This window comes from Geotrypetes seraphini, chromosome 5 (genome assembly GCF_902459505.1).
Source record: "Geotrypetes seraphini chromosome 5, aGeoSer1.1, whole genome shotgun sequence".
NCBI lineage: Eukaryota > Metazoa > Chordata > Amphibia > Gymnophiona > Dermophiidae > Geotrypetes > Geotrypetes seraphini.
This window is the reverse complement of record NC_047088.1, coordinates 268,824,806-269,401,521: the sequence shown is the minus strand read 5'-3', so window position 1 is coordinate 269,401,521 and position 576,716 is coordinate 268,824,806. Positions and strand designations below refer to the sequence as shown.

Below are 576,716 nucleotides of genomic sequence, written 5' to 3'. Positions count from 1 at the left end.
GAAACAATGGGCAAAACAGGAGCGGATTGAGCCAGAGGAGGAGGATAAGAGGATTGTAACACAGAAGAAGAAAATAAAGATCGAAGCACAGGGAAAGGAAACGAAGACAAAAAATTACCAGGACTTAAATTGCATATATACTAATGCAAGGAGCCTAAGGAACAAAATGGGGGAACTAGAAGTCATGGCCAAAACTGAGAACCTAGATATCATTGGGGTCTCCGAAACATGGTGGAATGAAGAAAAGAAATGCGATATAGCACTGCAGGGGTACAAACTCTACTGCGAGGACAGGTCAGGGCAGAAAGGAGGAGGAATAGCTCTATACATAAAAGAAAGCATACAATCGACCAGAGTGGATACAGCAGCGACAACCAACAAATTGGAATTGCTTTGGGTTAAAATATTGGGAAGGAAAGATGGGCCTGTATTATCGTCCACCTGTGCAAAACGAAACTACCGATGAAGAAATGGAAGCCGAGATGAAACGGGAATGCAAAAACGTTAACACGATCATTATGGGAGACTTCAACTATCCCGGGATAGACTGGAGTCTTGGAAACTCAAAATGCGCTAGGAAGACCAGATTTCTGGAGGCTATTCAGGACTGCTTCATGGATCAGCTTGTCAGAGAACCGACGAGAGGACATGCCAGTCTGGATCTAATCATTAATGGGCTAAGAGGATTTGCAAAGGACATGGAAGTAGTGAGACCATTGGGAAACAGTGATCATAACATGATCAAGTTCAAAATTGAAGTAGGAATACCAAAGGGAAAGAGAACCACAGCGACAACTTTTAACTTCAAGAAAGTGAACTATGACGCGATGAGGGTAATGGTAAAGAAGAAACTCAGGAACGACACAAAGAAATGGCAGACTGTAGAGCAAGCCTGGTCTCTATTCAAGGACACGGTGAGTGAGGCGCAAAATCAGTATATCCCCAGATTCAGAAAAGGGTGCAAAAAGAGCTGAACAAAAGACCCGGCGTGGATAACTAAAGAAGTGAAAAAAGCAATAGGAGATAAGAAGAATTCATTCAAGAAATGGAAAAAGGTCAAAACCGAGGAGAACTGGAAAAAACACAGGAAGTATCAAAAAGAATTTCACCTCAAGGTTAGAAAAGCAAAAAGAGAATATGAAGAGAGGCTAGCCAGGGAAGCACGAAATTTCAAATCGTTCTTCAGATATGTTAAAGGGAAGCAGCCGGCTAGGGAGGAGATGGGACCGCTGGATGACGGTGATAGGAAGGGGGTGGTGAAGGAGGAGAATGAAGTAGCGGAAAGACTAAACATGTTCTTTTCGTCAGTATTTACAAAAGAAGACACATCCAACATGCCGGAACCTGAACAAATCTTCAAAGGAGACCAAGCAGAAAAATTAATATCCATTGAAGGATGTACACAAGCAGATAGAAAAATTAAAAACTGACAAGTCACCGGGCCCAGACGGAATCCACCCTAGGGTATTGAAAGAACTAAAAGAGGAAATAGCAGAACTACTACAGCAGGTTTGTAATCTATCTCTGAAAACAGGCGTGATCCCGGAGGATTGGAAGATAGCCAATGTTACGTCCATCTTTAAAAAGGGATTGAGAGGTGACCCGGGAAACTACAGACCGGTAAGTCTGACCTCAGTTCCGGGGAAAATGGTGGAAGTGCTGATAAAAGATAGCATTGATAAGCATCTAGAGAGGCATACACTTATGAAAACAAGTCAACATGGCTTTTGCAAGGGAAGATCATGCCTGACGAACTTATTGCACTTCTTCAAAGGAATTAACAAATGGATGGACAAAGGGGACCCCATAGACATTGTATACTTAGACTTCCAAAAACCTTCGACAAGGTACCCCATGAACGCCTACTTCGGAAACTAAAGAACCATGGGGTGGAAGGAGATGTACACAGATGGATCAGGAATTGGTTGGTGGGCAGGAAGCAGAGGGTAGGAGTGAAGGGCCACTACTCGGACTGAAGGAAGGTCACGAGTGGTGTTCCGCAGGGGTCGGTACTTGGACCGATGCTATTCAATGTATTTATAAATGATCTAGAAACGGAGACAAAGAGCGAAGTAATAAAATTTGCAGATGACACCAAGCTATTTAATGGGGCAAGGAAGAGGACTGCAAAGATTTACAAAAGGACCTGAACAAACTAGGGGAGTGGGCGACGAGATGGCAGATGAAGTTCAATGTAGAGAAATGTAAAGTCAAACACGTAGGTAACAGAAAACCCAGGTACAGCTACACAATGGGAGGACTGTTATTGAATGAGAGTTCCCAAGAAAGGGACTTGGGGGTAATAGTGGACATGACAATGAAGCCGTCGGCACAATGTGCAGCGGCTGCTAAGAAAGCAAATAGAATGCTAGGAATAATCAAGAAGGGTATTACAAGCAGAACGAAAGAAGTTATCTTGCCGTTGTATCGGGCGATGGTGTGCCCGCATCTGGAGTACTGTGTCCAATATTGGTCGCCGTACCTAAAGAAGGATATGGTGATACTCGAGAGGGTTCAGAAGAGAGCGACGCGTTTGATAAAAGGTAATGAAAACCTTTCATACGCTGAAAGATTAGAGAGACTGGGGCTTTTTTCGCTGGAGAAGCAGAGACTTAGAGGGGATATGATAGAGACTTATAAGATCACGAAGGGCATAGAGAAAGTGGAGAGGGACAGATTCTTCAAACTTTCGACAACTACAAGAACGAGAGGGCATTCAGAAAAATTGAAAGGGAACAGATTCAGAACCAATGCTAGGAAGTTCTTCTTCACTCAACGGGTGGTGGACACCTGGAACGCACTTCCAGAGGGAGTGATAGGACAAGGTACGGTATTGGAGTTCAAGAAGGGATTGGACAATTTTCTGAACAAAAAGGTGATAGAAGGGTATAGATAGAGGGCTAATACATAGGTCCTGGACCTGATGGGCTGCCACGTGAGTGGACTGCTGGGCATGATGGATCTCAGATCTGACCAAGCAGAGGCACTGCGTATGTTCTTATGAGTAACTTGAGGATATTAGGTCTACCAGAAGGGGTGGAGAAAAGTAACCCAATTTCCTTTCTAGAACAGTTCCTGCCTAAAATACTGCCACTGAAGACCAAATTTCTCCTTGAGATTGAACGAGCACATAGGATCCCGACATGGAGAATAAACAAGCAATCGGGACCACGTCCTTTGATTTTCAAACTCTTAAGGTACCAACAGGTTATGGAAATTTTTAAATTAGCAAAAGAAAATAAAAATTTTAAATGCCAGAACTCTCACATACATATTGTGCCTGATTTCATAAGAGTTACAGCAAATAAAAGAAAAAGGTTCTTGTAATACAATTGAAGAGTATAGGGGCTAAATATGGTTTAATCTATCCTGCCATTATGAGAATTACTCACAAAAAAAAACAATGAACTTTGAAGACCTGGAAAAATTACAAGAATTTTTAAATCAGTATGAACAACCAATGTCTTTTTAAAATACATGCTGGCATTGAGGAATACCAATAATTAATGAATAATATGTTTGCAATTGACTTGAGGATAATTTAGATTTGAATTGAGAGTTTATAACATTGATTGTGTTATGGAACAAGACTAAATATTGAAATATCTCTTGGTTAAATTAACAATAGAATGTTTAGAATGGTGGTGGTGGTTGTAATTCAAAATGTAATGGCTATGCAATCTGACGTGGAATGAAGAAAAGAGAATGAATATATGGATTTTAAAATATAGAGGTGGGACAAGGATAATATAAATCTACATATAAACTATGGATTGGTTGGTATAGAGCAGTGTTTTTCAACCTTTTTACACCCGTGGCCCGGCAGAAATATAAGAATTATTTTGTGGACCGGCAAACTACTAGGACTAAAATTAAAAAAACCATTTCCCCCCCATCTCCGCGAGCTCGGTCCCCGCAAATCATCTGATCCCATCCACACAAGCCTCAGTTATGATTTTATATTGAATGTATTTTATTAAAGTATAAAAAGAAAATAATACAGAGCAAGGATCAACAAAACCCCTGTCTCCCCTCCCCTTCACATATATACCCTCTACTATCAAGAAAACTGAACAAGCCAAATTATTACAGAATGCTACACAGAAATATCATGCTAACAGAATACTGCAGTCACACATGACAGGAATAGTTTTAGGGGAGTGCAACTAGGACAACTGCCTCCTGGTCAGAAAGAGCCCTAAGCCAGCTGGAAGCTAAAGAAGTACTGCCTGGGCTTTGCAGTCCCCAGTTATGTCTAACACCAGCTCTAGCAGGATATATATTTCAAATCTGATATATTCTAATCACAAAATAGAAATAAAATTATTTTTTCTACCTTTTGTCGTCTCTGGTTTCTGCTTTCATCTTCTTTTCACTCTCTTCCATCCACTGTCTGCCCTCTCCCCCTTCCATCCAGTCTGTGCCCCTCTCTCCTTTTTACATGATTAATTCCAGCTTCACTGCTCTCTTCATTTTTCTCTCTCCTATACCAGATCTAGCATCTTTGTCCCTCTCTGCTTATTTCTCTGCTGACCCCTTCCCATCATCAATCTCTCTACTTTCTCATGCCTATCTATCTCCTTCTCTAATCTCCCTGCCAGCTGTTTCCTTCCTTTTTTCCTTCTCCCTTTCTTCCTCCTCCTGTCCAGCAGTAACTCTCTTCCCTTCCTCCCCTCCCAGCAGTATCTCTCCTTCTCCCTCTCTAGTAGCAGCTGTCCCTTTTTTTCCCCCTTGCCCAGCAGCTTCCCAGATTCCTTTCCCTCCTCCCCTCCCAGCAGCATCTCTCCTTCTCCCTCTCCAGTAAAAGCTGTCCCTTTTTTCCCCTTGCCCAGCAACTTCCCAGACTCCAATAGTGGCTTTCTCCCCTCCCAGCAGCTCTCCTTACTTCCCAGTGCAGCGATTCAGGAAGGCAGCCTCGGGTCCTTTGTTGGGTTGTGCCACCTCTGAGGAAAGAGGAAGTTGCATCATCAGAGGCAGCCGCGACTCAGCAAAAGCCTCAAGGCTGCCTTCATGAATCGCTGCGCTGGTAAGTAAAGGAGAGCTGCAGAGAGGGGAGAAAGCCACTGTCGGAGGCTCCCCATGATCTCTCTAGGCCCAGCGCGCACCAGATGAAAATAATTTGTCGATCTTGCCGGCCCTGCGCGGACTGGCAGGAAATTGAAATTAGTTAATCTCGCCAGCCCTGTGCGGACAGGCAGAAATTTCCTGCGGACCAGCACCAGTCTGCGGGCCGGCAGTTGAAGAACAGTGGTATAGAGCATATTTAAGATATAAAATGCAGCAACCTTCATGGTTTGTTGCTGCTGTGATATCTGCATTTGTGACTGAGCTGGAATATGAAATCAATATTTAATATTCAAATTGCTCTATACTAGTGTTATATACTTTCAAATAGATCTGAAGGCATGAAGATATGGGCTTGCCACAGAGCAGTGAGCAGCATGAGTCGTGCCAGTCCCCTGCACCCACACGGACACGGAGTGGAGAGGTCTCCAGCCCAACAGAGCACTCTGAAGCACAGGCAGTGAGGAGTCGACCTGTGACCCGCAGCATGGGACAAGGAGACTCTACCTTAGGAAGTGAGGTGTCATCCAGCCCACACAAGAGACCCAAGCGGGCAAGACTGTGTTCCTCCAGTAGTTCCGACAACACTTCTCCCAGACTTTGCTTCGATCCACTTGTCCAGCACAGAGATTAGTGCACATTGGTCAATGTAGCAAAGGAAATCGTAAACAGGAGTCAGGTAAAAGATGACGAGTCGTCTGCAGACCAGGTGGCAGAGCCAGGATGGAGAGCAGTGCGGAAAGTCTTTCTATCAATGAGTAAATCCAATTCTTCAGACACTGCATCTGTGAGTGTTCCTGAGAAATCCCACAAGGTGTTCCAGAATTTCTGGCAGTGGCAGGAGGCCGTGTGCTCTTCCTAAAGATCTGCTGGCCCTGGGCAGAGGTGTTCCATCTCCTTGGTACTGTGTGGATTGCAGAATGCCAGTGTGAATGACAAATGTGCTTGTTTCACAATAACTATGCTGTACAGGTGTTGGACCCATGGACTGGAGGAGCTTAAGGACAGAGAATGCAAACATGCCTTTGGATAGTGTGTGGGTTTAGGGGAAGGGAGAAAATTTAAATGAGAAGATATATGGAAGGGATATAAAGAGTCCTTTCGGTGTGCGTGTTCATGTGCTTCCGTCTCAGGGTGGAGGAGTACGGGGGCTTGTTTTGTCTTTGCGGATTCTTTCCTTCACAATTTTGTTGAAAATAACTTTATGAAAATGCTGGGTTTTTTGTTTGTTTTTTTTAAACTTTAATACAACGGATACTGGATCGGAGCATCAATTTAACTAATTTTTTTTGTAAACAAAACATGACTCAGCTAACTGACTTTTGGACGCAGTTCAAGGTATAGAGGACTTATTATGAGTGCCAGGTTGAAGGATTTCTTGGATAAGTTTTCTTCTCTCGATTGAGGGGGGGACTTTGCGAGGATGAAGCATTCTTTTGCTTTGAGATGGAGGTGCATGGGTGTGTATATTGAAGGGATTTTTTGCTTGGGACCTTATATTAGTTTAATCATCAATGAAATGAAATGATATGCGTGTAAGAAATTCATGATTGACGTTTATAGCTTTATTTATTATATTAATTATTATAGTTTGTAGGCTGAATTAATTTATCATAGCAATATTAAGTGCAGGAAATAAGATGTCTCCCAGGATATTAAATATAAGTAATGATAAAATTGGAAATGATAAAAATTATATTAGATTAAATAGTAATACTAAATTTTAGGATGGATAAAATTCATATTTGGTTCAAAATAATTAAATGTTTTTAAGATAAAATATTGAATTGGGGAGAATTTATTCATAATTGTAAGTTATAAGCATAAGTAATGATTAGTTGGGGAAAGATAAGAGATTATATGATTGTATAGTATTGAGAAATATTTTTATGATGTACCAAAGCTTATATATTTGTATGAAATAATTATAATTTAGTAGTATTAGTTATTACAACAGATTACTTATAAACAAACAAAATTGGTTTTATTTTTAGAAAATATGGAGTTTTGATGGAATATTTCAATTAGGAATTTATAATCATCAATAGTTTATTATAGATAGTTATAAAAGTTAGATTAATTACATACAACTCATGATTCATATTATAGAATTAATTGGCTTATTATAAGTATATAATGAATTTTAGTTTAGCCTGTGGGGAGTTTTCTTTATCTATATAAAAATATATAGGAGAAATAATTTTTGATAATAAATTCACCAGCGTTATATAAAACCAAATAAAGTGAATTCAATAATGTGTGATCTAATCAAAATCAATAAAAATAAACAATAAAATATTATTTAGAGTGCTCAGTGTGATATCTTATTCAAAACCAGCAGGTTTGTAGAATAAAGATGTATGGCTTCTACATCTATGCACTCACCTGCCTACCAACCTTATTAACACCTCACCTGATATCATATGTGTGTTTCCAAGTTTTCACTATTAATTTGGGAGGGTTGGGAAGGGGTGGGATGGGGATATGGAGGGGTGGGGATGGGTGGGATAGGGGATTTTATTTTAGTTTTTAAGTCTGGGGAAAATGATTATTTAATATATACTCATTACAATTTGAATTACTGTATGATAATTGTATGCAATAGGTATAATATGTATAATGGATTTTAAAATACTATCACTAAATGTTAATGGCCTCAACCATCCGATTAAAAGGAAAAAGCATTATTATATTTAAAACAACAGAATGTGGATATTTGTTATATTCAAGAGACACATCTGTCAGCTATAGAAGCTACAAAATTAGAGGGAGATTGGGTAAAGCATTGTTTTTATGCTCCTGCTGTAGGAAAGAAGGTTGGAGTAGTGATTTTAATGAATAGAAAGTGTAATGCATTATTTAAATTGGCTGCTTCTGACCCTTTAGGAAGATGGGTACATGTAGATATGAGCATGGGAAATACTACCATGGCGCTTTTTAATGTATATGCCCCTAATTCGAATCAAATTGAGTTCTTCAAATCTCTACAGCAATAGATTTTACCACTGGCTGCTTCTAATTTAGTAGTGGCAGGGGATTTTAACACCGTTATGGATCCTCTAATGCAGGGGTGCCCACACTTTTTGGGCTTGCGAGCTACTTTTTAAATGACCAAGTCAAAATGATCTACCAACAATAAAATAAAAAAAAAACACAAAGCACACTGTATGCATAGAAAATGTTAATCATCATTCCTATTCCAGGGTTTTTCAAAGAGGTCAAAGCAGATGACTCTAAGCACTATCACCTCAGTAACAACCATACAAAAATAGACAAATATACCCATTCCCTTTTTACTAAACCATGATAGCAGTTTTTAGCGCAGGGAGCTGCGCTGAATGCCCAGGGCTGCTCTCGACACTCATAGGCTCCCTGCGCTAAAAACCTCTATTGCGGTTTAGTAAAAGGGGACCTTAGTGTAAAATATAGACAGCAGATATAAATTCAGACACATTTTGATCACTAAATTTAAAATAAAATCATTTTCCCTACCTTGTCTGGTGATTTCATGAGTCTCTGGTTGCACTTTCTTCTTCTGACTGTGCATACAATCTTTCTTCCCTTCTTTTAGCCTGTATGCTTCTTCTCCTCCAGACCTCATTCCTTCCCCCCAACTTTTCCTTCCTCTTCCCTGCCCTTTCTTTCTCTCTGCCTCCCTTTCATTTTTTTCTGTTTCTCTTCTTTCCTTCTGTCTCCCTGCCTGCCCTTTTTCTTTCTTTCTCCCTGCCCTCCCCCAAGCCACTGCCACTGCCATTACCATCGGGGACCAGGACCCAAACGCCACCAATAACAGGCCCCAAGCTCTCCCTGCTTCGGCCAACCAGCATTCCTCTCCCCGACGTCAATTCTGCCATCGGGAAGAGGAAGGCTGATCAGCCCAAGATCGTGATCAACCTATTGGGGGAAATGCTGCCGGGTCCTGCCTTCGCGGAAACAGAAAGTAGGCAGAACCCGGCAGGAACAAGAACAAATGCTTCACTAACCTGTCTCCCGCATTAGCCCGTAGCGAACGCTTGCTTCAGGGCTCTCAACATGTGCGTGCAGGCTTCCCTTCTCCCCCCCCCCTCCCCGGACATAACTTCCGGTTTCGAAGAGAAGAGAAGCCTGCACGCACACGTTAGAGCCCGGAGCATAAGTTCGCTAGGGGCTGAAATTTCCAAGCCGGTTTTTTTTTTGGGGGGGGGGTTAATGTTCAGCAGCGGCAGATGACAGCTGGGCGGACCGCCCAGCTAAAAGGCCCTAGGGAGAACACTGGAGAGGAAGGCTGATCGGCCCATAGATCAGGACGGCAACACGAGTGCGATCGACTCGAGTTGCCTTCCTGAGCTACTGGTCGATCGCGATCGACGCGTTGGGCACCCCTGCTCTAATGGATAAAAATCCTAGTAAAATTATGAAATCACTAGGATTAGATAATTTTGTACAGTCTTGTAATTTAAAAGATATATGGAGAATACTTCATTTTGATGGGCGGGAATTTTCATTTTGTTCTCATGTACATAAATCCTTTTCAAGGATAGATTACATTTTTGTTTCAGAACAATTGGTTCAACAGATAACACAAGCCTCTATAGATCCAATTATTTTATCTGATCATGAAGAGGTGTGGGTTGAACTTAAAATTGTTGATCAGGATAATAGCAGATATGTATGGAGATTTGATAATACATTGCTTGTGGATCCACAATTTTGTGAAGATTTTCAATTAAAAATGTACGAATATTTTCAACTTAATAATATAGAAGAAATCTCTAAGGAAACTTTATGGGATGCTTTTAAGAGTGTAAATTATCTCATTATCAGCATATATTAGGAATCAGGTTAAAATACAATGTTCTAATCTTGAAAAGGAGATTAAGATTTTAGAATCAAAATTAGTTGAAAAATGGGAACACTCCACATTACAAGCTCTTTTAAAAGTTAAATGTAAGTATAATGAGATTTCTTCTAGATTGGTTAGGAAAGATTTATTTTCTCAGCAAGCTCTGTATTATGGAAATTCAAATAAGGCTGGAAGATTATTGGCGAATTATCTCAAAGCAAAAAAAAGAAAGACAAAAATAATTGCAATTAAAGATGAGAAAGGAAATATTCACTCTCAAATTAGTCCTATTTTGGAACAATTTCTAACTTTTTATAAGACTCTATATTCTGAGCCTTATTCAGATAAAGAAAGAGATGGTTTAGAGTTTTTGAAGTTATTAGAAGGACCCAAAATTCCTGAACATATAAAAAGAAATTTAGATAAGCCTATATCATTAAATGAATTACAAATAGCGTTGAAGTCCTTAAGAGTAGGATCCGCTCCAGGTGGTAATGGTTTTACAGTAGAGTTTTGTAAGAATTTTTAAATACCCTATTGCCACATTTGTTAAATTTATATCAGGCTCAGCTCAATAAAGGTTGCGTTACAGGCACTATGGCAGAATCATTAACTATAGTTTTGCCAAAGCCAAATAAAGATCCCACGTTGTTTTCAAATTACAGGCCTATTTCTTTAATAAATGTTGATGAAAAATTTTTAGCTAAAATATTGGTATTACGCTTAGCCAAGGCTCTCCCTCATATTATTGATATGCACCAAACATGATTTGTTGTTCAGAGACATTCTTTTAATAACACCAGATTGGCTTTTCAAATGTTATATTTAACAAAAGCCATGAAAGATCCGGCCTTTTCCGTTTCCTTGGATGCAGAGAAGGCCTTTGATCGTGTTGAATGGACCTTCATGTATCAAGCATTAGAGTGGTTTGGTATAGGTTCAGGATTTATACAAATGATTCAATCTTGTATAGCTCCCCGAATGCTAGATTGTATATTAATAATAAATTCTCAGAACGTTTTAGTTTGCAGAGAGGGGTTATCTCCTTTGCTTTTTTTTTCAGTTCAAAAAAATTTTTTTATTGGTTTTTGGAAAACATAAAAAACATAAGTACAAAAAGAAGAGCTTCCAAGGAAGCACAGGTTATAAACCGGGTGATGACACCCATCCAGTATATCCAATAAGAAGTGGCAATAACAAGATAAATGAACAGTAAACAGTATATCAATCATGTTAGTATGCACATCATAAAAGCATATAATAACGAGGAAGAAACTTCGTATGGGATAGTGAAGGGAGTAAATCGAGAGAGATAAGATACAATATAGTCCACGCTAAAACAGTACACATGTGACTGTATATCGTCAGCAGACAATGACAAAATAGTATGAAATAAAATAAAGAGAAAATAAAGGAAAGATCAAACCAGAATACTATAGGTAAATGATCCGGATTATGGTCAAGGGTCTAAGTGCTGATGTTTGCCAGAATCGACCAAGTTTTATCAAAAGTCGCTCTAGATTTATGGCGGTCATCCATACGTCGTTCAAATTTACTGTGGAGGCACATTGAATTCCACCATTGGTTATAATCTAATTTCGTAAAATCTTTCCAATTATGTAAAATAAGTTGAATGGCAAGAATTAATAAAAGGGTCAAAAAGCGGTCATGATACACAGATAGATGGGCAGTGAGTGCCGAGGAACCCAGAATCAAAATATCAAATGAGAAAGGATCAGTGATAGAGAAAATTTTAGAAATCGTGTGCCAGATCGAATTCCAGAAAATCTGCAAATGGGGGCAATCATAGAGCATATGCTGCAAGGAGCCTTCAGATGCTTTGCAAGACCAGCAAGAGTTAACTGAGGACTTCATTATTTTGGCTAATTTAATAGGAGTCCAGAAGGCTCTATGATAGAGGAAAAGAGCTGTTTGTCTATGAGAGGCTGAGTGAAGGGATTTAAATAATCTGGGCCATAACGCCAACCATAATTGCTTGGTAATAGGGGATTGCAACATCGGATCCCATTTAGAGATGGATTCGACGAGGAAAGGATATGATTTTGCCTGCATATACTTGTACCAATTGGAAGATTGACCTTTGGAAGCAGAGAAAAGTTGTATCTTTGAGTGGAGATCAGGAGTAATATGCAAGGATGCGGGAGATGAGAACCTCGCAGTAAGACAATGATGCAGCTGAATCCAATTAAAATATTGGGTGGGAGGGATATGGAATTTTGCCATAATGTCCGAGAAGGTAATCCATTTATTCGCGTTGATAAGATGCGCAATAGTCCAGAGACCTTGCTGTTGCCAAGATTTCCAAAGTACCGCGGAATTGTCAATTTTAAGTTTGGGATTATGCCAAATAGGTGCCGCTAGTGAATCAGCTAATTTGTTCTCTGAGATGGAGTCAATATGGTTAAGTGTCTGCCAAGTACTATGTAAAATCGGATTGCGTTTGGCCTCTGAAGGCAGAGGAATGGCATGTTGCATGATGTACGGATCAAGTAAAGAATGCTCTAAGGATAACCACGTGGGCGGTGTGCTTATGAGGAAAAGATTAGACCATAGGGAGCCTTGAGATAATAGAAAAGCATAATGGTATTCCCGAAAGCTAGGGAAGTTGACACCTCCCTGGTCCCGAGGACACTTTAATTTATGCAAGGCAATCCGGGGCTGTTTGTTGTGCCACAAAAAGGAAGAAAGGAGACGCTCAATACGAGAATAGACGGAGGGAGAAAAAAGACATGGGAGCATACTGAGAACATAATTTATTTTGGGAGTTATCATCATTCGTATTGTAGAAAGTCTGCCCCACCAGGAGAGGTTGAGGGGGGACCATTTGGAAGTACAAGTGTGAATGATAGAGAAGATGAAATCAGAATTAAGTTTCAATGTGGATTCGAGAGTAGGACCAAAGAATAAACCAAGGTATTTAATTTTGGTAGAGGACCATATGAAGCCAGAGTTTGGACATCGATGCAATTTAGCGGAAGTATTTCTGATTTAGTGATGTTTAGTTTATAGCCAGATATGGCTGAGTACTGTCTAATTTGTTCAAGAATAGGAGAAAGAGAGTCCGGGGTGATGTAGAGCAGGATATCGTCCGCATAGGCCGAGAGTTTAACTGAAAATTGGTCAGACTGGAAGCCATTAATTCTATGGTCGTGTCTGATAGCCGCTAATAACGGCTCCAGAGCGAGATTAAAAAGTAATGGGGATAGGGGACATCCTTGTCTGGTGCCACGGGATGGATAGAAAGGTTGCGAGGTATGGCCATTAATCATAATCCGAGTCGTCGGGTGGGAATATAGAACTTTGATCATATCAATAAAAGGATCTGGGAATCCATACCAACGGAGAATATGAAAAAGAAAATGCCATTCTAGGCGATCAAAGGCCTTTTCGGCATCAAGGGCCATAATCAAGAGTCTGTCTGGATGAGATGTAGTGTGGTGGATGATATGTGACAAAAGGCGGGTATTATTGGAGGAGTATCGGTTATGGATAAAGCCAGATTGATCAGGGGAGATAAGAGATGGAAGAACAGATTGGAGCCGGGTAGCAAGAATTTTAGCAAAGATTTTAGCATCCACATTAATTAGAGAGATAGGTCTATAGTTTTTGACATCTTTGGGGTCTTTGCCGGGTTTGGGAAACACAATAAGGGTAGCCTCTGTAAAGGAGCCTGAAGAATCGCCCTGATTGCAGAGAAACTGAAAGAAAGATAGCAAATGTGGAAGCAGAGTGGGAAGAAAGGCCTTGTAAAACTCAACAGTAATGCCATCGGGGCCTGGTGATTTATTCGAATTTAGGGAGTTAATGGCGTCCAGGAGTTCCTGAGCAGAGAAGGAAGAGGAGAGAGGAGACGTTTCGGTAGGTAAGAGTGAAGGATGGGGAAAAGATAAAAATGAGGTAAGCTGAGGAATAGAGGGGGAGGTTTCTGATGCATATAGTTGTTGATAAAAATCATGAAAGGCAGAAGAGATGGAGGAATAGTCTGTAGATAACTGCCCAGATACATCTTTAATAGAAGATATGGTAATCTTATCTTGAGATTTTTTTCAGATAGTTTGCAAGTAGATGACTCGGTTTATTATTGTCGGCGTAATATGTGGATGCCTGAACAAAAACAGAGTTGGCAGCAGAGGAGCTTAAAAGAGAGTTGTATTGCAATTTAAGATTGCGAAGATCAGTTAGAGCTTGTATATTAGATGTATCAGAGATATGGATGGACTCAGCCAAACGAATGCGGGATTCCAGATCCCGTTGTGCAGTTTTCTGAGAAGAATGAAGTTTGGCTGAGAATTGAATAATAGTGCCACGAATAAATGCCTTAAAGGCGTCCCAGGGAATGTTGAATTTGAAAAATTCTTCAATGGCAGCACTAATGCAATCCGAAAAATGGTCCTCAGCAAGGAGTGATGAATTAAACCGCCATTGCTTACTGCGAGGTTCTAGGGAGAAATGTGTGCAATTCATTGTAATGGCAGCATGATCTGAAACAGTTATGGAGTGAATGTCAGATGAAAGAATGTGTGTTAAGATAGATGTGCTGACAAGGAAATAATCAATCCTGGAGTATGTGGCACGGGGGGCAGAAAAGAATGTAAATTGTTCATCATCCCTGAGTCATAATATCATGCAATGCATACCATGATTTTGATTTTTTATAGGGGGCATGCGATTTCCGGTCCCTACTAGGGTCCAAAATGAGGTTAAAATCCCCCCCCCCCTATTATTACGGGAGTATCTGGATCCTGCAATACATGGTTGGCAATATTATGAAAGAAATCTGGAGAATCAATATTAGGTGCATAGATGTTAATAATTCGCAATGCATGATTGGAAATAGAAAGCTTAGCACTTACCGATCTACCATGTGTATCATGAGAGCTAAAAACTGTGGAAATGGAGGGATGTTGTCTCACCAGAGTAATGACACCTTTCTTACCATCCTCAGCAGGGTAGAAAAGGGGAGGAAGAAAACCACGTTTGGTAAACTTGGCAGAGTCAGCAGAATTAAGATGAGTTTCCTGTAGCAGAATAACATCAGATTTAATATCATCCAAATATGACATTAACTTCCGTTGTTTTATTACATTATTAAGACCCTTGACATTCAAAGATGTTATTGATAATGACATTTGGAGATAATAAAAAGAATCTGATAAAACATTGAATTGTCTGCATATAAAATACATGGAATGAAATACCCATCAGAAACTGCATACATATCTGTAGTAAATAGAACAGGAGTGATAAATATCAGTGAAATACCAATAAAGAGAGAAAGAAGTTAAGAGCAATAAAATATACTGGAAAAGGTGAGAAAACCCCCTGCTAAATAGCAGCAGGCCATAAAATATCAGTGGGCTGAGAAGCAAAGGCCCGATAGCCGAAGGACAGCACACACCAGCAAACCTATTGACAAAGACTGTGAAAACAGTAGCTCTTGCTGCACGCTTAATTATGCAGGAAAACAAAAACAGGATATCAGCAAGTTCAAGCAGTAAAACCTTGAGTAAACAACTGAAGCTATTAGGCTAATTGAAAGATAGCCAGTCGAAACAATCCAGGTAGTAAAAACAGTTGAAGCAGAACTAACATGGCTGAACAAATACAGGAGCACCTGTGAGTGAAAACAAGGTGTCAGAGTGACAGAGGAGAAAGCAAAAAGCAGCCGCACACAGTGAGAGGCTAGAGAGAAAGAGCCGAAAACGGTTCCAGAGAGAGATGCAGGGAGCATTAAATCTAATGGTGCCGAGGCCCAAGGCGGGAAAGGAAACAAACAGAGAGCACGTTGTCAGCTTGTAGTGCAGAGGAGTGCAGTAGAGGTAAGGAGAGTAGGCAGACATTGTGCAAAAAAGAAAAAAAACTTGAGCCATAATTACAAAAGGAAGTAATGCATCCTGGTGAGGAAAATTCCGTTGCTCTGAAGTAGAGAGTCACTCTTTAAAGCACAGCCATGCTTCTGCTAGCAGAGCAGGGCAGATCAGACTCACACACTGTCAATCGGGGTGGGCGAAGTTTCTTCTATGTAGGTGGCCAAGAGCTCCGGATCGGTGAAGTCTTTTGTTTGGTTTAAATATGTCACCCGCATCCGCGCCGGATAAAAGAGGCCAAAGCGGGCGCCCATCTTCTTTAGCTGGGGACGGAATGCTAGGAGTTGCTGCCGGGTTTTGACTGTGTTATGAAGATCCGGGAGAATAAGAATCCGGTTACCCTCATAAGTAATGGGAGCCACAGATCTTGCTTTTTGTTGTATAGCAAGAACTTGAGGGTATCTCAGGATTTTCATCACGATGGGTCGCGGTCGACGGTCGCGTGGGAGCCTGGAAGATGGCGACCGGTGGGCTCGCTCAATCTCGAAGTCGTGGGTGAATGAAAGATCCAGCAGTTTGGGGATGAACGCTTCGAGGAAGGTGACCATATTGTTTCCTTCCTGCTCTTCCGGGACCCCCAGAAGACGCAAATTGTTCCGGCGAGAACGATTATTCGCGTCTTCCATATCTTTCTCCAGGGCCAGCGTGCGTTTTACATGGCCCTGAAGCGCTTTAACATTAGCCTCCGTAGTTGCCGATTTGATTTCTAAATCAGCCAATTTGGATTTAAATGAAGACAAATCAGTGTGAATCACTGCCAGATCTTCTTTAAGCTCCGATATTGCATCTTTGGTGTCTGTCATAAGTTCTTTATGACTTTAATTGCTTTAATTGCTTCCCACAAGTCAGACATGGAGAGAGATGCAGCAGTATCAGAAGTCTCTGAATTGGAGTTTTTCACCGGAGAAGGTGGGTCTGGCTTGTGTCGCTTGCCCTTAGTAGTTGAAGCCATAGTTCATACAGCTGAAGGTGGTAATTAGAGGGGTGAAAAATGAAAATATTGCAGCAAAAAAGCAAAAAGTAAAGAAAGGTTGCTGGAGCTAGTTGTTCAAGCGACCATCCCAGTCGGGCTCAACAGTGTCCCCCATCTCCTTTGCTTTTTGATATTGTATTAGAACCCTTATTAGCTATTCAGCAAGCAAAGGGGATGCAGGATATTCCTTATTCAGAAAGGGAATATAAGGTCTCTGCTTATGCGGATGCGGATGCTTCATTTGAGAAATCCTGAAACAACCATTCCATGTTTACTTGAATTAATAAATAAATTTGGAAAATTTTCAGGATATAAGATAAATTGGAGTAAATCAGAAGTTCTTCCACTTAATGTACATTGTACAAAAGGTTTATTTGACTCATTTCCCTTTCTATGGAAAGAAGATGGAATAAAATATTTAGGCATTTGGATTAAAAATACACTGGAAGACACAATGAAAGTAAATGAAAAATCTTTATTATAGAAGGTTACAGAAATGTGTGAGCAATGGAATCCTTTACATCTTTCCTGGTGGGGGAGAGTCCAAACTATTAAAATGATGATATTGCCTGTGGTTTGTTATCAAATGGGTATGATTTCAGTATTTTTTCAGGGGCCTTTTTACAAAAAGTTAAATAGTATTCTTATAAAATTCATTTGGCTAGTTAAAATTGCTAGAATTGCTTTAGTGTCTTTACAAAACTTAATTATGGAGAAAGGGGTAAATTTTCAAAATTTTTATAGGTATCATCAAGCCTATATCATGCGCCAAGGTATGTATTGGGTCCTCCCAGAGCCCATTGAAACTATTTCAGATTGGTTGGGGTTGGAATGGCGACTCATTTTTCCTCTGAGATTAAACCATGTTCATAGTATCAAAATGGCCCAGTACAGCAGCATGATAACCTTCCCTGATCTGTTTGTGATACCTTCTTAATTATTCCTAGCATTCTGTTTGCCCTTTTTGCCGCCGCAGCGTATTGCGCGGACGGTTTCATGGACTTGTCTACAAGTACTTCCAAGTCTCTTTCATGAGGGCTGCTCCGAGTACAGCACCAGACATCCTGCATTCGTGCATATGATTTTTGTTACCAACATGCACCACCTTGTACTTATCCACATTGAACCTCATTTGCCATTTTGCGGCCCATTCCTCGAGTGTGTTTATGTCTCATTGCTGGTCTTCGCAATCCTTCTGTGTCCTCATTACTCTGAATAGCTTTGTATCATCTGCAAATTGAATTACCTTCTTCGTCGTACCAATTTCTAGGTCATTTATAAATATGTTAAAGAGCACGGGTCTGAGTACCGAACCCTGCGGCACTCCACTCATGACACTTTTCTAGTCCGAGTATTGTCCATTTACCCCCACTCTCTGTTTCCTATCCGCCATCCAGTTTTTAATCAAGTTTCAAATTTCAAGTTTAATAAATTCTTTGATTAGATCGCAAAATTTTATTTCAATGCGATTTACATCAGATAAAAATATAAAATAATAAAATCCACAAATATCACATATATTGCTAATTAACATTAAAACATTAGGGAAGAGGGGATCTTAAATTACAATATTAAAAAATCCAGTGAGTATTTCACTCTCGATTCCATGGCTCGCAATTTTTCGAAGTAGTCTTTCATACGGGACCTTGTCAAACGCCTTTTGAAAATCCAGATATACAAAGGGTCACCTTTGTCTATCTGCCTGTTTACTCCCTCAAAGAAGTGCAGTAAGTTCATCAAGCAAGATCTTCCTTTGTTGAAGCCGTTCTGGTTGGTCCTCATCAGACTGTGTCCGTCAAGGTGATCAATGATGCAGTCCTTTATCAGCGCCTCTACCATCTTTCCTGGTACTGAGGTCAGACTCACCAGTTTGTATTTTCCCGGATCTCCCCTCGAACCTTTCTTGAAGATTGGCGTAACATTCACCACTTTTCAGTCTTCCGGAATCCTTCCCGATTTGATCGATAGATTGGCTATTAGTTGAAGCAGCTCAGCTATAACCCCTTTCAGTTCCTTGATTACCCTCGGCCGTCCAGTCCAGGGGATTTATCATTTTTAAGCCTATCAATCTGCCTGCATACCTCATCTAGACTAACTGTCATACCCTCTTCTAGACTGATAGTTTCCCTGTCAGATGTGAACCTGTGCATCTTGTGTAGGGGCATGCTTGTGTGCTCAAGGTCCTCTCATTCTGGCATTCCCAGCTCTACCGGATTGAACCCCCCACTTTGTATATATACATGTTATGTTATTTACATTTATAAACAACAAAAATGTGGGGTGAAATAACTATTAAATAGTCCAATCCAATCAGCAGTATAACTACTCAAGACCCTTGAAAAAGGCCAACAAAAGATCAAGAAGATCCCAACATGCTCATAAACAGAAATGAAGACTATATATCTCAAGTGCCCATAGCCAGTTACCAGAACAAATCTTGGTTACTTGGCCTATAGATGGGCTATCATTGATAGGCGTCTTATCTTTTCTGTGAGCAAACTTTTCTGTGAGCAAATTTATTACTTAATATGCCGTGATATTATATAGTAATTAACTAATGCTGTATAATACTTACCTCGGGTGTTGTATATTGCCCGGCTTTCCTCCATGACGGAAGATCTCCATTTCGCTCTCACATGAGTATTGAGAGCTTTTTCAGGACAGCATTTTGTGAAACAGTTATTCTAAAATAAAAGATATATAAGAACAATCTATTAAAGAATGATGATAAGTCAGAGTACATTTCTGGGTTTCAAAAAGGGACTGGATGACTTCCTGGAAGCGAAGGGAATAACAGGGTACAGATAGAGGTTTACCTTACAGGACACTGAGCAAATAGGGTATGGACATTTTAGGTTAGGCAGGGAACACTTTCAGGTCATAGACCTGGAGTGCCGCCACGGGAGCGGACTGCCGGGCATAATGGACCCCTGGTCTGACCCGGCAGAGGCAATGCTTATGTTCTTATGTTCTTAATATACTGATATACTATTAAATCGAAGCTGAGAACCTCTAGATCTATCAGTGCAAAAAGACTCAAGGAGACCACCCACTATCTTCAGTTATCTATATCTTAACTTTAGAGGTCTAACGGGACTATTTCTACCAATGTATTACAATAATCTCAGTTTACTTACAGGTTCTTATAACTGCAGAGCTGTTATCGCTGCAATCTAATACATTGAAGCTTGCTGATACAATTGCCGGCGAGAGAGCTGGTTTTAACGGCGTTCTACGTCATTTCCGATTCAACATTACTTCTGCTAGATTGTCCCCATTTTAATATAGAAGCAGGGATAGATCAAATGAAAGCAAATAGATTATTTAATTATCTTAAAAGAATACTTGAGATAAATACCTACCAAGAGATCAATATAATTAATCTAATTGGACCCCATTATGTAAGGGTTCTAATTCAATTTATAAGAGTGTTTTAAGAGTGTTTTAATGGGTAGTTTATTTGAACTCTTGTTTAAACTATTATTTAGAAAAACACCTGCCAATTTACTGATATATTTAGCCCTTTAGGTTGTATAGTTTGTAATCGGTCTATCCATTTTTGCTCTGTTTGTAATAATTATTACATTTTTGCTCTGTTTGTAATAATACATTTTAATAGGGAGTACCCCTGCCTTTGCACATTTGTATTACCACACATGGACAGCCATGAATGGAACTGCTTGGAAGAACGGTGAACTATGGCATGCCACAGGGACTAGTACTGAACATAAGAACTGCCATCTCCGGATCAGACTTTCGGCCCATCAAGTCTGGCGATCCGCACTTGCGGAGGCCCAGCCAGGTGTACACCTCGCATAATTTTAGTCACCCATTTCCCTCTATGCCTCTCGTAAGGAGATGTGCATCTAGTTTGCTTTTAAATCCTAGAACGGTGGATTCCGCAATAACCTCCCCTGGGAGAGCATTCCAGGTGTCCACCACTCGCTGCGTAAAGCAGAACATCCTGATATTCGTCCTGGACTTGTCCCCCCTCAGCTTCAGTCCATGTCCTCTTGTCCGTATCACATTGGACATTGTAAATAACTTTTTTTCCTGCTCTATTTTGTTGATTCCTTTCAGTATTTTGAAAGTCTCGATCATATCCCCTCGCAGTCTCCTCTTCCCAAGGGAGAACAATCTCAGTCTCCTAAGTCATTTCTCGTATTCCAAGTTCTCCAAACCTTTTACTAGCTTTGTTGCTTATCTCTGCACCCTCTCCAGCAGTTTTATATCTTTCTTTAGGTTGGGAGACCAATGTTGGACACAGTATTCCAAATGTGGTCTGACCATAACTCTATAAAGTGGCATTATAATGTTCTCCGATCTACTCGTGATTCCATTTTTTATCATGCCTAACATTCTATTTGCTTTCTTTGCTGCTGCCGCGCAATGTGCCGACGGTTTCAGGGTCCTATCTATCAGTACACCCAGGTCCTTTTATTATTCGCTCTTACCCAGAGCTGCACCTGACATTTTATACTCGTATTCCTTGTTCTTTTTGCGTAAATGCCTTACTTTGCACTTTTTCACATTAAACTTCATCTGCCATTTCTCTGCCCATTTCTTTAACTGACACAAGTCACTCTGCACTTCCTCGCTATCCTTCTGCGATCTGATTGCCTGGCATAGCTTTGTGTCGTCTGCAAACTTGATGATCTCACTGGATGTTCCTTCTAGGTAATTGATGAAAATATTAAATAAGATGGGCCCAAGTACCGAGCCCTGGGACACACCCCTAGTCACTTTCTCCCAGTCTGAGAACTTCCCATTTATGCCCACTCTCTGCTTTCTGTTCTCCAGCCATTTGCCTATCCATCTTAGTATATCTCCCTCTATTCCATGGCTTTGTAGTTTCCTGAGAAGTCTTTCATGTGGAACCTTGTCAAACGCTTTCTGGAAGTCCAAATATATTATGTCCACCGGTTCTCCACTATCAATTTGTTTGTTCACGGTCTCAAAAAATTGAAGTAAATTTGTCAAACATTTATTTCCCTTTCCTGAAGCCATGTTCACTGGCTCTCATCAGGTCGTGTGTACCCAAGTGCCAGAATATGCTATCTTTAATCAGGGCTTCAACCATCTTTCCAGGGACAGACGTAAGACTCACAGGTCTGTAGTTGCCTGGTTCTCCTCTTGATCCTTTTTTGAAAATTCCATTCACTATCTTCCAATCATCCGGTATCTGTCCAGTTCTAATTGACAGGTTGGCAAGTTTTTGCAAAATCTCTCTGATTTCAATCTTCAGTTCTTTAAGACTCTCAGGTGAATTCCATCAGATCCAGGGGATTTGTTGCTTTTAAGATTGTCGATCTGGTAGTATATCTGGTCGAAGTCCACTTCTACTGCGGTGAGGCTGTCCTCTATTACTCCTTTGAACACTTTCACTGCTTCTGGTATTGTTCCAGTGTCCTCCTTCGTAAAGACAGATGTAAAGAAGGAATTTAGTCTGTCTGCAATTTGTTTGTTCTCCTTGATGTATCCTTTTCTTCCCTGGTCATCCAGCGGTCCCACCGCATCTTTTGCAGATTTTTTCCCTTTTACGTATCTAAAGAAGGGCTTGAAATGTTTGCCCTCTTGCGTTATTTTCTCCTCATAGTCCTTTTTGGCATCCCTCACCGCCTTGTGACATTTCTTCTGATCATCTTTGTGTTTGTTCCAAGCTTCGGTTGTTTTCATGCGTTTCCATTTTTTAAAGGAGTCCTTCTTTTCTTTTATGGCTTCCTTCACCTCTCTAGTAAGCCATTCTGGTTCTCCTTTGCCTTTAGTTTTCCTTTCTTTGGAAATCCGAGGAATGTAGAGATTTTGTGATTCCGTGATAGTTTTTTTTCAGTAGGGACCATGCCTGATCTACCGTTTTAACTTTGTCTATCTTTTTGTTCAGCCGTTGTTTCACCATGGCTCTCATGCTATCGTAGCTTCCCTTTTTAAAGTTTAAGGTCGTGGTTAAGGTTTTGGTACGTTTCCCTTTCCCAATGTCAAAAGTTTAAAGTTGATCATGTTGTGATCGCTCGTCCCCAGCGGAACCGTCACTTCTACTTCTTTTGTCGGTCCCGTAATGCCATTTAGGACCAAGTCCAAGGTGGCATTTCCTTTCATCGGCTCTCCCACCATTTGTTCCAGGAAGCAGTCCCCTAGCGCTTCCAGGAACTTGGGCTCCTTGTCACAGTTCGAGGTACCCAGGTTCCAGTCTATCCCCGGAAAATTGAAGTCTCCCATGATTATTACATTACCTGTCTTACATTCTTGTTTGATTTCCTCTATCATTTCTGAGTCTGTCTCCTCCGTTTGTCCTGGGGGGGTCGATGGTAAAGGCCAATTTTTGTGTTTGCACCATTGTGTCTAGGAATCTTGATCCAGAGGGACTCCAGCTTCTCTTTCCTTTCCGTCGTAGTCTCTGTAACAGATTCTACTCCTTCCCAAACATATAGGGCAATACCTCCACCTTTCTGCCCCACTCTATCTCTTCTGTATAGTTTGTATCCCTGTAGTACTGTGTCCCATTTGTTTTCATCATTCCACCATGTTTCTGTTATGCCAATGATTTCCAGTTCATCGTGTCTTGCTATTGTCTCTAATTCTCCCATTTTGTTTCTCAGACTTCTAGCATTCGTATACATACATTTCAGTTCCCTTTGTGTTACCTTCTGGAACTTTCTATGCCTAGCAGTCTCTAATGTTTCTTTCACGTTATCCTTTTCCGCTCCTGCATTGTCTCCCTTATTTGCTTTGTGGTCATCCCCACCCGTGTCTGAGTAGTTGTCCGTAGTTCCTTCTTCGGGGCATCCTGTCGCCTGGGCCATCGACTGGTGGTCGACTATCAGCTTTCCCCTGTCCTTTAGTTTAAAGCCTTCTCGATGGACCTCTTCATGTTGCCTGCCAATACTCATGCTCCTTCCTTGTTGAGGTGTTGTCCGTCCTTTCTGTAGTACTTGCTTTTTCCCCAGAATGCCGTCCAGTTGCGCATGAAGTCAAAGCCTTCCTCTTTGCACCATCGTCTCATCCAAGCATTGATCACTTGCAATTCCCCTTGTCTCTTTCCATCTGCTCTTGGTACTGGGAGGGTCTCAGAGAAAGCCACCTTCACCTTTCTGATCTTCAGTTTTCTTCCAAGTGAGCGGAGCTGGCCCTTCATCTCTTCCCTGTCATACTTCCATCCGCTCACATCGTTGATTCCCATATGGATAAGCACAGCAGTGTCTTCTCCCCCTGCACTGTCTATGATCCTGGAGATCCTGTTGGCCACATCTTTCATTCTTGCTTCAGGCAGGCAGGTGACGATTCTATCCTCTCTCCCTCCTGCGGTGTGGCTGTCCACATGATGTATAATGGAGTCTCCTACGATGATCCCCATCTTCTTTATTCAGGGGGTCCTTGTGGGTCGTAGATCCATGTCCATAGTGTAGGGCCAATCTTCTTCCTCCTGCAATACATTTGAAGTTGTTTTGGCTCTTTGTGTGGGGGGACGTCTTCATGCATTCTTTCTCTTTCTCCTGGTGTATGGTCATCCCCTATCTCAGCTTTAGTCTCTTCTGAATTTGTAGGGGTGTCTTCTCTCCTCTCGTCCAGGCCATCTTCCTTGGTTGCTCAGGTACAGTTCTCCAGCCCTGGAATCTCCACATGTTGCTGTGAACAAGGCTGTGAACAAGGCTGCCCTGTGAACTTCTAAAAGCTAAGTTACTCAGCATTTCATATTCTGCTCTTTTCACTGGTTTTCAGCATTATTTCTGCTTAATTTCTCTTCTCCTCCCTGTTTCTTACTAAAAAAAATATAAAAAAACACAAAAAAATAAACCCTTCTCTTTCCTCTGTTAAATCTTATTTCCTCTTCCTCTTCATAGGAAAAAGGGTAAGACTTTGTTAACTCTAATTAAATCCTGGTGCCTTTGGCTCAGGGTGACTAAAGTAGGGAAAATCCTGTTATAAATCCTGTGTTTTAGGGTAAGCACTGATAGAACCTGCATTTTTGTTTAAAATACTGTGTTTTAGGTGGTATAGAGCCTATATTTCTGTCTTACTAGTATTCAGCCATTGTTTTCTGCTGATTAGGTGGAGAAGGGAGGGGCTCTGTGTTACTTCTAAGGTTAATTGCATTATCTTTGGGACAGTGCTGTGAACAAGGCTGCCCTGAGAACTTCTAAAAGCTAAGTTACTCAGCATTTCATATTCTGCTCTTTTCACTGGTTTTCAGCATTATATCTGCTTAATTTCTTTTCTCATCCCTATTTCTTACTAAAAAAAAAAAAAAAAAAAGCACAAAAAAATAAACCCTTCTCTTTCCTCTTTTAAATCTTATTTCCTCTTTCCCTTTCCCTTCATAGGAATAAGGGTAAGACTTATAGTCCCACCAACCCCAGGGACCACTATTCATATATAGAGACCCATAAAATCAGGACTACTCAAATCAAGTCACTTCACAACCAATCAAGATGACCTTTATTCTATGCAATCACTGTGGTGCTTTAATTCCAAGACATACTATTTGGAGGCTTAAGGCTTGCCCCATCTGTCTTCAACTTGCCAGTATTAAGGAGGAGTTCTGCAAACTTAAACAGGAATTGAATACAATTAAAGCAGCTTCCATCACTCCACAAAATCATACCAACTTACCACCTCTACCTCAAAGAATAAAACAGCCCAGGAATAAATGGGTCACAGTAGGCTCAGGAAGACTGCGACATGTAACACAGAAACATCCACCTTCACTAATAGTACCTCTACAGAATTCCTTCGCTCCACTAGTGCACTGCGATACTCAGGAAAACAGAAGGGAGGTGGGACTGGAACCAATGAAGGTAACTCAAGAGAACAAGCGCACCCTAAGTACAAATAAAAAAGCCAAAAAAAGAAAACTATTACTGTTGGGGGATTCCATCATCAGAGGCATTAACCTTGGAACACAGGGCGAGGAGACCAAAATAGTGAAATGTCTTCCAGGATCCTCAGCTACCAGGAGTTCCAGGCAAATACTGACTATAATTAAGGAAGAAACTAAGGATTTTAACACTGATGTTGTTATCCATCTGGGAACAAATGACCTGGCCAACAACTCCACACTTGCAGCACAGAAAGCTTTTTGGGAGCTTGGTGAGGGCGTGAAACCTTTTGTAAAGACTTTAGCTTTTTCTGAAATACTGCCTGCATATGGAAAGGGAGAGCAAAGATTGAAAAACACAGAGGACTTTAATAGATGGCTCAGAGCCTGATGTCATCAAGAAAGCTTCAGGTACATAGGAGGATGGAGAAATACATGGAAGGACAAGAAGCTATATTGCACTGATGGGCTACATATTACTACAGCAGGAAAAAGAAACCTTGAAGAGAAATTTAGACAATATTTTTCTAGGCATTTAAACTAGAAGGTGGGGGTGGTGTATGTACGAAGGACAATTATAGAGACCACCCCCGGCAAAAGAAAAGATGTGATAGTAGTAAAGGCTGCAACATAAGCAATATCAGCAACTCATTTCTTAGTATTGCAACGGAAAGTGAAACGACACAAAAATTCATACAAAAAAGGAGATTATCGCTGAAAAATAGCTGAAAAGCGATGACCACAAATGCTCGCAGTCTAAGCAACAAAGTTCATGATCTGCAAGCCCTGATATTAGAGGCAGATCTAGATATTGTTGCTATCACAGAGACATGGTTCAGTGAATCACATGGATGGGATGCAAACATACCGGGATATAATCTTTTTAGGAAGGACAGAGATGGTCATAAAGGTGGAGGAGTAGCTCTCTATGTAAAGATCAATATCCAAGCGACCGAAATGCAAGGGACCTGGGGAGAGGAAGAAGCGATATGGATTGCTCTGAAAAGAGAAGATGGAACTTCTATCTACGTGGGAGTAGTCTACAGATCTCCGACTCAATCGCAGCAAATTGATAAGGATCTGATTGTGGATATCCAAAAGTTTGGAAGGAAAGAGGAGGTTCTGCTGTTGGGAGATTTCAACCTGCCGGATGCGGACTGGAATGTTCCGTCTGCGGAATCGGAAAGAAGTAGGGAGATTGTGGATGCCTTTCAAGAGGCTCTGCTCAGACAAATGGTGACGGAACCCACAAGGGAAAAAGCAATATTGGATCTGGTCCTCACAAATGGAGAGAGTATCTCTAATGTTCGAGTGGGTGCTCACCTGGGTAGTAGCGATCATCAAACGGTTTGGTTTGATATAACGGCTAAAGTGGAGAGCGGCCGCACGATACTTAAAGTCCTAGATTTCAAACGTACAGACTTTAATGCAATGGGAAAGTACCTGAAGAAAGAGATGTTAGGATGGGAGGACATAAGAGAAATGTTGCTGGTGAGCTTCCTCGATGAATCTTTCTAGCTCCTTGACCTCTTTGTTTGCACTGAACTCCACTAGAAACTTCTCCTGTTCGTGGATTCTATTTCCAAAGGTGAGGAGTTCTTTTAGTTCCATCACTGTCTCCTCTAGTAGCCGGACTTGCCGTTTCAAGCTATCCAGCTCCATGCATCGACTGTAAATGTATGCCCGAATCCCCGAAGGGAGGTAGTCATACATATTGCAGCTGGTACAGAAGACTGGAAAGCTCATCTTCTGACTTCCTTGGGCTTCCATTTCTTGCTCCCCTTCTGAACTGTCTGAGTGAATTGTTGTGAACCATCTGTCTCTGTCGACTTGATGTTTTCTGACTTCCTGTCTCTCCGCTGTGTTGGTACTTGTGAGTGCTTGTTTCCCCTCTAGGTGTGTGGTATAGAAACATAGAAATATAGAAATAGACGGCAGATAAGGGCCACGGCCCATCTAGTCTGCCCATCCCAATGACCCTCCCCTACCTGTCACTGTGAATAGATCCCACATGCCTATCCCATTTGGCCTTACAATCAGGCACGCTGCTGGCCTCAATGACCTGAAGTGGAAGACTTTTCCAGTGATCAACCACCCTTTCAGTGAAAAAGAATTTCCTGGTGTCCCCGTGCAGTTTCCCGCCCCTGATTTTCCACGGATGCCCCCTTGTTGCCGTGGGACCCTTGAAAAAGAAGATATCTTCTTCGACCTCGATGCGGCCCGTGAGATACTTGAACATCTCGATCATGTCTCCCCTCTCTCTGCGTTCCTCGAGTGAGTAGAGCTGTAACTTCTGTAGCCGTTTTCGTACGGGAGGTCCTTGAGTCCTGAGACCATCCAGGTGGCCATTCTCTTAATCGACTCTAGCCTCAGATTGTGCGCCCTGCTGTGTAGCTAGCTAAAACTAGGACTTGTAGCTTTTATTCTAAGTCACTCTGCTGGGTAACCCAGTTTTCTGGCTCTTTCTTAAGGCTCCTTCGCAAAGGCGAGCTCGTCGTTGGCTTCGCCCCTTTTAAGGGGGAGCTCCGATGATGATGCCTCCTTCCCCTGCTTCTGGGTTCTCTCTGTCCACTTCTCCCTTTTCTCTCTATCTTTCTTCTCTCTCCATTGCCTGCCCTCTGCTTTCTGCCGTTGGCTTCGCTCCTTTTGTCTGAAGGCTTAATGTAAGTAGTATCAGGTTGTACTTACAGTCTAAACTTGTAGGCTATGCTTAGAGGCTATATTTGCAGGAAATACAGCAGGTAGTAACAGACTATGCTTGTAGGCTAAATATGCAGTAACTGGTTAAGCGTGCCGACTATTCATGCAGGTTATACTAGCAGGCTATACAGGATTTTGTGACAAATCTAACTCTCCGTCTAGCTTTGGCACAGGGTTAGCCAGGAAGAACAGTAAGACCCTATGCAGGAGAGCTGACCAGGTTGGCCATGCCGATTATGAAAGTGCTAACCTCACTTGTATCGACATTGAGCCAGATAGTGACTGACAGGGAGACTTCAGTCCAGTTGCAGGTTACTCTCCCAAGCCTGCTATTAGAGCTCAAAGAAACTTAGGAGCTAGGGAACTACATCTCCTAGAAGGCCAGAGAACTGGCAGGAAGCTGTCAGATAGGCAGACACAGCTGCAGAGAGAGTTTTCTCCCTTCTCCCTCTTCAGAGCAGGGAGGGGCGAATCGGAGGCTGTTAAAACAGGACAGCTGAGACCCTGAGTGGAAAAGGAGCAAAGGAGGCTGCAAGGAGAGCCTCAGAGGCAGCAAGCCTTGCATCCCCAGCTGATTTCTGACGAGCTAGGCAAGGATTGGGACATGGTAGACATTTCAGATGAGCCTGAGACTACAGCTGAGAGGCAGCTAGAAGACTGGAAACCCATGGACATTAGTGAGCTGGTTATTCCTGTATGGAGACTGGATGCAATGGACACAAGCTGAGCAAAGTTGGAAGTGTTTTTGCTATTTTTGTTTCTTACCTTTTTTGTCTGAAAGTTTTGGGACTAAGTTTGTTTGTATGCTGAATTGTTTGAGCTTCCAAGAGCTAGCCTCTGAAGCACTCAAGTTCCTGAACTGTTGCCTTGCACTGTATAACATTCCAAACTACGTTTTGTGTTCTTCCCTCTCAGCTCAGCTGGAGGCTAATTAGTTGGAGATAAGATACTGAAGGAACTAAGACACAGAGGAGCTCCATGTGAATGAGTTCCCCATCTGCAGGTATTCTGTGGGAGAGCTTCAAGGTTAGCAGGTTTCCTTTTTGGTTTTGTAAAACTTTATTTTTCATACTACAAGAGTTTTGTTTGCTCCTTTCTCCTGCTCTTTCCTGGTGAGGGAATGTTGCTGGGGCTATCCTAATCTCAGAGGACTGGTGAAGAGGACTGAGGTAGAAAGACTAAAGTCCAGCCAAAGTTTTGTATAATTTTGTGTTTTGAATTAAAGCCAGGCTGTTTGTGAAGCCAGTGTGGCCAGGTTGGCCCAGCACTCTATGTTTTGGTTCTTATACAAAAATGTATTGAGAAGTACTGCAATCTGCTAATAATACCAGGGCAGTTTAATCAGAGGTCAAAAATAAAAATACACCTTTATTTTTGGACATTCCTGGGTGTGTGCGTTTTTCCTTGCCTGTCTTCCCTGTGCACATTGGACCTATTGTTTTCACCCTAGGCGGTTGCCTAGATAGCCTGAAGGATTCCCTGGTTGAAGAGAACGTGCTGGGAACAGTTACGGTCGCGGTGAACCCAGCTCGCTGCGGTGATCAGGAGCCCTTGAGTTGCAACAATATACAGGATATATATGCAGGCTTTATGTAAGTAGTAACAGGTTGTACTTACAGGTTAAACTTGAAAGCTATTCTTAGGGGCTATACTTGCAGGCTATATAGCAGGCATTAACAGAGTAAGCTTATAGGCTAAATATGCAGTAAACAGGCTAAGCATGCAGGTAATGCTAGCAGGCTAAATAGGCTAAATATATAGTCTTTTTTCAGGATACGAGTTGTGTCTGTAGTATACAGGCTACTCATGCAGTCTATACTTTCAGCAACAGGCTGTCCTTTTGATGGTAGTAGGAAGAATTTATCGTATGGAATGGTCTGGCTCTCAATCATTTTTCACAGACGCTTCTCAAAGGTGCGTGCTAAGGTGCACGCGCCTTTGCCTTGCATCTTAGCCGGTGCGCCGAACAGCTGCGCGCCATTAGAGCCGCTGGCTTTTTAAAATCGATTCCCCCGCTGGAGCCTGTTCTGTTTAATATACAGGATTTGTGGGTGATATTTCTGACAGTTTAGAAGGTAAAGTGTCTTTTTGCAGATGACACCAAGATTAACAACAGAGGGAGTAGAAAACATGAGAAGAGATCTGTAAATTTTAGAATGGTTTGATGTTTGCAGTTAAAATTTAATGTGAAGAAATGCAGAGTAATGCACTTGGGGAGTAAAAATCCAAAGTTGCTGTAGATGCTAAGGGGTGTGAAGCTGATAAGCACAGACAAGGAGAAGGACCTTTGCGAGATAGTGTCTGAGGATCTCAAGGCTACAAAACAATGTGCCAAAGAGGTAGCCATAGCCAGAAGGATGCTAGGCCACAAAGAGAAAGGAATCACCAACAGAAAAAGGGAGGAACTGATCCCCCTGTAGAAGCCTTTGGGGAGGCCCCACCTGGAATGCTAAGGATATAGGAAGACTTGAAGGCAATGGAAATGATATATGGATTGTATCAAGACACGTATGAGAAGATGCTTGAATAACTGAATATGTCTACACTACAGGAAAGAAGGGATAGAGGCAATATGATACAGACATTTATATATAAATGTACAAACAAATCTCATTTAGGTGATGATGATGGTAGTAGAGCATCTCTGCAGGTCAGGATTGCAAGTGCATCCATGTCTAGATGACTGGCTAATCAGAGCGCCGTCGTTATCAGAAGGAGAACAAGCAGTGGCTCAAGTGGTCCAGGTCTTGCAGAGCCTGGGCTGAATAGTGAATTCTCAAAAGAACCAACTAGTTCTGTCCCAATCCCTGGGACTACCCGAGAGTACTCTTCAACACGGCAGAATATTGTGTGCAATTCTGACTGCCATATCTCAAAAAAGATATAGTGGAATTAGAAAAGCAACGGAAATTATAAAAAGGATGGGAAAACTTCCCTATGATGAGGAGAGGCTAAAGTGGCTAGGGCTCTTCAGCTTGGAGAAGAGACGGCTCAGGGGTGATATGATAGAGGTCTATAAAATACTGAGTGGAGTGTATGGGGTAGATGTGAATTGCTTGCTTACTTTGTCCAAAAATACTAGAACTAGGGGGCATGTAATGAAGCTACTAAATAGTAGATTTAAAACAAACCAGAGAAAATATGTCTTCACACAATGTGTAATTAAACTCTCTGGAATTTGTTGCCAGAGAATGTGGTGGAATCAATTAGCTTAGCAGGGTTTAAAAAGGTTTAGATAATTTCCTAAAAGAGGCCATCATTGAGATAGGGGGATAGGGATTGGAACATGTATACCTCCTTTTTGTAGTTTTACAACCACACTCAAAGCGGTTTACATACAGGTTTTTCAAGCATTTTCCCTATCTGTCCTGGTGGACTCACAGTCTCTCTAATGTACCTGGGGCAGTGGAGGATTAAGTGACTTGCCCAGGGTCACAACGAGCAGCATGGGGTTTGAATTCGCAACCTCAGGGTGCTGAGGTTGTAGCTCTAACACTGGCGCCACACTCTCCTGATTTGGGGAAATCCACTGCTTATTCCTAGGATAAGTGGCACATTTTACTACTTGGGATCTAGCTAGGTACTTGGCTGTCCCAGTATGGTAATTCTTATGTTCTTTGGTCTATTTTCCATAGGCACACAAACAGAAGCTTTGTGCTCAGATAACAGACATGATGTCCAAGACAGCTCTGTCTGTGAGGAACTACTTCCAAGTACTAGGCTCCATGGCAGTCACTATAGATGTAGTCCCTTGGGCGAAGGCTCACATGCGTCCTGTCTCGGTAGTCCCCACAAATGGGCTCCAGAATCCTGCCACAGTATGATTTGATGGCTCCATTAACAGTGTTTATTATGGGGCATGACCCTCAGAATAACTTTGTGGGTGAGTCTGGTTTCCACCCTGTTCGGCTGGGAAGGCTAGTGCAAAGGATGTCCAGTCCAGGGACAGTGGCCAAAACCAGACTGGAGCTTCAGGCCATTCGATTGGAAGGACAGGCGGTCCAAGTCTTCTTGGACAATGCTACAGCAGTGGTATATGTCAATTGCCATGGAGACACCAAGAGTGTGCAGCTGAGCCTGGAAGTCCACTTGTTGTTCTGGTGAGCAGAGCTACAGCTACAGGCAATCTCCGCTGCGCTTGAAACAGGACTGGACAATGTCCAGGTTGATTTCCTCAGCAGACAGACTTTAGACCTGGAAGAATGGACGTTATCTGCAACAGCATTTTAGGCAAGGGTCCTCCCATCCCCCATCCCACCTAGTATAGTCCTGTGGCCATGTCATGGATGAAAAAAAGGGCCACCCCAAGCCTAGAAACTCCTCAAAGACTCAACTTTCATACCCAAAGCTTTGGTGCCTTCCCCTTAATTTTGTGGAAGCTCAGGAATGATAAAAATTTTTTTTGATAGGGCATCATTTAGATTATTGGTACAATCATCCATTCTGTCCATTCTGGATTATTGCAATATAATATATGTGGGATCCCCAAAAAAGCTTCAAAAAAGACTGAGACTTATACAGAATACGGCAGTTCGTTTAAATTTTGGGCTGAAAAAACACGATAATGTTACTTCATCCTACAAACAGTTGCATTGGTTGCCTTTTGAGGCTAGAGTACTGTTTAGGTTTGGTTTCACCAGTTTTAAAGCACTGTTTGGAATGGCTCCTAATTACTTGTCTTTGTGTTTTGAAAGATATAAACCTAAAAAACAACTCGAGGGCAATATCTATTTGTTTTTCCGATCATTAAGCCTTGTCGTTACAAGAGATTCTTTGACAAATTGCTTGGTTTTCAGGCAGGTAAAGTGGATTCATGGCTAAGTTCTATTATTTCTCAGGCCCATTCATATATGTCCTTTAGGAAACTATAGAAAACTGATTTATTTGAAAAGTTTGTAAATTGATGTTTCAGAATATTGATTGGAAATTTACACACTTTTTTACAGTTGTACTTTTTAAGGAATATCTATCTATTTTTATTAATGCATTTTATTCAATTATTGTATAATTTTAGTTATTTTTAGATTATACTTTTATTCACTGTTTGTATATTTTTAGTACTGTATGTGAACTGCCTAGAACTATATGGTAGGGCGGTATATAAAAATAAAATTATTATTATTATTATTATTATTAACCCCATATGAGCCAGGTAAACCTAATAGCAATATCTCAGGAAAAAACATCAAGGGTTGACCCAGTACCTACATCATATAAATGCCTATCCTTTTCCATTGAATGTCTGGGCAGGTCCAAAAAGCATGCAAAAAGGTGGCACTCTCCAAATTACACTTAAGGCCACAGATTAATCTGTAAGTAACCCATTCTAGATAGCTGCGAAGAGGTCATATATGTCCTGTGGAATAATTTAAAGTTGTATTCTCTCAGTGAAGCACTATAAGCCACTTTAGCAATGTTCCTAAAACTGGACCAACAAAGGAGTCATGAGGATGAGATGCCACTAATTCAGTCACGGGTGTAAAGTTCAAAGTTCACTTTATTGATAGTAGCATTGTTGTGCCTTGATTGTCTCATCATTGAGGCCTCCTTGGGCTCCCTTTTTGGTGCCTATTACTGAACCCCCACATCCCAAATAGCCAAAGATATGCCCATGTCTTGTTCCCAGCAGGGGTTGCCATACCGCAAGAAAATATTTGGTTGGTCTGTTCAGAGACAGAGCTTTGTGGACTCCTACAATAGATATCCTATTCGGAGATATGGACTCAAAGAAAGCTGAGATTGGTTTTGTTCAAGGATAAGTCGTAGGACTTAAGTTGTCAAAACGTATAGCAATCGCCCCACCTGGAAGACTCTGGGCCAGATGCACAAAACTCTCCAATCATGTACCAATGGTCGCTAACCCAGTTTGATTGGAATTTGCTGGCTCACCACGTGATTTTCCATGAGGTCGTACATTCGCTGATTCTGGCATTCAAATGATCTCATTACTATTAAAATGAGGTCATTCTGCTTGATGGCCTAACACTGTATGCCGTAATAGGATTGCTAATGCTGACCTGAAAAAACGACAGGTTAGACCTATTGATATCTGTGTTACCAACAGGTATGACCTTTTTTTTTCCTATGGACACAGATGTTGTGTATGTGTAACTCATGCACAATATCTGGTCCATAAAAAAAAAAATTTGAGTTGCCCCCCCTCCGATGATGGCCCCCTGATGACCCCACTGAACCAAAATACAGGTAGGAGGAATGTTCATTTCCTCCTGCTGCCGCAAAACTCCTTATGCCAAACCAAACCACCCCTCGCAGGACCCCCTCCCCATACTTCAATAAAAATTAGGAGGGATGCCCACTTCCTCCTGCTGCCATGACCCCGCACCAAAGTGAGCCCCCCACTAGGACCCCAAACCAACACTTCCCCTTCCCCCCTTTATAAAAAATCAGCAAGAGAGATGCCCACTCCCTCCCGCCATTGGATGCCCCCCGAACTTCTACATTAAGATGACCTCTACATTAAGATGACAGCAGGAGGGATGCCCAGTACCTCCTGCTCACAGGCCTGCCACTCCAAAATGGCAGGCCTTCCCCTTCTCAGCGCATCCTGGGATGTATGGAGGGGGCCTAAAGCCCTAAGTGGCTTAGGTGCCTAGGGGAGGGGCCTTAGGTATCTGAGCCAATCAGGGCCTTAGGCTCCTCCCTCTGTATTCCAGGATGTATTGGGCAGGGGGCCTAAGGCATTAATTGGCTCAGATGGGAAGGGGCCTTTAGCATCTGAGCAAATTTGGGCCTTAGGACCCTCCCTGTGCACTGGGAAGGGGAAGGCCCATTATTTTGGAGTGGTTGACCTGCAAGCAGGAGGGACTAGGCATCCCTCCTGCTGTCATCTTAATGTAGAGGTATGGGGGGGGTTCGGGGGGGATTTAGGGGGGTCATCGGTGGCAGGAGGGAGTAGGCATCCTTCCTGCCAATTTTTATTGAAGTACGGGGAGGGAGGACCTATGTGGGGGGGGAGGGGTTCAGCCTTGCACAAGGGGGTTTCATGGCAGTAGGAGGGTATGGGCATCCTTCCTCCCTCTATTTTGGTTGTTGGTGGGAACTGTCATTGGATGGGGGCAGCTCACATTTTTTTAAATGAGGGCAGATATTATACATGTGTAACATACACACAACATCTATGCCATTAAACAAAAAAGCCCTGGATGGCAGTAGGCTGCTTTGGGGCTTTCCCTGCTGCTCAATTGTTTGGGCTTCCCCCAAACCGACTCTGCACATGTATGAGAGCCGGTTTTTAAGCAAGTGATTGGATGGGATTATGACTGCCCTCTGTAAAACTCATTTGCATGGGCAGCCGTTTGAACATTGATCGCAGTTTAGATATTGGCCAAAAGAATCAGCCCACAGTGACCTGCACAGTCTTAATGATCGTTTTTAGTGCATCTAGACCTCTATGGGAGAAGTCTTAATATAACATTAGATTTCCTTCAATATCTTTCAAATGTTCCAGAAGGGAAAACCTGTACAGGAATCTTCGTATCCAAAACAATCATAAGATTCATTGGATCAAAGAAAACATATCCAGGTTCCATTCTTCAATCTGACTCCCTCTGCATTCTTATACATTCAGGACGAATGCCAGGAAGTTCTGTTTCTCACAACGAGTGGTGGGCGCTTGGAATTCTCTTCCTGTGGATGTTGTGGCGGAGACTACTCTTCGGGGTTTCAAGCACAAGTTGGATATACACCTTCTTGCAAATCATATTGAGGGATACGGTAATTTCAGGTTTTCATAAGAGAACCTAAATGGGCCGCCGCGTGAGCGGATCGCCGGACTTGATGGACCTCGGTCTGATCCGGTGAAGGCATTTCTTGTGTTCTTATGTTATGTTCTTATTAGTATTGTCTAAATTCAGTTACTGTAGTTTCCTTCTTATTGGTCACCCTGCTTATCAAATTCACAGACTTCAACTGCTGTAGTGTCGTTCTAGATTTTATCGTGTCCGAACATTTATTCCCAGTAGCATACAGGAGTCCTTTTAAGTTCAATATTCTGTTCTTTCAGATTCAATCTTTTCTTTCCTTGCCACTTCTCTGGTTTGTTAGTCACCCACAAGAATCCTCTGTTCCTCATAGCAGCATCATTTATCCTTTTTCTGCAGCAGATTTTTCTTGATACTTACAAAAGTTCTTGTTTTAGTATTATGGCTCAACCCTTTGTAATTTGCATCCTCTTTATCTGAGGATGGACTCATCTTTGTCACAATTAATTATTAGAAACATAGAAATATGATGGCAGATAAAGGCCAAATGACCCATTTAGTCTGCCCACCCACATTAACCATTAACTCTTTCTCTCTCTGAGAGATCCCACGTGCCTATCGCAGGCCCTCTTGAATTCAGACACAGTCTCTTTTTCCACCACTTCTTCCGGGAGACTGTTCCATGCATCTACCACACTTTCCGCAAAAAAATATTTCCTCAGATTACTCCGGAGCCTATCATCTCTTAACTTCATCCTAAGCCCTCTCATTGTAGAGTTTTCTTTCAAATGAAAGAGACTCAACTCATGCACATTTATATTATGTAGGTATTTAAACATCTCTATCATATCTCCCCTCTCTCGCCTAAAGACCCAGCTTAGAAGTCTCCATCAATGACCTCAAACGACAACTCAATTTGCTGTATAAGTAATATATTTATTAGTAAACAATAATAGTCATCTTACAGAACAAGTCTTTAGCAAATGGAGTCAACAGAGAATATACAGAAAGCCAGCCTTCTGAATACATAGTGTCTGTCCTGATTAATCCCCCAGTAAGCTGGCCTTTTATACATTCCTAACAACCTTAGACCACGTTAGAACATGTTACGTTCTTTATTTCTATTGGATATTTATAATTATCATTTCATTACCATTTCATTGATTGGGCAACATTTATACTTTCTGAGTCATATTGAAGCATGATGTCTGATTGCCAAATGGCTTTTCTAACCTTCTTGACATATGGCAACTCAACTTCAATGCCAAAAAATGCAAAGTTATGCACCTGGGCAGCCAGAATCCATGCAAGTCTTATACCCTTAATGGCGAGATCCTAGCAAAAACGGTAGCAGAACGAGACTTGGGGGTAATCGTCAGTGAGGACATGAAGTCTGCCAATCAAGTGGAGCAGGCTTCGTCCAAGGCAAGACAAATCATGGGCTGCATACGAAGGGGTTTCGTCAGTCGTAAGGCGGAAGTCATTATGCCATTGTATAGATCCATGGTGAGGCCCCACCTGGAATACTGTGTGCAATTCTGGAGGCCGCATTATCTCAAGGATGTGCTGAGACTGGAGTCGGTGCAAAGAATGGCCACCCGGATGGTCTCGGGACTCAAGGATCTACCATACGAAAAAAGGCTTGACAAATTACAGCTATACTCGCTCGAGGAGCGCAGAGAGAGGGGGGACATGATCGAGACGTTCAAGTATCTTACGGGCCGCATCGAGGCGGAGGAAGATATCTTCTTTTTCAAGGGTCCCACGACAACAAGAGGGCATCCGTTGAAAATCAGGGGCGGGAAACTACGAGGTGACACCAGGAAATTCTTTTTCACTGAAAGAGTGGTTGATCGCTGGAATAGTCTTCCACTACAGGTGATTGAGGCCAGCAACGTGCCTGATTTTAAGGCCAAATGGGATCGGCACATGGGATCTATTCACAGGGCAAAGGTAGGGGAGGGACATTAAGGTGGGCAGACTAGATGGGCCGTGGGCCCTTATCTGCCGTCTATTTCTATGTTTCTATGTTTCTATGTGCTTTTAATATCAAGAATCATCAATTTCCGAGCAACAGCCTATGTTATTCCTCTTTACTTCTTTGCAGAGTTTGTCAATTTTATATCCTTGTGGTTGATCTTATTTCTGATAAATCAACTTAACCTAGATTATAGAGATGTGATAATTCCCTTCTGATATCGGTAATTTCCTTTCTCATAAACAAACTTCTTGTTTTCTATGATCAGCAGATGCCTGCTAGTTTCTGTGTGAAAGATAAGTTTCTCATGAAACTGCTTATGTTAGCAGAAAGAGAGAAACCATGTGAGTGGTGTAATACTTCTAACAGTTTGTAGCAGAGTGCCTTCTGGCCTATAATATTATTGTTGCCATGTCTCTGTTAATCTGAGGATTTATTGGGTATGTCTTCACCTCCAGTTTCATAGAGGTATTAGGTCTTCACCTGTACAGGTCATCTCTTCATCTGTACACCTGTACAGGTTTTCTGTCCTTCGCCTGCTTCTCCTTCCTCACACCTTTCCTCCAAAGTATACAGATTGAGATCTTTAAGTCGGTCCCCATATGCCTTATCACGAGACCACACACCGTTTTAGTAGCCTTCCTCTGGACCGACTCCATCCTTTTTATATCTTTTTGAAGGTGCGGCCTCCAGAATTCTACACAATATTCTAAATGAGGTCTCACTAGAGTCTTATACAAGGGTATCAATACCTCCTTTTTCCTACTGGCCATACCTCTTCCTAGGCACCCAAGCATCCTTCTAGCTTTCGTCGTGACCTTTTCAACCTGTTTGACCACCTTAATGTAATGTAATGTAATTTATTTCTTATATACCGCTACATCCGTTAGGTTCTAAGCGGTTTACAGAAAATATACATTAAGATTAGAAATAAGAAAGGTACTTGAAAAATTCCCTTACTGTCCCGAAGGCTCACAATCTAACTAAAGTACCTGGAGGGTAATAGAGAAATGAAAAGTAGAGTTAGAGGAAAAATAAAAATAAAATAAACATTTTAACAAGACAGCATTGATCTAAATACTTTGGAAGGTAGAAGAGAGGAGAGAAAGGAATAGAAGCAGAAGGGGGAGCCGTTGAACAGTAGAATTCTGGAGAAATTTAAATGATAGAAATAGAACAAAACAAAGACAAAAGGCAAAACAATAGATAAGATTAAAGATAAATCATAAGCTGGAAAGAAAAATAAAATAAAACTTTGTCTTCAATCCACGGTTTCAGCGTCAGTGATGAAGTGGAGCAAGTAAGTTTAGGAGGAGCGATTGACGTTTCCAGAAAGGGCTTCTTCAGGGAAGAGACTTGGCCGACAGTCCCAGGATGCCTATATCTCCTCCCCTGCGATGTTCTCCCATCCATGCATTCCCTCCCAGACACACTGCCCGTGCCCCAGCCGCTCCAAGGGGCTGCCCCAGATGAGGCCCATGGTGAATGCAGGATTCTCTCCTCTGCGGGAAAGCCGCCAGGAGCCGACAGTCGATCTTCTTAGCGGATTGCAGGGGGGGAAGAGTTCACACTCTTGGTAGGATCGGGTCTGTGTGCTCTCGGTGGTTGTGGCTGGTCTCGTTGCTGCTTAGGTGTAAAAGCAGTTGATCTCCACTGCTGCTGATTTTTAAAAGCAGGCAGATTGATCTCTCCAATGGACTGCAGGGGGAGGAGTTCACACTCCTGGCAGGATCGGGTCTGTGGGCTCTTGGTGGTTGCGGTAGGTCTCGCTGCTGCTTGTATGTACAAGCAGTTGTTTTTCTACTGCTGCTGATATTTAAAGCAGGTAGATTGATCTCTTAAACGGGATATAGTGGGAGGAGCTCACATGCCTGGCTGGATCGGGGCAAGGGCTCCTATTATAGGCAGCTGGTCTTGCTGCTACTTAGGTGTTAAAGCAGTTGATTTTCCTAGCGGACTGCAGGAGGTGTGGAGCTCACACTCCTGTCATGATCTGGTCTATGGGCTCTTGGTAGTTGTGGTTGGTCCCAATGCTGCTTAGGTGTAAAAGCTGCTGATATTTAAAAGCAGGTAGATTGATCTATCCAATGGAATGCTGGGGGAAGATCTTATATGTCTGGCTGGATCGTTGCAAAGGGTTCCCGGTAGTGGCGGCTGGTCCTATTACTGCTTAGGTGTAAAAACAGTTGATCTTCTTATCGGTTTGTAGGGGGGGCGGATCTCACATTCCTGGCAGGTTCGAGTCTGTGGGTTCTTGGTGGTTGCGGATGGACCCGCTGCTGCTTAGGTGTAAAAGCAGTTGTTTTCCCATTGCTGCTGATATTTAAAAGCAGGCAGATTGATCTCTCCAACAAATTGTATGGTGAAGAGCATACATGTCTGGCTGGATTGGGACAAAAGCTCTCGATAGTGGCGGCTGGTCTTGGTGCTGCTTAGGTGTAAAAGCAGTTGATCTCCTACTTCTGATGATATTTAAAAGCAAGCATATTAAGATCATCACATACAATCACACCCAAGCCCTGCTCTTCTGTCACACACATAAGTTCATCATCCCCTAAACTGTACCGTTCCTTTGGGTTTTTGCAGCCCCAAAAAATAACCCTGCATTTCTTAGCATTAAATTTTAGCTGCCAAATTTCAGACCATTCTTCAAGTTTCACCAGGTCTTTCTTCATGTTATTCACACCATCCAGTATGTCTGCTCTATTGCAGATTTTGGTATCATCTGCAAAGAGGCAAATCTTACCCAACAACCTTTCAGCAATATCATTTATATAAATGTTAAAAAGAACAGGCCCAAGAACAGAACCTTGAGGCACACCACTGGTAGCATCCCTTTCCTCAGAGTGATCTCCATTAATCACTACTCTCTGTCGCCTTTCACTCAACCAGTTCCTGACCTAGCTCATCACTTTGGCACCCATCCCAAGGGCCTACTATTTCTCTTTGGTATTTGACATGGACTCTCCTCCAGTTGTCTTTCATGAGCCTTAATCTTAAGCTTCCTCTTTTATAAACTCCTCTTTTTTTGTAATTCCCCCATGAAAAATGCCTCTGCTGTAAAAGCAGTGGTAGAGTTTTTTTCAGGTGATCATTGAATCTTGACTGTGGTTAGAGAAGTTTGTGGGAGGAGATGGAGAGCCTCTTTTTCCCTGGAGGGAGAGGGAAGGAGGATGATCCTGGCTTTTGGTTGTTCCTTTCTTCCACCAAAGCCCAAGACAGAGGAAGACTGTCACAGCAATTTGGGAGGGAGCTGGCAACTTCTGTGTAAATAGACTACAAAGAGAATTGGAAGTGACTGGGGGAAATCTAAGGACGGAACCAAATTACCTGCTACTTTATGGAAGAGACTGTGAATAACAGACTTCAAAGTAAACTGGAGATGATAGGGGAAAAAAAAAAAATCTAATGATGGAACCAGAGTATCTTCCTGTTCACCGAGGGACTGTAAATAGTTCAAAGACTGGTTTAATCAAGTTTGGTTTCAAGTTTCAAGTTTAATAGATTCTTTGATTTGTTCACATAATCCAATTTCAATGCGATTTACATCAGTAAAAAATTAAATAAAATAATAAAATGCACATACATGACATACACTACTAATTAACAATAGAACATTAGGAGGGGAGGTAGCTTAATTACAATAATAAAAAAATAAAACCAGTCTGAGCTATCGTTCCATCCCAGGAGAGAGAGCAAGAGGTTCGAGTGGAGTGAGTGAAGCCCCCCCCCCAAAGGTTGCCCACCCTCTGGCCTACTGGAATCATCCGGCCCTAGCCCACGCCCAAGCTTGAGTGCGAGTCAATGATTGACTGTAACTATACCTCCCCCCCCCCCCAATGTTCTTCTTTCTGTTCCAGTCAACTTCAGGGGTGAGCAAGCAAGGGTGAAAGCAAGAAATTTTGGTTTTTCAGAAAGGCTCTCTAAAAAGAGAGCAGGAACAAGTGGGCTCTTCCATCTATGACCAGTCATTATTATGTTTCAGTTCTATGGCCTCCATAAACCTTCTCTGCAACTGGTGGCTTATGCTTCCATTACACCCAATTACATTACAGCCAATCTGAGTAAGTCCTTTTCACTTGGATTACCAAGGGACAATGTCTCTGATGTCCTCATTAGAGAATGACATGGGGACAAATTTTTCCCCGTCCCTGCAGGAACCCAATGAGTTTTGTCGCTGAGTTTTGAACCCTGTGAGTTTTGTCGCTGTCTCTACCCCATTCCTGTAAGCTCTGCCTTAACTGCCCAAGTCTCGGACACTTATGATTTTAAAGTGTTTGAGGCTTATGCAGAGGAGGACAGAGCTTGCAGGAATGGGGCAGGGACAGGAAAAGAACTCGCTGGGATGGGGCGGGAAAATGAGTTCCCACGAGGACGGGGAAAAATTTGTACCCATGTCATTCTTTAGTTCTCATAACAAACCCCTTCTGCAAATGTCATGGTTTGGCTTGTTTGGCAGTTCTGCTCAGATAATGCTGCCTGAACGCACAAAATCTCAAACTGGCAACGGATAAACACAGGAGCACAGAGTCTCTATTCACTCCGTCCCACATAACAAGGCTGCAGTGGTGAATCCACAGGCAGACAAGTATACTGGAGCCACTTATGCCCCACAGTGCCAGTACCACACTCATAAGATACTGTTACAGAACATACGAATTGCCATACTGGAACAGACCAAAGGTTCATCAAGCCCAATATCTTGTTTCCAACAGTTGCCAACCCAAGTTCCAATTACCTAACTAGATCCCAAGTAGGAAAAGAGATTTTATGCTGCTTATCCTAGGAATAAGCAGTGGATTTCCCCAAGCCATCTCAATAATGGCATATTGACTTCTTTTTTTAGGAAATTATTCAAACCTTTTTTAAACCCTGCTAAGCTAACTGATTTCACCACATTTTTTCACAGAGAGGGTAATACATGACTGGAATGTCCTTCCAGGAGAGCTGATAAAGCGAAAAACAGCAAAGTCATAAACATGGGGAATGGACAAAGGGGATGCCTAAATAGAAAGAGGATGGAAATACAACATTGCTGTTGAGGTGTTAATGTTAGGCAAGAGTAGTAGTAAGTAAAGCTGATGCCAGTGGCAAAAGACTGATGAAAAGTTGCCAAATCCAGCATAGGGGAACTGAGGCTGATGCTGGACAGACTTCTAAGGTCTATGTCCTGCAAATACCATACCATACAGTTTCTTATATCATGCAATTTTCAACTAGGATTCAGTGTACTTTACCATCAAGATACTGAGTAATTTTTGGGTTACATTAGGATTACAGAAGACATAAATGGATAGGCAACTTGTGAATCACGCAGAGAAGAGACAGGTCTTTAGCATTTTTCGGAAGCTATAATAATTGGACAGCTGCCATAGAAATAAGGGTAGACTGTTCCACATTTTGGGACCTTGAAATTTGAAGGTAGACTCAAACATCTTTTTCTATGGCTCTGGACTCTCATCTAACTTTTAGAGACCAGATTGACTCCTTAGTCAAAATATTATTCTTCAGGCTAAGACAATTAAGAGCAATTAGATCTACCCTAAGTCAGTCCAGCTTTAGAACAGTCACTCAGACAGTCCTTCTCCCATATTTGGATTACTGCAACTCCCAAGGTATCAATGAAAAGGAATATAAGAGGTAGCAGCTAGACTAATCTTCAGAGTTTCCACAATAGCAGGGACTGTGTAACAATGGAGTCAGAAAAAGTGTCAAATAGCAAAATACAGACTGACTCAATCAATATAGCCAACATATGAGGAGGACGAGCACTGCTATCTTCAGAGCTCAGAGACTTGTAACTCTGAAGAGGGGAAATAAATCCTCTCTTAGGATAAGAGTTTTTCATCCAATCATAGCTAGACATGCAGTAAGCAGGTCCAACTCAAGAAGGCCATAGATTTATGATATTTGCAATACTAATATCTGAGATAATTCTTTGTTCAATTATGCTTTTTCAAAAATTGGAAGATTGCATTCAGGTTGTACAGAAAATGAACTTATCTTGTAAGCATAAAGCTATATTCAGGGTCCCGACGCGGCCCCGTTTCGGCGTCTGCTTCAGGAGACCCCGCCACACACACAAAATGCTTGCAAAAAAGACACACTGATAATGGAGTTCAAACTGCGGTCAGTCAAACAATAGAAAACAGGTTGCACAGAAGTTTTCTATTGTTTGACTGACCGCAGTTTGAACTCCATTATCAGTGTGTCTTTTTTGCAAGCATTTTGTGTGTGTGGCGGGGTCTCCTGAAGCAGACGCCGAAACGGGGCCGCGTCGGGACCCTGAATATAGCTTTATGCTTACAAGATAAGTTCATTTTCTGTACAACCTGAATGCAATCTTCCAATTTTTGAAAAAGCATAATTGAACAAAGAATTATCTCAGATATTAGTATTGCAAATATCATAAATCTATGGCCTTCTTGAGTTGGACCTGCTTACTGCATGTCTAGCTATGATTGGATGAAAAACTCTTATCCTAAGAGAGGATTTATTTCCCCTCTTCAGAGTTACAAGTCTCTGAGCTCTGAAGATAGCAGTGCTCGTCCTCCTCATATGTTGGCTATATTGATTGAGTCAGTCTGTATTTTGCTAATCTTCAGAGTTGGCAAATTTGGGAAAGTCAGTCCACTACTGAAAGAGCTACACTGGCTATCACTGAAAAAACAAATCATATTTAATATTGCTTGTATGATCTACAAAGCAAATTACACTCTACTGGACTTGTGTTGGCCATTAACATTGCACACTCCATCCTCAACACAAGAACCACACAGCATTTCAAACTGGACTTTCCATCTCCCAAACATGTGTGATGGAAATAGATGTTTAAGTCGACCTTTAAATTTCAAGGCCCCAAAGTGTGGAACAGCCTACCCTTATTTCTATGGCAGCTGTCCAATTAACATAGAAACATAGAAAATGACGGCAGAAAAGGGCCACAGCCCATCTAGTCTGCCCACTAATGACCCACCCCCTAACTACCTCCATGAAGAGATCCCACATGCCAATCCCATATTTTCTTAAAATCTGGCACACTGCTGGCCTCAATTACCTGTTGTGGAAGATTATTCCAGCGATCAACCACCCTATAGCTTCCAAAAAATGCTAAAGACCTGTCTCTTCTCTGCGGGATTCACAAGTTGCCTATCCATTTATGTCTTCTGTAATTCTAATATAACCCCCAAATTACTCATTATCTTGATTGTAAACCACATTATGATCTCCCCCCCCCCCCCCACGGAAATGTGCAAAGCCAGTATTCCTCACATTTTGGGGTCTGGGGAGTGGGACTCCGATCTCTGCAGTGCCCATCCAGTAGGGGGTGCTTTATAATTAGCAATAAACTTAAAGACTTCATCATCAGTTGAAAGTTTCCATTTATTCATAATGAGAGACATCTGAGCAAACGAAGAGAAAGATGGACTTATAGCTTTTTCAGACACATTCTTTATCCCATAAATCACTTAGATCTCATATAGTACTTAGGTACTCCTTGATTAAGGTTGACTCTCGCATGGCTAGAGGCTATTTTGCTCTATTAAATATTTCTGGTTTACAAGTAACCCTTTCTCTACCTTTGAGAACTGGGCTTAAATTCACATGTACAGCACAGTCCCTTTCAACTTTTGTAGCTCCCCCGTCTTCCCCTGTGTCTCTTCTGAGAATTTCTATTTTACTTGTATTAAATAAAGGTTCATTGGGGTCCAGATACTATGAAAAGACTCTTAAGCTGCAGAGATTTCAAGCGGCGAGAAGGGGTTACATCACTGTGTCACTAAGAAGACTCTGCTCTTCCTCTCTTCACAGGTTTGCCAGGCTGGACAATTGGGTTCTTTTTAAGCCCATGTTTATGAAAGCCAAAAAGCTGATTCCACAGAGCAACATCTCCTTTTTTGCACTCTATGGATTTGCCAAGTTCTTGGAGTGCCATATCCTCATGCTAAGGAAAGCCATCGTAGAAGTTGATGAGAAGCAAGAGGAAATCACTAGAAATACACACAAGGTTAGCACTTGAGAGAATTCAACACTGGTCTCAGTAGATCTGAATTGGGATTTCTGTTGTGCCAACAGTTCTCCACCTAACTAGGTGCCTTTCCGTCTGTCCCAGTCCCACCATCTGGTGCCTGAGGTCTTTCCTATGGCCTCCCTGTGGTGTCTCCTCCTTGCTCTGTCCTTTCTGCTGCTTGTCACCCCATGTACCTTGCCCTCTTACCACCTCTAATTTCTATTATTTTTCTCTCCTTAGTGCCTGACAGAATTTAAATCGAGATGCACAGCAACACCTGTGTTTTTCACTCGGCTGTTCCACTTGAAAAGCTATGTGCTCATGCTAACTAATAAGCCAGACCTCAGCTTTGTATTTCTTCAAAAGGCCTTTGATATGGCTGAAGGGCACAGGAATAAGCTGGAGGAACAGTGGACAGAGTTAAGTGCGGTGAGTATGCAGATGGTTGGAAATTCATGTCACTTCTTATCTAGAGCAACATGAAGGTAGAGAGTAGAAACAAAGAGGAAAGGATCTGATGACAGCTATGAGATATAGGGTGATGGGAGACCCTGGAAAAAAAGAGAGACAGTGAGAGGGAAGGTTTAGACTGTGATGAAACAAACAATCAGCTGCATACTGCCCTGCAACTTTTTTTTAAACTACTGTAAACCGCATAGACCTTTTCGGCCTTGCGGTATATAAATTGATGATGATTATTATTAATCCCTGCCCGAAAACAATTGAAAATGAGAGAAGCTTATGGAGGTCAAAATTCAGGACTTTGAAAGACTTCCATGATGTCACACTACATCGATTGCTGGGCCCTCTTCAGATTCTCATTATTCTCATTATTTTCACCCTGAAGGAGACCACAGCAGGCGCAGAGGACAAGGCAGGTACAACACACAACCAGGCATACACAGAGGGTACAGAGAACACACAACCACGCGCCACTAAAGGAGAGCAGAAAGAGGACACAGCGGACACCAGCACTAACCAACACAGAACACGACAACATTAGTCAACACTGGTCAAACTACTAATAGGGAAGTAGCAAGCAGCAAGAACAGAAGAGAACACACACACACAAGCTCGCCTTTGCAAAGGAGCTTTAAGAAAGAACCGGGAAACTCGGTCGCCCAGCAGAGTGACTTAGAACAAAATCTACAAGTCCTAGTTTTAGCTAGCTACATAGCAGGGCACACATTCTCACATACTACACACCTAGAGGGGAAACAAGCACTCACAACACCAGCAGACTCACAACAAATAGGAAGACAGCAGACAGGAAGTCAGAAATCATCCAGTTGACAGAGACAGAAGGTTCACAACAAATCACTCAGACAACTCAGAAGGGAAGCAAGAAATGGAAGCCCAAGAAAGTCAGAAGATGAGCTTTCCAGTCTTCTGTACCGGCTGCAATATGTATGATTACCTCCCTTCGGGAACTCAGGCATACTTTTACAGTCAGTGCATGGAGCTGGATAGCTTGAAATGGCAAGTCCGGCTACTAGAGGAGACAGTGATGGAACTAAAAGAACTCTTCACCTTTGGAAATAGAATCCACGAACAGGAGAAGTTTCTAGTGGAGTTCAGTGCAAATGAAGAGTTTCAAGTTTATTAAAAGATGTTTTAAACTGCTTAGTCAGGTTTCTAAGCGGTGTACAATATAAAATTTACATTAAAACATATTAAAACTGGGGATACTACATAAAATCTAGGTGTCTTAATAAAACACTAAGAGGTGAAGGAGCTAGAAAAATTCATTGAGGAAGCTCACCAGCAACATGTGGAGATCCTAGGGCTGGAGAACTGTTCCCGAGTAACCCAAGAAGATGGCCTGGACGAGAGGAGAGAAGACATCCCTACAAATTTAGAAGAGGCTGAAGCTGAGATAGGGGACGACCACACACCAGGAGAAAGAGAGAGAACGCATGAAGACATTCCCCCACACAAAGAGCCGAAAACAACTTCAAGCATATCGCAGGAGGAAGAAGATTGGCCCTACACCATGGATGTGGATTTACGACCAAGGAACCTCCGAATAAAGAAGATGGGGATCATCGAAGGAGACTCCATTATACATCATGAGGACAGCCACACCACAGGAGGGAGAGAGGATAGAATCGTCACCTGCCTGCCTGGAGCAAGAGTGAAGGATATAGCCAACAGGATCTCCAGGATCGTAGACAGCGCAGGGGGAGAGGACACTGCTGTGCTTATCCAGGTGGGAACAAATGATGTGAGCAGATGGAAGTATGACAGGGAAGAGATGAAAGGCCAACTCCACACACTCGGAATAAAACTGAAGATCAGGGAGGTGAAGGTGCTTTCTACGAGATCCTCCCGGTACCAAGAGTGGATGGAAAAAGACAAGGGGAATTGCAAGCGATCAATGCCTGGATGAGGCGATGGTGTGAAGAGGAAGGCTTTGACTTCATGCGCAACTGGACGGCATTCTGGGGAAAAAGCAAGCACTACAGAAAGGACGGACTACACCTCAACAAGGAAGGAGCAAGAATATTGGCAGGCAACATGAAGAGGGCAATTGAGAAGGCTTTAAATTAAAGGACAGGGGAAAGCTGATAGTCGACCACTAGTCGATGCCTGGGCGACAGGATGCCCCGAAGAAAGAACTACGGACAACTTCTCAGACACGGGAGGGGACAACCACAAAGCAAATAAGAGAGACAACGCAGGAGTAGATAAGGATACCATGAAAGAAACAGTAGAGACTGCTAAGCTTAAAAAGTCCAAAAAGGTAACACAAAGGGAACTCAAATGTATGTATATGAATGTTAGAAGTCTGAGAAACAAAATGGGAGAATTAGAGACAATAGCAAGACACGATGAACTGGAAATCATTGGCATAAAAGAAACATGGTGAAATAATGAAAACAAATGGGACACAGTACTACAGGGATACAAACTATACAGAAGAGATAGATTAGGGCAGAAAGGTGGAGGTATTGCCCTATATGTCCAAGATGGAGTAGAAACTGTTTTAGAGGCTACGATGGAAAAGACAGAGAAGTTGGAGTCCCTCTTCAAGATTCCTAGACACAATGGTGCAGACACAAAAATTGGCCTTTACTATCGACCCCCAGGACAGACGGAGGAGACAGGCGCAGAAATGATAGAGGAAATCAAACAAGAATGTAAGACAGGTAATGTAATAATCATGGGAAACTTCAATTTCCCGGGGTTAGACTGGAATCTGTAAACCTCGATCTACGGCAAGGAGGCCAAGTTCCTGGAAGCGCTAGGGGACTGCTTCCTGGAACAAATGTTGGGAGAGCCGACGAGAGGAAACGCCACCTTGGACAAAAGAAGTAGAAGTCACGGTCCCGCTGGGGACGAGCAATCACAACATGATCAACTTTAAACTTTTGACATCGGGAAAGGGAAACGTAACAAAGCCTCAACCACGACCTTAAACTTTAAAAAGGGAAGCTACGATAGCATGAGAGCCATGGTGAAACAACGGCTGAACAAAAAGATAGACAAAGTTAAAACGGTAGATCAGGCATGGTCCCTACTGAAAAATACTATCACGGAAGCACAAAATCTCTACATTCCGTGGATTTCCAACGAAAGGAAAACTAAAGGCAAAAGAGAACCGGAATGGCTTACTAGAGAGGTGAAGGAAGCCATAAAAGAAAAGAAGGACTCCTTTTAAAAAATAGAAACGCATGAAAACAACCGAAGCTTGGAACAAACCCAAAGATGATCAGAAGAAATGTCACAAGGCGGTGAGGGATGCCAAAAAAGGACTATGAGGAGAAAATAGCGCAAGAGGCCAAAAATTTCAAGCCTTTCTTTAGATACGTAAAAGGAAAAAAACCCTGCAAAAGAGGCGGTAGGACCGCTGGATGACCAGGGAAGTAAAGGATACATCAAGGAGGACAAACAAATTGCAGACAGACTAAATTCCTTCTTTACGTCTGTCTTTATGAAGGAGGACACTGGAACAATACCAGAAGCAGTGAAAGTGTTCAAAGGAGTAATAGAGGACAGCCTCACCGCAGTAGAAGTGAACTTGGACCAGATATACTACCAGATCGACAAACTTAAAAACAACAAATCCCCTGATCTGATGGAATTCACCCGAGAGTCTTAAAAGAACTGAAGGTTGAAATCGGAGAGATTTTGCAAAAACTTGCCAACCTGTCAATTAGAACTGGACAGATACCGAATGATTGGAAGATAGTGAACGTCACGCCAATTTTCAAAAAAGGATCAAGAGGAGAACCGGGCAACTACAGACCTGTGATTCTTACATCTGTCCCTGGAAAGATGGTTGAAGCACTGATTAAAGATAGCATAGTCTGGCACTTGGATACACATGACCTGATGAGAGCTAGTCAACATGGCTTCAGGAAAGGGAAATAAATGTTTGACGAATTTACTTCAATTTTTTGAGACCGTGAACAAACAAATTGATAGTGGAGAACCAGTGGACATAATATACTTGGACTTCCAGAAAGCGTTCGACAAGGTTCCACATGAAAGACTTCTCAGGAAACTACAAAGCCATGGAATAGAGGGAGATATACTAAGATGGATAGGCAAATGGCTGGAGAACAGAAAGCAGAGAGTGGGCATAAATGGGAAGTTCTCAGACTGGGAGAAAGTGACTATCGGTGTGCCCTAGGGCTCGGTACTTGGGCCCATCTTATTTAATATTTTCATCAGTGACCTAGAAGAAGGAACATCCAGTGAGATCATCAAGTTTGCAGACGACACAAAGCTATGCCGAGCAATCAGATTGCAGAAGGATAGCGAGGAACTCGAGAGTAACTTGTGTCAGTTAGAGAAATGGCAGATGAAATTTAATGTGGAAAAGTGCAAAGTAATGCATTTAGGCAGAAAGAAAAAGGAACACGAATATAGAATGTCAGGTGCAACTCTGGGTAAGAGCGAACAAGAAGAGGACCTGGGTGTACTGATAGCTAGGACTCTGAAACCGTCGGCACAATGTGCGGCAGCAGCAAAGAAAGAAAATAGAATGTTAGGCATGATAAAAAATGGAATCACGAGTAGATCGGAGAAAGTTATAATGCCGCTTTATAGAGCGATGGTCAGACCACACTTGGAATACTGTGTCCAACATTGGTCTCCCAACCTAAAGAAGGATATAAAACTGCTGGAGAGGGTGCAGAGACGAGCAACGAAGCTAATAAAAAGTATAGAGAACTTGGAATACGAGGAACGACTTAAGAGACTGGGATTTTTCTCTCTTGAGAAAAGGAGACTGCGAGGGGATATGATAGAGACTTTCAAAATACTGAAAGGAATCGACAAAATAGAGCAGGAAAAAAAATTATAGACAATGTCCAACGTGACACGGACAAGAGGACATGGACTAAAGTTAAGGGGGGACAAGTCCAGAACAAATATCAGGAAGTTCTGCTTCACACAATGAGTGGTGGACACCTGTAATGCTCTCCCAGAGGAGGTTATTGCGGAATCCACCGTTCTAGGATTTAAAAGCAAACTAGATGCACATCTCCTTACGAGCGGCATATATGGGTGACTAAAATTATGCCAGGTGTATACCTGGCTGGGCCTCCGCGTGCAAGGATCACTACACTTGATGGACCGAAGGTCTGATCCGAAGATGGCTGTTCTTATGTTCTGTTGACTATTTCATATCCATGCAATCAAAACAAAATATCATCCTTTATGGCAGCCTAAATGTACATAATACAACTATAACTCCACTAGTGAGTAATGCCAATCCTTATAAATTTCCCAATGTTATAGTATATTATCTCAGAAATCTAATTTAGATACAGTTGTTAGTCTAACAGCAGGCTCCCAAAGGCCTGAACAAAAATATGGAATGGCAGCATTTTTACTAACAGATTTATATTTCCAGCAGTATAAAAGATTTTTTTACTGTGTGTAGCCGGTAATATAATCCACTGTGGCAGTGGCCTTTGAGCCTTATGAAATTCATTTAGACTTCTATCTGTTACGATCATTAAAGGAATTCAAAAGTAAAAATCTAATGCTGAACGGGAGAGTGGCTTCATAGATCTGAATACTTTTTCCAGACGTTAAGTTATCTGAGCATAAAGAAGTATAACAATATAATTCCCACTCCCTTGAATACCTGTTTGTCAAGAGACAACTCATTTTTTGAATAACATCTGAGCCAATAGGAACTAAGTACATGGCATCAGATGAATAACGCTTAAAAGACGCTGCCGCCATCTTGTCACTGTCTGAATTTTCCAGCGACCTGAACAGATGTGAGAAATATAATGTGCCAAACTTGAATCGCCCCAAAGCAGCAGAAGGATAAAGTGACCTGCAAAACGCTGGCCATGTAAGCTTGGTTTTAAGTGGCACAGTTAGTTATCCGGTCTCTACTTTAAACCTGTGTATTTGGAATAAATGGAAAGAAGGACTGGCTGTAAGCAAAGAAGCCTAAGTGGAATGACCAGAGGCATAATGAATACGATAAGTAATTTCGATGGTACTATTGAGTGAACTGTTACATTATAGCTGATAAATGAGAGTGCTAACCCTAACTAGAAGAAACAACTACCATGTTTCCCCCAAAATAAGCCCTACCCCCCACTGCCGTGCAGCCAAACTCCCACTGACCATCCTTTCCTCCCTCCCATCCGAACCCCGCCAACCGCGAGCCATACCTCCAGAGTAGCATCGGGCCTGCAGCACTCTATACAGGCTGCTTCACGGTCTTCTCTCGTCGGGGCCTTCCATGTGCCGCGTTACTGATGACATCATCAGTGATGCGGGAGAGGAAATTGATCAACTGTGCAAGAGGCTCTTAATTCTGAGGCTTTTTTCCCCTTAGACTAACAACTGTATCTAAATTAGATTTCTGAGATAATATACTGTAGTATAACATTGGGAAATTTATAAGAATTGGTATTACTCAGCAGTGGAGTTATAGTTGTATTATAGATTATTGACTAGACTATTGGGTCTGCTATGGCAATAACCTAAATGTACATACTAGATGGGGTGTCAGCACTAGGAATCACGCTCGTATCTGCACCCTGGTGATAATGAATGTCTGCATGGAGTCCCATCGTGATATCTCGAAGATGGCAATCTGATTTCTCAGGGATTAATTAATCAGCCTTCCACAAACTTTCATTGAACAAGTTATTATATGTGACTGTCTCTGATCCAAAATGGTAAGAATAGCTGATTTTTCTTGTCATGGGTCCATAAGCAGTCTGAAGAAGTTACACATTTGGATTTTTGTAACTTTTTATTTTTTTCGTACAAAAGGATATGACTGTTGCTAATTGAACTGGATCAGTGTTGAGTATCGGCTCTTTTCTTCCAGTCTTCCAGTCACAAATTGCTTGCTCTATCAGAATTCATGAAAACCTCTTTTTTTGGATTCTACAGGATTTATGTTCTGTTATGAACTGAATATAAACAAGACAAAAGATCATGAAAATGGAAAATGATGAAGATTTTGAGCTTGAAGGTGATATCTATCTACTGCTCTCTTTTGTAAACAAAGAAGCAACTAGCAGAGGGGAAATACTCTGCAGAACAGCACTTGATCGCTCTTCAATGAAGACTCTCGATAAAGTATTCAAAGGCAAGGAGGTGACATGCCAAATTAATTTCAGACTTGTCCACGCACTCATTTTCTCAGTGGTCAATTACAGATGCAAAAGCTGTACACTACGGAAACAAGATTGACTCATTTGAACTTTGGTGCTGGAGAGGGATTTTAGGCATGCCTAACGTGACCATTTATTTTTTTCATCAAAACGGGACATCTATTAATTGTCAGTCCCGCCCCAATCCCGCCCTAGCCTTGCCCCAATTCTGCTCTAGCCCCACCCCTGATTCCGCCCCCAATTTATTCCATTCATTTTACATGTACACATAATATCTTATTAATTCATAATAGTAACCATAAAATTTTTAAAAAACCACAAAGCACACGGTATGCAGAGAAAATGTTAATTCTCATTTATATTTGGGGGGTTTCAAAGATGTCAAGGCAGATGACTTTAAAATATGCAATGTCACCTCAGTACCTATAGAAAAATATAGTGCAAAATATAGACAGCAGGTATAAATTCTCAAAACTTACACATTTTGATCACTAAATTGAAAATAAAATCATTTTTCCTACCTTTGCTGTCTGGTGATTTCATGAGTCTCTGGTTGCATTTTCTTCTGACTGTGCATCCTTTCTTTCATTTCTTTCTTTCTTTCTGCTCTCAGGCCCAACAATTGTCCCTTTCTATTCCATCCCTCCTTCCTATGTTCTTAGTGCCCCCAGTGCTCCTTTCTATGTCCTTAGTGCCCCTGTGCCTCCTTCCTATGTCCTTAGTGCCCCCAGTGCCTCCTTCCTATGTCCTTAGTATCCCCAGTGCCTCCTTCCTATGTCCTTAGTGCCCCTTCCTATATCCTTAGTGCTCCCAGTGCCTCCTTCCTATGTCCTTACTGCCCCTTCCTATGTCCTTAGTGCCCCCAGTGCCTCCTTCCTATGTCCTTAGTGCCCCCAGTGCCTCCTTCCTATGTCCTTAGTGCCCCCAGTGCCTCCTTCCTATGTCCTTAGTATCCCTTCCCATGTCCTTAGTGCCCCAGTGCCTCCTTCCCATGTCTTTAGTGCCCCCAATGTCTCTTTCCCATGTCCTTAGTACCCCTTCCTATTTCCTTAATGCCCTCAGTGCCTCCTTCCTATGTCCTTAGTGCCCCTTCCTATGTCCTTAGTGACCCCAGTGCCTCTTTCCTATGTCCTTAGTGCCCCTTCCTATGTCCTTAGTGCCCCCAGTGCCTCCTTCCCATGTTCTTAGTGCCCCTTCCTAAGTCCTTAGTGTCCCAGTGCCTCCTTCCCATGTCCTTAGTGCCCTTTCCTATGTCCTTAGTGCACCAGTGCCTCCTTCCAATGTCTTTAGTGCCCCCAATGTCTCTTTCCCATGTCCTTAGTACCCCTTCCTATTTCCTTAATGCCCTCAGTGCTTCCTTCCTATGTCCTTAGTGCCCCTTCCTATGTCCTTAGTGACCCCAGTGCCTCTTTCCTATGTCCTTAGTGCCCCTTCCTATGTCCTTAGTGCCCCCAGTGCCTCCTTCCCATGTCCTTAGTGCCTTTTCCTATGTTCTTAGTGCCCCCAGTGCCTCCTTCCCATGTCCCAAAGCTGTGCACAGGGCCAACAGGACAGGTGATCGCTTCTCCTCCCTCCATGCCGCGCCAAGCCAGCCTCCCTCCTTCCCTCTCTCCAGTGCCTGATTCAAACCCCCCCAGATCCGGAGCCACTGCTGCTTGCCAGTCTCTTTTACCTCTCTCCATCCAGATTCAACCCCTCCCACCCGGTCCACCGCCCAGAAGCCTTCTTTCTGATGTCAATTCAGACGTCAGAGAGGAAGATCCGGGCCAACCAATTGCTACCTGGTTGGCCCGGAACTTCCTGTCTGACGTCAGAATTGACATCAGGAAGAAGGCTTCTGGGCGGTGGACCGGGTGGGAGGGGTTGAATCTGGATGGAGAGAGGTAAAAGAGACTGGCAAGCAGCAGTGGCTCCGGATCTGGGGGGGTTTGAATCAGGCACTGGAGAGAGGGAAGGAGGGAGGCTGGCTTGGCGCGGCATGGAGGGAGGAGAAGCGATCACCTGTCCTGTTGGCCCTGTGCACAGCTTTGGGACACTTCGGCGTCCCAAAGCTGTGTGCGGGGACAACGGGACAGGGGATTTCAAAATGGGACGCATGGTCACCTTAGGCATGCCATGTACCGCCAGAAGAACTAACATCGATTCTGGAAGAGATCAAATCGGCTATGTTACTCGAAGCCCAAATGTCTTATTTTGGTCACACCTTCAGAAGAGAGAGATCATTGGAGAACGACTTCATGTTTGGGAAGATCAAAGGAACCAGGCAAAGAGGGCGACCTGCAATCCGATGACTGGACATGATAAAAACAGCCATGGGGATGACGCCGGAGGACCTTTCTGGACTAGCACAAAAACGATTTCTTTTTAGATCCGCAATTCATCAAGTTGCTAGGACTCGAACATGAGTCGATGGCATCTAACAGGCTTTAGTCATCTTTCTCCAGAGATAATCACATGTATTAAGCAGGGCAGGATTCTTTGAGGGCCCCTAGGCCCCCTGCCCCACTCTACTTGATAGGTTTAAAAACGATAAATCCCCGGGCCCAGACGGCATCCACCCGAGGGTAATCAAGGAACTGAAAGGGGTTAAAGCTGAACTGCTTCAACTAATAGCCAATCGGTCGATCAAATCGGGAAAGATTCTGAAAAACTGGAAAGTGGTGAATGTTACTATGATCTTCAAGAAAGGTTCCAGGAGAGATCCGAGAAACTACAGACCAGTGAGTCTGACTTCAGTACTTGGAAAGATGGTAGAGGTGCTGATAAAGGACCACATCATTGATCACCTTGACGGACACAGTCTGATAAGGACCAGCCATCACAGTTTCAGCAAAGGCAGATCTTGTTTGACAAACTTGCTGCACTTCTTCGAGGGAGTAAACAGACAGATAGACAAGGGCGACCCAGTCGATATTGTATATCTGGATTTTTAGAAGGCGTTTGACAAGGTTCCACATGAACGACTACTTCAGAAAATTGCGAGCCATGGAATCGAGGGTGAAATACTCACGTGGATTAAAAACTGGCTGGAGCATAGGAAACAGAGAGTGGGGTAAATGGATTATACTTGGACTGGAAGAGCATCACCAGTGGGGTGCCGCAGGGAACAGTGCTTGGACCTGTGCTCTTCAACATCTTTATACAAGATCTGGACATAGGTACGACAAGTGAGGTGATTAAATTTGCGGATGATACGAAGTTATTCAGAGTAGTGAAGACACAGGGGGATTGCGAAGATCTGCAACATGACATAATCAGGCTCGAGGAATGGGCATCAACATGGCAGATGAGGTTCAACTTGGATAAGTGTAAAGTGATGCATGTCGGTAACAAAAATCTCATGCACGAATACAGAATGTCTGGGGCGGTACTTGGAGAGACCTCCCAGGAAAGAGACTTGGGAGTTCTGATCAACAAATCAATGAAGCCGTCCACGCAATGTGCGGCCGCAGTGAAAAGGGCGAACAGAATGCTAGGAATGAGAAAGAAGGGGATCACGAACAGATCGGAGAAGGTTATATCGCTGTACCAGGCCATGGTGCACCCTCATCTGGAGTACTGCGTCCAGCACTGGTCGCTGTACATGAAGAAGGATACAGTACTACTCGAAAGGGTCCAGAGAAGAGCGACTAAGATGGTTAAGGGGCTGGAGGAGTTGCCGTACAACAAAAGATTAGAGAAACTGGGCCTCTTCTCTCTCAAACAGAGGAGATTGAGAGGGGACATGATCAAAACATTCAAGATACTGAAGGGAATAGACTTAGTAGATAAGGAGAGGTTGTTCACCCTCTCCAAGGTAGGAAGAACAAGAGGGCACTCTCTAAAATTAGAAGGGGATAGATTCCATACGAACGTAAGGAAGTTCTTCTTCATCCAGAGAGTGGTAGAAAACTGGAACGCTCTTCTGGAGTCTGTCATAGGGACCACACCCTCCAGGGATTCAAGACAAAGTTAGACAAGTTTCTGCTGAACTGGAACGTTCACAGGTAGGGCTAGTCTCTGTTAGGGCACTGGTCTTTGACCAGAGGGCCGCCGCGTGAGCGGACTGCTGGGCACGATGGACCACAAGTCTGACCCAGCAGCGGCAATTCTTATGTTCTCTGGAGGAGTCCAAATGTTCCTGTGGTTTAGGATTAGTCTTATCCAAACTAGGATCATGCACTAAATTGAAATCTCCACCCATTACACTAGATAGCCCAGAGAAACGATGTAAAGCTCGAAAAAAGCCAGTGTAAAAATCTTTCTCATATGTATTTGGGACATAAAGATTAAAAAGCAAGAGTGACTGTCTATTCAAAACAACATGAGCAAGCATAAACCAACCAGAAGGATCCTCCCAAATATCCTGCACAGTGACATCCAAAGATTTCCTGATGAGGATCAAAACTCCAGCCTTCCGTTGGACCGCTGCTGCTCCTATAATCCGGCCCACCCACCAACTCCTAAATTTTTCATGTTCAACAGAGGTCAGGTGTGTCTCCTGTAAAAAAGCCAAATCAGCATGTTTGTTCAAAGTTTGCAATATCTTTTGTCTCTTAACCGGGGAAGTTACCCCATTAATATTCCAAGATATTAACTTAACCATATACTACTATCTATATTCCAAAGAAAATCCCCAAAAAGGCAAAGACCAATCAAGGTTGAGTAAGACTGTCCCAGCCTGCATTCCCACCCCCCACCACAATCACACCAGGTCAGGCAAAAAAGCACGAATGTCCCAGGTCAGGGGCAGAAGGCCCCCAGAAGAAAGGCGACTGGTACTCCCCCAAACAATAAAAAGAAACTGAAAAAGGAAGCAGCAAAGGAAGAAAAGGGGAAAAAAGAGAAACTAAAACTCACAAAAGAAATAAACCAAAAATACCCTCCCAGCCTCCCCTAGTACCCAAAGCAAACCTTCCCATAAAGCCCACAAAAACTGGCCCTGAGGACAATAGAGAGTAGCCCAAAGCTATCAGCACCCCCATCTCTCCTGCACATTGTGAGGCAGTACAAATAAAGTGAGACTAAAAAGACCTACAGGTGGAAAAACCACCCACCCCAAATCTTATACATAAACGTAATACAACAAAAGGGAACAGGACCAAAGAGAAAGCTCAAAGATAAAAGAGTATTCAGCCAACCCCATATAAACCAAGGAATGACAACTCATCCAGTCCATACACCTCCCCAGCCACTTGGAAAGAAGCCCAAAGTGCAAGAACACTACAGAGAACCAGTAATCCAACCCTTAAGCCAGTCCCCAGCCACTCAGTGCCCTGAAAGCACACCCACAGGGCCCAAACACCATAAAGCCACCCAGCAAACTAGCAGAACCCTTAGACAACAACCTGTTATGACAAAAGCCAACTTTCCACCACCCCAAACACACATATACCTGCCACCCTCCCCCATATACAACCCAAAACACTCTCCAGTCACACTAGGAATACCTTGACCAGCGTCAGGGGCCCAAAGACCTAAAGGAAGAGGGAAACTCTGGAAAGATGTGCAAAACACAATTAAGATCACTCGAAAGAAAATGGCGCAAAAACAAAACGGCTGAAAATTTAAAGTTTTATAAAGATCATGCATCATTATACAAAACTAAAATAAATCAGATTAAAAGAAAATATTACTCCAATAAAATTTTAAAGGCTAAAAATCCATCTATTCTCTATTCCATCCTAAAATCCATCGTTCCTACTGCCCAGAAGAATACTAACAATAATAAAAACCCACCAGCTCAAGTTCTAGCCAACTACTTTAAAAAAAAAAATCAGAGATATCCGCCAAATCTTTGATCAGTTATTGACAACCGATTCTACAGATAATTTTCATAACACTCATGTTCCACTTTTAATTTGCCTTCTCTTGAACATATTGAAAATCTTTTCCTAAAAATTAACATTAAAGGTTCACGCTCTGAAATTATTCCTCCGATTATTCTAAAAAAAAATTTTTCTCACTTAGGCCCCTTTATTCACTCCTTCATTTTAAAAAGTCTTAATACAGGTTTTGTGCCAGCATTTTGGAAAAATGCAGTAATTTCACCCATTTTGAAGGATCGGACAATTAGTTCTGAGGAAGTTTCAAATTACCGTCCTATCGCTAATATCCCATTTCTGGCCAAACTAACTGAAAGAGTAGTCTTTGAACAACTGTCTGACTTTATTGAATCCACCAATGTTTTACATCCGAATCAAACTGGCTTTAGAAAATATCACAGCACAGAATATTCATTGATCGGGCTTACAACAAACATAAACTATCACCTCGATCACCATAATTCGGTTATACTTTTTTCTTTGGACCTATCGGCTGCATTTGACACAATAGACCATGCTGTACTTTTAGATAGATTAAAATCTATTGGTGTTTGCGATCAGGTTTTACAATGGTTTGTTTCCTTCTTAACAAACAGACAATATACAGTCCATCTTAACAATACAAGTTCAAAACCTTACTCCCTTAGCTATGGAATCCCTCAAGGATCCATACTATCACCCTTACTGTTCAACATTTTTCTTTCACCGCTACTTAGTTTATGCCAATCTATTGGATTTTCTTCATACACTTATGCAGATGACATTCAGCTGTTTCGTCCTTTAAACCCCGAAAACACAGAAGAAATCGCCCAGATCAATAAAAAATTAGATACAATTAAAAATTGGCTTTCTGAGAATAGACTAGCACTAAATATCCTTAAAACAAAAGCAATCCTTTTTGTATGGAAACAAGGAGTAAAGCTAGCAGCTCCTTTCATTGTCAACAATATTCATATAGAGTTAGTTTCTTCATTAAAAATACTTGGGGTTGTGATTGATGAAAACTTTACCTATCATGAACACATTAGTAACGTTGTCAAATCCTGCCTTTATAAATTGCGAATGATTCGTTCAATTTCTAAATTTCTTGAACCTAAATCTTTAAATATTCTATTACATTCACTGATAATAACAAAGCTTGATTATTGTAATGCATTATTAATTAATATTACACAAAAGGAGAAAAAACGGCTACAAATAATTCAAAACACTGCAGTTAAACTTTTATATAATGGCAAGAAGTATGACCATGTTACCCCTTATATGATCGAGTCACATTGGCTCCCTATTACTCACCGCATAACATACAAAATTTTATTGCTAGTTTTTAAAACTTTATCCACAAACGAACCTTTATTCATAAATTGGATGCTTATTCCACACAATTTATCACGTTCGCTACGTTCGTTAACACAAGGGTTACTGGCAGTCCCTTCTTTAAAGGTGATAGGTACCAGACATCATGATATGTTTTCAATTGTGGCCCCCCAAACTTGGAACTCTTTGCCACAATACATAAAAAATGAAAAGGATCTCAGTCTTTTAAAAAATAAATTAAAAACTTTCCTTTTTAAAGATGCTTTTAATCTTTAATAGAAATTACTTTGAAACACTGCCACAATACATTAACATTGAAAATGAACTGTTTTCTTAAAAAATTTTAAAACTTCCCTTTTAAAGATGCTTTTAATCTTTAATAGAAATATTTTTTACTGTTGTTAATTCACCCCTACCTTATGTCTCTCCCTTGAATGTTCCCCTTTTATCTTCTCGAAATATCTATTATGTAACTTTTCCCCTTTTATCATTATGTGTCTTTGAGTTTTGTCTGTTCATGAGTTTGTTTCTCATTTAGCATTTGAGATTATTAATACGTCTTTTAAAATACTTGTCTTAAAATGTTTATGTGTCAGTCAGTTCATGAGTTTGTTTTTATTTTGTACTTGATATTATTAATATGTTTTTTAAAATGCTCATGTATCTTATTGTAAATCGCTTAGTAAATTTTGATAAGCGATTCATCAAATGAATAAATAAACATAAACATAAACATAGGTAAGAAAAACATTTTTTTTAAATGCAGAGAGTGACTAACAGTCTAAGTAAACACTTCAAGAACAGAAACCTCTCAACACAATATCCAGACATATAACATTACATTAGGGATTTCTATTCCGCCATTACCTTGCAGTTCAAGGCGGATTACAAAAGAATTATCCAAGATGTATTACAACAAGAACTTACAAAAAAAAAAAAAAAATGGTCATTTTCAGAAAGAGTAAGAAATGGGTAAGGTTATTTGTATGGGGTGGTTGGCTTTAGTGAGAGGTGGAGTTTGAGACTTGCGGTATTATTTCTTTTTTCAGAATTTTCTTGAAGAGTATGGTCTTTATTTCTTTTCTAAAAGTCTTGTAGTCGAGGGATGCCATCAGTAGATTGGCGATTTGGTTGTCTAGTTTGGCTGCTTGAGTGGCCAGGAGGCCATCATATAGTTTTTTTCCGTTTGACCTCCTTAATTGGGGGGTATGAGAATGGGGTGTGAGTTTTCCTATGTCTGGTTGCGGTGTTGTGGATGAGGCGGTTATTCAGGTAGTTTGGACTGTCTCCGTATAAAGTCTTAAATAGTAGGCAGTAGAATTTAAATTGTATTCTTGCTGGGATCGGAAGCCAGTGCGATTGGAGATATGCTTTTGTAATGTGATCATGTTTCTTTAATGAGTAGATGAGTCTTAGTGCTGTGTTTTGGATAGTTTGTAGTTGTTTTGTTATGGTTGTAGGGCATGGGAGGTAGAGGATATTACAGTAGTCAAGTAGGCCTAGTATTAAGGACTGAACTATGAGCTGGAATTGAGTTTTCTCGAAGAATTTCCGAACTTGTCTTAAGTTTCTCATGACTAAGAATGACTTTTGTATTGTTTTATTGATTTGCGGTTGCATGGTGCAGCATCTGTCGATAGTTATTCCTAGCAGTTTTAGGGTGGTTTGTATGGGGTAGTTGATTGCGTTGATTTCAATGTTGGTTATGGTTGGTATTTTGTTGTTTTCTAGGAGGATGAATTTCGTTTTATCTGAGTTCAATTTCAGTTTGTGATCTTTCATCCAGGTTGCTATTGATTTTAGTATTTGGTATATTGTGTTCGTCATGGAGAGTTCAGGTTGATCGAAGGGTATGAGAATGGTAATGTCATCGGCATAGCTGTAGGAGGTTATGCCTTGTTTGTCCAGGTGAGAGCTGAGGGAGGCTGTATAGAGATTGAAGAGAGTCGGGGATAGAAGGGATCCTTGGGGGAACTCCGCAGGGGTTTGACCAAGGTTCAGATTTTTGTGTCTGATTTTACTCTATAGGTTCTTGATTTAAGGAATCCTTCAAACCATGTGTATACTTTATCTGTGATACCTATTGTATCCAGGATTTGTAGTAGAATGTTATGGTCCACCAAGTCGAATGCAGCGGTAAGGCCTAGTTGCATGGGCATCATTTTTTTTCCTGTGCTGAGATGTTGTCTGGCTGTGTCCAAGAGAGATCACTCTAGTAGTGTTTCCGTGCTGAAGTTGTTTCTGAAGCCGGATTGTGTGGGATGGAGAATGTTATGGTTTTCTAGGTAACTGGAGAGGAATTTGGCAACTAGTCCTATTATTTTGACGTAGAGTGGAATAGAGGCAATGGGTCTGTAGTTGGCTTTTTGGTCTATCGGTCCTTTGGGGTCTTTGAGGATCGGGGTGATGATGATTTTGCTGAGGTTGGTAGGGTAGTGGACGTTTATTAGCAAGATTTGTATCCAGTTTAGAAGAAGAGCGCGGAATTTTGTGCTGGATGTTTTTAGGAGATATGGTGGACAGTTGTTGAGGTCACAGGATGCATGGCTGTATTTTTTGTAGTATTTGTTGAATTCGGGCCATTGTATGTTGGGGAATTGAGACCATATTCTATCTGCTGCCATACACAATTCTATCTGCTGACATACACAATCCTCCAACATGCAGAACTAAACCATTCACACACAACAGCCACTCAGATTCTGAAAGCTCAGTCAAAACGGAAGCTTCCAAATAAAATGTCCCCTGCAGTCACAAGCAGAAAAGGCCAAATATAACCAATGTTATCCTGAAGTCACTATGTGTCGGGGTAGATCAAGACCCCAAAGAGGGGCGGGGGGGTCAACAGCTAACAGATCAAATCACCCAATTGTTACCTAGTCAATTCATAATCCTTATAGAAATCAGGCATTGAAGTAAAAAACACTCAACTGCCGCAAAAAAACATCAAACAATCGATGATCCATCTTCAGATGTGCAGGCAAACCGGATCCCCTCTCTAAGCTTTCTTGAAGATCGGCATAACATTCCCCACCTTCCAGTCCTCTGGAATCTTTCCCGATTTGATCGACAGATTGGCTATTAGCTGAAATAGTTCAGCTATAGTCCCTTTAAGTTCCTTGATGATCCTTGGATGGATGCTATCCAATCTCAGGGATTTATTGCTCTTTAGCCTATCATTCTGCCTGCATACCTTATCTAGACTGACCGTGAACCCTCTCAGTTTCTCTTCTTCGTTTCCAGCTTATAGCCTGATGGGTTCCGATATGCTATGTATATCCTCTTTGGTAAATACAGACGCAAAAAAATGTGTTCAGTTTGTCGGCGATGTCTTTGTCATTCCCTATCTTTGTTCTTCTCTTTGATGTTTGGCAAACTTTACATTCTGGGGAGAGGGATTTCACTCACTTTTCCAGAATCCATGACACACAGTCTTGGATTGATTACTGGTTACTTTCTAAGAGTTTGTTCTCTAATACGCATCTAGCTGGGATTGGACCTTATTGTGTATCTGACCATGCTCTTATCTGGTGTATACTGGAGGTGGGCCCATCTGGAGATGGGATCAGATGATTGGAATTATATAAAGACCCAGAGTTTTTGGACCATTTATTTAAAAAATGGCATGATTTTCAGTTTCATAATGTTTCCCATTTGGAAGATCTGATTCTGTATTGGGAAGCTGTGAAGGCGGTGCTGTGTGGGGAGATTATTGCCTTTTCTAGTTTTCGGAAAAAAGCCCATGATCATGAAATATTTCGCTTGGAGAAACAGGTAAGGGCGGACAGGATTTGGTTTACTTGTTACCCCACTCCCCAGTATAGGGCTGTTCTTTTGGCTTGCCAAGCCTCTCTGAATGAGCTCATTCATGCCTGTATGACATGGTCCCTTCAATACTTTAAACACCGCTTTTATTTACATGGCAAGGGAGGGAAGTTGCTCACTAATTTGGTGTGTGGCAACAGGGCCCACTAGAGTAATGCAGGTGATCTGGGATGATGACAGTATGGTCCATACAGATACTGATGTTGTGGAGGTGTTTTGGCGGTACTATCAAAAGTTATATGATCTTCCTTGCTCACCAAAGATGGAAGGTGAAACCTATTTGGCTAATATTCCTGTCCCCCAGGTTTCGGAAGCTCAGCAGCAGATGTTAAATGCCCCTCTCTTGATAGGTTTCTCTGGTCATTAAGTCTAGCAAACTATGAAAAAGCCCAGGTCAGGATGGATTTCATTCTGAGTTTTACAAATTGCTTACTACGGAAGTTGCGCCGGTGTTGGCACCTACCTTTAACACTATGTTCCAGGAGTGTTTACCACCATCTCTATGGGAGGCCCATATAGTAATGCTGTTGAAGCCTGGTAGGGTTTGTTCAGGATCGTAAAGTGGCCCGTAATCTTCATTGCATTCTGGACAAAGCGATGGGACCAGACTGGACAAAGCAATAGGACCGGACGGGATCTATCCGAAGATCTAAAGGCGAAAAAACAGTGTGACAAGGCGGTGGCTGCTGCCAGAAGGATGCTAGGCTGTATAAAGAAAGGCATAACCAGTAGAAGAAAGAATGTGTTGATGCCCCTATACAGGTCGTTGGTGAGGCCCCACTTGGAGTATTGTGTTCAGTTTTGGAGATCGTATCTGGCGAAGGACATAAGAAGACTTGAAGTGGTCCAGAGGAGGGTGACGAAAATGATAGGAGGTTTGCGCCATAAGACGCATGAGGAGAGACTGGAAGCCCTGAATATGTATACCCTAGAGGAAAGGAGGGACAGGGATGATATGATTCAGACATTCAAATACTTGAAAGGTATTAACGTAGAACAAAATCTTTTCCAGAGAAAGGAAAATGGTAAAGACAGAGTCATGGGCATGGAGGTTTATAGAAGTCTGATTGCCATATTTTGTACACGCTGGAGACGCCATTTGTTCTTCACTGTGAGACCACTGTATAGTGCATTACAGTAGTGCATGTGGGAGAGGACTAAAGCATAGAGTAGTTGGGTGAAATCAGACTCAGAAAAGTAGTTCCTTATTTTCCAGAGTTGTCGCAGGTAGTAAAATGAGGAAGATAGCACCTGAGAGATATGGTTGGAAAGTGACAGGTTGGCATCAAAAAGAGTCAGATATACATAATTTCCAACAACCTCATCCAAACCCTAATTTTTCAACGATCTAGAGTTGCAATCTCCAGAGCGAACGGACAGACAAGCACACAGAGAAAGCAGAATTACACAGACAAAGGCACAACTACCATTCCCTAATTCTCAAAAGAAATACTTGTCTCATTTTACACAAGACTCTTCTATCCTATCGCCTTGTAACCTCAACAAAAAACCCCCCAAAACAAACAAACCCACAAAATGAAACCCTCCTTCACTCAGTTCCCGTTTCTATTTCTCACCACCCTCACAGCACTACATAACATATCTCCCAACCACAGTTTCAATGCCTCACAAGATCCCAAGAAGCAAAGATCCCAGATCGCAAGAACCTCTTACACAACCTGGTGGAAGCAGTCGGCTCCTTCACATACTCTGGACCAAGAGACATGACAAACATATACATAGAAAACGACCCCTCCCTAAGCCATACAACAACCTAACAACGAAACCAATCAATAACGAACCCTCCTCTGCCCATTGCATGTACGTGAATGCAAGATCAGTGGTCAAGAAGCTATTCTTCATAAATGATCTGATCACCACCAAAGATATAGACCTAGCATTTATCACGGAAACATGGTTAACAGACCAAGGTAGCCCAGAACTCCCCCAGGATACAACATACTCCAACTCCTGAGAAAACTCAAACGGGGAGACGGCCTAGCAATTATTCACAAAAAAGCCTATATCATCTTGGAAATAGACTCAAGCTCTCACACCAATCTGGAATACATTGCTTGCAAACTGTAAGATAAAACTAATTCCACACAGAACAACGTAGGAATCCTTCTGGTCTATAGACCTCCTAACTCCTAATCTAGCTCCATCACCACAATAATGGAAATAATCACCAACCTAGCTTGCCAACACGATAAACTAATCATCCTGGGAGATATCAATCTCCTCTTGAATCCACAGTCAACAAAGAGGTCACCAAACTCAAAGCCCTACTGACCCAGAAATCCTTTACAAGACTGTCAAATCACAATTGCCCCCTCAGGCCCCACACACTTGCCCCCTCAGGCCCCACACACTTGATCTACTTGCATCCTCCTCCTCCATAAATCTCACTAGCAATGTCAAATGGTCCCCAGTCCCATGGTCTGACCACTACCTTCTGAACTTCTGCCTCAATCTCAAAGACAAAGACCAGAACAGCAAGACCACCAAGGATATAAGACTAGTGCACAGTATCCAAGTCTCTCACTAACCCATCAAATAACACAACTTTAATGCTAACCAACTGGAACGAAATCATAACTTAATACACTAGGCACCATAACCCCCTCTGTCCATGTAAAATAAAACCAAATCGAACTTCACCCTAGTTTACAGACTCCCTAAGAACAGACAAACAACAATGCAGATGGTTGGAGAGGAAATGGAGAACGAGCAAAAAGCCAGAGCACAGTGGCGTGCAGCTATTAACAAATACAAGTTCAACACAAATGAAGCCAAGAAAAACTGCTATGCTAACAAACTAGGAAATTAAAAAAAACGATAATAAAGGGCTGTTCCATCTGGTACGACAGCTTACATCCCCACCAGACAAAATATCAACAGGTCACGTCAACAAAATATCCGCACAAGACCTGGCAAAATCAAATCAGTCCAAACAGAAGTCGCAAAGTCCACCATCCCAAACAACCACTACCCTAGCACCTCTGAGCACCACACAGAACCTATTATAGCAGATCAAATCTGGACCACCTTCACTGAACTTATCAACCACAATACAAAAAAACTTGTATCAAAACTCTCTACGTGCAGTAGTACTCTTGACAACTGCCCTACTTACCTACTGTCAGCCACTCCCCCCAAAATCATAGCATGGCTCACAAACCTCTTAAATAGCTCCCTGAATCAAGGCAAATTACCCAAGGAAATGGGCAAAATTGCTCTCACATCCATACCGAAAACTTCAACAGCAGACCTTTCCATACCTTCAAACTACAGGCCCATTGCTGGCATCCCTATTCTAACAAAAATCCTTGAAACCCATATAAGCAAACAACTAGCCTCTCATATTGAGCTACATCATGCCTTCACTCATCCCAATATGGTTTCAGAAAGCAACACACCACAGAACTCCATATCATCACCCTAATCACCAAAATAAAACAACTACTAATCATTGGCCATCAAGCAATACTACTCCAGTTTGATATTTCCGCTGCCTTTGACTTGGTAGACCATCATCTTCTCATAACCAAACTATCTGAAATCGGAATTACAGGGACTGTGTTAGACTGGTTTACAGACTTTCTATAAAATAGAGAGTACACAGTTAAAAAGGAAGGAGAGTTCTCCAACCCCTGGAAAGCATTCTGTGGAGTTCTTCAAGGCTCCCCATTATTCCCCATCCTTTTCAACCTTTTCACGAGCTCACTTGGAAACATTAAATTAGAAGACTATCCTACACAGATGACATTATTCTCCTCATCCGTATAACAAACAAGCAACTAAACATAGATGAGAAAATTTCAAACAACATAGAAAAAATTCACAACTGGGCAACCACAAACAAACAAACTAAATGCCACCAAAACCAAAGCCATCTGCTACCACACTGCTCAGCAGAATGCTCCGATGAGCATTAATCTTCAATCTGGTACCACTCTCGCAGTGGAGAAATCTTCAAAAGTACTTAGCATCATTCTGGATGACACACTCACAATGGATCCTCAAATCTCCAGCCTCCAGAAAAAGACCATCTTCACCATGCGCCAACTAAGACTTATTAAGCCATACTTCCACCAACATCATTTTGCTTTGATTGCCCAGCTGTTAATAATAATAATAATTTATTTCTTATATACCGCTATACCGTGAAGTTTGAAGCGGTTTATAATAAAGATACATTTGACAGTACATGGGGGGATAGAAACGGTTTACAATAAAGATACATTTAGTCAGTACATGGGATAGAAACGGTTTACAATAAAGATACATTTAGTCAGTACATGGGATGCAAGTGGTTTACATTAAAGATTCATTTTGTCAGTACATGGGATACAAGTGGGTTACAGTAAAGATATATTTTGTCAGTACATGGGAAACAAGTGGATTACAGTAAAGATATATTTTGTCAGTACATGGGATGCAAGTGGGTTACAATACAAGGTGCATTTTGTCAGTGTAAGGGAAACAGGTGGGTTACCATAAAGATACATTTAGTCAGTACATGGGTTAGTACTACCCCAGCTGGACTACTGCAACTCAGCATACATGGGCATCAATTCCACTCTAGTTCACGAACTGCAGCTCATTCAGAACATAGCTGTTAGACTTATCTTCAACCTAAAGAAATACAATTCGATCTCAGCCTTCCTCAAACAACTACACTGGCTACCAATTTCATCGCGAATATTTTTCAAAATATCATGCATCCTACACCACATAATCCATGGAAACTCAGCCACTCCTTTCACCCAACTATTCTCAACAGTCTGGTCTATCTCCAGGAGACTCATAAACAGAATACAGTTAAATCTACCCTCCTTAAAAAATCTACATTCATAGCAGTAAAAACCTGGAATAACCTGCCAGAAATGATCAGAAAAGAAAGTAAACATACAACATTCCGGAAAAAAACTGAAAACCATCCTCTTTGACAACTCAACCTACTTGACTTCTCAGAAATGAATCTTTCCACCTTTTTCTCTAGATGAAGCTCTTAGGCAACAAGGATTTCTCGCCCCCCTCTTACCCTCCCACCTTTAAGGCCCCCTTTTATTCCCCCCTCCTGAACTCCTTTGAACCCCTCTCTGAATGTCGCCTAGAGCCTGAATAGGTATGTGCGACACACAAATAGAAGATTAGATTAGAGTATTTCTAGACTGCTTGGTCTTTTGCAGCTATGATAGTCGAGTCCTAGTGTAGCAAGGGACAGGCGTGGTTGCAGTGTTTTTTGCGGATCCAAAAAAGTTCTGTTTTAGAGGCATTTAGTTGTAATTTGTTGACAAACATCTAGTTATTGATTTCTGAGGCGCAGTTTAGGATTTCACGATCTAGGCATCACAGTTTTCTCCTAGAGGTATGTATAGTTGGATGTCACATTATTTGCTCTTTAACATATGTTAACAAGTTCTAATAAGATTTAAATTACCCTAACACAGTGATAACTAAGTCAATGGGGGCCTCTAGTATAGTAAGGGTGGAGGCGCTCCACCCTGGATGCAAGTTGGGGGGATTCTGGAGTAGTCATGGGGCTGTGGTTTGCATGCGTGCACGAATACAGGAGATTCTTCCTCCTCAAAGTAGAACAAAAGAAGACAAAAGAGGCGACCTGTGATGTTCAATCTGTTTACCGGTAATCACTGCTAAGACCCAACACGTACATGTTTCGGCCCTAAGGCCTGTCTCAGGGGTCTTGTTTCCAATGAAGTGCAACTTATCAAGTGTCTCTTATCTAAAAAGATTAACCAATCAATGGTAATTAAGACACTGTTAGAAGCCTGATCGCTATACTGGCAACAATCTCACGCATCCACTCAAAGTGAAAGTAAGGGTGGGAGCAGTCCACCCTGGGTACAAGTTGGGGGGATTCTGGAGTAGCCATGGGGCTGTGGTTTGCATGCGTGCAGCCATTGCCTCTTCCAACCTCCATGCCCTCTGATATCAACTTACTGTTCCAGGATAGGGGATCGGCAGAGCCAACAGCTGCACACATGCAGATCATAGTCCTGCAACCACTCCATGCACCCCCTGCTACTCAGAGGAAGGGATGCTATGACCAGGGGAGGGTTTGCTCCGCTCTGGGTAGCCAACAAGCAGGGTATGCCACTAATGTGGGCCAAATAGTACTAACTTGCAAAATTATTATGTAAATTGTATAATACAACTTGTGAGTTACACTGCAAGTTGCATTATAGTTGGAAAAATTTACTGTCCAAGGAACATCAAACCTCAAAGCAAAGTCTAATGCTCCCAGGCCACATCTTAAAAGGTCACATTACTGTCCCTTCACTCCCCCTCCAAACAGCACCTGCACCCTTCACCAATCACATCTCTTCCAATCACATGCCTCCCCACAGATCCAAATACCATCAATCACAAGCCCTCTGATTCTGACCTCCACCTTGCCATCTAATAACAAGCTCCCCCAATACCATCTTTCCAATCCAAACCACCATTCAAGTTTCCAAGTTTATTTACAGTTTGATATATCGACCATCAAACAAATATCTGGACGGTTTACAACTGATAAAATTGGAGTTTAAAAAAGAGTAATTATAAAAATAAAAAAGTACAATAGGGCAACCTACAGACTAGACAAAGACAAAGATACGGACAAAATAGATACAATAGGCACTGGGGGAGGGGAAGATTCAAAATTACATCAAAGTCAAAATAAAAATAAGAGGGAGGTAGGAAGGGGAAAGGAAAGAACAAGTTGGGGAGGGCCTACCAGCCCTTACCTGCTGTTGTAGACCACCAAGTACAGACCAGTAGGCCCCCCAAGGTTAGAAAGTGTCTTTAGGAAGTGGGGAGGGGGGGGGTCTCATCAGAGGGGCTTTTGATCAGGGGAAGATGCAAGTGCTACTTGGGATAAAGTTACCAGATGTACAGGAAAACACAGACATGTCCTCTTTTTAGAGGACTGTGCAGATGCCCGGAGGGCAATTTGTCCAGGTTTTAGAAAGTCCCAAGCTCAGGGCTGTATCTGGATATCCTCTATGCATGTGGAACATTGATATGACATCACATGCATGCATGTGACATCAAGTGGCAAAAACTGTACATATATGTTTTGCACAAATAAATTAATTGTATCAAGTAAAGCCGATGTTGGCACCCTTTGATTTCCACACTGTAGTGCAAGCAATGGTCTTATCGAGGCCTTAATCCAGAATACTGCAGCCAAACTGATCTTCTCAAAACGCAAGTCTGACCATGCCTCCCCACTCCTTGCCAAACTTCACTGGCTCCCAATAATCTCCAGAATCCATTTCAAATGTTCCTGCCTGGCTTTCAAGATCATTCATGGAATCCTGCCTCCTCTTATCCCACTGTCTTTCAACTCCTCCAGAACTGCCCAAAGGCTTAAACTAGCCTTCCCCTCTCCACGCGGCATCCACTATTCATGCAAACTGGGAAAATCCCTTCTCTTCAAAATCACAGGTCTTTGGAATGACCTCACCACCCCGTTGCGGAACCTGAGCTCCCTTCAGTTATTCTGCAAACAACTGAAAACCTGGCTTTTCAGCAAATTGTAGCTCTATCCTTCCCCCCTTCTACACATAAGTTCATGTAATCCTTTTTCTTCTTCTCTACCCACTATTTTAAGTTCTTGTAAACCGTGTCGAGCTCCATTCTCATGGAGATGATGCGGTATATAAACTTAAGGTTTAGATTAGATTAGATTGACTACTGCAATGCCCTGTATCTTGGAGTGATTAAGACAAGGTACAGGGCATTGCAAGTGGTACAAAATGCTGCAGCCAGATTGATTACAGGAGCATCAAAATATGCTCGCATTACACCTTGTCTTCAACAACTGTACTGGCTGCCAGTGGCTTTTAGAATACAATATAAGATTGTGATGATCTGTCATCAATTTTTGTATGGTAGTATTTCAAGAGTAAAATGACCATTTATCAGCCCAACAGATCGTTGCGCTCTGGAAATTCTGCTTTGTTAAAGACCAATGTAAATCCAAACTATGTAGAAACTAGTGCAATGACCTTTTGTTGCGCTGGGGTGAAGTTATGGAATTCACTGGCAGAGCAGCTAAGTAAATGTGCTGCTAGAGGAATTTCAGAAAACTCCTCAAAACACAATTCTTCATTAATGCTTTTTTATAGGGTCTGACTTGTGATCAAAGATTAACTGTGAATTTAAATGCTGATGTTTTGTCTGTCTTTTGTACTGCTTTCAAGTATTATGTATGTGGATATATTGTAAACCGCCTAGGATTTAGACAGTATAGAAACTTTAAAAATCAATCAATCGCCATGTCAACATCCAAACATGGCCCTGAGCTTGAGAAAGGAGACAAGTGGTTTGTGTGGAGGCGGGGCTGAGGGTTAAGTGAGGAGGGGCCAGATTCCTCTTTTTTTAAAGAGGAAATCTGGTAACCCTAGTTTGGGGAGGAGGGGGAAGGCAGCATTGTGGCCTCTTTAAGATGCAGTCTAGGAACATTGGAGCACACGTTGAGGTCCAGTGTTCATAGGCTGATGGACTAACACTGTGTTCAAGGTAAAAGCTCTCTTCGGTACACCTTGATAACTTCCCCCCATCCAGCAGTTTCACAGTCTCCAAAGAGTCTAGCTATCGGCAAGAAAACGGCATTTTTCAGCCTTATGCTGTGCTTCTGAAATGTGATCTTTCTTTTGATTTTTAGGATTTGTGGTTTGGAGAGCAAAGCCCCCCCGAAGACCTGTGGAGAGCAAGAGTAGTTAAAATGACACACAGTGGAGAAATAGCTCCATTTGACCCAGAAATCCTTTACAAGACAAAGTACCCATTAGAGCTTCCAAGCTTTATGAAAAAGGGTGCTAAGATGAAAGATTTAAATGGCTCAATTATGTCAAACAACCATTCAGAGGATGCGACAGCAGGCATCTTCAACATAATGCCATGGGTATAAAGAGGATATGATAGTTAGGTGGGGGGGGGGGGATTTTGATTGATTATACATGCATATAGGATTGATGTTGTTTGTGTAGATACTGTACTGCATTTTTGTTAACGTTGGAAAATCAATAAAGATTTAAACAAAAAAAGAGTATAAAGACATATCCCCCGTAATGATGTGTTCTGTTTTTATGCTGATAATGGTTTTATTGTACACCGCTTTCAATTTCATAGCTGCTGAACCCTCAATGGTGTGCAGAAAATGAATAAACACATAGAAAAGCATTTTGGACATTAGTGATTCTAGATAGTTCTGCTCTCAATGTACAAGACACGTTAAACACACTTAGAATTGAAATGTGCAGAACAAATACACACAAACCTCCCTATTCTGTAACTTTTAGGGCCAAATTCTATAAACAGCGTCCCAATTGTAGGCGGCCAACTGCTGCCTAATCAGCCAAATGAGACGCACATTTTTTTAAATAAAAAAAACCTCACAAGGCAGTCCGCCTACATTGTAGGTGCCTCTGGGAGCCTAGGGAGACCCACCTAAGGGTAGGTGTGGGTTTGTCTTGGCCCGGAAGTAGCCTTAGGCAGCTGTACATGCAAAATGCTGGCCTACATTGTAAGCAGACGCAGCCACCGAGCTTATCGTGGCTAGGGATCTCCCTGCCGCAGTAAGTTTAGTGGCCACACATCCCCCTGTTACTCACTGGCAGGAGCAATACCCAGTCCCTCCTGCTGGAACCTGCTCCCCGTACATTGCTAACAATTTCCTTCAGGAGTCGTAGGGGTAATACTAGTTAAGATACTAGTGGAAGTCAGGAAAATGCTTAGATCCAAAACTAGATAAACTGACCTCTCTTTCAAACAAGTAACCTTAGCATGGATCGTGATCAACAATATATGAGTCACTCAGAAACGTGAAACTCTTCAAGGAAGGAACGCCCCCCCCCCCCCCCTAGAGATGAACCAGAGTTTGCCTTCCAGTCATTGCAACTTTCAATGCTGGTCACGCTCCATGTTTGGTTACATAAATAAATAAATAAAGATTACAATCTTGCAACTTCTTGTGTGAGAGTTCTTTCTTATTTTTTCTTTTCTTATAAAACAAACATCACTCTACGGATTGTAAGTAATGTTCTTCCTGAATTTTTGGAGTGGCTAAATTCATGTGATAGCAATTTACAATTCATCATGTGCACAGATTTGAGACAGGTGTCATTTTTAGACATTCAGATTTGTTTACACCAAGGCAGGTTTTCCACCACCATCTTTCGAAAACCCACGGACAGAAACAATCTATTGGAATACAGTAGCTTTCATCCCAGGCATCTCAGAAACAATATTCCGGTGGGGCAGTTTTTACGTCTCCAGAGACTTTGCACCACAGTCCAAGATTACATTCTCAAAGCTAATGATATGAGAACATGTTTCATACAAAGAGGTTATCCTCCATCAGTGGTTAAGAAAGCATACAAGAGAGGGTTATATGCCAATAGATCTCTGCTATTGAACCCATCTTCTAAGCAAGAGGAGGACACTCTAGTGTGTGTTCTCCCATATTCAGTCCGGGCATTTGACATCAAGAGGATCATCAAAAAGCACTGGGGTATTATGCAATACCATTAAGCATTCCAACATATACCAAGATTTGCATTTTTTTAAACAGCGTAACCTCAAACAGCAGCTGGTACATTCTCAGTTTGTCAATCACCCACCAGCAAGAACGTCAGGGCAACACACACCATGTGGGCACTGCAAGATGTGTAAATACATTGTCACTTTGCAGCAAATGTCCATACACTGCAATGGTCTAAGTAAGATTAAATGCCCAGCTACAAATTGTGATTCTAAACAAGTAGTATATGTAATTCAATGCCCATGTCATCTATTATATGTGGGGTGCACTACACAAAGTATTAAGACCCTCATAGGAGAAGACATTAGTAGGATACGCACCCAAGTAAAAGAGGCTCCTCTAGTCCAGCATTGGATAGAACACCAGCATACAACCACAGACCTCATGTTTTCAATACTTAATGTTATAAATCTGACCAGAGGAGGAGATGTGGCTCACATGCTTTGGAAACAGGAACAAAAATGGATTTTCACTCTCAACACATTATACCCTAACGGACTCAATGGTGAAATGGAATGGATTGCCTTTTTATAAATACATCGTTTTTTGGACTCAATGATGCACACTCAGGATGTCATAGTTTATTATTATTTCAACTCACACCACTTCAACTTATGTCAATTCATTTCTCCCTTAAGCATGGAATATGCTACGGAGTTATTCAACAGATTACCACTGGCTACGTGTCACCATGACGTCAGCTATATTTCTGACGCTTGGGATGCTCCTCCCACATTTTACATTCATAAAGGACTTAATGGTGTACACTTAGAATGTTACAGTTCATTATTATTTCAACTTGTACAGTGGACACTACTTCAACTCATGTCGATTCAGTTTTCCCTTAAGCATGAAATAGCTACGGAGTTATACTTTACTGGATACGTGTTACTGTGACGTCAGCCATATCTCTGACGCTTAGGAAGCTCCTCCCACATTTTACATTCAAAAAGGATAGGTGCTGCTGTGCTTCTTTCTGGTAGTTGAAAATTTGTATACACTGACAGCGTCCTTCGGTGGTACGTATCATGCAGAGCCTCCCTCCAAGTAGTAGCCTATGTAAGTCTATTTAAACTTCTGCCGGGGGTGGGTAGTGAAATCTTTCCTCACCACTGGCTTTTTGCTGTATACTGTTGTCACATCACGAAGTTTAAAAGCGTATAAGTGTTGAACTAAGGATTTATGATTCGGGTCTCCTGAAGAAGCAATCGAAATGGGGCCACATAGAAGGAGACCCCCTACCCGTTATGAAGTTAAGTCATCACATTACTTACAATCCATAGAGTGATGTTTGTTTTATAAGAAAAGAAAAAATAAGAAAGAACTCTCACACAAGAAGTTGCAAGATTGTAATCTTTATTTATTTATTTATTTATTTTTATAACCAAACATGGAGCGTGACCAGCATTGAAACAGTTGCAATGACTGGAAGGCAAACTCTGGTTCATCTCTAGGGGGGAGCGTTCCTTCCTTGAAGAGTTTCACGTTTCTGAGTGACTCATATATTCTTGATCACTATCCATGCTAAGGTTACTTGTTTGAAAGAGAGGTCAGTTTATCTAGTTTTGGGTGCCCCGTACATCGCTGGCATGGGGGAGCGGTACTGGCAGGAGGGACTGGGCATCCCTCCTGCTGACGATGTTCAGGAAGTTGCCAGTGGGGGGTTCCAGCAGGAGGGACAGCATCCCTCCTGCTCGTAGTCTTCGTGGAGGGGGGAGACAGGACGGCAGGGAGATCCCTTGCCGCAATAAACTCATTGCAACCAAATTCTGTATCCCAGCGCCTGTGACATGGATATCACTTAGAGAATTGGGTTATTAGGTGGGCTTAGGTGCGATTCTCTAAAGGACGCCTGTGTGCGATTCTCAAAAGCCGCTTAGGTGGCTTCTGAGACTGGGCGTCCTATACAGAATCCGGCCCTTAATGTCTTCTGATCGTGTTTTCTGATCGCACGTCCATCACACGATGGCACTATATAGAGAATCACACCTCCGGGAAAGATAGGCCCCAGAAATGTAAACCAGGGTTTTCCAGGCTTATCTTTGTCATGAATCGCATCTAACAGCACTTCTGGCATTAAGCACCATAAACTACCTACATAAGCATGATTCTGGTGCCTTTTATTGAGGTGCCAGCGGGTGCTTTAACTTTAATGTGGTGTTTCTCATTGAACTTAGGCACTGGTAGAATTCCCCCCCCCCCCCTAGTGTTTTAAATGCAAAAGATCATCCAGTAGAAGGAGCACAGATGGGGTTCCCACTTCAAACATCTAAATCCATCCCACCACTTTGAGTGAGATTCTGTGGGTTCCAAACACAAATAGGCAAAATACCTTTGGGAACTATGAACTCCCCCTAAAATTACAGGTCCGGAATCTTGGGATACTGCTAGACTCATCACTTACTTGGATCCTGCAAATTTGAACAACACTTAAAAACTGTCTCTATCACCTGTGGCAGCTACGAAATCTCTCTCCATTTACTGAAAATTATCATTTAATTTGATTTTGAAATTTATAGTCTTCTTAATCAAAATAGTTCGACAGAGTACAATAAGAAAACAGGATACATGTAGACACCAATATAGTAACATTCATAGGGTACAGAAATAATATTGAAAAAGTGATTAATATATAAATTAAAAAGAACATCAAAGTCAAGACCTAACCAAGATGCCTTTGGTTAATAACTGTCCTTTTAAGGGCAAAGTTTTGAAAAAAATTGTGTTTTTTTTTTAATTTTTAAAAAATTTGAATCAATTTTCATTTCTATCCTAAACTATTGTTTTATCCTTTTATGTTTCTCCTTTCCTATATCAATTGTAGTTTTCTCCCACTATCCTATTGTTTCATTTTGTATGTTTTTGATCAAAGCCGTTTGTATGTTAGGACGTTAGTCTGTATCCCCCATTTCGTGTTTTATTATTATTTTATAACTCGTTTTTATGTAATTTTACACTGTCAACCGCTTAGAAACTCGAATAAGCAGTCTAAAAATTTTTTTAATAAACTTGAATAAACTTGACTCCAGTGGTATGCCGAAGAACACCAGAAATTTCAAACTCTTTCAAATGGTTAAGATTTGCAATCCATACTGGGCCTTGAGCTCACTTTGATGGATCTACATCAATTATGTGGTTCCACTCCAACCCCTTCACATAAAAAGCATTTATTAGTGACATACACCTCTTTGAATTAATTATTACATCAATAAACCAAAACAATCAGCTATAAATTACTACTACTACTAATTGATTTATATGCCACCATATCAGGGAGGTTCTAAGCGGCTCACAGCATGAGAAACAACAATACATACATACATTTTCAATGAAAATCACAATAGAATTCAATAAAAAGGCAATACATATATTTCAATAAAACTGATCGGAATACAAAGTACAAAAACATTACAATAAAATTGATCAAGATAAAAAGGCAAACCATGCAAGTAAGAAACATGAAAATCAAATGGAAACACGGTTGAAATAAGAGCAAAGGTAAAACCATTACGATGTCAGCCTATTAAATAATGGAGTCTTTAGTAATTTCCTAAAATCTAAATAAGAAGAAGCTTCTAGCATCATTTTTCCGAGCCATATATCCATTTTGGCGGCCTGAAAAGAGAAAGTTTTCTCGAGGAACCTCTTGTAGCGGCAAGATTTTATAGAAAGATAAGTAAATAACTGCACTCTCTGTGTATTTTTGTTAAAATGACTCCAGGAAAAATGAGAAAGGAAATAACCTGGTGCCAGACCAAATGCTATTTTGTAACAAATGCAAGAAAATTTGAATAATACTCGACTCCAGCGGTAGCCAGTGCAGTTTGTGATAGAAAGGAGTGATATGCTCCCATTTTTTAAGCCAAAAATGAGGCGAACAGCAGCGTTCTGGACTACCCTTAATCTCTTAAGAATTTTCAAATAAGACCCTACATATATAATGTTACAGTAGTCCAGTATACTTAAAATGGAAGATTGCACCAACAACCGAAAGGAGACTTCATCAAAATATTTCTTGATGGTACGAAGCTTCCAGAGCACTGAAAAACATTTCTTAATAAGTAAATCGGTGAGTTTCTCCAATGTAAGGTGTTTATCCAACGTTACCCCTAATATTTTAATGGATTGTTCAATATTATAACACTAACACCATAGTTATGGGAGACTTCAACTATCCCGGGATAGACTGGAGTCTTGGAACTTCAAAATGCACAAAGGAGACGGAGTTCCTGGAGGCTATACGAGACTTGTCAAGGAACCAACGATAGGATCAGCGATTCTGGATCTAATCCTCAATGGGCTGAAAGGACCTGCAAAGGAAGTGGAAGTAGTGGGACCTTTAGGCAACAGTGATCACAACATGATCCAATTCAAAGTGGAGGTAGGGTTACCAAAGGGAAAGAGAACCATCGCAACAACGTTTAACTTCAAGAAAGGGAACTATGACGCCATGAGACGAATGATGAGAAAAAAACTCAAAAACAGCTCTAAGAAAGCGCAGACTGTGGAGCAAGCCTGGTCCTTATTCATAGACATGGTAAACGAGGCGCAAAACCTGCATATATCTAGATTTAGAAAAGGATGCAAAAAGAATCAAGCAATAGACCCGGCATGGATAACAACTGAAGTAAAGAAAGTGATAGGAGACAAGAAAAGGACATTTCGGATGTGGAAAAAGGACAAAACCGAAGAAAATTGGAAAGAGCACAGGGAGCAACAAAAAGAGTGTCACCGAGTGGTCAGGAAAGCAAAGAAAGAATACGAGGAGAGATTAGCCAAAGAAGCACAAAATTTTAAACCATTCTTTCGATATGTGAAAGGAAGGCAGCCAGCGAGGGAGGAGGTGGGACCTCTGGATGAGGGCAGCAGGAAGGGAGTGGTGAAGGAAGAAAAAGAGGTGGCTGACAGACTGAACATGTTCTTCTCGTCCGTCTTTACAAGGGAACACACATCCAACGTGCCGAAACCAGAAAAGATCTTCAGGGGAGATCAAGGGGAAAAACTATCATGCATTGAGATAAGCCTCGAAGACGTACTCAAGCAGATAGGTAGACTAAAAGCTGACAAATCTCCGGGCCCGGACAGAATCCACCCGAGAACACTGAAAGAGCTCAGAGATGAAACAGCGGAGTTACTGCAGCAGATCTGCAACCTAACCTTGAAATCAGGGGTAATCCCGGAGGACTGGAGGACAGCGAATGTTACACCTATCTTCAAAAAGGGATCGAGGGGCAACCCAGGAAACTATAGACCGGGAAAGATGGCCAAATCCTTGATCAAGGAAAGTATCAATGAGCATTTAGAAAATAATAATCTGATAAGAACAAGCCAGCATGGTTTCTGTAAAGGAAGATCATGCCAAACTAACCTACTGCATTTCTTTGAGGGGATAAGTGAGCAATTGGACAAGGGTGACCCCGTAGACATCGTATATCTTGATTTCCAAAAAGCCTTCGACAAGGTACCCCATGAGCACCTACTGAGGAAATTGTGGAGCCACGGGGTGGTAGGGGACGTGCATAGATGGATCAGAAGTTGGCTGGCGGATAGGAAACAGAGGGTAGGTGTAAAGGGACACTACTCGGACTGGAAAGGGGTCACAAGTGGGGTCCCACAGGGGTCAGTGTTGGGACCACTGCTGTTCAATATATTCATAAATGACCTGGAAACAGGGACGAAGTACGAAGTTATAAAATTTGCGGATGACACAAAACTCTCCAGTAGAGTCAGAACCGTGGAGGATTGCAAAGAATTATAAGGAGACCTAAACAGACTGAGTGAGTGGGCAATAAGATGGCAGATGAGCTTCAATGTAGAAAAATGTAAGGTCTTGCATGTGGGGAAGAGGAACCCAATGTACAACTATACGATGGGAGAGAGGATACTGGGGGAAGGAAGCCTTGAAAAAGACTTGGGGGTATTGGTGGATGAAACGATGAAGCCGGCGGCGCAATGTGCAGCAGCCTCTAAGAAAGCGAACAGAATGTTGGGCATAGTCAAAAAGGGTATCACTACCAGAACAAAGGAGGTTATTCTACCATTGTATCAAGCGATGGTTCACCCACATCTGGAGTAAGAACATAAGAAGTTGCCTCCACTGGGTCAGACCAGAGGTCCATCGCACCCAGCGGTCCTCTCCTGCGGCGGCCCATCAGGTCTATGACCTGTGAAGTGGTTCCTGACCATTTCTATAACCTACCTCTACTTCTATCTGTGTCCAGTACTGGTCGCCGTACCTTAAGAAGGATATGGCGATACTCGAGAGGGTCCAGAGAAGAGCGACACGGATGATAAAGGGCATGGAGAACCTTTCGTATGCTGAAAGGTTGGAGAAGCTGGGGCTCTTTACCCTGGAGAAGCGGAGACTTAGAGGGATATGATAGAGACTTATAAGATCATGAAAGGCATAGAGAAGGTGGAGAAGAATAGATTCTTCAGGCTAGCCGGGCCCACAAAAACAAGAGGGCATCCAGAAAAATTGAAAGGAGACAGATTCAAACGAACGCTAGGAAATTCTTCTCCACTCAGCGGGTAGTGGACAACTGGAATACACTCACAGAGGAGGTGATAGGGCAGAGTACAATATTGGGCTTCAAAAAGGGATTGGATGACTTCCTGAAGGATAAAAGGATTGAAGGGTATAGGTACAGGCATTAAATGAATAGGGGATGAAAGACTTAGGTAAGGTCCAATTACAGGTCACAGACCTGGGGGGCCACCGCAGGTGCGGACTGCTGGACACGATGGACCCCTGGTCTGACCCGGCAGAGGCAATGCTTATGTGCTTATACCTATAGAAAAATAGACAAATATAGTGCAAAATATAGACATCAGATATAAATTCTCAAAACTGACACATTTTGATCACTAAATTGAAAATAAAATCATTTTTCCTACCTTTGCTTTCTGGTGATTTCATGAGTCTCTGGTTGCATTTTCTTCTGACTGTGCATCCTTTCTTTCATTTCTTTCTTTCTTTCTGCACTCAGGCCCAACAATTGTCCCTATTAAGAACATAACATAAGAACATAAGAAGTGCCTCAGCTGGGTCAGACCAGAGGTCCATCACGCCCAGCAGTCGGCTCACGCAGCGGCCCAACAGGTCCAGGACCTGTATAGTAACCCTCTATCTATACCCTTCTATCCCTTTTTCCTTCAGGGACGAAGTGTGAGATAATAAAATTTGCAGACGACACCAAACTATTTAGTGGAGCTCAGACTAAAGAGGACTGCGAAGAATTGCAAAGGGACTTGAACAAACTAGGGGAATGTAATGTAATGTAATGTAATTTATTTCTTATATACCGCTACATCCGTTAGGTTCTAAGCGGTTTACAGAAAATATACATTAAGATTAGAAATAAGAAAGGTACTTGAAAAATTCCCTTACTGTCCCGACAAGATGGCAGATGAAGTTCAACGTTAAGAAATGTAAAGTATAACATGTGGGAAACAGAAACCCGAGATACAACTATACGATGGGAGGGATGTTATTGAATGAGAGTACCCAAGAAAGGGATTTGAGGGTAATGGTGGATATGACAATGAAGCCGACGGCACAGTACGCAGCAGCTGCTAAGAAGGCAAATAGAATGCTAGGCATAATCAAGAAGGGTATTACAACCAGAACGAAAGAAGTTATCTTGCCGTTGTATCAGGCGATGGTGCGTCCGCATCTGGAGTACTGGGTCCAATATTGGTCGCCGTAACTTAAGAAGGTTATGGTGATACTCGAGAGAGTTCAGAGGAGAGCGACACGTCTGATAAAAGGTTTGGAAAACCTTTCATATGCTGAGAGATTGGAAAAACTGGGACTCTTTTCCCTTGAGAAGAGGAGACTTAGAGGGGATATGACAGAAACTTACAAGATCATGAAGGGCATAAAGAGAGTAGAGAGGGACAGATTCTTCAAACTTTTGAAAAATAAAAGAACAAGAGGGCATTCGGAAAAGTTGAAAGGGGACAGATTCAAAACAAATGCTAGGAAGTTTTTCTTTACCCAACTTGTGGTGGACACCTGGAATACGCTTCCAGAGGGTGTAATAGGTCAGAGTAAAGTACTGGGTTTCAAGAAAGGATTGGATAATTTCTTGCTGGAAAAGGGGATAGAGGGGTATAGATATAAGATTACTGCACAGGTCCCGCCGCATGAGTGTACTGCTGGGCATGATGGACTTCGTAGGGTTTTAAATTAGGTAAGTTGGGGGAGGGTACCCACTCACGTGCTGGCGCAAGTAACCAACTTGGCGAGGTAAGTTGCCAATCCCTTTCTGAGTCTGAGGTAAGTACACACATTGCAAAAAGTATTATAGGAGTCCAATTAGCTCAAGCAGGAATATCTACACAGAGACATAGCAAACATGCCCACAGTTTGGGCAATAAGATTCTGGAATTAGAGACAGAAATGAGGAACGCCGACCTAGATATGGTGGGGATATCCGAGACTTGGTTCACGGACTCCCATGGGTGGGATATGGCTATACCGGGATACAATTTACTTCGACGGGACAGAGAGGGCAAAATAGGAGGAGAGGTAGCACTATACAATAAAGAGGACATCAAAGTTACCAAAATCGCAGATGTCAAGTACATCGGGGAATCCCTCTGGGTGAATTTGGCTAGGGGGAAGGACAAATGCCTGTATCTTGATGTAGTATACAGACCTCCAAGACAACAGGAGGACATGGATATAGAATTAGTCAAAGACATTGAGAATATCACTTTGCGTGGAGACACAGTATTGTTAGGAGACTTAAATATGCCTGATGTGGATTGGAACACACTTTCCGCTATGACCAGTGGCAGCAGGAAGATATTAACCTCTATAAAGGAAGCGAGACTCAGACAAATGGTATTAGAGCCCACTAGGGATCGGGCGATACTAGACCTAATACCAACGGAGAAAGTGTCACAGAGGTCTCAGTAGGCGATACGTTGGTCTCCAGTGACCACAACATGATATGGTTCAACCTCAGGAAAGGTTTCACTAAGTCAAGCACATCAACCAAGGTCCTCAACTTTAAGGGCACAAACTTCGAAAACATGGGAGATTTCATCCATCGGGCACAGCAAAACCATGCCGAAACAGATAATGTAGAGGTAATGTGGTCAACTTTGAAATCAACCTTACACGAAGCAACCAACCGCTACGTCAAATCAGTAAGTAAACGGCATAGAAACAATAGACCGCTGTGGTTCTCTGAGGAGATCTCAGACCTCATAAAAAAGAAGAAAAGAGCGTTCATCCTCTACAAACTATCAGGGAAGCGAGAATCCAAGGAAGACTATCTGGTCAAATCAAAAGCGGTCAAAATGGTCAGGGAGGCCAAACTCCGAATGGAGGAGAACCTTGCGAAGAACATCAAGAAGGGCGATAAATCCTTCTTCTGGTATATTAGTGACAGAAAAAGAAACACAGATGGGATAGTACGCCTTAGGAAACCCGATGGGAACTATGTAGAATCGGACTCCGACAAAGCCAAACTTTTAAATGAATACTTCTGCTCGGTCTTCACTTGCGAGGCACCGGGATCCAGCCCTCAGCTGCCAACGAGGGAAAACTCGGAAGACCCGTTTCAAAATTTTGAGTTTACGCCCAGCAGTGTCTACGAGGAGCTATCAAGACTCAAGGTGAACAAAGCTATGGGACCGGCAAACTATACCCCAGGGTGCTCAGGGAGTTGAGTGATGTCCTGGCGGAACTGTTATCCGCGCTCTTCAATCTTTCCCTAAGTACAGGAAGAGTCCCATTGGATTGGAAAATGGCTAATGTCATTCCACTCCACAAAAAGGGATGCAAGACGAAGGCTGAGAATTATAGACCGGTGAGTCTCACATCGATAGTGAGTAAACTTATGGAAACACTAATCAAATGCCAATTGGATACGATCCTGAACGAGGAGAATCTATGAGATCCCCATCAACATGGTTTTACGAAGGGAAGGTCCTGCCAATCAAATCTGATCAGCTTCTTTAACTGGGTAACAAGAAAGCTGGATACAGGGGAGTTCCTAGACGTCGTGTACTTGGACTTCAGCAAAGCATTTGATAGCGTCCCACACCGCAGGTTATTGAGCAAGATGGGTTCGATGGGACTGGGTGAAACATTAACCACATGGGTTAGGGACTGGCTTAGAGGTAGACTTCAGAGGGTAGTGGTAAACGGTACCCTCTCCTATATGACGGAGGTGATCAGCGAAGTGCCGCAGGGCTCGGTCTTGTGCTCGATCCTATTTAACATCTTCGTAAGAGACTTGGCTGAGGGGCTTCGAGGTAAAATTACATTATTCGCCGATGATGCCAAACTATGCAACATAGTAGGCAACCGCACAACAGATGAAAGCACAGTGCCCGACAAAAGCTCAATGCCCGACAGTATGACGCAGGACCTACTCCTGCTGGAGCATTGGTCAAAGACTTGGCAACTAAGTTTCAATGCCAAAAAATGCAAGGTCATGCACCTTGATGGCAAAATTCCAAGCAGGACTTACACCCTAAATGGTGAGATCCTAGCAAGGACTGTAGCAGAATGTGACTTGGGGGTGATTATTAGCGAAGACATGAAGACTGCCAATCAAGTGGAGAAAGCTTCATCCAGGGCTAGACAAATCATGGGCTGTATCCGTAGAAGTTTCGTCAGCCGTAAGCCCGAGGTCATAATGCCATTGTACAGATCCATGGTGAGACCCCATCTCGAATACTGTGTACAATTCTGGAGGCTGCATTATCAAAAAGATGTGCGGAAAGTTGAGTCGGTTCAGCGAATGGCCACCTGGATGGTCTCAGGACTCAAGGATCTCCCGTATGAGGAACAGCTGGGTAAGTTGCAGCTGTACTCACTCGAGGAACGCAGAGAGAGGGGAGACATGATCGAGAAGTTCAAATATGTCACGGGCCATATCGAGGTGGAAGAGGATCTCTTTTTCATTAAAGGACCCACAGCAATAAGAGGGCATCCGTTGAAAATCAGGGGTGGGAAATTTCATGGCGACACCAGAAAATATTTCTTCATCAAAAGGGTGGTTGACCACTGGAATAATCTTCCACAACAGGTAATTGAGGCCAGCAGCGTGCCAGATTTTAAGAAAAGATGGGACTGGCATGTGGGATCTCTTCATGGAGGTAGTTAGGGGGTGGGCCATTAGTGTGGGCAGACTAGATGGGCCGTGGACTTTTTCTGCCATCATTTTCTATGTTTCAGGTCTGACTCAGCAGAGGCATTGCTTATGTTCTTATGTTCTTAATCCCTTCTTGAACCCCAATATCGTACTTTGTCCTATCACTCCCTCTGGAAGCGCATTTGGGTGAAGAAGAACTTCCTAGCATTGGTTCTGAATCTATCCCCTCTTAATTTTTCCGAATGCCTTCTCGTTCTTGCATTTATCAAAAGTTTGAAGAATCTGTCCCTCTCCACTTTCTGTATGCCCTTCATGATCTTCAAGTTTCAAGTTTCAAGTTTAATACAGATTTGATTAATCGCTTTATCTAAATTCAAAGCGATGTACATAATGATAAAATTACAATATAAAAGCAAAATCACAATAAATAAAACTAACAAGGCTAATGACAAATTTGACAAAAACTAGAAACAAAGGGAAAAAGGATGGGGAAGAAGTTACAATTTAAATAAGGGTTGAAGAAACATGTAGGGAGGGCACATAAGGAGAGGGTAAAAATAATAATAATAATAAGATAAAATGTAAAAGATGATAAAAGTCGAAAGTGAGACTTGAAAGAATAATTTAGAAGATTTTCGTGAATGTTATAAGGGTCACATTAAAGCAAGTTAATTTATGAAGGCATCATTAAAAAGGAAAGTTTTTAGTTTACATTTGAATTTTTCTACATTAGTTTCTTCCCTTAAATGACTAGGTAGAGAATTCCAGGTTTGAGGTGCAGTAACTGAAAAAATAAACTGACGACGCGTATTTATTATTTTAAGAGATGGAATCGTTAATAATCTTGTAAGTTTCTATCATGTCCCATCTAAGTCTCCGCTTTTCCAGGGAAAAGAGCCCCAGTTTCTTTAATCTTTCAGCATATGAAAGGTTTTCTATCCCTTTTATCAATCGCATTGCTCTTTTCTGAACCCTCTCGAGTATCGCCATATCTTTCTTAAGGTACGGCGACCAATACTGGACGCAGTACTCCAGATGCGGGCACACCATCGTCCGATATAGCGGCAGGATAACTTCTTTCGTTCTGGTTGTAATACCTTTCTTGATTATACCTAGCATCGCTTCGTAGTTACCTTTCTTGATGTTAAAAGTTGTCGCTGTGGTTCTCTTTCCCTTCGTTATTCCTACTTCAGCTTTGAACTTGATCATGTTGTGATTGCTGTTTCCCAACGGTCCCACTACTTCCACTTTCTTTGCAGGTCCTCTTAGCCCATTAAGGATTAGATCCAGAGTGGCATTCCCTCTCGGTTCTCTGACAAGCTGCTCCATGAAGCAGTCTTGTATAGCCTCCAGGAATTCGGTCTCCCTAGCGCATTGTGAGATTCCAAGATTCCAGTCTATCCCGGGATAGTTGAAGTCTCCCATAACAATTGTGTTTACCGCTTTTGCATTCTCGCTTTATCTCGGCATTCATTTCTTCATCGGTTATTTCAGTTTGCCCAGGAGGACGATAGTACAGGCCCATCTTTATCTCGGGCCCTTTCCTTCCCGGTATTTTAACCTATAGTGATTCCAATTTGTTGTTCGTCGCCATTGTGTCCACTCTGGTCGAGTGTATGTTATCCTTTATGTATAGGGCTATTCCTTCTCCTTTCTGACCCGACCTGTCTTCGCGAATAGAGTTTATATTCCGGCAGTGCTATTTCCCATTTGTTCTCTTCATTCCACCATGTTTCAGAGACCCCAATGATGTCTAGGTTGTCTTTTTTGGCCATGACTTCTAACTCTCCCATTTTATTTCTTAGGCTCCTTGCATTAGTATACATGCAGTTTAAGTCCTGGTAATTTTTTTGTCTGCATAGTCTTTTTCTGTGTTACAATCTTTATTTTCTTTTCCTGTGCTACGATCTTCTTATCATCCTCTTCTTGGTATGTCAACTCTTGTTTTATGCCCGTTGTGCCTTCCCAGCATTTATCCCACTCAGTTTCCTCAAGGGATACCTTCTTCCAAATCGTCGACTGTCGGCTTTCCCCTTCTTCTTAGTTTAAAGCCTTCCCTCCCTCCTTCCTTCCTATATTCTTAGTGCTCCCAGTGCTTCCTTCCTATGTCCTTAGTGCCCCTTACTATGTTCTTAGTGCCCCCAGTTCTTCCTTCGTATGTCATTAGTGCCCTCAGTGCCTCCTTCCTATGTCCTTAGTGCCTCCTTCCTATGTCCTTAGTGCCCCCTTTTCCTCCTTCCTATGTCCTTCACTTCGGGAAGAAGGCTTCTGGGTGGCGATTATGAGCAGCAGCAGGGAGGTAAGAGGTCAGCAGTGGCGGCGGGTCGGGGGAGGGTTTAAATTGGGCACTGGAGGCTTTTTTTTGGCGCGGCAAGGAGGGACAGGAAGCGATCGCCTGTCCCGTTGTCCCCGCGCATAGCTTCGGGATGCTGTCCCTGAAAACGGGACATTTTGGCACCCCGAAGCTGTGTGTGGGGACAACGGGTCAGGGGATCCAAAAACGGGACATATGGCCACCTTACCCATGGAGAATAGTAGCAGATAAACCTGACGATACTAGCATGACAATTTTATATGTGTTACCACAATTATGCTTAGCAATGAAGGTAAAAAAAAAAATAAAGACAGAACTAGAACAGTGAATTCTATTGTAAAAGGCTAGCAGTAATAGAAAGAAAGGGGAGCAGGGATAGGGCATATGCTCCTAATGGTGTGGGGACATGAATCGAGAACAGAAGAGAAATGAATGCAATTTCTGACAGGGAGAACGCTGTTGTAAAGGGCTGCAAGGAAGAGAAAAGAGATAGAAGGTGGATTTCACCAGTAAAGCCTGAGGAGAACATCTACTAAAGATAAGCATCTCTTTAAGGCAAAGTGAATCACCAGGAAAAATCTAAAGAGAAACACAAGAAAGAGAAGTTACTTCTCTGCAGGTTCTCAGGATCCATCAGACAAAGAAATGACATCATTCAAGGTGCTGACTCGCAGGCATATGAAGTAGCTCTCTCAGAACTCAGTTTCTGTTCCAGTGAGGCTGTGTCCATGCTAGCACCTCAGTTCACATGTAGGATCTCGAGACAGACATTGGGGAAACCACTGCTTGCCCTGCGGCTGCTATTTGGGTTTTTGCTAGGTACTTGTGACTTTCCGTGAAGACGGGATACTGGGCTAGATGAACCACTGGACTGACCCAGTAAGACTATTCTTATGTTCTTATTTAGCTTAAAAACAAAAATTTATGGTAGGTGTACAGGTTTCTGTGTCTTATTTATCCAGATCAGCAACTTCAGCTACACAAGCAAGACCACCAGAGAGCATTTGGAAGTATCAGAACTGCCTTGAAGGGAATGCTGTATATGAGATCCACATTTACTAGTAATCATGAGCAACCCTGATTTTTTTTCTTCCACGAGAACTGATCAGCCATGAGGCTTCCTGCACCAATCAGAGCCCCTAAAATAGCTCTCTCCGACCGTGAGCATCCTGCCACAAAGCCTGTCTTCAGATTCATTCCTTGATCGAGTCTGGCAGATCATATTAACCACCAGAGATTGAATCTTGCCTCCCATGGCAGAATCACCAGTGTATACATGTACAGCTCCTGCAACTGAGGTGGTCAATGGGAAAACCAAGCCCTCTGCAAGTGTCGCATACAGGCCCTCACCCCTACCTTGCCTTTGAGACTGTCATCATATTTTTCATGTTTCATTTATACATTGTCATCTTTTGCTCATACCTGACCTGAATAAGGTGATTTTCCATTTTGAAAGCTTGTCAAAAAATGTACTTATTAGCCCAATAAAAAAATGTTATCACCGTATTTTCCTTTTTTTAATAAAACTTAGATTGTGAGCCCATTTGTACAGTGCTGAGAACTCTATATAGTGGAACCATGCACACCACAGAGTGTTAAATACATCAGGTAAATTAAGCAGTATATAAAACTTTATAATAAACATCAACACGTACACGCTACAGGATAGCAATCATCTTTTTTTGACTCGAGAGGGAGAGGGTGGAAACATCAACATAACATGCACGGCATGTCAGAAGGAGCCTTGTTCAAAAGAAGGTGGACAGCAGGCATCAGCGCTGGTGAAGGTTCGGTTGTTACCTGGTACTGGGGCAGCATCCGCAGCAGGAAGCAGGCTAGCACTTCGTCACAGTGAAAGGTGCCGTTGTGGGTGCCGATCCCGGGACGCATGCTCTCGTGCTGCTCCTCGCCACGCCTGTGGCCTTAGCGTGCAGCTTGGCTTCCAGTGTAGCTGTGCAGCGCAAAAGGGGGTTTACCAATTGCTGCCTGGCTGTCCCGGAATGTCCTCTCCGACATCAGAACTGACGTCAGGAAGAAGGTTTCTGGGCAGCGATTAGGAGCAGTAGCAGGGAGATAAAAGGGCAGCAGCGGCGGCGGACCGGGGGAGGGATTAAATCGGGCGCTGGAGGGAGGCTTTTTTTTTTGTGCGCAGCAGGGAGGGACATTTCGGCGTCCCGAAGCTGTGTGTGGGGACAACAGGACAGGGGATCCAAAAACAGGACGGTCCTGTTCAAAACGGGACGTATGGCCACCTTAGTCATGAGCCATACTCGCTGAGGATACCCCCTGTCACCTATGAGAGATAGAGAAACAGAGAGAGAGAGGAAACAATGATGAGTGGCAGTGATTTGCAGGTGCAGGAAGAGAGTGTTGGGATGGGGGGAAATAGGGTAGCCGTGTCCCTGAGGTGCTTACCAAGAAGCCAACCGCCATTGAATTCCCCTTGGGTTGCTCTCCTGTGGAGGCCAAAATGCTGGAGGATGTAGGTGTCGTGTGTCAAGCCAGGGTATCTGGCACACACATCCAGGATCTCTCCCTGTGCATTGCACACCATCTGCATGTTCATCGAGTGGTAGGCCTTTCTATTCCTGTGACTGGCCTCATCTGCCCGAGGGGGTCTGAGGGCAATATGGGTGCAGTCTACCACCCTGATGACGGAGGGGAATTGTGCCACATTGTAGAACTGAGGGGTGGTGGGGAGGGAGATGTAGTCATGGGTGTGGGTAGGAAGGTACGAAGAAATTGGGTGAGGCAGTTTGAAATGGCAGGCTGAGTGAGGCCAGTGTTGGCTGCCAGGACAGACTGGAAGCTCCCAGTTGCCAGGAAAGTGAGGGCTGCTGTTACTTTTAAATACACTGGGATTGAGTAATTGCGCTGAGTGCGGGCCTGTAGCAGGGGGTGCAATTGGAGGCAGAGATCCTGTATTGTGGCCTTGCTGAAGTGGTATCGCTCCAGGCACTGCTGGTCTGTCAGGTCAAGGAAGCAGGAGCGAGGTCTAAACACCCTCCTATGGTGGGCTCGGTGAATGGCCTCTCACTCCCGCTCCTCTTCCTGCAGAAGAATTTCCACCACAGCCAATGCATTGAGCCCTTCCATTGCCCACAAAGGTGCAGGCCACTACCACCTGCCAAAGAAAGCAGAGCTCATTAGAGTTTAAACATTCCCTAGCCAGGCAGTCACCCGACACCCCCCTCTCTCCCAGGGATTAAGCCAGGTGCTAAAACAGAGCACTCACTCCTGTGCAGCTCCTGGCACACGATAGAGACCACAGTGAATGAGAAAGATGAAATAAATGCCTAGAACCGCAAGGCACAGGCGGAATAGAAATCCGTAATGGAATGGAATGGAATGGAATGGAATGGAAGATAAAGAGCTGGTGATGCTGATAGGAGGTAAGTGGGATGAGAGAGGGTTTTTTGCAGAGGTCAGTGAAACGTGAGGAGACAAACGGCAGTGAGAAAATAAGAAGGGAGGTTCAGATAGAGATGGTCAGAGTGAGGGGGTACACACACGAAATTACACACTCTTCCATTACCTGCACACACTCAGGAACAGCTTAGACGTTATGGAAGTAGGTCTAAGTGGAAATGCTATTTAGAATGCACAGAGCAAACTGATTTAGTTTTGGTTATCATATTTGTATGTTTGGGGCCTAAACCCGCCCTCGGAACGCCCCCATGTTGTACAACTTACGCTGGACGTATTGCGGCGTAGGACATACAGCTGGTCGACTTTTGATTATGGTCACTTGTATGTTTTGCCGGGTAAAACGTCCAAACTCCGACTTGTGTAGTTTTTTTGACATCTTTGCTTTTTGATTATGAACCCCTAAATGTTTGACTCTGACCTGGGAAATCAGAAATAACTTGAGCCATCTGAGAAACATGTACAATCTATATGCATGGTACCAATTTGGGGGGACTTATAAGTTTATCATATATGTAGAGTCCCTGATATTCAGATATTCATGTATACCTATACCTCTAACACTACTGACTATAGGAATAATCTGAAATATTATGATTAGAAGTTTCCAATTACTTCCAAAACATTATACTGAAAATTGATCAGGCTCTTTTCAGAGAGAAGATGAAAACTGTGCAAAGTTGTGAAGACTTTTGCAAGACAATTTAGCTCTTTTAACTTACCATGTGTTCTCCAACTTCACTTATATTTTCCATCCTGAAGAAGTTTGACATGTGGCTAGTACACCAGACCCCACTGGTGTTCAGGTGGCTTAGACAGGCTTTCTCCATTTATAAGCAGCAGGTCCCATATCATCCTTTTCCCCTTTGCGTTCCAGTACGTTCTTCTGAAGGGGGGGGGGGTCAAGGATGTCTCTAGTTTTAACCAATTCTGGCTGGTAAATTAAATTTCTCATCAATGAGTCCTCTTCCATTTCCACCTTTTGAATAAAAGGATCCTCCCCGTGATTTTGGGAGTGTTCTCTATTCCAGCATATACAACATAGATCAGAAGACAACATCTTCCAAATCAACACATGGGAGTCACAGCAAGGAGACCTTCTTTATTAGTAGCAGTACAAAATATGTAATATTTTTCATAAGAAATATTCATAAGGATAATTAACCATAAGCAAATTTATACACAGGCGTAAAAACTCCTGTGAAACAGAAACTAGCAGGAAAGAAACCCAAAATCTAGAACACCCAACATGTTTGACATTTATCAAGCAAATTTGCATGATTCAAGTTTCGTATGTATGATGAGATATTAATCCCCATTTATCACCTGATATATGGCATCTATCCCTATCAGAGATTCCCCAGTCAATGGGAATTCAGTCACTGAGATGTCACGACTGAAGAGGCCATTATCAAAGGGACTCCACACACGAGGGGAACCCTGTCAAAGACACTTCCCAGATACAGAGATTGCTTGAACAAAGTGAAGGAACCCTGTTATAGAAACTGACCAAATAAAAGGAACTTTCTCTCAGGGACTCTCCCAACAAACAGAGAGAGTTTTGTCACAGACTTCCCAGACAAGAGGGAGAGACAGATAAAGAGAACTCTGTCATAAAGAATCCTCAAATTGAGCAAAACATGTCGCACGAGTACCTTGTCTCAGTCTTCAGAGAAAGAGGGAGAACTCTGTCAGAGTTTCCCACACTAATTGCTTTGCTTCAGTTCTTTGATTACAATACAGTGAAGGTCCAGAACCCCATGTCAGACATAGTTCTATGTTTCTATCTCTGTCGGAGGGCCCTGACTCACACAGCTTTCCTGTCTCTCACTGAAGGCCCAGCTCACACATACTCTGTCTTTCTGAGGGCTCTGTCTCACACACAACTCTCCCTGTCTCTCTGAACAAAGACCCTGTCTCACACACATCTCTTAGTGAGGGACCTGTCTCACATACAGCTCTCCCTGTCTCTCTAAGCGAGAGCCATGTCTCACACACCTCTCTATCTTTTTGAAGGATTTTCCTCACATATAGTTCTGCCTCTCTCTCAGTGAGGACTCTGCCTCACACAAAGCTCTCTCTCTCTCTGAGGGCCTTTCCTCACTCATAGCTCTTTCTCTGTGTATGTCTCACTTAGGATCCTGCCTGTCTATATGAAGACTCCTTATCTCTTGTCCCTTTTCTTTCTCTCCCACATGTTCCACCTTACTTTTTGTTCATCTGCATTATTACAATCAGCATTTCAGGGCACATAAGCATGACTGGCCTGGTGTTTCATAGAGAAACCAGAAGTCCACATCTGAAGAGGCATTAGCACAACCCACCACAAACTGACTGAGCCTCTCCTCGATTAGAAGTCGTCCTAAATCTCTAACACCATCACCTTTTCACTTTCAACATCTGCTGAAAAGGATACTAGGTATATGTTCACTCTGGCATACACAAAACATACATGACAAAGTATCCATATGCAATAGTGTGTGTATAAACACATGTAGGGACCAGTATACCCATATGGAAATACATGTGCACCAATCACAAAGTATGTGCCCCATGCACTTACACAGATACATACTGCTTGCAGAAGTGCACACTCAGATATATTGAATGCCCTCTACACATCAAACATGCCAGAAGAACAAGAATGCATATATAAGCAGGTATAGCGCCATCCACACAAGCACACATATCCATTGTTTCCAAAGATCAGACATCAGATAGCACAAACATCCATGCAGAGGTATAGTGAGAAAAGTACTCAGACAAGCCTGAATTACAAGTACACATATGCACACATGTGATGTCAGAGAATAACGCCAGCTTGTGAAGCATAGTCCAGGAAGTACTTCTCTTGTGTTGACTTTTACACATAAATGCAAAGTCCATTAAGAATGCAGAGAAGAGTTGAGTTCCCTGTAAGATAAAACTGACAAGATCCTGATCCCCATTCATGGCTGAGCTTCTGCAACAGTCTCCCAGCAACTGCTATATCTGCAGCAAAAGAACACATAAAAACATGAGCCACCATATGATTACCCGGGCCACAGTGGTGTACCTAGCATATGTAAAAACAACACTTTCAATGGGAGACTAGTGTGGTCATAAGATGTTATAGTGGTACAAATTTTTTGCAGAAGCAATGAGAAACCAGTGCCAGCTCTTAATTGCTCAAAAAGAAGGAAAAAACCTCAGAAAAGGCCCTCCCACCGCCACAATAGTGGATGTAAGGTGACTCACTTCCGGTGGTGACGTTTCCCACCGTGAAGATTTAAAATCCGAAATCCCGGAGCCGCTCCATGGGAGCCATTTTTTGGACTTTTTTTGAAGCGTTTGTATTGCTCTTCATAAGGTACGTTCTAGTTTTGTTATAGAAAGAAGTAAACTTATTGTGAAACGGCTAAGTTCCTTTGTTTTTCTTCTTTGTTTTGCAGACTGATCGGTCGGGTCACACCCTGATGTAGCCTGTCGGTGAAACGCTGGCCTCCGTCGGTGTGCCGATCAGCCTCAAGATAAGTGGTTTTTTCCTCTATCTATAATTCAGCATTTATGTGAAGCACAGTTTTTTACTCAATTGCTCACTTCTGAATGAAGGTTTTGCCTATGAGGTTATCGCTTAACCACCTTACATCCACTATTGTGGCGGTGGGAGGGCCTTTTCTGAGGTTTTTTCCTTCTTTTTGAGCAATTAAGAGCTGGCACTGGTTTCTCATTGCTTCTGCAAAAAATTTGTACCACTATAACATTTTATGACCACACTTGTCTCCCATTGAAAGTATTGTTTTTACATACATTGGTTTTCAACACATCTGAGTTGTTTATAGCTGTACCTAGCATATGTGACACCCGGGGCCTATCATTTTTTGACTTCCCCCCATCTATATGAAAAATATGATTTTTAGTAACAATCCACATATCGCACAACAAGAGTGTACCTACGAAAAGGCAGCATCTTAAACACTGCAGTGAGCACTAGAACACCAACACATACATTGTAAAACTAAACAAGCCAGATCCCGCACAGTCAATTGATCCTGCAGTCAATGCCAACTGAAAACGATGTTTTTTTCATACATACAGAACAGAGATACACCCTCGCCCAATATGGAATAATCACAAACTAAAAATAGAAATATGTAGACAACAGTTAAACTGAACTGCCAGGAAACCAGACTCTGCATACAATGCAACACCATAAAAACAGTAACACATGTCCTCTAATACTGTGCAAAATATAAAGACAGTAGATGTAAATTTGAAAAAACTGATACATAACAATCACCACTTTACAAATTAACAAATAAAAATAAAACAAATAATGAGAAATAAGAAAATACCATTTTATTGGACTAATCCATTTTTCAATTAGCTTTCAGAGGCCAAATCTTTCTTTAGAACAGTACTGTTATGGTATCCTGTCCTGACCTGAGAAAAAGAGAGTTTAGTCCAAAAAATTGCCTTATTTCCATTTCCTATTTATAAAATTTTATCAATACAGTTATAATACTACTTGATTCTAAATAAAGCAACAAAAAAATCTTTCTACCTTTTGTCGTTTCTGCTTTAATCAACTTCTCTTTGCTCTCTTTCTATACAGCGTTTGTCCTCTCTCCCTTCCATGCAAGATCTGCCCTCTCTTTGCCCCTTCCACCCAGCTTGTGCCCTCTCTCTCTCTGCCCCATGCATCCACTGTCCACCCTCTCTCTGTTCCATATGGCATCTTCCCTCTTTCTATGTCCTTTTAATAAACTGTATATCCTGTGCCTTTTCTCTCCTTTGTACATGATTCATTTTGGCTTCACTCCCTTCCCTATGCTCTGGCATCTCTCTCTTCTCCTTTCCTTCCTTCCTTCCCACTCCATCCCATGGTCTGGCATCTCTATCTCCTTTCCTTCTCTCCCCCCATATCCTGGCATCTCCCTCCTATCTCTCTCTCTGGCACCTCCTCTCCTTTCTTTCCCTCTGGTCTGGCATTTTGTCTCTAGTTTCCATTCCTTCCCCCATGCCCTGGCATCTCTCTCCTCTCCTTCCGTCTCCACCTCCCACTCCATTATCTAGCATCTTTTCTCCTTCCTTCCACCTGGTCTGGCATCTGCCTCCTCCCCCTCCCCCCTGACATCTCCCCCCCCCCTCCATGGTCTGGTAGCTCCTTTCCTTTCCTCCCATGGTCCTGGCATCTCTTTCCTCTCCCTTCCCTGGTGTTCCTTCTCCCCACTCTCTCTTCCCCATTTCCCTTCAGCGTCCTCAGCCCACTCTCTCCACTTTCCTTCAGCGCACGCACATAAAAACAAGCAAGTAATTTTATATCAATTTCATTCTATTCATTCATAGAAATTAAAGTCTAAATAATGCTAGTCACATAACAAAACATGATTTTACAAAAATAATTCCCTGCACAGTCAAGCCTGCAAGGATTACTAGATGTCTTTCAGCAGCTCCCCTCCCTCCCTTCCCCTTACCTTCATGGCCAAGTCAAAATGATCTACCAACAATAAAATTTTAAAAACACAAAGCACACTGTACGCAGAGAAAATGTTAATTATCATTTATATTACGTGGATTTTCAAAGAGGTCAAGGCAGATGACTTTATGCAATGTTACCTCAGTAACAACTATACAAAAATAGACAAATATACCCCCTCCCTTTTTACTAAACCGCGATAGCGGTTTTTAGCGCAGGGAGCTGCGCTGAATGCCCCATGCTGCTCTCAATGCTCATAGGCTCCCTGCGCTAAAAACCGCTATTGCAGTTTAGTAAAAGGGGGTCATAGTGCTAAATATAGACAGCATATATAAATTCTCAAAACGGACACATTTTGATCACTAAATTGAAAATAAAATCATTTTTCCTACCTTTGTTTGGTAATTTCATCAGTCTCTAGTTGCACTTTATCTTTTGACTGTGCATCCAATATTTCTTTCCTTCTTTCAGCCTCCTGTATGCTTCCTTTCCTCCAGACCTCATTTCCTCCCCAAACTTTTTCTTTATTTCACCCTGCCCCCTTCTTTATTTCTCTCTCCATGCCCCCTTTCTTTCTGTATGTCTGTCTTTCTCCCTCTCTCTCTGAGCCCCATTTCTTTCTCTTTCTTTCTTTGTTTCACTCTGCCCCTTCTTTCTTTCTCTCTCCATGCCCCCTTTCTTTCTCTATGTCTGTCTTTCTCTCTCTCTCCGTGCCCCATTTCTTTCTTTCTTTCTTTGTTTCACCCTGCCCCCTTTCTTTCTTTCTGGCTCCCTGTCCCCCCCTTACTTTCTTTCTTTCTCCCTGCTTTCCCCCATGCCACCGCCATTGGGAAACATGCTGCCACCGCCACCGGGGAATAGGATGCCACTGCTGCCATCGGAAACAGTCCAGCGCCGAGTTCTCTCTGCTTCTCTTCCCTGCGGGGCCGACCAACTCTCGCCACCCGACATCAATTCTAACGTCGGAGAGGACGTTCCGGGCTAGCCAGGCAGCAATTGGCTGGCCCGGAACATCCTCTCCGACGTCAGAATTGACGTCAGGTGGCGAGAGTTGGTCGGCCCCATAGGGAAGAGAAGCAGGGAGATCTGGCCTGTTCACTGATGGCGGTGGCTTGGAGGAGGGCAGTGAGAAGGGAAGCAGGTTGGGCACCCCTGCTGTAGACGAGCCGCGAGCTGCACTCAAGTGGCTATAAAGCCGTATGCGGCTCGTGGGCGCGACCACTGCCCTAGGAAGAACACTGGAGGGTGGCCAGCTGTGCACCCCCTTGGGGCTTGCACCTGGGGTGAACCGTCCCCCCCTTTGGTACGTCACTGCTGGGCCATGTGCTTTCTACATTCCTGCTACTGGGCTATTAGCTGGTGGAGCTCGGCAACCTTCTCTGGGAGCAGGTTGTCTGAAAACTCCAGTACACTGATCACTGAGTTCTGCAAGTACATGCTCATAAATTGGTGATAAGAATGTATGTGAGAGAAAAACTCTTCCATGACAAATTGAAAACCTCTCTCAAGGAGTGAGTCTTGGAACTCTTGGCTCTATACACAGTCCATTCAGTTGAATCTGGCACTCTGAACAGGTTCCACAAACCGTAGAAGTCTGCCCGGCACTGGTCCTATTTTCCAACTACTGGAGTTCTCATTGAAACCCATTTCAACATTGAACCTGATCTGTTTTTGCCGTTTGTGGGACCCAGACTGTAGAAGTCTGCCTGGCATTAGAATTACTTCCCACCCTCTGAAGCTGCCATCAAAACTCACTCCAATTATGAGGTCATATACATTTTGCTTCCATTGGATTCTATCCTTTTCCCTATAATATTCTTGAATTCTGTCTCCACTTTTGTCTTCACAACCACTTGCGAGAGGCCATTCTAGGCATCCACCACCCTTTCCATGAAAAACTATTTCCTGCTCCTAAGTTTCCCACTCTGCAACCTCAACTCATAAACTCTAGTTCTACTGAATCCCCGTCTCTGAAAAAGATTAGTTTGCATATTAATACCGTTTAAGGATTTAAACACCCTTATCATATCCCCTTTCCTCTATAGTATATACATGTTGAAGTTTTCAAGTCTTGTCTTATACGTCTTTTGGGAGAGACATGATCAAGACGTTCCAGTATCTCACGGGCCTTATCGAGGTGGATGAAGATATCTTCTTTTTCAAGGGTCCCACGGCAACAAGGGGGCATCCGTGGAAACTCAGGGGCGGGAAACTGCACGGTGACACGAGGAAATTCTTTTTCACTGAAAGGGTGGTTGATCGCTGGAATAGTCTTCCACTTCAGGTCATTAAGGCCAGCAGCGTTCCTGATTTTAAGGCCAAATGGGATAGACATGTGGGATCTATTCAAAGAGATAGGTAGGGGAGGGTCATTGGGGTGGGCAGACTAGATGGGTCGTGGCCCTTATCTGCCGTCTATTTCTATGTTTCTATGTTTTGGCACAAGCCTCAGATTTTTATGCCGTCCTCTGAATTGCTTAAAGTCTTTTGATGTTCTTAGTGAGATATAGCCTCCAAAACTGGACACAGTACTCCAAGTGGGGCCTCACCAACAACTTGTACAGAGGCATCGACACCTACACCGGATGGTATACATCCCAGAATGCTGATAGAATTGAAAATTAACTTGCAGAGCTACTGTTAGTATTTTTTCTTTAAAATCCAGCATAGTACTAGAAGACTGGAGGGTGGCCAAAGTTACACCAATTTTAAAAAAAGGTTCCAGAGATTCCGGAACTTGGAGGCTTAGCAGATGGCAGGCTAACTGCTGAGCTCCCTCCTATGGGCACGAGGCAGAAGGAGACAGTGAGAACAGAGGGGAGAGCAGGAGAGGCGCTAGGGAGAAAAAACATAGTAACATAGTAACATAGTAGATGACGGCAGATAAAGACCCGAATGGTCCATCCAGTCTGCCCAACCTGATTCAATTTAAATTTTTTTTTTTTTTCTTCTTAGCTATTTCTGGGCGAGAATCCAAAGCTTTTCCCGGTACTGTGCTTGGGTTCCAACTGCCGAAATCTCTGTTAAGACTTACTCCAGCCCATCTACACCCTCCCAGCCATTGAAGCCCTCCCCTGCCCATCCTCCTCCAAACGGCCATGCACAGACACAGACCGTACAAGTCTGCCCAGTAACTGGCCTAGTTCAATCTTTAATATTATTTTCTGATTCTAAATCTTCTGTGTTCATCCCACGCTTCTTTGAACTCAGTCACAGTTTTATTCTCCACCACCTCTCTCGGGAGCGCATTCCAGGCATCCACCACCCTCTCCGTAAAGTAGAATTTCCTAACATTGCCCCTGAATCTACCACCCCTCAACCTCAAATTATGTCCTCTGGTTTTACCATTTTCCTTTCTCTGGAAAAGATTTTGTTCTACGTTAATACCCTTTAAGTATTTGAACGTCTGAATCATATCTCCCCTGTCTCTCCTTTCCTCTAGGGTATACATATTCAGGGCTTCCAGTCTCTCCTCATACGTCTTCTGGCGCAAGCCTCCTATCATTTTCGTCGCCCTCCTCTGGACCGCCTCAAGTCTTCTTACGTCTTTCGCCAGATACTGTCTCCAAAACTGAACACAATACTCCAAGTGGGGCCTCACCAATGACCTGTACAGGGGCATCAACACCTTTTTCCTTCTACTGACTACGCCTCTCTTTATACAGCCCAGAATTCTTCTGGCAGCAGCCACTGCCTTGTCACACTGTTTTTTCACCTTTAGATCTTCGGACACTATCACCCCAAGGTCCCTCTCCCCGTCCGTGCATATCAGCTTCTCTCCTCCCAGCATATACGGTTCCTTCCTATTATTAATCCCCAAATGCATTACTCTGCATTTCTTTGCATTGAATTTTAGTTGCCAGGCATTAGACCATTCCTCTAACTTTTGCAGATCCTTTTTCATATTTTCCACTCCCTCTTCGGTGTCTACTCTGTTACAAATCTTGATATCATCTGCAAAAAGGCACACTTTTCCTTCTAACCCTTCAGCAATGTCACTTACATACATATTGAACAGGATTGGCCCCAGCACCGAACCCTGAGGGACTCCACTAGTCACCTTTTCTTCCTTCGAGCGACTTCCATTAACCACCACCCTCTAGCGTCTGTCCGACAGCCAGTTTCTGACCCAGTTCACCACTTTGGGTCCTAACTTCAGCCCTTCAAGTTTGTTCAACAGCCTCCTATGAGGAACTGTATCAAAGGCTTTGCTGAAATCCAAGTAAATTATATCTAGCATATGTCCTCGATCCAGCTCTCTGGTCACCCAATCAAAAAATTCAATCAGGTTCGTTTGGCACGATTTACCTTTTGTAAAGCCATGTTGCCTCGGATCCTGTAACCCATTAGATTCAAGGAAATACACTATCCTTTCTTTCAGCAACACTTCCATTATTTTTCCAACAACTGAAGTGAGGCTCACCGGCCTGTAGTTTCCTGCTTCATCCCTGTGACCACTTTTATGAATAGGGACCACATCCGCTCTCCTCCAATCCCCAGGAATCACTCCCGTCTCCAGAGATTTGTTGAACAAGTCTTTAATAGGACTTGCCAGAACCTCTCTGAGTTCCCTTAGTATCCTGGGATGGATCCCGTCTGGTCCCATCGCTTTGTCCACCTTCAGTTTTTCAAGTTGCTCATAAACACCCTCCTCCGTGAACGGCGCAGAATCTACTCCATTTTCTCGTGTAACTTTGCCGGACAATCTCGGTCCTTCTCCAGGATTTTCTTCTGTGAACACAGAACAGAAGTATTTGTTTAGCACATTTGCTTTCTCCTCATCACTCTCCACATATTTGTTCCCAGGATCTTTTAGCCTAGCAATTCCATTTTTTATCTTCCTCCTTTCACTAATATATCTGAAAAAATTTTTATCTCCCTTTTTTACATTTTTAGCCATTTGTTCTTCCGCCTGTGCCTTCGCCAAACGTATTTCTCTCTTGGCTTCTTTCAGTTTCACCCTGTAGTCCTTTCTGCTCTCCTCTTCTTGGGTTTTTTTATATTTCATGAACGCCAACTCTTTCGCCTTTATTTTCTCAGCCACTAGGTTGGAGAACCATATCGGCTTCCTTTTTCTCTTGTTTTTATTGATTTTCTTCACATAAAGGTCCGTAGCCATTTTTATCGCTCCTTTCAGCTTAGACCACTGTCTTTCCACTTCTCTTAGCAGCCCGAAGCCAGCGAAGAGAGGGAACAGGAGAGGACACATCGGGGCAGCGGCGAGAGTAACTCCGCCCACCCCTATCACGTCAGCAGCCAGCGTCCGGGCTCCTCCATAAAAGGAGGTGGGTCAACGGGTGCTGCTGCATGAGGCAGAAGGAGACAGTGAGCGGAACGGAGAGGCAGGGGAAAGCAGGAGAGGCGCTAGAGAGAAAAAACTAGCAGCCCGAAGCCAGCGAAGAGAGGGAACAGGAGAGGACACATCGGGGCAGCGGCGAGAGTAACTCCGCCCACCCCCATCACGTCAGCAGCCAGCGTCCGGGCTCCTCCATAAAAGGAGGTGGGCCAACGGGTGCTGCTGCATGAGGCAGAAGGAGACAGTGAGCGGAACGGAGAGGCAGGGGAAAGCAGGAGAGGCGCTAGGGAGACAAAACTAGCAGCCCGAAGCCAGCGAAGAGAGGGAGCAGGAGAGGACACATCGGGGCAGCGGTGAGAGTAACTCTGCTCACCCCCATCACGTCAGCAGCCAGCGTCCGGGCTCCTACATAAAAGGAGGTGGGCCAACGGCACGCAGCTTTTCAGCGTGCGGCGAAGGCGAGCGGCAAAGGCGCTCGCCTTAGCGAGATCGCCTTTGCGAAGGAGCCTTAAGAAGGGCTGAGCGAATACAGCCAAGGACTCAGCGACTCAGCAAAACACAGGAAGGTAAGGAAAAAGAGGGCACAAGAGCAGGGAGAGCACTCACACAAGGCATAGAGGGAAGGAGAGACACTAGGATCCAAGGACAAGACAGGGGTAGACCCGAGGGAGGACAACACTTACTCACAACAGGGGAAGCGGCAAGACAGGAACACACACGCAAGACAAAGAGAAGCAGAGAGGCAGACTCCAGGAACAGAAAAGAGGTAGACCCACCAGAGGACAACACTACTCACAGGCAATAAAGGAGACAACAGACAAGCAGGTGAAACCAAGCCGAGCCGAGCATAAGAGAGAGCTAGCACAGACACATACAAGCAAAGGGCGCTTAGTGAATCAAATTGAAGAAGGAACAGAGATGGAAGCAGCAGGAACCCAGAGGAGCTTCCCAGTGTACTGCATGGAGTGTCATATGTTCGACTACCTCCCCTCGGGGAGACAGGCGTACATATGCGGTCGGTGTCAGGAACTGGACAGCCTGAAGAAAGAAGTCAGTCGACTGCAGTGCAGGATTCAGGAGCTGGAAGAACTGCACTTTTTGGAAGCCCCCTCCAGCACAGTTAAAGACCCCGCAAGAGAGAGCCACTTCGAGGAGCAGGTAAGGGAGCTCGAGAGGTTCCTTGAGGAGGCCTACAAGAAGGTGGAGGAACACGATCAGAGGCAGCGCTGGAATGAGGAAGCTACTCCCATGCGAAATGGAAGACAGGAACCAACAGACACCGTGGATAAAGGAGCTTGTGGAACAATCGTGCAAGAAGAGGAGGTGAAGTCTCAATGGAGCCCTGAGGGAGAAGTAAAGAACCACACCGTGAACACGGACTTGCGACCAGTGAGGAAGCTGAAGAAAGGGAGATCTGCAATCATAGTAGGAGACTCAATCCTGAGAGAAGTGGACAGTCACGTAGCGGGAGGGAGAGAAGACCAGCTAGTGACCTGTCTCCCAGGAGCAAGAAAAAAGGACATCACTGACAGAATTGAGAGGATCCTGGAAGGAGCGGAGACAGCAGTGATAATCCACGTTGGGACAAATGATGTCAACAGAAGCAACTACAGCAGGACTGTGCTAACTGAACAATTCAAGACCCTGGGGAGGAAATTGAAGCTGAGGACACAGAAGATAGCGTTCTCAGAGATCCTGCCAGTACCGAGGGCAGATGTGAAGAGGCAGATGGAACTACACCGTATAGGAAAGAAAGGAGGAGGCCTAGCAGTATTATTTAACCATTCTTCTTTATTTAAAGTAGATCAATCATTAGCCAGTATACCATTAGAATATATACATTTTAAAATAAATACCTCCCCACAAACTGATTTTCTATTGTTATATGCTCCTCCTCCAATGGGAAGAGATACATTTGATTCATTACAATCGTTATTATTCAATTTTAATTCTCTAGCTACCAATACAATAATATTAGGAGACTTTAATATTCACCTAGATAATTTAGACAACTCTCACAATTGAATTTTCTGAACTAATTTCTAATCTTAATCTTTCTACTCTATTCAATAATCCAACACACACTGCGGGACATACCTTAGATATGATTCTTGCCCCCACCTATCACAAAGATAATTTTACAAAACCTACTCTAACTCCAGTTCCTTGGTCAGACCATTATTTAATAACTACTAATTACAACTTTCAAATCAATAAGAACATTACCACACCAAAAACAATTTCATATCGAGACTACACTAAAATAGAAACCCCAATGATAGCCACATCGTTTAACATTAAAATTGAAGAATTCAATCTCTTACCAATAAAGGAACAAATAAAAGCTTGGCACAAACCAACAGAACAACTGATAGAAAATATAGCTCCAATACGCACAAAAACCATCAGTAATAAAAAAATGGAAAATCCCTGGTTCACAGACGAACTACTATTAATTAAAAAACAACTCAGATCCGAAGAAAGGAAATGGAGACATACTAAATCTAGACAACATCAAACCAAATACAAACAACAAATGCAGTATTATAAAAATAAAATAAATGAAGCAAAAACTACATATTATTCAAATAAAATAACGAATGCAAAAAATTCATCTGCTCTCTATAGTATCCTAAAACAGCTTACAATACCCAAAATTATCGAAGATCCATCCTTACAAGCTAGACCTAGTGCACAAAACCTCACTGATCACTTTATAAATAAAATAAGAAGCAACATCAAACCAAATACAAATTTTTGCCAAGAAGAAACACAAATACAAACAATACCTACGTCCAAATGCACCAATTTCATTATACCCTCTATTGAAGATCTTAAATCTCTTCTAGGAAAAATTAACGCAAAAGGAACAGATATTCATACTATTTCCCCTTTTATATTTAAACAACATTTTTCTTTTTTTGGCCCTTTTATCTGATGCATGATAGAATCTAGTTTAACAAAAGAATGGAAAGAAGCTATTATTCGACCAAAGATAAAAAATCCCAAAGAAACAACCTTAGAAATATCAAATTATCGCCCAATAGCCAATTTGCCATTCCTCACTAAACTAATAGAAAAAGTCATTTTTAATCAGATAACAAACTTCATAGAAAAAACTCATATACTACACCCAAATCAAACTGGATTTAGAGCAAATCACTCAACCGAACACACAATGATAGGACTCACAACTAACATACAATACCATTTAGATCACCATAAATCAATAATTCTGATTTCACTTGATTTATCTGCAGCTTTTGATACTATAGATCATCATCTACTCATTAACAGACTTTCTTCAATTGGCATTTCAGGACAGGTGCTAAGTTGGCTTAAATCATATTTCCAAGATCGCTCAGCAAAAGTAGTGTTCAATAATTCAACATCTAATAATTTCACCAATTCATTCAGAATTCCACAAGGTTCAATTCTTTCACCGCTTCTATTTAATATTTTTTTGGCACCTCTACTGACGCTCAGTCAATCTATTGGATTTTCTACATTTGCATATGCAGATGATATTCAATTGCTTCATCCTTTAAATCCATTAGATTCAAATGAGATAATATCCATAAATAATAAGTTAATACAAATAAGCCAATGGCTTAAAGACAATATGTTAGCACTGAATCCAACAAAATCCTCAGTGATGTTCTTCCCTTGGAAAAAAGAACTAAAGGAACAATTTTCATCTCAGATACTACTAAACAATATTCCCCTTCAGCAAGTAAATACAACAAAAATATTGGGAGTAACCTTAGATCAAGAATTTAGCTATCATAATCAAATCAGCACAGTTGTCAAAAACTGTTTCAATAAATTGCGACTTATCAGATCATTAGCAAAGGTTCTTAAACCAGAAGCACTTAATATTCTTATTCACTCCCTAATCATTTCTAGGTTGGATTATTGCAACTCTTTATACTGTGGCATAACTCATAAAGAAATAAGAAGACTACAAATAATACAAAATACAGCAATAAAAATTATAACAAATTCAAAAAAGTATGATCATGTTACACCTCTCCTACAAGATGCACACTGGCTACCTATTATACACAGAATAACGTTTAAAATCATATTACTAACATTTAAAATCCAACAATCACATGAGCCGTTATTTCTGGACAGACTACTAATACCTTACTCTTCACTTAGGACGCTGAGATCGACGCAACAAAATTTATTAACCATTCCTTCTTTAAAAATAATTGGGACAAGAAGAGCAACCATATTTTCAGTACAAGCACCCCAACTGTGGAACAATTTACCAATTTATCTACGTAATGAACCATCATTAGTCAAATTCAAACGCGGTCTGAAAAGCATTTTTTATAAAGATGCATTCAATACATAGATAGATAATTCCAATAAACACAGTGCTTATTCCCCAAAGAATCAAATGAGTAGGACATCAATATGGAAATTACAAGTGCTTTTATAATCTTAATCCTCTTATTTTTCTCTTCTTTCAAAAGATCATTAATATTAATCTGGGTCTTTCTTACATTCTTCATGTTAAAAACTATTTACTTTTAAACTGATTAATCATTCTTAACATTACCTCTTTCCTTGAATCATTTTAAAATAATTAAAGCTTTTTCTATCAATTAATTTTCTTTATATTCTTTCTTAATTGACCCTATCCTTGTGTACAAACCTTAAATGTTCCTTTTTCTTTTTTTAATTTTATTTTATAAATTGTATTTCTCCCCTTTACCTACTTGTTCCAGTTTGTATTAATAGAACATAATGATTAGTCTGTATAATTTTGTCTCATTTGTATTTGTCATCCCTGGCTTTTATTGTACATTACAATTATGTAATACGCATTGAAATATTGGATATTGCGTAAAATCAAAATTTAATAAACTTGAAACTTGAATAAACACATGGTTGCGAAGATGGTGCGAAGAAGAGAGATTCCACTTCATGAGATATTGAACAACTTTTTGGGGGAAGAACAAGCTCTTCAGTAGGGACGGACTTCATCTGAGCACAGCAGGAACAAGACTTCTAGCAAGCAACGTTAAGAGAGGAATAGAGCAGGCTTTAAACTGAAAGGAAGGGGAAAGCCGACAGTCGACTGGAAGTCAATGGTTCGGGTGAGAGTATCCAAAGAAGATACTGTTCGGGTCAGACTAGCCAAAGAAGATACTGGGCAGGAAAAATGCTGGATAGAAACCAAAGGCAAACAGCAGGCGTCCAAGGAACAAGAGAAATTGATGAACAAAGGAAAGGGAAATCAACAAGGGCTGGAGGATCAGGCAAATTTGAAGAAACAAGTTGAGGAAGAAAAAATTGAGACAAAGAAGGAGGAAGAAATGAACAGAACTCAGGGCCTGGCAGCCCAAAAAGGGGACGACAGGAGGAACATAACACAGGGAAAAATAACAGAGAAAGGAAGTAACTGGGACCTAAATTGCTTGTACACAAATGCAAGGAGCCTAAAGAACAAAATGGGAGAACTAGAAATCACGGCCACAAAAGAGGCCCTGGATGTCATCGGAATCATGGAAATGTGGTGGACCGAGGAAAACAAATGGGACATAGTACTGCAGGGTACAAACTCTATCAAAGTGACAGGACACAAAAGAAGGGTGGAGGAATAGCACTTTATATAAAGGACACCAATCACTCGACAAAGTGGATAGGGCAACAGAGACGGATGGATTAGAATCATTATGGGTTAAGTTACCAGGAAGAAATGGACCTGATATAAAATTGGGACTGTACTATCGTCCACCTGGGCAAACAGAGGCAAAAGACAAAGAACTGGAAGCAGAACTAAGGAGAGAATGCAAGAACGGAATTGTCACGGTAATGGGGGACTTTAACTACCCCGGGATAGACTGGAGTATTGGAAACTCCAAGAACGTGAGGGAAATGGAATTCCTAGAGGCTGTGCGGGACTGCTTCATGGATCAGCTCATCAAGGAACCAACGAGAGGGAATGCAACTCTCGACCTACTACTCAATGGGCTGGGGGGACTTGCAAAGGAAGTGGAAGTAATAGGACCACTAGGAAACAGCATGATCCAGTACAAACTAGAAGTAGGAGCATCAAAAGGGAAGAGAACCACAGCGACAACACTCAACTTCAAGAAGGGGAACTATGACGCTATGAGAGCAATGGTCAGAAATAAACATAGGAAAGGCTCGGGAAAAACAAAGACCGTGGAGCAAGCTTGGTCCCTATTCAGGGACACGGTACAGGAAGTACAAAACCTGTACGTCCCCAGATTCAGAAAAGGGTGTAAAAAGAATCAAACAAAACACCCGATGTGGATAAACAATGCAGTGAAGGATGTGATATGGGACAAGAAACATTCATTCTGGAAGTGGAAAAGGGACAAAACCAAGGAAAACTGGAAAGAGCACAGGGAACATCAGAAAGAATGTCACCGAGTGGTCAGGAAAGCAAAAAGAGAATTTGAAGAGAAACTGGCCAAGGAAGCAGGAAATTTCAAATCCTTCTTCAGATATATTAAAGGGAAACAACCGGCGAGGGAGGAAGTGGGGCCGTTGGACGATGGAGACATCAAAGGAGTGATAAGGGGGGAAGAAAAGGTGGCTGACAGATTAAACATTCTTCTCGTCAGTCTTCACAAGCGAGGACACATCAAATATACCGGAAACCGAAGAAATCTTTAATGGAGACCCAGAGGAAAAGCTATCTACATTAGAGGTAAGCCTCCAAGATGTCCTCCGACAGATAGACAGGTTGAAAATTGACAAATCCCCAGGCCCGGACGGGATCCACCCAAGGGTACTAAAAGAACTGAAAACCGAAATAGCGGAGATACTCCAAAAAGTCTGCAACCTGTCCTTGAAACAGGGGTGATCCCGGAGGATTGGAAAATAGCAAATGTCACACCTATCTTCAAAAAGGGCTCGAGAGGTGATCCAGAAAACTACAGACTAGTGAGTTTGACTTCAGTGCCGGGCAAGATGATGGAAGCACTGATAAAAGACAGTATTTGTGAGCATATAGAAAGAAATAGACTATTGAGAGCAAGCCAGCATGGCTTCTGCAAAGGGAGATCATGCCAAACAAACTTACTACACTTCTTTGAAGTGTAGATGGACAAAGGGGACCCCATACACATCATATATCTCGACTTTCAAAAGCCTTTGACAAGGTATCTCATGAGCGACTACTTAGGAAACTGTGGAACCACGGGGTGGAAGGGGACGTACATAGATGGGTTAAACATTGGTTGGCAGACAGAAAGCAGAGGGTTTCAAGTTTCAAGTTTATTAAATTTTGATTTTACGCAATATCCAATATTTCAATGCGTATTACATAATTGTAAAAGCCAGGGATGACAAATACAAATACAAATAAAACTATTATACAGACTAATCATTATGTTCTATTAATACAAACTGAAACAAGTAGGTAAAAGGGAGAAATACAATTTATACAATTTTTAAAAGTTTAATATAAAAAAAAAAAATTTAAGGTTTGTACATAAGGGTAGGGTCAATTTAGAAAAAAGAGAAAAATTGTGAAGGAAATTAATTAATAGAAAGAGCTGAAGGAAATTAATTGATAGAAAGAGCTTTGGTTATTTTAAATGTTTCATGAAGGAAGGTAATGTTAGGAATAATTAATCTATTTAAAAGTAGAAATTTTTAATATAAAGAATAAATAAGGATCCAGATTAGTATTAATAATTTTTTTGAATGAAGGGAAAAAAAAAGAGGATTAAGATTAAAATTAAAATAAAAAAAAAACAAAAAAAAAACACTAATAGTTTCCGTGTTGATGTCCTACTCATTTGATTCTTTAGAAAATAAATACTGTGTGTTGCAGTGAAGAGCCACTACTCGGGCTGGAGAAGGGTAATGAGCGGTGTCCCACAGGGGTCTGTACTCGGGCCGCTGTTCAATGTATTTATAAACGACCTGGAAGCGGGGACAGAATGCGAGGTTATAAAGTTTGCAGATGACACTAAACTCTGTAGCAGGGTTAAAACTATAGGGGAATGTGAAGAACTGCAAAGAGACCTGACAACATTGGAGGAGTGGGCAAATAAATGGCAGATGAGCTTCAATGTGGAGAAATGCAAAGTCATGCATATAGGGAAAAAGAACCCGATGTTCAGCTACAAAATGGGGGGGTTGGTACTGGGGGAAAGTAACCTTGAAAAAGACTTGGGAGTGTTGGTGGATACAACAATGAAACCAACGGCGCAATGCGCGGCAGCCTCGAAGAAAGCAAACAGAATGTTGGGTATTATCAAGAAGGGTATTGCAACAAGAACGAAGGAAGTCATCCTGCCACTGTATCAGGTGATGGTGCGCCCGCACCTGGAGTACTGTGTCCAATATTGGTCTCCGTACCTTAAGAAGGATATGGTGATACTTGAGAGGGTCCAGAGGAGAGCGACACGAATGATTAAGGGTATGGAGAACCTTTCATATGCTGAGAGGTTAGAGAAGCTGGGGCTCTTCACCCTGGAAAAGTGGAGACTCAGAGGTGACATGATAGCGACTTACAAGATTATGAAAGGTATAGAGAAGGTGGGGAGGGACAGGTTCTTCAGCGTACTAGGGTCTACAAAAAGAAGAGGGCACTCAGAGAAATTGAAAGGGGACAGATTTAGAACCAAAGCTAGAAAATTCTTCTTCATTCAGAGGGTGGTGGATACCTGGAATGCGCTTCCAGAAGATGTAATAGGACAGACTACATTAAGGGGTTTCAAAGAGGGACTAGATAAATTCCTGAAAGATAAGGGAATTGAGGGCTACAGATAAAGGAGGACACAAGAGCAAAAAGGGCACAGATAAGGGGGAAGAAGGGGGTAGGAACCGAAGGGTTAGACAAAAGATCACTTACAGGTTATGGACCTGATGGGCTGCCGCGGGAGTGGACCGCTGGGCTCGATGGACCCTTGGTCTGACCCAGCAGAGGCAAATTCTTATGTTCTTAATAAATATTCTCCAGATTCATTTAAAAGCTGAAAGAATTTGAAAGAATGGTATCAACAAAATTAAAACTATAAGAAACTCCTGCTAAATCAACTGGGAAGGCTAAGAGATTAAAGGAAGATTCACCAACTGCCAGTGGAGTTCCATTACCTTTGGACGCTCTGGACATTATTGAGGTAATGGAAGAATTAAGAAATATTAACTTAAACCTAATGGAAATTAAAAAAGAAGTGAATCTCATGAACAGTAAGTTTGATATTTTAAACAGAATGGACAAATTGGAAGACAAAGTTGGGAAAATTGAGCACATACAACTAACTTACAAAGAAGATCATAATATCTTGATGGAATTGAATAAGGAAGTAATAGATATGGAAAACAGATCTAGAAATCAGAACATTAAAATTATTGGAATAAAGGAGGGAGCTGAGAGGAAGAATATGATCTTTTTTTTTTGAGGATCTAATACCAAAAATTCTTCCAATAAAAATAAAAGGTAATTTAGAAATAGAAAGAGCACATAGAATTGGAAAGAAAAATTCTCAACATCAAGAAAAACCTAGAACTGTAATATTAAGACTTTTTAGATTCCATCAAGTACTGGATATTTTAAAAGCTGCAAAAGAGATTAAAAATATAACATACAAAGATTCCAAATTGATCTTTCTCCCAGACTTTGCAAAAGAGACTGTTCAGGTTAGGAAACATTTTTTACAACTTAGACAATCTTTGAAAGAAATAGGAGCTCAATATGGTTTATATTATCCTGCGCTAATGAAAATTACATACAAAGGAAAATACCATCAGTTTAGTGATCCAGAAAAACTTAAGGATTTCCTTTCATCACAAGAAACATCTATGAATTAGAATTTAATTTACTTCATGATATGAAAAGTTGACTAAGGGATAATTAATGAAAGTTATTAGTTAATTGAATATAAAAAGTTTGGCTAGGGGAAAAGAAGAATAAAAGGAAAAAGAAAAAGGAAATTAATTTTTTTTCATATACTTTAATGGACATTAAGATGGCTGCTACAAATGACTCATTAACTGTAATAGAACGATTAGAAAGTTTAAAATTACCTAAAAATATCATTATCATTGATAATAATATCATTGGTTCTTATGTTATTACTATATGCAAAATAATGTAATTATTGAATGATAGTTCTGTTATCTATATAGATATTAGTATTATGACTGAATGCAATAATATACTGTTCTTTTATTTATATAACACTGTTCTTGTTTAAAAATCAATAAAGAATTATTAAAAAAAAAAGAAAGTTTAAAATTAAAACTGAAAAGGATTCTAATACAGAATTGAAAACAAATGAGATGATGAATATTCATAAATTCATATTTACATGACATCATAGGAGGGAGGGCGGAGCATCGAGGGAGATTCCTGAGACTAATCCCTGGAGGGTAAATGCTGTGGAACTTTGTGAATGGACAAAGGTTGAGTTGTAGGTGAGCTGCTGCTGCTCTGTGGATTGAATTCCCCTTGTAGAGGTAAATAGTGGCTCGCCTCCTTCCTATGGTTTTTGGTGCGGTAGTTTCGCCTTGAGTACTAGGGTGCAAGAAGATTATGCGCTTCAGTAGCTCCTGTGGCATTATGAAACATTTTTGGACTGCAAATTGTTCAGCAGACTTCCTGGTGTCAAATAACTTCAGCACTTCTGGTTTCCAGCGTCTAATAATGCTAAAGGGAGCAGCCATTTGTCACTGCTCCGGAGCCTAGATCTGAGAAACTATGTGCTGAAGCGATACCCTATGGGTCCTCCACTCCCCGCAGCTCATCCTTAACCTGGACAAAAACAGCTGGCGTCAGATAGTATCAGCGCTTTTTGTTTAAGGGGATAAATAACGGCGAAGGAAGCTGCCAATGTCCAAATGGCAGCACAATCAAATATGGCTTCAAAGACAGAATCGGAAGAAATGTCTGAACCCAAGGAGGTGAAGTTTAAGGATGTTGGAGTGTTTGGATTTACAATATGGATGGATCGTTGTTGGCACCAGCCGCTCCTGAAAATATAGATGCTGCCAGATTCGGTGCCTCAGAGAGAGTTATTATACAGACAAACCAAGGGACAAGAATACTTTACTGAGGGTTTGTTAATTTCAGTTTTAAAATTGTAGGCCTTTTCTATCATAATTCATATAGTAGCAAATTAAAATGATATTGATAAACATAAGAACATAAGAAGTTGCCTCCACTGGGTCAGACCAGAGGTCCATCCCGCCCAGCAGTCCCGCGGTGGCCCATCAGGTCTGCGACCTGTGAAGTGGTTTCTGACCTCTTCTATAACCTACCTCAAGTTCTATCTGTACCCCAAAATAATGAGTTATGTTAAGTATATTCGATTTTACTTTTAGGAAAGTGATAGAGGTTAACAGAAATAGATTTATTATAGAAAGTGTAATGTTACAATAGTAATTCTTAAAATAGTTTGGTCCAGCTACATAGACTGGAGGGCTCTCTCACACTGCTCCGGACTTGGGGTTTAGAGGTTGGCTTGATTTTGGGAGGGAGAGGAGGAGGGAAGGTTATGGTGGGTAGAGGGGGGAGGTGTGCAATGGGGCCATTTTTTTGGGGGGGAGGGTTGTGTGGAATGGTTTGATGGGTTCTGATGATAGGGGTGTATTCTTGTAGGGAATCTCTTATTGGGGAAGGTTGGGTGGAAGTTTGATTTTCCTGTTAATTAGCTTTGTAATAGGAGGCTGGGGAGAGCAGATGGGGTTGGTCTGTGGGTTTTGGGTGGCTATTGTTCACCATTGTACACTGTTGAATATGTTGATATTAGCCTGTTTATTTTTGCCGGTGTTCACTTTGGGGCTATTGTATTGAGCTGTTCCTCAAAAAAAAACAAACAGCCTTCTTCGGCAGAGCAGCTCCACTTTTCAATCGGCTCCAGCCACCGCAAGGGGAGGAGTTGGCCAGGTGTGGGAGACCAACTCTGCCCCCAACAGCCCTTGCTGAGCCGTTCCTCCCAAAAAAACCAGCCTTCTTCGGCAGGGCAGCTCCACTGCTATTGGGAGCTGCCCCAACTCTTCAATCGGCTCCAGACGCTGCAAAGGAAGAAGCTGGCCAGGCATGGGAGACCAACTCCGCCCCCAACAGCCCTTGCTGAGTCGCTCTCCACATCTTTAAAAAAAAAAAAAAAAAAAAAGAACAGTCTCCTGCTGTAGGGCAGCTTCACTCAGCTTTGCATTCTCATCTCGGGTCCCTGCTACATCGGCTCTGTTCAGAGCCATATACATATATATATTTATATACTTTCTCTTTTGAACCTTACCAGCGGGAGCGCTCCCCTACTCCATCTCAGGACTTTGTTACATTGGCCCTGTTTAGAGCCATTATCACTCTGGGCGTGCGATCCTGCTCTGCCTCACTCAGATCCACCTGTGCACTAACCCTTTAAACCAGGGGTTCCCAAAACGTCGGTCGCGATCGACCGGTAGCTCAGGAAGGCAACATGAGTCGATCACAGAGCCCATCCCGGGCTCCGTGATAGACTCGTGTTGCCGTCCCGATCTACCGGGCCTATCAGCCTTCCTCTCCCCGACGTCAAAGACGCCGACGCTGAGCATTAGGCTGTTTTTGTCATTTCGGGGGGGGGAGGGGAGCGTGGCAGCGGCAGTAGCAGCCTGAAAAAGAAATCATCCTGGCCGGAGTCGGTGTCATGCTCCGGAGCTTCTACAGCCTTCCTATCTCCCTCTCCCTTCTACCTGCTTCCGGCCACACCCCCTGCTCCGCGGCTCTCTTCGGCAACTCAGCAGCAGCGATCGACACAAGCTTCTGACGTCGTGGCCTACCCTCTGCGAGTCCCGCTTGTTTCAACTTCCTTTTTCCACAAAGGCGGGACTCGTAGAGGGAAGGCCTCGATGTCGGCAGCCTGTCTTGATCACCGCTGCTGACGAGTTGCTGAAGAGAGCCGCGGAGCAGGGGGTGTTGCCGGGTGCAGGTAGAAGGAAGAGGGCCAGATGTAGTACTCGTGGGTGAGGGAGGGGAAGAGAGAGAGAAAGAGAGAGGGGAGGGAAACAAAAGGAAATATTTCATACAGGGCTGGGCCTGAGTGGAGGGAGGGTGGAAAGATTCTGGCTACAGGGTGCAGTAACAAAGGAAAAGGGGGGAAAGCAGAAAATGGAGATAGTGACACAAAGAAGAGAAAGGGTAAGCAGGACCTACTGAATAAGGATAGAGATACAGAGGGGACATGGAGAGGAGGTGAAATAGAGACATAGAAGTAATGCTGAAAAAGTTGGGGGGGGAGATAAAGACATTGAAAGGGCAAATGGTGAACATGGGGTAAAGACAAGGACAGAGACAAATGAAGATTCTGAAAAAGTGGTGAGATAGGGATATAGGTGAGATGGACACAAAGGGTGATGCTGGAAAATAGGTAGAATGGTAATTCTGACAGACACAGAAGGGAAATGCTGGATCAAGGAGAGATGGGGCTCAGGCTGGATGGAATGAGGAGAAATGCCTTGTTGGCCCGGAACTTCCTCTCCTACGTCAGAATTGATGTCAGGGAGCGGAATGCTGGTCAGCGCGACGCTTCTGCAGGGAAAGCTTGGGACGGCGGTGGCAGCAAACCGAGTGGCTTGGGAGAGGGCACGTAAAAAGAAAGAAAGGGGGCAGACAGGGAGGCAGAAAGAAGGGGGAACAGGGAGACAGAAAGAAGGGGGAACAGGGAGACAGAAAGAAAAAGTTGGGGGAGAGAATGAGGTCTGGAAGAGAGGAAACATACAGGAGGCTGAAAGAAAGGAAGAAAGATTGGATGCACAGTCAGAAGAAGAAAGTGCAACCAGAGACTCATGAAATCACCAAACAGCAAAGGTAGGAAAAATGATTTTATTTTCAATTTAGTGATCAAAATGTGTCTGTTTTGAGAATTTATATCTGCTGTCTATATTTTGCACTATGGCTCCCTTTTACTAAACCGCAATAGCGTTTTTTAGCGCAGGGAGCCTATGAGCATTGAGAGCAGCGCGAGGCATTCAGCGTAACTCCCTGTGCTAAAACATACTATTGTGGTTTAGTAAAAAGGGAGGGGGTGTATTTGTCTATTTTTGTATTTTGTTACTGAGGTGACATTGCATAGAGTCATCTGCTGTGACCTCTTTGAAAAAACCCAGAATATGAATAATTAACATTTTCTCTGCCTTTCAGTGTGCTTTGTGTTTTTTTTAAATTTTATTGTTGGTAGATCATTTTGACTTAGTCATTATAAAAGTAGCTCGCAAGCCCATAAAGTGTGGGCACCCCTGCTTTAAACCTATCATCACCTCACAGTGCTCAGCCATCCGGTGCACCATTGAAGGCGCACTTCACGAAGCATCTGCGAGAAACGACAAGAGGAAACGACTATACATCCTAAAACCTGACCAGCCTTACCTAATTAAAAAAAAAAAAAAAGATTTAACCTCTGATTAAGCTTTTATCTTGATTCTAATAGGTGCTAAGTTTTATCTCTGATCTAATATTCTACAAGGAACAAACAAACGTTAAGTTATCTCTTATTAAGTTTTCAACATCAATCAAATCTGATCTGATTTAAGTCGTTATACAGGGAACAATCAAGTGCTAAGTGATCTACTACTATGTATTCAACCAAAATCAATTAGGCGACTAGTGTCACCTCTGATTAAGCTTCCATCTGGAACAAACAGATGCTAAATATTACCCCTGACTAAGTTTTTATACTGAAACCTAACAGGTGCTAAGGTCTATCTTTGATCAGACACCAAGATACACCTCTGTTTATACCCTACAATGAAACAATTAGGTACTAAGCTATCACACCTGATTTAAGTCCTTACATAGGGAACTAACTGGTTCTAAATTCTACCTCCGATCAGTTACTAGTCCTTCCTCCGATTCCAGATCTCTACACGAGAAACAAACAGGTTCGACCTTTTAGCCCCCTTACAGGTTTCCCCTAAATCTCAAAATGAAGCCACCTCTTTGGCTCCTTCTTCTCTTCTGCTTATTTACCAACACCACTCTCTGCTTATTTACCAACACTACTCTCTGCTTGAAACTTCTCCCCTCCTTGCCCTGGCCTCAGAATCCCCGTGCTGGTTGCGCACCAGAAACTACCCCTTAAAAAAAAATCCCGAGGAGTTAATCACTCCTCTTTAAAGCCTGTTCCTTCAGCCAATCTACCCAACCTCGCCTCTGACTCTCTCACCCCTGTCCCGACACTCTATTGTAATGCCAGATCAGCTTGCAACAAGACCCAAATGCTAAAGGGCCTACTTAGGAACTTCGATCCTGGATTCCTGTGCATCACAGAATCATGGATCGAAAAAGATGATTTATTCACACAAAACGAACTCTGCTCCCAAGGAGGCTTCTTCTCCCCCAGAACTAACCGGAAAGGAGGAGGCCTGGCACTCCTCTACAAATCATTATTCGACGTTCAGCTCCTCCAAAAGGGTAGCTACACTTTACTAGAATTTATGTTAGCTTCAGTCAACGACAAACTCCACCCTCAACCATTGGATAGCTTGCTATTATACTGACCACCAGCCCCTGGAATAAATCCTCTGACTCATCCTCAAGACCATAACAAGCGCCTTCCTAAAATTTCATAGACTACTGATCATTGGTGACATCAATCTCCACCTAGATGATAACACCAGCAAGAATACAACCAAATTCAACACCTTCCTCACTTCTCTAGGTTTCCCCTCTCCTGCATCCTCTCCAACCCACTAAAAAGGGCATACTGAAAAAAACCAATCTTGACCCTTCCTCACCTTCTAACTATCGCCCCATAGCTAACATCCTTCTCCTGACCAAAATGCTAGAGGCCATTATATCTACTCAACTCTCATCTTACCTATAGAGATTCTCCATTCTCTTACCTTACCAATATGGCTTCAGACCCAACTTCAGCACCCAATCCCTACTGGCCTCAATAATCTCAAAAGTGCAACAACTACACTCTCATAATAAGTTTGCTGTCATATTACAATTTGATCTTTCTGCAGCTTTTGATGTTGTCCATCATGATATTCTAATTTATCAATTCTCTGAGATAGGCATTGACTCCACAGTTTTAGAATGGTTCTCAAAATTCTTACAATCCCGCTCCTACACTGTTAACACAAAGGGCACCATGTCCTCCCATTGGAAACCGATTTGCAGAGTTCCGCAGGGATCACCTCTATCTCCTATTCTCTTCAACATCTATATGTCTTCCCTGAAACTCTTCCAACTATCTCCCATTGAAACACTCTACACATATGCTGATGACATCCTTGTCCTCCTTGAGACAGACTCGAAACTTACCAACCTCTCTGAGAACACAACAGCATGCATAACGAAACTCCAATCCCTCACAGTACAAATGAAACTGAAGGAATCCAAAACAAAACTACTGTGGCTTGGCCCAAAATTAGAACACCTACTCATCCTCATTTCACTGCCTTCTGGCTCCACACTGCAGCTTGAGTTCTCAAGCAAAATTCTAGGCATCATTATCGATTCTTCTCTTTCTTTCAATGACCATCTTAACTCCTTGGTGAAGTCATGCTTTTTTAGCCTCCACATGCTGAGGAAAGTGAAATCATGCTTCCATCAACAACATTTTGCCGTCCTTGTACAATCTGTCATCCTCTCCAGACTAGATTATTGTAACTCCATCTAAACTAAACTAAACTAAACTAAACCATTAGGTTTGTATACCGCACCATCTCCGCATGCGCAGAGCTCGGTACGGTTTACAGAGGTTAAGAGGAAAGGAATTACAAAGAAGGGATATAGGAGAGGGACTGAGAGGATAGAGAGGGGAGGGTACTAGAGAACGGGAGTAGAATTAGATTTTTGAGAAGAGCCAAGTTTTCAAGCGTTTACGGAAGGATTGGAAGGAGCTAGAATTTCTGAGCGGGGATGAGAGGTTGTTCCAGAGTTCAGTGGTTCTAAAGGGGAGGGATGTTCCAAGTTTTCCTGCGCAGGATATATCTTTTATAGATGGGAAAGATAGTTTCAGTTTTTGGGAGGGTCTAGAAGAGAGCGGGTTTGATGAGTTCCAGAAGAGTGGGATAACGGGAGGAAGGATGCCATGTAGAATCTTGAAGGCTAAGCAGGCACATTTATAGAGGACTCTGGAGTATACTGGGAGCCAGTGAAGCTTGGAGAGGAGTGGGGAAACGTGATCAAACTTGCCTTTTGCGAAAATAAGCTTGGCAGCGGCGTTCTGAATTAGCTGAAGTCTATGGAGGTTTTTCTTAGTTAGGCTTATATAGATGGAGTTGCAGTAGTCTAGTCTAGAGAGGATGGTGGATTGGACGAGGATGGCGAAATGAGAGTGATGAAAGCAAGATCTTACTTTTCTTAACATATGGAGGCTAAAGAAGCATTTTTTTACCAGGGAGTTGAGGTGATTGTTGAAGGAGAGAGAGGAGTCTAAGATGATGCCTAGGACTTTGCTTGAAAATTCAAGATGAAGAGTGGAGCCGGAAGGTAGAGGGATGGAGGTGGGTAAATGATCTGAAATTGGGCCGAGCCAAAGGAGTTTGGTTTTGGACTCATTCAGTAAGTCTAACCAAAAAAGTCTTCAAAGACTTCAGCGAATTCAGAACACTGCAGCCAGGCTGATCTTCGCATAAAGCAAATATGATCATGTTTCCCCACTCCTGTCCAAACTTCGCTGGCTTCCAGTAATTTCCAGGGTTCACATTAAATGTGCCTGCCTAGCTTTTAAGATCCTACACAGCATCCTCCCTCCCCTAATTCCACTATCTTGGAACTCCTTGAGTCCTGATTCCACCATATCCACCCAAAAACTTAAACTATCCTTCCCCACGCTAAAAGGTATCCACTAGTGGGAAAATTAGGGAAATCTCTCTTCTTCAGAATCACTGAGCTCTGGAATAACCTTACTGCCCCACTACGGAATCTGGGCTCCTTCCAACTATTCCGAAAGCACCTGAAAACTAGGCTATTCACAAAAATGTAATGTTCTCTTCCCTCCTACACTCATCCTCCTACCTCATTATGCTGTTTCTTCCGTACATTAAGCTCTTGTAAACTGCGCCGAGCTCCATAATTGTGGAGAGGATGCAATATATAAACTTAAGGTTTAGTTTAGTGTAGTCCCTTGTATTTTGAAAAATTTAATAGAGATTGCGGAACTTGGAGACATAGTAAATGGCTGTGTAGCTGTTGAGCTCCCTTCCCTGGGAACTCTTTACTGATTCACGGCTTAACAATTTTTCTCCTTTTAAGACAGAAAATATGAAAACCTTCAACTAATGGCTTCCGTTAAACAATATAAGCCTGAAACTGCTGCAAAATCTGCTGGGAAGTCAAAAAGGCTAAAAGAAGACCCACCCTCCCCTGTCAAGACTCCTCTGCCTGTAAATGCCTTGGATATGATTGAATTATTGGAGGAGCTGAGAATCATCAGATTAGCTCTGAATGGGTTGAAGGATGAGATGGCAAATATGAGTAACAAAATGGATATGGTTACCAACAGAATGGATCAGATTGAGGTCAGAGTGGAAAAAGTGGAACAAGAGCAGCAGCAATGGAAAATGGATCATAAGATCCTAAAAGCAATGGAAAAGCGAATGAGAGACTTTGAAAACTGCTCGAGAAGACAGAATGTAAGAATTTTGGGTTTAAAGGAAGGGGCAGAAGGAAAAAATATGACATTTTTTTTTGGAGGAAGTAATTCCAAAAATACTTCCCATCAAGTTAAAAGAGCCACTTGAAATAGAAAGGGCACATAGGATCCCGGAAAGGAGACCTCAAGACCAAGCAAGACCCAGGCCAGTAATTTTATGTCTACTGCACTTCCAACATGTTTTGGAGATCCTAAAGGTGGCAAAAGAAACAAAAAATATATCTTATAAGGATTCAAAAATTCTGTTCGTTCCAGACTTTGCAAGAGAAACAGTGCAGCTCCATAAACAATTCCTTCAACTGAGGCCACCATTAAGAGAGCTTGGAGCAAAGTATGGATTATATTACCGTGCCCTGATAAGGGTTATTTACAAGGACAAGTTTTACCAGTTTGAAGACCCTGAAAGACTAAAAGAGTTTTTGTCTAATCAAGAAACACCAATGAATTGAATGGACAATCCTGTAAATGGAAACAGTGTTTTTATTTTTATATTTATTTTATTTATTTTCTATGGTTCCCTGAATTTAAGAAAATCAAAAGAAGAATTTAATGTTTTTGGTTCTACATGATTTAATAAATGGAATTTGACGTTTCAACTGTCTACAGTTTTTTTAACTGTAAAAGAACTTTGTGAGCAGTTTTTCTCATTTAAACAAGGAGAGGAGTCTAAATCTAAAAGAAAGTTCAAACTCATTAGCCTAATTACATGCAGATTTATACCTGATGTTAGGATAGGTTGATGATGATGAGAGAGGTGGGAGGAACATTCGGTGCGGCCTTCGTTCCAAAGTGAGTCCTTTAGTCCTGCGGGCCATCTCTTGAGGCCTCTGCCGTTGTTGACTCATTTGCTGTGCCGTTGAGAGCTGCCTCCGGTGGGGATCCTGATTAAAAGCACAAGAGTGGCTCGGCGCGAGAGTTCGGAGACAGGCCTGGAGCCAGTGGCGTACCTAGGGTATGTGGCACCCGGGGCCCATCATTTTTTGACACCCCCCCATCCACCCTCCATGTAAAAAATATTTTTTGTAATAACCATGAAACGGTATAAATGGTCAGAATAGAAACAGGGAGTGAAAATATTCTTTTATTGAACCTCATATATGTTACCATTATTCCAAACATAACATAACATAAATTATGTCTGAATTGTCATGACATCAGAAGTACGTATGGAGTAGTTGCAGGTGATGCTTGGGACAGTTCTGATTATGTTAGTTCGGTTTTATGTGTTTTTTGAATAGAAGGGTTTTTATTTCTTTTTTGAAGGTTTTGTAGTCTGTGGTCGAGGTCAATAGGTTGTAGAGTTGGGGGTTGAGTGTTAGGAGGTTGTCGAACAGTTTTTTTCTTTTGACGTTTTTGGTTGGAGGGTGTGTGAATGGTGTGCGAGTTCTCCTATGTCAGGTGGAGGTGGATTTAATTATTTAGCTGAAGAAATTAGTTACTCCCCCCCCCCCATTCCACACACATTAATTCTCTTCCATTTTTGTTCCCATTATAAAAAACACTGATAAGTTCCCAGAAAAAAAATACATTAAAATAAGAAGTGAAACCAAAGGCCCCTACAGATGAGAACATAAGATAAGAATAGCCTAACTGGGTCAGACCAATTGTCCATCATGCCCAGTAGCCCATTCTCATGGTAGCCAATCCAGGTCACTAGTACCTGGTGAAAACCCAAAGAGTAGCAACATTCCATGCTACCAATCCAGGGCAAGCAGACACTTCCCCATGTCTTAATAACAGACTATGGACTTTTCCTCCAGGAATTTGTCCAAATCTTTCTTAAAACCAGCTAAGCTATCTGCTTTTACCATAACTTCTGGCCACTTCATTTTTTAGCTTAGATCTTTCCTTCCAAACAGAGACCTTGCTAGATGTCAAATACAACACAAGGGAACTTCACACGGACATAGCTGTGCAGGAAATGTGAATCTCCTCATACACCCACCTATAGTGCAAAAATGTGCAAAGGTCTGTTTTTTTTTTCTTTCAATCACTAAATAGCCTAATGCCACACAAGCAGCACTGTAACAAAAGGTCAATGCTAAGGTTAACAAAGTTTCCTTCCTTGGACCACAAGGAGATACTGACAAACCACTGGAAGAGATCCCAAAACAACTACCTAGGCACAATACCCAAAGACCCACTCAGTGTGTGAACCAGTTGAGTGGAGTGGACTAACTGGGGGGTGGAAATGGGCCCGGAGTTTGCTCAGGAGAATTTCCCAAACCACCTCTTCCTCTCAACACATTGACACACTGCCACCACCATCACCACTAGGAACACCTCACTGGGTAGGCCAACAATGCTTATAAACTTTATAAAACACATTATTATATTTTTTTTATAAAGCACATATTTTAACTGAACTCTCTGACATCCTCAGCCTTTCCATTCACAAAAGTAGAAGGAAGAAAAGTTCCCATTTCCTGCTGTCTCATGTCCCCGGCCTATACAATATTTTTCTTCTGCAGACCCTTCAAAAGTCTGACCAAATCCTCATTTCACTTGCATTATAAAGTACTGAGGATGCCATCTCTCCCCAATCCCAGGTCCTAAAGTCTGAGACAGTAGCACAAACTGCCCGATTCAGGAAGAAAAATTTTGATTCAGCCTATTTAATTGGTTTTTCGATTCGATTTTCCTGCCCAGTTGGGTGATTTTTTTCAAAAATCCTGGTGGGTTTTATAGCTTTTTCACCCCCTTTGGCTTCTCCTAACCACACTGGCGCTGTGGTGTAAATAAAATAAAGAAACAAAAAGGACTTTTCCTCTCTCTGTTAATTCCTAGCTCACGTTTGCGATCTAACACCAGCTCTGGCAGGATACACATTTTAAATCTGACATATTGTAATCACAAAACAGAAAATAAAATTAATTTTTCTACCTTTTGTTGTCTGGTTATTTTTCAAATCTTGTTGGTCCCAGGCTCTGGTTGTCTTCTGATAACTTGCTTGCAAGGGTCTCCTTCTTTCTTCATGCTAACCATCTATCTGCCATCTCTGTCCTCCCTTTCCATTTCCCTTCCCTCCCCAGGAAGTCTGGTATCTTTCCTTTTTTTCATCTCCCTCCACAGATCCACCTTTTCTTAACTACCCTTTCATCCGGCATCTCTCCCTCCTTCCCCACCACCCCAGGGCCCACCATCTCTCCCTTTCTTTTCCCAATTACCCTCCTATCCAGTATCTCTATCCCTCCTCCAAACCATCCCTTGTGTTCAATTTCTCTCCCTTTCTGTTCCTTCCCTCCCTAAATCCCATGGTCCATCATCTCTCCCTCTCCTCTATTTTCAGACCCATTATTTCTTCCCCCCCCCAAAGTCTGGCATATGCACATCTCTTTAAACACCCTCTTCCCTCTGTGTACTTCTACACCAGGATCCCCCCCAAAGGCCTGTCCCCCCCCTTGAAGGCCTGCACCCCCCCGAAGGCCTGCACCCCCCCTTGAAGGCCTGCCTGCCTGTCCCCCCCAAAAGCCTGCCTCCCCCATGAAGGCATGTACCCCCAACCCCTTTAAGGCCTGCACCCCCCCGAAGGCTGCATCCCCCCAGAAGGCCTGCACCCCCCCAGAAGGCCTGCACCCTCTTGAAGGCCTGTCCCTCCTTGAAGGCCTGTCCCACCCCCCTGTTCCCCCCTTAAAGGATTGCCTGCCTGTCCCCACCGAAAGCCTGTCTCCCCCCATGAAGGCTTGTCCCCCCCTTTAAGGCCTGCATCTCCCCCTGAAGGCTTGTCCCTCCCCTTGAAGGCCTGCACCCCCACGAAGGCTGCACCCCCCCAGAAGGTCTGCACCCCCCCCGAAGGCCTGCACCTCCTTGAAGGCCTGTCCCCCCCTTGAAGGCCTGTCCCACCCTCTGTCTCCCCCCCCAAAAGCCTGTCTTCCCCCATGAAGGCTTGTCCCCCCCCCCCTTTAAGGCCTGCATCTCCCCCTGAAGGCCTGCCTGCCCGCCCCAACCCGAAGGACCGCTCACCCCCCCCCCCCCTCCATCCAGACGTCCGGTTCTTCACCTCTGGCCTCCCCGCACCATTTAGAGTAGAAGCAGCCTGCAGCAAGATCGCGATGTCAGCGATCTTGAGCTGCTTGTGCTGTCCTCTGCCGCGGACCCGCCCCCCTCCTCTGATGTCAGTGGAGGGGGCGGGACCGCGGCGGAGGACAGCATGAAGCAGCGCAAGATCGCTGACATCGCGATCTTGCTGCAGGTTGCTTCGGTACTCTTAATGGTGCGGGGAGGCCAGAGAGGAAGAACCAGACATCGGGGAGGGGGGGGGGGAACGGACGCCGGAGCACCCCCTCAGGGCTTGCACCTGGGGCGGACCTCCCCCCCCTTTCCCCCACCTTGGTACGCCACTGCCTGGAGCTGTTCTGGTTCCCCATTGTTGATGGGTCCCACCCCCTGATGGGAGATGCATCTTTTTTAGTGGAGAGAGGGAGGGGCCTGGTGCCGCAGTGTCCGAAGTCTTCATAGAGCCCAGGACACCGTCCGGCGGATGTGCAAGAGAGAGAGAGAGAGATGTTGAACGAAGACTACATTTGGATCTGCAACGGAGAGGTTGTCACCGGATTGAGGGGAGACACGCTGAATTGCCGGTTCGATTGCTGTCCTTCTGCACAGAGAGAAGGGGCGAACATTGATGATGGATCTTGTGCTGGCACCAGGCTATTGTTGTTTATGTGCCCTGAAGATTTGCCTCCTCTGCCACCACTGCTTCTGGTGGAGAATTTCCACAGTGACCCCCGGACAACTTTTGTTGCCTGCTTCGTGCCTCATAACTGACAGGGACCAGCATATGGAGAGAGACAGGGAGCCAGTGTGCAGTGGCTGGAGGTATCGGGAGTGCTTAAGAGAAATGAATGGGATGTTGGTGTTTGAACAACAGCTCAGCATAGACTCCAGGAACACCCGAAGCTACAGGAGCACGCGAAACGCTTGTAGAGACTATATGCATGGAGACGGATCCTGTACTGGAGAGGGGATGCGCCAATTGGGATTTGTTCTGAGCCCAGGCTGGGCGAGAGGAGGCTCAGCGGAGGGAAGGGGAATGCTGGCAGCTACAAGAGGAGAGAAAGTGCTGGGAGCAGGAGAGGATTAAACAGAAAAAGAGGGAGTTCGAAGAGAGGGAGAGAAGGATCAAAGAGAATGACATCGAAGAGAAATCTCACAACTCACAAGAGATCCATGAATAATTTAGAATATAATGTAATCAGAAGAGAGAATGGGGAGACACTGGAGGATTAGGCAGCCATGGAGAATGAAACTGACATATTTAAATACGTAATCATCTATGAGACAAACTTGGTTTTTTCTGTTACATAGAGCATTTTGGACCGTGGTTTGTTTGCAGAAGTTAGATAGCTCTAAATCTAATAGATGCTGGCACTGTCATCTTGAAGCTGGGACATTAGATCATTTGTTATTCTATTGTCCATTGATACTTGCTTTCTGGAAATCAATATGGGGTCAAATAATTTGTTAGATAATCTGGTGGCATTATCCTATGACACCTATTTGTTTGGCATGTCAATGAGGGCTAAAAGCCAAATATCCTCTAATAATAAGCTTAGAAACATAGAAATAGATGGCAGATAAGGGCCACGGCCCACCTAGTCTGCCCACCCTAATGTCCCTCCCCTACCTTTGCCCTGTGAATAGATCCCATGTGCCGATCCCATTTGGCCTTAAAATCAGGCACGCTGCTGGCCTCAATCACCTGCAGTGGAAGACTATTCCAGCGATCAACTACCCTTTCAGTGAAAAAGAATTTCCGGGTGTTACCTCGTAGTTTCCCGCCCCTGATTTTCCACAGATGCCCTCTTGTTGTCGTGGGACCCTTGAAAAAGAAGATATCTTCCTCTGCCTTGATGCGGCCCGTAAGATACTTGAACGTCTCGATCATGTCCCCCCTCTCTCTGCGCTCCTCAAGCGAGTATAGCTGTAATTTGTCAAGCCGTTCATCGTATGGGAGATCCTTGAGTCCCGAGACCATCCGGGTGGCCATTCTCTGCACCGACTCCAGTCTCAGCACATACTTGCGATAATGCGGCCTCCAGAATTGCACACAGTATTCCAGGTGGGGCCTCACCATGGATCTATACAATGGCATAATGACTTCCGCCTTATGGCTGATGTTTACCCCTTCGTATGCAACCCATGATTTGTCTTGCCTTGGTTGAAGCTTGCTCCACTTGATTGGCAGTCTTCATGTCCTCATTGACGATTACCCCCAAGTCTCGTTCTGCTACCGTTTTTACTAGGATCTCGCCATTAAGGGTATAAGACTTGCATGGATTTTGGCTGCCCAGGTGCATAACTTTGCATTTTTTGGCATTGAAGTTGAGTTGCCAGGTCCTAGACCAGCGCTCCAGTAGGAGTAGGTCGTGCATCATGTTGTCGGGCATTGAATCTTCGTCCGTTGTGCATTTGCCCACTACATTACTTAGTTTGGCGTCATCGGCGAATAATGTTATTTTACCTCGAAGCCCTTCTGCCAAGTCCCTTATAAAGATGTTGAATAGGATTGGGCCCGAGCCCTGTGGCACTCCACTGATCACTCATTATGACAGGGGTTGCCATACAACAGATTATGAATAATTGGAAAAACTGGGAAAGGCTGAATTATAGCTTTTGGTGGAACTCTTTGTGTCACATATTCAAAATGGAAAGGATAATTGTTATGCAGCAGGGAAATTTTAAGAAATTTCAGGTTATTTGGGAGCCATTAGCAAGATACTGTAAAGACTGAAATTACTCCATAGAATACATATTAATTTTTCCCTTTTGTTCATACACGTCAAGGGTGGGGTGGGGATGAGAATATTTCATGATTTCTTTTTCATATGAATAATTGTTGGGTATAAGAGAGGGGGAATATTTGATTAGAGTTCGAATTTGATGACATATTAAGTGATGTTAAAGTATAAAATGATTGTATTTTATGTTACACTTATTGTGAGTTTTAAAAATGAATAAAGATTTATAAAAAAAAATTTAATAAACATTTATACAACAACAAAAATAAATAAATAATGCCCTGGAAGTCTTTAAAAAGGTTTCCTTATCCATGCAAGATGACCAAGTCTTATGGACGCCCTTATCCCTCCCAAAACATGCTTCTAACACCCCCCCTTAAGATTTAGGTCTAGCTCTGAACGTCTAAATCACAGGTGTCGAAGTCGGTCCTTGAGGGCCGGAATCCAGTCGGGTTTTCAGGATTTCCCCAATGAATATGCATTGAAAGCAGTGCATGCAAATAGATCTCATGCAGATTCATTGGGGAAATCCTGAAAACCCGACTGGATTCCGGCCCTCGAGGAGGGACTTTGACACCCCTGGTCTAAATGATGCCCTGGACTTCTTCAAAAAGGTTTCATTATCTTTGCAAGAAGACCAAGTCTTATGGTCGCCCTTAACCCTCCCAAAACACGCTTCTAACACACACCCTTAAGATTTAGGTCTAGTTCTAAACGTCTAAATGGCACCCTGGATGTCTTCAAAAAGGTTTCCTTATCTATGTAAGATGACCAAGTCTTATGGATGCACTTATCCTTCCCAAAATATGCTTCTAACACCCCCCCCCTTAAGATTTAGGTCTAGCTCTGAATGTCTAAATGACGCCCCAGATGTCTTCAAAAAGGTTTTATTATCCATGCAATATGACCAAGTCTTATGGTCGCCCTTATCTCTCCCAAAACATGCTTCTAACACACCCCCTTAAGATTTAGGTCTAGCTCTGAAAGTCTAAATGACGCCCCAGATGTCTTCAAAAAGGTTTCATTATCCATGCAAGATGACCAAGTCTTATGGTCGCCCTTATCCCTCCCAAAACATGCTTCTAACACACACCCTGAAGATTTAGGTCTAGCTCTAAACGTCTAAATGGCGCTCTGGATGTCTTCAAAAAGGTTTCCTTATCTATGTAAGATGACCAAGTCTTATGGATGCACTTATCCCTCCCAAATAATGCTTCTAACACCCCCCCCCCCCCACTTAAGATTTAGGTCTAGTTCCGAACGTCTAAATGATGCCCTGGACGTCTTCAAAAAGGTTTCGTTATCCATGCAAGATGACCAAGTCTTATGGCCGCCCTTATCCCTCCCAAAACACGCTTCTAACACACACCCTGAAGATTTAGGTCCAGCTCTAAACGTCTAAATGGCGCCCTGGATGTCTTCAAAAAGGTTTCCTTATCTATGTAAGATGACCAAGTCTTATGGATGCCCTTATCCCTCCCAAAACACGCTTCTAACACACACCCTGAAGATTTAGGTCTAGCTCTAAACATCTAAATGGCGCCCTGGATGTCTTCAAAAAGGTTTCCTTATCTATGTAAGATGACCAAGTCTTATGGATGCACTTATCCTTCCCAAAATATGCTTCTAACACCCCCCCTTAAGATTTAGGTCTAGCTCTGAACGTCTAAATGACGCCCCAGATGTCTTCAAAAAGGTTTTATTATCCATGCAATATGACCAAGTCTTATGGTCGCCCTTATCCCTCCCAAAACATGCTTCTAACACACCCCCTTAAGATTTAGGTCTAGCTCCGAACATCTAAATGATGCCCTGGATGTCTTCAAAAAGGTTTCATTATCTATGCAAGAAGACCAAGTCTTATGGGCGCCCTTATCCCTTCCAAAACATTATTCTAACACACACCCTTAAGATTTAGGTCTAGCTCTGAAAGTCTAAATGACGCCCCAGATGTCTTCAAAAAGGTTTTATTATCCATGCAATATGACCAAGTCTTATGGTCGCCCTTATCTCTCCCAAAACATGCTTCTAACACACCCCCTTAAGATTTAGGTCTAGCTCCGAATGTCTAAATGATGCCCTGGATGTCTTCAAAAAGGTTTCATTATCTATGCAAGAAGACCAAGTCTTATGGGCGCCCTTATCCCTCCCAAAACATTATTCTAACACACCCCCTTAAGATTTAGGTCTAGCTCTGAAAGTCTAAATGACGCCCCAGATGTCTTCAAAAAGGTTTCATTATCCATGCAAGATGACCAAGTCTTATGGTCGCCCTTATCCCTCCCAAAACATGCTTCTAACACACACCCTGAAGATTTAGGTCTAGCTCTAAACGTCTAAATGGCGCTCTGGATGTCTTCAAAAAGGTTTCCTTATCTATGTAAGATGACCAAGTCTTATGGATGCACTTATCCCTCCCAAATAATGCTTCTAACACCCCCCCCCCCCCACTTAAGATTTAGGTCTAGTTCCGAACGTCTAAATGATGCCCTGGACGTCTTCAAAAAGGTTTCGTTATCCATGCAAGATGACCAAGTCTTATGGCCGCCCTTATCCCTCCCAAAACACGCTTCTAACACACACCCTGAAGATTTAGGTCCAGCTCTAAACGTCTAAATGGCGCCCTGGATGTCTTCAAAAAGGTTTCCTTATCTATGTAAGATGACCAAGTCTTATGGATGCCCTTATCCCTCCCAAAACACGCTTCTAACACACACCCTGAAGATTTAGGTCTAGCTCTAAACATCTAAATGGCGCCCTGGATGTCTTCAAAAATGTTTCCTTATCTATGTAAGATGACCAAGTCTTATGGATGCACTTATCCTTCCCAAAATATGCTTCTAACACCCCCCCTTAAGATTTAGGTCTAGCTCTGAACGTCTAAATGACGCCCCAGATGTCTTCAAAAAGGTTTTATTATCCATGCAATATGACCAAGTCTTATGGTCGCCCTTATCCCTCCCAAAACATGCTTCTAACACACCCCCTTAAGATTTAGGTCTAGCTCTAAACATCTAAATGATGCCCTGGATGTCTTCAAAAAGGTTTCATTATCTATGCAAGAAGACCAAGTCTTATGGGCGCCCTTATCCCTTCCAAAACATTATTCTAACACACACCCTTAAGATTTAGGTCTAGCTCTGAAAGTCTAAATGACGCCCCAGATGTCTTCAAAAAGGTTTCATTATCCATGCAAGATGACCAAGTCTTATGGTCGCCCTTATCCCTCCCAAAACATGCCTCTAACACCCCCCTTTAAGATTTAGATGTACTGGAATGAAAATAACCTGCAAGATGTTTAAAAAGTCTGTTTCAAAAATTGGTACTTGGACATTTTGGAAATTAAAACATCTTTATGCTGTTTTTTGGGCATCTTTCTGTTTTGAAAATAAGCCCCATGGTCTTTTATAAAAACACAATTGCAATTTTGTTATCTTGATATTTAAATTGATTACAATTTTTTCTATTTACAAATAATTTTTTCTCTTCTATTTCTATGGTTTATGCTTTTTTTGAACTTGATATCAAAAAGTACTTTAGTTCTATATTTAAGAACATAAGAATAGCCATCCTGGGTCAGACCAATGGTCCATCTAACCCAATATCCGGTTTTCATGGTGCCCAATCCATGTCACAAGTACCTGGCAAAAATCCAAATTTGGATTACAATTGTATCATTTATTAATATCCTTCATTTTGTAAATATATTTGTATGATCTTTTCATACTGACATGTATGTTATAAATAATAATAATAATTTTATTCTTATATACCGCCAAAGCCATAATAGTTCAAGGCGGTTTACAACAAGAAGTTCTGGACAATCAGGTTTTATATGTTTTTATTGTAGACCCCTGTCGCAGGCACATTGTTAAAACATAGCCTGTGTTGGGTCCTCTAATAAATAGTTGCTTCACCCCAGTTCTTGGGGTCCATTGTCCTTTATTCCTTCTGTGCTCTGTTCACATTTGATTCCCATTCTCCTGTCATTCACGCGTTCCAGTTCTTGTTAATATTTTTGTAAGAGATACTGTGGAAGGGCTGTTGAGCAGTTTGCCTCTCTGTCGGTGAACAAAATCTGCAACAGGGTGGGTGCTCTGGAAGGTGTGAATAACATGAGGTTTTAGACAAACTTGAAGAATACTCTATAATTTGACAACTAAGAATTAATGCTAAAACATGCAAATTCAGGCATTTCTGCTACAAAACCCCAAGGGAAGAGTACAATATAGAGAGCAAAGTTCTTCTGTGCACAAAAGAAGAAAGGCATCTAGGGTCGAACTTACAGTGGTCAAACAGGTAGAAAGGGCAAGGGCAAAAGCTAAAGTATACTTGGGTACAAATAAAGAGGAATGGCCAGCAGGAAAAGAGAGGCAATAGTGCTTCTGTATAAGTCTTTGTACTGAGGGGATTCATAGGATGAGGGTGAAAGGATGGTTGATGTGTGAAATGGTCTCCCAGTGGAGAAGGTGGAGACAAGGATGGATTTGAATTCAAGAATGGGCAGACAGGATATGTCATGTGGTCTTTATCTCTTATCATTTTCTATGTTTCTACAATAAAGAGGATTCGAGGAACAGCAACAAAAACCAAAAGAAGAAAAATATTTAGTAAGTACTGAACCATTGATTTCATTGGGAAAAATCTAATACTAAATTAGTGAATCTATGTTTATTAGAAAATTGCTGGAACAACTGAAAATATGCTGTAAAAGATCAAAAGTAAAGAAAAATCACCTTTACAATTCAGTGGTTGCAAGGGAACTTCTACGCATGCTCAAAAAAGAGTTTCTTTGCAGTGAACTTCCCATCTCCAGTCTATATGGACAGAAAAAGATAAAACAGTGTACTGTATTTAGATTTGGAAAATTAAGGAAAGATTAGCTTCTTTCTAGTAGACAGACACTCTATTCCTGAACCTGTGTAGTAGTCAATCTCTTAGGGCTAGATTCACTAAACCTACCGATCCTGTAACGATGATCGCAAAGCCAGTTTTACTGGTTTTGCAATCGTTCCCCAATCCAATTCACTAAACTGCTTTCCTATCAATCTCCCATCCAATCCGATCCACCTATGCAAATGAGCAAAACCCCATGCAAAATAGCCAAGCAATTGATTCACTAACAATTACTTGGCTATTTTGCATCAGGTTTTACTATTGTAAAACCCAACTGCTGCAGACCTGTCAGTAACTGTGTTACCGGCAGGTCTGCCTGTTCTTTTTCATGACACTGATAATTTGCGAGTATTACACATGCAAAATAGCTGGCCACTTAAACACCCCCCCCCCAACAACTGCGGCCCCTTCCCCGAACCACGGCCCTCTCCCCCGAACTCCCCACAGAAAAAGACAGGAAGGATGCCCACTCCTGCCATCACCGGCTTCCCGACCAAAAGACAAACAAACCCAAAACGGCAGGAGGGATACCCATTCCCTCCTGCCAGCAAATACCTCCCCCCCTGAAAAAAACAAGCAGGAGGGATGCCCACTCCCCACTGCCACCAATCCTGGACCCCCTTGCCCTCCCCCCTCCCCGTACCTCAAAATGTTGGGAGCATTACAAGATGGGGGGATCACCGCTAGGGGTGAGCAACCTTGAAAGAGACCTGGGAGTGATGGTGAACACAACATTGAAGGCGTCGGCGCAGTGCGCCACAGCCTCAAGGAAAGCGAACAAAATGTTGGGTATCATTAAGAAAGGTATCACAACCAGGACAAAGGAAGTCATCCTGCCACTATATCGTGCAATAGTGCGCCCGCATCTGGAGTACTGTGTCCAGTACTGGTCGCCGTACCTCAAGAAAGACATGGCGGTACTTGAGAGAGTCCAGAGAAGAGCAACTAAGCTAATAAAGGGTATGGGGGACCTCTCATATACTGACAGACTGAAAAAGCTGGGGCTTTTCTCCCTGGAAAAGCGACGACTCAGGGTAGACATGATAGAAACCTTCAAGATCATGAAGGGCATAGAAAAAGTGGACAGGGGCAGATTTTTCAAACTAAGGGGAACCACAAGTACAAGGGGGCACTCGGAGAAATTGAAAGGGGAAAGGTTTAGAACAAATGCCAGGAAGTTCTTTTTCACCCAGAGGGTGGTGGATACATGGAACGCGCTGCCGGAGGATGTGATAGGCAGAAGTATGCTACAGGGCTTCAAAGAAGATATGGACAGGTACCTAGAGGACAAAGGGATTGAGGGGTACAGATAGGAGTAGAGATAAGGTTATAGGGACAGGATTAGAGGTAAATTATAAAAATTAGTCAGAGACCACTGTTCAGGCAGTGGACCTGATGGGCTGCCGCGGGAGCAGACCGCTGGGCAGGATGGACCTCTGGTCTGCCCCAGCGGAGGCAACTTCTTATGTTCTTATGAGGGGTGCTCAGTCCCTCCTGCTCCGTAGACTTGCTGCGCTGCAATGCGGGCCTTAGGCCCCGCCTCGGTGTATCATGTGATGCACAGGGAGGGGCCTAAGGCCCTGATTGGCTCAGGTGCCTTGGGCTTCTCCCTTGGGATGGGCCTGAGGTGCCTAAGCCAATCAGTGATTTCCTTAGGTTTGAGCCTAAGGAAGTCCCTGATTGGCCATTGCTTTGGAGGCCTATGGAGCAGGAGGGACTGAGCACCCCTCCTGCTCCCAACTTTTTGAGTTACATGGAGGGGGGAGGGTAGGAGGGGGTCCTGGGTCAGTAGCAGGAGGGAGCGAGCATCCTTCCTGTGGGATTTTCTGGAGAGTGGGGGGAGGTATTTGCCGGCAGGAGGGAGTTGGCATCCCTCCTGCCGTTTTGGGGGGGGGTTTGGGTCGGGAAGCCAAGTGATGGCAAGAGGGTGGGAGCATGCCTCCTGCCTTTTTCTTCAGGGGATTCAGGTGAGAGGGAAACGGTTGGGGTGGACATTTGTCAGGGGGGGCCGCGTGTGTTGGGGGGAGGGGGCTTTTTTTTTTAAAGTGGCCAAATATTTTGCATGTGTAATACATGCAAAATATCTGGCCCATTTTTAAAAAAAAAAAAAAGAAAAAATGCTGCTGACAGCAGTAACAGGACGCTGCTTCTCCTGTCACTACTGTCAGGGCTGCCCTGACTCAATCGCTCACTGAGCGATTGAGTCGGGGAGTTTGCATGCAAATGATTTGCAGGGAAATACTTTTTAAACCAATAGGAGGAAATTTTTTCACACAGAGAATAGTTAAGCTCTGGAACACGTTGCTAGAGGATGTGGTAAGAGCGGATAGCGTAGCTGGTTTTAAGGAAGATTTGGACAAGTTCCTGGAGGAAAAGTCCATAGTCTGTTATTGAGAAAGACATGAGGGAAGCCACTACTTGCCCTGTATCGGTAGCATGGAATATTGCTACTCCTTGGGTTTCACCACCATGAGAACGGCTACTGTGATTGATGGACCATTGGTCTGACCCAGTAAGGCTATTCTTATGTTCTTGTTGACTACCAATGCCATCAGATCGAATGCTGGGCACAACTACCAATTTACAATGAAGGTGAAGGCTTCCTGAGAAAGTGATCACTTCCCAAGATCCAGGGTATTCTGGCTGAGGAAATCCATTTGAACACTGTCCACGCCTTCCACATGTGCCACCGAGAGCATCAAAATATGGGCCTCCATCCATCGAAACAGCATCTGGGCTTCCAAGTGTACAGCGACACACTTGGTGTCCCACTGGCAATTGACATAGGCTACTGCTGTTGAGTTTTCCAAGAAAATTCGTACAGCTTTGCTCTGCAATGTGCTTCCCAAATGCCTGAAGGAGTGTGCTTCCCAAATGCTGGGGAGTGTGTGGCGCAATGGTTAAAGCTACAGCCTCAGCACCCTGAGGTTGTGGGTTCAAACCCACGCTGCTCCTTGTGACCCTGGGCAAGTCACTTAATCCCCCCATTGCCCCAGGTACATTAGATAGATTGTGAGCCTGCCAGGACAGACAGGGAAAAATTCATGTAAACCGTTCTGAGCTCCCCTGGGAGAACAGTATAGAAAAGTGAATAAATAAAAATAAATAAAAAAAATAAATAAAGCACCATGTTCCAACAGGAACTTCAACGACTTCCTCTGAGAAGGGGACTAGCATCCCTGAACTGGATGCCCCTTGCAATGTGTCCCCAGCCATAGAGGTTGGTGTCTGTTGTCAGTATCACCCATGCAGAGATGTGAAGTGAGAGATTGCGGCTCCAACCACCAGGTTAGACTGTGATGAGCTTCCGCTGTCCAAGGTAGCTGCTGGTGGAGTGCATCCCTCTGCGGGTACCATTGGGAGAGGAACACATCCTGGAGAGGACGCAAGTGCACCTGGTCACAGGGCACTATATCCATGGTTGCAACCATTGATTCCAGGCCCTGTAAATAATGCCAGGCCGTTGGAGCATTCTGGTTCTGAAACTCCCATATCTGACACAGAATATTTTCACTGCGGGTTTCCAGGAGAAAAATCACAGTTACAGGTTTTATCCAAGGACAGCAGGCAGATATTCTCACATGTGGGTGACGTCATCCATGGAGCCCCGATGCGGACAGCCTTGCAAGCAGACTTGCTTGTAAAACTTTAAGAAAGTTCACAACTGCTGCACTGCACATGCGCGAGTGCCTTCCCACCCGACGTAGGGCGTGCATCTCCACAGCGTCTCCTCAGTTCAGGAAACTAGCTAAGAAGCCAACCAGGGGAGTTGGGTGGGTTGTGAGAATAGCTGCCTGCTATCCCTGGATAACACCTGTTACGGTAAGTAACAGTGCTTTATTCCAGGACAAGCAGGCAGCCTATTCTCACATGTGGGTGACCTCCAACCTAACCAAAATGGGATGGTGGGAGTGTTGGCAATTTAGGAGAATAAATTTTGTAAAACTACCTGGCCAAAATGGCCATCCCATCTAGAAAAATAATTCAGACAATAATGAGAGGTGAAGGTATGAACCGAGGACTAAGTGGCAGCTTTGCAGATTTCCTGAATAGGAGTAGATCTAAGGAAAGCTACTGATACCGTCATGGCTCTGAATTTATGGGTTGTGACTCGACTCTGTAGATGTAGTTCAGCCTGAGCATAGCAGAAAGAAATGGAAGCAGCCAGCCAGTTGGAGATGGTGCGCTTGGAAACTGGATGTCCCAACTTGTTTGGATTGAAGGAGACAAAAAGTTGAGGAGCAGATCTGTGCGGCTGAGTCCTTTGCAAGTAGAAAGCCAAAGCACGCTTACAGTCCAGAGTATGAAGAGCTGTTTCTCCAGGATGAGAATGAGATTTTGGAAAAACCACTGAAAGTACAATAGATTGATTGAGATGAAATTCTGAAACCACTTTAGGTAAGAATTTAGGATGAGTTCGGAGGACCACCTTGTCATGATGGAATATTGTGAAAAGTGGGTCTGCAACTAAAGCTTGAAGCTCACTAACTGCAACAGGGGCGGGACGGGGCGGACCGCCCCCCTCCCTTGGTAGCCACTCGAACCGCGAGGCTACTCTCCTTCTCCTTACCTGCCCTGCCTGCAGCACAGAGCCGAACGGAAGTCTTCCTGACGTCAGCGCTGACGTCGGAGGGAGGGAGGGCTTTGTTTAAGCTTTGTTTAAGCCCTCCCTCCCCTCCGACGTCAGCGCTGACGTCGGGAAGACTTCCGTTCGGCTCTGTGCTGCAAGCAGAGAAGGTAGGGAGAAGAAGAGCCGCGCGACTGAGTACATCCAGCCCCGCAGGAGCCCCGCGACCCTCGGAGGCGTCCCCATGGGATCCCCGTGACCCTAGGGGGCGTCCCCACGGGATCCCCATGACCCGAAGGGGGAACCCGCGGGATGCCCGCGGGTCCCGCGGGATTCCCGTCGTCCCCGTTCCCGTGCAGCTCTCTAGATTGAGGCTCCTTGTAATGAGTGGAGCACCAAGCAGAAAACCTAGTCCATTTCTGGTTGTAGCACTGTCTAATGATAGGCTTTCTAGAAGCCTCTAAAATGTCCTTGACAGGTTGAGAAAACTGTACAGGGACAGTTAGGTTGAGAGGTGTAAAGACTATAGGTTGGGATGAACTAGAGACCTATTACTCTGTGTAAGCAGAGAGGGAAAAACTGGTAGAAGGAATTGCTCCCTGCTGCTGAGTTCTGTGTAAGCAGAGATGGAAAAACTGGTAGAAGGAATGGCTCCCTGCTGCTGAGTTGAAGTAGAAGGGAGAACCAAGGTTGTCTGGGCCACCGAGGAGCTATCAGAATCATGGTGGCATGTTCTTGTTTGAGTTTGACAAGTGTCTTGAGAATGAGTGGGAATGGAGGGAGCATCTGCCTCCAGTCAGTGAGGAGAGTATATCCTGGAGCAGAATTGAGGCAGTTTATTGTTGTGGGGAGACACATAAAGGTCTATCTGAGGAGTCCCCCACTGACAAAAAATGTGATGGAGAGGCGAGGAATTGAGTGTTCATTCATGAGGTTGTAGAACATGACTCAAATTTGTATGCCACATAGTTTTTCTCGCCCTGAATAGTAACATAGTAACATACATAGTAACATAGTAGATGACGGCAGATAAAGACCCGAATGGTCCATCCAGTCTGCCCAACCTGATTCAATTTAAATTTTTTAATTTTTTCTTCTTAGCTATTTCTGGGCAAGAATCCAAAGCTTTACCCTGTACTGTGCTTGGGTTCCAACTGCCGAAACCTCTGTTAAGACTTACTCTAGCCCATCTACACCCTCCCAGCCATTGAAGCCCTCCCCAGCCCATCCTCCACCAAACGGCCATATACAGACACAGACCGTGCAAGTCTGCCCAGTTCTGGCCTTAGTTCAATATTTAATCTTATTTTCTGATTCTAGATCCTTTGTGTTCATCCCACGCTTCTTTGAACTCAGTCACAGTTTTACTCTCCACCACCTCTCTCGGGAGCGCATTCCAGGCATCCACCACCCTCTCCGTAAAGTAGAATTGCCTTTGAATCTACCACCCCTCAACCTCAAATTATGTTCTCTGATTTTACCATTTTCCTTTCTCTGAAAAAGATTTTGTTCTACGTTAATACCCTTCAAGTATTTGAACGTCTGAATCATATCTCCCCTGTCTCTCCTTTCCTCTAGGGTATACAAATTCAGGGCTTCCAGTCTCTCCTCATACGTCTTCTGGCGCAAGCCTCCTATCATTTACGTCGCCCTCCTCTGGACCGCCTCAAGTCTTCTTACGTCCTTCGCCAGATACGGTCTCCAAAATTGAACACAATACTCCAAGTGGGGCCTTACCAATGACCTGTACAGGGGCATCAACACCTTCTTCCTTCTACTGACTACGCCTCTCTTTATACAGCCCAGCATCCTTCTGGCAGCAGCCACTGCCTTGTCACACTGTTTTTTCACCTTTAGATCTTCGGACACTATCACCCCAAGGTCCCTCTCCCCGTCCGTGCATATCAGCTTCTCTCCTCCCAGCATATACGGTTCCTTCCTATTATTAATCCCCAAATGCATTACTCTGCATTCCTTTGCATTGAATTTTAGTTACCAGGCATTAGACTATTCCTCTAACTTTTGCAGATCCTTTTTCATATTTTCCACTCGCTCTTCGGTGTCTACTCTGTTACAAATCTTGGTATCATCTGCAAAAAGGCACACTTTTCCTTCTATCCCTTCAGCAATGTCACTCACAAACATATTGAACAGGATTGGCCCCAGCACTGATCCCTGAGGGACTCCATTACTCACCTTTCCTTCCTTCGAGCGACTTCCATTAACCACCACCCTCTGGCGTCTGTCCGACAGCCAGTTTCTGACCCAGTTCACCACTTTGGGTCCTAACTTCAGCCCTTCAAGTTTGTTTAACAGCCTCCTATGAGGAACTGTATCAAAGGCTTTGCTGAAATCCAAGTAAATTACATCTAGCATATGTCCTCGATCCAGCTCTCTGGCCACCCAATCAAAAAATTCAATCAGGTTCGTTTGGCACGATTTACCTTTTGTAAAGCCATGTTGCCTCGGATCCTGTAACCCATTAGATTCAAGGAAATACACTATCCTTTCTTTCAGCAACACTTCCATTATTTTTCCAACAACTGAAGTGAGGCTCACCGCCTTCAGAAAGGTGTTGTGAAGGATGGCCAAATTCCAAACCTTCTGAGCTTCTTGGCAGAGGGAGAGATCCTGTTCCTTCCTGTATGTTGACATAGTACATGGCGACTTGATTGTCTGTCCAAATAAGGACTACTTGTTCATGGAGAAGATGCTGAAAAGCTTTGAGAGCATTGAAGATTGCTCTGAGTTCCAACAGATTGATGTGACACTGATGATCTGTGGTGGACCAATAGCCTTGAGTACGGAGACCATTGAGATGAGCCCCCCCCTAGCGTAAGCTGAGGAATCTGTCGTGGGTACCTTCTGATGAGGAGGTGTGTGAAACAGTAAACCTCTGGAGAAATTTGAAGAGAGCATCCACCAGTGAAGAGACTGTCTCAACGCAGGAGTCACTGTAATAGAAACATAGAAATAGATGTCAGATAAGGGCCACGGCCCATCTAGTCTGCCCACCCTAACGACCCTCCCCTACCTTACTCTGTGAATAGATCCCACGTGTTGATCCCATTTGGCCTTAAAATCAGGTACGCTGCTGGCCTCAATCACCTGAAGTGGTAGACCATTCCAGCGATCAACCACCCTTTCAGTGAAAAAGAATTTCCTGGTGTCACCGTGCAGTTTACCGCCCCTGATTTTCCACGGATGCCCCCTTGTTGCCGTGGGACCCTTGAAAAAGAATAATAATAATAATAATAACTTTATTCTTATATACCGCCAACAATCTTGCGACTTCTAGGCGGTTTACAGTGAGGTGAAACTGTACAGTCGGTGAATTACAGAGTATAACAGTGACCATCTGATATTAACAACATTAATAATAACAACAGTTTATATACTGCCGGACCGGGAAGTTCCGTGCTATTTACAATGAGTTAGAAAAGTTTCATTAATTGATTGGGACATTCATAGTTTAGAGATTAGAGGTTAGAGATTAACAGTTTGCAAGATCAGATATGGGTGGAATTACGAAGGGGGCTATTGTCCTTGTTCGTTACCTATGTAATTCAAGAACAGGTATGTTTTTAGGTGTCTCCTAAATTCGCTATAGTTGTTTGAGTGTGTGATTAGTTTTCCTAGGTCTTTGCCCCATAAGGCTGCTTGGTACGATAAAAGTTGTTGATGATGTCTCTTATATCTGCATCCTCTAGCCGGTGGGGAAACAAATTTCAGGTGTGTGCTTCTCTCATGTCTGTTAGTTGGGAATGAGAAGAGGTCTATTATATATTTAGGGGCTAGACCTGATAATACCTTAAAGCAGAGACATCCTAGCTTGAACTTCGTGCGAGCCTCCATTGGCAGCCAGTGCAGGAGTCGGTAGGAAGGGGTTATGTGATCGGACTTCTTCAACCCGAAGATCAACCTGACTGCTGCATTTTGTATAAGTTGTAGTCTCTGCATTTGCTTCCGAGAGATTGCCAGATGGGTAATGTTGCAATAATCAAGGTGGCTTAGTATTAGGGATTGTACCAGAATTCTGAATGCTGAGGTGTCGAAGTATGCTCTAATGGACCTAAGTTTCCAGAGGGTAAAAAATCCTTTTCTGACTAGGGAGTCTACATGGTCTTTCATAGTTAGACCTTGGTCCAGTATTACCCCTAGAACCTTCGTTGTTGGTTGAATAGGGTAATTGAGTTTGTTAATGCGTAGTGATTCTGTCGTGTTATGTGGGTGTGGCGAGGCTATAAAGAATTTAGTTTTATCTGAATTGAGCTTGAGTTTGAATTCTGTGGTCCATTGTTCCATCAGGTTTAGTGCTTCTGTTGCTGTGGGGGTGATTTCGGAGGGAGACGTAGTAAACGGGATAATGATTGTAAAGTCATCCGCGTAACTGAATACTTTTATACCTCGCTGGGCCAGCTGCATGCCTAGTGATGATATATAGATGTTGAAGAGTAGAGGGGATAATGGGGACCCCTGTGGAACGCCTGATGGGTTTCTCCATGTTTTAGAGAGGTTGCAGTTGAAGCGTACCTGATAGGTGCGGGCCGTAAGGAATTCTCGGAACCAGTCAAGTACCTCACCTCCAATGCCGATCGCGTCTAAACATTGTAGTAATTTTTTGTGGTCCACTAAGTCGAAGGCCGAGCTCATGTCAAATTGCATGATTAAGGCGTTATGGCCCTTGGTGAATAGGTTGCGTAAGTGTTCTAGGATCGCTGCTATCACCGTCTCAGTGCTAAACAAAGGTCTGAAGCCGGACTGGGTTTCGTGTAGTAGAGAAAACTGGTCAAGGTAGTCCATCAATTGGGTATGTACTAAACCTTCCATTATTTTTACGAAGAATGGAATGGACGCTACCGGTCTGTAATTGGTTACTGATGTTAGGGAGTGTTTGCGATTTTTTGGAATTGGGGTGATTATAATGTGACCGTTATTCGTTAGGAATTTCCCGTTTTTGAACCTCTTCCACCTCAATGCGGCCCGTGAGATACTTGAACGTCTCGATCATATCTCCCCTCTGTCTGCGTTCCTCGAGTGAGTATAGCTGTAATTTATCTAGCCGTTCCTTGTATGGAAGATCCTTGAGTCCTGAGACCATCCAGGTGGCCATTCTCTGCACCGACTCCAGTCTCAGCACATCCTTGCGATAATGTGGCCTCCAAAATTGCACACAGTATTCCAGGTGGGGCCTCACCATGGATCTATACAATGGCATAATGACTTCCTCCTTACAGCTGACGAAACCCCTTCGTATGCAACCCATGATTTGTCTTGCCTTGGACGAAGCCTGCTCCACTTGATTGGCAGACTTCATGTCCTCACTGACGATTACCCCCAAGTCTCGTTCTGCTACCGTTTTTGCTAGGATCTCGCCATTAAGGGTATAAGACTTGCATGGATTTTGGCTGTCCAGGTGCATAACTTTGCATTTTTTGGCATTGAAGTTGAGTTGCCATGTCCTAGACCAGCACTCCAGTAGGAGTAGGTCGTGTATCATGTTGTCGGGCATTGAATCTTCGTCTGTTGTGCATTTGCCCACTACATTACTTAGTTGGGCGTCATCGGCGAATAATGTTATTTTACCTTGAAGCCCTTCTGCCAAGTCCCTTATAAAGATGTTGAATAGGATCGGGCCCAAGACTGAGCCCTGTGGCACTCCACTGATCACCTCCGTCATTTCGGAGGGGGTGCCATTCACCACCACCCTTTGAAGCCTACCTCCAAGCCAGTTCCCAACCCATTGCGTCAATGTGTCACCTAATCCTATAGAACTCATCTTGCTCAGCAACCTGCGGTGTGGTACGCTATCGAATGCTTTGCTAAAGTCCAGGTACACGATGTCTAGGGACTCCCCAATATCCAGCTTCTCCGTCACCCAATCAAAGAAGCTGATCAGATTGGATTGGCATGATCTCCCCCTAGTAAATCCATGTTGTCGGGGATCCCGTAGATTCTCTTCATCCAGGATCTTATCCAATTGGTGTTTGATTAGAGTTTCCATTAGTTTGCTCACTATCGATTTTAGACTCACTGGTCTGTAGTTTGCTGTCTCCATCTTTGAGCCTTTCTTGTGAAGTGGAATGAAGTTAGCCATCCTCCAGTCCAACGGGACGCTGCCTGTACTAAGGGAGAGGTTGAAGAGCGCAGACAGTGGCTCCGCCAAGACATCACTCAGCTTCCTAAGCACCCTGGGGTGCAGGTTGTCCGGCCCCATTGCTTTGTTAACCTTGAGCTTTGACAGCTCACCGTAGACACTGCTGGGCGTAAACTCAAAGTTACTAAAAGGGTCAACTGAGCCAACCCTTGTCTGTAGCTGAGGGCCAAGCCCTGGCGCTTCTCAGGTGAAGACTGAGCAGAAGTATTCATTTAATAGTTGGGCTTTTTCCGAATCCTTTTCCACATAGTCTCCGTCTGGATTCCTAAGACGTACAATCCCGCCTGAGTTTTTTCTTCTGTCACTGATATACCTGAAGAAGGATTTATCTCCCTTCTGGATGTTCTTTGCCAGAGACTCTTCCATGTGGAATTTAGCCTCCCTGACTGCTGTTTTGATGGCTTTTGATTTGGTCAGGTAGTCTGCTCTAGAGTCCTGCTTCCCCGATTGTTTGTAAGAGATGAATGCTTTTTTCTTCTCCTTGATGAGATCTGAGATCTCCGCAGTAAACCACTGTGGCTTATTGTTCCTTCGCCATTTACTTACTGATTTAACATAGCGGTTTGTTGCTTCTTGTATGTTGATATAATAGGCCAAAGCACATTTACAGTCCAGAGTGTAGCGCTGTTTCTCCAGCATGATAGTGAGGCTTGGGGAAAAAAAAACTAGAACAATCGACTGATTGAGATGGAACTCCGTAACAACTTTAGGAAGAAACTTTGGGTGAGTGCGCAAAACTACTTTGTCATGGTGAAAAACTGTGAAAGGTGGATCTGCCACCAAGGCTTCTAACTCACTGACCCTCCGTGCAGAGGTAAGGGCAATGAGAAAAACCACTTTCCAGGTGAGAAACTTAAGATGAGCTGTAGACATTGGTTCAAATGGTGGCTTCATTAAGCTGGAAAGAACTACATTAAGGTCCCGGACTACAGGAGGATGCTTGAGAGGTGGTTTCACATTAAAAAATCCTTTCATGAATCTGAAGACCAAAGGATGGGAAGTAAGAAGTTTTCCCTCGACTGGCATGTGAAAAGCTGTAATAGCACTAAGATGGACTCTGATAGACGTAGACTTGAGACAGAATCAGACAGATGGAGAAGATAATCCAAGACCAACTCCACTGACAAGGAAGTTAGATCATGATGATGATGACAGAGACACCAGGAAGAAAACTGAGTCCACTTTTGTTGGTAACATTGTTGAGTAGCCAGTTTCCTGGAGGTGTCAATAATAGTGTGCACAGGCTGAGAAAGATATAATGAAGTCAGCCCGAGAGAAACCAAGCTGTCAGGTATAACGATTACAGGTTGGGATGAACAAGAGTTCCTTGATTCTGTGTAAGCAAAGTAGGAAAAATTGGAAGAGGTATGGGCTCCCTGGTGCTGAGTTGTAGTAGAAGGGAGAACCAATGCTGTCTGGGCCACCGAGGAGCTATGAGTATCATGGTGGCTGATTCCTGCTTGAGTTTGAACAAAGTTTTCAAGATGAGAGGAGTGGGAGGAAACGCATAGAGAAACATCAGCGTCCAATCCAGGAGAAACGCATCCGCTTCCAGACAGTGAGGACAGTATAGTCTGGAGCAGAACTGAGGCAACTTGTAATTGTGGGGAGCCACAAACAAGTCCACTTGAGGAGTGCCCCATTGTGAGATAATGGACCGAAGGGCGTCGAGCTGAGTGTCCATTCGTGAGGCTGAAGAATTCTGCTGAGGTTGTCTGCCAAGGAATTCTGCTCGCCTTGTATGTAGACTGCCCTCAGGAAAAGGTCATGGGTGGTTGCCCAAAGCCAAATCTTTTGAGCCTCTTGACAAAGTGGAAGAGAGCCCGTGCCTCCTTGCTTGTTTATGCAGTACATTGCTACTTTATTGTCCGTACAAAGGAGGAGGACTTGATAGCTCAGAAGATGTTGGAAAGCTTTCAGTGCATAAAACATTGCTCTGAGCTCCAGCAAGTTGATGTGAAATTTGCGCTCTGTGGCAGTCCAATGACCTTGTGTCTGAAGACCGCTCATGTGCGCCCCCCAGGCATATGGAGAAGCATCCGTCATGAGCACCTGCTGATGAGAAGGAAGATGGAAAAGGAGACCTCTGGATAGATTGGAGGTCATCCAAAAGTGGAGCGACTGCAGAAGAGATGAGGTTACAGAGATATTCTGTGAGAGCGGGTCTGTTGCCTGAGACCACTGAGAAGCAAGGGCCCACTGAGAAGATACAGTCTGATAAGTGGGGTGACATGAACTGTGGAGGCCATGTGGCCCTGAGAACCATCATGTGCCTCACCGAGATTGTTTAGAGTTGAAACATCCGCTGACAGAGATGAAGTAGAGCGGTTAGGCGATCTGGAGGAAGAAATGCCCTCATAAGAGTACACTTCTCCCTCCATATTCACGGTTTCAGCAATCACGGTTTTGATTATTCACGGTTTTTAGCTTGCTGGCTACTCCCCCCAAATTTCATCAGCTTGCATAGAGGAATCATGATTCCAAGCATTTACAGAAAAAATAGCTGATTCCCAGTACTTTCTTCATTGTGTTTTGCCTCTCCTTCAGGAACAGGCCAGTCTCCCACCATGTAATTCGTAGTTTCACCATATTCACGATATTTTTAAATTTAAAAACCAGAGAATAACATATGAAAAAGTTATTCCCGGTTTTTCTGTATCTGCGGTTCTGTTAATCCTCTATCACAGTGAACACATAGGGAGAAGTGTAGTATCCAGAATAACCCCAATGAACTGGAGACATTGAGTTGGCTGCAGGTTGGACTTTGGGAAATTGATTGCGAAGCCCAAAGTTTGAATGAAACAAATGATGCGAGTCATCGCCAGAGCCACCTCTTGAGACGATGAAGCCTTGATCAACCAGTTGTCCAGATAAGGGAACACCTGGAGACCTTGGGATCAGAGGGCTGCTGCCACTACAATTAAGCACTTCGTGAAGACTCTGGGAGAAGATGCCAGGCCGAACGGAAGGACTTTGTACTAGTAGTGAGATTGACTGATCTGAAAGTGAAGGTAATTCCTGGAAGCCAGATGGATTGGTATATGCATGTAGGCTTCCATGAGGTCCAGAGAGCATAGCCATTCGTTCTGAGCCAATAGGGGATAGAGAATGGCCAGAGAGAGCATTTGGAATTTCTCCTTGACGAGATATTTGTTGAGAGCTCTGAGATCCAGAATGGGTCGTAGTCCCCTCGTCTTCTTTGAAACCAAGAAGTATCGGGAGTAAAATCCTTGTTTGTGCTGAGAGGGAGGGACTTCCTTGATGGCATTGAGGAGAAGTAGGGTTTGAACCTCTTGGAGTAGTAGAGAGGACTGTGTTGGGTTTAAAGCAGACTCTCTTGAAGGATGATTGGGAGGAAGGGTGTGAATATGAAGGACATAACCCTGACGAATGATGTTGAGGATCCAAAGATCTGATGTAATGAGCTCCCAGCGATTCATATAAATCTGAAGTTGTCCCCCAATTGGCTGAGGCAGAGATTGGAGCAGATGAATGATGGCTATGCTCTGAAGGAACATGTCAAAAAAGCTGGGCAGGCTTTTGAGGAGCAGCCAGTTGTTTAGGCTGTTGACGGGGCTATTGTTTCTGCCTATGAGGTGGAGGAGGAGCAGGAGCCCTTGCAGTATATCTGCACTGGTATGAAGAAGCAGATTTAAAAGGGCGAACAGGTAGAGGCTTCTTTTTAAGTTTCACTAGCACATCCCATCTGGTTTCATAAGCAGACAGCTTTTGGGTGGCAATGTCAGTAGAGTCTCCAAACAGCTCATCACCAAGGCATGGAGCATTGGCCAGACGGTCTTGATGGTTAACATCGAGGTTTGAAACAAGCAACCACGCAAGACGTCTCATTGCCACCGACATAGCCGCCGCTTGAGAGGTGAGTTCAAAAGTTTCATAAGTGGATCTTACCATATATTTATAAAGCTGTAGGACAGTAGAGACAAGATACTGAAAATCCTTGCTTTACATGCAGGGATGTATTTTTGGAAAGAGGAGAACTGTTTGACGAGATGTTTCAGGTAGCAGAAAAAGAAGAAATTGTAATTTCCCACCCTGTTCGCCATCATTGAGTTTTGGTAGAGGCACCTGCCAAACCTGTCCATTGTCCTACCCTCTCTACCAGGAGGAACTGACGCATACACACTGGCCCAGATTTTTTCAATGTGGATTGGACCACGAGAGACTCATGTGGTAATTGAGGCTAATCAAAGCTTGGCAATGGTACTACTTTGTAAAAAGATTCCAACTTTTGGGGGGCCACTGGCACGGAAAGGGGAGTCTCAAAGTTTTTGTCGATAGTCTCTCTAAGGATGACATGGAGAGGAAGCTTCAGCATTTCCTTAGGACAGAGGTGTGAAACTCAATCACTTAAGGGGCCGAAATCTAAAACATAGACTAAGTCGCGGGCCAAATTTTTTATTAAGATACTTAGGGGTCCTTTTATTAAGGTACGCTAACTGATTTAGCACACGCTAAATGCACACCTTAATAAAAGGACCCCTTAATCTTAGTAGAATATGGTTAGAACCTCTCCAACCCCACGCCGGCTCTGTGATGTAAACAAAATAAATTAAAAAAACTTTTCCTCTCTTTTAGGATCTAGTCTTCCTGAGCCTACTGTGACCCATTTATTCCTGGGCTGTTTTATTCTTTGAGGTAGAGGTAGTAAGTTGGTATGATTTTGTGGAGTGATGGAAGCTGCTTTAATTGTATTCAATTCCTGTTTAAGTTTGCAGAGCTCCTCCTTAATACTAGCAAGTTGAAGACAGATGGGGCAAACCTTAAGCCTCCAAATAGTGTATCTTGGAATTAAAGCACCACAGTGATTGCATAGAATAAAGGTCATCTTGATTGGTTGGGAAGTGACTTGATTTGAGTAGTCCTGATTATTTGGGTCTCTCTCTCTATATACAGTGGTGCCTCGCATAACGGACGCCTCGCACAGCGAACGCTGCGCACAACGAACTTTATGTCTTGATTCGTACAACGAACTTCGTTTCACACAACGAAGTCGCCCGAGCTGCATCCTTCCGCGCAGGCACTGCGCTTAACTGCCCTCTCTCCGCCTGGCTCCCTCTTGCCCCCCCCCGACTCCCCGACACGATCGGGGCAAGAGGGAGCCCAAGCCCTCTTGCCCCCCCGACTCCCCGACACGATCGGGGCAAGAGGGAGCCCAAGCCCTCTTGCCCCCCCGACTCCCCGACACGATCGGGGCAAGAGGGAGCTCAAGCCCTCTTGCCCCCCCGACTCCCCGACACGATCGGGGCAAGAGGGAGCCCAAGCCCTCTTGCCCCCCCGACTCCCCGACACGATCGGGGCAAGAGGGAGCCCAAGCCCTCTTGCCCCCCCGACTCCCCGACACGATCGGGCCAGGAGGGAGCCCAAGTCCTCCTGGCCACGGCGACCCCCTAACCCCACCCTGCACTACATTACGGGCAGGAGGGATCCCAGGCCCTCCTGCCCTCGACGCAAACCCCCCCTCCCCCCAACGACCGCCCCCCCCCAAGAACCTCCGACCGCCCCCCAGCCGACCCGCGACCCCCCTGGCCGACCCCCACGACACCCCCAACCCCCTTCCCCGTACCTTTCTGTAGTTGGCCGGACAGACGGGAGCCAAACCCGCCTGTCCGGCAGGCAGCCAACGACGGAATGAGGCCGGATTGGCCCATCCGTCCCAAAGCTCCGCCTACTGGTGGGGCCTAAGGCGCCTGGGCCAATCAGAATAGGCCCGGGAGCCTTAGGTCCCTCCTGGGGGTGGGGCCTGAGGCACATGGGCCCAACCCGACCATGTGCCTCAGGCCCTGCCCCCAGGAGGGACCTAAGGCTCCCGGGCCTATTCTGATTGGCCCAGGCGCCTTAGGCCCCACCAGTAGGCGGAGCTTTGGGACGGATGGGCCAATCCGGCCTCATTCCGTCGTTGGCTGCCTGCCGGACAGGCGGGTTTGGCTCCCGTCTGTCCGGCCAACTACAGAAAGGTACGGGGAAGGGGGTTGGGGGTGTCGTGGGGGTCGGCCAGGGGGGTCGCGGGTCGGCTGGGGGGGCGGTCGGAGGTTCTTGGGGGGAGCGGTCGTTGGGGGGAGGGGGGGTTTGCGTCGAGGGCAGGAGGGCCTGGGATCCCTCCTGCCCGTAATGTAGTGCAGGGTGGGGTTAGGGGGTCGCCGTGGCCAGGAGGACTTGGGCTCCCTCCTGGCCCGATATTGTCGGGGAGTTGGGGAATCGGCGGGGCAAGAGGGCTTGGGCTCCCTCTTGCCCCGATCGTGTCGGGGAGTCGGGGGGGCAAGAGGGCTTGGGCTCCCTCTTGCCCCGATCGTGTCGGGGAGTCGGGGGGCAAGAGGGCTTGGGCTCCCTCTTGCCCCGATCGTGTCGGGGAGTCGGGGGGGGGCAAGAGGGCTTGGGCTCCCTCTTGCCCCGATCGTGTCGGGGGGGCGGGGGGGCAAGAGGGCTTGGGCTCCCTCTTGCCCCGATCGTGTCGGGGAGTCGGGGGGCAAGAGGGCTTGGGCTCCCTCTTGCCCCGATCGTGTCGGGGGTGCCAAGGACCACACGGAGTCACCCACCGTACCACCCGATTCGGGTAAGCGCAGGTATCGGTGGGTGGCTTATTTGCGGGGGGGTGCCTTATTTTACATTTTTTTCTAAAAAGGGGGGGCTGTCTTATTTGATGGCCCTGCCTTATCATCGGGGAAACACGGTAGAAAAAAAAAAAAAATGAACAGTTAAGTCCCAGTTTTTGCCGCTGAGACTCTGCCCTCTCACTGTAAAATTAGACTCTACTTAGTCTGTCTTTAAATTTAAAAAATGTGTGTTGTTTTAAAAAACAATTATGTTTTTAGATGTATCTAAATAAAAATAATAACCAAAAATTTATCTTTTTTTATGTCATCTTAGCATATTTTATGCTGCAGAACGAATTATTTTTTTTTACATGTATTCCTATGGGAAAACGCGTTTCACATAACGAACGTTTCACATAACAAACTTGCTCCTGGAACCAATTAAGTTCGTTGTGTGAGGCACCACTGTATATATATACGAACAGTGGTCCCTGGGGTGGGTGGGACTATAAGTCTTACCCTTAGTCCTATGAAGAGGAAGAGGAAATAAAATTTAACAAAGGAAAGAGAAGGGTTTATTTTTTGTGTTTTTTTGTTTTTTTTAAAGTAAGAAACAGGGAGGAGGAGAAGAGAAATTAAGCAAATATAATGCTGAAAAACAGTGAAAAGAGCAGAATATGAAATGCTGAGTAACTTAGCTTTTAGAAGTTCACAGGGCAGACTTGTTCACAGCGTTGTCCCAAAGTTAACCTTAGTAGTAAATCAGAGCCCTACCCTTCTCCACCTAATCAGCAGACACAGTGGTTGAAAACTAGTAAGTCAGAAATACATGCTCTATACCACCCTAAAACACAGGATTTTAAACAAAAATGCAGGCTCTATACCACCCTAAAACACAGGATGCAGGCTCTATATCAAATCAGTGGCTACTTTAAAACACAGGATTTATAACAGGATTTTCCCTACTTTAGTCACCCTGTGCCATAGGCACCAGGATTTAATTAGAGTTAATAAAATCTTACCCTTATTCCTATGAAAAGGAAGAGGAAATAAGATTTAACAGAGGAAAGAGAAGGGTTTATTTTTTTGTGCTTTTTTGTTGTTTTTTTAAAGTAAGAAACAGGGAGGAGAAGAAAAATTAAGCAGAAAATAAAATTATTTTTTCTACCTTTAGTTGTCTGGTCATTTATTCAAATATTAAAAAAAAGAGCAAAGCGTAAGATGTAAAAGGAATCACACTGTCATGGAAATTGGATCTACCTTTACCTTGAAGTAGCATAAAACTATTGATCTACTTATGTAATAGATATGCGGTCGATGTCAGGAACTGGATAGCCTAAAGAAGGAGGTCGGGAGACTGCAGATCAAAGTCCAGGAGCTGGAGGGACTCTGTGCTGCAGGGGAACCATGGGAAATCAAGGCAACTGACGATACCACCAGAGAGAGCCACATCAATGAGCAGGTCAGAGAGCTCGAGAGATTCATCGAGGAGGCCTGCAAGATGGTAGAGACACGGGATCACCAGCAGTTCGAAAGGGAACCATCAGATGGAGGACAGGACCCACCACCAGAAGCCGGGGGAGAAGGACCTTGCGGAGGAACCAATCAGGAAGAGGAAGGACTGGAGGGTCAAATCACCGATACAGACCTGAGACCCAAGAGGAAGCGGAGAAAAGGGAAATCTGCAATCGTGGTGGGAGACTCAATCCTGAGAGAGGTGGACAGTCACATAGCAGGAAGCAGACCAGACCGCCTAGTGACATGTCTCCCAGGGGCGAGGACAAAGGACATATCTGACAGAATCGAGAGGATCCTGGAGGGAGCTGAGACGGAGGAGACAGCAGTGATAATCCACGTCGGAACAAATGATGTCAGCAGACGGAACTTCAACAGAACTACACTGACCGAGCAGTTTAAGATCCTGGGGAGGAAACTGAAGCTGAGGACAAGGAAGATAGCCTTTTCAGAGATCCTGCCAGTACCGAGGGCAGATGCAAGGAGACAGATCGAGCTGCAAGCAATAAACGGATGGCTGAGGAGATGGTGCGATGAGGAGGGGTTCCACTTTGTACGGAACTGGACAACATTCCTGGGGAAAAACAAGCTCTACAGGAGAGACGGACTGCACCTGAGTGCGGCTGGGACGAGGATGCTGGCACGCAACATCCAGACCAGCATAGACATGGCTTTAAACTGATAACAAGGGGAAAGCCGATAGTCGATCTGACCTCGACACATCGGACCACAGTATCAAGCAAGGATACTGAATCAGGAAATGGCAATAGAGGGCTCGAGACTGTGTGGACATTTTCTGGACTAAAACCCAAAGACGCCTTGCAGGGATCAAAGGAACTTAAGGAACTAAAGAGCGACAAAATGAAGAAACAGCCGGAAACAGAGGGCTATCCAAAGTCGAAGAAGCGGACGGAGGACGGGATAGACACACCACAGGAGGAAGGTGAACAGAACGAGGCTCGGGGACTGGCAGACTGTGAGGGGATCGACAGGAGCACCAAACCACGAGGAGAACCAAATGAGAAGGTAACCAACCGGGACTTAATTTGCCTATATACAAATGCCAGGAGCCTAAGGACAAAAATGGGAGAGCTAGAAGTTATAGCCAGTAAAGAGGACTTGGACATAATAGGAGTCACAGAGACATGGTGGTCCGAGGACAACAAATGGGATGTGGCCCTGCCAGGGTACAAACTCTATAGGAGGGACAGGACACACAAGAAGGGTGGAGGAGTAGCACTGTATATAAAGGACTCCATTCCTTCAACCAGGATGGAAACGACAGTAAGGGCGGACAGCTTGGAATCAATATGGGTTAAACTGACAGGAGGAAATGGAGCAGACATCAAATTGGGACTGTACTATCGCCCACCAGGACAGCCAGAAACAAACGACCAGGACCTGGAGGACGAATTGAGGCAGGTATGCAAACTTGGAAGTGTGGTGGTTATGGGGGATTTCAACTACCCTGGAATAGACTGGAACACTGGACACTCCAATTGCACGAGAGAAACTAAATTCCTAGAGGCAACGAGGGACTGTTACATGGAACAGCTGGTCACGGAACCAACGCGAGGGGATGCCACACTGGACCTAATCCTCAATGGGCTAGGGGGACCCGCAAAGGAGGTGGTAGTACTAGCACCATTAGGAAACAGCGATCGCAACATGATACAGTTCAAACTAAACATAGGAACACAAAAGGTGAAAAGAACCACAACGACAGCACTCAACTACAGAAAAGGAAATTACGAGGCCATGAGGAAAATGGTGGGAAAAAAGCTCAGCAACAGCTCAATGAAGATGGAGACCGTAGAGGAAGCCTGGGCCCTACTCAAGGGCACGGTGCACGAGGCACAAGACCTGTACATCCCAAGATTTAGGAAAGGGTGCAAAAAGAATCGAGCTCAAAACCCGGCGTGGATAAACAATGCAGTAAAAAAGACGATAAGTGACAAGAAATCATCTTTCAGAAAATGGAAAAAGGACCCAACAAGGGACAACCAAAAGGAGCACAAAAGGCACCAGAAAGAATGTCACCGAGAGGTTAGGAAAGCAAAAAGAGAGTATGAGGAAAGACTGGCGGGGGAAGCAAGAAACTTCAAACCATTCTTCAGGAATGTGAAGGGGAAGCAACCAGCCAGGGAGGAAGTGGGACCATTGGACGACGGAGACAGGAAAGGAGTGGTAACAGAGGAAAAAGAGATAGCTGACAGATTAAACAAGTTCTTCTCGTCAGTCTTCACGAGAGAGGACATATCCAATATCCCAGAACCTGAGGAGATCATAAATGGAGACCACGATGAAAAGCTGGTCCAATTAGAGGCGAGCCGAGAGGATGTCCTCCGACAGATAGACAGACTGAAGAGCGACAAATCACTGGGCCCGGACGGCATCCACCCAAGGGTAATAAAGGAACTGAGAAACGAAATAGCGGAAACACTTTGCCAAATATGTAATCTATCTTTGAAAACTGGGGAGATCCCAGAGGACTGGAAAATAGCAAATGTCACGCCCATCTTTAAGAAGGGATCAAGAGGAGATCCGGGAAACTACAGGCCGGTGAGCTTGACCTCGGTCCCGGGAAAGATGATGGAAGCACTGGTCAAGGACACAATCTGCGAGCACATAGAAAAAAATGGACAACTGAAGGCGAGCCAGCACGGCTTCTGCAAGGGTAGGTCGTGCCTCATGAACTTACTGTACTTCTTTGAGGGAATAAACAGCCAGATGGACAAGGGGGAAGCCATAGACATCATCTACCTCGACTTCCAAAAAGCCTTCGACAAGGTACCTCACGAAAGGCTGCTTAAGAAGCTGTGGAATCACGGGGTGCAAGGGGATGTACACAGATGGATCAGACACTGGCTGGCGGGCAGAAAACAGAGGGTTGGAGTAAAAGGGCATTACTCAGACTGGCAATGGGTCACGAGCGGAGTCCCTCAGGGATCGGTGTTGGGACCACTCCTGTTCAATATATTTATCAACGACCTGGAGACGGGGACGAAATGTGAGGTCATTAAATTTGCTGATGACACCAAACTCTGTAGCAGGGTCAAAACCAAGGAGGATTGTGAAGACCTGCAGAGGGACCTGACGAGACTAGAGGAGTGGGCAAAAAAATGGCAAATGAGTTTCAATGTGGACAAATGCAAGGTCATGCATGTAGGGAAAAAGAACCCGATGTTCAGCTATAAAATGGGGGGAATATTGCTAGGGGTGAGCGACCTTGAAAAAGACCTGGGGGTGATGGTGGACGCAACATTGAAGCCATCGGCGCAATGTGCGACAGCCTCAAAGAAAGCAAACAGAATGCTGGGCATCATCAAAAAGGGTATCACAACCAGGACGAAATAAGTCATCATGCCACTGTATCGTGCAATGGTGCGCCCGCACCTGGAATACTGTGTCCAGTACTGGTCGCTGTACCTCAAGAAAGACATGGCAGTACTCGAGGGAGTCCAGAGAAGAGCGACAAAACTGATAAGAGGTATGGAAAAGTTTTCATACGCTGACAGGTTAAAAATGCTGGGGCTGTTCTCCCTGGAGAAGAGAAGACTTAGAGGGGACATGATAGAAACCTTCAAAATCCTGAAGGGCATAGAGAAAGTGGACAAGGACAGATTCTTCAAACTGTGGGGAACCACAAGCACTAGGGGTCACTCGGAGAAATTGAAAGGGGACAGGTTCAGAACCAATGCTAGGAAGTTCTTTTTTACCCAGAGGGTGGTAGACGCATGGAACGCTCTTCCAGAGGTTGTGATAGGCCAGACCACAGTACAGGGGTTCAAGGAAGGTTTGGATAGGTTCCTAAAGGATAAAGGGATTGAGGGGTACAGATAGAAACAGAGGTAGGATATAAAAATGGTCAAATCACTTCACAGGTCAAAGGACCTGGTGGGCCACCGCGGGAGCGGACCACTGGGCGGGATGGACCTCTGGTCTGACCCAGTGGAGGCAACTTCTTATGTTCTTATATTGCATATTCAAATGTAAGGCACAGAATTAAAGACACAGCCTTTATCCAACTAACTATAACAAGCCTATTAGTACCTACTACAACGGTTGTAACAGTTTCCTTAGCCCACTCATGATCCCTTGTCTGCTGTGATGTTTCCTGACACCAATCCTCACTTCATCCAGGTCTACATAAGGCCTCGCACCTTCCGGGAACATTTCATCCACTGCCAGCTTCATGGCACACGCACCTTCGGCCAAAATAAGAACACCACCGAACTCCAGCGCTCACCGAGCTACAGACACCACGCTCTCTTCCGGTCAGATGACCTCACGCAAGCAAACGCTCCCAGAGTGAAGGTGCGGGGCAAGAAAAACAGAAAGCCTCTGCAGGCTGCTTTAATGTCCGAATCTTCCTCCTGAGTTCCCAGATGCTTGTGAAGAGCAACGGCAGCGGTGATTACGCCGGCGGTAGGCAGGGGGCAGGCAGCTAGGAGAACTAGGAAGCCTGGAGGGAAGGAATGGCGGGCCAAATCGTGGCAATGGCAGGAATTGTCTGGCGGGCCTAATTTTATTACTCCGCGGGCCGAGTTTGCCATGTCTGCCTTAGGAGGGAGGTCATAATCAAGAGTTTCCAAATATTCCTTGCTGTATTTGGAGTCAGCTTCCAAAGGAATATCCAGGTCTTTTGCCATCTGGTGCATAAACCTGGAGAAGGAAAGTTTCTCTGAAGGAGAAGAGGCTCTGGTATGTGAATGTCGAGGGGAACCAGAAGCAGAAGAATCCTCCTCTGTAGAAGATGGTAGTTTTGGCTCAGAATCTCCCAATAAATCAGAATCTCTTAACAGAGAAGATGAGTGGTGGTATCAGTGTCGATGGTTTGGTGTCAAGGTCTCAAGGTGTTTAGACTTGCATGAGACCTTGCCTGACCGTGCCGGTGTAGCCTACTGGGATGTAGCTGAGGAAAACTGGTGCCGAATTGGTGGAATACTCGACTCCCATGTTGAGGATGTCCACACCGGGGGAGTAGTAGTTACAGGAGTGGTCGGTGCCGTGAGCAACTCAGACCGGACCAGTTCCTGGAGAGTCGGTGTTGACAGTTGCACAAGCGGGGTAGGTACCAACAGGTGAAAATGCTCCCCCAGTTCTTCCCATAGCAGGTTGTCAATCTTCTGCTTAACGGAGAGGGTTGCTACCGTTTGCTTTTTTGCCAGTACAGGTGGCTTAACTACACTGTCTAGGGATGAGGAGGCCGAAGTAGAGGCACTCACCGATATTGATGCCGTGCGTTTACGGGACTTATGCAAGGTTTGCATGACTTGGCTCAATGCAGCATTGACCTGCGTCCCAGATGGGGAAGTGGAAGGCTTCTTAGCCGGCTTACCCAGAGACATGATGAATTGCGACACCGGGGTTAAAGTTGGTGGATCCACCATAACTGAAGATCTCGGTGTCGCCTTGGTCGGTGCAGTCGGTGTTGGAGATGAAGACGGCTTCGCTTCCATTGCGGCGCCGAAAAGCTGCTTTTGTTGGAGTAAGCGGTTCTTTAAAGTGCGCTTCTGAAGGGAAGAGCAGCAAGAGCAAGACTCGGGATGGTGCTCGGGCCCCAGACACTAGGGGCACCAGCGATGAGGATCAGTCACAGATATGGCCTGAGCACAGTGACCGCACATTTTGAAACATGTCAGCAAGTGGAATATGGACTGAAAAACCACCATTGAAAAATTGAATTCGATGGTGAAAGGAATTCAGAAGGCCCCGCCAGTCCAAAAGCCCACGATGGCAAAAGAAAAAGAAGGTTCTTCTCACTTTTTTTTTTTTTAGATACGGATAAAAGAGAAAAAAAAACAGTGACAAAAAGTCACAAACTGCGAGAGTGGGAAGGCAGCGAAAATAGAAAAAAAAATTCTCAACGAACGTAGAACATGACTTCTTAGCTCCAGAATATTGCGAGCCATGGAATCGAGGGTAAAATACTCACATGGATTAAAAACTGGCTGGAGCATAGGAAACAGAGAGTGGGGACAATACTCGGATGGAAGAGCGTCACCAGTGGGGTGCTGCAGGGCTCGGTGATTAAATTTGCGGACGATACGAAGTTATTCAGAGTAGTGAAGACATAGGGGGATTGCGAAGATCTGCAACGTGACATAATCAGGCTCGAGTGCTGGTCTTTGACCAGAGGGCCACTGCATGAGCGGACTGCTGGGCACAATGGACCACTGGTCTGACTCAGTAGCGGCAATTCTTATGTTCTTATGGGACTGCACGCCTACGTCAGGCGGGAAGGCACTCATGCATGCACGGTGTGGGTTGATAACGAACTTTCTAAACTTAAAGTTGCGATTCACTTTTCAAGTGTCTGTACTGGGGCTCCGTTGGTGACCTCACCCATGTGTGAGAATATGCTGTCTGCTTGTCATGGGATAAAGGGAGCTCGACTTAGTTTACATAAGTTATAAACAAGATGAATATAGTTGGATTAGATAGAGATTAGAACATAACATAAGAATTGCACTGCTGGGTCAGACCAGTGGTCCATCATGACCAGCAGTCCGCTCACGCGGCGGCCCTCTGGTCAAAGACCAGCATCCTAACTGAGACTAGCCCTACCAACGCACGTTCTTGTTCAAAGGAACTTTAACTTTGTCTTGAATCCCTGGAGAGTGTTTTCCCCTATAACAGCCTCTGAAAGAGCATTCCAGCTTTCTACCACTCTCTGGGTGAAGAAGAACTTCATTACATTTGTACGGAATCTATCCCCTTTTAACTTTAGAGAGTGTCCTCTCGTCCTCCCTATCTTGGAGAGGGTGAACAAACTGTCCTTATCTACTAAGTCTATCCCCTTCAGTACCTTTAATGTTTCAATCATGTCCCCTCTCAATCTCCTCTGTTCGAGAGAGAAGAGGCCCAGTTTCTCTAATCTTTTGCTGTACGGAAGCTCCTCCAACCCCTTAACCATCTTAGTCGCTTTTCTCTGGACTCTTTCGAGTAGTACCGTGTACTTATTCATGTACGGCAACCAGTGCTGGATGCAGTACTCCAGGTGAGGGCGTACCATGGCCCAGTACAGCGGCATGATAACCTTCTCTGATCTGTTCGTGATCCCCTTCTTTATCATTCCTAGCATTCTGTTTGCCCTTTTTGCTGCCGCCGCACATTGTGTGGACAGTTTCATCGACTTGTCGATCAGAACTCCCAAGTCCCTTTCCTTGGAGGTCTCTCCAAGTATCGCCCTGGACATACTGTATTCGTGCATGAGATTTTTGTTACCGACATGCATCACTTTACACTTATCCACATTGAACCTCATCTGCCATGTCGATGCCCATTCCTAGAGCCTGATTATGTCACGTTGCAGATCTTCGCAATCCCCCTGCGTCTTTACTACTCTGAATAACTTCGTATCTTCTGCAAATTTAATCACCTCGTTCGTCGTACCTATGTCCAGATTGTTTATAAAGATGTTAAAGAGCACGGGTCCAAGCACCGAGCCCTGCGGCACCCCACTGGTGACGCTCTTCCAGTCCGATTATTGTCCATTTACCCCCACTCTCTGTTTCCTATGCTCCAGCCAGTTTTTAATCCACGTGAGTATTTCACCCTCGATTCCATGGCTTGCAATTTTCCGAAGTAGTTGTTCATGCGGAACTTTGTCGAACGCCTTCTGAAAATCCAGATATATAATGTCGACCGGATCGCCCTTGTCTATCTGTCTGTTTACTCCCACAAAGAAGTGCAGCAAGTTCGTCAAACACGATCTGCCTTTGCTAAAACCGTGCTGACTGGTCCTCATCAGCCCGTGTCCGTCAAGGTGATCAATGATGCTGTCCTTTATCAGTGACTCTACCATCTTTCCCAGTACCAAGGTCAGACTCACCGGTCTGTAGTTCCCCGGATCTCCCCTCGAACCTTTCTTGAAGATCGGTGTAACATTCGCCACCTTCCAGTCTTCCGGAATCTTTCCCGATTTGATCGACAGATTGGCTATTAGTTGAAGCAGTTCAGCTATGGTCCCTTTCAGTTCCTTGATGACCCTTGGATGGATGCCATCCGGTCCAGGGGATTTATCGCTCTTAAGCCTATCAATCTGCCTACACACCTCCTCTAGACTGACCGTCAATCCTGTCAGTTTTCCGCCTTCGTTTCCAGCATATAGCCTGATGGGTTCCGGTATGCTGTGTACATTTTCTTCGGTAAATACAAATGCAAAAAAATGTGTTCAGTTTGTCAGCGATTGCTTTGTCCTCTTTTAGCGCTCCCTTTATTCCATAGTCATCCAACGGTCCCACCGCTTCCTTCGCGGGTCGTTTCCCCTTAATATATCGAAAGAACGGCTTGAAGTTTTTCGACTCCTTGGCTATTTTTTTCTCGTAGTCTCTTTTGGCCCCTTTTACCGCCTTATGGCACCCGTGTTGATGTTGTTTGTGCTTGTTCCAGTTTTCATCCGTTTTTGACCTTTTCCATTCCTTAAATGAAGTTTTCTTGTCTCTGATCATTTCCTTCACCTCTGCAGTGAGCCACGCCGGTTTTTTGTTCTTTTTCCTCTTGGATATGCAGTATATATAGATTTTGCGCCTTGGTGACTGTGTCCTTAAAAAGGGACCAAGCTTGCTCTAGAGTTTTTACAGTGCTTATCCTCTTCTTAATCTTCTTCCCTACCATGAGTCTCATTCCTTCGTAATTCCCTTTTCAGAAGTTCAGTGCCATGGCTGTCGTTTTGGACCGATGTTTCTCCCCTGCGTCCAGATGAAAGCGGATCATATTGTTCAAAAAGAGCTTTCAACCATCTGTTAAAATAAGTTTCCCTACTATCTAGAGAATTCATTTCAGTATTCCTTAAGAGAAGTCTCTTAAGAACCGTTTAAATAACTGTGTTTTCAAGGACTTACAGAAAATCTGGAGGGAGAAAAGAGTTCTAATACAAGAGGGATGTCCATTCTAAATTGCTTACACCCTCTGGCTGGCAGGTCCGCCACTCCAAAATGGTGGGCCTTCCCCTTCCCAGTGCAATCTGGAATGCACCGGGGTGGGGGGGGCCTAAGGCCCTGATTGTTTCAGATGCCTATGACCCCCTGCCATGGGAGGAAGGGGCATTAGATATCTGGTCAGTCGGAATCCTAGGCCACTCGAAGTGCATCCTGGGATACACCGGGAAGGAGGCCTAAGATTCTGATTGGCTTACAATCGGAACACCCATTTATAGAATCAGCCCCAAAGGGCCTTCAAGTCGGGGCAATCAGACTTAACTTATTGAAACCTGACATGGGCCATATTTCAGCAAGTCTGCTTGTGTCAGGGGTCAATCAATAGACAATCTCTTGAAAGGTATTGGTTGGGTGGGGTTGGGTGTTTTTTATTTTGCTGTGGGGATTTTGATTGATTATAAATGCATATATGAATAATGTTGTTTGTGTAGATACTGTACTGCATTTTTGTTAACTTTGGAAAATTAATAAAAGATTTAAACAGACAATCAAAAGATACATCCCAACCACACTGCCAAATGCAAAAATTGAAATGTTGCAGTTTTTGATAGGCTTTGCGTTTGGCAATGTAGTTGGGATGTACCTGGCTCAGAACTAGGAAGCATTTGATTGTGTATCTTTTGACCTTCTATTGACTGACCCCTGACACATGTGGACTCGCTGAAACACGGCCCGTATCAGATCTCAATAAAATAAGTTTGATTGCCCAGACTTGAAGGCTCTTTGTACTTTTCTTTTTTCTTTGCATGTATTGTAAGATCATAAGAATAGGCTTACTGGGTCAGACCAATGGTCCATCTAGCCCAGTATCCTGTCTTTACAGAGGCCAATCCAAGTCACAAGTACCTGTCAAAAACCCAAATAGCAGAAGCATTCCATGCCACCAATCCAGGGCAAGTAGTGGCTTCCCCCATGTCTGTCCCAACAGCAGATTATGGACGTTTCCTCCAGGAACTTGACCAAACCTTTTTTAAAACCAGCTATCCACTCTTACCACATTCTCTGGCAATGCGTTTCAAAGCTTAACTATTCTCTGAGTGAAAAAATATTTCCTCCTATAAGTTTTAAATGTATTACTTTGTGCCCCTTTGTCTTTGTACTCTAGTTACCGCTCTGTCTTGCTATGTCAATAAAGTTTCCCACATCTGAATTTTATGGACAGGAAGAGGAAGGAAATTTAAAAAGACTGGAGTAAGCAAAGAGAAAAAGGAAGCAGCAAGGGAGAAAAGGAATAGTGCAGATGGAGAGATGCCCCTGTACCTTCTGCACTTGTGGCAGATGTTCATCTTCAGGACCTTCCTCTGAAACAGTCTCAGGCTGTCTTTCTTCAGCCCAGCCCCCCGTTGGCTGATGGGAGAAAGAACCTGGAGTTCTGTGTACTGTGCCTGGATCTAGGGAAAGAACAGCAAAACTTTAGTCACAGCATGAAGCCATGTGGTTGTTCTCTGGGTCTCTGAGGCCCCAGCACCTCCATTTCTGACACTGAAAGACATCTAAAGTGATAAGAAGGTAGAATATGTTGACAACTTAAAGAAAAGAAAGAGAATGCATAGGGCCACAATACCTTTAAGTCCCCCATGCTGGTGCAAAGCCGAGGACTCCTCGGTGAGAGGCTGTGCCAAAGGAAGAGGATAACTGGCAGAACGAGGCATGGAAACATGTGTTTTTAGTGCCACTACATCCTCCTGTATACTGTCAGCACTCTCATCACTATCCTCCCTGTGCCATACATGTCGCTCAGCCTCCATTTGTGTGTGCCGCTGGTGTGCCTATAGAGAGGGATGAAACCTGAATTAGACTTCAAAGACAGGGAGGGAGAGAGACCTGGCACTCTAGCCTCATCCTCACATAAGGTAATTGCAAACTTGGAACAGGTAAGGAAAATCTATAATTAAATTCACGTATTTAGCTGTAAGTCACTTCATTGGTTCACAGTTCAAACCCTTCTTACTGACCTACAAGTGTATTCGCTCCGCAGCTCCTCTCTCATCATATCATACTTACTGTTATGGGCACACAATTATTTGTAAAACCTTAGATATTGGTCCTTGGGGTATGGCTAGATTCTCAGCTCTCAATGAAACAACACATAGCTAAAGTGCACAACTTCACATCTTATTTAGATTAAAACCGGTGCTCCTGCCTTTAGATTTTCACTCTGTCGTTCAAGCTTTATTGCTATCTCAAATTGATTACTGCAATCTTTTGAATCTTGGATTGTCAAAGAAAACATGCAAATCTGTCCAACTTCTAATGAATTCAGCGGCTAGATTGATCATGGGCATTCCTAGGGTTGCCCATATTACTCCAATCTTAAAAGCTCTCCACTGGTTACCTGTTCAACAGAGAATTTGCTATAAAGCTGTGTCTGTTGTTCATCAAATATTGGACTCCTCTTCTCCTACTTGCTTTCAAAGCTTGTGGGAAATCTATCAACCAGCAAGATGTTTGAGATCTGAGGGAGGGATGTTGCTCATCAGTTTAAAAGAAAATGGGCTTCGTTATGTTAAATCTTAGAATATTTATTTTCTCATTTTCCGGTAAGAATCTCTGGAATTCAATTCCAGGTATAATGAGATTATGCAAAGATCGTAAGATGCAAAGATCATGTTTGGTAAATTTATGCAATGACTTTGCTTTGTATCACTCTACATTGTATCATATTGTATTTTATTGTATTGTTTAGCATTGAATTATACTGATTCCTAAGTATCTTGCATCTTCGCTGATATGCCTCAGTTCTCTTGCTGTGAACCTGCCGGATCTTCTGGTTGGGCGGTATATAAGAAATAAAATTATTATTATTATCGTATGTTTTTTAAGAAAATACTAAAAACACAATTGTTTGTGGACGCCTGTCTCTGTGGTTATTATTTGTTTTAGATTTAAAGAATTCTGTATTTGGGAAATTTGTGGGGAAGATTGACTTATTCGTTTACTGCATTTTATAATGTTTGTTTGTGCTTGAAATTGTGGATGTAAATGTTTCGTACATCACTTAGATTTAAGCGATTCATACATTTTTTAAATAAATAAATACTGATTCTTGTATCCCGCAAATGTTGGCTAGGAATCATTGCAGCTAACATAATACAGTACTCCCCCGAATCTTGAAAAACCGCGAATACAGTTTTTTGTGTGGGAGAGTGGAGAGGGCAGCAGGAGAGGCAGGAGAGAGCAGCCGGAGTGCAGGCGAGTGAAGAAAATCACTCGCTGTATGCTCCAGCTGCCTCTTCCTGCACTAAAGTCGGGCCTTACCAGTCAGGAGCTGCGTAGCAAAGCAGCTCCTGATTAGTAAGGTCCGACTTTAGTGCAGGAAGAGGCGGTCAGATCATACAGCGAGTGATTTCCTTCACTTACCGGCTCTCTGGCTGCTTTCTCCTGGTCGGCGGTCACGGTCGGAAAATACTGTGAATGACTGGGATCGCGAACCACCAACCACAAATGACCGGGGGAACACTGTATTACAAATGATATAGAAGTATAGGTTCATACATATGAATACGTTATAATAAGTCAGTGCAGAGAAGTGAAAAGATGAGTTTTCAGTGCCTTCCTGAATTGGAAATATGTGGCAAGCTGACATAAGCTGCATGGTAGTTTGATCCAGATTTTGGGTCATTGGAATTCAAAGATGGCCTCGAAGAGGACTTTTCTCCAGACCTGGCATGGCGAGGGGAGTGGTAGCTTCCAGCATTGAACTGTCCTCGAATCATTGAAAGAATGTGAGACCTGGATAGCAGAACTGAGTCCAGCTGAGTTTTCTACATATATGGCTTTCTGGCTCATTTTGATCTGGACCCTCGTAGCCAACATAACTCCTTAAGTAGTGGACTTGCCCTCTCATATTTGGTTTTGCGCAGGATCAGCCTTGCTGCTGTGTTTTGAGGGGTTCATAGACTAAAACGCGAGGGACAACCGCGCGCCAACAAAACCACTCAAACAAATGCACAAAGGATATCAGCGCGCTGGATTAAAACTTAACTTTAAAGCACTCCGAGGGGCTTGGGGGGGGGGAACCCCCACTTTACTTAGAAGTGTTGCCGCTGCCATTGGGGAAGTTGGCATCTGGAATCCCCAGCGCCATTCTGTGTGCAGTGTGTCTTTGCAGTTTCTGCCTTTGAGTGGTATTATCAGTTACTTATTGCTGAGACAAGATCCCTGACGCAGCTCCGGCGAAACATGGAAGTTCCTAGTTGGGTCTTGTGCTAATAGCATTTGTTTAGCATGAAGCTGAGCCTTTGGTTGTTCCAGGCTTTTGGGGATATTGGCAGCAACGACAGCGCTTTATAACAGCTAAGTGTTTGTGGCTTTTTGGGCATTTTTTGCCTTGGACTGCGCTCTATTGATTAATAACTGTGCCTTTGTGGTACATTGAGTCTTTCTCTGCAAGTATTGAAATAACTCTTTGCATCATCTGATTGGAAGAAGAAATGGCTGATTGCGGCAGCAAAAAGGGCAACTGCGGCGGCAAAAAGGGCGAACAGAATGCTAGGAATGATAAAGAAGGGGATCACGAACAGATCAGAGAAGGTTATCATGCCGCTGTACTGGGCCATGGTGCGCCCTCACCTGGAATACTGCGTCCAGCACTGGTCACCATACATGAAGAAAGACACGATACTACTCGAAAGGGTCCAGAGAAGAGCGATTAAAATGGTTAAAGGGCTGGAGGAGTTGCCATACAGGGAGAGATTGGAGAAACTGGGCCTCTTCTCCCTTGAAAAGAGGAGACTGAGAGGAGACATGATCGAAACATTCAAAATACTGAAGGGAATAGACTTAGTAGATGAAGACAGACTGTTCACACTCTCCAAGGTAGGAAGAATGAGAGGGCACTCTCTAAAGTTGAAAGGGGATAGATTCCGTACAAATGTAAGAACATAAGAATTGTCGCTGCTGGGTCAGACCAATGGTCCATCGTGCCCAGCAGTCCGCTCACACGGTGGCCCTCTGGTCTAACTGTGACTAGCCTTACCTGCGGACATTCTGGTTCAGCAGGAACTTGTCTAACTTTGTCTTGAATCCCTAGAGGGTGTTTTCCCCTATGACACCCAGAGAGTGGTGGAGAGCCGGAACGCTCTTCCGGTGTCTGTTGTAGGGGAAAACACCCTCCAGGGTTTCAAGACTAAACTGGACAAGTTCCTGCTAAACTGGGACGTACACAGGTGAGGCTGGACTCATTTTAAAGCACTGGTCTTTGACCTGGGGGAAACTGTGTGAGCGGACTGCTGGGCATGATGGACCACTGGTCTGACTCAGCAGCAGCAATTCTTATGTTCTTATGATTGTTTGGATATTATTTGAATAGATTCCTAGAAGAAAAAGGGACTGAGGGGTATAGATAGGTATAGACCATTGCTCAGGCAATGGGCCTGATGGGCCGCCGCGGGAGCGGACCGCTGGGCAGGATGGACCTATGGTCTGCCTCAGCGGAGGCAACTTCTTATGTTCTTATTTAAGAAAGTGGAGGTTTTTTAAAACCCATGAAGCCCATCTGAGTTTTTTTTTCTTTTCTATGTTCTCTTCCTTTTTTTGGGGGGGAGGGATGATTGTGTGTGTGATTGGCCTTTCTATATACTTTTCCTCTTATATGCATTGAGTAATTAGTGTTTGTGTGAGTGCAGGGAGGCTTATGGAAATTAGTGACTAAAGAGTATGTATAGTGGAATTTTGTGATTGAACGTACTCTCTCCTGTTAATTTTGTGGGGGACCCCCCCCCCCATTATAAAGGAAAGTGTAAATTTTTCCCTTTTTTAGGGAAAAATTACAATTTCCTCTCCAAGTAGGGGGGTTCCTCCTACCCCCAATGTCAGCGGCAACACTTCCCCACACCCCCTCAGAGCACTTTAAAGTTAAGTTTTAATCTGGCGCGCTGATGTCCTGCGCGCATTTGTCCGAGCAGCTTTGTCAGCGCACGATTGACCCATGCGCTTTTGACTATTACCGTTTTGGAGTACTTGCAGTTTCTTAAGGTCCTCTGCAGGGAGATTGTCACAGGGTAGGCCCTGCAACTGAGCAGGGTAGTGAAAGGACGCCTATGCCTAGGGTTAGGCAAGGGAAAATACTCGCCCAAAGAGATAAAACACTACTCACACCTACACCTCAGCCCAGAACTACAGCCAGGCCGGGAAGGTTCAGTGAAGAGCAAAGAAGTACCTATTTGTTTTTGCCAGAGTTAGAGAAGGGAGAACAATGGGTGAAGGGAACTAAAGGTACTCGGGATAGTGTTCCTAGGGGGAGGATGCACCACACATCACCGGACCTTCATGGGGTCACAATTCCAGGCAACACCAGGAACATTCCAGTCCTCCAGTTAGACAGGAACAAGCTACACCTGTTGCTCATTATCCTGAGGCTTATAGGGCCCAGCAGCAGTGCTCAGAAGGGAGGCTGCCACTGAACCAACCCATGCTGTACCAGAGGGGAAGGCCTGAAGACAGGAGACCCATTCCAAGAGCCCAGAGCAATGTACCTGAGCCTAACACCCAGGTCAGATCCAATTGTTTAGAAGCTGAAATGTTAGAGGAGTGTATGAGAGAAGCTTCAGACAGTGAAGACTTTGTAGACCAGGAAGAAGCCATGGACTATAAAGAATGAAGTGATGATTCTGACCAGTGGGCTATGGAGACCAATGGGGTTTAAAGAAGTTAGGCAGAGTTTGGGTTGTGCGAGTTAATGGGCTAACTGTCTTTGTAACCTTCAAGCCAGAAGAGAGGTTACTGAAAGCCTTAGTGGTTTGAGAGGGTTCCTTGCATTCTTTTGAGCAAGAACCAGAGTTTCTAGGCTGAGGCAATTAGCACTGTCCAGCCTTGGGAATAGTGGGAGACCTTTTTCCTTTTGAAGTTTGGCTTAGACTGGATTGTGGGCCCTAGTTGGGAGGGACCACAGCCAACGGTAATTGTGGGAGGAGGTCCCTTCTGCCCTGAGCTCTGCTCCAGAGAACTCAGAGGCGGGTCCAGTCTAAAGCCGCCAGAAGTGACTGCCGGCAGAGACTGTATCCAACTAAGAGAGAGTATTTTCAAAGTAGTTGGAATCTATGGACTATTATTGCCTTGATGTAATAAAGAGTCAATTTGGTCTATTATTTTGGAACACAAGTTTATTTTTCTTTTGGAACTGTGAAAGCAAATTGTAGATTTGAAAGCTGAAGTTCCTAAGGGAATAAAGAATTTTGTTTGGAAGCAGAACTGGGTGTTTTTTCATTTGATCCACCAACTGATAATCCGCTCGGTCAGCACTGTGTGCCCTGGGCTCTTTCGGTCACTCCCGCTTGGGTGCGGCCCGGCCTAGGTGATACACGGTGACAAGCTGCGCTTTTTGAATCCTACTTCAAAGTTTGCGATCAGATTGGCTACACCCTGAGGCAGCAGAATTGTGAAATTCTGGCCACCGTTGGTGTACTAATTGTCTTTTTGAGATAAGTTGGGTTGTTTTCATCTGTCCTGATCACTTTAAGCTTTTAATGCACCACACAGAGCCTTTTTCAAACACCAGGGGCGGTTTTTTTATGCCAATGAAGTTATTGCTGAACAGCTTGAACCACCATGGTGGGATTGGAGGGTCCGTTTCTGAGGCTTTTTCCTCCCCTTGGTTTATTTTTTTTTGGCCTGTGCAATAGCTTTCTTTCCTACTTTGTACTGTCAGTGTGGAAGAGTTGTACTTCATGATATAAAGACAGAACAGCCTCAGGAGTCTATCCTAGTTGATTTGGAGCCAAATCAAGAGGTTTTGAGGCAGATGGAGGCTTTAGAAAAAAAGATTTAAAATCCAAGATGGCCTCTGCCTGAAAATGTGCACTAAAATAGCCCATGGGGGCTGCCTCGAAATTTTAAAAAAAAACCTCAGGGAAAGGAGTTTTGGAGGTGGAGGGGCCCCATCTCTAGCTCCAGAAACCCTTAAAATCAACTTTTTTTCAGATCCTCTCCCCCCTCCAATTTTTCCATGGAGAAAAATGGGCTGTAATCACTGAACTTTGCTGGTGCCTGACTGAATGGGGAAGACTTTCTGCCTTAAATCCTTGTAGGAAACAGTTCACAACTGGAGATCTTCAGGCTGCCAGTCAGATAAATGCCAACTAAGGTCTTCACCTCCACAGATCTTTGCAGCATGATGTGGGAGATTAAAACGCAGACAGCTCCCATACAGAAGGCAATCTGGCTCCCAGGGGAATGGACCCCGAGCCTTGAAGGAGCATATAGCAGGCTGGCTCAACAGCTATACCTGGGGATTGCCCTATAAGCTGCAGCCCACCCTTGTGGAGTCTGCTTCCTCTCCCAGCTCCAAAAATGGGATCCTATGGCACCAAAGTCTCCCAAAATGGAAGAAAAACACCCAACAGAGCAGATCAGAACACAATTTCTCCATTTGCTTGCAGAAGAAAAACTAGGAGGGCACTATACTCCACTGGTGAAGGAGGAGGAGCTAAAAGATATGATTGAGATCCTTTTGCAAGCAGATTGATGACTTAATGTGCAGACTCCTGTGTTTATATATAATACTGGAGTTGCAGAATCTTCATCAACTAGTAGTCCCCTAAAAAATAAGCTTCCACCTGTTTTCCCAAAGTAAGATAATGAACCCATTTAGCAGATGATTTTGCTGCAAAAAGGGATTAGTTGGCTCTTCCTATGGATCGTACCAACGTTGTTTCTCTATATATGTCTTATAAGCATAATCCATGCGGACTCATTATATGAATAGTTATTCACACAAGACATATGTGCATTAGAGGTGCCAAAAATTGGCAGCTAAGTACACTAGGCACTATTCTATAAAGTTCTCGGCATGTCTCCAAGTGACACTTGCAATGTATAGAATACTATTAGTTATATGCAATGTTCCCTCTTAAGAATGACCTGGTGTGTGCAAATGTTTATTGTGTGTGTGAGCACCAAATTCTTTTTTTTTTTTTTAATTCTTTATTCATTTTAAATCTTACAATAAATGTCTCAGTAAAATAAAAACATATTAACTTAGATACAACACTTAATATTCTGCAATAATCCATTTTAAAAAGTATCACCCTCCCTCCCCTCCCTTCCATATCAGAAATATAACAGATATACCATATAATAAAATATTTCCTAACATTTCTTTCAATTATAAAAAGACCAAACACAATCCCCCCTCCCCCCCATCTTGGACATGTACTATTAAGGGGAAAATGATATCTATTAATTACAATAATTTGTTAAAGGCTCCCAAACATTCTGAAATTTTCTTAAATACCCCTGCTGTGTAGCTATGACATAAGGAATCCCAATTCTTCCAATTACTTGTAATCTGTTGTATGGCAACCCCTGTCATAATACGTAAAAGCTTATTATTTTTTTGAAGATATTTGGCTCTTAGCCCTCATTGACATGCCAAATAATACAGTATCATACGACAATGCCACCGGATTTTCTAATAAACAATTTACTTGGCCCCATATTGATTTTCAAAAGGCCAAAATGAATGGACAATAGAATAATAAATGATCTAAAGTCCCTGCTTCAAGATGACAGTGCCAACATCTATTAGACTTAGAGCTATCCAACTTTTGTAAACAAACTGGGGTCCAGAATGTAACAGAAAAAAACAAGTTCTAAAAAGCAACAATTTTTAATCCCAGTATTAACAATGCATTTCTGTATATAGCACAAAAACTATCACACGAATGGTAATTGATTCAGTTGAATTCATTTTTATAGTTTAATTTTGTTTAAAAGTCAGGTTGGTATTTTTGTGAGTGACCATGTAAATTGTATGAGGGAGCATAAGTTATGTACATCACTTGGCACACGTGGCCACCCCCATTTACCTCACCAGTGATACAAATGGTCACGCCTAAACTGAGGCATGCCTGTCTTGGCACATAGATGCTGTTATCGAATAGGCACTCAGCATAGAGCTTTGGCACGCTTAAATGGAAGTGCCAACTTACAGAAATGTAAAAAGGCATTTAGGTGGTGTAGGCACTAGTTACGGAATAATTGGTTTTACTTTGTACATTATTTATATATGGAATTGCTTAATTTATACCCATTCATAAATAGGAATGGCTAGACAAATCATGGGTTGTATCCGTAGAAGTTTCGTTAGCTGTAAGCCCGAAGTCATAATACCGTTGTACAGATCCATGGTGAGACTCCATCTGGAATACTGTGTACAATTCTGGAGACCACATTACCAAAAGGATGTGCAGAGAATTGAGTCGGTTCAGTGAATGGCCACCAGGATGGTCTCAGGACTCAAGGATCTTCCGTATGAGGAACGGCTGGGTAAGTTGCAGCTTTACTCACTCGAGGAACGCAGAGAAAGGGGAGACATGATCGAGACGTTCAAATATATCATGGGCCGTATCGAGGTGGAAGAAGATATCTTCTTTCTTAAAGGACCCATGGCAACAAGAGGGCATCCACTGAAAATGAGGAGTGGAAAATTTCATGGCGACACCAGAAAATATTTCTTCACCGAAAGGGTGGTTGACCGCTGGAATAATCTTCCACTACAGGTAATCAAGGCCAGCAGCATGCCAGATTTTAAGAAAAGATGGGATTGGCATGTGGGATCTCTTCATGGAGGAAGTTAGGGGATGGGACACAAGTGTGGGCAGACTGGATGGGCCGTGGCCTTTTCTGCCGTCATTTTCTATGTTTCTATGGTAAAAACATATAATTCTTTTCAGTGGCATACCAAGGGGGTGGTCCCGGGGTTGGCGTCATGGTCCGGGAACTTCGCTGCTCTGCCGGCATTGGGCCTCTCTCTCTGCTGGGTCCTGACTTCATGGAAGAAGGAAATAGGCCGGACCAGAAGAGAGGAAGGCCCGACACTGGCAGAGCAGCGAGTTAAGACTGACGATAAAGAGAGAACTCGCATACGTCTGGGGCTGCCTTCTAAAGCAGCAGTGGCAGTAAACAGGCTTCTTGTGGCCTGGCCCGCCAGAGCCTTCCCTCTGCCGCATCACTGATGATGTAACAGAGAGAAGCGCTGGCAGAGCAGGTTGCAAACAGCCCGTTTAGCACTGCTGCTGCCGCCATCGGAGGCCTGAAGGAATATTAAATGGGGGAGGGGGGTAGGCGGTCGGTCGGGTCAGGAGATGCTGCATAAGGGGATGGGAGTGAGCCCCTGAGATCTGTGATGAGAGAAGATGGAAGCCCTGTAAGCAGTGATATGAGCACAATAAAAATTTAAGAAGCATAATTAGTTACTATCAAAAGCAGAAAAACAAAATCAGCAGCGCATAAGGGAATCAAAAGCACAGAGATGACAAGATTGATAACACTTGCAAAGCACCTGAGAAGCTGCTTTCACAGAAATGTAAGAGACCATGTAAAAGCTAAAGATTAAGCATTGTGCAAAGAAGCAGACGTCATAGATAGCAAAATAGAATGATATATATGTAGTAGAGAGAGAGCAGAATTGGGGATATTTATCTCAGGCTTTGGGACATTTACTTCAGCCTAACGAGAAACACTTCCCCCTCGTGCAACTATAGCCAAGACTGTTTGATTGGTAAAGTTTCTAAAGTAATACCAAAGAATAAAGTTATTCCTATACTTGCACAAGCATTCTGATGGTCTAATTTCTTGGGTGGATAGCACGAGGGGGGAGTGTTTCCTGAGATAAACATCCCCCATTGCTGAAGGGCTGTAGGGTAAAATTTGCCTTTTTATGGATGATACCAAAATCTGCAATAGAGTAGACATGTCAGATGGAGTGAATAACATAAAGAAAGACCTGGCAAAGCTTGAAGAATGGCCTGAAATTTGGCAGCTAAGATTTAATGCTAAGAAATAGAAGGTCATGCATTTGGGCTGCAAAAACCCAAGGAAACTGTACAGTTTAGTGGGTGAAGAACTTATGTGCACAACAGAAGAGCAGGACTTGGGTGTGATTGTATGTGAGGATCTTAAGGTGGCCAAACAGGTTGAAAAGGTGATGGTGAAAGCTAGAAGGATGCTAGGTTGCATAGAGAGAGGTAAGGCCAGTAGGAAAAAGGAGGTACTGATGCCACTTATAAAACTCTGGTGAGACCTCATTTAGAATATTGTGTACAATTCTAGAGGCCGCACCTTCAAAAAGATATAAAAAGGATGGAGTCTGTCCAGAGGAAGGCTACTAAAATGGTGCATGGTCTTCATCATAAGGCGTATGGGCACAGACTTAAAAATCTCAATATGTATACTTTGAAGGAAAGGCGGGAGAGGGGAGATATGATAGAGATGTTTAAATACCTATGTGATGTAAATGCGCATGAGTCAAGTCTCTTTCATTTGAAAGGAAGCTTTGGAATGAGAAGGCATAGGATGAAGTTAAGAAGTGATAGGCTCAGGAATAATCTAAGGAAATACTTTTTTACAGAAAGGGTGGTAGATGCATGTAACAGTCTCCCGGAGGAGGTGGTGGAGACAGAGACTGTGTCTAAATTCAAGAAAGCCTGGGACAGGCACATGGGATCTCTTAGAGAGAGGAAGAGATAATAGTTACTGCGGATGGGCAGACTGGATTTGCCATTTGGCCTTTATCTGCCATCATGTTTCTATGTTGGATATGGCAATGGAAGGGAAGGTACAGAGATGGAAGTTGGATGGCGAGCATAGAGAAAGAAGAAACCATCAAATGGGCAGGAGACCCTGGTGAGCAAGTTAACAGAAGACAAAAAGAAACTAGAGCCTGGAACCAACATGATTTGAATAATAAAGTGATCAGACAACAAAAGGTATAAAAAAAGAATGTTATTTTCTATTTTGTGATTACAATATGTCAGATTTGAAATGTGCATCCTACCAGAACTGGTGTTAGACAGCGAGTGTGAGCTAGGACCTATCAGAGGGGTCCTTTTACTAAACATGCGCTAAAACGGCTAGCGTGCCTTAGTAAAAGGACCTCAGAGAGAGGAAATGTCTTGTTTATTTTGTTTACACCACAGCGCCAGCATGGGGTTGGAGAGGCTGTAACCCTATGTAATGTTATATTGTAACACTTTGAACTGTAACCTGTTCTGAGCTCTTTGGGGAGGAGGGGCTATATAAATAAATAAAATTCCTAAAAAAATGTTTTTTTATATTAGGGGAGGGGGGTGTTAAAAAAATGATCGGCCACTAATTCTTCTTATACTTGGCATTGACAAATTTTCTCTGTTGAAGAGTGCTGTATCAGGGTGGAGCTGCAAGATTACTTCATGTGTGAAGGGGGTGGACTCCATGCTCATTTTGCATAGGCAAAGGGCAGAGCTGCAGGTTTTTCAAATGGAATCAGCCCTTGGCGTTCTGGGCTATCTCACTGTAAATCAATGGAGGATATTCAAGCTTACCCCATGCAAGTAGAGGGCATGCAGACTCATCTCGGTTGAGCCATATTCAGAGAAGATCATGCTCTGTAGTTGCCCTTCCCATGCACTGCTTCCGGAACTTGCTGTTCTTGCATCCATTCTGCACAAATAAGGAAGTATTAATGAGGGTTCCCTTGACAAGAATCTGTCAGTTATTTCCTGACATCCCCTCCTGCCCATAAAGTGCTTGTCCCCAAAGAAAACATTTTTTACTTTTCCTTTGTTAAATCAAAAAATTTATGATGAATACAAATTAATATAAACATGCAAGTGTGCTTCTTATAACAATGATGAAACAAAGCTAAAGATTCCATGTGTAGATTTAATACAACCTGTCACGCTCTCTTTACCCTGGTCAAAGAAAGGAATTCTCTCTTACACTTAGTCTGATCTGCTACTATGGTATTTCAACTCTGTCCCTTATCTTCTTATCTTTAGGCATGTGCCTCGCATAAATTTTCTTTCACGGTGCCTCCTCACTGCTATGTTTGTCCTCATACATTCCACCAACCTTTTTCAGTGAATCTGGGTTGTTGTTTTTTTTTTAATTCCTTCAGATTCATGACAAGAACATAGTGAACATTGTAACTCTTTCAATCCTAAACTGAATCGCCATATATGAGACACAGACCATACAAGTCTGCCCATACCAGCCTTGGTTCTTCAATTTATAACATTCATTTTGTAATTGGAGATCCTCTGTGCTCATTCACCTTCTTCAGGAGAGCATTCCAAGCATCCACCACCGTCTCTGTGAAAAAGAATTTCCTCATTTACCCATGGCAAATGTTCTCTGATGGCAGCAGCAGAGTGGGCTATAGAAATAAGTCACATGACTCTCATAATGGCTTGGAGGAGGTTTCCAGAGCTATAAAGGAAAAGTTCCTATGCATCCATAGCATCCCGAGACTTACAGCTTCTCAGTTTACCAGTAAGAATCAGAGAACACTCTTCAAAAAGGAGACCAGTTGGGAGTGTCTGACTTGCTACATTTCTGACATCACTGAACATCTTGCACGAGTAAGCAATTTTGCTTTCTATGATTATGAAGACTAGGGGACACTTGATGAAGTTTAAGAGATACTTTTAAAACCAATAGGCGGAAATATTTTTCACTCAGAATAGTTAAGCTCTGGAACGCAGTGCTAGAAGTTGTGGTAAGAGTGGATAGCGTAGCTGGATTTAACAAAGATTTTGACAATTTCCTGGAGGAAAAGTCCATACTCTGTTATTGAGAGACACGAGGAAAGCCACTGCTTGCCCTGGATCGGTAGCATGGAATGTTGCTACACCATGGGTTTTGGCCAGGTACTAGTGACCTGGATTGGCTACCGTGAGAACGGGCTACTGGGCTTGATGGACCATTGGTCTGACCCAGTAAGGCTATTTTTATGTTCTTAAGCTATGGGACCGGACATGATCGATCACAAGATATTGAAGGAGTTTTGGGAGTTTCTGGCAGGTCTTCTTAAAGATTTGTTCAATAAATCTTTAAAAACTGGAGAGGCTCCACTGGACTGGAGAAAAGCGGATGTGGTCCCTTTTCACAAAAGTGGTCGCAGAGTTGAAACAGGAAAGCCTCATTTCGGTTATTGGAAAAATAATGGAAACGTTGCTGAAGGAAAGGATAGTGAAATTCTTAGAAACTAATGGATTACAAGATCAGAGGCAACATGGGTTTACCAAAGGAAAATCGTGCCAAACGAATCTGATTGAATTCTTTGACTGGGTGACATGAGAATTGGATCAAATATGCGCTCTAGATGTAATTTACTTAGATTTCAGCAAAGCCTTTGACACTGTTCCTCATAGGAGGCTCTTCAATAAACTCCATGGGCTGAAGTTAGGGCCCAAAGTGGTGAACTGGATCAGAAACTGGTTGATAGACAGACACCAGAGGGTGGTAGTTAATGGAATTCACTTGGAGGAGGGAAAGGTGAGTAGTGGAGTGCCTCAGAGATTGGGACCGATTCAGTTCAATATGTTTGTAAGCAACATTGCTGAAGGGTTAGAAGGTAAGGTTAGCCTATTTTCGGATGAAACCAAGATTTGTAACAGAGTAGATATGCTGGAGGAAGTGGAAAACATGAAAAAGGATCTGCAAAAGTTAGAAGACTGATCTAACGTCTGGCAACTAAAATTCAATGCGAAGACGTGGAGAGTGTGCATTTGGGGGGTAGAAATCCGAGGGAACCGTATGGGTGAGAGGCTGATAAGTACAAATGGAGAGAGGGATCTTGGGGTGATTGTGTCTGAGGATCTAAAAACATCTAAACAGTGTGATAAGGCGATGGCTATAGCCAGAAATATGCTAGGCTGCATAGAAAGAGGAATAACCAGCAGAAGGAGAAAGGTGTTGATGCCCCCGTATAGGTCATTGGTGAGGCCACAGTTGGAGTACTGTGTTCAGTTTTGGAGGCTGTATCTAGCAAAGGATATAAAAAGACTTGAAGCGGTCCAGAGGAAGGCAATGAAAATGGTAAGGGGTTTGAACCAAAAGAAGTACAAGAAGAGACTGAAAGACCTAAATCATGTATACTCTAGAGGAGAGGAGGGACAGGGGAGATATGATACAGACGTTTAAATACTTGAAAGGTTTTAATATAGAACCAAATCTTTTCCAGAGAAGGGAAAATGGTAAAACTAGAGGGCATAACGTGAAGTTGCAGGGAGGAAGACTTAGGAGTAATGTGTTTTTTTCCCCCCAATTCTTTATTCATTTTTTCATCTTACATCAAGTGTACAATATTACATCAATTAAATCATACACATCACTTGAAATTATTTCTATTATCATCTAAAATACATAAATTAACCCCCTCCCCTACCCTCCCTTTCCAAAGATATTGTAATCAAAAATGTCATACATGTGTTATATTCATAAATATTGAATAAATGTATAATATAACTATATATCACCCCCTTCCCATTATTATAGTTATACTTTCAGTGTAAAAAAGATGTCTAATCATTACAATATGTTATCAATGGCCCCCAAATCTTTTTAAAATTATAATAATTCCCTTTTTGTATGGCACAGTTCTTTCCATTTTGTATATATGGCACAACGAATTCCAGCAGAAGGTGTAATTAAGTCTAGTGTAATTTTTCCAATATCTAGTGATATGTTGAATGGCAACTCCAGTCATTATTAATAAAAGTTTATTATTGCTTGATGAAATTTGACTTTTTATTCTCATTGACGTTCCAAATAGAATTGTATCATAGGATAGAGCTACATGGTTTTCTAATAAACAATTAATTTGAGACCAAATTGATTTCCAAAAGGCCATGATACAGGGACAATAAAATATTAAATGATCTAGGATCCCTGCTTCCAGATTGCAATGCCAGCATCTATTAGACTTAGAGCTATCCAACTTTTGTAATCTTACTGGGGTCCAAAATGCTCTATGTAACAAAAAGAACCAAGTTTTTCTCAAAGATGCAGACACTGTACATCTCATTCTCCAAGACCAAATTCGTGGCCATTGAGATGCAGAAATTTGATGCTTAATCTCAATGCTCCAAATGTCTCTAGGACCAGTCTTTAGTTTTTTATTCATAAATCCAGATATCAATTTATACCACTGTGCGGCCTGGTGTCCAAGAAATCCGCCTGAAAGCATAAGAATTCCAGACTATACTGATTGCTAAGATTTTTCCATTCAGGGAACCCCTCCTGAATTGCCTGCTTCAGCTGCAACCATTTAAAGCTTTGATTTGTTTAGACCAGTGGTCTCAAACTCAAACCCTTTGCGGGGCCACATTTTGGATTTGTAGGTACTTGGAGGGCCGCAGAAAAAATAGTTAATGTCTTATTAAAGAAATGACAATTTTGCATGAGGTAAAACTCTTTATAGTTTATAAAACTTTCCTTTAACAGTTAAAAGGAAAGATATATAAACTATAAAGAGTTTACCTCATGCAAAATTGTCATTTCTTTTTTTTTTTTCACCATGAAAATTTATTGAAAGTTTATATAACACAAGAAGGGACAGAAAGGTTAACAGACAATGGAACAACAATAGCATCAACAAGCTTCAGAATAAACAAAATAATATCAATGTACGAAATTTAAGAAGCAAGTCAAATAGACGAATTTCAATAATAGAATAATTGATAAAATATCATAGGGGAGCAATAAAGTAGGGTAGATAAGCGAGGGAGGAAAGGAAGGAAATCAAAAGAGAGGAGCAAAGAGGGCAGCAGGTAGGAGGGGACAATCAATCTAATGGAAAGAAGGGAGAAAGAGAAAGGAGAGATCCCTCAGAAGCCCAAGAAGAGGAGAGAAAGAGAAAGAAGAGAGAAGAGAACAGCAGTAAATTAGAAAAATAGAAAAATGGAAAGAGATATAATTATAAAGTGAGAATATGGATCTAAAGAGAATCCAAATAGTCTATAAAAGTGGCCCATTTAGTAGAGAATTTAGAAGACAGGGGCGAAATGGAGGAAATCAATGACTCACGTTTATGTTGAAGTAGTACCGATTGGAACCAGAAATGTACTGAGAGCGAATCAAATGATTTCCAATTGGAAAGAATAAGACATAGAGCGATAATGAGTAGCGTGTCAAATAAAGAGCGCTGAGACGGGGGAATATTCAAATTAGGAGCCTCTGATTTCAGTACGATGATAGCAGAAGAAAGATCAAAGTTGAGTTTAAAGATTGAGCGAAAAATAGCCCATATTTCAGACCAGAAGGTTCGTAGAAGAGGACATTCAGATATCATATGGAGTAAGGTGCCAGGATGGGACTTACAGTTCCAACAGTGATTGGAGGGGAGAAGGCCAGCTATATGAAGTTTTTGAGGTGTCCAATTTGTCCTGTGGTGTAAAAAGAACATAGATTGAATCGAATGTGCAGATGAAATGGTTCTAAGAGTTTTAGACCAGAGGTTTGTCCATTGTTTGTTATGAATTGGATGTCCAAGATCAAGTTCCCAACATTTATGTAGAGCAGCGTCTGAGTGTATCATATGTGAAATAGATAATTTATAAAATTGTGATGCTGTGTGACCACTGGCAAGAAGTTTAGAATAGAGAATGAGCAGAGAGGGGGTTCCTGTAGAAAGTGTAGGTAGGATCTTAGATTTCTTAATGACACTAGTGAGTTGTACCCATTGGTAAAACGCCGAAGGCGGGAGATAAAATTTGTTACATAGCTCTGCAAAAGTGAGAAGTTGCAAGGTCGGTGTGCAGATGTCAGCTAGGGACCAGATCCCAAGTTTTGCCCATTGAGGCCAAAGAAAAGGTTTTTTTGGCTATTAGGAAATGTGGATTGTGCCAAATAGAGATTAAAGGAGATGTAGTAATAGAAATATCTAATGATTTGTCTAATTCAAGCAAACACGACACTGATTGAGAAATAATAAGATTAGTCTTAAGAAGGCGCGCGTGAGATGTCAATAAGGCAACAAGTGAAGGAGAAAAGGTACATAAGGTGTGCTCCAGATCTAACCAAAGAGGACAATAATCAGGGGTCAGAGAGAGCCAGCGGCTAGATTGCTGTAGTATAAAAGCTTTGTGATAAGTGAAAAAGTCAGGTAATAAAACTCCTGCTCTATCTTTTGGGGCCTTTAATTTTTTAAGGGCAATTTTGGGAGGTTTACTACTCCAAATGAAATTGGAGATATGTTTATCAATGGATTTGTAAAATGAGTTTGAGAATAATCTTGGAATCATACTAAGTATAAAATTAATTTTAGGAGCAACAACCATTTTAATAGTTTCTATTCTGCCCCACCAGGAAAGATGTAGAGGGTGCCAAGATTGCAGAAGAGATTTAGTGAAGGAGATAAGGTGATCACTATTGTGATGAATCGTAGCAGACAGAGTAGGATAGAGATCGATTCCCAAATATCGGATGTGAGAGGGAGACCAAAGAAGGTGATAAGATTGAACCATGGCCGGAAGGGAGTGAGCGTTTAGAGGTAAAACTTCAGTTTTATGTTGGTTGAGCTTATATCCAGAAAATATGGAAAAGGTGTGAATTAAGTCAAACAAAGCCGGAAGAGAACAATCAGGATTGGTGAGGTAAAGCAGCACATCATCTGCGTATGCAGACAATTTATATTCAGAATCATTATGAACTATACCAGATATTTTTTCACAAGAATTGATGGCAAGAAGAAGAGGTTCTAGAGCTATATTGAAAAGGTAAGGGGAAAGGGGGGACAACCTTGTCTAGTGCCCCTATGTAACGAAAAGGAGGCTGATAATACATTATTGGTAATTATAGAGGCCTTCGGGGAAGAGTAAAGAATTTTGACATAGTCTATAAATTGGGGTGGAAATCCGAACCAATGGAGAGTTCTAAAGAGATGTGACCATTCAACTCTATCAAACGCTTTTTCAGCATCTAGTGACAAGGCTATGCAGGGGTCTTTAGCAGTATGTGCAAGGGAAGCGAGGTGAAAGAAAAGACGGGAATTATCTGTGATAAGCCTACCCGGCATAAATCTAACTTGATGAGTAGAAATCAGTGAGCTCATAGATTGTTGAAGCCTAGAGGAAAGAATGGTAGCATAAATCTTATAATCTACATTAAGTAATGAAATAGGTCGATAATTTGCAACCAGATGAGGGTCCTTACCAGGTTTAGGAAGGACTGTGATTACAGCATCCAAGAAGCGACTTTTGGAGACACTCTGAGGTATTAGAGAATTAAATAAGGAAGCAAGCGTGTGAGAAAATTTATCTTGGAAAAGTTTATAAAATTCTACTGTTATACCATCAGATCCTAGTGACTTTCCAGAAGAAAGATGCTTAATTGCCTGAAGGATTTCGGAAGAGTCGAAAGGACATTGAAGTGCTTTAGAGTCGGATGCTCTAAGTTTTGGAGGTAGTAGTGAAGCTAGGAATTGATCAGCCACAGAGGAGTGATGCGGAACGTCAGATGAGTAAAGTTGGGAATAAAATGTATGAAAAGCAGAAGAGATATCAGAGTGAGAAGAAAGAATCTTCCCCTCCGAGGTTTTAATAGCGGAAATCTGTACTTTGGTTCTCTTCCGTTTAAGATAATGAGCAAGCATTTTACTACTTTTGTTCATTTCCAGATAATACTTGGTGGAAGTAGTGAAAATATCTTGCTGTGCCGCTACACTAGCTATCTTATTATAAGAATACTTCAGTCTATAGATTTCAGGCAACAGAGTCTTATCGTTAGAATGAAAGAAGTCTCGTTCACGAAGTTTAATTTGAAGGTCAAGATTTTGTTGTTCCAGTCTATCTTGTTTCAATTTGTAAGCTTGACACGAAATTAGCTCACCTCTTAAGGAGACTTTGAAAGCTTCCCAGATAACTAAAGGATCTAATGAATCAGTATTGTTAAAGTGGAAGAATTCATCAATAAATTTGGCGATTTGCTGACGAACTGAGTCATCAGATAGTAAGTGGTTAGGTAAGCGCCAAAGAGGAGATCTAGTTGCAGTCATTGCAGCCCAAGTTATTTCAAAAGAAATAGGAGCATGATCAGAGAGTACAATAGAATGAATGTTAGAGGAGACTAGATTAGGTAATAGCAAAGAAGAGATAAGAAAATAGTCAATCCTTGAGTAGCTATTGTGTGGAGAAGAAAAATAAGTGTAGTCTCTACTATCTAGATGCTGCAACCTCCAAGGCTCAGCTAAGTCATATTGTTTCAGAAAAGAGTGTAAGGTAATATTAGCTTTAGATGGAGTGAGAAAAGAGGAAGAGTGCCTATCCAACCAAATATCAAGGGGCAGATTGAAATCACCTGCCATAATAATAGGAAGAGCATCAAATTCCGAAATGGTATGAAATAGTTGGATAAAGAATTTAGGAGAGTCAATATTAGGTGCATATATATTGATAAGAAGGACCTCTTGAGAAAAGATGTTAGCTCTAACAATCAACCATCTGCCATCTGCGTCATATTTTGTATCTAGGAGTTGTAAAGAAATATTTTTATGTGTTAAGATTGCTACGCCATGTTTCTTACCCATCGCCGGAGCTTCAGCAATAAAAGTTAACCAATCACTGGCACTTATAAAGTGAGAGAGTTGAGAGATATGTGTTTCTTGTAAGAATACAATGGAGGGCTTGAGTTTTTTAAGGTGAGTAAAACAAATTTTCCGCTTAACCGAATGTCGTAAGCCATTAACATTCCAGGAAACAAAGGACAATTTAGAAATCAAGTCATTTGGGGCCATGTTGATATGGTAAGAGGCATATATAATGAAGATACTGCAGCATAGAAGACCAGGAAGAGAAGAGAAAAGTAGGAAAGAGCCTCTGAGGGAAAAAAGTCAGTGAAGGCATAGAGAGCTAGGGGAAGCTCAGCCAAATTGCAGTAGAAAAGAGAAAGGGGGAAAAGCAACTAGGCAAGGGACACCTGAAGAAAAAGACAACCTCCAAAAACTAGTATATAAGTTAGGGGAAGCCAGAAGACAAAAATACAAAAAGAACAAGGGTAGAATTTTGGGAGATTATTAATCCAGATAGTAAGAATAGTAATAGAAAAAGATAGAGGATAATATACTATGTAGAGTATAAATATATAGATATAGATATATATATATAAAAAAGATTTATTTCATAAGTAAAAAGAGAGTGAATTAGGGAAAGTGAACAATTCATTTAGAGCAGTAGCAAATATGCTAAGGAAAAAGCAATTAATGTCAGTCAATAGTATAACGGAAGAAGAAATAAAATAATAAGTATAAAGTATGACATTGTAGTGATTGAGCAGTCAGGAGAGAAGAAAAGGAAGGGGAGAAGAAAAAAGAAAGACAAGAGCAAGTATAATCAATGTGAGAAATTGATTAGGAGAAAATATCAAAATTAATTAAAGATTGTACAAATTAATACAATTCTGAAAGCATATAAGGAAACTAAATAAAGATCACATATTAATAGAATTCATGTTGGCAAGTAATGAAAACAATTTGTATAATAGTATCATGACAAACAATTCCTTTTGGAAGGAGTAGGTAAATTTCATCAGAGTATTGTAAACTAAATAAGGTTATTCCATCCCCTTTTGTTTTTTTTTGTTTGTTTTTCCCCTTTTTTCTCATAAAAAGAAAACGAAAGACAGTGTAATACATAATAATAGGGATAGAGAAGACAAAATATTAAATTAACTCATATAATATACAATAAGGTGGAAGTCATAGTGTAGGAGTTAAAAACAGACAAATTCATGGCAGTAGGCAGTAATAAATCACCTCAGTTTAGCAAAAAAACAGGAAATGGGGTAATATGGTCAATCAGAGCATGTGTCAAAGAAGCAGAAACAATTCATTCGTAAGGAAGTATAAAAATAAGGGTCACTACATTAAAAAGCATGTTAAGAGGCAAGGTTAACAACAACAACAACAAAAGAAACCCATTCAAAATCATGACAGTAAGCAATAGGAAAGCATCTCAACATAGGAAGAAAGTTAATACAATCAATCAGTGCTTGGAGTAAATATACAGGAACAATTCATACTGGGATAAGCATAAAAATAAGGGTCACTATTGTAGAAAGCATGCTAAACAGTAGGATTAAAAACAGTCAAAGCAGAGCAGTAAGCAATAATAAATGTTCACAATATAGCAAGAAGGGTAATATGGTTGATCCGTGCATGGAGGAGATAAGCAGGAACAATTTATATAGGAGGAAGCATAAGAATAAAGATCATTATTGTAAAAGCATGGGAAAACAGCAGGTTCAAAAACAATCAAAGCCATGGCAGTAAGTAAAATGAAATCATTTTGAGATAGGAAGAAAGTTAATATGGATGACCAGTTCTTAGAATATTGGAGGAAACATAAAAATAAAGGTCACTAATTGTAAAAAGCATTCAAAATCATGGCAGCAAGCAATATTAAATCATCTCTATGCAGTAAAAAGGGTAAAATGGTCAACCAGTGCATAAATTAGATTAGCAGGCAAAATTCATACAGAAGGAATGATAAAATAAGGTTACTATTATAAAAAGCTTGCACAATGGCAGATTTAAAAGGAAATCAGAACATGACAAAAAAAGAGAGCGATAATAAACTAAGTAGGAACCAAAAGAGGGAAGACATCGAGGTAACAGCGCAAAGACATAAAATATGAATAAGAAAATTGCAGAATCCAACATGTGTAAGAGAAAAGTATTTCAGGAAAAAACGGAGCAAAAACAAGAGGAATTTATTATAAGCCAGCGATCCTTATAAGAAAAAAAGCAAACATTTCAGGAGCAGCAAAAAGTAAGCACTCCGGAAATAAAAATAATAAGCAGTGCAAGATATAAAGAGAAAAGAACAAACGGAAGAACAGATATAATCAGGAGGAAGTATAGGCTGGTGAGGAGAAAAGCAATCAGTAAACAGATTTATCGAGTACCAGTTTCAGGGCGAGGCACAGACCAACAATGCACAACAGGGCATGAGGAGAAAAGCAATCAGTAAACAGATATATCGATTATCAGTTTCAGGGCGAGTCACAGACCAACAGTACACAACAGCATGAAGGGAAAAAGCAAGACTCGGCAGCAAGGGAAAGGGGAAAGGGGAAAGGAGAAAGGAGATACACGAAAGGATAATAAAGAGGTAACTAGAGACAAGAAAAAAAATTGGATTAAAGTGTATAGATCATGAAAGAAAGGTATTATGGCATTTAAAACATGTAGTGCAGAAAAGTATTGGGCAGAAAATGGAGTCAGGGCAAGCGCGGGAAAAGACATAGAAGACAGGGGAGAGAAAGAGACGGCTCAAAATGGAGGCAGGAAAATACATGTGAACTAGAAAGAAACAATTTTATGAGAAAGGGTAAACACTTTGTAATAGTAAAAACAGTGAAAAGTCCACAACTCGAAGCAGGAACTCGAGAGAACAGTTCAAAGCTCAAAAAAATGTAAACTGGAAGGCAGAACATAAGAACTGAAACGAAAGTCCAGCATCGTGTAATATCAGAGTCTGAAGCAGGGCAAGTAGATCAGGTTCCCGGGTTCTTCATTTGAATCTGGTCCAGGTACTCTTGAAGCAGATCTGGCGAGTCGAACACTTTAGTGGTGTTATTAATAGTAACTATCATACGGGCTGGGTACTGAAGACCGTAGCGGGCTCCCATTGATTTGAGCTTCGGTCTCAGTGCAAGGAAAGACTTTCTTTTCCTGGAGGTTGTTGGAGCCAAATCTGGAACTATAAAAATTTTCTTTCCATCAACGATGAGACCAGGATGTGATCTTGCAGCAGTAAGTAGTTGAAGTGCCTGAGGGAAACGCAGGAGCTTGAGTACAATTGGACGAGGAAAAAGCTGATTTTGTTTCAGGCGGGAGGGCACCCGGTGAGACCGTTCAATATCAATAGTGCATGCAGGGTCCATTTGAAGTACTTCAGGCAGCCATTTCTGTAAGAAAGCATTGATATCATTTCCCTCTTTTCCTTCCTTTAAACCAATAATACGAAGATTATTCCTATGGCTACGATTAGCAAGGTCTTCCAGGTCTTGTTCCAGTTTTTTAATATGCTTGTCAGTGAGGCTTTGATATTGTGCCAAGTCCAAGGCTGCAGAGTCAGCACGTGTCTCCAGCTTCTCTATTCGGAGCTGAAAATTTGATAGGGAAGAATTGATCTCCGCCAGATCATCCTTCAGTTCCTTTGTAGTTTCAAAGTGCTTTGTTGTGAGATCTCCGAGGGCTCGAAGCTCATCAAGCACAATATCACTGGCAGTTGCAGCCTTTTTCTCTGGTGTTAATTTTTCTGGAGTTGGTGGATCAGGTTTAGTGCGTTTTAGACCTGCAGTTGAGCTGGGTGTCACATCCATCTTACACGGCTTCGACGCTGACATTCTCTGCTATCCCTATAACTAAAACAGTATTCACTTTAATTAAATAATATAAGACTGGCTTTCAAAAATAGGAAAATAAAGGAGGAAAACAAGATTCAGGCATCCATCTTGTCTAGAGCTCGGACACGCCCCCCCCAAAATTGTCATTTCTTTAATACGACATTAACTATTTTTTCTGCGGCCCTCCAAGTACTCTATTTTTTTCTGCAGCACTCACATTTAAAGTTCAATATCTTTTCTTTCTCAAAACTGGCATATTTCAATCACTAAATTGAAAATAAAATTATTTTCTTACCTTTGTTTGGTAATTTCATCATTATCAGTACTTTATTCTTCTGACTGTGCATCCAATACTTCTTCCCTTCTTTCAGCCTCCTGTATGCTTCCTCTCTTCCAGATCTCATTCCCTCCCCCAACTTTTTCTTTCTTTCTCTATGTCTTTCTTTCTCTGATTCCATGCCCCATTTCTTGCTTTTTTTTCTGGCTCCCTGTCCCCACTCCACCTTCTTTCTTTCTTTCTTTCTTTCTTCCTTCCTTCCTGCCCTCCCCCATGCCACCGCCGCCACGAAATAGGCTGCTGCCACTGCTGCTATCGGGAACAGGCCGAGATCTCCCTGCTTCTCTTCTGCACGGGGCTGACCAACTCTCGCTGCCCGACGTCAATTCTAACGTCAGAAAGGACGTTCCGGGCAGCCAGGCAGTGATTGGCTAGCCAGAACGTCCTCTCTATGTCAGAATTGACGTCGGGCCGCGAAAGTTGGTCGGCCTCGCAGGGAAGAGAAGCAGGGAGATCAAAGAACACGGTGCCGGCCTGATCCCCGATGGCAGCAGTGAGAAGAGAAGGGAAGCAGGTTGGGCACCACTTCTCTAGACGAGCCACGAGCCGCACTCTAGGGAGAACAGTGGACCGCCCCCCCCCCCCCCTTGGTACGTCACTGGAGCAGCAGCATGTCTGGCCGGCTCGTTCGTTCAAAGCTGCGGGTGGCGGCTCCTTGCGAGATCCGTGCCTGTGTCTGAAGCCTCTCTGATGTTGTGACAGAGAGGCTTCCGATGCAGGAGTGGTTAGTGCAAGGAGCCGCCAACCCGCGGCTTTAAATGAACGAGCCGGCTGCTGCTCCAAAAGGAAGGATCGCCTCCAGACCGCGGGTCGCAAATAAAACCTGGAGAGCCACATGCAGCCCGCGTTTTTGAGACCGCTGGTTTAGACCATATTTATGTTGCAACTGTGAAAAATCAAGCAGTTTACCATATAAAAGAACATCTCCTAGAGTCCATATACCTGCAATAATCCAATGCTTCCAAACAATTTTAAAACCGCCAACTTGAATCTTGGAGTTTAGCCATAAAGATTGATTTGGATTTGGAGTTAAATTGCTGACATAACGCAATGTTTTCCATGTGTCCATCAATATTTTGTTCTCTTTATATTTCCTAGGCATCTTAACACTGAGAATATGAGATAGATTTATAGGAAACATGAATCGCCATTCCAAATACAACCAATCTGGGCTATTTTCCATGAGCTCTGGGAGGACTCAATACATACCCTGGCGTAAAATATAGGCTTGATACCTATAAAAGTTTGGAAAATTTACCCCACCCTCCGCAATTGGTTTTTGTAAAGATACTAAGGCAATTCTGGGTATTTTACCCAGCCAAACAAATTTTGTAAGAATACCATTTAACTTTTTATAAAAGGACCCCTGAAAAAAAACTGGTATCATACTCATTTGATAACAAACCACAGGCAATATCATCATTTTAATAGTTTAAACTCTCCCCCACCAAGAAAGATGTAAAGGATTCCATTGCTCACACATTTCTGTTACTTTTTTTTTTTTTTTTTTTTTTTTTTTTTTTTTTTTGAAGTTTAAAATTTTTATTAAACAAAATGAAAACAATACACAGGCAGTATGCCAACAGCAAAAGTACATTGCCCATATGAAACAACAAAACCCCCCCACCCCCCCCACCGAGTGATACAATATAAGCCTAAAACAAAGGAAGATGCAAAAGAAAAATAAGAAAAGTTTCAAAGTAGACCTCGCCAGGAGCTATAACGAGACCACTGTCGATGAAACGTTCCACAAGAATCATTATTTAAGGCAGTCAATTTGGACATCAAGTAAATTTGATCAACCTTATGTAACAGTTCAGTCCGAGAAGGCAGAGAATCCCGCTTCCAATATGTAGCCACTAAAAGTCTGGCTGCCGTAGCAACCAGGGCCACAAAATGATTCTGATCCACATCCAGACTTCCCAAAGGATAGTTAAGTAAAAATGTGTCCATACGCAATAGAATGGGTAAGCGTAACACATCACTCAGCAGTCGTTGAACCATCTTCCAAAAAGGTACAATCTTAATACAATCCCACCACACATGCCCAAAGGAGCCCAGACACCCACAATTGCGCCAACAGTGCCCGTTCCCACAGTGATAGAAACGATGCACCTTTTCTGGCGTGAGGTACCACTGAAATAGCATCTTATACCCCTGCTCCACTAAGGGAGATGCCAAGGAGACTCTCAGCAGTGTACCATAAAGACAGTCCCATTGTCGATAATCCAAGGCCCTCCCCAGCAAGAGTTCCCAACGATGTTCATATGTGTGGGCCTGTGGTCGAGTGTATAAAAGAGCCCTATAAAGACGGGAAATAAGGCCCACCCCAGATCCCATCCTAAATACTTGTAAGAAAGCAGAGTCTGCCCCTTCCCACTCCGGGACCACCCTCTTCACCATAAAATCTCGAAGTTGGACATAGGCGAAAAAATCAGTCGAGGGGAGATCATATATAGATTGTAAGGCAGCAAAGGGTACCAGTTGTCCACCCACTACCAGCTGACCTAGGACCCTAAGACCCTCCATTTCCCAACGCCGAAAAATCCCAGTATCTTTAGCAGGCAGAAAGTCAGGGGCAAATCTAATGGGAGTAGCATAAAAATAGCGCTGACGTGGGAACCAAGCTCGTCGAACCCGGCTCCACGCATGCAAAGTACATTCCATCCCATAAGATGTCTCAGACTGCAGATCCCGCAGGATATCAAAAGACAGCCAGGGCACTGCTGCCAAAGGGTAAGTAGGTTGTAGGGCCTGTTCTAGTGAGACCCAGCGCTGGGAGGGATATGCCCAATGAAATAGTCCCTGCAGTTGGGATGCATAATAATATGTAGAAAAATCAGGAACACCCATTCCCCCATGTAATCTATCCCAGTACATACGTTCCCTCCGCACCCTAGGGGGTTTACGTGTCCAGATATAAGCAAAGGCCCGCCTTTGTAGCCTAAGCAGAAACCGTTTAGGAATTGAGAGAGGTAGGCAGGAGAACAGATACAAAAAGCGAGGCAGCACATTCATACGCAGCGCACTAATCCTACCCATCCAAGACAATCTCAATCCCTCCCATCGGTCCAGATCAGCAAATACAGTTCTTAGCAACGGGGGGTAATTCAATTCAAAAAGATCAGTAAGTCTTTGAGATATGCGTACACCAAGGTATTTAATGGATTTAGCCGCCCATCGAAACGAGAACCTAGCACGTAGGTCCGTCACCAACAAGTCCGGAAGGGAAACGTTAAGCAATTCAGATTTTTCGATGTTAATTTTAAAACCAGCCACCACACCAAATGTAGTCAAAACACGAAGCGCCTCCGTCAGAGAGCGAAGTGGGTGGGTCAGGGTAAACAAAATATCATCGGCATACAATAAAATCTTATGCTCTTCACCACCCACCACAATTCCCTGAATGTCAGCATTCGCACGTATAGAAGCTGCTAAGGGCTCCATGACCAGCGCGAAAATCAGTGGTGATAAAGGGCACCCTTGCCTAGTTCCTCTACGGATCATAAAATTAGCAGTATATCTTCCATTAACTCTTAAACAAGCCTCCGGGGCCGCATATAATAAAGTCACCCAGTGTAGAAAAGCACCCGAAATGCCCATTTTCTTCAAGGCCGCTAACATAAACGGCCAATAAACCCTATCAAAGGCCTTTTCAGCGTCAACTGATAACAGGACTGCCGGAACAGAATTTCGATGGGCCACTCCAATAAGATCCAACACTCTTCGGATATTATCACCAGGTTGCCTCCCAGAAATAAAGCCACATTGATCTCCATGAACTAGGTGAGGCAGAAAACGTTGCAGCCGGACTGCCAAAATACGGGTAAACAGCTTATAGTCAACTCCTAACAATGAAATAGGGCGGTAAGACCCACATAGGAGGGGATCCTTCCCAGGTTTAGGCAAAAGGGAGACCGCTGCCTGACGAAACGAATACGGCAGACAATCCCCCTCCAAAAAAGAATTAAACAATCTAGTCAGAGGATTGACTATATGGGCCTCCATTTTCTTATAAAACAAGGGGGAAAAGCCATCAACACCCGGTGCCTTGGAAGCAGCTAGATGACGTATAGCCGCCACCACCTCAGCGGGTTGAATAGGGGAAGATAGCCACTCCGCATCAACTTCCGCCAAACAAGGCAAGGTGACAGTAGATAGAAAAGCATCTATCTCCCCCTCCGTGGCTTCAATTTCCGGAGTGTATAGAGTCTGATAGAAGGATAAAAAAGCCTGATGGATGTCCCCATCATCTGCACAAAGCTGACCCGAATCATTACGAATCCGAGTTATGGAATGTTGTGCTTGAGCTTGCTTGATCTGCGCAGCTAACAAGCGACCTGCCCTACCACCCCATTCAAAAAACCGTTGTTTCCGCCTCTGCAGGGCCCAAGCCATGCCCTCTAAATCAAGTTCTTGTAAATCTCTCCGGCACTCCGTCAACGCAACCCCCCCAGCCACCGACGGGGCTCTCTTGTGAGCATTCTCTAGGCGTCGAAGGCGAGACACTAGTTCTAATCTGCGTGCCACTCGACATTGATTTCTGTACGACCCTCTCGAAATACAACAACCCCTAAGGGTAGCTTTAAAACTTTCCCAAAGAATTGCAACATTAATGCCAGCTATGTCGTTGAATATAAAAAATTCCTCGACATCAGTCTCTAAAAGAGTCAAGGTATTGGGATCTTTTAACAAAGAGTCATTCATACGCCACAAGCGACGGCCGCCTCTAACCTGTCCAATCTGTAACTCCAAAGTCAAAGGAGCATGATCTGACCACACCCGGGGCTCAATACTGGAGGCCAGGGCTCGGGGCAAAGCAATACGAGGTAGCATCCACATATCAATTCTAGTATAAGAATTATGTTTCGATGAATAAAATGTGTAATCTCGCGTGCCTGGATGTAAATAGCGCCACACATCTATCAAATCATGCCTACGCAGGAAGCGCAGCAATGCTCTTCTGTCGCTTCTAGCGTAGCGGATGGAAGAATTTGAATTATCCTCCTGAGGATAGCAAGTAAGGTTAAAATCTCCACCCACAAGGAGAGTACCTTCCACGTGATCCAACAGTACTCGTTCTAGCAGTGTAAAGAAGGCCCCCTGACCAGCGTTTGGGGCATAGACATTCAGCAAACTATACAAAGTTCCATCCAGCTCAGCCTTGACCAATATGTAGCGGCCCTCAACATCCCGCACTACCTCTCTCAATACCACCTGGACACGTTTATGTATTAAGATGCCCACCCCCTGGGTCTTTTTCCGGACCTTGTTAGAAGAAAGGAAAACGTGTGGATAGTTGTGATGTGTAAGCAATTTCTCATAGTGAGATTGAAAATGGGTCTCTTGAATAAATCCAACCGCACTATTCAGGCGGCTCAGTTCTTTAAATAGCAGGCGTCGTTTTTGTGGAGAATTCAGACCATGTACATTATAAGATAGCAAAGTAAGTTTATCCATTTGTACCAGAAAAGAAAAAGCACTTCATTACCAAATCAACCATTAGTTCCAAAGCAGCCAAATCAACCAACCCCCGCAATCTTAACCTTAAGAGAAACATTATACAAACACTCTTCCATACAATCATACAAAAAAGCACTCGGTCACTACTTTTCCCAGCACCAACACCCCCCCCCCCCAACCCCCCAACAATACCCCACATGGTCCAGCCACCAAAGCACCTGGAAACCATGGTACAGGAAGTGTAGAGAGACAGTTCACAAAAGGACCCCCAGAACAAGCCATATAAACAGACTTCGCGACCGATGCCGCTCAGCAAAGAGAAGAGAAAACAATCACAGCACAAAATTTCTTAATCACATTGCACAAATACAAATGTTCAAGTGGGTGAGGGTGTGGCCGCCTCCAAAGGGCGACGAGCTGCAGCCGATCTAGCCACTCTCTGCCATCCCAGCCCTCTCCCTGATTTGAGCACAGGTGACCTCTGAGGAAGCGGAGCCATTTCTGAAGCTGCCATCAAACCTGCTTCCACCAGTCGAGCCTGAACATCCACCACAGTTATTGCAGTGTAGGTCTTGCCTGCATGTGTAAAAGCCAGTCCTATGGGATAAATCCATCTATATCGAACACTGTGCTCCTGCAGTATACGGGTGCAGTCTCTATATGTGCGACGGCGGGCCAGAGTTGCTGGTGCTATATCAGGATAGATATCAATGTCCGCTTCTTCCCATTTAACGGTTCCTCCCGAGCGCCTCACCGCCCTAAGCACATGCTCCTTATCCATATAGCGATGGAAACAGGCCACAACATCACGAGGGCGGTTCACATCTCGAGGGCCAGGGATGCGATGAGCCCTATCAAGCAATGGCTTTCCCACTTCCACAGTTAAGCCAGCAGTCTCTAGTGCCTGAATACAGATATGATCAATCACCTCCATACAGCGAGAATCGGAGACAGTGTCCGGCACACCCCGAAAGCGAAGGTTGCATCTCCTGGAGCGATTCTCCAAGTCCTCCAGCTTTAGGGTGCTCACTTCAGCTTTTTCCTCCAGCGTTGCAATCTTGCCTTTCAGCTGGGCCAATTCAGAGCTGTGAGCCTCCACTGTAACCTCAGTTTCTCCCACTCTACTTCCGATCTCACCCACCTCACGTTTCAATTCAGCCACAACTGTGTGTATATCAGCCCGAACCGCTGCAATTTCCGTTTTTAGGTCTTGAAACCAGCCGCGCATCTCCTGATGCAATGTCGGCAACTCCACCTCCGACAGCGATACCTCCACAGCTGCAGCCGGGTCGGGCGCCATTTTGGAGCTAGCTTTAGTCGGCCCATGCGGGAGCGGCGAGGAGAATGCCTTAATGTCCGTTTGTTTCTTTCGAGTTGCCATCAGAGTGCAGCAGACAGCTTTACAAGTGTGCTGAATGAAAGAAGAGGTGCAGGCACGCAAAATCGCGCGAAGGCAGCGAAAAACAGCACCGGGGTCCGCGGAGCTATCGCTCTAGGCTGCCATGAGCCACGATGACGTCACTTCCTCCTCTGTTACTTTTTTTAATAAAAATTTTTCATTCTCTTTCATTGTGTCTTCTAGTGTGTTTTTTTATTCTAATACCTAAATATTTTAATCCATCTTCTTTCCATACAAATGAGAATGAATCAAATAAGCCTTTAATACAATGCACATTAAGTGGAAGAATTTCTGACTTGCTCCAATTTATCTTATATCCTGAAAATTTTCCAAATTTCTTTATCAACTCAAGCAAGCATGGAATGGTAGTTTCCGGATTCCTCAAATAAAGCAGTATATCATCTGCATAAGCAGAGATTTTATATTCCCAATCTGTACGAGGAATACCTTGTATCCCCTTTGCTTGTTGAATGACTAATAACAAGGGTTCTAAAACAATATCAAAAAGGAAAGGAGATAAGGGACAACCTTTTCTAACCCCCCTCTGCAAATAAAAACGCTCTGATAAGTTATTATTAATGTATAATCTTGCAGCAGGGGAACTATACAATATCTAAATCATTTGTATAAATCCTGAATCTATACCAAACCAATCTAATGCCTGATACATGAAAGTCCATTCAACTCGATCAAAGGCTTTCTCCGCATCCAAAGAGACAGAGAAAGTCGGATCATTCATGGCCTTTGTTAAATTTAACATATGAAAAGCCAATCTAGTATTGTTAGAAGAATTGTTACCCTCTTGTTTTTTCCATTTTTCTACCATAAATTGAAAATTGTAACTTTTACTCTTTCCCTCCCGACTCATGTTTGTATTCTATGAAAGTATACTGTTAAAATGTTAGTTTCTTTATATTATTCTCTATTTTGATTTTGTACATCGCTTAGTAATTTTAATAAGCGATTCATCAAACATATTAATAAACTTGAAACTTGAAGAATGTCTCTTAGCAACAAATCCTGTTTGGTGCATATCAATAATAAAAGGGAGAGCCTTAGCCAATCGTAAAGCCAATACCTTAGCTAAAAGTTTTCCATCAACATTGATTAGCAAGATAGGCCTGTAGTTTGAAACCAAAGTGGGATCTTTGTTTGGCTTTGGCAAAACAATTGTTAATGATTCTGCCATAGTACCTGTAATATAACCTTCAGTCAGTTGAAACTGATATAAATTTAATAAATAAGGTAATAGGGTACTTTGAAATGATTTATAAAACTCTACTGTGAAACCATCACCACCTGGAGCGGATCCAACTCTAAGAGACTTCAATGCTGTTTCTAATTCTTTTAGTGATATAGGCTCCTCTAAACTTCTTTTTATATGTTCAGGAACCTTCGATCCAATAATTAAATTCTAAAATTCTAAGCCATCTTTTTCTCTATCTCCATAAGGCTCAGAAGAATATAGGTCTTTATAAAAATTTAAAAATAGTCTTAAAATATTATCAATTTTAGTATGTGCCACTCCATTTTCATCCTTTATTGCAATAATTTTTGTTCTTCTTTTCTTTGCTTTATGATAATTTGCCAATAATCTTCCCACCTTATTTGAGTTTCCATAATACTGAGTTTGTTGGGAAAACAAATCCTTCCTTACGATTTAGAAAATATCTCATTATATTTGCCTTTTGCTTTTAATTAAGCCTGTAGTGTATTTTGCTCTCATTTATCAACTAATTTATTTTCCAAATGTTTAATTTATTTTTCCAAATTATAAAATTGTTTTTTAAGTTTTCTAATATATGCCGAATATGAAATAATATTACCTCTCATGGTAGCCTTAAATGCATCCCATAACGTTTCTATATTAATATCTTCTGAAGTATTAAGTTGAAAAAATTCAATAATTTTTAATTTAAATTCTTCAAGGAAATTTGAATCCGCAATCAAAGTATTATCAAATCTCCAAACAGATTTACAATAATCTTGCTCATCAGACTGAAACTCAATCCATACCCCACCATGTTCAGATAAAATGATAGGATCTATGGTGGCTTTTGTCACTCGTTGAACTATTTGATTCGAGACAAAAATATAATCTATTCTTGAAAAAGAATTATGGACCTTTGAACAAAAGAAAAATTCCTGATCATTAAAATGAAGTATACGCCATATCTATTAAATTACAAGATTTTGCCAAATTATCTAACCCTAGTGACTTCATAATTTTAATTGGTTTTTTATCCATTAATGGATCCATTACAGCATTGAAATCTCTAGCCACTATTAAATTAGAAGTAGCCAGTGTGAGTAGTAATTGTTGCAGATTCTTAAAAAATTCCATTTGATTCGTATTTGGGGCATACACATTGAACAGTTCCAGGGTAGTATTTCCCATGCTCATTTTAACATGTATCCACCTACCTAAAGGATCCGAATCAATCAGCTAATAATTGGCTGTAGATTTTTTATTTATTAATATGACAACCCCAGCTTTCTTGCCAACTGCAGGGGCAAAAAAATTTTGGCGAACCCAACCCCCTTCCAGTTTTCTTGATTCTATCATTGATAGGTGCATCTCCTGAATAAAATACAAATCCGCGTTTTGCTGTCTTAGGAAAGCTAACATTTTCTTCCTTTTTATTTGATGGTTAAGGCCATTGACATTCAATGAAAATATCTTAATCTCCATCTATTTCCAAATGTATAATCCAACAATGATATTTAAATTTATTTAATTTGATATGATTAGACACCATTACACAGATAATAACTAATGCAAAGTTAAATTGATCTTCTTCAATCCCATCATTCCCTATCTTCCCACCTCTGATTTTGAAAAACCCCGCTCCCTCTTCCCTCCCACACCCCCCACATAAATTGATTACCTTGGAACAAACATAGGATTAGTAATCACAATACCCAACCCCCCAGGCAACACTCTATCACATCTTTCCACTTACAATATTTAAAAATAATAGATTTATTCATTAATGCATTATGAATCAAGTAATCTCACATTAATACCCCCTGAAATAATGTAGTCCTAATTATTTATAGCAAAGAAATTCTTCATAAAACCTATTTAAAAAATTTTCTAATAAAACCAGGTTTACCAAATCATGTTATCATTACCAGAAATACTTTACTGTCTTTTGCAAAAAATGATATATATATGATCCTTGATATCAAGACAACAATCACAATCTACCCTTAAACTTTCGTCAACTATTTCATGTTTACATACCAATCAACTTAACCTTGACATTAAAATAATTTACTTTACCAGTTAGAAAAATCTTATTCAGTATAACTCAAGTCAGAATTTATAAAACCATTGAATTCAAAGATAAGGATCGTCTTTCCTCTTAAACAATTCATAAACCCAACGTATAGCATATGAACTTTTTTTTCCCTTCTCTTCCTTTTCCCTATTCTTTCCTTCTTTTCTCTTTAAACCCTCTAATATCCTATAAGTTGAAATTTAGTTAATCATCACTGTAGAACATCTTCATATAACAGAATTAAACTTCTATTAAATAATTCATATTTTCTAACTTTCATGTATATCTTAAGTTTTATCATGACCATCCCAAAATGCATCCCTTTTTACTATTCCACTGACTTTTTCAAAACACACTAGTCCATCTTTTTCATTTAATAATATATTCATAAAACAACAAATATTGTTCAATTAAAATTACTAAATTCAATTTCATCATAAAGATTCATCCTTTGCTTTTATCATTTAAATTGGATTTATCATTTAAATGGATTTAAAATAAACTATTCTAACTAAAGAATATGAATATCTTTTCATTATGAAGCAAACTAAAGATACTGCTGAATAGGACTCATTCTTATTTTTTTTCCTTTTCTTCCTTTTTTCCCTTTTTCCCCTTTTTCCCCTTTTCTTTCTTCTCTTCTTTTCCTCTCATCTTTAGATTGTTAAATATGCCAAAATTCATCCATTCTCTTTTTCCGTCTTATTATAGATGTTACTCTTTTCTTTCATCAAAGTTCCTCTTCTTCTTTAAGTTAATTTGTCCAAAAACCTCAAAAATATTGTAAAATTTAGGGGATCTTCAAAATATAAGGACTTGTTTCCACTTGTCACCCTCATTTTTGCAGGATAATACAAGCCATATGCGAGTCCCTTTTCTTTCATTTGAGGTCTTAACTGGAGAAATTATTTTTGTATGGTCGCAGTGTTTTTTGCAAAATCTGGCAAGAACACTAACTTTGATCCATTATAATTTAAGTTTCTGTCAGCTTTAGCCAAATTCAAAATCTCCAAGGCCTGCTGGAATCGTAAGAGCTTGAAGATTAAAGGCCTTGGCTTCACTTGGTTAGCTAACCGTTTAGATGGAATCCTGTGTGCTCGTTCTATTTCCAGAGGATGTTTTGAATTTAACTGCAGTAACTTTGGTAAAAGGTTTTCCAAGAATTGAATAGCATTTCCCCCTTTCAAATTTTCAGCTAGACCAATTATTTTCACATTCTTCCTCCTTCCACGATTCTCATAATCTTCAAGCTGTTTTTTCATTTCTTTAATATCTCGACTGTCAGTTTTACATTGAATTGTGTTAATTTCCAACTGCTCCACTTTGTTTTCTAACAACAACATTCTTTGATTGGCAACCTCCATCTGCCTATTAATATTCAAGACTATTTCCTTTACCTCAGCAATACCGTTTGCGTTATCTTGAAGCATTTGCTTAATGCTCCGAAATTCTGCCATTATTTCACTTCTGTCCAGCACGTCAACAGCTTCAGCAGGGAGAGGTACTTTCGACGGCGTAACCTGATCATGTTTAACACGCTTTGCCGACCCTCCTGCCGCGAAAGCAGTATCCAATTTCGCTTGCTGTGTAGTCGCCATACTTAGCAATGTTTTCTAAACCTTTTGGTGAAGAAAAAGCCGCGACATGCTTTTCAAAATTATCTGCGTGCAGAGCGCCACGATCACACCACCATCTTGTGCGCTGCCAAGCCACGCCCCCACTTAGGAGTAATGTTAAGAAATTCTTTTTCACAGAGAGGGTGGTGGATGCCTGGAATGCCCTCCCAAGAGAGGTGGTGGTCTTTTTCTATCATCATTTACTATGTTACTATCGCTGTTGGAGTGCCACAAAAATAAGTATATCAACATCCTCCTTCATTAAGTGTTCCAAGAGAGTGATCCCCAGAATTTTCCATTGCCTAAATACCACATTTTAAAATCCTGGTACAAAGTCTGCATTTCTTACGATAGGTAATGAATGATTGGCATCTTGTTGTAACCTAGTGTGTAACACAGTAACATAGGGCTATTTTTATCAAGCCGCGCTAGCGGGGTTAGCGTGTGCAACGTTTCATCATGTGCTAACCCCCGTCTGCTCAAGGCAGGCATTAGCGGCTAGCGCAGCCGGCGGTTTAACGCGTGCTATTAAACCGCTAGCGCGGCTTGATAAAAGGAGCCCATAGTAAATGACGGCAGATAAAGACCTGAACTGTCCATAGAGTTTGCTCTGTAATTACATGCATTGCAATTTCATAATTAAATTGCTTTTTTTCTTTGTTATTTCTGGACCATAAACCTTAGAAGTCCACCTGGTAAGTTCCAACTACTGGATTTGCTGTTGAAGCTCAGTCCAGCCTATCCAAACCATCTTCTTTCCTGGATTGAGACTGTGAAAGTTGCTCATTCATATTCTAGTTCATCCCACTCTTTTTTGAATTCCGTCACTATTCTCCACTCCACCACCTCCCTCGGGAGGGAATTCCAGGCATCCACCACCCTCTCCATGAAAAAGAATGTCCTAATATTACTTCTAAGTCTACCACCCCTCAAACTTAATTTATGCCCTCTATTTTTACCAATTTCCCCTTTCTGGAAAAGATTTCAAATATTTCAATGTCTATGTCATATCACCCCTGTCCCTTCTCTCCTCCAGAGTATACACATTGAGGTCTTCTAGTCTCTTCTCGTACTTCTTTTGGCGCAAACCCCCTAGCATTTTTGTCACTTTCCTCTGGACCACTTCAAGTCTTCTTATATCCTTGGCTAAAACTGAACACAATAAAACTTCCCAAATTACAACCAGTTCTGGCATTCTTATTTTCCAAAAAATAAAGCAGAAATTCAATAGGTTCTTGCAGTGAGAACTTACCTGCACATAACACAAGGTTTTTACAAGCTGAAATAAATGATTTAAGAATTTGTGAAAAATGACATATCCTCAGTGTGAGGGGTCAGCGAAGGGAGAGAATTCTCCAGTGTGTGACATTTCCGCTCCCCGAGACAGTCATGTCAGAGTGAAACAATCCTTTGCCCGAGAACAGAGACTGACCGAGAATGATCAGGCAGGAGATCCTGAAAGCAGAGCTGCCTATTCTGAGCCATCTGAACCTGAGCAGGAGCCAGAATACAGGTTAGCTCCATGGCCCAGTAAAAACCCCAGCTACATTAAGAGGTTTAATCAGGCTCCCAGTTGTATTCTGCCCAGCAACCTGGGGGGGAGCCCAAGAGCACGAAAGCTAGGCAAACAGACACCTAGAACAGGGTGTGGCCCAAAGACTCTTAAGCAGCTCTCCAAGGCAGTAAGAGAGGCTGCACACGAGGACCTGGCAGAGAAGGTTCTCCGGGCCAGGCAAAGGCCAGACCTCACTCAGGAACCCATGGAGTGTGAGGATTCCATTCCTCAGGAGCCAGCAGAGCAGCTGGGTATGCCAGAAAACATGGACACGGCTGAATGGTCCATGCCTGAAGCTGACAACGAGGAAGCCATGGATGTGAGCTGGGCAGCCTCTCACTAAGTTCTAGAGGTACGGGGGTGTATAAGAATATAGTTGTGAAAATTGATAAAAACTATTCTTGTTTGGTGTGCAAAGCCAAGCTCAGAGCAGTGCTGCACCAGCACTGATTACGTTGCTGCACTCCAGCTGTGCCAAAAGCCCAGAGAAACTGAAGGAAGTTTGCTGGCTTGTGAAGCAGTTTCCCAGTTACCTATTTAAGTTCAAAGGACTTACAGAATTGGGGTTGGAGCCCCGAAGACCTAAGGGTGGGATTCAGAGGGAGCTTGTTAAAGCTATGTAATAAAAAGGGGAACCAGCAATTCTGTTGCCCAACAATGGGAAAGACTGGAAACGGATTGTTGCTGGAATGACTAGAGCCTGCAGTAATGTTTTATTTTTTCTTTTCATGATTGAAGTTTGTTTTACAATGTGAAATTTAAGTGCCTGGTGAAGAAACCAGATTATATGATTAAAAGTCCAGGACTCAAGAGTATTCTTAAGGACTTTTACTTTTTGGGACTCATCGGTTACTATAGGAGGTTCATACCATTCTTCGCCTCCCGAGCAGTTCCCCTCACTGACATGCTGAAGAAGGAAAAACCCGATAGGTTACAGTGGGAACCCAGAGGTGGGGAGGCCCTTGAGGATCTTAAAGAAAGTCTGTGCGCCCACCCGGTATTGTCCGCCATAGATTTTAAGAAACCCTTAATTCTTCAAACTGACGCCTCTGGTAGTGGTGTGGGCGCTATTCTTAGCCAGGAGGCTCAGGGAATTGAACATCCTCTGCTATATCTCAGTCGGAAGCTCCATCCGAATGAGAAAAACTATGCGACAGTGGAACTTGAGTGCCTAGCCGCAAAGTGGGCTATGGAAACCCTGGGGCGTTATCTAGAGGAGCGCGAGTTCACGTTGGTCACTGACCATGCTTCTCTTAAGTGGCTACATACTATGCGCAACAATAACGCCAGGTTAACACGCTGGTATTTAGCTCTACAAACCTTTAGATTCAAAGTAGTACATAGGCCAGGGAAACTGAACACTAACGTAGATGTTCTTTCTAGAATGTACAAGACACCCCAGCAGAAACAGAAGCCTCAGACTAGGCAGACTTTAAGGGGGGGGGTATGTGACATTTCCGCTCCCCGAGACGGTCATGTCAGAGTGAAACCCCAGACTAAATCCTTTGCCCGAGAACAGAGACTGACCGAGAATGATCAGGCAGGAGATCCTGAAAGCAGAGCTGCCTATTCTGAGCCATCTGAACCTGAGCAGGAGCCAGAATACAGGTTAGCTCCATGGCCCAGTAAAAACCCCAGCTACATTAAGAGGTTTAATCAGACTCCCAGTTGTATTCTGCCCAGCAACCTGGGGGGGGAGCCCAAGAGCATGAAAGCTAGGCACACAGACACCTAGAACAGGGTGTGGCCCAAAGACTCTTAAGCAGCTCTCCAAGGCAGTAAGAGAGGCTGCACACGAAGACCTGGCAGAGAAGGTTCTCCGGGCCAGGCAAAAGCCAGACCTCGCTCAGGAACCCATGGAGTGTGAGGATTCCATTCCTCAGGAGCCAGCAGAGCAGCTGGGTATGCCAGAAAACATGGACACGGCTGAATGGTCCATGCCTGAAGATGACAACGAGGAAGCCATGGATGTGAGCTGGGCAGCCTCTCACTAAGTACTAGAGGTACAGGGGTGTATAAGAATATAGTTGTGAAAATTGATAAAAACTATTCTTGTTTGGTGTGCAAAGCCAAGCTCAGAGCAGTGCTGCACTAGCACTGATTACGTTGCTGCACTCCAGCTGTGCCAAAAGCCCAGAGAAACTGAAGGAAGTTTGCTGGCTTGTGAAGCAGTTTCCCAGTTACCTATTTAAGTTCAAAGGACTTACAGAATTGGGGTTGGAGCCCCGAAGACCTAAGGGTGGGATTCAGAGGGAGCTTGTTAAAGCTATGTAATAAAAAGGGGAACCAGCAATTCTGTTGCCCAACAGTGGGAAAGACTGGAAACGGATTGTTGCTGGAATGACTAGAGCCTGCAGTAATGTTTTATTTTTTCTTTTCATGATTGAAGTTTGTTTTACACTGTGAAATTTAAGTGCCTGGTGAAGAAACCAGATTATATGATTAAAAGTCCAGGACTCAAGAGTATTCTTAAGGACTTTTACTTTTTGGGACTAATTTTGTGTTCTCTTGCTGAGACTGTGGTTCAGTGCGGGGTGGAGCCCCTAGAACCTGGACTGTGAACTTACTAAGAACTGCTGTTCTTTCATTGAACTGTTTGAAAGATAGAAATCTGGGTTTTTTTTTGTGTTTCTTTTTGGAACCAAAGTAAGAGTGTATGCTAGTGCTTCCTTATATGATTTTTGGTTTTCTAATCATTGTGTTTTGGTGACAAATTAAACTTTGAACATTGTTTTTGATTTGACTTGGCTCGCTGTGCTTTATTTTAGCGAAGCCCAAAGTATTGGGACACCAGTGAGGTCTTCCACTTTGGGAGCCACGCCAGGGTCGTGCTGCCGCCTGTCGGTGGTCTTCCACAAGCTTCCCGGGACCCCGGCAGGTGACAAGTGCTTGACGCAACTGGGAAGAGGATAAATACCCACTTCAACTGCACACCATTACTGGTCGGATATAAATAAAGCTATTATTATTATTACTACCTCCTTTTTCCTACTAGCCAAACCTCTCTCTATGCAACCTAGCATCCTTCTAGCTTTCGCTGTCACCTGTTCAACCTGTTTGGCTACCTTAAGATCATCATATACATACACACCCAAGTCCTGTTCTTCTGTCGTGCACATAAGTTCTTCACCCCCTAAACTGTACCGTTCCCTTGGGTTTTTGCAGCCCAAATAATTTCAATCACCAACTGTAATGCCAGGAAAAAAGAAATCATCCACTATACCAGAGGGATATACCATGGCAATAACCCCTGCCACAATCTGAGGCAGGAATATAAGGAAATAGCTCTTGAAACGTTCTGTTGCCATGTAGTCACTGAGAGAAAGAGAAGTACATTATAACTTGTTTTCCTGCCCTTAAGTTTGTCATAGGATGCAGGAAGGATATAAGATGAGCTCTGCTGTACTCTTCGATAGCCAGATTCTACATTGTGACCAGCCAGGTATTATCCCTGCCAAGGTCCCAGTTAGGGCAGGGGAAAAGGTAAAAAGGAAAGTTTGGGGTGGAATCAGGAAGGGGTATATGGTTCCTGAGAATGCTAATTTACCCTGTGACCACCAGAGGGAGCCTGAGGTGTTTGAGGAAGAAGTAGGTGATCTATCCCCGAGTCACCACCGGGGGAGCCCAAGAGGTCCCAGGAACACTGCTGACTCGATTAGAGTAGGGTGTGGTCCCAGAGTACTTAAACCAGCAGGGGGGAACAGACAGGCAGGCCAGCTAGGGAGAAGGTTTAAACCTTTTCTCCCTAGGGAGTCCCCTGGGCCAAGCAGGAGCAACCAACCTTCACCCATGGAGCTGCTAGAGGCTGGACAAGCTGAAGAGCTGTTATTTCCAGGAGAACAGCCCATGGAGTATGAGGAGAGTCTGACAGAGTATGCTCCTGATTTTCCTGAAGCCATGCAGGTGGACTGGGCCTCAGCCTGCAAACAGTGAGTTGATTTTGCACTTTACTGTTTGGGACTATTTTTGGGGTTTTTTAAGCTAGGAGTGTGAATTGTTTGAATTGTTTGGGAGAGGTTTTGCTAACACCCTGGGAGGGAATTTTTGAAAGCCTGTTTAGAGGCTTTAATTTTGCAAAACCTGACACTCTCCTGTCCTGGCAGTGAATGGAACTGGCCAGAGGATTTAATGAACTTTGAGCACTAGTGCTACTGAATAAGTGCCATGAACTGTTTTTTTTTGTGTGTTTTTGAAACTGCCTGCTTGGGAGCAGTCAGTACTAGCTCTGAGGGGAGCTGAACTCTCAGACACAGCTGAGACTAAATCATTGCTGAGAGCAAGCCAAGAACTTTATTGTATGCTGTTTGTTTGCTTGCTTATTTTGATATTTTTGTTTGCTGCCGTTTGGGAACATTCTGACAAGTTTGGCAGCTGTATCATGAACTACTTACCTTCAGGAAGGAATGAGTAAAATTGATTTATTTCCTAGGAACTTCAATTGTTGTGTTTTGTTTTGGGATTTTTGGTTCCTGTTGAAAACAGTTCAGTCCTGCAGGGTGACTCCATTTCGGGTCACACGCTGGTGTGCTATTTTGTAGTAACCACTGAGAGTGCTATTGAGCCCTGTCCTGGGCTACAACATATTTAGATATAGTTTGTAATTTCAATTTCACTTCTGGCCTACTTCCTGTACGTACCCTGATCCCATCATAGTGCTGGGAGAGCAGGCATGGGGGTGCAGAATCTGATCATTTGGTGCTTGGAATCCACTATTTGATTGCTGACTGGACTGTATTGAGGCGAAAGAGCGAAGTGCAGATGCTACCTCAGATACAGCAGGGAGAGGCCGGGAAGCTTGCAGATTGTGACCACCACAGTGTGCCAGGGAAGAAGGTCCTGCAATGATATCTGCGATCAAGCTCTGTGGCTGAAAGAAAATAAAGTGAAATTATTACTTGAGAATATCAGCATCAGCATCATATTTATTTGATTATACAGCAAAGTCAAAATATTATCTAAGCAATTTACAATATTAAAATAGAATAAAAATAGAAAACACAACTTAACAAGAGAAAAGGGAAAAGTTACAAATCCCACAGCTAAAAAGTAATATTAATCAAAGAAAGGGGAAACAATAAGAAGGGAAAGTGGATTTACAAGACTAACTAGTGCAAATATGTAAGGGCAAAGCTACAATGGGAAAGTCACATAAACAGAGATGTTCCAAAACCTTAGCCAGGGGAAAAGGCAAGGCCATAATAATAAATTTGAGAGATATGATTTGGGTTGCAAACATGGATGAAGCGTCTAGAGCATTTCCAAGACACTGCAAAATATTCTAGGCTAGGCTTATTCAGGAAAAGATTGACTTAGAGGCTGACCAATATAACTTTTTTTTTTTCAGTTTTAGCCAAAGCTGAAACTGTTTTAATCACTGTTTTAATCACTTTTGGCTGAAACTAAAACTGTAGCCATGACTTATTGCCTAGTTTTGGCAGAAGTCAAAACCAAAATAATAAAACTAAACTTTATTTTGGTACTTGTATACCACCCTTCGCAAGACCACTAAGGTGGGTCACATAAAATATAAGATAGAAAGGAACTACATTGAATGATAGGACAGCAGGTGAGAGTAGAGAAAAAAGTTAGGCAAACTCAGTTCTCCACTTGGAATGCTCAGGAGAACAGACAAGTCTTCAGAAGGGCACAAACTTTAAATAAGAAAATTCTGGACTTGGAGGAACTAGCGTAGGTCCTTTGGAAGAGTTTTTCAAAGTGTAGGAAGAACAGCAAAGAAGACTGAGTGCCATATCAACATGAGCCTAGTCATATGTACAGAAGGAGTGATCAATTGAAGGGCTGATGCTGAGCGAAAAGAACGGATGGATTTATAAAGAAAAAAGAAGGAAGTTAAGAGGGAGTGTATTATCTTGAAACCTAGTGTCAGAAGTTTATGGTTTCTATACGAGATTTAACTGGGAGCCAATGACATTCCTTCAGCAGGACAACTCCACTGTTATCGGGAGCTGCCCCAACTCTCCATTCGGCTCCAGCCGCAAGGGAAGGAGTTGGCCAGGCGTGGGAGACCAACTCCGCCCTCAATAACCCTTTGGAAAAAAACAAACAGCTCCTTTCAGCAGGGCAGGCGTGGGAGACCAACTCCGCCCCCCAAGTGATCTTGTGGCGCTGCCTTTTCAAGGACTCTTCCACAAGACTACTCCAATGTTTAGACAAGCCTCTTCACCGGCCGAAGGGCTACTAGCATGAACCAAAAAACCAACTAAAAATCTTCCCCCCAAAGAACAACACCATCTCTATCCTCACAAACCACCACCACACATAACATGTCTCCAACTTTACAGGTCACCCCCTTCCCCACCCCCCTTCCCAACACATCTCCAACCCTCCTTACAACACTATACCTCACCATCCCCATCATTACAGGCCAAGGCAGACACGGTGATCTCGCCTCCCAACACAAAAACAACCGAACCAGGAACCCTGCCAACCTCATCCCCACCCTCCCCTCCCCACCAGCCCCCACCAGCAATACTCTCAAATTTGCATTCATCAAAGCAAGATCAGTTAACAAGACCTTCCTCCTCCATGACCTCATCTGTGACAACACTTGGGACGCCCTCATGATCACTGAAACCTGGTTCCAAGACAATGATGGGATTGCACTAGGCGAATTGTATCCTCCAGGCTACCAGACCCTAACCTGCTCAAGTACCTCTGGGAAAGGAGGTGGCGTGACTACCATCGTCAAGACCTCCACCACACCGAAACTGATAAGCTCTATCAACATTCCCATCCTAGAGGCTCTTGCCTTCACCATAGGCCACAAACACAAAATCACCCTCATACTACTTTATACAGCCCCCATCTCCCCAGCAGAAACCCTAGAGTCCCTCCTCAAATTCATCACCGAACTATCCATCTCCCACAAACACATAAGAACATAAGCAATGCCTCTGCTGGGTCAGACCTGAAGTCCATCGTGCCCAGCAGTCCGCTCATGCGGCGGCCCAACAGGTCCAGGACCTGTGCAGTAATCCTCTATCTATACCCCTCTATCCCCTTTTCCAGCAGGAAATTGTCCAATCCTTTCTTGAACCCTAGTACCGTACTCTGCCCTATTACACTCTCTGTAAGCGCATTCCAAGTGTCCACCACACGTTGTGTAAAGAACTTCCTAGCATTCGTTTTGAATCTGTCCCCTTTCAACTTTTCTGAATGCCCTCTTGTTCTTTTATTATACGAAAGTTTGAAGAATCTGTCCCTCTCTACTCTCTCTATGCCCTTCATGATCTTAGAAACATAGAAAGATGACAGCAGATAAGGGCCATATAGCCCATCAAGTCTGCCCACACTATTTACCCACCCTCTTAAGTCTTCTGACCCCTTAAGTATAATTGTAATTATACTGTCACTCTACTGACCCGCTCATTCAAGTCCTAGTGACCCTATCCCTTGGCATGACCTCGTAGGGATCCCACATGGGTATCCCATTTGTTCTTGAAGTCTGGGATGCTGCGTACCTCGACCACCTGCACTGGAAGCTTGTTCCAATGCTCGATCACTCTCTCCGTGAAGAAGTACTTCCTGGCGTCTCCACGAAACTTCCCTCCCCTGAGTTTGAGCGGATGTCCTCTTGTGGTCGAGGGTCCCCTGAGAAGAAAGATATCATCTTCCACCTCGACCCGTCCCGTGATGTACTTAAATGTCTCAATCATGTCTCCCCTCTCCCTACGCTCTTCAAGAGTGTAGAGCTGCAATTTGCTCAGTCTTTCCTCGTACAGGAGACCCTTTAGCCCCGAGACCATCCTGGTGGCCATCCGCTGAACCGATTCAATTCTGAGCACATCCTTACGGTAATGTGGCCTCCAGAATTGCACACAGTACTCCAGATGAGGTCTCACCATGGCTCTGTATAATGGCATCATGACTTCAGGTTTCCTGTTGACGAAGCTTCTCTTGATACAACCTATCATCTGCCGTGCTTTAGATGAAGCCTTCTCCACTTGAGTGGCTGCTTTCATGTCAGCACTGATGATTACTCCTAAGTCTCATTCTGCCGTAGTCCTGGTTAAAGTTTCTCCATTCAGGGTGTAAGTTCTGCAAGGATTTCCGTTACCGAGATGCATGACCTTACATTTCTTGGCGTTAAAGCCCAGCTGCCATATCAAGGACCAACTTTCTAAAGTACGCAGGTCTTGCTCCATAGCATCCTGTAGATTATAGCCGTTTACTATATTGCATAGTTTGGCGTCATCAGCGAATAAGGTTACTTTGCCTTGAAGCCCTTGAGTCAGATCCCCAATGAATATGTTGAAGAGGAGTGGGCCCAGGACCGAACCCTGTGGCACTCCGCTAGTCACCTCCGACATTTTAGAGAGGGTACCGTTAACTACCACCCTCTGAAGTCTGCCATTAAGCCAATCTTTAACCCATGCAGTTAGAGTCTCTCCTAATCCCATCGATTTCATCTTGTTCAGCAGCCTGCGGTGTGGGACGCTGTCGAACGCTTTGCTGAAGTCCAGGTACACGACGTCCAAGGACTCTCCTGAGTCCAGTCTTCTTGTTACCCAGTCAAAGAAGTTGATTAGATTTGACTGACATGACCTACCCTTGGTGAATCCATGTTGGCTGGGATCCCGGAGATTTCCCTCGTTCAGGATCGTATCTAATTTATACTTAATTAGTGTTTCCATGAGTTTACACACTATTGAGGTGAGGCTTACCGGTCTATAGTTTGCAGCCTCAGCCTTGCAACCCTTTTTATGTAGAGGAACGACGTTGGCTGTTTTTCAGTCTAACGGAACTTTCCCCGTACTTAGTGAGAGATTGAAGAGCACTGCCAACGGTTCTGCCAGAACGTCTCTCAATTCTCTGAGCACTCTTGGGTGTAAATTGTTCGGTCCCATGGCCTTGTTTACCTTTAGCCTTGCCAGTTCGTTGTAAACGTCCCCAGGTGTGAACTCAAAATTCTGAAACGGGTCATCCACGTCTTGTTTTATCATCAACTGTGGTCCGTGTCCCGGTGCTTCGCAGGTGAAGACTGAGCAGAAATATTCATTTAGTAGTTCTGCTTTTTCTGAATCCGCCACCGTGTAGTTTCCGTCCGGTTGTCTAAGGCGTACTATACCGTCTGTGTTCCTTTTCCTATCACTGATATACCTAATGAAGGATTTGTCCCCTTTTTTAATGTTCTTTGCCAGAGTTTCTTCCACTCGAAGTTTGGCCTCCCTAACTGCTGTTTTGACCGTTGCAGATCTGGTCTTATATTCTACTTTAGTTTCTCTTCTCTGCGTACGTTTGTAGGAAAGAAATGCTTTTTTCTTCTCCTTAATGAGGTGCGAGATCTCTTCAGTGAACCATTCAGTGAATCTTGTAAGTCTCTATCATATCCCCTCTAAGTCTCCTCTTCTCCAGGGAAAAGAGACCCAGTTTCTCCAATCTTTCAGCGTTTGAAAGGTTTTCCATCCCCTTTATCAGACGCGTCGCTCTCCTCTGAACCCTCTCGAGTAACGCCATGTCCTTCTTAAGGTACGGTGATCAATATTGGACGCAGTACTCCAGATGCGGACGCACCATCGCCCGATACAATGGCAGGATAAATTCTTTCGTTCTGGTTGTAATACCCTTCTTGATTATGCCTAGCATTCTGTTTGCCTTTTTAGTGGCCGCTGCGCACTGTGCCGTCGGCTTCATTGTCATGTCCCCCAAGTCCCTTTCTTGGGTACTCTCATTTAATAACATCCCTCCCATCGTATAGTTGTACCTCGGGTTTCTGTTTCCCACATGTAATACTTTACATTTCTCAATGTTGAACTTCATCTGCCATCTCGTCGCCCATTCCCCTAGTTTGTTCAAGTCCCTTTGCAATTCTTCGCAGTCCGAGATCCACTAAATAGTTTGGTGTCATCTGCAAATTTTATTATTTCACACTTTGTCCCTGTTTCTAGATCATTTATGAATATATTAAATAGCAGGGGCCTGAGCACCGAGCCCTGCAGGACCCCACTCGTGACCCTTCTCCAGTCCGATTAGTGGCCCTTCACTCCTACCCTCTGTTTCCTATCCGCCAGTTTTTGATCCATCTATATACATCTCCTTCCACCCCATGGTTCTTCAGTTTCCGGAGTAGGCGTTCATGGGGTACCTTGTCAAAGGCTTTTTGGAAATCTAGATATATGATGTCTATGGGATCTCCTTTGTCCATCCATTTGTTAATTCCTTCGAAGAAGTGCAATAAGTTCGTTAGGCATGATCTCCCCTTGCAGAAACCATGTTGGCTGGTTATCAGAAGTTCGTTTCTTTCAAAATGTTCATCGATGTTTTCTTTTATCAGTGCTTCCGCCATTTTCCCTGGAACCGAGGTCAGACTCTCTGGTCTGTAGTTTCCTGGGTCACCTCTTGATCCCTTTTTAAAGATGGGTGTAACATTGGCTATCTTCCAATCCTCCGGGATCATGCCTGTTTTCAGGGATAGATTGCAAATTTGCTGCAATAGTTCCACTGTCTCCTCCTTTAATTCCTTCAGAACCCTTGGATGGATTCCGTTCGGACCCGGGGATTTGTCAGTTTTTAGTTTTTCTATCTGCCTACGTACATCTTCAAGGCTCACTTCCATGGATGTTAATTTTTCTGCTTGATTTCCATTGAAGAATTGCTCAGGTTCCAATATGTTGGATGTGTCTTCGTTTGTGAATACAGACGAAAAGAGACTTCAACTTCCCAGACTACCCCAACACCTCAGGACAAAGTGACAGCTTCCTCTCCTCCCTCACCAACGTGGGATTTCACTAAGCTGTAACCACCCCTACTCATTCAGCAGGCAAAATTTTAGACTTAATCTTCACCCTTAGAGACCCGACTGCAGAGCCTCAACAAACAATCTGCACCATTACACCTGTCCCATGGTCAGACCACCACCTCATTGAATTCCAACTCCCACGCAAAACTACCCCAGTACCGCAGAAATACCCTATCCCACCCACCAGTGCCAACTCCCTAATTCACTCAACCCTTCAGTCATGGCCACAGGCATTCACAATCTAAACAAAACTTGCACCCAACATCCCCATTCCATCGACCTAGCAGCCTCCACGTGGCACTCCAACATCCAATCCCTCTATAACTGCCTCGCTCAGACAAAAACAACATGAATAACCACTAACAAAACACCTGCTCCCTGGTATACCAGTGACCTCGGATCCATAAAAAGATCACTGAGAAAAGCAGAAAGAAACTGGATCAAACACCCAAATTCAGAAATCAAAGCTCACTGGGAATACACATCTGTCACCTACAAAGCTGCCATCCTAGAAGCGAAGAAAGCCTATTACTCTCACATCCTACAGATAGCCCCAGCTAGATCCAAACAACTGTTTGCCCTCACAAACCAACTCTTCACCAATGCCCAAGGAAAAAGCCACAACAACCCAACAGAACTTGATAATGAGACTCTCTTGGACTTCTTTCAGTCCAAGGTACAAACCATCCGCAATAATCTTGACACCAACACCAACCCCCCACCAGCATACCCCCAGCCTAACCCAAGTACCCCATCCTCTACCACTCTCCCCCAACTTCATATGGCCACCCATGCTGAGGTTCTCAAAACCCTGAGAGAACCAGCACCATCCTCGACCCCTGCCCATCCAGCCTCCTACTCTCCACAGAAGATGCCATGCAGAATCTATCCTCCCCATCATTAACTCCTCCCTCTCCCCAGGGACAGTATCTCTCAGCTGGAAGCCGGCTATTATCAAACTCACTCTCAAAAAACCCACCCTCGACCCTAACGAACCCGGCAACTACCGCCCAGTCTCCAACCTCCCATTTGTCTCCAAACTCTAAGAACAAATAGTGCTCCGCCGATTACACCCTTTCATTGAAGAACAAGCTGCCCTGTCCCCTGCACAATCCAGCTTCCGAACAGGCCACAGGACAGAGTCAGTACTCCTGGATATCATTGATGACAGCTGGTCGATACTCGACAAAGGCAGCGAAGCCCTACTAGTCCTACTTGACCTCAGCGCTGCCTTTGACACTGTCGACCACCATCTCCTCTTATCTAGACTCTATGACCTTGGAATCAAGGACTCTGCCCTCCAGTGGTTCACCTCCTTCCTTCACCAAAGAACCCAAACAGTCCTATTAGGGACGCACAAATCTAACCCCAAGACTATCAAATATGGCATTCCCCAAGGCGCCCTTCTATCCCCCCTCCTATTTAACTTCTACATTAGACCTGTCATTGATATAGCCCAGAAGTACAAAGTTAAAATCCACTCCTACACCAATGACATCCAGCTGCTCCTCCCACTAGGTAAAAAACAATCATCCCAAATTGCCAACCTCCAACACTGCCTCTCTGACATGAAAACCTGGATGACAAACAACAAACTACAGCTGAACGCCTCCAAGACCAAACTTTTATGGCTCAGGAAAATAAGTACCAAATATACATGCCCAACACTATCATGGGACTCCACCTTACTAACTGCAGCAGATCAAGTACGCAGCCTAGGAGTAACATTAGACGGTCACATGTCCCTGTCCACCCACATATCTCAAGTAGTCTCTACCTCCTACTACCTCTGCCAACTGAGAAGGATCAAACCCTACATCTCCACACCTGACCTAGACCAACTCCTCTACGTCTATGTCCTCTCCAGGATGGATTACTGTAACTCCCTATTTAATGGAGTAGCCAAAAAAGATCTCAAGTGCCTCCAGCGGGTACAAAATGCAGCAATCCGCCTCCTACACAGCCTCAACTACCACGATTCCATCTCCCCAGCCCTCCGTGATGAACACTGGCTTCCAATTAACCAATGCTGCGCATTCAAGGTCCTGGTAATAGCGCATAAAAGAATTTATGCCACCACCCTTGCCTACATAGAATCCAAGCTAACCCAGTACACCCCCACCCGCCCCCTCCACTCAGAAATGGAGAAACGCCCATGCACTCCCACAGGAAATTTCCTCCTGTCAGAAACCGCCTGCAAACGCTCCTACAGCCACTACATCCCCCAACTCTGGAACCAACTCCCCCCGCAAATCAGATTACAGAATTCATTGATGACCTTCTGGAAAGCAGTAAGGACTCTCCTCTTCAACTAAAATTCAACCGCAGTCTACACCTCACCCTCCTTAAATCCCCCCTCCCCTCTACCCTCTCTTCTCCATTCTAAACATCTACTTAAATTGCTATAAAGGCCATTCTTAACCTGTAAACTGCCATATAGTCCTTGTACTTAAATGTACCTGCCTAATTTTCAAGATCCTACATGGCATTCTTCCTCCCCTAATCCCACTATCCTGGAATTCTTCGAGATCTGACACTACCAGATCCGCCCACATACTCAAACTATCTTTCCCCTCGTTAAAAGGCGTCATGTATGCAGGTAAATTAGGGAAATCCCTTTTCTTCCAATTCACTGAGTTTTGGAATAACCTCCCTGCCCCGCTGCGGAACCTCGGCTCATTCCAATTATTCCGAAAGCATCTGAAAACCTGGCTTTTCTCCAAAACGTAACGCTATCTATTGAAAATGTAAAGCTAGCTATCCTCTTGCTAACCTCTAATTTCTTATGTCCTTCCCTCATTTATTGAATTACTTATAAACCGTGCCGAGCTCTATCTTTATGGAGATGATGCGCTATACAAACTTAAGAACATAAGAACATAAGCAGTGCCTCTGCCGGGTCAGACCAGAGGTCCATCCCGCCCAGCAGTCCGCCCCCGCGGCGGCCCAACAGGTCATGAACTGCCTTAATCACCAGAACGGGCCCCCTTGCCCCCTAGGTTTCTCATCGAAGTCCTATCTTCCCATCAATGTCCTAACCCTCCGGCCTTGCACCTGCACGACCTGGTGAGCTGTCTATACTTATGCAACACCCCAGCACCTCCCTCAGTACCCCACGATCCCCTTTTCCCTCAGGAATCTGTCCAATCCCTGTTTGAATCCCTGTACTGTACTCTGCCGGATCACTTCCTCCGGGAGCGCATTCCATTTGTCCACGACCCTTTGGGTGAAGAAAAACTTCCTTGCATTTGATTTGAACCTATCTCCCTTCAGTTTCTCTGAGTGCCCCCTCGTACCTGTCGTCCCTTTTAGTCTGAAGAACCTGTCCCTGTCCACCCTCTCTATGCCCCTAAGTATTTTGAAGGTCTCTATCATATCCCCCCCTGAGCCTCCTCTTTTCCAGAGAGAAGAGCCCCAGTTTATCCAGCCTCTCAGCATATGGGCAGTTTTCCAGCCCTCTTACCAGTTTCGTTGCCCTCCTTTGGACTCTCTCAAGAACTGCCATGTCCTTCTTGAGGTGCGGCGACCAATATTGAACGCAGTATTCCAGATGTGGGCGCACCATCGCTCAATACAGCTGCATGATGACTTCCCGCGTCCTGGTTGATATGCCCCTCTTGATGATGCCCAGCATCCTGTTGGCTTTCTTCGAGGCTGCTGCACACTGTGCGGATGGTTTCATGGATGGATCCACTAGCACACCCAAGTCTCTCTCAAGTCCGGTGTCTTCCAGCAATCTCCCCCCCCATTTTATACTCAAACAACGGGTTCTTTTTCCCTATGTGCATGACCTTGCATTTATCTACGTTAAAGCGCATTTGCCATTTGTTTGCCCAGTCCTCCAGCTTATCGAGGTCCCTTTGCAGTTCCTCACACTCCTCCCTGGTCCTAACTCTGGCGCAGAGCTTGGTATCGTCTGCAAATTTTATAACCTCACACTTTGCCTCCGTTTCCAGGTCATTGATAAATATGTTGAAGAGTAGCAGCCCCAGCACCGATCCCTGCGGCACACTGCTCGTGACTCCCCGCCAGTCAGAATATTGGCCCTTTACTCCGACCCTCTGTAGTCTACCTGACAGCCAGTGCTTGATCCATCTGTGTACATCCCCGCCCACCCCGTGGTTCCACAGCTTCCTAAGCAGCCTTTCATGTGGCACCTTGTCAAAGGCCTTTTGAAAATCGAGGTAAATGATGTCTATGGGTTCCCCTTTGTCCACCTGACTGCTTATTCCCTCAAAGAAGTACAGAAGGTTTGTCAGGCACGACCTTCCCTTACAGAATCCGTGCTGGCTTGTCCGCAGTAGGCCATTTTTCTCGATGTGCTCGCAAATGCTGTCCTTGATCATTGCTTCCACCATCTTCCCTATAACTGAAGTCAGGCTCACCGGCCTGTAGTTCCCGGGGTCACCTCTCGATCCCTTCTTAAAGATAGGTGTGACATTCGCCAGTTTCCAGTCCTCTGGTACCTCTCCAGTTTTCAAGGATAGGTTGCAAACATGCTGGATTGCGCTCGCTATTTCCTGACTTAGTTCCTTTAGAACCCTTGGGTGGATCCCGTCCGGTCCCGGTGATTTGCCGCTTTTCAGTCTGTCAATCTGCTTGAGGACATCCTCCCGACTTACCTCTATATGCCCCAATCTTTTGGCCTGCTCCCCACTCATGAGCTCCTCTGAGTCCGGTATATTGGACGTGTCCTCGCTCGTGAAGACCGACGAGAAGAACGTGTTCAACCTCTCAGCTACCTCTTTATTCTCCTTAATCACTCCCTTCCTATCCCCATCGTCCAATGGCCCCACCTCCTCTCTCACTGGTTGCTTCCCCTTTACGTAACTGAAGAATGCCTTGAAGTTTTTCGCCTCCCTGGCCAGCCCCTCCTCGTATTTCCCTTTTGCTTTTCTAATCTCTTGGTGGCATTCCTTTTGGCATTTCCTGTGCTCCTGGTGATTTTCCTCCGTTGGATCCCTTTTCCATTTCCGGAAGGACACTTTCTTGTCACTGATTACCTTCTTTACTTCATGTGTCATCCAAACCGGGTCTTTTGACCGCTTGTTCTTGCGGCCTTTCCTGAAACTGGGGATGTACAGTTTTTGCGCTTCCTGCAGTGTGTCCCTGAGAAGGGTCCAGGCGCTCCCTACAGTCTCCATCCTAAAGCCGTTCCTGAGCTTCCTCCCCACCATTTTCCTCATAGCAACATAGTTCCCTTTCCTGAAGTTGAGCGCAGTCGTTGCGGTCCTCCCCACTATGGGTGACCCCCTTTCTAATGTGAATCTGATCACGTTGTGATCACTGTTGCCTAGTGTTCCTCCCACTTCTACCCCTCTTGCAGGCCCCCCTAATCCGTTAAGGATGAGGTCAAGAGTAGCATCCCCTCGCGTCGGTTCCTTGACTAGTTGCTCCATGAAGCAGTCCCTCACAGCTTCTACGAATCCTGCTTCCCTCGTGGAGTTGGAGTGTCCCGTACTCCAGTCTATCCCCGGGTAGTTGAAGTCCCCCATCACTGTTACACTTCCAGTCCTGCATTCCTGTCTCAGTTCTGCTTCCAAGTCTTGTCCTATTGTTTCTGACGCACCAGGCGGGCGATAATACAGCCCCAGCTTTATGTCTGCACTCTTCTTTCCCGGCAATTTGACCCATAGCGATTCTAACTCCTCTGCCTTTGTTGCCGTATCGATCCCAATCGAGTAGATATAGTCCTTTATATACAGCGCTATGCCTCCCCCCTTCTTGTGGGTCCTGTCCCTCCTGTAGAGCTTGTACCCTGGCAGCGCCACATCCCATTGATTTTCCTCTGTCCACCAGGTTTCTGTAATTCCTATTATATCCAGGTCCTCCCCCTTGGCCATGACTTCCAGTTCACCCATCTTAGCCATAAGGCTTCTTGCATTTGCGTATAAGCACTGTAGGTCCCAGTGTTTGTCCTCCACCTCTGCCTTTACCTGGGCCGCCTTCCCTTGGGTCTCGGGCCGTTTTCCCGCTCCCAGTGCCTCTGCTGTGCCCTCCGCCTTTACCCTCGCAACTCTCTTCCTCCCCATGTCCCCTCCACCCCACCTCCCCGCTTTTCCTCGGGGAGTACCAGCCCCCTCCTGTGCTATCATCCCCTGGGCCTTGGTTTGTTCCCCCTTGCCTTGTGTCTCCCCTTTGCCCTGTGGCTCCGCCTTATTGCCTTCTGTTTGCACCCTGGTGCCATCTTGTCCTCCTGAATCCCCTGTTTTCCCCTTCCCCTTAGACTTCTCCCAGCAAGTTGCTGTTACCTGGTGTTTCCCTCGCTGTCTGATCGCGAGTTCCATCGGACCCCCGTCCTCCTCCCTGCAGTCAGCCCATTCAGCATCTTTTCTTGATACTGCTGTCCGAAGCGTCCTCAGGTCAGCTGTCGGCTTTCCCCCTCTCTGTAGTTTAAAGCCCTCTCGATCTCCTTCTTTACGTTGGCTGCTAGTATTCTTGTTCCCGCCGTGCTCAGGTGCAGGCCATCCCGCCTGTAGAGCTTGCTCTTTCCCCAGAAGGACGACCAGTTCCTCACAAAGTGGAAGCCCTCCTCCTTGCACCACCTCCTCAGCCACGCATTCACCTCCTGGAGCTCGGCCTGCCTCCTTGCATCTGCCCTCGGGACCGGCAGGATCTCCGAGAATGCTATCCTCTGTGACCTCCGTTTCAGCTTCCTTCTCAGGACCCTGAACTGGTCTGTTAGCGCAAGCATGCTGAAATTCCTCCAGCTCACATCATTTGTTCCGACGTGGACAATTACTGCTGTCTCCTCCGTTTCGGCTCCGTCCAAGATCCTCTCGATTCTGTCGGCAATGTCCTTTGTCCTGGCCCCAGGGAGACATGTCACCAGCCGGTCCTCTCGACCTCCAGCTACGTGACAGTCCACCTCTCTCAGGATCGAGTCTCCCACAACAATTGCAGTCTTTCCCTTCCTTAAGAGCCTCCTCTGCCTCAGGTCCGTGTCCATGGTGAAACTGGGCGCTCCTCCCTCGGGGTCCTTGGCCTCCTCTGCCCTCCTGGCCTCTCCACTGGCCTCTCCACTAGGTCCATCCTCCGGTGGGTCCTGGCTCTCGTCTGATGACACCTGTCTGAGTTGCTGCTGGTTCTGCTCCTCGACCCTCCTATAGCTCTCCTCGATGAATCTCTCAAGGTCCCTCACCTGATCTTCAATGGAGTTGTTTCTGTCTGGATCCTCAGACGCCTGGCATGGCTCCTCTGAAGCGTGCAGCCCCTCCAGGTCCTGAACCCTGGCCTGCAATCTCGCGACCTCATACTTCAGGCCTTCCAGCTCCCGGCATCGACCGCATATGTACTCCCGCCTTCCCGAGGGGAGGTAGTCGTACATATGGCACCCCATGCAGTATACTGGAAAGCTCTGGTGTATTCCGGCTGCCTCCATTTCCATCTTATCCGCTCCGCTCTCCGGTCTCCCTCAGCTCTCTGCTCTGCTCCTTTGGTCCGTCTATTTGCTCTCCGCTCTCTCGTCTGCCTGTTCTGCTCTCTCCTCTCTGCTCTCTCCTCTGGCTCTCACCACTCTGGTCTCCTCTGATCTGTTGGTGTCCTCACTCCCTCGCTCTCCCTCCGCCTGCTGCTGCTGTGTCCTCTCTCCCTCTGCCTGATGCTGCTGTGTCCCCTCTCCCACTCTCACTCTCCGCCTGCTGCTGCTGTGTCCTCTCTCCCTCTGCCTGCTGCTGCTGTGACCTCTCACCCACACTCACTCTCTGCCTCTGGTTGTGTGCTCACCTCACACCCACACTCACTCTCTGCCTCTGGTTGTGTGCTGACCTTGGTGTAGTGCCCTGGCCCTTCTCAAGGCCCTTCGTAAAGCCGCGCGCCGAACGGCCGCGCGCCGTTGGCTCCGCCCCTTTTAAGGCGGAGCTCCGAGGTTTAGTTTAGTTTACTTAAACTACTGTATAGTCTTTGTATTGTCCAAATGTACTCCACTGTGAATGTTTGCTTGTAGGCCGCTCTGAGCTACTGGGAGGACAGGATAAAAATCTAAATAAATAAATAAATGAGTAAGCAACCTATGTTCTGAACAATTGAAGTTTTTTTGAGAGCCATTGCTGGAAGTCCAGTGAAAACAATATTGGAGTCAAGTTTGGAGGAAACAAGAGCATAAAGAAGTGTCTATATACCATTAAATTGACTGAATCAAACGGAGAGAGAAGAAACAAGATTTAGTAAGAGAAGCAATTTGTGTCCGGAAGGTAAAGGCAGTGTTGGGACAGCCCCTTAGGTACTTCATAGTATCCACTAACTTAATTGGTACTATAGACCAGAGTAAAGGTACCATAGAGGGGAAGAACAAGTTCCTGTGACCCACAGAGCTACGAATTTCTGCAGCTTTAAGACCAAATGATTCTCGAATGACCAGATATTAATTTTATCAAAAAAAGACTGTATGGATGGAAGATTAGGACTAGTAAGGAATTTATTGACTGAAATATGTTGAAATCTATATAGCAGACAAGGAAATGCATTTATTTCTCCAGTATTAAAGTACTTGCTGACACTTGCTGTGGCTGGTAAGGATCCCCAAGCACCACCACCTGAGGACCTCCACCAAGAGCAGCAGTCAGTAGCAGCATCCCTGAACCACTAAGGTGCCAAAATCTGTAACTCAGGGATGCTGCTGCTGCTGCTGCCTGCCAAGTTTTGTAAAAGGGACCCCCAGCCACCTTCAGAGGAAGACCTCAGCTAGAGTATTTATATTTAATATTTATATTAGAGGCTCTGGCAGAGACCCGTTTACAAAGTAGGTATTCTTCTCAATTAATAAAGTGTCTTTGCTTATTTGTAAGTGGGCCTTTACTACAGCCTTTAACTCAGTAGCATAATTAAATAACTACCGTACTTCTGAAGTTTATGGGGATGGGCAGGGACCAAAGAGATTACTTATGGAGACAAATTGGATTTCCAGCGGGGACAGGTTTGATTTCTGTCCCTGCACAACATGGATCAAAAGTTCAGTTCCAGTTCCATTACAATACTTTAGACATTCTGATGTGTATTATCAGTCTCATTTCCCACACCTTATGAAACTTACCTCATCTTCTGACTGATTCTCTGGCAGCAGAATGTGCAGGGCAAGAGCACTGCCACTGTCCCGTTGCACCTTCTCCTTCAGCAGACTGATGAGTACAGTACTCTCCCGTGGAGGCTGCCACTGAGGGTTAGTGATGGCAAAGTGCATGAGGGAGAGTTCTGTCTTTCCATCCTCTGCTTGTTGGTAAACAGAAGCTTCTGTCTTCCCTGTTGATGTCCACTGAAACCACAAAAGAAGAGGTGAAGCCAAAAAAGTCCCCATGTTGAGAGGATGTAACCTGTACAGGTTCCATATACTGGCTATTCTTTCCTCTCCCCCCAAATAAATCAATCCCATAAGTCACCATGGGGCTCATTTTCAAATGAGAAAAATGTCCAAAAAGTGGCATTTGGACATTTTGTTTGCTAAAAATTGCCATTTTCAAAACACATTTTTTAGACAGTTTTGTACACTGTTTGTCTACAGTGTATCTAAATCTCAAGGGGGAATGTTGGAAATATGCTTTGGGTGGGATTAGGGCAGATATAATTTGTCAGGATGTCTGTGTGGCCAGTCTGCTAAGAATGCTGACCCCATCTAGTCCCAATGGCTGGTTTTGTGTGTTTTTCATTTGGACATTTTTTTTTTTTAATGGTTCAAAAAGATAGACACATCTAGAAAATGGACATTTTTAAAACTAAAAATATTTTGGAAAATGGTCATTTTCCCTACTGGATTTTTGGACTTTTCTGCAAAACATCTAAACTCAGATTTAGATATCATATTGAAAATGCCCTTCCACATAATATACTGTATTTATCCACAGGAATGCCAACACACATACCTTGACACAGTGACATAGCCAGACAGTCATTCTTGGATGAGCACAAATTTTTCTTGGCTCTACCCAACTCCAAACTCAAAATATAAATACTTCAGCTAATGAGGATCCCCAAACTTTGTCGGCTGATGGCCAGAACAAAAGATTAGATTCTTATCTTTGCTAATCTTTCTTGTAAATCCGTGCTCTATTCCTGGACAAGTGGGTTATGCATCCCATGTCATGACACTGCTTGTAGGAAGCCTCATTTACATAATTTTTTCAGACCCTCCCCTCTTACCTCAGGACTACCCTCAGGAATCCAGTTTGTGCATAAGAAGGACTCCTGTAGATGACATAGACAAAAGGGAGGGGTATAGGGACACTTCCCGACAAATAAATCTAATCTGCTCATAATATGAAAAGACATAACAATCATAAACAATTGAAACAGGTTATTAAACAGTATAAGCCTGAAAGAAACTGTACTATAAAGAGACCCAGTCTGCACTAACAGAGGAGGGCACCCAAGCTAGTGACCCCCAAAGCAAAGTGCTTAACATATCCGGATGGTAGTCTTAGAAAGGCTGGTCAAGAAACCATAAGTCCAGCTTACCAGTACTTATCAAGGCAGACAATCGGCAAATCAGCAACTCACAAGGCGAGTTTCAAGAACAGAATGTGGATTTACAAGAAAGAAGATTAGCAAAGGTAAGAACCTAATCTCTCATTCTTGTACAATCCTGCTCTATTCCTGAACAAGTGGGACATAACAGAGCAGTCCCGTACAGTCAGAGTGGGACTAATGAGCCTGCTGCCAAAACAAAGGAACCAAAAGCAGCATCCTGCTTGGCCGCCATATTGATCCTGTAAAACTTGGTAAAAGCATGCAAGGAGAACCACACAGTAGCCCTGCAAATCTCCTCCAAAGAGATCGCCAATGAATCTGCCCAAGAGGAAACTAGAGAGCTGCACGGGAACGGGGACGACGGGAATCCCGCGGGGATGACGGGAATCCCGCGGGACCGGCGGGCATCCCGTGGGTTCCCCCCTTCGGGTCACGGGGATCCCATGGGGACACCCCCTAGGGTTGCGGGGATCCCGTGGGGACGCCTCCGAGGGTCGCGGGGATCCTGCGGGGCTGGATGTACTCAGTCGCGCGGCTCTTCTTCTCCCTACCTGCTCTGCTTGCAGCACAGAGCCGAACGGAAGTCTTCCCGACGTGACGTCGGGAAGACTTCCGTTCGGCTCTGTGCTGCAGGCAGGGCAGGTAAGGAGAAGGAGAGTAGCCTCGTGGCTCGAGTGGCTACCAAGGGAGGGGGGCGGTCCGCCCCGGGTGCAGCACAACCGGCCAGGTCCCCTTACTTTTGTGGTGCTTCCCCGACTGACCGACCGACCGATAACAGCCCCGGTCCGACAAACCTCCCTGCCCTGTAGCCGCGAATCTAAGGTAATTTAGATTCGCGGCTACAGTGCAGGGAGGTTTGTCGGACTGGGGCTGTTATCGGTCGGTCGGTCGGGGAAGCGCCACAAAAGTAAGGGGACCTGGCCGGCTGTACTGCACCCAGAGCGGGAGAGAAGGAGGGGGGAGAAGGACGCTGAAAGCACTGGGGAAGACAAAGGGGTGGAGAAGGACGCTGAAAGGCCATGGGGAAGACGGGGGGAAGGACACTGAAAGCACTTGTGGAAGACAGAGGGGGTAGAAGGATGCTGACAGGACATGGGAAGAAAGGGGGGGAGAAGTACGCTGAAAGCACATGGGGAAGACAAAGGAGTGGAGAAGGACGCTGACAGGACATGGGGAAGACGGGGGGGAGAAGGACGCTGAAAGCACATGGGGAAGACAAAGGGGTGGAGAAGGATGCTGAAAGGCCATGGGGAAGACGGGGGGGATGGGAGGACACTGAAAGCACTTGTGGAAGACAGAGGGGGGAGAAGGACGCTGAAAGGACATGGGGAAGACAGAGGGGGTGAAGGACACTGAAAGCATATGTGGAAGACAGAGGGGGAGAAGGACGCTGACAGGACATGGGGAAGTTGGGGGGAGAAGGACGCTGAAAGGAAATGGGGAAGAGAGAGTGGGGAGAAGACGCTGGCAGGGAAGAAGACAAATATGCCAGACTATGGGGGGTGCAGAGGGAAGAAGATGGGTGCCAGACCAATTTGAAAGGGGGGAGATAGGGAGAGGCACAGTAACAGAGCAAATGGAAGACGCAGAAGGAAGAGAGACAGTGGATGGAAGGAATTGAATGAGAACATGAGGAAAGCAGAAACCAGGCAACAAAGGTAGGAAAATAATTCTATTTCTTTTTTTTTTTTTCTTCAGGATAAAGTAGTATATTAGTTGTGTTGATAAAAATTTATAAACATTAGAGGCTCTGGTAGAAACCTGTTTACAAAGTATGTATTCTTTCCAATTAATATTTCCAAATTAATAAAGTCTTTTTGCTTATTTGTAAATGGGTTTCTACCAGAGCCTTTAATTCAGTAGCATAATTAAATGAAATAACTATTTCTGAAGTTTATAGGAACGGGCGGGGATGGAGGGGATTCCTCACGGGGACGGCGGGGATTCCTCGCGGGGACGGGTGGGGACGGAGGGATTCCTCACGGGGACGGGTGGCATTCCTCACGGGGACGGGTGGGGACGGGTGGGACTTTGGCGGGGACGGGTGGGATTTCTGTCCCCGCGCAACTCTCTAGAGGAAACACCTCTAGTAGAATGAGCCATCACAGAAATAAAGGGCTTCTTTCCAGCTGTGATGTAGGCAGACAAAATAGCCATACGGATTAATCTTGAAATGGTGGCTTTCGAAGCAGGCCTACCTTATAGGCAGGGCCCACCAAGACAAACAGGTGGTCAGAAACTCGAAACGCATTCATGATCTCCAAGTACCGCAACAAGAGCCTGCACACATCTAGTGACTGCAATACTCGGTCATGCTCTCATGCTTGTAAGGACAAATGCTTGTATCTTGGCGTAATTTACAGACCCCCAAGACAACAGGATGACCTAGATATGGAAATAATCGGGGATATAGAAAATATCACCTTGCGTGGGGACACGGTATTGTTAGGTGACTTCAACATGCCTGATGTGGATTGGGATACACTAACCTCCTTTTCCGGCAGCAACAGGAGGCTACAGTGGCGTACCAAGGGGGTAGCGGGAGGGGCGGTCCGCCCCGGGTGCCAGCCCTGAGGGGGTGCTCCCGGCCTTGCCATTCAGTCCCCCCCCACCCCCGAGTTCCCCCCCCGAAGGACCGCTCGCCCCACTGACCTTCCTGCACCACCTGTGAAGCAGCCCGCAGCAGGATCGCGACGTCAGCGATCCCTGAGCTGCTTGGGCGCTGCTTCCTGCACTGCAGTTCCGCCCCTCCTCTGACGTCAGAGGAGGGGCGGGACCGCGGCGCAGGAAGCAGCGCCTAAGCAGCGCAGGGATCGCTGACGTCGCGATCCTGCTGCGGCTGCTTCATAGGTGGTGCAGGAAGGTCAGTGGGGCGAGCGGTCCTTCGGGGGTGGTGGGGGGGGAACTGAACGGCAAGGCCGGGAGCATAGGTAGTGCTGCTTCATAGGTGGTGCGGGGAGGCCAGGGGGGCGAGCAATCCTTCGGGGTGGAGCGGGTGGGCGGGCAGGCAGGCTTTCAAAGGGGGAGGCAGGCCTTCAAGAGGGGGGGACAGGCCTTCGGGAGGGTGTGCAGACCTTCAAGGGGGTGCAGGCCTTCAAGGGGGGGACAGGCCTTCAAGGGGGGGACAGGCAGGCAGGCCTACAAGGGGGAGACAGGCCTACAAGGGGGTGTGACAGGCCTTCAGGGGGGGACAGGCCTTGAAGGGGGTGCAGGCCTTCAGGTGGGACAGGCCTTCAAGGGGGGGGACAGGCCTTCAAGGGGGGGACAGGCAGGCAGGCCTTCAAGGGGGGGACAGGCCTACAAGGGGGGGACAGGCCTTCAAGGGGGGGACAGGCCTACAAGGGGGTGGGACAGGCCTTCAAGGGGGGTGCAGGCCTTCAAGGGGGGACAGGCAGACCTTTAAAGGGGGACAGGCCTTTGGGGGGGACCCTGGTTTAGAAGTACACGGAGGGAAGGGGGTGTTCAAAGAGACGTGCATATGCCAAACTTTGGGGGGGGGAGAAAGAAATAATGGGTCTGAAAATAGAGGAGAGGGAGAGAGATGATGGACCATGGGATTTAGGGAGGGAAGGAACAGAAAGGGAGAGAAATTGGACACAAGGGATGGTGTGGAGGAGGGATAGAGATACTGGATAGGAGGGTAATTGGGAAAAGAAAGGGAGAGATGGTGGACTCTGGGGTGGTGGGGAAGGAGGGAGAGATGCCGGATGAAAGGGTAGTTAAGAAAAGGTGGATCTGTGGAGGGAGATGAAAAAAAAGAAAGATAAAAGACTTCCTGGGGAGGGAAGGGAAATTGAAAGGGAGGACAGAGTTGGCAGATGGATGGTTAGCATGCAGAAAGAAGGAGACCCTGGCAAGCAAGTTATCAGAAGAAAACCAGAGCCTTGGACCAACAAGATTTGAAATATAACCAGACAACAAAAGGTAGAAAAATTAATTTTATTTTCTGTTTTGTGATTATAATATGTCAGATTTGAAATGTGTATCCTGCCAGAGCTGGTGTTGGACTGCAAACGTGAGCTAGGATTTAACAGAGAGAGGAAAAGTCCTTTTTGTTTCTTTATTTTATTTACACCACAGCGCCAGTGTGATTAGGAGAAGCCAAAGGGGGTGAAAAATCCACCAGGAGTTTTGAAAAAAATCACCCAACTGGGCAGGAAAATCGAATTGAAAAACCAATTCAATAGGCTGAATCGAATCAAAATTTTTTTTCCTGAATCTGGCAGCATTAGTTTGCGCTACTGTCTTAGACTTTAGGACCTGGGATTGGGGAGAGATGGCATCCTCAGTACTTTATAATGCAAGTGAAACGAGGATTTGGTCAGACTTTTGAAGGGTCTGCAGAAAAAAAATATTGTATAGGCCGGGGACATGAGACAGCAGGAAATGGGAACTTTTCTTCCTTCTATTTTTGTGAATGGAAAGGCTGAGGATGTCAGAGAGTTCAGTTAAAATATGTGCTTTATAAGAAAATATAATAATGTGTTTTATAAAGTTTATAGCATAGCTGGCCTACCCAGTGAGGTGTTCCTAGTGGTGGTGGTGGCAGCGTGTCAATGTGTTGAGAGGAAGAGGTGGTCTGGGAAATTCTGCTGAGCAAACTCCGGGCCCATTTCCACCCCCCAGTTAGTCCACTCCACTCAACTGGTTCACACACTGAGTGGGTCTTTGGGTGTTGTTTTGGGATCTCTTCCAGTGGTTTAGCAGTATCTCCTTCTGGTCCAAGGAAGGAAACTTTGTTATCCTTAGCATTGACCTACAGAATATGTTTGTAACAGCGCTGCTTGTGTGGCATTAGGCTATGTAGTGATCGAAAGAAAAAAACAGACCTTTGCACATTTTTGCACTATATGGTGGGTGTATGAGGAGATTCACATTTCCTGCACAGCTAAGTCCATGTGAAGTTACCTTGTGCTGTATTTGACATCTAGCAAGGTCTCTGTTTGAAAGGAAAGATCTAAACTTAAAAATGAAGTGGCCAGAAGTATGGTAAAAGCAGATAGTGTAGCTGGTTTTAAGAAAGATTTGGACAAATTCCTGGAGGAAAAGTCCATAATCTGTTATTAAGACATGGGGGAAGCATCTGCTTGCCCTGGATCGGTAGCATGGAATGTTGCTACTCTTTGGGTTTTGACCAGGTATTAGTGTCCTGGATTGGCTACCATGAGAATGGGCTACTGGGCATGATGGACTACTGGTCTGACCCAGTTAGGCTATTCTTATGTTATGTTCTCATCTGTAGGGGCCTTTGTTTTCACTTCTTATTTTAATGTATTTTTTTTCTGGGAACTTATCAGTGTTTTTTATAATGGGAACAAAAATGGAAGAGAATTAATGTGTGTGGGATGAGGGGGTAACTAATTTCTTCAGCTAAATAATTCAATCCACTTCAAACAGACATAGGAGAACTCACGCACTATTCACACACCCTCCAACCAAAAACGTCAAAAGAAAAAAACTGTTCGATAACCTCCTAGCCATTCGAGCTGCAACACTCGACCCCCAACTCTACAACCAATTGACATCGACCACAGACTGCAAAACCTTCAAAAAGAAATAAAAACCCTTCTATTCAAAAAACACATAAAACCGAACTAACACAATCAGAACTGTCCCAAGCATCACCTGCAACTACTCCATATGTACTTCTGATGTCATGACAATTCAGACATAATTTATGTTATGTTATGTTTGGAATATAAGAAAATTTTCACTGCCTGTTTCTATTCTGACCATTTATTCCGTTTCATGGTCATTACAAAAAATATTTTTTTACATGGGGGGGTGTCAAAAAATGATGGGCCCCGGGTGCCACATACCCTAGGTACGCCACTGGGAGACTATTAAACTCTATGAAGGGAGCTGGTCTGAAGCAACTGGTGTTGGACCCAACAAGGGATCAGGCAATACTGGACCTATTACTTACCAACGGAGAAAGTGTCACAGAGGTCTCGGTGGGCGACACATTGGCCTCCAGTGACCTCAACATGGTATGGTTCAATCTTAGGAAAGGTTTCACTAAATCTAACACGCTGACAAAGGTCCTCAAATTCAAGGACACAAACTTCCAAGACATGGGTTCCTTTGTTCACCAGGCGCTTCAAAGCCAAGCAAAAACCGATAGCGTGGAAGAAATGTGGTCGACTTTGAAAGCCACCATACAAGAAGCGACAAACCACTATGTTAAATTAGTAAGTAAACGGCGAAGAAACAACAAGCTGCAATGGTTCACTGCGGAGATCTCAGACCTCATCAAGGAGAAGAAAAAAGCATTCATCTCTTACAAACAATCGGGGAAACAGGACTCTAGAGCAGACTACCTGACCAAGTCAAAAGCAGTCAAAACAGCAGTCAGGGAGGCTAAATTCCACATGGAGGAGTCTCTGGCAAAGAACATCCAGAAGAGAGATAAATCCTTCTTCAGGTATATCAGTGACAGAAGTAAAAACTCAGGCGGGATTGTACGTCTTAGGAAACCAGACGGAGACTATGTGGAAAAGGATTCCGAAAAAGCCCAACTATTAAATGAATACTTCAGTTCAGTCTTCACCCGTGAAGCGCCAGGGCTTGGCCCTCAGCTACAGACAAGGGCTGACTCAGTTGACCCGTTTAGTAACTTCGAGTTTACGCCCAGCAGAGTCTACGATGAGCTGTCAAAACTCAAGATTAACAAGGCAATGGGGCCTGACAACCTACACCCCAGGGTGCTTAGGGAGTTGAGTGATGTCTTGGCAGAGCCACTGTCAGCGCTCTTCAACCTCTCCCTTAGTACAGGCAGCGTCCCGTTGGACTGGAGGACGGCTAACGTCATTCCACTCCACAAGAAAGGCTCAAAGATGGAGACAGCAAACTACAGACCAGTGAGTCTAACATCAATAGTGAGCAAACTAATGGAAACTCTAATCAAACACCAATTGGATAAGATCCTGGATGAGGAAAATCTACGGGACCCCCGTCAACATGGATTTACTAAGGGGAGATCATGCCAATCCAACCTGAACAGCTTCTTTGACTGGGTAACGGGGAAGCTGGATGTTGGGGAGTCCCTGGACATCGTGTACCTGGACTTTAGCAAAGCATTCGATAGCGTACCACACCGCAGGTTGCTGAGCAAGACGAGTTCTATAGGATTAGGTGACACATTGACGAAATGGGTTAGGAACTGGCTTGGTGGTAGGCTTCAAAGGGTAGTGGTGAATGGCACCCCCTCAGAAATGACGGAGGTGATCAGTGGAGTGCCACAGGGCTCGGTCTTGGACCCGAACCTATTCAACATCTTTATAAGAGACTTGGCAGAAGGGCTTCGAGGTAAAATAACATTATTCACCGATGACGCCAAACTAAGTAATGTAGTGGGCAAATGCACAACGGACGAAGATTCAATGCCCGACAACATGATGCATGACCTACTCCTACTGGAACGCTGGTCAAGGACCTGGCAACTTAGCTTCAATGCCAAAAAATGCAGTCATGCACCTAGGCAACCATAATCCATACAAGACGTATACCCTTAATGGTGAGATCCTAACAAGAACGGTAGCAGAACGAGACTTGTGGGTGATCGTCAGTGAGGACATGAAGGCTGCAGGTCAGGTAGAGCAGGCCTCATCCAAGGCAAGACAGATCCTAGGTTGCATACGCAGGGGTTTCATCAGCCGTAAGCCGTAAGTCACTATGCCATTGTATAGATCCATGGTGAGGCCCCACCTGGAATACTGTGTGCAATTCTGGAGGCCACATTATCGCAAAGATGTGCTGAGATTGGAGTTGGTTCAGAGAATGGCCACCCGGATGGTCTCGGGACTCAAAGATCTCCCATACGAAGAACGGTTAGACAAACTGCAGCTATACTCGCTCGAGGAGTGCAGAGAGAGGGGGGGACATGATCGAGACGTTCAAGTATCTCACGGGCCGCATCGAAGCGGAAGAAGATATCTTCTTTTTCAAGGGACCCACGGCAACAAGAGGGCATCCGAGGAAAATCAGAGGCGGGAAACTACGAGGTGACACCAGGAAATTATTTTTCACTGAAAGGGTGGTTGATCGTTGGAATAGTCTTCCACTGCAGGTGATTGAGGCCAGCAGCGTGCCTGATTTTAAGGCCAAATGGGATCGACACGTGGGTTCTATTCACTAGGCAAAGGTAGGGGAGGGTCATTAGGGTGGGCAGACTAGATGGGCCGTGGCCCTTATCTGCCATCTATTTCAATGTTTCTATGTTTCTATGAACCGAAGACAATAAACATAGGTAGTCTGACCTCCTGGTTGATGTGGAAACTAGAGACCACTTTCGGGAGAAAGTTTCCAAGTTTATTTAAAATGTGGACAAGACAATGAAGCCGTCGGCACAGTGCGCAGCGGCTGCTAAGAAAGCAAATAGAATGCTAGATATAATCAAAAAGGGTATTACAACCAGAACGAAAGTTATCCTGCCGTTATATCGGACGATGGTGCGCCCACATCTAGAGTACTGCGCCCAATATTGGTCACCGTACCTAAAGAAAGATATGGCGATACTCGAGAGGGTTCAGAAGAGAGCGACACGTTTGATAAAAGATATGGAAAACCTTTCATACGCTGAAAGATTGAAAAAACTGGGGCTCTTTTCTCTGGAGAAGAGGAGACTTAGAGGGGATATAAGAACATAAGAACATAAAAAGTTGCCTCCGCTGGGGCAGACCAGAGGTCCATCCTGCCCAGCGGTCCACTCCCGCGGCGGCCCATCAGGCCACTGCCTGAACAGTGGTCTCTGACTAATTTTGTAATTTACCTCTAATCCTGTCCCTATAACCTTACCTCTACTCCTATCTGTACCCCTCAATCCCTTTGTCCTCCAGGTACCTGTCCAGACCTTCTTTGAAGCCCTGTAGCGTACTTCTGCCTATCACATCCTCCGGCAGCGCGTTCCATGTATCCACCACCCTCTGGGTGAAAAAGAACTTCCTGGCGTTTGTTCTAAACCTTTCCCCTTTCAATTTCTCCTAGTGCCCCCTTGTACCTGTAGTTCCCCTTAGTTTGAAAAATCTGTCCCTATCCACTTTTTCTATGCCCTTCATGATCTTGAAGGTTTCTATCATGTCTCCCCTGAGTCGTCGCTTTTCCAGGGAGAAAAGCCCCAGCTTTTTCAGTCTGTCAGTATATGAGAGGTCCCCCATACCTTTTATTAGCTTAGTTGCTCTTCTCTGGACTCTCTCAAGTACCGCCATGTCTTTCTTGAGGTACGGCGACCAGTACTGGACACAGTACTCCAGGTGCGGGCGCACCATTGCACGATACAGTGGCAGGATGACTTCCTTCGTCCTGGTTGTGATACCTTTCTTAATGATACCCAACATTTTGTTCGCTTTCCTTGAGGCTGCGGCGCACTGCGCCGACGCCTTCAATGTTGCGTCCACCATCACTCCCAGGTCTCTTTCAAGGTTGCTCACCCCTAGCGGTGATCCCCCCATCTTGTAAGTGAACATCGGGTTCTTTTTCCCAATATGCATGACCTTGCATTTCCCTATGTTGAAGCTCATTTGCCACTTTTTGGCCCATTCTTCCAGTGTTGTCAGATCTTTTTGGAGGTCTTCGCAGTCCTCCATGGTTATGACCCTGCAGTATAATTTAGTGTCATCTGCAAATTTAATAACCTCACATTTTGTTCCCGCCTCCAGGTCGTTAATAAATATATTGAACAGGAGCGGTCCCAGCACTGACCCCTGTGGAACTCCGCTCGTGACCCTTTGCCAATCTGAGTAATGGCCCTTTACTCCAACCCTCTGTTTCCTGTCCGCCAGCCAGTTTTTGATCCATCGGTGGACCTCCCCTTGCACCCCGTGGTTCCATAGCTTCCTTAGCAGTCTTTCATGTGGTACCTTGTTAAAGGCTTTTTGGAAGTCAAGGTAAATGATGTCTATGGATTCCCCTCTATCCACCTGGCTGTTCACCCCCTCAAAGAAGTATAATAAGTTCGTGAGGCAAGATCTGCCCTTGCAGAAGCCATGTTGGCTCGACCTTTAGTTGCCCATTGTTTTCGATGTGTTCCCAAATGCTGTCTTTAATCAGCGCTTCCATCATCTTTCCAGGGGCCGAGGTCAAGCTCACCGGCCTGTAGTTTCCAGGGTCTCCCCTTGAGCCTTTCTTGAAGATGGGCGTGACATTTGCTATTTTCCAGTCCTCTGGGATCTCTCCAGTTTTTAGGGATAGGTTGCATATTTGTTGAAGTGGCTCAGCTATTTCGTTCCTTAGTTCCTTGAGTACCCTAGGGTGAATGCCGTCTGGACCTGGCGATTTGTCGCACTTTAACCTGTCTATCTGCCTGAGGACATCCACCTTGCTCACCTCTAGTTGGACCAGATTTTCATCCTGATCTCCTTTTCCGATCTCCTCGGGTTCCGGAATGTTGGTTGTGTCCTCCATTGTGAAAACTGACGTGAAGAACTCATTTAACCTGTCTGCTATCTCCTTTTCCTCTTTTACCACTCCCTTTCTGTCTCCATCATCCAAGGGTCCTACTTCCTCCCTAGCTGGTTGCTTCCCCTTGACATACCTGAAGAATGATTTGAAGTTTGTTGCTTCCCCTGCCAGTCTTTCTTCATATTCTCTTTTTGCTTTCCTAACCTCTCGGTGACACTCCTTTTGGTGTCTTTTATGCTCCTTTTGGTTGTCTTCTGTCTGGTCCTTTTTCCATTTTTTGAATGATGCCTTCTTATCGCTTATGGCCTTTTTCACTGCATTTGTTATCCACACTGGGTTTTTTGTTCTATTTTTCTTGCACCCTTTCCTGAACTTGGGGACGCACAGGTTCTGTGCTTCGTGCACCATGCCCTTGAGTAGGGTCCAGGCCTTTTCTACGGAGTCTATCTTCCTTGTGGTATCGATGAGTTTCTTTCCCACCATTTTCCTCATGGCATCATAATTCCCTTTTTTGAAGTTGAGTGCTGTCGTTGTGGTTCTTTTCACCTTTGATGGTCCAATTTCTAGCCTGTACTGGATCGTGTTGTGATCGCTGTTTCCTAGTGGGGCTAGTACTGCCACCTCCTTAGCGGGTCCTCCTAGTCCGTTGAAGATTAGGTCAAGAGTGGCATCTTCCCATGTTGGTTCCATGACCAGCTGTTCCATGAAACAGTCCCTCGTGACTTCCATGAATTTGGTCTCTCTCGTACAGCTTGAGTGCCCGATGCTCCAGTCTATTCCCGGGTAGTTGAAGTCCCCCATCACCACAACACTTCCGCTTTTGCAGAACTGCCTCAGTTCGGCCTCCAGGTCCTGGTCGATTTCTTCCGATTGTCCAGGTGGGCGATAGTACAGACCCAATTTTATGTCTGTTCCTGCTCCTCCTGGTAGTTTAACCCATAATGATTCCAAGTCGTCCGCCCTTACTGTTGTTTCCATCCTGATTGAAGGTATGGAATCTTTTATATATAGCGCTATTCCTCCACCTTTTTTGTGTGACCTATCTCTCCTGTAGAGTTTGAACCCTGGTAAGGCCACATCCCATTTATTGTCATCAGTCCACCACGTTTCTGTGACTCCGATTATGTCTAGGCCCTTTTTGCAGGCTAATACTTCCAGCTCTCCCATTTTAGCCCCTAGGCTCCTAGCGTTAGTGTACAAGCAATGTAACTCCCGGTTGTTCGCCTTTCTTGCTGGTGTTCCTCGTGGTTTGGCACTCCTGGCGTCCCCCTCGTAAGTTGCTAGTCTCCAAGCCTCGTCTCGGTCATCCTCCTCGTGTGGTGTATCTATTTCCTCCTCAGCTTGTTTCCCCATTATTGGTTGTCTTTCTGGGATCTGTTGTTCTCTTTTAGTCCTGCTTACCCAGGACATTTGTACCCTAGACTCCTGCGATCTATCCTTAGGTCCTTTTTCAAAAAATTTCAACTCAGTCCTGAGCCCTCTTTTACAGTGCCCTTGTTCAATATCCTTGGCCCTGGTCCTCTGCATTGCGTCCTTAGGTCCTTTTCCCGAAAATTCCCACTCAGCCCCGGTCCCTTTTTTACAATGTCCTTGCTCAATGTCCCTGGCCCTAGGCCCTTGTATTGTTTCCTTAGGTCCTTTTTCCAAAAGTTCCCACTCAGTCCCATGTCCTCTTTTACAATGTCCTTTGCTCAGTATCCTTTTTTGATACATTTGTCCGATGTGTCAGATTGACTGTCGGCTTTCCCCCCTTCCTTAGTTTAAAGCCAAGTCTATGCTGCTCTGGACGTTGCGTGCCAGCATCCTCGTCCCAGTCGTGCTCAGGTGCAGTCCATCTCTCCTGTAGAGTTTATTTTTTCCCAAGAAAGTTGTCCAGTTCCGAACAAAAAGGAAACCCTCCTCCTCGCACCATCTCCTGAGCCAACCGTTTATTGCTTGTAGTTCACTCTGCCTCCGTGTGTCCGCTCTCGGTACTGGCAGGATCTCCGAGAATGCTATCTTGCATGCCCTCAGTTTCAGTTTCCTCCCCAGGATCCTGAACTGATCAGTTAGTGCAGTCCTGTTGTAGTCCCTTCTGCTGATGTCGTTGGTTCCAACATGGATTACTACAGCTGTCTCCTCTGTCTCGGACCCTTCCAGGATCCTTTCAATTCTGTTGATGACGTCCTTCGTTCTTGCCCCGGGGAGACATGTCACTAGTCGGTCGTCTCTCCCTCCGGCTATGTGACTGTCCACTCCTCTGAGGATTGAGTCCTGTGCCTCCACCATCCTGCAAGCCTCCTCGATGAACTTCTCGAGCTTTCTGACTTGCTCTGTGATGTGGTTCTCCCTGGTGATGTCTTCATTTCCCCAGCACTGCTCCTCTATGGTGCACAGTCTTTCCAGTTCCTGTACTCGAATCTGCAGTCTCCCGATCTCCTTCTTCAGGCTATCCAGTTTCTGACATCGACTGCATATGTATGCCCGCCTCCCAGAGGGGAGGTAGTCATACATATGACATTCGACGCAGTAAACTGGGTAGCTCCGCTGGGTTCCTGTAGCCTCCATTTCTTTCTCCTTGCTCCTATGGTCCCTCGGTGGTTGAGAGTGATCTGTGAAGGGTATAAGGAATAAGTCTAGTCTAGTCTTCGGTTTATATACCGGGTCATCTCCTAACAGAGCTCGACTTGGTTCACAAATAATTAAGACCAGAATACATAAAAAGATGCGAACATGAAAAGAGAATGTTAAAGTGCTATCAATTTGTCAGTTCAGTAGGTAAGCCATTAAGATATTGTTACCGTGCAGGAAGATGGACAAGACAAGACAGACCGAAAGGGACACAAGAGGGAAAGACGCATAAGAAGGGAACAGGCTGCAAGCTCAAGTGTATGTACATGAATGCAAGGAGCCTCAGAAATAAGATGAGTGAATTAGAAGCTGTGGCACAAAAGGATAATGTTGACATCATCGGCATCACGGAAACATGGTGGACTGATGAAAATGTCTGGGACACGGTGTTACTAGGATACAAACTATACCGCAGAGACAGAGGGACTCAAAACGGAGGAGGCATTGCCATATACGTCAAAGAGGGAAATGAATCTACTGAAGAAAACATGCCACAATAGACGGATAAGTTAGAGTCTCTATGGGTCAAACTTCCGGGAAAAAATTTACCAGAAACAAGGATAGGCATCTACTACGGACCTCCAGGGCAGTCCAAAGAAATTGCTGGAAAAATGACAGATGAGATTAAACACAACTGTAAGGGAGGCAACGCAGTTATCATGGGCGACTTCAACTATCCAGGGATAGAATGGAACCTCGGCACCTCCGGCTGTGCTAGAGAGACCAAGTTTCTGGAAACAGTAGGCAATTGCTTCCTGGAGCAAGGATAAAACGAGAGGAAACGCAATTCTAGACTTAATTCTAAATGGGCTGCGAGGACCGGCACAGGATGTAGAAGTAGAAGGGATGCTGGGAAACAGTGATCACAATTTGATCCGCTTCAACCTGGAAACAGGGGCAAAACATCAGTCCAGATCGATTGCCATGGTGCTAAACTTTCAAAAAGGGAATTATGAAGGGATGAGATGCATGCTGGGGAAGAAGATTAAGAAGAGGATAAACACTGTAAAGACGCTAGAGCAAGCTTGGACTCTTTTTAAGGATACGGTCACCAAGGCACAAAATCTATATATACCGCGTATTAACAAGGGATCAAAGAGGAAAAAGAATAAAGAACCAGTGTGGCTCACTGTAGAGGTGAAGGAAGCAATCAGAGACAAGAAAACCTCATTTAAGGAATGGAAAAGATCAAAAACGGATGAAAACTGGAAAAAACACAAACAACATCAACGCAGGTGCCATAAGGTGGTAAAAGGGGCCAAAAGAGAGGAAAAAATAGCCAAGGAGGCAAAAAACTTCAAGCCATTCTTTTCATATATAAAAGGGAAACGACCCACGAAGGAAGCGGTGGGACCATTGGATGACCAAGGAATAAAGAGAGCGCTAAAGGAGGACAAAGCAATCGCCGACAAACTGAACACTTTTTTTTAGTCTGTATTTACCAGCATACCGGAACCCATCAGGCTATATGCTGGAAGTGAAAACAGGAAACTGACAAGATTAACGGTCAGTCTAGAAGAGATATGCAGGCAGATTGATAGGCTCAAGAGCAATAAATCCCCATCCGAGGGTCATCCATCCGAGGGTCATCAAGGAACTGAAAGGAACCATAGCTGAACTGCTTCAACTAATATCTGTCAATCAAAACAGGAAAGATTCCAGAGGACTGGAAGGTGGAGAATGTTACGCTGATCTTCAAAAAAGGTTCGAGGGGAGACCCGGGAAACTACAGGCTGGTGAGTCTGACCTCAGTACCAGGAAAGATGGTAGAGGTGCTGATAAAGAACCGCATCACTGATCACCTTGACGGACATGGGCTGATGAGGACCAGCCAGCACGGTTTCAGAAAAGGTAGATCTTGTTTGACAAACTTGCTACACTTCTTCGAGGGAGTAAACAGATAGACAAGGGCGAACCGGTCGACATTGTATATCTGGATTTTCAGAAGGCGTTTGACAAGGTTCCATATGACCGAGTACTTCGGAAAATTGCGAGCCATGGAATCAAGGGTGAAATACTCACATGGATTAAAAACTGGCTGGAGCATAGGAAACAGAGAGTGGGGGTAAATGGACAATACTCGGAATGGAAGAGCATCAACAGCAGGGTGCCGCAGGGCTCGGTGCTTGGACCCGTGCTCTTCAACATCTTCATAAACGATCTGGACATAAGTACGACAAGCGAGGTGATAAAATTTGCGGACGATACGAAGTTATTCAGAGTAGTGAAGACACAGGGGGGCTGCGAAGATCTACAACATGACATAATCAGGCTCGAGGAATAGGCTGCGACATGGCAGATGAGGTTCAACGTGGACAAGTGTAAAGTGATGCATGTAACAAAAATCTCATGCACAAATACAGGATGTCCGGGGCGGTACTTAGAGAAACCTCCCAGGAAAGGGACTCAGGAGTTTTGATCGACAAGTCGATGAAGCCATCCCGGCAAAGAGGAAAAAGAATAAAGAACCAGTGTGGCTCACTGTAGAGGTGAAGGAAGCAATCAGAGACAAGAAAACCTCATTTAAGGAATGGAAAAGATCAAAAACGGATGAAAACTGGAAAAAACACAAACAACATCAACGCAGGTGCCATAAGGTGGTAAAAGGGGCCAAAAGAGAGGAAAAAATAGCCAAGGAGGCAAAAAATTTCAAGCCATTCTTTTCATATATAAAAGGGAAACGACCCACGAAGGAAGCGGTGGGACCATTGGATGACCAAGGAATAAAGAGAGCGCTAAAGGAGGACAAAGCAATCGCCGACAAACTGAACACTTTTTTTTAGTCTGTATTTACCAGCATACCGGAACCCATCAGGCTATATGCTGGAAGTGAAAACAGGAAACTGACAAGATTAACGGTCAGTCTAGAAGAGATATGCAGGCAGATTGATAGGCTCAAGAGCAATAAATCCCCATCCGAGGGTCATCCATCCGAGGGTCATCAAGGAACTGAAAGGAACCATAGCTGAACTGCTTCAACTAATATCTGTCAATCAAAACAGGAAAGATTCCAGAGGACTGGAAGGTGGAGAATGTTACGCCGATCTTCAAAAAAGGTTCGAGGGGAGACCCGGGAAACTACAGGCCGGTGAGTCTGACCTCAGTACCAGGAAAGATGGTAGAGGTGCTGATAAAGGACCGCATCACTGATCACCTTGACGGACATGGGCTGATGAGGACCAGCCAGCACGGTTTCAGAAAAGGTAGATCTTGTTTGACAAACTTGCTACACTTCTTCGAGGGAGTAAACAGATAGACAAGGGCGAACCGGTCGACATTGTATATCTGGATTTTCAGAAGGCGTTTGACAAGGTTCCACATGACCGAGTACTTCGGAAAATTGCGAGCCATGGAATCAAGGGTGAAATACTCACATGGATTAAAAACTGGCTGGAGCATAGGAAACAGAGAGTGGGAGTAAATGGACAATACTCGGAATGGAAGAGCATCAACAGCAGGGTGCCGCAGGGCTCGGTGCTTGGACCCGTGCTCTTCAACATCTTCATAAACGATCTGGACATAAGTACGACAAGCGAGGTGATAAAATTTGCGGACGATACGAAGTTATTCAGAGTAGTGAAGACGCAGGGGGGCTGCGAAGATCTACAACATGACATAATCAGGCTCGAGGAATAGGCTGCGACATGGCAGATGAGGTTCAACGTGGACAAGTGTAAAAGTGATGCATGTAACAAAAATCTCATGCACAAATACAGGATGTCCGGGGCGGTACTTAGAGAAACCTCCCAGGAAAGGGACTCAGGAGTTCTGATCGACAAGTCGATGAAGCCATCCCGGCGGCGGCAAAAAGGGCGAACAGAATGCTAGGAATAATAAAGATGGGGATCACAAACAGATCGGAGAAGGTTATCATGCCGCTGTACCGGGCCATGTTGCGCCCAGCACTGATCGCCGTACATGAAGGACATGGTACTACTCAAGAGTCCAGAGAAGAGCGACCAAGATGGTTAAGGGGTTGGAGGAGCTGCCGTACAGCGAAATATTAGAGAAACTGAGCCTCTTCTCCCTCGAACATAGGAGATTGAGAGGGGACATGATCGAAACATTCAAGGTACTGAAGGGGATAGATTTAGTAGATAAGGACAGGTTGTTCACCCTCTCCAAGGTAGGAAGAATGAGAGGGCACTCTCTAAAATTGAAAGGGAATAGATTTCATACAAACGTAAGGAAGTTCTTCTTCACCCAGAGAGTGTTAGAAAACTGGAATGCTCTTCCAGAGTCCGTCATAGAGGAACACACCCTCCAGGGATTCAAGACTAAGTTAGACAAATTCTTGATGAACAAGGACGTACGCTGGTAGGGCTAGTGTCAGTTAGGGTGCTGGTCTTTGACCAGAGGGCTGTCGTGTGAGTGGACTGCTGGGCATGATGGACCACTGGTCTGACCCAGCAGCAGCAATTCTTATGTTCTTATGTAAACAACAGAGTTTTTAGGGCTTTACAAAATTGTTGTAGCTGACCTATCAATCTAACAGAGTCAGGGAGTCTGTTCCAAGTTTCTACCAGTTTGAACGCAAGAGACTGGCTAAGCTTCCTAAAAGAGGGGAACGATAATTTATATTTCTGTGTAATTCTCGAGTGGCAAGATCTAGAAGTATTCTAATATAAGGGGACTAAAGGGTCAAATATTCCATAGAGAAACTTAAAGATAACATATGCACACTTAAACTGGATCCTAAAATGAACTGGGAGCCAGTGAAGCTTTCTCAACAAAGTAGAGACATGGTCGTACTTTCTTTCCTGAAAATGAGTTTAGCTGCCGTGTTTTGTATTAACTGTAGGAGCCTGTTAATGAATTCTGGGAGATTACTAGAACATGTTTTGAATATCAATAGTAAGATTTTATAAGTGATTCTATGCTCCATTGGTAGCCAATGAGCTTTAATCATTAGTGGAGAAAAGTGATTATACTTTTTTGAATGGAAAATTATTTTATTCGTGGCATTCTGCACTATTTATAACCTTCTGATTTCTTTTTTGGTTATTCCTTTGTACTGTATAGAGCGTTACAATAGTCTAGGCGAGATATAACAAGTGAATGGATTAGAATGTTTATGGACTGGGGATCAAGAACAGTACAGTGAGTGAATCATGCATAATCTGTAGAAACAATTTTGCACTATTGAGCTAATTTGGTCATGGTAGGAAAATTTACTATCGAGAATTACACCTAGTAGTTTGAGTGTAGATACTTGTTGAATTGTGGATGATTCTGTTTTAATGGGGTAGATCAAAGAAAGTCCATCTTTCATAGGGAAGATCATCAGTTTAGTTTTAGCAATATTCAAAGATAACATATTTCGCTCAACCAGTTTTTAATTTTACCTAATTTTTGGTTTATGTTCTTGACATCATCTGTCTAAATCAATAGGGTGAATTAACTGGATGTCATCCGCGTAAGCATACACAGAGAACCCAATTGATTGGCCTGAAGTTAGTAGAGGAACCAATAAAATATTAAATAATAGAAGCGATAGAATTGAACCTTGGGGATACCAAAATTATTGGTGAATGTGTCAGAAGTAAAAGAGTTAAAGGTGACTTTAGATTCCCGTTCAGTGAAATAGGAGGAGAACCATTCCAAGACTTGACCTGAGATTCCGATTTCATGAAGGTGGTCTAGAAGAAGATTGTGATCAATAGTGTCAAACGCAGCAGATAAGTCCAGGGAAATAAGAACCACCGATTTTTGGTGATCAAGAAGGTAAAGGATGTTTGTTGTAAGTCCTATCAAGGAATACTCAGTAGAGAGAACAGTGCGCAGAAACACACTGGAATCCGTAATCCTAAGGAAAGGATCTCTGAAGGATAAGGTCTGAAGCTTGGAAACCCTTCAGACTGAAGTTATGGCCACCAGGAAAAATGTCTTGACAGTAAGATCCATTAAAGATGCCTAATCCAGAGGCTCATAGAATGGACGAGTCAGAGACCGAAGAACTAAATTGAGATTCCATGTCGGACAGGGAAGCCGAAGCGGGGGCCAAAGCCTCAATGCGCCCCTTAGAAACCAGATATCGTCTGGATGAGTGACCAAAAAGCCTCTCAGAGGCTGAAGACCCAAACAAGAGAGACTGGTGATCTGAACCCTCAGATGGCCAGGCTTTTTTCCAGTCTGTCCAGAAGTAATGCAAGAATCAGAGGTACTAACGACAAATTTGGATCCTCATGTTTCTGGATGCACCACATCTCCAAGCCTTCACATAGGCTACCAGAGTTGACTTCTTTTTAATGCGCAAGAGATTAGCTATCACGCCAAAGAATAGCCTCTGTGGACTAAGGCTAAGTGCTCAATAGCCAGGCCGTAAGACCAAAGCAGTCTGGATCTTGGAGCGCAATCGGACCTTGCATCAGAAGACGAGGATGACAGGGAAGTCTGAGTCCATGATCTAGCTGTAGACAAACCAGGTCGGCATATCACAGTCACCTTGGACAATCAGGTGCCATGAGACTCACCCAACCTCTGTGAGCTTTGATGTGTCTCAGCAGATGGCCTATCATGGGCAATGGAGGGAAACATAAAGAAGACTCTCCAGGGCTGTACCAGTGAATCTAAGCCTTCACTTCCTGGCTCACGATGGCAGCTGAAGAACCAATTCGCCTTCTTGTTGACTGCCAATGCCATGAGGTCGAATGTTGGGCAACCCCACTGTTCCACTATGCAGATGAATACTCTCTGGGACAGGGACCATTCCCTGAGATCCAGAGTTTGACAGCTGATATAATCCACCTGCAAGTTGTCCGCTCCTGCAGAAATCCTCAGGAGGTGGACTGAAAGAGAAGCTGGGCTTCCTTGCGCAGAGATACATTCCTGATGCCTCCCTGGGTGATTGATAAAAGCTACCGCCTTGGCATTGTCCATGAAGACACACACCACCTGATTCTGGAGAAGACACTCGAAGTGCAGGAGAGCCAGTCGAATCTCCCAAAACTCCAGGCAATTGATGGACCACTTTCTCTTGGATGGGGACCACTAGCCCTGGACCAATCTGTCCAAGCAAAGAGCACTTCAGCCAGACTGACTAGCATCCATCCTGAGGATCACCCATTCAGAGAAGTAGAGGGGAAGACCTCAGGACAGAGATAGAGGGACTCAACCACCAGACTAGACTGTTCCAAGCCTCTGCTGTCCAAGGGAGCTGGGCATGCAATGGGTCCCGCTGTGGACTCCAAAGGGAAATAAGTGCATCCTGTGGCAGATGCCCTTTCCCAGAGAACCACATCGATGGTCGCAACCAGCGACCCCCAGGACCTGTAGGTACTGCTAGGCTTTCAGGACCGGAGTCTCCAGGAAGGAACGTATCAGTTAATGAAGCTTCTCCTGGTGCGAGAGGGGCAGAAACATCCAGTTCTGTTCTGTGGTGAAGCGGATCCCCAGATATTCCAAGTCCTGCATTGGCACGAGATGGATCTTTCAAAAGTTGATCGTTCAGCGTAGGCATTCAAGCAGCTGAATGACCTGGCGAATCGCTTGAAGCCCCTTGGACTCCAATTGGACTCTGATGAGTCAGTCATCCAACCACCATCACCTTGGTGATTGTCCCGAGTGCCATCGCCAACCCAAAGGGCAAGGCCAAAAACTGGTGAGAAAATTAAGAATAGTTCAAAACACCGCCGTCCACTTAATATTCGGACTAAAGAAAAGTCCCTTCTACAAACTGCTGCATTGGCTACAAATTGAGGCTCAAATTTTAATCAAATTCTCTTGCTTCTGCTATAAACTGGTGTAGGGAATGGCCCCCAACTACTTACTACCACATTTTGAACTTTACTCCCCCACAAGGATAACCAGAAATCACAACCTCTTTGCCTACCCGAAGATTATTGGCTGCAGATACTGAACCTTTCTAGATAGAACACTCAAGTTTCAAGCTGGTAGGCAGCAAACTTGGCTAGGCTACTTCATATACGGCGCCTTTTGACATACGGTGCTTTTCAGAAAGAATTAAAGACCACTCTGTTCAAAAAATTTATTTCATAGCTAGACTTCCTTCCCCCTTTTCAAAGCTACCACTCACCATACTGAATCCACTTTTTCCCCATTAACGGTACTTTGTATTCCATATTCTCTGACTCTTCAATGTCTTCTTCACCATTTGTATTCTGCAGAATATGGAACCTCAGGTATCTCCTGTGTTCTGAAAAATGGGGTTAGGAAGACCCTACTGATATCTCTAGTTTCCAAGATTCAAAGTTTACTGTCTCGTAACCGGTTTGCAATACTTTTACAATTCGATCTTTTGGCCGCTTTTGATGTAGTTCACCATAACATTCTAATGTGATTGTTATCAGAGATTGGGATAGATCAAAAAGTGCTGCACTGGTTTAGAGGATTTTTATCATTACGATTGTATCAGGTACATGTTGGTGGTAAATCATCCTTTGAGTGGAGATCAGTGTGTGGAGTGCCACTGGGCTCTCCTTTGTCTCCTATCTTATTTAACATCTACATGAAGAAAACTTACAGTATTTTTATGCATGTACTTCATTTAAAAAATGTTTCTTGGATTGTTTGCTTGTACCTCTGAGTAATTTGGATTGAAGGATATATGTCGAGTAATTTCCTAGGGCCAAATATTCTTGGTCTGTTGACCGAAAATCTAAGAATTAGAATCTCCAGCTGAGGTATATAGTATAGTAGAATTTGAGTGACTCAGGAACAAGGAGATGTTGAGATGAAGTGCACCCGAGCACAGAAATTATCTGTATGTGAAAGCGAAACTGAAATAAATGTAAGAGACCTGTATGGAAACCCCAATAGGAACAGATCTGTAATGCGCATACTGACCCCAGAATGCACAAGCATCTAATTGTAGACTATAAAGAAGAAATCATCAGGCCAGAAACTATGACTGAGATAAACTGGAGTAAAAGAGAAAAAAATCCTAAAAAGGATATAGTGGCCTCCTCCTCCCCTACAGCCACTCCCAAACCTCCGGGCCTATAAGAATCAAATGGAGATGAAACAAAAGGTATTGTGGCGAATGTTCCTTAAGAACAGGTGTATGGAAAAACACTTGAAGTAAATGAATGCCTTTTGGAAGGTACTGCATAAACATTAATGGTACAGTGGAAGGCATGTTGCGAGAGAAAACTGCTTGGAAATGAAAACAGTGCAAAAGATGCTGTCAGGCCTGTGACACCTGCTGAGCAGGATGCACCAGTACTGAAGGCTCACCAGCTGTTACTATCAGTACAGCACATTGTCTTAGAGAGGGTGACCTGAACTTGCATGCACATCTAGGAGGAGAGACAACCTGCAGATTCTTAGATCGATGGCGTTGATGTGTGGTCTGCAACAAGAGACTCAATGCTGTAGAGAGCTGCGACGCTTGTTGGAAAGAGGATAACTCGGGAAACTGGCTTCCCCAATGCTAGGAGATTTCCCAATGTTGATGTAGGAGTTTTCAAAGGCGACAGCCTCTTTTCCGATGTCCACAGTGGAGCCGAACAGCTTCTCCCATTGAATACGACGGGCTTTAATGGAACGCTTTTGCAAGGTGAAACACTTATTACACAATTCAATTTGGTGATCATGGCCTAAACACTGAAGACACCAATTATGAGGGTCAGTTATCGAACCTGACATCTGCAGCATTTTTTAAACCCCGTAGTAGGTTTCGACATGGGAAAAATCTCATCGTCGAGATTAAACTCAATAGTGTGCGAAGCCATGCTGGCAGAAAGAACCTCAAGGCTGAAGCCCGAGGTTGGACAAGAAAACAATTTTTTTTTTTACTAAATACCATATAAACAAAAGCAAGAAATGCAAAGCAGGAAGGCAACGCCGACTGAACAGAGTCCAATCAAAAAGAGATTTCTTTGCTCTGCAGAAAACGAAGAACTGAGGCACCACAAGCTGGTATTGGGTGGGAAGGTATTCGTGCATGCGTGGTGCGGGCAGTTGCAAAGTTTCTTAAAACTTAAAGTGACAGTACACTTTTCATACTGTCCATGCTGAGCTCCATAGCTGATGTCACCCATATGTGAGAATATGCTGCCTGCTTGTCCTAGGATAATTGCAGCTCTTTCTTCAATTTGACCTTACCGCTGGGTGTCCATGCTGGCGAACATCCATCTGTGCAAAGGAGCAAGTATCCCCAACACCAACCACATCCACAGTAAAATTACGAAAAAAATCAATTATTTCCAAGGACTTCGGTCTCAGGCAGAAGATGAGTATAAATGGGGTGATCACTGGACTCAGCAACTCCTCTAGGATAAACATCTGCAAAAAAGTATTAATAATAATTACATATTGTAAAATATTCCTGCTGTGTAATATAATGCACTGTGATATGATCCTCCCCTTCTATCTGGTATTAACAAATGAAACCTAATAATAAGCAGAGGATTTAAATAATGACCATTCTATATCAATCAAAACAAACTATATCAACATCAAAAACAAAGGAAGAATCTAAATAGTGTTCAGTGTAAAGTGCTCAGACCCACAATCTTCGTGCTATAATTGTGACATAAGCAGAGATTGCTACCGGGACCATCACAGTACTCGTCTGGTCTTGTACCACTCTCATCAATGGAAAAACATATTTTCAACACAAACAACTAATTAACTGTGATGTGGGGCAGATCTCCAAACTTAACTTTCCTCTGCTTATTAATATTGTTTACACCGAGTCCCATTTAATATCTGAACCCTTTGACTCGAGTTTCGCTTAAGAGTCGCTTCATTGGGTGGGTGTAAACTGTAATTAAAAACACAAACTTATGACCTACAACCTAACAACAATCATCCCAAACACTCCCACAAACACTGCCAGAAATCAAACATTCAATCGCAAAAAACTGTACAAGTTATCTTGAATATCCTAAACGTTCATCACACCTCATTGGTGGTGGGACTACTGCTCCGGACCAACTGAAGACTTCAGCCTACTAACTGCCTGGGGAGTCTTGGCTATTTATCCCACTCATTCCCAAACCTCATTCTAACAATGAGGCTTGGCTTAAATTCCCTCACGAATAGATAAACAAAACCCATCCAATTACTGTACATCTGGAACCACTCAACTTCAATATTCAAACCCCTAGGTTGAAGGGTTTGCCAAAAATGGATAAATTTCTGCTCTCTGACCAACAGTGTCTGAGAAATATCTCCACCATAAGGTAAATAAATTTGAGTCAAAACAGTATATTTTAGATCAACCTCATCATGCCCCTGTTCTAATTAATGGGATACTTTGACCATTCGTGTAGTGAGGCCAATGTAATATTTTTGAAACATGGACAGACTACAATATATAACTGCTTTTGAAGTGCGAGACAATTGCTGTGATGGTCCCGGTAGCAACCTCTGCTTATTTCACAATTATAGCACGAAGGTTGTGGGTCTGAACACTTTACACTGAACACTATTTAGATTCTTCCTTTGTTTTTGATGTTGATATAGTTTGTTTTGATTGATATAGAGTGATCATTATTTGAATCCTGTGCTTATTAGGCTTGGTAAAATCACAGGAAAGATAATTAGCTGATCTTTTTTCTTTTTCAACCAATAGACATAAGAAAAGCTCACATTTAAATTTTGTCTCCCCACCGGTTAGAGGATGCAAACTTAAAAAATATCAACACCTTTTTTTGTATCAGGCAGCATTATGGGGTAAAGATTTGGAAAAATTGCTTTTGCTTACTAATACTTATGAGGAATTTAGGAGACACCTAAAAGCATATTTGTTCTTGAAGCACTTAGGTAGCTGATTTCCAAATTTTATACAATAATTGATCTCTAAGGTTTTAGTTATTAGCTTTTAGCTTTGTAAGTTTTACTCAATTTGTAGCATTTTTAACTATTGTAAACTGCATAGAACTTTACGGTCCTGCGGTATATAAACTTTTTATTATTATTATTACTCCAAATTAATGTTAATTTGAGTGTACAATAATTTTTTTTAGAATTATGGCTTCCTTGGGGTGGGCTTCAAAGTCTGGACTATCAGAAGAAAGAATATCAAGTTTGTTACCTGGAGAGAGACTATTTGGGGACAATCAACAACTGAGTTTGTGTAGTTGGCTCTAATTAGAGCATAACTTCACTCAGCCACATTGATGAAATACTGTCTTGCCCAACAGGTGCCTAGAGGATTATATCTGTAAAGAACCTAGGCTCCTGGACAACCCTTAGTATGTTAAAAACTGGAATTAAACCATATCTCGGTGTTCTGATGCTCTTAATCCAATCATAGAAGAAAATCAGAGGGAGGTACAAACTAAACTGTCCTTACTGAAACAAATTGAGGATGAAAGCACTAACTCAAATCATTTGGTTGAATATGAATCAGCTATGGATAAATATTGAGAGGAGCAGAGAGTGCTCAAAGTAAAAAAATATTGCCAGGATGACTATGACTATACTAAAGGGGTACATGTACCCATGGATGAGTAAGAATATCAAGATCAAAAAGAACTGTCAAACCGGGGAAAAAGTGATGTTTCATATGTCAACAAGTGATTCTTCGGCTGATGAAGCAACTGCAAAGAAAATATTTGCTAGTAGCAGTGAGGAGGGCTTTCTACTAATCAATTATTGGAATCTTTTTTACGACTTCTGACTCAGCTACCAGAAATATACCACAAATATAAAACTAGAAAGCAAATCTAAGTGGTTTACAATTAAAAATAAAAACAAACAACTCCCCCCCCAATAAACAAATTAATAGAAGGGAAGGTGATTGAGGTCATCAAAACAACCAAAATCAAGAAGGGCAGTTGGAAACAATAGGAGGAGTATTTAATCTATCATCACAAAATTTATCTATAGAAGAGGAGGTTCTCCTGAAAGGGCTCTCCTTTGTGCCGATAGCATGATATGATAGTTGGACATTGGAAGACCTGAACCAGAAATCTGATAAGTGCTCTTTTGATTTTATAATTGTAATCTGTCTGATTACAGGGCTTGCTGCCTGAAATCTAGTCTTGAATTCTTAATTAGTTAAACTGAGCTGACTATATAAATGTATTGTGGTATACGGCTCTATTTTCAAACCTAGACCTCTTTCTTCCTCAAAAAAAAAAGAAAAAAAGCTTTTCCTTCCTTTTTAGCTAACCTTGGTACAAGAGTCTTTCTTGAGCTGACAATTTTTCTAAACTTTCCTAACTTGGGTTCTTGAACTGTAGATAAGCTCTATAAGGTTTATTTTACATTGCCAAAGCTTGGATAGCTAGCAGATTAAGTCTTGCAGCTGGTTTATTGGGCAGGAACTTGGTATATACGCATTTGCTAGCCTCCTTCCCACATCTGTTAACTGTAGGCAGGCACTATTAGAGTATAGAAAGGTGTTTTAATAGAAAATTACATTGGAGATAGGTTTCATAGCTAACACAGCTCCCAAATCTCTGGTTCCCTAGGCCCTCCCCACCTCCCCTACATAATTCTCATTTGCTTGGTTCCCTGCTCAATTAAGCACAAATTGTTCCACCCATCCCTGGATTGTTATTGATAAGTATTGTTGTCTATATATCAGTTGTTTCCTATACCATCCAATCAAGATGACCTTTATTCAGTGCAATCATTGTGGCGCTTTAGTTCCAAGGTGCACCATCTGGACACTTAGGGCTTGCCCCATCTGTCTTCAGTTTTCTAGTATTAAGGAGGAGCTCTGTAATCTTAAGAATAGCCTCACTGGGTCAGACCAATGGTCCATCAAGCCCTGTAGCCCGTTCCCATGGTGGCCAATCCAGGTCACCAGTACCTGGCGAAAACCTAAGCTGTAGCAATATTCCATGCTACTGATACAGGGCAAGCAGTGACTTCCCCCGTGTCTTTCTCAATAACAGACTATGGACTTTTCCTCCAGGAACTTGTCCAAACCTTTCTTAAAACCAGCTATGCTATCCGTTCTTACCACATCCTCTGGCAACACATTCCAGAATTTAACTATTCTCTAAGTGAAAAAAAATTCCCTGTAACTTCATCAAGTGTCCCCTAGTCTGTGTAATTTTTGGACGCCCAGTCTTCCAATTTCCTAAGGTCCGCCTCCAATTTTTCACAATCTGCATGCGTTTTAACAACTTTGAACAGTTTAGTGTCATCTGCAATTTAATTTCCTCACTCGCCGTTCCAATTTCCATCAAAGTAGCTTCCATTACTCCACAGAATCATACCAGCGGTCTTCAGCTTTGTGGTATTAAGGAGGAGCTCAGAAATCTTAAGTAGGACTTGAATGCAATCAAAGCAACTTCCATCACTCCACAGGATCATACCAATTTGCTACCACTGCCTCAAAGAGTAATGCAATCAAGGAATAAATGGATCACAGTAGGGTCAGGCAGACTGCAACATGTGACACAGAAACATACACCCTCTCAGTTGCACCTACAGAATTCCTTTACTCCATTAAGGCATTGCAGTGCTCAAGAAAGAACTGAAATCGAACTGGAACCAGTGAAGGTAACTTATGAAGAAAAGCACTCACAAAGGAAGAATAAGAAACCTCAAGCCAATAAATTATTGGTTTTAGGGGATTCTATCATCAGAGGCATTAACATTGAAAAACAAGTCAAGGAGCCTAAAATAGTGAAGTGTCTCCCAGGATCCTCAGCTACTAGGAGTACCCAACAAATCACTAGTAATACCCTAAGCGCACATGCGCATTCCTACCTGGGTGTTCCATGATCCGTAGCTCTGTGGTCTCGCATGCGCAGTAGGACTCAGTGATGATTTCTTCTGTGCATGCGAGGCACTTTAAGCAGGGACGCATGGACGCGACTCCCCCTTCACTCCGTCTAACTAGAAAATGGCCTCTTACTCATGGCCCCCAGGTAATGTTCTGCGGCCCACGGTCTGGCCGGCTCCAGTACACTCCCTGGCCGAAGTTATTTTTAAGTTCAAAGCCACAGCGCCGGCTCCTCTCACGAGCCGCACCTGCATCGGAGAAGGCTTTAAACTTAAGGGACTAAGGGAGCAGGCCATAAACAACCAGCTACTGGGAAGGGAAGGGACGGGGGAGGCGGAATGCTGCTGCTGCTGCACAGGGACGTAGAGGGGGGAGGGAAATACCGCTGCTGCTGTTGCACAGAGTGGGGTGGGGGGAGGGAAATGCTGCTGCACAGGGAAATGGAGGGGGAGGGAATACTGCTGCGGCTGCTGCACAGGGAAGGGGGGGAGGGAAATGCTGCTGCTGATGCACAGGGAAGTGAGGTGGGGGAGGGAAATGCTGCTGCACAGGGAAATGGAGGTGGAGGGAATGCTGCTGCGGCTGCTGCACAGGGAAGTGGGAGGAAGTGGTTCCTGGGGATTGGAAAAGATGGGAGTTGTTCCTGGGGATTGGAGAAGAGCGGATGTGGTCCCTATTCAGAAAAGTGGTCGCAGAGATAAAGTGGGAAACTACAGGCTAGTAAGCCTCACTTCAGTTGTTGGAAAAATAATGGAAGTGTTGCTGAAAGAAAGGATAGTAAATTTCCTAGAATCTAGTGGATTACAGGATCTGAGGCAACATGGCTTTACTAAAGGTAAATTGTGCCAAACGAACCTGATTGAATTTTTTGATTGGGTGACCAGAAAAATGGTTGATGAACAGATGCAGAGGGTGGTGGTTAATGGAAGTCGCTCGGAGGAAGGAAAGGTGAGTAGTTGAGTCCTTTAGGGTTTGGTGCTGGGGCCAATCCTGTTCAATATGTTTGTCGGTGACATTGCTGAAGGGTTAGAAGGAAAGGTCTGCCTTTTTGCAGATGATACCAAGGTCTGTAACAGAGTAGACACCGAGGAGGGAGTGGAAAACATGGAAAAAGGATTTACAAAAGTTATAGGAATAGTCTAAAATCTGGCATCTAAAATTTATAAATGATCTGGAAATTGGAAGGACATTGAAACATAGAAGATGACGGCAGAAAAGAACCACGGCCCAACAAGTCTGCCCATTCTAATGACCCACCCCGTAAATTCTTCCCTGAAGTGATCCCACATGCTTATCCCATTTTCTCTTGAAATCCAACGTGCTGCTGGCCTGAATTACCTACAGTGGAAGACTATTCCAATGATCAACCACCCTCTCGTTGATGAAGTACTTCCTGGTGTCACCATGAAATCTCCAATCCTTGAATTTCAACAGATGTCCTCTTGTCACCATAGGTCCTTTAAGAAAAAAGATATCCTCTTCTACCTCAATACGGCCCATGAGATATTTGTACGTCTCAATCATATCTCCCCTCTCTCTACGCTCCTCGAGTGAGTATAGCTGCAACTTACCCAGCCTTTCCTCATACGGGAGATCCTTGAGTCCTGAGACCATCCTGGTGGCCATTCGCTGAACCGACTCCATTCTCTGCACATCTTTTTGATAATGCGGTCTCCAGAATTGTACACAATATTCCAGATGAGGTCTCACCAAGGATCTGTACAACGGCATTATAATGTCGGTCTTCCGGCTGACGAAACTTCTTCAGATACAACCCATCATTTGTCTAGCCTTGGATGAAGATTTATCCACTTGGTTGGCAGACTTCATGTCTTCGCTAATGATTACTCCCAAGTCCTGTTCTGTAGTGGTTCTTGCTAAGGTCTCGCCATTTAGGGTGTAAGTTCTGCATGGATTTCTGTTGCCAAGGTGCATGACCTTACACTTTTTGGCATTAAAACTTTGTTGCAAAATTGAGGACCAATGTTCCAGTAAGTGTAGGTCCTGCGTCATGCAGTCAGGCACTGAGCTGTTGCCTACTATGTTGCATAATTTGGCGTCATTGGCGAATAATGCAATTTTCCTTTGAAGCCCTTGAGCCAGGTCCCTTACGAAGATATTAAACAGGATCGGACTCAAGACCGAACCCTGCGGCACACCACTGATCACTTCTGACGTTTTGGAGAGAGTGCCATTCACCACCACCCTCTGAAGTCTACCACTGAGCCAGTCTTTTACCCATGCAGTTAACGTTTCTCCTAATCCCATCGAACTCATCCTGCTCAATAACCTGCAGTGTGGGACTCTATCAAAAGCCTTACTGAAGTCCAAGTATACGACGTCTAGGGACTCCCCCATATCCAGCTTTTTCGTTACCCAGTAAAAGAAGTTGATCAGATTGGATTAGCAGGACCTTCCCTTTGTAAATCCATGTTGATGGGGGTCTCGTAGATTCTCGTCATTCATGATCATATCTAATTTGTGTTTAATTAGTGTTTCCATAATTTTACACACTATCGATGTGAGACTCACCGGTCTCTAATTTTCAGCTTCCGTCCTGCAACCCTTTTTGTGGAGTGGAATGACGTTATCTGTTTTCCAGTCCACTGGGACTCTTCCAGTACTCAGGGAAAGATTGAAAAGCATGGATAACGGTTCCGCTAGGACATCACTCAACTCTCTAAGCACCCTGGGTTGTAGTTGTCAGGTCCCATGGACGAGTGAGGTGATTAAATTTGCAGATGATAGTAAACTGTTCAAAGTTGTTAAAATGCATGCGGATTGTGAAAAATTGCAGGCGGACCTTAGGAAATTGGAAGACTGGGCGTCCAAATGGCAGATGAAATTTAATGTGGACAAATGCAAAGTGATGCACATTGGGAAGAATAACCTGAATCACAGTTACCGGATGCTGGGTCCACCTTGGAGATTAGTGCCCAAGAAAAGGATCTGGGTATCATTGTAGACAATACGATGAAACCTTCCACCCAATGTGCGGCGGCGACCAAAAAAACAAACAAGATGTTAGGAATTATTTTAACCCTTTCAGGACCATAAGGATCGTAGGCCAATTTTTGTGGCTTTGACGACATTTTTATGGTAAAAAGGGCTTGCAGATGCCAAAAAATTGATTTTTTTTGTGAAATATCATTATTTTTATTTTAAAAAATCACACTTCTGGCTTATGGACAGTGTGGCAAGTGAATCTTCTCGTCAATCTAGCAACGACGCTAATGAATGAATGTCGGAACCAGTTTGTTTACATAAAGGCAGTATCATATGGAATCCGTACATATCAAATTTAGAACTGTAGACTATCCCAATCAAAATTTATAGGATTTTAAAGTTATGGGACAAATATGTCCCTTGGTCCTGAAAGGGTTAAAAAGGGATGACTAACATGACTAAGAATATTATAATGCCCCTGTATCGCTCCATGGTGCGACCTCATCTGGAGTATTGCGTTCAATTCTGGTCTCCTTATCTCAAGAAAGATATAGTGGCACTAGAAAAGGTTCAAAGAGCAACCAAAATGGTAAAGGGGATGGAACTCCTCTCATATGAGGAAAGACTAAAAAGGTTAGGGTTCTTCAGCCTGGAGAAGACATGGCTGAGGGGAGATATGATTGAAGTCTATAAAATCCTGAGTGGAATAGAATGGGTACAAGTGGATTGATTTTTCACTCCGTCAAAAATTACAAAGACTAGGGGACACTCGATGAAGTTACAGGGAAATACTTTTCAAGTTTATTAGGATTTTATATATCGCCTATCAAGGTTATCTAAGTGGTTTTACAATCAGGTACTCAAGCATTTTCCCTATCTGTCCTGGCGGGCTCACAATTTTTTTCATTCAGAGAATAATTAAGCTATGGAACGCGTTGCCAGAGGGAATGGTAAGAGCAGATAGCGTAGCTGGTTTTAAGAAAGGTTTGGATAATTTCCTGGAGGAAAAGTTCATAATCTGTTATTGAGAAAGACATGGGGGAAGCCACTGCTTCGATGGCATGGAAAATTGCTACTCCTTGGGTTTTGGCCAGGTACTAGTGACTTGGATTGGCCACCATGAAAATGGTTGATGGACCATTGGTCTGACATAGTAAGGCTATTCTTATGCTCAATGCAAAGAAATGCAGAGTAATGGATTTGAGGATTAATAATCATAAGGAACCATATATACTGGGAGGTGACAGGCTGATATGCATGGATGGGGAGAGGGACCTTGGGGTGATAGTATCCAAAGATCTAAAGGCGAAAAAACATTGCGACAAGGTGGTGGCTGCTGCCACAAGAATGCTGGGCTGTATAAAGAGAGGCGTAACCAGTAGAAGAAAGAAGGTGTTGATGCCCCTGTACAGGTCGTTGGTGAGACCCCACTTAGAGTATTGTGTTCAGTTTTAGAGACCGTTTCTGGCGAAGGACATAAGAAGACTTGAAGCGGTCCAGAGGGCAACGAAAATGATAGGAGAATTGTGCCAAAAGACGTATGAGGAGAGACTTGAAGCCCTGAATATGTATACCCTAGAGTAGGGGTGCCCATAAGATCGATCACGATCGACCAGTAGATCGCAAAGGCAATGTGAGTTGATCGCAGAGCCCATCCAGGGCTCCGTGATAGACCTGCGTTGCCTTTGCGTTCTGTTCTCCCTACTTCTCCAATTTCAGGCCTGGCGCATACAAGTGCCGGGCCCACAGCCTTCCCCCCCATAAATTCCGACATCAGAATTGATGTCGGGGAGGGTGAAGGCTTGTGGGCCCGGCGCTTGTACACACCTGGCCTGGCGGGGAAGCAGAGAGAAATCAGCGGTGATAGCTTGGGGGGGGGGGGCAGAGAGAGAGAAAGACAGACAGAACTAGGCCAGTTACTGGGCAGACTTGCACGGTCTGTGTCTGTGTATGGCCGTTTGGTGGAGGATGGGCAGGGGAGGGCTTCAATGGCTGGGAGGGTGTAGATGGGCTGGAGTAAGTCTTAATAGAGATTTCGGCAGTTGGAACCCAAGCATAGTACCGGGTAAAGCTTTGGATTCTTGCCCAGAAATAGCTAAGAAGAAAAAAAAAAAAAAAAAAAAAATTTAAATTGAATCAGGTTGGGCAGACTGGATGGACCATTCGGGTCTTTATCTGCCATCATCTACTATGTTACTATGTTACAGAAAGGGGGGCAGAGAGAAAGACAGACAGACAGAAAGGGAGGCCAAGGAGAAAGAAAAAGGAAGAGAGGAAGGGGGAAATTTTGGGTTGGATAGTATTGAAGAGTATCAGTATGACTGTTTATGTTTTTGGTGGGGATTTGGCTATCTGGTGTATTTGCCATTGTGATAATTCAAAAAAACTTGTTAAAATAAAAATTTAAAAAAGAAAGAAAGGAGAGGGGAGGGGACAGGAGAAAGAAAGAAAGAAAGGGGAGGGGCAGGGAGAGAGGAAGAAAATGTTGGATTCATGGAGGGACAGAGAGAGATGTTGGTTGGGGAATGGAATGAGGTTTGGAAGAGAGGAAGCATGCAGGAGGCAGAAAGAAAGAAATATTGGATTTACAGTCAGAAGAAGGAAGTGCAACCAGAGATTCATGAAATCACTAGACAGCAAAGGTAGGAAAAATGATTTTATTGTAAATTTAGTTATCAAAATGTGTCTTCATTTATATCTACTGTCTATATCTTGTACTATGGCCCCCTTTTACTAAACCGCGATAGTTTTTAGCACAGGGAGCCTATGAGCGTCGGGAGCAGCAAGGGGCATTCAGCGCAGCTCCCTGAGCTAAAAACCCTATAGAGGTTTAGTAAAAGGGAAGGGGGTATATTTGTCTATTTTTGTATAGTTGTTACTGAGGTGACATTGCATATTTTAAAGTCATCTGCCTTGACCTCTTTGAAAAAAAAACCCCGAATATAAATGATAATTAACATTTTCTTTGCGTAAAGTGTGCTTTGTGTTTTTTTTAAATTTTATTATTGGTAGATTATTTTGATTGGTCATTTTAAAAATAGCTCGCAAGCCAAGAAAGTGTGGGCACCCCTGCCCTAGAGGAAAGGAAGGACAGGGGAGATATGATTCTTAAAATACTTGAAAGATATTAACGTAGAACAAATCTTTTCCAGAGAAAGAAAAATAGTAACATAATTTGAGGTTGGGCTCAAAACTCAAGAGCAATGTAAGGAAATTCTTCTTTACAGAGAGAGTGGTGGATGCCTGGAATGTGCTCCCTAGAGAGGTGGTGAGGAAAACAGTGACAGAGTTCAAAAAAGCGTAGGATGAACACACAGGATCTAGAATCAGAAAATAATAATAAATAGTGAAGAAATAAGGCCAGTACTGGTCAGACTTGAACAGTCTGTGTCTGCAGTGTTCTTCTTAGCTGCAGACTAAGGCGGGAGATAGGGTAGCGAGTTGAAAGAAGGGAGGTAGGGAAGCAAGCTTATGTGCGTGGTGAGTTGTGCCTAAGGAGGGAGGAGGAGGAGGTGGGGTGGGCTGGTAGGACGGTTGGTTTTCGGTTTGCCTCTGGAAAGAGGGGGGGGGGGGGTTAGCATCTGCGTGATGGCCCCTCAGCGCTCGTTGTTGTGCTGCGGTGCAGGGCGGATGGTGAGCCTCTTGGCCAGCCAGCATGGGGCTGCGGAAGAAAAATAAGAGCCCCCCCCCCTGGTTTTCAGCCACGAGTTCAGGATTCAAAATCATGCCAATATGGTGTTGTGCGTGGCCATGGTCATCCTTCTGGGATGCATGTTCGAGGTATTGGGAAGCTGCTACCGGTGTGGCCTGTCTGCGCCTGTCAGCCTGTGCAACTTATGTAACAAAAAAACCCATCCTTCCCTGTCCCTAGCAGCGAACCACTTGTATGGCTTACCAAGTTTCTAAAGCCTTATCCCACCAAACTGAGATTAACGGTTTTACTTGCTTCGGGCCTTCCTCGCTGCTGGGTCGTGCCTTCGTGGAAACAGAAAGTAGGCAGCACCCAGCAACGAGGAAGGCCCGAAGCAAGTAAAAGCAGCAAGTTGCAAGCTTCCCTCCGTCGCTGACCTATGGAAGATAGGTCAGTGATGGAGGGAAGCTTATAACTTTCCTAGCGACTCTGCTGACGGGTATGTGAGCAGAGAGGGATGGGAAGAGAAATGCTGCTGCTGCACCGAATGGGGGAGGAGAGGGGGAAGAGAAATGTTCTGCTGCTGCACTCATTTTGGGGGGAAGGGAAGAGAAATGTTACTGCTGCACCGAATGGGGGAAGGGAGGGGGAAAGAGAAATGCTGCTGCTGCATTGAATGGGGGAGGGGAGGGGGAAGAGAAATGTTGCTGCTGCTGCACCCAATTTTTTGGGGGGAAGGGGGAAGAAAAAAGATGGTGCACCCAATTAGGAGGGAGAGAAAAGCTGCTGCTGCACCCAATGGGGAGGGGAAGAGAAGTGCTGTAGCACCACCCATTTGGGGAGGGGGAAGGGAAGAGAAGTGCTGCTGCAGCAGCACCCAATTGGGGAGAGCGAGGGGAGAAGGAAACGATCAAAAACAGATTAGACACTTTTCTGGATGACGAAAGATTAAGGGATCCCCACCAGCATGGCTTTACTAAGGGAAGGTCTTGTCAATCCAATCTGATAAACTTCTTTGACGGAACTACAATCAATTAATGCGTGGATGAGGAGATGTGTGAGGAAGAGGGATTTCTCTTCATGAGGAACTGGACAACATTCTGGGGCAAGAACAAGCTCTTCAAGAGAGATGGACTACACCTGAGCACGGCAGGAACTAGACAACTAGCAAATAACTTCAGAAAGGCAATAGAGCAAGCTTTAAACTAAGTAGAAGGGGAAAGCCGACAGTCAACCTGATGTCAACGGTTCGGAAATCAGTATCCCGAGAAGATACTGAGTGGGAAAAATGCTGGGAAGACACAAATGACATACAACAGGAGCTGGAAAAAAAACAAGGGAGCCAGACGAAGCAAGAGGAGGATAGGAGGAGCATACTACAAGGGGAAGTCGAAATGGAACAAGACAGAGGGAAGGAACAAGAGGGGGACAATAGGAACATACCACAAGGGGAAGACAAAAGAAACAAAAAACAGGAGTCGGCAGGTCAGGAAGGGGACAGAAAGAAAAATGAAACGCAAGGGAAAATATCAAGGAAAAGTAAATACCAGGACTTGAACTGCATGTACACTAATGCAAGGAGCCTAAAAAACAAAATGGGGGAATTAGAAGGCATGGCCAAAAATGAGAGCCTAGACATCATAAGGATCACAGAAACATGGTGGAACGAGGAAAATAAATGGGACATTGTACTGCCAGGGTAATAGCTCTACTGAAGAGACAGGACACATCGGAAAGGAGGAGGAATAGCACTATACATTAAGGACACCATTCACTTGACCAGTGTGGACGCAGCAGCGAACAATGACCAACTGGAATCACTATGGGTTAAAATACCAGGAATAAACGGAACCGAGATAAAGTTGGGACTGTACTACCGTCCACCTGGGCAAACTGAAGAAAACTTGGCTTTTCACAAAAATGTAATTTTGTCCTCCCCCCTTTAAGCAACCCCTACCCTTTCTCTTCCACCCTTTACACTACCCCAACCCTTTATTCTGCTCTTCCTATATTTAAGTTCTTGTAAACCGTGCCGAGCTCTACATCTGTGGAGAAGATGCGGTGTATAAACTTAAGGTTTAGTTTAGATACAGAAATGGAAGCCGAGTTGAGGCGGGAATGCAAGAACACTAACACCATAGTTATGGGAGATTTCAACTATCCCGGGATAGGCTGGAGTCTTGGAATTTCAAAATATACGAAGGAAACAGAGTTCCTGGAGGCTGTATGGGATTGCTTCATGGAACAACTTGTCAAGGAACCAACGAGAGGGTCAGCGATTCTGGATCTAATCCTCAACGGGCTAAAGGGACCTGCAAAAGGAGTGGAAGTAGTGGGACCATTAGGTAATAGTGACCACAACATGATCCAGTTCAAAATGGAAGTAGGATTACCAAAGGGAAAGAGAACCAATGCAACAACGTTTAACTTCAGGAAAGGGAACTATGATGCTATGAGACAAATGGTGAGAAAAAAACTCAAAAACAGCTCCAAGAAAACGCAGACTGTGGAGCAAGGCTGGTCCTTATTCAAAGACACAGTAAACGAGGCGCAAAACCTGCATATACCCAGATTTAGAAAAGGATGCAAAAAGAATCAAAAGAAAGACCCGGCATGGATGACCAATGAAGTTAAGCAAGAGATAGGAGACAAGAAGAGATCAATTCGGAAGTGGCAAAAGGACAAAACCGAAGAAAATTGGAAAGAACACAGGAAGCAACAGAAAGAATGTCACCGAGTGGTCAGAAAAGCAAAGAAAGAATATGAAGAGAAACTAGCCAAGGAAGCACGAAATTTTAAACCATTCTTTTGATATGTGAAAGGAAAGCAGCCGGCGAGGGAGCAGGTGGGACCTCTGGATGAGGGAGACAGGAAGGGAGAGGTGAAGGAGGAAAAAGAGGTGGCTGACAGACTAAACATGTTCTTCTCGTCGGTCTTTACAAGAGAAGACACATCCAACGTGCCGGAACCGGAAAAAATCTTCAAGGGGGATCAAGAGGGAAAATTATCATGCATGGAGGTAAGCCTCGAAGACGTTCTCAAGCAGATAGATATATTAAAATCTGACAAATCTCCGGGCCCAGACGGAATCTACCCAAGAATACTGAAAGAGCTCAGAGATGAAACAGTGGAGTTACTGCGAAAGATTTGTAACCTATCCTTGAGAACAGGGGTAATCCCGGAGGACTGGAGGATAGCAAATGTTACACCTATCTTCAAAAAAGGCTCGAGAGGTGACCCAGGGAACTACAGACCGGTGAGCCTGACCTCAGTCCCGGGGAAGATGGCTGAATAATTGATCAAGGAAAGTATCAATGAGCATTTAGAAAGAAATAATCTGATGAGAACAAGCCAGCATGGTTTCTGTAAAGGAAGATCATGCCAAACAAACCTACTTCATTTCTTTGAGGGGATAAGCGAACAATTGGACAAGGGTGACCCCATAGACATCGTATATCTGGATTTCCAAAAAGCCTTCGACAAGGTACCTCATGAGCGCCATTAAGAAAACTGTGGAGCCACGGGGTGGTAGGGGACGTGCACAGATGGATCAGGAATTGGCTGGCGGACAGGAAACAGAGGGTAGGAGTAAAGGAACACTACTCTGACTGGAAAGGGGTCACAAGTGGTGTCCCACAGGGGTCAGTGTTGGGACCGCTGCTGTTTAATATATTTATAAATGACCTGGAAACAGGGACGAAGTGCGAAGTTATAAAATTTGCGGACGACACAAAACTCTCCAGCAGTCAGAACTGCTGAGGAATGCAAAGATCTACAAAGAGACCTGAACAGATTGAGCGAGTGGGCAGAAAGATGGCAGATGAGCTTCAATGTAGAGAAATGTAAAGTCTTGCATATAGGGAAAGGGTACCTGATGTACAGCTATACGTTGGGAGGGAGGGTACTGGGGGAAGGCAACCTAGAAAGAGACTTGGGGATATTGGTGGACAAAACAATGAAGCCAGCGGCGCAATGTGCAGCGGCCTCAAAGAAAGCGAACAGAATGTTGGGCATTATCAAAAAGGGTATCACTACCAGAACAAAGGAAGTTATCCTACCACTGTATCGAGCGATGGTGCACCCGCATCTGGAGTACTGCTTCCAATACTGGTCGCCGTACCTTAAGAAGGATATGGCGATACTCAAGAGGGTCCAGAGAAGAGCGACTAGGATGATAAAGTGCATGGAAAACCTTTCGTAGCTGAAAGGCTGGAGAAGCTGGGGCTTTTTACCCTGGAAAAGTGGAGACTTAAAGGGGACATGATTGAGACATATAAAATCATGAAAGGCATGGAGAAGGTGGAGAGGGACAGATTCTTCAGACTAGCGGGGACAACAAAAAAAGAGGACATTCAGAAAAGTTGAAATTAGACAGTTTCAGAACGAATGCTAGGAAGTTTTTCTTCACTCAGAGGGTGGTGGACACCTGGATTGCGCTCCCAGAGGAGGTGATAGGTCAGAGTACAATATTGGGTTTCAAAAAGGGATTGGATGACTTCCTGAAGGTGCAGGGGATTGAAGGATACAGATAGAGGGTAACTATACAGGACACTAAATGAATAGGGAATACACGATTTAGGTAAAGGATCACTTACATGGACCTGGGGGGCCGCCACGAGAGCGGACTGCCGGGCACGATGGACCCCTGGTCTGACCCGGCAGAGGCAATGCTTATGTTCTTATGACTGGGTGACAAAAAAACTGGATAAGGGAGAGTCCCTGGACATCGTGTATTTAGACTTCAGTAAGGCTTTTGATAGTGTCCCACACCGGAGGTTATTGAAAAAGATGAATGCGATGGGCCTTGGAGAAACACTAACAGCATGGGTAGAAGACTGGCTTAACGGCAGACTTCAAAGGGTGATGGTAAACGGTATACCCTCAAAAACGTCGGAAGTGACCAGTGGAGTACTGCAGGGCTCGATCTTGGGCCCAATACTATTCAATATCTTTGTAAGGGATCTGCCTCAGGGACTTCGAGGCAAAATTACATTATTCGCTGATGACGCTAAACAATGCAACGTTGTGGGCAGCGCGGCAGAACCTAATGGTCCAACCATGCCCAACACCATGGAACAGGACCTACTTTTATTAGAACAATGGTCTAGTACTTGGCAACTGAATTTTAATGCCAAAAAATGTAAGGTAATGCACCTTGGTAACGGAAATCCATGCAGTACACCCTGAATGGTGAAAACCTAACAAGAACTGCAGCAGAAGGGACTTGAGAGTAATCATCCGGGATGATATGAAAGTTGCCAATCAGGTAGAGAAAGTGTTAGCAAAGGCTAAACAAATGATGGGATGCATTAGAAGAAGCTTTATCAGCCAAATGCCTGAAGTTATACTGCCATTATACAGATCCATGGTGAGACCTCATCTGGAGTACTGTGTCCAGTTTTGGAGACCACATTATCAAAAGGATGTGAAGAGAATGGAGTCGATTCAGCGAATGGCCACTAGGATGGTTTCCGGACTCAAAGATCTCCCATATGAAGAACGTCTTAACAGGCTGCGCTTATATTCTCTCGAAGAGCGCAGAGAAAGGGGGGACATAATAGAAACATTCAAATACATCATGGGCCGCATTGAGGTGGAGGAAGAAATCTTTTATCCTACGGGTCCCATGACGACAAGAGGGCACCTGCTAAAACTCAGGGGGGGGGGGAAGATTTCATGGGGACACCAGGAAATACTTCTTCACCGAAAGGGTAATTGATCGATGGAATGGTCTTCCACGTCAGGTAGTTGAGGCCAGTACCACGCTCGACTTCAAGGGATGATGGGACCGTCTGGTGGGGATGCTCCAGAGGAATGCTTAAAAGATGGATTCTCGAGGAGGTAGGGTTCTTGAGTGGGCAGACTTATTGGGCCATCGGCCCTTTTCTGCCGTCATACTCTATGTTTCTAAGACCATGGGAGGGAGGGAAAGGAAAGGAGCTACCAGACCATGGAGTGGGAGAGATGTCAGCGCATATGAAGGTAGGGGGAGGATGGAGATGCCAGGGCATGGGAGGAGAGAAGGGAAGGAGATAGATATGCCAGACCATAGGGTGAAGTGGGAAGGAAGGAAGGGAGAAGAGAGAGATGCCTGAGCATAGGGAGGAGGGTGAAGCTGAAATGAATCATGTACAAAGGAGAGAAAGGGCACAGGATATACAGTTTATTGAAGAGACAGAAAGAGAGAAGATGCCATATGGAACAGAGAGAGGGCGAACAGTGGATGGAAAGGGCAGAGAGGGTGGACAGTGGATGCAAGGGGCAGAGAGAGGGTGGACAGTAGATGGAAGGGGTAGAGAGCGGGCAGAGGCTGGGTGGAAGGGGCAAAGAGAGGACAGATGTTGCATGGAAGGGAGTGATGGCAAATGCTGAATAGAAAGAAGAAAGCGAAGAGAAGATGATTAAAGCAGAAACGACAAAAGGTAGAAAAAAATTGTTTTGTTGCTTTACGTAGAATCAAGTAGTATTGTAACTGTATTGATTAAAGTTTATAAATTGGAAATGGAAATAAGGCAGTTTTTTGGAGACTAAACCCCTTTCCTCAGGTCAGGACAGGATACCATAACAGCAGGGGTGCACATATGATCGCGATTGACCAGTAGATTGCAAAGGCAATGTGAGTCGATCGCGTTTCCATTCTTTTTCTTCCTGCCTCCCCAAGCCAAGCCAGGCACGTACAAGCGCCGGACTCACAAGACTTCACCTCCGACGTCAATTCTGACGACAGAGAGGAAGTTCTGGGCCAGCCAATCACTGCCTGGCTGGCCTGAAACTTCTTCTCCGAGGTTAGAATTGACGTCAGAGGTGAAGTCTTGTGAGTCCGGCGCTTATATGTGCCTGGACTGGCTTGGGGACCAGCAGGGAGAAATCGGCGTGGTGGCTTAGGAGGTAGGGAAAGAATCGGAAAGTAGAGAAATCGGTGCGATGGCTTGGGGGGGCAGGGGGAGAGAGAAAGAAAGACAGGCAGGGGGAGAGAGAGAGAAAGAAAGGCAGAAATAAAGAGGGGGGCAGGGGGAGAGAGAAAGAGAGACAGAAAGAAAAGGGGAGGGGCAGAAAGAAAGAAATATTGGATTTACAGTCAGAAGAAGGAAGTGCAACCAGAGACTCATGAAATCACCAGACAAAAAGGTAGGAAAAATGATTTAATTTTCAATTTAGTGATCAAAATGTGTCCGTTTTGAGAATTTATATCTGTTGTCTATATTTTGCACTATGGCCTCCTTTTGCTAAACCACAATTGCGGTTTTTAACGCTGGGAGCCTATGAGCATCGAGAGCAGCACAGGGCATTCAGCGCATCTCCCTGCGCTAAAACCCGCTATTGCAGTTTAGTAATAATGGAGGGGATATATTTGTCTATTTTTGTATAGTTGTTCCTGAGGTGAAATTGCATAAAGTCATCTGCCTTGACCTCTTTGAAAACCCATGGAATATAAATGATAATTAACATTTTCTCTGCGTACAGTGTGCTTTGTATTTTTTAAAATTTTATTGTTAGTAGATCATTTTGACTTGGTAATTTTAAAAGTAGCTCACAAGTCCAAAACGTGTGGGCACCCCTGCTGTAGAGCCATTTCTTGTATGACTGGATGAACTATATTTATCTTTTTTTTTTAGTTGTTTAAATTCATGCAGAAATAAATGGCTAGATCGAACCTAATGACTTCATTAATGCCTTTCCCTTTTTTAAACCTCTATACCATTTGAAAGAGGGCAAATATCTAATTATTCCCTTCTAGAATTGGATACTTCTTAAATTTAGTAAAAATATTCTTGCACAAATGTCAAACCTTAAAAAAGGAAGTCATATTGAGCATTGGAAAATAATAATTAACTAATAAAAATGGTACACATTTAGGGCTCCTTTTACTAAGTTGCGATAGTGATTTTAGCATGCGCTTAGCACGCGCAGAATTGCCACGGGCACTAGACACTAACGCCAGCATTGAGCTGGCGTTAGATTCCCGCATAACGCAGAGGTTTGCGCGTGCTAAAAATGCTAGCGCACCTTAGTAAAAGAGGGAGGTTCATTTTCCCCACCACCAAATTTCCCCATCCCGCCCCACCCGGCTACTTTTTCATGCCACCCGGCTGGAAAAAATTTCTGGGGAGAACACTGGTCTGTATATGGCCATTTGGTTGAGGATGGGCTGGGAAGGGCATCAATGGCTGGGATGGTGTAGATGAGCTGGAGTGAGCTTTGACAGACTTCAGTAGTTGGAACCTAAGCACAGTACCGGGCAGAGCTTTGGATTCTTGCTCAGAAATAGCTAAGAAAAAGAAAAAAAATTTTTTTTATACGAATCAGGTTGGGCAGACTGGATGGACCATTTGGGTCTTTATCTGCCGTCATCTACTATGTATTTGAGATAAGAGCATTATTACATAATTTTTTTTAAATTTACAGTTAAGAACTTTTTTTGGTAGTAGTTATGATAAAGAGCATGATAATGTCACTATTGCTTTTCTGGACAGAATGAAAAGTCAATCAAAGTGGATCCCACCAAGCCTCCCGGATTCTTCTACTGCACAAATTGGATCTTCTGGAACCGCAGGAAAGAAACTATAGAGGAAGCATATTTGTTAAGGCATAGCAGATTCCAACAGATAAAATTTGGAATGTGATTGTAGATCACTTAGAACCCATAGGTGAAGATGTAGATAAAGCACAGTTACTTACCGTAACAGGTGTTATCCAGGGACAGTAGGCAGATACTCTCACATGTGGATGATGTCATCTATGGAGCACTGGTACGGACAGCTTTAAAAGTGCATCACCACTTTAAGAACTTAAGAAAGTTTGCGAACTGCCCTGCACTGCACATGCGTGAGTGCCTTCCTGCCTGACGCAGACTCGCTGCTCCTCAATTCCGTAAGCAAGCCAACCAGGGGAGGTGGGTGGGTTGTGAGAATATCTGCCTTCTGTTCTTGGATAACACCTATTATGGTAAGTAACCGTGCTTTATCAAAGGACAAGCAGGCAGCACATTCTCACATGTGGGACTCCCTAGCTTACTACAATGGGATGGAGGGAGAGTTGGCCATTAAGAAAATAAATTTTATAATACTGCTTGGCCGAAGTGACAGTAGTCAGATGTGAATATATGAAATGAGAACCAAGTAGCAGCTTTACAGCCTGTAGATTGATATGCAGAAAATATCCGTGACTCTGCGCTAGAAGAGATGGAAAAGACTGAAGAGGCATTGGTTCCGTGATACTGAACTGAGGTAGAAAGGAGAGCCAAGGATGCCTGGGCCAACAGACTCATGGTAGCCAATTCCTGCTTGATCTTTATAAGTGACTTGAAGATAAGAGGAACTGGAGGAAATGCATAAAGGAACTGGTGTGCTTGTGGGGGGAAGGGGGGCGCAAACAGGTCTATCTGAGGAGTCCCCCATAGAAAGAATATGTGATGCAAAACTGCAAAGTTGAGCGCCCAGTCGTGTCTGCGAGAGAATACTGCTTCTCTTGAATGTATACTGCTTTCAAAAATATATTGTAAGCAATCGCCCAGTTCCAAGACTTCTGGGCGTTGATAAAGAACGAGAGAACCTGTGCCTCCTTGCTTGTTTATGTAATACATTGGAACCTGAATATCCTTGGGACCTAGAAGGACGTAGTTAGTCACAATGTGCTGAAATGTTTTGAAAACATCGTAGATGGCTCTGAGTTCCCAAAGATATAGATAGAAAAAAAACTGTTTCAGTAGATTAGCAGCTTTAAGTGTGAATACCATCCAGATAAACCCCACATGCATAGGAGGAGTGCGTGGTTAGAACCTTCTGATGTGGAGGTGTGTGGAACAAAAACCTCCTGGAAAGTAAGAAAGAGCTCATCCAGCACTACAGAGATTGTCAAAATATAAAGTGTTGAGACAATGGGTTGCAAGATTGAGACTATTGACATGCAATAGTATATTGAGAAGTCTTTGAGATGACGTTGCTTAAACGGGGTAACATGCATCATGGAGGCCATCAGACGTCTGGTCATGATTGATGGAAGATGATAAGTCTGCTCGCAAAGCTGAATCAATGCTGAGGGAGAAACAAACTGAAGTAAAAAGGTGTGTAGCAAAGCTTTGATAAATCACAGATTTTTAGATTAAAGTTGGGATTTGGGGAAAAAAAATTTTTTTGAATCCCCAGTGCTGATAGAAGAAAACTGTGACCTGTGTCACTGCGAAGACCATTACAAGGTTGGATCACTGATGAGCCAATGGTCCATCCAGGGAAAAACCTGGAGATACTGTCTGCAACTTGCTGCCACTACAACCAGGCCTAGATGAGTACTCTGGAAGAGGAAGGAAGGCCAAAACGCAGGACTCTAAATTGATAATGGTGCTGCGCTATTGGAAATCTGAGTAATTTCCACAAGTTCGGAAGCACTGCAATATGAGAAGAAAGTTATTTTCAGATCTAAGGAGCATAGCCAGTCGTTGTGACCTGAGAGGGATTATAAAGTTATCAGAGGGAACATATGAAACTTGTTTTTCATTTAGTGGAAATGTGTTCAGCTCCTGAGGTCTAAAATTGGCACAAGATCTGCATTTCCCTCTCATCGAATGTATGTCTGTGATTCCCCAAAAATTGTTTGTCTCCTCCATTTTAATTTTTATTGTTCATCGCTTTCTAATCTAGGAAAAAAGCAATTTTATCAAATATGAATTATACTTGAAACTTTCCTTTTGGAATGAGGAAAAAAACAAAAGTAAAAACACTGGTTCCTCTGCAGATGTGAAAACTCTTCTTTGAGAAGAAGTAGTAGTAGCATCCCCCGAAGAAGAGTTGACTTGAAAGGAGACTCTTGAAGAACTGGAGGCGTAATTATCAAGTGAAGAGAAAAGCATTATCGAAAAAAAAAATTTTTTTTAAAAATGTAGTGGCCTCCTCCTCCTACCCTAAACCACTCAAACCTCCGCACTTTTGGAATCAAAAAGACGATGGAGTAAAAGTGTGATGAATGTTCATTAAGGAACAGATGTAAGGAAAAGGACTTAAAAACAACTGTATGTCTTCTAGAAGGTACTGTATAAACATTGATGGAACAGTAGAAGACATCTTGGAAGAGAACCATCTGGTTGATCCTGCTTTAAGGATAAAAAAGTGGAAGGTTCCAATATGGTGGGAATCTAACTTACAGGCACTATACCCCTATTAGATCCGGCGAGTTCATGTAGAATCAAAACAGGAAAAACAACATCTTACAGGCTCTATGCCCCATGATGGAATCCTGAAGCAGCCGCGACTTGTGGAGGAATCTAACTTTACAGACTCTACACCCGTTAGATTCCTCCCCAGACCATGAATAAATCTCCAGTCCGATATATTCTAGGTAGGAGAAGGGATCAAGATATATGGTGAAATTCCTGTAGAATCCAAGAAGGAAAACATCCATCAAAAGCAGGCACTATCCAAACAAAATGCAGTACTCGGAGAGACCCCCCAGGAAAGAGATTTGGGAGTACTGGTTGACCAGTCAATGAAGCCATCTGCACAATGCACGGCGGCGGCGAAAAGGGCGAACAGAATGCTAGGAATGATAAAGAAGGGGATCACGAACAGATCGAAGAAGGTTATCATGCCGCTGTACCGGGCCATGGTACGCCCCCACCTGGAATACTGCATCCAGCACTGGTTGCCGTACTTGAAGAAGGACACTGTACTACTCAAAAGGGTCCAGCGAACAGCGACTAAAATGGTTAAAGGACTGGAGGAGTTGTCATATAGTGAGAGATTAGAGAAACTGAGAGGGGACATGATCGAAACATTCAAGATAATGAAGGGAATAGACTTAGTAGATAAAGACAGGTTGTTCACCCTCTCCAGGGTAGGGACAACAAGAGGGCACTCTTTAAAGTTAAAAGGAGAAAGATTTCTTCTTCAACCAGAGAGTGGTGGAAAACTGGAACGCTCTTCCGGAGGCTGTTATAGGGGAAAACATCTTCCAGGGATTCAAGACAAAGCTAGTCAAGTTCCTGCTAAACCAGAACATATGCAGATAAGGCTAGACTCAGATAGGGCACTGGTCTTTGACCAAAGTGCCGCCGCGGGAGCGGACTGCTGGGCACGATGGACCACTGGTCTGACCCAGCAGCGGCAATTCTTATGTTCACATAGCAGGAAATATAGAATTTGCGATTTTGACAATCTGATTGCTAACATGGAGAACTGGTACAAGTGGTAACCAAATGTGCCCATACTGCAGCTTTCACTCGCTGGTGGCACTAAGACATATATTTTTTTTTTACCTCTCCATACAGGAAAGTCTCTGGAAGCTTCTGTAATGGTGAGGGGCGTTTCAAAAGTCTTATGAAAAGAGTATCCCTCTTGAATGACCTGTAGAACCCAGAAGTCTGTGGTTATCAATTTCCAATGCAGATAATACAGTTGGAGCTGAGGTTCGATTGGTCAACCAAGAGGCTGAGAAAGAGAAACAGCGGAGAAGTTCTGGAGGAGACTGATCCTAATCTAAGTGCTGCAAGTATTCAGCACTGTAGGAAGAATCAGCTTCTAGCTTGAGTGATAGCTCTTTTGCCCAACTGTTATGAAATATAGCCTTTCAGTAGAAGATTTAGCCATTAGTGCACAGTTGAGCAGAGACTTTGTTGTAGGCTCAGAGAAGTCCTCTTTGGGATCAGACTGTAAGCTCAAGAGATATGAAGGGTTGATGAATAAATGCGTTGAGAAGATCAATGCTGATTTCAAGTCCAATACTGGTCTGATGATGCGAAGCTGTTCTCTTTGAAGAAAGTGAAAGAGCGATGTTTTCTTTTGGTGCCGGTGCTTTCTGAAAGAGTAGGCTGATGTTGCTCTGGAGAAACCAGCAGCACTACCGCAGGACCTGGTAGCCATGTAATTAGTTGAACCGGTACCGAAGGAGTAGATACTGGGTTAAGCAGTGTAGATGCATCCCAAATAAAAAAACACCGGTTTCTCTGGCTTTCCTGCCAGTACCATCAGTGTCACTGCTCACCCCAAAGAGGGTGACCTCATTGAGGATGCACACTTCGAGGTTGAGGCAAGCCAGAAGATAGTCGTTGCTGCGTGGTCGGCATCAAGAGACTCAATGCAAAGTGACCTGCGATGCCAGTTGGGAAGCTGGTGCCTCTGTACTAGCTTACCAGACAGAGCGATGTCTTTCCCGACATCAGTGCCAATGTCTTCAATGACAAAGATTGATGATCGATGCCCATGTCGGTGCCGAACAATCTTTCCTATTGAATTTTCCATCTGCAGAGTAGTACACAGGGTGCAAGTTCCATCCGGTGTTCTGGGCAAAAGGGAAGAAAAGCTGGTCTTGGGCACTTTAGCACTTTTTTTATTTAGCCCATTTAGTGGCCTGAAAAAAGAAATGGTCAAAAAGACCACATCAGCTAAAGCGTGGAGGAAAATATGAAGGTCTCGGCAGCCAGAGCCCCAGAGGAAAAAATGTTCTTTAAAAAGAAAAGAAAAAAAAACACATGAGCGTGAAGGCAATGGCAAAAAACTGAACAACGTTCAGAAACACAAATTCTTAGCTCTGCGGAAAACTAAGAACTGAGGAGCTGCCAGTCTGCGTCAGGCGGGAAGGCACTCGCACATGCACAGTGCGGGTAGTTTGCAAACTTTCTTAAAGTGGCGAAGTACTTTTAAAGCTGTCCATACCAGGGCTCCATGGATGACATCACCCACATGTGAGAATATGATGCCTGTTTGTCCTGGGATAATGATCATTGCAGAGCTTTAGAAGTGGAAGAAGAGAAGATCCTTACAGCTTTGTACTGGAAAAGTTGTGCAAATTGATCTCGAGTCTCATAACGGTGTGCATTGCCTTGCCAGTGGTCAGGCATGTAATGGATATGTGCCAGGATCACTTTCAACAGCTGCTCTGGACAATACACCAGGTGCTGGTCTGGAATGAAGGATCTGAAGACAAGAAAGAAGAATCAATTCCATCATCTCCTGCACTTGTGATATCACACTGTACATAGCATAGGGTTCTTCTCCTGCACCATCACTACAAAACTGTCTGGATGCAGTGCTCCTTTCCTGCACAGTAGGGAAGAAAACCCCTCTGAAAAGAAATTAGCACAAAAAGCAAAGTGACAATCAACTACCAATACAAAAATACTCAAAACCGGAGAAAAGATTTCTTCACACATGTAATTAAACTCTGGAATTTGTTGCCGGAGAATGGTGGCTTAGCAGGGTTTAAAAAAGATTTGCATAAATTCCTACAAGGAAAGTCCATGGGCCATTATTGATATGGTTTGGGGAAATCCACTGCTTATTCCTAGGATAGAAATATAGAAATGTGATGGCAGATAAAGGCCAAGTGGCCCATCCAGTCTGCCCATCCATAGTAACCATTATCTCTTCCTCTCTCTCTAAGAGATACCATTTGTCTTTCTAAAGCTTTCTTGAATTCAAGATAAGCAGCATGAAATCTGTTTTACTACTTGGGATCTAGCTAAGTACTTGGGACCTAGGTTGGCTACTGTTGGAAACAGGATACTGGGCATACTCTCCTAGTATGGCAATTCTTATGCTAAAATATTTCTTAAGAGAAATAGACTCCTGGCCATATTGGGTATTCCTTTTTATGTTTGTTTTTCTTAGATCAATATTCAAAGCAATTTAACCAACCAGAAATGAATCTTGGTCGGTTAAAGTACTTGTCCATCACTAACCGTTCATTTTGAGCGGCACTTAACTGGTTAGTGCTAGTGAAAATTTCCAGTTAGTGCCAATCTCAAAACCAGCTATTTTGGGGGCATTCCAGGAAATGGAATTAGCACTTGGCCAGTTAAGCACTGATATTCAACAGTTAAATGGCCAAGGCCTAAAAGTCAGTCTTATTTTTATGCAGTGCCCCATAGCTAGTTAACTAGCTCCGCTTTAGCCAACTCTGCAAACCTGGAACTTCAATGCCGAAAATCAAACAGGGCTCAGAATTGAATTTCTGAGCATAATGTAGCTGACAGTCAACAGAACACTTAATATTGGCCCTGCTGTTACTGACAAACAATGGTTTCTTTCTATTTATGTCTTCATAAATGGATTTTATAATAAAGATACTTTTTGTAGTTTTGCAATGTTAGCTGATTGTCCCTTCTTTGCTTGAGATGCTCTTCTCTTGCATCTTCTCTGTGATAGTAGCTGAAGCTCAGGTCTTCACTCCTACACCTTCATAGTGACATGATTGGGAGCATGGCACTACTTTGCCACACCATCACTGTGACACTGTGCTCCTCTCCCACACCAATATGATACTGAAAGGAGTATAGCGTTCCTCTCCTGTTCATCATTGCGACACTGGAGACTTCACTAAAGACATAAAAAGTCTCATGTTTGGCCTAGGTTAGACCAATATCCATCCTCCTGCATTCTTTCCTCTCCCTGACCTAACCCACTTACTTTGGCAATGTTGTAGAAGCACCTGCATTGTGACCATGGAATCTTGCTACTTTTTGGGGATTCCGCATGGAATGCTGCTACTATTTGGAGATCTGGAATTTTGCTACTATTTGGGGATTCCACAAGGAATGCTACTATTATTTGGGGTTCCAGAATTTTGTTACTATTTGGGGTTCAAGTTTCAAGTTTTATTAAAATTTTTTATACTGTTCAATCAAACTTCTAAGTGATTTACAAATACACTTCTCCCTCCGTATTCGTGGTTTCAGCATTCGCGGTTTTTAGCTTGCTGGCTCCTCCCCCCAAATTATATCAGCTTGCATAGAGAAATCGCTGATTCCAAGCGTTTACAGAGAAAATCGCTGATTTCCAGCACTTTGTTCATCGTGTTTTGCTTCTCCTTCAGAAACAGGAGAGGTCTCCCACCATGTTATTCACGATGGTTTTTAATAGAAACAGCGAGCAAAACATTTGCAAAATTGGCACCTTGCAAACTGAGCTTGCCTCGAAGTACGAGCGCCTCCCCCCGCAATCCAGCACCCCCCCCCGCACGATCCAGCATCCCCCCCCCTCATGTCGTTCCCATGCCGCGATCCGACATCCTCCCCGTACCCATCACCCACCCGAACACATCACTTAACCCCCATCTGGCACTCGGCACAGGACATGCCGGTGCCGGAAGATCTGTCCTCCTGTTCGCTGGGCCTTGAGCATCTGCGCATGCTCAAGGCCTTACTTCCTGCTCTCTCCGAGATTCTCGAGATCTCTGAGAATCTTGGAGAGAGCAGGAACTAAGGCCTTGAGCATGCGCTGATGCTCAAGGCCCGGCGAACAGGAGGACAGATCTTCGGGCACCAGCATGTCCTGTGCGTTGGTGCCGGGTGCCAGATGGGGGGTAAGTGATGTGTTCGGGTGGGTGATGGGTACGGGGAGGGTGCCGGATTGTGGGGGTGGGTGGCAGATCATGCGGGGGGGGGGGCCTTCATGAGTGGTGGGGAGCAATGCCGGTTCTCGGGGGGGGGAGTAGAGCAGTGCCACTGGCCTCAGGGGGGAACAAATCAAGCGAATTTCCCTTACTTTCTATGGGGAAACTCGCTTTGATAAACGAGTAATTTGGTTTACGAGCATGCTTCTGGAATGAATTATGCTCGTAAACCAAGGTACCACTGTATTTGCGGTTCTGTTAATCCCCTATCACAGCGAATATGGAGGGAGAAATGTAATACACAAACAGGAACAAGAAGGAAAAATAGGAAGAACTACAATAATCAGAGGAAAGTGTACATAAAAGGGAAAACACGTTAGGAAGGGGATCTGAATAAATATTATCAGAAAAAGTTTAGCCTAATAAGGGCAGTTAGGTATCAAAAGCATCTTGAAATAAGAATGTTTTTAACTTGTTTTTAAAATGAGAAAGGGATACTTCCTAAACAAAGATAGAAACATAGAAAGATGACGGCAGAAAAGGGCTACAGCCCATCAAGTCTGCCCACTCTATTGACCCACCCCATTAAGTCTGAATGCTAATGACCTAGTTCCTTAACTCGACCCTCGTAGGGATCCCACGTGGATGTCCCATTTATTCTTAAAGTCGAACACGCTGGTGGCCTTGATCACCTGCACCGGAAGTCTGTTCCAGTGATCTACCACCCTTTCTGTGAAGAAATAGTTCCTGGTGTCACCACTAAATTTCCCTCCTCTGAGTTTGAGCGGGTGCCCCCTTGTGACCGAGGGTCCCTTGGGAAAGAATATATCGTTTTCCACCTCGACACGACCCGTGACGTACTTAAATGTCTCAATCATGTCACCCCTTTCCCTGCGCTCCTCTAGGGTATAGAGCTGCAGTTTGCCCAGTCTTTCTTCATATGAGAGACCCTTGAGCCCCGCGACCATCCTAGTGGCCATGCTCTGGACCGACTCAGCTCAAAGCACATCTTTCCGGTAATGTGGCCTCCAGAATTGCACACAGTATTCCAAATGGTGTCTCACCATGGTTCTGTAGAGTGGCATTATGACTTCAGGTTTACGGCTGACGAAGCTTCTATTGATACATCCCATCATTTGCCTTGCCTTTGATGAGGCCTTCTCTACTTGTTTGGCAGCCTTCATGTCTGCACTGATGATTACCCCCAAGTCCCGTTCCTCTGAAGTCCTAGCTAGCCTTTCTCCATTCAAGGAGTATGTTCTGCATGGATTTCCTCTGCCGAGATGCATGACCTTACATTTTTTAGCGTTGAAGCCTAGCTGCCATGTCGAGGACCAGTTTTCTAACGTGATCAGATCTTGTGTCATACTATCCTGGAGGTTGATAGTTAGGGATGAAGTTCCAAAGAGAAGGGGGCAGTTACAGCAAAATTGATAGATCTAATGGTATTGATGTGCTTTAAAGAGGGAATTGTGAAGAGATTTTGAGACGCTGGGTGGAAGGTATAATTAGGCTGTTAATAAATTCAGGTTGGTTGCTTGTCAATAAAAGGATTTTGTCATTTATTCTGTGTTCGATAGGAAGCCAATGGGCTTTGTGAAGAAGAGGTGAGACATGGTCATATTTTTCAGCATTGAATATGATGTACAATTTATAATCGCCTGATTTTCTTTTTTGTTATGCCGTGTGCTTGTGAGCTGGATTGGCCACTGTCGAAACAGGATAGTGGGTTAGACAGATCGTTGATCTGACCCAAAATGGCTATTCTTAAGTTCACCTTTCTGACTGCAAGTGCAATGTTCTTTAAATTAATCCCCTTATTTTCTAAGTCCTGTTACTCCCTCTTATCTATGCTGTCTATTAAAATGTTTGACATTGTACATAGCATTCTGTGCCATACCTTGTAGTGTTATTTGAATATTTTTATTGTTCTAATTGTTATGTTTGATTCATAACAATAAATCAGTAAATAAATCAATATAAAATGAATAAACAGCAGGTCTCCTAAAATTGTGCCCCCAGAACATGTGGAGGGGCTTAATCAAATAAGTGCCCAAGTCTGAGGTTGGATGCTTTGTGCAAAACATCCACAAACCCAATAGGAAAAATGTCCATTTTCAAAGCTGCCAAACATCTGTCTTTTTGAAAATGAGCTAGGTATAAGTTTTGGTCCTTAGGACGTCTACCTTTCTTGCCCATTTTCAAAAATAAAAACATCCAAAAGCAAGGGACAGGGACAAAACTTGCAGGGACTGGACAGGGGAACTGAGTTCCTGCAGGGACGGGGAAAAATTTGTCCCTGTGTCATTCTCTAGAGCAGTGGTTCCCAACCCTGTCCTGGAGGACCACCAGCCAGTCGGGTTTTTGGGATAGCCCTATTGAATAAGCATGAGAAAGATTTGCATATAATGGAGGTGACATGGAAACATGATGGCAGATAAAGGCCAAGTGGCCTATCTCAAAAGGCATGCAGATCTACCCTATGCATATTCATTAGGGCTATCCAGAAAACCTGAGTAGCTGGTGGACCTCCAGGACAGGGTTGAGAACCACTGCACTAGAGAATGACACAGGGACAAATTTTTCCCCGTCCCTGCAGGAACTCAGTTCCCCTGTCCAGTCCCTGCAAATTTTGTCCCTGTTCTGTACATAGGCACTGTAAGCTCTGCCTTAACTTATGATTATAAAGTGTTTGAGGCTTATGCAGATGAGGACAGAGCTTGCAGGAATGGGGCAGGGACAGGAAAAGTTCCTGCGGGGGATGGGAAAAAATTTGTCCCCGTGTCATTCTCTAGTACCCACCAACTACTTTGTCTGATTGCGGCAGAAGGAACCCCCATTAGCTGAGCCACCAGGAATCCCCCGAAACTAGCTCAGCCAGGATCAGCTGAGCCATGGAGCCCTACACCCCTCCCCTGACATTCCCTTGATATCCCATAACTTCCCCCTAACATGCCCTCATATCCTGACATTCCACTGATATCCCGTACCTCCCCTGACATCTTCGCCCCCCATCCCCCACATTCCTGATTGGCTAGTCACCATTTTGAGCCAATCAGAGCCTTTGGCCCCTCCCAATGCATCCCAAGATGCATTAGAAACATAGAAATAGATGGCAGATAAGGGCCACGGCCCATCTAGTCTGCCCACCTAACTCAGTGAATAGATCCCACGTGTCTATCCCATTTGGCCTTAAAATCAGGCACGCTGCTGGCCTCAGTGACCTGAAGTGGAAGATTATTCCAGCGGTCAACCACTCTTTCAGTGAAAAAGAATTTCCTGGTGTCACTGTGCAGTTTCCCTCCCCTGATTTTCCACGGGTGCCCCCTGGTTGCCGTGGGACCCTTGAGAAGGAAGATATCTTCTTCCACTTCGATGCGACCCGTGAGATACTTGAATGTGTCGATCATGTCTCCCCTCTCTCTGTGTTCCTCGAGTGAGTAGAGCTGTAATTTATCCAGCCTTTCCTCGTACGGGAGATCCTTGAGACCCGCGATCATCCGGGTGGCCAATCTCTGGACCGACTCTAGTCTCAGCACATCTTTTCGGTAGTGAGAAACCCCATCATTGCAGCATGCGGCCCTGTAGGCAGGACGGCATGAGTTTCCCTCCTGCCGTTTGCTCTTCCAAAGGTAGGAGGTGTTCCGGGAATGTGGGAGAGGGGCTCAGAAATGTTGGGAGGATGTAGGGAGGGGGGGCGGAGATGGGGGAGGTATGGGATATCAGGGATGTCGGGATGTGAGGTGGGATGTGAGGGATATCAGGGGTATGTCGGAGATGTCAGGGGGAGGGTGTAGGGCTCCATGGCTCAGCTGATCATGACAAGGGTAAATCCCCATCAGCTGAGCCACCAGGAATCCCCGAAACCAGCTCAGGAATTCCTCTGCCATGATCAAATGATGGGAAGCCTAAGGGTTTGGGGTTTTTTTTTGCTCTTTGGGTGGTGGGAGGGGGTCGTGACCACTGGGGGAGTAAGGGGGGGGTCCATGCCTTAAATCCTCCAGTGGTCTTCTTTTCAGTTTGGGCACTTTTGTGGAACTTAGACACAACTGCCGGCGTCTAAGTTCCCTCTAGGAAAGTTTTGATCATGGCTGGGGCACATCTAGTTTGAAGTCCACCCGATTCCCGCACATAACACACCTCCCAACATGTCCCTTTACTCTCTGGACACACAGCAGCTTAGAAATGCTGCTGCACGTTCAGAAAGTTGGTTTTGATTATCGGCACCTGCTATTAGGACGTCCAAGTGCTGTTTTAGGCTGGTTTTTGGACATTTTAAACTTTTGATTATGAGCCCCTTAAAGCACAAATTGTTTAAAAGCGGATCCAGACTCCAGTCTTGAGGTGTGCCTACTTTTTACGCATGTAAAATATTGCTTACTTGCAGGAAATGCTTTATCTATATCTTGTCTTTAATTTTATGTAGCAATATGCTTCTTTTATCCCACCTAGAACTCTAATTAATGAGGATTTGGTAGGATACAAGATTACATATAATATAAAGTGTTTATTTTTACCTTTGAAGAATAGTAACTTGATAAAACAAGAATTTCCTTGCTAATTCTTCCTCATTAAGTCCATATCTGTCCAATCTGTCTAGTAAATCTGTTCTTAATTATGGATCCTATCACTGCCCAGATGTCATACACACTGATCTATAGTTTTCTGAATCATCCCTGTAGCCCATTTTAAAAGTTATTGCATTGGCAATTCTCCAGCCTTCAGATCCAGTGGTAGATTCTAATGTTGGGCTGTATAGCAGCAATAGCAGGTCTATAATTTCTTATTTAGTACCTTCAGAAATCTGGAGGGCATACAATCTGGTCCTGGAGATTTGCTACTATTTGTTGGCATCTGCAACTTTCCCCCCCCCCCCAGTACGTTTCACCCCCAGAATATTTGCCCCCACACCTTTCATTCCTAGGATGTTTTGCCCCTCCACCTTTTGCCCCCTTGTACTTTTTGTTCCCTATCCCCCTTGAATTCTCATCCCTTTACCCCTGGGTACTTCAAAATCACTCAAATCACAGTTGGAAATCCTGCCAATACCAGGAGTAAGAAATATGCTGCAATTTCAACAAGGATCAAAAGCAATCAATCAAAATTAGTTGACTATCTCAAAGGTATTGCCTCAACTTCGAATTCTAGTTGTAGCTTGTTGTGATTTTTGTGCTTGTCTTGTTTTGACTTTTTATTTGATCGTTCTGTTTTTACTACACATATTTTTTTGACTGTTGTGATTTTTTATTGCAAGTTGTGGACTTTTTTTAAATGAAAATTTCACTCTGTGGTTTTACTATAACTGGTTCAAAATTTACTGGGGCAAAAATTCTGGAGGGTAAAATGTGAAGGGATGAAACATCCTGGGGGTTAAAGGTGAGGGGGGGGGGCAATCATTCTGTGCCCTGGTGAAACCTTCACCATATAAATCGCAGGATACATTATTGAGTTTTAATTTTAGTAGTTTCTCTCATGTTTACTGTTTTGATTTCAATATCTTGGTGTCATATAACACCACTGCTACAGCATTCTATCAAGAGAAATTCCAAAGTGGTTTCTTTCCAGCCCCACTAAACTGCACTGCATCTCATCTTTAAAATATCATGCCACTGCAACCAATAGCTTGATCTGATCTTTCACTTTGATATATATTTTTTTTCTGCTATTACAGTCTTCTATTAGTTATCCTCATTATATCCATGCCTTCATTAACTGCCACATATTCTAACTCTGATCTAATTTCTAGGCAACAATTATTTATTTATTTTTTTAAATGTATACACCACCTAAAATCAAGGCGGTTTCCATACAAACATACGTTACATAAAACAGCCCTTTTAAAATTCTTCCATACATAAAACACTTCTTCTCTTAAAGTATGTCTATTTATATACCATCCAAATAATTCACCTAAATGCTGAATTTCCAATAATTTCTTAAAATTACTTCCCTCCACAAATCAATGCAAAGACCTATATCCACAATAGAGAAGCTTGAGGCTCTTGTCTCAGCATAATGTATTTTCACATGACCGCTCATTGATAACCACATTCCATGACTTGACCTCACACTTCTTCTAACCCCTGTTGAAGTATACCAGAGCAGGATGGTAGACTGCATGGTGGGTAATCAACATCACTTTGTACTGTATTCTCTGCAATACTGGTAACCAATGTAACTGCTTTAGGACGGGAATTATAAGTGTAGACCTAGGAACCCTAGTGATCAATCTTGCAGCAGCATTAATCAATTAGTGTAAAGTTATTTGCACTCTTAAGAACATACAAATAATCATACTGGGTAAAATCAATGTCACATCTAGCCTTGCATCCTGCTTCCAACACAAGAAGTACCTGGCAAAAACCCAAATTGGAGCAACATTCCATGCTACCGATCCTAGGGCAAGCATTGGTTTCTCCTATATCTGTCTCAATAGCAGTCTATGGACTTTATCTCCAGGAAGTTGTCCAAACCTTTCTTAAACCCAGTAATGCTAACTGCTGTTACCACATCCTCTGCCAATGAGTTCCAGAGTTTAAATATTCATTGAGTGAAAAAATATTTCCTCTTATTTATTTTAAAGGCATTTCCATGTAACTTAATTGAATGTCACCTAGGGCTCCTTTTATCAAGGCACGCTACGGGGGTTAGCTAACCCCCATGGCAGCCTAAAATCCTAACGCCTCGTCATTGGAGGCGTTTGGTATTAGCACGGCAGGCAGTTTAACGCGCGGTATTCCATGCGTTAAACCACTACCGCGCCTTTGTAAAAGGACCCCCTGGTCTTTGTAATTTTTGAAAGAGTAAATAATTCATTTTTACCCATTCTATACCAATCAGGATTTTGTAGAGTTCAATCATATCCCCACTCAACCGTCTCTTTTCCAAGCTGAAGTGCCCCAGCCTCTAGCCTTTCTTCACATAAGAGGAGTTCCTATTCACAGCTCACTTATTAGCAGCTGACTTTTGCCTGCCTATTATTGAAATTCTTCTGAGCTACCTTAGCTTGATCCACATCCGTTAGGATACTCTATCTTCATAAGAACAGCCTTACTGGGTCAGAACAATGGTCCGTCTAGCCCAGTAGCCCGTCTTCATGGTGGTCAATCCAGGTCACTAGCACCTGGCATAAACCCAAATAGTACCAACATAGCATGCTTTAATGTAAATATTTTTATATTCTTTCACAATAATAAAGTCAGAATCTAACCTTTCCCAACAACTTCCATATATCCTTATCCCCCCAATTAATTTCCCTATTTTTTAATTTAATGATTATTGAATCTTTATTTTGCATAAAGTACCATAACTTCTCTTTTAATAGCCTGTTGTATTACAGGAGATAGAGTCTCCACACTTGAATCTAATATGGGATCCTAAATCATTGAATAGTTTTAGATATTGGGGATAATAATTGATAGTTGATAAAGCTTTGGAAAGCAGGCTTCTTCAGTGGTGGCAAAAGGATTTGGAGCTTTGAGACAACTCAGATCCATTAGAATTTTTTAGATGAAGATTTTTTACATACCCTAATATATGCTTTTGTATTATCAAAAAACGGATTAAAGTAACTTAGTTTATGCAGGGATAGTGTCGACACAACTAAAACGTTTACAAACTCTACAGAATGCGGCTATTCTTCTATTAGGTAAAGCTAGGATGAGGAATCACAGAACTATTATATTAATGGAGATGCGATTCTGATTGTAAATTCTTTAGGTGTTATTTGCTTGATTATGTATATGTTATTTCCATGCTGATTAAGTATGCCTAGGTTTAAGCGGTTTATAATTTTTTTAAAGAAATAAATAAAATATATTTAAAATTTCATTGGTTGCCGACAGAATATAGAATTAAATTTAAGATACTGATGTTGGCTTATAAAGCTCTGTTTGAGTTACAGCCTCTGTATTGTTTTATGCTCCTCGTCAAATATAAAAATCTTTACCTCAAATTTCTAAGGATCATTTGGCATCTACTGGAAATTGTGCATTTTTCTACCTAGTCCCAGTTTTATGGTATAGTTTCCCTTTGGAATTAAGGAAAGATGAATCATAGCAAGCACCCTTTCCATTTTATAAATATGGCATACTGAATTCCACCAGAAAGTATAATTTAGTTTAGTATAATCTTTCCAATTTCCTGTAATCTGCTGAATGGCAACCCCTGTTAATATTAATAGAAGTTTATTATTATTAGCTGAAATTGGACTTTTAAATCTCATTGATGTACCAAATAATATAGTATCATACGAAAGGCCAACATGATTTTCTAACAATGAATTAATTTGGGGCCAAATTAACTTCCAAAAGGCATTTATATAGGGACAGAAAAATATCAAATGATCTAATGTCCCTGCTCCTAAACCACAATGCATCTATTGGACCTAGAACTATCCAACTTCTGTAATAAGTTTAAAAAGATTTGGGGGCCATTGATTATTTATTCTAATGATCAGACATCTTAAACACTTCAGTATTGGATAAGATAAGGGGGGGTGGGATTCTTTTCTATATATATATTTGGAGGTATACAAATAAGATTGTCAAGTGATTAGTTAATATATTTCTGGATGGTTATTGTACACTTGTAATTTTTGAAAATGAATAAAGATTTTTTTTTTTTAAAAGGAAAAATGAATCTTTAGTAGGGTTTAAAAAGAATTTGAAAGCGCATTATTTTTGATGAACTTTTTTTTAACTCAGCTGACTGGATTCCTTTGGGTTTTCTGCATTTATCTGGTGTGTTGGATCTATCTTTTCTGTTTTCAATGGAGTTCTTGTATAAACCGTTTTGTTCTCATTTGTAGTTTAAGCGGTAAAAAGAGTTTTAATAAACATAAACACAGAAAATAGCATATGCTCATTGACCTTTCCTCATGTTCCCAACCCTGTCCTGGAGGACCACCAGGCCAATCGGGTTTTCAGGATAGCCCTAATGAATATACATGGAGCAGATCCAGGGTCAGCATGAAAACCCAATTGGCCTGGTGGTCCTCAAGGACAGGGTTGGGAAGCACTGCTCTAGACTAAAACCTTCTCTACTGCCTTTCAATTCATAGCACCACCAACCAGATTCCATTCTGACTAAGGTTGAGCCTTTCCAACTAGTACTGGCCTTATAATTGGCCTGAATAGGTGCAGGAAAAGTGTGAATGTCATCAAAATAATAATCCCCCTCTTCCCCAGCAGTCCCCAGACCTGCAGATGGTGATGCCCACACCTAACAGTGTGACCATGGTTAGCACATGTTCCACAGCTAGTACGTCTTCATCATAAACGGTGAGTGCAATCAGGACTGCTAAAATGGATCCTGCAAAGAAAGCTATATTCTTGGCCACAATGGTAAGCAGTGGTGAGAGAAAACAGTTCATGTACTTGGCAGCAGGCTTGTAGCCTTTACTGAGGCGGGAGTGCAGCTCATGATCTAGCTCATTGAAGTGACGCAGATAACAGCGCCCATAGAGTGACCAGCAACGTGCCCCCAGGCTGCCCGGCTCCCGCTTCAGGATCTCTGTATAGCTGAAAAAGGCATAGAGGATCTGCCAGATGAGGACGAATGGGCACAATAGCAAATTAGCCATGCCTATCCACAGAATGCGGGATCCCAGCTTCTCAGCCAGCTCCAATCTGTTTGCCACACGCTTGTACTCATTCTTTAGGCTCCACTCATTCTCAAACAGAGAGCCTGGGCCCCAGAAGAAGATAAGTTGGAAGTTGTACTTAAGGCCCCGAGTATAGAAGATGGTGTCTCCCAGCAGTGGCAACTGGAAGCGGATGGGCAGCAAAGATTTGTTGACCATGGCCACCATATAGTTCTTGAAGCGCAAGATGCGGTGGTAGATATCCAGCTCTGTCAGTTCTTTCTTGTGAATACAGATTTGATGTTCCTTCTGGATCTGGATAATGTGGGCCTGGACTTCCTGCCATGTGTAATAGGGAAGATCAGACTGGAAACAAAGGACAGGGAGAAAACATCAGAGCTCAGACAAGAGAGATACATCAAAGTCCACATAGTGTTTGAGAACAAAGAGCAGAAAACAAGGTATTAAACATTCCTTATTATTAAAAATATATATTTACATCTGACCTATCTTGTAAATTTTAGGTGAAAATCAAAATAAATACATAATATGAAAATAGTTCTTATCCCTTCTTTCCCCTTGCTCCTGTTCGTCTTTGTCCTTGAATTGTTCTTTTCCCTTGGTCTGTTTTAGATTAAATTATACTTTTACTGGTATATTATTATGATATGTTTGTACACTGCCTAGAAGTCTCGAGTAGGCGGCATAGTAAATTTTAAATAAACTTGAAACTTAAATATGAATAACAGAAGTACAAAAAAGATACTAAAATACTTAAAATCAATAAAACTTTTGAACTTAAAAAAATACTTGTTTGGTAAATATTTTAACTAATGAATTGTAATTCACTGTGAATGTTACACAGAACTGAGAGGTATCTATGGTATACATGCATATTGTTGTTATGTTGAAATGATACATACAACAGCCATAAATTTCATCCCACTCATAATCTAATCCAAATGCTTCAAAAAGCATTAAAAGTTTTAGATAAAAATGATGAAAATCCATTTTTCTGAATATAGTCAAGCAGCTGATTGCAAGCTGATGGACTAACTATTGAAAAAATGTTTTTACATAAATTAGTTAATTTCAGTGATGGACAAACTAAAATCCCCTGCTGACTAGTGTAAAGTGCACTCAGCAAGATCTGATTGTAAAACTGAACTGAGTAGCTTAAACTGAATGCGACAAAGCTCAACAAATAGGGTCAGATATCTCCTACTGAAGCCCCAGTAATAATTCTCACAGCTATGTTCTATGCTATTTGTAAAGTTTGGTAATCCTACAGTGATGTGAAAACATACTGTATACAGTCGAATATAAACTGATTCAAATATAAACCAAGATAACCTTCCCCCCCCCAACTGAGGGTAATGTTCTCTCTCCTTTCTCCCCCAACCTGGCACCAATAATCTTACCTTCCCTGAGGTGCTCTATCCTGGCCTGCCCCAGCCTGGGAGCCTTTGCCCCAACCCGGGCTCCAGCTTCGCCACTACAGGCCTTTAGAAGGCCTGCCTTAAGCCCTTGTAGTCCAGAGGTGAGCCAGGACAGGAGCGATCCTGCCCGCATCATATCTCGGCCAGCTTTGCTCCATCCCGTCCCTCCAGCCCCATCCACAGCCTACCTTTGATGCCACAGGTGAACTGGGGCAGGAGAGATGCTCCTATGCTGCGAGTTCCCGTGGTAACCTCACAAGGCTGCTACACCATTCACAATTTTGTAGATCTCAGTCATATCCCTCCCCCCAGCCAAGCTGAAGATCCTAATCTCTGTAGCCTTTCCTTAAATGAGAGGAATTCCATCCCTTTATCATTTTGGATAGAAACATGACAGCAGATAAAGGCCAAATGGCCCATCCAGTCTGCCCATCCACAGGAACCATTTTCTCTTTCTCTCTGCTCTTCTTTGAAACTTTTCTAATTCCACCATATTCTTTCTTTTTTTAGGATGTAGTGGCCTCTTCCTCTCCCCTACAGCCACTCCCAAACCTTCGGGCCTTTTAGAAACAAAAGAAGATGGAGCAAAATGTTTTGTGGGGAATGTTCCTTAAGAACAAGTGTAGGGAAAAACACATGAAGTAAATGGATGCCTTCTGGAAGGTGCTGCATAAACATTGATGGTACAGTGGAAGGCATATAGCTTTTTTAATTACAGTGACAAGAATTAAATGTAGTACTCAAGGTGAGGTCATACCATACAAGGCATTATACAGTAATGTTCTTGGCCTTATTTCCATCCATTTAATAATATTGTCTAGCGGGGGAGGGGGAGTCACATGATGCAGCCTGCCTTGTGCAGACCTGCGAGAGAGGAGCTCCATTCCCACCTCACCTATATCAGCAATTTTACCTGCTTTTTCTGTGTCCCCCCTCCTTGGACTTTTTTGCTCTGAGCGCTGGAGAAGGGTTCCTGCCCCTGCCTGGAGTCATTTTGGATAGGAGAAACAGTGCCGGCTATGCCTAGAAAATCGGCGAGAAACATCAAAGATAAACAGCTCTGGACCCCACTTAAAATGGCAGCGGAGCCAGCCATTTCTATTATCACCGCTAGGGATTGGATCCAGAAAATCACAAAATCAGTCTTGGCAGCCCGGCTAAATAAAATCCAGTCGGCAGCAGACGAAATAAATGAGAAATTTGACACCCATAACTGGAGGATCACTGAAGTGGAGCAGCGGCTGTCTACCCAGGAAGACACGTGTTCCGGCATGGTAACGCAGGTGCAGGAGCTGCGAACGCAGGCTGCAGAGCTCACTGATAAGTTGGAGGAATATGAAAACAGAAGCCGCTGCAACAATTTATGGCTTGTGGGCTTTCCCAAGATAGTGACCGACGCTGACCTGTACTGCGTTTTCAGCAAGTTGCTACCAGAAAAGCTTGGCCTGACTAATCCTACCTCCCACTCTGAATGTGAGCGGGATGAACGCATTGGCGCCAAACAGTCGGGAGTGGGGAGAGCTCGTACGGCTATTGCAAAATATATCAATTGGAGAGAAAAAGAGCTGCTTTTCCGAGCTTTCCGTAAGGCGGGGGCTTTGGATTATGATGGCGCCAAGGTGTTGATATTCAACGACTACTTTGTGCGGGTGGCTGCCCAGCGCAAACTCATGTCACTGTTCTGCACGGATCTTCACAACAGAGGTATCCAATTTGCATTGGTGTTCCCGGCAAAATTGTGTTTGTGGCAGGTTGGCAAGTTGGTCACTCTTGCTACCGTGGAGGAGGCCCGAGATTTTATGGGGATGCTTCCTGCTTGAAGTATCAACCCGTTTCTATGTGACCTGAAGACCACCTTTTGCCTTAATTTGCTGGCTTGCTTGGGTCTCGACTGGGCACTTTGGATGGCTCTGGGGATTGAACTTCCTGGTTGGACCTATGGCCTCTAAGTTTCTGCATGGATTTCCTGGTCGCTGGTGCCTATGGGGATTTCTTCTGGACTGGACTATGGTGTTCTGAGCCTGCACAGGGGTGCCCGGAGTTTCTGTCCTTGCACGGGCAGGGGACCTGCGGGCCTTCTGTTCCTGAGGCCTCATATACTGTATTACAGGACCCCATGGAGATGGCCTGCTCTGCCTGGCTTATTGTTTAGTTTTACAGTTTGGTTCTTTGCTGTTTTCCTTTGTGGGGGATGCAGATCTGTATTTGTTTGCTACGGGGGGAGGTTCTCTCTGGGTGGGCTTGGGAAATGCATATGGGTTGGTATTTGGGGGACAACATGCTTTTGGGATGGGGGTTGGGAGGGGGGGTTTGGGGTGTGGTGGGTGTATGATTGGAGTGTGTGGGGGTATGTGTATGTTTGTGAGGTGTGTGGAAGGAGGGGGGAGTGGGAGGGGTGGATTGCCACAAGGAAAACGAATGCAGTCTGCTGACACAACGCAGACAGCATTCATTTTCCTTGTGGCATGACACTCTTCTTTGATTGATTTGTGGTCAGATTCATTTGAGTGTTAGTATACCTCGTATATCATCATTAGTGACGTTTAAGACTCCTGAGGCAGGCCTGTTGGCCGGAACATGCGCATGTCGAGTCAATTTGATGTTTGAAAAATAAAGATCGTCATTTCACCAGACGGATTGAAAGACACTTTTTTAGTGCATATCATTCTTTTTTGGACAATTCCACTCTGGTTGTTGCTTATTACCGGATCCTCCGGGATTTGGTAGCAGAGCCGCTTAGTGCAATATGTAATGTTGTGGCGGCCAAGGGTGGGGCCTTTCTGGATAATCTTACTCATGTTGTTTTGATTCCTAAACTGGGCAAAGACCCTGACTTGGTTGGCTCTTTCAGGCTTATCTCCCTGTTAGACCAGGATATTAAGTTACTGGCCATGACTATGGCGTGTCACCTGAATTGTTTCCTTCCTGGTCTCATACATACAGATCAGATGGGTTTTGTGCTCGGGAGATAGGCCTCTATGAACCTGATGAAAGTCCTGGGCGCCATCTACGATCGGATTGGTTGGGGAGGTCAGTCAGCTGTTACGGGGCTAGACATGGAGAAGGCTTTTGACAGCATCTCCTAGGATTATCTTTTTTGGGTTCTGGAACGCGGTGGCTTTCAGGGGCGCTTCCTGGCTTGGGTAACTGCTCTCTATACTGCCCCCAAGGCTCAGCTCTTGATTAACAGAAGCTTTTGGGTTACGCGGCAGGGCTGTCAAGTTCAAGTTTCAAGTTTTATGTATGTATCTGGCCGGTTTACAAAGCTAAAAAGAAATAAAATAAAATAGTAATTGTATATATATGGGGAGTAGTGAACATTAAAGAGACGATAAACAAGAATTTACATGAATTTGAGGGTAATGAGGGAAAGGAAAGGTCGATAAATACATTGTTAAAAACAAAATTTAAAAGAAAGGGAAGAGGGGATATGACTTCATGGATAGGGTTGCTTCGTAAAAGCGGTTGAGAAGATTTTACTGGCTTTGGGAAAGGAGGTATTTACATGTTAAGATATGCATCTTGAAATAAGAATGTTTTTAGTTTGGTCTTGAATTTAACGAGAAGATTTTCAAGACGGAGTTGAGGTGGCATGGCGTTCCATAAGGTTGGAGCAACTACAGAGAAGTTAGTTTTCTAGTGTAGTAGAATTATTTGATGGAAGGAACAGCCAGTAAGTTTTGATCTGCTGATCTTAGGGTCCGAGAAGAACAGAGAGGGATGATAAGTTTGTCGAGAAAAGATGGAAGACGTGAGAGTTTGATTTTGAAAACCAGTATTAAGATTTTATAAGTGATACGGTGCGTGATAGGTAACCAATGAGCTTCTTTCAAGAGAGGAGTGACATGATCATATTTCCCTACTTTATATATAAGTTTGATTGCTGTATTTTGTATGAGCTGCAAACAACGTAATTCTTTTTGTGGGAGTCCATTATATAGAGAGTTACAGTAGTCTAGATGGGAGATAACCAGTGAGTGGACGAGGGTTATGATTGCATTAGTTTCAAGGATTGTAGTTAGAGGTTTTTACTATGGAGCTTATCTAGTCATGGAAAGTTAGATCTTTGTCTATAGTTACTCCGAGAAGTTTTATTTTTTGTTCAATTTTTACTGAGCAGGATTTAATGAAGATTTTTCCGGTTATTGTTTCGTTGTTCCCGATTGGGAAGAGTATACCACAGGATTTATAGATTAAGGGAAATTATTTAAGGGAAAGTTTATTTGTTTGGAGCCAATCACTGATTTTATCAAGTTTTTTATTAATTTCTTGTATTTCATTTGTTTTTGTAGAATCAATAGGGTGGAGTAGTTGGATGTCGTCTGCGTATGCAAAAATTGTCAAACCGATGGATTGAGCTAGGGTGAGAAGAGGAGAAATAAAGATAGTGGAGAGAGAATGGAACCTTGGGGGACGCCGTAAGTTTTAAAAATAGGAGGTGAGGTTTTCTCTTTTGAGTGGACTTTAAAATTTTGCTCATTAAAATAAGAGATAAACCATAAGAGAGCTGAACCTGTGATGCCACAGTTCCTAAGGCGATCAATAAGAAGATTACATTACATTACATTACATTAGGGATTTCTATTCCGCCTGTGCCTTGCGGTTCTAGGCGGATTACAATAAAGATGATATCTGGGCATTTCCAGTAGAATTACATTACAGGAGAAGAGTAGATTACAAGTAACAGTGAAGAGTTACAATACGTATCGCAGCAGATGTAACATAGCCACGGATTACAATAAAGAAGATATCTGGGCATTTCCAGTAGAATTACATTACAGGAGAAGAGTTAATTACAGTTTATATTGAAGAATTATAGTACATTCAATATCACAGGAGATGTTATATAGCAATTGAGTCAATTTACAACTGGTGGATAATAAAGAATTACAATATATTCTAGATTACAAAAGATGTTACATGCGCTGAGTCAAGTTTCTTCGGATGGAGAGTAGCATCATATGCCTATAAGCGGAGGTGTATTTATTGTTTTGATGATTGCATGATGTTGATTAATTAATATTGATGATATGGACAGTAGGGGTGTTTATTTTGGTTGGATAAAGAGATTCTGTTCCCAAAGGAATTGATTGGGAACTCATTAGATGGCGGTTTAGATTGATGGGAGATATTTTTTGAACAGTAGTGTTTTTATTTCTTTTCGGAACTCTTTTATGTCTGTAATTTCGATCAGTAATTTTGAGATGTCGGAGTCAATATTAGCTGCCTGTGTCCCTAGTAGGTTGTCATAAAGTTTCTTACGTCGAGTACCATTGAGAGGCGGGTATGTGAAAATGTTCTGTGTTCTCCTTCTTCTGGATAAGAGATAGTAGTGAAAACGGTTGTTTAGGTAGCTGGGTGCCGTGCCGTGGGTTACTTTGAATAGGAGACAGTAGAGTTTGAATTGTGTTCTTGCTTTTATTGGTAGCCAGTGAGATTCTAAGTATGCTTTGGTAATATGGTCGTATTTGCTGAGTGAGTATATGAGTCTGAGGGCTGTGTTCTGGACGGTCTGTAGTTTTTTTATTGTGTTGATTGGGCAAGGTAGATAAAGGCTGTTGCAGTAGTCTACCATACTTAGCACGAGGGATTGGACAATGATCCTGAATTGGTCTTTATTAAAGAATTTTCTTATTTTTCTCAGATTACGCATTGTGAAGAATGCTTTTTGGATGATTTTATGGATTTGTGTTTGCATAGTGCAGCCTCTGTCTAGTTGTATTCCCAGGATTTTGAGGGAACTCTGTATTGGGTACTTGATTGAGTTTATTTCCAGTTCTGTTAGGGTTGGTTTTTTGTCCTTCTCTAGTAGTAGGAATTTAGTTTTGTCCGTGTTCAGCTTCAACTTATGATTTGTCATCCATTTTTCTACTGTTTCCATTGTAGTTTTCAGGCGTCCTGTGGAGATGGGGTCGTGGATGTCAAATGGTTATGTCATCCGCATAGCTGAATGAAGTTATGTTTAGGGCATCTAGGGTGCTGCCTAGGGAAGCAATGAATAGGTTGAAAAGTGTGGGAGAGAGGGGGGAGCCTTGTGGCACTCCGCAGGGGTTAGACCATGGTTCTGATAGAATTTCTTTTGACTTGACCCTATATGTTCTTGTTTTAAGGAAGCCTTGGAACCAGTTGTGCACTTTACCTGAGATTCCTATTGCGTCTAGAATCTGGAGAAGTATGGGATGGTCCACTAGATCGAAAGCCGCTGAGAGATCAAGTTGGATGATTAGCAATCTGTTTCCTTGGCTGAGGTGTCTTCGGGCTATGTCTAGTAAAGATAGTGATCAATAGTGTCGAAGGCAGCGGACAAGTCAAGAGAAACAAGAACAGATTTTCGGTGATCAAGAAAGTAGTGTATGGTAGTGATAAGACCAAGTAAGGATAATTCAGTGGAATAATTGGAACGGAAACCTGTTTGATGGGGGTGAAGTGCGTTGGATTTATCAATAAATTCTATGAGCTGATTATGGCCATAGAACCCCTTGCTATTAAAATCCAGCAGGCGGCAGACATCCAGGGGATTCGGATGGGGGGGGGGGGGGGGGTGTCACGAATGCAAAATCTCCTATTTGCCAATGATATCCTGCTGTTCCTGGATCAAGTTTCGATGCATCTACCTAGGGCCTTGGAGGTGATCCAAGATTTAGGGGCTTTGTCTGGACTGCAAGTGAATTACAGTAAATTGGAGCTCTTGCTGCTTTCTGGTGGCCCTCCAGAGCCCTGGCATGGTTTGTTACCTGTTTCTCCTTCGACCAAGCCCGTGTGCTACTTGGGCATCTATTTAAGCACTAGTAAAACCACCCTCTACACCACTAATGTTCTCTGTCCCCTAGAGGCTATTGAGAAACTATGCCTGGCCTGGAAGGAGCTCCCGTTGGGGCTTCTGGGCCGTAAAGCCCTTATGAAGATGTTTTTGGTTCCTAAATTATTGTACCCCCTCCAGACTGGTTTCGTCGTCGGGATGAGCTCCGTTTCAAATTGGTTATTTCTCAGTTTCTTTGGAAGTCTGGAGCTCCTCGGATTGGAGCGCTCAAGCTCTCCCTCGATAAGAGCTTTGGTGGTCTCAATGTTCCTGATATCCACTTATACAATGTAGAGACGCTTATGCGCTGGATCCATGAAGGTCACACGGAGCATGTCCGGTATTTCCCTCTGGGTTAGACAGCAGGTTGGAATCACCCCTTTAACTTTATTAATCTGCTTCATTTCCAGACCGATCCTTCTCGACAACACCAGACTGGTTTCCACGTTTTGATGTCTTTGAGGAAGGCTTGGCAGTGGTGGCAACGCATACAGGGACTTAGTATAGCAGTGTCTCCTTTTTTTGTGGCTAGAGGGGAATTCTCAATTTGTTCCAGGCTGGGGCCGATCCGTGTTCAGGGAATGGGCATCCTGAGGGGGAGGGGGGCCATGGAGCATGTATTGGACCTTTACCCTACTGATTTCCCTTCCTTCAACAGGTTCGCGATCACTGGGGTATTCCCCATTGATCTTTATTTTCATACTTCCAGCTTCGACATTACTGGGAAACTGAATGCCGAGGGCATAATGGGGCGTGGGTTAAAGGCTCACTAGATAGCCATTTTTCAGCACCCCATATCAGCTAAACTCACTGCCCTACTGGTATCACCTTTTGAAATCTTCTATTCCTTTATCAGTCTTGGGAGCACTGCGGGCACATTGGGAGGAAGACCTTGTGCAGCCCATTTCAGAGCACCAGTTCCTTGAGTGTTTTAAGACCTGTACGTTTTCACAAAATCTGCTGATTTTCAAGAACTTCGATATAAGGTCCTTCATAGAGCTTATATTACCTGGCAAAAAGGGGCGCGTATAGTGCTTTGGGACAGTGACCTTTGTGTTAAGTGTTAGTGCTTGGCTAGTACTTGTCTCCACTCCTTTCTTGAATGTTCCAAATTGTCCATCTGGAGGCGGGTGGTTCCCCTTTTAGAGAAGGTGGTGGGCTGTGCTGTGGAGTGGGATTATCGTACCCTTTTATTGGGTTTTCAGGAGCCCCTTTGGGCGCAAGGTCTGACCCTCCCACACTGTAGATTCTTGTACAATGCCCTCCTTTTAGTCAAAAAGCTGATCCTGACGTACTGGGTTTCAGAAGATACTCCCCCAGAGGCCCAATGGAAGAGTAGACCGGGAACTGGCTCAATTTGAGATTTGGGCTTTTACTCTGTCCTCATTTGTCTAAGCAGCATTATGTCACCCTGTGGGAGCATTTGTGAGATCTGGTGATCTGAATGGACTTTGGTATGCCTGTTCCCTCTTGTCTGACTCCCAGGATTTCTTCCACGATTTTCTTCGCTTTGTGGGTACCTCAAGGTGGATAGGGGGAAGGGCTGGGGATGATTTGGAGCTGTGTGGGTTGTGTGTTGGATTGTGCATTGTGGTGGCTGGTGTGTTAGTGTATGAGAGTGTTGGATGTATGTGCTGTCTGTGTGGCTGGGGGCTTACTTAAAATTGGTGTTTGGAGTCCAGGATTGTTTATCATGTCGGCATTGTTTCTCTGCTGTCCCTGTGCTATGTTGATAGCCATGGCTGGTTTTATCTTGCTGAGTGAGGGATTGAGGGGGGGTTTTCTTGGGGATTTGTTGATTTTACTTTTGCTTGCCTTTGCTGTACATTATTGTTTCTGTGTTTTCTTTATTGCCTTGTATTGTGCTCTCTATGATCCTTTCCGTTTTCAATAAACACATGTTTAAAAAAAATAAAATAATATTTTCTAGCATTCTGTCTACTTTTTTGGCTGCCTCTGCATATAGGGCAGAAGATTTATGTGTATTATCTCCAGTGACACCTAGATGTTTTTATTAGATGCTGACTCCTTAGGTGGATCATAGCATCAAGTAGCTATAATTTGGATTATTCTTCCCAACGTGCATCACGTTGTGTTTCTGCACATTAAACTGCATCTGCCATTTGGATGCCCAGGCTTCCGGTTTCCTAAGGTCTGCCTGCAATTTTCCACAGTCCGCATGTGTTTTGACAACTTTGAGTAGTTCTGTGTCATCTGCAAATGTAATTACTTCACTTGTCATTCTGATTTCCAGATCATCAGTCCCAGCACAGATCTCTGCAGCACTCCACTATTCACCCTCTTCCATTGAGAAAAATGGCCATTTAACCCTACCCTCATCTATTTGATAAACAAGAATGTTGATATTTAAGAAGGTATTTTTTATTAGGCTTTTTATCTGATGCTGTATTTAATGGATGAGGTAGTTATAGTAGTTGTGTTTTTTTAACTGCAATGTTTCAGTTTTTCTGTTGTGAACCGCCTGGAACATAAAATTATTATTATTAATTACCCTGTTTTTAGTCCAGTAACCAATTCCGGTTCTACAACAGAGAATAAGAACATAATAATAGTCTTACAGGATCAGATCAGTGGTCCATCTAGCCCAGTAGCCTGTCCTCAAGGTCACTAATACTTGGCAAAAACCCAAAGTAGTAACATTACCCATGTAAAAGATTAACTGCCCCTAAACTTAATAACTGGTTGCACCACCTTTAGCAGCAATAATTGCAACCATATGCTTCCTATAATTTGATATCAATCTTTCACGTCACTATTGAGGAATCTTAGCTAATTCTTTGCAGAGCTATTTTAATTCAGACACATTTGTAGTTTTCGTGCATGAGCTGCTTGTTTCATGTCCTGTCACAACCTAAGCCCTTGACTAAGCCAATCCAAGATCTGTATCAAATACTTAAACCAGGTAGAATACAGTTTGCAAAAACATTGTAAGACATTCCAAACATTCAACTACATTTTAAAAAGTTTGGGTTTTAATAAACCCACCCCACTCCCAAAGGAAGGTCCTCCCTTAAGGGAAGAGAACCAACACTCATCTAATCTAATTTTTCTGCTTGAAACACACTCCAGGTACTTTCCTATTTCATTTCCAATCTTCACTTTATTGCACTCTCTACGCTTTAAGACAGGGTATATTCTCATCCTTCCAGGCTGAAACCAAAGTCAATTATTCTGCATGTAAACAATGCCTCAGTAGAGACTGCTTATGAGCAGTCAATCCATCAGTTCCAGGTTCCAAACTTTTTAAGGCAAGCCACATGTACTCAGCAAATTATAGTAAAAGCAAATATTATTTATAAATGGTGTTTGGTAAAAGCTCCATAGGAAGGGAACAAACAATACTCAAAGCTAGTTCTGTAAACAGCACCTACATTGCCCAGCCAGATCGGGCCGGCGTGGGAGCCCTGCTCCGCCCCCCCCCCCCCGATCCAGCAGGAGGACATCTTCATTTTAAAAAGCCAGCGCACAGCACCTACATTGCCCAGCCAGATCGGGCCGGCGTGGGAGCCCTGCTCCACCCCCCCCGATCCAGCAGGAGGACATCTTCATTTAAAAAAGCCAGCGCACAGCACCTATATTGCCCAGCCAGATCGGGCCGGCGTGGGAGCCCTGCTCCGCCCCCCCGATCCAGCAGGACATCTTCATTTAAAAAAGCCAGCGCACAGCACCTACATTGCCCAGCCAGATCGGGCCGGCGTGGGAGCCCTGCTCCGTCCCCCCCGATCCAGCAGGAGGACATCTTCATTTAAAAAAGCCAGCGCACAGCACCTACATTGCCCAGCCAGATCAGGCCGGCGTGGGAGCCCTGCTCCGCCCCCCCGATCCAGCAGGAGGACATCTTCATTTTAAAAAGCCAGCGCACAGCACCTACATTGCCCAGCCAGATCGGGCCGGCGTGGGAGCCCTGCTCCGCCCCCCCGATCCAGCAGGAGGACATCTTCATTTAAAAAAGCCAGCGCATAGCACCTACATTGCCCAGCCAGATCGGGCCGGCGTGGGAGCCCTGCTCCGCCCCCCCCCGATCCAGCAGGAGGACATCTTCATTTAAAAAAGCCAGCGCACAGCACCTACATTGCCCAGCCAGATCGGGCCGGCGTGGGAGCCCTGCTCCGTCCCCCCCGATCCAGCAGGAGGACATCTTCATTTAAAAAAGCCAGCGCACAGCACCTACATTGCCCAGCCAGATCGGGTCGGCGTGGGAGCCCTGCTCCGCCCCCCCCGATCCAGCAGGAGGACATCTTCATTTTAAAAAGCCAGCGCACAGCACCTACATTGCCCAGCCAGATCAGGCCGGCGTGGGAGCCCTGCTCCGCCCCCCCGATCCAGCAGGAGGACATCTTCATTTTAAAAAGCCAGCGCACAGCACCTACATTGCCCAGCCAGATCGGGCCGGCGTGGGAGCCCTGCTCCGCCCCCCCGATCCAGCAGGAGGACATCTTCATTTAAAAAAGCCAGCGCATAGCACCTACATTGCCCAGCCAGATCGGGCCGGCGTGGGAGCCCTGCTCTGCCCCCCCCGATCCAGCAGGAGGACATCTTCATTTTAAAAAGCCAGCGCACAGCACCTACATTGCCCAGCCAGATCGGGCCGGCGTGGGAGCCCTGCTCCGCCCCCCCCCGATCCAGCAGGAGGACATCTTCATTTAAAAAAGCCAGCGCACAGCACCTATATTGCCCAGCTAGATCGGGCCGGCGTGGGAGCCCTGCTCCGCCCCCCCCCCCCGATCCAGCAGGAGGACATCTTCATTTTAAAAAGCCAGCGCCAACGGCACGCCACCGTTCGGCGCGCCAACGAAGGCGCACGACAAAGGCGCCTGCGCCTTAGTGAACGCCTTCGTGGAGCACCTGAGAGAAGCACTAGCGAGGAACACCTACGCCCCAAAGACCGCTCCACCGGATCACCTACCGACTACCAACACAAGGTAAGGAGCGTGAAACCCGCTCCTCCCCCCTCCCAGCACGGGAAAAAACCACACCACTCAAACCCTACACAGTCCTACTATAATATATTCGCAATCTTTTGCAAATGTATTATTAACAAAGACAGAAAACCTACTTGGACAGATAACCAACAAAAAATCAATACCAATATAACTTCAACAACCAGCAAACATGAAGCTCCTATCAATCCTACTGATATATTTGCTATGTAATAACGTTAAAAATGTTATATCACTCCATCCAAAGCCTCACTCAGCTCACGAACCTGACACACCCATTAGGCACCTAATTAACCAACAGGTAGAAAGAGTAAATCATATTAAAATAATCACAAGTAACAATAGACCCCGCCGTACCTTCAAAAAAAGACCAAGAGAGATAAAACTCATCAAAAGCAATACACCCACCACACCTATCACAACTACCTCCATTCCCTGCGCCTACCTCAACACTAGATCAGTAAGGAACAAAGCTTTCTTAATCAAAGACTGGATCGAATGCAAGAAGCTAGCCTGCCTCTTTCTAACGGAAACATGGTTACTGTCCGAAGAGGATCCAATACTAAATGACCTAATACCAGATAACTACAAAATCCACATGTTAAATCGTGAAGACCGTAGAGGGGGAGGACTAGCAGTCATTCACAAGGAAGAATTCGAACTTAAATTAGTAGACTCCAAGATAACCAACCAACTGGAAACACTAGCATGCAAAATTAGCAACAAAGACCTAGAAGAATACCTCTCCTGTATCCTATTTTATGTACCGCCAAAATGCTGGTCAAAGGCCAGAGAAGACCTCTATGAATTCATCCTACATAACTCAATCACTCCGTCTTACAATATTATAGCAGGAGACGTAAACCTACACTTAGAAAATGAGGACAATCCTGACGCAAAAGAGTTTAAAATCTTCCTATCCTCACTCAACTTCATTCCCCCTTCATCCACACAAACCCATGAAAAAGGTCACCAGCTAGATTTGGTAACTATGTCCTCTAAAGAAATCCTAAACCCCGCTATTTCCATATCGAATGGCATCTGGATCCACGACATCTGGTCTGACCATTTCACCTATTACTTCAATTTAATCTGGAACCAACCAAAAGAAAAAACTCACCCAAAGATAAGAAAAGAACATCTCACAAGGGGCCACATTAACCCAGAGGAATACTGGGCCCACTACGAAGCGCTCGAGGAAACAAACGAAGAGGGTGAATTCTGGGAACAGTGGTCAAAAACAAGCACATCCATCTTAGACAAAATAGCTCCTAAACGAAACAGAACAAACCGCTCAAATAAATATAACAACTGGTTCGACTCCGAATTACTAAAAATGAAACAATCAATACGACGACTAGAAAGGATCTGGAACAAATCAGACGATATATCCGACAGGAACAATTGGAGATCAAACATAAAGGAATACAAACAACTGATAAAAGAAAAAAGGAAAACATTCTACTCATCCATAATACACATATCCAATACAAGTCCAAAAGGAACTAACACTCCTGAATTGTTCAATCTAATAAAAAATTTATTTGACACCACACGCCACAGTCAATCCCCGCACGACAAAAAACTTCCAACAGCAGATGATCTAGCACAACACTTTGACTCAAAAATTGTGAACCTAAGGAACAACTGCCCAACAAACAACACAGATGAACAGCAAATAGCCAACATACACGAAAATGAAACACCAGCTGACATGTTTTGGAACTCCTTTCAGGACCTAGAATGGAATAACTTCATAAAACTCTATAACAAATACACTAAATCAAACTGCATCCTAGACCCCTGTCCTCCCAACATAATGAAAGCAGCCCCTTTAGACTTTAAAATAACACTATGGACTCACATGTCTAATAATTTCAAAAACGGAAAATTCCTATCAAAAAATGGTCACATCATAATCACCCCAATTCCAAAAAACCGTAAACTACCCCTAACATCAGTAACTAACTATAGACCAGTAGCATCCATCCCATTTTTCGTAAAAATAATGGAAGGTTTGGTACAAACCCAATTGATGAACTACCTGGATCAGTTCTCGTTGCTACATGAAACCCAGTCAGGCTTCAGACCGCTGTTTAGATACGGAGACGGTGATTGCAGTGATCCTAGATTACATACGCAACTTATTCAGCAAGGGCCACAAAGCTTTAGTCAAGCAATTCGACATGAGCTCGGCCTTCGACTTGGTGGATCACAAAAAATTACTACAATGCTTAGACGCAATCGGCATCGGAGGCGAGGTGCTGGACTGGTTTCGAGGATTCCTTACGACCCGCACCTATCAAGTGCGCTTCAATTGTAACCTCTCCAAAATATGGAGAAACCCATCAGGCGTACCACAGGGGTCCCCACTATCCCCACTCCTCTTCAATGTCTACATAGCTTCACTGGGTACGCAGCTGACACAGCGAGGCGTAAAAGTATTTAGTTATGCAGACGACTTCACAATCATTATCCCGTTTACTACCTCGCCCTCCGAAGTCACCCCCACAGCAACTGAAGCGCTAAACATGATGGAACAATGGACCACAGATTTCAAACTAAAGCTCAATGCAGAGAAAACGAAATTCTTTATAGCCTCGCCACACGTACATAACACGACAAAATCACTACACATTAACAATCTTAACTACCCTATTCAACCAACGATGAAGATTCTAGGAGTAATACTAGACCAAGAACTAACCATGAAAGACCATATAGACTCCCTAATCAAAAGAGGGTTTTTCACTCTCTGGAAACTTAGGTCCATTAAGGCGCACTTCCACACTTCAACCTTCAGAATTCTAGTACAATCCCTAATACTAAGCCACCTAGATTATTGCAACATCATCCATCTGAAAATCCCCCAGAAGCAAATGCAAAGACTACAACTGATACAAAACGCAGCAGTCAGGATGATTCTCGGGTTGAAGAAGTCCGACCATAACCCCTTCCTACAGACTCCTACACTGGCTGCCGATGAAGGCACGCACGAAGTTCAAGCTAGGATGTCTCTGCTTCAAGGTATTAAACGGTCTAGCCCCTAAATATATTACAGACCTCTTCTCATTCCCAACCAACAGACATAAAAGAAAAACACACCTGAAATTTGTCTCCCCTCCGGCTAGAGGGTGTAAATATAAGAGATACCATCAACAACTGCTATCGTACCAGGCAGCCACATGGGGTAAAGACTTAGAAAAACTAATTGCTCACACAAACAACTATGGCGAATTCAGGAAACACCTAAAAACCTACCTGTTCTTGAAATACCTAGGTAACGAACCAGAACATCAGCCCCCCTCATAATACCACCACATACCCGACCCTATAAATTGTAAACCCCAACCCTAATCACTAACCATGAACACACCATTCAATTCATGGAATATTTCTAAATTTTGTGTTAGCAGCATGGCACTTCCTGGTCTTGCAGCACACAAACTGTTGTTAATATTATTAATGTTGGAATTACCAGATATACAATGCTATACCCTTTAATTCGCTGTATGTACAATTTCTCTTTATTGTATTTACAGTTTCTCTTTATTGTAAACCACTTCTCTTTATTGTAAACCGCCTAGAAGTCGCAAGATTGTTGGCGGTATATAAGAATAAAGTTATTATTATTATTATAAACATAACAGTGTCCTTGGGTGGCCTGCTCTTGAAGGGCCACAGCGTATGTGAATGCCTCTCAGCTCAACAGCAATTCTTACTGGTCTCTGGCCAGCATTTCTATACTGCCTACTAAAGTTATCTAAGCAATTTATAATCAGGTACTCAAGCATTTTTTCCTATCTAATATACCTGAGGCAATGGAGGATTGAGTGACTTGCCCAGGGTCTGAACCCACAACCTCAGAGTGCTGAGGCCGTTTCTCTAACCACTACACTACTTCTTCCTCAAACAGCCGGCCATATCAAAACACGAACTCTTCAAGATTCCAAGTTAAAGAGCCCACCTGCAGTTTCTCAGCTTCACAGATTCCCTCTGGGCCTCCTTAACCTAGCTTTAGTGCATTCTTGGGGTTAGGTTACCAGAAAACCCTGTGAATACTGAAATTGCAAATACAGAACCATTGGTCCTATGAGAAAAAGGGGGTTAGCTTCCTACGCAGCCCTTTTTACTGTACACCTTTACTACCCAACACATAAATTAATCATTTTATGTACTCTTCTTCTATAGAACAGCTTGCTGCTTATATAATGTATTTTATTCACTGTTTGTTTGAAGGGGGGGTTAAACTCTCTTTTGGTGTAACAATACTCCTGTATAGCTCTATGAATATCTTCATCCTTATGGGAACACACTATTCATGACCGTGAATAAGTGCCCATGAATAGCAAAAAGGAGGGCAGTGGTTAGAGGTACAGCTTTAGCACCCTGAGGTTGGGTTCAAATCCCATGCTGCGCCCTGTGACCCAGGGCAAGTCACTTAATTCTTCACTGCCCCAGGTACATTATGCAGATTGTGAGCCCACCGGGACAGATTAGGGACAAATGACTGAGTGTACCTGAATGTTATGACCAGTCAGGCTTGGAGCCTACCATCGTCCCTGATAAATCTGACAGGAAGGGTGCTAGAAAGACCAAAAAGGGGATTCAAAAAACCCCCAAACCACAAGATCAGATAGACATAGAAACATAGAAAATGACAGCAGAAAAGGGCTATAGCCCACCAAGTCTGCCCATTCCAAATACCTGCCCCCCGATTTCACTCCCTTAGAGATCCTATGTGAATATCCCATTTTCTCTTAAAATCTGACATGCTGCTGGCCTCAATCACCTGCAGTGGGAGTTTGTTCCAATGATCCAACACTCTTTCGGTGAAGAAGTACTTTCTGGAGTCGCTACGAAACTTCCCTCCCCTGATTTTCAGCGGATACCCTATGGTGGTCGAGGGTCCCATGAGGCAGAAGATATCATCTTCTGACTCGATACGGCCCTGAATGTACTTAAATGTTTCAATCATGTCTCCCCTCTCTCTTCGTTCTTCAAGTGAGTACAGCTGCAATTTATTCAGTCTTTCTTCATACATGAGTTCCTTGAGCCCCAAGACCATCCTAGTGGCCATTTGCTGAACCGACTCGATTCTCAGCACATCCTTCCGGTAGTGTGGTCTCCAGAATTGAACACAATACTCCAAATGAGGCCTCACCATGGACCTGTATAGCGGCATCATGACTTCAGGTATCCTGCTGACAAAACCTCTACGGATACAACTCATCATTTCCCTTGCCCTGGAGACCAGCTTGATGAGATTACTGACTCTGAATGGGAGGACAGGGAAAACCTACCCAGTCACTACACTTCTCATAGCAGTGCTAGAAACACCAGTTTTAAACCTGATTCTGATTGGAGCAAGCCAGGTAATCTTCCCGGTGTCCACCGGGGGAGCTGAAGAGCGCCACAAGTAAGAACAAGCTCAGGCAGGTTAGGGCATGGCTCTCCCCCTGAAAAGCCTGCAGACTTCTCTAGGCTTTTAGAGAGGTTAGGGAAGAGGAACAAGCCTCTCTCCCCTGAAGAGATTCCCAGCTCCGATCAGGGTAATGGTTCTGATCCTATGGAAATAGAGGAGGCTGGCTCCTCTATGGTCTTTGAATAATATGACCACATGTCCCGTTTTGAACTGGATCGTCCCATTTTTAGATCCCCTGTCCTGTTGTTCCCACGCACAGCTTTGGGACGCCAAAATGTCCTGTTTTCAGAGACAGCGTCCCAAAGATGTGCATGGAAACAATGGGACAGGCAATCGCTTTCCCTCCCTCCCTGCTGCGCTAAAGCCAGCCTGCCTCCCTCCAGCGCCGAAAACTGGCCTACTACCGATTCAAACCCATCCGCCCCCACCCCGGGCCGCTGCCGCCCACTGCTGCTTCCCATCCGCTGCAACTGAAGGAAAGCAAGGTTCAGACACCGGCCCACAAACCTTCCTGACGTCAATTCTGATGTTAGAAAGGAAGTTCTGGGCCAGCCAGCCAGAGAGTGGTAGAAAACTGGAAAGCTCTTCCGGAGGCTGTTATTGGGGAAAATACCCTCCAGGTATTCAAGACAAAGTTAGGCAAGTTTCTGCTAAACCAGAACGTAAGCAGATAAGGCTAGACTCAGTTAGGGCACTGGTCTTTGACCTAAGGGCCACCGCGTGAGTGGACTGCTTGGCATGATGGACCACTGGTCTGACCCAACAGCGGCAATTCTTATGTTCAAAGGGGTTGGGGCTGGATTGTGAAAGAAATGTTGGATGAGAAAGAAAGAAAGAAAAAAATAAATATTGGATGCACAATCAGAAGGAAGTGCAATCAGAGACTCATGAAATCACCAGACAACAAAGGTAGGAAAAATGATTTTATTTTCAATTTAGTGATCGAAATGTGTCAGTTTTGAGAATTTATATCTGCTATCTATATTTTGCACTATATTTGTCTATTTTTCTATAGTTACTGAAGTGACATTGCATATTTTAAAGTCATCTGCCTTGACATCTTTGAAAACCCCCAAATATAAATGATAATTAACATTTTCTCTGCGTACAGTGTGCTTTGTGTTTTTTTTTAATTTTATGGTTACATTATGAATTAATAAGATATTATGTGTACATGAAAAATGAATGGAAGAAATTGGGGGCGGGATTGGGGCGGACTTGGGAGTGGGGCTAGGGAGGGATTGGGGGCGGGACTGAAAATAGATGTCCCATTTTGATGAAAAAAATAAATGGTCACGTTAACTTTGTAGCAACTTCTCCAGAGGAGCAGATAGAATTAGGGGAAGAGCTGATTCCTACAAGTTTGTTTCAGGAGCCAGAAAGAATGGACGTAAGTGTGGTGAGAAAACACTATTGAGAACATTACTGTATATGGTTTTCTGAGTTTGGGACTTTTTGTGGAATATCCCTGTTTTGCTGCTGTTTTTCTTTTGAGAACATTTTTCTTTTTTTTGGCTACCTGAACTGGACTGTTTGTGAAAACAGACCCTGTGTTTTGAGACCCCAATTGTTTGGACTTTGTATGGGGTGGGGCACCAGTCTGTGTCCTGAAGAAAAATACTGTGTTTTTTTTCCTATGACTTGTGCACTGCTGTATGCATCCGTAGGGGTTTTGTCAGCAGAAAACCTGAAGTCATAATGCCACTGTACAGATCCATGGTGAGACCTCATCTCGAGTATTGTGTTCAATTCTGGAGACCACACTACCGGAAAGATGTGTTGAGAATTGAGTCGGTTCAGCGAATGGCTACCAGGATGGTCTTGGGGCTCAGGGATCTCACGTATGAAGAAATGCTAAAAAAAACTGCGGATGTACTCACTGGAGGAGCGAAGAGAGAGGGGGGACATGATTGAGACCTTTAAGTATATCACGGGGCGTATAGAGGTGAAAGATGATATCTTCAGTCTTACAGGGCCCTCGGTAACCAGAGGACATTCGCTGAAAATCAGGGGGGGGGGGAAATTTCAAGGTGATGCTAGGAAGTACTTCTTCACCGAAAGGGTGGTCGATCATTGGAATGAGCTGCCTCAGCAGGTGATTGAGGCCAACAGTGTGTCAGATTTTAAGAAAAAATGGGATATTCACGTGGGATCTATAGGGGAGTAAAAGTCAGGGAGTGGGTCATTGGTATGGGCAGACTCGATGGGCTATGGCCCTTTTCTGCCGTCAATTTCTATGTTTCTATGTTTTTTTTTGCCTTGCAGCCTGGACTAGTTAAGAAGCTGAGTCTTACTTTAATGAGGGAGAGGTCTGCCACTATCAGGGTGGGCATTTTGGAGCTACAACTTAAAGCAAATCTAAGGCAATTCTCCCAACCCCATTGCTGTTCTTTTGTTTAGCTAGAGGCTTCAGTGAGTACAGGTAGTTTTGGAGTGCCTGGACTACTAAAACATATAAAGACTTACCCGGAGTCTGCATTAGGCAGGCTTGGAGTAAAGAACTCTGGAAAAGAACTGTTTAGAAAAGTAAAGTTTTCCTTTTTTCAGGGAAATCCTGAGAGCTTCACAGGATTTTTCCATTTTGTATGTTTTGCTGCATCTGAATGCATTGAAGTGCTTTGGGCACATTCTGGCATTAAAACTTTACTGGATTGCTTGCAGTGAGAACATTGTGGTGTGTGTTTTGTTTTGCTTTAAACCCTGCAGGGCTAACTCCTTTTTGAGTAGTGCGTCTAAGTTCAGTGTATGCTGGATCACCAGTGGGGGAGGGGAGGGGAATGTTTTATGGGGATATGTTTACTAGACCTGGGTAAGGGTGCAGGAGGCAGGAGAGAGACATACTGAATAATGAGGGAAAGGGACAGTGAAGAATAGGGAGAGTTATTAGACCCAGGGCAGAGGTGGAAAGTAGTGCTGCCTGATTCACAATTCTAATTGGTTCACCGATTCACTTTGGGTGAATCGATTTGAATCAATTCAAAACAAACAAACAAACAAAAAAAGTTGGCTTCCTGATTCGGCTGACCCTCCCCCCTCGCCCTCTAAAGCAGGAGCGGCAGCGCTGCTCTTGCTGGCCAGCTGCTGCCGCACCTGCTTTAGAGGGTGAGTGTCAGTCGGGAAGTGCTGCTATCGGCTTCCCCCCTGGCGTCCGTTTCCACCCCCTGGCATTCAGCATCCCCCCTTGGCCTCCCACTTCCCCCCCTGGCCTCCCCGCACCGTTTACCTTAAAGAAGCAGCCTGCAGACAAGATCACGATGTAAGCGATCTTTACACTGCTTCAGAACTGTTTCCTCCGCCGCGATCCTGCCTCTGACATCAGAGAAGGGGTGGGACTGTGACAGAGGAAACAGCTCTGAAGCAGTGCAAAGATCGCTAGCATTGCAATCTTGTCTGCAGACTGCTTCTTTAAGGTAAACGGTGCAGGGAGGCCAGGGGGGAAGCCGGACATCAGTGGGAGGCCAGGGGGAACACGCAGGCCTTCCCGGGGAGGGGGGGTGAACAGTCCTTTGTGGTGGGGATGGGGCAAGCCTTCAGGGGGGACAGGCAGGCAGGCCTTCAGGGTTGAAATGCAGGCCTTTAAGGGGGGAGACAGGCCTTCAGGGGGGGGATGCATGCCTTCAAAGGGGGAGACAGGTCTTCGGGGGGGATGCATGCCTTCAAGGGGGGGGGCAGGCCTTCATGTGGGGGACAAGCCTTCATGGGGGGAACTGGCCTTCAGGGGGAGGTGCAAGCCTTCAGGTGGAGGTACAAGCCTTCAGGGGGGGGACAGGCCTTCAAGGGGGGGACAGGCCTTCAAGGGGGGGACAGGCAGGTAGGCCTTCAGGGTTGAGATGCAGGCCTTTAAGGGGGGGAAGACAGCCCTTCAAGGGGGGATGCAGGCCTTCAAGGGGGGGACAGGCCTTCAAGGGGGGGGAAAAGCCTTCATGGTGGGAGACAGGCCTTCAGGGCGAGATGCAGGCCTTCAAGGGGGACAGGCAGGCAGGCCTTCAAGGGGGGAACAGACAAGCAGGCCTTTGGGGGGAAGCAGGCCTTCAAGGGGGACAGGCAGGCCTTCAGGGTTGGGATGCTGACTTTTAAGGGGGGACAGGCCTTTAAAGGGGGGATGACAAGCCTTCAAGGGGGAAACAGGCCATCAGGGATGGTGGCACAGGCCTTCAGGGGGGACAGGCAGGCCTTCAGGGGGGACAGGCAGGCCTTTAGGGGTGGGATGCAGGCCTTCAGGGGGAGGTGCAGGCCTTCTGGGGAGGACAGACCTTCAGGGGAGGGGGGTCCTGGTGTAGAAGTACACGGAGGAAGGGAGGGAGAGAAGGGGGGGTTCAAAATGACGTGCATATGCCGGACTTTGGGGGGGAAGAAATAATGGGTCTGAAAATAGAGGAGAGGGAGAGAGATGATGGACAATGGGATTTAGGGAGGGAAGGAACAGAAAGGGAGAGAAGTTGGACACAAGGGATGGTGTGGAAGGGGGATAGAGATATTGGATAAGAGGTAGTTGGGAAAAGAAAGGGAGAGATGGTGGACCCTGGGGTGGTGGGGAAGGAGGGAGAGATGCTGGATGAAAGGGTAGTTAAGAAAAGGTAGATATGTGGAGGGAGACGATAAAAAGGAAAGATGCCAGACCTCCTGGGGAGGGAAGGGAAATGGAAGGGGAGGACAGAGATGGCAGATGGATGGTTAGCATGCAGAAAGAAGAAAGAAGGAAGCCCTGGCAAGCAAGTTATCAGAAGACAACCAGAGCCTGGGACCAACAAGATTTGACCAGACAACAAAAGGTAGAAAAAATAATTTTTATTATCTGTTTTGTGATTACAATATGTCAGATTTGAAACGTGTATCCTGCCAGAGCTGGTGTTAGACCGCAAACGTGAGCTAGGATTTAACAGAGAGAGGAAAAGTCTTTTTTGTTTGTTTATTTTGTTTACACCACAGCGCCAGTGTGGTTAGGAGAAGGCAAAGGGAGTGAAGAGGCTATAAAATAAACTCACCAGGATGTTTGGAAAAAAAAAACACCCAATTGGGCAGGAAAATCGAATCGAATTGAAAAACCAATTCAATAGGCTGAATCGAATCTAAATTTTTTTCCTGAATCGGGCAGCACTAGTGGAAAGGAAAATTAGATACAGGAAAATGGGAAGGTAGAATGGTGAGATGTTGGATCATGAGGTGAAGGAGAGGGAGGACTATGGGGTGAAAGGGAGGGATGACACAAATTAGACTAGCAAATACTGAACTTGAACCAACTCATGGTAGTACTCGGATTTGAAGCTTCTGTGATGGGATGCATTGAACGATTATCCACAAAGCACAGTTACTTACCGTAACAGGTGTTATCCAGGGACAGCAGGCAGCTATTCTCATATATGGATGACGTTATCAACTTAGCCCCGATGCAGAAGCCTCGCAAGCAGACTTCCTTGTAGAAACTAGAAGTTTCGAGTCAGCCGCACCGCGCATGCGCAAGTGCCTTCCTGCCCAGCACAGGGCACGTCTCCTCAGTTCAGATAGCTAGCAGAGAAGCCAACCAGGTGAGGTGGGTGGGTTGTGAGAATAGCTTCCTGCTATCCCTGGATAACACCTGTTAAGGTAAGTAACTGTGCTTTATCCCAGGATAAGCAGGCAGCCTATTCTCACATATGGGTGATCTCCAAGCTAACCAGAATGGGATGGTGGGAGTGTTGGCAATTCAGGAGAATAAATTTTGTAATACTGTCTGGCCAAAATGGCAATCCCGTCTGGAGAAAACATCCAGACAATAGTGAGAAGTGAAAGTATGAACCAAGGACCAAGTAGCAGCCTTGCAAATTTCCTCAATAGGTGTAGATCTGAGGACAGCTACTGAAGCTGCCATTGTTCTGACCTTATGGGCTGTGATTCTACTATGTAGGGGTAATTCAGCCTGGGCATAGCAGAAGGAGATACAAGCAGCCATCCAGTTGGAGATGGTACGCTTAGAGATAGGATGTCCCAACTTATTTGGATTGAAGAAGACAAAAAGTTGAGGAGCAGTTCTGTGTGGTTTGGTACGTTCCAAATAGAAGGCCAAAGCACGATTACAGTCCAGAGTATGAAGAGCTGATTCTCCAGGATGAGAATGAGGCTTTGGAAAGAACACTGGAAGAATAATGGATTGGTTGAGATGAAATTCCGAAACCACCTTAGGCAGGAATTTAGGATGAGTACGGAGAACCACCTTGTCATGATGGAACACAGTGAAAGGTGGATCAGCAACTAAAGCTTGCAGCTCACTGACTCTTCGAACAGAAGTGAGGGAAATGAGAAACACCACTTTCCAAGTGAGATACTTCAGATGAGCCGTAGACATTGGTTCAAATGGAGGCTTCATCAATTGAGTAAGAACAACATTGATGTCCCAAACCATTGGAGGTGGTTTGAGAGGAGGTTTGACACTGAAAAGTCCTTTCATGAATCTGGAAACCACCGGATGAGCAGAAAGGGGATTTCCTTCAATAGGCTGATGTAAAACAGCAATTGCACTGAGATGGATTCGGATCGATGTAGACTTGAGGCCAGAGGTGGATAAGTGCAAAAGGAAGTCTAAAACAGAAGATAAGGAGGAATGATGAGGCTCCTTATCATGAGAAAAACACCACATATAAAATTTAGTCCTTTTTTTTTTAATCTTTATTCATTTTCAAGTTTACAATAAGTGTGACAATATGTCCAAACAAATTAACAATAAATATATCACTTAATATTCATCAATGGTACAAATGATATGCTCTTATCTCCCATCCTCCCCTTTCCTATCATATAATCAAATACCTTGTACAATATGTAATAATAAAATTACCCCCCCTCCCCCCTCACAATTGAACTTGTAAACTTAAGGGAAGAAATGCCATCTAATCAGTACAATACTTTGTTAATGGCTCCCACACATCTTGAAATTTCCTGAAACAACCCCGCTGTATTGCAATAAATCGCTCCATTTTATAAACTTGACATAAGGAATTCCACCAGAAATTATAATTTAATCTACTCCAGTTTTTCCAATTATACGTAATTTGTTGAATGGCAACCCCAGTCATCATTATAAGTAATAATTTGTTATTTGAAGAAATCTGACTTTTTGCTCTCATTGCCATACCAAACAGCACAATATCATATGATAATGCCACTGGGTTGTCTAATAAACAATTAATTTGGTCCCAAATTGATTTCCAAAAATTCATAATAAATGGACAATAGAATAATAAATGGTCTAAATTCCCTGCTTCAAGTTGACAATGCCAACATCTATTAGACTTAGAGCTATCCAATTTTTGTAACCGAACAGGGGTCCATAATGCTCTATGTAACTGAAAAAAACAATTTTGTCTCATAGAGGCCGACACTGTACATCTCATCCTCCAAGTCCAAATTCGTGGCCGTTGAGACGCAGTAATTTGATGCTTAATCTCAATGCTCCAAATGTCTCTCAGACCAGTGTTTGGTTTCTTTTTAATAAATCCAGTCAGCAATTTATACCACTGGGTGGCCTGGTGACCCAAGAAGTCCACCTGAAAGCATAAGAACTCCTTACTATATTGATTATTAAGGTTTTTCCATTCAGGGAACCCCGCCTGAATGGCCTGCTTCAGTTGCAACCATCTAAAACTTTCTGATTTATTAAGGCCATATTTATGTTGCAACTGTGAAAATTCAATCATTTTACCATTAGAGATAACATCATCTAATAAACGTATTCTTGCTATCATCTAATGCTTCCAGGTGATTCCTTCTCCTCCAATTTGAATCTTGGAGTTCAGCCATATAGATTGATTTGTAGATTTGTGAACTGGAATAGTTGTTAAATTACTTACATATCTCAATGTTTTCCATGTATCAACTAATATTCTGTTATCTTTACAGTACATAGACATTTTGATACTGAGAACATGACATAGAAGTATAGGAGACACGAGTTGCCATTCTAACCACAACCAATCAGGGAGTTTTTCTATGAGTTCTGGGAGGACCCAATACATACCCTGGTGGTTTTTGTCCAGTAAAAGGATCTATAACAGCATTAAAATCCCCTGCCACAACTAAATTAGAAGCAGCCAGTGGTAACAATAAATCTAGTCCATTTTTGGTGATAGTATTGTCTAGTGGTAGGTTTCCTAGAAGCCTCTAAAATGTCTCTTACAGATTGAGAAAACTGAAGAGGAGTTATGTTGAGAGGTACCAAGCTGTCAGGTGTAGAGACTGCAGGTTGGGATGAAGCAGAGATCCCTGAATCTGTGTAAGCAGAGATGGAAAAACTGGCAGAAGGTATGGCTCCCTGCTGCTGAGTTGAAGAAGAAGGGAGTACCAAGGTTGTCTCGGCCACCAAGGAACAATCAGAATCATGGTGGCATGGTCGTTCTTTAACTTGACATGTCTTGAGAATGAGAGGGAATGGAGGGAATGCATAGAGGAAGAGATTCGTCCATTCCAGAAGAAAAGCATCTGCCTCGAGGCGATGAGGAGAATAGATCCTGGAGCAGAACTGAGGCAGTTTGTGGTTGTGGAGAGCTGCAAAGAAATCTATCTGAGGCGTTCCCCACTGAGAAAAAATATAATGAAGAGGCGAGGAATGGAGTGTCCATTCGTGAGGTTACAGAAGACGACTCAAGTTGTCCTCCAAGCAATTTTTTGCCCCTTGGATGTAGACAGCTTTGAGGAAGGTGTTGTGGCGGATTGCCCAGTCCCAAACCTTCAGAGCTTCTTAACAAAGGGAGGAAGATCCCATCCCTCCCTGTTTATTGATATAATACATGGCGACTTGGTTGTCCGTAAGAATGAGGACTACCTGGTCATGAAGAAGATGTTGAAAAGCTTTGAGAGCCTTGAAAATCGCTCTGAGTTCCAACAGATTGATGTGACACTGATGATCCTTACTGGTCCAGTGGCCTTGAGTACGGAAATCATAGAGAGGAGCGCCCCAAGCGCAGGTCGAGGAATCTGTTGTGAGGACCTTCTGATGAGGGGGCGTTTGAAACAGCAAGCCTCTGGAGAGATTGGAAGAGAGCATCCACCAGCGGAGAAATTGTCTCAATGAAGGAGTGACTGCAATGTGTTGAGAAAGTGGGTCGCAAGCCTGCATCCACTGAGATGCCAGGGTCCACTGAGAAATTCTGAGGTGAAGTCTGGCAAAAGGAGTCACGTGTACTATGGAGGCCATGTGACCCAGGAGTACCATCATGTGTCTCGCTGATATGGAGGAGCGGGAAGACACTGTATAACAGAGTTGAAGGAGGACTTCCAGACGTTGTTGCGGAAGGAATGCTATGAGTTGGATAGTATCCAAAACAGTTCCGATGAATTGTAGATTCTGAGAGGGTTAAAGTTGGGATTTTGGAAAGTTGATTTCGAATTCCAAACTCTGTAGGAACCACGTAGTCTGTTGGGTCGCTACAATAACCCCTTGAGATGTTGAATCTTTGATGAGCCAGTCGTCCAGGTAGGGAAATACCTGAAGATCATGGTTTCTGAGAGCTGCGGCTACCACTACCAGGCACTTGGTGAACACTCTGGGAGATGAAGCCAGGCCAAAGGGCAGCACTCTGTATTGATAATGCAGATTCCTCATCCGAAATCTGAGATATTGGCGGAAGGCCGGATGAATGGGAATATAAGCCTCCTTGAGATCCAGAGAGCATAACCAGTCATTCTGATCTAGGAGGGTATAAAGGGATGCCAGGGATAACATAGAAACATAGAAAGATGACGGCAGAAAAGGGCCACAGCCCATCAAGTCTGCCCACTCTATTGACCCACCCCATTGAGTGCTAGTGACCCAGTTCCTTAACTTGACCCTCGTAGGGATCCCACGTGTATGTCCCATTTATTCTTAAAATCAAGCACGCTGGTGGCCTTGATCACCTGCACCGGAAGTTTGTTCCAGTGATCTACCACCCTTTCCGTGAAGAAATACTTCCTTGTGTCACCACTAAATTTCCCCCCTCTGAGTTTGAGGGGGTGCCCCCTTGTGACCGAGGGTCCCTTGGGAAAGAATATATCGTTTTCCATCTCGACGCGACCAGTGACGTACTTAAATGTCTCAATCATGTCGCCCCGTTCTCTGCGCTCCTCCAGGGTATAGAGCTGCAGTTTGCCCAGTCTTTCTTCGTATGAGAGACCCTTGAGTCCGGCGACCATCCTGGTGGCCATCCGCTGGACCGATTCAGCTCGAAGCACGTCTTTCCGGTAATGTGGCCTCCAGAATTGCACACAGTATTCCAGATGAGGTCTCACCATGGTTCTGTAGAGTGGCATTATGACTTCAGGTTTGCGGCTGACAAAGCTTCGATTGATACATCCCATCATTTGCCTTGCCTTAGATGAGGCCTTCTCTACTTGTTTAGCAGCTTTCATGTCTGCACTGATGATTACCCCCAAGTCCCGTTCCTCTGACGTCCTAGCTAGCGTTTCTCCATTCAAGGAGTATGTTCTGCATGGATTTCCGCTGCCGAGATGCATGACCTTACATTTATTAGCGTTGAAGCCCAGCTGCCATGTCGAGGACCAGTTTTTCAGCGTGATCAGATCCTGCGTCATACTGTCCTTGAGGTTGCTTTCACTTACTATGTTACACAGTTTGGCATCATCGGCAAACAGTGATACTTTACCCTGAAGCCCCCGGGTTAGGTCTCTTATGAATATGTTAAAAAGGGATGGTCCCAGGACTGAGCCCTGCGGCACTCCGCTAGTCACCTCCGAAGTCTCAGAGAGGGTGCCGTTGACCACCACCCTCTGAAGTCTTCCACTCAGCCAATCATTGACCCATGCAGTTAGTTTCTCACCCAACCCCATTGATTTCATCTTGTTTAATAGTCTACGGTGTGGGACACTGTCGAAAGCTTTACTGAAATCCAAGTATACTATGTCCAGAGCCTCTCCTGAGTCTAGTTTTCCTGTCACCCAATCAAAGAAGCTTATAAGATTAGATTGGCATGACCTGCCTCTTGTGAATCCATGTTGACAGGGATCCCTTAGATTCCCTTCATCCAATATCGAGTCTAATTTACCTTTGAGTAGAGTTTCCATGAGTTTACACACTATTGATGTGAGACTCACAGGTCTGTAGTTCGCTGCCTCTGCTCTGCAACCCTTTTTGTGCAGAGGAACGACGTTTGCTGTTTTCCAGTCCAGGGGTACTCTCCCTGTACTTAGGGAGAGATTGAAGAGCATGGCTAACGGTTTTGCCAGAACATCGCCTAGTTCCCTGAGCACTCTTGGATGCAACTCATCCGGTCCCATGGCTTTGTTCACCTTGAGTCCTGACAGTTCTCTGTAAACATCAGCTGGTGTGAACTCAAAATTCTGAAATGGGTCTTCCTTGCTTTGCATTGCTTCCAGCTGTGGTCCGTGTCCTGGTGCCTCGCAGGTAAAGACCGAGCAGAAGTAATCATTCAGTAGTTTGGCTTTTTCAGAATCTGTTTCCACATAATTCCCGTCTGGCGTTCTAAGGCGTACTATCCCGTTTGCGTTCTTTTTCCTGTCACTAATGTACCTGAAGAATGATTTGTCCCCTTTCTTGATGTTCTTCGCTAGAGTTTCTTTCCTTCGAAGTTTGGCCTCCCTAACTGCCGTTTTGACTGCTGCAGACTTTGTCCTGTATTCAATGTTTGCTTCTTTTTCCCCGGTGCGTTTGTATGAGAGAAATGCTCTTTTCTTCTCCTTGATGAGGCGCGAGACCCTAACAGTGAACCATTGGGGTTTCTTTCTTCTTTGTTGTTTAGTTACTGATTTTATGTAGCGGATAGTTGCCTCCTGAAGGGTCGATTTCAAGGTTGACCACATAACCTCCACATTATCCGTTCTTTCTTGAACCTGAAGCGTCTGATGGACGAAGTCTGCCATTTGTGCGAAGTCAGCACCCCGGAAGTTGAGTACCCTTGTTTTTGTTTGTGATCTAGGAAAGCCTTTCCTAAGGTTAATCCAAACCATGTTATGGTCACTGGTGGCTAGCGGTTCTCCCACCGAGATCTCTGAGACACTTTCCCCGTTCGTAAGTACCAGGTCCAGGATGGCCTGGGCTCTAGTGGGCTCTAGTACCAATTGTTTGAGCCGTACTCCCCTTATGGACGTCAATATCCTCCTGCTATCACAAGTTGTCGCTGAGAGTGTGTTCCAGTCTACATCAGGCATGTTGAAGTCCCCCAATAGAACATAACATGCAAAATTTTTCTTTGACTAAAAATTTATTGAGAGCCCTGAGATCCAGAATGGGCCACAGATCGCCCGTCTTCTTCAGAACAAGGAAGTAACGGGAGTAAAACCCCCTGTTCTGCTGTTCCAAAGGAATTGGTTCGATGGCATGGAGACGAAGCAGAGCTTGAGCTTCCTGAACATAAGAACATAAGAAGTTGCCTCCGCTGAGGCAGACCAGAGGTCCATCTCACCCAGCGGTCCGCTCTCGCGGCGGCCCATCAGGCCTATTGCCTGAGCAGTGATCCCTGACTATTTCTATAACTTACCTCTTACTCCTATCCCTATAACCTGCCTCTACTCCTATCTGTACCCCTCAATCCCTTTGTCCTCTAGGAATCTATCCAAACCTTCTTTGAAGCCCTGTAACGTGCTTCTGCCTATCACAGCCTCCGGAAGTGCGTTCTATGTATCCACCACCCTCTGGGTGAAAAAGAACTTCCTAGCGTTTGTTCTAAACCTGTCCCCTTTCAATTTCTCTGAGTGCCCCCTCGTACTTGTGGTTCCCCATAATTTGAAAAATCTGTCCCTGTCTACTTTTCCTATGCCCTTCAGGATCTTGAAGGTTTCTATCATGTCTCCTCTAAGTCTCCGCTTCTCCAGAGAGAACAGCCCCAGCTCTTTCAGTCTGTCAGTATATGAGAGGTTTTCCATGCCCTTTATTAGCTTAGTTGCTCTTCTCTGGACTCCCTCAAGCACTGCCATGTCCTTCCTGAGGTACGGCGACCAGTACTGGACGCAATATTCCAGATGCGGGCACACCATTGCACGATAAAGTGGCAGGATGACTTCCTTCGTCCTGGTCGTGATAGCCTTCTTGATGATACCCAACATTTTGTTTGCTTTCCTTGAGGCTGTGGCGCACTGCGCCGACGTCTTCAATGTTGTGTCCACCATCACTCCCAGGTCTGTTTCAAGGTTACTTACACCTAGAGGTGATCCCCCCATTTTGTAAGTGAACATCGGGTTCTTTTTCCCCACATGCATGACCTTGCATTTCCCTATGTTGAAGCTCATTTGCCACTTTTTGGCCCACTCTTCCAGTGTCGTCAGATCCTTTAGGAGATCTTCGCAGTCTTCTGTGGTTTTAACCCTGCTATATAGTTTGGTGTCATCCACAAATTTAATGAGCTCACATTTTGTTCCCACCTCCAGGTCATTGATAAATATATTGAACAGGAGCGGTCCCAGCACCGACCCCTGCGGAACTCCGCTCGTGACCCGTTGCCAGTCTAAGTAATGGCCCTTAACTCCAACCCTCTGTTTCCTGTCTGCTAGCCAGTTTTTGATCCATCGGTGGACCTCCCCTTGCACCCCGTGGTTCCATAGCTTCTTAAGCAGTCTTTCGTGTGGTACCTTGTCGAAGGCTTTTTGGAAGTCAAGGTAAATGATGTCTATGGATTCCCCTTTATCCACTGGCTGTTTACCCCCTCAAAGAAGTACAATAAGTTTGTGAGGCATGACCTACCCTTGCAGAAGCCATGCTGACTCGACTTTAGCTGCCCATTGTTTTCGATGTGCTCACAGATGCTGTCCTTAATCAGCGCTTCCATCATCTTTCCCGGGACCGAGGTCAAGCTCACCGGCCTGTAGTTTCCTGGGTCACCCCTTGAACCCTTCTTGAAGATGGGCGTGACATTTGCTATTTTCCAGTCCTCCGGAACCTCTCCAGTTTTTAAGGATAGGTTGCATATTTGTCGAAGTGGCTCTGCTATTTCGTTCCTTAGTTCCTTGAGTACCCTTGGATGAATGCAGTCCGGACCTGGCGATTTGTCACTCTTTAGCCTGTCTATCTGCCTGAGGACATCTTCTTGGCTTACCTCTAGTTGGACCAGCTTATCGTCCTGATCTCCATTTACAATCTCTTCGGGTTCCGGAATGTTGGTTGTGTCCTCCCTCGTGAAGACTGACGTGAAGAACTCATTTAACTTGTCAGCTATCTCTTTTTCCTCTTTTACTACTCCCTTTCTGTCTCCATCATCCAAGGGTCCCACTTCCTCCCTTGCTGATTGCTTCCCCTTAACGTACCTGAAGAATGATTTGAAGTTTGTTGCTTCCCCCGCCAGTCTCTCTTCATATTCTCTTTTTGCTTTCCTAACCACTCGGTGACACTCCTTCTGGTGTTCTTTGTGCTCCTTTTGGTTGTCCTTTGTTTGGTCCTTTTTCCATTTTTTTAACGATGCTTTCTTGTCACTTATCGCCTTTTTCACTGCATTTGTTATCCACACTGGGTTTTTTGTTCTATTTTTTTGCACCCTTTCCTGAACTTGGGGACGCACAGGTTCTGTGCTTCGTGCACAGTGTCCTTGAGTAGGGTCCAGGCTTTTTCTACGGACTCCATCTTCCTTTTGTTTCCGTTGAGTTTCTTTCTTACCATTTTCCTCATGGCATCATAATTTCCTTTTTTGAAGTTGAGTGCCGTTGTTGGGTAGTCTGGGATGGACTGGAAGGATACCCTCTTGGAGGAAGCTCTGGTGGAACCTGAGTGAAATGAAGAGAGTATCCTTCCCTGATGATTGACAGCATCCAGAGGTCGGATGTGATTGTCTCCCATCGGTGGTAAAAATGATGGAGACGACCTCCAATAGGGGGAAGATAGGACAGAGACAGAACGGTGGAGGTAATGCTCTGTTTTAGTCAAAAAGGCTGTGTAGCCTTAGGTGCAGCAGAAGGTTGAAGTTTCTGTTGCTTTTGATTCTGCTGTTTCTTAAGAGGAGGGCGAGTGCAAGGAGCTGCTTTTGGAGCAAAACGCCTCTGATAAATAGGACGAGAGCGTGCAGGCTTGGCAGGAGTTGGCTTTGGCTTAGGTCTAACAACAGAAGCAAAGGATTTTTCATGCTCAGACAATTTCTTGGTGGCTGCCTCAATAGATTCATCGAAGAAGTCATTGCCTACACAAGGAATATTAGCCAAACGGTCCTGAAGATTAGGATCCATGTCAATGGTACGAAGCCAAGCAAGGCGGCGCATTGCTACAGAACAAGCAGCCACCCTGGCAGACAACTCAAAGGCATCATAAGAAGACTGAAGTAGATGTATTCTGAGTTGTGATAGAGAAGTATTAACTTCTTGAAATTCAAAGTGCTTTTGAGTAGCTAAATAACTGATAAATTTAGGCAAAAGAGCAATGAGGAACTCAAAATAAGTTATAAAATGAAAATTGTAATTAAGGACTTTAGAGGACATCATGGCATTTTGATAGATGCGACATCCTAATTTGTCCATAGTTTTCCCTTCCCTTCCAGGAGGAACGGTAGCATAAACCTTGGAAGGATGGGACCTCTTCAAGGATGACTCTAACATGGTTTAGAAAGAAGCCGGCAAGAATGGATCCGCTTCTGAAACTGGACCACCTGCTTTGGCTGGAGGTTCCACAGAGGCAGTGGAAATGTGCTTCGACTTGGAAGTCTTAGGCACTTTAAGCACCACCACTGGAACTTTCTGCTGAGCTATCTGACCTGAGGATACAGGGGAAGATACAGCAGACGTCGTTGAGGAAAGAGCCCCTATAAACGAAGGTCTGATGAGACTCAAGGTCGATGCAGTGGGGGCAGGAGGAACCTCGGTCGAAGGTGAGACCAAGGTCGGCTTCGGAGTCGAGGAAGTGGTCGAATCCATCTCGAAGAGCTTCTCCACTGAAAGCAGACGACATTTAAGGGCTCGAGGTTGAAGAATAGCATAGCGCTCGCATGACTTCGGGTGATGGTCTGGCCCAAGGCACTTACTGTGTGGGTCCGTAAGAGAAATCACACGCTGACACTGGCTACACTTCTTGAAGCCTGTTGTTGGCCTGGACATAGGAGGAAAAACAGCCACTGCAAGGTTGAAGCCCCTGGGCTGTGGCCGAGTGGCCTGCCCTGGCAGCCGAATGGAAGAAATAATTTTTTTTTTTACAAGAAATAAAAGAAATAAACTAAATACAGCGATTCATGAAGAAAAATAACACAAACCGCGGTGAGAGAAGGCACGAAGTAAGTAAGTTGAACGCAGAGAGTCAAAGAGAGACTTCTCGGCTCCGCGGAAAACTGAGAACTGAGGAGACGCACCCTGTGCTGGGGCGAAGGCACTCGCGCATGCGCGGTGCGGCTGACTCAAAACTTCTAGTTTCTACAAGCAAGTCTGCTTGTGAGGCTTCTGCATCGGGGCTCCATTGATGATGTCACCCATATGTGAGAATAGGCTGCCTGCTTGTCCTGTGATAATGGCATTTATGGTCACTTATCTTGTATCTATCCATGTTCTATATATATATATATATATATATATACAGTATATGGCTGAGGTGCATTATTCTATATAGAAAATCCTGTGTGTTATGTTTTCCCAGTAAGAGATGTGTTAGTATTCTAGGGACTGGTGTAATATTTTCAGTGATCACTTTTTATCAGCAACATGGCTGGTAAAAAGGGTGTGGCTACTGTAAGGGCAGAGCCACAGTGACCCCACCCCTAAGGTTGCTCTGTATGAGTATCGGTACCTTTTTTCCTACATAAAAGCACTGATTAAATCATATAAAAATTAAATAAATCTTAGTAACATACAAACATGATGGCAGATAAGGCCAAATGGCCCTTCCAGTCTGCCCAGCCACAGACCATTATCTCTTTCTCTCTCCGAGAGATCCCACGTGCCTATCCCAGGCCCTCTTGAATTCAGACACAGTCTCTGTCTCCACCACCTCTTCTGGGAGACAGTTCCATGCATCTACCACCCTTTCTGTAAAATAGTATTTCCTAAGATTACTCCAGAGCCTATCACCTCTTAACTTCATCCTATGCCCTCTCATTACAGAGTTTCCTTTCAAATGAAAGAAACTCGACTCATGCACATTTATATTAAATAGGTATTTAAACGTCTCTATCATATCTCTCCTCTCCCGCCTTTCCTCCAAAGTATACAGATTGAGATCTTTAAGTCTGTCCCCCGTATGCCTTATCACGAAGACCACGCACCATTTTAGTAGCCATCTTCTGGACCGACTCCATCCTTTTTATATCTTAGTAAGTGGCATTAAGTGCATATGCATTATCTGCAACACAGTTAACATGCAGTAGATGGAATATTTCCACATTAAGTGAGGCAATTCTACAACTAGCACCCATGGTAGAAGCCTATTCTAAAAAGGAACCAAAGGGCCTAGGTTCCATTACAGCTATCGACATGCCCAAATTTAGACATTTGCATTTTCCCTAGCCGTGCAGTGTGCATGCGTAACTAAAGGCCTGCTTATGCTCCCCCTGTCTACATCCCCTTGCAAACATATGCTTTGAAAATTAAATGGAACAGCAATTAGGCACTATACTAGCAATTGAGTGTGTACCGTATTTTCGCGGATATAACGCGCACCATTGTAAAACGCGCACAGGGGTATAGCGCGCAGAAATCACGATGATATGTACAAAAACTTTTCTATACCGCGCTCAGGCATATAACGCGCATGCTGCCCGACTCTCCTTTCGCCCGCCCTGACTTTCCGTGCGCTGTCCCGACTCTCCGTTCACCCCCCCTGACTTCCGTGCACTGCCCTGACTTTCCGTGCGCTGTCCCGACTCTCCGTTCACCCCCCCTGACTTTCCGTGCACTGTCCTCCCTTGAAGTCCTGTCCCCCCTTGAAGGTCTGTCCCCATCCTGAAAGCCTGATGCCCCCCCCGACGTCCGATACATCCCCCCCCCGGCAGGACCACTCGCACCCTCACCCCGAAGGACCGCCGACTCCCCAACAATATCGGGCCAGGAGGGAGCCCAAACCCTCCTGGCCACGGCGACCCCCTAACCCCACCCCGCACTACATTACGGGCAGGAGGGATCCCAGGCCCTCCTGCCCTCGACGCAAACCCCCTCCCCCCAACGACCGCCCCCCCCCAAGAACCTCCGCCCGTCCCCCAGCCGACCCGCGACCCCCCTGGCCGACCCCCACGACACCCCCACCCGCCTTCCCCGTACCTTTGTGTAGTTGGGCCAGAAGGGAGCCCAAACCCTCCTGGCCACGGCGACCCCCTAACCCCACCCCGCACCACATTACGGGCAGGAGGGATCCCAGGCCCTCCTGCCCTCGACGCAAACCCCCCCCCCCCCCAGCCGACCCGCGACCCCCCTGGCCGACCCCCACGACCCCCCCACCCCCCTTCCCCGTACCTTTGGAAGTTGGCCGGATAGACGGGAGCCAAACCCGCCTGTCCGGCAGGCAGCCAACGAAGGAATGAGGCCGGATTGGCCCATCCGTCCTAAAGCTCCGCCTACTGGTGGGGCCTAAGGCGCGTGGGCCAATCAGAATAGGCCCTGGAGCCTTAGGTCCCACCTGGGGGCGCGGCCTGAGACACATGGTCGGGTTTGGCCCATGTGCCTCAGGCCGCGCCCCCAGGTGGGACCTAAGGCTCCAGGGCCTATTCTGATTGGCCCACGCGCCTTAGGCCCCACCAGTAGGCGGAGCTTTAGGACGGATGGGACAATCCGGCCTCATTCCTTCGTTGGCTGCCTGCCGGACAGGCGGGTTTGGCTCCCGTCTGTCCGGCCAACTTCCAAAGGTACGGGGAAGGGGGGTGGGGGGGTCGGCCAGGGGGATCGCGGGTCGGCTGGGGGGGCGGTCGGAGGTTCTTGGGGGGGGGCGGTCGTTGGAGGGAGGGGGGTTTGCGTCGAGGGCAGGAGGGCCTGGGATCCCTCCTGCCCGTAATGTAGTGCGGGGTGGGGTTAGGGGGTCGCCGTGGCCAGGAGGGTTTGGGCTCCCTCCTGGCCCGATATTGTTGGGGAGTCGGCGGTCCTTCGGGGTGAGGGTGCGAGTGGTCCTGCCGGGGGGGGGATGTATCGGACGTCGGGGAGTCGGCCGGGCAAGAGGGCTTGGGCTCCCTCTTGCTCCGATCGTGGATGCGGGTGCGGGTGGGAGCGCGTGCGAGCGGTCGTTCGGGGTGGGGGTGCGAGCGGTCCTGCTGGGGGGGTGAATCGGGCGTCGGGCGGGGTGGGAACTATGTTTAAAAACTTTTGTATACCGCGCTCAGGCATATAACGCGCGAGGGGTATGCGCGGTACGTAAAATCACGTATAACGCGCGCGTTATATCCGCGAAAATACGGTAAGTGTGCACAAATGCTGGTATTCTAAAACTTGATGTATTTTGTCCACTTACACAGAATGTAGCTTAGTAAAAGGACTTCTCAGACTACATTTATACAAAAGTGATTCTCCCAGTAATAAGAAGCTTACCATGGGGATCTTGAGAGCACCAATGTAGAAAGAGTGAATCTCCCAGTAGCAGCAAATATTGTAAATAAATTTAATCAGCCGATGGATCCAGAAAACACTTGCAGTTACTAAGATGAAAATTAAAAATCCATTGCTCTGTATTCTGTAAAATAAAATAAAATTAGAAATCCATTAATGTGTTGAGAAACAGCAGCAACTCTGGTGTCACATAAACAACATTATGATGCCTATATCTGATTTTGGACATTTTGAGAAAAAATGTCCAAAATTTCAGTAGAGCAAATGACATTACATTACATTCGTGACTTCTATTCCGCCTGTACCTTGCAGTTCTAAGCAGATTATAGTATAAGATAGCTGGGCATTTCCAGGAAGTTACAATTAGGGGAACGCTTACATAGTAAATGCAGGGGGATTACAGTTTAGGGGAGGTTAAATAGAGGAGGCAGAGGGGAGAGGTTGGGGAAGGGAGGAAAATTGAGGAATACTAGTAGAGAAGAAGAGTTTAGGGTTGGTTACTTTTTAGGGTCAGTGGGGAGGCTGTATAGTTTTTTTGAATAGCAGGGTTTTGATTTCTTTTCGGAATGATTTAAAGTCATTTGTAATTGGGGGGCGTGGCTTCGAGGCAAACGGTGATGGCTGTGTAATTGAGTTGCTCCGTAGAGTCAGGCTAATTTTTGTGATATTAGTTGGAAAATTTATTTGAGAGTCACGTTAAGAAAGTTATATGTGTTTAAGGAATAGCTTTGGGTAAACAGAATAAGTCTTCTTTGGCGGGAGCCGGCTCAGGTAGTGTCAAAAGATCAAAAATTGAATCGACTTCTCCTCTGTTAGTGCCGCTGCTGTCGGATGAAGTGGACAACAAAGATCTTATGAGGGAAATACAGAGCATAAAGGATATTGTCCTGGAAAATTCAAAAGACATAAAAGAAGTTAAAGGTGAAGTGGTGTGTTTGACAAGAAGGTTGAATGCAGTGGATTTGAAGCTAGATTGTTTGGAGAAACGGGTGGAAAGCACTGAAGTGGAAACATTGCAGTATAAAAAGGATCATAAGGAGATTGAATTATTAAAGAAGGAGATTGAGGATTTATCGAACCGTGAGAGGAGAAATAATTTGAGGGTGCTTGGTTTAACTGAGGGGATAGAAAAAAATGATCCGATTACTTTTTTGATCAATTTTTTGCCCAAAATCCTGCCACTTCAGAATAAATTTCCGTTAGAATTAGAAAGGGCACATAGGATTCCAGCAAAAAGATTAAGTAATCAAAAAGGACCGCGTCCCTTAATCTTTAAAGTGCTCAGGTATCAGCAGGTAACGGAAATATTGAATTTAGCTAAGGAAAATAAGAATCTTAAATGTCAAGATGCAAAGATTTTTATTGTTCCTGACTTTGCCAAAGTGACTGCTTACGAAAGGAAACAGTTGCTTGACTTGTGCCCACAGTTAAGGGCATTGGGTGCTAGATTTGGATTGGTATACCCGGCAACTATGCGGGTGACATATGATCATAAAACTTTTGAGTTTTGAAGATGCAGGAAAATTAAAAGAATTTTGGGACAAGTGTGAAATGCCTATGAATACCTGAAAGTGAGAATGAGAAATATATAATTGATGTGGTTTTTTTTTCTTTTATTTGATTGATGTATCTTGTATATTTCTTTTAATTAGTTGGGAAATATTTTTACTTTTTGAAAATGTCATGTTCTGTTTGGCACTACTACAGTTTGATTCTGTGGCTAACATTCCATACTGGCCTCGCGGCCATTTAAAGTGTATGAAGATTCTATTTCAGTTTGCTCTAAGAGACTTCTTCCCTACTAAGAATTTATAAATAAAGAACATAAGATTTGATATATCTCCTCATGTTATAAAGGCCTTTGATGTTCATATAAGTGACTTGAAAATACTGTCACAGAGTGCATGATAGTAATGAAGAGGGTCTGCTGATATGGAAGATGGCACTATGCACATTTGTGGAGCTTTTTTGGAAGTGAGCGTGTGGTGAGAGTCGGGTGCATTTCCTTTTGAGAAGCAGGAAATGTGAAGAAGGATTTCTGACGATTGATCTGATTGTAAATTGGATTGCAAGTGGAATCTAGTCTACGGATAAATATCATTTGCATGTGTTGTCTACAAGTTTTACAGTGCAGTGATGTTTGGGAAAGACTCTATAATAAGGAATCGTTAATATGGTAATTGCGGAGCTGAGGAAGAGATCCTGTCAATATTTGGAATATTTCTGCAATATGGAGAGGTATAATTCAGTGTGGTATGTTGAATTATAATCAGAAGTAGAGTCTGTATGATACGGCCTGCTTTCTGGTATATACCATATGTTTATACCTGCTTTTGGATTCATATGTAGGGGGGGGGCGTGGCTTGGACGCGCATTCCGATGGTCGGGTAAACGAATAGCTCCATACTCAAAAGCTATAATTTTGAAATTACTACAAAAAAAAATCAAAATTCAAAAGAAAAATATCTAAATATTGAAAGATAATGACGTCTAGCAAACAGAACAAAAGCGATTTAGGAGCAGGAGGATCCGGTACAGGAAGTAATAAACGATCAAAACCGGAGCCAAGCATCACTCCTTCAAAAGCTCCACTGCCATCAGATGACAACCTCGATGTAATGGAAGAATTAAGACAAATTAAAGAAATTGTTCTGGACAGCAACAAAAAACTACAAAAAGCTATTGAAGATGCAGCAGCATTAACTAAAAGAGTGGAAGTGACAGAAAACAGAATAAACCTAATAGAGGATAACTTTGAACAACTTAATCTGAACGCAAGACAAAACAAAATCATATGGAAAGAGGTAGAAGAAATTAAAAAAGACCTTGAAGACAGCCGGAACCGTGAAAGAAGAAATAATTTAAGAATAATAGGAATACCGGAAGGGGTAGAAAAAAATAATCCTATTACTTTTTTGGAACACTTTCTACCTAAAGTGCTACCATTAAAATTTAAAACACCACTGGAAATCGAAAGGGCACACCGGATACCAACACAAAGGAAAACTTCACAAACTGGACCAAGGACATTAATATTCAAACTACTGAGACATCAACAAGCGCTGAAAATTTGTCAATTAGCTAAAGAAAATAAAAATCTCAAATGTCAAGATTCAAAAATACATATTGTCCCTGATTTTGCGAGGGAAACTGCATTAAAAAGGAAAAAATTTTTAGATATGAGACCACAACTGAAATCTTTAGGGGCTAGATATGGGCTCCTTTATCCAGCAATAATGAAGATCACTATTGCAAATAAAACTCAGAATTTTACAGATCCAACAAAACTACAAGAATTTCTGGACCAATATGAACAACCCATGACATCCTAAACATCTTAATGGAAATCCTAATGAGAAAAATGAGTATGTATAAATCTGTTAATACTTTACTAAAATATTCACCATATAAGAATTGATTTTATTAATAATATGACTTACAGTTAAAATCTAGAACTTTGAAGTGGATTCAAAAAACAACGGACTGAAACTACATGTGCTGCAGCACACACATGGAACTATACAAAACCAACATTCTATGAAGGAAATAAAAGAAATAAAACAAACTTTATAAAAGTACATAAACTTATACTTTTTAAAGGAAAGTTTTATAAACATTTTGAAGAAAATATACTTACAGAAGAAAACGTGGATTAAATGGAGATCCGAATGAAAAATTTACAGAGAAGTAAATATGGTAACTAAATATGGGAGTGGTTATATACAAACAGGAAATGTGATTGATGGACAGGAAAAATCTCCAATCACGCTGCTGGGGAGTTACAAAATACAAAACAAAAAGAGATTGGTCGACAGAGAGAATATCCTGTAAAAGGAAGTGCTTCCGTTTTGATTCTATCTCTTAAAAGTCTCTCTGCAGATTATATTTCAAACTTTAATTAATTCCTACACCCCACCTTCTCCTTATATGTAAGAAACAGTGAATTATATATATCGAGTGATGCTTACTATTGAGGCAGACCGCTTACTCTCTTTAGATAGATTTGGAGAACATAGAGGTGACAGGGGACGTTGTACTTTTGTAAATTAAAAGAGTCCCAGGGAGAAGCGTCACCTTCCACGGACAACCTTTTCACGACGAGCTAAATATGTAAGGATAGGAGTTCAAAAAAACTAATTAATAACTCCTCTCCGATTCTAAAATGTTGCTAAGTTTGTTATGAAAGAGAGGAGATTCAGTATGGAATAACACAGAATAAATCCAAAAAGACTGTGCTGTATGTAAGGTGTAACTGATTTTCTCCTTCTTGAATACTGAACTAGCTTCGAAGTTATTCAGCGCTTTTATTTCTCTGGCACTTTGACTGACGGAATGTCCTCGATACTGACAAAAATAAAATCAATTCCCTAGTCAGGAAACATCTTCATTACTTGCTCTCTTAAGGGAATGATGAATATCTTGGAATATTTAGCAGAAAAAATGAAAAAGGAATACTGAATCCTACAAGGTTGAATTGAATAGGCAACACAAAAACGTTTTTGGGGACAGAAATTGGAGAAAAGAAAAGAATCTAGGAGTCTTACAACTGGGAATTTTACCTAAATCTCTTCCTCACAACACAAATTGGAATAAAGGTTGAAAATAGACTGATTGCAACAAACATACCTATATAAAGACATTTTAAGACACACAGACTCTACTTCATGATCCACATAGTATTATTAAAATAATAATAATATTAGATATCAATATAATGAATGTAAAGTTGATTCTTGATAAATATATGCAAGATTGTAAATCTCATTGATAAATCTTATATAGATTTATCAAAAGATAAGATAATATTTTCTTATATAGATTTAAATATATTAACTTTTTATATAAAATTTATATAAGAAAAATATATATTTGCTAGATATATAGGAAATATATTAGATAAAGGGAGATAAATTATTAGTAGTAAATAAAGAATATTTTAACTTAGCTTGGGGGAGTTATTTTAACCTAACCTCATCTTGCGTACCCAAGTAATCGTATTTAATAAGAGGGGGGAGGGGAGGGAGGGAAATAGGGATAAGGGAGGGAATGGGAAAGAAAGATATAAAGGAGATATAGAAATAATAAAAGGAAATTATAATTTATTAAGTATATTGGGAAAATATATTAATAAAAAACATTATATATCATTATATAGAAAATATATTATAAAAATTATAATTATAAATGTCTCTTAAAATAATATCTTTGAATGTTAATGGTCTAAATCATGTTATAAAAAGGAAAAAAGCATTACTGTTCTTAAAAAGGCAAAATGCAGATATATGTTGCATACAAGAGACCCACCTTTCAAACATTGAATCTAATAAGTTGACAGGTGGTTGGATAAAGCATTGTTTTTATTCACCAGCCATAGGGAAAAAAGCAGGTGTTGCTATTCTAGTGAATAAAAAATGCTCAGCTTTATTTAAATTAAAAGAATCAGATGTTCATGGCAGATGGGTAAAAGTGGAAATATGCATGGGAAATACAACCATGACGTTGTTTAATATATATGCCCCTAATTCAAAACAAAATGAATTTTTTAAGACTCTTCAACAACTGATCTTACCACTGGCTACTTCAAATCTAATAGTAGCTGGGGATTTTAATGCTGTTATGGATCCTTTATTAGACAAAAACCCAAGTAGATATATGAAATCGATGGGACTAGATAATTTGGTACAAACTTGTAATTTGACAGATATATGGCGAATACTTCATTTTAATGGACGGGAATTTTCTTTCTGTTCTCATGTTCATAATTCTTTTTCAAGAATAGATTATATATTTATATCAAAACACCTAGCACATCAAGTAACACAAGCTGCCATTGATCCAATCATATTATCTGATCATGGTGGAGTGTGGATTGAAATTAAAATCACAGATCAAAATACAAATAGACCAATATGGAAATTTGATAATACATTGCTTGCTGATCCAATATTCTGTGAGAATTTTCAAACAAAAATGAAAGATTATTTTCAAATGAATGATAAAGATGAGATCTCTAGGGAAATATTATGGGATGCTTTTAAGGTATCAATAAGAGGACAAATTATTTCTTATTCGGCTTATCTTAATAAACAAAATAGAAAACAATTTTCTAATTTGGAAACAGAAATAAAAATTTTAGAATCAAAATTAATAGAAAAATGGGAATATTCTATACAACAAGAATTATTAAAACTTAAAGTAAAATACAATGAATTCTCATCAAAGATGATAAGAAAAGATTTATTCTCCCAGCAGGCATTGTATTATGGAAACTCAAATAAGTCGGGAAGAATATTGGCAAATTATCTCAAAGCGAAAAAAAAGAAATCAAAAATAATTGCTATAAAAGATGAAAAAGGTGACACATTAACACAAATTGAACCTATCTTAAAACAATTTCTAAAATTTTATAAATCTCTTTATACTTCCGAGACTTATTTAAATAAAGAAAAAGATGGTTTAGAATTTCTGAAAATGTTAGAGGGTCCAAAAGTTCCTGAACATATAAAACGAAGTATGGAAGAGCCAATATCATTAAAAGAATTAGAAACAGCTTTGAAATCCCTTAGAGTTGGATCCGCTCCAGGTGGTGATGGATATACAGTGGAATTTTATAAAACATTTCAAAATTTATTATTACCCTATTTATTAAATCTTTTTCAATATCAACTTAATAAAGGAAGTATAAATGGCACTATAGCAGAATCTTTAATTATTGTTTTACCAAAGCCAAATAAAGATTCCACATTGGTTTCAAACTATAGGCCAATATCTTTAATAAATGTAGATGGAAAAATATTAGCAAAAATACTTGCATTAAGATTGGCTAATGCTCTTCCCCATATTATAGGTATGCCTCAAACAGGATTCGTTGCTCAAAGACATTCATCTCATAATACCAGATTAGCATTCCATATGTTATACTTAACAAAGAAAATGAATGAGCCTACTTTTGCTGTTTCTTTAGATGCAGAAAAGGCCTTTGATAGAATAGAATGGACATTTATGTATCAGGCTATGGAATGGTTTGGTATAAGTCCTGGATTCATACAAATGATACAAACATTATATAGCTCCCCCTCTGCTAGATTATATATAAATAATACATTTTCAGAAAAATTTAATCTACAGAGAGGAGTTAGACAAGGATGTCCCTTGTCTCCTTTACTGTTTGATATAGTTTTAGAACCCTTAATATTAGCAATCCAACAAGTAAAGGAAATACAAGGTATACCTCATTCAGATAGAGAATACAAAATATCAGCTTATGCTGATGATTTATTATTATATTTGAGGAATCCAGAATCCACCATTCCACAATTGCTTGAACTAATTGATAAATTCGGAAAGTTTTCAGGATATAAGATAAATTGGAATAAATCAGAAATACTTCCATTAAATGTACACTGTACAAAAGGTTTATTTAATACATTCTCTTTTGTTTGGAAGGAGGATACTATTAAATATCTTGGAATTTGGATTTCAAAAGATTTAGAAGACACAATGAAAATTAATGAAAAATGTTTATTACAAAAAGTGACAGAGATGTGTGAACAATGGAATCCTTTACATTTATCTTGGTGGGGAAGAGTACAAACAGTTAAAATGATGATCTTACCTGTAGTTTGTTACCAAATGGGAATGATACCAGTTTTCTTTCAAGATTCTTTTTATACAAAGTTAAATAAGGTATTGACAAAATTTATTTGGCTTGGGAAAAATCCCAGAATTGCTTTAGTGACATTACAAAGACCAATTGCGGAGGGAGGGGTAAATTTTCCCAACTTCTATAGGTATCATCAAGCCTATATTTTACGTCAAGGTATGTATTGGATCCTCCCAGAGCCCACTGATAATATTCCAGATTGGTTCTGGCTTGAATGGAGACTCATGTTTCCTTTACGTCTCAGTCATGTAGTTAGTATCAAAATGCCAAGGCTATACAAAGAACATAAAATATTCATGGATACATGGAAAACTTTAAGATATATAAGTAATCTAACTCCTATTCCAATTAGTAAATCAACAACTCAAACGATTTGGTTAAACCCCAAGATCAAAATAGGCGGTTTCAAAATAATCTGGAAAAACTGGATGACAGCAGGTATTCGTATTTTAGATGATATAATAAAAAATGGAAAGTTGCTGGAGTTTTCACAATTGCAACATAAATTTGATCTTAAAAAAACACAATATTTTAAATGGTTGCAATTGAAGCAATCCATTCAGGTAGGGTTCCCTGAATGGAAAAATCTTACTAATTATCACAGTTTGGAATTCCTGTGTTTCCAGATTAATTCAACAGGTCATGAAGCTGCACAGTGGTATAAATTAATATCCGATTATATAAATAAAAAACCAAAAAATGGTCTTAGAGACATTTGGAGCATTGAGATAAAGCACCAAATTAGTGCATCTCAATGGCCACGACTTTGGTCTTGGAGGCTAAAATGTACGGTATCAGCATCTATGAGACAAACTTGGTTTTTTCTTTTACACAGAGCTTTCTGGACCCCTGTTCGATTACAAAAAATAGATAGCTCTAGGTCAAATAGATGCTGGCACTGTCATGTTGAAATTGGGACATTAGATCATCTTTTATTCTATTGTCCATTCATCTTAACATTCTGGAAATCAATCTGGCCCCAAATAAATAGGATGTTAGAAAATCCGGTAGCCTTGACATATGATACCATATTATTTGGAACAACTATGAGAGCAAAAAGTCAAATATCATCAAGTAATAACAAACTTCTTTTTATTTTAACTGGAATAGCAATACAACAAATCACATTCAATTGGAAAAAACATGACAGATTAAATTATACATTCTGGTGGAATTCTGTATGTCATATATACAAAATGGAACTCACTATAGCAACACAAAAAGGACATGTAGATAAATTTCAAAAAATATGGAGACCATTAACTGAATATTGTAAAGAATGATTAATTTTCCCATGTATAGAATTTGATTAGAAGAAAAAGAGATCATATCTCTAAATATTATTTAATATATTAATACTAGATTTATAATATGAAATATGGATAAAATAACATTTAAAAATTTTATTCATATATTACTGAATAGAAGGGAGGGGGGAGGGGATGGGATATTATTATATTAACTAAGAATTATATAAATTTAGTTTTCTGAAATATTAGTATGAATTTATATTACATTACATTACATTAATGACTTCTATTCCGCCTGTACCTTGCAGTTCTAAGCGGATTACAACAAAAAGATAACTGGACATTTCCAGGAATAGGAATACAATTAACGGCGTTGGGCCTAATACATCTAAACGATAGCTGGACGTTTTCAGGAAGAGGAATACAGTTAAAGGCGTTAGGTCTAAATCACATTTTGAAGGGAGGATCCTAAGAAGGGGAGAGAGGGGAGAAGAGTGGGGTTAGGAAATTAGGATAAATTTCTTGAATAGTATGGTTTTGATTTCTTTTCGAAAAGCTTTGAGGTCAGTTGAAGCTGTCAGTAGGTTGGTGATGGAGGGGTCCAATTTAGCTGCATGTGTTGCTAGTAGGTTGTCGTACATCTTTTTGCGCTTAGTTCCTTTATAAGGGGGGTAGGAGAAAGGGGACTGGGTTCTCCTTTGTCTGGAATAGAGGTTCCTACTTAGGCGGTTGTTTAAGTGAGAGGGTGCCGTTCCGTTTAATGTTTTGAATAATATGCAATATAGCTTAAATTGGATGCGGGCTTGTATTGGAAGCCAGTGTGAATCTAGGAAGGCGTTGGTGATGTGGTCAAATTTTCGAAGGGAATAGATCAGTCTGAGGGCAGTGTTCTGGACAGTCTGTAGTTGTTTTATTAGGTAGGTGGGACAAGGAAGGTAGAGGATATTGCAATAGTCCAGTAGACTTAGGACTAGGGATTGAACTATGAGTCTGTATTGTTCTTTGCCGAAGAATTTTCTAATTTTGCGAAGGTTGCGCATGGTAAAGAATGCTTTTTGTGTGATTTTGTTGATTTGCACCTGAAGAGTGCAGCATCTATCTACTGTTACTCCAAGGAGTTTGAGAGTGGTCTGTATAGGATATTTGGTGGTTTTTATTTCTAGTTCAGTTATCGAAGGGGTTTTGTCTTTTTCAAGCAGTAGAAATTTAGTTTTGTCTGGATTGAGCTTCAGTTTGTGTTCTGTCATCCAGTTTTCCACTATTTCTAGGGTTTTTACCAGGTTATCTGTTGTAGTGGGGTCTTGTGAGTCAAAGGGAAGGAGTATGGTTATATCGTCTGCATAGCTGAATGAGGTTACTTCGAGTTTGTCTAATAGGGTACCAAGGGAGGCAATGAAGACATTGAAGAGCATGGGTGAGAGTGGTGAACCTTGAGGTACTCCGCAGGGATTGGTCCAGGTTTCCGATATTAGATCTTTTGTTTTTACTCTGTATGTTCTTGTTTTGAGGAATCCTTGGAACCAGTTGTATACTCCGCCTGAGATCCCTATTGCTTCTAATATCTGAAGAAGAATACTGTGGTCAACCAGGTCAAATGCGGCTGAGAGGTCTAGTTGAATTATCAGCATCCTTCTTCCTTTGCTAAGGTGTTGTCGGGCTGTATCTAGAAGGGAGACTAGCAGTGTCTCAGTGCTGTGGTTGGATCTGAACCCTGATTGAGTTGGGTGGAGTAGGTTGTGGTCTTCAAGGTAGTTGGTGAGGTATTGGGCAACTAGACCTTCTATTAGTTTAACATATAATGGAATAGAGGCTATGGGTCGGTAGTTGGAAGGGGTGTCTATTGGTCCTTTGTGGTCTTTCAGTATTGGAGTGATTATGATTTCTCCTAGGTCTTGTGGGAATTGGCCTTCCGTGAGTGTTGTTTGGATCCATTTCAATAGGCAAGCTCTAAATTTGGGGGAGGCATTTGTTAGTAAATATGAGGGGCAATTATTCAGGTCGCATGACGCTCGACTATATTTATTGTAGAGTTGGTTAAAGTCCCACCATTGCACCTTTTTAAAGTTGGACCAGTGTCTGTCGGCTGCAGTGGCTTCATCAGTTGTGGGGTTTATTATGATCTCTTCTAGGAGGGTCGGTGAATTGGAGAAGGAGGCTCTGATGGTAGCGATCTTGTTCTTGAAGTGGTCTGCCAGTTGGGTGGCCGTTGGAGGTTGGGTTCCTTGAGTGGCTAGGAATGGCTGAGTGTCTGTGAGGTTCTTCACAAGTTGGAAGAGTTTCTTTGTGTCTATGGGTTCTGTGCCGATTAGTTTGGAGTAGTAAGCTCTTCGTTTTTCTTTAAGTTTGGCTTTGTATTGTTTTATTAGGTTTCTCCAAGCTACTTTGGTTAGTTCTTGGTTCTTTTTTTGCCATACTCTTTCGAGTTGTCTGCAGTGTCTTTTTAGTTGAAGAAGTTCTGTGTCGAACCATTTGTCAGAGGATCTGCAAAGTTTGTGTTTTGTCTTTTCTGGGGCTAGTCTATTCAGGGTTGTTTCGCTCAGGGAGCGCCACTGGCGAATGAATACATTGTGGTCTATGGAGGCGATTGCGGGGTCTACTGTGGTCCAGAATGTAGAGGGGTCGATTTTTGGTCGGGTTTTGAAGGTGGTTTTGTGGGTTGATGTAACATATGAAAATGAATAAAGATTTCTCATTCAATATTGATAGGGAGGGAGAGAGGGAGGGGAGATTATTATATTCAATAATAATTATATTAATTTAGATTTCTTACATAATATTATAACTTTATAAAATATTGATTTTCTAAAGAAATTTTAAATTTGATATTAATCTGTAAGTTAATCAAGTGTGATTATTCAAGTTTATAATGAATTTATTTGAAACACTTGTAACATAAGAAAATGAATAAAGATTTATAAAACAGTAAAAACAGGATTCATATGTAAGTCAGTCGGTCTTTGGCAGAAGAAAGAAAGTTAAAATACGAGTCTACTTCAGGATGCGTTTGAAATATGAAAATTTTTCCTGAAGAATCTTCAGATTTATGATATTAGCAAAACTGGTTATTGTGAAAACTAATATGGAATATCCTGGAGTGCTGCGTTCTGAAGGAGTTCAATGGATCTGATATTTTTATGTCATCATATGATTGATTTGGCTGATTAAATTAAGATATAGTTCAGTTTGTATGTTTTAGATGAACCAATACTTTTAAATATCTTTTACCTTAGAGCATTGTTAGAGAATGACACGGTGGCGGTTTACCCGCGGCCACCGCATTTTAGCCGCGGGTCACCACCGAAAACGGGGAAGAAAACTAGCAGTCGCTGCGGCGACGGGGACAAGGCCATTCACCTCCCGCGGGGCGGTGAATGGGTCTTGTCCCCGCAGTGAGGCATGAAGGATCGCGCGGTCCCCGCAGCTCACACCCGCCTGCCCAATCGATTCTAGTGTTTAGCCAGCTCTCTCCCTTCTCCTCACCTTAGTTTGTAGATTTTCTTTTTCGGCGACCCGCACGCTATCAAAGAGCCGCTGCTGCTCAGTTTCGATCTTCTGCTCTGACGCAACCGGAAACAGGAAGTTGCAGCAGAGCAGAAGATTGAACACTGAGAAGCCGCGCGTGTGCGGCTCTTTGGGAAAGCGTGCAGGTCGCTGAAAAAGAAAGCCTGCAAATTAAGGTGAGGAGAAGGGAGAGAGCTGGCTAAACACTAGGATCGATTGGGCAGGCGGGTGGGGGCTGCGAGGACCGTGCGATCACCCGTGTTCCCGGCTCAGACTGTAAGGAGGGAGTGAAAGGGAAAAGGATTCTGGGCCAAGGTGATGAAAACGGAAAGAAAAACCCACGGCAGGAAAGAAAGGGAAGGACAGGCAGGTGAGCCAGATGCTAGAAGCAGGGGGGGGGGAAGATAGAGGGAAAAAAGCTAGATGGGGTTGAAAAGAAGAGACACACTGGTATGGAAGAGGAAGATAGGGGAAATCTGGACACAGGAAGGTAACAGAAAGAGGGGAAATTATGTGCATGGGGCATAGGGACAGAGACAAAAAGGGGACATGCCATGGGGATGGTATATGGACACAGGGGGGGGCAATGGCAGATACATAGGGGAGATATTAGAAAAGTATATAAAATCGTACCCGTTTGAGGTTTTTATGTATGCAGCGGTGACGGTGACGGGGCGGTGAATGGGGTTGCAGTGGCGGTGACGGGGCGGTGAATGGGGTGGCAGTGGCGGTGACGGGGCGGTGAAGGGAATGGCGGTGACGGGGCGGTGCAGAGGATGGTGAGACGGAGACGGGGCGGTGACGGGGACCAATTTTTTCACCGTGTCATTCTCTAAGCATTGTCTTAATTGAGTGACATATGTATGTTTATTATAATTGTGCTCTAAGCTTATGTCTTTAATAGGTGGGTAAAATAGTTTTTATTTTTGGGTTATGTTCTGATACTGGGATTTATTGTGTTCTATCATTTAAAAGGTAATAAAGATGGGTGGGTGCAGGATGCTATAAAGATTAAATTGACTTCTTTTGTAAATTTTTTGGATTTATTTTTGTTAAGTATAAAGGGGGGCTGGAATGATATATTTGGTAATATTGTGGTAATTTTGTTTTCTTTGTTTGATTGTGGGAGTTTGTTCTTCTATATAGAAGAATAATGGGGAAAAAAGGTATATAATTATAGATACATATAATTATACTAAAGATATAATTATAAGAAGAAAGTAGGAGGGTTGGGAAAATAGATTTAATGATTTTCTTCTTGTTATCTGACTTTCTTTATGTTATTGAAAGGTTTATGTAAATCAGCAGAATTGTTTGGGTTTTAGTATGCAGGGAGTTTTTTCTTTTACTTAGTCTGTATGTGCGTTTCGAAGTTTGCATTTATGTTACGGGTGGGTGGGGAGGGAAGATGGGGTATGGTGAGGGTTTGGAGGGTTGGTTGGGGGAGGATAATTTAGATTATTGGTTTAAGGAAAAGGAACATAGAATGCTATTGGAGTGGATATTTATAGATATTATATTTCATCTTTATAATGGATTTTAAAATCTTTTCACTAAATGTTAATGGCCTAAATCATTCGATTAAAAGGAAAAAAGCACTGTTATATCTTAAACAGCAGAATGCGGATGTTTGTTTTCTGCATGAGACACACCTATCTGAAGCAGAATCTATGAAGTTGTCTGGTAATTGGGTGAAACATTGTTTTTATGCACCTGCGAGAAGGAAGAAAGCTGGAGTAGCAATTTTAATTAATAAAAAATGTTCTGCGGTATTTAATATGATTGATGCAGATCCTCTAGGCAGGTGGTTGCATATTGACATGAGCATGGGCAATACTACTGTATCGCTTTTTAATGTATATGCCCCTAATTCGAATCAAATTGAGTTCTTTAAATCTCTAGAACAATTAGTTTTACCACTGGCTACTACTAATTTAGTGGTAGCAGGGGATTTCAATGCTGTTATAGATCCTTTAATGGATAAAAATCCTAGTAGAATTGTGAAATCTCTAGGGCTAGACAATTTTGTACAAAATCAATAAAAGTTTGTTATTACACATTGATATCTGACTCTTTTTTCTCATAGACATACCAAAAAGTACAGTATCATAAGATAATGCTACATGGTTTTCCAATAAACAATTTACTTGATCCCAGATTGAGTTCCAAAAGGCTAAGATATGGGGACAATAGAACAAAAGATGATCTAAAGTCCCCATATCCAGATTACAATGCCAGCATCTATTAGACAAAGAACTATTTAACTTTTGCAATCTAACTGGGGTCTAAAAAGCTCTATGTAACAAAAAAAAACCAAGTTTGTTTCATAGACGCTGACATTGTACATCTCATTCTCCAAGACCAAATTGGTGGCCATTGAGATGCTGAAATATCATGCTTAATCTCAATGCTCCAAATATCCCTAAGAGTATTTTTAGTCTTTTTTTTAAACCAAATCACTAATAGTTTTATACCAGTGTGCGGCCTGATGTCCCAGAAAATCCGCCTGGAAACATAAAAATTCTATGCTAGGTTGAGTATTCAAATTTTTACACGCGAATGGTCGGGTGAGGAAGGAGCTCCCGGTACAAACAGACATTTTATTAAATAAAATATCGGAAAAGTAGAAAGTTTTGATTTTTTTTTAAATTAAGAAGTCAGAATGGCCTCCGGGAAACAAACTAAAAATGACGCGGCAATAACAAACGCTGGAAGTGTGAAGCGATCAAAACCGGAGCCGGTGACACCGTCAAAAACTCCGTTGCCGAAGGATAGCAAATGGGAAGAGGAAATGTTTAAAGAAATTAAAGCCATAAAAGAAATTGTCTTGTCAAACTCAAAAAAGCTAAACGAGTTACAGGATGAAGTATCCACATTAAACAGAAGAACGGAGATCTTAGAAAATAAAGTTAACCCACTGGAAAAGAATGTTGAAGGGTTTGAATTTCTAAAGAAGAAACTTAAGGAGGATGGAGAGAAAATTGATTTGCTTACCAGAGAGCTGGAGGACTGCTAGAACAGGATGAGAAGGTCGAATTTGAGAGTGATAGGGATACCGGAAGGGATGGAGAAAGGGAACATGATATCATTTTTAGAAAATTTCATCATAAAAGTCCTGCCTTTTAAAGCAAAACACCCTATTGAAATTGAAAGGGCGCATAGAGTCCCAACCAGAAGACCTGACAAATTTATTGGACCTAGACCTATAATTTTTAAAGTATTAAGATTTCAGCATGCCATAGAAATCATTAGATTAGCAAAAGAAAATCAAAATCTGAGGTGTCAAGATGCCAAGATTAACATAGTCCTAGATTTTGCTAAATCCACAGCACAGAGGAGAAAGCAGTTTTTAGATTTACGTCTGTCACTCAGAGAAATTGGAGCTAAATATGGGTTGTTGTATCCAGCAGTTATGAAAGTTACAGTGGACAATAAAACATTCAGCTTTGATAACCCTGAGAAGCTTAAGGAATTTTTAAATCAAAGAGAGCAACCTATGAATGAATGAAACTGAGCGGTTTGTGCAGATGTTTTAAATATGTATTTATTTTATTAGTATATATGCTATATAAGAATTGATTTGGATTTCTAAATTTAATATTGCTCCGCCCCTCCCCCGCATCGCCAGAGTCTCCGGGAGACTTAAAAAAGAACTCCCCAACAGCGTGAAGCCTTTCTGCTGCACAAGCAAACAGGAGAGGAGAGGAGCGTGGGAGCCCTTGCTCCGCCCCTCCCCCGCATCGCCAGAGTCTCCGGGAGACTTAAAAAAGAACTCCCCAACAGCGTGCAGCCTTTCTGCTGCACAAGCAAACAGGAGAGGAGAGGAGCGTGGGAGCCCTTGCTCCGCCCCTCCCCCGCATCGCCAGAGTCTCCGGGAGACTTAAAAAAGAACTCCCCAACAGCGTGAAGCCTTTCTGCTGCACAAGCAAACAGGAGAGGAGAGGAGCGTGGGAGCCCTTGCTCCGCCCCTCCCCCGCATCGCCAGAGTCTCCGGGAGACTTAAAAAAGAACTCCCCAACAGCGTGAAGCCTTTCTGCTGCACAAGCAAACAGGAGAGGAGAGGAGCGTGGGAGCCCTTGCTCCGCCCCTCCCCCGCATCGCCAGAGTCTCCGGGAGACTTAAAAAAGAACTCCCCAACAGCGTGCAGCCTTTCTGCTGCACAAGCAAACAGGAGAGGAGAGGAGCGTGGGAGCCCTTGCTCCGCCCCTCCCCCGCATCGCCAGAGTCTCCGGGAGACTTAAAAAAGAACTCCCCAACAGCGTGCAGCCTTTCTGCTGCACAAGCAAACAGGAGAGGAGAGGAGCGTGGGAGCCCTTGCTCCGTCCCTCCCCCGCATCGCCAGAGTCTCCGGGAGACTTAAAAAAGAACTCCCCAACAGCGTGCAGCCTTTCTGCTGCACAAGCAAACAGGAGAGGAGAAGAGCGTGTCCCGATCCAGCAGGGACTCAAAGGGAGAACCATTCCTTCTACCTAACACTCCGAACCAGACATCAAAAATGAAGCTCTCCTTACATACACACACACTAGCCACCCTTTTGATAATCCTCCTCATTTCTAGTTGGAAAGCAGCAGCAAACAACTTACCCACCGCAACCACATCCTCCAGTACAACCAACTTCCAACATCCCAACAGAAGAATAATCACATCAAGAAACTCGAACCACCACGCCAGCACTCAACACTCCATCACTGTTACCTGGAGAAGAAGACCAACACTTCCGAAAACAAAATCTCATCCATCTCCCACAACACTCATATACCCGGAAACAACACACATTCCCCAGACTGACACGACCTCCCTTACATGTGCCTATGTCAACATCAGAGCTCTAGGACCCAAAACAGAAAACATAAAAAATTGGATAAAAACAGAAAAACTTGACTGCCTGTTCCTCACTGAAACCTGGTTAACCTCAGACACAGACCCAAGAATAAAAGAAGTATGCCCGCCGGGATACAAAATAACAGTAACCTGCAGAGAAAAAAAAAGAGGAGGAGGACTAGCAATAATAATCAAGAATTCCCTAACTCTAAACATACTTGAAAAAACATCCACCCCGCAAATGGATCTCCTAGCGTGTCATCTCACAAACCCAACACTAAAAAACTCACTAAACTGCTTGCTCTGCTACATAACACCAGGAAACTGGACCACAGTGAGACATGAATTTGAAAACTTCATCTACCAAAACTCATTAACAGCAGAATATAACCTCATCCTAGGAGACCTAAACCTACACCTAGAAGACACAACCTCCACACCAGCAAATAACTGTCTATCCTTCCTCAAAGCCTTATCCTTCCAGATCCTAAACCCACAAACCACCCATGAAAAAGGTCATCAACTGGACATTGCTGCATTCATGACTCACCAACCATCCAATCCAGCAATCCAAACTCCTAACGGAACATGGTCCCCATCCCTATGGTCAGACCACTACACATACAACTTCAACATCAACTGGACCATGACCAAACACACACCCCACTCAAAAAAAACCACATATACCACACGCAAACATATCGACCCAACCATTTTTTGGTCAAATGTAGACGAAACTTTACAAGACTACGACCCAAAAAACTTCATCTCCCACTGGAAAAATGTGTCCACCAACATCCTTGATGATCTGGCCCCCCTACAAACCAAAACCAGAACCAGCAGGAAATCAGACCAATGGTTTGATAATGAATTACTCCAACTCAAAAGACAGTGTAGAAGATTAGAAAGAAAATGGAGAAAAAAGAACCAAGATCAAACAAAAACCGAATGGAAAAAAATCAACAAACAATACAAAAATCAACTAAGGGATAAGAGGAAAAGCTACTACACTAACCTCATAGGCACGGAAACCCAAGACTCCAAAAAAATATTCCAAATCCTGAAAGAATTAACAGACACCAAACCATACACAACCACCACGAACACTCCTCCACCATCACCCACCCTCTTAGCAGAACACTTCAAGAACAAAATTACCAACACCAGAGCCACTCTCATCCTTAACCCATCCCATCAAAACCCAATCACAATCCACCCTCCAGGAAAAGAGGCAACTGCAGCAGACAGAATTTGGACTCAATTCCCCAACATACAATGGTCAGAATTCAACAAATTCTACAAAAAATACAGCCATGCCTCCTGTGACCTCAACCATTGCCCCTCATATCTCCTTACCACCTCTAGTGTAAAATTCCGCACCACAATTCTTCAATGGATTCAATTCACGCTCACAGAAGGCACATTCCCTGCTGACCTCAGCGAAATCGTCATCACCCCAATCCAAAAAGACCCAAAAGCACCACAAAACCACCCATCTAACTTTAGACCTATAGCCTCAATTCCGCTATATGTCAAAATTATAGAAGGCCTAGTAGCCAAACTCCTCACCAATTACATAGATGACCACAACCTACTCCACCCCATGCAATCAGGCTTCAGAACAAACTTCAGTACAGAGACACTACTAGGCTCCCTTATGGATACCGTCAGACAACACCTTAGTACAGGGAAAAAAATGCTTCTCATACAACTGGACTTAACTGCGGCATTCGACTTAGTGGATCACAACATCCTTCTACAGATCTTAGACGCAATAGGCATCTCAGATAAAGTATACTCTTGGTTTGAAGGATTCCTAAAACTCAGAACCTACAGCGTAAAATCAAACAAAGAAAAGTCAGAATCCTGGTCAAACCCCTGCGGCGTACCACAAGGATCTCCACTATCCCCCACCCTCTTCAATCTCTACACTGCTTCTCTAGGAACGCATCTAGACAATATGGGCATAACCACCTATAGTTATGCTGATGACATCACCATCCTCATCCCATACGATCACTCTAAACCTAACATGACAGACAAACTTCACCAAACACTTGAAACAGTCACAACCTGGATGAAAAATCACAAACTTAAACTCAACCAAGACAAAACCAAATTCATCCTTCTCGAAAATGACAAGATCCAAACCACAACCAACTTAGACATAAACGCAATCAAATATCCCATCCAAACCACCATAAAACTACTTGGCATGACCATAGACAGATGCTGCACTATGCAACCGCAAATAAATAAAACAATTCAGAAATCATTCGCAATCATGAGAAATCTGAGACAAGTCCGAAAATTCTTTGAAAGAACACAATTCCAACTTATAGTACAATCCCTAATACTAGGGATACTGGACTACTGCAACATCCTATTCCTTCCTTGCTCTGCAACTACGATTAGACAACTCCAAACAATCCAAAATACAGCTTTGAGACTCATCTACTCATTGAAAAAACATGACCACATCACTGAAGCCTTCATCAACTCACATTGGCTTCCAATCCAAGAAAGAATCCAATTCAAATTCTACTGCATATTATTCAAAACCCTACACGGAGACAGTCCATCATACTTGAACAATCGCCTCATCCAAGCACCCACTACAAGACAAAGAAAAACGCACGCCCCATTTATACCCCCCCCAATCAAGGAAGTAAAAAGAACAAAACTACACGATGGCCTCCTAGCCACCCAAGCCGCAAGGCTGGACAACCAGATCTCCAACCTCTTGATGACCACCCCAGACTATAGGACGTTCAGAAAAGAAATAAAAACCACACTTTTCAAGAAATTCCTGAAGCAGCAATAACATCACGACCGTTTAGTAACTCTAAAACTGACACTTGATCTACCCACTACTGCACTAATAATAACAAAAGAACTTCCACTATGACCACCTATTAACTCTTTTACAAACCACCTCACCCTCAACAACCTGCTAAATGTTTATAAGACCTACAACTTACCTCTCTAGCTAATCATTGTAACTCTGTTTTTTTTTAAACTAACCTTTTGTAATCCGCCTTGAACCGCAAGGTAATGGCGGAATAGAAATCCCTAATGTAATGTAATGTAATGTAATATGTAACGGTAAAGGAATCTTTCCAGTTTAAAGTGAGGATTTGAATTGCATTCTGAGTTCTATAAGCACTACAAATGCCTGGGGTAACCTATTGTACTGAACATTCCTCTTTGGAAGATATACAGCATGCAAAATAATCTTATCTGCCTTTGCTTATTGCAGTAAGATATAATAAAGGTATGTTTTCTCTCTTGGACTGCCTAGTCAAGTACTGCAGAAGTACTTTCTAATTATCAGGTACATGAAGCATGCAGTGTACATTTTAATATGTAATATGCTGGGCTATAAGGTGTGCCTTTTAAAATAAATTGATAGTTTTAAGAGTAGGTCCTGTGTACCAGATATCATCTTTTGGACTTTTTTAAGTTTCAAAGAGGAACTTGATGATACCAGCCTTTTCACAACAGCTGATCTTATAGAATATGAAGGATGATTCTGAATATGAGTACGAGACTGTGAATAATTCTACATGGGGATATAACATGACTTTGGTGGAACATTATGCACACTACGTCGCCAAGCTGTGTGATTGCTTGCATATTGGAGTGCATAGGGGATATGCCATCCCTTCTAAAACCCTGGAATTGAGGAGTTCACCTTTCTGTTCAAGAAAGAAGGAGACTGATTTCCAGATGCGCTTCGGGATCTAATCAAAGTTGAAGAAGTTGATGGTGAGGTGAGCTGAAAACGTTTGCTCAGTAAATGCAGCAGTATCAAATTTGGATTTCTTAGGAACATTTGTTCATTGATTTGACTCTTCAGCGTAGACATCATTTTCAGACTGAACGATGGTTCTTGTACACAGGAAGGCCATATATAATTGATAGGCATATGACATGGGTATTGCATATTAGGAGAGGATATGCATTCCTTATGTTTTATTGTTCATCCCTTATGGCTCCCGAAATTGCAATTTAATTATATTATGCGAAATATGACTAAGACGATGGAAGAAAAGAGAAGAAAGAGGAAGAGGAATATTGAGTTTTATGATTCCACTTCTGTTTATAACTATGAATCCCTGATGAAGTGGATAAATAAAATTGTGCGCAAGGAATAGACTTATTAGGAACTTTCAATGTAGAATTTTCTTTCAAAGAGGAATTTACCCTTGGTCTAATTGTTGAACTCATTCTGCATAAGAATTAATCTTTCAATATATATATATATATATATATATATATATCTTAATTTTGAATTTACTTTTCATTGAATTAATTGATAAGTATAGAGTGTATTTTCTTTAGGGAATATTTAATTCTAATAAGAATTAAATTAATATGATATTAGTTATGGAAATTTTATTAATTAACATCTGTACACTTTTTAAAGGGGGTGGTAAATGAGTATATATGAACAGAAGCTATTTGATATCATTATTAATAATTTATAGATTTACAATTTGTCTCCTTTTTATATATTCAAATAATATGTTAGAGGATATTAAGAATATTAATTTATTGATTATTTAAGCAAGATAGTTTTATTATTATCTTTATATTAGATCAATTAGATCTATATAGATTGGGAATTTGGTCATTAAGGTTTTTGATGGGAATTTAAGAATTGGATTATAACAATAACAAGAGAATTATATAACATGATTAATGTATTATAATATTGTGTTAATATTGTGGTCTGTTGGGGAATTTCTGGACTCATCTGAACTTATATGTGTGGTTCCAAGTTATTTATGTCATTATTTAGGGGGGAATGGGTGGGATGGGGATTAATAAGGGGAAGGATGATAATGGGGGAAGTGTTCTGTTCTAAAGAAGAGGGTTTTGAAAATGGCATCTAATCTTGACTTATTTTATTATTTATTCTTTACATTTGAGAAGAGATTTTTGATAATTATTAGATATAATGGAGACTAAAATTTTTTCCCTTAACGTTAATGGTCTCAATCATCCAGTAAAAAGAAAAAAATGCTTACTTTCTTGAAAAAAACAGAAAGCTGATATATATTTTATCCAAGAGACGCATCTTTCAGATGTCGAATCAAAAAGACTCGAAGGGGAGTGGGTAAAGCACTGTTTTTTCGCCCCTGCAGTTAGGAAAAAAGCGGGGGTTGCTATTTTAATAAGTAATAAATGTTCAGCTTCATTTAAAATGTTGGAGTTTGATCCCTTAGGAAGATGGATTAAGGTGGAAATGAGAATGGGAAATAATACCTTGACTTTGATTAATGTATACGCCCCTAATTCGAACCAAAATGATTATAGAAACATAGAAACATAGAAATAGACGGCAGATAAGGGCCCACGGCCCATCTAGTCTGCCCACCTTAATGTCCCTCCCCTACCTTTGCCCTGTGAATAGATCCCATGTGCCGATCCCATTTGGCCTTAAAATCAGGCACGCTGCTGGCCTCAATCACCTGTAGTGGAAGACTATTCCAGCGATCAACCACTCTTTCAGTGAAAAAGAATTTCCTGGTGTCACCTCGTAGTTTCCCGCCCCTGATTTTCAACGGATGCCCTCTTGTTGTCGTGGGACCCTTGAAAAAGAAGATATCTTCCTCCGCCTCGATGCGGCCCGTAAGATATTTGAACGTCTCGATCATGTCCCCCCTCTCTCTGCGCTCCTCGAGCGAGTATAGCTGTAATTTGTCAATTTGTAAAGATTATTTCAAATCTTTACAACAATTAATACTCCCACTGGCTACTTCTAATTTAGTTGTAGCTGGAGATTTCAATGCTGTAATGGATCCTTTTATGGATAAAAAACCAAGTAAAAATATAAAATCTTTAGGGTTAGAAAATCTGGTAAATTCTTGTGATTTAAAGGATATATGGCGAATTCTTCATTTTAATGATCAGGAATTTTCTTTTTTTTCACAAGTTCATAAATCTTTTTCAAGAATTGATTATGTTTTAGTTTCAAATTCATTGGTAAAACAGGTAATACAAGCTTCCATTGATCCAATTATTCTGTCAGATCATGGTGGGGTTTGGATTAAATGTAGTTTAGATAAACAGGAAATAAATAGATCAATTTGGAGATTTGATAATACACTGATTGCAGATTCAGTTTTTCTTGAAGAATTTAAGGCGAAGATAATTGAATTTTTCCAAATTAATAATACAGTGGATATTAATACTGAAATTTTGTGGGATGCTTTTAAAGCTACTATGAGAGGTCATATTATCTCTTATTCGGCACATACTAGAAAACAATTGGTTAAACAATTTACTGATCTAGAAAAAGAAATTAAATTTTTGGAATCCAAATTAGTTGGTAATTGGCAGAAAGATACTTTACAAGAGCTCTTAAAAATTAAAGGGAAATATAATGAGATTTCTTCAAGATTGGCGAGGAAAGATTTGTTTTCCCAGCAAACTTTGTATTATGGAAGTTCCAATAAGGCGGGAAGATTACTTGCAAATTATCTTAAAGCAAAAAAAAGAAAAGTAAAAATAATAGCAATTAAAGATGTTAATGGAAATATGCATACTCAGATTAATGATATTTTAAATCAATTTCTTAATTTTTATAAAAATTTGTATTCTTCCGAGTCTTATGCTAATAAACTTCAAAGTGGTGTGGAATTTTTAAATTTATTAGTGGGTCCAAAACTTCCTGATCATATAAAAAGAAGATTAGATGAGCCTATATCATTAAAGGAAGTAGAAACTGCATTGAAGTCTCTTAGAGTTGGATCTGCTCCAGTTGGGGATGGTTTTACAGTGGAATTTTATAAAACATTTCAAAATTCGTTACTCCCCCATTTATTAAATTTATATCAATTTCAACTAAATAAAGGTTGTATTACAGGTACTATAGCAGAGTCTTTAACTATTGTTTTACCTAAGCCAAATAGAGATCCTACTTTGGTATCAAACTATAGGCCGATATCTTTAATTAATGTGGATGGAAAGTTATTGGCTAAAACTTTGGCTATGAGATTAGCTAAGGCTCTCCCTTTTATAATTGATGTACACCAAACTGGATTCATTGCGAATAGACATTCTTCTAGTAACACTAGATTGACATTCCACACTTTAAATTTAACTAAAAATATGAATGAACCGGCTTTTGCCATATCTTTAGATGCAGAAAAAGCATTTGACAGAGTGGAATGGGATTTCATGTATCAAGCTTTGGAATGGTTTGGTATGGGTTCAGGATTTATTCAAATGATTCAGACTTTGTATAGCTCCCCTATGACAAGACTATATATCAATAATAAAATGTCAGATCGTTTTCAATTACATAGGGGAGTTAGACAGGGTTGTCCACTATCTCCTTTGCTTTTTGATATAGTTTTAGAACCCTTTTGTTAGCTATTAATCAAGCAAAGGGGATACAGGGTATTCCTCGTAATGATTGGGAATATATGTTTTCTGCTTATGCAGACGATATTTTATTATATTTGAGAAATCCTGTTTCCTCCATTCCTTGTTTGTTAGATTTGATAGATAAGTTCGGTAAATTTTCAGGTTATAAAATAAATTGGAATAAGTCTGAACTTCTTCCACTCAATGTACATTGTTTAAAAAATATGTTTGATTCCTTCTCTTTCGTTTGGAAGGAAGATAGTTTAAAATATTTAGGAATATGGATTAAAAATACAGTAGATGAGACTGTAGAAGAAAATGAAAAAAGGTTGTTAAAAAAGGTTACAGAATTATGTAAGCATTGGAATCCGTTACACTTATCTTGGTGGGGGAGAGTCCAAACGGTTAAAATGATGATTTTGCCTGTAGTTTGTTATCAAATGGGTATGATACTAATATTTTTTCATGGGTCTTTTTATAAAAAATTGAATTCGATTATTATAAAATTTATTTGGCTTGGTAAAACTCCTAGAATTGCTATAGCATCTTTGCAAAGACCAATTAGAGAGGGCGGGGTAAATTTTCCAAACTTTTATAGGTACCATCAAGCCTATATTTTACGTCAAGGTATGTTTTGGGTCCTCCCGGATCTCATTGAATATACTTCTGATTGGTTATATTTGGAATGGCGACTCATGCTTCCTTTACATCTTTCTCATGTTCTCAGTATCAAGATGCCCAGATTGTACAAAGAAAATGGAATTCTAATGGATACTTGGAAAACATTAAGATTTGTTAGTAATTTAACAGCAATTTCTATTAATAATTCAACGAATCAATCCATATGGCTAAACTCCAAAATTCAAATTGGCGGTTTCAAGGTTGTCTGGAAACATTGGGTAATTGCAGGAATTAGAACTTTAAATGATGTAATTACTAATGGTAAGTTGCTGGATTTTACACAATTGCAACATAAATTTGGACTTCACAAATCACAATATTTTCGTTGGTTGCAATTGAAGCAGGCCATTCAGGCGGGGTTCCCTGAATGAATGGAAATCTTTTAATAATCAATTTAGTTTAGAATTGCTATGCTTTCAGGCAGATTTTCTGGGTCACCAGGCCGTGCATTGCTATAAATTATTATCTGATTATTTGAATAAAAAACCAAAAAATGGACTTAGGGATATTTGGAGCATTGAGATTAAGCATAAAATTAATGTGTCTCAATGGCCACGTATTTGGTCTTGGAGGATGAGATGTACAATGTCTGCATCTATGAGTCAAACATGGTTTTTCCTGTTTCATAGAGCACTCTGGACCCCTGTTCGTTTACAAAAATTGGATTGCTCTAAGTCTAATAGATGTTGGCATTGTCATCTTGAAGCTGGAACTTTAGATCATTTATTGTTTCACTGTCCATATAATAAGGCATTTTGGCATTCGATTTGGGATCAAGTTAATTGTTTGATGGAAAATCATGTGACACTGTCGTATGATACGGTGTTGTTTGGCACTGTCATCTTGAGGCTGGGACATTAGATCATCTTTTATTCTATTGTCCATTTATATTATTATTTTGGAAATCAATTTGACCTCAAATAAATAGGATGATGGACAATCCAGTAGCCTTGACTTATGATACTATTTTATTTGGTACAACAATGAGAGCAAAGAGTCAAATTTCATCACATAATAACAAACTTTTATTCATATTGACTGGAGTAGCAATTCAACAAATAACATACAATTGGAAAAATTATGACAGATTAAGTTATAACTTTTGGTGGAATTCGGTATGCCATATATATAAAATGGAGCGCACAATAGCAACACAGAAAAGTTACTTTGGTAAATTTCAGAAGATTTGGAGAGCATTAGCAGATTTTTGTAATGATTAATAACATTTTCCCATAACAAGGTATTTGTTAAGTGGGGATGGGGGTGGGTATTATTTTATTTATCTCATAATATGTATGAATTAATTAATACATTTTGATGTATTAGGTTAGATTTTCTGAAATAGGGAGGGAGGGATTGGGGGGTTTTCTATTTTATTTATATTTGTCATATTTATTAAATGTATTACATAATATTTAAATCATTATAAAATACGAATATAAGTATGATATATTGTACTTAAAGTGTTCATGAAGAAAATCAAGTGTGTATTTATAAAATTATATAAATTTTTCTGATACACTTGTTGTAATATGCAAAACTGAATAAAGAAATTAAAAAAAAAAAAATATATATATATATATAAAATATCTTCTGCAAATAATAAACTTTTAATGACCCTAACGGGGGTTGCTATTCAACAGATAACGTTTAATTGGAAGGATTGTACAAGATTGAATTATAGTTTTTGGTGGAACTCAGTATGTCATTTATATAAAATGGAAAGATTGTTAGCAATGCAAAAAGGATATTTCAATAAGTTTAAGGATATGTGGGGGCCATTAATAAGTTATTATAATGAATAATTGTTACTTTTCCTTTTGGTTTATCAATATTGATTTGGGTGGGGGATGGGTTCTGATATTGTATTATTACTGTGGAATATGTTATTACATTCTATATTACATTCTATATAGTGTAGGTTGGATGGGAGGGGGATATAACTCATTTTGGGATTTGTTGTAGAAATTCAAGTGATGTGATATTTTAATTGTGAAAATTATTGTGTACACTTGTTGTTGAGAATAAAATGAAAAAAGATTAAAAAATAAAATAAAATAAAGTTACTTGTAGTTGACCATTTTCAAAACAGGAAAACGTGTTTCTTTTTTAACTATTTTTGAGAAAAAAAAAAAAAAGCACAAATAAAAAATACACAAAAACCTCCACTGGGACATAGGAGGACCCAGCATTCTTAGCAAACTGGCCACAGAGACACCTCAGAAGAGCAGTGGGGCATTGCAGTGACCTTCATATAAAAGATCCCAGGTAAATTCACCCCAAACCTACTATATATCTCCCCAACAGCCCTTATGTCTACAGGTGTTACCTACACGTTGGTACAGTAGGTTTTAAATAGATTTTGGAGGACTCACACTTTCCACCACAAATGTACTAGTTAGAGCAGGATATGGGCCAGGGTATCCTTCTCTACAGTTCACTGTACTGACCACCAGGCTACTCCAGAGACCTGCTTGCTGCTCTAATAGGGCTGGCCATAACATCTGAAACTGTCATACAGGCTGATATGCACAGTTTCATTTACATCTTTGGGAGGTGGAAGGGGGACAGTGACTACTGGAGGAGTAAGTGGGGTCGTGCCTTCATGTTTCCAGTTGTCATCTGGTCACTTTGGCCACCTTTAGGAACATAAGAATTGCCGCTGCTGGATCAGACCAGTGGTCCATCTTGCCCAGTCAAAGACCAGTGCTCTAAATGAGTCCAGCCTCACCTGCGTATGTTCCAGTTTAGCAGGAACTTGTCCAACTTTGTCTTGAATCCCTGGAGGGTGTTAACCACTTCGCCACACTCTCGTATGCCACACGATTGGTTTGTTTAGTGAATCTAGCCCATAGTGTCCTGGAACAGCACAGGAAGTAAGCTAAGAAATACCTTGCAGTAAGAATGGACTGGACTTGCACCTAGACTGGAATCCACCATCGTTTCCATTTCAATAGCCTGGATGCGCCGCTGACTGCTGGCCATACACTGCTGGACCACCGGGGAAAAGATACATGGGGAGGAGTAGGGGTAAAAAATTGTTTGTTTCGGCCGAGATGGAAGGGATCCCTCCTGTCCCGGTCTACCACTACACAACTTGAGGGGGAAGAGGGTACAGGGAAGGAAGGTGGGACAGGGTGCAGAGCCTGGCAGGGAGGGGAGACAGGGTGCAGAGCCTGGCAAGAAAGGGGGCTGAATTCAGTACCTGGGAGGGTAGGGAGGAAAGGGGGCTGGGTGCAGAATTTGGCATGGAGGAGGACTGAGTGCAGAGCCTGGCAGGGCATGGCACTTGAATATTAAGCCCCCATCTTATATGCGAGTCAACCATTTTTCCTCCTTTTTGGAGGGGAAAAAGGGGGTCTCGACTTATATTCAGATCGACTTATATTCGAGTATATACAATGATTAAAAAAAAAATATCCCACTGGCTGTGACAGTTCAATCCAAAATACTGTTAGATAAGTAAAGTTCTATATGCATATGTAGTATCACATCATAGCTTATGCTATGAGTTTAACTTGTTGGGCAGACTGCATAGAATGTACAGGTCTTCATCTGCCACCATCTACTATGGTACTATGTTTATCTCATCACCTACTGTTTGATATCAACAGCAACAACTTATTATTTCTATAGCACTACAAGGCGTACTCTACATTGTACATATAAGATACGGCCCCTGCTCAGAAGAGTCAAAATCAGATAAATATCATTACCTGGTACTGCAAACAGTGGACGGTAGCATGGCATTGGGCAGTGTTATTTTGATGTGATCACTTGGGTACTCGCTGTGGTTCACTATCTTGTTTGCAAACAGGATGTCATAATCAATACAACTAATGAGGAAAGTGCTGAAGGAAACCACAAAGATAAATTGTCTGCAGATAAAGAACACAGAGAAAGAAGGTAAAATTAAAGATGGCAAAGGAAACTGCTCAGGCCTGCATGCTGGCACACACACACACAGCTAGACAAGAAATGGACAACTGCGCGCACACACACAAACACAAACACACAGCTAGACAAGAAATGGACCATTGCACACACACACACACAGCTAGACAAGAAATGGACCATTGCACACACACACACACACACACACACACACACACACAGCTAGACAAGAAATGGACAACTGCGCGCACACACACAAACACACACATACAGCTAGACAAGAAATGGACCATTGCACACACACACACACACACAAACAGGGCTAGACAAGAAATGGACCATTGCAAACACACACACACAGCTAGACAAGAAATGGACAACTGCGCACACACACACAAACACAGCTAGACAAGAAATGGACCATTGCACACACACACACACACACAAACACAGCTAGACAAGAAATGGACAAGCGCACACACATAAACACACACACACACAGCTAGGCAAGAAATGGACCACTGCGTGCACACACACAAACATAGCTAGACAAGAAATGAACGACTGCACACACACACACAGCTAGACAAGAAATGAACGACTGCACACACACACACACACACACACACAGCTAGACAAGAAATGGACAACTGCGCGCACACACACAAACACAAACACACAGCTAGACAAGAAATGGACCATTGCACACACACACACACAGCTAGACAAGAAATGGACCATTGCACACACACACACACACACACACACACACACACAGCTAGACAAGAAATGGACAACTGCGCGCACACACACAAACACACACATACAGCTAGACAAGAAATGGACCATTGCACACACACACACACACACAAACAGGGCTAGACAAGAAATGGACCATTGCAAACACACACACACAGCTAGACAAGAAATGGACAACTGCGCACACACACACAAACACAGCTAGACAAGAAATGGACCATTGCACACACACACACACACACAAACACAGCTAGACAAGAAATGGACAAGCGCACACACATAAACACACACACACACAGCTAGGCAAGAAATGGACCACTGCGTGCACACACACAAACATAGCTAGACAAGAAATGAACGACTGCACACACACACACAGCTAGACAAGAAATGAACGACTGCACACACACACACACACACACACACAGCTAGACAAGAAATGAACGACTGCAGACACACACACACACAGCTAGACAAGAAATGAACGACTGCGCACACACACACACAGCTAGACAAGAAATGAATGACTGCACACACACACAGTTAGACAAGAAATAAACGACTGCACACACACACACAGCTAGACAAGAAATGAGCGACTGCACACACACACACAGCTAGACAAGAAATGAACGACTGCACACACACAGCTAGACAAGAAATGAACGACTGCACACACACACACACAGCTAGACAAGAAATGAACGACTGCACACACACACACACAGCTAGACAAGAAATGAGCGACTGCACACACACACACAGCTAGACAAGAAATGAACGACTGCACACACACACACACACAGCAAGACAAGAAATGAGCGACTGCACACACACACACAGCTAGACAAGAAATGAACGACTGCACACACACACACACACACAGCAAGACAAGAAATGAGCGACTGCACACACACACACAGCTAGACAAGAAATGAACGACTGCACACACACACACACACACACAGCTAGACAAGAAATGGACGACTGCACACACACAGCTAGACAAGAAATGAACGACTGCACACACACACACAGCTAGACAAGAAATGAACGACTGCACACACACACACACAGCTAGACAAGAAATGAACGACTGCGCACACACACACACAGCTAGACAAGAAATGAACGACTGCACACACACACAGTTAGACAAGAAATAAACGACTGCACAAACACACACACCTAGACAAGAAATGAGCGACTGCACACACACACAGAGCTAGACAAGAAATGAACGACTGCACACACACACACACAGCTAGACAAGAAATGAACGACTGCACACACACACACACACAGCTAGACAAGAAATGAGCGACTGCACACACACACACAGCTAGACAAGAAATGAACGACTGCACACACACACACACACACACAGCAAGACAAGAAATGAGCGACTGCACACACACACACAGCTAGACAAGAAATGAACAACTGCACACACAAACACAGCTAGACAAGAAATGAACGACTCTACACACACACACACACACAGCTAGACAAGAAATGAACGACTGCACACACACACACACACACACACACACAGCTAGACAAGAAATGGACCATTGCACACACACACACACAAACAGGGCTAGACAAGAAATGGACCATTGTAAACACACACACACAGCTAGACAAGAAATGGACAACTGCACGCACACACACACACAAACACACACACAGCTAGACAAGAAATGGACCAGGGCACACACACAAACACACACACACACAGCTAGGCAAGAAATGGACCACTGCGCGCACACACACAAACACAGCTAGACAAGAAATGGACCACTGCACACACACAAACACACACACACACAGCTAGACAAGAAATGGACCACTGCACGCACACAAACACACACACAGCTAGGCAAGAAATGGACAACAGCGCACACACACAGCTAGCCAAGAAATGAGCGACTACACACACACAGCTAGATAAGAAATGGACGACTGCACACACACACACACACAGCTAGACAAGAAATGAACGACTGCACACACACACACACACACACACAGCTAGACAAGAAATGAACGACTGCACACACACACACAGCTAGACAAGAAATGAACGACTGCACACACACACACACAGCTAGACAAGAAATGAACGACTGCACACACACGGCTAGACAAGAAATGAACGACTGCACACACACACACAGCTAGACGAGAAATGAGCGACTACACACACACACAGCTAGACAAGAAATGAACGACTGCACACACACACAGCTAGACAAGAAATGAGCGACTGCACACACACACACAGCTAGACAAGAAATGAACGACTGCACGCACACACACAGCTTGACAAGAAATGAACGACTGCACACACACACACAGCTAGACAAGAAATGAGCGACTACGCACACACACACAGCTAGACAAGAAATGAACGACTGCACACACACACACACACACACAGCTAGACAAGAAATGAACGACTGCAGACACACACACAGCTAGACAAGAAATGAACGACTGCGCACACACACACAGCTAGACAAGAAATAAACGACTGCACACACACACACACAGCTAGACAAGAAATGAGCGACTGCACACACACACACAGCTAGACAAGAAATGAACGACTGCACACACACACACACAGCTAGACAAGAAATGAACGACTGCACACACACACACAGCTAGACAAGAAATGAGCGACTGCACACACACACACAGCTAGACAAGAAATGAACAACTGCACACACACACAGCTAGACAAGAAATGAGCGACTGCACACACACACAGCTAGACAAGAAATGAACGACTGCACACACACACACACACACACACAGCTAGACAAGAAATGAACGACTGCACACACACAGCTAGACAAGAAATGAACGACTGTACACACACACACAGCTAGACAAGAAATGAACGACTACACACACACAGCTAGACAAGAAATGAACGACTGCACACACACACACACACAGCTAGACAAGAAATGAATGACTGCATACACACACACACAGCTAGACAAGAAATGAACGACTGCACACACACACACACACACAGCTAGACAAGAAATGAACGACTGCATACACACACACACACAGCTAGACAAGAAATGAACGACTGCACACACACACACAGCTAGACAAGAAATGTACAACTGCGTGCATACACACACACACACAGAGCTAGACAACAAATGAATGACTGCACACACACACACAGCTAGACAAGAAATGACCGACTACACACACACACAGCTAGACAAGAAATGGATGACTGTGCACACACACACACACAGCTAGATAAGAAATGAACGACTGCCCACACACACACAAACACACACAGCTAGACAAGAAATGGACAACTGCACACTCACACACAAATACACACACACAGCTAGACAAGAAATGGACAACTGCGCGCGCGCACACAAACACATACACAGCTAGACAAGAAATGGACAACTGCGCGCATACACACACACACACACACAGCTAGACAAGAAATGAACGACTGCAGACACACACACAGCTAGACAAGAAATGAACGACTGCGCACACACACACAGCTAGACAAGAAATAAACGACTGCACACACACACACACAGCTAGACAAGAAATGAGCGACTGCACACACACACACAGCTAGACAAGAAATGAACGACTGCACACACACACACACAGCTAGACAAGAAATGAACGACTGCACACACACACACAGCTAGACAAGAAATGAGCGACTGCACACACACACACAGCTAGACAAGAAATGAACAACTGCACACACACACAGCTAGACAAGAAATGAGCGACTGCACACACACACAGCTAGACAAGAAATGAACGACTGCACACACACACACACACACACACAGCTAGACAAGAAATGAACGACTGCACACACACAGCTAGACAAGAAATGAACGACTGTACACACACACACAGCTAGACAAGAAATGAACGACTACACACACACAGCTAGACAAGAAATGAACGACTGCACACACACACACACACAGCTAGACAAGAAATGAATGACTGCATACACACACACACAGCTAGACAAGAAATGAACGACTGCACACACACACACACACACAGCTAGACAAGAAATGAACGACTGCATACACACACACACACAGCTAGACAAGAAATGAACGACTGCACACACACACACAGCTAGACAAGAAATGTACAACTGCGTGCATACACACACACACACAGAGCTAGACAACAAATGAATGACTGCACACACACACACAGCTAGACAAGAAATGACCGACTACACACACACACAGCTAGACAAGAAATGGATGACTGTGCACACACACACACACAGCTAGATAAGAAATGAACGACTGCCCACACACACACAAACACACACAGCTAGACAAGAAATGGACAACTGCACACTCACACACAAATACACACACACAGCTAGACAAGAAATGGACAACTGCGCGCGCGCACACAAACACATACACAGCTAGACAAGAAATGGACAACTGCGCGCATACATACACACACACAGAGCTAGACAAGAAATGAACGACTGCACACACACACACAGCTAGACAAGAAATAAACGACTGCGCGCATATATACACACACACACAGAGCTAGACAAGAAATGAACGACTGCACACACACATACACACACACACAGCTAGACAAGAAATGAACGACTGCACACACACATACACACACACACAGCTAGACAAGAAATGAACGACTGCACACACACATACACACACACACAGCTAGACAAGAAATGAACGACTACACACACACAGCTAGACAAGAAATGAACGACTGCACACACACACACAGCTAGACAAGAAATGGATGACTGTGCACACACACACACAGCTAGACAAGAAATGAACGACTGCCCACACACACACAAACACACACAGCTGGACAAGAAATGGACAACTGCACACTCACACACAAACGCACACACACAGCTAGACAAGAAATGGACAACTGCGTGCGCGCACAAACACACACACAGCTAGACAAGAAATGGACAACTGTGCACACACACACAAACACACACACAGCTAGACAAGAAATGAACGACTGCACACACACACAGCTAGACATGAAATAAACGACTGCGCGCATACATACATACACACACAGAGCTAGACAATAAATGAACGACTGCACACACCCCCTCAAACACACACAGGTAGACAAGAAATGGATAACTGTACACGCACACACGGGTAGACAATAAATGAATGACTACACATACACACACAGCTAGACAAGAAATGAGCGACTGCACACACACAGCTAGACAAGAAATGAACAACTGCACACACACACACAGCTAGACAAGAAATGAACGACTGCACACACACACACACAGCTAGACAAGAAATGAACGACTGCACACACACACACACAGCTAGACAAGAAATGAGCGACTGCACACACACACACAGCTAGACAAGAAATGAACGACTGCACACACACACACACAGCAAGACAAGAAATGAGCGACTGCACACACACACACACACAGCAAGACAAGAAATGAGCGACTGCACACACACACACAGCTAGACAAGAAATGAACGACTGCACACACACACACACACACACACAGCTAGACAAGAAATGGACGACTGCACACACACAGCTAGACAAGAAATGAACGACTGCACACACACACACAGCTAGACAAGAAAGGAACGACTGCACACACACACACACAGCTAGACAAGAAATGAACGACTGCGCACACACACACACAGCTAGACAAGAAATGAACGACTGCACACACACACAGTTAGACAAGAAATAAACGACTGCACAAACACACACACCTAGACAAGAAATGAGCGACTGCACACACACACACAGCTAGACAAGAAATGAACGACTGCACACACACACACACAGCTAGACAAGAAATGAACGACTGCACACACACACACACAGCTAGACAAGAAATGAACGACTGCACACACACACACACACAGCTAGACAAGAAATGAGCGACTGCACACACACACACAGCTAGACAAGAAATGAACGACTGCACACACACACACACACACACACACAGCAAGACAAGAAATGAGCGACTGCACACACACACACAGCTAGACAAGAAATGAACGACTGCACACACACAGCTAGACATGAAATGAACAACTGCACACACACACACAGCTAGACAAGAAATGAACGACTCTACACACACACACACACACACAGCTAGACAAGATATGAACGACTGCACACACACACACACACACAGCTAGACAAGAAATGGACCATTGCACACACACACACACAAACAGGGCTAGACAAGAAATGGACCATTGTAAACACACACACACAGCTAGACAAGAAATGGACAACTGCACGCACACACACACACAAACACACACACACAGCTAGACAAGAAATGGACCAGGGCACACACACAAACACACACACACACAGCTAGGCAAGAAATGGACCACTGCGCGCACACACACAAACACAGCTAGACAAGAAATGGACCACTGCACACACACAAACACACACACACACAACTAGACAAGAAAAGGACCACTGCACGCACACAAACACACACACAGCTAGGCAAGAAATGGTCAACAGCGCACACACACAGCTAGCCAAGAAATGAGCGACTACACACACACAGCTAGATAAGAAATGGACGACTGCACACACACACACAGCTAGACAAGAAATGAACGACTGCACACACACACACACACACACAGCTAGACAAGAAATGAACGACTGCACACACACACACAGCTAGACAAGAAATGAACGACTGCACACACACACACACAGCTAGACAAGAAATGAACGACTGCACACACACGGCTAGACAAGAAATGAACGACTGCACACACACACACAGCTAGACAAGAAATGAGCGACTACACACACACACAGCTAGACAAGAAATGAACGACTGCACACACACACAGCTAGACAAGAAATGAGCGACTGCACACACACACACAGCTAGACAAGAAATGAACGACTGCACGCACACACACAGCTTGACAAGAAATGAACGACTGCACACACACACACAGCTAGACAAGAAATGAGCGACTACACACACACACACAGCTAGACAAGAAATGAACGACTGCACACACACACACACACACACACAGCTAGACAAGAAATGAACGACTGCAGACACACACACACACAGCTAGACAAGAAATGAACGACTGCGCACACACACACAGCTAGACAAGAAATAAACGACTGCACACACACACACACAGCTAGACAAGAAATGAGCGACTGCACACACACACACAGCTAGACAAGAAATGAACGACTGCACACACACACACAGCTAGACAAGAAATGAACGACTGCACACACACACACAGCTAGACAAGAAATGAACGACTGCACACACACACACAGCTAGACAAGAAATGAGCGACTGCACACACACACACAGCTAGACAAGAAATGAACAACTGCACACACACACAGCTAGACAAGAAATGAGCGACTGCACACACACACAGCTAGACAAGAAATGAACGACTGCACACACACACACACACACACACACACACAGCTAGACAAGAAATGAACGACTGCACACACACAGCTAGACAAGAAATGAACGACTGTACACACACACACAGCTAGACAAGAAATGAACGACTACACACACACAGCTAGACAAGAAATGAACGACTGCACACACACACACACACAGCTAGACAAGAAATGAATGACTGCATACACACACACACAGCTAGACAAGAAATGAACGACTGCACACACACACACACACAGCTAGACAAGAAATGAACGACTGCACACACACACACACACAGCTAGACAAGAAATGAATGACTGCATACACACACATACACAGCTAGACAAGAAATGAACGACTGCACACACACACACACACAGCTAGACAAGAAATGTACAACTGCGTGCATACACACACACACACAGAGCTAGACAACAAATGAATGACTGCACACACACACACAGCTAGACAAGAAATGACCGACTACACACACACACAGCTAGACAAGAAATGGATGACTGTGCACACACACACACACACACACAGATAAGAAATGAACGACTGCCCACACACACACAAACACACACAGCTAGACAAGAAATGGACAACTGCACACTCACAGACAAATACACACACACAGCTAGACAAGAAATGGACAACTGCGCGCGCGCACACAAACACATACACAGCTAGACAAGAAATGGACAACTGCGCGCATACATACACACACACAGAGCTAGACAAGAAATGAACGACTGCACACACACACACAGCTAGACAAGAAATAAACGACTGCGCGCATATATACACACACACACAGAGCTAGACAAGAAATGAACGACTGCACACACACATACACACACACACATCTAGACAAGAAATGAACGACTGCACACACACATACACACACACACAGCTAGACAAGAAATGAACGACTACACACACACAGCTAGACAAGAAATGAACGACTGCACACACACACACACAGCTAGACAAGAAATGGATGACTGTGCACACACACACACAGCTAGACAAGAAATGAACGACTGCCCACACACACACAAACACACACAGCTGGACAAGAAATGGACAACTGCACAGTCACACACAAACGCACACACACAGCTAGACAAGAAATGGACAACTGCGCGCGCGCACAAACACACACACAGCTAGACAAGAAATGGACAACTGTGCACACACACACAAACACACACACAGCTAGACAAGAAATGAACGACTGCACACACACACAGCTAGACATGAAATAAACGACTGCGCGCATACATACATACACACACAGAGCTAGACAATAAATGAACGACTGTACACACCCCCTCAAACACACACAGGTAGACAAGAAATGGATAACTGTACACGCACACACGGGTAGACAATAAATGAATGACTACACATACACACACAGCTAGACAAGAAATGAGCGACTGCACACACACAGCTAGACAAGAAATGAACAACTGCACACACACACACAGCTAGACAAGAAATGAGCGACTGCACACACACACACACACAGCTAGACAAGAAATGGACAACTGCACACACACAAACACACACAGCTAGACAAGAAATGGACAACTGCACACACACACACACACAGCTAGACAAGAAATAAACGACTGCGTGCATACACACTGTGACAGGGAAGCTCCTGTCACCAGTTTAAACCCGGTTTTAAACCCGGCCATGCAAAGGGCTGCCCCTATTCCTAAGCCCAGGAAGCTGCCCAGTAACCCTGTTCCTATCAGGAAGAGCCAACAGGCAGGGCCAGGCAGAGAGAGAAGGGCAGAAACCACAATATCGGGTTTAGGGCACTATAATCCCTTTTATACCTCCTTGGGCAGTTCTCCAGTAAAGCCTCTGGTAAAGAAAACTAGCCCAGGAAGGGTTAAGGAAAGGGGCGGAGCTGACAGGCAAGACGAACCCAGAGGGAGAGTGGGAACGAGCCTGCAGCATAAAACCAGCACACCTGGGAACACTCGGGGGAACTCAGGAACTGCTAGAGAGAGACGTGCTGTGCAGAGCAGGAAGGAGCCAGCTAGGAGTTCTCTTTCCCAGTCCAGGGCTAAGGAACCGGCTGTCTTACAGCCCTCCCGAACTAACCAACTTCTGGCTCTTAGGCAGAAGCTCAAGGGAGGAGAAAGGCTTCCAGAGCAGGGCTGGCCAGTAACGGGCCCTGAAGGGAATTCCTCTCCAGCCTCAGAGAGCGGAGAGTCCCTAATGGAGATAGAGGGAGAGGTCTCTGAAGGCAGTGAAATGGAGTGCAGTCTAGCAGCCTGGGATCTCCTATCTAATCACAGTCATTAAGGTATGAATGGGGGAGGGGAATGAAAGTTAATGTATTTCTGTGCAGCGTTCTTTCTCCCTTAGGCAGGACTGTAAGAAAGTGTGAATGAGTCAATTAGAGCCCGAGAGATAGGCCTTGCAGAGAGTGAAGGAGGTGGGAACCCTAATTAACTTCCCAGAAAAGCCTGAGCGGGAATTCAGTGACTTGACATTACATAACCCTGAATAGGGGAACTTTTGGGAGGGGACTTACACCAGTCAGAAAAGGGTGGATTGTTCCCCAGCCCCTACCCAGGAGCATAAGGTTAGTGGGGGCATTGTACTTCAGGTGGGTCAGGTGGGAAAAGCTTCCTGAAGTATCCACAGGCACAATTAGTAAAACTGATGAGAAAAACGTTTTTGTTTATTTTGGCTTATCTGCCTGAGCAACAGGCTGGACTGTATTATAAAAAAGAAGCATTGCTGATGTAGTGTTTGTTTTAAGTCCACTCAGCCAAGAGGGACTACTGGAAACCCAGTGCCTAGAACTGGGAATAATAAAGAGAAAAATCTGAACTTTACCAAGAAAGCAGTGTATGCTAATTATTCTACTGAGATTATCCAGCGGGAGTCCTCCAGGGAGCGCTCCGTCCTACGCCTGGGGCGGGAGCCGGGTTGCCAGCGCTAGGCTTATCCCTGGCCCTGCCACAACACACACACAGAGCTAGACAAGAAATGGACGTCTGCACACACACACACACAGCTAGACAAGAAATGAACGACTACACACGCATAGCTAGACAAGAAATAAACGACTGCGCGCATACACACACACACACAGAGCTAGACGAGAAATGAATGACTACACACACAGCTAGACAAGAAATGGATGACTGCGCACGTACACAAGGCTAGACAAGAAATGAATGACTACACACACACAGCTAGACAAGAAATGAGCGACTACACACACACAGCTCGACATGAAATGAACGACCGCACACACACACACACAGCTAAACAAGAAATGGACAACTGTACACACACACACAAACACACACACAGGTAGACAAGAAATGGACAACTGTGCGCACACACACACACACACACACAGCTAGACAAGAAAAGGACAACTGAGCACACACACACACAGCTAGACAAGAAATGGACAACTGCGCGCACACACACAAACACACACACAACTAGACAAGAAATGAACGAATGCACACACACACACACACCTAGACAAGAAATAAACGACTGCGCGCATACACACACACACAGAGGTAGACAAGAAATGAACGACTGCACACACACACACACAGCTAGATAAGAAATGAACGACTACACACACACACAGCTAGACAAGAAATGGATGACTGTGCACACACACACAAACACACACAGCTACACAAGAAATGAACGACAACACACACATACACAGCTAGACAAGAAATGGACAACTGCGCGCACACACACAAACACAAACAGCTAGACAAGAAATGGGCAACTGCGCACACACACACACACAGAGCTAGACAAGAAATGGGCAACTGCGCACACACACACACACACAGAGCTAGACAAGAAATAAACGACTGCGCGCATACACACACACACACAGAGCTAGACAAGAAATGAGCGACTACACACACACAGCTAGACATGAAATGAACGACCGCACACACACATACACAGCTAAACAAGAAATGGACAACTGTACACACACACACACAAACAGGTAGACAAGAAATGGACAACTGTGCACACACACACACACACAGCTAGACAAGAAATGGACAACTGCGCGCACACACACAAACACCCACACACACAGCTAGACAAGAAATGGACAACTGCGCACACACACACAAACACACACACACACAACTAGACAAGAAATGAACGACTGCACACACACACACACCTAGACAAGAAATAAACGACTGCGCGCATACACACACACACACACAGAGGTAGACAAGAAATGAACGAGTGCACACACACACACAGCTAGACAAGAAATGAACGACTACACACACACACAGCTAGACAAGAAATAAACGACTGCGCGCATACACACACACAGAGCTAGACAAGAAATGAACGACTACACCCACACCCACAAATACAAACAGCTAAATAAGAAATGGATGACTGCACATGCACAAACAGCTTGACAATAAATGAATGACTACACACACACACAGCTAGACAAGAAATGAGCGACTACACACACACTCACAGCTAGACAAGAAATGGATGACTGTGCACACACACACAAACACACACAGCTACACAAGAAATGAACGACTACACACACACACACACAGCTAGACAAGAAATGGGCAACTGCGCACACACACACACACAGAGCTAGACAAGAAATAAACGACTGCGCGCATACACACACACACACACACACACACAGAGCTAGACAAGAAATGAACAACTGCACACACACACACAGCTAGACAAGAAATGGATGACTGTGCACACACACACACAGCTGGACAAGAAATGAACGACTGCACACACACACACAGCTAGACAAGAAATGAACGACTGCACACACACAAACACACAGCTAGACAAGAAATGAAAGACTGCGCGCATACACACACACACAAAGCTAGACAAGAAATGAATGACTGCACACACACACAGCTAGAAAAGAAATGAGCGACTACACACACACACACAGCTAGACAAGAAATGGATGACAGTGCACACACACACACACACAGCTAGACAAGAAATGAACGACTGCCCACACACACACAAACACACAAAGCTAGACAAGAAACGGACAACTGCGCGCACACACACAAACACAAACATAGACAAGAAATGAACGACTGCACACACACACACACACACAGCTAGACAAGAAATAAACGATTGCGCGCATACATACACAGACACACACACACAGAGCTAGACAAGAAATGAATGACTGCACACACACAAACACACACACACACAGCTAGACAAGAAATTAACAACTGTACACACACACACATACCTAGACAATAAATAAACGACTGCGCGTATACATACACACACACACAGGTAGACAAGAAATGAAAGACTACACACACACACAGCTAGACAAGAAATGGACGACTGCACACACACACACAGGTAGATAAGAAATGAACGATTGCACACACACACACAGCTAGACAAGAAATGGACAACTGCACACACACACACACAGCTAGACAGGAAATGGACAACTGCGTGTACACACACAAACACACACAGCTAGATTAGAAATGGACAACTGCACACACACACACAGCTAGACAAGAAATGAACGACTGCGCGCATACACACACACACACAGAGCTAGACAAGAAACGAACAACTGCACACACACCCACAAACACACACAGCTAGACAAGAAATGGATGACTGCGCATGTACACACGGCTAGACAAGAAATGAACGATTACACACACACAGCTAGACAAGAAATGGATGACTGTGCACACACACAGCTACACAAGAAATGAACGACTATATACTCACACACAATTAGACAAGAAATAAACGACTGCGCGCACACACACACACACAAAGCTAGAGAAGAAATGAATGACTGCGCACGCACACACACGGCAAGACAAGAAATGAACGTCTACACACACATACACAGCTAGTCAAGAAATGAGCAACTACACATACACAGCTAGACAAGAAATGGATGACTGAGCACGCACACACACAGCTAGACAAGAAATGAATGACTACACACACAACTAAACAAGAAATGAACGACTACACACACACACACAGCTAGACAAGAAATGAATGACTGCACACCCACCCACAAACACACACAGCTAGACAAGAAATGGATGACTGTGTACGAACATACAGCTAGACAAGAAATGTATGACTACACACACACACAGCTAGACAAGAAATGAACGACTGCACACACACACACACACAGCTAGACAAGAAATGAATGACTGCATACACACACACACAGCTAGACAAGAAATGAACGACTGCACACACACACACACACAGCTAGACAAGAAATGAACGACTGCACACACACACACACACAGCTAGACAAGAAATGAATGACTGCATACACACACATACACAGCTAGACAAGAAATGAACGACTGCACACACACACACACACAGCTAGACAAGAAATGTAGAACTGCGTGCATACACACACACACACAGAGCTAGACAACAAATGAATGACTGCACACACACACACAGCTAGACAAGAAATGACCGACTACACACACACACAGCTAGACAAGAAATGGATGACTGTGCACACACACACACACAGATAAGAAATGAACGACTGCCCACACACACACAAACACACACAGCTAGACAAGAAATGGACAACTGCACACTCACACACAAATACACACACACAGCTAGACAAGAAATGGACAACTGCGCGCGCGCACACAAACACATACACAGCTAGACAAGAAATGGACAACTGCGCGCATACATACACACACACAGAGCTAGACAAGAAATGAACGACTGCACACACACACACAGCTAGACAAGAAATAAACGACTGCGCGCATATATACACACACACACAGAGCTAGACAAGAAATGAACGACTGCACACACACATACACACACACACATCTAGACAAGAAATGAACGACTGCACACACACATACACACACACACAGCTAGACAAGAAATGAACGACTACACACACACAGCTAGACAAGAAATGAACGACTGCACACACACACACACAGCTAGACAAGAAATGGATGACTGTGCACACACACACACAGCTAGACAAGAAATGAACGACTGCCCACACACACACAAACACACACAGCTGGACAAGAAATGGACAACTGCACAGTCACACACAAACGCACACACACAGCTAGACAAGAAATGGACAACTGCGCGCGCGCACAAACACACACACAGCTAGACAAGAAATGGACAACTGTGCACACACACACAAACACACACACAGCTAGACAAGAAATGAACGACTGCACACACACACAGCTAGACATGAAATAAACGACTGCGCGCATACATACATACACACACAGAGCTAGACAATAAATGAACGACTGTACACACCCCCTCAAACACACACAGGTAGACAAGAAATGGATAACTGTACACGCACACACGGGTAGACAATAAATGAATGACTACACATACACACACAGCTAGACAAGAAATGAGCGACTGCACACACACAGCTAGACAAGAAATGAACAACTGCACACACACACACAGCTAGACAAGAAATGAGCGACTGCACACACACACACACACAGCTAGACAAGAAATGGACAACTGCACACACACAAACACACACAGCTAGACAAGAAATGGACAACTGCACACACACACACACACAGCTAGACAAGAAATAAACGACTGCGCGCATACACACTGTGACAGGGAAGCTCCTGTCACCAGTTTAAACCCGGTTTTAAACCCGGCCATGCAAAGGGCTGCCCCTATTCCTAAGCCCAGGAAGCTGCCCAGTAACCCTGTTCCTATCAGGAAGAGCCAACAGGCAGGGCCAGGCAGAGAGAGAAGGGCAGAAACCACAATATCGGGTTTAGGGCACTATAATCCCTTTTATACCTCCTTGGGCAGTTCTCCAGTAAAGCCTCTGGTAAAGAAAACTAGCCCAGGAAGGGTTAAGGAAAGGGGCGGAGCTGACAGGCAAGACGAACCCAGAGGGAGAGTGGGAACGAGCCTGCAGCATAAAACCAGCACACCTGGGAACACTCGGGGGAACTCAGGAACTGCTAGAGAGAGACGTGCTGTGCAGAGCAGGAAGGAGCCAGCTAGGAGTTCTCTTTCCCAGTCCAGGGCTAAGGAACCGGCTGTCTTACAGCCCTCCCGAACTAACCAACTTCTGGCTCTTAGGCAGAAGCTCAAGGGAGGAGAAAGGCTTCCAGAGCAGGGCTGGCCAGTAACGGGCCCTGAAGGGAATTCCTCTCCAGCCTCAGAGAGCGGAGAGTCCCTAATGGAGATAGAGGGAGAGGTCTCTGAAGGCAGTGAAATGGAGTGCAGTCTAGCAGCCTGGGATCTCCTATCTAATCACAGTCATTAAGGTATGAATGGGGGAGGGGAATGAAAGTTAATGTATTTCTATGCAGCGTTCTTTCTCCCTTAGGCAGGACTGTAAGAAAGTGTGAATGAGTCAATTAGAGCCCGAGAGATAGGCCTTGCAGAGAGTGAAGGAGGTGGGAACCCTAATTAACTTCCCAGAAAAGCCTGAGCGGGAATTCAGTGACTTGACATTACATAACCCTGAATAGGGGAACTTTTGGGAGGGGACTTACACCAGTCAGAAAAGGGTGGATTGTTCCCCAGCCCCTACCCAGGAGCATAAGGTTAGTGGGGGCATTGTACTTCAGGTGGGTCAGGTGGGAAAAGCTTCCTGAAGTATCCACAGGCACAATTAGTAAAACTGATGAGAAAAACGTTTTTGTTTATTTTGGCTTATCTGCCTGAGCAACAGGCTGGACTGTATTATAAAAAAGAAGCATTGCTGATGTAGTGTTTGTTTTAAGTCCACTCAGCCAAGAGGGACTACTGGAAACCCAGTGCCTAGAACTGGGAATAATAAAGAGAAAAATCTGAACTTTACCAAGAAAGCAGTGTATGCTAATTATTCTACTGAGATTATCCAGCGGGAGTCCTCCAGGGAGCGCTCCGTCCTACGCCTGGGGCGGGAGCCGGGTTGCCAGCGCTAGGCTTATCCCTGGCCCTGCCACAACACACACACAGAGCTAGACAAGAAATGGACGTCTGCACACACACACACACAGCTAGACAAGAAATGAACGACTACACACGCATAGCTAGACAAGAAATAAACGACTGCGCGCATACACACACACACACAGAGCTAGACGAGAAATGAATGACTACACACACAGCTAGACAAGAAATGGATGACTGCGCACGTACACAAGGCTAGACAAGAAATGAATGACTACACACACACAGCTAGACAAGAAATGAGCGACTACACACACACAGCTCGACATGAAATGAACGACCGCACACACACACACACAGCTAAACAAGAAATGGACAACTGTACACACACACACAAACACACACACAGGTAGACAAGAAATGGACAACTGTGCGCACACACACACACACACACAGCTAGACAAGAAAAGGACAACTGAGCACACACACACACAGCTAGACAAGAAATGGACAACTGCGCGCACACACACAAACACACACACAACTAGACAAGAAATGAACGAATGCACACACACACACACACCTAGACAAGAAATAAACGACTGCGCGCATACACACACACACAGAGGTAGACAAGAAATGAACGACTGCACACACACACACACAGCTAGATAAGAAATGAACGACTACACACACACACAGCTAGACAAGAAATGGATGACTGTGCACACACACACAAACACACACAGCTACACAAGAAATGAACGACAACACACACATACACAGCTAGACAAGAAATGGACAACTGCGCGCACACACACAAACACAAACAGCTAGACAAGAAATGGGCAACTGCGCACACACACACACACAGAGCTAGACAAGAAATGGGCAACTGCGCACACACACACACACACAGAGCTAGACAAGAAATAAACGACTGCGCGCATACACACACACACACAGAGCTAGACAAGAAATGAGCGACTACACACACACAGCTAGACATGAAATGAACGACCGCACACACACATACACAGCTAAACAAGAAATGGACAACTGTACACACACACACACAAACAGGTAGACAAGAAATGGACAACTGTGCACACACACACACACACAGCTAGACAAGAAATGGACAACTGCGCGCACACACACAAACACCCACACACACAGCTAGACAAGAAATGGACAACTGCGCGCACACACACAAACACACACACACACAACTAGACAAGAAATGAACGACTGCACACACACACACACCTAGACAAGAAATAAACGACTGCGCGCATACACACACACACACACAGAGGTAGACAAGAAATGAACGAGTGCACACACACACACAGCTAGACAAGAAATGAACGACTACACACACACACAGCTAGACAAGAAATAAACGACTGCGCGCATACACACACACAGAGCTAGACAAGAAATGAACGACTACACCCACACCCACAAATACAAACAGCTAAACAAGAAATGGATGACTGCACATGCACAAACAGCTTGACAATAAATGAATGACTACACACACACACAGCTAGACAAGAAATGAGCGACTACACACACACTCACAGCTAGACAAGAAATGGATGACTGTGCACACACACACAAACACACACAGCTACACAAGAAATGAACGACTACACACACACAGCTAGACAAGAAATGGGCAACTGCGCACACACACACACACAGAGCTAGACAAGAAATAAACGACTGCGCGCATACACACACACACACACACACACACAGAGCTAGACAAGAAATGAACAACTGCACACACACACACAGCTAGACAAGAAATGGATGACTGTGCACACACACACACAGCTGGACAAGAAATGAACGACTGCACACACACACACAGCTAGACAAGAAATGAACGACTGCACACACACAAACACACAGCTAGACAAGAAATGAAAGACTGCGCGCATACACACACACACAAAGCTAGACAAGAAATGAATGACTGCACACACACACAGCTAGAAAAGAAATGAGCGACTACACACACACACACAGCTAGACAAGAAATGGATGACAGTGCACACACACACACACACAGCTAGACAAGAAATGAACGACTGCCCACACACACACAAACACACAAAGCTAGACAAGAAACAGACAACTGCGCGCACACACACAAACACAAACATAGACAAGAAATGAACGACTGCACACACACACACACACACAGCTAGACAAGAAATAAACGATTGCGCGCATACATACACAGACACACACACACAGAGCTAGACAAGAAATGAATGACTGCACACACACAAACACACACACACACAGCTAGACAAGAAATTAACAACTGTACACACACACACATACCTAGACAATAAATAAACGACTGCGCGTATACATACACACACACACAGGTAGACAAGAAATGAAAGACTACACACACACACAGCTAGACAAGAAATGGACGACTGCACACACACACACAGCTAGATAAGAAATGAACGATTGCACACACACACACAGCTAGACAAGAAATGGACAACTGCACACACACACACACAGCTAGACAGGAAATGGACAACTGCGTGTACACACACAAACACACACAGCTAGATTAGAAATGGACAACTGCACACACACACACAGCTAGACAAGAAATAAACGACTGCGCGCATATACACACACACACACAGAGCTAGACAAGAAATGAACGACTGCGCGCATACACACACACACACAGAGCTAGACAAGAAACGAACAACTGCACACACACCCACAAACACACACAGCTAGACAAGAAATGGATGACTGCGCATGTACACACGGCTAGACAAGAAATGAACGATTACACACACACAGCTAGACAAGAAATGGATGACTGTGCACACACACACAGCTACACAAGAAATGAATGACTATATACTCACACACAATTAGACAAGAAATAAACGACTGCGCGCACACACACACACACAAAGCTAGAGAAGAAATGAATGACTGCGCACGCACACACACGGCAAGACAAGAAATGAACGTCTACACACACATACACAGCTAGTCAAGAAATGAGCAACTACACATACACAGCTAGACAAGAAATGGATGACTGAGCACGCACACACACAGCTAGACAAGAAATGAATGACTACACACACAACTAAACAAGAAATGAACGACTACACACACACACACAGCTAGACAAGAAATGAATGACTGCACACCCACCCACAAACACACACAGCTAGACAAGAAATGGATGACTGTGTACGAACATACAGCTAGACAAGAAATGTATGACTACACACACACACAGCTAGACAAGAAATGAGCGACTACACACACACAGCTAGACAAGCAATGGATGACTGTGCACACACTCACAGCTACACAAGAAATGAACGACTACACACTCTCACACAGTTAGACAAGAAATAAACGACTGCGCGCGCACACACACACACACAAAGCTAGACAAGAAATGAATGATTGCACACGCACACACACGGTTAGACAAGAAATGAACGTCTACACACACACACACACAGCTAGACGAGAAATGAGCGACTACACACACACACACAGCTAGACAAGAAATGAATGACTCCGCACGCACACACACGGCTAGACAAGAAATGAACGACTACACACACACACAGCTAAACAAGAAATGAACGACTACACACACACAGCTAGACAAGAAATAAACGACTGCGCGCATACACACACACAGAGCTAGACAAGAAATGAACGACTCACACCCACCCACAAACACACACAGCTAGACAAGAAATGGATGACTGTGCACGGATATACGGCAAGACAAGAAATGTATGACTACACAGACACACACAGCTAGACAAGAAAGGAGCGACTACACACTAACAGCTAGACAAGAAATGGATGACTATACACTCACACACAGTTAAACAAGAAATAAACGACTGCGCGCGCACACACATACACAGAGCTAGACAAGAAATGGATGACTGCGCACGCACACACAGCTAGACAAGAAATGAACGACTACACACACACACACACACACAAACAGCTAGACAAGGAATGAACGACTGCAAACACACACACAGCTAGACAAGAAATGAAAGACTGCACACACACACACACACACAAACAGCTAGACAAGGAATGAACGACTGCAAACACACACACAGCTAGACAAGGAATGAACGACTACGCACACACACAGCTAGACCAGAAATGAACGACTGCGCACACACACAGCTAAACCAGAAATGAACGACTGCGCACACACACAGCTAGACCAGAAATGAACGACTGCGCACACATACAGCTAGATCAGAAATGAAGGACTGCGCACACACACAGCTAGATCAGAAATGAACAACTGCGCACACACACAGCTAGACCAGAAATGAACGACTGCGCACACACACAGCTAGACCAGAAATGAACAACTGCACACACACACATCTAGACAAGAAATGAACGACTGCGCGCACACAGCTACACAAGAAATGAACTGCGCACAGACAGCTACACAAGAAATGAACGACTGCGCGCACACAGCTACACAAGAAATGAACTGCGCACAGACAGCTACACAAGAAATGAACTGCGCACAGACACACACACAGCTAGACAAGAAATGAATGACTACACACACACACACACACATAGCTAGACAAGAAATGAACGACTGCGCACAGACACACAAACAGCTAGACAAGAAATGAACGACTGTGCACAAACACAGACACACACAAACAGCTAGTCAAGAAATGAACAACTGCGCGCGCACACACACACAGCTAGACAAGAAATGAATGACTACACACACACAAAGTTAGATAAGAAATGAATGACTGCGCACACACACAGCTAGACAAGAAATGAATGACTGCGCACACACACAGCTAGACAAGAAATAAACGACTGTGCGCACGCACACACAGCTAGACAAGAAATGAACGACTGCACACATACAGCTAGACAAGAAATGAACGACTGCGCACGCACACACAGCTAGACAAGAAATGAACGACTGCACACACACAGCTAGACAAGAAATGAACGACTGCGCACGCACACACAGCTAGACAAGAAATGAATGACTACACACACACAAAGCTAGACAAGAAATGAATGACTACGCACACACACAGCTAGACAAGAAAAGAACAACTGCACACACACAGCTAGACAAGAAATGAACAACTGTGCGCACGCACACACAGGTAGACAAGAAATGAACTGGGCACACACACAAATACACACACAGCTAGACAAGAAATGAACGACTGTGCGCACGCACACACAGGTAGACAAGAAATGAACAACTGGGCACACACACAAACACACAAACAGCTAGACAAGAAATGAATGACTGCGCACACACACCGCTAGACAAGAAATGAATGACTGCACACACAAACAGCTAGACAAGAAATGAACAACTGCGAGCACACACACACAGAGCTAGACAAGAAATGAACAAATGCGCACACACACACAGCTAGATAAGAAATGAATGACTGTACACGCTAACACACACACACACAGCTAGACAAGAAATGAATGACTGCTCGTGCGCGCACATAGCTAGACAAAAAATGAACGACTGTACGCATGCACAAACAGATAGACCAGAAATGAACAACTGTGTACACACACACACCGCTAGATAAGAAATGAATGACTCTGCACACACACACACACAGTTAGACAAGAAATGAACGACTACACGCGCATACACACAGCTAGACAAGAAACGAACGACTGTGCGCTCACACACAGCTAGACAAGAAATTAATGACTGTGCGCGCGCACACACAGCTATACAATAAATGAACGACTGTGGGCACGAACACACAGCTTAACAAGAAATGAAGAACTGCGCACACACACAGCTAGACAAGAAATGAAGAACTGCGCGCACACACAGGTAGACAAGAAATGAACTGCACACACACACACACAGCTAGACAAGAAATGAATGCGCGCATACACACACATACAGCTAGACAAGAAATGACCGACTGCTCGCACGCGCAGATAGCAAGACAAGAAATGAACGACTGTACACACACACACACAGATAGACAAGAAATGAACGACTATGCGCACGCACATACAGCTAGACAAGAAATGAACGACTATGCACTGTCACCGTGCATTACCTGGGCCGGGCCCAAGCGGGAGTGACTGAAAGAGCCCAGGGCACACGGTGCAGATCGAGCGGATTATCAGTTGGTGGATCAAATGAAAAACACCCAGTTCTGCTTCCAAAACAAAATTCTTTATTCCATTTGGAACTTCAGCTTTCAAAATTTGGTGGGCGTGGCTTGGTGGTTCACGCGAATGGTCGGGTATAGAGAGAGCTTCTGCAGTTACAGACATTTTTTAAATATAATACAGTGGTGCCTCACACAACGAACTTAATTGGTTCCAGGAGCAAGTTTGTTATGTGAAACGTTCGTTATGTGAAACGCGTTTTCCCATAGGAATACATGTAAAAAAAAATAATTCGTTCTGCAGCATAAAATATGCTAAGATGACATAAAAAAGATAAATTTTTTGTTATTATTTTTATTTAGATACATCTAAAAACATACATCTCCCTGTCCTTTTACTTCCACTATCTTCCTATCCCATCTCTATTCCCTTTTGTCCCTCTCCCCATGATCAATCATCTCACCACCTCTCTCTGCCCTCACCCTCAGGGTTCAAGATTGCTTCCACTCTTTTTCCTGTTGTTCTCTCTGCCTGTCACCCTATGATTTAGCATCCCTTCTGCCCTTGTCCAATATTTCCCCTTCTCTCCCTCCCTCTCATCCCCTGCTCCAACATGTGCTTTCAGCGGCCTTCTCCCCCCTTAAGCGTCTTTTCTTCTCCACTCCACCTTTCCTCCCTCCCTGCCTCCACCTTTGTGGCGCTTTTGCACCTGACCGACAACAGAACAGGCCCGGTCGGACAAATCTCCCTGTCCTGTAGCCGCGAATCTAAATTACCTTCTTACAGCAGCTGGATTATTGAAGCTGCTGTAAGAGGTAATTTAGATTCGCGGCTACAGGGCAGGGAGGTTTGTCGGCCGGGCCTGTTGTCGGTCGATCGGGGGACCTGACCAGCTGTGCACATTCTTCGGGGCGGACCGCCCCCTCCCCCCTCTTTCGTTCGCCATTGCCTTCTTCCTACCTGCCCTGCCGCAGCCGCACACAGCCGAACGGAAGTCTTCCTGATGTCAGCGCTGACGTCGGAGGAAGGGAGGGCTTTGCTTAAGCCCTCCCTCCGACGTCAGCGCTGACATCGGGAAGATTTCCGTTCGGCTGTGTGCTGCGACAGGGCAGGTAAGGAGAAGGAGACTACCCTCGCGGCTCGACCAACCCCGCTGCGATCCAACCCCGCAGGAACCCCGGACTTCGTTGTGTGAAACGAAGTCCGTTGTACGAATCAAGACATAAAGTTCGTTGTGCGCAGCGTTCGCTGTGCGAGGCGTTCGCTGTGCGAGGCACCACTGTATAATAATATAATATAAAAAAATTTTTAAATTGCCGTTAAAGCAGAAGATGTAAGGAAAATGGCCTCAGGAAAGCAAAGTAACGCTAAAGCTGCAATATCTAATACTGGCAGTGTTAAAAGGTCGAAACCCGAACCGGTAACTCCATCAAAGGCTCCACTACCAAAGGAATGTAAGTGCGATGAGGAAATACTTAAGGAAATTAAAGAGTTTAAAGAAATTGTGCTGTTGAACTCAAAGAAGTTAAACGATTTACAAGAGGAAGTATCCACTTTAAATAAAATAACTGAGATATTGGAAATTAAAGTAAACAGACTAGAAAAGAACGTAGAGAGTTTTGAATAGACAGAGAGAAAATCGCACTGCTTACACCAAGGAGTTGAAAGATTGCTCGAATAAAATGAGAAGGAGCAATTTAAGAATATTTGGCTTACCGGAAGGGGTAGAAAAGGAGAATTCGATTTCCTTTTTGGAAAATTTTCTTCCAAAAGCCCTGTCCATAAAAACAAAGTTTCCGGTAGAAATTGAGCGTGCACACAGGGTGCCAATGAAAAGACTGGATAAATTTGTTGGTCCCCGCCCGCTAATCTTTAAACTTTTACGACATCAACACGCATCAGAGATTATAGTTTTGGCAAAAGTAAATCAGAATTTGCGATGTCAAGATGCAAGAATTCACATAGTGCCGGACTTCGCAAAATCTACTGCAGAAAGGAGAAAACAATTTCTGGATTTAAGACCGAATCTAAGAGAAACTGGAGCGATATATGGCTTAATTTATCCTGCTATTATGAAGGTAATGGTGGATAATAAATCATTTAGCTTTGACAATCCTGAAAAACTAAAAGTGTATTTGAGTCAACGGGAACAGCCAATGAATGTGTAAAAACATGCTTAATGAAATAGTTTATTTTAATTTTTGTTTTATTTTGATTCTGTGAATACTATAAAATATAAAGACAATTTATTTGTATATGTACTTGATTCGTAACGGTTAAAGAATGTTGGCTATAGAATGTGAACCTGAAGGTTCTTCTCATTAGACACTGTTGTTAAAATGCTTGAAGTGAGGAATGTTACAAAATGCAAGTATAGTATGGTTGGATTTACCGGGTCATGGTGAGAATGCTCTGAACTACGGAGCTTTTGATTGGGATGCTATGGAAGGAAGACAACTGGCTTTGGAAGATTTAATGTAAAATATAATATTGGAAAAGCAAGCTGACGTGATCACTAAAGTGGTTCATTGGAGGAATTTGCCGTATGGATTTTTAGCTATCAGCCCTTCCTCCTGCAGCTAAGAGGACACATACAACACTCTGTGCTATGCCAACTGTGCCAAACAGTTCAAATTATCTTCAAAGTGAATTGTGGTCAATGAGAACTGATCATATGAGTAATTAAGAAATTGTAGCTAAGCATTTGAAAACAAAGAGAGAGAAGTTCCTATCAAATTGAGGACGTAAGTCTATGGGATTTATAGGATCGTCGTGAGAAGACTTTACACTGCAGAACTTTGTAAATGGATACAATTCACAAGAAGACTGTCGGCTTTGGAAGATTCTCTGCAAAAATTGAATATTCAGAACTATGATTCCTTGACTGAATATTTTAAGTCTGCAGAGGAATGTCAGTTATTTTTAAAAATAAATGAACTGACAAAAGATAGAGTCTGCATACTTGTTTACTTGCTTCTAATAACCTTAGGTTCACTGTTTACATGGAAAGGATCTTGAATGAAATTTTTCATAAGGAAGGATTTATTTTATTAAATAATTAAATGTATTTTGCATTTTATTCCAAGGGTATTCAACTCATATTAATTTTATTTTGTTCTCTTGAATGAGATGGATCAACTAATAAATTAATATATTTATTTATGATAAAATAGGATAAATGAATTTACTAGGTCAAATACAAAATGAATATTTTCCATATTAAATTGGTTTATAATTGAATAGTTATTTTGAGATAATTCTTAGGGGCTGATCTTAATTTATTTAGTAGATATAATCTTCACCATTGATTAAAAGTAAAATGATAGTAGATGTCAAGAGTTTATTAAGTATGGTTTCATATTATATTACAAATAGGATTAATATAAACTTGATTATTTTAATATAAAATTGATTTATTTTTGTGATCTGTTGGGGATTTATCTTGATTTACCTGATCTCATATGTGCGGTTCCAAGTCTTCATTGTCATTATTTAGGGAGGGTAAGGGAGGGAAGAGAGATAGTAAAGGAGATAGGAATGAATTGATGAGGTGTATTATGCAAGATGAAATAATTTGGAAAATGGTGTATATTCATATTTTAATATTAATTTTATTCTATGATAAATGGAAGAGTTCTATTATAATTATAATATTATAATTAATATATATAATGGAGATTAAACTTTTTTCTCTTAACGTTAATGGCCTCAATCACCCAGTAAAAAGGAAAAAATGCTTGCATTCTTGAAAAAATAAAGGGCTGACATATATTATATACAAGAGATGCACCTTTCGGATATAGAATCAAAGAAACTCGAAGGGGATTGGGTGAAACATTGTTTTTTTGCACCTGCAGTTGGGAAAAAAGCTGGGGTTGCCATTTTAATAAATAAAAAATGTTCAGCTTCTTTTCAAATGATATATTTTGATCCCTTAGGAAGATGGATTAATGTAGAAATGAGTATGAGAAATAATACCTTGGTGTTATTTAATGTTTATGCCCCTAATTCAAACCAAATTGAGTTTTTAAAGAATTTACAACAATTATTACTCCCACTAGCTGCTTCTAATTTAGTTGTAGCTGGAGATTTTAATGCTGTAATGGATCCTTTTATGGTAAAAGACCAAGTAAAAATATAAAATCATTAGGGTTAGATAATTTGGTACAAACTTGTGATTTGAAAGATATATGGCGAATACTTCATTTTAATGATTAGGAATTTTCTTTTTGTTCACAAGTTCATAAGTCCTTTTCAAGAATAGATTATATTTTTGTATCAAATTCACTGGTCAAACAAGTGACAAAAGCTTCCATTGATCCAATTATTTTATCTGATCATGGAGGGGTGTGGATTGATTTTAAACTTGAAGATAAGGATAAAAATAGATCAATATGGAGGTTTGATAATACATTGGTTGCGGATTCAATCTTCCTTGAAGAGTTTAAATTGAAGATAATTGAAATTTTTTCAAATAAATACCTCAGAAGATATTAGCAAAAATATATTACCGGATGCATTTAAAGCTACTATAAGAGGAAATATTATTTCATATTCTGCATATATTAAAAAAAACAACTTGGAAAACAATTTTCTAATTTGGAAAAAGAAATTAAACATTTGGAATCTAAATTAGTTGATAAATGGGATCAAGACACTTTACAGGCTCTTTTAAAAGCAAAGGGTAAATATAATGAGTTATCTTCAAAATTAGTAAGGAAAGATTTATTTGCCCAGCAAACCCTGTATTATGGAAATTCAAAGATGGGAAGATTACTGGCAAATTATCTTAAAGCAAAGAAAAGAAGAACAAAAATTATAGCAATAAAGGATGAAAAAGGAAATACACACACTCAGATCGAAATTATTTTAAGTCAATTTTTAAATTTTTATAAAGACCTGTATTCTTCCAAGTCTTATGCTGATAAAACAAAAGATGGTTTAGAATTTTTAAAACTTATTGATGGTCCGAAAATTCCTGATCACATAAAAAGTTTAGAAGAGCCTATATCACTAAAAAAATTAGAGACAGCATTGAAGTCTCTTAGAGTTGGATCCGCTCCAGGTGGGGATGGTTTTACAGTGGAGTTTTATAAATCATTTCAAACTTCTCTATTACCCCAATTATTAAATTTATATCAGTCTCAACTAAGTAAAGGTTGCAATACAGGTACTATGGCAGAATCCTTGACTATTGTTTTGCCAAAGCCAAATAAAGATCCTACTTTGGTTTCAAATTGCAGGCCTTTTTCTTTTTTTAAAATCTTTATTCATTTTTAAACTTATAATAAGTGTGATAACATATCCATACAAATAACCATAAATATATCACTTAATAATCAACAATGATACATATAATATTCTCTTATCTCCACCCCTCCCCACCCTTATCTATCATATAATCAATACTTATACAATATGTAACAATAAAAATATCCTCCCTCCCACCTCATAATTGAACTTGTAAATTCAAGGGAAACAAGATTTTTCTAATCATTACAATACTTTGTTAATGGCTCCCAAATATCTTGAAATTTCCTGAAACAACCCTGTTGTATTGCAATAAGTCTCTCCATTTTATAAATATGACATAAGGAGTTCCACCAAAAATTATAATTTAATCTATTCAAATTTTTCCAATTATATGTAATTTGTTGAATGGCAACCCCAGACATTATAAGTAATAATTTGTTATTATTTGTAGATATTTGACTTTTTGCTCTCATTGCCATACCAAACAGCACAGTATCAGCAGGCCTTTTTCTTTAATTAATGTGGATGGAAAATTATTAGCTAAAGCATTGGCAATGCGGTTGGCTAAGGCTCTCCCTTTTATCATTGATGTGCATCAAACTGGATTTGTTGTGAACAGACATTCATCTAATAATACTAGACTGGCTTTTCACACATTAAATTTAACTAAAGACATGAATGATCCAGTTTTTATGGTATCTTTAGATGCAGAGAAAGCTTTTGATAGAGTGGAATGGACATTCATGTATCAAGCATTGGATTGGTTTGGTATAGGTTCGGGATTTATACAAATGATTCAAACTTTGTATAGCTCCCCTATGGCAAGATTATATATTAATAATAATTTATCAGAACGTTTTAATTTGTATAGGGGAGTTAGGCAAGGTTGTCCATTATCTCCTTTGCTCTTTGATATTGTTTTAGAACCCTTATTAGCTATTCAACAAGCAAAGGGGATACAGGGTATTCCCCGTAATGATTGGGAATATAAAGTTTCTGCATATACAGATGATATATTGCTTCATTTGAGAAATCCAAGAATAACCATTCCATGTTTGTTGAAATTGATAGAAAAATTTGGAAAATTTTCAGGATATAAGATAAATTGGAGTAAATCTGAAATTCTTCCACTTAATGTACATTGTACAAAGAGTTTGATACATTCTAATTTGTATGGAAGGAAGGTGGACTAAAATATTTAGGTATTTGGATTAAAAACACACTAGAAGATACGGTGAAAGAGAATGAAAAATTTATATTAAAAAAGGTAACATAAATGTGTGAGCAGTGGAATCCTTTGCATTTGTCTTGGTGGGGAAGAGTTCAAACTGTTAAAATGATGATATTGCCTGTGGTTTGTTATCCAATGGGAATGATACCAGTTTTTTTTTCAGGGGTCTTTTTTATAAAAAATTGAATTCTATTCTTACAAAATTTGTTTGGCTGGGTAAAACTCCTAGAATCGCTCTAGTATCTTTACAAAAACCAATTAAGGAAGCAGAGAAAGAGCAAGGGTAGCAGCAAGAGTTAGCTCCGCCCAACCCCATCATCCAACGGAGCTACCCCTTAAAAGGGGAGGAGCCAATGGCGCTCAGCCGTTCGGTGCGCGTTGAAGGTGAGCATTAAAGGCGCTCACCTTAGTGAGAGCACCTTTCCGAAGGTCCTTAAGAAGAGACGAGTCACTGCAAGAAGAGCAGAAGGGCAACCACAGCAGACACAGAGAACATACAAGCAACAGGCAAGCAAGGGTAGCAGGTTTAAAATCAGGTGAGGGATCTCAAAGTAACACCAAGGACGCTGCATAAGGAAACAGAGAGAAGCCACTTCAGACAGCAGACCGGCATGCGTACAGCAATGGAGGAAGCAGACAGAAGCAGGATGTTGAGCTACCCAGTTTTATGCATTGTCTGCCATATGTATGACTACCTCCCCTCTGGGTAGGCAGTATTATGTATGCACTCGATGTGAAGAACTGGAGAGCCTGAAGAAACATGTCAGACTCCTGGAAGGCAGAATACTGGAACTAGAAGCATTTCGAGCAGTGGAGGAAGAGGACCGAGATGCAGAAAACGTTAAGACAGAGGAAACCATTGAGGAAGTCTGGGAGTTAGAGAAGTTCATCGAGAAGGTATACAGGGAGGCCATGGAAAATCACCAGCAACAGTGGAACTGCCAAGATACACCTACAAGGAGTGAGGACCACCTGGAGGACAATCACAAGAAATAAATGGGCGACACAACAGTGAGGCCTGGAAACAGCAGAGGGAACCCACAAGAAGACGAGCCTGGTGCAAGCCAATGCCAAGATGAGGGAAGATGGAAGTGCACAGAGGACACGGACCAGAACAACGGCCACAGCACTGAACTTCCAAAAAGGGAATTACAAAGGGATGAGACTCATGGTGGGGAAGAAGATTAAGAAGAGGATAAGCACTGTAAAACGCTAGAGCAAGCATGGTCTCTTTTTAAGGACACAGTCACCGAGGCGCAAAATCTACATATACAGCGTATCAACAAGAAATCCAAGAGAAAAAAAAAGCCCAAGGAACCGGCGTGGCTCACTGTAGTGGTGAAGGAAGTGATCAGAGACAAGAAGACTTCATTAAACCGCAAGGTAATGGTGGAATAGAAATCATTAAACACTAATTAAAGGAATGGAAAAGGTAAAAAACAGATGAAAACTGGAAAAAGCACAAACAACATCAAAGCAGGTGCCATAAGGCCGTAAGAGGGGCCAAAAGAAACCACGAGGAAAAAATAGCCAAGGAGGCAAAAAACCAAGCCGTTCTTTTGATATATTAAAGGGAAAGGACCCTCGAAGGAAGCGGTGGGACTGTTGGATGACCATGGACTAAAGGGAGTGCTAAAAGAGAACAAAGCCATTGTCGACAAACTGAACACATTTTTTGCATCTGAATTTACCAAAGAGGATATACACAACATACCGGAAGCCGACAGGCTATATGCTGGAAACAAAGACGGGAAACTGACAGGGTTGACGGTCAGTCTAGAAGAGATATGCAGGCAGACTGATAGGCTTAAAAATGATAAATCTCCCGGGACCGGTGAGTCTGACCTCAGTACCAGGAAAGATGGTAGAGGCACTGATAAAGGACCGCATCAATGATCACCTTGATGGACACAATCTGATGAGGACCAGCCAGCACGGCTTCAGCAAAGGAAGATCTTACTTGACAAACTTATTGCACTTCTTCGAGGGAATAAACAGGCAGATAGATAAGGGCGACCCGGTCGACATTGTATATCTGGATTTTCAGAAGGTGTTTGACAAAGTCCCACATGAACGACTACTTTGAAAAATTGCGAGCCATGGAATCGAGGGTGAAATACTCATGTGGACTGAAAACTGGTTGGCGGATAGAAAACAGAGAGTGGGGGTAAATGGACAATACTCGGACTGGAAAAGCGTCACAAGTGGAGTGTCGCCGGGTTCGGTGCTTGGACACGTACTCTTCAACATATTTATAAACGACCTGGAAATTGGTATGACGAGCGAGGTGATTAAATTTGCAGATGATACAAAGTTATTCAGAGTAGTGAAGACGCAGAAAGATTGCGAAGACCTGCAACGTGACATAAACACACTTGAGAAATGGGCCGCAACATGGCAAATGAGGTTTAACGTGGATAAGTGTGAGGTGATGCATGTTGGTAACAAAAATCTTATGCACGCCTACAGGATGTCTGGTGCAGTACTCGGAGAGATCCCCAAGGAAAGAGACTTGGGACTACTGGACGACAAGTCAATGAAGCCGTCTGCGCAATGTGCAGCGGCGGCAAAAAGGATAAACAGAATGCTAGGAATTATTAAGAAGGGAATCAGGACAAGATCGGAGAAGATTATCATGCCGCTGTACCAGCTCATGGTATTCCCCCACCTGGACTACTGCGTCCAGCACTGGTCACCATACATGAAGAAGGACACAGTACTATTCGCAAGGGTCCAGAGAAGAGCGACTAAAATGGTTAAGGGGCTGGAGGAGTTGCCGTACAGTGAGAGATTAGAGAAACTGGGCCTCTTCTCCGTTGAAAAGAGGAGACTGAAAGGGGATATGATCGAAACCTTCAAGATAATGAAGGGAATAGACTTAGTAGATAAGGACAGGTTGTTCACCCTCTCCAAGTTAGAAGGAATGAGAGGGCACTCTCTAAAGTTAAAAGGGGATAGATTCCTTACAAACATAAGGAAGTTCTTCTTCACTCAGAGAGTGGTAGAAAACTGGAACGCTCTTCTGGAGGCTGTTATAGGGGAAAACACCCTCCAGGGATTCAAGACAAAGTTAGACAAGTTCCTGCTGAACCAGCACATACGCAGGTAGGGCTAGTCTCAGTTAGGACACTGGTCTTTGACCTAAGGGCCGCCGCGGGAGCGGACTGCTGGGCACAATGGACCACTGGTCTGACCCAGCATCGGCAATTCTTATGTCCTTATGTAGCCATTCCCTTGCACTAGACCGCCTCTGGAATGGGAATTAGCCAGTGGCAAGAGTCAGCCTATGGCTGAGACGTCGAGTGGAGGGGGTTGGTGTGGTTGGGGGTAGCCCCAGGGTTTAACCTCCACTGGTACTGTGCAGGTTGCTGTTCCTTGTCTGGATCTTTCTCTGCAAACCCCAGGAGAGGCCAACGTGTGGCCCGACATTCAAGTAGCGAGTTCATCGTCTGGAGAGGCATGCTGCATTCCGGAGCCCTCGGTGTTGCGGCAAGTGAGAACAGGTTGTTCAAGGATGGTGGCTACTGGTGATGGAGCCATAAAGCAGGGCATGCTTCCTCCAAAGTGATCTTCGGGTGCCGGTCAGACTCTACTGTCTGACTATGCTTCCACCCCTGTGGACCACTGGATGCACACCAAGACGGGTGAAGGTGCAAAAAATCAGCTGACACACTGCAGAACACTGCTGAACCCCCTAAGCGTGCCAATCTGTGCTCAACCCCCCCCTCTCCCCCTCCCCGGTTAACAGGGAGTGAGGCTTGGTTAGGGACAGCCCTGAGCTCTGAAGAACACTATGCAGACTGGCTAACAGGGACCCTGAAGGGATTGGCCTGTCAGTTACAGACCAAAGTCTGAGAATTCTCAAGCAGGCAGAGCTTCAAATCCACTGGAAAAGCAAAAATAACTGCAAAAACAACAAAACTACATTAATTAAAAACAATAAAAGGAAGAAAGCAGAACACACACAGCTGCAGTAAGCATGCAGAAGTGAAAGATTGCTAGAGGGTGCTAAACTAGTCTGTGAAGTGCACTGGAGACAGAGTGAAAAATCTGGAGTGGCTCCCTTCTTCAGTATGCAGGTATGGGGAAATAACCCTATGGTCTAGAACAGCGGTTGGCAACTCTGGTCCTCAAGGGCTGGAATCCAGTCAGGTTTTCAGGATTTCCCCAATGAATATGCATTGAAAGCAGTGCATGCAAATAGATCTCATGCATATTCATTGGGGAAATCTTGAAAACCAGACTGGATTCTGGCCCTCAAGGACCGGAGTTGCCCACCCCTGGTCTAGAATGTCTCACTTTAAATAAATTTTAAATGAAAAAGGAAGAAAAAATTATAAATATAGAAGTTAGTTAAGGACCGATGACGATTAGACATGTAAAGCTCAAGGCAATGAAAGTGATTGAGCCTTGAGGTACTGTGAAGATGGTAATTTACTTGGGATAAAAGTTAATGAGTTATATGAAAGTAAAACCTCAAGTGTGTTAAAATATATGCCTTAAGGGACAGGTTTACATTTGTACATTTTGAATCTTCCTTTGGTTTTTAGGAGCAATTTTCTTAGGGGGGCGTGGCTTCGGAACGTACGGGGATGGTCGGGTAGATGATTAGCTCCTGCGGTGAAAGGCTAATTATTGTAATATAAGTTAGTTAAGATTTTTGTAAGTCACATTGGAATACTTAAAGTGTGAATATAATGGCATCAGGTAAACAAAGTAAAAATATTTTGACAGGGTCAAGATCGGGTAGTGTAAAAAGGTTGAAAATGGACTTGGTATCCCTGTCGGCGGTTTCACTACCAACAGAAGAAATTGAAAATAGGGATCTGATGAGGGAATTACAGAAAATTAAAGAAATAGTGAAGGAAAATGCTAAAAACATAAAGGAAGTTAAAGAGGAGGTGGCAATTCTTACAAAAAGAATACAGTCAGTTGACATTAAAATAGATCAGCTAGAGAAACATGCTGAGAAGACAGAGGCAGAAATGTTGATTTGTAAGAAGGATCATAAAGAAATAGATTTATTGAGGAAAGAACTGGAAGATTTATTGAACCGAGAAAGGAGGAATAACTTAAGTCTGATTGGGATACCGGAGGGGATTGAAAAAAATGATTCAGTAGCGTTTCTTGTAAATTTTATACCAAAAATCATACCGTTGAAAACTGTATATCCCTTGGAAATAGAAAGGGCACATCGGATCTCGACAAGGAAATTAAATAGACAGAAGGGTCCGCGTCCACTAATTTTTAAGTTACTCAGATATCAGCAGGTTGCAGAGATTCTTAAACTGGCAAAAGAAAATAAGAATCTTAAATGCCAGGATTCAAAGATATATATAGTGCCAGACTTTGCAAAAGCAAGCACTTTTGCAAAAGCAAGCACCTTTGCAAAAGGAAGCAGCTTTTGGAATTGTGTCCTCAGTTAAGATCATTAGGGGCTTTGTATGGCTTAATATACCCGGCAACTATGAGAGTAACTTATGAAAATAAAACTTTAAATTTTGAGGATGCAGCAAAATTGAAGGAGTTTTTAGATCAATATGAATTGCCTATGGTTTCTTAATGGCAAATCCTGATAACTATATATATATTTTTTATATTGTTGCTTCATTTATTTTATTTTAGTACACTTTAACACCTGCTAATGAGAAGATTTAAAATGATAAAGCTAATGACTTTGAATATGGTCATGATACAGTTAACATTTGATACAGTTGAAAGCAGCACGTGGTCATCTGTAGCAGTTACTTGGAATAGAGATGCAGTAGAATGAGCATAAGAGGAGCAAATATTTTCTTCAGATTTAAATCCATTTATATATACTAAAATTGGATGAAAAGTACAATGGAAATAGAGAGCTGAGTAAGATAATGAGATTTGATTGAGTTGATGTGCAAAACTATGAATGGGAGGATTGCCTGTATGATACGGCTTAATCCTTCCTTGCATCATACTTTTAAATCAGCTAAATGCCTAACCAAAAAGATTTAAGGTGCTCAGCTACGATCATAGTGCTGTATAGGAAAAATGAGTCATGATCTGTGCGCACGGCACCTTGAAACAGAAGTAATCTGATAGCAGGTTCAGAAGTTCAGCTTAGTCGCTGCTCTATGAACTAAGGAGTCAGTTTATTATGGTTTGCCATTATATGCAGCGCTTTGGGCAAGTTTGTGAGGTTGTTGTATTGTACATGATAAATATTTATTGGCAACCTTTCTTTTTTTCTTTATAATTTCTTTATTCATTTTTAAACTTACATCAAGTGTACAGTAAATATCAACCAAATATAATACAACATCACTTGAAAAATTTTCAATATCATAAACCAAGAAGATTTAACCCCCACCCCCTCCCAAATTCATATACAACTAATATATACCACATGAAAATAATATCTTACGACAATCATCTATATATTCTTAATGGAAAAACAAGAAATCCCCCCCCCAAATCCACATGTGTATTAAGATTGGGAAAAGTGTAACTTATTCATTACTATAATTTAATAAAGGTCCCCACACATCCTTAAATTTATTATAACCTTTTTGAACAGCCAACGCTCTTTCCATTTTATACACTTAACAAACTGAAGACCACCAAAAACAATAATTCAGTCTTTTACAGTCCTTCCAATTATGTGTTATTTGTTGGATGGCAACTCCTGTTAATATCAATAAAAGCTTGTTATTATTAGCAGATATTTGACATTTAGCTCTCATAGACATGCCAAATAAAATTGTGTCATATGACAATGCTACATGGTTCTCTAACAAACAATTTATTTGATCCCAAATAGACTCCCAAAAAGCCTTAATGAATGGACAATAAAACAATAAATGATCTAAAGTTCCAGCTTCAAGATGACAATGCCAACATCTACTAGACTTAGAGCAATCCAATTTTTGTAAACAAACAGGGGTCCAGAGTGCTCTATGCAAAAGGAAAAACCATGTTTGCATAGATGCAGACATTGTACACTTCATCCTCCAGGACCAAATACGTGGCCATTGAGACACACTAATTTGATGCTTCATCTCAATGCTCCAAATATCTCTAAGTCCAATTTTTGGTTTCTTATTTAAATAGCCAGATAATAATTTATACCACTATGCGGCCTGGTGACCCAGGAAGTCTGCCTGAAAGCATAAAAAATCCAAACTAAATTGATTATTAAGAGATTTCCATTCAGGGAACCCTGCTTGAATAGCCTGCTTCAGTTGCAACCACTTATAACTTTGTTTTTTATCTAGACCAAATTTAAGTTGCAGCTGTGAAAAATCCAGCAGTTTGCCATTAGATATAACATCATTTAAGGTTCGTATACCTGCTTTAATCCAATCCTTCCAGACAATCTTAAAACCGCCTATTTGGATCCTGGGGTTTAGCCATATATTTTGATATGTAGATTTTTGAATTGGAAGAGGTGTTAAATTATTAATAAATCGTAAAGTTTTCCATGTGTCCATTAATATTCTATTGTTTTTCCGAATTCTAGGCATTTTGATACTAAGAAGATGACGAAGTCTAATGGGAAACATGAGTTGCCATTCCAAATATAACCAATCTGGTAGCTGTTCCATGAGTTCTGGGAGGACCCAATACATACCTTGACGCATAACATAGGATTGATGGAACCTATAAAAATTTGGAAAATTTATCCCACCCTCCACAATTGAATTTTGTAAGGTCACTAAGGCAATTCTTGCTCTTTTACCCAGCCAAATAAACTTAATCAACATACTATTTAACTTTTTATAAAAAGACCCCTGAAAAAAACTGGAATCATACCCATTTGATAACAAACAACAGGAACAGTTTGGACTCTTCCCCACCAAGATAGATGCAACAGATTCCATTGTTCACATAACTGTTACTTTTTGCAATAAAGTCTTTTCATTTATTTTCATTGTCTCATCAATTGTCTTTTTTATCCAAATTCCTAGATATTTTATTCCTTCCTCCTTCCAGATAAAAGGAAATGAATCGAATAAACCTTTTGTACAATGTACATTTAAAGGGAGAACTTCTGACTTAGTCCAATTTATTTTATATCCCGAAAATTTCCCAAAATTCTCAATCAAATCAAGCAAACATGGAATGGTTGACTCAGGATTTCTCAAATGAAGCAATATATACTGTAGGCAACCTTTCAAGATGCTTGTAATCTGTAAATCTGGATATAAGCCATATTATGAATCTTCTATGGTGGTATGAACCTGAAGTTTCATAGAAACTGATATATTCTGGTCATGATATAGCAATATTCTATACAATATAAATGGAGATGAAAGTTTGAAATTGCTCCGAGTTTCTGCAGGACTTCATGGATTGGATACAGCAGACACTGGATATTTTATTTACCTCCTGACAAAGAAGAAGTTAAAAAGAGCCCTACATTTTCGTTCAACTATAACCTTTTGTTTGTTTCCAGAACTACATATGGAGAAGATATTTTGGAGAGAGTGGGTTTATGAATGTGGGCAATTTGTCTGGGATACATGGGGATTTTGATTTCTGAAATTTGTTGGGTTATGATTTGATTGTATGAGGAAAGGTGTGGGATGTCATCAAAAAAGGATTGAGAAGATAGGATATATTGTTGGGTATTATAGTTATCTAAAGATTATTTACTTCCAATATTTGATTTTTATTCATATGTTAGGATATAATGATATTATAGTGAGGAAGAATTTATAATTTTTCTTTGATAATTTCTTTTCTGTATGGTTAGTAGAAAGTGTTCTTCCTTTGTATGCTTAAAAAAAATATAAATAAATAAATAATAATAATAGATTGGGATCATAAATTAAATGATTTTTTTATTATGGATGACTTGCATTTTATTATTGTAATGATTATAATAATTATTAATATTGTTTATAGATTTTAGCCTGAGGGGATTTTTTCATTTACTTGATCTTGTATGTGCGTTTCCAAGCTGGTACTAATAGATGGGATGGGGAGGGAGGGGTTGGATAGGGGGGGGTTGGGGTGGGGATTGGGAAGTGGGAAGTGGGATGGGGTTTAATTTGAATTTTCAGTGTGGGGAAATTGATCATAGTTACTTTGTGGATTTGAGTACAAATTGTGACTAATCAATATAATGGGTTTTAAAATCCTTTCATTGAATGTTAATGGCTTCAACCATCCGATTAAAAGAAAGAAGACGTTATTATACTTAAAGCAGCAGAATGCCGATGTTTGTTTTATCCAAGAGTCTATATGCAGATGGCTGCATATAGACATGAGTGTGGGCAATACTACTGTGGCGCTTATTAATGTGTATGCCCCTAATTCGAATCAAATTGAGTTTTTTAAGACTCTGCAACAAATAGTTTTACCACTGGCTGCTAGCAATTTGGTAGTGGCGGGAGACTTTAATGCTGTAATGGATCCTTTATTGGATAAAAAAACCTAGTAAAATTATGAAGTCACTAGGTCTGGACAATTTTGTAAATTCTTGTAATTTAAACGATATCTGGCGAATTCTTCATTTTAATGATCGAGAATTTTCATTTTGTTCACATGTTCATAAATCTTTTTCTAGAATAGATAATATTTTTGTTTCTGATCAGTTGATACAACAAGTAACACAAGCCTCCATAGATCCAATAATTCTGTCAGATCATGGTGGTGTGTGGATTGAATTAAATTTTGTTGATCAAGATAATACTAGACCTGTTTGGAGGTTTGATAATGCAATGCTTACGTATCCAAAATTTTGTGAAGATTTTCAATTAAAAATTGATGAATGTTTTCAAATTAACAACACAGAAGAAATCTCTATAGAAACCTTGTGGGATGCTTTTAAGGCAACCATGAGAGGTCAAATTATTGCATTCTCAGCATATACTAAGAAACAACTAAGAAAGCAAATTATTGAAAAAGAAATTAAGATTTTAGAATCAAAATTGATTGGAAAATGGGAACATTCTACGTTACAAGCTCTTTTAAAAGCTAAATGTAAATATAATGAGATTTCTTCTAAACTGGTTAGGAAGGATATTCTTTCTCAGCAAGCTTTGTATTATGGGAGCTCAAATAAGGCTAGAAGATTATAAATGCAATTAAGGATGAAAAAGGAGATATTCATTCTCAATGGACCTATATTCAAATAATTCTTAAATTTTTATAAAGACCTTTATTCTTCTGAGCCTTATTTGGATAGAGAAAAAGATGGTTTAGAATTTTTAAAACTAGTTGAGGGTCCAAAAATTCCTAGCTGTGTGTGCGCACATGTAGTCGTTCATTTCTTGTCTAGCTGTGTGTGTGTGTGCAGTCGTTCATTTCTTGTCTAGCTGTGTGTGTGTGTGTGTGTGTGTGCAGTCGTTCATTTCTTGTCTAGCTGTGTGTGTGTGTGCAGTCGTTCATTTCTTGTCTAGCTGTGTGTGTGTGTGTGCAGTCGTTCATTTCTTGTCTAGCTGTGTGTGTGTGTGCAGTCGTTCATTTCTTGTCTAGCTGTGTGTGTGTGTGCAGTCGCTCATTTCTTGTCTAGCTGTGTGTGTGTGTGTGTGTGTGTGCAGTCGTTCATTTCTTGTCTAGCTGTGTGTGTGTGTGCAGTCGTTCATTTCTTGTCTAGCTGTGTGTGTGTGTGTGTGCAGTTGTTCATTTCTTGTCTAGCTGTGTGTGTGTGTGTGCAGTCGTTCATTTCTTGTCTAGCTGTGTGTGTGTGTGTGTGCAGTTGTTCATTTCTTGTCTAGCTGTGTGTGTGTGTGTGCAGTCGTTCATTTCTTGTCTAGCTGTGTGTGTGTGTGTGTGTGCAGTCGTTCATTTCTTGTCTAGCTGTGTGTGTGTGCACAGTCGTCCATTTTTTGTCTAGCTGTGTGTGTGTGTGTAGATACTCACATTAATTCGAAAATCTCTCCAATGAGCATGCAGGTAAAACCATTCTTCTGGTGCAGATTATATACCTGAAATCATCTGTCAAGGACATCAGTTTCCCATTTTCTCTTGGTCTGGAGCCCTTACAGATGGCATAACCATACTAGTAAGAAAAGCCTTAGACCAGGGGCTCTGAAAGTGTACAGACAACTCTAATTTTCAGCACATATATTTATAAACAGTAGTTTCAAAGCAAAAATTTATTTGCCTGGTTTGGTCACCTGGATCACTAGACCCATTCTATAACTCCATGACTGGAGTTAAGAATGTGGTCATAAACCATCCTTCAATTAAAATTTTTCATGGCACCATCTCGTGGTATCACTTCTCAAACATGACACTATAAGTTATGGGGCTGATTCTATAAATAAGTGTCCCAATTGTGGGTGGCACTAGGCATTCTACCGCCATTTGGCAGCCAATTGGGACAAATGTTTTTAGAAAAAAACCTAGGTAAGGAACATTGCTTACATTGTAGGCAACTGTCATGGGTCTACAGAGATGCGTAGGGACACTTAAGCTTCCCCAAGCCTGGGCATGGGCAATGTTTCACTCAGAAGTGGCCTTGGGCGAGTTTAAGCATCCCTACGCATCTCCCTAGAGCCGCGACAGATGCCTGAAATGTAGGCCTGCAAAATGCTAGCCTACATTTCAATCCTAAAAGTAGATGCTGCTGCTGGCTCTGATGATCGCGGCTAGAGAATCCCTTTTCAGCTGAGCCAGCAAGACTCCCCAAAACTGCAGCTACAGGGAGTCCTATCAGCTTAGCTGATTGGGGGGAAAATACCACTGCCGCACCTTCCAACACCCACATCTGTGCGGCAGGAAGGATGCCCACTCCTTCCTGCCTAACACCCCTGACACTAACATGCCCCCATACATCCGCATGACAGGAAGGATGCCCACTCCCTCCTGTCTAACACCTCCAACATCCCTCCACATCCAATCAGCAGGAGGGATGCCCACTCCCTCCTGCCGTCTGGCCCCATCGATCCCTGACACCCCTCGACACTGCACCCGATGCTGCAACACCCCACCCCATACCCCACTTGACATTCCAACATCCCACTCGATAATCCCTGAATCCCCCCTGTACCTTTGAAGAAGTGCGGCAAAAGGGATGCCTCCTGCTGTCTGGCCCACCTCTTCCAAAATGGCAAACCTTCCCCTTCCTGGTGCATCCTGGAATACATGGGGAGAGGTCTAAGAACCTGATTGGTCCAGATACCTAAGATCCCTCCCATAGACACCTGGGCCAATCAGAACCTTAGGCCAACTCCCGGTGTATTCCAGGATGCACCAGGAAGGGGAAGTTGGCAAATGGAGTTTACTCTGAGGAAAGGGATGTTACCAGTGGTGTGCCTCAAGGTTCGATTCTTGGGCCTGTTATTTTTATTAATTTTGTAAGCAATATTGCTGAAAGGCTGCCTGGTAAGGTTTACCTCTTTATGGATGATACCAAAATCTGCAATAGAGTAGACAGCATTGAAGGTGTGGATAACATGAGGAAGGACCTAGTGAAGCTTGAAGAATGGTCCAGAATTTGGTAGCTAAGATTTAATGCTAAGAAATGCAGGGTAATGCATTTGGGCTGCAAAAACCCTGAGGGAACAGTTTTGGGGGGTGAAGAATTTTTGTGCACAAAGGAGAAATGGGACTTAGGTGTGATAGTATGTGATAATCTTAATGTGGCCAAACTATGTATACAATGCGATGTCAATAGCTAGAAAGATGTTTGGGTGCATAGGGAAAGTAACAGCCAGTAGGAAAAAAGGAGGTATGGATGCCCCTGTAAGACTCTGATGAGACCTCTGATGAGACTCTGATGAGACATTATATATTATGTATAATTCTGGAGACCACTCCTTCAAAAAGATACAAACAGGATGGAGTCAGTCAAGAGGAAGGCTACTAAAATGGTCAGTGGTTGTCATCATAAAGTGTATGGGGACAGACTTAAAGTCATCAATATGTATACTTTGGAGGAAAGGCTTCAAAGGAGAGATATGATAGACGTTTAAATACCTATGTGGCATAAATGTGCATGAAACAAGTTTCTTTCAATTGAAAGGAAACTGGAATGAGGGGGCATAGGACGAAGTTGAAAGGGGATAGACTCAGACGTACCTCAGAAAATACTTTTTAACAAAAAGGGTGCAAATGCGTGGAATGGTCTCACAGTGGAGGTAGTAGAGATGAAAAATGTATCTGAACTCATGAAAGCTTGGGATAAGTAATTGGATCTTTAAGGAAGAGGAAGGGATAGTAGATGGCAGGAATAAGCAAACTAGATAGGTCAGAGAATGTGGTAAGGGAAGATTAAATACTTACCTTGATAATCTTCTTTCTAGTAAATAGGCACATCATTCTTGAACCTGTGGGTTATGTATCTCTGATCGCAAGATCTGTGTAGAGAGCCTCATGTACATTTTTTTTCCTGCTCCATCTTCCCACTCTGGGCTGTCCTTTTACTCCTCAGTTCACATCAAAGTAGGTGGTCAGCCCTAGAAAAAAAAACATAACAGGGATGAATATGGGGAGTCTCTCCAAGAAACAAATCTGTTCTGTTCGTATCACAACATTTAACATGAAATATTCATGAAACATTTAAACATATAACAAGGTGGAACAAACAAGCCACCTACCTGAGGGCAACCTGCACTAACAGTCTTGGCATTTTGAAAGATATACCCTGGTCGCTTCAAAATACTATAGTGGTTTCCTCTATCCTTGACTTTGCTGGACAGAGGAAAGAAACAAGATATCCAGTAATATGAATATGTCTGAGATAGCAAGCAGGTTAATGAACATCTGATAGGATGGGCTTCAAGAAAGATGTGTATTTATTTACTAGAAAGAAGATTATCAAGGTAATTACCTAATCTCTTCTAGTGCAATAAATACATCATTCTTGAACCTGTGGGATGTATCAAAGCATTCCCCCAGAATCTAGGGTGGGACAGATGAGCCTGGTGAAAGTACTGAAGATCTGAACGAGGTGTCCAATCTGGCCAAGATAAACAACCTATAAAAGTTTATGAAGGTATGAAGAGAGCACCATGTGGCCGCAGTACAAATTTCTATAGGGGAAACTGCTCTAGACTCTGCCCAGGAGGAATCTATATTCCTAATGGAATGTGCCTTTAAGTGTTCTGGAAGTTACTTTCTGCTGCTGATATAAGCTGTTTTTGAAGCTGGCTGGCCCTGGTAGCCAGTATCTGCCAGCACAAAGATGATCCAACAATCAAAACTCATTTGTCATTTTCAGATGACGAAACAACACTCCGTGGACATCTTCTTGGATCCTGAGGGTATGAAAGCCAGCAATCGTATTTCCTGGTTGATGTGAAAAATAGAGACTACTATCAGCAAAGAAAAAGGGGACTATACTGGAGAAAATTTGAGAAATGATTCTTGTAGTTCAGACATCTAACCACTAAAAACGCTGTTTTAACTGTCAGATTCATCAATAACACTGTCTCCAACTGTTCATACGGAACTCTAGTGAGAACCCGGAAAATGAGTTTAAAACACATTTGAAACGGTTGATGTGCACGAAGATCAAGATGTAATGCTTCCTTCAAAAATGTGGAAACACATGGGTGAGAAGCCAATGGCTTTTTATTCAACTAGGCCTTTCTCAAGCTCTTCTTGAAGGCAAGCTAGGATCAGTGAAACTGATGCCTTGACTGGGTCCTCCCTCTTCTGTGCACACCAGCCCTTGAAGCACTTCCAGGTCTTCGCATAGGTGGCCAAGGTTGTCAGTTTCTTGGACGTTAGGAGAGTGGCAATCACTACTTCCGAATAGCTTTTGTGCAATAGGGTCATTCGCTCAAGATCCATGCCATAAAATCAAAGTGCTCCAGATCCTCCATGGTGATTGGGCCTGTGAGAGCAGCCCTGGTAGTCTGAATCCCTGGTTCCTCTCTAGATGGACCAGATCTGCATACCACAGACACCTCAGCCAGTCCAGTGCAATGAGAACTACCAGCCCCGGACGTGACATTATTCTTTGTAGGACTCTGCTTATAATAGGACATGGAGGGAACATATACAGGAGACCTGCCTATGGCCATGGCTGAACCAGGGCATCATCCAGACCAGCATTTCCTGTCTCGTATCTTCGACTTAAAAACTGTGCTGATTTTTTTGTTGGCAACTGACTCCATCAGGCCAAACCTCGGGTGCCTCACCGACTCACAATGCTGTCAAATGCCTCCTGAGATAGAGTCCATTTTCTGGGATTCAGTCTGTTGGCTGAGGAAATTTGTTTGCATATTGTTCACTCCCACTACTTGTACTGCCAAGAGTGCTAACAGGTGGATCTCTGCCTACTGAAACAGCATTTGGGCCTCTAACCATAGAGGGGCACTCCATGCTACCACCATTGCATTGTCAGAGAAAACTCATGATGCTTTGTCCTGCAGTAAGCGTCCAAATGCCCACAGCACCAGATGAATGGCACTCAGCAGTAACCAGTTGATGAACCCTTCCTCTGTGAGGGGGACCAACGTCCCTGCACCAGGTGACCCTCACAATGAGCTCCCCAGCCATAAAGGCTGGCATCCATCATTAGAATAACCCATGGAGATGCAAAATTGCATTCCGGGATAGAGACTGTGGTTCCAGCTACCGGTTCAAACTGCAACGCGCTTATGTTATCCAAGGCAGTGGCATCTGCAATGCAACTGTCTAAGGGGATCAGCGGGATAAGAGTGTGTGTTGTAAGGACATAAATGTGCTCTCTCCCAGGGGTCCAGATGTATAGTTGCCACCATTGACCCCAGCACTTGCAAGTAATGCCAAGCTGTCGGTGCTGACTTGTCCTGAAACTCCCTGATCTGACGTGTGAGAAACTTAAGAACATAAGAATAGCCTTACTGGGTAAAACCATTGGTCCATCTAGCCCATCTTCATGGTGGCCATTCCAGGCCAGAGTGTAACGCAGTCACTAATCCAGGGGAGAGTGTGGAAGTGTGGTTAAAGCTAAAAGCCTCAGCACCCTGAGGTTGTGGGTTCAAACCCATGCTGCTCCTTGTGACTCTGGGCAAGTCACTCAATCTCTCCATTGCCCCAGGTACATTAGGGATGGAGGAGTAATAGACCCTGATCAATTTTCAGAGGGTTGTGTTCATGAGGAGCTAGTTAAAATAAAGGTAGACAAAGCAATAGGGCCAGATGGTGTACATCCGGATGCTGAAGGAACTTAGAGAAGTTCTGGTAGCTCTGCTGACCTTTTCAACGAGTCTCTAGAGTCAGGACTGGTACCAAAGGACTGGAGAAGGGTGGATTTGGTCCTTCTCCACAATAGTGGAAGTAAGGAAGAAATAATGAATTACAGGCCGGTAAGGAGGAGTGTGTGGTGCGGTGGTTGAAGCTACAGCCTCAGCACCCTGGGGTTGTGGGTTCAATCCCTGCGCTGCTCCTTGTGATCCTGGGCAAGTCACTTAATCCTCCATAGCCCCAGGTACGTTAGATAGATTGTGAGCCCACCGGGACAGATAGGGAAAATGCTTGAGTACCTGATTGTAAAAAACCGCTTAGAAAACCTTGATAGGCGGTATATAAAATCCTAATAAACTTAAACTTAAGTCTGACTTCTATGGTAAGCAAATTAATGGAAACACTTTTAAAAAGAGAATGGTGAAATTTCTGGAATCCTGTGGAGGCAACATAGATTAACTAGAGGTAGGTCTTGTCAGACAAATCTGATCAATTTCATTGACTGGGTGACCAGAGAATTGGATAGAGGATGTGCGCTAGATGTGGTGTATTTAGATTTTAGCAAAGCCTTTGACAGTGTTCCACACAGACGTCTAATAAATAAACTGAGTGCCCTTGGGATGGGTCCCAAAGTGACGGGCTGGGTCAGGAACTGTTTGAGTGGAAGGCAACAAGAGAGTAGTGATCAATGGAGATCGCTCAGAGGAAAGGGATTTTACCAGTGGTGTGCCTCAATGACCGACATCACTGTTTCCATGTGGAAGCATGGTATTTTGAGGGCAGCATTGACTGACTTCAGATCCATGTTCAGCCTTCAGTCTTCTGAGTCTCTTTTGGGCACAATAAAATATAGGTTTTAGGTTTATCTGTTATTCCATATTGATTTTAGGTTTATTTGTTATGTCATAATAGTTGTATATCTGCTGATATGTTATTGATTGTAATTGTCTATGTTTGAATTATGTATGTTTTCTGTAACTCGCTCAGAATTTCAGGATGTGCAAATAAATTTTTTAAGTAAATAAATATGGAATATCTGCCCAAGTCCAACTCTACATCCAGGATGGCTTCTATGGCTGCTAGATCTAGTGGCCTGTTTACTGCCGCGCGGACTCTGACTTTTCTCTGGCTTTCCCACTGGAGAATCCACAAAGAGGTCTGGAAGGGGACACCACAGCCTCAAATTGCCTCTTAAGCACAAAATCCAGGCTGCAGTCCTGTACATCTTTCAATGGAGAGGGAGGTATGTTTGGTAACCTACACCACCAGGGAATCCACATTTGGCTGAATAAACACCTGATGAAATTCAGCATCCATTGGGTAAAGTTTTGTCATGGCCTTAGGCACCCGAAAGGGTCCCTCTGGGACCTCCCAACGGTCTGTCAGCATCTTAGTAATGTCCAGATGGGAGGGAAAGCATGTGATCTGAGCCTTAGTGTTGCTCATAAGCGAGCACTGGGCAGTAGAAGTCTGTGGATGTTCTATCTTTAATTCTTGTAGAGACTCATTAATAATCTCCAAAAGTGCTGTAGGCTTCAACAGCCTGCACACAGTCGGGTAGTCTCTGAGATCAAGGGCTGCCACCTGGTTGGGACCTGGTCCTTCCAGGCGCAATGCAGAATCTTCTAGTACTGAGGACCTAGACCGGGAAAGTAAGGACATAGATACAGGCTCCACTTCATCCCAGTTCTCTTCTGATTGTATCCCCGTATCTTGTGCATGGCTCCGCTGTGGGGAAACTGTTCTCTTAGAGGAGATCCCCTGGTGCTACCACCACTACGACCCCCAAGAAGGGGAGCTAGTTTAGATTTGGTCCTTAGTGGAATGCAAGGCATAGTACAGGAGCTAACTGTGTTGAGTCCTGTGACATTTCCATCCATAGTGATGAACCTGTCATTGTTAAGTCCATTACTAAACCGGTTCCCAGAGGCAAGAAACCAGCTGAATATAGAGCCTCAGAGGCTGCAGAAGTCAGGGCTGCCTATCATGAAGGAAATGAGCTTGATCCTGACCCAGAACCCATCCTTGAGCCAGAATCTGGCAGGAGAACAAGTTCCTAAAGAAAGTGCAATCAGTTCCCAAACTGTAATATGCCCAGTGAACTGAGAGAGAGCATACAAACCTGTGCCACAGCCACATAAGCTAGGGAGTGGCTTTAACAGTTTAAAACAGCTCTCAAAGAGTGTGAAGCAGGCAGCTCAGGAAGACCTGGCAGATAGGACTCTTTGGCCAGGCAAGGGCAAGGCACCAAGCAGAAGCCAATGGAGTGGGAAGGCCCTGAATCTCAGAATACTACAGAGCTGGAGGCCCCAGGAGAAAGTATGGAAATAGCAGCATTTGAAATGCCTTGATCCAGAACAAATGGACGTGAGTTTGGCAGTTTCTTGCCAGTGATTTATTTTGCCCTTTTTGGCTATTTTTGTTAGGACGGTTTGCCAAATGAAGTAGTTACCAAGAACTGTATTTTACCAGCAACTTTTGAGAATCTTCCTCTCAAGTTCTCAGTCTCCCCATCTGCTACTATGAGGTCATATATCCATTCATCAGGAAGAGTCTGGAGTTATAAGGAAAGCATTTTTCGTACATAAAGCATCTTTTACATGTGTCAAATAACTCTCATAATACTGTGTGGTGGCATATACACAAACATGATACTTTTGTGCACAAACATTCTCTGGAGCATAATTTGAGTACTGCAGGAATAAAACTGAAAAGTATGCCATGGCATTGTAAGGGGGGAGGCCAGTCCACCCCGGGCACTTGCACTCCTCCTCCTCTCTTCGCCACACACATGTCTCCCCCTTCCCTTTCCCCGTACCGCTAGTTGTTCACCGCCAAGAGCAACTTCAACTTGCTTCTTGTGACCATGTCAGCTCCCACTGACATCACTTCCAGGTTCCATGAATAGGAAGTGACATCAGAAAGAGAGCCGACGCGGTTGAAAGGAACATGAAGTTGTTGCTCACGGCAGTGAACAACTAGAGGTATAGGGAAAGGGAAGGGGGTGTATGTGCGGCAGGGGGAGGCGGGGAGTGGAGAGGAGGGCAAGGAAGGGGCGCCCCCTCCCCCTCGCTATGCCACTGAATGTATGCATAATATAAACCAGGCAGGTACAATCATAGGGGCTCATTTTATAATACATCGCCCAGGTGTGAATACTAAGCAGGCATCCATTTTTAGCTTGGTTTATAAAGAGATACAGATGTCTGTGTGTCTTTATATGAAGCTTTGGATAAACCAGCAGAAATCATGTCTAGATTAACGTCACTATTTATTTTTTTCATCAAAACGGGACATATACTGATTTTCAGCCCCGCCCCCAGTCCCGCCCTAGCCCCACCCCCAATTTATTCCATTCATTTTTCATGTACACATAATATCTTATTAATTCATAATGATAACCATAAAAGGTTTTCAAAAAAACACAGTGAACATAAGAAGTGCCTCTGCTGGGTCAGATCAGAGGTCCATCATGCCCAGCAGACCACTCGCATGGCGGCCGAACAGGTCCAGGACCTGTGTAGTAGTCCTCTATATGAACCCCTCTATACACTTTTCCTTCAGAAAATTGTCCAATCCCTTCTTGAACCCTAATACCGTACTCTGTCCTATAACACCCTCTGGAAGTGCATTCCAGGTATCCACCACCTGTTGGGCGAAGAAAAACTTCCTAGCATTGGTTTTGAATCTGTCCCCTTTCAACTTTTCCGAATGCCCTCTCGTTCTTGTAGTTTTCGAAAGTTTGAAGAACCTGTCCCTCTCTACTTTCTCTATGCCCTTCATGATCTTGTAAGTCTCTATCATATCCCCTCTAATTCTCCTCTTCTCCAGGGAAAAGAGACCCAGTTTCTCAGTGTATGAAAGGTTTTCCATACCCTTTATCAAACGTGTCGCGCTCCTCTGAACCCTCTCGAGTATCGCCATATCCTTCTTAAGGTATGGCGACCAATATTGGATGCCGTACTCCAGATGCGGACGCACCATCGCCTGATACAATGGCAGGATAACTTCTTTCATTCTGGATGTAATACCCTTCTTGATTATACCTAGCATTCTATTCACTCTCTTAGCGGCCGCTGTGCACTGTGCCGATGGCTTCATTGTCTTATCCACTATAACCCCCAAGTCCCGCACAGTATGCAGAGAAAATGTTAATCATCATTTATATTCGGGGTTTTTTTTAGAGGTCAAGACAGATGACTTTAAAATATGCAATATCACCTCAATAACAACTATAGAAAAATAGACAAATACCGAAGACCCTCAATATTAGCAGGGGTTAGGGGCAGAGCCAGGCCACAAATAGGGAAAAATCACAAATAATATTTGGGCCAGCTCTGACCCACCCCCGCTTTTCTCCTGCATCCCTGACCTTACCTGGTGGTCTAGCAGTGAAGCGGGGCAAGAGCGATCTTCCTACGCTCCTGCCCTGTGCAGAGCCATCATTAAAATGGCTGCTGTGAGTTCCCGTTGTAGTCTCGAGATTACAACGGGAACTCACGGCAGCCATTTTGATGACGGCTCTGCACAGGGCAGGAGCATAGGAAGATCGTCCCTGCTCTGCACCACCACTAGACCACCAGGTAAGGTCTGGGGGATGTCCGGGGCAGCATTTCACCATTAAAAAACAAGGGGAAAAAAATGGCAAATAACCAAATTCGCAAGTGGGGAAACAGCGAATCGGGAGGGGGAGCTGTATAGTGCAAAATATAGACAGCAGATATAAATTCTCAAAACGGCAATGTTACTTACCGTAACAGTTGTTATCCAGGGACAGCAGGCAGCTATTCTCACTAATGGGTGACGTGATCCAACGGAGCCCCGATGCGGATGCTTCTTTGAAGAAAAACTCGAAGTTTGAGTCGCCCGCACCGCGCATGCACGAGTGCCTTCCCGCCCAGACCAGGGCGCGTCTCCTCAGTTCAGATAGCTAGCAGAGAAGCCAACCCAGGGGAGGTGGGTGGGACGTGAGAATGGCTGCCTGCTGTCCCTGGATAACAACTGTTACGGTAAGTAACATTGCTTTATCCCAGGACAAGCAGGCAGGTATTCTCACTAATGGGTGACCTCCAAGCTAACCATAGCGGGATGGTGGGAGAGTTGGCAACTAGGAGAATAAATTTTGTAATACTGTTTGGCCAAACTGTCCATCCCGTCTGGAGAAAGTATCCAGGCAATAGTGAGAGGTGAAGGTATGAACCGAGGACCAAGTGGCAGCTTTACAAATCTCCTCAATCGGTGTCGATCTGAGGAAAGCTACAGAAGCTGCCATAGCTCTGACCTTATGGGCTGTGATTTTTTTGTCAAGGGGCAATCCAGCCTGGGTATAGCAGAATGAGATGCAAGCCGCCATCCAGTTGGAGATGGTGCACTTGGACACGGGGCGTCCCAACTTGTTTGGATCGAAGATGAAAAGTTGAGGAGCAGTTCTGCGAGGTTTGGTGCGTTCTAGGTAGAAAGCCAAAGCACGCTTACAGTCCAGGGTATGAAGAGCAGATTCTCCAGGGTGAGAGCGTGACTTCGGAAAGAACACAGGCAGAACGATGGATTGGTTGAAATGAAATTCCGAGACAACTTTCGGGAGAAATTTCGGATGGGTGCGGAGGACCACCTTGTCATGATGGAAGACTGTAAAAGGTGGGTCCGCGACCAAGGCTTGGAGCTCACTGACCCGTCGAACGGAAGTGAGGTCAATGAGAAACACCACTTTTCAAGTGAGATACTTCAGGTGAGCCTTGTGAAGAGGTTAAAATGGAGGTTTCATAAGCTGCGAAAGGACAAGATTGAGGTCCCAAACCACTGGAGGCGGTTTGAGTGGAGGATTGACATGGAAAAGTCCTTTCATGAATCTGGAAACCACAGGATGAGCAGACAGAGGTTTCCCTTGTAGAGGCTGATGGAAAGCAGTGATTGCACCGAGGTGGACTCGTATGGAGGAAGACTTGAGGCCAGACTGAGACAGGTGCAAAAGGTAGTCCAAAACTGAAGGCAAGGAGGAATGTTGAGGCTTCTGCCGCTGAGAGACACACCAAATAGAGAATCTAGTCCATTTTTGGTAGTAGCATTGTCTAGTAGCAGGCTTCCTTGAAGCTTCCAAGACATCCCTCACAGGTTGGGAGAACTGTAGAGGGGTTACGTTGAGAGGAACCAAGCTGTCAGGTGTAGAGACTGCAGGTTGGGGTGAAGTAGAGATCCCTGATGCTGTGTAAGCAGAGATGGAAAAACTGGTAGAGGGTATGGCTCCCTGCTGCTGAGTTGAAGTAGAAGGGAGTACCAAGGTTGTCTGGGCCACCGTGGAGCAATCAGGATCATGGTGGCATGGTCTGACTTCAGCTTGACCAGAGTCTTTTGAATGAGAGGAAATGGAGGAAACGCATATAGAAAGCGATTCGTCCAGTCCAGGAGGAATGCATCTGCCTCGAGGCGCTGAGGGGTGTAGATCCTGGAGCAGAAGTGAGGCAGTTTGAAGTTGTTGGGGGGCTGCAAAGAGGTCTATCTGAGGCGTTCCCCACAGGGAGAGGATGTGATAAAGGGGCGTGGAGTTGAGGGTCCACTTGTGAGGTTGTAGAAGACGGCTCAAGCTGTCTGCTAAGGCATTGTCCACTCCCTGAATGTAGACCGCTCTGAGGAAGGTGTTGTTGTGAGTCACCCAATCCCAAACTTTCAGAGCTTCCTGGCAGAGGGAGGCCGATCCCGTGCCTCCCTGCTTGTTCACATAGTACATGGCGACCTGGTTGTCTGTGCGATTGAGGACCACCTGATCGCGAAGGAGATGTTGAAAGGTCTGGAGAGCGCTGAAGATCGCCCTGAGTTCTAGGAGATTGATGTGGCACTGGCGGTCCGTGCTGGTCCAGTGACCCTGGGTGCGGAGGCCTTCCAGATAAGCCCCCAAGCATAAGTCGACGAGTCGGTCGTGAGGACTTTCTGATGGCGGGGGTTTTGGAACAACAAGCCTCTGGAGAGATTGGAGGATAGCATCCACCAGCGAAGAGACTGTTGTAGAGCAGGAGTGACCTGGATGTGGTGAATCAGAGGGTCGGACGTCTGGGACCATTGGGACGCCAAGGTCCACTGAGGCGTCCTGAGGTGAAGTCTGGCAAATGGCTTCACATGCACTGTAGAGGCATGTGGCCCAGCAGGACCATAATCTGTCTCGCCAAGATGGAAGGGCGAGAGGACACTGAATGGCAGAGGTGAAGAAGAGCCTTCATGCATGGGGGAGGGAGGAACGCTCGGAGTTGGGTAGTATCCAGGATCGCCTCGATGAAGGGAAGAGACTGGGAGGGCTGTAAGTGGGATTTTGGGAAGTTGATTTCGAATCCCAGATGTTGTAGTAACCAAATTGTCTTCTAGGTCGCGAGGGCGACTCCCTGAGACGTGGAATCCTTGATGAGCCAGTCGTCCAGGTAAGGGAACACCTGGAGCCCGTGGTTCCTGAGTGCTGCGGCTACCACTACCAGGCACTTGGTGAAGACTCTGGGGGATGAGGCCAGGCCGAAGGGGAGCACTCGGTATTGAAGATGAAGATGGCCCACCCGGAATCTGAGGAATTGGCGTGAGGCCGGATGAATGGGGATGTGAGTGTAGGCCTCTTTCAGATTCAGAGAGCATAACCAGTCGTTCTGCTCGATGAGGGGGATACAGGGATGCCAAGGTCAGCATGCAAAACTTTTCTTTGACCAGAAACTTGTTGAGCACCCTGAGGTCCAAAATGGGCCGCAGATCGCCCGTCTTCTTCGGCACAAGGAAGTACCGGGAATAAAATCCTTTGTTCTGTTGGTCCCGAGGGACCGGTTCGACAGCCCCGAGCTGCAGCAAGGCCTAGGCCTAGACCGAAGAAGGGTGGTCTGCGTCAAGTTGGAAGGATACTCTCTTGGAGGATGTTCCAGAGGAACCTGGTGGAATTGGAGGGAGTATCCCTCCCTGACGATGGAGAGGACCCAGAGGTCGTTGGTGACAGTCATCCATCGATGGAAAAAATGGTGGATGCGACCTCCGATAGGTGGAGTTGCTGAAGAAGGTAGAACGACAGAGGTTATGCTCTCTTTGAGATAGTCAAAAGGGCTGAGGAACAGCAGGTGGTAGAGGCTTTTGCTGATGTTTCTGCGGATGCTGCCTCTTCACAGGCTGCCGGATGGGGGGAGCCTGTTTCGGGGAGTAACGCCGCTGGTAGATCAGTGGCGGGCGTGATTGACGAGGAGGAGCAGGCCTGGGCTTCGGACGCAGGATGGACTGGAATGACTTCTCATAGTCCAAAAGCTTCTTGGTTACCACCTCGATGGACTCATCAAAGAGGTCGGTGCCAGCGCATGGAACATTGGCAAGCCTCTCCTGGAGGTTGGGGTCCATGTCGATTGTCCTCAGCCACGCCAGTCAGCGCATAGCCACCGAACATGCTGCGGTCCGAGCCACAAGCTCGAAGGCGTCGTAGGAGGACTGCATAAGCTGCACCTGTAGCTGGGATAACGAAGCCAGCGTCTCCTGGTACTCGAATTGTGCCCTAGTATCCATGTAGGGCGTGAACTTCTGGAGTACGGACAAGAGGAACTCTAAATATGTTGTGAAGTGGAAGTTGTAATTCAGGACTTTCGAAGCCATCATGGAGTTCTGGTAGACTCTCCTGCCGAACCGGTCCATGGTCTTTCCCTCTCTACCAGGTGGGACGGAGGCGTAAACCTGGGAGGGATGGGACCGCTTCATTGAGGACTCCACTAGCAGGTATTGATGGGAGAGCTGAGAGCCGTCGAATCTCTTACGATGAACAGTGCGGTATCTGATGTCCAACTTACCCGGCACCGCGGGAATCAAATAAGGTGTCTCGAGGCACCGTGCAAAGGTCTGGTCCAATAGCTTGTGTAAGGGAAGCTTTAGGGACTCCGCTGGTGGTTGAGGGAGGCGCATAGTCTCCAGGTATTCTTTTGAGAATTTGGACCCCGTGTCCAGGGGGATGTCCATATCATCAGTCATCTGTCGAAGGAACGAGGAGAAGGACAGTTGGTCGGCCATTGCAGGGCCTCGAGATGGGCTCGATGAGGTCGAGGCCTCCGGATCCATTGGGGACAGTGATCGAGAGGGTGAGAGGATCCCATTGTGTCCTCGAGCTTCGGCGTCGGTGGAGGAGTAGTGATCGGTGGTGAATACTCCAGGTATGCTTGTTTCCGATGAGGCGAGGCCTGCCTGGACGAGTGCCTCGATAAGTTCCTCGATCGGCTGTATCAAGAGGTCGGCCTCGATGGGCGAGGCGAGTAGGTCTTCGCTGAGGCCCCCAGGTAGTGGATGGGGCTGGAAGCGGTCGATCGAAGCAGGGGTGGTTGCCATAGAGGCTCGAACCCCGTCGGGGTGATCGGCTCCAATGGAGGCACTCGCAAAGACTCTGCTCCTTGCATCGAGTGAACCGGTTCCAACGGAGGCACTCGCAAAGACTCTGCTCCTTGCATCGAGTGCATCGGTTCCAATGGAGGCATGGGCAAAGACTCTGCTCCTTGCTATGCATGCATTTTTGCGAGACCCGACACTCGCAGAGACTCTGCTCCCTGTTGAGAGTGTGTTCCCCGCTGAGGCACTGGAGGGGGCTTGACCTTGCGGGAGGCCTCCACGTGCCCAAGCTGGATTTGGTAAAGAAGCTGAGGCCCCATCATGGTAAAGAGCTCGATGAACTGCTTCTGTAGCATGGTCTGGAACAAGGCTGGCAAGGTTGGATCCGCATCTGAAATGGGACCACCTGCGCAGGCCTCAAGCTCCCTCGGAGCAGTGTGTGAGTGCTTGGACTTCGAGGCCTTGGGCACTTTTAACACTACTGGGGGAATGGGCTGCTGGGCTACCTGACCTGAGGAGGTTGAGGAAGGCATCGCAGCAGGCGCCAGAGTCTGAGCCGGGACAAACGAGGCGGGCTTGATGAGACTCGGCGCTGCAGAGGTGGAAGACTGTGGAGTTGCGGATGATGTCGAAGGCGAAGGTCCCTTTGTGGTCGACGGCTCCGTCGAGGACTCCATGAACAGCGATTCCCACAAGAAGCAATGGCGCTTGAAAGCACGTGCAGTGAATGTGGAGCAAGGCCGGCACGATTTTAGAAGATGTTCAGGCCCAAGACACCGAACACAGCATCGATGAGGGTCCGTTAGCGAAATCGCGCGCTGGCACTTGTCACACTTTTTAAAACCGGTGATAGGCCGGGACATAGGCAGAAAAAGCTCCGCCGCAAGATCGAAGCCGCGGGGCTGCGGCTACGTGGCCTGCCCGGTCGAACGGAACAAAGAAATTTTTTTTTTAAAAAACAATAAAACACGACGAAAATCAGCGATTAAGATCAAATAAAACCACTTAGAAGGCACAAGTGAAGAAAACTTCGCACAGAGAGTCGAAGACGAACTTCTCGGCTCCGCAGAAAAGTAAGAACTAAGGAGACGTGCTCTGGTCTGGGTGGGAAGGCACTCGCGCATGTGCAGTGCGGGCGACTCAAAGCTTCGAGTTTTTCTTCAAAGAAGCGTCCGCATCGGGGCTCCGTTGGATCACGTCACCCATTAGTGAGAATACCTGCCTGCTTGTCCTGGGATAATGACACATTTTGATCACTAAATTGAAAATAAAATCATTTTTCCTACCTTTGTTGTCTGGTGATTTCATGAGTCTCTGGTTACACTTCTTCCTGACTGTACATCCTTTCTTTCTTTCTCTTTCCATGCACCCTTCTTTCTTTCTGACTTTCTTTCTCTCTCACTGGGCCCCCAAGCCACTGCTGCCACACTCCCCTAATTTTTTCTTTCTTTCTCTCTCCCTGCCTCCCCCCCATGTCACCGCCGCCAATTTCTCCCCGCTTCCCCGCCGTCGACGCAGCAACAGGGTTAGGCCAGGCGAGTGCAGCGACTGCACAACGGATGGCCCAGAAGCCTTCCCCTGACATCAATTCTGACGTCTGAGAGGAAGTTCCAGGCTAGCCAATCGCTCCCTGGCTGGCCCAGAACTTCCTCTCCGACATCAAAATTGACGTCAGGGAGAAGGATTCTGGGCCAGCTGTTGTGCAGTCGCTGCACTCACCTGGCCTGGCCCTGTTGCTGCATCAGTGGCGGGGAAGTAGGGAGAGAGCCCAGGCTCTGCGATCGCCTGTCCCGTTGTCCCCCCACATAGCTTTGATACGCTCTCTCTGAAAATGAGACATTTCGGTGTTCCGAAGCTGTGCGTGGAGACAACGGGACAGGGGATCTAAAAACGGGACGGTCAAGTTCAAAACGGGACGTATGGTCACATTAGTCTAGATAGAAGTTTTGGAGTTTCCTAACTATTCACATAATTATGATCTGAAAAAGTATGCATAGAAAAGGAGGTGCAAATCTCTATGAATATTTTTTCCTGAAACAATTTTCAAAGTGAAAGTACATACATTCAGCTTGTAGCTGGAGCAAAGACTGCAGAGCAAAGCACCTCCTCAAAGATCCATGTACTGGTGACATAAGCTTTATGCCTGATGTGACCCTCCCCTACCTAGAAACCATGTCCCAGGATTTCCCTTCTACAATCTTACTCTGCTATATCTGAGTTTTGCCCTCAGAAAGGATACTCGGCAGAAAAACAGATCCAGGTTCTCTATGTGATGCCACTGAGCTGCAATGAATAGAAGACAGGTTAGTTTTCCTACACAGAATAATGCTCCATCTATAGGTATGCAGTTATTTTCCATCTTCCTATCTGCTCCTGATTCCTCAGCCATCCCTTCATCCATCAACAATACACTTCAGTATATAAGCACTGTCATTATTGATCCACCTCTTTTTCTCTAAGGACTAGATTTACTAAAGTCAGTGATCATCGCTAAGCCCACCAGATTCACTAAACGGCCCACCGCATGTTGTCCAATCTGAACCGATCAAACCCATGCAAATTAGTAAAACCCCATGTAAAATAGCCAAGCGATTGATTCTCTAACATTTGCTTGGCTATTTTGAATCGGGTTTTTACTATCCTAAAACCTGACTGCTGCAGACCTGTAGGTAACTGTGTTACCAACAGGTCTGATGGTTTTTTGACAGCTCTGCTTGTCTTTTTATTCATTTTTTTTTATCATGGCACAGATATTTTGCGTGTGTTACACACGCAAAACATCTGCCCCTTAAAAAAAAGAATAAAAGACACGCCCACAGCTGGCCAAACACCCTCCCCCCACCCGCCAGCCCGCCGAACACCTGACCTGAGCTTAAAAATATGGAGGGATGCCCACTCCCACCTGCCATCATCCCTGCTCCTTCCCCCCCCCCACAACAAACAGCAGGAGGGATTCCCACTCCCTCCTGTCAGCTGATGCCCCCTCCCTGTACCTTTAAAAGTTGGGAGCAGGAGGGGTGCTTAGCCCCTCCAGCTCCCCCAGGTGCAGGCCTTCAAGGGGGGGACAGGCCTTCAGTGGAGGGGGGCCCTGGTGTTGAAGTACACGGAGGGAAGGGGGGTTCAAAGAGACGTGCATATGCCGGACTTTGAGGGGGAAGAAATAATGGGTCTGAAAATAGAGGAGAGGGAGAGAGATGATGGACCATGGGTTTTAGGGAGGGAAGGAACAGAAAGGGAGAGAAGTTGGACACAAGGGATGGTGTGGAGGGGGGGATAGAGATACTGGATAGGAGGGTAGTTGGGAAAAGAAAGGGAGAGATGGACCCTTGGGTAGTGGGGAAGGAGGGAGAGATGCTGGATGAAAGGGTAGTTAAGAAAAGGTGGATCTGTGGAGGGAGACGAAAAAAAGGAAAGATGCCAGACCTCCTGGGGAGGGAAGGGAAACGGAAGGGGAGGACAGAGATGGCAGATGGTGTCACCTGCCGGGGTCCCGGGAAACTTGTGGAGGACCACCGACAGGCGGCAGCACGACCTGGGTGCGGCTCCCAATGTGGGAGACCTTACTGATGTCCCAATACTTTGGTTTCGCTATAATAAACACCAGCGAGAGTCAATTCAAATCAAAATGTCAAAGATTTAATTTGTTACCAAAAGGACAAAATAGAAAAAAACCCCAAAATAATACCAAGAAGCATTACCACTATTTTCCTTTCGTTTCAAAGACAAGAAAGGTTTCTCTCCTCCAAAAGCAGTTCGATGGAAGAACAGAAGTTTCTGTATCAGGTAAGTTCATTTGAGTCCCAAAATAAGGTTCTACTAGCTTTCCCCAGCACTGAACCATACATTCAACAAGAAAAAAAACAAAAGCTAGTCCCAAAAAGGAAAAGTCCTCAAGATTATCCTTGAGTCCTGGACTTTCAAGCATACAGTCCTGTTTCTTCACCAGGCATTTATATACTGCATTACAAAGTAAACTTCAAAAATGAAAAGGAAAAAAAAACCAGTACTGCAGACTTTTGCTATTTCCAGCAATGGCACTTCTCCAGTCCTTTCCACTGTTGCGTAACAGAATTGCTGGTTCCCTTTTCTTAAATGGCTTTAACAAGCTCCCGCAGAATCCCACCAGTGTTCCCGCTAAGCTGCGCTGGGGTGCGCTGGCGCACAAAATATTACCTCGCAGCGCACAAGTTTCTCGTCACAGCGCACACAGTGTAGAGCACAGTTCTTCAACCGCCGGTCCGCAAACAAAATCTTGCCGGTCCGCGAAGGATTCGGTCCCCGCCGCAACGAAAGGCCGGCGTCAGCTGACTTGCAACTTCCTGTTGCAGTCGCTGTGCCGGGACTCCTGCCTTCGCCGGGACTCCTGCCTTCCACCGCGTTTGCCTCCTGCCTTGTCTCCGCACCTCCAGACCAGCAGCGGCAGCTCTGTATGCTTTTAACTTCGGCACAGAGCTGCCCCTAATCAATAGTTTAGCGCGGTTTCATAAGGCAGCCTCGGGGCCTTTGCTAGGCCGGCCCACATCGCATCATCGAAGCGGGCCGGCTATCAAAGGCCCCGAGGCTGCCTCATGAAACCGCGCTAAACTATTGATTAGGGGCAGCTCTGTGCCGAAGTTAAAAGCATACAGAGCTGCCGCTGCTGGTCTGAACTCTTGGGCCGCTGAAGAAGGGCAAAAAGCAGCTGTCCTGGAGGTTTCCCTTCCTCTCGCCTTTACAGGTTCCTTTTTTCCACCTTTTTTTTTTTCCTTCAAACGGCAACGGGCCCCAGCATCGACATCAATCAAGTAAGTTCCACTGTCAATCAAGCGGTTCTGCTCGGCCAAAGCTTCCCCTGTGACATGAGCCACCCTCAGGGGAAAGAAAGTGACCCACAAAGGTGAGGGGAAGGGGGGCAGATGATGGAAGTTGGGGGGGGGGGGAGAGAGAAGGGGCAGATGATGGAATGGAGGAGATGAGAGAGAGAGAGAAGGGGACAGATGATGGAAGTGAGAAGAAGGGAGAGAGAGCAGAAGGCAGATGGATGTCAGTTGAGAAGGGAGAGCAGATGCTGAATGGAAGTGGGGAAAGAACACATACTGGATGGAAGGAGGAGATAAATAAAGGGGGAAGAAAATAGTAAGATAATGGAGGGGTGAGGGAAAGGGGTGACAAGCTGTGTGTAGACACAGTGAAAAGAGGGAAACGGGACTAAATAGTAAGAAAGAATTTAATTTAGATGGAGGCAGAAAATAGAGAAGGAAGACCAGAGAAGAAAAGGGAAGAGAGAGCAGAGAATGATCAGATCTGAGTGGAGGAAATGAGAAGAGAGATATGCTAAAAACCACAGGGGGGAGGGAAGGATAGAGATGCCAGACCATGAGGGGAACAGAAGGAAGATGATGGATGCTAGACCAAATTGGGGGGTGGGGGGGGGGCAGGAGGAGAGATGGCAGGGAAAGACAGACAGTGAATGGAAGGGGCAGATGCTGGACTGAAGAGACAGAGAAGGTTATCATGCTGCTGTACCGGGCCATGGTACGCCCTCACCTGGAGTACTGCGTCCAGCACTGGTACTTTAAGAAGGACACGGTACTACTCGAAAGGATCCAGAGAAGAGCAACTAAAATGGTTAAGGGGCTGGAGGAGTTGCCGTACAGCGAAAGATTAGAGAAACTGGGCCTCTTCTCCCTTGAGCAGAGGAGATTGAGAGGGGACATGATAGAAACATTCAAGGTACTGAAGGGAATAGACTTAGTAGCTAAGGCAGGGAGAACGAGAGGGCACTCTCTAAAGTTGAAAGGGGATAGATTCCATACAAACGTAAGGAAGTTCTGTGGTAGAAAGCAACATATTTATTTGGCTCATAACTTGCTGGCGCCCGATATTTTTAGCTCACAGTGAAAAAAGTTTGCTCACAACACCCGCCCGCTTAGAGGGAACACTGCCAACCCTTAGCTCTTCGGGGATCCTACCCCAATTCTGTACGTCCCTTGAAGTTAAACAGGTAACAGGGAAACTGCTCCACAAGCCCAAAAGAAAAACTTCCTTCAGTTTCTCCTGGCTTTTGCACAGCTGGAATGCAGCAACGTAATCAATGCTGAATGCTACTGCAGCACTGCTCTGAGCTTGGCTTTGCAGTAGAACCAAAACTTTTACACACAAGAACAAAATAGTTTTTCAGCAAACAGTCCCAACAACTATCTCCTTATAAAGACCAGTACCTCCAGTCCTTAGTGAGAGACTGCCAAGCTCACATCCATGTCTTCCACGTTTTCAGCTTCAGGCATATTCCATTCTGACGTGTCCATGCTTTCTAGAGCACCCAACTGCTCTGCCGACTCTTGAGGTACGGAATCCTCACACTCCATAGGTTTCGGAGTGAGGTCTGGCCTTTGCCTGGCCCGGAGAACCTTCTCTGCCAGGTCCTCATGCACAGCCTCCCTTACTGACTTGGAGAGCTGTTTAAGAGTGTTTGTGCCACTCCCTGTTCTAGGTGTCTGTGTTCCTAGCTTTGGTGCTCTTTGGCTCCCCCTCAGATTGCTGGGCAGAATGCAACTAGGAGCCTGTTTAAATCTCCTAAGGGAACTGAGTTTTTTACTAGAACATGGAGCTAATCTGTATTCTAGCTCCTGCTCAGGCTCAGATGGCTCACGATAGGGAGCTCTGCTTTCAGGATCTCCTGCCTGATAATCCTCAGTCAGTCCCTGGTCTCGGTCAAAGGATTTAGTATTGGGTTTTACTCTGACATGATCGTCTCTGGGAGAGGATAGTTAGCATGCAGAAAGAATGGATAGTTAGCATGCAGAAAGAAGAAAGAAGGAGACCCTGGCAAGCAAGTTATCAGAAGACAACCAAAGCCTTGGACCAACAAGATTTGAAAAATAACCAAACAACAAAAGGTAGAAAAACTAATTTTATTTTCTGTTTTGTGATTACACTATGTCAGATTTGAAATGTGTATCCTGCCAGAGCTGGTGTTAGACCGCAAACGTGAGCTAGGATTTAACAGAGAGAGGAAAAGTCCTTTTTGTTTCTTTATTTTATTTACACCACAGCGCCAGTGTGGTTAGGAGAAGCCAAAGGGGGGTGAAAAGCTATAAAATAAACCCACCAGGATGTTTGAAAAAAAACACCCAATTGGGCAGGAAAATTGAATCGATAAACCAATTCAATAGGCTGAATCGAATCGAAATTTTTTTTCCTGAATCGGGAAGCACTAGTTTGCGCTACTGTTTTAGACTTTAGGACCTGGGATTGGGGAGAGATGGCATCCTCAGTACTTTATAATGCAAGTGAAACGAGGATTTGGTTAGACTTTTGAAGGGTCTGCAGAAGAAAAATATTGTATAGGCCGGGGACAGGAGACAGCAGGAAATGGGAACTTTTCTTCCTTCTATTTTTGTGAATGGCAAGGCTGAGGATGTCAGAGAGTTCAGTTAAAATATGTGCTTTATAAGAAAATATAATAATGTGTTTTATAAAGTTTATAAGCATTGCTGGCCTACCTGGTGAGGTGTTCCTAGTGGTAGTGGTGGTGGCAGCGTGTCAATGTGTTGAGAGGAAGAGGTAGTCTGGGAAATTCTGCTGAGCAAACTCCGGGCCCATTTCCACCCCCCAGTTAGTCCACTCCACTCAACTGGTTCACACACTGAGTGAGTCTTTGGGTGTTGTGCCTGGGTAGTTGTTTTGGGATCTCTTCCAGTGGTTTGTCAGTATCTCCTTGTGGTCCAAGGAAGGAAACTTTGCTAACCTTAGCATTGACCTTTAGAATATGTTTGTAACAGCGCTGCTTGTGTGGCATTAGGCTATGTAGTGATCGAAAGAAAAAAACAAACATTTGCACATTTTTGCACTATATGGTGGGTGTATGAGGAGATTCACACTTCCTGCACAGCTAAGTCCATGTGAAGTTACCTTATGCTGTATTTGACATCTAGCAAGGTCTCTGTTTGAAAGGAAAGATCTAAACTTAAAAATGAAGTGGCCAGAAGTTATGGTAAAAGCAGATAGTGTAGCTGGTTTTAAGAAAGATTTGGACAAATTCCTGGAGGAAAAGTCCATAATCTGTTATTAAGACATGGGGGAAGTGTCTGCTTGCCCTGGATCGGTAGCATGGAATGTTGCTACTCTTTGGGTTTTGACCAGGTATTAGTGTCCTGGATTGTCTACCATGAGAATGGGCTACTGGGCATGATGGACCATTGGTCTGACCCAGTTAGGCTATTCTTATGTTATGTTCTCATCTGTAGGGGCCTTTGTTTTCACTTCTTATTTTAATGTATTTTTTTTCTGGGAACTTATCAGTGTTTTTTATAATAGGAACAAAAATGGAAGAGAATTAATGTGTGTGGAATGGGGGGTGGGTAACTAATTTCTTCAGCTAAATAATTCAATCCACCTCAACCAGACATAGAAGAACTCATGCAACATTCACACACCCTCCAACCAAAAACGTCAAAAGAAAAAAACTGTTCGACAACCTCCTAGCCATTCGATCTGCAACACTCTACAACCTATTGACCTCGACCACAGACTACAAAATCTTCAAAAAAGAAATAAAAAACCTTCTATTCAAAAAACACATAAAACCGAACTAACACAATCAGAAGTGTCCCAAGCATCACCTGCAACTACTCCATATGTACTTCTGATGTCATGAAAATTCAGACATAATTTATGTTATGTTATGTGTGAAATAATGGTTACATATATGAGGTTCAATAAAAGAAAATTTTCATTGACTGTTTCTATTCTGACCATTTATTCCGTTTCATGATTATTACAAAAAATATATTTTTATATGGGGGGGTGTCAAAAAATGATGGGCCCCGGGTGCCACATACCCTAAGTACGCCACTGGGAGTGGGCATCCCTCTGCTATATTTTTAAGCACAGGTCAGATGTTCGGCGGGCGGGGCAGGTTCGGCCGGCCATGGGCGGGGTAGGAGGGACCCGATGGCAGGATGGACCGGGCATCCCTCCTGCCATAAGTTCGGCGGACGGTTGACAGGAGCCTTGACAGCAGTGACAGGAGGCTGCTTCTCCTATCACCACTGTCAGGACACTGTCAATCGATCAATTTGCATGCAAATGATTTGCACTTCCATGTAAAATCATTTGCATACAAAAGAGATAGTAAATCAATCGCTGTTTCAAAATCAGTCAGGGAATCGGCCAACAGTGATTGAATCGCTATCTGGGCCTTTGTCCTTACCAGAAGAAAGGCCCCAGCGAAGGAGGAAGTGTCTAAGAAAGAAGGCAGTATAGCTACTCATTTCTAGCAGTCATGGTTGAGTGATAGCTTGAACCTGAGGCAACATCCTTGCCTGTTATGTTGCATAACCTGTGATGTTCTCTTTCCATCATCTTATCAAGGTCTGATATTCCATTCTATTTATTTAACTATTTAACCTGCTCCCAAGGCAAAGAACTTAAAAACTATTCATCAAACAAAACACAATAAACATAGTCTAAACAAGTAAAATAATAGAAAAATATATGATAAAATCATTAATGACAAAAATAATGGTTTACTCCAGCAAACAGACAGTATCCAGAGGTATCAAGAATAGGAGTGTCTGTGTGTGTGTCCTGGTCACAGTACCTGGCAGAAACCTAAACAATAGAAACATTCCAGAATCTCACAGAATAGAAAGATTCCAGGGCTAGCAGTAGCTTTCACCATGTCTATTTGAATAGCATAAGAATAGCTATTCTGGGTCAGACCAATGGTCCATCTAGCCCAGTATTTTTTTTCCACAGTGGCCAATCCAGGTCCCTAGTACCTGGCCAAAACCTAAGGAGTAACAACATTCCATGCTACTGATCCAGGGCAAGCTGTGGCTTCTCCCATGTCTTTCTCAATAACAGACTATTGGCTTTTCCTCCAGGAAATTGTCCAAACTTTTCTTAAAACCAGCTACGCTATCCACTCTTACCACAACCTCTAGCAGTGCATTCCAGAGCTTAATTATTCTCCGAATGAAAAAATATTTCCTTCTATTAGTTTTAAAAGTATTTACCCTAGTCTTTGTAATTTTTGATGAAGTGAAAAATCCATCCACTTGTACCTGTTCTACTTCACTCAGGATTTTGTAGGCCAATCATATCTCCCCTCAGCCATCTCTTTTCCAAGCTGAAGAGCCCTAACCTTTTCAGTCTTTCCTCATAAGAGAGGAGCTCCATCCCCTTTATCATCTTGGTCGCTCTTCTTTGAACTATTTATAGTTCCGCTGTATCTTTCTTGAGATAAGGAGACCAGAATTGAACGCAATACTCCAGGTAAGGATGCACCATGGAGTGCTACAGAGGCATTATAACATTCTTAGCCTTGTTAACCATCCCTTTTTTAATAATTCCTAGCATCCTGTTTGCTTTTTTGGTGGGAGGTTTCATTGTCTATGATGACACCCACATCTTTTACTTGGGCGCTAACCCCCAAGGTGGACCCTAGCATCCGGTAACTGTGATTTAGGTTATTCTTCCCAATGTGCATCACTTTGCATTTGTCCACATTAAATTTCATCTGCCACTTGGATGCCCAGTCTTTCAATTTCCTAAGGTCTGCCTGCAATTTTTCACACTCTGCATGCATTTTAACAACTTTGAACAGTTTAGTGTCATCTACAAATTTAATCACCTCCCTTGTCGTTCCAATTTCTAAATCATTTATAAATAAGTTAAATAGCACTTGTCCCAGTACAGACCCCTGGAGGAAGACTTGAGGGCAGAGAAGATAATGGAAGGCCTTGAGGGCATAATAGATCACTCTTGAGTTCCAGGAAATTGATGTGAAATTTCCGCTCCTTGGCAGTCCAAAGACCCTGAGTCTGAAGATCGTCCATATGAGCCCCCCAGGCATTAGGGGATGCGTTTGTTGTGATAACCTTGTGATGAGGCGGTAAATGAAAAAGGAGACCTTTGGATAGATTGGAGGAGAGTAAACAGTGGAGTGCTGCAGGGGTTTGTATTGGTACTGGTGCTATTTAACTTATTTATAAATGATCTGGAAATTGGAACAATGAGTGAGGCGATTAAATTTGCAGATGACACTAAACTGTTCAAAGTTGTTAAAACACATGCAGACTGTGAAAAATTGCAGGCGGACCTTAGGAAATTGGAAGACTGGGCGTCCAAGTGGCAGATGAAATTTGATGTGGACAAATGCAAAGTGATGCACATTGGGAAGAGTAACCTGAATCACAGTTACCGGATGCTAGGATCCACCTTGGGGGTTAGTACCCAAGAAAAGTATCTGGGTATCATTGTAGACAATACAAAGAAACCTTCCACCCAATGAGCGGCGGCGACCAAAAAAGCAAACAGGATGCTGGGAATTATTAAAAAAGGGATGGTTAACAAGACTAATTATGTCATAATGCCCTTGTATCGCTCCATAGTGTGACCGCATTTGGAGTATTGTGTTCAATTCTGGTCTCCTTATCTCAAGAAAGATATAGTGGCGCTAGAAAAGGTTCAAAGAAGAGCACAAGATGATAAAGGAGATGGAACTCCTCTCGTATAAGGAAAGACTAAAACAGTTAGAGCTCTTCAGTTTGGAAAAAAGACAGCTGAGGGGAGATATGATTGAAGTCTACAAAATCCTGAGTGGAATAGAATGGGTACAAGTGGATCGATTTTTCGCTCCGTCAAAAATTACAAAGACTAGGGGATGAAGTTACACGAAATACTTTAAAACCAATAGGAGGAAATTTTTTTTCACTCAGAGAATAGTTAAGCTCTGGAACGTGCTGCCAGAGGATGTGGTAAGAGTGCATAGCGTAGCTGGTTTTAAGAAAGGTTTGGACAAGTTCCTGGAGGAAAAGTCCATAGTCTGTTATTGAGAAAGACATGGGGCAAGCCACTGCTTGCCCTGTATTGGTAGCATGGAATATTGCTACACCTTGGGTTTTGGCCAGGTACTAATGACCTGGATTGGCCACCGTGAGAACAGGCTACTGGGCTTGATGGACCATTGGTCTGACCCAGTAAGGCTATTCTTATGTTCTTATCCACCATCAAAGTGACTGCAGAAGAGATGATATTATAGATATATGTTGTGAGAGACGATCCGTCGCTTGAGACCACTGAGAGGCAAGGGTCCACTGAGGAATACGAAGATATAGTCTTGCCAGTGGTATCACATGGACAGTTGAAGCCATGTGGACAAGCAAAACCATCATATGTCTTGCCGAAATGGATTGAAGAGGAATCAGTTGCTGACAAAGGTGGATGAGTGCCTGAAGGCGATCATGAGGAAGAAACGCTCTCATGAGAGTGGTGTCTAGAATTGCCCCAATGAACTGCAGACGTTGAGTTGGAAGAAGATGTGATTTGGAGAATTTGACTTCGAATCCTAGAACCTGAAGAAAAGAAATGGTCTGAGATGTTGCTTGGACCACTTCCTGAGAGGATACAGCCTTGATCAACCAGTCGTCCAGGTAAAGAAAAACATGGAGGCCGTGTGATCAAAGAGATGCAGCCACTACAATCAGGCACTTTGTGAAGATTTTGGGAGAAGACGCCAGGCCAAAGGGTAGGACCTTGTACTGGTAATGACATCGATCAATTTGAAAAGGAGGTACTTCCTGAAAGCCGGATGAATTGGAATACGTGTGTAGGCTTCCTTGAAATCCAGAGAGCATAGCCAGTCATTCTGATTGAAGAGAGGATAAAGCAGGGCGAGGGAGAGCATCCTGAATTTCTCCTTGACTAGAAATTTGTTGAGAGCTCTGAGATCCAGAATGGGTTACAGTCCTCCCATCTTCTTTGGAACTAAGAAGTAACGGGAGTGGAATCCCTGTTCCTGCTGATTGAGGGGAACTTCCTTGATGGTATTCAGCAGGAGAAGAGATTGAGCCTCCTGGAGAAGAAGGGAGGACTGTGCAGGGTCCAAAGCAGACTCTCTTGGAGGATGGTCTGGTGACAGGGTGTGAAAATTGAGAGTATAACCCTGACATATAATGGTTAAGACCCAGAGGTCTGATGTTATGAACTCCCAGAGAGCGATGAAAAATTGGAGACGGCCTCTGATGGGCTGAGGCAAAGTCTGCAGAATGGTGACGTTGGCTATGCTCTGAAAAAACACGTCAAAAAAGCTGTGCAGGCTTTTGGAGGGCAGCCTGTGGTTTTTGCTGCTGACGTGGTTGCTGTTGTCTCTGTCTCCTTTGTTGAGACTGAGCAGGAGTCGCAGGTTTTGCAGCAAACCTTCTCTGATAGGAAGAAGCTGGTCTGAAGGGCTGAGAAGGTGGAGGCTTCTTTTTGGGCTTGACCAGAGTGTCCCATCTGGTCTCATGAGCCGACAACTTCTGGGTAGCGATGTCCATGGAGGGACCAAAAAGCTCGACTCCTAGACAAGGTGCATTTGCTAACCTGTCTTAATGGTTGACACCTAGCTTAGAAACCTGAAGCCAGGCCAGACGTCTCATGGCCACTGACACTGCTGCAGCACATGAAGTGAGTTCAAAGGTATCGCATGTGGAACGAATCATATACTTTCGAAGTTGGAAACGGTCGGAAATAAAATGCTGGAAAGCAGGAAGCTTATGTTCTGGAAGATATTTCTGGAAAGTAGCAACTTTTTTGACTAAATGCTTAAGGTAGAATGAGAAATGAAAATTGTAATTGCCAGACCGGTTGGCTAAGATAGTATTTTGGTACAGTGGTGCCTCACACAACGAACTTAATTCGTTCCAGGAGCAAGTTTGTTATGCGAAAAGTTCGTTATGTGAAACGCGTTTTCCCATAACAATACATGTTAAAAAAAATAATTCGTTCTGTAGCATAAAATATGCTAAGATGACATAAAAAAAGATAAATTTTTGGTTATTATTTTTATTTAGATACATCTAAAAACATAATTGTTTTTTAAAACAACACACATTTTTTAAATTTAAAGACAGACTAAGTAGAGTCTAATTTTACAGTGAGAGAGGGCAGAGTCTCAGCGGCAAAAACTGGGACTTAACTGTTCATTTTTTTTTTTTTCTACCGTGTTTCCCCGATGATAAGGCAGGGCCATCAAATAAGACAGCCCCCCCTTTTTAGAAAAAAATGTAAAATAAGGCACCCCCCCGCAAATAAGCCACCCACCGATACCTGCGCTTACCCGAATCGGATGGTACGGTGGGTGACTCCGTGTGGTCCCTGGCACCCCCGACACGATCGGGGCAAGAGGGAGCTCAAGCCCTCTTGCCCCCCCGACTCCCCGACACGATCGGGGCAAGAGGGAGCTCAAGCCCTCTTGCCCCCTCGACTCCCCGACACGATCGGGGCAAGAGGGAGCTCAAGCCCTCTTGCCCCCCCGACTCCCCGACACGATCGGGGCAAAAGGGAGCCCAAGCCCTCTTGCCCCGCCGATTCCCCAACTCCCCGACAATATCGGGCCAGGAGGGAGCCCAAGTCCTCCTGGCCACGGCGACCCCCTAACCCCACCCTGCACTACATTACGGGCAGGAGGGATCCCAGGCCCTCCTGCCCTCGACGCAAACCCCCCCTCCCCCCAACGACCGCCCCCCCCCCCAAGAACCCCCGACCGCCCCCCCAGCCGACCCGCGACACCCCTGGCCGACCCCCACGACACCCCCAACCCCCTTCCCCGTACCTTTCTGTAGTTGGCCGGACAGACGGGAGCCAAACCCGCCTGTCCTGCAGGCAGCCATCGACGGAATGAGGCCGGATTGGCCCATCCGTCCCAAAGCTCCGCCTACTGGTGGGGCCTAAGGCGCCTGGGCCAATCAGAATAGGCCCGGGAGCCTTAGGTCCCTCCTGGGGGCAGGGCCTGAGGCACATGGTCGGGTTGGGCCCATGTGCCTCAGGCCCCACCCCCAGGAGGGACCTAAGGCTCCCGGGCCTATTCTGATTGGCCCAGGCGCCTTAGGCCCCACCAGTAGGCGGAGCTTTGGGACGGATGGGCCAATCCGGCCTCATTCCGTCGTTGGCTGCCTGCCGGACAGGCGGGTTTGGCTCCCGTCTGTCCGGCCAACTACAGAAAGGTACGGGGAAGGGGGTTGGGGGTGTCGTGGGGGTCGGCCAGGGGGGTCGCGGGTCGGCTGGGGGGGCGGTCGGAGGTTCTTGGAGGGGGCGGTCGTTGGGGGGGAGGGGGGGTTTGCGTCGAGGGCAGGAGGGCCTGGGATCCCTCCTGCCCGTAATGTAGTGCAGGGTGGGGTTAGGGGGTCGCCGTGGCCAGGAGGACTTGGGCTCCCTCCTGGCCCGATATTGTCGGGGAGTTGGGGAATCGGCGGGGCAAGAGGGCTTGGGCTCCTTTTTGCCCCGATCGTGTCGGGGAGTCGGGGGGGCAAGAGGGAGCCAGGCGGAGAGAGGGCAGTTAAGCGCAGTGCCTGCGCGGAAGGATGCAGCTCGGGCGACTTCGTTGTGTGAAACGAAGTTCGTTGTACGAATCAAGACATAAAGTTCGTTGTGCGCAGCGTGCGCTGTGCGAGGCGTCCGTTGTGTGAGGCACCACTGTATAGTCAATTACCAAACCGATCCATGGCCTTGCCCTCTCTGCCAGGAGGTACAGAGGCATATACACTAGCCCCCGAGGATTTCTTCAAGGTAGATTCTGCTAGGAGAGACTCGTGTGAAAGTTGGGGTTTGTCAAACCCAGGAATAGGTACCACCCTATATAAAGAATCTAACTTACGAGTGGCCACAGGAATAGTAAGTGGCGTCTCAAAAATTTTTGTAAAATGTTTCTCGTAAGATATCATGGAGTGGAAGCTTGAGGAGTTCCTTGGGTGGTTGATCATAATCCAAGGCATCCAGGAACTGTTTAGATCTTTTAGAATCAGCTTCCAGAGGGATGGACAAAGTCTCTGACATTTCTCGAAGAAATGTAGAGAAAGATTTCTCAGATAATAGAGGAGCCTTTTGAGAAGAGTGGCGAGGGGATTCATCCTCTGAAAAACCTTCATCTTCAGACAGGATAGGATCTTGTTCAGAGTCCGCCCATAAGTCCGAATCTTGAACAGATCTGTGCCAAAGGCTCGAGATGTTTCAACTTCTGTAACGTCTTTCCAGACCGCACCGGTGTCGATTCAGGTGATGTCTGTGTTGAGAACGACTAGTGCCAGCGAGTCATAGGTGTTGATTCCTTTACAAGAAGCAGCGGCACCGATGGAGACTCCATTGCAGGTGCAGCCGGTGTTGAGGGCTCAGACCGGACTGGCACCAGGGGAGTCTGTGTCGACGTGGGCAACAGTTGGGTTGGAACCAGCATTTGTAAATGCTCATGCAATTCCTCTCTTAACAAATTGTGTTTGTTGCTTGAGAGTAAGCACCGGTACCACTGGCTTTTTTGCCCATCACTCACCGAGATTGGAGCGGAGTGCTTTTTAGGCCTCTTCGAGGTTGGCAGGACTTGGCTCACTGCTACTTTGACCTGAGGCCCAGAGGGGGTGGGGGAAGGCTTCTTAGCCGGCTTACCCACTGAAGGATGTGACACCGAAGATGGTTCCATCGGTGTCAAAAGTTGCAGGGTTGATAATACTGAGCTCTGGGGGGATACATAGTTTATTTTTAATAGTTTATTTAAATTTTGATTAAATGCTTATTCAAAGGTACAAAGGGTTGTACATAATAATTTAAAATAGCTGGGGAACAAACGTTTTAGATATGAACAAACATTACAAACATACTAGTAACATGGCAACATTGGGAAAAAATGAGATAACTACAATTTAAAAAAAAAAAGAATACAAATAAGGAAAGTACAATAGGAAATGGAAATGATTTAATCCATGAGGAAATAGGTGCATACGTAATAAGTAAGATCAGTTAAAAGTGTCTTTAAAAAGCAAGCATTGTTGAAATAGGATTAGAAATTGAATTGTTAAAGATAGCCTTCGATGAATGATCGGATGTTTGAAACCACTTCGCTTATTCCGATTGATTTTAATCTAACATTCTCTTTTACACCACCACAATATAATTCCCGCCTCCATTCTTATACCAAACCAGAACACTCTAACCCCATCATAAATTTATATAGAAACATTCTCTCTGCTCCAGTATAAGTACAATATCAGTCCTCTCTTATCGAAACCCTCCGTCCATCTGGTCTTGTTTCCATTCCAATCTTCCTCCAGCAGACACTACCATTAGGCAGCTCTCATTTCAATCTAACATTGTTCAAATGCCAGAAGCTTCTATTGAGGAGAAATTAACTTCATGGATAAATTCTATTACCAAACTCCTAGATACAGTTGCTCCCATCTCTGCTCAACACATTTCCCCACGTAAGCAGAAAAACCCCTGGTATAACTCCAACTTATTGCTAATCAAAAAACAGTTATGCTCTCTGGAAAGAAAATGGAGACATAATAAAACTTTACATAATTTAAATAAATTCAAAGAACAAGCCAACTATTACAAATCAGAAATTAATAAATTTTAAAAAGAATACCACTCCAAACAAATAAAAAATGCTAGGAATTCCTCTACATTATACACAATTGTCAGATCTCTTACAATGCAGAAGTCTGAGCAACAATCATCCACTTCAATCCCAACAGCTCAAGCTATCGCCTCTTACTTTATCAATAAAATTCAAGCATTAGAACCTCATTTCCACAAATAAGCGTCTCTAAAGAAATCTCAACCCCAGTTTATTCAGAAGTTTCATCAATTGTATCACCACCTACAGTGCTTCCATATTCAAAATGTTCAAGATTTTCTTTACCTACTCTCCAAGATCTCCAGAAAACTTTGAACTCATTAAACTCAAAAGGTTCCAACTCCGAGATTCTTCCACCTTTTATACTAAAACTCTTTTTCTCATTTTTTGGTCAGGACATTTTAAACTTGGTACATACCCGTTTGGGTACTGGAACAGTCCCAAAAAGGTGGAAAGAATCCATCATTTATCCAATACCGAAAGACCACAAAGTTAGCTCACTTGATGTCTCGAATTATCGCCCAATCGCAAATATTTCATTTCTGGCAAAACTTGTTGAGAAAACTGTTTTCCGACAAATTTCAGACTTTATCGAACAAACTAACGTTCTCCACTCAAATCAGACTGGATTCCGCCAACACCACTCCACTGAACTCTCTCTTATCGGGCTAACTACTAAAATTCTTTATCACTTAGACCATCATCAGTCTGTGTTACTTATCTCATTAGATCTCTCATCAGCTTTTGACACTATTGACCATAAACTTCTCCTATCACGATTACAAGACATTGGCATTACAGACCAAGTCCTTGACTGGTTTTCTTCTTTTCTCACAGATTGGATTTCTAAGGTTGTATTTAACTCAACCTTTTCAGACTCTTTCACAACAGATTAAGGTATATCGCAAGGTTCAATTCTATCCCCTTTGCTTTTTAATATCTTCTTAGCTCCTCTACTAACTCTATGCCAATCTAATGGTTTCACAACATTTGCCTATGCAGATGATGTCCAATTAGTACATCCAATAGACCTAAATAACCCAAATGAAATTATCATCATTAATGAAAAATTAGAAAAGATTAATTCTTGGTTCGATGCACACATGCTCTCCTTGACTATAAATAAATCAAAATTAATGATCTTTCCTTTCAAAGATGGTCTCTCGCTTTTAACCCCTCTTAAACTCAAAAATCTCTCTATCAAAGCTGTACCTTCCTTAAAATTATTAGGAGTCACCCTTCGACTACAAACTTAATTATCACCAACATATCAGCACAGTGGTCCAACGTTGCTTTCATTGACTACACATGATTAAAACTCTAGCAAAACTATTAGAACTTGTGTCTTTGAATATTCTAATCCATTCACTGGTCATCTCATGCTTAGATTACTGCAATGCCCTTCTTAAGGGTATCACAAAAAAAATTTTATTCAATGCAAAGAAATGTGGTCATGTTACACCTTTTTTGTCCAAAGCTCATTGGTTACCTATAGAGCATAGGATCACTTATAAAATTCTACTACTAATCTTTAAAACGAAAGCAAATAGTCAGCCAGAATTTATTAACAACTTACTTATCCCTTATAATCAATCAAGGACCCTACGATCCACTGCACATAATTTTCTCACTGTTCCTTCATTGAAACATATTAGTACAACGAGGAACACGATCTTTTCTGTAAGTGCTCCTTTTCTTTGGAACAGTATCCCCAACTACTTGTGGGAAAATACATCACTGATCAAATTTAAGGAAATGCTAAAGACATTCTTATTCCGTGATGCCTTTGTAACCTAAACTGTCCTTTTAAGGATGACTTAGTTTTTAGAAAAAAATTTTTAGTATTACTTCCCCATCCTTCTGTTTTTCCCTTTAAGTCAGTGGTCTCAAACTCAAACTCAAACCCTTAGTGGGGCCACATTTTGGATTTGTAGGTACTTTGAGGGCCGCAGAAAAAATAGTTAATGTCTTATTAAAGAAATGACAACTTTGCATGAGGTAAAACTATTTATAGTTTATAAATCTTTCCTTTAACAGAAAGATTTATAAACTATAAAGAGTTTTACCTTATGCAAAATTGTCATTAACTATTTTTTCTGCGGCCCTCCAAGTACCCTATTTTTTCTGCAACCCTCACATTTAAAGTTTAATATCTTTCCTTTCTCAAAACTGACACATATCAATCACTATATTGAAAATAAAATAATTTTCCCTACCTTTGTTGCTGGTGACTTTATTTTTCTGTGCGTTTAACTATGTTTCCAGGGTCTTCTTGTCCTTTGACTGGTTTTCTCTCTGTCTTCACTTTCTGCCTTGCATCCATCTTTCAATATACACCAAAAAAACTGGCCTTGTGAATAATAAACCAGTGAAGGGTGATTGAAACAAAATTATAAGAAAGCTCAGAGATTTGAAACTCTGAAGGGAAGGTTTTGAGGCCTCCCTTAGGGAAAGAGTTTACCTTCCAGTCATAGTCCTCTTATGAAAAATGTTTAATCACTCCTCCAAAGGTGTTATATGAAAAACCACTTCAAAATACTTCAAAGAATGTCCAAATAAGGTACTGGTTTAAAACTTGCAATTGTCACTGCACTTATGGCAAGTTCTAACAGGTTTACTTAACTTATAAGCAGGTTTAGGGGGGGGTCCCAACGCGGCCCCGTTTCGATACCCTGCTTCAGGGGACCCGATTGCTGATTCTCTAAACAGGTTCCATTACTTTCATGCTGGTAAAAATTTGCTGTGGTGACATGCAGCTGAAGAAAACTGCTGCTGGAACAAAGTGCCTTCCAAATTTTGAAACCGCCAGTATATTTTTTGGTGTATATTGAAAGCTTTTTCTGGCTTTGAGTCTATAAATTTCATATCCCTGAAAGTATTTCAGCAAACTTGCATCCATCTTTGGCATTAACTTAATATTCAATTTTTCTGCTTTCTTTTCAAAATCTACGTTTCCATGTCTTATCTTCCCTTCTATCTCTCTCTTCTGTCCCTATTTCCATGGTCTGACATCTCTTTCTTTCCTTTCTCTCCCTCCCTCCTTCCTTTCTTTCCCCTGGTCTGGCATCTGTCTCCTTCCCTCCCCCAACTTTTTATTTCTTTCACCCTGCCCCCTTCTTTCTTTCTTTCTCTCTCTATCCATGCCCCCTTTCTTTATTTTTTTCTTTCTCCATGCCTGCCCTTTCTTTGTCTCTCTCTCTCCATGCCCCTTTCTGTCTGTGTCCCGTTTCCCTTCTTTCTTTCTGTCTCCCTGTCCCCCCTTTCTTTCTTTACTTCTCCCTGCCCTCCCCCAAGCCACCACCATTGGGGAACAGGCTGCCACCGCCGCAATCAGGTAACAGGCTGCCACCGCTGCAATCGGGGAACAGGCTGCTGTCGCCACAATCGGGGAACAGGCCAGCGCCGAGGTCTTAACTCTCCCTGCTTATCTTCCCCAGCGTGGGGCCAACCAATTCATGCCACCCGATGTCAATTCTAATGTCAGGGAGGAACTTCCGGACCAGCCAGGCAGCGATTGGCTGGCCTGGAACTTTCTCCCCGACGTTAGAATTGACGTCGGGTGGCAAGAATTGGTCGGCTCCGAGCTGGGGAAGATATGCAGAGAGAGCTAAGACCTCGGGCGCTGGCCGGTTCCCCAATTGCGGTGGCTTGGGGGAGGGCAGTGGGAAGGGAAGCAGATTGGGGACCCCTGCTTTAGGCGAGGACAGATCACAGGCCACAAAATAGTCCCTGGGGGGCCGCATGTTTGAGACCGCTGCTTTAAGTGTTTTCTTTTCTTTCCATGAATTGGAGTTCCTATCCCCTCTTCCCTTTTGTTCCTGTTCGTTTTTTTTGTCCTTGAATCATTTTTTTCCCTTGGTCTGTTTTAGATTAAATTATACTTTTATTGGTATATTGTTATGGCATTTTTGTACACCACCTAGAAGTCTCGAGTAGGCGGTATAGTAAATTTTAAATAAACTTGAAACTTGACCTTCCCTCCATCTTTTCTCTGGAATACAAGAGAGAGAGAGAGAGACAAAGCAGGAATATAGCCACTGAATTACTTACATTTACTGCCTTCAGGGACATATACCAACAAATCTTCATGTCCAGGGGGAGAGTCATTGTAGGAGGACTCCAGGCGCTGGTACTCAGTATCAAAGTGAGCCATCTCAGTACGTTCTTCTCAAGAGCTTACCTGAGGGAGTATATCTAGAGAGAAGAGAGACATTTAGAAAAGGAGCATAAAGTCAGTAAGAGAGGCAGAACATGCAAAGAAAGAAAGAAAGAAAAAAAGTATATATATTTAGAGAGAAAAAAGGTAAATACATTTGCATAGAGAGCAATAAGAAAATAGCAGAGATCCAGAATTAAGAGAAATGACATTGAGATGTCATCAAGACAGAGAAAGAGAAAGGAACCAAACAGAAGGAAATGATCAGGGTCCCAAATACAGAGAGGCAATAAGGGTCCACCTGGGAATGGTTATATGCTAATGGCCACATTAGTGTGTGTCCAATCCATATAGGGAAATACTATTAATAATCTGTGATGACTTATTACAATTCACACTGCTTAATCCCAGCTCTGGTACTTATACTTAAATAAATAAACCTACAAACATATAAATGTGTTTGTAAAGTGCTCAGACCCATAACCAAAATAATCTGTGATAACAACAGACTATGGTTGTAGTGGGACCATCATTGCTCTTTATGGTCCCAAACCTCTCATTCTCAGTAAAACACAACAGGTGTAATAAATTCACTTATCTTGTATGGCGACAGGTTGATAGAATTAGATGTTGAGAAACAACCACAGCGTTCAATAAAGAGCCTCTGCTGTAATGTGTGCTAACGGGAAACATTAGCCATATTAAAATCGATGACCCCCCAACTGAGTTTCGATGACTCTTCCTCAGGAGGGGACACTGTTGATTAAAATAACAAAGTTGTTATTTTAATCAACAGTGTCCCCTCCTGAGGAAGAGTCATCGAGGCATTGTGGGGTTAAGTGACTTGACCAAGATCACAAAGAGCTGCAGACTCCCCTGGTTCTTGGGCTTTTGCTCTAACTAGAAGGCTTTTCCTCCACACCACATGATACGATTACTTACTGCATTTTAAACAAGACAGTATCTAGTTTAGTTTATTTAAAGGTTTGCTATACTACTTTTTGATAACATACAGCAAAGCACTTTACAGAAATTAAAAAGAATATAAAAGCAAGATAATATTAGCAACCCAAGCAGCAAGACTAGACTACCACCTCTCCAAACTGATGACCACAACACCCAACTACAAAATCTTCAGGAAAGAATTGAAAACCATGCTATTCAAGAAATTTGTCAATCAATCCTAATGCATTTTCCAACTATCAACCTTGTAATCTTCCTGGGAATGCCCAGGCCAATTCTTTTGTAAACCGCCTAGAACTGAAAGGTATTGGTGGGATAGAAGACACCAATATAATGTAATAATAAAATTAACATAAGATGGAAAAATATCTGAAAGGAAAGAAAAAGAAAGATAGCAAATTCTAGCAAAGAAAGAAAAAAAGCCAATGAGAGTAGAGAAAGGAACTGAGAATAAAACAAAAATGTAGAGACAGAAAGGCAGAGGAAACAACTTTCAATCCTTCTTCCAGTGGCCAGCTCCAGTCATGGATCATTGTCTAGTTGGGTCGGACTTGGCATGGGAAAAGAAAATGCCTAGGCCTTTGCACAGGATGACTCAATCTTAAGGAAGAGTGGGCAAAGGCAATTAAATATGATGAGAGATTTCTAGATGCAATAACAAGAAGCACTTTATTCTGTTGCAAACAAAGGAAACATGTTGGCTAATATGGAATCAAAAGATTAGTTAAGTGTGGAAAGAAATCAGTAGAAAGAGCTCTTGGGAGCCAGTGTTTTTTATCTGCCAAAGGAGTCACAGAACTACGTTCGTTAACAAAGATGTCAGCACGGAGCCTTGTGGAACACTCCAATAGAAATACGAAAATGTAGTGTATGTGCAACCAAGGCTTTCACATATGAGCAAGCACTGGTTAGCTGTTCATATAGCAAAGCTAGAATTAATAGAAGCAATGTTCCCCAAAGACAATGAGAAACAAGGGAGGGGGGAGAAGGGCGGAGAAGACTAACCACATAAATGAATAAACGCACAGAAAGGGAACCATACAGTAACATAAAACAACATATTAAGGGCCTCTTCTGCACCTTAAAAATAAGTTCCTTTGATATACTACTCTTCCTTAAGCAATCACAGGGCAATTAACAAAATTATTTATTTAAAAAATTTCTATACCGTTTACAACTAAATGGTTAACAAAGTATACATACGTGGAGGGGCATAATCAATAGGTCGTATAAAAGCTCTATGCGTCGGCGGCGATAATGGAAATGTGTCGATAATGGAAAGATGTCCAAGTCATTCGATTATCGGCACGAAAGATGTCCAACATAAACACGTCCACATGCGCTAAACCGAAGCGTCCAAGTTTACCTACTAAAATGGCACACATCCAAACAAGACGTACAACTATTTTTGCCGCGATTCGCTGGACGACTTGCTAGTTGTATAGCGCTCTTTATCTATTAGTTGTCCTGGCACATGTCCTACTGATGTCACACTGTCCCCAATAACGTCCTGCATGCCCATATATAAACCTCCACGTGGAAGTGAGACCCTTGTGGGTGTAGTAGGCTTTGTGTGAGGAGTTAGGAGGGTTATAGGAGTTAGTTGGTGGAGAGGTTAATTATTGCGATATCTGAGTAGGATTGAGTGATTGGAGAGTGATTCTGTGAGTGTGTGTGTGAGAGCAAGTGAGAGAGAGTGTAAGGGTGACAGACAGGAGAGACAGTGTGAGTGATTGTGGGAGTGAGATATCGTGTAGTGAGGAAGGGCGTGCTAGGAAGAGTGTGTGGCCACCAGGGTGAGTGGGTGAGAGGGTGTGTGAGTGTGTGTGTGAGAGCTTGTGTGAGTGCGTGGGGGTGTGATGGTGGAAAGAAGGGAGCCAAACTACTCCCTAGGAGAGACGGAGTCCCTGGTGGAGCTGTGCCTCCAATAAGAGGCCAGGGTGTTTGGCCACAATGGCAAAAGACCACCCCGCAATGTTGCCATGAGGGCCTGGTCACGAATACGTGACACCCTGCATAGGTGAGAACCTCCCAGTACCTATCACTATGTAGCCAGTGTGTCCTAGTCTCTAAACCTGTCACCTATTGCTCCCACCCCCATCTTTCAAGGAACTTCTTGCTTATTGTGTGTTCTATAAAAATATATATAAAGGACACATAGATAGATAGATAAAGAAGGATAACAATATCTTGGCAGGCAGATGTTTCATTTCTGGATATGTCCCTACCTCATCAGAATATACATGACAGATGTGATGTGCTCAGTGCCCTCATAACCCTGCATATGTTTGAAAAGGGTAATGCAAAGGACTGTCACCTGACCCTATTCTCCACCATATCCTTCTTGCAGGCATTATGGTGTGTACCGTGACCTCGAGTCCCTGAGGCGCAGGGTCCACTGGGACAATCCAGCCCTCATCCGGCACACCAGACACCGCCTCAGAGCTGGATGTAAGTGGCAGCCCCCCCCCCCCCCCAACACAGTCAGTAGCACATGTATGGCAGCTGCCTTGTAAGACATACCAGAAACCCTGAAACGTGTAGGTGACTATCAGATGGTAAAAAGCTATAATGGAGGAACGGGAGGTAATTGTCACATCAATGAATATCTCTTCAGTTGATATCGGCGCTGGCAGCATACTGAGTGCTCATTCTCTGAACCCCTTCTCTGCAATGAACTGCATTGTCAAGGAGGCATGACTGAACAAGGGATATACGCCTCAGAAGCTGCCGGCCACATGTTGGTCTGGAGGTCACCTTCATAGCTCCAGACCTATGTCAGGCCTGCTGTTGTGGAAGCATCTAGCCCTTATTCAGTTATGCCTCCTTGACAATGCAGTTCATTGCAGAGAAGGGGTTCAGAGAGACATTATCCGATTCTAAGCATAATGTGTGATTCATAGTTGCACCTGTCATGTTCTATCCTATGTCATGTCATGTCTGATCCCTCTCAAAGCTCACCTCCTTGTGAATGTGCTCTTCCTTGGCAGCTGTTCTAGTATGCAACCTATTGCCACCCAAAATGTGGGTGATGAGACACTGGTCAGTCCACTGTGTCAACAAATACATCAAGCCCATTCAGTGTCACCTGCATATGCCTGCCACCTTTTGTTTAGATGTATACCGGTGTAACTGTACACAGAAAGTAGTTTACACACTGGCCTGACCTGTGTCCCTACACCCACTTAGTCTCAATGGGTTGGGTGGGGGGTTGATACGTAATTGTGTATGTAGTATGCAACCAATGCAGGCTATGGTAACTCCAACTTCATATTCTTACTGCACACAGGTCGCGCACAGCATGCTGCTGAGGGCCTAGCCCAGGAGGTGGTCCATGAAATGTGCCTACAGGCATCCAGGGAGGCAGTGGCAGAGGCAGAGGCTGAACAGGAGGAGGAAGGGTACTCTGCATCGGAGGAAAGTCTGCCATCTGAGGATGTTGTGGAGGACGAGGCCCAGGTGGTAGAGGTGGAGGATGCGGCACAGGTAGTGACGGAGGTGGAGGTACAGGTGGTGGCGGAGGTGGACCAGCAGCATGTGGTTGTGGAACAGGGAGCATGGGAGATCCCTGATCTATATGCAGACATGCCCCCTCTTGAAGGGGATGAGGAGGTGGTTATGGAGGCAGCAGCCCCGGCCTCATATCATGATGTGCAGCCAGTGGCCCCAATAGTTGCCCCCCCCCCCCTCCTGAGGCATATGGAGAGTTGCTCAACATTGTGGGCCAAATTCACAGTGAACTGCAGGAGGGGAGGCGCGAAACAATGCAGACCCTGCAGGAGATTGTCAGCCTTCTGCGGCAGCTGGTTGCCATATTTAAGGAGTCAGTATAGGGGGTGAAGGGGCTAAACTGAAGGCCAAGCTGCCAATGGGCCATTGAGGCCCCAATCATGTTACCAACAGTGTCCCTGACAGCACTCAGGTAGCTACCAGAAACCCAATGACTGAAAGGACATCACACGGCCTCTCCTTCACATATTCAGGAGACTTTACCTACTGTATCTCATTGGGACATACTTGAATGTTAACCTACTTGATGTTACTGGCTATCGTGTACAATGCTGTCACCATATGCTCTGCCAATGATTGCAAGTGTTGAGATGTGATGTACAGATGCAAACTGTACAGTGATGGTTAAGGTGTGCAATAGTTGCACTAAAGGTGTGTTCCAATCCCATGACTAGTGTAGGAAGACATGCATATGGTGGGACAGTGTTAAACGCAATAAAGGGTACCTTTCCCCATATCAGTGGAAAACAGGTATCCAGTGAAATGAAAAGACCCTACCATCAGATGGGATGTGGTGAGGAGGCCATAAAGATTGACACTGAGAAAGTGGGAATGCTAGGATGCATTTCTGAGGTAACAAATAGCTTCTATAACCTATGGGCCAATGGATGATGATGTAACCAGGCCAGGGGTACAGGGAGCACCATTGAGATTAGAATACACAACCTCTGGAGACAGAGGCTGCTGCAGCAGGACAGCCCTCACAGATATTTGCTGACCCTTACAAATGAAAACGTATGTGAGGCTCAGAACTGCTCACTTACTTTGCACAGGTTGGAGCAGTGTTAAGCATGTTGGGGAATTGGACAGGCATGTGCCATGTTGTTACCATAAGTATGATATTGTATGTTCTCATAATGAGTACATATTTGTATGGCGATTGTTCTATGACAGTCTTTTGTGACCAGGTGTTCTATTATTCATGTCTACCTCAGCAAAGGTGTATGCATTTATATTTGAATCTTGACAACAAAAAAAAGAACAAAATAAATACCAAATATCTACCTCTAAACTGGGTGTCATGTGTGATCCCTTGATATCATGTCACTGACCTGCACCTAACAAAAGGGCAGGCAGGCAGCCAACTAAAAGTGGGAACGTGACCATCTTGTAAGTAAGATCTGGATGAGACCAGGACCATGTCACATGCAGGACCTGAGACAGAGGTTGTGTTAGTCACAGTTCACGAAAAAAGGGAGAGATGTAGACTTGTGAGTTCCATGATTTGCAATGGATGTAACACCTGACTGTCTGAATAGCTCCCCCTCTTTCTAGAGGCCTCTGCTAACCCTCGGCTGAAGGGACTCATGTAAAAGAGAGCTGGTGACTGCTGTGCAATGCTGCTGTTCATATTCAATCAGTTAGATCCCATAAGAGCTACACATGTGTGAGGTGAGGCACTAGGAAGCAGACCAGTGTCAACTGAGAGGGTATTCCCCCTCCCCCTCCCTCCCAATGACACCAAAAAGCTATAACAGCTGAGCCACCAACAAGGCCACACATACACCTGTGACCAGGATCAAGGGTGTGTAAAGAACGAATCCCAGAGGAGGGGGTAAGGTGAAGCAATCATTGGAGGAAGGAGGTGGCATTGTGGGATAAGGAGCCCCCCCCCCATAGGCAGGGATGGAGGACAGGGAGAATGAAGAGGTGTGTTCCAGGAAGCTCACCCAGTCTTTGCCCTTACCCTGTTATGGCCCCCATACAGATTGCTCCCTCCCCCCCCCCCCCCCGTTCTTCTAAACGCTGTTTCAAACAGGCTTTCCAGAGGGTAACCAGCAACGTGAGGCCCAGACATTTCTTTTTTTTTTTAAATTCTTTATTCATTTTATAACTTACATCAAGTGCACATTAAGTATCAAACAATTATAATACATCACTTGAAAAATCTTCGTTTTAAATTCTTTATTCATTTTTGCACATTAAAACAAATGTAGCAGATAAACTCATATGACCTTATAAATACACACTTGATTAACTCTCATATAACACTTTAAGTAAAACATTTCATTACAAATTAATATTCTATAATATTTTGAATATTATGTAATAAACCTAATATTTAAACTATTCTTATTAAATAGAAAAAACCTCCCCCTCCCATCCCAATATTACATACAAGTACCATTACAATGAAACTATTAATATATTCATATATTATGAAATAATAAAAATACCCCCCCCATATTCCCCCTCTATTCAAATATCTTACCTTGAAAAATCTTCAACATCATACACCAAGAAAGATTTAACCCCCACCCCCCTCCCAAATTCATATATGACGAAAATAATATCTTATGCCATTCATATAAATTTTCTTAATGAAAAAACCAACCCCCCCACACCCCAAATCCACGTGTATTAAACTTGGGAAAAGTGTAACTTATTCATTATAATAATTGAATAATGATCTCCACACATCCCTAAACTTATTATAATAACCTTTTTGAACTGCCAGACATTTCTAAACATCATAGATGAAGCAGGAATACTTGCTTACCTGAATACAGCCACAGGCTTGAAAAGGCAGCCCATGGAATCTGTAACATCCAGCAAACGAGTTAGGATTGCATCAGTAGATAGGAAGGTGTCTCCGAACGGAAGTTGGTGGTGATGTAGACGTATCACGGCCCTCAGAATTTAAACGTACCAAGGAACATGGGCTAGACGTCTTTCGGATTTGTCCATAACCGACCAGATGAACGTATTACGTAAAGTCGTCCAGCGGACAGCTTGTTGGATGTGCTTAATTGCCAATAAATACGTCTAACCTCATATTATCAAAAGTGTGGGTACTTTGACGCCATGGCTCCCAAACCAGTTAAAGCTCTGTCCCGAAAGCCTAACTTCTCCCAGGCTGAGACAGAAATGCTGGTGCAGGAGGTGCACACACACCACCAGCAGCTCTTCTCACCCCAAGGAGGAATGCACTCCACCGCCATATGCGAGACGTGGAGGACTGCAAGAAAAAATGGAGAGGTCCGAGCTAAGGTGGGCAACCGGCCTCCAGATGCTGACATGGCAGACCTCAGCCCCATGGACCAGCTAGTGCTCACCTTTGTGTCAGCAACCTCCAGGACACATCAGCTGCCCCACCTGCACAGCGTTCTGGTATGTACGTGTCTTAATCCCCAGTCTCCCAGCTATGTCCCATATTCTGAGAGACCTCTCTTTCATCCTCCTTCTGCCCTTCAAACCTTTCCATAACACCTGTTTGGTACTGCTCCATGTGCTGATGGCAGAGCATGGAATTAGATTCCTATACCCTTATACTGACAATTTGGAAGATTTGCTATGATCAGCAGGTGTGCTCATGTAAGGTGTCTGCACATACACTGCTTTCATCCCTTTCATAATGCCCTATGGTAGCTGGGTAAGTAATCACACACCTTTGGGATGCATGTTACTGCCAACTCATCTCCCATAGACACAGGTAGCGCACCTGTGATATGCTGTGACATCTATTTGTGCTTTTCCCCTATGTAGATGCCAGCTCTGACGAGGATGAGGCCGGATGTAGTGGCATTGATACACTGACTGTGCAGGGGCAGCAGGATTTGGCAGATGTGCAGGCAGCTGCAACACTCAGCCAGCAGGAGCCTGACGAGTCCCAGGACACCCAAACACAGGAGCCTGCCAATGGGGATGAGGACCTGCCAATTCCCCCACCACCTGAGCGGTTTGCCAATGTGGCTGCGGATACTGAGGAGGGCAGTGAGGGACCACAGCCTGGCTGCTGGAGGGCACCCAGTCGCCAGCGTCGCCACCTACTTAGACTGGCCCAGAAGCTACTGGCAGCAGAAGTTCCAGCTGCTGAGAGAGGGTGTGGAGGCAAAACAGCAGTCACTGGAGGTACAACAGCAGTCACTGGAGGCCCAACGGGAGACCAATGAACTTCTGAGGCAGCTTTTGCATGCCAACACTGGCATCGTTGCAAAGCTGGAAGGCCTCCACAGTGAGCTGAGCTAGAAACCGTACTCCCTCCACAAGCCAGCACACTGATCAGGTGCCTGCACCACCCTCCAGCACTGGCTCAGTGGCAACAGGACGCAAAGCCACAGAGAAAAGAAAGCACCCCCAGATTTTGGGGCCTGTTCCATGCCTGCCTTCCTCCACTCAAGTAACATGGCCAGCTTTTGGACAGCAGAACACTAACTCCAGCAGTGATAGTGTCAGCTTCCAGATACTGATGTGGCCCCAGTTTGTCCAGAAGCTTCATCTCTACCTAGAGGTGGAGCTGGGAGGACTGTCAGGGGCTGTGGGAGACCACGTGGGTGAGGGAAGGGGAGGTAGGTAAGGGGCTGGTGTTGTTGGTGTTTGTGGGTGGGGGTGGATTTGGTGAGGATGTGTGTATGTAAGGGTGGTGTTTTGCACAAAATGTGGTAAAATTAGAGTGTTTCTTTAAAAGAACCTATTGTCCGTGCTGTTTATAAGCTTCAGCTTATGTACACTGAAGCTGACATTAGCCTGGGCTGGTTGTGCAGTCCAGTTAAATGGCACTGGACTGATATACTGTCAGGTGGCTAGGGTACAGCGTCCATTTCACAGGAAGTGGGTCTGTATTAGACGGTGCCTGGCGTTGACCCCTTCCTGGACGGCACTCTGCTCGGCTCTGTGCTGTGGGGCGGGGGAGGCTCCTCATCATCGCCATCAGGTGGCTGCTGAAGTTGTTGCTGTGGGGGATCTGACAGTGGCTGGTGTTTGCGTACTGCAAGGTTATGCAACATGCAGCTTCTAGGCCTGTACAGCAGCTGGCCCCCCGATTGATCCAGGCATCTAAAGCAGTTTTTTAACTGGCCAAATGTTCGCTCGATGATGCTCCTGGTGGCTCTGTGACGGCGATTGTATTCCTCCTCAGCTGCAGTGTGAAGGTGGATAATTGGAGTCATCAGCCAGACTCGCTGGGGATACCCCCTGTCACCTATGAGACATAGAGAAAGAGAGAGAGAGAACAATGATGAGTGGCAGTGATTTGTAGGTGCAGGAAGAGAGTGTTGGGATGGGGGGGGGGAACAGGGTAGCTGTGTCCCTGAGGTGCTTACCAAGAAGCCAAGCGCCATTGAATTGCCCCTGGGTTGCTCTCCTGTGGAGGCCACAATGCTGCACTATATAAGCGTCGTGTGTGGAGCCAGGGTATCTGCCACACACATCCAGGATCTCTCCCTGTGCACGCCACCTGCATATTCTTTGAGTGGAACGCTTTCCTATTCCGGTAACTGGCCTCATCTGCCCGAGGGGGTCTGAGGGCAATATGCGTTCAGTCTACCACTCCGATGACGGAGGGGAATTGTGCCACATTGTAGAACTGCCTCATACTGCCCTGTAGGGCCTGGGGAGTGGTGAGGAGGGAGATGTAGTCATGGGTGTGAGTTAGGAAGGCATTAAGAAATTGGGCGAGGCAGTTGGAAATGGCAGGCTGAGTGAGTCCAGTGTTGGCTGCCAGAACAGACTGGAAGCTCCCAGTTGCCAGGAAAGTGAGGGCTGCTGTTACTTTTAAATGCACTGGAATTGGGTAATTACACCGAGTGCGGGCCTGTAGCTGGGGCTGCAATTGGAGGCAGAGATCCTGGATGGTGGCCTTGTCGAAGCGGTATCGCTCCAGGCACTGCTAGTCACTAAGCTCAAGGAAGCAGGAGTGAGGTCTAAACAGCCTCCTGCGGTTGACTCGGTGATGGGGCCTCTCATTCTCCAGCTCCTCCTCCTGCAGAAGGTTCTCTACTGCAACCAGTACATTGACCCCTTCCATCGCCCACAAAGAAAGCACCTGGCAAAGAAAGCAGAGCTCATTACAGTCTAAACAGGCCCCAGCCAAGTAGTCACCCGACACCCCCCTCCCCCCAGGGATTGAGCCAGGTGGTGAAACAAACACTCACTCGTGTGCAGCTCATGCCACACAATAGAGACCACAGTGAATGAGTAAGCTGAAATAGATGTAAGAGAAAGAGCTGGTGATGCTGATAGGAGGTAAGTGGGATGAGAGAGGGTTTTTTGCAGAGGTCAATGAAACGTGGGCAGACACACAGCAGTGAGAAAGTAGGTCAGGAGGTTGAGATAGAGATGGTCAGAGTGAGGGGGTACACACACACGAAATTACATACCCTTCCATTACCTGTACACAGGACGGCACACACTCAGGAACATCTTAGACGTTGTGAAAGCAGGTCTAAGTTGAAACGCTACTTTGAACGCACAGAGCTAACTGATTTAGCTTTGGTTATCGTATTTATACGTTTGGGGCCTAACCCCACCCTCGGAATGCCCCCATGTTGTACGTCTTAAGTTAGACGTTTGCAGCATAGGACGTGCAGCTGGCCGACTTTTGATTATGGTCGCTTGGACGTTTTGCCGGGTAAAACGTCCAAACTCCGACTTATGTGGTGTTTTAGACATTTTTGAGTTTTGATTATGAACCCCGTAATCTTTAAACATCATAAAATAGATCTTAAAACTCATAGCTAAAAAAAGCACAGTTACTTACCGTAACAGGTGTTATCCAGGGACAGCAGGCAGATATTCTCACATGTGGGTGACGTCATCTACGGAGCCCCAACGCGGACAGCTTTTCAAGCAAACTTGATTGAAGTTTCAAGTTTGCTACACTGCACCACGCATGTGCATGCCTTCTTGCCCACTAGAGGGCGCATCCCACCTCGTGGTCCTCAGTTCCATAACTAGCAAAGAAGCCATCCTCGGGGAGGCGGGCGGGTCATGAGAATATCTGCCTGCTGTCCCTGGATAACACCTGTTACGGTAAGTAACTGTGCTTTATCCCAGGACAAGCAGGCAGCATATTCTCACATGTGGGTGACCTCCAAGCCAACCAAAAAAGGGCAGGTGGGAGGATGGCAATTTAGGAAAACAGATTACGTAACACCGACTGCCAAACCGGCCGTCGTTTCTGGACAAAGTGTCCAGACAATAGTGGGAGGTGAACGTATGAACCGAAGACCAAGTGGCAGCTTTACATATGTCCTCCATAGGAGTAGATCGGAGGAAAGCAACCGAAGCTGCCATCGCCCGGACCTTATGCCCCGTGACTCGACCCAGGAGCGTAAGACCAGCCTGAGCGTAGCAAAAAGAAATACAAGCAGCCAACCAGTTGAACAAGGTGCGCTTGGAAACAGGGTGTCCTAAACGATTAGGATCAAAGGACAAAAACAATTGAGGAACCTTCCGATGAGACCTGGTACGTTGGAGATAAAATGCCAACGCCCTCTTACAGTCAAGCGTGTGGAGCGCCGTCTCGCCAGAATGGGAGTGGGGCTTAGGAAAGAACACAGGAAGGACAATGGACTGATTGAGGTGGAAATCAGACACAACTTTAGGTAAAAATTTAGGATGGGTGCGGAGGACCACCTTGTCATGATGGAATACAGTGAAGGGCGGATCCGCAACCAAAGCTTGCAACTCACTAATCCGTCGAGCAGATGTGAGAGCAATCAGAAATACCACCTTCCAAGTAAGGAATTTCAGGAGAGACTTGTCGATAGGCTCAAATGGAGGTTTCATCAGTTGAGCTAAGACCACATTCAAATCCCAAACGACAGGAGGGGGCTTCAGAGGGGGACAAACATTGATTAGACCCTTCATGAAACGCGTCACCAGAGGATGAAGCGAAAGAGAACGGCCATCCAAGTGCCGATGGAAAGCCGAAATGGCACTGAGATGTACCCGGACAGATGTCATCTTCAGGCCGGAATTAGACAAATGTAACAAATAGTCCAGTACAGAAGACACCGAGACCGAATCCGGCTCCAGATGACGCGAGGAACACCAGGAGGAAAACCTGGTCCACTTTTGGGAATAACAAAGCCTGGTCGAGACCTTGCGCGAGGTTTCCAAAACATCCCGCACCGACCGTGAAACCTGGACCGAAGTCAAGGGGAAAGGAACCAAGCGGTCAGGTGTAACGACTGAAGATTGGGATGTAACAGCGAACCCCGACTCTGAGATAGCAGAGAGGGAAACACAGGCAGAAGCAGAGGCTCCCTGACACTGAGTTGAAGAAGCAGGGAGAACCAGTGTTGACGAGGCCACCGAGGCGCAATGAGAATCATAGTGGCTCTGGACGATTTGAGACGAACCAACGTCCTCAAGATCAGGGGAAAAGGAGGGAACGCATAAAGAAACCTCCCTCCCCAGTCGAGAAGGAAGGCGTCCGCTTCCAGACGGTCCGGGGAGTACATCCGAGAACAATACAGGGGTAGTTTGCGAGTGTCCGGGGAGGCAAACAGGTCCACTTGCGGAGTCCCCCAGCGGTCGAAGACCTCGCGCAGGACTCTGGAGTTGAGTGACCACTCGTGCGGCTGGAGAAGCCGACTGAGTTTGTCTGCCAAGCAGTTCTGGTCCCCCTGTATATAGACCGCCTGTAGGAAGATGTTCTGGGAGATCGCCCATTCCCAAAGGCGCAGAGCTTCCCGGCAAAGGGGCCAAGAGCCTGTCCCACCTTGCTTGTTCACATAATACATGGCTACCTGGTTGTCCGTTCGCACGAGGACTATCTGGTCGCGGAGCAGGTGGCAGAAAGCACGAGCCGCCAGAAAGATGGCGCGAAGCTCCAACACATTGATGTGACAGCGTCGGTCCTCCACCGACCACAGGCCTTGGGTCCGCAGACCATCGAGATGGGCCCCCCACGCGTACTCCGAGGAGTCCGTGGTCAGAACCTTGCGAGGCGGAGGGACGAGAAAGAGCAAACCCCCGGAAAGATTCGAAGAGTCGGTCCACCAACGGAGCGAGCGTCTCAAAGAAGGAGTCACCGTTATGCGAGACGAGACCGGATCGCACTCCTGGCGCCACTGAGAGGCCAGAGTCCACTGAGGAATTCTCATGTGCAGCCTGGCGAACGGCGTGACGTGGACCGTCGAGGCCATGTGGCCCAGAAGCATCATCATGCGCTGGGCCGACACCAGCGGCAGCTGGAGGATCAGCCGACCCAACCGAACCAAAGCCTCCAAACGCGGAGGAGGAAGGAATGAACAGAGGCGAACAGTGTCCAGCACTGCGCCTATAAACTGAAGTGATTGGGACGGGCATAATTGGGACTTGGGAAAGTTCACTTCGAACCCCAGGCGTTGAAGGAAGGCGATAGTCTGTAGGGTCGCTGAGATAACACCTTCCCTGGTCGGGGCCTTGATCAGCCAATCGTCCAGGTAAGGGAAGACCTGGAACCCCCGAGACCGTAGTGCTGCAGCGACTACCACCATACACTTCGTGAAGACTCGAGGGGACGAGGCCAGGCCGAAGGGGAGGACTCTGTACTGCAGGTGCAGCTCGCCCACCTGGAACCGTAAGAATTTGCGGAAAGCGGGATGCACCGGAACATGGGTGTACGCTTCCTTCAGATCCAGGGAGCACATCCAGTCCCCTTCCTCCAAGAGAGAATATAATACCGGATTGAGGTGGATGTGACAACATCCGGAACTTCTCCCGGACCAGGAACTTGTTGAGCTTCCTGAGGTCTAGAATGGGGCGCAAGTCCCCGGTCTTCTTTGGGACCAAAAAGTAACGGGAGTAAAACCCCCGCCCCCGCTGGTCGGAGGGAACAGGTTCCACCGCCCGAAGCCTCAACAAGGCCCTGGCCTCGGCCATGAGGATGGAGAGCTGGGTCCGGTTGTATGGGCAAGCCCCCGGTGAATGTTCCGGCGGCGCAGAGCAAAAGTTGGGAGAGTAGCCCTCGGAGACGGTCCGGAGCACCCAAGCATCGGATGTTATCTCGGTCCAGGCCGCATAAAAGGACCGGAGTCGACCCCCCTATGGGGAGAGGGTCCGGCGCGAAGGCGGAGGGGGGCCGGCCCCATCCGCCTATCCCGTCAAAAGGACGGCGCCGGCTTGGCAGGACCCTGCGCTGGAGTCTTGGTTTGTCCCCCTCTGCCCTGTCTAGGGGGGCGCCGAGGCGGTGGCCTTGAAAAAGCCGGGGTCGACTTTTGAGGGTACCTCCTCGGGGGAGGCCGGAAGGGTTTCTGCGGCGTGGATCGAGGTTTCGGACGGACCAAGGAGGCTAACGAGCGCTCCTGTTCCGAGAGCCGTTTGGTCGCCGCCTCCAGAGATTCATCTAATAATTCGGACCCCACGCAAGGCAAGTCCGCAAGGCGTTCCTGCAGGTTTGGGTCCATATCTAGGGTGCGCAGCCACGCCAACCGGCGCATAGCTACCGCAAAGGCCGACACCCTCGATACCAGCTCAAACGTATCGTACACCGCATGGAAAAGGTACAACCGCAGTTGAGACAGGTTGGACACAAACCTGTCGAACCCTTCCTTGCGGGAGTCCGGCAAGGCCTCACGATATTGGGGCAGATCCTTTACCATGCCACGTAGATAGGAGGAAAAGGTAAAGGCATAATTTAACGCCCTGGTTGCCATGAAGGAGTTGGCATAGAGGCGACGACCAAACTTGTCAAGGGTCCGACCCTCCCTGCCGGGCGGAACCGCCGCAGAAACCCGGGAGGGTTGCGTCTTTTTGAGCACAGACTCAACCAGTAGAGACTGGTGGGAGAGTTGAGCCTTTTCAAACCCTTTGGGTGGTATGGTCCTGTACTTGGACTCCATCTTAGACGGCACCGCTGCGACTGTAAGAGGTGAAGCCAGGTTCCTAAGCAAGGTCTGATGAAGGACCTTGTTCAGGGGTAGCCGAGGGGATTCCCTTGGGGGGGCAGGAAGGTCCTGCTCCTCGAGAAACTCCTTAGTATACTGCGACCCAGCCATGAGGTCCAGGCTAGAGAATGACACGGTGAAAAAATTGGTCCCCGTCACCGCCCCGTCCCCGTCTCACCATCCCCGTCACCGCCCCGTCCCCGTCTCACCATCCCCGTCACCGCCCCGTCCCCGTCTCACCATCCTCTTCACCGCCCCGTCACCGCCACTGCCACCCCATTCACCGCCCCGTCACCGCCACTGCAATCCCATTCACTTTTCTTTATTTACGTATAAAGGAAACATTCTTTAAAACTTTAAAACTTAGTTAAATATTAGTTAATAACTATACAAAAACAAAACACGCAGATAAAAAATTAATTAATATAAATTCCCTGACTTCCCTGCACTGTCCCCCCTTGAAGGTCTGTCCCCATCCTGAAAGCCTGATGCCCCCCCCCCCGACGTCCGATACATCCCTCCCCCCGAAGGACCGCCGACTCCCCAACAATATCGGGCCAGGAGGGAGCCCAAATCCTCCTGGCCACGGCGACCCCCTAACCCCACCCCGCACTACATTACGGGCAGGAGGGATCCCAGGCCCTCCTGCCCTCGACGCAAACCCCCCTCCCCCCAACGACCGCCCCCCCCAGCCGACCCGCGACCCCCCTGGCGACCCCCACGACCCCCCCACCCCCCTTCCCCGTACCTTTGGTAGTTGGCCGGACAGACGGGAGCCAAACCCGCCTGTCCGGCAGGCAGCCAACGAAGGAATGAGGCCGGATTGGCCCATCCATCCTAAAGCTCCGCCTACTGGTGGGGCCTAAGGCGCGTGGGCCAATCAGAATAGGCCCTGGAGCCTTAGGTCCCACCTGGGGGCGCGGCCTGAGGCACATGGTCGGGTTGGGCCCATGTGCCTCAGGCCGCGCCCCCAGGTGGGACCTAAGGCTCCAGGGCCTATTCTGATTGGCCCACGCGCCTTAGGCCCCACCAGTAGGCGGAGCTTTAGGATGGATGGGCCAATCCGGCCTCATTCCTTCGTTGGCTGCCTGCCGGACAGGCGGGTTTGGCTCCCGTCTGTCCGGCCAACTACCAAAGGTACGGGGAAGGGGGGTGGGGGGGTCGTGGGGGTCGCGGGTCGGCTGGGGGGGCGGTCGGAGGTTCTTGGGGGGGCGGTCGTTGGGGGGGGGGGGGGTTTGCGTCGAGGGCAGGAGGGCCTGGGATCCCTCCTGCCCGTAATGTAGTGCGGGGTGGGGTTAGGGGGTCGCCGTGGCCAGGAGGGTTTGGGCTCCCTTCTGGCCCGATATTGTCGGGAAGTCGGCGGTCCTTCGGGGTGGGGGTGCGAGTGGTCCTGCCGGGGGGGGGGATGTATCGGACGTCGGGGAGTCGGCCGGGCAAGAGGGCTTGGGCTCCCTCTTGCTCCGATCGCGGGTGCGGGTGGGAGCGCGTGCGAGCGGTCGTTCGGGGTGGGGGTGCGAGCGGTCCTGCTGGGGGGGTGAATCGGGCGGTAAATAGCGGTTCCTAGAAGGGGGTACATTGGCCCGCGGGGACAAACCTGTTCACCGTTTCCGCGGTCGGTGAATGGCCTTGTCCCCGTCACCGCAGCGACTGCTAGTTTTCTTCCCCGTTTTCGGCGGTGACCCGCGGCTTAAATGCGGTGGCCGCGGGTAAACCGTCACCGTGTCATTCTCTAGTCCAGGCCCAAGGCACGCGCCATGTCCTGCACGAAGCCAGAGAAGGAGGACTGCCTGGCCGGCGGGGAGGGAGTTCTCGACCTCTCCGCCGAACAAAAGGGGGAGGGCTCGTGAGAATAACGGGGCTCCCTACCTGAACCCGAGCCCCATGAGGCCAGATCTAATGGTCTCGAGGGGGTCGGGGAACGTCTCTCCGCCTTGAAGGGCCCCTGGGAGACGTCCCAGGAGTCCGAGGGACCGAGGTACGCCCCCTTTTCCTCGGCGAGGAGTCACGAGAACCCCCTCTCGCAGGGGAATGGAGAAGCCTCGGGTTGTCGAGACGAAGCTCCGAAACTCTCAAGGCCTCGCCCCCGAGCGGCAAGGAGCGACCACGTCGCCGAGGAGAGCCTCGCGAACGCTTCGGCTTCCTCGGGCGACGCCTCGCTCGAGGCCGGCCCGAGGGCGAGGAACCCCGGGAGGACCTCGAGGAGGAGGAGGAGGAAATCCGTCTCACTCGGCGCACCTTGTCCCGGGGCCGAACGCTGCTCTCAGGCGGGGCCCCCGAGGTCGAGGTCGAGGGCAAGGTCGAGGCCGAGGTCGGTGGTGCCCCGGCAGCCGAGACCGAGGGAGTCGAGACCGAGGTCGCCGAGGTCGGAGCCCCCGATGCCAAAGCAGTCGAGGTCGCTGCCCGCTGCAGTTGTTCGAGGGCACCAGACAGCTCCGAGGAAATCAATGCTCGGAGCAGGTCCTGGAACGCCGGGATCCCCACCATGGTAGGCAGGTCCGAGGCCGGGGGATGCTCCCTGGGGGGCGACCTCGGTCTCGAGTATTCCCTCGGGGCATTAGTGGCCGGAGTCTTGGGCGGGGCCGAGGACGACCCACCCGCCGCAGAGGCACTCGAGGATGGCTTCTTCGACGACCCTGGAGTCGGGGATGGAAAAGAGGACTTACCCGAGGCAGGTTTGGTCGCGGGCGTCGGCTTCGAAGTCGAGGCACGCGGCGATGCCGAAGGCGCCGAGGCCGAGGTCAAGGCCGGGGCTGAAGCCGAGGCCGACGTCGAGGCCTTTCCGGGCGCGGAGTCAACTGTAAAAAGCTCCGCCATCCTGGCGCGGCGTCGACGGAGCGCTCTAGCCTGAAGAGTAGAACACCTATCGCAGGAAGCAGTCGGGTGCTCGGGTCCAAGGCAGAGCAAGCACCACCGGTGGGGGTCAGTGATGGAGAGTAACCGCTCACACCGGGTGCATTTCTTAAAGCCCGTCGAGGGACGGGACATGAAAAAGAAAGTGGCTGGGAACGAACGAAGTCTCGCGGCCGCGGCTCCCGGGAGCCCCCGGAGCCGAACGGAGGAAACAAAATTATTTTTTTTTTTTTTTCGACGAAAAACGACGGACTAAACAGAAAAAACAATAAATAAAGCACAGCGACCGAGCTAAACAACCCAGACGCGGTGTCAGAAGGCTGCAAAATAGGAGCACAATTTCCACAGGGCTTCTGGCTCTGCGGAAAAAACTGAACTGAGGACCACGAGGTGGGATGCGCCCTCTAGTGGGCAAGAAGGCATGCACATGCGTGGTGCAGTGTAGCAAACTTGAAACTTCAATCAAATTTGCTTGAAAAGCTGTCCGCGTTGGGGCTCCGTAGATGACGTCACCCACATGTGAGAATATGCTGCCTGCTTGTCCTGGGATAATGCTAGCAAACCTTAAAAGAGATAAACATTAATATCGTGTCGTGGATACAAATTAATATCATAACTGTGGATCTCAAACAGCTCATCAAGTTTACCTAAGAGAGTTTGACTAAAAGAAAGTATCAACAAACAACTGGATTTTAAGTAATTTTCTAAACATACCCCTCTCACAACAATTCCGTATCTATCTTAACTCCTACACAGCAGAAAAAGAGCTGGTCAAGAGCAGTTGCTTACCTGTCTAATCATAGTTCAGCCCTTTTTTTAATGGACACAGATGCTGTACATGTTACACACACACAAAATCTGCCCCATTAAAAAGAAAAAATGCCCCACCCGATGTCCCCCCGACGAACCGGCACTGGATCCTCCCCCCCGAGGTAGCGAAAACGGCAGAAGGAATGCCCACTCCCTCTTGCCATGCCGATCCCACTCCCCACGTGAGAAAAAATGGCAGGGTGCCCACTCTCTTCTGCCAACGGAGGCCCTCCTGCGCTAGGCAGCCCATCCCTGAACCATCCCCTACCCCACCCTCTTCCCCCTTCCACACACAAAAAAAAAAGGCAGGAAGGACACCCACTCCCTCATGCCACCTGGTACCTTTTTCACAAGTTGAGAGCAGGAGGGATGTGATTCCACCTGCTCCAAGTCCTGCCAGTCCAAAATGGCAGGTCTTCCCGGTGCCAATCAGAGCCTTAGGCCACATCTCATGCAACATATGGTGCACTAAGGAGTGGTGGGCCATGAAGCAGGTGGGACTGCATCCCTCCTGCTCCCAACTTATGAAAAAGGTACGGGTGGGTTTGGAGGAGCATTCGGTAGCAGGAGAGAGTGGGCATCCCTCCTTCCTTTTTTGGGGAAGGGTAGGAGATGGTTCGGGAGGGTAGCACCTGGTGCCGGGGGGGGGGCCTCCATTGGCAGGAAGGAGTGGCCATCTCTCCTGTCAATTTTTTCTTACACAGGGTGGGGTGCAGCAAGGCAGGAAGGAGTGGGCATCCCTCCTGCCGATTTTTTTCTCACGTTGGGGGGGGGTTGGCAAGGCAGAAGGAAATGGGCATCCCTCCTGCCCATTTTGACTGGCAAGGGGGGGGGGGTCACACACAACATCCTAGATTTGAATACTGTCAGAGATGGAGCTCGATGTACTGACTCAGGCAGCTTGTTTCAGGCATACTCTGCAGCAAGACAGAGAATGACATGGGGACAAATTTTTCCCTGTCCTGTCCCTGCCCCATTCCTGTAAACTCTGCCTTAACTGCACAAGCCTCGAACATTTATGATTTTAAAATGTTTGAGGTTTGTGCAGATGAGGATAGAGCTTGCAAGAATGGGGCAGGGATAGGAAAAGATAATAACAATACTAGATGCAGTGGAAGATTGGATGCTAAAACACAAACTGAAACTGAATTCAGACAAAACAAATTTCCTACTACTCGAAAAAGACAAAACCCCATCCACAACAGAATTAGTAATTAACGCCACCAAATACCCCATACAACCTTCCCTCAAAATCCTTGGAGTGACGATAGATAGATGCTGCACAATGCAAACACAAATCAATAAAACTACGCAAAAAGCATTTTTCACCATGCGCAACCTCCGAAAAATAAGAAAATTCTTCGAAAAAGACCACTACAGGATCATAGTTCAATCCCTTGTCCTAGGACTAGTGGACTATTGCAACATCCTCTATCTTCCATGCCCCACAAACTTGCTAAACCAATTGCAGACCATTCAAAACACAGCCCTCAGATTGATCTACTCCCTTGGAAAATTTGACCATATTACCAATGCCTACCTAGCCTCTCACCGGCTACCAATAAGTGCCAGAATCCAATTCAATAAACGGATCCGCACCCACCTACCTTAACAACCGCCTTAATTTCAACTGCTCATCCAGAACAAGAAGAACCAAGAACCTATTCACCTATCCCCCCACTCAAGGGAACTCAGCGAAAGAAGATGTATGACGGCCTCCTAGCAACGCAGGCAGCGAAACTGGACCCCTTAATCTCCAATTTGCTGTCAACAACTTTCGACTTTAAATCATTCCGAAAGGAAATCAAAACCCTACTTTTCAAAAAAACTATACAACCTCCCAACCGAAACTAACAAGCAACCAAGCCTAAACCCTTCTCCTAAATTGTAATTTCCGGCATCTATTATGTAAGCATCATCCAATTATAACTTTCTAGAAAACCCCAGCTATCCCCCTCTATTCTACACCTGATCTGTATACATCCCCTGAATTGTAACTTCCTGGATATGTCCAGCTGTCTTACACTGTAATCTGCTTAGAACTGCAAGGTAAAGGCAGAATATAAGTCACTAATGTAATGTAATGTAATGAAAAGAATGCGTGAGCATGGGACAGGAAAATGAGTTCCCGTGGGGACGGGGAAAAATTTGTCCCTATGTCATTCTCTACGGAAAGACTGAAGGGTCAGAGTCTGGAGTTGGCAGTAGAGAAGGGTACAGATAAGAAAAACCCAATGAATGTAGTTCCCCGGGAGGACTATAAGGAGAGATAAGAGAAGAGAGATACTGAGGAGCTGCAGAGTGAATACACTTGTAAGTCAATAAAAGGAGTTTGAACTATATAATAATAATAATAATAACTTTATTCTTATATACCGCCACAATCTTGTGACTTCTAGGCGGTTTACAATGAAGAGAAACTGTACAGACAGCGAATTACAGAGTATAGCATTGAACATCTAGTGATAGTAACAGGAGAGTTACAGGGTTTCACAATGAGTAGCATTATACAGTTGACGGTATTCAGAGCATAAGTTGGAGAAGAAAAAAGAGATTGCGCTTTGAGTTACAAAGGTGCAAGACTGCGAAGGTGAAAAAGATAACATAAGATGTTGATGAGAAGTAAGTTGTTAACTTGGTACATTTGAACGAAGGACGGGCACCAGTGGGAAAACTAGTAACAATTAAAGGTAGAAATTTTGGCAGAAGGGGTAGACGGACTCCTTGGGATGGGAGGAGGCTCCGATTTTAGGGGAGAAGTCTGGTTAGGTTATAAATTTCTTAAATAAGGTGGTTTTTAGTTCTTTCCTAAAGATATTATATGATTCTCTGGCGGCATCGGTGAAGTAGCCTATCCAAGTTTGCAGTCTACCTGCTTGGAATTTGAATGTTCTATCAAAGAAGGTACGATATCTACAGCCTATGATATTTGGGTAGGTAAAGAGGTTACGGTTTCTGGTAGGCCTAATAGAGGAGTGGAATTTGAAGTGAGGTAGTAGGTAGCTGGGGGCCAGTCCCCAGATTAGTTTATAGCAGAGGCAGGAGAATTTGTATAGAATTCGTGCTTCAATTGGTAACCAATGAAGGAGTTTGTAGAATGGACTAACATGATCGCTCTTCTTTAGTCTGAAAATTAGACGGATGGCCGTATTTTGAACTATTCTCAGTTTTCTCACATTTATTTTAGGTATTCCCAAGTAGACAATGTTACAGTAGTCCAGGGTGGTTAAAATCAGTGATTGTACCAATATTCTGAAGGATAGCGGGTCGAAGTATTTTTTTATGGTTTTCAGTTTCCAAAGGATGAAGAAGCATTTTTTTGTCACCGAGTTTATGTAATCGGTCAGGGTCAGGTGGGTATCCAGGGTGACTCCCAGTATTTTTATGGTTTTGAGTATTGAGTGATCATGGCCATTTACATATATTGTAGTTGCGGAGATTTTTTCGCTTGGGCTAGCAAGGAAAATCTTTGTCTTTTCTGAGTTTAATTTCAGTTTGAAGTTTAAAGTCCATTTTTCTATTTCGAGCATGATGGAGGAGATATGTTTTGAGTTGGTTGAGGTCACATTTGTTATTGGTATTAGTATGGAGATGTCATCTGTGTATATGTAATAAGTTAGGTTAAGCTTTTGTAAAAGGTGGCCTAGGGAAGAGATTTATATATTGAACAAGGTGGAAGATAGGGGGGGAACCTTGTGGGACTCCCGAAAGGCTTTTCCAGGGTTTAGAGTAATTTCCTTCATGGACCACTTGATAAGATCGTTTGGTTAGGAAACCTTGGAACCAGGTCCACACTCTTCCTGATAGTCCCATTTCGTCTAGGCACCTAAGCATAGTTTCGTGGTCCACGAGATCAAAGGCACTGCTGAAGTCTAACTGTAGGATCAAGGCGCTGGAACCTTGATTGAAAAGGTCGTATAGGTGGTTATGGAGAGAGCCTAGGACTGTCTCAGTGCTGAATCCTTTTCTGAATCCAGATTGGTGGTCATTTAGGAGAGAGTACTTATCTAAGTGATTTACTAATTCCAAGTTGACCAGCCCTTCCAGCATTTTGGTGAAAAAGGGGGTTCTCGCTATGGGTCTGTAATTGAACGCCAGAGTGAGCGAGATCTTCTGATTTTTGGGTATGGGTGTGATTAGGATGTGTCCCATATTTTCCAGGTAGGTTCCGTTTTTGAGAGAGTAAGTTGCCCAGTTAAATAGGTCCCTCTTAAATTCTGGTATTGCATCTTGCATGATCTTAGACGGACATTCATCTAGTAGACAATTTGATTTGGAGTATTTGTTGAAGAGTGCAAGGAAGTTATTCCAATCTGGGGGCTCGAAGTGGGATTTGATCGTGATGGTTCTGTAGTATCTGTGTGGTGTCTGTTATTTTGCTTACTAGTTTGAATAGTTCTCTACTGTTTGTATTGGCTGTTCCTATTTTCTGTGCATAACAGTTATAACAGCTTTTCTTTGATCTGATTTTTGTAATTTTTCATTTTTTGTTTCCATTTAATTTTATCTTCCACTTTGTCAGTTTTTTGCCATACTCTTTCCAGTTTTCTAAGATCTTGTTTGAGGGCTAGTAATTCGGCGTCATACCATTCTTTTGATGCCCTTGTGTTCTTTTTGTATGATTGAACAGGAGCTATTTGATTTAGTGTGTCTTTTGTGAATTTATCCCATCTAGTGGGGAAGTCTTGCTCTTCCTCTAATTTGGGGTGTAGTTCATAATGGGTCCAGAATTCTGTTGGATTGGTGATGTTTCTGCAGGTGACTGTTTTTTTCAAATTGGTTTTGTTTATATGTTTTGCTGTTGAGTGTTTTTTTTGCCAACATAATTCAAAATTGAAAGTATAGTGATCTGACCATATGCTCTTGACCCAGTTTCCTGTATGGTATTGTATTTTTTGTGCGTCGGGGTCTTTGTGGGGAAAAGTGACGATGTCCAGTTGGTGTCCCTTTTCATGTGTTTCCTTTTTGTCAGGAATTCCAAAGCCCAGGGTATTTAGGAACAAGTCGATTTATGTCACTTCCGGTTTTTCCTTTTTCTCTAGGTGAACATTTATGTCTCCCAGAAGTATGTTGTATGGGCCTTTTATGGTATTGGATGAAAGTATATCATTGGCTAGACAAAAACAGATTGGCTCTCAATATTAAAAAAACCAATGTTATGTTATTTCCATGGAAAGAGAACTTTTCTCTTGTTCATCCAATTTCAATTCATAATGTTCCCCTTCAATTAGTTAAAAATATAAAAATTTTAGGTGTAATTTTTGATGATAAACTAAATTTCCATGATCATATCAGCAACATTGTGAAAATCACCTTTTATAGATTACGTAAAATTCGTTCTATCTCGAAATTCCTCTGTGCTAAATCACTCACTATATTGATTCACTCTTTGGTGATTTCTAAACTTGATTACTGCAACTCTTTATTCAAAGGAATTGCACAATATGAAATAAAACGATTACAAATTATACAGAACACAGCAATAAAATTAATAAATAATTCCAAGAAATTTGATCATGTAACACCACTTCTCAAAGAGGCTCATTGGCTTCCTGTTAATTACAGAATCACTTATAAGTTGTGTGTAATTATCTTTAAAACTTTGATTAATAAGACCCCTGCTTTTTTATATAGATTACTGATTCCATATTCTGCAAAGAGAATTTTACGTTCTAGCGATCAAAATCTGCTAACGATCCCATCCTTAAAAATTATTAATACAAGAAGACAACTTATTTTTTCTTGTACGACACCTCAAACATGGAACGCCCTCCCTATTTCTTTAAGAGAGGAGAAAGACCTTGGAAAATTTAAAACTGAGTTAAAAACTTTCCTTTTTAAAGATGCCTTTTCTACATAATTTTATATTTCATGAATTATTTATTTGGTTGAACATGTTTTAACTACTGTATTCCTTTTGTACTTGCCCTTAATGTTTCTTCTTTACTTTAAAATTATATTTCACCCTTCCTTTCCTAGTGTTTAATATTGTTTAAATTTAGAATATTTTAGCCATTATTTAAATTGTATGTATTATTATGTTGCATTTAGAATATTTTAGCCATTATTTAAATTGTATGTATTAATATGTTACATTGTTATTGTTCTTGGATTTTATATTGTAAATTTTAAATGTAAATCGCTTAGAATATCCGATTAAGCGATTTATCAAGTCCCATAATAAACTTGAAACTTAAAACTTGAAACTTGAAAGGTATTCAAAGAATTCTTCTTTTGCACTTGACCATTTTTTGGGGGGGGATGTAGAATAGTGTAGCTATTAGAGATTCTTCCAGTTCGGGGTTGGTGATCTTACAGGTGATGATTTCCATTTCTTCTGTGATTTTTTAGTCCATTCTGGTGAAGTCAAAGTAGCATTTAAGGATTATCGCTAGACCCCCTCCTCTTTTCCAGCTTCTAGTTATTGGGACGATTTTATAGCCCTGCGGTAAAATTTCCTTCATAATGACATCTGTGTCTGAGATCATCCATGTTTCGGTTAGGAATATGATGTCCAGGTTTTTGTGTTCGATCCAATCATGTATGTGTGCCTTATTTCTCACCGACTGAGCGTTGAGATTGTATCCTTTGAAGTTCTTGTATTGTTTGGGGGTGGGGGTTTCAATATGTTTCAGTTGTTTTAAGTTTTTTTTGTTTTTGGTCTTGTTCCTGTGTTGTTTGGATGGAGAGGCAGTTTGAGAAATTCCCTTGGAGGCTGGTCAAAATCCAGAGCATCAAGAAATGCCTTGGATTTTTTGGATTCAGCCTCCAAGGGAATAGAGAGAGATTCACACATCTCTTTGAGAAAATAGGTAAAAGAAGTTGCATCAGGTTTAGAGGATGGATCCAAAACAGAAGGATCCTCTTCTCCTGATGAACACTCTCCCTCTGAGAGAAGAGGGTCCTCCGAATCGCCCCACAGATCAGGGTCCCACACTTGAAAACTGCGGTCCCGGGATTCCGGTGTGGAGGGTTCTAGGTGTCGAGTTTTATGCATCGACTTCCCAGACCTCTGTGAAACGGTACCGGGAGATGTTATAGGCTGTGTCGGCGCCGATGTTTGAACAGCCTGGTGTAAGGATCTCGGTTCCGGCGCTAAGACTGGCATAGATACCGAGGTAGTGGTGTGCATCGGTACCGACAAGGTGGATGCCGACAAAGGAGGCTGCTCCACTGTCAGTACCGGAGGCTCAGACCGGACCGGGACTGGAAGGCTCGGTGTCAGAAGGGCAGGTAACAGCTGCTGTAGTTGTTCTTTAAGCTGTACTTGCAGGACGGCGGCAATGCGCTCGTCTAGTGAAGGCACCGGTACCGCTTTTTTCTTCTGCGGTACCTTGGGTGCCGCTATACACTCCGAAGAGGAACCCGATGTCGAGGGGCTTACCTCAATCGGAGCGGAGCGCTTCCGCGGGCGCCTCGAGGTCGGCAGGATTGGGCTCGCTGCCACTGAGACCGGAGGGCGCTCCAGCGGGGAAGGCTTCTTAGCCGGCTTACCTGAAGGGTGCGACGCCGGCGCGGTGTCGCGCGGTGTTGACGAGGCAGGTGCCGACTGCGTCGGGGTCGAAGTGGGGACAGGTGCCGCCGAATCCGACATCTCGGTACCAAACAATAATCGCTGTTGGATTTGTCAATTTTTTAAAGTTCTCTTTTTAAGAGTGGCACAGCGGGTGCAAGTAGACGCTCGATGGTCAGGACCAAGACACTGTAGACACCAGTTGTGCGGGTCTGTGAGTGAAATTGGTCGAGCGCACCGCTGGCACTTCTTAAACCCGGGTTGAGGAGGCATGAATGTAAAAACGGCTTCAGCCAAATCAAAGGCCGAGGCCTCGATGGTGGCAACAGGCCCCGCTGGGGCGAAACCGAAAAAATGAAAGAAAAACGAACTAAGTTGTTTGTTTTTTTTTTTTAACAAAGAAAAGAAAATAAAATGAGGGAAACAATATTTCCCAACGAGTTTACGCGAGCGGGAAGGCGAAAATAGAAAAAAGTTTTCAACAGCCGTTGAAACGTGCGTCTTCTTAGCTCCGCGGAAACTAAGAAACTGGGGACCGCGTGCCTCCGTCGGGCGGGAAGGCACTCGCGCGTGCGCGGTGCGGCCTGCTAGAACTTTCCAAGTTCTTACAGTGCAATCACTCTAAAATTGTCCGTACCGGGGCTCCGTCGGTGCCGTCACCCATCAGTCAAGAATATGCTGCCTGCTTGTCCTGGGATAAAGACCCGAATGGTCCATCCAGTCTGCCCAACCTGATTCAATTTAAATTTTTTTTTTTTTTTTTTTCTTCTTAGCTATTTCTGGGCAAGAATCCAAAGCTTTACCCGGTACTGTGCTTGGGTTCCAACTGCCGAAATCTCTGTTAAGACTTACTCCAGCCCATCTACACCCTCCCAGCCATTGAAGCCCTCCCCTGCCCATCCTCCACCAAACGGCCATACACAGACACAGACCGTGCAAGTCTGCCCAGTAACTGGCCTAGTTCAATATTTAATATTATTTTCTGATTCTAAATCTTCTGTGTTCATCCTACGCTTCTTTGAACTCAGTCACAGTTTTACTCTCCACCACCTCTCTCGGGAGCGCATTCCAGGCATCCACTACCCTCTCCGTAAAGTAAAATTTCCTAACATTGCGCCTGAATCTACCACCCCTCAACCTCAAATTATGTCCTCTGGTTTTACCATTTTCCTTTCTCTGGAAAAGATTTTGTTCTACGTTAATACCCTTCAAGTATTTGAACGTCTGAATCATATCTCCCCTGTCTCTCCTTTCCTCTAGGGTATACATATTCAGGGCTTCCAGTCTCTCCTCATACGTCTTCTGGCGCAAGCCTCCTATCATTTTCGTCGCCCTCCTCTGGACTGCCTCAAGTCTTCTTACGTCTTTCGCCAGATACGGTCTCCAAAACTGAACACAATACTCCAAGTGGGGCCTCACCAATGACCTGTACAGGGGCGTCAACACCTTCTTCCTTCTACTGACTACGCCTCTCTTTATACAGCCCAGCATCCTTCTGGCAGTAGCCATTGCCTTGTCACGCTGTTTTTTCGCCTTTAGATCTTCGGACATTATAACCCCAAGGTCCCTCTCCCCGTCCGTGCATATCAGCTTCTCTCCTCCCAGCATATACGGTTCCTTCCTATTATTAATCCCCAAATGCATTACTCTGCATTTCTTTGCATTGAATTTTAGTTGCCAGGCATTAGACCATTCCTCTAACTTTTGCAGATCCTTTTTCATATTTTCCACTCCCTCTTCGGTGTCTACTCTGTTACAAATATTGGTATCATCTGCAAAAAGGCACACTTTTCCTTCTAACCCTTCAGCAATATCACTTACATACATATTGAACAGGATTGGCCCCAGCACCGAACCCTGAGGGACTCCACTAGTCACCTTTCCTTCCTTCGAGCGACTTCCATTAACCACCACCCTCTGGCGTCTGTCCGACAGCCAGTTTCTGACCCAGTTCACCACTTTGGGTCCTAACTTCAGCCCTTCAAGTTTGTTCAACAGCCTCCTATGAGGAACTGTATCAAAGGCTTTGCTGAAATCCAAGTAAATTACATCTAGCATATGTCCTCGATCCAGCTCTCTGGTCACCCAATCAAAAAATTCAATCAGGTTCATTTGGCACGATTTACCTTTTGTAAAGCCATGTTGCCTCGGATCCTGTAACCCATTAGATTCAAGGAAGTACACTATCCTTTCTTTCAGCAACACTTCCATTATTTTCCAACAACTGAAGTGAGGCTCACTGGCCTGTAGTTTCCTGCTTCATCCCTGTGACCACTTTTATGAATAGGGACCACATCCGCTCTCCTCCAATCCCCAGGAATCACTTCCGTCTCCAGAGATTTGTTGAAAAAGTCTTTAATAGCACTCGCCAGAACCTCTCTGAGCTCCCTTAGTATCCTGGGATGGATCCCGTCTGGTCCCATCGCTTTGTCCACCTTCAGTTTTTCAAGTGGCTCATAAACACCCTCCTCCGTGAACGGCGTAGAATCTACTCCATTTTCTCGTGTAACTTTGCCAGACAATCTCAGAGTGGCCAGAAGAAACAGGAACGCCAAGCTTAGCCTCTCCCTTGACTAAGCAGGTGACAAAAAGAATGGCTAGCCTGTTAGTGTGGCTTTTTTTGTTTTCTGGGCCCAGCAATGTTGAAAGGTCTGCGCAACAGGCCATCAACATCCCAAATCCCAAGAAATGCAAAGCTAAGTCATCTAGGGATGATTCTCCACTCCATGGTCTGGAGGCTTTCTCAGACTTTTTGAAACTTTTGTGGAATGTCTATCATGAGAGCTGTGCTTCACTTGTGCAGTCTAGCTGCGCCTTGGACTTGTCTCCCAGCAGCTTTGCCTCCCAGGGCACATCTTCTTCATAGTCTGTCACTATTCCAGTTTTGGGAGACCCTGCTCATGCAGATACTGATGATGACCATTTTGCAGATCCCTTATATTCGAGGGATGTTCTTCCCATGGCTGCGGACCTGGGAACATGTGCTGACTCTCAGGATCCTGCTCTAGCCTCTGAACCAGGGGATGATCCTTCTGTGCTTATTTAAGTTTGCGGGCTTACTGGATCTTATCTTGGAGCCCCTGCATGATTTGCATTTACGCACTCAGCCAGCTCCTTCTACCTCCTCTTCCTTCATGTGTGGAGTGAGAACTCAATCTGCAGCATCTCTCTGGCATCCAGCTATTAGCATTCTCATTTTGGAGCAGTGGGATGCTTCGGGGTGGGGGGGTGAGGGCTCTCAAAGTGGCGAGAGCTAACACTGTTCCAAATCTTCCAGTAACAAGTTTCAGAGCTTAACTATTTGTTGAGTGATAAAATATTTCACATAACTTTAAAACAAATAGGAGGAAACATTTTTTCACTCACTAAATAAATAGCTCTGGAATAAAGGATGTGGTATCAGTAGTTAGCATAGAAAAGCCCTCTAATAGGTACAAGGTTATACCTTGACATTACAGATGACAAAAGTATAATTCAAAATTGTCAAAACTGCAGAAGTCTGTACGGAATTGAAGAATGTTCTTGTGAGACTAGGAGACTGGGAATCTAAATAGCAAATGAAATTTAATATGCTCAAGCTTTAGGGTACAGTACAAGGTACTGTTACGATGCATCAGACTTTGCATGGTATCTGCAGGAGGGAGTGAAGATGTATGTAGAGAATGACATGGGGAAAAAATATGTCCCCGTCCCCGCGAGCTTTATCCCTATCCCTGCCCCGTCCCTGTGAGCTTGGTTCCCGTCTCCAACCTGACCCTGTGAGCTTAGTCCCAGTCTCTGCTCCATCTCCGCGAGCTTGGTCCCCATCCCTGCCCCATCCCCGCAAACTCTCTGATCCCATCTGCACAAGCCTCAAATAGTTATGATTTTATATTGAACTTATTTTATTAAAGTATACAAAGAAACATTATTCTGTAAAACTGCATTTTATAAACACAAATAATACAAAGCAAGGATCAACAAAATCCCTGTCTCCCCTTCACAAATATCCCCTCCACTATCGAGAAAACTGTATTATAGAAAAATCATGCTAATGGAATGCCGCAGTCACACATGACATGGATTAAAAACTGGCTGGAGCAAAGTAAACAGAGAGTGGGGGTAAATGGACAATTCTCAGACTGAAAGAGCGTCACCAGCGGGGTGCCGCAGGGCTCGGTGCTTGGACTGTGCTCTTCAACATCTTTATAAACAATCTGGACATTGGTACGATGAGTGAGGTGATTAAATTTGCGGACGATACGAAGTTATTCAGAGTAGTGAAGACACAGGGGGATTGAGAAGATCTGCAACGTAACATAATCAAGCTCGAGAAATGGGCATCGACATGGCAAATGAGGTTCAACGTAGATAAGTGCAAAGTGATGCATGTCGGGAACAAAAATCTCATGCACTCATACAGGATGTCCGGGGCAGTACTTGGAGAGATCTCCCAGGAAAGGGACTTGGGAATTCTGATCGACAAGTCCATGAAGCCATCTGCACATTGTGCTGCGGCGTTGAAAAGGGTGAACAGAATGCTAGGAATGATCAAGAAGGGGATCACGATCAGATCGGAGAAGGTTATCATGCTGCTGTATCGGGCCATGGTGCACCCTCACCTAGAGTACTGCATCCAGCACTGGTCGCCATTCATGAAGAAGGTCATGGTACTACTTGAAAGGGTCCAGAGAAGAGCGACTAAAATGGTTAAGGGGATGGAGGAACTGCCGTACAGTGAGAGATTGGAGAAGCTGGGCCTCTTCTTCCTTGAAAAGAGGAGACTGCGAGGGGACATGATCGAAACATTCAAAATATTGAAGGGAATAGACTTAGCAGATAAAGACAGATTGTTCACCCTCTCCAAGGTAGAGAGAACGAGAGGGCACTCTAAAGTTAAAAGGGGATAGATTCCATATAAATGTAAGGAAATTCTTCTTCACCCAGAGTGGTAGAAAACTGGAACGCTCTTCCAGAGCCTGTTATAGGGGAAAACACCCTCCAGGGTTTGAAGACAAAGTTGGACAAGTTCATGCTAAATTGGTGAGACTGGACTCATTTGGAGCACTGGTCTTGACCTAGGGGGTCACCGTGTGAGTGGACTGCTGGGCAGGATGGACCACTGGTCTGTCCCAGCAGCAGCAATTCTTATAAACAGTGTTAAGGGAGTGCAACTAAGGCAACTACCCCCCCCCCCCCAGTCAGAGAGAGCCCTAAGCCAGCTGGAAGCTAAAGAAGCACGGCCTGGGCTTTGCAGTCTGCAGTTATGTCTAACACCAGTTCTAGAAGTATACATACAATATTTCAAATCTGATATATTGTAATCACAAAATATTATTTTTTTTATTTTTTTTTACCTTTTGTTATCTGGTCATTTTATTCTTCACATCGCATTGGTCTCAGGCTCTGGTTTCTGTTTCCATCTGTCTACTCTAAACCCACTTGGTCTCCTGACCATTTGACACGTCTTCTTTCTCCATGCTCACCATTCATCTTCCATCTCTGTGTATGTTTTTCCCCCATGTTCAGCAAGCATCTTCCTTCTCTATCTCCTATACTTCCCTTTCTAGTATTTCCCCTGTGCCCATCTCTCTGCCTTCATCATCTCACCATTCTATGATCCCCCTCCTCCTGAGCACAGTATCACTCCTCTATATCCCTATGCCCCCCCATCTATCTTCCTTCTGTGTTCTTATTTTCCCCCATGTCACAGTATTTTTATCACTGTACTTTTTTATTTGAATTTTCATGGTTTTATATGTCAGTGTTTAATAAATTATCTCCAGAACATCTGTATCCACAGTTTTTGTTTTCATCAATGGATTGTTTTCACTGTGGATCATTGAGTCTCCCCATTTTTCTTTGTTAGCCATCTTCTGTGTCCATATACCCTCCCATGTCTAGCAATTACCCCTCTATGTCCATATATCACCCCCATGCAGATGCAGCATTCCCCTTTTGGTCCTTGTTCCTATGCTCTCATCCATGCCCATCATCTTCCCTCTTTTTCTATATCTCCCTGTGTCCAGCTTTTTTCGTCTCTTACTCCTTACACAATGTGTCTCACACTGTTTCTTTCCTCCCTCCCTCCACTATGTTCAATATTTCACTCACTCTTCCTTGGTTCAGCTTTTCTCTTTCCCTTTCCTTCTCTCTCTTCCTCTCTGCAGGTCCTGTACCTCTCTCTCATCCCTCTAGCTCCCTTCTCAAGGGACCACCACCTCTTTCCCCTCCCTTCAGTGCCCAGGTATGGATCTGGCACCTCTCTCTTCACTCCAGCACCATTCCACCTACCACAGGTGCCCATGATCGATTTCCCTTTCCCACAATCTCTAGATCCAGCCACTGTTTTCCTTCCCTTCAGTTCCAGCCGGTCCACGTCCAGCAGCCCAAGCAATTCCCTCCTCCCTCATGAGTCCAGCAGCCCCATCCCTCCCTCCCTATTGCCAGTCCAATAGCCCCTCAACCCTCGCACCATCCTCCCAATGGCGGATAGAAAAAAACCCCAACCTTCTTTCCCCCTTCAAGGGTGCAGCAGCAGCCCCCTCCCTATCGCCAATCTAACAGCCCCACAACCCTCACACCTTCCCTCCCAATAGTGGACAGCAACCCCCCCAAAAAACAAACAAACAAACAAATCTACGAGTGCAACTCTCTTGAGTTGGCCCCTTCACACTTCCCGGGGTAGGAATACCAGCCTGTTGGAACAGAAGCTTCCTGCTTGCAGGGCTTCTTGGACTGGAAACTTCTTGAGATTGATAAAAGACTGAAGGAGATAGGGAGAGTCACCTATTATGTACTATTCCACAGTTTCGTCTTTCTCCACCTGCTGGTCATGATGAGATATTACCTATCTATGAAGCCTATACCGGTTTGGAGAGTTTCCTAAAGAAACTCAGTTGCCCAGGATATCAGTCCACTGCACTAGCCATTAGGCTACTCCTCTACTCCATCTACTTTTTGGAATCTTTCAGGTACTTGTGACCTGAATTGGCCACTGTTAGAGATAGACTGCTGAGCTCAGTGTGGGTTATGTTCTTATGTAAAGTCCCTAGCAGGGAGAGAAAGCTATGTGTCTCAAAAGATATAAAGAAAACATCACAACATAACACCAAATTTCTAGACTACATACCGTATTTTTCGCTCCATAAGATGCACTTTTTCCCCCCAAAAAAGTGGGTGAAAATAAGGGTGTGTCTTATGGAGCGAATACCCACCCACCCGTTACCTTATTTTAATTCCTCTGGCAAGCAGGCTCTGGAAGGCAGGTTCCATAGCTCTCCATGGCCCTTCCCTTCTTGAAGGCCACAACCCTGTTATCGACCAATGGAATCGCTCTTTACCGTGGAGGAGGGCTAGGGGAAAAGGTAACCAATCCGAAGCACTATTGAAAACTAAAAAAAAAAAAAAAAATCAACGAAGAAAGGGAGCCCGGCTGGAGCGTCGTCCCATCACCAACCAATGGAATCGCACTTTACCTGTGAGGAAGGCTTGGGGAAAAGATGACCAATCAGAAACGCTTCTTGAAAATGAAGAAAAAAAACAAACAAACAAACAAAGAAAGGGAGCACGGCCTACGTATCGCTCTACTTGAGTAACCGCTGTTACAAGGAGATTGTGGAGTGCCTGAAGATGGCTGCAGAGACCCCTCAGGCTCTGCAAGCAACGAGAAAAGTAGCTGCCAAGGTTTGAAGGGCCCCTCCTTTGTAGTTGGGAGAAATGGTAGAAACTGTCAAGCTTTAGGAGAGAGAGAGTTCACCATCACTCATTCAGACTCCAAGGACGGATTGGAAATAAAAACTGTTACATCGCCATGTGTTGATGGAAAGTATAAAAAAATGGATTATCCCTTTTAAGAAAAGAGTTATCCGACGTTGTTTAACGTACCCCGACTTCCACAGCGGAAGGAAAATAAATGGTGATGGTTATACATGTCCTTGGAAAAAGTATTGCTTGTTCGGTAACATTTTTGAGCAGAGAATGTCTAAAAAAAATAATCCTGTATGTAACAGTACTAATAAACACTCTAGCAAAGCTGGTTTAAAAGATTTCAGCCAACACAAATTTACAAGTGCAGAGCCTGGCAAGGAGTGTTGGGTTGGGTGCAGAGCCTGGCAGGGAGAATTTGGTTCAGAATGTTTTTTTCTTGTTTTCCTCCTCTAAATCTAGGGTGCGTCTTATGGTCAGGTGTGTCTTATGGAGCGGAAAAATATGGTAATCATAAGTTCAATGCGGTATACAAAAGTTTGCAAAAATGAATAATACAATTAAGGGCAAATTCTACAAGAAGCGCCCAAAGGTTAGGCACCCAATTAGGCACTGTTCAGTGCGATTCAAGTAAAATTGGGTGCTGTTTAATGAATTACGCTGAGCGGAACCTATTTTGGAGGCGCCCAAGAAATAGGCCAGCTCTAGGCACAACTAAAAGTTAGGCGTCTAGCTGAGCGCATAAGCACACTTAAGAGCAGTGATTCTGTAAGAAGGTGCCTAACACTTAGCCACGCCCACACCTAACGTGCATAGCGCTTATTTTTTGAAGGCCATCTAAATTTTTAGAGGCATCTTGTTACAGAATCATGCTTTCTTGATAGGCGCCTAGGTTTCAATCAGTGCTGATTAAAAAGCTTAATAAAGCTTGTTCTTCAATTTAGATAGGCGCCTATCTAGTTGGGCGCCTCCAACATAGGTGCCTAACTTTAGGTGCTGTTTACAGAATTTGGGCCTTAATCTATTTCGTTAGGAATTTTGAAAAGAGGAAGGTTTTCAGTTGTTTTCTAAAATGTTCGTAAGAACAAGATGTAAGCAGTAACTGTTGAAAATCTTTATCGTAAAAGGCTGTTTGATACAAGATATTTCTTACTTTTGATCCCTTACTTAATCCCTTGACTGATGGAAAAGTAAAAAGGGCATGTGACTTTTTGCTGTTCTTATGGGACACTATAAGAAATTATGAAAGGCTCCTGAGAAAATGAAAGAGTCATGGGATAGGTGGCAAAGTTCAGTTATGGATTAGGAATTGGTTATCAGATAGAAAACAGAGGGTAGGGTTAAATGGTCATTTTTCTCAATGGAGGAGAGTAAACAGTGGAGTATCGCAGGGATATGTACTGGGACCGGTGCTATTTAACTTATTTATAAATGATCTGGAAATTGGAACGATGAGTGAGGTGATTAAATTTGCAGATGACACTAAACTGTTCAAAGTTGGTAAAACACTTGTGGATTGTGAAAAATTGCAGGCAGACCTTAGGAAATTGGAAGACTGGGTGTCCAAATGGCAGATGAAATTTAATGTGGACAAATACAAAGTGATGCACATTGGGAAGAATAACCTGAATCACAGTTACCAGATGCTAGGGTCCATCTTGGGAGCTAGCACCCAAAAAAGGGATCTGGGTGTCATTGTATACAATATGATGAAACCTTCCGCCCAATGTGCGGCAGCTGCCAAAAAAGCAAACAGGATGCTAGGAATTATTAAAAAAAGGATGGTTAACAAGAATAAAAATATTAAAATGCCCCTGTATTGCTCCATGGTGTGACCACCTCTGGAGTACTGCATTCAATTCTGGTTTCCTTATCTCAAGGATGATAAAGCCATGCTAGAAAAGGTTCAAAGAAGAGCAACCAAGATGATAAAGGGGATGGAATTCCTCTCATATGAGGAAAGACAAAAAAGGTTAGGGCTCTTCAGCATGGAAAAGAGATGGCTAAGAGGAGATATGATTGAAGTCTACAAAATCCTGAGTGTAGTAGAACGGGTACAAGTGGATCGATTTTTCACTCCGTCAAAAATTACAAAGACTAGGGGACACTCAATGAAGTTAAAGGAAAATACTTTTAAAATCAATAGGAGGAAATTTTTTTCACTCAGAGAATAGTTAAGCTCTGGAACGCATTGCCAGAGGTTGTGGTAAGAGCGGACAGCATAGCTGGTTTGAAAATGGTTTGGACAATTTCCTGGAGGAAAGGTCCATAGTCTGTTATGTTCAGTGAGTACATGGGCGTATTGTGACATCCAGAAAAAAGACCTAAGTAGGTAGCACAATGCCATGGCATCTGAAGAATCCCAGTCCCCTCCTGCCCTACCCTATCATGGTAGGTAGAGTGTTGCTCTTTGATATGCAGGGAAATTGACCCTCTGCGTAAAAGAAAAGAGGTTTAAAAGTGAGAAGACCTTAGCATGAGGTGAGAAAGAAGAGAGATTAGATTAGATCATTGATTCTCAATCCAGTCTTCTTGATATACCTAGTCAGTCAGGTTTATAGAACACCCCATAACAAATAAGCATAAGATAGCTTTGCATGTAAATTAATCTCATGCATATTCATCTTGTGATGGATAAGTGTAAAGTGTTGTTTGTTTTTTTATGGGGTTAAACTGTGGTATGCCCCATCCATTTTAAATTTCACTAAACATACCTTTCCCACCCGATCGTGGGCGATCCTTGGATAGGCGACCGATTATGTACCAGTCTTCATGCAAATTAACCCAATTGGAGGCAAGCCCCACAACGACCCCACAGATCGCTGCAGAGCGATCCTGATGCATATCAGACCATCTTCTCCGCACAAGGGGGGGCTTTAATGGAACAGAACATACTGCAAGGGGGGGTTGTACATAGGATAGTTTGGCCAGAGATAAAGCGAGCAATGAAAAGGCCTTTTTATAGGTCACTCCTATGCCTGGTTGCAAGCAGCAACCAGGGGCAGCTGTCAAGTTTTAAATGTTAGTGCAGCCCCGCTTTTAACCTGACCTTGAAGTCTGCCTGATTTTTCCACTTATTTCACGCATATTTTGGTCATATTTTTCTGTCCATCCCTGGGGGTTATGCTCTGGTTCAGAGGTTGGACGGAGTACAACATTCAAAAATCAGTCGCGCCAATTTGATGCCCGATTTAGCACAAGCAATGACATTTTCCACCAATTCACCTGCTCTACAAATTAGCAGTTTTAAATGTTAGTGCAGCCTCACTTTTAACTCGCAGGGTGGCAGGGCGGCAAAGAGCAGGGTGCTTTTTTGATAGTCTCAGAGCTGCAGGGCTGGGAATTCAGGGCGGCAGAGAGCAGGACAGTCAGCAAGGACATGAGGTCCTCAGCAGTCGCTTCTTGGTCGCTCTGCTAGTGCATCTTAGCTCCGTTCTGCCCAGTGGTCTCTTCCAGGAGCTCATCAGCTACGGCAAGACTGTATGGCGGCGGAATCAGCTTCCGGCCACCAGGAGCTACTACCTGCCCAAAATGTATTCGGGCACTACTGTTGGGATCAGCGGAGTGGACTTTTACTCGCAAGCTCGTGGTTTTAACCCACAAGTTTAAAGCGGAGCTGCACTACGGCGTGTTCTGTTCTGTTCCGTTCCAATCCCGCTTTAAACCTGCGGGCTCAAAGGGCGGCAGAGAGCAGGATAGTCGGAAAGGACATGAGCAACTGGTCCCCTTCTTTTTTGATCAGCCAGCCCAGTCGGTGTTCCTGATTTTGTTTAGTGAATTGCTGCCTTCCTAATTTTGCATGCAATTTCCCCTCATTTGCTTGTGTGGATCGGAGGTTAATCGGTCACAAGGTTAGTGAATCGGGTAAGGGAAAAATCACAAACACGATCGGTGAGCTTACCTCAAGTCTTCACAGGATCCTTTTCTGTTGGGGTTCTGCCCTTTAATTTGCATGTAGGATCATTTTATTTTGTGTGAATATAGTCAGAAGGGAGAGGAACACTAAGAGAAAGATAAACAGGTAGGTGAAGCAGAACTGTTGCAGCATTAAACCACCAAACACAAACAATTTCCTTGAGCAGGAAGCAAACATTGCAAGCATTAAAAGACCCCTTACCCTGTCCATTTAGGCAGTCTGCCCACCACCGCCATGCATCCACCAGATTTTGGTTTCTGATCTATTCTGCTGAGCAAAGAAGAAATCAAAAGTGAAAGTAAGACAGGGAAAGTCAACCCCACACCCTGAAAGAAAGCTAATCAATCTACTCCAACCAGAAACTATGAACCTCCCACTCAATATGATCTACAAAAGTCTTTTCCAGTGAATGGACTCAAAGTCAGAAAGCACAGTTTCCTAACAAAGAAACTCAGAAATAAAAATGGTTAATATTAACAGACCTAAACAAATAAAAACAAAACCAATATAAAGTGACACCTTTTTTGGGGGGGTCTAACTTAATATATTTCAGGGTGATGCTCAGTATATTTTGGCCACTGGTCTGGATATTCAGTGACAAGTCAAGTCCAGGCTCAGCTCTCCCTTATTCAGCACTTAATTGCCTAAGTGAAACCAGATGCAGATGGCTTTTATGCAGTCTGATTTGTCCAGTTAAGAATATTAGCAGTCAACTGGACTGCCCACAAAAAAGCTGGCTACACCTTTAACAGTTAGTGCTGGCATTCAGATGCATTAACCAATTAAGTGCCAAACGATGGCCACTTAAACAGTGAACAGTTGAAAACCAGAACCAATTCACCAATTTCAATCATTATTGCTTACAGCTTGTTCTTATAAACATTTCAGAACTCAGTTGAAAACCTATCTTTTCTCAAAATACTTGGCCAAATAACTTTTCTTGTTCTTCATGATATTATTTATAATCTTTTGTAAACCGCCTTGAACTTGCGGTTAAGAAGAATGATGTTATGTTATGTTCCTGTGCCCCAATATAAACTGGAAGCTTTCACACCACTGCCCCACTCCAGACCCCTGCCCTGAGCATCCCATTAATTTACTTCAGAGCTTTAAACACCAGGACAGCCTTAGGGAGCTATAACCAGCACAAGAATCCTCCTGGGTTCCCCTTACCACAGATGGCACAATCTGTGAACAGATGTAGCTTATTCTTGAAAAACGACACGGTACTACTCCAAAGGGTCCAGAGAAGAGCGACTAAGATGGTTAAGGGGCTGCAGTAGATGCCATACAGCGAAAGATTAGAGAAACTGGGCCTTTTCTCCCTCGAGCAGAGGAGATTGAGAGGGGACATGATCGAAACATTCAAGGTACTGAAGGGGATAGACTTAGTAGATAAGGACAGGTTGTTCACCCTCTCCAAGGTAGGGAGAACGAGAGGGCACTCTCTAAAATTGAAAGGAAACGTAAGGAAGGTCTTCTTCATCCAGAGAGTGGTAGAAAACTGGAAGGCTCTTCCGGAGTCTGTCACAGGGAAAACACCCTCCAGGGATTCAAGAGAAAGTTGGCACAAGGACATATGCTGATAGGGCTAGTCTCGGTTAGGGCGCTGGTCTTAGACCAGAAGGCCGCCACATGAGCAGACTGCTGAGCATGATGAACAACTGGTCTGACCCAGCAGCGGCAATTCTTCTAATTCACAGGAATAAGCTATAGTAAATGAATCTTGCCTTGATTAACAAAATTAATTACATAGCTGAAAACTGCCAAAAATAAAAATGGACTGAGTGAGTTTTGGAAATGGCTCTTCAATAATGTCTTGCCTGATGTCCTAGCAGCCCAGCCCAGAACACTTTGAAGGCATTCAGTTTATCTGTCCCCAATGATCTTGCCAACCTTTCAGTCCCCTACTATCCTAACCAAGTTCTTCAGTCCCTTAATGATCCCCCCCCAAAACAACTGGATAGAACTACGGTAGGTGCTTGGTGTTCTATTTCCTTTCCCCTTCAACTCGGAATAAACATAGAAACATGATGGCAGATAAGGCCAAATGGCCCATCCAATCTGCTCATTCACAGCAACCACTATCTTCTCTTCTCCCTAACAGATCCCACCTGTCTGTTCCATGCTTTCTTTAATTCAGACACAATCTTTGTCTTCACCACATCTACTGGGAGACTATTCCACCTTTCTGTAAAAAAGTATTTCTTTAGATTATTCCTGAGCTTATCACCTCTTAACTTTATCCTATGCCCTCTCATTCCAGAGCTTCCTTTCAAACGAAAGAGACTCGATTCGTGCGCATTTACGCCACATAGATATTTAAATATCATTATCATATCTCCCCTCTCCCACCTTTCCTCTAAACTATAAAGATTGAGATCTTTAAGTCTGTCCCCCATACACCTTATGACGAAGATCATGTACCATTTTAGTAGCCTTCCTCTGGACTGACTCCATCCTTTTTATATCTTTTTTGAAGGTGGTCTCCAGAATTGTAAACAATATTCTAAATGAGGACTCACCAGAGTTTTATACAGTGGCATCAATACCTCATTTTCCTACTGGCCATACCTCTCCCTATGTAGGGTTACCAGTCGTCTGGATTTCCCCGGACATGTCCTCCTTTTGAGGACATGTCCGGGGGTCCGGATGGCTTTTCAAAACCTGGCACTTTGTCTGGGTTTTGAAAATAAATCATGTCGGAAGGGGGCATCCGTGTATGTGCGGATGCCTCCCTGCCCAACAAACATGCAGGGAGGGCAGGGCTGGAGCGGAGCGTGGAGCTCGGGTGGAATGGGGCAGGGATGGGTGGAACTTGGCACACCTGGAGGTGGGTCTATGGGGGTCTGGATTTTACTAACGTAAAATCTGGTAACCCTGTCCCTATGTACCCTAGCATTCATCTTTCACCACTGCCTTTTCAACCTATTTGACCACCTTAAGATCATCACATACTATCACACCCAAATCCCACTCCTCTTCTGTGCACAAAATTTCTTCACCCCTAAACCGTACTGTTTTTAAAACCCAAATGCATGACCTTGCATTTCTTAGCATTACATCTTAGCTTCAAGCTTCACTAGGTCTTTCTATCAGGGGTATCTATTGCAGGTTTTGGTATCATCCGCAAAGAGGCAAATATTACCCAACAGCTTTCAGCAATATCGCTTACGAAAATGTTAAAAAGAACAGGCCCAAGAACAGAGCCTTGAGGCACACCACTGGTAACATCCCTTTCTTCAAAGTGATCTCCATTAACCACTACCCTGTCATCTTCCATTCAACCAGTTTTTGACTAAGCCCGTCACTTTGGGACCCATCCCAAGGGCACTCAATTTATTTATTAGATGTCTGTGTAGAACACTGTCAGAGGCTTTGCTAAAATCTAAATACACCACATCTAGTGCACTCCCTCCCTCTATACAATTCTCTGTTCACCCACTCAAAGAAATTGATCAGATTTGTCTGACAAGACCTGCCTCTAGTGAATCCATGTTGCTTTGGTCCTGTAATTCACTGAGTTCCAGAAACATCACTATTCTCTGTTTTAAAAGCATTTCCAATAATTTATCTACCACAGAAGTCAGACTTACTGGCCTGTAGTTCCCGACTTACTGGCCTGTAGTTTCCTACTACAAAAAGGTGGAGGAGTAGCTCTCTATGTAAAGATCAATATCCAAGCGACCGAAATGCAAGGGACCTGGGAAGAGGAAGAAGCGATATGGATTGCTCTAAAAAGAGAAGATGGAACTTCTATCTACGTGGGTATAGTCTACAGACCTCCGACTCAATCACAGCAAATTGATAAGGATCTGATTGTTGATATCCAAAAGTTTGGAAGGAAAGAGGAGGTTCTGCTGTTGGGAAATTTCAACCTGCCGGATGCGGACTGGAATGTTCTGTCTGCGGAATCGGAAAGAAGTAGGGAGATTGTGGATGCCTTTCAAGAGGTTCTGCGCAGACAAATGGTGACGGAACCCACAAGGGAAAAAGCGATATTGGATCTGGTCCTCACAAATGGAGAGAGTATCTCTAATGTTCGAGTGGGTGCTCACCTGGGAAGTAGCGATCATCAAACGGTTTGGTTTGATATAACGGCTAAAGTGGAGCGCGGCCGCACAATACTTAAAGTCCTAGATTTCAAATGTACAAACTTTAATGCAATGGGAGAGTACCTGAAGAAAGAGCTGTTAGGATGGGAGGACATAAGAGAAGTGGAAAGACAGTGGCTTAAGCTGAAAGGAGCGATAAAAATGGCTACGGATATTTATGTGAAGAAAATCAATAAAAACAAAAGAAAAACTAGTGGCGGAGAAAATAAAGGCGAAAGAGTTGGCGTTCGTGAAATATTTAAAAAAACCAAGAAGAGGAGTGCATTTTCCTCTCCACCACCTCTCTCGGAAGCGCATTCCAAGCATCCACCACCCTCTCTGTAAAGTAGAATTTCCCAACATTGCTTTTGAATCTACCACCCCTCAACCTCAAATTATGTCCTCTAGTTTTACCATTTTCCTTTCTCTGGAAAAGATTTTGTTCTACGTTAATACCCTTCAAGTATTTGAACATCTGAATCTCCCCTGTCCCTCCTTTCCTCTAGGGTATACATACTCAGGGCTTCCAGTCTCTCCTCATAGGACTTCTGGCGCAAGGCTCTTATCATTTTTGTCGCCCTCCTCTGGACCATTTCTTACGTCCTTCACCAGATAGTCTCCAAAACTGAACACAATACTCCAAGTGGGGCCTCATCGACGACCTGTACAGGGGCATCAATACCTTCTTCCTTCTATTGGCTACACCTCTTTTTATACAGCCCAGCATCCTGCTGGCAGCAGCCACTGCCTTCAAACACTGTCACCCCCAGGGTCTCTCTCTCCGTCCGTGCATATCAGCTTCTCAGCTCCCAGCATATACGGTTCCTTCCGATTATTAATCCCCAAATGCATTACTCTGCATTTCTTTGCATTGAATTTTAGTTGCCAGGCATTAGACCATTCCTCTAGCTTTTGCAGATCCTTTTTCATATTTTCCACTCCCTCTTCGGTGTCTACTCTGTTACAAATCTTGGTATCATCTGCATAAAGGCACACTTTTCCTTCTAACCCTTCAGCGATGTCACTCACAAACATATTGAACAGGATCGGCCCCAGCACCGAACCCTGAGGGACTCCACTACTCACCTTTCCTTCCTCCAAGCAACTTCCATTAACCATCACCCTCTGGCATCTGTCCTACAGCCAGTTTCTAACCCAGTTCACCACTTTGGGTCCTAACTTCAGCCCTTCAGGTTTGTTCAACAGTCTCCTATGAGGAACTGTATCAAAGGCTTTGCTGAAATCTAAGTAAATTACATCTAGCATATGTCCTTGATTCAGTTCTTTAGTCACCCAATCAAAAAATTCAATCAGGTTCGTTTGGCACGATTTACCTTTTGTAAAGCCATGTTGCCTCGGATCCTGTAACTCATTAGATTCAAGGAAATACACTATCCTTTCTTTCAGCAACACTTCCATTATTTTTCCAACAACTGAAGTGAGGCTCACTGGCCTGTAGTTTCCTGCTTCATACCTGTGACCACTTTTGTGAATAGGGACCACATCCGCTCTCGTCCAATCCCCAGGAACCACTCCCGTCTCCAGAGATTTGTTGAACAAGTCTTTAATAGGACTCGCCAGAACCTCTCTGAGCTCCCATAATATCCTGGGATGGATCCCGTCTGGTCCCATTACCTTGTCTACCTTCAGTTTTTCAAGTTGCTCATAAACACTCTCCTCAGTGACGGCGCAGAATCCACTCCTTTTTCTCGTGTAACTTTGCCAGAAAATCTCGGTCCTTCTCCAGGATTTTCTTCTGTGAAGAATTTGTTTAGCACATTTGCTTTTTCCTTATCACTCTCCACATATCGGTTCCCAGCATCTTTTAGTTTATCAATTCCATTTTTCATCTTCCTCCTTTCACTAATATTTCAGAAAAAATTTATGTCTCCCTTTTTTACATTTTTAGCCATTTGTTCTTCTGCCTGTGCTTTCGCCAGACGTATCTCTCTCTTGGCTTCTTCCCTGTAGTCCTTTCTGCAGAGAAGAGAACAAGAGCTGAGAGGGTTCTGTAAAATTTAAGGTTCTGGCTGCCTTATTGGGCAGACTGGAAAGACTGTGCAAGTCTTTATCTACCATAATTTACTGTGCAACTGTGTAACTAAAGTGCACACTGTAGTTTCCACTTGTGTGTTGTGTTGGTTCAAACTGGAACCACCACTGTAAGTTGATCCTCACCACCCCCCAAAGGGTAAATCACTGATCCAGCTTCTGATTCTGTGGCTGTCGAGAAATAAAGGCCTACTACATTCTGGCTTTCCTCTTTATCTGGCTTCCTTTCTTGTCCCAAATAGTAGCAACATTCCATGCTACCGATCCAGTGCAAGCAGTGGTTTCCCCCATGTCTGTCTCAATAGCAAACTATGGACATTTCCTCCAGGAACCTGTCCAAACCTTTTTTAAGCCCTGCTACCCTTTTTTTTAAAAAGTTACCACATCCTCTGGTAGTGAGTTCCAGAGCTTATTCATTGAGTAAAAAACATTTCCTCCTATGTATTTAAAAGTATTTCCCTGTAACTTTATTGAGAGGCCCTTAGTCTTTGTAATTTTTAAAGAAATAAAAAATTGATTTACTTTTACCCATTCTACACCACTCACAATTTTGTAGATCTCAATCATATCCCCCTTTAGCCATCTCTTTTCAAGTCTGAAGAGCCCTAACTTGTTTAGCCTTTCCTTATACGAAAGGAGTTTCATCCCCTTTATCATTCTGGTTGTTCTTGTTTGAACCTTTTCAAATTCCACTATATCTTTTTTGAGATATGGCAACCAGAATTGAATGCAATACTTATGTTGAGGTCACACCATGGAGCGATGCAGAAGCATTATGTATTCTTGGTCTTATTTACCATCCCTTTCCTAATAATTCCTAGCATCCTGTTTGCTTTTTTGGCCATCATTACACACTGAGTGGAAGATTTCAGGGTACTGCTATAATGACACCTAGACTTTTTTTTTTCTGAACCCTAGCATCTGGTAACTATGATCTGAATTATTCGGGGGGGAGGGGGGGGTTGAGAGAGATTAAAGGTTCGGGGCTTGGAGAGGAGAGAGAACCAGGGGAGGACAGGAAGGATGAGAGGTGCAGAGACCTGCGAGGGGTTGAAGGGGAGAGAAGATACACCTTGTGACTCTTTGTAAATCTTGGGGCAAACATTTTGGATAAATTGGCTCTTTGATGTAAAAAGGTTGCCAACCCCTGATCTAGGCTCCTTTTTCTCCCCCTCCCAATATTCTGATAATTCAACTGAAGATTGATCACTCCAACATCACCTCTCCCATCCTATAAAAATGCATAACTGGACATCACGGGGTCAATATTCAAAAGGGTTGAATCAGGCAGGAGAGGCTGCTGCCTGCTTAAACTTTGTTGAACTGGCATGCCACCAATAGTCAATTGCAGTTAACCAGATCATGCCACTGAGTTATTGCTAGTAACTGGCTAAGGGTCTCATTTTCAAAAAAGAAGCACGTCCAAAAGACTATAATGGTACGTGGACGTTTGGATTGTCAAAACATCCAAATTGCCATTTTTGAAACCTTGACGATTTTCTAGGCTGTTTGTCCCCAGTGCATCTAAATTTCATGGGGGCGTGTTTTGGGCGGGATCATGACTTGGGATATTTTACAGCAATAATCATTTTACAAAAGGTCCAGGTACCATTTAGATGTTTGAGGCTAGACTTGTTTAAAAAACAAATAAGGGCCAAAAAGGTGCCCAAACTTACAACTGGAGGTATGGTCTCCCCACATTAATCCCCTGAAGATGTGAAACAGAATATAGATCTATTACAGCTGCAGATATTATGGCTAGTCTAAGAAGAGCAGCAAGCAGGTGTCTAAAGTAGTGTGGTAATCAGTGAATTGGACCCCAGAGAAGGAGACCCAGGCCTCTATTCCACCCTAACTAGAAACATAGAAACATAGAAAGATGACGGCAGAAAAGGGCTATAGCCCATCAAGTCTGCCCACTCCACTGACCCACCCCAATAGTCTAGATGCTAGTGACTCGACTTACGTAGGGATCCCACGTAAGTGTCCCATTTTCTCTTAAAGTCGAGCACGCCGGTGGCCTCGACCACCTGCACTGGAAGCTCATTCCAGTGGTCCACCACCCTTTCCGTGAAAAAATACTTCCTGGTGTCGCTACTAAATTTCCCTCCTCTAAGTTTAAGCGGATGCCCTCTTGTGGTCGAGGGTCCCTTGGGGAAGAGAATGTCATCTTCCACCTCGATACGTCCCGTGATGAACTTAAATGTCTCAATCATGTCCCCCCTCTCCCTGCGCTCCTCTAGAGTGTAGAGCTGCAGTCTGCTCAGTCTCTCTTCGTACGAGAGACCCTTGAACCCCAAGAGCATCCTAGTGGCCATCCGCTGAACCGATTCGACTCTAAGCACATCTTTACGGTAATGTGGCCTCCAGAATTGCACACAGTATTCCAGATGAGGTCTCACCATGGTTCTGTACAGCGGCATTATGACTTCTGGTTTCCGACTGACAAAACTTCTTTTGAACATCCCATCATTTGCCTTGCCTTGGATGTGGCCTTCTCCACCTGATTGGCAGCCTTCATGTCTGCACTGATGATTACTCCCAAATCTCGTTCTACTGAGGTCCTAGCTAATGTTACTCCGTTTAAGGTGTAAGTTCTGCACGGATTTCTGCTACCGAGGTGCATGACCTTACATTTCATAGCATTGAAGCCTAGCTGCCATGTCGAGGACCAGTTTTCCAACATACGAAGGTCCTTTGTCATACTATCCTGTAAAAAGCTTCCACTTACTATGTTGCACAGTTTTGCGTCATCGGCGAATAATGTTGCTTTACCCTGTAGTCCTCGTATCAAGTCCCTTATAAATATGTTAAAAAGGAGAGGACCAAGGACCGAGCCCTGCGGCACTCCGCTGGTCACCTCCGATGCTTCAGATAGGGTACCGTTAACCACCACCCTCTGAAGTCTACCACTCAGCCAATCATTGACCCATGCAGTTATCGTCTCACCCAACCCCATTGATTTCATCTTGTTTAGTAGCCTGCGGTGTGGGACGCTGTCAAAAGCCTTGCTGAAATCCAAATATACTATGTCCAGAGACTCTCCTGAGTCCAACTTTCCTGTCACCCAATCAAAGAAGCTGTTCAAGGAGGGTTTGGATAGGTTCCTGGAGGATAAGGGGATAGAGGGGTACAGATAGAACTTGAGGTAGGTTGTAGAGGTGTTCAGAAACCACTTCACAGGTCGTGGACCTGATGGGCCGCCGCGGGTGCGGACCGCTGGGCGAGATGGACCTCTGGTCTGACCCAGTGGAGGCAACTTCTTATGTTCTTATGTTCTTATGATGAGGTTGGATTGACACGACCTACCCTTAGTGAATCCATGCTGACTAGGGTCCCTAAGATTCTCCTCATCCAAGATCATGTCCAACTTATGTTTAATTAGTGTTTCCATGAGTTTACTTACTATCGATGTGAGACTCACTGGTCGGTAATTCGCAGCCTCCGCTCTGCAACCCTTCTTGTGCAGAGGAACAACATTCGCCGTTTTCCAGTCCAGGGGGACTCTCCCCTTTTTTAGGGAGAGATTGAAGAGCATGGCTAATGGTTCCGCCAGGACATCGCACAGCTCTCTGAGCACTCTAGGGTGCAGTTCATCTGGACCCATGGCTTTGCTCACCTGGAGTCTTGACAATTCGCTGTAGACATCAGTTGGTGTGAACTCAAAATTCTGAAATGGGTCTTCCACGCTTGACATTGCTTCCAGATGTGGCCCTTGCCCCGGTGCCTCGCAGGTAAAAACCGAGCAGAAGTATTCATTCAGTAGTTTGGCTTTATCGGAATCTGTTTCCGCGTAGTTCCCGTCCGGTGTTCTGAGGCGTACTATCCCGTTCGTGTTTTTTTTTCTGTCACTAATGTACCTGAAGAAGGATTTGTCCCCCTTCTTAATGTTCTTTGCTAGAGTTTCTTCCACTGCAAGTTTGGCCTCCCTGACTGCTGTTTTGACTGCTGCAGACCTGGTCCTATATTCAATGTTAGCTTCACCTGTTCCCGTACGTTTGTATGAAAGAAACGCTCTTTTTTTTTTCTTGACTAGGTACGCGACCTCTTTAGTGAACCATTTAGGTTTTTTGATTCTTTGTTGTTTATTTACTGATTTTATGTAGCGGATAGTTGCTTCGTGTAGGGTCAATTTCATGTTTGACCACATGGTTCCACATTATACAGAGTATACTAACTAGTATACTTGCGGTTTGTATGCCCACCAAAACCATTCTGTACTGTCTTATATATGAAACCTGCAGGCATAAGGGCTACTAAGGTGGTAGACAGGTAGGTCCAGTAGGTTTTGGAGGGCTCCCCATACATTGCAAGGGAATTAGGATGAAATGTATATCTAGAACCCTAGGATGTCCCACTGCTCTGCTGGCATATCTGTATGGCCAGTCTATAAAAATGCTGGTCCTTCCTACATCCCAATAGCATGTTTTGTGTGTTTTGCATTTGGATGTTTTGAAAATGGCCATTTTTTTCTACCCGATTTTTTAACATTCTCAAAATGTCCAAACTCGGACTTAGACGTCAGAACGAAAATGTCACTTAGCTCCAGGTCACTTAGCTCTGTAGGATGAATATTACCTCCAACCCCCAATATTTTAAAATATTAAACTCTTTTCATTCATATAAATAGATACATATACAGATATAAATATAAGTATACAGAGAGAGACATACATAAAAATATACATATGCACGAAGAGATATTTTTATAATAGAGTATATGGGCCCCCAGACATATGCACCCACTAACCCAATTCTGAACTCACATAATCCTGACCTGAACCTACCATTAACCTAATCCTGACCCCCCTTACAATCCAACATGAGCACCCACAAAACTAATCCAGAAATCACACATCCTGACCTGAATCCCACCATGAACTGAGTCCCCACTAACCTAACAGGAAACTCAGGCCCAGATGCACTAAACATGGTCGTTAAGACTGTGCGGGTTGTTGTGAACCGATTGCCAAACAGCGATCCTTGCTCAAAAGGCTTCCAATAAATCAAATGTCTGCCCTAATCCCACCCCACCAGTCACTGTAAAACCGACTCAACACATGTGCAGAGCCCGTAGGGAAATCCCAAACAGTTGAGATGCAGGGGAGCCCTGAAGCAGCCTCCTGCCACTCAGCTATGCAGGGCAGGAAGCCTTTTTTAAAACTTTATTTTTAATGAGCACAGATGTTATGCATGTGTTGCCCAAACACAATATCTGTCTCCATAAAAAAAAAGTCATGCCGTCCCCCCCACGACGATGACCCCATCCCAAACAAAAAAAGACAAAAGGGATGCTCTCTCCTGCCACTGGCTTCCCATAACCCCCTCCCCAGTGAACATCGTGACCACCTGGACATCCTTCTCCCCTTCCCCCCTGTGAACATCATGACCCTGATATTCCCCCCTCTGAAGATCCTTGGCAGGAGGGATGCCCACTGGCTCTCCAACAATGCCCACCCCAACGAACATTGCGACCACCCAGACACTCTCCCCCCTCTGCAAACATCGTGGCCCTGACCCCCCCCCCCAAAGATCCTTGGCAGGAGGGATGCCCACTCCCTCCTGCCTCCACATCTTATTTTGTAGAAGGGAGCAGGAGGGATGCCCAGTACCTCCAGCATCAGGCCCACCTCTCCAAAATGGCAGGTCTTTCTGTTCCCGGTGCAATTAGGGCCTTAGCCCTTTCCCAGCGCATCCCAGCGTACTGGGAAGGGGAAGGCCCGCTATTATGTGGGTGAAACCAGTGGCAGGAGGGAGTGGGCATCCCTCCTGCCAAGGATCTTCAGAGAGGGGGGGGTGTCATGGCTGCAATGTTTATAGGTGAGGGGGCGGAGGTCGTGAGGGATCAGTTGCAGTGGCAAGGATCTTCAGCAGGGGGTAGGGCGTCGGGGGCCGCATTGCTCACAGAGGGGCAGGGTGTCCAAGGAGATTGTGATGTTTGCCTGGGGGGGGGGGTCAGTGGGAGTTTGGAGGGGTCTGAGTGGCATCGGGGAGGGGGGTGTCATTGGGGGAGGGCCGACACAGCACATGACTTTTTTATGGGGACAGATATTGTGCGTGTGTTAACGCACACATCTGTTGTCATGAAAAAAAAAGAAAATATATGGCACACCTGTAATTTTGGGGCCTTAGCAGCTGCTGCTAGATGCCTTAGCAATGTTAGGGCATCAGTCGGAGGGCTCGTTTTAATACTAGTGAGGTAATTTGCATGGCAGTCGGAGAATGAACGAACACACGGAAAAGCATACGGTGGAACATTTGAATACACTGGGTCGGCAAATTAGGTCCGTCGCTATACCAGTCAAACTGGTTTAGCGATGATTGTTAAGCCGATCGGAGTTTTGTGCATCCTGTTCTCACACATAAACCCTGCCTGATCTAAGCACCTGTTATCTTAATCCTAAATCCTGTATCACTCCTGACCTGTGTCCCCCACACTAACCTGATGAACCTTGCACTGACCCTGGCCTGAGATGCCATTAGCCTAATCCTCTACCTCACACACTCACTGATCTTAGCCCTCCATTGAAACCAACTGACCTTAGCCAGCCCTCCCCCCCCCTGCTTAAACTAATCCTGAATCCTACAGACAGAACTGAGCCCAACTCTTAACTAATCTTTTACCTGTCAGGCTTCCTGGCTCTGCTGCCCATATTAAATCGCCCCCTTCTCTCACTTCTTTTCTCTCCTATCCTTTGATTTTCCCTACCTCCCTCCTTGCCCATCCCATCCTCTCCTCTTAAGCCTTTCCCTCTCTTGGCCTTTTCCCTTGCTTTCTCTTTCTCTTGTTCTGTCCCTTCATTCTCTCTTTTGCCTCTTCCCTTTCTTTTATTCCTCCAACCTCCCTTTCCTGGCTACTCTTGCTCCTTCTTCCCCTCTCCTTCCCTTTTTCTTGACCCCTCCCCCTCCTGCCCTCTCACTTGCTTCATTTGCTCTTCGTTGATTCCTCTTCTTCTCCCTTCCCCTTCTTTTCATCTCTCCTTCCCTTATCCCTCCCTTTGTTTGCCCCCGCACCTTTTCCACAGTCTCTAGTCATCCCAGCGCCGGGCCTAGCGAGCTGTCACTCTCATTACCCCACGGTCTTTCTGACCAATCAGGATTTGAGGCCAGACCATCCTCGCTTCTAAGGTCCAATGAAGTTCGGGAGGGCGGAGCCACATCAGGCGGTTCCGAGGGGCGGGAGACCGGTTTATTGGTGGCGGTCGCCGCGCGGAGTGGGAGGGCCCTTTGTCTCGGAGGCCGGAAATGACGCTGCAGCCGGAAGCGGAAGCGAGGAGGGGTGGTGTGTGAGCTTGGAGCGAGGGAGACGGCGGGCGCTCGGTGACTCGCGCCTTCGTTTGTTCTGTGGGGAAGTGCGGCAGGCGCGTGGCCAAAGCCCTCAAGTTGGCCTAGAGGGAGACAAATCCTGAAAAGCCGACTGGAGGGACTTTTTCTAACTTTCCTTTCTTGCACCTTCATTTCCTCTCCTCTGGTCTTACCTCCGGTCTGCAGAAAAGAAAGATGGAATCGAAATAATGGTTGGCTCCAGGAGTTGGCCTGAGTAGACTTTGCTGCTAATGACTGAGCGCTTTACAAAGATTCGGATGCATTTCCCTCCGTTTGTGACTCCTTTGCGACCAGGTTTCCCTCCTGCCATCCGCTTCCAATCCGAGCATCACATGCAAAGTGCCATTCGCTGCTCCATTGCCACCCTGCCCTCTGCCCCCATCTCCCTTGAATCAATGCACCCCGTGCTGAACTCCAAAGGTATAACGTCACACGGTTTGACAGAGAACTTCTACATTTCCTTTCCTTTTGGCTGCCCCGATCTTGAGGGGGTTTTTCCTGCCCTGCTTCCTCTCTTCTCCAAGCCCTGGGTCTTTGCTGCCGCCCCTGGGGTTAACAAAAGCCTTTCCCTGGGAGAGCAGGAGAGTTGGGGCCCAATTTTTTTTTTTTTAAGTTCAATAATTTTTATTAAGTATTTTAAAGGATACAAGAATCATTTAAAGTACATAGAAACAAAATAAAGCTTTCTGTATATAAAATATATAAATCTATGTTTAACTGTATAGGAGCAAAGGCTCCAATTATTAAAAATGTATGTAAGGGATATATAAGATAAAGATGAGAGAGAGCAGTAAAGAAAAAGGAAAGAAAAATGAAAGAGAGAAAAATGAAAGAGAAAAATTTTAAATAAAAAAAAACCCCAAAAACAACAGGAAAAAAAAAAAGAGACACAAAACGCATGCACAGATGGTCTGCGCATGAGTGGGGATCATACACCAGCAATCTGGGCAGGCAAATAGGGGCGTTCCTCCGATCGCCCCCATCTGCAAATTTTTGTTTTAAGAATTAATTGGGCCCGATCGGGCAGGTTCGTGAATCTGGCCCCTAGTTGCTTGGCTAGGGGCCAGATTTGCATTTGCATTATTACACTATCATATATGTGTGCTATGCTTACACAAGATTACTATTAATTATTTTAACTTTACACCCTTCTAAATAGGATAACACAAGATTACAGTTAATCATTCTTAGGGTTAGATTCACTAAGCAGACCGATGGTGTACCGATCGGTTTGCGACCCCTTAACGAGCATGATTCACTTATCTCTCCTGTGATCCGCTTCGAATCTGTGCATGCAAATGAGGAGAAACACATGCAAATTGGACAGCGACGCGATTCACTACACAAAATTTCACATCTGACAGGGCTGGCCAATCAACAGAAAAAGCGACTGCTGGGGAGCAGTCGAAAACATCCTTCTAACTCTCCTGTTCTATTGAAGACCTGCTCCCTGCCCTGTCAGCCCCGATCTGCCTGCCCTGGCTCTCACGGTCCTGCACCCCTGGGCTTGCTTGCCCTGAATGCCTGCCTGACATGTCCTCTCTGCTCCCCCTGGCTCTGCCGCCGTCCCAGTGTGAGCCTGTGGGTTTAAAGCGGGGCTGCAAAAGTTTAAAATTTTTTTAAGAAAAAACAGTCACGGCTGGGATGGGTCTGGGCATGCGCGAGCCATGCAGGCAGATGGGGGCGTTCCTCCGATCGCCCCCATCTGCAAATTTTTGTTTCCTGAATTTGTCAGACCTGCCCGGATCGGGCAGGTTAGTGAATCCTGGCCTTAGTATGCTATTTTTACACCCTCCTAAATAAGTTAATCGTTCAACTAAGTGAACTGTAATTATATACATCCCAATTGCTCTATTTACACGCCTCCGAGTTAATTCTAGTTACTCTCATCCTAACTTATTTTAGAACCATTATTATATTCCTCATAAACATTCTGGAAAGATCTATCATATTCTAGTGGGAAGGAGGGAGCCTCTAGTAGCTTTCTCCCTCTGTCAGCTCAGTTTCAGTTGAGAAAAGGATAGTCTTTATCCCTTTCTTGAATTTTTTGGTGTCCTTTTCTAGCTTTAGTTCCTTCAGTAAGGCGTTCCACCACATTGGAGCCATTACAGCGAACGTTCTTACCCTTGTGTTTTTGTATTTGATGTCTTTAAAGGAGGGTATTTGTAGTAGAGACTATTGGCTCGAGCATTGGATGTGTGGAAGAGTATGGTTATGTAGTCTGGCCATAAGATATTGTGGTTCTGATAGGTAGATGGTTTTCTGTGTGTCAGTAATAAGATTTTGAATTTCACCCTGCTTCCAGTCGGGAACCAGTGTAGCAATATAGGACAAACTTACGGAGTCTTGTGTTCTGATCTAGAGTGAAGGAGTAGTGTAGCTTTTTTTTGAAGTATTATGTCTGTTAATATTACGTTACAGTAGTATTTATGACGTTAGTATTTATGGATCACCCACAAGCCCCAGAAGAAGTTCAATGCAATTTACAAGAGCCTGGCCACATTTATAGATTGTCCCTGCTCGGAAGAGCTTACAATCTAACTTGGACAGACAGACATGACATATAGGGTTGGATGAGAGGAGTTAGGAGTCAAAAGCACTCTCAAAGAGGTGGGCTTTTAACTGAGCCTTGAACACTGCCTTAGATGAAGCCTGATGTAGGGATTCGGGCAGCTAGTTCCAAGCATATGGTGCAGGATGGCAGAAGGGATAGAGTCTGGAGTTGGCAGCCAAAGAGAATGGCACTGATAGGAGGGACTTAGCAGCTGAGTGGAGTTCATGGGGGGGATCATAAGGAGAGATAAGTGAAGAGAGATAGTGATGGGCAGCTGAGTGAGTGCATTTGTAGGTCAGTAAGAGGAGTTTGAATTGTATTCGGAAACAGATGGGAAGCCAATGAAGTTTCTTTAGAAGAGGGGTGACATGAGAATATAAGTTGTGCAGCTGTATTTTGTTATGGCTTCTGTCATTTGGCTGGGACTTTTGTAGCTGAATAATGCTAAAGAAATACATGACTGCTTAAGCTTTTTTCAACCCCTGACGAAGCAAGCATTGACGAAACGGCTGGGCTCCTGTCCATTGGGTGAAACCTAAGTACAGGCTTTGTTATAGCAGTCTTGAAATAGTTTAAATCAGCACTTATCTTTAAATGTAATGTAGGATGGACAGCAAATTGGTGATGATATTCATACCCCAGTAAACACTGGAAGGTGAAGGGTGTGAAACTAGCTGGCAGATCCTTTCGAGATATTGGGTAACCGGGTCTCTTTTGACTTATCTCAATGTGCTATTATCCTTAAATTTGTATTTGAGCAAGTGGTGTTCCGACACATTTACACTTGTAGTATAAAAAAAGAACAAGAGCAACAATAAAATTCATGTTTTCTACCTGACACTTGGCATCTCTTCTCTGCTACTTATTTTAAATCTTGTCCGCAGTGATTACTTTTAAAACTGACCCAAGGTGAATGTCGGTAATTCTGGATCTGATAAGAGACTTATTTCCTTTCATAAGTGTAAATAACTGCTCGCACCGATAAGTATTTCCAAACATGGAAATAATTTCATATGCAAATTTTTGAGTATTTTCAAAGCTAGCTGGCAAATATTTGTAAAATTCAAGCAAGCCAACTTCATTGTAATTTGTCTTCAAATCTGAATCGCACTAGATCTTGATTATTTTCATTTGCATATGATTAGGTACTGATTCTATATTTATTGAGAAAATTGAAGAAAACAAAGATTTAAAATATGCAAATCTTGTTTCAAACTCAGTTCTAAGGCTTAACATTTTTTCTGAGTATTTTTTATACGATGCAATTTCACCTAAACTTGACTTGTTTATGTTGCATTTTGGAAAGTGTGTTAAATCTTCATTTTTCAACTGCTTTTCCTAAAGAACTAGCTTACATTGGAATGCTTTAACTTGATCACACATGTTCGTAATGACCTGATCTTTTTCTTGCAGTTTTAAATTTAAATAATTTAAGTGTTTTATTTTATCAACCATGAAGGATAAATCTTGTAACCATACTGGATCAGAAAACAACTTTGTGTCTTGATTTTTAGTTATTAAAAACTGACACATTTATTTTTTCAAGTCCTAGCATTGTTTAAGGGCCTTGGAGCAGGATAGCCAAAGTACCTCGGAAGAGTAGGACAAACCAGAATATTCGCTTTCTAATTCACTTAAGAAAGCAGAGAATTGTCGCTGATTTAAGCCTCAATCTTATGAAATTGATAATTTTTTTGACAAATGTCAACACATTTTCCATGTTTATTACCTTTGTGCATAATACTTCTTGATGTATAATGCAATGCGTATGATGAATCTCGGATCCGTCACAAGTTTTACTTTGGGGTTTTTTTTTTGTTTTTGTTTTTTGCAGTAATGCCACAAAACTTGTTTTTTCCGTCCATTGAAGGAGCTCCATCTGTAGCTACAGAAGTTACCATATATACTCGAATATAAACTGGGTTTTTGGGCAGTGGGGGTCCCGGTTTATATTTGAGCCAATACACCGCCCCTTCCAAAATTTTTGCAGGCCACCACCACCGTTCACCCTGCCGCCCTTCCTGTCCTAGACTCAGGCTCATACCTCTACTGATGATTGTCGGTGGAGGTGCAGCGGGCAGGAGTTAACTTTCCAAGTTCCTGCCCTGCTGTTAATTGGCTACAGTGTCTTCGGCCGCTGAGAAGAAGCACGAGCAGGCGCGCAATTTTGTGCTGCTGCTCAGTGCTGAGCGGCTTCCTTAATGGTTCCCGCGAGAATTTGGGGAAACCATTAAGGGAGCCGCTCAGCAGGGAGGGCAGCAAGGTGCAGAGCCTGGGAGGTAGGAAGGGTGAAGAGTCTGATGGGGGAGGGAGAGAAGGAAGGGGGTTGGATGCAATGCCTGACAGGGGAAGGAGGGAGGGAAGGAAGGGTACTGGATGCAGAATCTGACAGGGGAGGGGGGAGGAAGGAAAGGGGCTGGGTGCAATGCCTGACAGGGGAGGGAGGGAAGAGTGCTGGGTGCAGTACCTGGTAGAAAGGGACCTGGGTGTAGAGCCTGACAGGGCAAGGCACTTTAATATTAAGCCGCCCGACTTATATTCGAGTCAACCATTTTTCCTCCTTTTGGGGGGGGGGGGGGGGAATGAGATCTCAACTTATATTCGGATTGACTTATATTCAAGTATATACAATATTTTGACAGGTAAATTATATTTTTGCAGAAGTTCATAAACACAATTAAATATATCTTGTCTCGTTGTAGTATCACGCATTGGTACTAGTTCCAATAATTCCTCAAAAATGTTAAAATTCGTGTTGCAAGCACGAAGATACACAGCCAATTGAGCTATGCCCCCAATGTCCGTACTCTCAAAAAGCTTCGAAACTAGATGATTTTGCTTTGATCTGATCACTTAAATTGCCAGCCAAATTAGTAATTTTTTCTGCAACTGTATTTTGAAAGAAAGAGATTGTTTGACACTTCCAGGACAAACAATTTCTGCAGTTTTAATTAGACATTATTTGATGAAATCATCTTCGGTAAAAGGTTTCGAGGGTTTAGCTATCAACTCCGCTTCACTTTCTTGTGATACTTTAGTAAACATTAACTGTTGTTTTTTCAGCCCCAACTTGAACTTTTTCAACTTTTGTCATCTCATTTCTCCTTCGTAATTGTCATATTTTGATTTTTGCTGTTCATAGTGCCGTTTAATGTTATATAACTTTGGCACACTAACAGCATTATTACATATTGAGCAAATTATTTTATCTTTTACTTCCCAGCAAAAATACTCCAATTCCCACTTTTCTTGGAAATTTTGATGTTCATCAGCAGTTTTTCATTTAGTTTTACTACCACTTGGTTTTGAAAAAAACATGCTGAATACAAAGAGCTGAAATAAATGAGTAATCATTAACACACACAAAAAATAAAACATTTCAATAAAAATCAATATCTTTTCTTAAATATTAACTTACCAGACACAGAATAATTGCACAAATTAATAAAGTATAAAACATAAATAAACCTATACTTGTATTTTTATTGTACTCTGAAGGTGAAATATTTCCTGTTAGGCGCACCAAGCAAGCCAATACAAGACTAATGGCATGGAAGCTATTATTATTGTCTGATTCACTGCTAGTATTAGTGGGGGGAAATGGTGTGTTATGACTCGAGGCGCAAACTTGTCTTCGGTACCAAAGACGTCTATATCGTACTACTTAATAAGAATAAGCAACTGGTTATACTCGTACATTGTATCGTTGTTTTCAAATGTCTTAGATAGGCGACTGTTCAGTGCCGATGGATTGCGGGAGAAATTTTACAATTCCAGTTATGACTTATTGGATTACATTGGCTGGGCCGCAAAGATGTTTGTTGTGGGCCGTGAGTTTGACATGCTTGGTCTAAAGCAGTGGTTCCCAACCCTGTCCTAGAGGACCCCCAGGCCAATTGGGTTTTCAGGCTAGCCCTAATGAATATGCATGGAGCAGATTTGCAAATCTCTCTCATGCATATTCATTAGGGCTAGCCTGAAAACCCGATTAGCCTGGGGGTCCACCAGGACAGGGTTGGGAACCACTGGTCTAAAGCATCCATTTGCCTTACATTAGGTTTGAGAGAGAGTTTTCTGCATCTCTTCCTTGGCTTGTTTTGACATACCATATATACTCTAATATAGGACGAGAGTTTGGGGCCAAAAATGGGGGTCTTATCCTATATTTGGGTCATAACCCAACCCCCCTCCCGGACTTGATGCAGGCCATTGGTAGGCTGGGACAGGAGGGATCTGTCCCGACAGATACCGACAATTTTTTTACCCCTCTCCCCCCGTTTACTTTTTCTCGTATCCCTGGTGGTCCAGCGATATATGGGCAGGAGCAAACTTTTCCCGCTCCTGCCCTGCGCCCCTCCTTCCTAGCTAGCAGCCAGTGGCACACAGGCATGCAAGAGTGACCTTCTCGAGCTCCCGCACGGCCCTACGCAGGTTCCTGAATGGCTGCTGACAGTTCTCGCGGGACTTGCGAGAACTAGTGGCAGCCATTCAGCAAGCGATGCAGGGCCATGCGGGAGATTGAGAAGCTCGTGCCTGTGCACCGCTAGCTGCGAGATCGGAAGTAGAGGGTGCAGGGCAGGAGCAGGGAAAGTTCACTCCTGACCATACACTGTTGGATCACTACTACAGCGAAAATGGTCTCAAGTTCCTACTAGAAGTAATCACAACAACCAACGAACTTGTAGGACTTGGCTAAACAACTTTCCAAGTCGAGTATTAAATTACTATGAACCCTTCAGATTCCTGCGGCTCTATTTGCACCGGCAGCGCGTATTTGAAACACAAGCGGCAACAAAAAGATAAGTGCCGCCAGTTTTCATTTATTGAGTCACAGATAAAATATAGACTTAAGTACGCCTAAAGATAAGTTTTTAATGCATAATTTAAAAAATACAAAAAGAAAAACTATGAACACCCAATGAAAGAGAACTGCCCACCTGCCATCAGCTGTTACAGTAATTGTACTGAGCAGCGCAGGAATCTGAGGGGTTCATAGTAATTTAATACTCGACTTGGAAAGTTGTTTAGCCAAGTCCTACAAGTTCATACACTGTTGGACCACCAGGGATACGAGAAAAGGTATGCGGGGGGGAGGGTAAAAAAATTGTTAGTATGGGAAGGGACTTGGTGCAGAGCCTGGCAGGGAGGGGGGGCTAGGTTCAGAGCTTGGGAGGGAAGGGGGATGAGTACAGAGCCTGGCAGGGGAGGGGACACTGGGTGCAGATCCTGGCAGGGCATGGCACTTGAATATTAAGCCCTGTCTCATATTCGAGTCAACCATTTCTCCTCCTTTTTGGGGGTAAAAATGGGGGTATCGATTTATATTTGAGTATATACAGTACCTGCTCTGTTTTTGTAGAAATTATCATGAGTGAATCGCCAAATGTCTCTGATTTGGCTGCTTCAGTCATACACACGGGTTCTTGAGCTACCATAGATGCTGTTCATACTACGTAGTGTTTTTCTTTTCTCACTTGTCAATTTCTGTTACTTTTCACTGTGCTTTTAATTTTTATTCTGCTCGTTTATTCTAAGGAGCATAATCAAGTGAAAGAAAATCTTGATCTTAAGCTTTGTCAAGGGAAAAGGCACACTGGGGATTTTGCACTTATATAATTGTTCATGGAATACCAAGGGCTGAATTTATAAGGCTTTTCTTACATTCCAGGTCTTTTGATAAAAGACCTTTTAATGAATTGGGTCTTAATAGTAAATGACTATATTGACACGGTTCTGATGCTTTTCTTTACAGGCTGGAAGTGACATTTTGATAACTGCAGACAGAGTTTGGACTAAGTAGCGTGTTTTATAACACATCTATCTCTGGAATAATGGAATTAGAAATTCGGTCGGTGTTTGAGGCTGGCCAAGACTCTTATCTCCTAAATGGACTATCACTGGTTAACTTCTCCACAAGGCACATTCTCCCTGAGAAACCCAGCAACACATGCACAGGTATCTGATACTTTTCATTAGCACCACAGTTTCACCAGCATAGCTCCAATGAATGGGAGAGAGGTTAAGAGATGGGGAGGACAGATCCCTGACCATAAGTGGGGGAGAGTGGAAGAGATGGAGAGATACTAGACCATGGGAAGAAGTTAGCTGGGTGGTGCCCATTTTGAAAAGGCCCTGGAGAGAATACTGCCTGAGCACCCTACACCAGGGCACTTGGAAGCCCTCAACCAGAGCCCGCTGAAGCTGTATCATTCCTGTGGACCAACAGTGCTTACCTGTCTTGAGAGAGCATCCAGTGCTGTCCTGATCTACATCTGCCGTGAAGAGTCGAGTGGTCATTTCCCAATCACATTGCCAGGATCTGCAGTGCTCCGGGCTACAACCCTCTCTATATTCAATTTCATACACATATACACTTCTGAACACTCTTGAAGGTATAATGAACACTTTTATTGGTGTACAGGACCTGAGTCTGTTCCTTCACAAGCGCAGAGAAACCAAAACACTGAATGGGAACCGATACTGTCTTTAGAACAAACTGTTACACAGGACTAAGAGGCTGAACTTAAATAATATTTTAAGTTCAGCCTCTTAGTCCAGTGTAACAGTTTGTTCTAAAGACAGTATCAGTTCCCATTCAGTGTTTTTTAGTCCTTTAATCAGCTCTCAGCAATTTCAACCTGTGTGGCTTACGTCAGCCACACCAGATATTAGCTGTCCTTTCAAAGCAGTGTTAGGCTCTTCAGCACATAACCTCAACCTTAGCCAGCACCTTTATTGTCCAGGCTTCCAATACATTCAGTAGGCTTCTCATCCAGCCAAGCACAACACCACTCGCCATACCAGCTCTTCCAAGTAATCTTTCCCAGTCTTCTTAGCTTCCCCCGGAGTTCTCCTTAATCCACAGCTTCTGAGCCTTATCTGCTTAGGGAAGTAAGTCTCTTTGTGGAGGCTCTCACCTTCCCACAGGTACCCTCTCACAGAGACCTCCCAGAATGAACCCCAGACTGGGCATATGAAGCTCTTCTTGCCTGGGTTCCACCCCATGACTCAGCAAGGTAGCCTGTTCATACAGTTCAGCGCCACCTGCTGGATGAGGGTTGAGCCCTGAGCTACAAAGCTCAATGCATCTTGGACCTTGTAGTTCAGAGTCACCTGCTGGCTGAGGATTGAACTCTGAACTACAGAACTCAATGCATTCAGGAGGACCCTATAGTTTACCCACTAATTGGCCAGCGCCCTCTACTGCCCACCAACATAACAACATCACTCGTGAGGGAGAATCCCTGACTCCCTCATAGGCACCTTGGAAAAGATTAGCATGGGAAAATCCAGAATAAACTGCATTGCTACAAGATAGTGCATCTTGTTAAATCAGTGTGTGTGTGACATTGCTGATTCTTGTACAATCCCTCTTTATTTTGGACTGCTGGGAGTTGTGCACCTTGGGCAGCCAAAGACTGTAGGATCTTCAATTAACCAAAATTGAGCCCCTCCCACTGTGTACACCTCCTGGAGCATGCTTCCTGAAACCCCAGTTTTGTAATCCTACAAGCCAAGCTGTAGGAGCTCATCTCTTCTGCTCGTGTTTCATTTCTTTTTAGTATATTGATTTGATTCTTTTCGTGGGTTTTGCCCTTTGTGCTGTGGAAATATCCTGAGGGGACATTGCAGACTTTGGAGTAAAGCCTGCATCTGGGGGGTTACGTGCCACTGCAGTAAGCTCCCCCAACAGTCTGCACATCAGATTGGGGCTCCAAGATCGGGAGCTAGCTCACCCCGAGTTTGTCCACTAAGGGGTGGAGCAGTTACAGCTCCTATGAAATGGAACGCCTTACCTTTGTATATCAGGGCAGAAAAAAACGTATCCAAATTTAAGGGAATATTAAAGATTTACCTTTTCCAAGATGCATATGATTCCTAAATCGACTTTAAACATAGAGCCGTTCGATATTTATAACTGCCTCCCCTTCTTTTTGTGGTCTCCCCTTTTTGTATTCTTTACTTTTAATTTGTAGTTCTCCCAACTTTCCTAATTGTTTCTGTCAGTCATGTGGTGTTAAGTGGATATCTGTCAAATTTCATCTCCCTCTTTTTATTATAAATTTTAAAATGCTTAGAAATCTTGATTTGCATTTAATCAAATTTTTAATAAACTTGAAAATTGAGGTGCGATCGGGACCGGACTGTGTACCTTCCCTGAGTAATTCACAGATGTTGGAAGTCACTGTTCAGGATGACCGGGCAGATGAGAAGACTTGAAATCCAGTTTCCTGAGGTTTGAGATCTCCATGCATGCTGTTTCAGCAGTGCCTGCCGTTTTTCAGTCAGAACACAGTGAGTGGTTGCTTGCCTGCCTGGAACTTCCTCTCCAACGTCAGAATTGACATGGGGGGGGGGGGAAAGAAGGCTCTTTTGCAGCATCAGGGAAGCAGGGAGAATGCAAAGGCAAAACGAGTCTTATGGGCTCCACGATCGACTCGCATTGCCCTTGCGATCTATTGGTCGATTACAATCAACCTTTTGGGCACCTCTGCTCAAACACATTTCAAGGGACCCTCCTGGAAATATCTTCAGGTCCTGGGTCTCATAGTAGCAACGATAAATTTGTTTCTGTGGGCCAGGGCCTGGTTGTGTCCCCTCCAGGATTCGCTACTGTCCCGGTAGAGCCCACAATGGGACTCGTTAACCCCATTTACCCCCCCAAAAGGAGGAAAAGTGGTTGACTCGAATATAAGACGGGCGGCTTAATATTCAAGTGCTGCTGCATTGGATGGTGGTGGCGTGCAACAGCATGCAGTGGTGGTTGAACCCTATGACCTTGTCCAGAGGTCTGCCACTGAGGGTCTTGGACTGGGTGATTCTTTCCACGGACGCGAGTCTCTCTGGGGAGTAGTTTGTATGTCTGCCCTGGTCCAGGGCCGGTGGTCTCCCTCCAAGAGCAATTGCCTGGAACTGAGGGTGATTCGCCTAGCCTTGTTGCATTTCCAGAAGTGTCTCCATCGTCGAGCTGTCCGAGTAGTCTCAGACAATGCAATGGCGGTGGCCTATATCAACAGGCAGGGAGGCACCAGGAGTCCTCTTGGCCTGGAAGCTCGGCTGCTCTTTTTCTGTACAGAAAAGCACCTAGTAGCTCTGTCCACAGCACACGATGCTTTTAGGGCTTCAGTTCTGGTGGCGGGCTCATCGGTCCCCCCCCCCAATGATATTTTGGGACTGCTCTGTTACATCCCAGCAGTCCAGAATAAAGAGGGGTTGTAGAGGAACGAAAGATTAGGTTCTTACCTCTGCTAATCTTTCTTGTAAATCCTCTCTTTATTCTGGACACCTGCCCTTTCTGAGAGTACCATCTGTTTCACTATGAGGTGAAGTTAGAGGGGTCCCAGGGTGGTTGTCGTCTTCTGACTGTACAGGCTGTTTCTCCTTATAAAGTTTTATAGTTCAGATTTTAATGTTCATATTCTGTTTTGCATTTTCAGTGGTTGATATTTTTAATTTGTTAACATGAGAAGAATTGAGGGAGTTCCCCCTTCCCCCCCCTCTCTCTCTCTCTTTTGTTTCTTGTTTCTCCTGTAGACCTTCCTGGCTGCTTGGTGACTGACTAGGGTTTCAGGGAGCATGCTCCAGGAGATGTGCACAGTGGGAGGGGCTCAATTTTGGTTAATTGAAGATCCTACAGTCCTTGGCTGCCCAAGGAGAACAACTCCCTGCAGTTCAGAATAAAGAGAGGATTTACAAGAAAGAAGATTAGCAGAGGTAAGAACCTAATCTTTCGATAAGTATCAATCCCCAGATACAGTACCTAATCTTTTTACACATTTTTCTGTCTTTCAGAGCAGATTGAAGGAATGGACAAGGAAAGAAGTATTCAAATGATTCCAGAGATATCAGATCGAATGTGCTGTTCCACCTGTCAGTGCGTGTTTGAGAGCCGTGAGGAGCAAGTGAGGAAGAGAGGGGGAAGGTGGGCGATAGTGGGGTGAAGGGGGAGTTGAAAGTGAGTGAGACAAGGGATTGGAGAGGTGCTTGGGAGGAAGAATCAGATAGACCGAAGGCAGGTTGAGAATTCCCTGCCAAGCCAGGATGTATAGTACAGCAATCAGAAAAACACTTCCCTTGCTCTTTCCCTAAATCATATCCCTTTCTAATATCACTAATTTGCAATGTAAACTAAACTAAACCTTGGGTTTATATACCGCACCATCTCCACGAATGCGGAGCTCGGCACGGTTTACAGGAAGAAGGATGAGAGAGGAACTACAGTGGAGAGATTAAAGAGTTAGGTGTAAAGGGGGAAGGTGAGAGGCCTAAGAGGGGGGAAGTGTTACAGTTTTGAGAATAGCCAGGTTTTTAGGTGTAATGTAATGTCTCCGGTTCTAATCACTTTCCCAATTGGTGTTTTTTTTAATGTCATTTCCCTTTCTGCTGCAGATTGAGCACTACAAATTGGATTGGCACCGCTTTAACTTGAAACAGAGGCTTATGGGAAAGGTCATGGTGAGCGTGCAAGAATTTGAGGATAGGATGCATGCAGGTGAGAGAGATTCACTTACGATATTCTCCCAACCAGGCAGGAAAGAAGGTAGCAAGAGATGTGAGGAGTAGCCTAGGCTAGTGCAAAGGTCTGAGAATCAGAGGAACTGGTTCAATTCCCACTGTGGCTCTTTGTAATTCTGAGCAGTCTCTGTCTCCACCACCTCTTCCAGGAGACTGTTCCACGCATCTACCACCCTTTCTGTAAAAATGTATTTCCACAGATTACTCCAGAGCCTATCACCTCTTTAACGTCATCCTATGCCCTCTCATTGCAGAGTTTCCTTTCAAATGAAAGTGACTCAACTCATGCACATTTACATTACATAGGTATTTAAACATTTCTATCATATCACCCCTCTCCCGCTTTTCTTCCAAAGTATACAAATTGAGATTTTTAAGTTTGTCCTCATACGCCTTATCTCAAAGACCACACACCATTTTAGTAGCCTTCCTCTGGACCAACTCCATCCTTTTTATATCTTTTTGAAGGTGTGGCCTCCAGAATTGTACACAATATTCTAAATGAGGTCTCATCAGAGTCTTATACAGAGGCATCAATACCTCCTTTTTCCTAATGGCCATAGCTCTTCCTTTGCAACCTAGCATCCTTCTAGCTTTCACCGTCATCTTTTCAACCTGTTTGGCCACCTTAAGATCATCACATACAATCACACCCAAGTCCCGCTCTTCTGTCGTGCACATAAGATCTTCACCCCCTGAATTGTACCATTCCCTCTGGTTTTTGCAGCCCAAATGCACAACCTTGCATTTCTTAGCATTAAATTTTTGCTGCCAAATTTCAAACCATTATGCTCTGTTTTTCTTGTCTTCCTTTCCTTACTCATGAACTGTAGGTGATGTGTCCAGCATCAGTGGCTCAGACTGGGAAGATTCTTCAGAAGAAACCGAGACTGGTCCAGTCCCTGCACAAATTGAAGACAGCAATTTTGCATGTGAGGAGGGCCATCGTATGGGTAGCCTGCCCCACAGAGTACTCTTCCAGAATGCTGAGGGGCAGTTCCTGTCTGTGTTTCGCTGTGTGTTGAGCACTCGGAAGGCAAGTTAAAGGCTCCTGGTGCAGGTGATATGAGAACAGAGACAGCCCCTAATACAACAAATGAGAATAGAGGATGGGAGATTCCAGGGGATGCAAGGAAATGGAACAGGATGGAGCATTATGTCTAACACTGGAGATTGTATCTCAGAAAACAGGGAGACAGTGTAAACTAACATAGTAACATAGTAGATGACGGCAGATAAAGACCCGAATGGTCCATCCAGTCTGCCCAACCTGATTCAATTAAAATTTTTTTTTTTTTCTTCTTAGCTATTTCTGGGCGAGAATCCAAAGCTTTACCCGGTACTGTGCTTGGGATCCAACTGCCGAAATCTCTGTTAAGACTTACTCCAGCCCATCTACACCCTCCCAGCCATTGAAGCCCTCCCCTGCCCATCCTCCTCCAAATGGCCATACATAGACACAGGCCGTACAAGTCTGCCCAGTAACTGGCCTAGTTCAATCTTTAATATTATTTTCTGATTCTAAATCTTCTGTGTTCATCCCACGCTTCTTTGAACTCAGTCACAGTTTTACTCTCCACCACCTCTCTCGGGAGCGCATTCCAGGCATCCACCACCCTCTCCGTAAAGTAGAATTTCCTAACATTGCCCTTGAATCTACCACCCCTCAACCTCAAATTATGTCCTCTGGTTTTACCATTTTCCTTTCTCTGGAAAAGATTTTGTTCTACGTTAATACCCTTTAAGTATTTGAACGTCTGAATCATATCTCCCCTGTCTCTCCTTTCCTCTAGGGTATACATATTCAGGGCTTCCAGTCTCTCCTCATACGTCTTCTGGCGCAAGCCTCCTATCATTTTCATCGCCCTCCTCTGGACCGCCTCAAGTCTTCTTACATCTTTCGCCAGATACGGTCTCCAAAACTGAACACAATACTCCAAGTGGGGCCTCACCAATGACCTGTACAGGGGCATCAACACCTTCTTCCTTCTACTGACTACGCCTCTCTTTATACAGCCCAGAATCCTTCTGGCAGCAGCCACTGCCTTGTCACACTGTTTTTTATCCTTTAGATCTTCGGACACTATCACCCCAAGGTCCCTCTCCCCGTCCGTGCATATCAGCTTCTCTCCTCCCAGCATATACGGTTCCTTCCTATTATTAATCCCCAAATGCATTATTCTGCATTTCTTTGCATTGAATTTTAGTTGCCAGGCATTAGACCATTCCTCTAACTTTTGCAGATCCTTTTTCATATTTTCCACTCCCTCTTCGGTGTCTACTCTGTTACAAATCTTGGTATCATCTGCAAAAAGGCACACTTTTCCTTCTAACCCTTCAGCAATATCACTTACATACATATTGAACAGGATTGGCCCCAGCACCGAACCCTGAGGGACTCCACTAGTCACCTTTCCTTCCTTCGAGCGACTTCCATTAACCACCACCCTCTGGCGTCTGTCCGACAGCCAGTTTCTGACCCAGTTCACCACTTTGGGTCCTAACTTCAGCCCTTCAAGTTTGTTCAACAGCCTCCTATGAGGAACTGTATCAAAGGCTTTGCTGAAATCCAAGTAAACTACATCTAGCATATGTCCTCGATCCAGCTCTCTGGTCACCCAATCAAAAATTTCAATCAGGTTCGTTTGGCACGATTTACCTTTTGTAAAGCCATGTTGCCTCGGATCCTGTAACCCACTAGACTCAAGGAAATACACTATCCTTTCTTTCAGCAACACTTCCATTATTTTTCCAACAACTGAAGTGAGGCTCACCGGCCTGTAGTTTCCTGCTTCATCCCTGTGACCACTTTTATGAATAGGGACCACATCCGCTTTCCTCCAATCCCCAGGAATCACTCCCGTCTCCAGAGATTTGTGGGGTTGGAGGTTGGGGATCCTCCTCTTATGGTTTTCTTTGATGGGCAGGGTATGGATCTGGTGGGACCTAGATCGGGAGTCTCCTGGGATCTTCTTCTGGTTATCTCTGTCGCTTCTTTTTGTCTGGTTGGAGGTGGGGGGGTTTGCTGGTTGGGGGTGGGGCATGGGATGGTGCGGTTGGGGAGTGGGAAGTGTGTCTATGTGGTGGGTGCTGTTTGTGATGGGGGATTGGTGGCAGGAGAGGATCTTGAGGGTGAGGGGGATTGGTGGGTGGGTACCTCTTAGCGACTGGGAGTCTTCTTCTCTCCTTTCCCTGGGGGTCCGGCTGGGAAGCCTTCTGGGAAGCCCTTAAGCTGTCTATCTTTTTGTTTCATCTTTGCAGTTCTCATGGCTACGGCTGACCTGACTTATATCACCCTTAATGTGGATGGTCTCCATTCCCCCATCAAATGTAAGAAGGTGTTGTCTTTTCTGAAGAGAGAGAAGATATTGGTGGCCTTACTTCTAGTGAACACTCCAAATTAGTGAGGGACTGGGTGGGGGAGGCTGTTTATTCTTCTTACAATTCTAGGCAGAGGGGTGTTGCTATCCTCATTAACAAAGCAGTGGTGGTGGTTTAACACAAGACTATTGTGGAACCTAAGGGCCGTTTCGTCCTCTGGGCTGGCACCCTTCAGGATCGATCTGTGGTCTTGTGCAATATCTATGGCCCAAATGTATATGCTCATTCTTTCTTTCCAACGTGTTGGCACATCTGTTGGCCTTGCCCAATTATGAACCCATTCTGACAGGGGATTTTAACATTACTAGTGACCCTACGATAGACTGTAAACCTCCCAGGGTGGTGCGGGGAGATAACAAACGGCTTGGCGTGAACTTTCTGATGAGCGAGTTGGGCCTGATTGATGTGTGGAGGGCTCATCATCCAGGGGAAGTAGATTTTACATTTTATTCTGAGGTGCATCATACTCATTCTAGATTGGATTACATTTTGCTGCCATCACAGACCATTGGTCAGGTGGTGCGCATCCACATCCTTGATGTTCCCTTCATTGACCACGCCGCTGTATCCCTCACTATGCTTTGGCAGGGGCCTGTCCATGAACGCATCTGGCGTCTTAATCCCACACTCTATCTGGACAAAACTTTTCATTAATATCTCCCGGCGGAATGGGATTTTTATTACCAAACTAACGCGGGAGGGGAGGTCTCGGATACCATCTTTTGGGAAGCCGCCAAAGCCTTTCTACTGGGAGGGATCATTGCCTATACGGTAAAGCAGCGCAGACAACGCGACGCAGCCTTGGTGTCTCTCACTCGGCAATTGCAACTGTGTAGGATCACCTTACATGTGCAGCCCTCAGGATAATCGCACGGAATACTTGAGCCTGCGTAAACAAATAGATGCTATTTTCACCGAGCGTGCTATGTCTCATATTGACGTTTACAAGTTTCCGTTGTATCAGTGGGGTAATAAGGCAGGTAAATTATTGGCTAATTTGATGAAGCCGTTTCGGAAGGCCACTCGCATTTCTCGTATCCGGGAGAGCAATCATAATGTTCATACAGAGGAGACAGAGATACTGGACCAATTTGTTCGTTTTTACCAAGATCTTTGTGGGCCTGGCCCTTATGATCTGGAAGCACGTGATTCTTTCTTTCGAGATCTTGCCCTACCTCTGGTGACAGAACAACAATTATGTATGTTAAATGCACCCATTTCATGTGCTGAGATTCATATTGCAGTGGGGAAGTTGAAATTAGCTAAGGCCCCTGGACCGGACTGGATGGGGCCTAAGTTATATAAAATTTTGAAACTCAGATAGGACCAGCCCTGGTGGCCCTGTACGCCGACATGCAGATCACAAGCCGCGTTCTTCCTGCTCAGAGTTATGCTCACGTAGTGGTCCTACCAAAGCCAAGAAAGGACCCGGAGTTGGTGGGATCCTACCGTCCCATCTCTTTATTGAACCAAGATATGAAGCTTCTTACAGCGATTCTGGCAGGTAGGCTGGCCCAGGTGATTCCCTCCCTGATCTATGCTGATCAAGTCGGCTTCGTACCGAGCCGTTTTGCTTCCTCTAATATCATATGGGCGTTGGTCACCCTTCGGGAGGGTAGGGGCCGAGTAGGTGACGATCTCCTGGCTAGCCTGGACGCGGAAAAGGCCTTTGTTAAGGTGACTTATCTTTTTGGGTGGTGCAATGATTTGGTATTTCAGGGCCCTTCCATCAGTGGATAATTCATCTTTATACGTCCCCCACGGCCCAGCTACTCATTAATAAGCGTCAAACAGCCTCTTTTTCCCTATATAGGGGCACGCGACAGGGTTGCCCCTTATCCCCGCTTTTATTCATTTTGTCCTTAGAGCCTCTAGCTCACAAAATCCGGACCTACCCCGACATTTTGGGTATTCGGGTGGGTAATGAGGACTGCAAAATTACTCTCTTTGCGAATGATATGTTGTTGTTTGTGAGCAGGGCTCGAATCGATCCCCCGCTTGACTACCCTTATTGGCACGTTTGGTGCGTTCTCGGGTCTATGTATCAATTTCAGCAAATCGGAGGCCTAACCTGTCTCCTCCCCTTGTGCCTCGTGCTCTGATCCAGCTTTCCCATTCCCTCGGGCTAGTGGAGAACTTAAATATTTGGGAATTTTTCTTAGTGCGGATTGACCTACTGTTTACCGCCATAACATCTCTGATCAGCTGAAAACTTTACAGGATTACTGTGCTCGCTGGGGAGATCTGCCTCTCTCTTTGCCTGGTAGGGTTGCCCTTGTGAAGATGGTTTTGCTCCCTAAGCTCCTCTATCCTCTTCAGATGATTCCTCTTTGGCTTAAGTTCGCGGAAGAACACTCTTACCGGTCCTTTATCGGATCCTTCATTTGGCATAACAAGAGGGCACATATAAGCTGGCGAATGCTTACTCAGAGCCATAATAGGGGGGGGGGGGTTGGCTCTGCCGGACCTTTGTCTGTATAATGTTGCCGCCCTGCTGCGCTGGGTTCATGAGCTCTTCACCACAGAACCTCACTTTGCTCCAAGGGGCTTGTTTGATTTTTGGACAGCTCCTTATCACGCGTTAGCCTGCTTGACTGTCCCCAGTGGTGCCGTCTCCGACTGGGTCTTACTTTAGTCATGCAGGGCGCTGCAGTGGTGGCGACATCAGATTGGCAGGGGTCGGGGTAACTGGGCTTTTCAGATGATTGGTCACAGCCCTGATTTTCCCCCCAGGTGTGGGACCACCGGGGGGCGTTGAGGTGCGTTTCGGCTCTCGTCTTTGTTTGGGTCATGTGTCTTCGGTGGGCTCTGATCCTTTTGTTTTTCCCTCCTTCGACACCCTGCGCACCACCTGGTCCTTGCCTCGCATGACCCTTTTTGCTTATCTTCAATTGCGGCATTTCTACTTGGCTAACCTCCGCCGTCGCCCGGAGGGTGGCTCTTTTTTACGGGTAGATCAAATCTTCATGACACTCCCATCTGCTCTCAACTCTTTATCTTTCTGGTATTGGACTGCGAGGGCAGAAAGGGAGGACACCCTGATGCCTAGGCTGGCTTCTAAATGGTCTGGGGAGGTGGTTACCCCGGGGGAGCTTCGGGTATGCTTCTCTAATGTCACCGCTGGGGTTTGTAGTGCACAATTGCAAGAACTCCAGTTTAAATTGCTTCATCGTACCTACTTTATCCGGCTTAGGGGGTTCCAGGCTGGCTTATGGGACTCGGCGAACTGCACGAAATGTGAGCGCTTATCTGGGACTTTATTGCATATGCTTATTGAATGCCCGATATTAGGTGTTTATTGGAATGGGGACTTCCTCGTCCAGGTCCTGGGGGTGCCAGTCCAGTGATCTTATCGTATTTTAGTTTTGGGTCATGAGGTGGACTTTTTAGATCAGGGCTTTATTGCTGCCCAATGGCGATTTGTTTGTGTTGCCCTTCTCGTAGCTAAACGGGATGTACTCCGAAAGTGGACAGATGCAGAACCCCCTGATTTGGTGGGATGGAAGCGAGCACTTCGGGAAGTGACCCATTGGGAGCTGCGGGGTCTTGAAGGGCGGCGAAAGGGGCCTAATCGGCTGTATAGGTCTCTTTGGGAACAGGTCACTGTTGCTCTTGCTGACCCCTTATGAGGTTGCCTTGGTGTTCTTTTCTCTTTTTTTCTTATCTTCTTCCTTTTTCTCCTTTCTTTCTCAAGTTGCTGAGGGGGAGGGGTGGGGGGGTTCTGTCTTGTTTGGTTGCGGGGGACAAAATGGGAGTACACTGACAGACTGTGTGGTTTTCTGCAGGTTTTCCTTAGCTGCTTTGTGTGTCCTAGGCCCTGCCGGGCGCTGGCAGGTTTCTTGGGTGGAGGGGGGGGGCTTGTATGTATATATCCTGCATATCTCCTAATTGACTAGTATTATTGTTCTAGTTTACCCTACCCTCTTCCCAACCTGCGAGTTGGACTATGTGTTGTATTTGCTCTGTTTTTTGGATACTGCTTGGTTGTTTTGGCTTTTTCTGTCTGTTTACTTCTTTAAAAAGTTTCAAACCCCCAAAAAAAGATATAATATGCTGTTCACATCATCAATGTGATGCACAATAAAACTAATAGATAGGATGGATTAACAGTTAGGAAATAAGAGTCTAATGTAAAGGAATGTGCATGAATATAAATCTCAGCTTAGGAGTTTATTGTTTAATAAGACTATCTGCATTATCTTAGAAATTCTAAGCAGATTACAACTTTACATAACATTCAACAAAACAAAAGACAAATATAAAAACAGTAACCACATTACATACTGAAATCCATTAAAAGAATATAATAAACAATGCTATGGTCGTATCTTGCTCAGGATGAAATCAGCATAATCCAAAATACAGTACCATCTCCACCATCTGAGGGGATCTTGCCAAAAGCCTTTTGAAACAGGGTTGCCTTTAAAAAATCAAGGTTTTGTATTCTTTATTACTGGACAAATTCAATGGCCTCTACTCTGTCATCATCCTTCAGTGCTTTTGATCACCACCTGCTCCTTGCTGGGATTCCAGGGTTCTGTTCTCGCCTAGTTTTCTTCCTATCTTTCCCATAGTACTTTCAGTGTATGTTAAGGTGGATCCTACTCCGCTGCCATCCTGGACCTTCTTCTCTTCTCCATATATACCTGCTCTCTCGGTACACTGATCTCCTCCCATGATTTTCAATATCATTTCTATGCTGATGACTCCCAGATCTACCTCTTCACATCAGATATTGTCACCACCTATGCTTTGGCCGAGCGGTTTTAGGTAGCCTGGCGGTAACATACTGGCGTGGGCCTCCTTTGAAGTAGGGGAAACCTTTCCACTGGGATACCTGGATTTGCTCACTAGCACAACTTCTGTGCAGGTTCCTGAGGAAAACCAACAGTCAGGAGGGTTCAAGATGAAATACTGAGCCTTGCTCACAGCACTCCCGTGCCCACCAGGTACTTCACAGGAATACAAAAGAACTTTCTCAAAATATAAACTTCTTTGCTCAGCATACAACATAGTCCCAACAGTCCTCTTCACCAGAGTTAGATCTTGGCTTAAGTCATTTGCTATTAGAGCAACAGTTCTGCCAGTTTAATCTTGTTCAGTGCAAACTGGCTAACCTGAGTTTTCACAGTGCAACGGAGCAATCTTCAATTCAACGTTCTCTCTCAAGACTGCTCAGCCTTAATCACTGCGCACAGAGGTTTGGTAACCTGACACCACCGTTCTTCAGCTGTTCTTCCTGCTCCGCTGAGATATACTCAAGCATTGATATCTGCACTGGTGCTATACGGACAGTAAACTTTGCCCCTTTTAATCTTACAGTCTCTGTCCTAAACATGCATTCACCTTTCAAAGCAAGCCATGGAGGAACAATAAGGTAAGAACAAAAACATTCCCTTAAAACTCACAGGGTTATGCTGTCTCCATGGGTTCAGGTTGGCATTCACCTGGGCTCAATACCACTGGCTCTTCTATCATATCCCAGTCAGACTGCCATCCCAGACCTGGCTGTTCCTCAGCTCACGCTGGACTCTGTCTCTGCACAGCTTGTCTTCCCGGGACTCTCCAGCCCAGCCCCTCCTCCGTCCTCTCCCCTGTAGCTGCAGGAGGGAGAGTTTCCTTCCCTCTGCTTGAATCGTTTCTTTCCAGGCACCCTGCTGATCTGCCTCCTGCCTAATAGGCACTGGATAATAGCAAGGCAGAACTTTCTTGCCTGGCTTTAGGACTGCCTCAGGAAAGTTACAGCTTCTTTGTTCTATTTCCATTTCTTCCTCGCTTTCTACAGGATAGTCAGCTGATCTACTCCCCCGGACCCTGACTTGGTCAGCCCTTCTGCACCGGGGTTTGTATATTTTCCTATATTTCTCTGTGACTAACCTTGAGGATCCAGCCGGTTTGTCACAATATCGCTACAGGAATTCAGGCCTGAATCTCAGCCTTGCTGTCCGACATTGCCACTTGGATGTCTCACCGCCATCTCAAATTGAATATGGGTAAAACTGAACTCCCCCCCCCCCCCCCCCGTTGTTCTCTATTTCTGTGGATAACAGTCTCCTCCCTGTCTTGTCAGCTCTCAACCTTGGTGTAATCTTTGACTGCTCTCTCTCCTTCTCCGCTCAGATCCAACAAACTACTGAAACCTGTCACTTCCTCCTCTTTAATATTACCAAAATCCAACCTCTCCTCTCCAAACACACTACCCATACTCTTATCCACATGCTCTCATCGCCTCACACTTAACTACTGCAACGTACTTCTCTCAAGTCTCCCGTGCAATCCATTTGGAATGCTGATGCACGACTCATTCTGTGAGAGCTGCCATGCTCACATTACCCCTCTCCTCAAGTCACTTCATTTGCTCCCCATCCTTTTCCAAATACAGTTCAAACTCCTCTTACTGACTTACAAGTGCATTCACTCTATAGCCCCTCAATACCTCTCCTCACTTATCTCCCCTTATGCTCCTTCCCGTGAACTCCGTTCGTCGTGTTAGTCCCTCTTACCTGTACCCTTCTCCTCCTCTGCCAACTCCAGACTCCGTTCTTTCTTTCTTACCGTGCCGTATGCCTAGAACTGGCTGCCATTGCGCTCCATCTCCATCAGGCTTCAAATCCAAGCTACAAGCCCACTTTTTTGAAGCTGCTTTCAACTCTTAACTCCCACTCACTGTCAGTATTATTCCTTCTACCAGAATCTCCCCAACCCTGAGATGTCCTGTCTGCCTGTCCAAATTAGATTGTAAGCTCTTCTGAGCAGGGACTTTATATTGAATGTTAAATGTACTGCGCTGTGTATGCCTTTCAGTGCTGTAGAAATGATAAATAGTGGTAGTAGTAGTAGTAATTGATTGAATTGATGGAACATCCAACGAATGTGCTGAACCAGAACATGGTGATCATACAGGTTGATGTAAAAGCAAAGAAGCGGAAGTGGCTGGTGAAATAGTTGTTAAAAGTTTAAAGTTGAGCAGCAAAATCTTATAACAAATTCTATGTTCTATTTTCAACCTTCTATGCGTTGATAAAATATGGTCACACTTAGACAAATCTCGTAGTACTCGAGCCACTGAATTTTGTACAATTTGAAATGATTTCAGTGGGATAACAAGGCTTGGAATCATCATTCTAAAATTTAATGGTGGTAAATAATCCTTATGCCTAGTTTCCAATCGTAGTCTTGAAAAATAGTACCTATGAACAGATTACACTCAAGGATCAAATCTTCTGAACAAATGTTGTGAAGGTAGGAATGGGATAAGCTGAGAGCAACATTATTTATGCTTCAACTTAATTTGCTAAACAGCTTAAAAAATCCAATGCTTCAGAATGAAAAATTTTCACTCTAAAGAAAAATGGAATTTCTACATCCAAACCTCCTAATACAGTGCAAAGAGGGGGTAAAATAATATTAAATAGGATCTGTCCGTCAACAGTTTCAAATCCAGTTCACCACTTTGGGTCCTAAGTTCAGCGTGTCAAGAATGCACTTCCTATCTAATATCTAGGTGTTTAAGATGTCTGATCATTAGAATAAATAATCAATGGCCCCCAAATCTTTTTAAACTTATTATAATTCCCCTGTTGCATGGCAAACACCCTTTCCATTTTATAAATATGACATACTGAGTTCCACCAAAAGGTATAATTAAGCTTCATATAGTCCTTCCAATTTCCAGTAGATAAGGGGGGGTGGGAGTGGAAAGATAATAATTGACAAATATGTTATTATTAATAAATGGGGGGTGGGGGGGTTTCTTTTATAGATAATATAAATAAGATTGTCAAGTGATTTGTTAAATTTTTCTGTTTGATTGATTATTATGCACTTGTAAAACGTTCCATTTTGTACAGATGACACACTGAGTTCCAACCATCCCTTTTCTAATAATTCCTAGTATCTTGTTTTGCTCTTTTGGCTGCTGATGCACATTGGGTGGTAGGTTTCAGTGTATTGTCTACAATGACACCCAGATTTTTTGGGGGGAGGTGCTGAGTGGGCAGACTTGATGGGCTGTAGCCCTTTTCTGCCGTCATCTTCTATGTTTCTATGACCCCCAAAGGGGGACCCTAGCATCTGGTAACTGTGATTTGGGTTGTTCTTCCCAATGTGCATCACTTTTCATTTGTCCACATTAAATTTCATCTGCCACTTGGATGCCCAGTCTTCCAAGTTCCACATGTGTTTTAACAACTTTGAACAGCAAGGCTTTTGATAGCGTCCCACTCCGTAGACTCTTGAACAAGATGAGTTTGTTGGGGCTAGGAGAAATACTAACTGCAAGGGTTAGGGACTGGCTCAGTGGCAGACATCAGAAGGTGGTGGTAAATGGTACTCCCTCTGAAAAGTCAGAAGTGCACAGTGGAGTACCGCAGGGCTCAGTCCTGGGTCCAATCCTATTTAATATCTTCATGCAAGATCTGCCTCTGGGACTTTGGGGTAAAATTGTATTATTTGCCCATGATGCTAAATTATGCAACATAGTGGGCAGAGGTTCCATGCCCGACGCTATGACACAGGACATACTTTTTCTGGAGCACTGGTCTACTATTTGGCAGCTGAATTTTAATGCCAAGAAATGTAAAGTTATGCACCTTGGTAGCAGAAACCCATGCAGAAACTACACTCTGAATGGTGAGATCTTAACCAGAACTGTGGCAGAACGGGACTGGGAGTAATCATTAGTGAAGATATGAAGGCAGCCAATCAGGTGGAGAAAGCCTCATCTAAAGCTAGATAAATGCTGGGTTGCATCCGGAGAAGCTTTGTCAGCCAAAAGCCCGAGGTGGTAATGCCGCTGTATAGGTCCATGGTGGGGGGTATTTTGGTTTTCTTATGAGTGCAAATTGAATATGGGGGAGGGAATCTGAATTAGATCTTGATAGAATATTAAGTGATGTATTTAAGTATAAAATGATGTTATATGACATTACACTTATTGTAAATTTTAAAAATGAATAAAGAATTTAAAAAAAAAACAACAACACACCCTAAGATTCAAGATTCTGCATGCAATACAACCCCCAGAGAAAAGAAACAATTGTATTTCCACTATTTTCCTGGCACTGAAGTAAGGCTTACCGGTCTGTAATTTCCCGGATCTCCCCTGGAATCCATTTAAAATTGGCCATAACATTTGCCATCCTCCAATCTTAGGTAGTACAGACGATTTTAGCGACAGATTACAGATCACTAACAGCAGATCAGCAATTTCATTTTGAGTTCTTTCAGTACCCTGGGATATACCTTCCATTGATATAATTAATGATCATATGAGGTTAACAGCAATACTTATTACTGTTGAGATACAAACTATTTTGAAAACAGGGAAAGATGCTTCTTTATTATCTTTTCAGTTTTGGTGGAACTCAGTTTGCTCAGTTGGGAAATATGAGGCAGCCATAATGGAAAAGAGAGACAAGAAAGCTAAATTCAAAAGGTTGTAGTCACCTATATAAGACTATGTAGACAATGTTTGAGTGTTATTAAACAATGGATAAGTATGTATGGTTTTTCACTCTTTGCAAATGGGGTGGGCTTGGGAATAGTTTTTCTTAGAAGTTTTAAGAATATCCTTTGCATTGTGATAATATTGTTTGTGAACAGACTTGTTAGAATTTATATTCTGCTTAAATGTATGTTTAATATATAAAAAATTTAAATAAAATTTTGAAACTTGTCAATTTGGCTTAGTACATCTTCCTGGTTTACTGAGATTTCTTTCAGTTCCTCCACATCATCACCCTTGAAAACCATTTCCATTTTAGGTAGATCTCTTACATCTTCTGTAAAAACCGAAGCAAATAATTCATTCAGTCTCTCTTCTTTAGCCTTATCCTCCCTGAGTGCCATAGAACAGAGTAATGGGCTTGTTGGACTTTTGACTGGTATGTTCTTATTTGTTCAGTTCTTGGATATCTAGTACTGCTATTGTAAATCAAGTAGATTATTTTGATAGTGGCACTGGAAGAAGAGATACTTTGGGAGGGGCAGTCTAAGGCAAGAGAACATTCTAGGTATGGAGTAAAGGGGTTGTGAAGGATTGACTGTTGCCTCCCCTTTTCCTAAGGATGCTGAAATGGAGCCATCAGACCTGGTAGAGTGTTTGAAGAGTCTGCATGTCAACTGCTGCTGGCTGATTCTCATGACAGGAGGAGGTCATTTTGCTGGAGCAGTCTTCAGAGGGTAGGGAGAAACTTTGTAGGTTTCAGTCTCCACATCATAAGAACATAAGATTTGCCGCTGCTGGGTCAGACCAGTGGTCTATCTTGCCCAGCAATCCGCTCACACGGCGGCCTTTAGGTCAAAGACCAGTGCCTTACTAGAGTCTAGCCTTACCTGCGTATGTTATGGTCCAGTAGGAACTTATCTAACCTTTTCTTCAATCCCTGTAGGGTGCTTTCCCCTATAATAGCCTCTGGAAGAGCGTTCCAGATTTCTACCACACTCTGGGTGAAGAAGAACTTCCTTACGTTTGTACGGAGTCTATCCCCTTTTAACTTTAGAGAGTGCCCTCTCATTCTCTCCACCTTGGAGAGGGTGAACAATCTCTCTTTCTTTACTAAGTCAGTTCCCTTCAATATCTTGAATGTTTCGATCATGTCCCCTCTCAGTCTCCTCGTCTTAAGGATCAAAAGAGAAGGAGATTTTGAGGAGTGCTTATGGTGGGTAAATCTGCCAATGATTGGGATTCCCAGCAGGGGGTGAGGATTCATGAAATGTGTGTACTCATTGAGGGAGGAGTGGACAAGGTCTGTGACAAGGGAGGTGTCTCCTTGCAGGGATAGAGTGGGTTGCTCATACTGGTGGTGTGATGAAAGGGTTAGGGGTCTGGCTGCTGTTAAGGGAGAATGGTTTGATTTCTTTTGAAGGAGGGAGGCAATTCATTCCAGTGTGACTGGGTGGAGAGATAGGGATGGGAAAGAGGATGCAGTGAAGGGAATGCTGACTTATGCTGAAGAGGGTAAGAAAATTCCTGAAGGCACAATTCATAATATTTACTGCTTATCTCTCATTTTGACCCCTGGGAAGGAACGAAGTGGTCAAACACAAAACTTTCCATCGATACACCATTCGAGCCAAGAGAGGGACATCACAAGGGCTCCATGACAGCCAGAACCATGGCAGCATGCCCAAGTCAGCAGGAGCCTCTCTGCGACGCTATAATGAGCTGGCTCTACTAAAGGTGAGTGCCTTGTTTGGAGTAGTAGACTGTGCTGCAAAGAGACAAGCTCGGGATAAACTGGTCTTGTGAGGGTGCAGGGTAGTGTAGGACACAGCTATGTGCAGTACAGCCCTGTGATGGGAGGGCACAAGGTGGTTTGGTATTGTAGGATGCAGCTACGTGAAGGGAGAGTCATGGGGGTGCTGGGCAGTGCATGTTATGGGAGCCCCAGCCCCCATCAAAGGTGAGATGTCCTCTGATTACTTTACTGGCTTCTGCATTAGCTGTACAGCTCTTCTCGCATATGATGCTGTATGAAGTGCTGACACTCTTTTATTTGTCTCTGTGCAGGATATACAAATTCTGCTAGAAAGCTGGGCCCAAGAGCTGCAGGAAGCACATGCCATCTTCTTGCGTGCTCCCAGCCATAATACAGCCATCTTCTATGGCAGAAAAAACAGCCTGTTGCAGAAGAACGATCCCCGTATCCGGAACATTCCGATTGCTACACGCAGGGCCACATTCAAAGAGGTGAAAAGAGTGCACGCTACACTCGCTGCACTGCAGGTGTACGGTGAGACCCCCTTGCTAGAAACCCTCTTCTTTCATAGCTTTTGCTTACTGTGATGAGTTCCTCTCCTCCTCTAGTGCTTATAGAATTACATAATCAAAGGATAAGTGGGAAATAGATTTTTATTCATTTTTAGGGAAGGACACAGATACAGTGGATATAATGAGTAATCCCAAAAAAGTCTGGAAAAAGGCAAAAAGCATTACACTGAAAGAACCCTATACAGCGGAGACCCACAGTGAGTTACATGGTGAGTTACAGGAGAAAAGCCCTGAATCTATCTTCAGTGCTAGTAGAAACAATGTGATAAATAAAGGCAATTCATTCTCTGCTGTTTGCACTTGTATTTGGTGTCTGGAAAGAAAGGGACTCTCCCAACATTTTTCTAAATAATCCCAAAACAAATGTACTGCTGTGAGTGGGGGTTTTTTTTAAAAGTTATTACTGGATGATCCCTGTTTTCAAATTGTCATTCAGGACATGACTATTAGCAAACTGGCATGTAGTGAAAAAATAAAGTTGTGATTACATTTTTGTGACAAAATTAGAAATACGGTGCAAAGCGTTTGCTGATAAAAATTGACTTTGAAAGGTAGATGCAACAGGATTAACCAAGCACTGACCTGGAAGTGGGTTCCCATGAACTGAAGAAAAGCATTAGTTGAGGAGCCTGTATTGAGCCAGGAGGATAAACCACAGACTCATCACACAATATGGTGTGAATTTGGGATTTCATAGTCATTGGTAGGTGAAACTGTAAAGTAAGATCTTCAGTTACAGTGCTTAAAAAGAAAAGGGGCGATTGAGCTGACAAAGGCTAAGAAAACTGTGACTGAAACAGAATCCATCAAGTTTAGTTCACTAATGAAAAAATCTTTACTTTTTCTTCACTGGTAAACAAACAAAACAATTGTGTTCCAGATGACACAAAAAAGGAAAATATAGCAGCCTCTGTCAGCATTCAACAGAAGCCTAACATTCTCTGTCAGTATGTCTGCTCTAGGACAGACAAGCATTCAGGTGTTAAAATTAATGGCAGTTATTACAGAGATGTCGTCCTACAACCAAAACTTCTGCCTCAGATTTGAGACATTTCTGAATACTTTATTTTTCAACAGGATGGATGGAGCTCCAGAGCATTGAGAGTCGTGACAGTAGTGAGGTCCCACCTCCAGTCTGGCAACCTCTTCTGACATGGAGGAGAAAGGTCTCCTAAAAGGAGAGTATTACCATGGAGAAGCAGGAACGGATCCTGTAGCCAGGCCTGCCCTCCTGGGAATGCAATATCCTCTCACACCAGGAAGAAAGAGTTAGGATGGCTGTTGTCGGGGAGATTTGATCATTAAGTTTGTAGATAGCCAAGTGGCTAGTGGATCTGAGGATTACTTGGTCATTTGCCTGCATGGTGCGAATGTGGTAGACTTCATGCATCGTCTAGATAAGATTTTGGACAGTGCTGGGGAGGAGCCTGCTGCCTTGGTACATATAGTTCTGGAAGCCAAATTTAGGCTCTAAGGTAGTAAGCTAAAATCAGAACCTCTAGGATAGCATTTTCAGAAGTGCTCCCTGATCCTACACAGGACCCAAGGTGCAAGCAGGGCTATGGAGTGTCAGTGCATGGGTGAGGAGATGGTGCAGGGAAGAGGGTTTTGGATTTTCTGGAACTGGACAACATTTTGAGGAAGGGGGAGTGAATTCAGCAAAGATGGGCTCCACCTTAACCAGGGTGGAATCAGGCTGCTGGCACCAACATTTAAGAAGAGGATATTTATTTCATTCATTTTCTATCCCCCTTGTCCCCAAAGAGCTCAGAACGGCTTACAGGTTAATCATACATATTATATAGTTAACAGGATATAATTTGACATTACAGTACAAGTTTACAATACAAGGTTGTAACCTAAGGATACTAGACTCCTGGAATGCCCTTCCAGGAGAGGTGGTAAAGTTAAAAACAGTGAGTGAATACAAAAAATGGATGTGATGGACACAGCGGGTGCCTAAATAGAGGATGGCAACGCAACATGGCTGTCGAGGTGTTATTTGGCGCAAGAGTAGTGGAACGGAGGCCAATACCAGACAGACTTGTACAATCTTTGTCCCACAAATGGCATAAAGACAATTGAAGCTTTGGCAACTCTAGTGTTGTAGATCACTTTGTCACAGACTGCAAGTGAGGGTGCTTTAGAGCTCAGGAGGGGAGGGGAAGACATCTTGACTAGTAAGTTGAATACTGTCAGCAATGCTTGAAGTCTTGGTTGTAAGAACATAAAGAGTTGTTATACTGGGACAGACAAAAAGTCTGTTGAGTCCATTATCTTGTTTCTATCAGTGGCCAACCCAGGTCACAAGTACCTGACAAGATTCCAGGAAGAAAAACAGATTTTATGCTGCTTATTCTATTATTATTATTATTATTCTTTATTCTTATATACCGCCATACCCAGTGAGTTCTAGGCGGTTTACATCAATTAGCAAATGATCTGCATTGAATAGCAGATTTACAACAAAATTAGAAGTAGGTTTACAAAATTAGAAGCAGATTTACAGCATGATTAGAAGTATTTTTAACAGCAAATTGCAGGCTGAATTACGATAAATTACAGTGATTTGCCGCAGTCAGCCGTGAAATTACAGCGATTCTTAACTGTCTGCAAAGAGGGCAGGTTTACAACAATATTACAGAAATTGCAGGTTTGATCGAGCTAGGTAGGGGAGGTAGAGAGAGTGGGGGAGGGAGGGACTGGTGAAGGAGGAAGGGGGCAGGGGTGGGGTAAGTGTCATGTGAGGTGAATGGATTATTAAGGGTCGTGTTTGCTGAAAAGGTACGTTTTTAGTAGTTTTCTGAATGATAGGTAAGTGGGGGCCTCGAGTATCATCTGTGCTAGCCATGGGTTCGACTTGGCTGCTTGGAAGGCAAAAGTTCTATCAAGGAATCTTTTGAGAGGACAGTGTTTAGGCGAAGGGAAGGCGAACAATTGAGTTCTCCGTGATGTCCTGTTGCTGCAGTAAAGGTTAAAGTGTGTGTTTATGTAACTTGGGGAGGAGCCGTTAACCGATTTGTAGCAGAAGCATGCAAATTTAAAAAGAATTCTAGATTCAAATGGTAGCCAGTGTAGTTGGTGATAGAAAGGGGTGACATGTTCCCATTTCTTTAGGCCAAAGATGAGATAAGCAGTGGATTTCTCCAAGCCATTTTAATAATGGCCTATGGACTTCTCTTTTAGGAAATTATCCAAACCCTTCTTAAACCCTACTAAGCTAACTATTTGTCCGGCAATGAATTCCAGAGTAGAGAATGACACGGGGAAAATATTTGTCCCTGTCTCCGCCCTGTCCCCACAAACCATTTGATCCCATCCGCAGAAGCCTCAAATAATTTTATACTGAACTTATTTTATTGAAGTATATAAAGAAACAATATTCTGGCTACCGAACTAGAGGAAGAGATCTTCAGTTGGCAGGGCTTTGTTTATAAATGTTTTATCAACACAATTGCAATACTATATCTTAATGCAAAAAAAAAAAAAAAAGAAATAGTTTTATCTACCTTTGTTGTCTGGTTCCTGCTTTCTTCATCTTCTCATCATTCTATTCCTTCTATCCATTGTCTGCCTTCTCTCTGCCTCTTCCATATGGAATCTGCTCTATTTTTATGCTTCTACCAGAAACAGTGCCTCTCCCATCTCTCTCTCTCTCCCTCCACCCCACCTGCCTGGACTGAGGCGATTGAAAAGGAGAACCGCACAATTGCGAGGGGTGATGTGAGGCAACGCATGCAAAATACTTAACCTTGGTGACAAGGCTATTCGGGGCAATGAATGGCCTTGTTCTCGTACCCTTGGCAACCAGTTTTTTCTCCTCCCCGTTTTGGCGGATAACAGTCACCATGTCATTCTCTATTCCAGAGTTTAATTACCCATTGAGTGAAGAAATATTTTCTCCAATTTGTTTTAAATCTACTACTTAGTAATTTCATTACATGCCCCTGAGACCTAGTATTTTTGGAAAGAGTAGATAAAGGGGAAGGGCATTGGGACTTGTACAGTGCCTTTTTGTAGTTTTACAACCACACTCAAAGCGGTTTATATACAGATACTTCAAGCCAAACATTTTCCCTATCTGTCCCAGTGGGCTAACTGTGTAATATTCAACTCCACTGAGTAATTTTTACCAAATGTGTGAACTTTCTCTCTTTCGCTATGCTTTCACCCAAAGGTCTGTATTATTTTAAAGCTATTGTCAGGAAACTGATCCCCAAATCTCCCTTCACAAGCAATATTCCTCAATATATGACAATGGAAACCAGAAATGAACTTAAATAATCAAATTAGTTTATTGAAAGAATTAATTTAATAATTACAAGAAAGAATTGAACTAGTGCAGCAGGTTACTATATAAACTGGAGGCAAAGAGATGAATTTCAAAGTCTGATCACATTTTAGAACTTAACCTAAATCAGCTAGCTCTTACTCTATGTACTCTTAAAATTTAAAAATATAATTCAGGCCTGGTCTAGACAGCTATGTAACAAAGCCTAAGTTTAACCTAACTTCCCTATAGCCTATAAAGCCAAAACTACCTCAATGCTAATCGTAACATCTTATAGATCTCTATCATATATTCCCTGAACCGTCTTGTCTCCAGGCTGAAGAATCCTAGCCGTTTTAGCCTTTCCTCAGAGGGAAGTCCTTCCATCCCTTTTATCATTTTTGTCACCCTTCTCTGTACCTTTTCTAATTCCTCTATATCTTTTTAGAGATATGGCAACCAGAACTGCACCATATAGAGATACCACGGCATTATAACATATTGGAGGTAGGCTTCAGAGGGTAGTAGTGAATGGCACCCCCTCCGAAATGTCAGAGGTGATAAGTGGAGTGCCACAAGGCTCCGTCCTGGGCCCGATCTTGTTCAACATCTATATAAGAGACTTGACAGAAGGGCTCCGAGGTAGAATAACATTATTCGCCGATGATGCCAAACTAAGCAATGTAGTGAGCAAAAGCACAACAGACAAAAATGCAATGGCAGATGATATGGTGCATGACCTACTTCTACTGGAGCACTGGTCTAGGTCCTGGCAACTCAGTTTCAATGCCAAAAAATGCAAAGTCATGCACCTGGGAAGCCAAAATCCATGCAAGATTTACACCCTAAATGGTGAGATCCTGACAAGAACTGAAGCAGAAAGAGACTTAGGGGTGATTGTCAGGGAAGACATGAAGTCTGCAAATCAAGTGGAGCAAGCTTCATCCAAAGCAAGGCAAATCATAGGTTGCATACGCAGGAGTTTCATCAGCCATAAACCTGAAGTCATTATGCCACTATATAGATCCATGGTGAGACCGCACCTGGAGTACTGTGTGCAATTCTGGAGGCCGCATTACCGCAAGGATGTGCTGAGACTGGAATCGGTCCAGAGAATGGCCACCAGGATGGTCTCGGGACTCAAGGAGCTCCCGTACGAGGAGCGGTTAGGGAAATTGCAGCTCTACTCACTCGAGGAACGTAGAGAGAGGGGAGATATGATCGAGACATTCAAGTATCTCACGGGCCGCATCGAGGTGGAAGAAGACATCTTTTTCAAGGGTCCCGCAGCAACAAGGGGGCATTTGTGGAAAATCAGGGGCGGGAAACTGCACAGTGACACTAGGAAGTTCTTCTTCACTAAAAGGGTGGTTGATCGCTGGAATAGTCTTCCACTTCAGGTTATTGAGGCCAGTAGTGTGCCAGATTTTAAGGCCAGATGGGATAGACATGTGGGATCTATCCGCAAAGATAGATAGGGAGGGTCACTGGAGTGGGCAGACTTGATGGGCCTTGGCCCTTATCTGCCGTCTATTTCTATGTTTCTATGTTTCTATTCCTTTCCTGTTCATTCCTAACATTCTATTTGCTTTCTTAGCAGCCTCTGTACATTGAGCTGAGGGTGTCAACATATCCTCAACAATGACACCTAAATACTTTTCCTGGGCAGTGACTCCTAACACAGAATCCAGCATCCATAGCTATCGTTTGGGTTCCTCTTTCCCACATGCATCATTCTACACAAACCAAATTATTCAAATTACTAAAGGAACTCACAGTTACCAAAACCCTATCTGGCCATTAACAAGCCTCCCCCTCCTCCATTTGCCTCCCAGCTAGCAGAATTCTTTAGAAGGAAAATCGCTATAGCTAGGGATACCTTCACTGGAACCCTGAACAAGATAACTCTCCCCCCATCCCTCCGAGAAAGTGTTGTGTGCAGCGAACAGAATCTGGTCTGACTTCCCAATACTTCAGTGGTCCAACATAAACAAACTATACAATAAATACAACCATGCAACCTCAACTACCTCGAGCCTGAAATTCCGCACCCACCTCACTCGATGGATACAGTCTATGCTCACTGAAGGCCTTTTCCCACAAGATCTCCCATCACCCCTATCTTGAAAGACCCTAAGGGAGCAACAGATCTACCTTCCAATTACAGACCTATAGCCTCAATACCTCTTTACACCAAGCTCATGGAAGGCCTGGTGGCAAAATGTCTCACGGGCTATTTAGAATTCCACAACACTATATCAAAAAGTAAAGGAGAAAAGGGACAACCTTGTCTAACCCCCCAATGCAAATTAAAATGCTCTGAAAAATTATTATTAATATATAATCTAGCAACAGGGGAGCTATACAATGTTTGAATCATTTGTATAAATCCTGGACCTATACCAAACCAATCCATAGCCTGATACATGAAGATCCATTCCACCCAATCAAAGGCCTTCTCTGCATCCAAGGATACCGAAAAGGCCGGATCTTTCATGGCTTTTGTTAAATATAACATATGAAAAGCCAACCTGGTATTATTAGAAGAATGTCTCTGAGCAACAAACCCTGTTTGGTGCATACCAACTATATAAGGGAGAGCCTTAGTCAAACGTAATGCCAAAAGTTTTCCGTCTACATTAATCAAAGAGATAGGCCTGTAGTTTGAAACCAAAGTAGGATCTTTATTTGGCTTTGGTAAAACTATAGTTAACGATTCTGCCATAGTACCTGAAATACAACCTTTAATTAGTTGAGCCTGATTATAAATTTAACAAATGAGGTAAAAGGGTAATTTGGAATGATTTATAAAATTCTACAGTAAAACTATCACCACCCGGAGCGATCCCTTGTTATTAGCTATTCAGCAAGTAAAGGAGATACAGGGTATTCATAGTAACATAGTAGATGACGGCAGATAAAGACCCGAATGGTCCATCTAGTCTGCCCAACCTGATTCAATTTAAATTTTTTTTTTTTTTTTCTTCTTATCTGGGCAAGAATCCAAAGCTTTACCCGGTGCTGTGCTTGGGTTCCAACTGCCGAAATCTCTGTTAAGACTTACTCCAGCCCATCTACACCCTCCCAGCCATTGAAGCCCTCCCCTGCCCATCCTCCACCAAATGGCCATACACAGACACAGACCGTGCAAGTCTGCTCAGTAACTGGCCTAGTTCAATATTTAATGTTATTTTCTGATTCTAAATCTTCTGTGTTCATCCCACGCTTCTTTGAACTCAGTCACAGTTTTACTCTCCACCACCTCTCTCGGGAGCGCATTCCAGGCATCCACTACCCTCTCCGTAAAGTAGAATTTCCTAACATTGCCCCTGAATCTACCACCCCTCAACCTCAAATTATGTCCTCTGGTTTTACCATTTTCCTTTCTCTGGAAAAGATTTTATTCTACGTTAATACCCTTCAAGTATTTGAACGTCTGAATCATATCTCCCCTGTCTCTCCTTTCCTCTAGGGTATACATATTCAGGGCTTCCAGTCTCTCCTCATACGTCTTCTGGCGCAAGCCTCCTATCATTTTTGTCGCCCTCCTCTGGACCGCCTCAAGTCTTCTTACGTCTTTCGCCAGATACGGTCTCCAAAACTGAACACAATATTCCAAGTGGGGCCTCACCAATGACCTGTACAGGGGCATCAACACCTTCTTCCTTCTACTGACTACGCCTCTCTTTATACAGCCCAGCATCCTTCTGGCAGCAGCCACTGCCTTGTCACACTGTTTTTTCGCCTTTAGATCTTCGGACACTATCACCCCAAGGTCCCTCTCCCCGTCCGTGCATATCAGCTTCTCTCCTCCCAGCATATATGGTTTCTTCCTATTATTAATCCCCAAATACATTACTCTGCATTTCTTTGCATTGAATTTTAGTTGCCAGGCATTAGACCATTCCTCTAACTTTTGCAGATCCTTTTTCATATTTTCCACTCCCTCTTCAGTGTCTACTCTGTTACAAATCTTGGTATCATCTGCAAAAAGGCACACTTTTCCTTCTAACCCTTCAGCAATGTCAATCACAAACATATTGAACAGGATTGGCCCCAGCACCGAACCCTGAGGGACTCCACTAGTCACCTTTCCTTCCTTCGAACGACTTCCATTAACCACCACCCTCTGGCGTCTGTCCGACAGCCAGTTTCTGACCCAGTTCACCACTTTGGGTCCTAACTTCAGCCCTTCAAGTTTGTTCAACAGCCTCCTATGAGGAATTGTATCAAAGGCTTTGCTGAAATCCAAGTAAATTACATCTAGCATATGTCCTCGATCCAGCTCTCTGGTCACCCAATCAAAAAATTCAATCAGGTTCGTTTGGCACAATTTACCTTTTGTAAAGCCATGTTGCCTCGGATCCTGTAACCCATTAGATTCAAGGAAGTACACTATCCTTTCTTTCAGCAACACTTCCATTATTTTTCCAATAACTGAAGTGAGGCTCACCGGCCTGTAGTTTCCCGCTTCATCCCTGTGACCACCTTTATGAATAGGGACCACATCCGCTCTCCTCCAATCCCCAGGAATCACTCCTGTCTCCAGAGATTTGTTGAACAAGTCTTTAATAGGACTCGCCAGAGCCTCTCTGAGCTCCCTTAGTATCCTGAGATGGATCCCATCTGGTCCCATCGCTTTGTCCACCTTCAGTTTTTCAAGTTGCTCATAAACACCCTCTTCCGTGAATGGCGCAGAATCTACTCCATTTTCTCGTGTAACTTTGCCAGACAATCTCGGTCCTTCTCCAGGATTTTCTTCTGTGAACACAGAACAGAAGTATTTGTTTAGCACATTTGCTTTCTCCTCATCACTCTCCACATATTTGTTCCTAGCATCTTTTAGCCTAGCAATTCCATTTTTTATCTTCCTCCTTTCACTAATATATCTTAAAAAATTTTTATCTCCCTTTTTTACATTTTTAGCCATTTGTTCTTCCGCCTGTGCCTTCGCCAAACATATCTCTCTCTTGGCTTTCAGTTTCACCCTGTAGTCCTTTCTGCTCTTTTCTTCTTGGTTTTTTTTATATTTCATGAACGCCAACTCTTTTGCCTTTATTATGATCAGGAATATAAGGTCTCTGCTTATACAGATGATATATTGCTTCATTTGAGGAATCCTGGCACAATTATTCCATATTTGCTTGAATTGATAGAGAAATTTGGGAAATTTTCAGGTTTTAAAATAAACTGGAATTAATCAGAAGTTCTTTCTCTAAATGTACATTGCACAAAAGGTTTATTTGATTCATTTCCTTTTTTTATGGAAGGAGGAAGGAATAAAATATTTAGGTATTTCATCCTCCTCGAAACAGATCCAAACCTTACAAACCTCCAAGAGAACATCACATCATGCATAATGAGACTTCACGCCTGGTCCCTCTCAGTACAGATGAAATTAAATGAATCAAAAACAAAATTACTCTGGCTCAGCCCAAAATTAGCTCACCTGCCCGCCCTCTTCACCCTACCCACAGGCCCTGCTCTACACCTTGAGTTCTCAAGCAAGGTCCTTGGCATCACTATCGACTCCTCCCTTTCCCTCAACGATCACCTGAATTCCCTGGCAAAATCTTGTTTTTTCAGCCTCCACATGCTGAGGAAAGTTAGATCCTATTTTCACCAAAAGCATTTCACCATCCTTGTACAATCCATCATCCTATCCAAACTCGATTATTGTAACGCCATCTACTTAGGCCTAACGAAAAAAAGTCTTCGTAGACTCCAGCTTATCCAGAACACTGCGGCTAAGCTGATTTTTGCTAAACGCAAATATGACCACGTCTCCCCTCTACTTACCAATCTTCACTGGCTCCCAGTACTTTCCAGAATTCATTTCATATGCTCCTGCCTGGCTTTCAAGATCATTCACGGCATCCTTCCGCCCCTAATCCCTCTATCCTTCCTTGCCCCGACACCAACTACCACCAGATCTGCCCACAGACATAAACTTTCCTTCCCCTCTCTACACGGCATCCTCCACGCAGGTAAACTGGGTAGATCCCTCCTCTCCAAAATCACCGGCCTCTGGAACGACCTCACTGTCCCCCCGCGGCGGAACCTGGACTCCCTCCAACTATTCCGAAAACAACTGAAAACCTGGCTTTTCTCTAGCATATAATAATCTCTTCTCCTGATTACATCCCCTCTTTTTATGCTTTGTAAACTCTTTCTCTTCTCTCTTCCCATATTTTTTAAACTCTGTAAACTGTGTCGAGCTCCACTTCAGTGGAGAAGATGCGGTATATAAACCCAAGGCTTAGTTTAGTTTAGGTATTTGGATAAAAAACACGCTAGAAGAAACAATGAAAGTGAATGAAAAATTTTTATATCAGAAGGTAACAGAATTGTGTGAGCAATGGAATCCTTTACATCAGTCTTGGGGGGGGGGGGAGTCCAACTATTAAGATGATGATTTTGCCTGTGGTTTGTTACCAAATGTGTATGATACCAGTTTTTTTTTTTTAGGGGTCTTTTTATAAAAAATTAAATAATATTCTTACAAAATTTTCTAGAATTGCCTTAGTGTCTTTACAAAAGCCAATTGCAGAGAGAGGGGTAAATTTTCCCAATTTCTATAGGTATCATCAAGCCTATATTATGCGCCAGGGTATGTATTGGGTCCTCCCAGAACTCATGGAAAAGCTCCCAGACTGGTTAGGATTGGAATGGCAGCTTCTGTTTCCTCTCAGACTTGGCCATGTTCTTAGTACCAAAATGCCTAGAGTACATAAAGAAAACAGAATATTAATAGATATATGGAAAATTGTACGATATGTCAATAATTTAACACCTATTCCAATTCAAAAATCTACAAACCAAACTATATGGCTGAACTCCAAGATTCAAATTGGCGGATTTCAGATTGTCTGGAAGTATTGGATAAAAACAGGTATACGCACGTTAGATGATGTTAAATCTAATGGTAAACTGCTGGATTTTTCACAGTTGCAACATAAATTAGGCCTTGATAAAAATCAAAATTATAAATGGTTGCAACTGAAGCAGGCTATTCAGGCGGGGTTCCCTGAATAGAAAACTCTTAATAATCAATATAGTTTAGAATTCTTATGCTTTCAGGCAGACTTCCTGGGACACCAGGCCGCACGGTGGTACAAATTATTATCTGGGTATATGAATAAAAACCCAAAAACTGGACTTAGAGATATTTGGAGCATTGAGATTAAGCATCAAATTACTGCGTCTCAATGGCCACGAATTTGGTCTTGGAGGATGAAATGTACAATGTCTGCATCTATGAGACAAACGTGGTTCTTTAGCACTCTCCAGACCAGTAGAGGTTAATCTTTACGAATGGGTATATATCCAATCATGACCAGCAGGTGGAGACTGAAAACAAAACTGTGGGACAGTATATAATATACTCCCTTCTCTATTTACATCAGTCTTCTTTCAGTCTCCAGCAGGTGTTGAGTGATCTGTACCCATCTCCCTTGGTAGGGCTGTTGGAATTTGTTTAGGGGGTTTCTAGTCCCTGTTTTTGGCCGGACAGAGCTTGGGCGGGCCCTGTTTGGGGGTCCGTCCGACCTCGGGGGTGTCAAACCTGGCGGGTCTCGAGCGGGGTCCCTCCCCCCACTTCCTCCACCTCCCCACATTTTTCTAGAGGAGCCTCAGCAGTAAGCCTTGCCCCCTAAATCAAGCAAGGCATATTGCTTCGAGAGCCTGTGGAGTCTGTTCTGTAAAAAAAAAAAAAAATCCTGAGGTAGTGCTGGTCTGGAGGGTTGTTTCCCTTTAAGAAAACTGTATTTTACTGTATTTTTTCATCTAACTGAAACTTTTTTATAGCTAGGTCGCATATGGAGCAATGAGCACTTCTAAGGGGAAAAAGTGCTCATTGTGCTCCAGGCGCGAGGCACTCGCGGCCGGCCTGTGCAAGCGGTGTTCAGGCCGGTGCGGTGGAGGAGCTCCGTCGGCAGCAGCTGCAGGCGCCCAGAGCTCCCCGCCGATGGTGCCTCGCGAGTCGGCTGGGAGCAGTGGGGAAGCCCGGTCTTCACCAACCGCCCACGGAGGGATTCCCCGAGCCGCCGACGGTCGGGTTGTTGGGGATTCCCTCTCAGCTGATATTTTGACAGCTGATGCCGGCTTGCCTGTTTTAGCGGCTGGGACTTTTCAGGCTTCTCAGCCGCTACAGGCTATGGAGGGAGCATTTTTGGCGGGAAAGTCGCCATCTTCTCAGTCTGGCCCCTCCATTTTGTCTTCCACCTCAGATGACCTTCCCCCTGTATTGGAAAAACAGGGGCAGATTTCGGCTGGGTCCCCTGCTGTGGCAGGGAGTCCCTTGGGACCCTCGGGGGGTTTTTCTCCTGATTTATTTTTTTCCTTGTGCAGAGCCTATTTTCAGGCGGCTGGGGGTCCCGGTTGCGCTCAGGGGGTTTCGGGGAGTGGGGTTTCCTCCGCGCTCCCTGCGGCTTTGCCTCTCTCGGCTGTTGTGGCGTCCCCTCCTCCTCCTCCCTTATCCAAGCGTCCGCGGGTGTCTTGGGATGAGGATTTATGGTCGGAGGAGCGTGTCGGTCTGGATGAGGACCTGGACCTTTCTGAGGAGTTCCAGGACCCTCTCGAGGGGACGGCCGCTGGCGGCGGGTTGTCGGGTTTCCCGTCCTCCGGCGAAGAGGCGTCCGTGGTGCGCCTTTTTCAGCGAGATGAGCTGCCGGACCTAATTCAACAGGTCTCTTCGGTGTTGCGTTTTGAGGATGCGCCGCCGGAGACTCCGCGTGTGGGGGACCCTCTGCTGCGGGGGATCCGTTCCGTTTCCCGCTCTTTTCCTATGCATCATGATATTCGGGATATTATTCTGGAACAGTGGAAGACGCCAGAAGCGCCGTTTCGTTTGGCGCGCAGCATGGCTCGTTTGTATCCCATCCCGGAGGGGGATTGGGCTACTTTAGCATCGCCAGTCGTAGACGCGGTGGTCTCGGCGATTTCTAAGCGGCATACCGTGCCTGTTGAGGGCGGTTCTGCCTTGCGGGACTCTGAGGAGCGCAAGTTGGAGAACATCCTTAAGCAAAATTTTCAGGTCTCTGCCTTTGGGGTCCAGGCGGCTATTTGTGGGGGACTGGTCGCTCGCGCCGTGTTTCGGTGGGCTGAGCGTGTCCTGGATCGGGAGTCTGATGACTGGTCTCTGGTGGATCAGGAGGTGGCGAAGATTGAGATGGCTGCCTCGTTCCTCTCAGATGCTCTATATGACTTGGTGCGGATCTCGGCTAAGTCTATGGCCTTTGGTGTGGCCGCGCGGCGTATTTTGTGGCTGCGCACTTGGGCGGCCGATGCTGCGTCCAAAGCTAAGCTTACTAAATTTCCCTTTCGGGGGTCCTTTTTGTTTGGGGAGGAATTGGATAAGTTGATTCAGACTCTGACAGACTCAAAGGTGCCCCGTCTGCCTGAGGACCGTGCCCGCCCTGCGTCTCGGGGTGGCGCTGCCCGGGGGCGTTTGCGGGAGTTTCGCAAGTATCGCCCTGGGCGTGGGGCTGCTTCTTTCCTGGCTCCAGGTTTTTCCCGGGGTCGGTTCTTCCAGCGCATGCAGCCCTTTCGGAGGGCCCGTCGGGGGGCAGGGAATCCCTCCGCCGGTTCCCCCGCTTCCCGTCCTGCACAATGACTCTTTGCCGGCGCCCCCGGTGGTTCCGGTGGGGGCCCGGCTGCGCAAATTTTTCCCCAAATGGGCCGAGATCACGTCCGATCAGTGGGTCCTGGAGGTGGTGCGGGACGGTTATGCCCTGGAGTTCGCCCGCTCTCTGCCGGACTTTTTCCTCGCTTCTCCATGTCAGACTCCTGGGAAGACGCAGGCTTTTCGCCAGACCCTTCAGCGCTTGCTAGATCTCAAGGCAGTTGTTCCAATGCCCCTTCCGGAGTGGGGCACGGGCAGGTACTCCATTTACTTTGTGGTGCCCAAGAAAGAGGGGACTTTTCGGCCCATCCTGGATTTGAAAGGGGTCAACAGGGCTCTCAAGATTCCTTCTTTCCGCATGGAAACCCTGCGGTCGGTCATTCTGGCGGTTCAGCCGGGGGAGTTTCTCACTTCTCTCGATCTGACGGAGGCCTACTTGCATGTTCCCATTCGGGCCTCTCATCAGCGCTTCCTTCGCTTTGCGATCTTGGGTCGGCACTATCAGTTCTGTGTGCTTCCCTTTGGGCTGGCCACGGCTCCCCGGACGTTCACCAAGGTGATGGTGGTCGTCGCGGCAGCCTTGCGGTCGGAGGGCATCCTGGTGCACCCCTACCTGGACGACTGGTTGATTCGGGCAAAGTCGTTGCAGGAGAGCTACCGGGTTATGGCTCGGGTGGTGGAGTTTCTCCGGTCGCTGGGCTGGGTGGTCAACCTTTCCAAGAGTCGGTTGGTCCCGGCTCAGCGTCTGGAGTATCTTGGGGTTCTGTTCGACACCTCCTTGGGGAAGGTCTTCCTTCCAGAGGCCCGGGTGAGCAAATTGCAATCTCAGATTCACCTTCTTTTGGCGTCCCGGTGTCCTCGGGCGCGAGATTTCCTTCAAGTCTTGGGGTCAATGGCGGCGTCCCTGGACGTGGTGAGGTGGCCGCGGGCCCACATGCGTCCTCTTCAGTATGCTCTGCTCCGGAGGTGGTCTCCCCAGAGGCACGGTTTGGAGGTTCCTGTTCCCCTGCGAGGCATGGCGCGCTGCAGTCTGCGCTGGTGGCTCCGGACCCCTCACCTGGTTCAGGGGGTGGGTCTGGATCTCCCGCAGTGGACGGTGCTCCTTACGGATGCGAGTCTCCTCGGTTGGGGGCTCAGTGTTTGGGTCACTCAGCTCAGGGTACCTGGTCCACGGAGGAGGCCTCCTGGTCGATCAACGTGTTGGAGACCAGAGCGGTCCGGCTGGCGCTGTTGGCTTTCCACTCCCTTTTGTTGGGCAAGTCGGTCAGAGTCCTGTCGGACAATGCCACGGCGGTGGCTTATGTCAATCGTCAGGGGGGCACCAAGAGCACTCAGGTGGCGCAGGAGGTGGCTCGGCTCATGGTTTGGGCGGAGTCCCATCTTCTGGACCTCTCGGCCTCTCACATAGCCGGGGTAGAAAATGTTCAGGCGGACTTCCTCAGTCGTCACTTCTTGGATCCAGGAGAGTGGTGTCTCGGCGCCGTGGCGTTTCAGTTGATAGTGCAGGCTTGGGGCCAGCCCCTGATGGACCTGATGGCCACGAGTGGCAACGCCAAGGTGCCCCACTTTTTCAGTTGTCGCAGGGACGGTCTGGCCGAGGGTCTGGATGCTCTGATTCAACCGTGGCCAACAGAGGGGCTGTTGTATGTGTTCCCTCCTTGGCCATTAGTGGGCAGAGTACTGCTTCGCATTGTTCGCCATCCGGGGCTGGTGGTTCTGGTGGCTCCGGATTGGCCTCGTCGTCCGTGGGTTGCGGATCTGGTGAGGCATCTGGTGGTGGATCCTCTTCCTCTGCCTCTCGTGTGCGATCTTCTGACGCAGGGTCCCATTCCCATGTTCGACCCGTCTCCCTTTTGTCTTACGGCTTGGCTCTTGAAAGGGGTCGCCTTAGTAAGAAGGGATATTCAGATAAGGTGATCTCTACACTTTTGGGGTCCCGGAGGCTTTCTACCTCTCGGGCTTATGTGCGGGTTTGGCGTCTTTTTGAGGGATGGTGCCGGGCGCGGGGAGTGGTCTCTTTTCGCGCTTCCCTGCCTAACATTCTAGAGTTCTTGCAGGATGGCCTGGATAGAGGCCTGGCTTGGTCTTCTCTCCGGGTTCAACTTGCGGCCCTGTCGGCTTTTCGAGGGTTGGCTGACAGGTCAGCGTTTGTCGGCCATTCCTGATGTACTTCGCTTTCTATGGGCGGCGAAGTTGCTCAGGCCTCCCCTACGGCCCTCGATTCCCTCTTGGGATCTCAATCTGGTTCTCTCTGTTTTGGTGCGCCCGCCTTTCGAACCGTTGGATGGCTGTTCTTTGAAGGACCTTACTCTGAAGGCGGTCTTTTTGGTGGCCATTACTTCCGCTAGGCGTGTTTCTGAGCTACAGGCTTTTTCTTGTAGGGCTCCCTTCTTGGAATTTTCGAGGGAGCGGGTTGTCTTGCGGCCTGTTCCTTCCTTTCTGCCAAAAGTAGTTTCTCCTTTTCATGTCAATCAATTGGTGGTCCTCCCGGTCTTGGGTAGTCGGGAGGGCTGTTCTGAGCAACGGCAGCTGCGCAAGTTGGATGTCGGTCGGGTCCTTCGCTCTTATGTGCAGCGGACCCGGGAATTTCGGAAATCCGATCATCTCTTTGTCCTTCTGGCGGGTCCTCGTCGGGGGGCTGGCGCTTCTAAGGCTACTATTGCGCGCTGGATCAAGGAGACGATTGCTTCCGCTTATCTTCTGAGATAGAAGCCGGTTCCGGAGTTTCTCAAGGCTCATTCCACTCGGGGTCAGGTGGCTTCTTGGGCTGAGTCGTCGCTCGTGCCTCCAGTGGATATTTGTAAGGCTGCGGTTTGGTCCTCCTTGCATTCATTTGTTAGACATTATCGGGAAGATGTTCAGGCGCGTCGGGACGCGGTGTTCGGTGAGCGTGTTCTGATATCGGCCCTTCGGGGGTCCCGCCCGTGAGAGGGACTGCTTTGGTACGTCCCATTCGTAAAGATTAACCTCTACTGGTCTGGAGAGTGCTAAAGAAGGAGAAATTAGGTTCTTACCTGCTAATTTACTTTCTTTTAGCTTCTCCAGACCAGTAGAGGTCCCCACCCTGTCTGTTGTTGTTGTTGGGGCTGTTTCGCGGGCAGTTTTTGTTTTTTGCTGCGGGTTCTAGTATTTTTCTAGGGCCGGGGAGAATTAAAGAACAGCGGCTGTGGCTCGGCTGGCTTAGCTGGCGAGCTGTGGGGACATTTTCCTTCGGGTATTTCTCCTCTGCATTTTCCAACAGCATTTGGGTATGTTACTTGTTACTCCTGTTCGGAGTATTGTTTTCTTTCTGTCTTTCCAGTTCTTGGTTCTGCTTGGCTATTCGGCAGACTGAGGGAAATAGAGAAGGGAGTATAGTATATACTGTCCCACAGTTTTGTTTTCAGTCTCCACCTGCTGGTCATGATTGGATATATACCCATTCGTAAAGATTAACCTCTACTGGTCTGGAGAAGCTAAAAGAAAGTAAATTAGCAGGTAAGAACCTAATTTCTCCTTTTTCCTGTTGCATAGAGCATTCTGGACCCCTGTTCGTTTACAAAAATTGGATTGCTCTAAGTCTAATAGATGTTGTCATGGTCTAAAGTCCCCGCATGGAGATGACAATCTATTGTTTTATTGTCCATTTATTATGGCTTTTTGGAAGTCGATTTGGGGCCAAATAAATTGTTTGTTAGAGAATCATGTGGCATTGTCATATGACACAGTTTTATTTGGCATGTCTATGAGAGCCAAGAGCCAAATATCTTCCAATAATAACAAACTTTTAATGATTCTGACAGGAGTTGCCATTCAACAAATAACGCATAATTGGAAAAATTGGAATAGACTGAATTATAGTTTTTGGTGGAGATCAGTGTGTCACATATATAAAATAGAAAGAACATTTGCTGTTCAAAAAGGATATTTTAATAAATTTAAGGATGTGTATGGGCCATTAATAAATTATTGTAATGAATAGATATCATTTTCCCCTGATTAACATAAATGAAAAAATGGAGAGGGGGTGGTTTTTTGGATTTCATTATTTATGAAGGTATGGAAGAATTTATTATATTTATATGTATTATTTAATATTATTATGATGGTAGGGGAGGGGATAAATTTTATTTATTGAAAATGTTTGTGGAATTTCAAGTGATTTATTAGTTAAATTGTCATTTCTTTCTGTGCACTTGATGTTAAACATAAAATGAATAAAGAATTTAAAAAAAAAATTCCACAACATACTCCACCCCTTCCAATCAGGCTTCAGGACCAATACAGTACAGAGACACTACTAGGCTCTCTCCTGGACTCAGCCTGACAACACTTGAGCAAAGGCAAAAAACGCTAATCATATAACTAGATCTCGCTGCAGCATTTTGATCTGGTTGATCACAACCTACTACTACAAATATTCGAGACAATAGGAATCACAGGCAGGATACACTCGTGGTTCCAAGGATTCCTACAATCCAGAAATTACAGGGTAAAACCAAAGAAAAATCAAAATCCTGGTACAACCCCTGCGGTGTGCCCCAAGGATCCCCACTGTCTCCAACACTCTTCAATCTATATATTGCTTCACTAGGTGCCTGCTTAGACCAACTAAATGTAACACCATACATCTATGTAGATGACATCACCATACTTCACTTTGACCAGCTGACCCTCACAGCAATAAATGCACTACACAAAACAATGGATGAAAATCCACAAACAAATTAAACCTTGACAAAACAAAGTTCCTACTTCTCAAAACCAGCAGAACCCCTACCATAACGAACCTTGAAATAAAGTCCATCTCATACACCATACAACCCCACCTAAAAATACTAGGGGTAATGATAGATAGAGGCTGTACCATGCAACTACATATCAACAAAACAGTCCAGAAAGCCTTCGCAGTCATACATAATCTAAGGTAAATCTGAAAATTCTTTGATATAACACAATTCAGACTCCTGGTCCAGGCACTAATACTAGGCCTACTAGACTACTGCAATATCATATACCTACCCTTCCCCATCACCATGATAAAACAACTACAACCAGTGCAAAACACAGCCCTTAGACTGATCTAATCACTGAAGAAGTTTGACCACATCACCACTGCATATCAAGACACACACAGGCTACTGGTACAAGCAAGAATACTTTTTAAATTCTACTACATGCTCTTCAAAACCCTACATGGCAATGGACCACTCACTTAACTCGGAATAACTCTTCCAGACCAAGGAGCACTCAGACCCCCTTCACCCACCCCCCAATCAAAGGCATTCAGCGTAAAAAAAATACACGACGGACTACTCGCCACGCACAGCCACATCTCCAATCTACTGATTTCAGCACCAAACTACAGAACCTTCAGGAGGGAAATAAAAACCAGGTTGTTCAAGAAATATGTCAAGACAAACTCCTGATACAACCAATCACTCCATTACCAGACTCCAAATAGCTTCCCTGTAATCTTCTGGAAATGACCAGAATCTCTTCCTTTTGTAGTCAGCCTAGAACCGCAAGGCATTGGCAGAATTAAAAAAAACATATGTAATGATACCAAGTCTTCTAGTCTCAAAAGGTCCTCTTGCAATTTAACAACTTTGTGTCAGCAAATGTAATGATTTATTTATTTATATACCACTTAATCTGTCCCGGCGGGCTCAAACTCTAGTGCAGTGATTCCCAACCCTGTCCTGGAGGAACACCAGGCCAATCGGGTTTTCAGGCTAGCCCTAATGAATATGCATGAGAGAGATTTGCATATGATGGAAGTGATAGGCATGCAAATTTGCTTCATGTATATTCATTAGGGCTAGCCTGAAAACCCAATTGGCCTGGTGTTCCTCCAGGACAGGGTTGGGAACCACTGCTCTAGTGTACCTGGGGCAATGAGGGGATTAAGTGACTTGCCCAGGGTCACAAGGAGTAGCAAGAGATTTGAACCCACAACCGTAGGGTGCTAAGGCTGTAGTTCTAACCACTGCACCACCCACTCTAGTATCTCACTATTAAGACCTGTCGCTTCTATCTCTTCAGTATCGCCAAAATTCGCCCCTTCCTCTCTGAGCACACTACCCAGACCGTTGTCCATGCTCTTGTAACCTCACACTTGATTACAGTAGTGCGTTCTACTAACTGGTCTCCCGCAGTGTCACCTCTCCCCCTTGCAATCTGTGCAAAATCTGCTGCATCACTCATCTTCTGCCAACCTCGCTATGCTCATGTCACCCTTCTCCTTAAGTCACTTCACTGGCTCCCTATCTGCCATCGCATACAGTTGAAGCTCCTATTGCTGACCTACAAGTGTGTTCATTCTGCTGCCCCTCAATATCTCTCTTCGCTTCTCTCTCTTTATACACTTCCCAGAGAACTCCGTTCCTCGGATAAGCTGCTCTTGGCTGTCCCCTTCTCCTCCACTGCCAAATCCAGACTTTGTTCCTTTCATCTGTCTGCCCCAATGCCTGGAATAAATTACCTGAGTTTGTCCATCAATCCCCTTCCCTAACTGGGTGTTTAAAAGCAGACTGAAAACCTACCTTTTTCATATAGCCTTCAATCCTTAACCAGCTGATTAACCGTTTCCTTTAACTGTATCTATGACATCCTGTTTGCCGTTTTGGCTATTTAGATTGTAAGCTCTTTCCAGCAGGGACTGTTTTCTTCTTCTTTGTGACTCTGTGCAGCGCTGCATGCATATGGTAGCGCTATAGAAATAATTAACAGTAGTAGTAGTATTTATTCCCATCTCTAGATCATTTGATAAATGTTAAAAATCAGTAGTCCCAGCATAGACCTCTGGGGAACCCCACTAGTTATCTTTCTCTATTGAGAATATTAACCACATATCATCCCCATGGTGGATACTTAACAACCAGCATTTAAGCATAGTTAACGGTCCCCCACAGAGTAGCAGGAGCAGCTCTGGCCAAGTTATTGAGCAGTCTTGATGTGGGTCTTTATCTGCTGTCATTTACTGTGATATATAAGTCAGCTGTAGTGAGACACAACCTTTTTATCCCTCAGTCAGGGGAAACCCCAAGAAATGAAGCAGCTCCTTAAACTCACGCTTGGATGCTACTATGTAATTTAGAGTCCTGGTTTTCCCATTGTTCACAGATGGTGGTTCTTATGTCCCCTGATGTGTAGGCCATCATCCTGTGTTGGGAGCTATTCTGCCCTATGGAGTCTTGGAGTTTGGAAAGGGGGAGTGAGGGCCATGTGATTGTCCACATTTTTTCCCCTTACAGAATGTCCTGGACTGTCAGACGAGAAGGAGGAGGAAGACTTGGTTTCAGCAGAGGAACTGATAATGGAAGAAGAAAGTCTGGAAACACTGCATCTTAAGGAGTTTGAGGTATTTCCCAGACGAAAACGGAAAAAGAAGAAAAGGAAAGATGGCAAGAAATCCAATGAAGGTGAAAAGTCATGGGTGGGCCTCTAGAGAAGGGACATGGAAGTTTTGGGGAAGTAATAGTATTGAGCATGTGAATAGTGTGTTTCATTCTTACATAAGAACATAAGATTTGCCAGTGGTCCATCGTGCCCAGCTGTCACAGAAAAGTGGTTGAACTATGTGTTTTCTTCCCAGGCCTGGCTTCTGCTCCTCAGGTCGCTGGCGACAGCATTCACACACCCTGCAAGGGAGGGAGAAGCACAGACTCAGGTCTGTTGCTTCCGATAGTGGAACGTTGGTGCAGTGAATCAGGGCTGTTCGAGTCTTATGACCATATGCTGATTCTCTTCTTGTGAGTTAAAGCATTACCCTTGAAGATACCTCTATTGTCATGAAATCAAAAGGAAAGTGGTTAGAGCTGCTGCCTCAGCACCCTGAGGTTGTGAACTTTGATCCCAGCCTGCTTCTGGTTAAGTCGCTTAACGCTCCATTGCCCCAGGTACCATAGTTAGATTGTAAGTCTGCTGGGACAGATAGGGAAAACACTTAAGAGCAGACATGGGCAACTCCGGTCCTCGAGGGCCGGAATCCAGTCTGGTTTTCAGGATTTCCCCAATGAATATGCATTGAAAGCAGTGCATGCAAATAGATCTCATGCATAGTCATTGGGGAAATCCTGAAAACCCAACTGCATTTCGGCCCTCGAGGACCGGAGTTGCCCATGTCTGCATAAGAGTATCTGATTACTATTCAATGTACTGTAAACTGCTTTGGATGAATCTCTTGATGAAAAAGGTGTTAATACATCCAAATCACCATAAAATGATCCAGCTTCCATCCTGTCATGAGTATGAGTCATCTTAGTCTGTCTCTTGGACCAAGGTAGGATGATGGGGGCGCGGAGTTAGCTACCAGGGCTTGAGGTGGTGGAAAATTAGGAAAGCTTGGAACAAGGATTGAGACAGACATAGTTTTGGTTTTTTTCTTCACACTTTTAGGTGAGTTTCTCAATAATTGATGCTGCCTTTTGTGGAGACAATGATGGAGGCATCACATTTTATGCTCAAAGGATCTTGAACACTAAACTAAACAAAAATTAGTTTTATAGACCGAGTCATCAATCAAGAGGAGCTCGACAATAATGTAAAACATAAGACATAAATTTGACAAGAAAAAGTAGACTGCAATAGTTAATTTCCAAAATGTTTAGCAAACAAAAAAGTTTTCAGAACTTTCTGGAATAAAGCAAAAGAACCTAAACTTCTTAATGTAAGCGATAAAGCATTCCAGAATTCAGTTAATTTAAAAGCAAAAAAATAACTAAATCTCTTCAAGGTTCTGTTTTTACCACTGAGAGAGGGAAATGTAAGTTTTAATTCTTGAGAACTTCTGGCAAGATGAGATAAGAACATAAGAATTGCTGCTGCTGGGTAAGACCAGCGGTCCATTATGCCCAGAGTCCGCTCACGTGGCGGCCCCCAGGTCAAAGACCAGTACTCTAAAATGAGTCCAGCCTCACCTGTGTATGTTCCAGTTTAGCAGGAACTTGTCCAGTTTAGTCTTGAAACCCTGGAGGCTGTTTTCCCCTATAACAGCCTCAGGAAGAGCATTCCAGCTTTCCATACCACCCTGGTCCCTTTCCCTCCACCACCCTTCTATGCTCTTCTCTCTCCCTCCAAACTAATCATTGCCATAAAGCAAGGTCCTGCGATGACTTCATCTGCTGGCTCTGCTCAGGGAAGAAGTAAGTGATGTCGGAGAGGATGGACCGGCAGACACGGGGAGTTGCTGCAAGGTCCCGCGATGACTGTGTCCACTAGTCCACCCCCTCAGACGTCACTTACTTCCCTGAGCAGAGCTGGCAGACGCAGTCATCGTGGGACCTTACAGCAACTCCCCATGTCTGCCGGTCTACCCCCTCTGATGTCACTTATTCCGGATGCATTGCCATCGATGCTGGGGGAGGGGTTGTCGATCTCCTGGGGGGGGGGGGGTGCCCAGCGCTGCTGATCTTTCCCAGGGGGCCTTTATTGCCAAAGGAAACCCCCCCAAAAAAACATCAGTCCTCTGTTTCTTTAGCAGGCCCTCCTGACAACTTTGGGCCCTAGGCACGTGCCTACTGGCCCTTCCCATTAATCTGGCCCTGGGCAAAAGCTAGGAGGATGCTAGGGTGCATAGGAAGAGGTATGGTCAGTAGGAAAAAGGAGGTATTGATGCCCCTGTATAAGACTCTGGTGAGTCCTCATTTAGAATATTATATACAATTCAGAAGGCTGCACCTTCAAAAAGATATAAAAAGGATGGAGTCGGTCCAGAGGAAGGCTACTAAAATGGTGTGTGGTCTTCGTGATAAGGCATATGGGGACAGACTTAAAGATCTCAATCTGTATAGTTTGGAGGAAATGCGTGAGAGGGGAGATATGATAGAGATGTTTAAATATGTGGCACAAATACACATAAGGCAAGTCTCTTTCAACTGAAACTCCAGATTGAGAGGGCATATAATGGGGTCAATTAAGATGTGATAGGCTGAGGAGTAATCTAAGGAAATGCTTTTTTACAGAAAGGGTGATAGATGTGTGGAACAGTCTCCCGGAAGAGGTGGTGGAGACAGAGACTGTCTGATTTCAAGTAAGCCTGGATTAGGCATGTGAGATCTCTTAGAGAGAGGAAGAGATAATGGTTACTGCGGATGGGCAGATTGGATGGGCCATTTGGCCTTTATCTGCCATCATGTTTCTAAATGGAAGAAAAAATAGCTGACCTGGTAAAATGGTGAGACAAGACTTTTTCAGATATCAATGATAGGAAGAAGTGCAAAAGTGGCATTGTGAGACTCAAAAGTGAAGGGAAGAAATATGTATAAGCTGATAAAGAAGAGGCTGAATTGCTTAAATATTTCTGTTCTGTGTTCATGGCTGAAGCCCTGGGAACGGGACCGCAGAAGACAAACCCGAATAAGGATGGAGTAGTGGTAGACCCTGATCGATTTTCAGAGGGTTGTGTTCGTGAGGAGCTAACTAAATTAAAGGTAGACAAAGCGATGGGGCTGGATGATGCATATCCGAGGGTGCTGAAGGAACTTAGGGAAGACTGACCTTTTCAATGAGTCTCTAGAGTCGGGAGTTGTACCGGAGGACTGGAGAAGGGTGGATGTGGTCCCTCTCCACAAAAGTGGAAGTAAGGAAGAAGTAGGGAATTATCCCAGGACAAGCAGGCAGCATATTCTTTACGCATGGGTGACGTCATCGACGGAGCCCTCGGTACGGACCTTTTTAACTAGAAAGTTCTAGTTGGCCGCACCGCGCGTGCGCGAGTGCCTTCCCGCCCGACGGAGGAGAGCGTGGTCCCCAGTTTCTTCGTTTCCGCGGAGCGAAGAAGACGCGTGTGTTTTTCAACGGCCGTTGAACTCACTTTTTTGCCTTCCCGCTCGCGAAATTTTTTTCCATTTTCTTTTCTTTTTACCTTCGGGTTTCTTTTTCTTTGATTTATCAAAAAAAAAAAAAAAACAACTTATTTTTTTACCCTTTTTTCGTCTTTGCCCCGGCGGGGCCTGTTGCCATTATACAGGCCTCGGGGTTCGATTTTGCGGAGGCTGTTTTTCCCTTCATGCCCCCGCAAGCCGGTTTTAAGAAGTGCCAGCGGTGTGCACGCCCGATCTCCCTCACTGACCCACACAATTGGTGTTTGCAGTGTTTGGGTCCGGAGCATCGGGCGGACTCTTGCACCCGCTGTGCCACTCTTAAAAAGCGAACACTCAAGAATCGTCAAATCCAACAAAATCTTTTGTTCGGCACCGGGTCGACGATGGACTCCTCGGCATCGACAGCGGTACCATCAAAATCGGCACCGCCTACTTCGACACCACCCGACCCCACATCGGCGCCGCTGGCGCCAGGTAAGCCGGCTAAGAAGCCTCCCTCTTCCCTCGAGCGTCCACCAGCCACAGTGGCGACACCGACCTTGCCGGCCTCGTGCCGACCCCGAAAACGCTCCGCCCCTATTTCGGTGAGTGCCTCGTCATCGGCCTCCTCATCGCCGGGGCGTGGAGCGGCACCTAAGGAACCGAAGCAAAAGAAAGCGGTTCCGGTGCCACCCCTGGATGACCGAATTGCGGCCATCCTCCAATCTCAACTACAGGAACAGCTGCAGCACCAACTCCAGCACCTGTTACCTACTATCCTGGCACCGCTCCTTTCAGTACCAGACCGGCCCGAGCCCCGTACCGAGCCACCGGTATCCACCCCATCGGTACCAATTAATACCTCCATGCCGATTCTTTCAGCTGAGCAACTTCATGCCCATCCTGTGGTTCACTCCCATACCACTACGGATCCACCTCAGGACCGGGCAGGGCACCATTCTTCCCGGGACCGGGATCGACGCCGGTCCTCTTCTCCCGGTACCGTTTCGGTGCGCTCTGGGAAATCTTTATCCAAGACTCACCATACTGAACCTTCCACCCCGGTGTCTCGGCACGCGCACCCAGAGGTTCGGGACCCAGATTTATGGGAAGAGTCCCACCCCCGGTACCGAGGAGGATCTCTCCTCATCCGATGAGGATCCCTCAGCACCCGATACCACCTCCAAACCTGAGCAATCCTCCTTCTCAAAGTTCCTTAGGGAGATGTCAGCAGCTTTATCCCTCCCTCTGGAATCAGACTCCAAAAAATCCCAAGCATTTTTGGAGGCTTTGGATTTTGAACAACCTCCTAAGGAGTTTCTTAAGTTGCCCGTACACGACATCCTACGGGAGACTTTCTACAAAAATTGGGAGAACCCCCTCACAGTACCTGGGGCCCCCCGCAAGTTGGATAACCTCTATCGAGTTATCCCAATTCCAGGATTCGACAAGTCCCAATTGCCCCATGAGTCTCTTCTTGTGGAATCCACCTTAAAGAAGACTCAGGGCTCCAGTGTCTATGCCTCCACCCCTCCTGGCAGAGAGGGTAAAACCATGGACAAGTTTGGCAAGAGGCTCTATCAGAATGCCATGCTAGCCAACAGGGCGAACAATTATTCCTTCCATTTTTCATTTTACATGAAACACTTGGTTCAACAGCTGTCCGCCCTCCAAAAGTATCTTCCAGAGAGAAAGGTTCCACTTTTTCAACAGCATATCTCTGGTCTCCTTCAATTAAGAAAATTCATGGTCCGCTCTATCTATGACTCCTTCGAGCTCACCTCCCGTGCCTCTGCCATGGCTGTAGCCATGCGCCGCCTGGCCTGGCTGAGAGTCTCAGATTTGGACATTAACCACCAGGATCGTCTGGCCAACGCCCCCTGTCTTGGGGATGAACTTTTTGGAGAGTCCCTGGATTCCACCACCCAGAAACTCTCTGCACATTAAACCAGGTGGGACACCCTGATCAAACCCAAGAAGAAGGTTCCGCCTGCCCGACCTTACAGGCCTCAATCCTCCTATCAGCGTAGGTTCTCAGCCAGGCCACTCAATCCGCCTTCCCAACAACCTCGGCGGCCCCGGCAGCACCAACACCAGGCACAGGCTCGTTCTCAGTCCAATCAACCCAACAAGCCTCTTCCTTCTGCTAAACCTTCTCAGCCCTTTTGACTCTTTTCTCCAGGGCATAGCCAGTCTTCCGCCTTCACTACCTCTTCCACAACCAATCGGAGGTCGTCTCCTCATATTCTTCAGCCGTTGGGAGGTCATCACATCGGACCAGTGGGTCCTCAACATCATCCGCCACGGCTATTCTCTCAACTTCCAGACTCTTCCACCGGACAACCCTCCCGTAGAGTCTGCTTCTCACTCCTCCCAAACCCCCCTCCTCCTGAGGGAGGTTCAATCCCTCCTTCTTCTCAATGCCATCGAAGAAGTACCTCCGGAACAAAGGGGTCAGGGATTCTACTCCCGCTACTTCCTGGTTCCCAAGAAGACGGGAGACCTCCGTCCCATTCTAGATCTCAGGGACCTCAACAAGTATCTCGTCAAGGAAAAATTCAGAATGCTCTCCCTTGCCACGCTTTATCCTCTTCTTTCTCAACACGACTGGCTATGTTCCCTGGACCTCAAGGAGGCCTACACTCACATCCCAATCAATCCGAATTCACGCCGCTACCTGCGGTTCCAGGTTCGACACCGCCACTATCAGTACAAAGTGCTACCCTTTGGCCTCGCTTCATCACCCAGGGTATTCACCAAGTGCCTTATTGTGGTAGCGGCCTTCCTCAGGTCTCACAATCTCCAAGTGTTCCCCTACTTGGACGATTGGTTGGTGAAAGCACCTACGTCTCAACTTGTGCTACAAGCTACTCATCACACCATCTCTCTCCTCCACCTCCTGGGGTTCGAGATCAACTACCCCAAGTCGCATCTGCTTCCCACCCAGCGACTTCAATTCATCGGAGCAGTTCTGGACACCACACTAATGAGGGCATTTCTCCCCTCCGATCGTCAGCGGACCCTGCTCCATCTCTGTCGTCAGGTGCTCATGCATCCCTCCATCCCTGCCCGACAAATGATGGTCCTCCTGGGTCACATGGCCTCGACAGTACATGTCCTTCCTCTGGCACGTCTCCACCTCAGAACACCTCAATGGACTCTCGCCAACCAATGGTCACAGACTACGGATCTTCTTTCTCATTGTTTATTGTTTATTGTTTAATTAGTTTCTTGATTAAACGCTTTATCGATTCTGCAAAGCGTTGTACAAAACACTAGATAAAATAACATTGCAACAAACAGAATTACCATTAAAACAAACTTTTAATAAAATGAAAATACAAAACTGTTAGACGAACTACAACACGTACTAGGTTAAGTAAGGACGCACTAACAAAAGATACATGAAGGAAAGAGGGAGGAAATACAATAATTATAGTAAATGAGAGAGACATTAAGGGAAAGAACAAAAGGGCAGGACTTAATGGAGAAAAAAGAAGGAAAGAAAAGAGAAAAGAAAGAGAAGAAGAGAAAAAAAAAAAATTAAGAAATAACAACTTCAATTAAAAGCATCTTTAAAAAGGAAACATTTTAAGCTACTTTTAAACGTTCTTAAATTATTTTCTGTTTTTAGATAAAGCGGAAGAGCATTCCAAATCGTAGGAGCAGTTACAGAGAAGATAGAGGTTTGGCGTGTACCAATTATCCCATCTCTGTGACATCGTCTCTTCAGCAATCTCTCCAATGGTGGTTGAACTCCTCAAATCTTTCCAGGGGTCTGCTCTTTCATCTGCCCCCTCACTCCATGATCATCACCACAGATGCCTCCCCCTATGCGTGGGGAGCCCACCTAGGAGATCTACGCACCCAGGGACTTTGGACCCCACAGGAGCGTCAACATCACATCAATTTCCTGGAACTCAGAGCCATGTTCTACGCCCTCAAAGCTTTCCAGCATCTTCTCTGCCCTCAGGTTCTTCTCCTGTGCACAGACAATCAAGTCGCCATGTACTACATAAACAAGCAAGGCGGCACCGGATCTCGCCTCCTTTGTCTGGAGGCTCTACGCATCTGGACCTGGGCCACGGCCCGCAATCTCTTCCTCAAGGCTGTCTATATCCAGGGCGAACAGAACTCCCTGGCCGACAATCTCAGCCGCATCCTTCAACCTCACGAGTGGACACTGGACCCTTCAACACTCCACTCCATCTTTGCTCGCTGGGGCACTCCACAGGTGGACCTCTTTGCAGCACCTCACAACCATCAGCTGCCCCAATTCTGCTCCATACTCTTCTCTCCTCATCGTCTGGCACCAGATGCATTCCTGCTCGACTGGAGGGATCGGTTCCTTTATGCCTTCCCTCCACTTCCTCTGATGTTGCGGACCTTGTCCAAACTCCGCAGGGACAGAGCCACCATGATTCTCATCGCTCATCGGTGGCCTCGACAACACTGGTTCTCCCTCCTGCTCCAGCTCAGCTCCAGGGAGCCCATTCCTCTTCCTGTGTTTCCTACTCTGCTTACACAGCAGCATCAATCTCTACTACATCCCAATCTGTCTTCGCTCCACCTGACAGCTTGGTTTCTCTCGGGCTGACCTCCCCTGAGAATCTATCTCAGCCTGTCCGTCTCATTTTGTACGCCTCCAGGAAACCGGCCACCCTCCAATGTTACCATCAGAAGTGGACCAGGTTCTCCTCTTGGTGTCTACTGCATCATCACGATCCCACCTCTTTGGCAGTGGAAACTATACTGGAATATTTGCTCTCGCTGTCCAATGCTGGCCTCAACTCTACCTCCATCAGAGTCCACCTCAGTGCCATCACTGCGTTTCATGAGCCTATCCTCGGAAAACCTCTCACAGCCCATCCACTGGTTTCCCGGTTCATGAGAGGCCTCTTCAATGTCAAACCACCTCTGAAGCCTCCTCCTGTCGTCTGGGACCTGAATGTGGTTCTATCAGCGCTCATGAAACCTCCGTTTGAGCCTCTTGCCACAACTTCGCTCAAATTACTTACCTGGAAGGTGCTTTTCCTCATTGCCATCACCTCTGCCAGGAGGGTTAGTGAGCTGCATGCACTGGTCGCCGATCCACCATTCACTGTTTTTCACCATGACAAGGTGGTTCTGCGTACCCATCCCAAATTCCTTCCCAAGGTGGTCTCAGCTTTTCACCTCAACCAGTCCATTGTGTTGCCCGTCTTTTTCCCTAAACCCCATTCTCATCCTGGGGAACAGGCGCTGCACACGCTGGATTGTAAGCGTGCCCTTGCCTACTACCTTGACCGTACCAGGGCTCACCGCTCATCTCCTCAGCTCTTTTTGTCCTTCGACCCTAACCGTCTAGGTCGGCCTGTCTCCAAACGGACGCTTTCCAATTGGCTTGCTGCCTGTATTGCGTTCTGCTATGCTCGGGCCGGTCTCTCACTGGAAGGTGCTGTCACGGCCCACAGAGTCCGAGCTATGGCTGCGTCTGTGGCTTTCCTCCGTTCCACGCCCATCGAGGAAATCTGCAAGACGGCCACTTGGTCCTCAGTTCACACGTTCACTACTCACTACTGTCTGGATGCCTTCTCCAGACGGGATGGACACTTCGGCCAATCTGTGTTACAAAATTTATTTTCCTAATGGCCAACCATCCCTCCTCCCTCTTTGTTAGCTTGGAGGTCACCCATGCGTAAAGAATATGCTGCCTGCTTGTCCTGGGATAAAGCACAGTTACTTACCGTAACAGGTGTTATCCAGGGACAGCAGGCAGATATTCTTACGTCCCACCCTCCTCCCCGGGTTGGCTTCTTAGCTGGCTTATCCTAACTGGGGACCATGCTCTCCTCCGTCGGGCGGGAAGGCACTCGCGCACGCGCGGTGCGGCCAACTAGAACTTTCTAGTTAAAAAGGTCCGTACCGAGGGCTCCGTCGGTGACGTCACCCATGCGTAAAGAATATCTGCCTGCTGTCCCTGGATAACACCTGTTACGGTAAGTAACTGTGCTTTACAGGCCAGTAAGTCGACTTCTGTGGTAAGCAAATTAATGGAAACACTTTTAAAACAGAGAATGATGACATTTCTGGAATCCTGTGGATTACAAGACCGGAGGCAACATGGATTCACTAGAGTTAGGTCTTGTCAGACAAATCTGATCAATTTCTTTGACTGGGTGATCAGAGAATTGGATAGAGAGAATGCACTAGATGTGGTGTGTTTAAATTTTAGCAGTCTTTGACAGTGTTCTTCCATAAAGGTGGTAGATGCATGAAACAGTCTCCCAGAAGAGGTGATTTGAGACAGAGACTGTGTCTGAATTCAAGACAGTCTAGGATAGTCACGTGGGATCTCTTAGAGAGAGGAAGAGATAATGGTTACTCTGGATGGGCCATTTGGCCTTTATCTGCCTGATGTTTCTATCCTTTTTTCATAACCTTTTGAACATGCTGGCTGTTGTCTGGGCTTCCAAGATGGAACTTTTAAATCGTTTCCATGCCTGACATTGAATAGCTGCAGTCATTTCCTAGTGTCTTCACTCCCAGTTATTTCAAATTGATTGTGTTATGAAAACTACTACTATTTATCATTTATATAGCACTGAAAAGCAAATGCAGTGCTGTACATTTAATAAGTATGAGGAAAGCCAGTAATATCAATCTCTTGAAGCCTATCCAGTAAGAGAATGATCAAATAAGAGTAAAAGTACAGATTCATCTTGATTGAGTTATCTGGATTTTAGTGGCAAGTTCTAAGAACGCTGTTTCACTACTATGTGACTTCTGAAAGTCAGTCTGATGTTGGTGTAGCACATTATATTATTCCTAGAACATATGAAGTTGTTCAGCTACTAACTGTTCTAATATTTTAGAAATAAGAGGAGGGGGGATTAATCTTGGAGGAGATAATTCTGTGGTACAGGATGGGTTCTGCAAGGTCATGTTTCCTGGCTTGCAAGTGATGCTGTTGGTTCTTGAACTTCAGAGGTTTGAATTAGGAATGCGAGACTTTTGCCTGACAGGTGAGGATGCTTCTGCAGTCTATGGCTATGCTGTGGCTTAGGGATGAATGTCATAGCTTGGGTTGAGTTGCTCTAGGAGGAGCTCTGATCATGTGTGCCAGAGGAGGAGTCCTCGCTGGTTCTGAGAAAACTTCAAGGGAAGAAGCCGAGTGCTAGGATGATCAGCCCCACAGTGGGAGAGTCAGTTGATGTCGGTGGCTTGTGAGAGCAGAATAGAGAAAAAAGGAGGCTCAGGGGAGATATGATAGAGACCTTCAAGATCATGAGGGGCATAGAGAGGGTGGATAGGGACAGATTCTTCAGACTGAAGGGGACAACAAGTACGAGGGGGCATTCGGAGAAACTGAAGGGAGATAGGTTCAAAACAAATGCAAGGAAGTTTTTTTTCACCCAAAGGGTCGTGGACACTTGGAATGCGCTACCGGAGGAAGTGATCAGGCAGAGTACGGTACAGGGATTCAAACAGGGATTGGACGGATTCCTGAGGCATAAAGGGATCGTGGGATACTGAGGGAGGAGCTGGGATGTAACACAAGTATAGAAAGCTAACCAGGTAATAAGTATAGAAACCCTACCAGGTCGTGCATGTGCAAGACCGGAGGGTTAGGACATCGATGGGAAGAAAGGACTTCAATGAGAAACCAAGGTGGCAAGGGAGCCCCTTCTGGTGATTCAGACGGGTCGTGACCTGTTTGGGCCGCCGCGGGAGCGGACTGCTGGGCAGGATGGACCTATGGTCTGACCCGGCGGAGGCGCTGCTTATGTTCTTATGTTCTCTAATACCTCCATGTTGATGCAGGTAGGGAACCCAACCATTAGGCTATCTTGTGGCCTTAGAGAAGTGTTTGTCACATTCCATGGCTTCAGTGGACATGAAGCTGTGGTAGTCTGGACCCATAGGTGTGTTGGTGAGCCTTCAGAGTGGCTATCTTTGCTGGCTGGTGGTGTGCCTTTGATAAACAGCAGATCCCATGGCTACTGTTGGGAGTGGTAGTCTGGCAGTTTAGACAGGTTTGTCCCACTATTCTTGGGGGCTGGGGAGAAGCCCCTTTGGTCAGCCTTTGTGGAGTGTCTTCCACAGTAGAAGTTCTTCCACATGCCTTCTACTTTGTGGAGAGCTGTTGGAAATATCTGGTAGGTTCAGAAAAAGAAAACATTGAGAGACATAAGGAGCTGCACCAGGAACCCTAGATTTTTCTTGGCTCTAGAGAGCAAATCAATTTGAGGATTAGTCTGACAGTTGTACACATGGCTGCATGATCTGGTTTATCAACAGAGATTACAAGTTATTTCCAGTCAGACCCTTTGTTGAATGTACTTTCGATAACCGTAAAATTATAACAAGCCTAATAATAAGAAGTTTTATATGCTGCCTTTCTCTTTGTAATGCCCTGTTGTCTCTTATTCCTGTGCAGAGTTTTTTGATTGCTCTGCAGTTCCTGGGACCCATTTGTTAAAGTTCTCAGCTGGTGCTACTCCAATAAATGAAGCCCTGAAATCAGCAGGAAGTGAGGAGCAAAGAGGCAGAACCCACTTCAGTGTATCCACAGGAGAAGGTCAGGCTTGCTGCATTGTGCTTTCTCTCCATCCATCTCCAGATCGTGTAGCTCAACTACCCACCCTTGACAGTTACCCATCTTCAGTCTCTCGTGTTCTAGGTCCCCCTGCTGCTCTGCTTATTCCTCCCACCTTGTTCACTAATTTATTCTGTTCTGTGAGTCCCCATTTTCGGTGAGCCTCTGCCGTTCCTCCCCTTGTTCCTATTCTTGTGGTTAATTGATTGCTTTTCCCCTCCTTGCTAAGTGATGCTTTTTTTCTCTTTGATTCCCCCACTACTTTCAACATTTTCTTGCCTTCTTCTGACAGGTGCCCTCGCTTACCAACTGAGGAATGAGCTCTTCACCTTTTGTAAGACAGGGGCTACCATTTCATTGCAATGTCTACTGCAACCACTGCTCCTTGGCGCACCAGAGTCTGAAGAGAGGCCGGGTGCACCTGTCCATGCTGAGCCTGTTCATATAGCTGGAAAGATGGCAGATGAGTGTGTACTTTGGACAGATCTTCTAAGACCTGATTTTGGTAATGCCCTGAGGGAGCAGCAAGAGCCTAAGTTCTGTACCTCAAGCGAGAGGTCAGATGAACAGGAAGCACCTGTTCTCCGTGCTCTAATAAATGAACGGGTCGAGAGTACAGGGTTTACCCTTCTACATGTGGCAGCAGCTGCAGGGCAAAGCAGCATTGTGCACATTCTCATGGATGCAGGCTGGGATCCTGCAGTCAGGTAAGTAATGAGGGAAGGGAAGAGGGACTTAAGCATACAGACATACAACGAGAGTGTAGGGATATGTAGTACATGGGAGAGGCACGGTGGAAGTGACAAGGAACTCAAACATGGGGAAAGCATTGTGGGGACCAGGCACTTGGCCTAAGATGCATTAAATCTCCTTCTCCTGTGGTTTTATTTTTCTTCTTTCTGTGGATTGAACCCCGTTCACCATGGATTATCCTTGCAGAGATGATGCAGGGCAAACACCGTACTTAGTCTCTGCTGACAAAAGGACCAGGAATGTTTTTCGGAAGTACCAGGCTGATAATCCAGAGAAGTTTGATTACAGCAAATCACAGGTGAGGGGAGGGAGAGTGAGCAGAGCTTAACTTTTCCTAAGAACATAAGAGCTACCAGACTGGGAGAGACCACAGGTCTATCAAGCCCAATATCCTGTTTCCAACAGTGGCCAACCCAAGTCCCAAGTACCTGGCAAGATCCCAAAGAGTAAAACAGATTTTATGCCACTTATCCTAGGAATAAGCAGTGGATTGCTCCACATTAGGGTGGTTCAAAAAAATCAAGCTCATGGGACATGACCTCCACAAGACTATTTTTGTTTTCTGTCTGCCACTGTTAATTGTACCAAATTATAAGCCTTTTGGTGAATATTTCAAGGTTGCTCAATGATTTTTAATTTAGTACATAAAATGCAAGTACAGAATTTATATTTTCCATCTAAACCTGAATGCGCATGGAAAGTTGTTAACAAGCATGCAGTTATTTACAGCTGAAAATAGGCTTGTTGCCTAATGATTTATTATGCATTTCTCAGTGTTCAGTGATGACTGGTAACTAATGTCGCCATTCCACACTAAATACCAAATGTTTAGGTGCGAATGCTGAACGATGGTCCTATATTCAGTCACTATTTATTAGTGTGGCTTTGGAGCAAGTTGGATAGGTCTTTCTGTGAGCTCTCCAGAGCATCCAGGTGGTTTACAAAATTAGGGGGAAAAGGAAAGGAACTGTTCATGCGAGAGAATGAAAAAAAATTCCAGTTTCGCCTCATCTGACAAAACCTGTTTCACAAGTCAGACCAAAATATCTTAAGAAGGGAATGAAATTTCAAATAAGAATTTTCTGAACATGAGCCCAATGGGAGGGAGTTCATAGCATAGGTACAAATGGAAAGAAGTTTGATTAGGTGGACTAAGGGGGTGGTTAATTGATGAGCAGTTGCTGATCGGAGTGAGCGTAGTCTCTAGGGGACTGAAGGAGATCCTGAATTCAAGGTTTTGAAGGCCGGAGTTAACAGTTTGTGATCTATATGTTCTTTGATGGGAAGTCAATGTCATGGTTAAATCTTTTGGCATGTACGAGTAAACAATGCTTGGCAACAAGGCGAAGCAGGAGCTGCTTCTGCTTTGTGAGTCTTGAATTATACTGCTGGATTAAGGCAATTGGTCTTTCAATGGAGTCATTGACTACCATGATTGATGATGCCAGCTGCTTCAAATACTGGTAGTTTGGACCCTCTCTCCATTTTGCAGGATCTTAAACCAGAAATTGTTGAGCCTTTTCTTGTCCATTTGTGTCAAGAAAAAGAAGAAGACATAAATTGATACTTCTTTAGCACTCTCCAGACCAGTAGTGGTTAATCTTTATGAATGGGTATATATCCAATCATGACCAGCAGGTGGAGACTGAAAACAAAACTGTGGAATAGTACATAAGATATCCCCTTCTCTATTCTTATCAGGCTACTTCAGTCTCCAGCAGGAGTTGAGTGAGCTGTACCCATCTCCCTTGGTAAGGCTGTTGGAATTTGTTTAGGGGGTTTCTAGTCCCTGTTTTAGGCCGGACAGAGCTTGGGCGGGCCCTGTTTGGGGGTCCGTCCGACCTCGGGGGGTGTCAAACCCGGCGGGTCTCGAGAGGGGTCCCTCCCCCCACTTCCTCTACCTCCCCACATTTTTTTAGCCTCAGCAGTCAGCCTTGCCCCCTAAATCAAGCAAGGCCTACTGCTTCGAGAGCCTATGGAGTCTATTCTGTTAAAAAAAACTAAATCCTGAGGTAGTGCCGGTCTGCCTCCCTGTCAATTTACTGTATTTTACTGTATTTTTGCACTAACCGGCACTTTTCTTCTAGCTATGTCACGTATGGAGCAATTGTGCCCTTCTCAGGGGGAGTGGGACACAATTTGGTCCAGCCGCAGGACACTTGCGGCCAGCCTGAACTCAGCGGTTTGGGCCGGTGAGGTGGTGGAGCTCCGTCGACAGCAACTGAAGGCGTCAAGAGCTCCCTGGCCTTAGTGCCTCGCGAGCCGGCTGAAGGCATTGAGGCAGCCCAGTCTTCTTTCACTGCCCCCGGAGGGATTCCCCGAACCGCTGACGGTAGGGGAAAAAGGATTCCCTCCCAGCTGATTTTTCAACAGCTGATGCCGGCTTGCCTGCTTTAGCGTCTGGGACAGTTTAGGTTTCCCAGCCGGGGTTATTTTTGGTGGGATCTTCACCATTTTGACACTGTTCCTTCCATTTTGTCTGAAACCTCAGGTGACCTTCCCCTTGTCTTGCAAACATAGGGGCAGGTTTCAGCAGGGACCCCTGCTGGGGCAGGGAGTCCCTGGGGACCCCCGGGGTTTTTTTCTCCTGATTTAATTTGCGCCCAGGGGATTTCAGGGGTGGTTTCCTTCCGCACCCCCTGTGGCTTTGCCTCCCTCTTTTCATTTGGCGTCCCCTCTTCCTCCTCCCTCATCCAAGCACCCGTGGGGGAAGGGACTTGGATTGCGGATTGGTGGTCGGAGGAGCGTGTTGGCATGGATGAGGACCTGGCCGCTTTGGCGGATTTCCAGGATCCTCTAGAGGACACATCTGCTGGCAGCGGGGCGTCAGATTTTCCATCTTCTGGCGCAGAGGCGTCCGTGGTGTTCATTTTATTCAGAGGGATGCGCTTTTAGACCTGATTTAGCAGGTCTCCTCGGTGCTGCATTTTTGAAGTTGCGCTACTGGAGACCCCGCATATGGGGGCCCCTCTACTTCAGGGTGTCTGTCCTGTTTCCCACTCTTTTCCTGTGCATCAGGATTTTCGGGATATCGTGCTGGTGCTGTGGAATACGCCAGGGGCGCTGTTTCGGTTGGCACACGCCTTGGCTACCTTAATTTCTCCAGTGGTGGATGCGGTAGTCTTTGCGATTGCTAAGCGGCATACCGTGCCTGTTGAGGACGGTTCTGCCCTTAGGGTCTTTGAGAAGCGTACGTTAGAGACACTTCTTAAGCAGAATTTTGATGTCTCTGCCTTGGGGGTCCAGGCGGCTATTTGTGTGAGGCTGGTGGCTCACACCGTGTTTCGGTGGTCTGAGCGTGCCCTGGATCGTGAATCTGATGACTGGTCTTTAGTGGATCAGGAGGTGACGAAGATTGAGATGGCTGCCTCGTTCCTCTCGGATGCTCTTTATGACTTGGTGCAGCTTCACGCTTGGTCGGCGGTTGCCGCGTCCAAAACTGAACTTCGAAAATTTCCCTTTCGGGGGTCGTTTTTGTTTGGAGAGGACTTAGATAAGTTGGTTCAGAGTCTGAAGGCCTCTAAGGTGCCCCGTCTGCCTGAGTCCCCCCGCCAGTTCCCCTGCTGCCCGTCATGCAAGATGGCTCTTTGCTAGCACCCCCTTTGGTTCCAGTGGGTGCCTGGCTGCGCAACTTGTTTCCCAAGTGGGCCGAGATCACGTCTGATCAGTGGGTCCTGGAGGTGGTGCGGGACAGTTATGCTTTGGAGTTTGCCCATTCTCTGCCAGATCTTATATAGCCTCTCCATGACAGGCGGCATGGGAGACACTAGCTTTTCGCCAGACCCTTCAGCGCTTGCGAGATCTCAAAGCAGTTCAGTGTCCCTTCAGGTGTGCGGCACTGGCTGGTACGCCATTTCCTTTGTGGGGCCCAAGAAGGAGGGGGCCTTTCAGCCCATCCTCGATTTAAATAGGGGTCAACAGAGTTCTCAGAATTCTCTTTTTTCGCATGAACACACTGCAGTCTGTCCTGGCGGTTCAGCTGGGGGAGTTCCTGACTTCTCTTGCTCTGACGGAGGCCTACTTGCATGTTTCCATTCGGGCCTCTCATTGATCATGCGATCTTGGTTCAGCACTATCAGTTCTGTGTGCTTCTCTTTGGCCTGACCATGACTCCCCGGACGTTCACCAAGGTGAGGGTGGTCATCGCGGTGGCATTGCAGTCGGAGGGCATTCTAGTGCACCCCTACCTGGACGACTGGTTGATTTGGGTGAAGTCATTGCAGGAGAGCACCCGGGTTACAGCTCGGGTGGTGGAGTTTCTCCAGTTGCTGGGCTGGGTGGTCAACCTTTCCAAGAGTCGGTTTGTCCCAGTTAAGCGTCTGGAGTACCTTGGGGTTCTGTTCGATACCTCCTTGGTCTTCCTTCCAGAGGCCCAGGTTAGCAAATTGCAATCTCAGATTCGCCTCCTTATGGCATCCCGGTGTCCTCGGTTGCAGGATTTCCTCCAAGTCTTGGGGTGATGGCGGCATCCCTGAACGTGGTGAGGTGGACACGGGCCGATATGTGTCCTCTTCAGTATGCTCTGCTCCGGAGGTGGTTGCCCCGCACTCTTCGTTGGTGGCTTCAGACCTCTAATCAGGTTCAGGGGGATCTACCGCAGTGGACAATGCTTCTTACGGATGCCAGTCTCCTCAGTTGGGGGGCTCAGTGTCTAGGTCACTCAGCTCAGGGCACCTGGTCCATGGAGGAGGCGTCCTGGTCGATCAATGTGTTTGTAACCTGAGCCATCCATCTGACGCTGTTAGCCTTCCACTCCCTTTTAATGGGCAAGTTGGTCAGAGTTCTGTCAGACAATTCCACAGTGGTGGCTTATATCACTCGTCAGGGAGGTACCAAGAGCACTCAGGTGGCGCAGGAGGCGGCTCGGCTCAGGCTTTGGGCGGAGTCTCATCTTCTGGACCTCTCGGCCTCTCACTTAGCCGGGGTGGAGAATGTTCAGGCAGACTTTCTCATTCATCACATCTTAGATCCCAGAGAGTGGTGTCTCAGCCCCGTGGCCTTTCAGTTGATAGTGCAGGCTTGGGGTCAGCCCCTGATGGACCTGATGACCACAAGTGGCAATGCCAAAGTGCCCCTCTTCTTCAATCATCACAGGGATGGTCTGGCCGAGGGTCTGGATGCTCTGGTTCAACCATGGCCAACAGAGGGGCTGTTGTAAGTGTTCCCTCCGTGGCCATTAGTGGGCAGAGTTCTTCTCTGCATTGTTCGCCATCTGGGTCTAGCGGTCGTGGTGGCTCTGGATTGGCCTCAACGTCCGTGGTACGCGGATCCTCTTCCTCTGCCTCTCTTGGACGACCTTCTGACGCAGGGTCCCATTCCCATGTTCAACCGTCTCCCTTCTGGCTTACGGCTTGGCTCTTGAAAGGGGTCACCTAGATAAGAAGGGGTATTCAGATAAGGTGATCTCTACTCTCTTGGGGTCCCGGCGGCTTTCTGCCTACCATCCTAGAGTTCTTGCAAGATGGCCTGGATAGAGGACTGGCTTGGTCTTCTCTCCAGGTTTGGCTTGCGGCCTTGTCAGCCTTTCGTGGGTTAGTGAAAGGTCAGCATTTGACTGCCATTCCTGATGTGATTAGCTTTTTGCGGGTGGTCAAGTTGATCAGGCCTCCCATGCTGGCCCTCTGTTCCATTTTGGGGATCTCATTCTGGTGCGCCTGCCTTTTGAACCGTTGGACGGCTGCTCTTTGAAGGATCTTACTCTGAAGGCTGTCTTTTTGGTGGCCATTGCTTCAGCTAGGCGTGTTTCTGAGCTGCAGGCTTTCTCTTGTAGGGCTCCCTTCTTGGAGTTTTCTAGGGAGCAAATTGTCTTGAGGCCTGTTCTTCCTTTCTGCCAAAAGTAGTTTCTCCTTTTAATGTCAATCAATCTGTAGTCCTCCTGGTGTTGGGTAGTCGGGAGGGCTCTTCTGAGCATAGACAGCTGCACACGTTGGATGTGTGTCGGGTCCTTCGCTCTTATGTGCAGCGGACCAGGAGATCAGGAAATCAGATCATCTCTTTGTCCTTCTAGCGGGTCTTCGTAGGGGGGCTGGCGCCTCTAAGGCTACTATTGCATGCTGGGTCACGGAGACTATTGCTCCCGCTTATCTTCTGAGGCAGAAGCCTGTTCTGGAATTTCTCAAGGCTCATTCCACTCGGGGTCAGGCAGCTTCTTGGGCTGAGTCTTCGCTCGGGTCTCCAGTGGACATTTGTGCTGGGTCCGCTTGGAAACAGTGATCAACTTTGAGCTGAAACCTGAAGTGATGTCGCAAAAGAAAGCTACTGTAGAGGCATTTAATTTTCAAAAGAGTGACTATGATAAAATGAGGAAAATGGTTAAAAAGAAGCTAAAAGGATCAGTTGCAAAGGTTAGGACTGTAAACCAGGCGTGCATGTTATTTTAAAATACCATCGTGGAGGCCCAGACCAGATGTATTCCACGTATTAGCAAAGCTGAAAAGAAGAGGAAACGAGAGCTGGCATGATTAAAAGATGAAGTGAAAGAGGCTATCAAAGCCAAAAAAAAATCATCCTTTAAAGAATGAAAAAAGGATCTGATTGAAGAAAATAAGAAGAGACACAAGCACTGGTAGTTTGATGCAAAGCATTGATAAAGAAAGCTAAGAGAGAATATGAAGAAAAACTTGCAAAAGAGGCAAAAACTCAATTATTTTAGTACATCAGAAGCAGAAAACCTGTGAGGGAATTCTTGGGACCGTTGGAAGATCAAAAAGCAAAAGGGGCGCTCAGGGAGTAGCGGAGAGTCTGAATAAATTATTTGCTTCGGTCTTTATGAAAGAAAATGTAAGAGATCCACCTGAACCAGAAATAGTTTTCAAGTGTGATGATGCGGAACTGAAAGAAATCTCAGTGAATCTGGAAGATGTACTAAAATCGACAAGTTAAAAAGTGATTAATCGCCAGGACCGGATGGTATACATCCCAGGGTACAAAAAGAACTCAAACATGAAATTGCTGACCTGCTGTTGGTGACCTGTACCCTGTCACAAAAATTGTCTGTAGTACCTGAAGATTGGAGGGTGGCGAATGTTATGCCAATTTTTAAAAAGGGTTCCAGGGGAGATCCAGGAAATTACAGACCGGTAACCTGACTTGATTGCTGGGTAAAATGGTCTAAACAATTATAAAAAATAAAATTGTGGAACACGTAAACAAACATGATTTAATGAGACAGCATGGGTTCAGCCAAGGGAAATCTTGCCTCACCAATTTGCTTGACTTTTTGAAGGTGTGAATAAACATGTGGATAAAGGTGAGCTGGTTGATGTAGTGTATCTAGATTTTCAGAAAGCTTTTGATAAAGTTCCTCATGAGAGGCTCCTGAGAAAATTAGAGTCATGGAATAGGTGGCAAAGTTCAGTTGTGGATTAGGAATTGGTTATCAGATAGAAAACAGAGGTCATTTTTCTCAATGGAGGAGAGTAAACAGTGGAGTGCTGCAGGGGTCTGTACTGGGACCGGTGCTATTTAACTTATTTATAAATGATCTGGAAATTGGAACGACGAGTGAGGTGATTAAATTTGCAGATGCCACTAAACTGTTCAAAGTTGTTAAAACTCATGCGGATTGTGAAAAATTGCAGGTGGACCTTAGGAAATTGGAAGACTGGGCATCCAAGTGGCAGATGAAATTTAATACGGACAAATGCAAAGTGATGCACATTGGGAAGAATTACCCAAATCACAGTTACCGGATGCTAGGATCCACCTTGGGGTTAGCACCCAAGAAAAGGATCTGGGTGTCATTGTAGACAATACAATGAAACCTTCCACCAAATGTGTGGCGGCAACCAATAAAGCAAACAAAATGCTAGGAATTATTAAAAAAGGGATGGTTAACAGGACTAAGAATGTTATAATGCCCCTGTATTACTCCATTGTGCGACCATATCTGCAGTATTGCATTCAGTTCTGGTCTCCTTATCTCAAGAAAGATATAGTGGTGCTAGAAATGGTTCAAAGAAGAGCAACCAAGATGATAAAGGGGATGGAACTCCTCTCGTATGAGGAAAGACTAAAATGGTTAGGGCTCTTCAGCTTGGAAAAGAGATGGCTGAGGGGAGATAGGATTGAAGTCTACAAAACCCTGACTGGAGTAGAACGGGTACAAGTGGATTGATTTCTCACTCTGTCAAAAATTACAGAGACTAGGGGACACTTGATGAAGTTACAGGGAAATTTTTTTTCACTCGGAGAATAGTTGAGCTCTGGAACATATTGCCAGAGGTAGTGGTAAGAGCGGATAGTGAAGCTGGTTTTAAGAAAAGTTTGGATGATTTCCTGGAGGAAAGTCCATAGTCTGTTATTAAGACATGAGGGAAGCCACTGCTTGCCCAGGATCAGTAGCATGGAATGTTGCTACTCCTTGGGCTTTGGCCAAGTACTACGGTCTATTGGGCTTGATGGACCATTGGTCTGACCCAGTAAGGCTATTCTTATGTTCCTATATGCCTGAAACTTTTTTTCCCATTTGTGCTTTTACCAGACATGTCTCTTGCAGCTTCTTTTAGTTTCGTCTGGTATTCTTTTCTGTGGTGGTCAAGTTTTTTCTATGTATTTTACAAATGCCAACTCTTTTGCCTTTATTTTTTCTGCCACTTGTTTGGAAAACCATATTTGTTTCCTTTTTCTCTTTCTTTTATATTCCTCCTACCAAGATGTGAGAGTTGTGGGTTCAAACCTTGCACTGCTCTTTGTGACCCTGGGCAAGTCACTTAATCCCCAGGTACATTAGTTAGATTGGGAGCTCTCCTGGGAGAACAGTATAGAAAATTAAATAAATAAAAGGTTGGTAGAGATTTTTATTGCACCTTTCAGCCAGGTCTATAAAATACTCAACATAATATTTTATAGACCGCTCTCATATCTTCCTTGAGCTGTTTCTTCTCCAGCTGCTGTAGCCTTTCGTCATAGGATTCTGGCAGTCCTCTCTCTCACGGTTTTACTCTCTTTCAGATTCCTGAGCCACTAACGGCTGAGATTGAAACCAAGAAATTGGAGAAGAGACGTGCACAGAAGACACAAAGGAGACAGCGGGAGAAGGAAGAGAAAGAGAGACATAAGCAGGAGGAAGCAGAGGTTACAGAGAAGATCAGGTTTGCAGCCCTGAGTGACAGGGAGAAGGTGAGAAGACCACGCTTGCCCCTGCTGTGTTTTCCTAGGAACGGCTGGATGGGATAGTGGACTCTAATAAGGACCAATAATATGTATTAAGGGAACAAATATTTCTGTACCTCTGAACTATACTTCTAAAATCATCCTGTTTATTTAACCTTTACCCTTCATCGTCTTATACAATCCTCCAGATCAAACTATTGCACATAACATTTCCAATTTCTTTTATAATTATTTCTTTACAAAATGTTAAGCAATCATGAAAACAATGTATCACTTCTTTCAATCCGCTTAATAATTCTAAATGTCTTGACTTTTTTTGATTGGGTCCTTGTTGTGTTCTGGTTATTTAATTTCCAAAAACAGCCTGATGAATGTATTATTTGGTCAGAAATTCGACGTATCCATCAGTAGCAATCTACTGCTCTATCTAAATCTCTTGCCCTCCTCTTTCTTCAGGAGGAGGATTACATCTGAAAATAGACAATTAAATTGTGACCTTGACTTTTCACGTGTAATGAATCTTGTGATTAGTTATTTGAGGAGGGCAAGAGATTTAGATAGTTAGGCATTCATGTCGAATTTGTGACCAACTAATATATAACCAGAACACAACAAGGACCCAGTCAAAAAAAGTCAGGACATTTAGAATTATTAAGGGAATTAAAAGAAGTAAAGTGGCCCATTATTTTCATGATTGCTTAACATTTTGTACAGAAATAATTAAAGAAATTGGAAATGTTATGTGCAATGGTTTGTTCTGGAGGATTGTATAACAATGAAAAGTTCATGAATGTGAAGGATAAAGGTTAAATAAAAAGGATGAATATTAAGTTAAAGATAACAGTTAAATGAGGGAATACAGGAGAAGTCCACCCCTTTGAGCAAGGTTGGAGTGGTGGTCTCCCCACCTGGCTGATTTTGCTGCATACCCAAGTAACTGGTACCGTGTTGTCAGGAAGAGACTTGCCCTATAGTGCATTCCTTTGGTGGTTTATTTTCTGGTTCTCTTTCCCTCCAGAGAGCTCTGGCTGCTGAGCGGAGATTTGCTGAGCAATTATCCAGCGAAGGAACACCAGTCACCAACATCAAGTACGTGCTGCATTCAGAGCGGAGGTGGGGGTGGCCCCCATAGGAAGCTAGCACCAAATTTGGGATGCAGGTTTAGATTGTGTGAAAGGTGGCTTATGAAATAGCTGGAGAAGGGGGAGGGGGAGTCCATACAGCAGGTGCTAAGGAATCGGCTGGAAGTCACATGATCTTAGATGGCACCACTTTGAATTTATAGTGTTAGGAGTCAGTACTGTCACAGAGCCAAACCAGGCTTCCTTTTAATTAAAAGCAAAGAAATTTCCATTCAAAAGGAACCAATGTGTTTAAAATTTACAGCAATTTCTCTCCTTCAATACCAAGCAAATGTTCAGCGTCAGAAGATCCTAAGAGAATCAGATAGCGCAGTCATTTTTAGTTATGTCATGTTTTCTGTTTCACCTTTCTGAGCTCTAGTGTAGATACCTTCAAAGTAATTAAGCACATGAGTGCAAAAAAATTACAAACTAAAAACAAATTATCATTAAACCACTCCTTCAAACAACACTAACATCTAGCAAAATGAATAAATTGAGAGCTAAACCAAAAGAAAAATATAAAACTTATTCCCAAGCAGGTAAAAAACACACACTCGTAAACCATGTTCAAGCCGTGAAGAGAATTTTAGCAGCCGTATGGTGGCAGGAGCTACTATTCCAACACTTAAAGCCCTGTCCTGGCCTCCTCTTTCAGAAGTTATTGAGATGGAAACCCTTCCACTTTCAAAGGCATAGCTATTTTCTACCCTTCTGTCTTGACTGGGACGAGCAGAATTCATGCTCTCACTTCAGTTCCAGTTGGCATCATAGCCAAAACCAGGTCAGAGATCATAGCTTCAGGACCTGAATTGGGAGGCAAAACATTTTTGCTAACTGATGGCTCCTTATAATCTCAGTGGTGGGTTTATTGGATGTTCCTCTTAATTGCCCACTGATTTGAAAAATCAAGCTCCCAGCTCAAGAAATAACTGTTAAAGGAACTCTTCCCTCTTGAAAGCGAATGTAGTAAGGTAAGAGGGCAGGGATTTTTTTTTTTCAAAGTTCCCTGGTCTGCTCTTACTACTATTTATCATTTCTATAGTGCTGAATGGCGTACGCAGCGCTATACATTTAAGATGTAATAAACAGTCCCTGCTCAGAAGAGCTTACAATCTAATTTGGACAGACAGGACAAATAGGGGTTGGGGAGTTTCTTGCAGAGTGATTGACATAAGTATCTTTGGTGCGTGGCAGTTAAGATGAAAGCAGCCTCAAAAAAGTAAGCTTTTATCTTGGATTTAAAAACTGAGAGACGGAGCCTGATGTAATAACTCAGGCATAATTACTGATTCAGGCATACAGTGCAGCAAGATAGAAGGGACAGAGTCTGGCATTGGCAGTGGAGGAGAAGGGTATGGAGGAACATTTCAGAGGGAGAGCTTAGAGGAAGATAAGCAAGGAGAGATATTGAAGGGCTGCAGAGTGAATGTACTTGTAAGTTAGTAAAAAGAGTTCAAACTGTATTCAGAAAGGGATGGGGAGCCAGTAAAGTGATTTGAGGAGGGGTATAATGCGAGTATGGTAGCTCTCGTGGAATATAAGTTGTGCAGCAGAATTTTGAACAAAGAAGAACTGGTTAGGGCTTTTCAGCTTGGAAAAGAGACGGCTGAGGGGAGATATGAATGAAGTTTACAAAATCCTGAGTGGAGAAGAACGGGTACAAGTGGATCGATTTTTCACTACATCAAAAATTACAAAAACTAGGGGACACTCGAAGTTACAGGGTAGTGCTCTTAAAACCAATAGGAGGAATTTTTTTTCACTCAGACAATAGTTAAGCTCTGGAACATGTTGCCAGAGGATATGATAAGAGCGAATGGCGTAGCTGGTTTTAAGAAAGGTTTGGACAAGTTCCTGGAGGAAAAGTCCATAGTCTGTTATTGAGAAAGACATGGGGGAAGCTACTGCTTGCCCTGTATTGGTAGCATGGATTATTGCTACACCTTGGGTTTTGGCCAGATATTAGGGACCTGGATTGGCCACCGTGAGAATGGGCTATTGGGCTTGATGGACCATTGGTCTGACCCAGTAAGACTATTCTTATGTTCTTATGAAGGGGAGAGAGATGGTTGAGTTGAAGACCTGAGAGAAGCAAGTTACAGTAATCCAAGTGAGAAATAATGAGTGTGGATAAGGGTTTTGGTAGTGTGTATGGAAAGGAGATGGTAGATTTTGGTAATATTATTCTAGAGGAAGAAGCAACAGGCTTTAGTGGTTTGTATGGATCTGAGCGGCGAAGTAGAGAGACAGGAGTTGAAGATGACCCCAAAGTTATGAGCTGACAAGACAGGGAGAAGGAGAGTATTGTCCACTGAAATAGAGACTAGTGAGTTGGGTTTGGTGAAAAGATAAGGAGCTCGGTCTTAGCCATATTCAGTTTTAGATGATGGTGAGACATCAGGCAACAATGCTGCAGGTAGGCTGAGACTCGGACCTGGATTCCTGTAGAGATATCTAGTGTGGAAAGGTAGATCTGAAAGTCATCGACATAGAGGTAATTCTGAAAACCATGGGAGATCAGTGCACCAAGGGAGTGGGTATAGATGATGGAGAAAAGGAGAAGTCCTAAGACAGAGGCTTGGGGAACACTGATTAATAGTGGGATGTCAGTAGAGGAGGATCCACCATTGCATACACTGAATGTGTGATGGGAGAGAGAGGAAGAAAACAGACCCCTGGAATCCTAGTGAGGACAGCGTGTCAAGGAGTAGGTAGTGATCAGCAGTGTTTAGATAGTCATTAGATGGTCATTATTCAAACAAGAGAATTCTATTCCATTCTAGACTTAAGGGCCCTGAACAGATATCTAATGAAACAGAAATTCAGGATCATTTCTCTAGGTTTCCTAATTCTGCTTCTCCAAAAATGGGACTGACTGTGTTCTCTAGAATTTGAAGGATGTTTATACCCATGTATGGTACTGGTGGGAATAGAGAATGACATGGGGATTGTCCCCATCCCATCCCCCGCGAGTTGCTGTCCCTGCCCCATTCCTGCCTTAACCGCACAAACCTCGAACACTTTTGATTTTAAAGTGTTTGAGGCTTATCTGCACAAGCATGAGCTTGTAGGAATGGGACAGGGATAGGAATATGAGTTCCAACAGGGACGGGGAAAACTATCGCTGTGTCATAGATGTAGCAGACTGAAAGTGCTCCTGTCTCCCTCTCTATCTTGATACATCAAAAGAAGGGGCAGAAATATAGTGCACTTCCAGTCAAGTGTTGGAGATACTACGGTTCATCAGAAACTAGCCCAAATTGCATCTGAGCCCTTCACAGAAGCCCTAGATCAATCATCAACCTTTCTTCTACAGCAAAGGGTTAATGTGTTAATATCCATAGTGGAACTATTCTAACAAGTCAACAGGGCCACATGACATCGACGTGTAACACATCACATTTCAATTTGAAACAAACCCAAAGAACATTATCCACACAGTCAACTGGGGATCTGAGATCTGCACTCCTCTCCTGGATGACAATGTGGCAAAAAGTATCCTCTTCCCAGTTCCACAGATTCAGCTGGGCTGGGGTGCTCATGTACATTGGTTTCATACATGGAACAATTTCATCAGCTAAATTTCCTGATGCTCAGGATGGTACGTACTCTCAACAATCAAGAAAGAACTGTTTCCTATATCCTGTGTAAGGAATTCAAAATGTGGAACTGAATCATTTTTAAACAAATGACTCTCAGGGTCTCATATCCAGCAGGCAAAGACTGAGTCAGATCCTACAAATGTGGGACTGTAACAGCTTGATAGCTTGCATGTTGTGGCCACTCCCTCAGTTTGGTTCCAGAATAGCGACAGATGCCATTGGAGCGAGGGTCTTCTGTATCTTCTTGATACCTCTAACAGAATCATGGTTCTGTGGTCTTGTTTGAATTTCAGAGGAGTTTTTGCTAATAACCTCACGTTGGCTGAGGCAGGTTTGGTTCTTTCATCTTTTAGATCTTTCCTAGCATAATCCCTCTTGAGTGTCAAAAAGTTAGCTTTGGCTTTCCTGATGCTGTTTCTCATTGGATCCTACTAAGAAGTTAGTGTACTGGGCTAACGACCAGGGAAGCCCAGTTCAAATCCCATTGCTGTTAACCCTCCATTGTCTCAGATACCTGAATGTAACTCACCATGGGCTGCTGCTGCTGAAAAGGTGTGAGTTAAATCCTGAAAAATAGATTTTAAATGCAAGTCGTTTGTTGGAAAAGCCCTCAACCATGTTCTTGTCTCTCACAAAGCCTGCTTGAATGCCTTATACATCTGATTAAGGTATCAAAACCAGTTCAATTAGGCCTCTAGAAAGTCAATGCATTTCGATGCAGTCCTTAGTTCAGTTTGAAGGTCTTGCCTCTACAACATGGAAAGCTTTTTGTTTTGGTTGCAGAATGAGCTTGCTCCAGTCTGTACTAACTGATCCGCCTTATGCTAGGTTCTACAGCAACAAAGGAGATCTGCACACCCAACAAATGTTCCTGTCATGGAATGGGACGTCAAAGCAGTTTACATATTTTAGGCAGGTATTGATTTTGTACCTGGGACAAAGATGTGTTTAGTAACTTACCCAGAGTCACAAGAAGCTGTAGTGGGAATCGAACTCGCAGAGGCAGATGCTCAAACCAGTAGGCCTCTCCTCTTCTCTGTGGGATTCTGACAGTATTTTTCCCAGACCTCTTGTCTACAAAGATGACAGCGCAGTGCGCACTTTGGATTTCAGAAGCAGAGCAAAGCTCATAGGAAATCCACTTAACTTTAGATTTCTTTTCACCTTAAAAGGATGCAGCTGCTGTGGGCAAAGGTGCAATTTCCAGTTAGCATTCTCTGCTTCCTTTACTTATGCCCAGGCAGGTATCTGGCCAGTCACGGCTCATAATGTCAGTTTTATTGGAATCAGTAGCTCACTTGACATCAGTCTCCATAGAAGATATTTGCACAGTTGCAACTTGGACATCTCATGATTGGTTTAACAGCCCTCCTGATAAAATAGTAGGCTTATATGGACAAAACAACCATAATAATCTTAGTAGAAGTGGAAGGAAATACCTCGGATCTTTAAGAACATAAGAATTGCCGCTGCTGGGTCAGACCAGTGGTCCATTGTGCCCTGCAGTCCGTTCACGCTGCGGCCCCCAGGTCAAAGACCAGTGCTCTAAATGAGTCTAGCCTCACCTGTGTACATCCCAGTTTAGCAGGAACTTGTCTAGCTTAGTCTTGAAACCCTGGAAGGTGTTTTCCCCTACAACAGACTCTGGAAGAGTGTTCCAGCTCTCCACCACTCTCTGGGTGAAGAAGAACTTCCTTATATTTCTACGGAATCTATCCCCTTTTAACTTTAGAGAATGCCCTCTCGTTCTCCCTACCTTAGAGAGGGTGAACAACCTGTCTTTATCTACTAAGTCTATTCCTTTTATTGAACCTTTCGATCATGTCCCCTCTGTCTCCTCTTTTCAAGGGAGAAGAGGCCCAGTTTCTCTAATTTCTCACTGTACGACAACTCCTCCAGCCCCTTAATCATTTTAGTCGCTCTTCTCTGGACCCTTTCGAGTAGTACCGTGTTCTTCTTCAAGTACAGCGACCAGTGCTGGACAACGTATTCCAGGTGGGGGCATACCATGGCCCGGTACAGCGGCATGATAACCTTCTCCGATCTGATCGTGATCCCCTTCTTAATCATTCCTAGCATTCTGTTTGCCCTTTTCCCGCCATCGCGCATTGCGCAGATGGCTTCATCGACTTGTCGACCAGTACTCTCAAGTCTCTTTCCTTGGGGGGGGGGGGGGGTGTCTCTCCGAGTACTGCACTGGACATCTGTGTTCATGTATAAGATTTTTGTTACCGACATGCATCACCTTACATTTATCCACGTTAAACCTCATTTGCCATGTCGCAGCCCATTTCTTGAACGTGTTTATGTGACATTGCAGGTCTTCGCAATCCTTCTGTGTCTTCACTACTCTAAATAACTTCATATCGTCTGCAAATTTAATCACTCTGTGCCTGTTTGAAAAAGAAAAGGCGAGCTATTGTGACTGAGTCTAGTGACTTCAAAAAAGTCTCCATATTGAACTTTTAACAAACAACTTTTCCAGTGCAATAGGTGAGACATTCTAGACCACAGGTGTCAGTCAGTCCTCGAGGGCTGCAATCCAGTCGGGTTTTCAGGATTTCCCCAATGAATATGCATGAGATCTATTAGCATACAATGAAAGCAGTGCATGCAAATAGATCTCATTTATATTCATTGGGGAAATTCTGAAAACCCGACTGGATTGCAGCCCTCGAGGAGGGACTTTGACACCCCTATTCTAGACCATAAGGTTTTAACCTAGAATGTCTCACCTATCTACTGGAAAAGATCTTACCAGGGTAAGTATATAATCTCCTTTTAATGGTGCAAATTTCAAAACCATTAAGTGCTTATATTTTTCAAAGAAGGAAAAATTTAAATTAGAAGGAGCACTTAACTTTGTAGAAGCACTCGCAATCAGTCCCTCCACTGACAGTGGCAACGGTTTTCACTATAAGAGTCTAAGAAGTGACAAATAAGACTAGTTCACAAAGTAGGAACTATTGACACGTGACACAGCATATCTTAAACCCAACTTACTTTATTGAAGCAGAGACCTTGTCCAGTGTTTGACGGACCACACAGGTCTTTATCTATGTTACTAAGTTAGGTTTAAGACATGCTGTGTCATTTGCCAATATTTTCTACATAATGGGGAGGGTTTTTTTATGCCATTGAGGTCACAGTAGCTTGCTTTTTTTTTAACACAGAAGTGACAAAAGTTCTGAGGCTTTTTTCCCCTCTTCTACTATGATTATAAATAACAGAGATACATTGCCTTTCCTGTGTTTGTGTGTGGGGAGTAGTTTTGTATCTGAAATGCAGATTCTTTATTGTCCCTCCAAACTGGCACAGAACAGATGGCAGAACAGTCTCTGTCTCCGGAAGACTGTTTCATACATTTACTACCCTTTCTGTAAAAAAGTATTTCCTTAGATTACTCCTGAGCCTATCACCTCTTAACGTCAACCTATGCTCTCTCAATCCAGAGCTTCCTTTCAAATGAAAGAGACTCAACTCATGCACATTTACATCACGTATGTATTTAAACATCTCTATCATATCTCCCCTCTCCTGCCTTTCCTCCAAAGTATATAGATTGAGATCTTAAAGTCTGTCCCCATACACCTTATGATGAAGACCACATACCATTTTAGTAGCCTTCCTCTGGACTGACTCCATCCTTTTTATATCTTTTTGAAGGTGCGGCCTCCAGAATTGTACACAATATTCTAAATGAGGTCTCACTAGAGTCTTGTATAGAGGCATCAGTACCTCCTTTTTCCTACTGGCCATACCTCTCCCTATGCAACCTAGCATCCTTCTAGCTTTCACAGTCACCTTTTCTGCCTGTTTGGCCACCTTAAGATCATCACATACAATCACGCCCAAGTCCCGCTCTTCTGTCGTGCACATAAGTTCTTCACCCCCTAAACTGTATCGTTCCCTCAGGTTTTTGCAGCCAAAAGGCCTGGCCTTGCAATTCTTAGTATTAAATTTTGGTCCCAGGCTGCCTTAAAAAAGGTTTAAATGAGAAAAAGCCTTTTGCCACCAAAACCCAGATCCAGCATTACTACTTTTTCTGTTGAGGGCAGCCTGTAGCTGTTGTAAGGATTTCTGTATCGTGCTTCTCCTTGGAGAAGACGGTTACTCACATGTAGTAGATGTTTTCTGAGGACAGCAGGATACAAATCCATGCATACTCTCCTGCCTCCCAAAGGAGTTGTATCTTCCTTTAGTTAATTATTGGATTGTCATGGTCTCACATGATCTCTCTTGGCATTGGAGTAAAGTTCTCAGGCCAGGCTCCATCAGATGTCATCCAGGTGGTATGCTGCTGACCTCGGATCACCTGCATTCCTGCCTTAGTGGAAATAATTATAACAGAGTGGTATTCCATTGGTATGGGTGGGATGAGTAAAATCATTCCATGATAAATGTGATTATCATCTGGCAGCCTTTACATCCATTTGCTATTTAAGCTGAGAAATTTCTGTATTTTCCCAGGAAAAGCTGTTTTGAGAAGCAGAAGCAGTCTTCACCTTGAAGAATTACACAAATGGGGTTGAAATGTTTCTTGGAGCCAATTAACTCCCTGAAAATGGAAGGGCACAAGAGAAAAATTGTGAAAAGCTCCATCAAGTGCAAAAATGGCCCATCTTTTGCACTGCTGGTGGATTCCAGAGAAATACGCACCCCCCACCCCCACTACCACCAAAATCAAATGGCCTAGTTCTAGCTTTTGCAGCAGAAAACCTCTCCCCCAACCCCCATACACATATAATTCCATTAGCCATGCTTCATTTGCTTTCCCTGCTTGTTTTATATAAGCAGATCAGTCATTCATAATAGAAATGCATAGAAGGATATTGGTCATTTTAGGCAAAAGAGCAGATACAATTTAATGTGGTAACATGCATGGCGACCAGCAGTCAAAGATGGATGCCTCGGTATCTGGTTCTTAGAAGTTGTAATGTACAGTGCTGCCTGAAACAAAGTGGTAGTGGTGGTGCTGTGGCTGGGATGCCTTTCCCTGAGATCTTTTGAATGTTGCCTCTGCATCAGCCCCAGCTTGAGGAAAAGCTGAGCTCAGGGTCAGACCAGACACTTCCAGATGGCAGAACAGAGCATAGCTGAGGGTCTAGGCCAGTGATGGCGAACCTATGGCACGCGAAGGCCTTGCAGCTGGCACGCGCAGGGCCGCCATCAGGGCAGTACTACCAGGGGGTGCACAGGAGAGAGAGCTGAACGGGGACGATGGGGGACCCGCGGGGTTAAATATAACTCGAGCCGCGAGGCTCATCTTCTACTCCGACTGCCCTGCCGCTCACACAGCCGATAGGAAATCTTCCCTGACGTCAGCGCTGACATCGGAGGGAGGGCTTAAGCAAAGCCCGCCCTCCGACGTCAGCGCTGAAGTCGGGGAAGATTTCCGATCGGCTATGTGTGCGTGGCGGGACAGGCAGGAAAGAGAAGACAAGCCTACGCGGTTCGAGCTACATTTTGCTGAGAAAGTTGCTAAGATGGGCTGGGAGACAAACGGGGAACACAAAAGGGGGAGGGAGTGCGTTTTGGACACAAGGCATGAACTTGGAAGAAAGGAAGGGAGGGAAAGAGATGCTGAGGTGGGGGAGGGAATGGGTTTTTGGACACAAAGCATGAACTTGGGAGAGAGGAAAGGAGGGAAAGAGATGCTGAGGTGGGGGAGGGAATGGGTTTTTGCACACAGAAGGCATGGACTTGGGAGAGAGGAAGGGAGGGAAAGAGATGCTGAGGTGGGGGAGGGAATGGGTTTTTGGACACAGAAGGCATGAACTTGGGAGAGAGGAAGGGAGGGAAAGAGATGCTGAGGTGGGGGATGGAATGGGTTTTTGGACACAGAAAGCATGAACTTGGGAGAGAGGAAAGGAGGGAAAGTGATGCTGAGGTGGGGGAGGGAATGGGTTTTTGCACACAGAAGGCATGAACTTGGGAGAGAGGAAGGGAGGGAAAGATGCTGAGGTGGGGAGGGAATGAGTTTTTGGACACAAGGCATGGACTTGGGAGAGAGGAAGGGAGGGAAAGAGATGCTGAGGTGGGGGAGGGAATGTGTTTTTGGACACAGAAGGCATGGACTTGGGAGAGAGGAAGGGAGGGAAAGAGATGCTGAGGTGGGGGAGGGAATGTGTTTTTGGACACAGAAGGCAAGGACTTGGGAGAGAGGAAGGGAGGGAAAGAGATGGTTGTGTACACGGGGAATAGAAGAAAGGAGAATTATCCCAGGACAAGCAGGCAGCATATTCTTAACGCATGGGTGACGTCACCGACGGAGCCCCGGTACGGACACTTTTAACTAGAAAGTTCTAGTTGACCGCACCGCGCATGCGCGGGTGCCTTCCCGCTTGACGGAGGAGAGCGTGGTCCCCAGTTTCTTCGTTTCCGTGGAACGAAGAAGACGCATGTGTTTTCAACGGCCGTTGAAAAATCAATTCCTGCCTTCCCGCTCGCGTAATTTTTCGTTGTTTTTCTCTTTTTTCCCTTCGGGTTACTTTCCTTTTTATTTAAAAAAAAAAAAAATTGTCGGATTTTCTTTGTTTTTCAGGCCGGCCCCGGCGGGGCCTGTTGCCACCATACAGGCCTCCGACTTTGATTTTGCGGAGGCCATGTTTCCCTTCATGCCCCCTCAACTGGGCTTTAAGAAGTGCCAGCGGTGTGCACGCCCGATCTCTCTTACCGACCCGCACAATTGGTGCCTGCAGTGCTTGAGTCCAGAGCATCGGGCGGACCCCTCCCTGCACCCGCTGTGCTACGCTTAAAAAGCGCACCTTAAAAAATAGGCAGATCCAGCAAAATATTCTATTCGGTACCGGATCTGCCATGAAATCTGCCGTGACGTTGACGGCACCGCAAAAGTCGACACCGACTACTTCGACTCCACCAGATCCTTCTTCGGGGTCGCTGGCCCCAGGTAAGCCGGCTAAGAAGCCTTCCACTTCCCTTGAGCGCCCTCCTGCCACGGTTGCGACACCGGCAACCCCGGCACCGCATCGACCCCGCAAACGCTCTGCTCCGATATCGGTGAGTGCCTCGTCATCAGCCTCCTCATTGCCGGAGTGTAGAGCGGCACCTATGGTACCGAAGAAGAAAAAAGCGGTACCGGTGCCTCCCCTGGACGACCGCATCGCGGTCATACTCCAAACACAGTTACAGGAGCAGCTGCAACAACAGCTCCAACAACTGTTGCCGGCGTTGCTGGCACCGCACCTTCCGGTACGGGACCGGTCCGAGCCTCGCACCGTTCCATCGGTGTCGACCCCCTCGGTACCGCTCAACACTTTCATGCCGGTCCTCTCGGCTGAGCCACATCTTTCCCAGCCTACGGTACAGACCCGCTCTGATGCTGATCCTCCTCAGTACCAGGTACGGCACCGGTCTTCCTCACCCAGTACCGCCTCGGTCCGCTCTGGCAAGTCTCTCTCCAAAACCCGCCATGCCGAGCCCTCCACACCGATGTCCCGCCGTGCGCACCCCGACATCAGGGACCCAGACTTATGGGAAGAATCCCCACACGGTACCGAGGAAGACGCTTCCTCCACGGACGAGGAACCTTCAGTGACTGATACCGTCTCAAAACCTGAACAGTCCTCGTTCACCAAATTCCTTAGGGAGATGTCTGCTGCTCTTTCCATTCCCTTAGAGTCCGACTCTAAAAAGTCACAGGCCTTTCTCGATGCCTTAGACTTTGAGCAACCTCCTAAGGAATTCCTCAAGTTACCCGTACATGACATCCTACGGGAAACTTTTTATAAGAACTGGGAGAACCCCCTCACTGTCCCGGGGGTCCCTCGCAAATTGGATAGCTTGTATCGGGTCATTCCCATCCCAGGGTTTGACAAGCCTCAATTGCCCCATGAATCTCTCCTGGTGGAGTCCACCTTGAAGAAAACTCAGGGCTCCAATGTCTATGCCTCCATCCCTCCTGGCAGAGAGGGAAAAACTATGGATAAGTTTGGCAAGCGCCTTTTCCAGAATGCAATGCTGGCCAACAGGGCAAATAATTACACCTTTCACTTCTCCTTCTACATGAAGCATCTGGTGCAACAACTCTCTGCCTTACAAAAATACATCCCTGAACGTAAGGTACCTCTTTTTCAACAACAAATTTCCAGTCTGCTCCAACTCCGGAAATTCATGGTGCGCTCCATTTATGACTCATTTGAGCTGACCTCTCGAGCGTCTGCCATGGCTGTTGCCATGCGGCGTCTGGCTTGGTTGAGAGTTTCTGACCTCGACATTAACCACCAAGACCGCCTGGCTAATGTACCTTGTCTTGGTGATGAACTCTTCGGGGAGTCCCTGGACTCAACAACCCAAAAACTCTCGGCTCACGAGACCAGGTGGGACACCCTGGTGAAGCCTAAAAAGAAGACCCCGCCTGCTTGCCCCTACAGACAGCAGTCTTCCTACCAACGCAGGTTCTCGGCCAGACCTCTCATCCCGCCTCAACAGCAGCCTCGCCGACCTCGTCAACAGCATCAAACTCAGGCTCGCTCACAGTCTCAACAACCTGCCAAGCCTCTTCCTCCGTCAAAACCTTCTCAGCCCTTTTGACTTTTTCCTCCAGGGCATAGCCAGTCTCCCACCATCATTGCCTCTTCCTCAGCCTATTGGAGGTTGCCTCCAAATCTTCCTCAGCCGTTGGGAGGTCATCACATCAGACCAATGGGTCCTCAACATCATTCGCCACGGCTACTCTCTCAACTTCCAGACTCTTCCACCAGACAATCCTCCCGTAGAGTCTGCTTCTCACTCCTCCCAAACCCCCCTCCTCCTGAGGGAGGTCCAATCCCTCCTTCTTCTCAATGCCATCGAAGAGGTGCCTCCGGACCAAAGGGGTCAGGGATTCTACTCCCGCTACTTCCTGGTTCCCAAGAAGACAGGAGACCTCCGTCCCATCCTCGATCTCAGGGACCTCAACAAGTGTCTGGTCAAGGAGAAGTTCAGAATGCTCTCCCTTGCCACGCCTTACCCTCTTCTCTCTCAACACGACTGGCTATGTTCCCTGGACCTCAAAGAGGCCTACACTCACATCCCAATCAATCCGACTTCACGTCGCTACCTACGGTTTCAGATACAGCACCGTCACTATCAGTACAAAGTGCTACCCTTTGGCCTCGCATCATCACCCAGGGTGTTCACCAAGTGCCTTATTGTGGTGGCGGCCTTCCTCAGGTCTCACGACCTTTAGGTGTTCCCCTACTTGGACGATTGGTTGGTGAAAGTGCCTACATCTCCGCTTGTGCTACAAGCCACTCATCACACCATCTCGCTCCTCCATCTACTGGGGTTCGAGATCAACTACCCCAAGTCGCACCTACTTCCCACACAGCGACTTCAATTCATTGGAGCAGTTCTGGACACCAATCTGATGAGGGCGTTTCTTCCCGCCGACCGACAACAGACCCTGCTCCATCTCTGTCGTCAGGTGCTCCTTCATCACTCCGTCCCAGCTCGGCAGATGATGGTCCTCCTGGGCCACATGGCCTCGACGGTCCATGTGCTTCCTCTGGCGCGACTCCACCTCAGGACACCTCAATGGACTCTTGCCAACCAATGGTCACAGACCACGGACCTTCTTTCTCATCCCATCTCTGTGACATCGTCTCTTCAGCAATCTCTTCACTGGTGGTTGAACTCCTCAAATCTTTCCAAGGGTCTACTCTTTCATCTACCCCCTCACTCCATGATCATAACCACGGATGCCTCCCCCTATACGTGGGGAGCTCACCTGGGAGATCTACGCACCCAGGGACTCTGGACCCCTCAGGAGCGTCAACATCACATCAATTTCCTGGAACTCAGAGCCATGTTCTATGCTCTCAAGGCCTTCCAGCACCTTCTCTACCCTCAGGTTCTTCTTCTGTGCACGGACAATCAAGTTGCCATGTACTACATAAACAAGCAAGGCGGCACCGGATTCCCCCTCCTCTGTCAGGAGGCCCTCCGAATATGGACCTGGGCCACGACCCACAGTCTCTTCCTCAAGGCTGTATACATCCAGGGCGAACAGAACTCCCTGGCCGACAATCTCAGCTGCATCCTTCAACCTCACGAGTGGACTCTGGACCCTCCAACACTCCACTCCATCTTTGCTCGCTGGGGCACTCCACAGGTGGACCTCTTTGCAGCTCCTCACAACCATCAGCTGCCCCAGTTCTGTTCCAGACTCTTCTCTCCTCATCGTCTGACCCCAGACGCATTCCTGCTCGACTGGACGGATCGGTTCCTCTATGCCTTTCCTCCTCTATCTCTGATGTTGCGGACGTTATCCAAACTCCGCAGGGACAGGGCCACCATGATTCTCATCGCCCCTTGGTGGCCTCGCCAACACTGGTTCTCCCTCCTGCTTCAGCTCAGCTCCAGGGAGCCCATTCCTCTTCCTGTGTTTCCTACTTTACTTACGCAGCAGCATCAGTCTCTACTACATCCCAATCTGTCTTCGCTCCACAGCTTGGTTTCTTTCGGGCTAACCTCTTCAGAGAATCTGTCTCAGCCCGTCCGTCACATTTTGGATGCATCTAGGAAACCGGCCACCCTCCAATGTTACCATCAGAAGTGGACCAGGTTCTCCTCTTGGTGTCTACTGCGTCATCACGATCCCACCTCATTGGCGGTGGAAACTGTATTGGACTATTTGCTCTCTCTCTCCGACGCTGGCCTCAAGTCTACCTCAATCAGAGTCCATCTCAGTGCCATCACTGCGTTTCATGAGCCTATCCTCGGAAAACCGCTTACGGCTCATCCTTTGGTTTCCCGGTTCATGAGAGGCCTCTTCAATGTCAAACCACCTCTGAAGCCTCCTCCTGTCATCTGGGACCTGAATATGGTTTTATCAGCTCTCATGAAACCTCCTTTTGAGCCTCTTGCCACAACTTGGCTCAAACTTCTAACATGGAAGGTGCTTTTCCTCATTGCCATCACCTCTGCCAGGAGGGTTAGTGAGATACATGCACTGGTTGCCGACCCTCCTTTCACTGTTTTTCACCATGACAAGGTGGTTCTGCGTACCCATCCTAAATTCCTTCCCAAGGTGGTCTTGGACTTCCACCTCAACCAGTCCATTGTGTTGCCTGTCTTTTTCCCTAAGCCCCATTCTCATCCTGGGGAACAGGCGTTGCACACGCTGGACTGTAAGCGTGCCCTTGCATACTACCTTGACTGTACCAGGGCTCACCGCTCCTCACCTCAGCTCTTTCTGTCCTTCGACCCTAACCGTCTAGGTCGCCCTGTCTCTAAACGAACGCTTTCCAACTGGCTTGCTGCCTGCATTGCGTTCTGTTATGCTCGGGCCGGTCTCTCACTGGAAGGTGCTGTCACGGCCCACAGGGTCAGAGCTATGGCTGCTTCTGTGGCTTTCCTCCGTTCCACACCCATCGAGGAAATCTGCAGGGCTGCCACTTGGTCCTCAGTTCACACGTTCACCACTCACTACTGTCTGGATGCCTTCTCCAGACAGGATGGACACTTCGGCCAATCTGTGTTGCAAAATTTATTTTCCTAATGGCCAACCATCCCTCCTCCCTCTCTGTTAGCTTGAAGGTCACCCATGCGTTAAGAATATGCTGCCTGCTTGTCCTGGGATAAAGCACAGTTACTTACCGTAACAGGTGTTATCCAGGGACAGCAGGCAGATATTCTTAGGACCCGCCCTCCTCCCCGGGTTGGCTTCTTAGCTGGCTTATCTTAACTGGGGACCACGCTCTCCTCCGTCGAGCGGGAAGGCACCCGCGCATGCGCGGTGCGGTCAACTAGAACTTTCTAGTTAAAAGTGTCCGTACCGGGGCTCTGTCTGTGATGTCACCCATGCATTAAGAATATCTGCCTGCTGTCCCTGGATAACACCTGTTACAGTAAGTAACTGTGCTTTTTTGGTCATAGGGAAGGAGTGAGGTACAGACAGTGGCATACCAAGGTGGGGGTGGGGGCGGTCTGACCCGGTTTTACGCCCCAAGGGGGTGCACAGCTGGCCACCTTCCAGTGTTCTCCCTAGGCTGGCAAACTGCGTCTCTTTAGCCACTTGAGTGCCACCGCCGCCATTGGGAACAGGCCGGTGCCAAATTCTCCCTGCTTTTCCCTGTGGGGCCGACCAACTCTCGCCACCCGCGTCAATTCTGATGTCGGAGAGGACGTTCTGGGCCAGCCAATCGCTGCCTGGCTGGCCCAGAACGTCCTCTCCGATGTTAGAATTGACGTCGAGTGGCGAGAGTTGGTCGGCCCCGTGGGGAAGAGAAGCAGGGCGAACTCGGCGCCAGCCTGTTTCCGATAGCGGCAGTGGCAGCCTATTCCCCAGTGGCGGTGGCAGCATTTTCCCAATGGTGGCGGCATAGGGGAGGGCAAGTAGAAAGAAAGAAAGGGGGGGACAGGGAGCCAAAAAAAAAAAAAAGAAAGAGGGCTGGGTGAAACAAAGAAAAATGGGGCATGGAGAGAGAGAAAGACAGACATACAGAATGAAAGGGGGTATGGAGAGAGAGAAAAAGAAAGAAGGGGGCAGGGTGAAACAAAGAAAAAGTTTGGGGAGGGAATGAGGTCTGGAGGAGAGAAAGCATACAGGAGGCTGAAAAAAGGGAAGAAATATTGGATGCACAGTCAGAAGAATAAAGTGCAACCAGAGACTGATGAAATTACCAAAGGTAGGAAAATGATTTTATTTTCAATTTAGTGATCAAAATGTGTCCGTTTTGAGAATTTATATATGCTGTCTATATTTTGCACTATGGCCCCCTTTTACTAAACCACAATAGCGTTTTTTAACGCAGGGAGCCTATGAGCTTCAAGAGCAGCGTGGGGCATTCAGCGCAGGTCCCTGCGCTAAAAACCGCTATCGCGGTTTAGTAAAAAGGGAGGGGGAATATTTGTCTATTTTTGTATAGTTGTTACTGAGGTGACATTGCATAAAGTCATCTGCCTTGACCTCTTTGAAAACCCGCGGAATATAAATGATAATTAACATTTTCTCTGCATACAGCGTGCTTTGTGTTTTTAAAATTTTGTTGGTAGATCATTTTGACTTGGCCACAAAGGTAAGGGGGAGGGAGGGGAGCTGCTGAAAGAGTCTACCTTGACGTGGTTGCAGGCTTACAAATCTTTTGGTCAAAGAGTGCGGCGACAGAGAAAAGTATGTGTGTATTCGGCCCATGAATGAAATCATTAAAACATTATAAATTGCCAATAAATTGAAATGAAAACCAAAGGATTGTGAATCAAATTGATTCTCTGACAATACAAAGATTCCAACCTTTAAAAATGATGTTACATAGTTCAGGCAACTTTATAAAGAGTTTTTAGATACTAAAATCTTGTTATTAAGGTTTAATTGAGGTGCTGGCACTTTGAGGAAATTCTTTGGTTTTGTGCAGCAGTTTGGGCACTCGGGCTCAAAAAGGTTAGCCATCACTGGTCTAGGCAGTCTTATGCTATAAGATTAAGAGCTGATAAATTTGATATCAGCTAGAGTGCTTGTAATCAGGGGTGGGTTCTACTATATAAAACTTAGCACACCCTATTTCTCAGTATCCTACAACTGGTCTAGGGGTTCTCAGGACTTCCTAGCAAAGAATGAGTATGCAGAGAACTGCACACTAGTCATTGCCAAGTAACGAGATTACTCATGCTCAGTTTCCTTCCAACAGGCGCTGCTGGACGTGTGGCGAATCCCTACTGGGAAGAATCCCCTTCCAGTACCTTGACTTTTCTTTCTGCTCCACAGCGTGCCTGCAGCTACACAGGAGAAGCAGAGCAGCCAAATCTTAACTTACTGGCCAGAAGCTTGCACCAGCCATGACTGTATGCTGTGGATTGGTTAAAGTGATCCTGTTCTAGGGCTAAGATCCACTGGTTTAACTCTGATAGCAGGGCTTGCAGTCCCGTGGCTGTGAAAATCTCCATAAGGACGAGCATGCACTTGCTGCTTGACATAGTAAAATCACTTTTTAAACTCTGATTCCAAGCTTGGAGACAAATGTTGAGATCATTAAGTAATAAAATCTTTGTTTACCTGAATTGACAAACATCTCATTTAGTAATTCATGTCATGTGGAAAATTGGATGCTGCACACTGGTAAGTGGAAGACCCCCCCCTCTTCTCATGTCATGTGCTGATATGACCCAGGTCGTCTGTAGAATAGCACGAGCTGAAGATTTAAATCTTCAAAATCTATCATGGGGCAAGTACCAAGCGATTCATGCTGGGTGGGGGAAGAGTAGATGAAGGAGCATTAAGAGCGCAGTCGTGGGCAGGTGGAGGTGGGAGATTGGTTAATCTGTCCCTGCATCCTGGCTCTAAGGACAGAGTTCCGGATGGGGTGTTACAATGCAAGCTTGGTACTGCGTTTGTTGTGTTTCACCTCTTCTGTCCTAGAGGTTTGAAGGAAGGTTGTGTCTTGAGTTAATTTAACATTGTCTCACCTGGCCCTTGATGCTTAACATCAAAACATATGTACATCAAATTATAGACTGATGTAAACACAAGGCTAGTGTTGGTGCCAGAAGCTCAGTGCAGCTGTGAAACATGGGGTGATCGATCATCTTTAAGAAGTTATAGTGCCAAATTCCTGACAGATGAGGAAGGCCTTAAGCTGCTTCCTGAAAGCAACAGGCAGAGCACATTAAACAGCTTGCTCTTTCATTCAAATATTAAGCACATTTGCTTTCTTGTATTTTAAAAACCAGTGGTACAACCTGTAGCTTTTTCTAAAGTTCTACCTACCTTTGGAAAGGGAGACAAAAGGTTACAAAATACTGAGAACTTCTTCAAAAGGTGGCTTAAAGCCAGGTACCACCAAGAAGATTTTAGATACATAGTAGGATGAGGCAATACATTTTTTTAAAAACCCCATAAGACTTGTACATTGATTACATTGTACAAGACCAAACTCAAAGAAAAAAGAAAAGATTAGTACTCCAAGCTGGTAGGCATGGAGTCTATAGACTCAAAAAAACTTTTCAATCTAGTAAAAAACCTCACCAACACCAAACCTTACCTAGCAGCACAAGGAAAGCACCCTCCAACAGCCACTCAACTCGCAGACCACTTCAAAAACAAGATTACAACAATCAGGACTATCTTCAATAACACACATGCCCTCCTCGACGAGATAACAACAAATCCCCCAATAGGAGAAGCCACTGCAGCAGACAGGACCTGGACCGAATTCCCTGCGGTAAACTGGACAGACATGAATCGACTCTACAAAAAATACAGTCATGCCTCATGTGACCTGAACTATTGTCCCGCGTATCTAATAACCAATGCCACCCCCAAATTTAGGGCCAGCCTCATGCAATGGATCCAAATTACACTCACTGAAGGTCAATTCCCGCAGCACCTAGGAGAAATCATAATCACTCCAATTGTGAAGGACCACAAAAGCCTTATAGATAACCCCGCTAACTACAGAACCATCCCCTCAATACATATGTCAAACTTATAGAAGAACTAGTTGCACAATTCCTCACAAATTACCTGGAAGACCACAATCTTCTCCACCCCTCTCAATCGGGATTCAGATCCAACCACAGCACGGAGACTTTACTAGTAACCCTACTAGACACAGCCCGACAGCACCTCAGCAAAGGCAGAAGGATGCTGATAATTCAACTCAATCTATCTGCAGCATTCGATCTGGTCGACCACACCATCCTACTACAGACACTAGAAGCCATAGGGATCTCAGGCAAGGTATACAATTGGTTCGAAGGATTCCTTAAATACAGATCTTATAGAGTAAAGTCAAACAATCTTAAATCAGAACCATGGTCCAACCCCTGTGGAGTTCCTCAAGGTTCACCACTCTCACCTACTCTCTTCATCCTCTTCTTATCCTCCCTTGGGTCTACCCTAGACAATCTGAATGTAACTTCATTTAGCTACGCTGATGACATCACCATACTCCTACCCTTTGATGCTCCTGACCCAACTTCTACAGAAAAATTGAAAAAAACCCTTCAAGCAGTGGAAAAATGGATGGCAGATCACAAATTGAAGCTGAACACTGACAAAACAAAATTTCTACTGCTTGAAAAGGATAAGAATCCCTCCATCACAGAACTAGAAATAAACACCTCCAAATACCCTATACAACCTACCTTAAAACTCCTAGGAGTAACAATAGACAGATGCTGCACAATGAATGCCCAAATAAACAAGACCACCCAGAAAGCATTTCTAACCATGTGCAATTTAAGAAAAATCAGAAAATTCTTTGACAAAGAGCAATATAGGCTAGTAGTCCAATCCCTAGTACTAGGTCTATTGGACTACTGCAACATACTCTATCTGCCTTGCCCTGCAACAATGATAAAACAACTACAGACAATTCAAAACACTGCACTCAGATTAATCTACTCACTGAGAAAATTTGACCACGTCACCGCGGAAACCTGGACTCTCACTGGTTACCAATACAAGCACGAATTCAATTCAAACTATACTGTCTATTATTCAAAGCAATAAATGGCACAGCCCCCAATTACCTAAACAACCGCCTGTACCAAAACGCCACCACTAGGCAAAGAAGAACTAAGACCCCTTTTACTTACCCCCCACTCAAAGGCACTCAGCGCAAGAAGATATTTGACAGTCTGCTGGCGACGCATGCAGCGAAACTGGACCACACTATCTCCAACCTGCTGATAACAACAAACGACTACAAATATTTTCGCAAAGAAATCAAAACCCACCTATTCAAAAAATTTATACAGATGGCTTAACCCCAACCGGACCCCCCTCAACGCAACTCCCCTCTCCTCACCAGTTCCCTTCTCTTTAGCATCAAGCATGTCAACTGCTTCCCTAATGGTATATATACTGGATCTGCACTATTTCCTATTTGTACAGCATCTTGTAGCTCTTGAAATATACAGCTCCATTATTCTTGTAACTTCTCCTGGAAATGACCAGAATTCTCTCTGTAATTATCCTGGAAATGTCCAGTTGTCTCTTTTGTAATCCGCCCAGAACTGCAAGGTTGAGGTGGAATAGAAATCAGTAATGTAATGTAATGATTAGAATTTTTAATTCCATAAAGCACAATGCTCTCATAGTAGATGACGGCAGATAAAGACCCGAATGGTCCATCCAATCTGTCCAAACTGATTCAATTTAAATTTTTTCTTCTTAGTTATTTCTTAGCAAGAATCCAAAGCTCTACCCGGTACTGTGCTTGGGTTCCTACTGCCGAAATCTCCGTTAAAATCTACTCCAGCCCATCTACACCCTCCTGGCCATTGAAGCCCTCCCCAGCCCATCCTCCACCAAATGGCCATATACAGACACAGACCAAATGGCCATCCCAGCCCATCCTCCACCAAATGGCCATATACAGAGACAGACCGTGCAAGTCTACCCAGTACTGGCCTTAGTTCAATTTTTAATATTATTTTCTGATTCTAGATCCTCTGTGTTCATACCATGCTTCTTTGAACTCAGTCACAGTTTTACTCTCCGCCACCTCTTTCGGGAGCGCATTCCAGGCATCCACCACCATCTCCTGGTAACCTCCTTCATAACCTCAAACGCAAATCCTTCATCTACGCAGATGACATCACAATAGTCATCCCACTCACCACCTTCTCCCCAGATCTACTAGCCTACATCACAAGCATACTTAATCAGATAGAACTCTGGATGCTATCCTACAGATTAAAACTAAACCCAGACAAAACAAAATTCTTCCTAACCTCCCCCAATGAAAAAATCAAAGACTCCACAATCCAAGTGAAAGGCTTGGTCTTCCCCCTCGAACAAACAAAAATACTGGGAATCACTCTAGACAAACATCTATCCCTAGAAAATCACACCGATCTTACTGTCAAGAAATGCTTCTCGGTGCTCTGGAAACTGTGCACCATAAAAAAATACTTTGACGTTTCCAGCGGCCCCGCCTGTCTGCAACACTCTCGGCCAGCAACCTTCGCAATTCATACTGCTCTATCACGGTAACGCAGAGGAATCCCGGCAAAGTTGCTATAGCGGCCGAACAAAGAGCTGCAACATGTGCCTACTTCTTATCTGGCCGCAGCAGATCACCTAACGGGGTTGGAAGGCGGGTAAGTTGCCCGGGGAGCCCCTGGAGTCACGTCCTGAGGATCCGGGCAGGAGAACGAGTGAAACCGCGAGCCTGGAATGTGCTGTGCCACGAGCCAACAGACCATTCGATTGGGCCTTGCAGTTACTGTTGCCGTCACTGCTCGAGCACACGGTTGAACATTTCAGAGCCAAGTTCGCTCTCCTCAGCTTGCCGGTGGATATAACTGGCTTATTTCTTGTCAGCTGCACTCTCCCCCGACTTTGGTTCTAACTTGCATTCGTCTGAAAAAAAAAAAATTTCTCACGACCAAGGAACGACCTCAAGGCAGTACGAGACAACTTTTTAAACTGTTGCTATTGAATCTGATTTAGTGCCACCTGATTTACTGCTAATTTAACTATTAATTTAACTGTTGCTATTGAATCTGATTTAGTGCTATCTGATTCACTGCTAATCCTAACCCTAACACTCGAGGAGCGCAGAGAGAGGGGGGACATGATCAAGACGTTCAAGTATCTTACGGGCCGCATCGAGGCGGAGGAAGATATATTCTTTTTCAAGGGTCCCACGACAACAAGAGGGCATCCGTTGAAAATCAGGGGCGGGAAACTACGAGGTGACACCAGGAAATTCTTTTTCACTGGAAAAGTGGTTGATCGCTGGAATAGTCTTCCACTACAGGTGATTGAGGCCAGCAGCATGCCTGATTTTAAGGCCAAATGGGATCGGCACATGGGATCTATTCACAGGGCAAAGGTAGGGGAGGGACATTAAGGTGGGCAGACTAGATGGGCCGTGGGCCCTTATCTGCCGTCTATTTCTATGTTTCTAACCTAGAAATTGGGAGTAACAGAGACACCAAATAGCCATTACGACAAGGAGTCATTTTAATCTGCAAACATGAATTTCCTACTGATTTTACTAATCTATTTAATATGCGATAACATTAAGGATGTTTAAGTCACTCTAGCCACAACTATACTCAGCCCATTATCCTGATCTTATAATTAACCAACAGGAAGACAGAGCAAACCATATTAATGTAATCTCGAGCAACGGAAGACATCAACGTACCCTAAAAAAAAGGATAAGGGAAGTAAAACCTATTAGAACCACTACATCTACCAAACCTATCATATCCACTTCTGTTCCTTGTGCATTTCTTAACACCAGATCTGTCAGGAATAAAGCATTTTTAATTAAAGATTGGATCATCAGCAAGCAAATAGCCTGTCTTTTTCTAACGGAAACGTGGCTATTGTTTGAAGATGACCCAATAATAAATGATCTTCTACCAGATAATTTTAAAATTCACATGCTATATCGTGATGGCAGAAGAGGGGGAGGATTAGCAATTGTTTCTAAGGAAGGATTTGTAGTTTAACTATTGGGAGTGGGTCATTGGTTATGGGCAGACTTGATGGGCCGTGGCCCTTTTCTGCCGTCAATTTCTATGTTTCTATGTAATTAGAAATATTAGCCTATAAAATTAGCAATAAGGAACTAGAAGATTTCCTTTCATGTATATTATTCTTTGTTCCACTGAAAAGTTGGCCAAAAGCTAGAGAGGACTTTTGCAAATTTGTCCTACATAACTCAATCACTTCATTACATAATTGCAGGAGACATAAACTTACATTTAGATGAAGTGGACAATCCAGAAGCAAAAGACTTATAAAAACTTTCTATCTCTACTTAATTGCAATCTCCCTTTACCCACACAAACACATGAAAAAGGCCATCATTTAGATGTGGTAGCTATGTCCACAAAGGAGATCTTAGACCCTTCCATCTCTCTTTCAGATGGTACTTGGTGTCACGATATCTGGTCTGACCATTTCACTTATTTCAATTTAATCTGGACTCAGCTAAAATCTAAGACACATCCACGGACAAAAAGAGAATACCTTACAAGGGGCCATATAAATCCAGAGGAATATTGGTCACAATATGATCTACAAGTGAAGATAGAAGAAAGATTGATTTCTGTGATCACTGGATGAAAACTAGCACATCCATTTTAGATAAAATTGCCTCTAAACAAAATAGTAAAAGCTACTCAAATAAATACAACAAATGGTTTGACATCAAACTCCTAACAATGAAAAAACGGGAAAACTGTCAGACCAGAACAACTGGAGATCCAACATAAAACTCTACAAACAACAGATAAAAGAAAAACGTAAAACATTTTACTCATCCAAAACTAACTCATTCACTACCTCTATCTCAGAAATCACCCACAAAGCAACAGAAGTACTAAATCAGATGGAACAATGGATGACTGAATTCAGACTAAAGCTAAACTCAGAGAAAACAAAATTTTTTATAGCATCGCCACACCCACTTGACACTAAAGCAGTGTTTTTCAACCTTTTTACACCTATGAACCGGCAGAAATAAAATAATTATTCTGTGGACCGGCATTGGTCCGTGGACCGGCGGTTGAAGAACACTAGGCTAAGTCGTGGGCCAAACCCCGCCCATCTCTACCCAATCTCCACCCCAGACCCTGCCCCCATAATAGTACTAATTTTACCTTGCACGTCCTGTGCATCATCTGGAAGCCTTCCCTCTGACGTTGCAATGTCAGAGAGAAGGCTTCCGGTTCAGGCGCAGGATGCCCATAGGAGCCACTGCCCGTGGCTTTGAGCACTGAATCAGTTAGGAAGAGGGAGCTGGCTCAAAGATAACGCCGCTTCGATCGCACTGTGGACCGTCGGTTGAAGAACACTGTTTTGGGCCTGATGCACGTGCTGGCCCTGTGGACCGGCAGGAACTTTCTGTGGACCGGCACTGGTTGAAGAACACTGCACTAAAGCATCTCCTATTCAACCCACTATGAAGGTATTGGGAATAACACTGGACCAGAGCCTGACCATGAAAAACTCCTTGATTAGAAAGAAGCTTCGGTCCATTAGAGCATGTTTTGATGTCTCATCATTTAGAATTCTGGTACAATCCCTTATACTGAGTCAATTTGATTATTGTAACATCACCTACTTGGCACTCTCCCAGAAGAATATGCGGCGATTGCAACTGGTACAAAATGCAGTGGTTAGGCTTCTTTGTGGACAGAAGAAATTTAATCATGTAACACCTTCCTATCAACTTATACACTGGCTGCCGATGGAGGCATGTGTGAAATTCAAGTTTGGTTGTTTTTGCTTCAAGTTACTAATTATATAACAGACCTTTTCTCTTTCACAATCAGCAGACATAAGAGAAGCTCACATCCGAACTTTGTTTCTCCACCGGTTAGAGGTTGTAAATTTAAAAGTCATCACCAACATCTTTTCTCACATCAAGCAGCCTTATGGAGTAAAGATCTGGAACAACTGCTCATGCCTACTACTTTTAGGGAATTCAGGAAACGCCTAAAAACACATCTGTTCCTGAAGTACTTAGGTAACTGAACTATACAATCTTAGTCTTCAACAAATGATCTTTAGAACTGTTAATCACTTAACTCTGAACTTTGTTAATTCCACTCAATCTGTAACATCTTTTAGTCATTGTAAACCGCATAGAACTTCATGGTCCTGTGGTATATAAACTGCTATTATTATTACCCTATTTTTTTCTGCGGCCCTCACAATTAAAGTTTAACATCTTTCCTTTCTCAAAACTGACACATTTCAATCACTGCATGGAAAATAAAATCATTTTCTTTAGCACTCTCCAGACCAGTAGAGGTTAACTTTACGAATGGGTATATATCTAATCATGACCAGCAGGTGGAGACTGAAAACAAAACTTTGGGACAGTATATCCTAGCCCCTCCTCTCTATTTCCCTCAGTCTTCTTTCAGTCTCCAGCAGGTGTTGAGTGATCTGTACCCATCTCCCTTGGTAGGGCTGTTGGAATTTGTTTAAGGGGTTTATTGTCCCTGTTTTTAGCCGGACGGAGCTTGGACGGACTCTGTTTGGGGGTTCGTCCGACCTCGGGGGTGTCAAACCCGGCGGGTCACGAGCGGGGTCCCTCCCCCCACTTCCTCCACCTCCCCACATTTTTTTAGAGGAGCCTCAGCAATAAGCCTTGCCCCCTAAATCAAGCAAGACTATTGCTTTGAGAGCCTGTGGAGTCTGTTCTGTAAAAAAAAAAAAAAAAAAAAATCCTGAGGTAGTGCTGGTCTGGAGGGTTGTATCCCTTTAAGAAAACTGTATTTTACTGTATTTTTTCAACTAACCGGCACTTTTTTACAGCTAGGTCGCGTATGGAGCAATGAGCACTTCTAAAGGGAAAAAGTGCTCATTGTGCTCCAGACGCGAGGCACTCGCGGCCGGCCTGTGCAAGCGGTGTTCAGGCCGGTGCGGTGGAGGAGCTCCGTCGGCAGCGGCTGCAGGCGCCCAGAGCTCCCCGCCGATGGTGCCTCGCGAGTCGGCAGGGAACGGAGGAGAAGCCCGGTCTTCTCCGTCCGCCCACGGAGGGATTCCCCGAGCCGCCGACGGTCGGGTTTTTGAGGATTCCCTCTCAGCTGATATTTTGACAGCTGATGCCGGCTTGCCTGTTTTAGCGGCTGAGACTTTTCAGGTCTCTCAGCCGCTGCAGGCTGTGGAGGGAGCTGTTTTGGCGGGAAAGACGCCATCTTCTCTGTCTGGCCCCTCCATTTTGTCTTCCACCTCAGGTGACCTTCCCCCTGTTTTGACTATGCAGGGGCAAGGTTCTGCTGGGTCCCCTGCTGTGGCAGGGAGTCCCTTGGGACCCTCGGGGGGGTTTTCTCCTGAATTTTTCTTTTCTTTATGCAGAGCCTATTTTCAGGCGGCTGGGGGTCCCGGTTGCGCCCAGGGGGTCTCGGGGGGTGGTTTTTCCTCCGCGCTTCCTGCGGCTTTGCCTCTTTCGTCTGGCGTGACGTCCCCTCCGCCGCCTCCCTTGTCCAAGCGTCCGCGGGTGTCGTGGGACGAGAATTTGTGGTCGGAGGAACGGGTCGGTCTGGAGGAGGACCTGGACCCTTCTGAGGAATTCCAGGACTCTCTGGAGGGGACGGAAGCTGGCGGCGGGTTGTCGGATTTCCCGTTCTCCAGTGACGAGGCGTCTGTGGTGCGTCTTTTTCAGAAAGATGAGTTGCCTGACCTTATTCAGCAGGTTTCTTCGGTCTTGCGTTTTGAGGACGCGCCGCCGGAGACTCCGCGTGTGGGGGACCCCCTGTTGCGGGGGATCCGTACCGTTTCCCGCTCTTTTCCTATGCATCAGGATATTCGGGATATTATCCTGGAGCAGTGGAAAACGCCGGAGACGCCGTTTCGGCTGGCGCGCAGCATGGCTCGCCTGTATCCCATTCCTGAAGGGGATCGGGCTACGTTAGCTTCGCCGGTCGTGGATGCGGTGGTCTCGGCAATTTCCAAGCGGCATACCGTGCCTGTTGAGGGCGGTTCTGCCTTGCGAGATCCTGAGGAGCGCAAATTGGAGGGCCTCCTTAAGCAAAATTTTCAGGTCTCTGGTTTTGGGGTCCAGGCGGCTATTTGTGGGGGACTGGTCGCTCGCGCCGTGTTTCGGTGGGCGGAGCGGGTCTTGGATCGAGAGTCTGACGACTGGTCTCTGGTGGATCAGGAGGTTGCGAAGATTGAGATGGCGGCCTCATTCCTCTCGGATGCTCTCTATGACTTGGTGCGGATCTCGGCTAAGTCTATGGCTTTTGGCGTGGCCGCACGGCGTGTGTTGTGGCTGCGCGCTTGGGCGGCGGATGCTGCGTCCAAAGCTAAGCTTACTAAATTTCCCTTTCGGGGGTCGTTTTTGTTTGGAGAGGATTTGGATAAGTTGATTCAGACTCTGTCGGACTCGAAAGTTCCCCGTCTGCCGGAGGACCGTGCCCGCCCGGCGTCTCGGGGGGGTGCGGCCCGGGGGCGTTTGCGGGATTTTCGCAAGTATCGCCCTGGGCGTGGGGCTGCTTCTTTCCAGTCTCCGGGATTTTCCCGGGGTCGGTTCTTCCAGCGTATGCAGCCCTTTCGGGGGGCCCGTCGGGGGGCAGGGAATCCCTCCGCCGGTTCCCCCGCTTCCCGTCCTGCACAATGACGCCTTGCCGGCGCCCCCTTTGGTTCCGGTGGGGGCCCGGCTGCGCGAATTTTTCCCCAAATGGGCCGAGATCACGTCCG

General features: G+C 44.2%; 3 protein-coding genes across 11 annotated transcripts in view; 2 read left to right on the top strand and 1 right to left on the bottom strand.

The window, feature by feature from the left end:
* The window catches only part of ADCY10 (adenylate cyclase 10), an 803,671-nt gene extending 730,226 nt beyond the window's left edge, over positions 1-73,445 (top strand). Inside the window, exons 34-36 of the mRNA XM_033944139.1 lie at positions 45,771-45,966; positions 46,210-46,398; positions 73,200-73,445. Of these exons, the coding sequence (XP_033800030.1) occupies positions 45,771-45,966; positions 46,210-46,398; positions 73,200-73,445 (631 nt within the window). The remainder of the gene's footprint in view (positions 1-45,770; positions 45,967-46,209; positions 46,399-73,199) is intronic.
* A 19,571-nt stretch (positions 73,446-93,016) lies between these two features.
* ATG9A (autophagy related 9A) lies at positions 93,017-476,327 on the bottom strand. Of its 8 annotated transcripts, none has more exons than XM_033944872.1 (18): positions 476,214-476,327; positions 463,255-463,320; positions 463,039-463,139; positions 424,826-424,969; positions 405,641-405,684; positions 388,828-388,892; positions 347,809-347,970; positions 318,782-318,923; positions 280,383-281,131; positions 268,613-268,766; positions 243,698-243,877; positions 219,198-219,416; positions 204,045-204,274; positions 173,948-174,065; positions 162,211-162,415; positions 161,907-162,037; positions 132,752-132,832; positions 93,017-94,925 (listed from the first exon to the last, which is right to left on the bottom strand). In XM_033944872.1, the coding sequence occupies exons 4-17, from the start codon at positions 424,926-424,928 to the stop codon at positions 132,782-132,784; spliced, it is 2,553 nt and encodes an 850-aa protein (XP_033800763.1). In that variant the 5' UTR covers positions 424,929-424,969; positions 463,039-463,139; positions 463,255-463,320; positions 476,214-476,327; the 3' UTR covers positions 93,017-94,925; positions 132,752-132,781. The 8 variants fall into 8 exon arrangements, with proteins under 8 accessions (XP_033800763.1, XP_033800764.1, XP_033800765.1 ...); XM_033944867.1 differs by lacking the exon at positions 93,017-94,925 and adding an exon at positions 131,401-132,112 and having other exon boundaries at positions 476,214-476,326; XM_033944871.1 differs by lacking the exon at positions 93,017-94,925 and adding an exon at positions 131,401-132,112 and having other exon boundaries at positions 476,273-476,294.
* Positions 476,328-476,411: 84 nt separating this feature from the next.
* Positions 476,412-566,596, top strand: ANKZF1 (ankyrin repeat and zinc finger peptidyl tRNA hydrolase 1). Of its 2 annotated transcripts, XM_033944865.1 has the most exons (16): positions 476,412-476,945; positions 484,832-485,034; positions 488,872-488,981; positions 489,469-489,571; positions 490,428-490,630; positions 503,042-503,157; positions 504,004-504,157; positions 504,488-504,710; positions 504,844-504,957; positions 525,876-526,043; positions 537,844-537,984; positions 538,295-538,709; positions 538,942-539,053; positions 547,708-547,875; positions 548,888-548,958; positions 566,227-566,596. In XM_033944865.1, the coding sequence occupies exons 2-16, from the start codon at positions 484,911-484,913 to the stop codon at positions 566,345-566,347; spliced, it is 2,343 nt and encodes a 780-aa protein (XP_033800756.1). In that variant the 5' UTR covers positions 476,412-476,945; positions 484,832-484,910; the 3' UTR covers positions 566,348-566,596. The 2 variants fall into 2 exon arrangements, with proteins under 2 accessions (XP_033800756.1, XP_033800757.1); XM_033944866.1 differs by lacking the exons at positions 476,412-476,945; positions 484,832-485,034 and having other exon boundaries at positions 488,877-489,001.
* The last annotated feature ends 10,120 nt before the right edge of the window (positions 566,597-576,716 follow it).

Bases quoted from the DNA above. Each gene is read 5' to 3' on its own strand.
- ATG9A (XM_033944872.1), bottom strand. From the start codon at position 424,928: ATGGCTCACTTTGATACTGAGTACCAGCGCCTGGAGTCCTCCTACAAT. The intron at 174,066-204,044 runs GTACGTACAGGA...TTATTTGTGCAG, and splicing joins AGCACTATGATGGGATCAGG to AATGGATGCAAGAACAGCAA. The intron at 132,833-161,906 runs GTACAGGGGCAT...CTGTCCATATAG, and splicing joins ATCTGCCACAAGTGCAGAAG to ACTGGAGATGGGAAGTTCAC.
- ANKZF1 (XM_033944865.1), top strand. From the start codon at position 484,911: ATGGAATTAGAAATTCGGTCGGTGTTTGAGGCTGGCCAAGACTCTTAT. The intron at 504,158-504,487 runs GTGAGTGCCTTG...GTCTCTGTGCAG, and splicing joins ATGAGCTGGCTCTACTAAAG to GATATACAAATTCTGCTAGA. The intron at 538,710-538,941 runs GTAAGTAATGAG...TTATCCTTGCAG, and splicing joins GGCTGGGATCCTGCAGTCAG to AGATGATGCAGGGCAAACAC.